This window comes from Mustelus asterias, chromosome 4 (assembly GCF_964213995.1).
Source record: "Mustelus asterias chromosome 4, sMusAst1.hap1.1, whole genome shotgun sequence".
NCBI classification, from domain to species: Eukaryota; Metazoa; Chordata; class Chondrichthyes; order Carcharhiniformes; family Triakidae; genus Mustelus; species Mustelus asterias.
In genome coordinates, this window is record NC_135804.1 from 100,890,006 (window position 1) to 101,466,721 (window position 576,716).

The 576,716-nt window shown below is 42.3% G+C and overlaps 5 protein-coding genes, 1 non-coding gene and 1 pseudogene across 12 annotated transcripts; 2 read left to right on the forward strand and 5 right to left on the reverse strand.

The window, feature by feature from the left end:
- Window positions 1-1,151: 1,151 nt before the first annotated feature.
- On the reverse strand, window positions 1,152-169,584 carry tex11 (testis expressed 11). Its single transcript, XM_078212049.1, has 29 exons — window positions 169,551-169,584; window positions 163,587-163,708; window positions 154,059-154,143; window positions 145,416-145,495; window positions 143,353-143,433; window positions 141,377-141,496; window positions 140,412-140,492; window positions 124,925-125,010; window positions 110,762-110,819; window positions 106,542-106,637; window positions 104,895-104,976; window positions 101,859-101,934; window positions 99,783-99,934; window positions 81,963-82,048; window positions 72,867-73,004; window positions 67,671-67,773; window positions 67,034-67,158; window positions 61,112-61,197; window positions 54,590-54,643; window positions 48,570-48,655; window positions 44,970-45,056; window positions 36,641-36,711; window positions 33,447-33,563; window positions 23,715-23,793; window positions 23,361-23,510; window positions 15,659-15,767; window positions 13,593-13,713; window positions 9,308-9,475; window positions 1,152-1,679 (listed from the first exon to the last, which is right to left on the reverse strand). Exons 1-29 carry the CDS (start codon window positions 169,582-169,584, stop codon window positions 1,608-1,610), a joined length of 2,805 nt encoding a protein of 934 aa, XP_078068175.1. The 3' UTR covers window positions 1,152-1,607.
- On the forward strand, window positions 71,270-71,461 carry LOC144493241 (U2 spliceosomal RNA). Its single transcript, XR_013497698.1, has one exon. It is a non-coding gene; the product is annotated as a U2 spliceosomal RNA (small nuclear RNA).
- LOC144492354 (small ribosomal subunit protein uS2-like) lies at window positions 155,452-157,335 on the forward strand (annotated as a pseudogene).
- Window positions 169,585-172,862: 3,278 nt separating the features above from the next.
- On the reverse strand, window positions 172,863-211,233 carry gcna (germ cell nuclear acidic peptidase). 2 transcript variants are annotated; one of them, XM_078210351.1, is made up of 13 exons: window positions 211,121-211,233; window positions 210,344-210,448; window positions 207,098-207,392; window positions 204,760-204,841; window positions 203,825-203,883; window positions 199,057-199,123; window positions 198,012-198,097; window positions 196,030-196,413; window positions 190,678-190,876; window positions 180,421-180,556; window positions 180,197-180,335; window positions 178,466-178,670; window positions 172,863-175,069 (listed from the first exon to the last, which is right to left on the reverse strand). In XM_078210351.1, the coding sequence occupies exons 2-13, from the start codon at window positions 210,431-210,433 to the stop codon at window positions 174,829-174,831; spliced, it is 1,983 nt and encodes a 660-aa protein (XP_078066477.1). In that variant the 5' UTR covers window positions 210,434-210,448; window positions 211,121-211,233; the 3' UTR covers window positions 172,863-174,828. The 2 variants fall into 2 exon arrangements, with proteins under 2 accessions (XP_078066477.1, XP_078066478.1); XM_078210352.1 differs by having other exon boundaries at window positions 207,170-207,392; window positions 211,121-211,188.
- A 13,786-nt stretch (window positions 211,234-225,019) lies between these two features.
- On the reverse strand, window positions 225,020-296,842 carry LOC144492892 (UDP-N-acetylglucosamine--peptide N-acetylglucosaminyltransferase 110 kDa subunit). Of its 2 annotated transcripts, none has more exons than XM_078211475.1 (22): window positions 296,186-296,842; window positions 284,734-284,884; window positions 284,221-284,464; window positions 280,419-280,487; window positions 277,037-277,153; window positions 273,250-273,329; window positions 266,315-266,510; window positions 265,780-265,920; window positions 264,964-265,064; window positions 263,053-263,206; window positions 262,721-262,822; window positions 258,000-258,179; window positions 255,401-255,559; window positions 251,722-251,811; window positions 248,150-248,275; window positions 244,870-245,040; window positions 241,626-241,742; window positions 239,645-239,812; window positions 239,100-239,252; window positions 232,612-232,864; window positions 227,926-228,049; window positions 225,020-227,039 (listed from the first exon to the last, which is right to left on the reverse strand). In XM_078211475.1, exons 1-22 carry the CDS (start codon window positions 296,220-296,222, stop codon window positions 226,856-226,858), a joined length of 3,117 nt encoding a protein of 1,038 aa, XP_078067601.1. In that variant the 5' UTR covers window positions 296,223-296,842; the 3' UTR covers window positions 225,020-226,855. The 2 variants fall into 2 exon arrangements, with proteins under 2 accessions (XP_078067601.1, XP_078067600.1); XM_078211474.1 differs by having other exon boundaries at window positions 232,600-232,864; window positions 296,186-296,824.
- An 8,118-nt stretch (window positions 296,843-304,960) lies between these two features.
- On the reverse strand, window positions 304,961-447,208 carry taf1 (TAF1 RNA polymerase II, TATA box binding protein (TBP)-associated factor). 3 transcript variants are annotated; one of them, XM_078211472.1, is made up of 42 exons: window positions 447,133-447,208; window positions 437,783-437,978; window positions 431,620-431,759; window positions 428,647-428,764; window positions 426,724-426,840; window positions 426,057-426,176; window positions 422,022-422,350; window positions 420,849-421,064; window positions 418,528-418,764; window positions 409,223-409,454; window positions 408,781-408,903; window positions 405,594-405,761; window positions 404,827-404,954; window positions 400,925-401,032; window positions 390,947-391,120; window positions 382,770-382,943; window positions 382,430-382,534; window positions 373,785-373,985; window positions 373,553-373,694; window positions 372,853-372,983; window positions 370,535-370,615; window positions 369,489-369,638; window positions 364,348-364,467; window positions 363,934-364,109; window positions 358,877-359,118; window positions 353,821-354,034; window positions 350,444-350,609; window positions 348,798-349,009; window positions 339,673-339,781; window positions 338,705-338,803; window positions 337,615-337,792; window positions 333,405-333,472; window positions 332,437-332,559; window positions 332,245-332,337; window positions 332,041-332,125; window positions 327,437-327,504; window positions 325,858-325,974; window positions 322,903-323,037; window positions 320,150-320,254; window positions 319,873-320,023; window positions 314,377-314,554; window positions 304,961-306,865 (listed from the first exon to the last, which is right to left on the reverse strand). In XM_078211472.1, exons 3-42 carry the CDS (start codon window positions 431,731-431,733, stop codon window positions 306,643-306,645), a joined length of 6,030 nt encoding a protein of 2,009 aa, XP_078067598.1. In that variant the 5' UTR covers window positions 431,734-431,759; window positions 437,783-437,978; window positions 447,133-447,208; the 3' UTR covers window positions 304,961-306,642. The 3 variants fall into 3 exon arrangements, with proteins under 3 accessions (XP_078067598.1, XP_078067599.1, XP_078067597.1); XM_078211473.1 differs by having other exon boundaries at window positions 319,873-320,019; window positions 320,146-320,254; XM_078211471.1 differs by having other exon boundaries at window positions 320,123-320,254.
- Window positions 447,209-462,281: 15,073 nt separating this feature from the next.
- Window positions 462,282-466,548, reverse strand: LOC144492893 (rho-related GTP-binding protein RhoG-like). 3 transcript variants are annotated; one of them, XM_078211477.1, is made up of 2 exons: window positions 466,499-466,548; window positions 462,282-465,195 (listed from the first exon to the last, which is right to left on the reverse strand). In XM_078211477.1, exon 2 carries the CDS (start codon window positions 465,162-465,164, stop codon window positions 464,589-464,591), a length of 576 nt encoding a protein of 191 aa, XP_078067603.1. In that variant the 5' UTR covers window positions 465,165-465,195; window positions 466,499-466,548; the 3' UTR covers window positions 462,282-464,588. The 3 variants fall into 3 exon arrangements, with proteins under 3 accessions (XP_078067603.1, XP_078067602.1, XP_078067604.1); XM_078211476.1 differs by lacking the exon at window positions 466,499-466,548 and adding an exon at window positions 466,347-466,478; XM_078211478.1 differs by lacking the exon at window positions 466,499-466,548 and adding an exon at window positions 465,545-465,665.
- Window positions 466,549-576,716: the final 110,168 nt, after the last annotated feature.

A 576,716-nucleotide genomic window follows, 5' to 3' on the forward strand; every position in this document is an offset into this window, starting at 1 on the left:
GGAGAAATTTCTTCACTCAGAGGGTGGTGAACATGTGGAATTCTCAACCACAGAAGACCATGGAGTCCACGTCACTGAATCTATTTAAGAAGGAAATAGATAGATTTTCTAGAGTTTAACGGTGTCAAGGAGTATGGGGAGAGCATGGAAGATGGTGCTGAGATACAAGATTAGCTGTGATCATATGAATGCCAGAATAGGCTCGAAGGGCTAAATGGTCTACTGCTGCTCCTATTTTCTGTTTCACGGTGGCACAGTGGCCTGACCCCGGGTTCGATTCCTGGCTTGGGTCACTGTCTGTGTGGAGTTTGCATGTTCTCCATGTGTCTGCATGGATTTCTTCCGGGTGCTCCAGTTTCCTTCCACAGTCCAAAGATGTGCAGGTTAAGCGAATTGGCCATGCTAAATTACCCCTCAATGTACCCGAACAGGCACCAGAGTGTGGCGATTAGGGGATTTTCACAGCAACGTCATTGCAGTGTGAATGTAAGCCTACTTGTGACAAATAAATAAACAAACTCTAACAGCATTGTGCATGTACCTACCCAACAGACAGACTACAATGGATCAAGGAGAAGCTCCCCATCACCTTCTCCAGGGCAATAACGAATGGGCAACACAATCCTGGCCTTGCCAATAACATTTACATCCCACAAAAGAATAAAAAAAACACAAGAACCTTAAATTTAAATCAAGCACAAAGCAATTGCTGCAAGTATATCTGAGACAATTGGTTTGAACGATATAAACTGAACCCACAAAATTGGGTAAGATCCATAACATCCCCCAAGCGGCAGCTGGAATCTCAGAGCAGAACAAAACAAAAGTGATTGCCACCTGATTATGGCTTCCCTGGCAACCAAAACAGGTGAGGCAATACAATTTAATTAGGCCCCTATGCAGACAGTGAATAACATGGGAGCTGCAACCCAATCCTGCATGGATTACCTGAAATTGTCCAGATTACCAAGGGTTTGCATGTCTGTAATACTGTTTTCATTTAAACGTAATTTATTACAACATTTTCCAGAAATGCCAACAGCTATTATTTCAAATTCCCTATTGTTCTGAATCTTCCTGCATATTTAACATTTAGGAGATCTTGGGATGCTTGGTTTGTCGTGTTCCTTTAATAACACCAATGCTACTTTAACACAACTGTCAGCCATTCAATGGAAAGGCTGGATTTATTTTAAATATTTGCATCTGTTTACATAAAGTCAACTATATAACATTCATCGCACACGATAAGGCAGGCAACAAAAATCTTAACAACACTAAGCAAATGAAAATAGTTTGAAAAAGCTTTGTTTCCCAATAAATTTCATATTCCTGAACATTTTCAGAACACGTTTGGGACCCAAGAGTATCGTTACAATTTTTTTGTGAATATTACCCCATAGACAATTTGAATAAATTCTAGGAATGCCAGACTGGACTTAACAGTTTGGAACAGCTATGAAATTAATGTCAACTTAGTCAATAAAAAAGTGAAAAAATTCTTAAAATGAATGAATTATATTATTCAGATAGAAGTTCACTATTGTAAAGAATGTATAATCCCACATTCCTGTTCTATATCCACTGAATGGAAATGGGACACACTCTTACTCTTCAATAGGGAGTACCTTCTTTTCTCTATCCATTCTGTCCAAAATTTCAGTGTAGAGACCCATCATCTGTCAAAACACAAATAATGTGTGTAACTCATAAGTTTCCATTTTCATTATATTCCATATACCATGTGTAAGACGGTAGTTCTACTTTTACTTGAAAAACCCTGGTGGGAACATTAGAAGTTGTGTAAATTTCTCTGTACAGTCATATCAAAGCATGTAAATATAAGATGGAGCATTCATGTGACAGAGTTTACTTCCCAGCTATGGTTACTCATATTCAAAATTCCAGGTTAATGAAACTAATAGGAAAGCATGGACCAACACTGGATCACAAGATCATACCTCTTGAGAAATCACTATCCACGTCATCCCCCAAATGAATGTAACACGAGTTTACAAATGTACAGATCAGCAAATATCCCAATATTAGCAATTATCTTAACAGGATTAGAAAGTACTATTTTGAGCGAACTGCTGCAAATTCTGAAACATAATCAATAAGCAGCCAAAACTGACCAAAATGTTATCCCGTAAAACAGAACGTGTGAGCAATGGTTGCTTGTCTCGTGAGCAGTGAAAACACCAATCCTGTGGGGAACGTCTCAGGAATCTTTAATTAATCATTGCTGCAATACATAATTTGTAGCTCCCCTCTGGGATTAGTATTTTCAAGCTACCTACGTGTAAGGAATACACCACGGAATACACCAATGAAACGCAAACTAATCTAGATGTTAGTATTTGCAGCTTGTGTGATGGCAAGCTTTCAGTCTCCTTTCCTAAGAAAGTCACTGCTGCAGGTTATACAATCCCGCAATGAACTGCAGGTTATACAATCCCATAAGGAACAAATAAAAGTCTACATTCCCGTTATTTTGATTCCTTTTTGATAAGTATGTTATTTAATGATCAAATGGTTGGCACATTCAGATCAAAAGAGGGAATTAGGCCTTCTTGAGCCAATTCAGTTATTAACTTCCTGAAGAGTAAATCAGATACCTACTGCATTGGCTGAATCAGATCTTTGAGAAAATGTTACCTTGTCGTCTCTGCCAAGGTCATTCCCAATAGCATTATTCTCTCTTAGAAAACAAATGTGTCATTAAAAGAAATTACATTTGTTCGTATGGGGAAAAAAACAGATGAAAAGTGAATAACTATTCACAATTATTGAAATCATGAAGGGAACTACAGCAATGAATGCAGAATCAGTTTGAGTGCAGAATTAGGAAAAGAAATCAAGGGATCCAATGATTGTGTCACTGCAAGAATTTTTACAGTAACCAACCATGCCTGCGTGGAGTTATTTTCAACTGAAGTGGTCCAGTATCTTTGGTAGTGAAACTGCCCAGTGAAAGAGTTGTTCAGACACCAGAATTACATTTGTCTACGCCATGACCCGGAGACAGCAAAAGTTCCAGGTAACACAGTAGAAGGAAATGCTGCTGTGGATATTCGAAAGCAAGTGGTTCCTGCTGTACAAGGATTTCCAGTGGACTGTACTCCAGTACAGAATGAGGGACCTTCATTCAGATACTCAACCAACTCCAGCTCCACTGCAACAAGCCTCACCAATGTCTACCGTGTCACCAGTGGTACTGTGCAGGTCATGGAATAGTTGCAAAGCTCCCGAAAGATTGACATATATCTGAGACACGAGTTTCACTATGTTTCTTTCCTTAAGGAGATTTGAAATTAAGGGGGAAGAAGTGTTATAGAGTGCTAGGTGGCACAGCGATATTATTGCTGGACGAGTAATCTAGAGATCCAGTGTAATGCTCTGGGGACCCGGCTGCGTATTCCGCCACAGCAAATAGAATTTAAACACAATAAAAATATGGAATTAAAAGTCTAATGATGAGCATGAAATCATTGGCGATTGTTTTGAATATTCATCTGCCATCCTCACCTAGTCTGGCCTACATGTGACTCCAGAACCACAGCAATGCTTTCGGAAATGGCCTAGCAAACCAGTCAATTATATTCAATCGCTCTGAAGAAAACACAAAGGAATCAAACCGGAGAGACCACCCAGCATTGACCTAGGCACCAGAAATGACAATGGGAAACTCAGCCCTGTAGACCCTGCAAAGTACTCCTTACTGACATCCAGGGGCTTGTGCCAAATTTGGGATAGCTGTCTCACAGATCAGACAAACAACAACCTGAAATAGTCATACTCACGGAATCATACCTTACAGATAATGTCCCCAACATCACCATTCCTGTGTATGTCCTGTGTCACCACAGGACATTCTCAGTAGTGGTGGCGGCACAATGGTATACAGTCCAGAGAATGTTTCCCTGACATTCCTGAGCATCGACTCTGGAACCCTTGAAGTCTCATGGTGTCACATCAAACATGGGCAGGGAAGCCTCCTGTTGATTACCAGGTGTCATCCCCCTTCAGCTGATGAATCAGTACTCCTCCATATTCAACACTACGTGGAGGAAGCACGGAGGGTGGCAATGTACTCTGGGTGGGGGACTTCAATGTCCATCACCACGAGTGGCTCGGCTGCACCACCACAGACCGAGCTGGCTCAATTCTAAAGGACTGGAACTGTGGCATGTGGTGAGGGGTCCAACAAGAAGGAAAAACATACTTGACCTCATCCTCACCAACCTGCCTACCGCATATGCATCTGTTCATGACAGTATCAGTAGGAGTGACAGTCCTGTGGAGAATATGTCCTGTCTTCACATTGAGGATTACCCTCCATTGTGTTGTGTGACACTACCACTGTGCTAAATGGGATAGACTTCGAACAGGTCTATCAACTCAAGACTGGGCATCCATGAAGTTCTGTGGGCCATCAGCAGCAGCCGAATTATACTCAACCACAATCTGCAACCTCACGGTCTGACATATTCCCTACTCTAGAATTATCACCAAGCCAGGGGATCAACCCTGATTCAATGAAGAGTGCAGGAGGGCATGCCAAAAGCAACACTAGGCATACCCAAAGTGTAAACCTGGTGAAGCTACATCACAAGACTACTTGCATGCCAAACAGCATAAGCAGCAAGTAATAGATGGAGACAAGCAATTAAACCACCAACAGGTCAGATCTAAAATCTGCAGTAACGCCACATACAGCCATGAATAATGGTGGACAATTAGAACAAAGAAAATTACAGCACTGGAACAAGGCCTTCAGCCCTCCAAGCCTGCACCGACCATGCTGCCCGACTGAACTAAAACCCCTACCCTACCGGGGACCATATCCTTCTATTCCCATCCTTTTCGTGTATTTGTCAAGACGCCCCTTAAAACTCGCTATCGTATCTGCTTCCACTACCTCCCACGGTAACGAGTTCCAGGCACCCACCACCCTGTGTAAAAAACTTGCCTCGTATATCTCCTTTAAACCTTGTCCCTCGCACCTTAAACCTATGCCCCCTAGTAACTGATCTTCCACCCTGGGAAAAAGCTTCTGACTATCCACTCTGTCCATGCCCCTCATAATCTTGTAGAATTCTATCAGGTCGCCCCTTAACCTCCATCGTTCCAGTGAGAACAAACCAAGTTTCTCCAACCTCTCCTCATAACTAATGCCCTCCATGCCAGGCAACATCCTGGTAAATCTTTTCTATACCCTCTCCAAAGCCTCCACATCCTTCTGGTAGTGTGGCGACCAGAATTGAATACTATATTCCAAGTGCGGCCTAACTAAGGTTCTATAAAGCTGCAACATTACTTGCCAATTTTAAAACTCAATGCCCTGGCCAATGAAGGCAAGCATGCCGTATGCCTTCTTGATTCCCTTCTCCACCTGCATTGCCACTTTCAGTGACCTGTGTACCTGTACACCCAGATCCCTTTGCCTATCAATACTCTTAAGGATTCTGCCATTTGCTGTATATTTCCTATGTGCATTAGACCTTCCAAAATGCATTACCTCACATTTGTCCAGATTAAACTCCATCTGCCATCTCTCCGCCCAAGTCACCAACTGGTCTATGTCCTGCTGTATCCTCTGATGGTCCTCATCGCTTCCACAAATCCAGCAACCTTTGTGTCGTCCGCAAACTTACTAATCAAACCAGTTACATTTTCCTCCAAATCATTTATATATATTACAAACAGTAAAGGTCCCAGCATTGATGCCTGAGGAATGCCACTTGTCATAGTCCTCCATTCAGAAACGCACCCTTCCACTGCTACCCTCTGTCTTGATGTGGAGATGCCGGCGTTGGACTGGGGTAAACACAGTAAGAAGTTTAACAACACCAGGTTAAAGTCCAACAGGTTTATTTGGTAGCAAAAGCCACACAAGCTTTCGGAGCTGCAAGCCCCTTCTTCAGGTGAGTGGGAATTCTGTTCACAAACAGAGCATATAAAGACACAAACTCAATTTACATGAATAATGGTTGGAATGCGAATACTTACAACTAATCAAGTCTTTAAGAAACAAAACAATGCGAGTGGAGAGAGCATCAAAGACCCTCTGTCTTTGACAGAGCCAGTTTTGTATCCACCTTGCCAGCTCACCTCTGATCTCATGCGACTTCACCTTCTGCAGCAGTCTGCCATGAGAGACCTTGCCAAAGGCCTTACTGAAGTCCAGGTAGACAACATCCACTGCCCTACCCTCATCAATCATCTTCGTCACTTCCTCAAAAAACTCGATCAAGTTAGTGAGACACGACCTCCCCTTCACAAAACCACGTTGCCTCTCACTAATACGTCCACTTATTTCCAAGTGGGAATAAATCCTGTCTCGAAGAATCCTCTCCAATAATTTCCCTACCACTGACGTAAGGCTCACCGGCCTGTAATTATCTGGATTATTCTTGCTACCCTTCTTAAACAAAGAAACAACACTGGCTATTCTCCAATCCTCTGGGACCTCCCCTGTAAGAGTTTTAACAACACCAGGTTAAAGTCCAACAGGTTTATTTGGTAGCAAATGCCATTAGCTTTTGGAGCCCTGCTCCTTCGACAGATGGAGTGGAAATCTGCTCACAAACAAGGCACACAGAGACACAAAATCAAGTTACAGAATACTGATTAGAATGCGAATCTTTACAGCTAATCAAATCTTAGAGATACACACAATGTGAGTGGAGGGAGCATTAGGCACAGGTTAAAGAAATGTCTATTGTCTCCAGACAGGACAGCCAGTGAGATTCTGCAAGTCCAGGAGGCAAGCTGTGGGGGTTACCGATAGTGTAACATGAACCCAAGATCCCGGTTTAGGCCGTCCTCATGTGTGCGGAACTTGGCGAGCTGCAGAAACTGATAGCCAAGTTCCGCACACATGAGGACAGCCTAAACCGGGATCTTGGGTTCATGTCACACTATCGGTAACCCCCACAGCTTGCCTCCTGGACTTGCAGAATCTCACTGGCTGTCCTGTCTGGAGACAATACACATTTCTTTAACCTGTGCCTAATGCTCCCTCCACTCACATTGTGTGTATCTTTAAGATTTGATCAGCTGTAAAGATTCACATTCTAATCAGTATTCTGTAACTTGATTTTGTGTCTCTGTGCCCTGTTTGTGAGCAGATATCCACTCCATCTGAGGAAGGAGCAGGGCTCCGAAAGCTAATGGCATTTGCTACCAAATAAACCTGATGGACTTTAACCTGGTGTTGTTAAAACTCTTACTGTGTTTACCCCAGTCCAACGCCGGCATCTCCACATCATGTTCTCCCCTGTAGCCAGTGCGGACACAAAGATTTCTCTCATGACCCCAGCAATTTCCTCCCTTGCCTCTCTCAGTATTCTGGGGTATATCCCATCAGGCCCTGGGGACTTGTCTACCTTAATGTTTCTCAAGAGCCCCAATACCTCCTCCTTTTTGATCTCAACATACCTCAATCTACACAACTTTTCTCAGACTCATCATCCACCAAATCCTTCTCTTTGGTGAATACTGACGCAAAGTACTCATTTAATACCTCGCCCATTTCCTCTGGCTCTATGTGTTGATTCCGTCCCTTGTCCTTGAGTGGGCCAACCCTCTCCCTGGCTCCAATCTTGCTCTTTATATATGTATAAAAAGCCTTGGGATTTTCCTTAATCCTGCTGGCCAATGCTTTTTCGTGACCCCTTTTAGCCCTCCTTACTCCTTGCTTTAGTTTCTTTCTACTTTCCTTGAATTCCACACTTGCTTTGTGTTTCCAGCCTCCTAGCTTTGACAAATGCTTCCTTTTTCTCTTTGACTAGGCTCACAATATTAAACAATTAAACAACTCACTGGAGGAGGAGGCTCCACAAATATCCCCATCCTCAAAGATGGAGGAGCCTCGCATGTCTGAGCAAAAGAAGCTGAAGTATTCACAACAATCTTCAGCCAAAAGTGCCGAGTGGATGATCCATCTCAGCCTCCTCCAGAGGTCCCCAGCATCACAGATGTTAGTCTTCATCCAATCAATTCACTCCACATGATACCAAGTATAACAAACGCTATGGGCCCTGACAATATTCCGGCAATAGTCCTGAAAACTTGTGCTCCAGAAGCAGCCAAGCTGGTCCAAGGGTCTTAATCAGCGATGCGGGAGTCACAAAATGATGGTGGAGATGATGGGCAGTTTAGGATTGTTTAAGTGGCATGCTCTGACACTTTGTAAATTGCCTGCCCATTATTTAAGCTGTCAGTGACAATTAAAAAATCTAATGTCTGATGCACTGTTTTACTTGACAGGCTATCTGGGGTAGGTTAGAAAAAAAACATTATCTGTTCGTATTGTTCTTTGTTGTTTCCCAAGGACTATTTTTATCTCATTATAAATCCATGGCTGAGTTTCAAAAGCTACGCTTATTTCAACAGGGGGCCCTGAGTTCATAGTTTGATAGTCTAAAGGGGCAATTAAAGGATCAACAATCCATTACGTTGGGTCTGAATAGTATTTTCCTTTGCTTTTATAAAGAGGCTGAATGTCTGAGATGTAAAAGCTTTGCATGGGATTCATAAATGGAGTTGTTTTTCACTATCAAGTGTGCATGAGTAAAAGCTGTATTAGATTGTTGAAAGTTTTTTCCATTGCCACATGGCTCCTGAGGTCTGCCCATGGAAGACACTGTACTAGGTAAAAGACTACGGAAGTGACATGGGTGAGGGTTAGAGAGCTCCTTATACAACTGGGACAAAGTCCCAAAGAACTAACATCAGCCTTCTAATCAGCCTGTATTGGCATTCACCCACTTCCAAAGCCACATAGGATCTGCTTCTGGGGTTGGTGGATCTGACTCAATCCCACTCCATCTCCCTGGAACAGAAGTTGGGTTTAAGGGCCACTTTGAATCAAAGCTGGTCTACAAAGCCAGGAAATTTGCAAACACAAGCTGCCTGGCCCAGTAGCAAAAATCTTTAAGGTAGCTAGAAGTGGATAATAAGTATTGCCTTATGATTATTACTGACTAGGCCTTCAGCCACCTGCTTCCATTCTCTGAAAGTCTCTTCCTAAACTTCTCTGCCTCTCCACCTTTTTGTCCTCCATTAAGAACTTCTTTAAAATCTACTGATTTGATCAAGCTTTTCATCACCCCTGCCAATATCTCCTTCATTGGCTTGTGTCAATATTTTCTGCTTGTGAATCTTTGCCTGCAAATGTCTTGGAAGTTTTTTTCTGCATTAAGGTACTAAAGGAATGCATAATTTTGTATACCAAGGCTCATAAATAATGAAGGTTTTTTCTTTAACTAAATGAATGATTCTTACTGTAAATTTGTCTTACCTGGCTTTCATAGTTGGCCCTGAGAGAACCCAGATGTTTGAGGAAACGCATTCCAAGCCCACACCATTGCTCTGCTTCAGTATATTTCCCCAAACTGTACAAGGAAGCCCCTGTATTCCAAGCTCGAGTCATCAGCCACAGGATCTCCACCTCTGGATATTCCTCTTGCTACACAAAGAAAAACATAGCCTAAGACATATACAAAATTTGCTCACCTAGGCCTCACATTCTTCAATCTTTAAAGTACAAATTGAACAAGATGCACCACTGTTTTATCCCTAATTGCCCTTGAGAAGGTGGTTGTGAGCTGCCTTCTTAAACTATTTCAGCCCATGTCGTAAAGGTTGTTGTATTTTGACAGGATGAGTAAATTGGGCCTATACTCTGAGGTGCTTAGAAGAATAAAGAGATAATTTCATTGAAACATGCAAAATTCTTAAGGGGCTTTATAGGTAATACCTGAGAGTTTGTTCCCCTAGTTAGAGATGGTGCCACAGGATATGGGGACGATCCTTTAGAACTGAGATCAGGAGAAATTTCTTCAAAGGGTTGTTAATCTTTGGAATTCTTTACTTCAGAGGACTGTGGATGCTTCACTGCTGAATATATACTTAAGGCTGAGATAAACGGGAAGCAGACAAGAAAGTGGAGTTAAGACCGATGATCAGCCATGATCATCCTGATTGGCAGAGCTGGCTTGATGAGCTACATGTCTACTCCTATTTTTTATCTTATGTTCTTAAGAACTCCCACAGTGCAATCAGAGAGGGACATGGCAACAATGAAGGACAGTGATGCTCTTTGACTTTGAGCAGAACTTGCAGGCCGTGGTGCTTGTGTCTGCTGCCCATTTCCTTTTACGTAGTAGAGTTTCTGGGTTTTGAAGATGCTGTTGAAGTTCCTGCAGTGCATCTTCAAGATGATACACACTATTGCCCGTGTGTGTCAGTTGCGGAGGGAGTGGATACTTAGGGTGGAGCATGGGGTTCCAGTCAAGTTGGTTGCTTTGTTCTGGATGGTGTCGAGTTCCTTGACTGCTGTTGTAGCTGCACTCATCCAGGCAAATGGAGAGTATTCTAGCACTCACCTGACTGGGAGGACAGGTTTTGGGGAGTCGGGGGTGAGTTATTTGCTATATAATTTCCAGCCTCTGATTTCCTCTTATTGCCACAGTGTCAGGCAGTTCCAGTTCAGTTTATGGTCAATGGTAACCACCAAATAGTTGATGGTGGGCGACTCTGCAATAGTAATGCTGTTGAATGTCAACAGAAGGTGGCTAGCACTCTCTTGTTCGAGATGGTCTTTGCTTGGCACTTGTGTGGCACAAATGTTACTTAAAGGACATTCCTCCTGAACAGAATCATACGTACTCATATTTCTATCTTCAGGTCATGTAATTAATATGAGCTAATCATCTCTTGTGTTTTATGGTCAAATGTACAACAGCCTGAGAAATTAAGCCCAACATAAAATTGGACACTTTTAAATTAATACAGCTAAAACTGCTTCTACAAGGTTACCACAGTTCAAAAGCCAACAGGGACACACATCAGAACAGTCTCGCATATCAAACACCAGACTTCACCTAAACAATAGAGAAGTCATCATGACCCGAAACCAGAACCCAGGCCTCTTGCATGTTGAACAGAGAGGCTCAAACTTTACATTGGAAGAGTCGTTATGGCCCGAAACCCATCAGCAGGTACTTAGCTAGAAGACATTATGATTGTGTATTCCCTCGTCTCAGCCAGACTCACTGCTATTAACCATACCTGAAAAGAGATATGTATAACTAGGATCACCTGGCCTAATCTTGTTCGGGTGTTGTGGCCCTCACCCTGTCACCTCATTGGCTGAAAGCCAGGTCTGGTGATATAAACAGGGCCTAGTTTTAAGGCTGATAAAATTGGATATCCTAAATTAAAGAATTGGGCACATTGAAATCAAACGCAGTCAAACCTCAGGCAGGCCAATTGTACAATACACAAATGTGTCTGGGCCTGACCCATCAACCACCCATCAAAGGTCGTTACACTCTACTTGAGACTTAGCAGGAGATCATGGCACCTCATTGAAATGCATCGGTCTATTGTTAGAAGCCCAGATCGGGCCAGACTTTCTGTCACCAAGAGATCCTGTAGAAACCTTACCTGATAACAAGTTCAACAACATGGAGATGGACACCTGGGGGGCGGACCCTGGTGTCCTGTCAGGCAGACATCAAGAAACCTGGGGGGCGGACCCTGGTGTCCTGTCAGGCAGACATCAAGAAACCCACTGGGGATTGGAACCCCCTCCTGGGACCTCATTGGCCGGAAGCCAGAGAAGTTTCTGGAAAGGCAAGCAGGCTGGGGATAAAGGGACACACTCAGAGGCACACTGCAGCGAAGACTCGACAGGGGAGGCGGCCGTGACCATTTGGAAGACTGACCAGAGAAGGAAGGAAGGAAGGAAGCAGCAGCCATCGAGACTGACCTTCGTGACGACAGACCAGAGGGACTCAGAGAATCGGGCCTGCAGTTTAACCAAACCACCTTTACGGGTAGTATACTTGAATCTGGGGTATCCTCTTGTTTTATGTGGGTTATTATTAATAATAATAACCCACATAAATAGTGTTATTATTAGTGTTATTATTAATAAACTTGTTGAACCTTTACTTGTGTTTGTCCTTTGTCCACCTTGCAAATAAGGGCACCGGGGTAAAACCTTGAAGTAAACTGGTTGAAAGTATCTGAGAATTAAAAGGTACAACACAGGGAACATTCGAAGGAGGAAGGGGGAGGATAAAAACAGCCATTTTTCAAGTTAAACTCCAGCAAAGACTCCACCAAATCTCCTGTGACCTGGGACAATGCAAGAGGCAATGTGAGATCCACCTTCGTGCTAAGAGGAGCCCGAGTTCATCTGTCACTGTGAGCTCATTTCATTGAATCCAACAGCCCAATCGATTTCACCAGACAAGATAGTTTTTATTTCTCAAGAAATTAGCCTGCTTCGGGGAAAATTAACTTAATCATAGAATCAGACAGTGCAGATGGAGGCTATTCAGCCCATCGAGTCTGCACCAACCACAATCCCACCCAGACCCTATCGCCATAACTCCATGCATTTACTCTATCTAGTCCCCCTGATACTAAGGGGCAATTTAGCATGGTCAATCCACCTAACCTGCATATCTTTGGACTATGGGAGGAAACTGGAGCACCCGGAGGAAACCCACGCAGACACAGGGAGAATGTGCAAACTCCACAGAGACAGTGATCCAAATTGGGAATAGAACCTGCTGTGAAGCAGCAGTGCTGACCATTGTGCCACCATGCCGCCCCGCATCTATTGTGTAAGAATTGTTTCTTTAATCCATGACTGTTTTTAATAAAACTAAGTTTGAAGCACAGTCCTTTGTCTCAAAGTAAAAGCACTTGAGTAAATGTGATAAACTGATCAAAGTGTCTGTATAGAATATTTCACAGACAACAGTTTACAACTTCATGAGCACCCATTCACACTGAAAAGCTGGGGGCGGGGCCTATTCCCGCTGGAGAGGCCGGCACCATAGCACTGAGCAGGCCACTGCACATGCGCCGATCTGTCAGCAACGCTGCCTTCTGATCCCCACAACCTCTGATCACTGGCCTTCCGGCCAGCCCTGACCACCCCCCCACAGACCCAAACTCCCAGCAGGTGCGATCCCCCCACCACCCTAGCTGGGAGAATCTCCCCACCAATGACTGGCTTTAAAATCTCAATAAAGGAAGTCCATTAGCAGAGTGCCCTTGCCATGCTGTCCAATGTAACCTGTTTTTGAGTTAGGTGGCAAGGCAGCATTGCACAGTTGCAGGTAGTGGATTCCTTCATAGGATGTCCCCAATCCATAGAGATTGGTACTCAGCATGAAACTGTGAGGATGAGTGAACCAGAATGCTAGCCAGAGCTGCCATTGTTCCATAAGGTTTTCTAGCCATGGGAAGCTCTGGCATCATAAAGACCTTCTACTATATGATTATTACAAAACTGGTGTTGATTTATTAGTGCTCTGTATCTGCCAAATTTATTTCCAAGCTAATTCAAGCAGGAAAGATCAAAACTTTCTCCTAATTTGAGCTATAACTCAGTTTCACTACATTGTTAATAGCAAGAAATCACAATACAAAACAAAGAATTTGGCCTTTTTCTTTTTCAAAACAGGGTCCATTCAGACCTTATTACTCTGGTACAAGGTTCAAGTATAGAGGAAAGGTTTTATTTTTTAACTCCCCTATGCTCTCATTCTTCCCTCACTCACCAAACTCTCTACAATGATGAATGCTTCCTCATAGTATGACCAGACTTCCTCAAGGACCCGAGGTTCTATTTCAGTTACTCCTGTAGGGAGTGAGATCTGGATCAAGCTGTGTAGCAATTTGCTATGGAGAAAAAAGCAAGTTAATCCTTAATGATTATCCTCTAAACGTTAAAATAAGATTTCAACTTGTCTTTATTAGCCGAAGCAGAGAGCTGAAGAGTTATGTTGGAACTGTATAAAATGTTAGTTAGGCCACAGCGATAGTATTGTGTGCAATTCTGGAATCCACATTATAGGAGGGATGTGATAGCATTGGAGAGAGTGCAGAACATATTTACCAGGATGTTTCCTGGGCTGGAGTTTTAGTTATGAAGAGAGATTGGATAGACTGGGCTTGCTTTCCTTGGAGCAGAGGAGGTACATGACTGAAATGTATAAAATTGTGAGAGGCATAGATGGAGTAGACAGGAAGAAACTTTTCCTCTTGGTGGGCAGATCAACAAGCTGGGGGACAGATTTAAGGTAAGGGGCAAGAGGTTTGGAAGGGATGCAAGGAAAAACCTTTTCACCCAAATGGTGGTGGGAGTCTGGAACTCACTGTCTGAGAGGATGATGAAGGCATTGACCCTCATAACATATAAAAAATGTTTAGATGTACACTTGCAATGCTAAGGCATACAAGGCTATGGGTCAAGTACTGGAAAATGGGATTAGAATAGGTGGTGCAGACATGTTGGGCTGAAGGGCTTTTTCTGTGTGCTGTAGATCTCCATGACTACCTCCATCCTAGCAACAGACAAACAGTCTTCAAAAATGATCTTTTCATTTCAATTAATAAAACAGAAAATTCTGGAAAAACTCAGCAGGCCAGGCAGTACCTGCTGAGAGATAAACAGAGTTAATGTTTCAGATGGATGACCTTTCGTCACAAGTGTTTTGGAAGCAGATTTGAGATTGGAAACATGGTAATATGCGTTCTGTGGTTAATGCTTCAAGCACACACAAAAACAAACTGGAGCTGAATTATCCTCCCAAAAAAGCACCTTGAAGCCCCACCAAGAACATCATGTGCCTCGAGATTAGGGCTGAAGTAGTATGGCAAACATTTATGATGCATTTCCCCATATCATCGACTGAAACTTGCGCTAAACAATTACTAAATAGATTAGATATCAGGGGGTGATTCGTATCTGAGGGAACAGTGGACCTCTGGAACACAATGCTGATTTGTAAAGCAGGTGCCAATTCGTTAAATTCTTACAAGTGACAGGCGAATCCTGTTTGTGTGTGCAAAAGACGCTTAAAAAAGTTATTTCAGCGAATCGCGCTAAAATAATTTCCTGGATTAGATTCAATCACCTAGATAATTTGGAGAACAATTTCACTTTTTCCCTCCTCTAAGTTGGCCTGTATTTTTTTTTTAATCTAGTTTTCCATATCGCCCAGGACATCACATGGTTTAGGTGGGGTGGAGAATGTATATATTGTGATACACAAGGTACACAATTACAAGAGACTGTTTGGATGGACCAGTATTGGAGAGTATTTATTGTCATTATTTGTAAATACGTATCAGCTAATCTTGGAATTGGTGTCATAATTTCTGACAAATATGTTCTATACTAGATCATCAGTGAGAGTTCTGATAATTGCTGTGCGTAAAATAAACCAATGAAACCAAGACTATTTCCTCGGGTGGATGGAGCTATTACAAGGGGGCATAACTATAGGGTTCGTGGTGGGAGATACAGGAAGGATATCAGAGGTAAGTTCTTTACGCAGAGAGTGGTCGGGGTGTGGAATGGACTGCCTGCAGTGATAGTGGAGTCAGACACTTTAGGAACATTTAAGCGGTTATTGGATAGGCACATGGAGCACACCAGGATAGGGAGTGGGATAGCTTGATCTTGGTTTCAGATAAAACTCGGCACATCGTGGGCCGAAGGGCCTGTTCTGTGCTGTACTGTTCTATGTTCTAAATGAAGGCAATGCCCAATAATTCCCACAACGGGGTAAGGCTACATTACATAACAGGCTATATGTCCCTCTCTAGCTTGGATACTGACCTGCAGCGTATGCCATCCTTATCAGACTGCTTCTTTTGAAGAGATAAGGCGATCTTCAAGGCTTTTTTACAAACTGACGGGAAGTGAGCAGGAGATTCCATGGCTAAGGCTTAAATTTACAAGAGAACAAAGTCTATATTATCCTCCATATAATGTTGAAATGATACAAATATTGACTGACAACTTTACCTAATAAGATACTATTTCTTTTTTGACCGATCCAGATATCTAATAACGGTAGCAATACTGGATTGGTGACTCCTTTCTATCGTTTAGCACACAAATGTGTTTCTGAAAAACAGGGTGTTGATAAAAATTTGCAAAACGAACATTTCCATTGGAAAACATGTAAAAAGATTGGTTTACAATCCTGTCCCAGACAAAGTGTTGCCCACTGCATTCCTCCCTGTTAATTGCAGCCACACAAGACACAACAAGTGCTATGTGATAAAACCTGAATAGTATCTGAACCAATAGAACGCAAAGGAAGCTACTTGAAATTTTTTTTATAAGGGCAAACACTTGCACGACTTGGAATGATTCTGATGATGACGGCTAGTGATGATCTGTACCAGATCTCGGAGTGTTTCTTTGGCCTGAGGAACCTGCAGGCTAATCTGGTGGTGGTTGTGGAAGGGTGCGTTTCTGAATGGAGGGCTGTGACAAGTGGCGTTCCTCAGGTATCAATGCTGGGACCTTTGCTGTGTGCAATATATATATATATAAATGATTTGGAGGGAACCGTAACTGGTTTGATTAGTAAGTTTGCGGACGACACAAAGGTTGCTGGATTTGCAGATAGCGATGAGGACCATCAGAGGATACAGATCAGTTGGAGACTTGGACGGAGAGGTGGCAGATAGAGTTTAATCCAGACAAATGTGATGCATTTTGGAAGGTCTAATACAAATAGGAAATATAAATGGCAGAACCCTTAAGAGTATTGATAGGCAAAGGGATCTGGGTGTACAGGAACACAGGTCACTGAAAGTGGCAATGCAGGTGGAGAAGGTAGTCAAGAAGCATGCTTGCCTTCATCGGCCGGGGCATTGAGTTTAAAAATTGGCAAGTCGTGTTGCAGCTTTATAGAACCTTAGTTAGGCTGCATTTGGAATTATAGTGTTCAATTCTAGTCACCACTCGACCAGAAGGATGTGGAGGCTTTGGCGAGGGTACAGAAAAGATTTACCATGGTATTGCCTGGCATAGAGGGGATCAGCTGCGAGGAGAGGTTGGAGAAACTTGGTTTGTTCTCACTGGAACGACGGAGATTGAGGGGTAACCTGATAGAAGTCTACAAGATTATGAGAGGCATGGATAGAGTGGATAGTCAGAAGCTTTTTCCCAGGGTGGAAGTGTCAATTACTAGGGGGCATAGGTTTAAGTTGCGAGGGGCAAGGTTTAAAGGAGATGTAAGAGGCAGGTTTTTTACATAGAGAGTGGTGGGTGCTGAGAACTCACTGCCAGGGGAGGTAGTGAAAGCAGATACGATAGTGACATTTAAGGGACGTTTTGACAAATACATGAATAGGATGGGAATAGAGGGATAAGGTCCCTGGAAGGGTAAGGGTTTTAGTTCAGTCGGGTGGTATGGTCGGTGCAGACTTGGTGGGCTGAAGGGCCTGTTCTTGTGCTGTAATTTTCTTTGTTCTCTATTCTTTGAAACCGGCTTGGGCCTGAGCAGCCTCCCCAAATGCTTATACTGGCCACTTCATGCTGTCATTACATACATCTATTTCAACAGCCCAAGGAGCATACGCCACTTCCAGTATGGCTGTGCACCAGGCTGAAGCCCTGTCTGGGCAGGAGGGGAGATAACCTGGAGGCAGTGACCTAGTTGAACAAGTGATAGGTCAATAGGCCATAGTCCAGCTGGTGGGCTAGCAGATACTGCATGAAGTCCTCGTGGTTCAGCCAGCTAATGGAGAACGGGGCAATCATCAGTCTGGGGGGATTGGTTGCTCACCATACACCATGCAGCAGGATGTCAGGTAGTTGTGACACTGAAACTAAATTTTGGCACACTTCCTGATGCATGAACAATAATAACTTATCATGCTAAATCAAATGGGCGGCACAGTGGTTAGCACTGCTGTCTCACAGAACCAGGGACCCGGGTTCGATTCCGGTCACTGTCTGTGTGGAGTTTGCACATTCTCCCCGTGACTGCGTGGGTTTCCTCCGGGTGCTCTGGTTTCCTCCCACAATCCAAAGATCTGCAGGTTAGGTGGATTGGCCATGCTAAATTGCCCATGGTGTCAGGGGGACTAGCTAGGGTAAATGCATGGGCTTTTGGGGATAGGGCCTGGGTGGGATGGTGATTGGTGCAGACTCGATGGGCCGAATGGCCTCCTTCTGCACTGTAGGGATTCTATGATTCTAAAAAATGAAGTTCTAACTAGTAGCACTATTCAGGTATGTTCCCTGTTTTTAAAACTTTTCTAAAATGTGTCCTTAGATCATGGTCTAAACAGAGGATATCAGTAACGATGAAGTAAACATAATAAATCAAAAGTGCAAGTTCCAGTAATTTGTTCCACAATTGAAATCGTATTGCGTGACTGAGTCAGCCCTACTTTTTCAGAGCTGGAAAGAAAATCAGGTAACAAACTTTTAAAGTGTCTATGGCTGTCAAAGCAAAACTTGAAAATGAAGATAATAAATGCATTAGTGTTGAAATCTTCTGCTGAAACAGAAGACTCCACCTGGGTTCATATACAGTAAGAACCTTCACTCGTCCCTGAGGATGGCACAGGTCAGATGAGCAGGGAATTCAGAGTTGCTGTATTCTCAGCTTTACATAAATCTGACTAAGTAGTCATGTACCAGCCTCCTGAAGGGAAGAAGTGGGCTCCCACTATAGAGTCTTACAAAATTGGGGAAAATTTATTGCGTTTCACGTGCTTTAGTGATGTAGTTACTCTAGCCCAATGCAATATGGATGCTCTTCCTCTGATCCTGCATTTTTCAACAGGATCAGGGCTGGATGTCATTAGTGGATACAACCTGGAACAAGTACAACATGCATAAATCCAATTAAATCAGAATAGGAATTCCTGGAAGATGACCACACAATTTGAGAACTCCAGTTTTTTATCTTAAAGTCCTCTTTCTTCAGAATTTCTGCTATTTCTTTTGATGCCCTTCTGAGTAACTCAATACTGAAATATTTTGATCTAAATCAGTCATAAGAACATAAGAAATAGGAGCAGGAGTAGGCCATCTACCCCTCGAGCCTGCCCCGCCATTCAATAAGATCATGGCTGATCTGAAGTGGATCAGTTCCACTTACCCGCCTGATCCCTATAACCCCTAATTCCTTTACCGATCAGGAATCCATCTATCCGTGATTTAAACATATTCAACGAGGTAGCCTCCACCACTTCAGTGGGCAGAGAATTCCAGAGATTCACCTCCCTCTGAGAGAAGAAGTTCCTCCTCAACTCTGTCCTAAACTGATCCCCCTTTATTTTGAGGCTGTGCCCTCTAGTTCTAGCTTCCTTCCTAAGTGGAAAGAATCTCTCCACCTCTATCCTATCCAGCCCCTTCATTATCTTATAGGTCTCTATAAGATCCCCCCTCAGCCTTCTAAATTCCAATGAGTACAAACCCAATCTGCTCAGTCTCTCCTCATAATCAACACCCCTCATCTCTGGTATCAACCTGGTGAACCTTCTCTGCACTCCCTCCAAGGCCAATATATCCTTCCGCAAATAAGGGGACCAATACTGCACACAGTATTCCAGCTGCGGCCTCACCAATGCCCTGTACAGATGCAGCAAGACATCTCTGCTTTTATATTCTATCCTCCTTGCGATATAGGCCAACATCCCATTTGCCTTCTTGATCACCTGTTGCACCTGCAGACTGGGTTTTTGCGTCTCATGCACAAGGACCCCAGGTCCCTTTGCACAGTAGCATGTTGTAATTTTTTTCCATTTAGATAATAATCCAATTTGCTATTATTTCCTCCAAAGTGAATAACCTCGCATTTGTCAACGTTATACTCCATCTGCCAGATCCTCGCCCACTCACTCAGCCTGTCCAAATCTCTCTGTAGACCTTCTACGCCCTCCACACGATTCACTTTTCCACTTATCTTTGTGTCGTCTGCAAACTTTGTTACCCTACACTCAGTCCCCTCCTCCAGATCGTCTATATAAATGGTAAATAGTTGAGGCCCCAGTACCGATCCCTGCGGCACGCCACTAGTTACCATCTGCCAACCAGAAAAGCACCCATCTATTCCGACTCTCTGCTTCCTGTCGGATAGCCAATCCCCAATCCACGCTAACACCCTACCCCCAACTCAGTGTGACCCAATCTTCTTCAGCAACCTTTTGTGAGGCACCTTATCAAACGCCTTTTGGAAATCCAAAAACACCACATCCACCGGTTCCCCTCCGTCAACCGCACTAGTCACATCTTCATAAAAATCCAACAAGTTCGTCAAGCATGACTTTCCCCTCATGAATCCATGCTGCGTCTGCTTAATGGAACCATTCTTATCCAGATGGCCTGCTATTGCTTCTTTAATGATGGATTCCAGCATTTTCCCAACTACAGACGTTAAGCTAACCGGCCTGTAGTTACCCGCCTTTTGTCTATTTCCTTTATCCTGTCATTTATCCTGCTCATTTTAAAATTGATTAGGATATTGTGCTCAGGTCATGTGGTAATTGTTAAATTAAACAGAAAAGTGGTCATGAATGAGCAAAGAAAACCATCAAAATCAACCAGCATGTATACTTTCTATAAAATGAGTATTCGTTCCTGATTATAATATTTAATTGCCTACTTGGCAATCAGTATATACCAAGGATAAAAGCAAATTACTGCGGATGCTGCAATCTGAAACCAAAAGAGAAAATGCTGGAAAATCTCAGCAGGTCTAGCAGCATCTGTAAGGAGAGAAAATTGCTGATGTTTTGAGTCCAGATGACCCTTTGTCAAAGCTAAACGGCATAGAAAGTGGGAATATTTACACTGCAGGTGAGGGAATGAAAGACGATTCATAGCAACAGAAACAAGGGGAAAGGCTGCTAATGGCAGTCTATGGAGAGAATAAAAGGCGTGAATGGCCAAACGGCAGAGAAGCTGAAATCAGAGGGTGAACTGTGACAGATGAAGATGTGGGGGGGAGTATATACCAAGGAGTTATTTTGTCAAGCATTGGGATGTTCAATTAAAAGGTAATATTAATTCAACATCATTTAATGATTGTAAAATAATCTGAAATGGGGAATTCACAGGGAGCTGTTAAGTTGTGCTAACTCTGAATTTGTTCTTTTTATTAATTCATGGGATGTGGACATTGCTGGCTAGGCCGCATTGGTTGCCCATTCTTAATTGCCCTTGAACTGAGTGGCTCGGTAAGCCATTTCAGAGGGCATTTAAGAGGCAACCACGTTGATATGGGTCTGGGGTCACCAGGAAAGTAAGAGTTTTAACAACACCAGGTTAAAGTCCAACAGGTTTATTTGGTAGCAAATGCCATCAGCTTTCGGAGAAGCCATCCCCTACGGACAAGCCCTCCGTATACACAGGATCTGCGCGGATGAGGAGGGTCGCAACAGACACCTCCAGACGCTGAAAGATGCCCCCATAAGAACAGGATATGGCGCTCGACTCGTCGATCGACAGTTCCGACGCGCCACAGCGAAAAACCGCACCAACCTCCTCAGAAGACAAACATGGGACACGGTGGACAGTGTACCCTTCGTCGTCCAGTACTTCCCCGGAGCGGAGAAGCTACGGCATCTCCTCCGGAGCCTTCAACATGTCATTGACGAAGACGAACATCTCGCCAAGGCCATCCCCACACCCCCACTTCTTGTCTTCAAACAACCGCACAACCTCAAACAGACCATTGTCCGCAGCAAACTACCCAACTTTCAGGAGAACAGTGACCACGACACCACACAACCCTGCCACAGCAACCTCTGCAAGACGTGCCAGATCATCGACACGGATGCCATCATCTCACCTGAGAACACCATCTACCAGGTACCTACTCTTGCAACTCGGCCAACGTTGTCTACCTGATACGCTGCAGGAAAGGATGTCCCGAGGCATGGTACATTGGGGAAACCATGCAGACGCTATGACAACGGGTGAATGAACACCGCTCGACAATCACCAGGCAAGACTGTTCACTTCCTGTGGGGGAGCACTTCAGCGGTCACGGGCATTCGGCCTCTGATCTTCGGGTGAACGTTCTCCAAGGCGGCCTTCACGACACACGACAGCGCAGAATCGCTGAGCAGAAACTGATAGCCAAGTTCCGCACACGAGGATGGCCTAAACCGGGATCTTGGGTTCATGTCACACTATCGGTAACCCCCACAGCTTGCCTCCTGGACTTGCAGAATCTCACTGGCTGTCCTGTCTGGAGACAATAGACATTTCTTTAACCTGTGCCTAATGCTCTCTCCACTCACATTGTCTGTATCTTTAAGACTTGATTAGCTGTAAAGATTCGCATTCTAATCAGTATTCTGTAACTTGAGTTTGTGTCTCCGTTTGCCTTATTTGTGAGCAGATATCCACTCCATCTGAGGAAGGAACAGTGCTCTGAAAGCTAATGGCATTTGCTACCAAATAAACCTGTTGGACTTTAACCTGGTGTTGTTAAAACTCTTACTGTGTTTACCCCAGTCCAACGCTGGCATCTCCACATCATCACCAGGCAAGGGCAGCAGATTTCCTTCCCTAAAGGGCATTAGTGAAGCATATTACAAGTGTTACATATTACAAGCATATTGACTTGTATAAGCATAGCGAAGCTTATACCACAAACGACAATGGTTTCACAATCAAATTTCATCATTTACCGTGGTGGGATTCAAATCCAGGTCCCCAGAGGATTGCCCTGGGTCTCTGGATTACTAGTGACAATATCACTGCGCACTGCCTTCCCCAATTTGTTTAATAATCCTTCACTGAAATTTTAAAAAAATAGATGTTTTAGATCTTTCTGCAATGACCATGTATAGCTGGGTATAACATCAAGTCCATCGGCAATAAGCTGAGGATTATTAAACATCTGTGGATGTGATGGGCAAATCAAGCCTCCTTCTATGTTGTAATGACTCTGATCCATATAAAACAGAAGGTGAGTGAGAGGAACTATTTAATGTTAATTACATGTTAGCAGTTCACTTCAGGCAGCATTGAAATAATATATATAGTGCGTTATCACTAATGCTGAATTACTTTTACGAGTAGGGCTGCTGCTGATAAACATGACAGACACTTTTGCATTAAATGTCTGACAAACGACGAGAATGACAGAAAAAATTCTAACTCTTACACTCATAGCCACTTGATCATTTTCACATATGGCGCAGGAGGTGGCAATTTGACCGATCACGCCCGTGCCAATTCTCTACACAGCAATTCCTAGAATCATAGAATCCTTACAGTGCAGAAGGAGGCCATTTGGCCCATCGAGTCTGCGTCGACCACAATCCCACCCAGGTTCTATTCCCATAACCCCATGCATTTACCCGAGATAGTCCTCCTGACACGAAGGTGCAATTTGGCATGGCCAATCAACCTAATCCGCACATCTTTGGACCAGTCCCACTACCCTGCTTGACCCCTGTACCCCTGAAGGTTTATTAATAATCTTACAAATCAACAATTACCCATAGGCAACTTATCCAAGACGCTCATCAGGGCTGAAAGACTTAATGCTTACAGGCCAGGGTTTCCAATGTTTTGGGCTCTATCTGCTGAAGTTGCAAAACTTTTTCCATAACATTCTCAATCTCTGGATCATTCAGCTTAGCCCTAGCTTCAAACTCATAAAGAAGTAACAGGGTTTCTATAGGATCCTTTGAGACATCACCTGCAAAGAAACAGAAATAATCACATTGGTAGCACAATATAATGGCTATATTCAAGACTGCATTGTTAAAATTCAACTCACAAAAGAAACTGAATTATTGTATTTAGAAATGTTAGGGTCTTTTAGATGCAACAGTCCAGGCCTGTAACAACTGCTGCATGTGCTCTAAGATTTTCTCTGTTCAGGCTGTCCTTGATCACTGACCTGCTGCTGTGGATTTGAGTGTCGCCCAAATCTCCCAACAAACTTGAATATGTTCTCGTGCTCGAGTCAAACTTTCAATCTACAAGGACAAAATAATTATTATGGAACACATTTGTAGCGACTCCGAATATCTTTAACCTGTTTTTCAATTTTCTTTTGCCAACATTGTTTAGTTTCCCACACTCCACTCACATATTGCAGTTTGTTTGTTTCTGTTCACAATAGTGAAATATTTGTCATGACCACAAGGATTTCCAGTCAACCAATGTATAACTGGACTATGCCAATCTATACAAGTTCATGAGTTCAATGTTATGTAGGAATGGAAGGATAGGTGAAATGCCACAACTGTAGCTGGAATCTGTGGTGAGACATTGTGCAGTATCAATACGTTAGCTGTCTTTGTGGTTGAGAGAAAAGTCTACAGGGTGGAAACTACATATGGCACCATGCCACAGGAAGCCAATCAAATCAGGTGAACGCAAGTGAATATATAGTAGTGATAGCAGCAGCATAGTGAGCACAGAACCTCATACAATAATCTCACCTGAGCCATGTGCAAACTGGCACAAGGACAAATAGATTAGAAAGTTAAATGCATGACTGAAAGAGTTGTGTGGGAGGCAGGAGTTTTTAGGATCATGGGACATTTGATATTAGTTCAGGGTGGAAAAACAAGTTGTTCCATTGGGCATACTCCACTTAAAATATGCTCAGGTAAGTGTTCTGGCAAATTGAATAATGAGAGAATAGATGTGGTTTTAAATTGATGAGGGAAAGTTTCCCTTCTAATGCTGATCATGAGCTCTGAGCTAATCTTATCCATGGCCCACACCTCCTGCTGTCTTGACCTTATTTCTACTTAAACTACTGACCATCCAACTTCCCTTCCTAGAGCCCATGTTGACTGACATTGTTAAACGTTCTTCTTCCTCAGGTACTTTTGCTCTTGCCTTCAAATCTATCATAATCAGCAAGGTTCTCCAATATATTTTGGAATGTGCAGGCAATTCATTTATGTACACAGCCCCTTTAAAGATTTTGTATGGTTGTACATGCGCAGTTGTTTCAAGTGGCTGAATTGTGCACAGACACTCAGGTAATGCAGACTTGTGTGACATCCTTATTGGGCCTGAGACAAAGGGTGGAATCTTCTGCTCCCGGAGAAGGCAAGGAAGGAGGCAAGTAGGCTTGAAAATTTGGTGGGTTAGCATCAATTACTCAGCATATCAGACAGTATTTGTGGAGAGAAACAGAGTCCATTGGCTGGATTTTCATGTACATGGGAAGACTCAGTGGAGGAGTTAAAATGGCTGATGGGATCCAATTCCAGGATTCCTGACCCCCTTCCCAGAGTTTCTGATTTTCAGGAGTGTACTTAAGGGTGAGGGCTGGTTTGGATTGTGAGCCCACTGCCTGCACTCCAAACCTGGCTGGCTCCATTGCAGGGATAGGCATGTCCAAGCCCTCCACAAATTTCATGGAATCGGGCCAGCTACAGGACCAATACCCAATGCTCTCCCAATTCCACCAGAAGAAAGCTCTGGTGAGAAGACCCATGATCAGACTTTTCCGGTTGAGAACCAATTAAGACTATCTGCTGCAATCTTCCCAGCTCCATGTGGCCTGCATGACTGGTAAGGCAGGCTGCATGTCAGCTGGGGGGCAGGGGGTGGGTGTCCCTCGACCTGGACTGATCTGTGCATGGTCAAGGGCAGGCATGGACATGGGGCACATGTGTGGCCACTGACAGCCAGCCTCTGTCCTTGCTGCTGACACATATAGCTCCCTTCTCCCTGCAGCCCCCATCTCCCTGCAAACCACACCCCACAAGACTCTCTCCCCCATCCACCCCTCCTTATGCAACAGCACCCACAATTTTCTTGGGTTCCTCCTTGATCCTGGGACTCTGGGAGCGCTATTCCAGCAGTAGTTACGGCTTTCTCTGGGGCACTGCTGAGTGAAAATATCTATGATTGGCAGGCAGTTCTTGGCCAGAGATGCATCATCTTCTGGGGTCCTCGCTTGGCAGGAAGAAACATCACTGTCCACTTAATCACCTGATGGGAAAAAGACACAGGAGACCTTCCTCAGTTAGCATCAGCATCTCTCTGTTTTTCTCAGACAGTGCTGAGACACCTGCTGAGCACCGAAGATTCCACACAAAGGAAATCCATCCCTCGACTTCCATTGCCACCAGTTTCAGCGTTTGAAAGTTCATTACATCACTCTCCTCCAACACCTATTGTGCAGGTGGGTGGGATTTTACTTGCCTGATCATATGTGGTAACTTGGCCACGAAAAGCTAGTCAAATGTTTTGTGACATTCAATCTTCTTTACTAATTCTCTTCTGGAATACAGTTCACTGACAATCCTTGTACAACAGGAACCACTTACTGTCAAATATCCACAGCAGCATTTCCTTCTACCGTGTTGCTGCCTCCCAGTCATGGCATAGACAAACGTGATCCTGATGTCTGTAAATGACTTTTCCATTAGTTAGTTTCACAAACAAAAATATTGGTCCACTTCAGCTGAATAACTCCAGGAAGCTGTCATTGGTTACTGTCAAAATTCCTTACATAGACGCAATGAGTTGGGTCGAAATGACTCTCCTTAACATGGTAGTCATGTCTCTCCTGATTTTCCTGTCTCATTCCCACTCTCGCTTTAACATCTAGATGTAGCAGATCCACGTGAGACATTGGCTTCCTGCCCAACAGTAATTCAGCTGGTGAGAGACCTATTGTTATTTGTGGCATGATATGATATTGGAACAAGGACAGAGAGCTTGGGTCCCAAAGTTTCACCTGTCATTCTGCTCAATCCTTCTTTCAGTGTCTGAACAGCTCATTCTCCTAAACCATTTAAAGCCACACATTTGTGTTAAGACTGCCAATGATTGCTGTACAGCATTTAACCCTTAGCGCACAGCCTTCCAAAGTCAATGACTGCCACGATGTGGCTGTATCATTGCCCGGCTAAGCAAGCACCTATATCTGCTTAGAAAAGTGGCCATGAAACACTGTCCAAGGATAGTGCTCCTAATCTTTGGCTCTGTGCTGAAGTACTTGTTGACAAGTGCCCAACATGGGCCAACTTGAGTGCAATCCCTTGGAGTGAAGCTTAGGACAATGTTCAAGCCCGAGATGAGAGTGGAAGATGTAATTGACTGGCCAAAGCTGTCACCAATCCATGTGGTGTGGGGTCTCGCCCAGCCAGCATGCAAATTAAGGTCTGGGCAATAATGTTGTGTACAGAACAACTCAAGGGGCTTTGAGAGGCAGCTGTAGATGATGAATGGACAAAAAGTGGTCTTAGCAGATAAATGCTAACTGTGAAGTCTCTCTCTTTGACACTGCACTGTGGAGACCATCAAGAACAAGAACCCTGATGGCCTTGCTGTCATTCTTCACACTTATAGGCTGAAGAGAAGATGATGACATCAACTGTGGGACTTGGCTCGCCAAAGGGAGAAGCAGAAGCTTCAGAAACAAGGGATGAGAGGGCCTGATCTGCACTCGGAGGATGAACCCCAGAGAGCTGTGGCTCACAGACAGCTCGCAAAACCAGGGTCTACAGACAGCCCCTGACATACCTACAGATTTCCAAGAACCAGTGTCAAAGACTACGTATGTTCAGAGTATCGGCTGGTCGTATCTGCCACCTGCTGCAGAATTTGGCCCCTCAGGGAATTGGAGAACACCTAATGCCAGTGTCGCTGAAAGTGACTGTGGTGCTCAATTTTTACACCAGTGTATCTTTCCAGGGTTTCATGGCGACCACTCACCACAATCAAGTGCATCCAATCTTTGGACACAATCTTTGCACGACCACACAATTTTGTGCATTTCATCAGGCAAATCAGGAAGCAAGAGCAATGGGATTTGCACAGATCTTGGGTTTTCGACAGGTGTAGTGTACTCTCAGCTCTGTGACATCAAGCTGCGAACTATCTGAACTGCAAAGGCTTCCACTCAGCTGGTCTGCGACCACACCAAATGCATTCTGCAGGTGTGCACTCAATTCCCAGTGAGTGTGCATGATTCCTACATTCTCCACCACTCTCAGATCGCTGACATCTTTCTAAGTTCACCGCAGCTGCAGGGTTGGCTCCTTGACAACAAAGGCTACTGATGATGCTGGTGCAGAGGTCACAGAACACAGCAGAGACAAGGTACAATGAGGCTCACGCTGCACCTCACACTCTGGTCAAACAGTGCATTGGGATTTTGAAGATGAGGTTCTAGTGCCTGGACCGGTCTGGTGGAGCCCTGCAATACAATCCACAGACTGTGTTATGCACTGTCAGTCATTGCCAACTGCACCCTACACAATTTGGCGCTGAAATGGGGGGAGAAACTGCCCAAGGAGATGAAGCAGCAGCATGTTTCCCACAATAAGGAGTACACGAAAGGGGATAAACCTGGGGTGGTCCTTGAGGGCAAGGATGTTGGCCAATGAGGTAATGGTGATGTCCAGATGAAACAGACAAGATCAGGATATGCTCATTGATTCAAGGAAGGTGACAAGGACATCTAGTGAGAACATCCCATTATCTTCACATCGATTATGAGAGAACTGTACTTGTGCCTGACTGATGGAAGCGTACAGGCCATCAGTGATAAAGCCTCCTGTCTTGGAGACGCAGCGGATGCCTGTCGTCCCTACGTTCCAGTAGGATGAAACATAGGTTGGACTAGGAGATTACAGGGACTGGGAACGTCCGACATGTGGAGTTTTTTCAAGGAGCAGCTACTGCGAGTCTGTGATAGGTATGTCCCTGTCAGGCAAGGAGGAATTGGTAGGGCTAGGGAACCGTGGTGCACCAAAAATGTTTCTTTGTTGGTTAAAAAGAAAAAGGAGGCTTATGTTCGGATGAGACGTGAGCACTCGGGTAGTGCACTAGAAAGCTTTAGATTGGCTAAGAGGGAGTTGAAGAGCGAGCTTAGAAGGGCTAAAAGGGGACATGAGAAGACTTTGGCGGATAGGGTTAAAGAGAATCCTAAGGCGTTCTATAGGTATGTCAAGAACAGAAGGTTGGTTAGGGCAAGTTTAGGGCCAGTTATAGATGGCAGAGGGAAGTTATGTGTGGAACCGGAGGAGATTGGTGAAGCATTGAACCAATATTTCTCTTCGGTGTTCACGCAAGGGGACATGAATATAGCTGAGGAGGACACTGGGTTGCAGGGGAGTAGAATAGACAGTATTACAGTTGATAAGGAGGATGTGCAGGATATTCTGGAGGGTCTGAAAATAGATAAATCCCCTGGTCCGGATGGGATTTATCCAAGGATTCTCTGGGAGGCAAGAGAAGTGATTGCAGAGCCTCTGGCTCTGATCTTCAGGTCGTCGTTGGCCTCTGGTATAGTACCAGAAGATTGGAGGTTAGCGAATGTTGTCCCATTGTTTAAGAAGGGGAACAGAGACTTCCCCGGGAATTATAGACCGGTGAGTCTCACTTCTGTTGTCGGCAAGATGTTGGAAAAAATTATAAGGGATAGGATTTATAGTTATTTGGAGAGTAATGAATTGATAGGTGATAGTCAGCATGGTTTTGTGGCAGGTAGGTCGTGCCTTACTAACCTTATTGAGTTTTTTGAGAAAGTGACCAAGGAGGTGGATGGGGGCAAGGCAGTGGACGTGGTATATATGGATTTTAGTAAGGCGTTTGATAAGGTTCACCATGGTAGGCTTCTGCAGAAAATGCAGATGTATGGGATTGGGGGTGATCTAGGAAATTGGATCAGGAATTGGCTAGCGGATAGGAAACAGAGGGTGGTGGTTGATAGTAAATATTCATCATGGAGTGCGGTTACAAGTGGTGTACCTCAGGGATCTGTTTTGGGGCCACTGCTGTTTGTAATATTTATTAATGATCTGGATGAGGGTATAGTTGGGTGGATTAGCAAATTTGCTGATGACACCAAAGTCGGTGGTGTGGTAGACAGTGAGGAAGGGTGTCGTAGTTTGCAGGAAGACTTAGACAGGTTGCAAAGTTGGGCCGAGAGGTGGCGGATGGAGTTTAATGCGGAGAAGTGTGAGGTAATTCACTTTGGTAGGAATAACAGATGTGTTGAGTATAGGGCTAACGGGAGGACTTTGAATAGTGTGGAGGAGCAGAGGGATCTAGGTGTATGTGTGCATAGATCCCTGAAAGTTGGGAATCAAGTAGATAAGGTTGTTAAGAAGGCATATGGTGTCTTGGCGTTTATTGGTAGGGGGATTGAATTTAGGAGTCGTAGCGTTATGTTGCAACTGTACACAACTCTGGTGCGGCCGCACTTGGAGTACTGTGTGCAGTTCTGGTCCCCACATTACAGGAAGGATGTGGAGGCTTTGGAGAGGGTGCAGAGGAGGTTTACCAGGATGTTGCCTGGTATGGAGGGGAGATCCTATGAGGAGAGGCTGAGGGATTTGGGATTGTTTTCGCTGGAAAGGCGGCGGCTAAGAGGGGATCTTATTGAAACATATAAGATGATTAGAGGTTTAGATAGGGTGGATAGCGATAGCCTTTTTCCTCGGATGGAGAAATCCAGCACGAGGGGGCATGGCTTTAAATTGAGGGGGGGTAGTTATAGAACCGATGTCAGGGGTAGGTTCTTTACCCAGAGGGTGGTGAGGGATTGGAATGCCCTGCCAGCATCAGTAGTAAATGCGCCTAGTTTGGGGGCGTTTAAGAGATCCGTAGATAGGTTCATGGACGAAAAGAAATTGGTTTAGGTTGGAGGGTCACAGTTTTTTTTTTTTTTTTTGTTTTTTTTTTTAACTGGTCGGTGCAACATCGTGGGCCGAAGGGCCTGTTCTGCGCTGTAATGTTCTATGTTCTATGTTCTATGATGATGACCTGCAGTGGGGACAGTCCATAGATCCTCACAGAGCATATGCCAATTCCTGACTTCTGCCTGGCTAATGGCAGCTCACTTGCTGCCAATGGACAGGATCACATCATGGTAATGCAGCAGGGAAACATTAACCTCTCCTGATTCTATGGCTTCTTTAATGAGCTGAATCCTTGAGGAATGCAGTCACTGGAGGCAGAAGCTGATGGGATAGGGAGACCGCCCCATGTCAAAGAGAGCAGAGAGCACACATGGAGAATGACTGGAATCTGTGATGCCAGCTCTGTACAATGGGCAGAGATCCCAAGTCCCACTGAGATACAGGAATGACTGAAGTGTTCAGTCAGTGTGAAGAAATGCCATCAATGTACTGGGAAGTTTGCTCAAAGCACATGGAGGAAGCCCTAAACTGAACACCCTGCCATTATCTTGTGCAGGAAACAGGTTTTCACTTCAGATTGGCAGGAACGCAGCTCATCATATCAAGGAGCCACAGATAGGGTGAAATTATTTTTTACGGAATTGAATGTCACGTCCAAGTGATTAACACCCAAGCCTATGTTGTGCAACTATGACTTCTTTAACCTTCGATACCTTTGGATGCCCCTGTCTCAGCCTGCTGTGGATTGGACATTGTGGTGTGCTCAGCAGATTGTGACCCTGAAGCTGCTCTAAAACTAAGTCCCATCATGATGTGCGTGTCTCTGTGATGGTGGAGGGTCCAGGTAAAAATTTTTTACGGGTCTTCAATGTCAAGGACCTGGCTCACTGAACACCTCGGTTACACCCCAAATATGCCTGCAAAAAGGAGATGTGATCAGTGCATGGTAGGGGCCTGAGAAACTGGAGATGTCATTCACAGCATGAGTCTGATGGAAAGTGCAGTGCTGGATCCACTTGGTTGAGCGCCGCTGACCTCATCATCAGCACAGGAATGGTTCACATGTCCTCTGGCCAGCTGAAGTGCTCTCTCCTCAAGATCTGTGCATTCCTTAAATTCAACCATTCCTCCACTAATCTGGGATTTATCCCTCTTGTAATATGCCAGCTTGTCCTGAATGAAGACAGATCGAGAGTGCGAAAGCAGGCTACCTGACATGAGTGTATGGTGAATGCGGACATGGACAGGCCGAGAACATAACCCACAGGGGAGATGAAGGTGTATGGTTGTGATGTCCCTTGAGCTAGGGGTGGCACAGTAGTTAGCACTGCTGCCTCACAGCACCAAGACCCCGGTTCAGTTCCAGACTCTGTGTGCAGTTTGCACGTTCTCCCCATGTCTATGTGGGTTTTTTCTGGGTGCTCTAGTTTCCTCCCATAGTCCAGGTTAGGTTAATTGGACATGCTAAATTGCCACTTAGTGTGAGGGGATTAGCAGGGTAAATACAAGGAGTTAAGGGAATAGGACCTGGGTGGGATCATTGTCGGTGTGGGTTCAATGGGCCAAATGGCCTCGTTTTATACCTTAGGGATTCTATGAACTCTCATTGAGAAATCCCTGTGTATGTGTGATCGGTCTGAGAGTGAGAGGTGAGAATGATGAGAAGAGCATTCGCTGGTAGTCTAGTAGTTAGGATTCGGCATTTTGACCGCCGCAGCCTAGGTTCGATTCCCGTTCAGGGAAGTACATTTATGGCAGCACGGTGGCACAGCGCCTCACAGCACCACAATTCTCTAGACTCTGGAGAAGTACCAGTGGATTGGAAAACTGCAAATAGAACACCTCTGTTCAAGAATGGAGCAACAGAACACAAGAAACCATAGCCCTGTTGGGACATTTGTCATACAGCAAATGCGAGATTCCATTAGTAAGGAAGTAGGCCAGGGCAGTTAGAAAATCATAATACAATCAAATCAGAAAACACCTACATGATTTTGTGAAAAAGGAATAGCATTCGACAAATTTATCAGCATTAAGTAACAAGCAGGGTATGGACAGTCAGGTTGGAGTAGGGTTTTTAGAAAAGCTTTTCAAAGAGCAGGAAGTAAGGGGGGATGCAATATCTTTGACAGAGGGAGCCCCTTGAACATTGGGGATGACCCTCTTTCTTCCTGCCCATCTGCTCTATTAAGCACACTCCGATCCCTTCAACCCCTTGCCACTCCTTAAAGTGTTTTGTCCTCCCTGCCCAGGATCCTGATCCTTGCTCTGGGAATCATTGCTCCTCCTCCTTGTTCCTGATGCAGAATCGGCACTGTCCACTAATATGCTCCTGGTGCTGCCAAGGACTGACAAGAGTTGCTGGCCAATCCCTATCGGGTGGCTTCCTCCCCAGTGCACCTACTTATTAGACTCCATGCTGACTTTGCTTCAATGGGGATGGTGAGTCATCCGTGCCCCCTGTAATAATCTACCCTGTTTTTCTCTCCATTTCAGCATTTTTAGTTCAGGTTTCCAGCATCTGCAAAATTCTACACATCTACAAAGTAGTTAATTTGCCAATTACCCACCATTCTGCAAATTTATTGCCTTCCTGTTTTGTTGCAATCTTCCTCTGTAATAACTACAAATACCAATTTGGTGTCATTCACAAATTTTGAAACCAAAATCAAGACGGTGAAGAACTAGTTTATATTTCGAGTGAGTTGTGGTTGATTAATAACAACAAAGGACAAAGAAAACTACAGCACAGGAACAAGCCCTTCGGCCTCCCAAGCCTGCACCGACCATGCTGCCCAACTGAACTAAAACCCCCTACCCTTCCCGGGACCATATCCTTCTATTCCCATCCTATTCATGTATTTGTCAAGACAAGTCACAATAAGTCTCAGAAAAGTCATGAGAATTTTTTCTGACATCAATTGATGTACCTGAAGTGTCTGCGAGATATGGTTTACAATTTATTTTATGTCAATACAACAACACTCCCAAATGTGAGCCCATCACACCTGCTCTGAAGTATTTGTTGCTTTCCGACCAATTTCCAGACTAGCTGCTGCAGCCATTAATAAACAAGTCTTTTGACCAATCAGAATGGCTTTGTCAGTTGATACCATCTGTGAAAGCTAAAAAGAAATATGATATACAGGTGATGAGCAAAGATCATTGAAAACAAACAATATGGAGGTTAAATTCAATTTTGGTGGTGGGGAGGGGCCGGTGGTGCAAAATGCAAGGCAGCAAATCACCTGCCCATTGTACAATCATTCTAACTTTCCTTTCCAATGATTTCAAAATTGAGTTTCACCCCTATATATTTAAATAATCAATTATGACAGTTTTCAATAGTGAGAGCACTTCAAAATAATTAACTGTCCAGTCTGAATATTTTCTTTCTTTCCCATTTACACTCAGCTGGTCCATTGTTCTGATCCTCTTACTTTCAAGAATTGTAATAGAAAACTGTGTTCCAACACTGAAAATATTGAGAATTTATAGCAGGTCTCCCTGTATCTGAAGACAGAAAAGCTAAGGTAACTTTCCACAGACGGAAGGGTCGATTTTCCCAAAGATAACTTTCTGGAGACAGAGGAGGTGATTTTCCCAAAAAGAAACCCAGTGCCCAATGGGCAGGAAAACAGGAGATTTTCCTGCCCCTTTTTTGGGCGTAATTTATCAGGTGAATTTTTGGCACTCTATGCATCAGAGAGTCCATCGGGGGATTCACGCTGCCGGGGGGGGGGGGGGGGGGGGGGGGGGTGGTGTAGAAGGAGAGAGAGGTGCCTAATCCCGCCCAAGAGGCCAGCATCAGTGTGCTGAGCGGGCCACTATAACAGTGCCGATCTGTCATAGGAAAATTGCTGCATGTGCACTGGCCCTCACCACCGCACTCACCCCACCCTGCCCCAAATTGCTGGTCTCCCAATGTTTTCCCAACCACCTCCTCCCCACGGCCAGCCTGATTACTCCCCTCCTCACCCAAGATCCCTAAGGCAGAGTATGTAGCACTTCCCCCCTGCCCCCTTGGCACTGCCCAGCTGGCACTGCCATGGTGCCAGGCTAGCACTGCCCAAGGAGCAGCCCCCATCTCCTGGGGGGGGGGCTGCTCAATGGCCTCTGCCCCACCATCGAGGTCATGATGCCTTGTCCCCGTTGATGGGGACCAGCTTTAATCCTCGCTGGTGGGAACCTCTCCCAGAGGGGGCAAAAATAGTGAGCTTGGACAATACTGTCCCAGGCTTGCTAATGACATTGAAATTGCAATTTAAATATGGGAATCAGCCTTGTGCTGTTTACTGGAGCGAAGCTAATCACACCATAAAAAATTGCCAGGCAAAGCCCCGCTACTGACATTTCCCGGCCTGCCCCTCTAATTAAGCAGTGAAGATAAGCAAACTTCTTCACTGCATTGCACAAGAGAAAATTTTCTTCATACTCTCTCAACTATCCCCTTTATTTCAAAAATGAGCACTTAGTGTTTCTAACCTAACTCTAGACTCTGGATCAAAGGGCATCTGTATAATATTTCTCCATATTTACTATGTCAACCAGTAACTATACGAATTAGTTACTGGCTGGTTAAGAAGCTTAGGCTGCTGTTGGCAAGCGGATTTATAAATTTATTAAGATTAACACATTGTGTCTTTGGATACAAAGGGCAAAATTCTCCAGCCTTGTCAGCAGAACTCCTGGTGGGCATCAAGGCAAGCGGGGTTCAGCCAGCTCGCCAACTCTCATCAGGTACCTGCCCAGAGCGGACAACAATCTGATAATTATTCAAAACCCTAATTTCAATGACATTAACAGGCTGGACAGCACATTCAACAGCCTCCCGCCATACACCCACAAGATGTAGCTATCATGCACACTCCCCAGGTGCCATGTACACACGTGCTGCTGATAACCCTGTGTACATGGGGCATCCTAGCGATGGCAGCAAAACCTGCAGACTGGGCTTCCTGTTGGGCCCAGCCCAAAGTTGATCTGATTGCCTACCTGGACGTTCAGGACTTCCGTTACCATACGGATGCACTTGTGTGCCACAGAGGTCTCCACTGGAGGCCTGGAAGGACCCAATGATGTAAACATTTAGGGCTGCTGTGACCTTCACTGCCCAGATGAGTGGGTGTCCCCCTACCCCATGTGGTGCCAGGTCCGTGAAGAACTGCCACAGGTGTCACACAGTCTCCTTCCTGACACACAGTTTGTGGTGGCACACAGCATCCTGCAGCCCACGAATGGACGAGGATCCTGTACACTGGGCCCCCTCAGGCCAATGGGCAGCTGCAACTTGACCCTCTCTGGCAGGCCCCTGTCCTCCTGCTGCAGCCTCTGTCTGATCTTGCAGCGAGTGGTTGCCTCCCTCCTCCTCCTCAGCAGGAACAAGAATTACTGTCAGGCCTATTGGCACCCACCTGAACAACTTGTGCACTGGCTTCCAGGAATGGTTTGAAGGTCAGACAGATGGTGGAGAACCACCCTCATGCTTTTTATGTGACGGGTGGCTATCGTAGAGAGCACTGCAGAGTTCATGCAGTGGGAGGAACCGTGTTAAAACCTGCCCAGCTCCCTTGTTTGGGGCAACAGCTACCAGGCTTGATTCCTGTAACTGTTAGTGGAGCCTGGGATAGAATGTCGGCAGAAGCCACAGAGCCTGTCCAACAGGCGGATGGCAAGGTAACCAGAGCAACATTGGTGGGGTTGGGACACAACTTCATTGGAGTGAAGCAGTTCACACCAGTAAAAAAGAGGTGGGAAGGTAGCAAATCGTTTGGTGCTGGGTAGGAATCACATTTTTAACATTGCATTCTATTTTTCCAGCTCACCACACTGATCAATGGGCACGGTGAGCTGGTAGGATCGTTCCCATGGCATGAGTAGGTATCGAATTTATTAATTGACTTGTCAAATCAGAAGATAAGCATCGTGTGGGAGGAGAACAGACTGATCTTGCAGTTTTTTCACCTCCTCTTGCGAACTGCCTTGCACAAAACCTCTGGCACTTGGCTTCTTTTACCCTATCGTCTCACTCTTCTTTTAAAATGGCTCTGCATGGGTGTTTGAAGAAGCACCATGATCACCCATTTTACTGATATCACAATTGCAAACTTTTAAAAGTTTAATTCACTATTCCTCCCAGATTAATCGAAATTCTGTTTGAATAGAACAGCGATAAAATATTAAAAATACTGTTTGTACACACCTGATAAGAAAGGATGAAAAACTCCCTCATTCTGCTGGGGCAGTCCTCACACTGCAGAGCTAAATTCCAGGCTTACAAATATAAAACACATGGATATCATTGGTAATATATATGTTTCTTTAATCTATTTAAAGAATAGCTGATGTTACTGTAATAAAAATAATTGCAACTCATCATTTCATGGATTGGTGATATTTATTGGTATTCCAATCATACCAAATTCATTCAGCCCACATTCTCACCTTTGCAGCAGGTCCAAAACAATTCACTCATTAATGACAGTGCTAATGACTTTAGAACATAGAAAAGCTACAGCACAAACAGGCCCTTCGGCCCACAAGTTGCGCTGAACATGTCCCTGCCTACTAGGCTTACCTATAACCCTCTATCTTACGAACCCCCATGCACTTATCCAAAAGTCTCTTAAAAGACCCTATCGAATCCGCCTCCACCACCACTACCGGCAGCCGATTCCACGCACCCACCACCCTGAGTGAAAAACTTACCCTTAACATCTCCTCTGCACCTACTCCTCAGCACCCTAAACCTGTGACCTCTTGTGGCAACCATTTCAGCCCTGGGTAAAAGCCTCTGAGAATCCACTCTATCAATACCCCTCAACATTTATACACCTCTATCAGGTCACCTCTCATTCTTCGCCTCTCCAAGGAGAAAAGACCTAGCTCTCTCAACCTATCCTCATAAGGCATGCCACCTAATCCAGGCAACATCCTTGTAAATCTCTTCTGCACCCTTTCTATGGTTTCCACATCCTTTCTGTAATGAGGCGACCAGAACTGGGCACAGTACCCCAGGTGGGGTCTGACCAGGGTCCTATACAGCTGCAGCATTATCTCCCGATTTCTAAACTCAATTCCTCTATTGATGAAGGCCAGTATTCCATACACCTTCTTAACCACAGCCTCCACCTGCGACACTGCTTTGAGCGTCCTATGAACCCAGACCCTAAGATCCTTCTGATCTTGCACACTGCCTAGCGTCTTACCCTTAATATTATATTCTTTCATCCTATTCGACCTGCCAAAATGAACCACCACACACTTATCTGGGTTGAAGTCCATCTGCCACTTCTCCGCCCAGTCTTGTATCTTATCTATGTCTCGTTGCAACTGCTGACATCCCTCTACACTATCCACAACCCCACCAACCTTTGTGTCATCAGCAAACTTGCCAACCCATTCTTCCACTTCCTCATCCAGGTCATTTATAAAAATCACAAAGAGCAAGGGTCCCAGAACAGATCCCTGGGGCACTCCACTGGTGACCGACCTCCATGCTGAAAAAGACTCATCTACAACCACTCTTTGCCTTCTGTGGGCAAGCCAGTTCTGAATCCACAAAGCAATACCCCCTTGTATCCCATGCCCCTTCACTTTCTCAATGAGCATTGCATGGGGCACCTTATCAAAACGCCTTGCTGAAATCCATATAAACTACATCTACCGTTCTTCCCTCGTGTATGTGTCTTGTTACATCTTCAAAAAATTCAATTATTCTGCCTTGGATAAAGCCGTGCTGGCTATTTCTGATCATACTATTCCTCTCCAGATGTTCATAAATCCTGCCTCTCAGAATCTTCTCCATCAACTTACCAACCACTGAGGTTAGACTCACTGGTCTATAATTTCCCAGGCTATCTCTTCTCCCTTTCTTGAATAACGGAACCACATCCGCAATCCTCCGGAACCTCTCCCGTCTCCATTGATGACGCAAAGATCATCGCCAGAGGCTCAGCAATCTCTTACCTCGCCTCCCACAGTAACCTGGGGTACATCCCATCCGGTCCCGGCGATTTATCTAACTTGATGCTTTTCAAAAGCTCCAACACATCCTCTTTCCTAATGTCTAAATGCTCAATCTTCTCAGTCCACAGCAAGTCTGCACTGCAACTACCAAGATCCTTTTCCACTGTGAATACTGAAGCAAAGTATTCATTGAGTACCTCTGCCATTTCTACCGGTTCTATACAGACTTTCCCACCGTCACATTTGATAGGTCCTACTCCTTCGCATCTTATCCTCTTGCTCTTGTAGAATGCCTTGGGGTTTTCCTTTATCCTGTCTGCCAAGGCATTCTCATGACCCCTTCTTGCTCTTCTAATTTCCTTCTTAAGTTCCTTCCTACTAGTCGTATACTCTTCTAGATTTCTAACATTACCCAGCTCCCTGAACCTTTTGTAGGCTTTTATTTTCTTCTTGACTAAATTCGTTACAGCTTTCGTGCACCATGGTTCCTGTGACCTACCATAACTCCCGTGTCTCATTGGAACGTTGCTGTGTAGAGCTCCAGACAAATTTTCCTTGAAAATTTGCCACATTTCTTCTGTGCATTTCCCTGAGAAAACCTCCTTCTAATTTATGCCTCTAATTTCCTGCCTAATAGCCTCATAATTGCCCTTACTCCAAATAAACATTTCCCTGGCTTGACTGATCCTATCTTTCTCCAATGCTAATGTAAAGGGGATAGAGTTATGATCACTATCCCCAAAATGCTCTCCCACTGAGAGATCTGACACCTGCCCAGGTTCATTCCCTAATACCAAATCTAGTACAGCCTCTCCTCTTGTAGGCTTATCCACATACTGTGTCAGGAAGCCCTCCTGAACACACCTAACAAACTCCTCCCCATCTAAACCCTATTTTGTAGTCTATTTTGTTACTGAGAGAGAAAGGAATTGTTAATGTATAACTGAGTATTTAATTGGATTTAGATGGGGGACATTAACTGAGGATTCATTCACGCTGTTACAAATATGGAATTATTGTTGACCATTTGTTCTGATTCATTAAAAAAATACATTTTGATTTGATTTTGATGATTTATCCCCATATCTGATTTGTTAATTCATCAATTTGTTCTACAAGTTGCTTAAGAGCATATTATATATATAGGAGCATATTGAAACTGTGGTCGGATTTTTCTGGAACCTCTGCCACGAGTTTCCCAGCGGTGGGAGTAGGGGGGGTGTGCATACTGAAGGTCCATTTCGTTGGGGGGATGGGAGGGGTGAATCCTGCTGTGTGTATATGTTGTGTTGGAGGTGCATATTAGTAATGTGTGACTCGGTATCTAATTGCTTAACTGTATAAAGATTAGGCTACAGTTATTTTATTCATCACCTTGCTATCAAAGAATAGATAATGCAATGCTTTGGCTTAAGACTGTTTGAAAGGTTAAGATAACATGGGTTAAAAATAAATAACTACAATTTGACAATAACCAGACGTGCCTGGGGGTACAAAGTTGAACTGTGCAGCAGCTGAGGTGTGTAATAACATGATTTCAAGGCTAAACTTGTTATTTTTGATAAACCCATTTTCAGCATTCAGATGTTGCCACCAATATGATTCAATACTGAACAAAATTTAAAATATCGAAATAATAATGATCTTTTGTGGCATTGGGATTAGTTTTGAACTGCAGAACTAAAGTAGTAGACGTTTTTTTTTTACAAGTGGCTCACGGAACGATCATTCACCAAATTTTATACGTTTCTTGATCTCTACTGTTGCTGGTGGTCACAAGGCCAGGTAACGGTGGCTTTAATTTTGTAGGCATCAATCCATAGAATGCCTACGACGCAGGAGGCCATTCAGCACATTGAGCCTGCACTGACTCTCCAAAAGACCATCTTACCCAGGCCCAGTACCTCACTCTATCCCCTTAACCTCACACATTTACCATGCTAATCCACCTAACCTACGCATCTTTGGACACTAAGGGGCAATTTACCAGGCCAATCAACCTAACATACATATCTTTGGATTGTAGGAGGAAACCGGAGCATCCAGAGGAAACCCAAGCATATATGGTGAGAACGCGCAAACTCCAGACAGTCATCCAAGGCTAGAATCGAATCTGGATCCCTTGTCCTGTGAGGCAGCAGTGCTAGCCGCTGTGCTATCCTGCCACCTGTGTGCAGGATGGTTTAATTCATCTGTTTTTTAATGTTACTTAAGTAAACTGCTTACTTTGCAGATCATGCTTTAACATTTAACACTGGATTAGCATTCTGGAATCTAATTATAGTGCTAAGTAGACCTGCAAGCTAGTTGTTTGACAGCCATTTGGCAAGAAATTGTCGGAGGCGACCACTGAAGTAAGAACTTTTCTTGAAAAAAATATATTAAACACTAAACATATCAAAAGGAAATCAAAGGACACATTCAAGTATGCTTCAAGGTGAATACGTTTTTTTAAGATAATAAATAATTGAAAACATTCTTTGTGCATCTAAGACAAATGCCTTCAGCTCATTCATAATTAATACAATGCACCTGAATTTTGTACCAGTTTACGTAAGCCAAACACTGAGTTTGCAAGGTAACCTTTTTCTACCGTGGCTCCACTGCTTAAGTGGAGGCCGTCAACAACTGGGACTAGAGTTAATTTAGAGCACTTGAGGGGCCATTTTAATATTGGTCACAATGATGAAATAATTTTGGCAGCTGAGACTTTGGAAGAGATACTACACACCCAGCATCACTTTTAGGCAATTTCAGAGTAGTGGGAGGCTGCCAAAACAGATCCAGGCCCAATATATACAAAGTTCTCCTTTTTTGACAATAGAAATTCCATCAACTGTTGCATATGCAGTCCCAGACCAATAATACATCTTGAATGTTATGTTATGGGATCTCTTGCTCATTTTTCCACAGAAGTGTTTTTGGAAGAAACACTACATTTAAATGTGTGTGTTTAAAATACTGTATTCTGCCAAGCTTTTTTAAAAAAAGTTGAGTAGATCATGTCAGGGGCGGCACGGTAGCACAGTGGTTAGCACTGCTGCTTCACAGCTCCAGGGTCCCGGGTTCGATTCCCGGCTCGGGTCACTGTCTGTGTGGAGTTTGCACATTCTCCTCATGTCTGCGTGGGTTTCCTCCGGGTGCTCCGGTTTCCTCCCACAGTCCAAAGATGTGCGGGTTAGGTTGATTGGCCAGGTTAAAAATTGCCCCTTAGAGTCCTGAGATGCGTAGGTTAGAGGGATTAGCAAGTAAATATGTGGGGGTAGGGCTTGGGTGGGATTGTGGTCGGTGCAGACTCGATGGGCCGAATGGCCTCCTTCCGCACTGTAGGGTTTCTATGATTTCTATGTCAAAATTGAGGACAACAATTACTATTGCACCAAGGAATGAGTTCCAGAGGACATAATATCATAGAATCATAGGGTGCAGAAGAGGCCCTTCAGCCCGAGTCCATACTGACACATCAGAAACATCTGAACTCCCACCTATTCCCATCTGCCAGCACTGGGCCCATAGCCTTGAATGTTATGATGTGCCAAACGCTCATCCAGATACCTTTTAAAGGATGTAAGGCAACCCACCTCAACCCCCTCTCAGGCAATGCATTCCAAACCGTCACCATCCTCTGGGTAAAAATGTTTTTCCTCACATTTCCCCCCTAAACTTCCTGCCCCTCACCTTGAACCTATATTCCTTCGTGACTGACCCTTCAACTAAAGGGAACAGCTACTCCTTATCCACTCTGTCCATGTCTCTCATAATCTTGTACACCTTGATCAGGTTGCCCCTCAGTCTTGTCTGCTCCAACGAAAACAACCCAAGCCAACACAACTTCTCTACACAAATTCTCTTCATAACCGGTGCGGCACGTTAGCACAGTGGTTAGCACTGCTGCTTCACAGCTCCAGGGACCTGGGCTTGATTCCCGGCTTGGGTCACTGTCTGTGTGGAGTTTGCACATTCTCCTCGTGTCTGCGTGGGTTTCCTCCGGGTGCTCCGGTTTCCTCCCAGTCCAAAGATGTGCGGGTTAGGTTGATTGGCCATGCTAAAATTGCCCCTTAGTGTCCTGAGATGCTTAGGTTAGAGGGATTAGTGGGTAAAATATGTAGGGATATGGGGGTAGGGCCTGGGTGGGATTGTGGTCGGTGCAGACTCGATGGGCCGAATGGCCTCTTTCTGTACTGTAGAGTTTCTATGATGATTTCTATGATGAACTTAAATGTTCCATCCCAGGCAGCATCCTGGTGAATCTTCTTTGCACCCCCTCCAGTGCAATCACATCTTTCCTATAATGAGGCAACCAGAACTGCAAACAGTACTCCAGTTTGGCCTCACCAAAGTTCTATACAACTCCAACATGATTTCCCTGCTTTTGTAATCTATGCCTTGATTGATAAAAGGCAAGTGTCCCATAACCAAAAGAGAAAATACTGGAAAATCTCAGCAGGTCTGGTAGTATCTGTGAGAGAAAAGAGCTGATGTTTCGAGTCCTGACAACCCTTTGTCAAAGCTAAAAGGCATAGAAGATGGCAGATAATTACACTGCCGGGTGAGGGAGTGAAAAATGAGTTATAGTCACAGAAACCAGGGAAACCAGCTAACAGTTGTCCACAGAGAGAATAAAGGGTATGAATGGCCAACGGCAGAGAAGCATGGGTGGGGTGGGAGGGGAAGGGGAGGAAAATGGAGGGTACAGAGGTAAGATTTAGAAAAGGAGAAGTAAAGGGGGAGATTGGAACAAATGCAATGGAGGTGAAGGAGCTGAGAGAAAGGAATGGAGTCCTTACAGGATGTAGGGTGTGAAGAGCTGTAGTCCAGATAGCTGAGGGAGTCAGTGGGCTTGTAGTGGATATTGGTAGATAGTGTATTGCTGGAAATGGAGACAGAAAGGTCAAGGAAGGGAAGTGTCTGAGATGGGCCAAGTGAAGGCAATGAAGGGGTGGAAACTGGAAGCGAAGTTGATGAATTTTTCGAAGTCTGGACGAGAGCATGAAATGGCACCAAAATAGTCATCGATGTATCGGGAAAGGATTTGTGGGAGGGGACCTGGGTAGGCTTGGAACAAGGAATGTTCCACATACCCCATAAAAAGACAAGCGTGGCTAGGACCCATGCGGGTACCCATTGCTACTCCTTTGATTTGGAGAAAGTGAAAGGAGAAGTTGTTGAGAGATAAAACGAGTTCAGCCAGGCAGAGGAGAGTGGTGGTGGATGGGAATTGTTCAGGTCTCTTTTCAAGAAAGAAGTGAAGAGCTCTCATGCCGTCCCATATGCCTTTTTCACCACCCTACTAATATGCCCTTCCACTTTCAAAGATCTGTGGACAAACACAGCAAGGTCCCTTTGTTCCAAAGAACTTCCTAGCATCCTACCACTCATTGAGTTCTTTCTGGTCAAATTATTCCTTCCAAAGTATATCACCGCACACTTTTCAGGGTTAAATTCCATTTGCCACTTATCTGCCCATTTGACTATTCTGTCTATATCTTCTTGTAGGCAATCACCCGTCCAATCTTTGTGTCATCCACAAACTTAAGATAAAGTAATTCTACTTTTGAGTCCTTGTGGGCATGTTAATCCTCTTCATTGGATTTTCCTGGCTAGGCTGGCACCGAGAGTCATAGAGGTTTACAGCATGGAAACAGGTCCTTCGGCCCAACTTGTCCATGCCGGCCTTTTTAAAAAAAATCTCTAAGCTAGTCCCAATTGCCCGCATTTGGCCCATAACCCTCTATACCCATCTTACCCATGTAACTGTCTAAATGCTTTTTAAAAGACAAAATTATAACCGCCTCTACTACTACCTCTGGCTGTTTGTTCCAGACACTCACCACCCTCTCTGTGAAAAAATTGCCCCTTTGGACACTTTTGTATCTCTCGCCTCTCACCTTAAACCGATGCCCTCTAGTTTTAGATTCCCCTACCTTTGGGGAAAGATATTGACTATCTAGCTGATCTGTGCCCCTCATTATTTTATAGACCTCTATAAGATCACCCCTCAGTCTCCTACGCTCCAGAGAAAAAAGTCCCAGTCTATCCAGCCTCTTCTTATAACTCAAACCACCAAGTCCCGGTAGCATCCTAGTCGAAATCACTATTGCCAGTTAAAATTTAATCATGGTCTGCATTATGTCAATGGACTCCGAATTTGAATATGCATGAAATTTCTTGCCTGCTTGATTGAGGGGCTATACACTGTCTGAAACATGTCCGTGGGGAGCAAACACAGGAAGTGGTGAATTTGGCCATCTGTTGTGTATACATCCAGTCTGGTTTTCCTTTTTGTTGCTCAGCTGATATTGAATTTCACCTCCTTTCTTGTTTAATACATCTAGCACAATAAATAAGCACTTGTACTACATACATGATGGAAAACGAGTGACCAGAATTACAAAGAATGCAAATATTTAATTGCTCAAATAGCAATTGAAATCTTAGAAACTCTACAGCACAGAATTGGTGAAAAAGTTCTGAAATTTTTCAGGTCTTATAGGTAATGATGTTTCCCTAGTATTTGAAGGTACATGTTTATCACTTAGTATTCAATAATAATGTTCTTTTACCTATTTTTCGAAACCAATTTGCTTCATTACTTTTCAGTTCAACACTCATCTTTCCTTCAGCCAGCTGAACTATTAGTTTCTTATGAGCTGGAAGAAAAAGCACAAGTATTTTAATACAGCAAAGTCACTGTTAACAATTGTAGACCGGAAAGAGTATGACATTCTAATGTTTATAACACATAAGCTTTTTACATCAGCATGAAATTTGTTTGCAACTATTTTTGATCGCTCAAGTGAAATGTGTGATAATTCCAAAATTTATCACAAATATGCTTTATTCATAAAATTGTAAAAGTATATTCCAAAACTTTTCAAACTAAATATTATAGAAATTGCAAAAAAAAATTAACTTTTCCCCATACACCAAACTGCACTCGGAATGCCTCTGTACAATTGTGATATACGCAATATTTATAATATACATTCCAGGTCAAGCATCCAGCTCAATGGCAATAGTCTACACATAACATCCTGGAGGCCTTGCAAGAAAAGAAAATGGTGGGTCCTGTTGGACGGTTCCCTGAGGAGACAGTTAAGGTCATGTGGCAGAAGATTTCATTGCGAGAACTTTTAAACAAGCACCAAGACATAGCATGGCTGGTGGTAAAAAGGGTGTTCCCTGTCAAATTCTTCATTCTCACTGATATCACAGTATTACTGCCACTGGCCTTGAAGTGAGTGTGGTGGGGAAGAAATTGTCCTCCACCTCCCTCAGGAAAAGATGCAATGTTCTTCGTTGAGGTTCATCCCGAGCAGATCCATGACTCAGGACTCTAGGATCTATGGGCTATTCCCAGGGATATAAATCGAGACAAACATCAACTGCTGCTGAAGAACCATCAACCAGTAAAAGGTGCTCTCAATTTGCCCAAATTCTGCTGGTCTTCCTGCGCAGAGAGTTTTTTCCAGATGTTGCAGACTAGCACATTCCAAGGTCCAGAGTTACTTGCTGAGGGATGTCCAATGTGCAGCCGCTGCAAAGGTGCAATAGGGAAAGGCTTTTCAGCCATAGTACACCACTGGGCAAGAAACAGTGATTGTCACATAAAATACCTTAAAAATATTAAAAACTGCAAATTTTGAATTACCTCCATCCAAAATCCCAACTGCAAATACACCAATAATTCATTACAGCAAAAGATCACATGAACCATAAGCTAGAAATAAAGGCTTACAAATTTAGCAATGGTCACCTATCTAATAAATAAGTTTTAAAGGATTGCTCAATTTCAATGTAATCCCACAAAGTGACCAGATTCTCAGTCCCACCAAGATCTAATATGACATGACATCGCAACTTGCACAATTATCTGCTTTAAGAATATGCCAGATAACACTGTGGATGGAAAGAAAAGGCTTGCTTGGTTTTTATGACTTGTAATATAAGACACCCTGGGCTGTACATGCTTGCACAAAAACAGATCAAGCAACAGGAGACATTGTCACAAGCAGATCAAGGAGTAAAAAAAATATAGCAAACATTTAAATTTTAGCTGACCAGAGGTATAGGACAGAAACAAAATATCTGCCTATTGTGAAGCAACTAAAAAAATGTGAAGATTATTTATTTAGCTCTTTCCTGTGGAACCCTAGGTGGCTAGCTAAAAGGTTCAAGTGGCAAAGACTCAAATCAGATCTATTCATCCTCAGCAAACTGTGCAAAACAAGGGAAGAAAAAAAAGCCAAAAAACATGAGGTATTTAGCTATGTAACAATGTAACAAAGGTCCAGGTGTCTGTCATACACAGAAACTCATTGATGTGTTAAACAGTTTCTGAACTCAGCTACTGCAAAATTACAAATGTGGAATATTTAGCTTGCCTGATATGGAATGCACGCTTTGCTTGAGGTGCATACCTCATTTGCCTACATTGGATTAGCGTCTACACTTCAAAGTACTTAATTGCTAAATATCACTTTGCAAAATTCTCAGGGACCAGGTGAGCACAACTCCAGTTTCAAACATATATGAATCAGTGTGCACCAGCCAAACAAAGGTATCTTTTATTGTTGATACTGTCGTAAGGCAGCTGAACGAGAATCATTAGCAAGCAACTGGGAAACATTTTGACCTATTTATACCATCCTGAATCTATAGAGGAAGCTTGGGCAACATACGAGCTGCTCCATCATTAATGGTGAGGCAGGACTGCAGTTGCAACACAGTAACTGGTCTGAGTACGCATAGGGGAACGAACCTTAGCTGAGCTCAATTTGCCTTCCAATGTACATGCTGCACCTGCATGGAACCTTTTGGATTTCATGTGTATTGACAAGGTCTTTAAATAAAATAAAAATACAAGACGTTTTGAATAAAATGAAGTTTAAGAAATTAGTTAAATGGGGATAAGAGTACAGCTGTATGGTTTTTGATATGTTAATTAGCTGAGCAGCAGGGAAACAAAGATTTATTTAAACGAAGGGAGGAGAAATAAGAGTATAGAATTGTGGGCGGCACAGTGGCTAGCACTGCTGCCTCACAGCGTCAGGAACCCGGCTTTAATTCCCGGCTTGGGGCATTGTCTATGCGGAGTCTGCATGCTCTCCCCGTGTCTATGGGTTTCCTCCCGGTGCCCTGGCTTCCCCTCACAGTCCGAAAGATGTGCTGCTTAGGTGCATTGGCCATGCTAAATTCTGCCTCAGTGTACCAGAACAGGAGTGTGGCAACTATGGAACTTTCACAGTAACTTTATCACAGAGCATTGGGCCGGGAGATTCAAGCGGAGGCCATTTCCTGGGCTTCCCGCTGGTTGCCATGGCCTCCATGAGTCTCCAGGCACCGAATTTCCGACGTGGAGCTGTATAATTTTTGATAATTCTAATTTTATTGTTATTTACATATGATTAGTGGGCCCGGGACTGAAATCTCCCGGTCAGCTAGCCTCTCCACCGCACCTCGCCACCCCCCCCCCCCCCCGCCTCCAAAGGAGTGTTTCACTCCAGCGGGGTTTACTTCAGCTCCCCACTTGCTGGGAGCTGGAGGTCCAACCCCACTGGAGTGGAGGGGGGGGCAATCAAGGTCCCTCAAGCGGTCAGGGGTGAGCCCACTGGGCATTGCCAGCCTGGCCCCTTGGCACTGCCCACCTGGGAGGGTGGGAGGTTGGGACTGCCAGAGGGTGGGGGAATTGGAACTTGCAGGTGGGTACGATCTCTATGTTGACAGATCGGCACATTTGCAGAGGCTCGCTCAGCATTATGCTGCTGGCCTCTCCAATGGGAATAGGCCCCGCCCACAGACTTTTTGCGTGAATCACGCTAGTGCATTCTGCTTTGCAGAGTGTGGAAGATTCATTTCGAAAATCCCGCTGAAAAAACCAGTGGGATTTATTCCATTTTTACACGAAGCTGACACGTCGAATTCTTTTTTAAGAATGAAGCCCCCCCCCACCTGTATAACAAATAGATTCTTTCAAAAATAAATATTCCTTAATTTCAAAATTTTACAACTCTCTAAAACAAATGAACTAAACGTTGTAGCTGAGAAATATGCAAATTAAACACTGATAAACCAAAGCAAAAATGCACAACTGTTGGCAAGGAAATTTATCTGTCCTTTAGAAATATACTGGCCGATTTTAACCACGAAGTGGTTCACTTTGCCTGTAAAATAGTAATGGAACTCAGCATATTGTGTTGTCTTCACCTGATAATCCTGCATTAATAATTTAAATACTTTAGTAAGGTATCTGAAATAGATGAGAAGTGACAACACAGTTGCTGAATAATAAATCCACTTATTCAACCTACCAGTCTTTAAATATGATAAAAGAGAGTCCAGTCGCTCATGTCTGTCAAAAGAAAGACATTTATATTTAGATATTGACACTACATAATTTTTAGAAAGTATGGTTTATGCCTCAAGCATAAGCAACACTTTGTAATTTTAGTTACACTGTCCTAATCAGGAATGTTCAATATTGTCGAGTAACAGGGCCAGAACTATATACAACTCATATGTGACTTTCATATGATTAAATTGCATTTAAGTCAGGCAACATTATGATTTGCACATTATTAAAATAATTACTCATTTAAAAATGTACTTCACAACCCTCTCCAGATTTGTTTTCAGCTTCCAGATTCTGGGAACCCATCTGAGAACTTATAAATGTCTAGACTTTACTTCCAATGTTTCCTAATTCTAAAACGGCCATAATTTTTTCAGATTCTGAGACCTTTCTTGCCCAACCAATGATCTCTTCCAATGATCCCCGGCGCCTAAACTTGTCACTATATTCTACATTGTCCTTGGAACCCTGGGACCCTTCTCCTCAGTGCTGCCGTATCTGGGACCCACCCTCAAAGTACAGCTATCCCCAAAGCAATCATCACAGTCCCACAACCAGCATTCCCTTTCACCGTCTTCCCTTGTTGGCATCGTTATCCGTGATAATACAGCACAATAGTCCGGTTCTTATAACACCTGTCTTACCATGAATGATACTATGGGAGATCTGCCAATAAGTTTAAGAACTTTCTATTTACAATGAAATATATCCAAGTGTAAGGGTATGAATACATATGTTTAAATTACAACAGTTTATGACATATTGTGGCACCTATACAGGTCAAATAAATAGTTCATTTCACATTGCAAGTGGGTTTTTTTAATATGTAGAACTAATATACTATTTTTAAAACTGAAAATAGCAGAAGATTATATTAAAATAAAAGGTGGCGAATATCGCTTGAAAAAGGAAACACAACTCAAGCTATGACAAGAGTGGACCAATACAATGGGGGAGGGGGAAGGAGGAGCAGAAGATACATACCCTGTACCTAAGAAATGTTAACACGTTGCAATATTTTCTACAATTGTTGAACTACTACAGAAAATTTGTTTTAAGTATGGCAACCATTTTAAGACAATTGCATAAACTCTTGTGCCAGCAGTGTTCAGTGTCGGATCAAAGCAGTTCACGTTTTCATGCAAGCTAAAGAAATGTTGCTCAAATCTGAGGTTCTTTCGCATTTTAATCCTACCCTACCCCTACACCCTTAAGGAGTTCGAGCAGTGATATCCCACATCATGTTGTTGTGTGAAGTATCATCCATTTCTTTTGCATCTCAAGCACTGAGCAAGGTTGAACGTAACTTTAGGGATTATGCTTGGAGTTTGGAGATTAACAGTAGCGATTATGTCTGGAGTAAAAAAAATCCATCAACTCCTGTACTAAACAAAGTTTACACTGCTGATGTATCATCCTTTAAATGCCATTTTTGGATCACACACGTAAATTCTGCCACTGTCATCATATAGAATTCAGAGATAGGCATTGCTATTGTCTGCACATACCTATGGGCGGCACGGTAGCACTGCTGCTTCACAGCTCCAGGGACCTGGGTTCGATTCCCGGCTTGGGTCACTGTCTGTGTGGAGTTTGCACATTCTCCTCGTGTCTGCGTGGGTTTCCTCCGGGTGCTCCAGTTTCCTCCCACAGTCCAAAGATGCGCGGGTTAGGTTGATTGGCCATGCTAAAATTGTCCCCGAGTGTCTTGAGATGGGTAGGTTAGAGGGATTAGCGGGTAAATATGGAGGGATATGGGGGTAGGGCCTGGGTGGGATTGTATCGGTGTAGACTCGATGGGCCGAATGGCCTCTTTCTACACTGTAGGGTTTCTATGATTTCTATACCATCAAGAATCAACAATCAAGTCTACCTTGTAATGTGGAAGGACTACCAAGATTATCACTACCAAGTAGTTTGTCAAACTACTCGAGCAGAACTATCTTCTATTTTGAACAGAAAGACAATACAGCTGTCACTTTTGGGCAAGTGAGGAAGTGCACTCAGAATGATCCAATGCTCTAAGAAGTGATGGAAATGTACCAAGGAAATACCTCAGTCAACAGCTGACTTGAAACCATATTCGAGAACATTGGAGCTGTCAGTGTAGTCATGCTGTCTTCTTTGAGGGCTCAGAGTGTCTTGAAAGGCCTATTGAGAGCCTAGGAGAAGTTTTTAGTAGGTTTGGATTCCCTGAACAATTGGTAAGCGGCAACGGACCTTAATTTGTCACCCAAGAATTCAGAGTTTCTTGAAAGAGAAGGGTATTCAATATATATTAGATCTGCATCACTCCATCTTGCTATGAACGGATTAGCAGAATATTTTGTCCAAACCATGAAACATACATTGACAACAACCAGGAACAAGGTTCACTGGTCAAATATCTTAACCAGTTCCTACTAATGTATAGGGACACCACTCACTCTGTAACCAGAAGCTTTCCTGCATTATTAATGATGAAGACACAACTACGTTTGGCATTCGACTTGTCGAAACCTCCAAAAACAAAATAAACCATACAAGAACAGATAGAATGGCAAGGAATTACTCCGCAGGAGACAAATAGGTTCCTGGCACGATCCTTGTACAGACTGGACCTATAACCAGACGTTATATCATCTGCAGGAGGCATGAGGCTGTTGGCAGGGAGAACTGATTCGCTGGAAATGGATGCTGCTGAAAATCCGGGTTCAACTGTACAACATCCTGACCTAAAACTTCCTGCAAACCTGACACTAACAGACAATGCTGAGGAAAGCAATACCTCACCTGTAGACAAAACAGAGCCTACTGCTATAGTTACAACAGCAACGCTGGACTAACCTATCATTGTTGACATTCAAAGAACAAAGAACAAAGAACAATACAGCACAGGAACAGGCCCTTCGGCCCTCCAAGCCCGCGCCGCTCCCCGGTCCAGGATTGAATCCTGAATCCAGGATCCCCGCCCAATTTTCCAGCCTATCTACATACCAATATCCTATCCACCGAGCTGTCCCTCACAGCTACGATGCTTTGTTCATTACAACCTATTAACTCACCCCCACCCCCCCCATTCCAGACCATGTGATCTCCAGGGAGAGGCGAAAACCCAGAGTGAAAAACCCCAGGGCCAATATGGGGAAAAAAAATCTGGGAAATTCCTCTCTGACCCTCTGAGGCGATCGAAACGAGTCCAGGAGATCACAATGGCCCTGATCGGAAAATGCTTCCCAACCCTAGTCATTTCCACTTCCACGAACACCATCTGAATTCCCTGCCCCCGAGCCAGGTTCCCAACTATCCGCAGTCTCGCTCTGTACTGGCACCAGCAAGATGATCATAGAATGAAGCCTTGAAACGAGAAACAAGGAACAATTAGCCCGCGCCGCTCCCTGGTCCAAACTAGACCACTCTTTTGTATCCCTCCATTCCCACTCCGTTCATATAGCTGTCTAGATAAGTCTTAAACGTTCCCAGTGTGTCCGCCTCCACCACCTTGCCCGGCAACACATTCCAGGCCCCCACGACCCTCTGTGTGAAGTATGTCCTTCTGATATCTGTTAAACCTCCCTCCCTTCACCTTGAACCTATGACCCCTCGTGAACGTCACCACCGACCCGGGGAAAAGCTTCCCACCGTTCACCCTATCTATGCCTTTCATAATTTTATACACCTCTATTAAGTCTCCCCTCATCCTCCGTCTTTCCAAGGAGAACAACCCCAGTTTCCCCAATCTCTCCTCATAACTAAGCCCCTCCATACCAGGCAACATCCTGGTAAACCTCCTCTGTACTCTCTCCAAAGCCTCCACGTCCTTCTGGTAGTGTGGCGACCAGAACTGGACGCAGTATTCCAAATGCGGCCGAACCAACGTTCTATACATCTGCAACATCAGACCCCAACTCTTATACTCTATGCCCCGTCCTATAAAGGCAAGCATGCCATATGCCTTCTTCACCACCTTCTCCACCTGGGACGTCACCTTCAAAGATCTGTGGACCTGCACACCCAGGTCCCTCTGCGTCTCTACACCCTTTATGGTTCTTCCATTTATCGTGTAGCTCCTCCCTACATTATTCCCACCAAAATGCATCACTTCGCATTTATCAGGATTGAACTCCATCTGCCATTTCCTTGCCCAAATTTCCAGCCTATCTATATCCTTCTGTAGCCTCTGACAATGTTCCTCACTATCTGCAAGTCCTGCCAGTTTTGTGTCGTCCGCAAACTTACTGATCACCCCAGTTACTCCTTCTTCCAGATCATTTATATAAATCACAAACAGCAGAGGTCCCAATACAGAGCCCTGCGGTACACCACTAGTCACAGGCCTCCAGCCGGAAAAAGACCCTTCCACTACCACCCTCTGTCTTCTATGACCAAGCCAGTTCTCCACCCATCTAGCCACCTCCCCCTTTATCCCATGGGATCCAACCTTTTTCACTAGCCTACCATGAGGGACTTTGTCAAACGCTTTACTAAAGTCCATATAGACAACATCCACGGCCCTTCCTTCGTCAACCATTTTGGTCACTTCTTCAAAAAACACCACCAGGTTAGTGAGGCATGACCTCCCTCTCACAAAACCATGTTGACTATCGTTAATGAGTTTATTCCTTTCTAAATGCGCATACATCCTATCTTTAAGCATTCATGCAAAGATGAGTTACAACCAAAGCAAAGAAGATCCACCGTTTCAAGAGCAGCGACGTCCAGGCCTTCTGACTTAATGAATATTGTTTATTGATGATGTTGCACTTGTTTGAATTTGTTGTTTTCAATTTAAAAGGGGCGGAAATGTTATGTATTAATTTTGATTCTTGGTAGCTGCACTAAGCATTGTGTATTAATATACCTATGTATTCACCATGTGACATCACAGGTCACTAATGTGGAAATACAGCAGAGTGGAGAAGCAGCCATTTGGTGAATACCTTGTAAATAAAAATCCACCATTTTTAACCCTCCATGCTTCTTCATGTCAATTTTCCAACATACAACACTTCCCACTTCCTTACACAAATGGCTTTGTAAATGATGGGCAAGGGTTTCTACCATAACTCAGTTGGTAGTATATTTGCGTCTGTGTTAAAACATTCAACACTTAAGCCCCACTCTAAGGGCAGGATTTTCGGGGCGGGGGGGGGGGGGGGGGGGGGGGGGGGGGTTTGGAAGGAGTACATCCTGGCCTAAGACTTTAACATAAAAATCCAAGGTTGATGCTCCACACACTGCTGAGGGGGTGCTGCACTGTAAAAGTGGCATCTTTTGAATGAGACATTACATTGGCAGCTCATGTTGGGAAAGATATGATGATATTATTTTGAAGGAGAGCGAGGGAGTTATCCCAGGTATTCTGGAAAATGTTTCCTCCTCAATCAACATCCCAAAAAACATATCATCTGGTCATTATTGCATTGATGTTGTGGGAGTTTGCTGTGCATATTTGCTGCTGCATTTTTACATTACAGCAGTGACTATATTTCAAACAGTATTTACCTGGCTGTAAAGCACTTTGAGACCAACGGCCATGAAAAATGCATGTTCTTTTTCGAGGCTTCAGGTGGAAATACCGCTACAGCAAAGCTTGCAAAGGAGCTGGGCAAATTGGACAGCTGGTTCCAGATTCCTGTGTTTCACTATGCATGTGTGGATGGTGGAAGTTTCTATCCCGTTTACTCCACTTCAATAGTGAGTTAATAGTTCCATCATTATTGCTACTGCAAATCAAATCCCGGAAGTAGTATTCCCACCTATCACAGTAAAACTACAACCGCCTTTAATATAATAGCTAGAGAAGATGCGACTGCAACAGATACAACCAGAATATAAGTGTAGTGTAGTTACCTTGTTTCTTTATCATCTGTGTCTGTAATAGATGGTACAAGACGAATTAAACATCTATTTAAAATAAAAGGAGATCAAATATAATACGTGGAATTACTTCAGAATTTCTGCAGATAAGGACTTGTTAAATAATTTAAATTCAAGTGTATAATGCATTCAATTCTTAACATTTTCAAAAGCCCTCCAGTCCTTTCAGTGTCAAATATCCAAATTTTAATGGCAAAACCACTTAAGAATTAAAGGTTAAAGTAGATTTCTTAATCATTTTTGGTCTAAGGACAAAAATGCCTAGATATTGTTAAAATCAAAACATCTTTTTGAAGCCCAAGATAAAAAAAAATTAAAATTAAACTATAATAATTCAATAACAAGTGTAGTTAAAGTAAAAAGACGTTTTGCTGGAGTATTGTGTGCAGTTCTGGAATCTGCATTATAGGAGGGATGTGATAGCATTGGAAATGGTGCAGAGAGGAGATTTACAGAATGTTTCTTGGGCTGGTGGTCTTTTGTTATGAAGAGAGATTGGATAGAATGGGGTTGTTTTCAATGGAGCAGAGGAGACTGAGGGGAGACATGATTGAGATGTATAAAATTATGAGGGGCATAGGTAAAGCAGACAGGAAGAAACATTTCCCCTTGATGGAGGGATCAATGACCAGGTGGCATAGATTTAAGTAAGGGGCAGGAGGTTTAGAGGGGGTGCGAGAAAAAACCTTTTCACCCGGAGACTGGTGAAAGTCTGGAACTCACTACCTGAAAGGGGGGTGGAGGCAGAGAGCCTCACAACATTTAAGAATTATTTAAATGTGTACTTGTGATGCCGAGGCATGTAAGGCCAAGTTCTGGAAAATGCGATTAGAATAGTTGGTGGTTTGTTTTTGACCAGCACAGACGCAATGGGTTGAAGGGCCTTTTTTGTGCTGTAGAATTCTGATTCTAATTGTCCATGACTTTGGTGAGACCTCACCTGGGGTACTTTGCACAGTTTTGGTCTCTGTATCTGAGAAAGGATATATTCTACTTCAAGGCTGTTCAACAAAGGTTCACTGGATTACTCCTTGAGGTGAGAGGGTTGGGGAGGCGATGGCCTAGTGGTATTATTGCTCGACTATTAACCCAGAAACTCAACTAATGTTCTGGAAACCCGGGTTTGGATCCCGCCATGGCAGCTGGTGGAATTTGAATTCAATAAAAAATATCTGGAATTAAGTATCTACTGACGGCCATGAAACCATTGTCGATTGTCGGAAAAACCTATCTGACTCACTAATGTCCATTAGGGAAGGAAATCTGCTATCCTTACCTGGTCTGGCCTGCATGTGACTCGAGCCACAGCAGTGTGGTTGACTCTCAACTGCTCTTCCAAAGGCAACTAGGGATGGGCAATAAATGCTGACCATCCAGCGAAGCCCATGTCCCATGGATGAATAAAAAAAAGCGAAGAGAGGGTAAATAAACTGGGCCCATATTCTCTGAATTTAGAAGAATGAGAGGTAGTCTCATTGAAACATACAAGATTCTGAAGAAGTTTAACAGGGTAGACACTGGTAAGTTGTTTCTCCTGGCTGGGAAATCTAGAGCATACCGTACAGCTTCAGGATATAAATCAATAATTTAGGATTGAAACAACAAGAAATTCTTCACTCAAGAGGGTTGAGTGAAGAGGGTTGAGCGGGAAAATCAGTACGGAACCAGTAGAAATGGCAGAGGTGCTTAATGAGTATTTTGCCTCGGTTTTCACAGAGGAGAAGGACATGGGTGGATGTACTGTGGGCTTGCGGTGGACTGAAAAGATTGAGGATGTGGACTTTAAGAGGTTGTGCTGGAATCTTTGAATGGCATCAGGATAGATAAGTCGCCAGATCCGGATGGGATGTACCCCAGGTTACTGTGGGAGACGAGGGAAGAGATTGCAGACCCTCTGGCGATGATCTTTGCGTCGTCGATGGAGACGGGAAAGGTGCCGGAGGATTGTGGATGTGGTTCCTATTTTCAAGAAGGGGAATAGGGATAGTCCAGGAAATTACCGACCGGTGAGTCTAACCTCAGTAGTTGGTAATCTGATGGAGAAGATCCTGAGGGACAAGATTTATGAGCATTTAGAGAGGTTTAGTATGCTCAAAAATACTCAGCATGGATTTGTCAAAGGCAGATCGTGCCTTACGAGCCTGGTGGAGTTCTTCGAAAATGTGACTAAACACATTGACGAAGGGAAAGCGGTAGATGTGGTTTATATGGATTTTAGCAAAGCGTTCAATAAGGTCCCCCATGCAAGGCTTCTAGAAAAAGTGAGAGGGCATGGGATCCAAGGGGCTGCTGCCCTGTGGATCCAGAACTGGCTTGCCCAAAGGAGGCTGAGAGTGTGTATAGATGTGTCTTTTTCTAAATGGAGGTCAGTCACCAGTGGTGTGCCCCAAGGATCTGTTCTGGGACCCTTGCTGTTTGTCATTTTCATAAATGACCTAGATGAGGAAGTGGAGGGATGGGTTGGTAAGTTTGCCAACGACACAAAGGTTGGTGGGGTTGTGGATAGTCTGGAGGGATGTCAGAAGTTACAGAGGGACATAGATAGGATGCAAGACTGGGCAGAGAAGTGGCAGATGGACTTCAACCCAGATAAATGCGTAGTGGTCCATTTTGGCAGGTCAAATGGGATGAAGGAGTACAATATCAAGGGAAAGATTCTTGGGGTCCGGGTCCATAGGACTCTAAAATCGGCCTCGCAGGTGGAGGAGGTGGTTAAGAAGGCTTACGGTGTGCTGGCCTTTATCAATCGAGGGATTGAGTTTAGGAGTTCAGGGATAATGATGCAGCTATATAAGACCCTCGTTAGACCCCACTTGGAGTACTGTGCTCAGTTCTGGTCGCCTCATTACAGGAAGCATGTGGATAAGATTGAAAGGGTGCAGAGGCGATTTACAAGGATGTTGCCTGGATTGAGTGGCATGCCTTATGAGGATAGGCTGAGAGAGCTCGGTCTTATCTCCTTGGAGAGACATAGGATGAGAGGAGACCTAATAGAGGTATATAAGATGTTGAGAGGCATAGATCAAGTGGACTCTCAGAGGCTTTTTCCCAGGGTGGAAATGGCTGCTACGAGAGGACACAGGTTTAAGGTGCTGGGGTGTAGGTACAGGGGAAATGTTAGGGGGAAGTTTTTCATAGAGGGTGGTGGGTGAGTGGAATCGGCTGCCGTCAGTGGTGGTGGAGGCAAACTCAATAGGGTCTTTTAAGAGACTCCTGGATGAGTACATGGGACTTAATAGGATGGAGGGTTATAGGTAGGCCTAAAAGGTAGGGATATGTTTGGCACAACTTGTGGGGCCAAAGGGCCTGTTTTGTGCTGTAGTTTTCTATGTTTCTATTCATTGCAATTGCCTACTCTGAATGGTCTGTTATTGAGTATGTTCAAGACTGAGTTCTACAGATTTTTGATTTCTCTGGGAATTGAGGAATATGGTTTCAGGGAAGGAAGGCTAGCTGAGGTAGAAGATCAGCCAAAATCATATTGAAAAGAGCAAGCTCAAAGGCCCAAATACTCAACTATTGCTATTATTTTTTTGTGTATTAATTCAATAAGATCATGGCTAATCTCGTCTCTCAACTTCATCTTCCCTTGCACCTAAAAATTCATTGACTTTTGTCTTGGATAAAGTCAATAATTGAGCATCATCAGCTCTTTCAAAAGATTCACAATCCTTTGGGTGAAGAAACTTCTCTGCATATCAGTACTAATTGACAAATGTCTTTTTCTGAAACTGGAACAGTATGTTCTGCATTCCCCAGTTGGGGGAACACTCAGCACCTATTCTAGAATTATATATAACCCATCTTTCAGTTGGATAACCTCCCATTCTTTGCAACTCCAGGGAATATTAGACCATGTTACTCAATGTTTCCTCAAAGGACAATCTCCTCATCTCAGAACCAGCCTATGAACTTTTGCTACACTCCCTCTAGGCCAGCATGTTCTTCTTTGGATAAGGAGATCAAAGCCAGTGAGGCCTCACTAACACCCTGTTATGATTGTGGCAAACCTTGTGTTTTCATACTTCAATTCCTTTGTAACAAAAACAATAATTTGTCTTTAATGCCTCTTGTCCCTGCATGTACCTTTGTGATTTAGTACAAAGATATCCAAGTTTCCCCAGAATGCAAGCTAGCATTCAAAATATTCTTCCTACCTAAGTGGATATTTCACACATTACCGCACTGCATACTATCTGCCATGTCCTTGCCCACTCACCCAACCTGTCTACATTGCTCTGCAACCTCTTCAATTCATGTTCACAGCTTACTTTCTCAGTTAACCTTGTAATGTCTGCAAAGAGGACTATACTTAGTCCTCTCATCTAAGTCATTAACGTAGTGTATAAATAGCTGAGGCCCAAGTAGAGGTCCTCCTCGTACAAAATATGTCCCATTTATTCCTGCTTTGCTTTCTGTCCATTAAACAAACCTCAATCCATGTTAATATTTTACCTTAATCCCAAAAGTCTTAGTCTTGTGTAATAATCTCATGTGTAGCATCGTATTGAATGTTTTGAAATTCCAAATACACCACTTCCATTCGTTCACCTGTATACATTTTACTCATGACGTCCCCACAAAACTCTCACCAGATCAATCTAACATGATTTCCCATTGATAAAGAAGGTGCCATATCAAAGTAAATAAGAAAACAGCTCCAAAAAAAGGCTTGTTTTATCACGGATAGAGGATTGTTCAGCCAACAAGAAACAGAGAGCAGGCATAAGTGCATTATTTTCACACTGGGAAATGCAATGACTTGGATGAAGGGACTGAATGCATGGCTGCTAAATTTGCTGATGGCACGATAGGTGTGAGAGAAGAAGAGGACATAAGGAGCCTGCCGCAGGACATCGGTGGGTAAGTGAGTGGGAAAAAAAATGGCACGTGGAATATGATGAGGAAAAATGTGGACAGGAAGAAAAGAAACATATTATTTAACTAGAAAGGATTTGCTGAACTCTGCAATACAGAGCAATCTGGGTGTCCTGGTTCATGAAACACAAGTAGTATGCAGGCACAGCAAGTGATAAAGAAAGCAAATGTAATGTCATTGTTTATTGCAAGGGAAATTGAATATAAAAGTAAGGAAGTTTCACTATAGTTGTGCAGAGTATTAGTGAAACCACATCTGAAGTACTGTGTACAATGTTTGTCCCCTTACATAAGAGATTGAATAGGTTGGGACTTTATTCCCTGGAGTGTAGAAGATTGAGGGGAGATTTGATAGAGGTGTATAAGATTTTGATGGGTATAGATAGAGTGAATGCAAGCAGGCTTTTTCCGCTGAGGCTAGGGGAGAAAAAAACCAGAGGGCATGGATTAAGGGTGAAAGGAGAAAAGTTTAAAGGGAATATTAGGGGGGGGGCTTCTTCACGCAGAGAGTGGTGGGAGTGTGGAATGAACTGCCGGATAAAGTGGTAAATGCGGGGTCACTTTTAACATTTAAGAAAAACTTGGACGGGTTCATGGAGGAGAGGGGTGTGGAGGGATATGGTCCAAGTGCAGGTCAGTGGGACTAGGCATAAAATGGTTCGGCACAGACAAGAAGGGCCAAAAGGCCTGTTTCTGAGCTGTAATTTTCTATGGTTCTATAAGGGATTAGAAGGTTAGAGAAGGTTCACTGGGCTGATTGCTGGAATGAAGGGGTTATCATATGAGGAAAGGCTGGGCTGGTATTTGTTGGAGTTCAGAGGAACGAGAGAAGTGGAATTAATGTTTCAGGTCAATACTCTATCAGACCGTAAGGTTACTGACCAAAAGTGTTAACTCAGCTTCCCTCACTTAGGATACAATCTGATCTGCTGCGTATTTCCAGCATTTTATTTTTTTTCAGATTTCCAACATTAGAAGTTTTTTGCTTTATTATTTTTGTACTGTTAGTTGAGTGATGAACGTCAACCAAGGTACTGGAATGACTGCCCTGCTCTCCAAATAGTACTGGGAGCTTGTACATCTTAACAGGTAGCCAGGACATCAGCAAAACATTCATCTGAAATCTATACATTGTGCATCTTCTTTATGCTTACTTTATGAGTTTATAGATGGTGGTGAACTATTCTTCATTGTCAAAAGCCAAGAGAATGGTACTGGACAGAAAAAAATGTTCAAATTCGAACTTGATCATTTAAATACTTACACCCTGCAGAAGGTTAAAACTTAACCAGAGAACATCACCTGGTCAGCCTCTTTGCACGTCTGGATATAAACCTGAGATCTGAACATAGGCAAGCCGTTGGAGAGATCTTGTCTTGTGTTAATGTGCATATTAGGATATCCTTCAATCTGTAGGGTCTGTGCACAGTGACCAAAACTGAACCGTATGGTTGGGGGGGGGGGGTTATCAAAACTTGTGTAGAACTTGTGTAGAAGCAGTGAATTAGAATCAGTAACGCTGTCACTATGAAAGAGTGATGAAAATTATAATTTGGTTTTAAATTTATCAATATGTGAGCAATAGGATATCCCATTTACTGTATTCTAGTTCTGTACCTGAGAGCTGTGAACAGCTGACTACAATCTTGGGAGAAGTCACATAAATACTCAAATGCCCTTCTGGCAGCATCTTCCTGATCATTCTAAAATATGCATACATAAGACTACAAGGATTAGATTATCAATGATATTTAAAAGCTGAACCACTAGATTACACATTTAGACAATTACAAAATAAAACACCATTTAATTACAAACACTTACTACAAATCATTCTATAGTTTTTTTTATTCGCAATGGTCCGTTTTAACAGTAACTTTAACAGATAGATAACATTTTGCAGAATACAATCAACACTTAAAAAAGGATAAACATTCAATCCTACTTTATTTGTTCAATGTATATAAACAATAAGGATTGCACACGTCAATGCAATGCTATCTTGGAGCATTACAGCATCTTGTCCTTAACTATTAGATTAATACAGAGTTGCACGGTGAGAACACACGTTTCCCTCGGCACCAGCCGTGTGGATAGCGAGGACCCCTTCAGATCTTGGACAATAAAGTGACTGGCAGAAAAAGAATGGCTTCTAACTTTACCTACCTAGTGATTCCAGTCTTGCTAGATAAAACAGGGACATCCACTGCACACTGAAGTCCAAGTCGGGTGACCCTGACTTATTCAAGAAATCCAGATATGATCTACAGAGAACCATCAGAGATGCTGAGAGACAACACCAGATCAAGCTAGTCTCAGGTTAGCCAAATGAACACCCATCCATTGTGGCAAGGTCTACAAGACATAACAGGCTACAAAGTGAAGACAAGTAGAACTGCCAGCAACAATGCACCCCTCCTCGATGAGCTCAGAGCATTCTACACTCGTTTTGAGCAGGTCAGCGAGAGGACGTCATCTGCCTTGACAACCTTGGTCGAACCGGTATCCAAGGTCACTATTGCAGTCGTCAGATCGGTCTTCTTGAAAGTTAACCCACGGAAAGCGACTGGCCTGAATGGAGTCCCCGGACGAATACTCAAATCTTGCACGGGGGTATTCAGACATCTTTAGTCTCCCCTTACTCCGATCTGAGGTTCCTACCTGCTTTAAGAAGATGACCATCATCCCGTGTCAAAAAAAAGCCAAGCAGCGTGCCTTAATGATTACTTCCCAGTGGCTCTGACATCCAACATTATGAAGTGCTGCAAAAGGCTAGTTACTGCACACACAAACTCTGGTCCACCAGATTGCCTGGATTCACCACATTTCGCCTAGCGCCTCGACAGGTCCACAGCAGATGCCATCTCTCTGGCCCTACACTCAACCCTGGAACACCTGGATAACAAGGACACTTATGTAAGGCTCCTATTTATGAACTACAGCTCAGCCTCCAGCACCATTATTCCAACAAAGCTTACCTCCAAACGCCATGGCCGAGGACTTTGCTCCTCTCTGCGACTGGATGCTAAACTTCCTAACCCATAGGAACGACATCTCCTCCACGATTATCTTCAACACTGGTGCCCAACAAGGCTGTGTCCTCAGCCCCTTACTCTATTCCTTATACACCTATGACTACATTGTCAAATTCCACTCCAACTCCATTTTCAAGTTTGCTGATGACACCATTGTACTGGCTTGGATCTCATTTGATGACAAGACATAGCACAAGAAAGAGGTAGAGAATCTGGTGAAATGGTGTGATGACAATAACCTCCCATTCAACGTCAGTAAAATGAAGGAACTAGTCATCGGCTTCAGGAAACATAGTGGAGGACGTGCCCTTGTCTATATCAATGCTGATGAAGTGGAGATAGTGTTCAGCTTCAAATTTCTAGGTATTCAGATCACCAACAATCTGTCTTGGTCCCTCCATGCCGACGCTATAGTTAAGAAAGCCCACCAAGCCTCTACTTTTGCAGAAGACTGAGGAAATCTGGCATGCCCACTAGGGCACTCACCAATTTTTGCTGTTGTACCATAGAGATCATCCTTTCCGGAAGTATCACAGCTTGGTATGACTCTTGCTCTGACCAAGACCACAGGAAACTACACAGGGTTGTGAACATGGCCCAGTCCATCATGTAAACCAGCCTCCCATCCATTGACTCCCTCGGGAAAGCAGCCAGCATAATCAAGGACCCCACGTACCCCAGACATAATCTCTTCCACCTCTTCTGTCGGAAAGATACAAAAGTCTAAAAACACGTACCAACAAACTCAACAGCTTCTTCCCTGTTGTCATCAAACTTTTGAACCGTCCTATCATATATTAAGTTGATCTTTCTCTCACCCTACCTGTAACTGCAACACTATATTCTGCACCCCATCCTTTCCTTCTCCCCATGTACTCTATGAATGATATGTTTTGTCTGTATAGTGTGCAAGAAACAATACTTCTCACTGTATCCCAATACATGTTACAATAATAAATCAAATCAAAATATATAAGAATCATACTTCAGAAACCTACACCTCGAATTCCCCTCTTTGGAATAAAGATCCAGCCGAGCAGGAGATTAATCTGCCCGTCCGAATTTTCCCCAGCCTGAACCTATTTACCTGGCTTAGGATATTTGTGTGAAATTTATAGGGGGTAATGGTTAAGAATTGGAGAGGGTACAAGAGCTCTATATCCTATTGCATGAGTAAGAGCAGTTTGTTTGAAAAGGCAGATATGTTCTCCTGCGGAAAGCATGGCACTGCAATGTTATCGCCATTGCGGTTCCAGCCCTTCAGCTTTTGGTCTCCCCTTGCACATCCTCCTGATGGTGAAAGAGAGTCAGACTTAGTCGGACTCCACCCCTTCATTGGCACCTGGCATTTTATGACATCTCCTCCTTGGTGTACAGGTAGTGTAAAGACCAGATTAAATTAGAAAAACATGTGCGGGTGATTGCGTTTCATGCAAGTTTAAGAACATTACAACAGCCCTTTGAGGAGATATGCAGGTAATCTCATGATGGGAGGCTCATTTGCAGGTGGCAGGTTGGAGGGAAATGATGCTGATTTATATGGGCACTCAGTTCAATGTTTGTTTTAAACTGCATTGCTAAGAACATTTTGAAGGGATCACAGAGTGGGACTGTCGAGGTTTGTCTTGTCAAGCCTCTAAGTAAGTAAACTTGTAAACTCTCCAGCCATCCAGGGCTTTATGGAGGTGTTAATAACCACCATTGATATCCCCCTCCACTGCAGACACCAATTTCATTGATCTCGTCCCATCTTTACCACATGCCTGATTTTCTTCTCCAGAAAATAATTTTAGAAACAAGTACTGCTAAGGTTACAGGCTTCAACAACTTCACTCACTCAAGGCAATGGTAGCAACATTCAACATTGGCAGAATACAATGCTGGGAGCACGAATGCTATCATTCTAAGAGATTACAGCAGGGTCTCTTGCAACTCTCTGGAGTGGAATCGCAGCGAACCTGCAAGCCCCTTTGGGCATTAGTATCCACAGCCATGATGGCCTCAGTCTGAGCTTCTACTGCAGTATTCAGATGTTGGGTGACTTCTGTCTATGCTGCAATGGAAGCTGAGACATCAGCCATTAGATGTTGTATCAAGGTTGGGTCTGTAAGTATTTTCATGGAGTAAAACACCATTTATATGCTGGAAAGAATGGGCTCCAACTTCTGCTCAAAGCCCCGTGCCAAGTTGGAGTTGGAGTACTCCACACTCCTTGAATGACAACAGGCTATCAGCCTCCCAATGCACTAAACATTTTGGTCTGCTCACCCATTAGCCATTTCCTGGACTGCATTCCTCATCCAAGTTCTAGATTATAGACTCATAGACGTTTACAGCATAGGAGGTTATTTGGCCCATTGTATCTGCTCCGGTCAACAAAGATCTGACTACACTAATCCCATTTTCCAGCGCTGGGCCCATAGCCCTGGCAGTTACAGCAGCTCAAGTGAACATCTAAATACTTGTTAAATGTTGTGAGAGTTTCTGACTCAACCACCCCTTCAGGAAGTGTGTTCCAGACTTCCATCACAGTGAGTGAAAAGATTTGTCCTCAACTTCCCACTTGGCATAAACTGGTGCACATCTGTTCCTTTCCCCTGAACTTGTTAAAAGTACACTCTTGCCCAATGACACATCATGTGCAGTGTCTGCCTCTTTACTACCTTCTATGGTATACTGTGCCTGTTTGAGCTGGTGCCTGCAACTGTCAGATCAAACGTCAGTCTCCCATTGTGACTTAATCCTCAGGCAATACTGGCTGTCAGAAAGGAGTCTTGGTTTTTAAAAGCACAAATGCACAATGGGCGCTTGGGGTGAGGAAAATGAACTGGGCGAGCGGAAAGCAAGGCATGCATGGTTCCACTCGCTGCAGGACATCCCACCAGATTGCAGGCTGAGAATGAAGTGGAATTTGAGAAGCTGCACAAGGGAGGAACATTGTTATTCCGGATGACTTTAGTTGCCACAGCACCAATAATGCCAAGCACTATTTCCAATGAGAAAGGGACAAGCAGCCATGCCTGTTGCTTCCAATTCTATGCTGCTGCCTCCTGTTGTCTGAGTTTGTCCTCCAAAGGAAGGGGAAGAGTATCAATGAGCATATTGCAAAGTGTTTTGGTTATGTGTCTGTCATAGCAGTAGCTGGAAGTGTGGGAAAGCCACGAGAATGTAAAGATTGAAGCAGTGTTAAGTGTGTGGGAATGCGGTGTAGCCCATCAATGTTAAGCAGGAGTCCTGATTGCTAGGGATTGTTGGTGTTGTGATGAATGATAGGAGTGTGGTATATTGAGAAGGGTGTGAGGTTCATGATTCCATTGGTAGGAGATGGCACCTTAAGACACATTCATTGAACTAAACCACTCATGCAAGGTCACTGAACTTTTATGTGCACTGGATCTAAGTTCTCTGCACCAGATTCCTGGCATTGACCTATGTGGCTATCTGCTCCAACTGTATTTGCAAAACATCTCTGGAGGGCCTCCTTTCCCCCATTGGAAAGATGGCCTCTGTCCTCTTATTCCCTGTCCTGCATTGAGTTGAGAACCTTGGAGTTCTCTCTCAGGCTCACTGCTTCATTGCTTCAGATTCTTCCTACTCAAACTCTCTTTCCCAACCACTTCCCCTACCTGTCACAGCCAGCATGTACTTCCCTTTAAGAGGTGCAGCCTGGTTTTAAGAAATGGAAGCTAGCATTAATTTGTGCCAGCCTTGTATGAACCTGGGCCCCATGTTGAGTGCAGCCACTGAACAGTACATGTTATTTATGGCTGCATACTACAATTGTGGCAATGACAGCAGATACCACATATTTTGCCTGCAAACTTTCCAAAACAAGTGTGGTAATAGTGCATCACAATCCCAGTGTCTACTACTGCCCTTATTAATTTCTAACCCTCCCATCAATTAATTGATCAATTCATGGGGAAGGCAGTAGCATAGTGATATTATCACTGGACCTTTAGTCCAGAGACCCAAGATAATCCTCTGGGGACCTGGATTTGAACCCCACAACAGCAGATGGTGAAATTTGAATTCATTAAAAAATCTGGTATTAAAAATCTAAGGATGACCATGAAACCACTGTCGATTGTCATAAAAACCCATCTGGTTCACTAATGCCCTTTCGGGAAGGAAGTCTGCCATCCTTAGCCGGTCTGGCCTACATGTAACTCCAGGCACATAGCAATGTGGTTGACTTTTAACTGCCCTCTGAAATGGCCTAGCAAACCACTCAGTGAAAGGACAATTATGGATGGGTAACAAATGCTGGCTCAGCCAGAGATGCCCACATTCCATGAAAGAATAAAATAATTGAATTTCCAAACACTGGTATTGACCGACTCAAATACAGCTGTTGCTGACATTGGTAGATTAATTATTATCGTGCAAATCAAATCACAAGTTGTCTTGCAATTGAAAACATTTCCTACTGACTAAAACTATTGGAAAGAAATCTTCTAAATTAACAACCATTTGAACCTCCAAAAATTTTATTTTTTTTTACCTCCAGAGCAATATGTGCAGCAACACTCAAAAAATCAGTAACTGGGATTCCACTGGTTAACATCTTATCATCACACTCAACAGATTTTTCTGTGAGCTTTCCTATGGTCTGAATTGCCTGCACAGCTGAAAGAAAAGCCAAAGAAGATAAATCTTTCAACAATATTTTGTAACCAGCTCATTGAAATAATTCAACTTTATTCAATATGGGATGCACATGTAACTTTTTACAGGATAATCAGGAAGGATGTAATAAAATGATATTGTCAATTTTACATTTACATTATTACATAGTATTTTAGATTTAAAACGTAGCAGCAAAATTGAATAAGAATTCAGGCTCTTCTGTTAACATTTAATTGTGTTTTTCTCTCTCCACCATTTTTCCTTTAATTTCCCCCAAATTTCCTTTAAACCACATTATCCAATCATGAATTGAAAATCAAACTTCCTCTCAGCCCCAAGCTTTCAGTGGAAGATTGACTCACCATATGATTTCTCAAAGCAATAAATAAGGTAGGTCTCGACATTGCCAGAGAACTGCAGTGTGTTAGTAGTATTATAACCTCTATAGAAAATGCACACTTGACAGTTGAATAGATCTGTTAATTTGCAACAGTTAGCAGTGCAGCAGCTACCTTTTTGTATATCACATTCCAAAATAGCAATTTTGTAAAGACTGAAGTGGGTGAAGATATTATCTGGGTCAATTCGTTCTGCTTCTTTTATAGCCGCTTTTGCCTGGATACAAAAAAATTGAGGAAGGTACAATGCAATTTAAACCAGCTTCATCACTCTGTTGTTAATTCCTGTAAAAAGCAAATATAGCTTTAAGATGGTTTATCACAATAATTTCACACTCTGCATAGATGCATCATTGTTCGAAAGGTATTAGTATTAAGAATCAGATGCTGTTCATTTATTTAAAAACTGTTTACTGATAGGCTTTTTATATTCAGATAATGTTCTCAATGACAGACACATGGTATTGCAACATAGATGGCACAGAATAAAGAATCTGATGAGGAAAGCTAAAAAAAACAAGAGAAAGAGTTATTTAGATTCAGTACAAGTAAACAAAAGGTGTGATGGAGCAGTTAATTTTATTAAATACAGGCACATGTCAAGAATCTGATAGATTCTGCCCTAAAAGAAATACATGAGAAACCTATTGATCTTCCAAACTTCTCGATTCAGGAATTGCCCTCTTGGATTGGAAAATTGCCAATGCAAGGAGTGCTCTACTTAAAATGGGGAAGAAATGAATTGGAAATTATCGGTCAATGATTTTAGTGTCAGTTGTGAGGAAGTTAGTAGAATTTGTCATTGGGATAGTGATTGAGCATTTGATAAATGGCAACCAGGTCACCTTGGCTTATTGCCAGGCAGAACTAGGAAGCAGTCACATGCTCCCTTTTACATTTAGTTGAAAGATTCAGCTTAAAACATAACCATCTTATGAAACTTCTCACTTGTAGCAACACTTGAAGTGAGTGCGTTCACAGACCCTAACTACTTGGTAAGTTTTTCTTCATCTTGTCTTCTGTATTTTCTTCATTCACCTTAAATTGGTGTCTTTTGGTTCTTGATTCTTGCACCAATGGTTAGTTTCTATCTACTCTGTCCAGACCCCCTCATGATTTTGAATACCTCCAACAAGCGTCCTTAAGTGGCATCCCCCATATTTTCAAATTGTGCCCCCTAGTTCTAGACTCTCCAACCAAGGTATACATCTAAACTGTGTTCACCATCTATTCCTTTATGTATTTTGTAGCTTACAATGAAATCACCTCTAATCTTTTGAAACTCGAGAACACACTGGTCCAATTTGCCCAATCTCCCTCCATAAGACATTCCTGCCATCCCAGGAACAAGTCCGATGAATCTTTGTTGCACTCCCTCTATGGCAATAATATCATTTCTGAGGTAAGGGGATCAAAATTGCACACAGTACTCCATGAATGGTCGAACCAAGTTTCTATTTAAAATAAACTCTCATTTATGTAATGATGTTCTTTAAATCTGGAACCATTCTTGTGAATATTTTCTGTACCCTCTCTAGTGTCTTTACATCCTTCCTAAAGTGTGGTATCCAGAGCTGGATGCAATATTCCAGTTGATGCCAAACCAGGGTTTTATGCAGGTTCATCAGAACTTCCTTGCTTTTGTATTCTATGACCCTATTGATAAAGACCAGATACATTATTTTAACCACTCTCTCAATCTGTTCAGTAACTTTCGATGATTTGAACACACCTTGTGCCCTCTGCTCCTGTATCTCCTTTACAATTGTACCCTATATTTTATATTACCCCCTTTCATATTTTCTACCAAAAGAATCACTTCATGCTTCTCTGCATTAAATTTCATCTGCCACTTGCTCACCCATTCCAAGCAGTATGTCTATACTATCCTTCTCATAGTTCACAATACTTACAAGTTTTGTGTTATCTGCAAATTGTGTGCTGTACATCAAAGCCTTGGTCATAAACATATATCAAAGTGTAGGGATCCTAAAATAGGCTCCTGGGTAACCCCATTATATACATTCCTTCATCTGAAAAACAGCCATTCAACCATTATTCTTTACTGTCACTTAGTCCATTTCATATAATGCTGCACGGTCTCTTTTATTCCCCATGCTCTAACTTTGCTCCTCTGTGCAGAACTTTATCAAATGCCTTCTGAAAGTCCAGGTGCATCAACTACAGTACCCTCATTAATTCTCTTTGGTTACCTCATCAAAAAGCACAACCAGACTAATTACACAGGCTTGTGCCATAGCTACCTCCCTCCACACCATTTTTTTTGGGCATCTCTGACAGTCATCCAAGTCTTTCTCTTCGCTGCTACATTTTATCCGCAGTGTCTATAAACTTGATTCAATGGAAGCTCTGGGCACTATGCTATCTAGTTGTCTATCACATTTCTCTTATTAAATAATTTAAAATCTCAGTGAAAAATCTGAAGTCACCATATGACATTATATTTAGTCTTGCAGGTGGTTAACCAGTTATCTTCTGTTCCCCTGCTGCTAACAATTGCTTACACAAATTAAGAAAATATGTAACTTCCTCCCAAAAAAGGTGGTGAATAACAAATCAACTTGAAGTTTCAAGGTGTAAATCAAACATTTTCCTTTGATAAAGCTACTAAGATATTAAGAAAAAGTGGTAAAGTGAGTTTAAGTACAGAGTAGCTGTGATTTAATAGAATAACAGAACCAATTTGCGCCGGGGGGGGGGGGGGGGGGGGGAGAGAGAGAGGGAGGGAGAAAGAGAGAGAGAGAGAGAGAGAGAGAGAGGAGGAGGAGGCTGAATGATCCACTCGTTCTGTTTAAAGTAAGTGCTGATGTTTACAAGATGGATCTTAAGGTTCCCTCCTCACACAAAACGATTCCCATATTATATGCAGTTCTGCTTTATCAACACCAGTCAGCATGCAAATTAATTGATCCTGTAAATTGAAGCAGCAGCGTTGGACTGGGTTGACAGTGGTTAAACACTGCACCAAAAGCAATTGTTTTGGACAACCACCTGTGTGTAATTTTAGGATCCAGGTATTCATCTTAAACTTAGTGTTGTTTGCCTGCATCTTACTGTGTAATTTGGGTCTTTAAAAAAGTGCAACATAAAAATCGAGTGGATAAATAAACGTAATACAAAAGGCCACTGATTCAGTTTTCATAGCAAAAAGAGTCCCACGTAATTCAATCTCCGTAGCATCAGTAAAAATTCCAAAATCTTCTAACACCAATGAAACTTAATTTACATACAAATTAGCAGGCCCTTTGTGCCTACTCCACCATTTAATAAGACCATTGCTGATCCAATTGTGGCCTTAATTCAGCATTCCTGCCGAGCCCCTATGTTGAATCCTTGATTCTAGTCATACTTCCCCTGCATTAAAAATATTAAATAACTCTGTCTCCACCATTCTGAGAAAGACAGAGTTCCAAAGACTTACAAACCTCAGGGAAAGAAATTCCCCTCAACTCCGTCTTAAATGGGCAACTTTCTTACAAACCTCAGAGAAAGAAATTCCCCTCAACTCCGTCTTAAATGGGCAACTTTCTTTAAAAATGTGTGGTCCCTAGTTCCAGAGACAACGTTTCGAGTTAGGATGACCTTGACTCAAAGCGTTGGCTCTATTCTCTCTCCACAAATGCTGTCAGACTGCTGAGATTTTTCTATTTTGTTTCAGATTCTAGCATTCGCAGTAATTTGCTTTTATTTTTCCCGTTTCTCAGCCTTTTGGCTAAGATCAAGTGTAGTATCGACATGCTGTACTTGGTTGAAGTCATTAGGTTACATTTTAGCTTCATTTGAAGCAGTTTTTAAAAGCGGCATCTCGGCCTTTTGGCTAAGATACAAATGAGATCAAGCCTTGGAGGAGGTGCAATGCCTTTTCCAATCAGCTTGGATCATGTAGATCAAGCCCAAGACAGGAGGTGAGAGCCCTGTCTTGTTAGCTTGGATCGGGAATGTCTCACTTGTGGAGACTCTGAATTGGACTTGATTTGATTGAATTTTAAAAAATGTGCTTTTATTTTTCCCCTAGTTCTCGTCTCTTATACCAGGAGAAGCATTCTTTTGGCATCAACCTGGTCAAGGCCCCTCAGGATCTTATGTTTCAACAGGATCACCTTACATTCTTCTAAACCCCAAAGGATAAAGGGCAAGCGTGCCCAAGCTTTCCTCATAAGATAACTCAGATAATGTAGACACTATAAACCATCTTTTAAAAATATTAATATTGCTGCCAGCAATTCCTGGAGGAATTCGCTCCATTTGCTGCCTTCAGTGGAATATCAGTGAAGGCCTTAGATACTCTGCGTGAACAGAGTATTTTATACTGTAGTGGCTATTTGGGGAACCCTGAGGAAATTCCAGGTGTGTGCATGTGATACATGATATTGTTAAAATACTACATCTAGCACATTGTCCTGTCATGTTAAAATCAAATTTTCCAAGAATCCATCACAACATGCAAACTTCACTTCTGAGCAATCCCTCAAAACCTTACTTTCACATAAGCTGTGTGCATCCAGTAATATTGCCACCTTCTGTCCCCAAATAGCAGAGCTGGCAACATTCCACAGAAAATCTCCTTCTACACATGCATTGCTATAACCATGGGAACCATAAGACCATAAGACATAGGAGCGGAAGTAAGGCCATTCGGCCCATCGAGTCCACTACACCATTCAATCATGGTTGATTTCAACTCCATTTACCCGCTCTCTCCCCATAGCCCTTAATTCCTCGAGAAATCAAGAATTTATCAATTTCTGTCTTGAAGACGCTCAACGTCTCGGCCTCCACAGCCCTCTGTGGCAATGAATTCCACAGACCCACCACTCTCTGGCTGAAGAAATTTCTCCTCATCTCTGTTCTAAAGTGACTCCCTTTTATTCTAAGGCTGTGCCCCCGCGTCCTAGTCTCCCCTGTTAATGGAAATAACTTCCCTACGTCCATCCTATCTAAGCCGTTCATTATCTTGTAAGTTTCTATCAGATCTCCCCTCAACCTCCTAAACTCCAATGAATATAATCCCACGATCCTCAGACGTTCATCGTATGTCAGGCCTACCATTCCTGGGATCATCCGTGTGAATCTCCGCTGGACCCGCTCCAGTGCCAGTATGTCCTTCCTGAGGTGTGGGGCCCAAATTTGCTCACAGTACTCCAAATGAGGCCTAACCAGTGCTTTATAAAGCCTCAGAAGTACACCAACGTACACTTATACTCGTAGAATAGAACCACAGAATCCCTACAGTCCAGAACGAGGCCATTCAGCCATTTGTGTATCTATTCAAATGATGAAAAGTAGTACCTTTTCCAACTGATTTAGATGAAGGTAGCAAGATGTCCTGTTTCTCTGCAGTCTAGCCAGGTTCTGATCCAGTTGGCCGGCAGAAATAAAACTTAATGAATAACTGTACCATTGGAGAGCCTCTGTATAATTCTGTACCTAGAAATTGGGAAAACAAAATGTGAAAAGGAAGTGAACCCCACTCACTGTATGGCTCAGTCTGATTCTTTATAGGGTAGGGGCGGCAGAGTGGTTAGCACTGTTGCCTCACAGCGCCAGGGACCCAGGTTCGATTCCCGGTCACTGTCTGTGTGGTTTGCACATTCTCCTTGTGTTTGTGTGGGTTTCCCACGGGTACTCTGGTTTCCTTCCACAATCCAAAAATGTGCGGGTTCGGTTGATTGGCCATGCAAAATTGCCACTTCTCGGCAGGGGGACTAGCAGGGTAAGAAACATAGAAAAACTACAGCACAAAACAGGCCCTTCGGCCCCACAAGTTGTGCCGAACATATCCCTACCTTTTAGGCCTACCTATAACCCTCCATCCTATTAAGTCCCATGTACTCATCCAGGAGTCTCTTAAAAGACCCTATTGAGTTTGCCTCCACCACCACTGACGGCAGCCGATTCCACTCGCCCACCACCCTGTGTGAAAAACCTCCCCCTAACATTTCCCCTGTACCTACACCCCAGCACCTTAAACCTGTGTCCTCTCGTAGCAGCCATTTCCACCCTGGGAAAAAGCCTCTGAGAGTCTACCCGATCTGTGCCTCTCAACATCTTATATACCTCTATTAGGTCTCCTCTCATCCTATGTCTCTCCAAGGAGAAAAGACCGAGCTCTCTCAGCCTATCCTCATGAGGCATGCCACTCAATCCAGGCAACATCCTTGTAAATCACCTCTGCGCCCTTTCAATCTTTTCCACATCCTTCCTGTAACGAGGCGACCAGAACTGAGCACAGTACTCCAAGTGGGGTCTGACGAGGGTCTTATATAGCTGTATCATTATCCCCGGACTCCTAAACTCAATCCCTCGATTGATAAAGGCCAGCACACCATACGCCTTCTTAACCACCTCCTCCACCTGCGGGGCCGATTTTAGAGTCCTATGGACCCGGACCCCAAGGTCCTTCTGATCCTCTACAGTACTAAGAGTCTTTCCCTTTATATTGTACTCCTTCATCCCATTTGACCTGCCAAAATGGACCACTACGCATTTATTTGGGTTGAAGTCCATCTGCCACTTCTCTACCCAGTCTTGCATCCTATCTATGTCCGTCTGTAACTTCTGACAGCCCTCCAGACTATCCACAACCCCACCAACCTTCGTGTCGTTGGCAAACTTACCAACCCATCTCTCCACTTCCTCATCTAGGTCATTTATGAAAATGACAAACAGCAAGGGTCCCAGAACAGATCCCTGAGCACACCACTGGTGACCGACCTCCATTTAGAAAAAGACCCATCTATACACACTCTCTGCCTCCTTTGGGCAAGCCAGTTCTGAATCCACAGGGTAGCAGCCTCTTGGATCCCATGCCCTCTCACTTTTTCTAGAAGCCTTGCATGGGGGACCTTATCAAACGCCTTGCTAAAATCCATATAAACCATATCTACCGCTTTCCATTCGTCCCTGAGGTGTAGGTACACCCATAGTGCTGTTATGGAGGGAATTGCTAGATTTTGACCCAGGACAGTGTAGGAATGGCATTATATTTGCTTTGGGTTTGGAAAGTGCTGCCTAAGTAACCTTGGCAAGTCCCTGCAGTGCACCTTGTAGATGGCACACACAGCTTCCACTGTTAATCAGTAATGGAGGGATTGAATGTTTGTACATGGGGCAGCAATCGAGCAGGCCGAAGTCTGAAATTGAGCAATTAGTAGCAATCGAGCAGACTGCTTTGTCCAGGATGGTATTAAGCTTCTTGAATTTTGTTAGGAGTGTTGCTGCACTCACCCAGGCAAGTGAAGAGCATTCCATTACACTCCTGACTAGTGCCTTGTAGATGGTGGACAGGCTTTGGGGATCTAGAGGCGGGCTGCTCTCCGCAGGATACCTAGTGTTTGACTTTTTCTGGTAGCCACAGTATTTATATGGGTAGGCCAGTTCAGTTTCCGGTCAATGGTAACCCTAAGCAATGGTAATGCCACTGAATGTCAGGGATGGGGTGTAGAGATCCTATCTTGTTGGAGATGGTCATTGCCTGGCACTTGTGTGTCGCAAATGTTACTTGCCACTTGTCAGCCCAAACCTGGATATTGTCTCAGTTTTTGCTGCATTTGGACATGGACTGCTTTAGTATTTGCGGAGTTGTGAATGGTACTTGTGGGAAAATCACCACTTGGAGTCAGACTTAAAGATTCAACACGCAGTTTTATCGGACAAAGCTTTGGGAGAAGCGCTGGGCTCTCCGCAGTGCACGCAGTCACCTTCTCAACTTTACAATGGCAGTTGAGCATCTTTTATACATTTTCAAATAATGGACAGTACAGACATTAGCCGTTATGCATTTATGTCCCCCATCAACGACTGATCTCGTTATCAAAACTCATTGTTTTGGTTCTGCTTTATCTCAAGCTAAGGTGCCTCAAGGTCTGATCTATTTCCTGCAGTAGTTTAGACACTTACAGGTTTTAACTCGTTGTGCAATGTCAGTACATCTTAATGTCTTTTCCCAGAGTCCATTTTGTGCCAGGTAACCATCTTGTATCCTTTAATTTTGAGTTTACTCCAACAGTACTGAATATACTGCAGTCATTAGCAAACATCCTCACTTCTGACCTTATGATGGAAGGAAGGTCATTGCTGAAGCAGTTAAAGATGGTTGAGCTGAGGACATCGATACTTTCTAATTTCTTACCATTTAGGAAATACTCTACACACCTGTTCCTTCTACCTACTAAGTCTGTCCAAATTCTCTGATAGCAGCTATACATCTTCCATCCATGAATTTGGAAACATTACATTTGGTCCTCACATCCAAATTATGGACATATATTGTGAACAGCTGGGGCCCAAGGCCTGATCCTTCTGGTACCTCAGTAGCTACAGCCTGCCAACATCAGAATGATGTGTTTGTTCCTACTCTCAGTTCTATGCCTGTTAGCTAATCCTTAATCCATGCCAGTATATTGTCTCCTTTCCCATGGGCTTTTAATTTTGCTAAACAAGCTCCTGTGGGGGAACTTTATCAAAGGCCTTCTGAAAATCCAAATATACGTCCATTGATTCTCCTTTATCAACTATACCTCTTCAAACAACAAGTTTGTCAGACATGATTTCCCATTCATAAATCCTTGCTGACTATGCCCAATCAAATCATTATTGTTCAAGTGTCCATCTATTATGTCATTTATAATAGATTCCAACATTCTATCAACTACTGATGAAAGGCTAACAGGTCTGGAGTTCTCTGTTTTCTCTCTCCATCAATTCTTAAATAGTGGGGGTAATATTTGCTATCTTCTGATCTTCAAGAACCATTCCAGAATATACAGAATTTTAGATGATCACCAATACGTCCACTGTCTCTATAGTAACCTCCTTCTACACTTTGGTAAACATCTGGACTCGGGGACATTTCAAGTTTCAGTTCCATTAATTTCTCCAATACAATCTTCTTACTTATACTAATCTCCTTCAACTCCATTCTCCCCAGTCCCTTGGATCCCTACAAATGAGAGATTTCCTGCATCGTCCTTAGTAAAAACAGACACAAAGTAATCATTCAGCTTCTCTGCCATTTCATTATTCCCTATTCTGAATTCTCCTGACTTTGCCTGTAATGGACTCACATTTGTCTTAACCAAATGCTTCCTTTTACATCCCAAAGGAGGCTTTTACAGTCCGTTTTAATGTTTTTTGCTAGATTGTATTCATATTTTGAACTCCCTTTCTTTATCGGTTTCTTGGCCTTCCTTTGCTGTACTCTAAAAAACCTTCCAACCCTCAGGTTTACTATTATTTCTGACAACTTTGTAAACCTTTTCTTTTAATCTTATACAATCCTTAAGCTCCTTGGTCAGCTAGTTGACTGGCTTTTTTGGGTTTTTCACCTTAAAGGTGTTGTAAGCTACGTAATAGTTCTTTGAAGATTATCAATTGCCTATGCACAGTCATACCTTTGAATGCATTTTCCCAATCCATTTCAGTCAATTTGCCCCTCGTGCCTTCATAATTTCCTTTATTCAACTTTTAACACCCTGGCTTCAGGTTGAACTTTCTCATTTTCAAACATAACATAAAATTCTATGATATTATACATCACTAAAAGTTATTTTAAAACTGGATTATTAATTAGCCATTTTTCTTCATTACATAATACGAGATCTGGAATAGCCTGTCCTCTGGCTGGCTCCTCAACATTTTGTTCTAGAAACCAATCCCTAACACACTCCAGAAACTCATCTTCCACAGCATTACTGCTCATTTGCTTTAACCTGTCTATGTGATGTTTAAAATCACTCATGATTACTGTATTGCCCATACAACATGCTTCCCTCATCTCCTGATTAACACTGTGCCCCACATTAATATTAGGTGGCCTATAAAACAACTCCAACCAATGTCTGCTACTCTTTGTATTTCTTAGCTCCATCCAAACAGATTCCACACGCTGTTTTGCCGATCGGAGATCCTCACTTACTACTGCACTTATTTCATCCTTTATGATCAGTGCAGCTCCATCTCCTTTCCTTTCTTATCTGTCCTTCCTAAACATCAAATAGCCTTCAATATTCAATTCAGTCTTGGTCACTATGCAGCCATCATTCTGCAACGGCAATTATATCATACCAATTTACTCCTAACTTTGTATCTTTAGGCACAGTAAGAAGTCTCACAACACCAGGTTAAAGTCCAACAGGTATATTTGGTAGCACAAGCTTTCGGAGCGCTGATCCTTCATCAGGTGAGTGGGGAGTTGGGTTCACAAACAGGGCATATATAGACACAGACTCAATTACAAGATAATGGTTGGAACGCGAGTCTTTACAGGTGCAGACAATGCAAGTGGAGAGAGGGTTAAGCACAGGTTAAAGAGGTGTGAATTGTCTCAAGCCAGGACAGTTAGTGAAATTTTGCAAGCCCAGGCAAGTCATGGGGGTTACAGGTAGTGTGACATGAACCCAAGATCCGGGTCGAGGCTGTCCTCATGTGTGCAGAACTTGGCTATCAGTTTCTGCTCGGTGATTCTGCATTGTCATATGTCTTGAGGGCCACCTTGGAGAACGCTTACCCGAAGATCAGAGGCTGAATGCCCTTGACTGCTGAAGTGTTCCCCAGCAGGAAGGGAATACTCCTGCCTGGTGATTGTTGAGTGCTGTCCATTCATCTGTTGTTGTAGCATCTGCATGGTCTCATCGACATACCATGCCTCGGGACATCCTTTCCTGCAGCATATTAGGTAGACAACGTTGGCCGAGTCACATGAGTGTGTACCGTGTACCTGGCGGACAGTGTTCTCACGTGAGATGATGGCATCCGTGTCGATGATCCGGCATGTCTTGCAGAGGTTGCTGTGGCAGGGTTGTGTGGTGTCATGGTCGCTGTTCTCCTGAAGGATGGGTAGTTTGCTGCGAACAATGGTCTGTTTGAGATTGCGCGGTTGTTTGAAGGCAAGTAGTAGGGATGTGAGGATGGCCTTGGCGAGTCTTCATCAATGACATGTTGAAGGCTCCAAAAAAGATGTCATAGCTTCTCCGCTCTGGGGAAGTACTGGAAGATGAAGGGTACACTGTCGGCTGTTCATTTGTACCTGTAGAACATCTACTTTAAGGCTGCATGAATTCAGATAGGAGTGCCCTTAACTTTGCCTTTTTTGACATTCTTCTGCATTTGACACATACTCGATGCTTTGCTTTCTTTCTTTTGCCTTCCAGTTCCACTACGTCCAGTTACCAATTTTATTTCTTGCCAATTTGGGCCAATGCTCAGGTTCCCATTCCCCCAACATGCTAGTTTAAACCCAAAACAACAACACCAGCAAATCTCTCTACAAGTACATCAATGCCAGTCCTGATAAGATGCAACCCATCCAACTTTCACAGGTCCCACCTGCCCCAGAACCAATCCCAATGCCTCAGAAACGATATAACAAAGAACAAAACAGCACAGGAACAGGCCCTTCGGCCCTCCAAGCCCACACCGCTCCCTGGTCCAAACTAGACCATTCTTTTGTATCCCTCCATTCCCACTCCGTTCATGTGGCTATCTAGATAAGTCTTAAATGTTCCCAGTGTGTCCGCCTCCACCACCTTGCCCGGCAGCGCATTCCAGGCCCCCACCACCCTCTGTGTAAAATACGTCCTTCTGATATCCATGTTAAACCTCCCCCCCCCCTCACCTCGAACCCATGACCCCTCGTGAACGTCACCACCAATCTGGGAAAAAGTTTCCCACCGTTCACCCTATCTATGCCTTTCATAATTTCATACACCTCTATTAGGTCACCCCGCATCCTCCGTCTTTCCAGTGAGAACAACCACAGTTTACCCAATCTCTCCTCATAACTAAGCCCTTCCATACCAGGCAACATCCTGGTAAACTTCCTCTGCACTCTCTCTAAAGCCTCCACGTCCTTCTGGTAGTGTGGCGACCAGAACTGGGCGCAGTTTTCCAAATGCGGCCGAACCAACGTTCTATACAACTGCAACATCAGACCCCAACTTTTATACTCTATGCCCCGTCCTATAAAGGCAAGCATGCCATATGCCTTATTCACTACCTTCTCCACCTGTGACATCACCTTCAAGGATCTGTGGACTTGCACACCCAGGTCCCTCTGCATATCTACACCCTTTATGGTTCTGCCATTTATCGTATAGCTCCCCCATACGTTAGTTCTACCAAAATGCATCACTTCGCATTGATCAGGATTGAACTCCATCTGCCATTTCTTTGCCCAAATTTCCAGCCTATCTATATCTTTCTGTAGCCTCTGACAATGCTCCTCACTATCTGCAAGTCCTGCCAATTTTGTGTCGTCCGCAAACTTACTGATCACCCCAGTTACACCTTCTTCCAGATCATTTATATAAATCACAAACAGCAGAGGTCCCAATACAGAGCCCTGCGGAACACCACTAGTCACAGGCCTCCAGCCGGTAAAAGACCCTTCCACTACCACCCTCTGTCTTCTGTGACCAAGCCAGTTCTCCACCCATCTAGCCACCTCCCCCTTTATCCCATGAGATCCAACCTTTTGCACCAACCTACCATGAGGGACTTTGTCAAACGCTTTACTAAAGTCCATATAGACGACATCCACGGCCCTTCCCTCGTCAACCATTCTAGTCACTTCTTCAAAAAACTCCACCAGGTTAGTGAGGCATGACCTCCCTCTCACAAAACCATGCTGACTATCGTTAATGAGTTTATTCCTTTCTAAATGCGCATACATCCTATCTCTAAGAATCCTCTCCTACAACTTCCCGACCACGGACGTCAAGCTCACCGGCCTATAATTTCCTGGGTTATCCTTCCTACCCTTCTTAAATAACGGGACCACGTTAGCTATCCTCCAATCCTCTGGGACCTCACCTATGTCCAGTGACGAGACAAAGATTTTCGTCAGAGGCCCAGCGATTTCATCTCTCGTCTCCCTGAGCAGCCTGGGATAGATTCCATCTATCTTTGACTGTGGCACCAGAGAACAGTACACCATCCTGCAGTCACGTTTACTGCTGCAGAAACGCCTGTCTGATCCCGACTATGGAATCCATGATCATTCTTTTTCTTCCCCTGTCCAGCTAATGCACCCATGGTGCCACAAGCTTGGCAGTACTCACCTGAGGAGCCATTACACTAATTGCGTCATCAACTCATCCCACTCCCCCCATAACTGCTTGCACTCCTCCTCATCCTGGGCCTGCTGAACTCCATTGAGGCCTGGATTCAGCCGCCAGTGCATTCCTGGAACTGTTAATTCCTACCGCACTCCACTGCTCCTTGCCAGCCCTGCCAAGAATCGGGCTCTGACGCGCCCTCTTCCCTGCAGGACCCACCGTAGGCCTGCTGAACCCTTCTGCTCCACCAAGCAGCCAGCAGCAGAGTATGTCCTTTTAGTGGGATGTGTGTTAGCAGCCAGGCTTAGGGAAGGCTGAGGTGCAAGGCTTAGTGGCAGCTCCCCAGGTCATGAACCTGGCCTTGTTACTGGTTTAGATTTCAAGGCTGAGACAGTCTCCTCCCAGTATTTGCCACATTGGAGGTAGCAGTAGCCAAAGGGAGAGGAAATTGGAAAAAGGGCTGATTTTCAGTATCCAAAATTAGAATTCTACCAAATGGTGGATATCTCTGATTGCTGCACTCAGTTGTTTCTTTGTTATAATTCAGCCAAATTCAGCTTAAAAGAACTCTGAATTTTAAGAGCAAGTTACTTTCTGCACAATGAGTTTTTGCCATCTTTTGCACTCGTTAAAAACATCACAGTACAAGTGGACCCCACCTATAAAACCGACCAAAACTCCAGAACGAATGAATGCAAATTTTGTTGAAATGTGCTGATTTTAGAATCTCTGAGGCTCTAAAAATTCAACTGATTCCATTGGTTGCAAGGGCACGAATAAGAATTTTTTTTAAAAATTTGCTAAGAACCTGGCAACTGTCTCCAAACACCTGCCTTTTAAAAAAAATAAATTCACTATCACTTAAAATAAGGTTATTCACATGTGGTGGATTCACACTGGGATTTAAAATGCTTATTTTTATTGATAAACCAATTTTCCATTGTATCGAATTAAACTGCATCTAGTTACCATTCAAATATATCAAAGAATATTGAATAAAATAATTTAAAGTGATAGCCCATGAGATTGGGTGAAAAACTCAGGTTTATTGATTAATTGTTGACTGTACAGAGGGTTGATCTAGATTAGGCAAATGCCCACAAAGCAGTCAATGACCTCACAAACTGGACATGTGACTTGACTCTTAAAGTGACAGTGCAACAACTCAACAACAGCCCCAAATACATAACAAATAGCAACTAATATTTGGCAAAGTAGTTGCAATAGAGAAGTGGCTTGCCCGATAAAGGTGACCTAAGTATAGATTTTTTGCATTCATGAATGTATACCTTTGATTGGGTTTCACACATTTCTATTACTTGCTTCTCACCTCAAATTTCTTGGCAGCTCTTTCCCAGAGAACAATATGAAATCGAGTCAGAATTTCTGATGAAAGTCGCTTCCCTGTGTAATGACCTAAATTTGATAATCAGAAGAAATTGACCACGATGAAAATATGCAGAAACGGTTGACAACTATGGAATAAATATTACCTTTCATTCTCAAAACAAAACGATGCATTTCTGCATTTTTTATGCTGTTTGTCATAAAAATTGTTCCTAATCCCAGAAAATTAGCCTAAAATGTCACCTTTGCAGTAAAGGCCCACCTTTCACAACTTCCTGTTTGTGCTTTCACTTACCTGCACTTGGCACTCCCCACTGCTCATTGCCGGAACAATGTCTGGTCATTCTCGTTTGAACTGTCCAAATCTCTGCACTGATTCTTCGACAGGTACACCCTTGAGAGCTTGAGTGTGGGATCAGTTAATTTCCCTCAAGGTATCAGTTTCATCATTAATTAATTTTACATAAGCTCATTTTATTTTACAATAGCTGTTTGCAAATGTGCAAATTAGGTCTGTCCCACCCCTGACTTCCAGTTGCACGACATTACACTTCATTGTTTCTTCTGCACGTGTGCAAGGCTGGTTTCCCGGCCTAAAGATGCAAAAACAAAATCTACATATGGGCTGCCTTTTCCTAGCCAATGCATGAGCAGGAGACCAGAGTTCCTGACCTCCAAGGTAAGTATTCAAGTTTTGTTGCAGTAAGTGAAGTCCGAATCTACTTGTATAATGCTCCACTAGTATTCCTTTCCAAGCAGCACTGTTAATGGCAAATGGACACTCTCTTTTGCCTGAAAATAGTTTGGTTTGGATGGCAAATGCCATAGTCCAGGATGTTGCAATCTATCAGTACTGACAATTTGAAACTGGACCTTGTTGACAGCTTCATATATTTACATTCCATAGAACCATAGAAAATTACAGCTCAGAAACAGGCCTTTTGGCCCTTCTTGTCTGTGCCGAACCATTTTATGCCTAGTCCCACTGACCTGCACTTGGACCATATCCCTCCACACCCCTCTCCTCCATGAACCCGTCCAAGTTTTTCTTAAATGTTAAAAGCATTTACCACTTTATCCGGCAGCTCATTCCACACTCCCACCACTCTCTGCGTGAAGAAGCCCCCCCTAATATTCCCTCTAAACTTTTCTCCTTTCACCCTTAACCCATGCCCTCTGGTTTTTTTCTCCCCTAGCCTCAGCGGAAAAAGCCTGCTTGCATTCACTCTATCTATACCCATCAAAATCTTATATACCTCTATCAAATCTCCCCTCAATCTTCTACACTCCAGGGAATAAAGTCCTAACCTATTCAATCTCTCTCTGTAACTCAGCTTCTCAAGTCCCGGCAACATCCTTGTGAACCTTCTCTGCACTCTTTCAATCTTATTTACATCCTTCCTGTAACTAGGTGACCAAAACTGTACACAATACTCCAAATTCAGCCTCACCAATGCCTTATATAACCTTACCATAACACTCCAACTTTTATACTCGATACTCCGATTTATAAAGGCCAATGTACCAAAGGCACTCTTTACGACCCTATCCACCTGTGACGTCACTTTTAGGGAACTCTGTACCTGTATTCCCAGATCCCTCTGTTCAACTGCACTCTTCAGAGTCCTACCATTTACCCTGTACGTTCTTCTTTGGTTTGTCCTTCCAAAGTGCAATATCTCACACTTGTCTGCGTTAAATTCCATTTGCCATTTTTCAGCCCATTTTTCTAGTTGGTCCAAATCCCTCTGCAAGCTTTGAAAACCTTCCTCACTGTCCACTACACCTCCAATCTTTGTATCATCAGCAAACTTGCTGATCCAATTTACCACATTATCATCCAGATCATTGATATAGATGACAAAACAACAATGGACCCAACACCGATCCCTGCGGCACACCACTAGTCACAGGCCTCCACTCAGAGAAGCAATCCTCCCCAACCACTCTCTGGCTTCTTCCATTGAGCCAGTGTCTTATCCAATTTACTACCTCCCCATGTATACCCAGCGACTGAACCTTCCTAACTAACCTCCCATGAGGGACCTTGTCAAAGGCCTTGCTGAAATCCAGGTAGACAACATCCACCGCCTTCCCTTCATCCACTTTCCTGGTAACCTCCTCGAAAAACTCTAATTTTAAAACTCTGATTGGTCAAACATGACCTACCACGCACAAAGCCATGTTGACTCTCCCTAATAAGTCCCTGTCTATCCAAATATTTGTAGATCCTATCCCTTATCACACCTTCCAATAACTTGCCCACCACCGACGTCAAACTTACTGGCCTATAATTTCCCGGATTTCTTTTGGAACCTTTTTTAAACAACGGAACAACATGAGCCACCCTCCAATCATCCGCACCTCCCCCGTGAATACTGACATTTTAAATGTGTCTGCCAGGGCCCCTGCAAGTTCAACACTAGCTTCCCTCAAGGTCCGTGGGAATACCCTGTCCGGTCCTGGGGATTTATCCACTCTGATTTGCCTCAAGACAGCGAGCACCTCCTCCCCTTTAATCTGTAAAGCTTCCATGGCCTCCCTACCAGTTTGCCCTATTTCCGTAGACTCCATGCCCGTTTCCTCAGTAAATACGGATGCAAAAAAAACATTTAGTATCTCCCCCATCTCTTTTGGTTCCATACACAGTGTACCACTCTGGTCTTCAAGAGGACCAATTTTATCCCTCACTATCCTTTTGCTCCTAACATACCTATAGAAGCTCTTTGGATTTTCCTTCACTCTGTCTGCCAAAGCAACTTCATGTCTTCTTTTAGCCCTCCTGATTTCCTTCTTAAGTAGCTTCTTGCACTTCTTATACTCGAGTATCTGATGTGTTCCTTGCTGCCTGTACATTTCATACAACTCTCTCTTCCTCTTAATCAGTGTTACAATCTCCCTCGAGAACCAAGGTTCCTTATTCCTATTTACTTTGCCTTTAATCCTGACAGGAACATACAAACTCTGCACTTTCAAAATTTCTCCTTTGAAGGCCTCCCACTTTCCATTTACATCCTTACCAGAGAACAGCCTGTGCCAATCCACACTTCCCAGATCCCTTCTCATTTCATCAAATTTGGCCTTTTTCCAGTTCAGAACTTCAACCCGAGGACCAGATCTATCCTTATCCACGATCAGGTTGAAACTAATGGCATTATGATCACTGGATCCAAAGTGTTCCCTCACACTCACATCCATCACCTGCCCTAACTCATTTCCCAATAGGAGATCCAATATCGCATCCTCTCTAGTTGGCACCTCTATATACTGATGTAGAAAATTCTCCTGAACACATTTTACAAACTCTACCCCGTCTCAACCTTTAACAGTATGCGAGTCCCAATCTCTATGTGGAAAACCAGAAATTTGTCACTTGATTCTGAAATTACCCATGCATTGCAAAAGCTGCAGCAATTACATCCAAGCTGAGTAAGAGAACGTGAGCAACAATAAACTTGCTGAGAACAATGAACTGTAAGCTTTCCGAGCCTGCATTCTCAGTGCATTCCTTTATAGTAGTGAGAACTGATCAACATATGCTAGGCAGGAGAAAAGGCCAAAACAGTTTCAACTTTGCTGTCTCAGATGTATCCTTGGTTTCACCTGGCAGGTCAAGGTCACCAACTCTAGAAGTCCTAGACAATGCTAATTCCTTCACTATACACTAATTGTTAAGCCAAAGTTGACACGCTGGATCAGCAATGTTCATTGGATGGTCGACGGCCATTTATCCCAAGAACCTCTCTATACTGTGCCATGACCTCTTCAAAGTCCATACCTCCATCATGAGGTCATGTGCAAGTGAGATATGAAGGTGGCGGACATTATCACAGACAATTGGGAGACTGTTGATGACAGTTGTGACCTTTCGAGGCTGACTGCTTGGAAGGATAATAGAAGAGGCGGGAAGAAATGGAAAGCTCAGCTCACTGAGAAGAGGGTCCAGACAAAACAGAGGGCAGTGAATCCTGCAACTTCTCAACACAGTGATTTCCTCTACGTCAGAGACTGCCATGCTGGAATGGGGCTCCTGAATCACACAAGGCAATGCTCAACACAAGCTAACCACCATGGTGCAACCTATCATCCTATGAGACACAAGGCTATCAATGATTTTGATGCTCGTCAGAATACTTATCTTGAGTACTGTTTCTCCCTAAAAGGCTCAAGGCAGAATTCAAACCTCAAAGGCAAAATAGTGAAGAACAATAAGGAGAGTCAGAGGAGTGAGTTAGTAAAATTGGAGAATCTGGACTCACAAATACTGAACGGAGGTGATTGAAAGGTGATGTTAAAGAGGTGCATGTGACACTAAAAGGTAAATCCAGAAACATGTTTCTAATTCAACTCATAACAAAATGGACAGCTCATGTTCGTAAAAGACAAATTCAGAACCGCTGTCAGGAACTGTAGCATACTGGTTATGTTACGAGACTAATGTTCCACAGCTCAGTTGAAATCCTACCTCAGCAGCTGGGGAACTTAAAATGATTAAATAAACGAGGATTTAAAAAAAACTCATCTCAATAATGTTGACCACGAAATTATTGAATTGTTATAAAAATCCATCTGGTTCACGCATGTCCATACGGGAAAGAAATCAGTCACTCTGACCCAGAAGGCCTACAAATGATTCATCAGCAATGTGTCTGACTCTTACATGATCTCTGAAATGGCCTAGCAGCCTCCCAGTTGTATCAAATCGACATGAAAAAGTAGAATAAAACCAACAGATCACCTAGCATCAATGGAGGCACTGAACGGGACAAAAGCAGCGAACGGGACAAAAGCAGCGAACGGGACAAAAGCAGCGAACGGGACAAAAGCAGCGAACGGGACAAAAGCAGCGAACGGGACAAAAGCAGCGAACGGGACAAAAGCAGCGAACGGGACAAAAGCAGCGAACGGGACAAAAGCAGCGAACGGGACAAAAGCAGCGAACGGGACAAAAGCAGCGAACGGGACAAAAGCAGCGAACGGGACAAAAGCAGCGAACGGGACAAAAGCAGCGAACGGGACAAAAGCAGCGAACGGGACAAAAGCAGCGAACGGGACAAAAGCAGCGAACGGGACAAAAGCAGCGAACGGGACAAAAGCAGCGAACGGGACAAAAGCAGCGAACGGGACAAAAGCAGCGAACGGGACAAAAGCAGCGAACGGGACAAAGGCAGTGCCACCCAATCGACCCTGCAAAATTCTCTTGACATCTCAGACCCAAGCCAAAACTGTGGGAGCTGTCCCACATACTAAATCAAACAACACCCTGACGTAGTCAGATGACCTTATAGTCAATGCCTCAGATTCCTACATCACTACCCCAGGGCAGATACTCTGTTCCACCTGCAGGCTGGATACATCAGAGGTGGCAACATAGCGGTGTACAATTGTATCCCGTGAAGCCTCATTGCATCAGGTCACACATGGGCAAGAAAACCTCTGGCAGATTATTACCTACTGCTTTTTAAATTTTATTTATTTACATGTAAATTCACATGTATTGGTATACAGTGAAAAGTATTGTTTCTTGCACGTTATACAAAGCAAACCATATGTAGAGAAGGAAAGGAGAGGGTGCAGAATGTAGCATTACAGTCATAGCTAAGGGGTAGACAAAGATCAACTTAATACGAAATAGGTCCATTCAAAATCTAATAGCAGCAGGGAAGAAGCCGTTCTTGAGTCAGTTGGTTCGTGACCTCAGACTTTTGTATCTTTCTCCTGACGGAAGAGAATATGTCCGGGATGCGTGGGGTCCTTGATTATGCTGGCTGCTTTTCCAAGGCAGCGGGAACTGTAGAGAGAGTCAATGTATGGGAGTCTGATTGGCGTGATGGATTGGGCTTCATTCCATGACCCTTTGTAGTTTCTTGCGATCTTGGGCAGAGCAGGAGCCATACCAAGCTGTGATACACCACAGAAATCATTCTTTCTGATTGTATCTGTAAAGGTTGGTGAGAGTCGTAGCTGACATGCCAAATTTCCTTAGTCTTCTGAGAAAGTAGAGGCGTTGGTGGGCTCTCTTAACTTTAGGGTCGGCATGGGGGTACCAGGACAGGTTGTTGGTGATTTGGACACCTAAAAACTTGAAGCCCTCTACCATTTCCACTTCATCCCCGTTGATGTGGACAGGGACATGTTCTCCACTATGTTTCCTGAAGTCGATGACTATCTCCTTTGTTTTGTTGACATTGAGGGAGAGATTATCTTCGCACCAGTTCACCAGATTCTCCATCTCATTCTTGTACTCGTCATTGTTTGAGATCCGACCCACTGCGGTTGTGTCATCAGCAAACTTGAAAATCGAGCTGCAGGGGAATTTGGCCACAGTCATAGGAGTATAAGGAGTATAGTAGGGGGCTGAGGACACAGCCTTGTGGGTCACCGGTGTTGAGGATGATTGTGGAGGTCTTGTTGTTGCCTATTCTTACTGATTGCGGTCTGTGGGTTCAGAAGTTCAGGCTCCAGTTGCAGAGGGAGGCGTCGAGGCCGAGGCCACGAAGTTTGGAGATGAGTTTCATAGGAATAATGGTGCTGACGGCTGAGTTGTAGTCAATAAATAAATGTCTGACATAGGTGTCTTTGTTATCTAGGTGTTCCAGGGTTGAGTGCAGGGCCAGGGAGATGGTGTCTGCTGTGGACCTGCTGTGGCGGCTAGTGAACTATAGTGGATCCAGGCAATCTGGGAGGCTGGAACTGATTCGTGCCATGAACCTTCCAAAGCACTTCATAATTATGAATGTCAGAGCCACCGGACAATAGTCATTAAGGCACGCTGCTTGGCTTTTCTTTGGTCCTGGGATGATGGTAGTTTTCTTGAAGCAGAGAGGGACCTCAGATTGTTGTAAAGAGAAGTTGAAGGCGTCTGCAAATACACCCGCCAGCTGATCCGCACAGGATTCGAGTGCTCGTCTGGGAACCCCATCTGGGCCAGATGCTTTCCATGGGTTGGCCTTGGGGAAGGCTGCTCTGACATCTGTAATGGTGACCTCAGATACAAGTTCATCTGAGGCTTCCAGGGTGGAGGGTGTGTGCTTGCTGACCTCTTGTTCAAAACAGGCATAGAATGTTTTAAGCTCATCAGGGAGGAGTGCATTGGAGCCAACGATTTTACATGCCTTCATCTTGTAGCCTGTTACGTCTTGCAGACTTTGCCATAGTCAGTGGGGGTCCATGTGGCTAGCTGGGACTTTAGCTTGGTCCAGTTATGACTTTTAGCATCTTTGATGGATCTCCTTAGATCATATAGGTCAGGGTCGCCTGACTTGAACACCTCAGACCTCGACTTCAAGCACTGGATATCCCTGTTAATCTGTGGTTTCCAGTTGGGAAACACGCAGATTTGCTTCTTTGGCACAGTCTTCGACACACTTACTAATAATGTCAGTTACTGTGGTGGCGTACTCGTTCAGGCTGGTCACACAGTTTTTAAATACTGACCAGTCCACTGACTCTAACTAAACAGTCCCGTAGGAGATCATCAATTCCTCAGACTAACACTGCATGACTTTCTTTGACGGAATCTCCCGCTTCAGTTTTTGCTTGGAAACCGGAAGCAGGAGCACAGCCTTGTGGTCTGATTTGCCAAAGTGGGGGCAGGCGATAGAGCGGTAGGCATGTTTGGACAGAGCAGGAGCCATACCAAGCTGTGATACAACTAGAAATAATGCTTTCCATGGTGCATCCACAAAGGTTGGAGAGAGTCATAGCGGACATGCCAAATTTCCTTAGCTCTCCCTCAACTGAAGGATTAGTACTCTTCCATATTGGACACCACACAGGAAGAAGCACTGCATAAACAGAATATACTCTTAGTGGGGGGGGGATTTCTTTACCTTTCTGTATCAATACAAGTGTTAAAACTGTATCTAATCTAGAAGTATTGGTAGGCGTGACCACCATACTGGAGACATAACCCCACTTTCACAGTAAGTACACTTTCACTATGTTATGGGTCCATACTATTGTGTTGAATGGATAGATTCAGAACTAGTTGAATCAGCTCAAATCTGGGCATCCATGACATGCTTTGGGCCATCAGCAGCAGCAGATTCCCAATGTGTGAGTGCATGCTTCCACTATGGAGAGCTTGGCAACAGTCATGAGGAGCCAGATTCAGCATACTATTCGTGTGCTGTTGCATATGTGCAAACTTGCACACCATCACTTTGACCATGAACTCTATGTGGTTGTGGCCACTTGACAGTGGGGGATGAAGCAACAAGATTCCATTCCAGATGCCCTTCCTTCTCCTGTAGACACCATTGTCCCCAGAGAGGGAGAAGGAGCAGCAGCCTGCCACATCTGGGGTCTCCTGTCAAGGTGCTACACACATAGGTGCCTCTGTCAGTGAGTGACCTGACTGCCTTCAGTAGACATGGCCACATAGGAGGCAGTTGCACCTGTGATAGATAGGTTCTTGATTGCTAAGGGGAAATCAAAGGTTCCAGAGAAAATGGAGGAGGATGGGGTTGAGAAACTTATCAGCCAGGACTGAATGGCAGAGCAGACTTGATGGGCCTAACAGCCCAATTCTGCTCATGTACCTTATGGTCTGTGAAGAGCTGTTCAGCCTTATGCATCCAAAGGACAGTGGCCAAGTTCCTCTCAAGTCATAAGATATCTCAATCAGAAGTCTGTCTGTCTCTCCACTGCAGATCCAGGCCACTCCTCATCAACACACTCGGAAGTATATTAGAAGCAGCACCCAGATGCACAAAGGTGGCATGGGTAGTTGTATTTTAAATTCTTATATAATTATAATTGGCCTTTGCATCTCATTAAATTGGACTGGTGTGATAACCAGCATGAGTTCCAACTGATCTCCCTGTTGCGTTCGTTGAATACAAGCTCCCTTGGTAACAGGCAGTGGCTGGCCTGCTGGAACTCATCACCTGAGCCCTTTATAAGGCAATCACTGGGATAGGTCTGCAGAACTATTGCTCGGTTGGGACTTATTTATGTACACCACAGAGTAGTGGCTTTATTTTGTATTTAACAATAAATACCATTCCTTACTAGTCGATTTCCTTGAGTTATTACACTTGTTATATTTATCCCTGCATCTTTTATTCAGTTATTTTTGTTTCCTCATTAGAAACGTGAATAGCTGCACTTTTATCTGCCTGATTTAAGAAGGAAGTGGAGTGAAGCCCCCTTGTTGGATGGGACAATGTGCATGGAGAGGTTGAGCAATGAACACTAATAAATTTCAAGTGTGATGATGAGGGTTGGTATTCTTTTGTAGCAGGCAGCCCAAGGGCCTCATTACTGCTGGTTCGGTGTGACTGAGATCGTTACAATCCTCCCTCATGCATATATCTAAGGTTCTTGCTTCTCATATGTTGGCAGCCTCCTGTTTCATAAGATAAAAGTTTGTGCCGTGGTGATCAGTTGATGTGGCTGGTTCTGCTGAGGAAAACAGTGAGCTCAGACTTTGCAAAACTCAGTCACCTTTATTTTCTCTTGGCCCTCTTTACGGCCTGTTGAGCTTCTTGTTTCGGCTTGCCTCATCCAAAGCCCTTCCAGTCAGCCTCCCGAAGTCATCGAAACATAGAAACTAGAAGCAGGAGCAAGTAGGCCATTCGGCCCTTCGAGCCTGCTCCGCCATTCATTCAATATCGTGATCCCTCCTTCCCTATATCTCTTTAGCCCCAAGAGTTATATCGAATTTCTTCTTGAAATCAGGACAATGTTTTGGCCTCAACTACTTTCTGTGGTAGTGAATTCCACACATTCATCACCCTCTGGATGAAGAAATTTCTCCTCACCTCAACTCTAAAAGGTTTATCCTTCATCTCAAACTATGACCCCTAGTTCTGGACTCCCCAACCATTGGGAACATTCTTTCTGAATCTACCTTGTCTAACCCTGTTAGAATTTTATAAGTTTCTATGAGATCCCCTCTCACTCTTCTAAACTCCAATGAATATAATCCTAACTGACTTCGTCTATCCTTATATGACAGACCTGCCATCAGCAGCAGTTCTCATCAGCTGTCTCCACGTAATCAGTGTTAATGCCCACCATCTTCTTACGTTGTGTACAGGTATCTTGGTAGTAGAGCTATGGACACCCAGGAGGTCATGACCTAGTGGCCAGTTAATCATATAAAAGTACCATATAGGTAAGTGGCTGTAACCATCTGAAGATTGTTGCCGAGTCAGCAGAGAATAAATTGTTGGCTTAGCAACAACTGTATGCTGATCACATTCGCAAAATCCAGGACATTTAAGTTGATGAATCTTTCCAGCCAAGAGATGTCAAGGATAAATCTGAGACAGCAAATGCTACCACTTTTCAGTCTTGTATCCCAAATAGCAGATGTTGACTACTGTAGAGGACTGTACTGTGGAGGCAGGGTTGGTAGTCTTCCAGTTTGGTCTGCCTAGTAAGGTTGCTGTTGTGGTGTATTCATATGCTCAGTTTGGATATAATAGAAGCAGCTTTTGCAATGCTTGAAATGACAAATTGTGGAGCCTAGGTATGCGAATCTATCAGCAACATCCAGCGCCATTATTCATGCTGACATAGCAGTACAGCAACACCTTAGACTATGACATTTGTTTTCTTGATGCCAATTGTGAAATCAAATTTGCGAAAGACTCAGACTATTTGCCATTGAAGGTGTTCCTTAGTGTGGAATATTAGTGCATCATTATCAACGTAGAACAATTCTCTGATGAGAACTTGGCACACCTTTGATGTGATCTCAGACGAGCAAGTCTGAACAGCTGACATTTTGGTATGCAAGTAGATATCCTCAGTGATGACCTAATGGCATATCATGGTCACATAGAGAGGACTATGCCAAGGAGTGCCAATGTCTGAGCACAACCTGCTTGACCTCGCCATAGCTCTAGTGTTGCCCCTTCATAGGAGACCTCAGTAATCATAATGTCATGGAGAGAGGAGATCACATTGAGTAGGTTTGAATGGTAGCCGATTTTTACCAGAAGCTTAAACAGACCAACTCTGCTCGTATGGTTAAATGCCTTCATGATGCCAATAAAGGCAATTTATACTGGTCCCTTTTGTGTACAACATTTCTCTTGCATCTGCCGGACTGAGAAGATCATGTCAATTGAGATTCTGGGTAGGTGCATTCACCAAAGATCTGCAGCCTGACAAAAGACATTAGCAAACACTTTTCCCACGATGCTCAGCAGATGCTTTGACAGTTGTTTCAATTCCTGCACTCATCCTTGTTCTTGCACAGGATGACACTTATTACATCATGCATATCCTTGGGCGCTACTCTTCTCTCCAGTGGAGACAGCAAAGTCTGTTCATTTGCTGCAGGAATTCCGGCTTCCAGTGCATGTTGCGTTCAGGTGGTACAGCCTGACATTATTGTATAGTATTTGAGGCTTAGCCCATGGCAAACGGAGCAATAGCCTTCCTAAGCGTCTTCACTGTGGTTAAAATTCCAATTCCGTCATGATGGCAGGCTTTCTCTGGTGTCCAGAGTTTCCTCAGTGTTCTCTCTAGACTGCAACTCAACCATTTCTTCAACTGTTGGTGATGACCTCCCCCAACCTCGGTTTTCACGAGTGCCATTATCTTTGCTGATGCACCTGCTGTGTTTTTGATCCCTTCATCTATGTTCTTACATTTCCTGGATATTCTGGTAAAAAAGTAACCATAAGTTACTGGCACACCTCCCAGCTCATGGTGTATTCAGGATCTTCTTGTTCAAATCTTGTTTGTAATTAATGAGAACACACCATTTGACTTCAATGACAAGTTTCATCACAAATGTAGAACCAGTCAACATTTTTCCAGCCTTGTTTCCCATACATTGAGTAAAGTATTGGAAATGGTGTCTCAAAGTATGTTGTATGGGAATGTCAGAGAGCACTTTTTAAACTGAGTTGAGGAACAATTTGATCTTGTTCGGTTGGGAAGTATGGTAAATGTTGAGGGGAAGATGGCTTTTCTGCTTTGAATGAAAAAAAAAATTGAGGGTGGCAGCAAATAATCCACATCACAGTCAGCGCTGAGTTGAGAAACTGTTCAGAGATATGTCTCTGGTGATGATCTAGTCCAGCTAGTACCAATGCCCTGATTGAGAATGTTTTCAGGACACCTTGTGGCATGGTTTGTTCTGCAAGTTGTTCACCAAGGAGCTCTTGGTGGCAACAAAGCTCAGGTTGTCTCTGTGCCATTCAAAGGCAAGAGGTCCATGCCTCATGGAACATAGCCACTCCCACATTGAAGACATCTATGATCCTGGAACCCTCACTGGGTCATACTGCAGCACACCACAAGAAAGCTCTAAGTAACAGAAGCGGATTTATTGTAGCCCTGGTTGATCCGGCATTAGCCGCCATGTCTTGAGCCCTGAAGATCCATCCCTGAAATTGTGCCTGAGCTGAAACAACTACAGTACATGGGAATGTCAAAGGAGATCACCTTACAAACTCATAACCACTACCATCTAGAAGGACAAGGGCAGCAGATATTTGGGAACACCGCCACCTGGAAATTTACCTCCAAGCCACTCAACATCCTGACTTGAAAATATTTATTTAGTTTATTTATTTATTAGTCACAAATAAGGCTTATATTAACACTGCAATGAAGTTACTGTGAAATATATCACTGTTCCTTCACTGTCGCAATGTCAAAATCCTGGAATTCCCTCTCGATCAGGACTATGGGTGTACCTACACCACATGGACTGCAGTAGTTCAAGGAGGCAGCTCATCACCACCTTTTCAAGGGCAATGCTAGCTTAGCCAACGAAGCCCAAATTCCCTGAATAAATTTTAAGAAGTCATGATTGCTCTGTGGTTACTGACTGATTGCATTTTCAGTGATACATTGATTGAATGGAATACCATCTCTTCCTGTTGAAGGCGGCTGCAGATTTGTTAGAGGGAGTTTTGATGGCCACGAATGCAATCAATTACACCCAGTATCTGCGGAAAGCAGGCAGTGGCCCCGAAGGCCACACTCCTCTCTGTCTGGCTATCAGGATTAGTCTGGTGGCACTGTGGTAGCTCTCCGCCCTCTTAAACAAGGCATTAACTGTTGAACAAGTGAATATCTATTTACCAAATTTCACAGTGGAAGACATTCTGATGGTTCAAAAGTGTTTTACTGATACTATCGTTCAGTACAAACACCAGTTTCCATTCTATCATTCTGGATCCGCTCCCTGTCTAGAAGCAATCTCCCTACTGGGGAAAAATCCAGCTTTACCGACAAGTTCCAATGAGCATCACCTGCTCTCAATTCATTCTGCAGCTTTCCTTGTTTACTCTGAAAGGAACATGAATTTCTAACATTGCTACTGGTGACATCCTTAATGGAGTTAAGGCACTGCCTGGGATATCCCACAGATGTTCCTAGTTGATCTCTGGAAAGAGTCGGATACAGAGAAGTTCAGCACTGCAGTGACTTTCAGAGTCACAGTCATTGAGTGTCCAACCAGTTGCATGAATTGCAGATTCTGCTGCAACTTTGTGTACAAGCTGGTAGCAGAACCCCTGGATTGCCAGAGTCTTCTCTGGTGCTGGCATTCCGACATCTGGAAGCACTTCATTTGAACACAAGAACTAGGAGCAGGAGTAGGCCATCTGGCCCCTTGAGCCCGCTCCGCCATTCAATAAGATCATGGCTGATCTTTTTGTGGGCTCAGCTCCACTTACCCACCCACTCACCATAATCCTTAATTCCCTTTACTGTTCAAAAAATTATCTTTCCTTGCCTTAAAAACATTCAACAAGGTAGCTTCAACTGCTTCAGGGAATTCCACACATTCACAACCCTTTGTGTGAAGAAGTTCCTCCTCAACTCAGTCCCAAATCTCCCCCCGCCCCCCCCCCCCCCCCACCTATTTTGAGGCCATACCCTCAAGTTCTAATTTCATCTGCCAGTGGAAACAACTTCCCTGCTTTTATCTTATCAATTCCCTTCACAATTTTATATGTTTCTATAAGATTTCCCCTCATTCTTCTGAATTCCAATGAGTATAGCCCCACTCTAGTCAGTCTCTCCTCATAAGCCAACCCTCTCAACTCCGGAATCAACCTAGTGAATCTCCTCTGTACCCCCTCCAAGTGTCAGTATATCCTTTTTCAAGTAAGGAGACCAAACCTGTACACAGTACTCCAGGTGTGGCCTCACCAAAACCTTATACAGCTGCAACATAATCTCACTGTTTTTAGACTCCATCCCTCTAGCAATGAAGGACAAAATTCCACTTGCCTTCTTAATTACCTGCTGCACCTGCAAACCAACTTTTTGTGATTCATGCACAAGGACACCCAGGTTCATCTACACAGCAGCATGCTGCAATCTTTTAACCATTTAAATAATAGTCCATTTTGCTGTTATTCCTACCAAAATGGATGACCTCACATTTACCAACATTGTACTCCATCTGCCAGACCCTTGCCCACTCACTTAGACTATCTATATCTCTTTGCAGACTTTCAGTGTCCTCTGCACACTTTGCTCTACCACTCATCTTAGTGTCATCTGCGAACTTTGACACACTACACTTGGTCCCCAACTCCAAATCATCTATGTAAATCGTAAACAATTGCGGTCCCAACACTGATCCCTGAGGCACATCACCAATCACTGATCGCCAACCAGAAAAACACCAATTTACCCCTCACTCTTTGCTTTCTGTTAGTTAGCCAATTCTCTATCCATGCTAATACATTACCCGTAACACCATGCACCTTTATCTTATGCAGCAGCCTTTGGTGCGGCACCTTGTCAAATGCCTTCTGGAAATCCAGATACACCACATCCACAGGTTCCCCATTGTCCACTGTGCACATAATGTTCTCAAAGAATTCCACCAAATTAGTCAAACGTGACCTGCCCTTCATGAACCCATGCTGCGTCTTCCCAATGGGACAATTTATATCCAGATGCCTTGCTAGTTCTTCCTTGATGACAGATTCAAGCATTTTCCCTACTACGGAAGTTAAGCTAACTGGCCGATGGTTACCCGACTTTTGTCGACCTCCTTTTTTAAACAGTGGCATCACATGTGCTGTTTTCCAATCTGCGGGAACCACCCCAGAGTCCAGCAAAGTTTGTTATTTCCCCCGCCATCTCTTTTAGCACCCTGGGATGCATTCCATCAGGACCACTAGACTTGTCTACCTTTAGCCCCATTAGCTTGTCCAACACTACCTCTTTCGTGATAATGATAGTTTCTAGGTCCTCACCTGCCATTGCCTTCTTGTCATCAATTTTTGGCATGTTATTTGTGTCTTCCACTGTGAAGACCGACATAAAATACCTGTTCAATGCCTCAGCCATTTCCTCATTTCCAGTTATTACATCCCCCTTCTCATCCTCTAAAGCAGTGGTTCCCAATGGGTGCGGCGCGCCACACTGGTGCAGTGAGAGAGGATGGCAAGTGTGGCGGGAAGATTCAAGGACAATCAAATAAAAATTTAAACATGGTTTAAACAAGCATTGTTTTATACTTTCTGGATGTCCCATGATCATATTATAAAGTAGTTGTGTTCTATGTTCTGAATCAAGCACTGCTAGGAGTTGTTTTTTTTGTTTTTGAATGTATTTATCATCAATAAAACATTTGGTGTGGCGTGAGCAAACTTTTATTCCAAAAGTGCGGCCCAGTGAAAAAAGTTTGGGAACCACTGCTCTAAAGAATCAATATTTACTTTAGCCACTCTTTTTCATTTTATATATTTGTAGAAACTTTTGCTATCTGTTTTTATATTCTGAGCTACTTTACTCTCATAATCCATCTTACTTTTCTTGATAGCTTTTTTCACAGCTTTCCGTTAACCTTTAAAGATTTCCCAATCCTCCAGTTTCCCACTAATCTTTGCCACTTTGTATGCATTTTCTTTCAATTTGATATCCTCCTTTATTTCCTTAGATATCCATTGCTGATTATCTCTTTTTCTACAACCCTTCCTTATCACTGGTATATACTTTTGCTGAGCACTGTGAAAAATCGCTTTGAAAGTCCTCCACTGTTCAATTGTCCCACCATAACGTTTTTGCTCCCAGTCTACCTTAGCCAATTTCTCTCTCATCCCATTGTAGTCTCCTTTGTTTAAGCACAAGACACTGGTATTGAATTTTACCTTCTCACGCTCCATCTCTATTTTAAATTGAACCATACTGTGATCAGGCTTCAGAACACACTGGCATATTTGACTCGCTCCTGCTGTTGTTTCCTTCGACATCCTTCTGCAACCTGTCCAGCTGCAGATTGCATCCTTTGCCTTGCTGTACTGGCATTGATGACTCTGGCACCTAATCCACCCTTGCGTGTGTCACTACCTTCGTACTTGGGGGTCATCCACTAGGTGGAGGAGTCTCATGTCTTTTTCACTCCCAGTTACCGACTACTGCCCTTGTCAAACATATCCGACAGTGGGTCCAAGACCTTGCTGATGCACCTGGTGTCGGCAGCTCTGCCGCAAATAGTATTTTGCTCAGCATTCCAGCCCCTCAGCTTTCAAGCTCTTCCTTAAATCTGCCTCACAGCTTTGTGACTGTCCCTCAGCTTGGTGAGTTGGTTGGCTTCCTCTTCTCATAAGTATCCATCCTAATAGTTAAAAAGCTCGACAATGACAGACTTTCCTCTCAGAGTGTGTGGCTTCACCCTATCCAACCACCTTTATATGGTTGGAGATCAAATGGCCCATTATCCCATGAACCACATATTTAAATCGCAAGGCAATATTTAATTCCATTTAGAGGCATAAAAATGCCACAAAAATATCTCTTTGATTATGTTCCTGCTGCTGCCATAAAGCATTTTAACCAGCTGCCACCACCATAATGTGACCCAGAGCTGCAAGTGTTGGGCATCTGAAAACGGCTCCCTTTTTACCAGTCCATTAAATTCCGCTCCATGTTGGGGCCCTTCATCTTGGTTCCTCAATAAAAGTAATCTTTTTCAATTTAATCTTTAGTTCATCTCTTGTCTGAATCCAGTTACAAAATATTCAAAAAGACAATGTGCAAACTAACTTGAAGGAAAAATGTGATGCAGGAGCATGAAAAAGAGGCAAAAACTGCAACATACATTATGTCAAAACAGATAAAAGGGGAAAACTATATTGGTTCTAACCAATAAAATGTCAAAGAACACAACACATTTTTGATAGTGAACAAAGGAAACAACAGTTAAAGAATTTAATGGATTTCCCTTTATTAATGGAAAGACTCTTTTCATGCAATGGATTGGTTACAAAAATATTTGGGCAAAAAGAGCCCTGAAGTTTTACCACGTTTTTTACGATTCTAATCAAAATTGATGAATCGTTGCTTAGTGGATGTACAATACATTAAAATGAGCTTCCTAGTAATAGTTTAAAATAGTCCAAAGTGTTTCCTCGGGATGAGCAGGAAATGTAACTGCCCCTCTAATGTACTGTAATAGATCTCCAATTTGCTCATGCAGATTTCTACTCATCAACTGCCACATGAACCTTAATGCTACCATCCCATGACCTAATTATTTAAATGAAAGGACGCTGGAAAATTCTGGCAGATTGCTTTCCTGTCCCTGTGACACTGAGCTGCACCAACCACTTTATCGAAAATGATTTTATTTATGTCAAAAAGACTGCTGAAAAATAAATTGGTGTCTAAATTCAATGCAAGTTGGCAAGAATTGAATTTGCATTGCTTTCTGATGCTACATTCTAAAATCATATTAATAGGACCAACTTTGCGAGATTGAACAGAAGCCGAAGTGCTCTTGACGATAAGCATGTACCTGAGCAATCAATACTTCAACCAATTATTACGAGAAGATGATTGCCTAATTCTCTTGACAATCTCCTACCTGTAATAATGTCTTCGATCTTCTGCTTGGCAAGGTCATCTTTGCCTCTTTGCAGCAGTTGCATAAAATGCATCAATAAAATCTTTCCAATCTCATGACTGGTTTCAAACTGCTTGGACAAAGTTGTCAGAAATTCAAAGGACAGTCCATCTCTGTTGAAAGCCAGGGCATTAGTAAGTCAGTATTATATTGATGTTTTCAGCAATCAGTACTCTTTTAGTTATCACATCCAGTACTCATGATAACCTGGAAACCACTAAACCCTGAATTTTCCTATAATCGAGATTGACACAGCCAGGTTTATGTGCACCTTTTTTCATCAATATGTCTACAAGTAGCCAGAAAACTTGTTTAAATGAAGGAAAAATACTACTGCACTATTTTCAATGAGGGGTGGAGTTATTAGTTAACACTTATGCGGAAAACTTCCAACCTTGGCCACAGTTGAGATTCTCTGGTGCCACTGCAGTGCCAATTCTCCATTCTTGCTGGTAGTAGGATGGGAATGGATGAGATCGGTGAACCCCGTCCTTAATGCTATACCTGGTCTCTGAAAAGAGGAATGCAATGTCCCTGGAAACATAGGGGTGGGATATTGAACTAGCAAAGCTCACTTGTGCAATAATTTCCTGGAACACCTGTACAAGAATAATAGCAAATGCTGTAGATGCACTATTACTATAACACAAGTATTCAGGACAATCTGGACCATTGAGAGAGAGAGAGAGAGAGAATGTGGCAATGGGAAATTGCAATCTGACGTTACAAATATATTGATACTTGTTGAAGCATATAATATTTTGAATCTGTTTTATTTTACTTAAAATTTTATCTGGGACATTAGAAATCAAATGGGGAAAATGGCTGATGAAAATTAAAATAAACTGCCATATAAATCACCTTTTATGATAACACATCTAAGGCACTTTACAACCAATTAACTTTAGAAGTTAAATACTGCGGAAAAGACATGTTTCCAAAACTTTTGTCGTCCATTTATTGGGACAAATGCAAGAATGAAATTTACGTAAAAGGAGACAAGGGGTGCTGATTGGTTAACAACCAGTCATGCTCATAATGTGGCTCATTTACACTTGCTAGAAATAAGATACATTCAAAAGCAGAGACTTGTTCTCTGTAAACAAAAGGAATATGTTGATGCCTTGCAAATTTTTTGAATTACCTGGAAGAAAGCAAAACCTATAGTAACCCAATGCTTTTTCCATGGCAACATCACGGCTAGAGTCGACTTACCAACCAATCAGCACCCTTTTTCTCCAGTAATAAGAAAATTTCGTGATCATTTGAAATTTGGCTTTCTTGCATTTGCCCTGATCAGTGCAAAATAAATAGCTTCAGCCATGTCTCTCTTTCCAGTAATACACTTTTGAAGTGTAGTCACTGTTGCAATATAAAAAATATGGCAGCGATTTGTGACAGCAACTTCCAGACAACAGTATGACAATGACCAGGTAATCTGTTTTTATGATGTTGATTGAGGAAAAATATTGGCCCAAACATCATAACTTTCCTGCTCTTCAACTAGTGCCATGGGACGTTTTACACCCACCTGAGAAGACAGTTGGGGGTCTTGGTTTAATGATTCATCAGAAAGGCAACGCTTTCAACTGTTTGTTGTGCTCAAGCGTTGCAGAGAGACTTGAACTGAGAATCTCCGACTCAAGAGGCAAGCGTGCTACCAGTGAAGCATTTGAAAATAGATCTCAAGTGATTCAATTGGTTTATTAACAAACCTTGAAATTTATACACGGACGTGGAATGTGAAATGTGGACCCAAAATTTTGCAATAGGAGCATTCTCCACAATCCTATGAACAAAAATGTAACAACTGAGAGGAAGGCTTGTTGGGAAATTCAGACAGACATATGCAGATTAATTTTCAATCTTAGTTTCTTAGTGTTAAACATCGTCTGAACAAAGTGAAGAAATGGAAATGCTTGGATCAGGCACATCTTATAGACCCCAGCTCATCCTCAATACCCAAGTAGTAAAATCAAAAATCCAGCTAATAATCATTAAGCAAGATATAATTTACTTTAAGGGAATTTCACTGACCGGTCATGTTCCAAGAGTAGTTTTGCAGCTTCAAGGCAAACATCAAGTGATACTTTTCCAAGAAGATCGCCGACAGCTAAAATGAACCAAAATGGCAAAAAAAATACAGCATCACAAAATTCAGTTCCTGCAAACTGTTGCTGTTATGTCGAAATGCTCCAGTTTTCACGTGATCGGCTTAAATACAACTAACACTTTAGGTCACCATATAGTTGATGTATTGACAAGGAATGCTGTTCAATACTCTTCCAACCAGTACCATTGAAAATTGTAATGACCAATAAGCATTAACATTTTGTCAATTTTGTTGGGGCACTGTTGATAACCATGCGAATTCCCTTCTACTTCTCGAATTGCATAAAGATCAAACTGGTAAGCAGTTTTGATTCTGTAGGATGGCAAATGTAAGAAATAGTGTGCAATATTATTTCTTCCCAGCACTGCAGCAGAATATCAATGAGACACATAAAATCCAATAAAACAATGAGGTTGATTTTAATGCTCAGATTTCAGATGGGCAGGGGTGAGACAGGTTGCAAAATGTATTTGCTGCTCCAGAGTTTTAAAGCCCATGGTAATTTTACACCTTGGCCTCGTTGACATCTGATTTACGAATTTCCCACCTTATCACATCGGGAACAGGAGGCCCACTAACTTCCATGACACAATTCTGAGGTACTGGTAGGCGTACCAAGGAATTTCATCAGAGGCTGCATCGTAGCCATTTGTGCATCTACCAAAGCTGCAACATTTGGCGACACCAATGCCCTTTGAAAGAACCCTGGATCGGCCACACTCTCCAAGTAGATTCCCGATACAGGGGTATGGACATAAAGCCACCCTCATTACTCTTTAATACAATCTTCGCATTCGGCATATTTTGTCTTTAACCAGCATTAATAACTGGGTTGCCCCTGTACCCGAGCAGGACAGTCAGCTTGTTTGCATCATTGGAGGGAAACCTTTGCATGAAATGCAAAGCCCTGTTGGCCCTCCAGGATTTTGTCAGATTCTACTACATCCATGGTGGCGTTCCTGGAGCAACCAAACACCATGGTTAGGGCCATGTTTGTAATTGTCTACCGTTATAAGTGAGAGCTCCTTCCTTGACACCCTTTGTTCTTCAGTATGGGGTCAATATTAATTGGGATACTGTTTTTAATTTCCACTAATAGAATTACCTCCAGGGGAGGAATGAGAGTGAGGAAGAGTCTAATTTTAGAAGTCTCAGCTAGCAAACAAAAGCCTTGTGTTTGGCCCTCTCAAATTCAATGCAAGTCTGGGTTGGCCTTTTTTTAAAGCTATTTCTGAATTTTTGATAGTATGCCTCAGCTACTAATTTAAATATGCTTAAAATTGCATTTTTAGTCTCTTCATAATCTATAGATCCAATAACACGAGAGTCTGCTTCACAGGTTCTCCCAACTAATTTGCTTCAGAAAAGGAGGGCCTAAGACTCTTTTGACCATGTTAACCAGTAAACCCCTCATTTTCAGAATGCAAAAAAAGCTTCCCACAAGCCAAGTTTTCCTCAGGGATCTGGTTTGCTCTACTGTGGCCATAACACTGTCTTCAAGAACTGCTACAGCGATGTGTTGTAGGAATACCGACAATGCTGTTAGGAAGTTCCAGCACCTTGTCCCAGCAATAATGAAGAACTGGCAAAATAATTTCACATCAAGCTATAGTTCAAGCTGGGACTAACTTTTAATTCCGGATTTATTAATTGAATTTAAACTTCACCAGCTATCATGGTGGGATTTGAACATGTGTCCCCAGAATATTTGGCTGAACCTCTGGATTACTAGTCCAGTCTCCACAGCTGAACCTTACAGATAAAACGAGTTAGCCCTTTTTCACTGTCTGAAATTGCTTCTGCAGGTGACTTCTTTTGTGGGACTTCTTCCCTCGGAGTCATCTTCTTTTCTTCAATTAACTGACTTCTGATCATTCAAAAAAAGTGTTAATTATAAATGTGTGTTTTTAAAAAGTCAGTTGTAAAATTTGTTTTAAAGCATTTTTCATCGTAAATTGTTTCGCTGTCCTGTGACCACGTTGTCAGCTTTCCATTGTCCACGCTTCAAAATTCTGGCGAAGAACAGCTTCTGAATTCCTCCATGCACCTCCATCCTGACAAGTTTTATGGGCATCTGACACAAATATTACAATGTTAATTGTATAAATTAAGGTTAATTGCCTACAGATGGGGCAATTCATTGGATGATGACTTGGGCAATGTGCACATATAAAGAGACACTTATTGACACTGGTGGTGATTTGTAGCGTTAAAAGCTTTACATTTGAATGTCTCATTTTGTGAATAAATCTAAAACTGAGTAAAGTTTGGCTTCTGATCTCTTTCAATTCGTTATAAAAAGCGGCGGCATGGTGGAACACTGCCTCACAGCGCCAGGGACCCAGGTTCAATTCCAGCTATGGGTCACTGTCTGTGTGGAGTTTGCATGTTCTCCCCGTGTCTGCATGGGTTTCCTCTGGGTGCTCCGGTTTCTTCCCACAGTCCAAAGATGTGTGGGTTAGGTTGATTGACCATGCTAAATTGACCAGTGTGTCAGGGGGATTAGCAGGGTAAATGTGTGGGGTTATGGGAATAGGGCCTGGGTGGGATTGTGGTCGGTGCAGACTCGGTGGGCCGAATGGCTTCCTTCTGTACTGCGGGGATTTTATGGTTCTATGAAAAAGTTGAACAATGAAACCTTCCACACTATCAACCATAGTGTGATTCAGAAATCAACTGACCTGCTTAAGAGTTCCAATATTTTCTATTTTTAAGCTAATTAAAAAGGGTTGGATGGGTGCAGTTGTTATAATCAGTTTTGCAGTTCACTTTCCCCAGTGGGGAACTGGAATGGATTCTGAAACGTCATTTTCTTGTTGTCATTTTCTCCATCCCGAATATATTCCTGACAATACTCTAATATTATTTTTTTGCTTCAACATCTTGATGCTATGCATTTGTTTTTAAAATAATGTATTTTAACTCATTGTTCAGAGCTAGGTTCAAGCTCTGCTTCTTACCTACAGAAACAGCTACATCGGGGAAAACACATTTCAGAAGGATTTTAATCTTCAAGAACAGTCCGGCTGGGTGGGGATTCTCCTGTTGGATTAAATAATTGAACCATTCATCATAAAACATCAAGACCTTTTTGTTTTATCATATGTCCTAACCATCAATTTTGTTTTACTATTTCCCATACTAAAGTCCCTGTACCTTGCTTCTGTTACCCCTAACAATAATGATCTCTGCACCGTAAGTGGCCCAGAGTTCCTATGCATTTTGCTTTTCAACTCAGGCTTTTTAGAGCTCATGCAAAGTATCTGGCTATCTTCCTCTTAGATCCAGCTGATTCTTTCTCTTTCAGTGCTACGTGAGAACTACTGAAAAATATCTGCACTGAGACACGACTAGAATAGAGAAATAAACAACCAACAACTTGCAGTATTGTGTTCCTCATGTGCAGAGATATATCTCAAAGTACTTTACAAGGAAGTGGAGAGCAGCAGTAGGAAAAGAATGTATACAGGGAAAGAGAGGGGTTTGGCTAGATGAAAGCATATTCAAAGAGACCAGTCATTTGGAGGCTTTGGAAGGTAGAGTTATGGAGGCAACACAGCAGTATTGGCTGAAGGAAAGATCCCCATTGATGAAGCAATAGGAGCAATAAAGGAAGAGTCAGCTGGAATGAAAGCTAAGTAAAGGAACACAAGACTTGTGGAAGACTGAGGAGATCAAGTGGTGAAGGTCAAGAGGAGTATCTGAAGTCATTTTGATTGGCTACATGAGCCAACAGAGCTTGGAAAACAAAGGAAATTGTTGATGCTTTGGTACAGTTGTGTTGTGGGCTATAATCTTTTGAAACACTTGTAGTAATAAAGATTCGAACGCCAACAAGGAGAACATCAGAAAAGATGAAAATAAAATTTAAAATGCGAGCCCCAAGTAACGGCATGGATAAGAGTTATGCTTACAAAGGGATGAAATGGGGTTGGGGGGATGAAATGTCGTGGGGATGAAATAAAGCAATTTTGCTTATAGATTAGAGATAGAGGAAGAACCTGAACTCCAGATCGATGAAGGGACCGAGGTTTTCTTTTTTTTAGACCAAGCCTGATAAAGGTGGGGAAACTAATGATGTTGAGGCCAGTTATGCAAATATATTTGAAGGAACTTAATAGAAAGGTTTTATCAATAGTCAGATTGAGCTGAAAATACTTTAGCACATTCAACAGCCGATTAGCAAAAATGATAACAACATTGGATCAACGGATGGGATTGAGGTGCAGATCTAGGTTTAGTTGACACACAAGTGACAACTGAATCCAATTCCAGATAATGTCACCAAGCGATTGTGTATAATGAGAAATGGGTCAACGATAGAGCTCTGGTTTACTGAAAAGATGACCATTCAAGTACCTGCTGGAAGTGAAATAGGCTGGGCTGTGGGCATCGAAAATAAAAAATTGCCCCATAATGCATACATTGATACAAGTTGGAATATAACATGGGACTGTGAAAGAGATATTCTAGGTTGAAGATATTTTCAAGTGCCAAAAGCAGTTAAGGATAGAGTTAACAAGCCAAGGTTATAATCATACAGGAATGTTGGGCCAAACAAGCTATAATATGGTTGTGTACCGAGAGAACTGTATAAAATGCCTTACTTGGTTTGCAAGAACGACGGCATTGAGAGCTCTCTCCTGGTGTTGCTTTATGTCCCATTCTAGATAAACATTGGCCAATAAACGTAAAACCTTTGCCTAGAACAGAACAATAGTCAGTTAACATTTCCTATGTCAATATTGCACATCTCTGACATTGTACCTCTCCTTTAGTTCTTCAAGTAACTTCCGTCTCTTAAACATCATCTTTTGTAGGCCATTAATCACATATAATACAATATCACTTATATACTTGGCATAAGGAAGAATATTTGGCAAAGCAAAGCTGCAACACAATGCCATATGAAGAAAACTTGAAACAAAAACAGAAAACGTTGCATAAAGTCAGGCAACATCTGTAGAGAGAGAAACAGAGTTAATAACTGGAATTTTACTGCCACATCCGCCCCGGAATCGAGGCGGATGCAGCTCGCAGAACGGAATTCTCCGTTGGCCTCGGGTGGGATTTTACAAGCCTCGCCTGAGCGAAGTCGTAAAATACCGGCCAATGTTTCAAGTCCATGTGACTTCAGAGCTGAAGAGAGGTGGAAATGTAATGGCTTATATATTTGGAGGGAGGGTAGAGAAGATATAGCAGAATTATTATTATTGAAGAAAAGATGTATCTCTCACTTGAGGATAGTTTGATCACAAGTGTATGAATTGCCAAAGTATCAGCAATCAATTGTATATAAATAAAGAGAAATTTGTCAAGGAGGGAGCTCCGGTTTGCTGAAAAGATGACCATTCAGGCACCTGCTGGAAGTGGTATAGGCTATGTCCACCAAAAATGAAAATCTGCCCATAATGCACAAATAATACAAGTAGGAGCATAACTATGGGACTAATCATTAATAATCAGGACTATTGCATGAATTAAGGATTGTTTAAAACATTTGCATTTTAAGTTGCAGAAGACTGAAAGTTACGCTCAATAGACAAGCACACCAGGGCTTTGTGCTATCATTCCTGAAGTTCTAATGTACTAACGTAGAGGGGAGCTATACGATAAATGACAGAAACAAAGGGTGTAGAGACGCAGAGGGACCTGGGTGTGCAAGTCCACAGATCCTTGAAGGTGACGTCACAGGTGGAGAAGGTAGTGAATAAGGCATATGGCATGCTTGCCTTTATAGGACAGGGCATAGAGTATAAAAGTTGGGGTCTGATGTTGCAGTTGTATAGAACGTTGGTTCGGCCGCATTTGGAATATTGCGCCCAGTTCTGGTCGCCACACTACCAGAAGGACGTGGAGGCTTTGGAGAGTGCAGAGGAGGTTTACCAGGATGTTGCCTGGTATGGAGGGGCTTAGTTATGAGGAGAGATTGGGTAAACTGGGGTTGTTCTCACTGGAAAGACGGAGGATGAGGGGTGACCTAATAGAAGTGTATAAAATTATGAAAGGCATAGATAGGGTGAACGGTGGGAAGCTTTTTCCCAGATTGGTGGTGACGTTCACAAGGGGTGATAGGTTCAAGGTGAGGGGGGTGTTTAACACGGATATCAGAAGGACGTATTTTACGCAGAGGGTGGTGGGGGCCTGGAATGTGCTGCCGGGCAAGGTGGTGGAGGCGGACACACTGGAAACGTTTAAGACTTATCTAGATAGCCATATGAACGGAGTGGGAATGGAGGGATACAAAAGAATGGTCTAGTTTGGACCAGGGAGCGGCGCGGGCTTGGAGGGCCGAAGAGCCTGTTCCCGTGCTGTATTGTTCTTCGTTTCTTTGCCAATTTTACAATGGCAAGAGTTAGTTTCACTATCAAATAATGGATTTGGACTACATGACATTGAGACTTTCCCAGTTCATTAGGGTTTTGGGAAATATCACTATCAATAGCAAAGTATAAAGGAAATGTGACAAAAATTAGGTATTTTGTCTTGTGTTTATTCTGTGGCGTTTCCCTTAAATCCAGTTCCAATACATACACAAGTTAAAAATTGACCACAGATTTCTGTCAAACCTTTTCTGGCATAGTGTTGCAAATGTCACCCATTTAGGATTGAATTAAGGAATAATATTAACTTAAACAATGCTATTTTTCCAATATATGTATGAATGATTTTGAACACAGGATCCTCAAAAACGACTCAAGAACCTCTGAAAAATGTACAATCAAGCAGATTTACTGTATCAAGCAGCACAGCCTGCCACCTGATACTTGTACCATTTCTCATTGCCCTGGATCCCCAACAATTACAGACCACTGAAGAAGACATTTCAGAGGAGAATCATCCTGAGGAGACAGCTTCACATATGAGATCATTCTCAAGCATCAACAAAAAACTGGTACCCTAGCAGGGTTAGAAAGCAAGATAAAGAGTCTGCATGTGAAGCATGCAATGTTGGTGAACAACAGCAAATACTGGTGACATGGACTGATCTGACCACAGCTTGCCAAGTTCCTCTGCTTGGACATCTGAGCAGGACAGTGATGCAGATTTTAGGGTAAAAAGCTTTCACACAAGCAGATACCTAAGGTGCAAAAGGATGTAGAGGCATTGGAGGGGAAAGTTGGAGGTTATACAAGCATGATACTAGAAAAACATGGGTGTACATATAAAGAAGGAATTGTAAGACTGGGTCTCCTTTGAAAAAATAAAGCTGAGCAGTGACCTAAGCAAGGGTATTTAAAATTATGAAATATTTTAATCAAGTGGATGTAGTGTGAACATTTTCTCTTGTGGCGAAGGGCAAAATTAGAAGCTGTCAGTATAAAACAGCCACCAAGAAACTCAATAGGGAATTAAAAGGAAACTTCCTGACCCAAAGAGTGGTAAGAATGTGGAACCCATAACCATAAGGAGTGACTAGCATAGATGCATTTAAGGGGAAGGAAGAAGAAAATAGAGGACTACAATGGTAGCTATAAGTAAGGAAATTTGGGAGGAGGCTCAGGTGGATCATAAACATTGGCATGGGCCTATGTATCTGAACACCCATGAAGGTGTTCACCATCATGATACAACATGGAAGAGTCAATTTCCAACCTGTAATTTGTTACGTCCCAGGGTTTCAGCACTCTACCTTGGCCATTTCCAGGAGTGTGAGCATTCACAAATGGCAGTGCTTACAACCTGTCAGCAGCAGTAGAAATCCAACCATCACTCAGACTCTGGGTTCAAACCTGTTTCCTGGCTCAAGAGGCAGACTTTCACCTTAAACAGGCTGATGGAGCAAATGAATAGGGTGTCTAAGGGCATCATTCATCTTCTGCACTCTGTTGTACAGAAGATGAGTGGGATACAGAGCCCCAGGCTATTGGGACTGATAGTGGCACATTGCGAGCAGCACATGCTGTTCCTTTTTGGGTATCTATGATGTGGAGATGCCAGTGTTGAACTGGGGCGGGCACAGATGGAAGTCTCACAACACCAGCTTCAAGTCCAACAGGTTTATTTGGAATCACGAGCTTTCAGAGCGCTGCTCCTTCATCACGTAAGTCACCTAAGGAGCAACGCTATGAAAACTCATGATTCCAAATAAACCTGTTGGATTTTAACCTGGTGTTGTGAGACTTCTTACTTTTGGTTATCAGTGTGGTTGCTCCCTCACCACCTTGCTAAGCAATAATACCTGCCATAATGCCAGACAGCCAGATTTCTCCAGCAGCAGCTGGAGTAATGTGGGTTGCAGCCAGGAGACTGGAGCTCCGAGAAGTTGCCAAACACAAGCATCTCAAGGTTCCTCACAAGTGACAATAGCCTTCCACAAAGCTACTGAAGTCCTTGAATGAATCACCTCATTGGAGCAGAAGAGTTAATAAATGCCCATTAAAAAGAATTATGGATTGCTCACCTGATTGACAAAATAATTCCCCATAATATTATGATTGGAATTAAACCATTTGCATCTTTGATCCAGTTGACTTATCTCCGGGGCATGAAATAATGTACATTTGAGTTTGATCAGTTGGACTTTACAATTGTGCATTAACAGGCATTAGAAAGACTTTTCAAGACTTGAGCAGTTTTATGGATACAAGTTGAGTATAATCGATCTGAAAAAAAGATCTACTTAGTTCCTACTCTGCTTTGCATGGAATGAAAAATATGAATGTAAAAACCTCTTAGCAGCTTTAGTGATTCTACATGCATTTCTTAATATCCTAGCACAATTACATAATCCTATGTGCACTATTTATTCTTCTTGCTCATCTACACACTTGTACAGATAACCTTTAAGTTATGTTTTCCAAAAATACATTAAAATTACATATACCTGCACAGGAGAACCTGGAGAATATCTTTTATCCATTTTCCCAATGTCGTAGCTCTGACTGGTGGTAGATAAAAAAAACATTTTTAGCAGATTAAGAGTAGCAAAAATAAGAACAAAATGACCTACCCAGGAGAGTCACCATCTTTCATCAAATGGTCTTTGTGCTAGCAGACTCATTAAGTATAAGAAAATGTAGTGCAAAAGTTCAGCGCTATCAACCTTGGGCACTACGGAATTAAGGCATTCTGCGCCGCTAGCCACTTCGCGGAGTCAGCATGCCTCATGAGACAAGCACTCGTGTGGGCCCCTTCTGCATGTGTTGGAACCAACAGATTCGCAGCGCTATCCCAATGTCATATAGGCCTATCAATTGACATGCCGCCATCCAACAACTTTGGACTATACGGATCCATTAGACTCATGCATCCAACACTCCACAAAGATCAAGTATTCAGCTGCAAGATGAGCACTTCCCCTGTGCTATTCAAAGGGCCACTCAAAAAATTGCAGGTGAGCTATTTTTGTTCAGATTGAATTTGTGGAAGTAGTGTGTGCATGAATTTAAAGAGCTGAGTTTTTGGTAGTTATTGCTTATAGTTTCGGGAAGAGAAGTATATTGGAGCCAGGTAAATGGGAAGTTATTACAGTGCCTCTTGGTCGAAAACATGACAAGGACATGGAGCACTCAATGCAGTGGGGAAGGTCTGCAAAGAGGGAGGAGGAAGGTGTGCTCTCCACAGAAGGCCCTACCCACCAATGCAAGGTAAAAGTGGTAGAAAAGGTAAGAAGGCTGAGAGAAAAACAGCATTAACAGGGAGAAAAAAAAAATCACATTGAAGCCACCACATTGGTAGTCAATGACGAGTCATTTAGTGGTCACTCTGTGATTGATGAGGGGTTCCTATGCTTTCCTTCTTTCGCTCATGTCTTCATCTTTATCATCCACCCAACTTCAAAGCCAACCAAACCAATGTCAAGCAGAGCTCGCCATCATGTGCACTCAATTTCCAGCCGTTGAGGCCAAAACCAATCTTCCTCAAGTAGACATTCAGAGTATCCACTGGCACACCCGTGACCTTTAACCAGTTGGGAGTAAAGTGCACACTTCGGAAGCCAAGCATTCGGTATTCTGATGCAAGGCCTGTCCAGTGGAACTTTCACGTGAGAATGGTCAATCAGGAGACCTGCTTCCTGGAGGAAGCTCATGTTCTTGCAATGGTCCATCCAAGTATATGTAAGAACTTCCATAGGTGATGTTGATGAATACCTGGAGTTCTCTTAGATGTCATCAATACATAACTCAGGTTTTGCAGCTGCAAAGGATGTCAGGAGGATGAGTGCTTTAGTGACTGCCTTTGTGCCCATTTGTGTGTCATGGTTAATGAAGACTCAGCTGAGCAGCTTCCTAAAGGAGTGGCTCATGCAGTGGATCCTGTGTAGCATCTCCTAATCTACGGTCACTGACTAGAGCAAACGGCTACTGTGAAAGCAGAAGTGGTCAACTGCCTCCTGGGCAACCTGCAGCCGTGATAATGGCAGGATTTAGTGTGAGTCCTAGTTTTGTCTGGAGAACTTTTGTCTTATCAGCATTCAGCTGCAGCCCTCGGACTCAATACATTTCTTCAAACAGGTCAAGGGTAGCTTGTAAGTCTTCTTCTGCGTGTGGCAGAAAAACACGGTTATCCAACTGCTGAAGGTCTGTTATGGTCGTGCATGAATCTCTGGTCTTCACCTTCAGCCTTTGGAGATTAAGAAGCTTCCCGTCAAACCTATACTCAATTCGGACCCAAGGTGGGAGGGGGTCCTTGGCCATGTTGGAGCTAGTTGCTGGGAAGATGGAGAAAGGGTGGGCGTAAGCAAATATCCTTGCTTGATGCCAGTTATGACAGGAAAGACATCAAACTCCAGTCCACCATAGAAAACAGTGGCAATCATTTCATTATGAGGAAACGATGCCACCTTGACTTATTTCCATGGACAGCCGATGCGGCCAGAATCTTCCAAAAAGCTTTTCTGTTGACTAAGTCAAAGACCTTTGTTATATCAATGAAGGCTATATATATGAAGAGCTTGGAATTGTTCACAGGAATTCTCCTGGATTTGCCAAATGGTCAAGATCAGACCCATAATGCCTTGCAATGCTCGGAATCCATAATGGAATTCTGGAAAATTGATGGTGGTAGGCGGTGGCTACACTTTCTTCTGGGTAAGCGAAACAAGTAGAAGTGCATCTATGGAGTTGGCTTTACCATTCGAACAACACTGCCAACCAGCTGCTGGGGAAACTGACGGGGCAAAGTGATTGTTTGATGGTCCTCCAACTTTGCTACTCGCAGTCATATCTCAACTGGGATTAGTGCATACCAATGGATTCTGAGGACACCACGAAGGAACTATTTTATGTAGAAATAGACAGTGTCCTGCGTAGTGTCATGAAAAACAACAAACTCATCTTACTCAGAGATTTCAGTGCCAGAGTTGGAGGTGGTTAAGCATTCTGCTTTCTCGTTCCAAATCGTCCCCTTCCAGACTCAGTTAATGGAACTGTATTCAACCACAATCTGTAAACATCCCTTGCTCTGTCATGGCCAAAGGCCAGGGAATCATTGCTGGTCAATTAGAAGTGATAGAGAACACCCATTAGAAACACCAGACATACTTAAAAATTAGGTCCAACCTGATAAAGCTATAACACAGGACTACATGCCTGCTGAACAGTGAAAACAGCATAGGCGAGGCCACTCTGTACTTCGAGTCTGTACTGACCATTGGACAGAGCATCTTAGCCAGGCCCTACCCCCCGTAACCCCATTCACTAATCCGTACACACTTTTGGACACTAAGGGGCAATTTAGCATGACCAATCCAACTAACCTGCACATTTTTAAAATGTGGGAGGAAACTGGAGCACCGGAAGAAACCCACGCAAACACGAGGCGAACGTGCAAACTCCACACAGTCAACCAAGGCTGGAATCAAACCCAGGTCCCTGGTGCTGTGAGGAAGCAGTGTTAACTATTGTGCCACCGAGACCTCGCAATCAATGGCTCAGACTAAAACTTTGTGTCCAGCCGCATACAGTCAGAAAATATGGTGGACAACTAAACAATTAAGAAAAAGAGGCTTCGTTCCACAAACATTGCTATCCTCAATGATGATTAAGACCAGTGCATTGATGCAAAAGACACAACTGAAGCCTTTGCGACCATCACTGGCCAGAAGTGCTGAGTGAATGATCCATAGTGCCTTGCAATGTTCGAATCCATAATGGAATTCTGGAAAATTGATGGTGGTAGGTGGTGGCTACACTTTCTTCTGGGTAAGCGAAACAAGTAGAAGTGCATCTATATAGAACATAGAACAGTACATAGAACAGTACAGCACAGAACAGGCCCTTCGGCCCACGATGTTGTGCCGAGCTTTATCTGAAACCAAGATCAAGCTATCCCACTCCCTATCATCCTGGTGTGCTCCATGTGCCTATCCAATAACCGCTTAAATGTTTCTAAAGTGTCTGACTCCACTATCACTGCAGGCAGTCCATTCCACACCCCAACCACTCTCTGCGTAAAGAACCTACCTCTGATATCCGTCCTGTATCTCCCACCACGAACCCTATAGTTATGTCCCCTTGTAATAGCTCCATCCACCCGAGGAAATAGTCTTTGAACGTTCACTCTATCTATCCCCTTCATCATTTTATACACCTCTATTAAGTCTCCCCTCAGCCTCCTCCGCTCCAGAGAGAATAGCCCTAGCTCCCTCAACCTTTCCTCATATGACCTACCCTCCAAACCAGGCAGCATCCTGGTAAATCTCCTCTGCACTCCTTCCAGCGCTTCCACATCCTTCCTATAGTGAGGTGACCAGAACTGCACACAATATTCCAAATGTGGTCTCACCAAGGTCCTGTACAGTTGCAGCATAACCCCACGGCTCTTAAACTCCAACCCCCTGTTAATAAAAGCTAACACACTACAGGCCTTCTTCACAGCTCTATCCACTTGAGTGGCAACCTTTAGAGATCTGTGGATATGGACCCCAAGATCTCTCTGTTCCTCCACAGTCTTCAGAACCCTACCTTTGACCCTGTAATCCACATTTAAATTTGTCCTACCAAAATGAATCACCTCACATTTATCTATGGAGTTGGCTTTACCATTCGAACAACACTGCCAACCAGCTGCTGGGGAAACTGACAGCACCACATATGCAAGTCTTCAGTAAATTCAACTCACACCAAGTGATGTCAATGAATGGCTGAATGAAATAGATACAGCAGCTACTGGCCATGCCAACATTCTGGCAATAATGCTGAAGACTTGTGTGCCCAAAATTAGCTGCGCCTGTAGAAAAGTTGTTTCAGCATAGCTACAACATGGACATCTGTCCTAAATATGGAAAATTGCCCATAAAAAGGACAAATTTAGACTGGACAATTATGGAAGGTGTTATTAAAAATCACACATGCTCAAGTTCAGGTTCCATCAGGAACCCTGAGCTTCAAACCTCATCATAGCCTTGGTCTAAACATGGGTAAAATGGCCAAATTCAAGAGGTGAGGTAGGAGTGACTGCCCTTGCCGTTTTGACTGAGCTGGCTTCAAGGAATCCTAGCAAGGTTGAACCATATCTAGCACAAAAGAAGATGGTTGTTGATGTTAGACCCACATCATCTCAGCCCTAGGACATTATTGAGGAGTTCCTCATGGTCCTAGGCCCGACATTATTGAGGAGTTCCTCATGGTCCTAGGCCCAACCTCTTCAGTTGCTTCATCAATGACATTCTCTTGAACTCAAAGATCAAAAGTAGGATGTTTGCTGATATTTTCAGTGTTATTTGCAACTCCACAGGTATTGACGCACTATGTGTCCACATGCAGCAAAACTGTGGGATCCTTTGTATGATTTGCTTCCGTTAAAACACTTCATTTTGATATTTCTGCCTATGTAACTTACTATGCTAAGCTTTAAAGCTAATTTAGTCACATTTTAAAATTCAGCTGGGAATTCTGGGATTAGCTTAGAAATTGACTGCATTCTTTGAAAGTAATCTTGCAAGCAAGGCTTTCTCATAAACCCAAACAGAAGCTTTCACGGCCACACAGCCGCCAATTGTTAATGAAAGTTAGGGACATAGTTTGTACCAGCAATTTCAATAACACAGATAAGAATTCGTATATTGTAGTAACAATTATCTGTTTAGTTATTTCAGTCCAGTGTGAGGTTTGAGTTCAACTCTGTGTCGGGACTGGCTTTCGCCGGTCCCTTTCTCTTTCTCTCTCTGTCCAGATCTTCGTTTCTGTAGTTTTAATTTTAAGTTTCATTCAATAAAGAAAATCATCTGAAAAATCATACCAAGTGCTGCCTACGTCTATTCTCAGGAATGAATGGACCCTACAAAGACCTAGACAACATTAAGGTTTGGGCCAATAAGTGGCAAGTAATATTCTCGCCTATAAGTATCTGGCAATAGAGGATCTAACCATTATCCTTGAAATTCAAAGATATCATTCACACTGTCAACATTTTGTGGGGGTGGGGGTAACCATTGACCAGAAAATTAAGTGGATCAACTATTATAAATACTGTGGATACAAGGGCAGGTTAGAGGCTGAAAAGTCTGCAGCAAGTACCTCACCTCCTGGGTTCCCAGCACCTACAAGGCACAGGTCAAGAGTATGATGGAATACAATCCACTTACCTAAATGAGTGTATCTCCAACAAAACTCAAGAAGTCCAATGCCACCCTGGACAAAGCAGCTTTTTTGATTGATATTCCATCCACCAGCAAAATTCACTCCCTTCACCATCACCACACAGTAGCAACAATTTGTACGGTACACAATACACCATGCCTCTTTTGACAGCACCCTTCAAAGTATCCAGAAGGACCAGGGCAGCAGATGCATGTGAACACCACCACCTGCAAGTTCTCCTCCAAGTCACACACCATGGAACTATATTGCCATTCCTTCACTGACAGTGGATCAAAAACCTGGAAGCACTCTGGGCATACTTACACCAGATGGACTGCTTTGGTTCATGAAGATAGCTCACCATCACCTGGGTTAACAAATGCTGCCCTTGCCAGCAACATTAATATTCAATGAAATAATTTCAAGCGTCAGAGCTTCATTCATAGCTGCGTGGACTTCCTCTGGTCATCTTGAGGCTAAACACAGTAAGAAGTTTAACAACACCAGGTTAAAGTCCAACAGGTTTATTTGGTAGCAAAAGCCACACAAGCTTTCGAGGCTCTGAGCCCCTTCTTCAGGTGAGTGGGAATTCTGTTCACAAACAGAACTTATAAAGACACAGACTCAATTTACATGAATAATGGTTGGAATGCGAATACTTACAACTAATCCAGTCTTTAAGAAACAAAACAATGGGAGTGGAGAGAGCATCAAGACAGGCTAAAAAGATGTGTATTGTCTCCAGACAATCTTGAGGCTAGTCAGGCAACGATCTTGGGCACCTGAAAGCAAGTGAGAGGAGGGTTCTTGAGGCGAGTGGGGGGCGTGGGTAGAAAAGCAGGAAAATTGTCTGCAGCTTTCCATTTATGACATGTCAGGATGAGGAGGAGTAGGGAGCTGCTAAAGAGCAAAAGAGGGTGGCGATGGCCTAGTGGTATTATCGTCCGGCTATTAATCCAGAAACCCAGATAAACCTGGGTTCGAATCCCACCACGACAGATGGTGGAATTTGAATTCAATAAAAATACCTGGAATTAAGAGTCTACTGATGACCATGAAACCTTTGTCGTTTGTTGGAAAAACCCATCTGGTTCACTAATGTCCTTTAGGGAAGGAAATCTGCCGTCCTTACCTAGGCTGCCCTACATGTGACTCCAGAGCCACAGCAATGTGGTTGACTCTCAACTGTCCTCTGAAATGGCCTAGCAAGCCACTCAGTTGTATCAATCACTACAAAGTCTCAAAGAAATGAAACCGGACAGACCGCCTGGCATCGACCAAGGCACCGGAAAATACAACGGCAAAACAAACAGCCCTGTTGACCCTGCAAAGTCCGCCTTTCTAACATCTGGGGGTTAGTGTCAAAATTGGGGGGAGCTGTCTCACAGACTAGTCAAGCAACAGCCTGACATAGTCATTCTCATGGAATCGTACATTACAGATAACACCCCAAACACCACAATTACCATCCCTGGATATATCCTGTCCCACTGGCAGGACAGCCCAGCAGAGGTGGCTGCGGCACAGTGGTATACAGTCAGGAGGGAGTTGCCCCTGGGAGTCCTTAACATCGACTCCGGACCCCATGACGTCTCATGGCTTCAGGTTAAACATGGGCAAGGAAACCTCTTACTGGTTACCCAATACCGTCCTCCTTCGGCTGATGAATCAGTATTCCTCCATGTTGAACAACACTTGGAGGAAACACTAAGGGTGGCAAGTGTGCAAAATGTACTCTGGGTGAGGGATTTCAATGTCCACCACCAAGAGTGGCTTGGCACCAGCATTGTTGATCGAGCTGGTTGGGTGCTAAAGGATATAACTGCTAGGCTGGGTCTGCAGCAAGGGGTGAAGGAACCAACAAGAGGAAAAAACATATTTAACCTCACCCTTACCAATCTGCCGGCTACAGATGCATCTGTCCATGACAATATCAGTAAGAGTGACCACCGCACAGTCCTTGTGGAGACAAAGTCCCGCCTTCGCATTGAGAATAACCTTCATCATGTTGTGTGACACTATCACCGTGCTAAATGGGAAGATTTCGAACCGATCTAGCAACTGAAGACTGAGCATCCACGAGGTGTTGTGGGCCATCAACAGCAGAGGAATTGTACTCCGGCACCATCTGCAACCTCATGGCCCAACGTATCCCCCAACCATTACCATCAAGCTAGGCGATCAACCCTGGTTCAAAGGAGAGTGCTGGGGAGCATGCCAGGAGCCGCACCAGGCATACATCAAATGATGTGTCAACCTGGTGAAGCTACCAAACAGGACTACTTGCATGCCAAACAGCAAAAACAGCAAGTGAAAGACAGAGCTAAGCGATCCCACAATCAACGGATCAGACCTAAGTTCTGCAGTCCTTCCACATCCAGTCGTGAATGGTGATGAACAATTAAACAACTCACTGGAGGAGGCGGTTCCACAAATATCCCCATCCTCAATGATAGAGAAGCCCAGCACGGCAGTGCAAAAGATGAGGCTGAAGTATTCGCAGCTATCTTCAACCAGAAATGCCAAGTGGATGATCCATCTCAGCCTCCACCAGTGGTCCCCAGCATCTCAGATGCCAGTCTTCAACCAATTCGATTCACTCCACGTGATATCAAGAAATCGTTGGAGGCATTGGATACTGCAAAGGCAATGGGCCCTGATAAATCCCATCAATAGTACTGAAGGCTTGTGCTCCAGAACGTGCCACTCTCCTAGCCAAGCTCTTCCAGTACAGTTACAACACTGCCATCTACCCAACAATGTGGAAAATTGCCCAGGTATGCCCTGTACACAAAAAGTAGGACAAATCCAACCCAGCCAATTATCGCCCAGTCTACTCTCAGTCATCAGTAAAGTGATGGGAGGGGTCATCAACCCTGCTATCAAGCAGCACCTGCTCAGCAATGCCCAATTTGGGTTTCGCCAGGGTCATTCAGCTCCTGACCTCATTACAGCCTTGGTTCAAACATGGACAAAAGAGCTGAATTCCAAAGGTGAGGGGAGAGTGACAGCCCTTGACATCAAGGCTGCACTCGATTGAGTGTGGCATCAAGGAGCCTTAACCAAACTGGAATCAATGGGTATCAGGGGGCAAACATTCCGCCGGTTGACGCCATGCCTGGTATATAGGAAGATGCTTGTGGAGGGTCAGTCATCTCAGCTCCAGAACATCGCTGCAGGAGTTCCTCAGGGTAGTGCCCTAGGCCCAACAATCTTCTGCTGCTTCATCAATGACTTTGCCTCCATCATAAGGTCAGAAGTGGGGATATTCACTGATTTTACACAATGTTCAGCACGATTCGTGACTCCTCAGATACTGAAACAGTCCACGTTCAAATGCAACAAGATCTGGACAATATCCAAGCTTGGGCTGACAAGTGGCAAGGAACATTCGTGCCACACAAATGCCAGGCAATGACCATCACCAATAAGAGACACGCTTAACCACTGCCCCTTGACATTCAATGGTGTTACCATCACTGAATCTCCCCACTGTCAACATCCTTGGGGTTACCATTGACCAGAAACTCAACTGGACTCACCACATAAACACAATGGCTACAAGAGCAGGTCAGAGGCTAGGAATACTGCGGCAAGTAGCTGACCTCCTGACTCCCCAAGCCTATCCACCATCTACAAGACACAAGTCAGGAGTGTGATGGAATACACCCCACTTGCCTGGATGGGTGCAGCTCCAACAACACAAGAAGCTTGACACCATCCAGGATAAAGCAGCCCGCTTGATTGGCACCACATCCACAAACATCCACTCCCGCCCCCCCTGACATTCAGTAGCAGCAGCAGTGTGTATTATCAACAAGAAACATTGCAGCAATCCACCAAAAATCTTTAGACAGCACCTTCCAAACCCATGACCACTTCCATCTAGACGGACAAGGGAACACCACCTGCAAGTTCCCCTCCAAGTCACTCACCATCCTGACTTGGAAATATATCGCCGTTCCTTCACAGTCGCTGGGTCAAAATCCTGGAATTCCCTCCCTAATTGCATTGTGGGTCAACCCACAGAACATGGACTGCAGCAATCCAAGAAGACAGCTCACCAGCACCTTCTCAAGGACAACTAGGGATGGGCAATAAATGCTGGCCAGCCAGTGACACCTATGTCCCACCAACGATTTTTTAAAAAGGCTTTAACTCATGTGCCTCCTCATTGCTCTTAGCAGTGACACATGCCAAGGGCTCTGTTCCTGCCAGTATGATGCACATCACCATGTCTTCCAGTGAGATGAATACATGTAGTCATGGTGCCCTCTTGTTGATCCTCTGATGCTCCCTCCTGTTATGACCATCCTTGGCCTGCAAGAAAGAGGGCAGAATGTTCCTGTGCCTGCCTTAATGATTAACTCGAGGTTTGGAAAGAAGCAAGGGCATGACGCTGGCCTCATTGCAAGGTGTGTGCGCAAAATGGAGTATGTGACTGTTAGGCGTGAGTCATGCCACAATTGAGTGCTGGTGGGTTACTGATGGGGCACACTGGGAAGAGAAGAGGCTGGTAGTTTGGTTCATATGAGATGCGAGATGCATTCACTGATGGTTGGCACTTGTGTGAGGTCATCATTCATTCTGCACTACCAGGTCCTTCAGTCCAAACTCTGGGATTGGCCTCCCTGGCCATCTGCTCCTACTCTATTCTGAGGAAATACATTGAGGGCCTCCTAACTATGTGAGGAAACATAGGACACTCTCCTGCTGTCCACTTCCATCTGTTATAAACAGGTCAGAAACAGCAAGATATTTTATGAAGTTAGCCTAATTTTGCACTTTGAATTTGGCATGGGTAAGCATAAGATGTTTCACTCCAGATATACATAGAACATAGAACAGTACAGCACAGAACAGGCCCTTCGGCCCACGATGTTGTGCCGAGCTTTGTCTGAAACCCAGATCAAGCTATTTCCTCCCTATCATCCCGAAGTACTCCATGTGCCTATCCAATAGCTTCTTAAATGTTCCTAAAGTTTCTGACTCCACTATCCCTGCAGGCAGTCCATTCCACACCCCAACCACTCTCTGCGTAAAGAACCAACCTCGGACATCCTTCCTATATCTCCCACCATGAACCCTATAGTTATGCCCCCTAGTTACCGCTCCATTCACCCGAGGAAATAGTCTTTGAACGTTCACTCTATCTATCCCCCTCATCATCTTATAAACCTCTATCAAGTCTCCTCTCAACCTCCTCCGCTCCAAAGAGAAAAGCCCAAGTTCCCTCAACCTTTCCTCATAAGACCTACCCTCCAAACCAGGCAGCATCCTGGTAAATCTCCTTTGCACTCTTTCCAGTGTCTCCACATCCTTCTTATAGTGAGGTGACCAGAGCTGCACACAATATTCCAAATGTGGTCTCACCAAAGTCCTGTACAGTTGCAGCATAACCCCACGGCTCTTAAACTCAAACCCCCTGTTAATGAACGCCAACACACTATAGGCCTTCTTCACGGCTCTATCCACTTGAGTGGCAACCTTCAGAGATCTATGGATATGAACCCCAAGATCTCTCTGTTCCTCCACATTCTTCAGAACCCTACCTTTGACCCTGTAATCCACATTTAAATTTGTCCTACCAAAATGAATCACCTCGCATTTGTCAGGGTTAAACTCCATTTGCCATTTTTCAGCCCAGCTCTGCATCCTATCTACATCTCTTTGCAGCCTACAACAGCCCTCCACCTCATCCACTACTCCACCAATCTTGGTGTCATCAGCAAATTTACTGATCCACCCTTCAGCCCCCTCCTCTAAGTCATTAATAAAAATTACAAATAGCAGAGGACCAAGCACTGATCCCTGTGGCACTCCGCTGGTAACCGGTTTCCAGTCCGAAAATTTTCCATCCACCACCACCCTCTGTCTTCTGTTAGATAGCCAGTTACCTATCCAATCGGCCAAACTTCCCTCTATCCCACACATCCTAACTTTCTTCATAAGCCGACCGTGGGGGACTTTATCAAATGCCTTACTAAAATCTATGTATATGACATCAACTGCACTACCTTCATCTACACACTTAGTTACCTCCTCAAAAAATTCGATCAAATTTGTGAGGCAAGACTTGCCCTTCACAAATCCGTGCTGACTATCCCAGATTAAGCTGCATCTTTCTAAATGGTCGTAAATCCTATCCCCAAGGACCTTTTCCATCAACTTACCGACCACCGAAGTAAGACTAACCGGCCTATAATTACCAGGGTCATTTCTATTGCCTTTCTTAAACAGAGGAACCACATTCGCCACTCTCCAGTCCTCTGGCACCACCCCCATGGACAGTGAGGACGCAAAGATCAATGCCAAAGGCTCTGCTATCTCATCCCTTGCCTCCCAAAGAATCCTAGGATATATCTCATCAGGCCCAGGGGACTTATCAACTTTCAGTTTATTCAAAATTGCTAGTACATCTTCCCTCCGAACATCTACTTCCTCCAGCCTATCAGCCTGTGACACCTCCTTCTCTTCCTCAAAAACATGGCCCCTCTCCTTGGTGAACACCGAAGAAAAGTATTCATTCATCACCTCTCCTATCTCTTCTGACTCCATGCACAAATTCCCACTGCCGTCCTTGACCGGCCCCAGCCTCACCCTGGTCATTCTTTTATTCCTCACATAAGAGTAAAAAGCCTTGGGGTTTTCCTTGATCCGACCCGCCAAGGACTTCTCATGCCCCCTCCTAGCTCTCCTAAGCCCCTTTTTCAGCTCATTTCTTGCTAACTTGTAACCCTCCATCGATCCAACTGAACCTTGTTTTCTCAACCTAACATACGCTTCCTTCTTCCTCTTGACAAGACATTCCACCTCTTTTGTGAACCATGGTTCCCTCACTCGGCCATTTCCTCTCTGCCTGGCAGGGACATATCTATCAAGGACACGCAGTATTTGTTCCTTGAAAAAGTTCCACTTATCATTAGTGCCTTTGCCTGACAATTTTTGTTCCCATCCTATGCTTCCTAATTCCCGCCTGATTGCATCATAATTACCTCTCCCCCAATTGTAAACTATGCCCTGCCGTATGGCCCTCTCCCTCTCCATTGCAATAACAAAAGATACCGAATTGTGGTCACTACCTCCAAAGTGCTCTCCCACAACCAAATCCAACACTTGGCCCGGCTCATTTCCCATTACCAAATCCAATGTGGCCCCACCTCTTGTCGGCTTATCCACATATTGTGTCAGGAACCCCTCCTGCACACACTGCACAAAAACTGCCCCATCCGAACTATTCGACCTATAAAGGTTCCAATCAATATTTGGAAGGTTAAAGTCCCCCATGACAACTACCCTGTGACCTCCACACCTATCCATAATCTGCTCAGCAATTTCTATGATCCAGATATGATTCAAAAGACCCACTAGCAAGCTTTTATCAAAGTTTATTTAAGAATACGGTTAACATATAGAATGAAAATTAGCAGTAGGTTTTGCCAGTTACAAACAAGAAAGAAAACACCCATGGTATTGTATAAACCCCAACAAATAAATGCACTATTCCAACCAAACAAGCCTCCTTGCAAACATACACCCGTCCCAGGTTTAGCACAGAAAATAAGAATTGCTCACATGGTGCTAGATTTTCTAGCACTGCAATCTGCTGTAAATTAGTTCTTCAGTTGCAAATTCCAGCACCTCGAGGTAGAGATAATGCCACTGTTGACCTCTAGGTAGCAAACCACCAACAGTATAGTTTTCATTCCAGGATGGCAAGAAAAACTGCAAACAACTTGCCAGCACAATTTCTAATACCAGGGAGAAACACAGAAATACTACTTTTCAGTCTGGAGTCCAACAGATTCTAACTAACCAGCAGCCAAAAATGAAAATATAAGAACTCTTGGGACAAACAAAACTGTCCCACCTGACCTGTCAATCAATCTTCCCACAACAATTCAAATAGGTCCCAGAGAGTGCATTAGGCCCAAGTGAGCAAGGCAGGTAAAAATAGCTCAGGTGGTGGGAAGAACAAGTGGCTGAAAATAGAGAGTGCATCCCTCCATAGCTGATGACAGCTTCAGCAGGAAATGCTTTTGCAGCCATTTGAGTGTTGCCAAAACAATTGATCACACGCAACTAGTATGTAGGATTCCACAACTTGCATTGTGTAATTTACCATTGCATGGGATAGTTTACAATCCACTGAACTATTGTAGAAACCCACTTCATTAACCTAATTTTATAAGTGCATTCCATAAATAAACTACATACCATAACACCACTTTTATACAAATAACAATTATCAGGAACATCCGAGAAGCTTCTGCTGCTCCACCACCATAAGCTTGGCAGAGGATCAGCAAAAAACACCAAGGGTTTCTTCCAAACAACCTACCAAAGTTATGGTAGCAAAGCAAAAACCCCAAGGAAATTCTTCATATTTAACCGTATAAGATGAATGAATTTAAAATGCTTGTCACCAGAGTCATTGATAAAATTCTTCAAATTTAAGTTCTTACCGCAGCCAGAAAGAACTTTCTCCGTATTTCTTCTGCTGATAAGTATCCACTCCGAAATTGTAACACAGCAGGGACAAGTAACCTGTCTAAAACAAACAGTCAGCTCCATGCAGATATCAAAGTAAGGAGATAATAGAAAGCAAAACTGGCTTTCCCAAAAGGAAACAACTTCATGTGCAATTAACTCCATATTTTCCAGGTGCAAGAAAATCACAGCCATTATACAAAAGGAAAAATTGAATTTTGCAATTATTCAATGCTAACCTATGATGGAACACTCCAAGGAAGATTGTGAACCCTTTCTACCATGGTAGATGCATTGGAATTAAAATTGGTTATTCATGGAAACTCCTGTCAAAGAAATCTGATGGAAGGTGATCAACATGGTGGCATCTCTAATGCCAGACTGAGTTCTTAATCTATGCCACTGATAAGCGGGACATCCCCCCTCACATGGAGATGATTATCATATACCTATCAACAGGAAAAAAGGTTCACTGTCTTTCTTGTCACACTAAATCCTAGTTACACTACAGAGGTTAGTTTTAAGTATCAACCATACTTAGCCCGAGATCACTCGTCCCAGTCTACCTTAATTGGAGTCCACTCCAATGGAACCTTTCCTGAGTACTGGTGCCAGTGCCTCATAAATCAAAACATCTTCTTCCCACACCCAAACTTCAAGCCATATTTTTAATTCACCGAACTGTTTCACTATATGCCAGTTGGTGCATGGTTCAGTTAACAACTCAGAGCATATTAAGTTTGAGGTTCTGCATTTTAGTTTGGATTCGAACTCCTCAAACTCTCTCAGCGGAAAATTGTTCCAAGGATGAGATTTTCCAGCCCATCCCACTGACACCATCTTCCGGCCCTGCCAAAGGTGACTTGCTGTGGTGGGATCTCCAACAACAGGGTGGGCAAGCCATCAAAACAACATAGACTTCGGCTGGATCAGAAGATGCCGCCAGAGGTTAATGATGAGCCATCTGTCACTGGGAAGGAAGATACAATTTCTTGAGAAGAGATGTATTAAACATATTAGGCCTTTGTGACTTAAACAAACCGGCACAAACAGGCTTTCCAGAAAATTTTAAAAAGACAAACATAAATTATACACAAATGCAAAACAGAAATGCAACAAGACACACAAAAAAAAGACATGCCCATACATAAGAAAACGTTCATTCCAGAGGTAAGGCATGAAGTTAGATAAGTAACAGAACAACAAGAAACAAGACATGTATTCTTAGCCAATCAATTAAAGCAAAAAGCATTCAGGCCTAAAAGGGTTCTCTCTTATAGTTCTTCGCAGAGAACCTGGAGGTTGGAAGCTTCTAAGTTTTTCATATGAAGTTGTGACTGAGATTCAGTACAGAAGAAATAGAATCTTGCAGATTAAAACAAATAAGACCCTTTGCTTACTGTTTGAGATGGATGCCTTTTCAAGGCAGGGTTCCTTACTTCTTGCAATCTTTATCTTCTTTAAAAATCCGAATAAGGGTTTGTGGTTGGTTATTATTATGACATGTCAGCCATAGACGGACAGATGAAACTTGTTCACACCAAATGAGACCATCAATCCTTCTTTATGACCTGAGAATACCTCTGGTCGGTATCCTAAAGGGTTCTGGATGCATATGCAATAGGCCTTTCCGTCCTGTCTTTCTAGCGATGTGAAAGTACCACCCCACCCCTGTATGGAGAAGCATCGTATGTCAGAATAAATTCTTTCCTAGGGTCAAAATAGGCCAATAGGTTAGGTGACAGTAGCTATCGTTTAACTTTGTCGAAAGCCTAAGTAGGTCACTTCAGTTGCCTGAAAGACACATTTTGCCCTCAAAGCGCATTTAGGCTCACGAGAATCTCTGCTAAGTTTGCCAGGTGCTTGTGTTCCAGAGCCATGACCAGGATGTCATTGAAGTACACTGTCACTCTGGGTAGCCCTTGGAATATGTTCTCCATAATTCGTTGGAATATGGCGCATGCTGAAGAGACAACTAAGTATACTCATATAATCCGTTGACCATGTTGATGGTCACATATTTTTGGGAAGACTCGTCCAATTCAAGCTGAAGATAGGTCTGGCTCATGTCCAACTTGGAGAAGAACTGACCACCTGCTAACTTCAGCTCACACAGGCCTTCAATTCAAAGCATGGTATACCTATCAAATTTGGAAACCCAATTCACGATTAGTTTATAAACCCACAGACTTGAATTGACTTGTCTGGCTTGAGAATGGGGACAATAGGCACAGCCAATTCTGCAATGACACAGGTCTATCTTTCAAGGTCAGTTTCCAACTTCACTAACTGGGAGTATGGGACTGGTCTTGTTCTGAAATATTTAGGCCTGATGCAGGCCTTGGCCCCTTTTATTTTTCCCAGTCCTTCTTGGAAAACTCCAGGGTATCAACTGATAACTTTGTCCGGTCCCCACACCTGTGCCTACACTGAAGTTGCCAAAAAGTTCAAGCTGACCTGCTGGAGCAATCTCTGTCCACAAGGCTTGATCACTGCGCCTGTACAACAATGAGTAGGAGATGACTTAATTGCTGCCTGAATGTGACTAGGGTCATTTAGGTGCATTGTATTTGTAAAGGTTTCCCTGCGCAGGTGGCTAGTCTGGCCTTCGTGTCTTCTAAGCTCAGGTGTTGGGTGCCAGTTTGGAAGTGCTTGTATGCCCGTTCCCTGACAATGGAGTGCCCAGCCCTCGTGTTCAGCTCCATTTTCAAGTGATGATCATTCAACAGTAGTTCTAACACTATTGGGCAACCTTGGTTGTGATGATGCGATTCCGTTGTAACATCCCGGCTTCTGAAAATGAGTATGCCTGCATGGTACGCATAGTCAGCTACTGGCTTTGGCTTCTTCACTAAACAGCATGTGTTTTGCCTATTCCTAAAAATTTGCCTTGGTTGTGTCCATTGGCAGTGCTTGCAACAGTCCGTTGTCTGGCACCTGCACCCCTCTGGAAAATATTTCCTAACACTCGTGAGACGTCACTGCATTGCCTGGTGGTGTTATTACAACTACAATGTTGTAAAGGACCCTCTAACATCATGTTCACATAAGACCTTTCCAATGAAGCCTTACTTGAGGACACTGCTGCCTGATTGCCTCTGAGTTACTTTTCTTGCGTTTTTCAGCAATTGAGCTATTTCGATTGCTTTTTTAAGATTCAGGTTGGGTTCAACCAATAGCTTTTTTTGGGTAGTCAGGTTCTTTATGCAGCATAGCAATCTGCCTCACAACATTTTGTTAAGAGGCTTTGCAATGTTGATAATTTTCGTAACCTGGGGGCGGCACGGTAGCATAGGGGGCGGTACGGTAGCATAGTGGTTAGCACTGCTGCTTCACAGCTCCAGGGACCTGGGTTCGATTCCCAGCTTGGGTCACTGTCTGTGTGGAGTTTGCACATTCTCCTCGTGTCTGCGTGGGTTTCCTCCGGGTGCTCCAGTTTCCTCCCACAGTCCAAAGATGTGCGGGTCAGGTTGATTGGCCATGCTAAAAATTGCCCCATGTGTCCTGAGATGCATAGGCTAGAAGGATTAGTGGGTAAATATGTAGGGATATGGGGGTAGGGCCTGGGTGGGATTGTGGTCGGCGCAGACTCGATGGACTGAATGGCCTCTTTCTGTACTGTAGGGTTTCTATGATTCTATGAGAAATTCAGCAATAGTTTCCCAAGGGTTCTCCAGTGCTCTCCCAGCTGAGCTAAAGCGGTACCTTTGGAGTATAACAGAGGGTTTTGGGTCATAGTGGTTTTCACCAAGTCTGCTAGCTGAATAATGTTTTCAAGTCAGGGGCATCTGGGCAGGGGAGATATTTTATCGTGCTGAATGTGGGGGCCTTGCATACCGTCGACAAAATTACTTCTTGTGTTTCGTCTCCTTCGATAACACACATTCTGCACATTGGGCAACTCTTCCCCACTCGCATCATAGGGTTCAGATTTACGAAGAAGAGCTTTAGTGGCTTTTACTCACCAGAGAAGAGCTGTTGGTTCTTGACTAAGGAGATTGCCCAGAGAGAAAAAGACAGTTGTTTTTACTCCTAGTCGCCAATGGAATAATTCCACCAAGGCCAGTCTTCCATCATCAAAACCCGTTTGATGGTAACACAAGAAAGAGCAGCACCAGCAGCTTATAGCAAGCAAGTCAATTACCGAGAGACCTACAGAATACCAGTCCGAGTTAAAGCAACGGATGCTAACCCGATTCTCACTTGCCGCTGGGCCTTGCCGTTTATGGCCAGCATAACAGTTCCTTAGTTCTGCATTCAACTAATTATTCTGATTTACCAGAAATTTATTTTTTTCCCGATACTTCCAAAATCAAATTTCAACTGGAGATTGACTTTTGTTCTAAGTTTGCTTCATCAACTTTATCCATCAAACAGTTTAAGTCCCAAATCAAGTGTTCCATGTTACCCTTTGATAAAGGGTCATCTGGACTCGAAACGTCAGCTCTTTTCTTTCCCTACAGATGCTGCCAGACCTGCTGAGATTTTCCAGCATTTTCTCTTTTGGTTTCAGATCCCAGCATCCGCAGTAATTTGCTTTTGTTCCATATTGCATGACTGATTCTCAATGGCTCTTAACAATTCTGGTTTTTCATTCGCAAATTCATATTTCAAACGTAGTCACTGATTTTCCCCACGGAACAGATTTGCCTTCAATTGCTTGCGATCTGAAATAGCTATCTAATTTTTACCACACTATAGTTTTCAAAAGTTTGTTAAGAACAACATGATCAACTGACTGTTTACTTGCTCTCGTATTACTTTCCCAACAAACCAAATCATTACTTCGGATGAAATCTATCCCTCCAAGAGAGTGATTTAGGAATAATAAATTCAAAATAATAATTCCTTCCACAAACTTACTGCTTAAATTAACTTTGCACAAAGAAACAGGTTTGTCCCTTCAATTAATACCCGTTTTTTTCCTTCATAAAGCTACCTGAAATATAGATTCTATCAGCCACCGTCAAAACTTAATCAGAATCTCTCAAAATTTTGAATTGTTTACTTATTCGATTGGATGAGTAAGGGAACATTTCTCCCTTGGAGAAAAAACATCTGGAACCTCCTTTCGCCTAACTTTCTTCACCAATACCTCCTGATACCTCTTCTGACAAAGACGCACACACATCACTAGCTCTACCAACAGTCTAATTTGTAAAAGTAATGTCCAAATCCCTTTGGCTATTTAATCTGTTTAGCTAGTTTTTCAAAATAAATATAGTATGCTTAAAATCCATTTCCTTAAACTATGGAAGAGCTTGTAGAAACTTAAACATCTCCCCACTAGGTTCATGTCCAGAGATAAGTCCTTCTTCACCCTTCTATGTGGTCCCTTTATTAACCACCAGCATTTTAAGCTGGAATTCGTTTCCCTTACTAACCTTGACATTTCTAATTTAAAATTTCCTCATTTCCACTTCTTTTATTTTTTCCTCCACTTCAAGAGTCTTCTATTCAATTTCTTGGAAAAAAATTCTATTTCTTTCTCTCATTCTATTTCTAATTGTTTAATCTATAATTGAATTTTTGCCCATTAACAATTGCTTCACTTTTCAAAGAACTTGGTCTCTCAGGCATTTCCTGCAATTTTAAATTGCTCAGCTATATTTTCAATTATGTCAGCTATTTGAAAAGGCGCAGGTGATCCTAATTGCAATTTATCTGCCAAATGGGTTAACTAGCTCTTGGTTTGATTCTGGTAAACCAGTTAAATTTACACCTATCTTTAGAACTTGTACGATATAGCTCACCATAACCCCAATTCTTATGCCTGTACTCAGTGCCTCAACTTACTTCTTTCTAAATTGAGTCACATATCCCACCTTATAACAATAAATCCAAAGCTATTCAGCCTCGAGTAACATGCTTCAAAATATCCCAGCAAATTACTAATCAGCATCCAATAAACCTTGCATCACATTTTGAATCCTGGGCAAGCCACTACACCCCTGAAGTTTCCTTGACTGTCAGGCAATGGCTTGCATGGGGAGGAGAACTCCCGATACCTTCCCATTTCAGATTACCAGGACTAGGGAGGGCACTGATGTCGCATCATGGAAGATGGTCCTACCTCACTGAGTAATGGCTGTGCGACACCCAACCCTGAAGGGAAGGATGTTGTTGTCAATGGTCTTTACAATGCAGGAGAATGATGGTGATTTGTAGTGATGAAACAGCCTTGATCCTCGAACAGTGACTGCGAATGTCTGACCAGTGTGTCAAGCCTCGACTGACATGGGTAATATCAGGATGATGCATGGGCAGAGCCATCCCTCCTGATGCTGCCTCCTCCTTAGTTAGGAGTCACACTGAGGATCTGTGTTGCTGATGCCAGTGGAAAGGCTTGCGCAATGGTCTAGCCGCTGGGATCAGACTTTCCCAAATGACAAGGTTGAACGGTGGAGTTGACGAGCGGGGGATATCCCCGTGGCCAGGCTGTCTCCTGTCAGTGTGAAGTTATGCAAAACAATGAGCTGCCAACATCGCTGACATACCAGCCTCCACCTGCTGTGAAGTGCTCACCAGTTAGTGACTCAGAAGCCAGTCTACTACTAATTCCCACTGAGGTGAATGCCTGCACGGATGGAGATTACACGGGGCAGCTGTTAATGCCTCTTCATTGGGTACATCCAAAAATCCATCAAAACATCCCTCCTGGCTGGTCTTCAATGCCATTTGTGGATGCACCAGCTTTTCCTCTGATTTTTCTGCAAGTAAAGAGACATGGCATTAGTCATGGCATTAGGTTAGGTCATAAGATAGGAGAGAGGAAACTGATTTGATGCTGTTCAGATGGATGATTGTGTTGTGGGTCCTCACCTTTTTGTCTTGCACCCACCTCGCTCTCATCACTCTCTTCCTCCACAATAAGCTGGATGACCTGCTTCACCAACAATGAGAGGATTTTCAATTTGGCATGCCTCCGCCCACCTGCTTTGCTGTTCATTGTGAGCTAGCTTGTCCTGCAGAAAACAGATTGAAAACGTATTAACAGGACACATGCAAGATCAGATGATAAGGATACATGGCATGTGTTGCGGGTGAGTGGGTGGGCAATTGGAAGGGCCTGGTGAGGCAGCAGTGTGAGAGCTCCCAGTGGATGTGTGACGCGTGTGTGAGTACCTAAGTATTGAGAAATGAGAAGAATGACTTACCCCCCTGGCTGCATGGTCATTCATCTTTTTCTAGTACTTAATGACCATTTGTGAGAGCAGCTGCTGCTTATCAACACTGCCACCACCTCCCATGCAGGTTCCTGAACTTGCCAGTCTTATCCCAGCCTGAGGGTACAGAACATCGTGCCTCTCCTCCACCACTTTCAGCATTTGTGTCAGTGCTCCTTCTGAGAAACTCAGGGCGGCCAAACTCTTGACTGGACTTGGAATAAGTGCTGGGGAGGCGGTTGAATGGAACAACCCCAATTGAAGTGCTCAACTGATGGGGCGGCTGGTGACTAAGAGTCAACCTGCCTCGGGCACATCATGAAACTCCTGCACATTCTTTTCAAAGTGAATAAAAATACAATGTGAAAACTCACCAGCATTGCCAATAGGCTACTCACTGTTTTTCTCACCCAAAACATCACTGAGCCAAAAGCTGAAAAAATTCATCCCTATATTACAATACTCCTTCACCCCACCTATATCCTGAAAAATGTAGGCAAGTCTCAAGAATAACAAAGGACGCAAAATATATTTAACCTATAATGTTCTCAGTAAATAGACAGTCCTAATAAACCAACATGCCATCCGTGGTCAGGCACACACCACTCTGAAACCACGTGGCAGATGCCACCCTAGAATAATAGAATCCCTACAGTGCAGAAACAGGCCATTTGGCCCATCAAACCTGCACTGAGAGCAATCCCACCCAAACCCTATCCACTTAATCCCACATATTTACCCTGCTAATCCCCCTGACACTAAGGAGCAATTTACCATGGCCAATCTACCTAACCCACACATCTGTGGACTGTGGGAGCAAACCGGAGCACCGGGAGGAAACCCACGCAGACACGGGAAGAAGGTACAAACTCCACACAGACAGTGACCCAAGGCTGGAATTGAATCCAGGTCCCTGGCGCTGTGAGGCAGCAGTGCTAACCACTGTACCACCGTGTCACCCTAGAACCAAGTGGCTGATGCCACCCATAGAATTCTTGAGGTGCAGGACGCCATTCGGCCTATCAAGTATGCACTGACTCTCCAAAAATGCACCTTGCCCAGGCCCACATCCCCGGCCTATTCCCATACCCCACGCATCCACCATAACCAATCCACCTAACCTACACATTTTTGGATGATAAGGGGCAATTGAGCTTGGCCAATCCATCTAACCTGCACATCACTGGAATGTGGGAGCAAACAGGAGCACCCAGAGGAAACCCATGCAGACATGGGGAGAACTTGCACATTCCACACACCATACTGGCCCAAGGCTGGAATTGAACCCAGATCCCTAGCACTTCAAGGCAGTAGTACTAACCATTGTGCCACTGTGCTACCCAATCAAACCTCTGCGGATTTTCCTCAAATCCCCCAGATTATTACTCTATGAATCAAGTTGTCTTATTAGACTCTGGCTTCCACATAGGTGTTATCAAACTGAACTCTCAAAAAGTAATGCCTTATAATCTTCTTTGAAACAATACTTTCCCTCTGCTGTTTTAAGGAAGGATCCACTCCCAGGATTTCAAACTCTCGTCTGAGTATTCCTTTGTCTTTAATTGCCATGTGCATTCAAGCTTGCACACAATCTCTCAGGTACTCAGCTATGCCAATAGAACACTGCTGCGTCAAAGGCTGTATTAAGATATCACCAACCTGTTGGCTTACCTTGGCTGCCTGGTTCCCCACTTGACTTCTAGTTACCAACATGTCTCATTAGCTCAGAGCACTCTCTCTGTCATTTCACCTTCATCTGGTGAGTGGAGCTAGGTTCACAAACACGGTTATGTCGGCAAAGATAATTACATAAGAACATAAGAAATAGGAGCAGGAGTAGGCCATCTAGCCCCTCGAGCCTGCCCCGCCATTCAATAAGATCATGGCTGATCTGAAGTGGATCAGTTCCACTTACCCACCTGATCCCCATAACCCCTAATTCCCTTACCAATCAGGAATCCATCTATCCGTGATTTAAACATATTCAAACGAGGTAGCCTCCACCACTTCAGTGGGCAGAGAATTCCAGAGATTCACCACCCTCAGAGAGAAGTTCCTCCTCAACTCGGTCCTAAACTGACCTCCCCCTTTATTTTGAGGCTGTGCCCTCTAGTTCTAGCTTCCTTTCTAAGTGGAAAGAATCTCTCCACCTCTACCCATTCCAGCCCCTTCATTATCTTATAGGTCTCTATAAGATCCCCCCTCAGCCTTCTAAATTCCAACGAGTACAAACCCAATCTGCTCAGTCTCTCCTCATAATCAACACCCCTCATCTCTGGTATCAACCTGGTGAACCTTCTCTGCATTTAAGGCCAATATATCCTTCCGCAAATAAGGGGACCAATACTGCACACAGTATTCCAGCTGCGGCCTCACCAATGCCCTGTACAGATGCAGCAAGACATCTCTGCTTTTATATTCTATCCCCCTTGCGATTACAGATTAGAATGTGAAGGAAGGTTAGAATACGAGTCTTTGCAAATACGAACAGTGTGCTTGAAGAGAGGGATAATCACAGGTTAGAGGTGCAAATTGTCTCAAGCCAGGATTTTGCAAACCCAGGCAGTATGGTGGGGGGTTACAAGTAGTGTGAAATGAATCCAAGATCCCAGTTGAGGCTGTCCTCATGCGTGCGGAACTTGGCTATCAGTTTTTGCTTGGCGATTCTGCGTTGTCGTGTGTCTTGAAGGCTGCCTTGGAGAACGCTTACCCTAAGATCGGAGGCTGAATGCCCTAAACTGCTGTAGTGCTCCACGGCTGGAAGGGAACACTCCTGCCTGGCGATTGTTATGCAGTGTCTGTTCATTCGTTTTTGTCACGTCTGCATGGTTTCGCCGATGTACCACATCTCGGGACATGCTTTCCTGCAGAGTACGAGGTAGACAACATCGGCCGAGTTGCATGAGTATGTACCGTGTACCTGGTGGGTGGTGTTCTCACGTGTGATCAAGGTATCCATGTTGATGATCCAGCACTTCTTGCGGTGGTTGCCGTGGCAGGGTTTCGTGGTCGTTATTCTCCTGAAGGCTACAGTTGAAGGCAGTTTGCTGCGAACAATGGTCTGTTTGAAGTTGGGCAGTTGTTTGAAGGCAAGTAATGGGGGTGTGAGGTTGGCCGTGGCGAGATGTTCATGGTCATCGGTGACATGTTGAAGGCTTCAAACATGATGGCGTAGTTTCTCCACTCCGGGGAAGTACCGGGTGACGAAGGGTCCTCTATCGGTCATGTCCTGTGTTTTTCTTCAGAGGAGATCAGTGTGGTTTTTTGCTGTAGCGTGTCGGAACTGTCGATCGAGAAGTCGAGCTCCATATCCCGTTGTTACGAGGGTGTCTTTCAGCGTCTGCAGTTATCTGTTGCGTTCCTCCTCGTCTGAGCAGATCCTGTGTACACTGAGAGCTTGTCCGTAGGGGATAGTTTCTGTAATGTGTTTAAGGTGGAAGCCAGAGAAGTGCAGCATCATGAGGTTATCCGGAGGCTTGCGGTAGAGTAAAGTGCTGAGGTGTCCGTCCTTGATGGAGATGCGTGTCCAAGAATGCAACCAATTCTGGAGATTAGTGAGTGACTCACTCATGGTGAGTCTGATGGTGGGATTGGACTTGTTGATGTCATCGTGTAGTCTTTTCAGTGATTCTTTGCCGTGAGTCTAAAGGAAGAAAATGTCGATTTTTCTGGTGTATAGCGTCGGTTGAAGGTCCTGTGCGGTGAATAGGTCATGTTCAAACTTGTGCATGAAGATGTTGGCGTACTGAGATGCGAATTTGGTCCCCAACGCTGTTGCGTGTGTCTGGATGAAGAACTGGTTGTCGAAGATGAAGACTTTGTGATCCAGCATGAAGCGGATGAGTTGTAAAATTGCATCTGGATATTGGCAGTTGGTGATGAGTACTGAGACTGCTGCAGCAATGCTATTGTCGTGATGGATGCTGGTATAGAGTGCCGAGACATCCATGGTGACTAGGAGTGTTCCAGGTTCAACTGGTCCGTGGGTTTTGAGTTTCTGTAAGAGGTGCATAATGTCGCGACAGAAGGTAGGAATTCCTTGTACAATGAGTTTCAGAATGCCTTTGACGTAGCCAGAGAGGTTCTCACACGGGGTCCTGTTGCCTGATAAGATGGGACGACCGGGTGTTGGTCTTGTGGATCTTCGGGAGGCAGTAGAGATCTCCAACACAGGGAGCACGTGGGATGAGAGCACGGAGGGTGCTCTGAAGGTCTACATCAAAGGTCTTGATCAGTCTGTTGAGTTGGTGGGTGTGTTTGTTGGGCGGATCTGCGGGTAACTGTCTGTAATGTTCCTGGTTGTTCAGCTGTCGGTACACCTTTTTGCAGTAGTCCGTTCTGTTGAGTGTGGTGGTGGCTCCTCCCTTGCTGGCTTGATGACAATGTTGCGGTTGGTCTCGAGGGCGCGGATGGCCTTGAGGGCACGAATGGCGTTGCATTGTGCTTGGGTGAAGTTCGGGGCTATCTTGTGAGCGCGGCTGATGAGTCTGGCATTGACACATCTTCTGTCCTTGATAATCTGTGCCATCATTGGTACAGGCAACTGCCTGTGATGACACTACCCATGACATCACAGGCAATGACGCTGCATGTGTAACTTGTACACCGCTTGTAGTTGTAGTGTCAGCAAACACAGCCTTCCATTGCTTAATAATGATCAAAAGCAGAGACTCTAGCAGCTTTGTCACTTCTCTAGCCTGGCAACATTGAGGCCAACTGCATCACTATGTGATTTTAGGATTTGCAGATGGGCCGCTCTCGATTGTAAAGCTCAGAACCAAAGCATGCAATGGATTTCTGCATGAAGCCCATCTGGAAAGCCCCTTCATAATAATTTATGTATCTAGTTTTAAGAATGATTGATTAGAAAGCGATTAATACCACAAGAACAAAAACTATCAAATGATGGCCAGAGACAGAAATCAATAACCAGAGAACAGACTTAAAGTAAACGGAATGAGGACTAGAGAAGAGTTGAGGAGAAATCTTTTCATCCAATGGTGCAAGGAGTCTGGAACTTACTGCCCGAATAGGTGACAGATACAGAAACCCGAGTAGAAGTACTCAGATACGAACTTCATTGCTGTAACCTACAAGGCTACAGACCAAGAACGGGAAAGGGTGGTTAGACTGGATAACTCTTTTCCAGCCATCACAGACACAATGGGCCCGATTTTACCAAAGATTCGTGCCTGTTTTTGGGTGTGAAATCGCGGTAAATTCGGGCATCGGGCCTTTAACACGATCTGCACCCGAATCCGAGCAGATCGTGGCTTTACTGACACCCGATTCGGGCGTGGACCCAATCGGGCGGCCCGACGATTGAAATGCATTAGCATGCATTTAAATCGATTTAATGAACTGCCCGCCCAACTCTACCGCCAAATCCCACTTTACCACCGTGCGGCCCAATCCGGATCCACGCTTTTAGCGACCTGCTAAATAAAAGTCGGAAGCCGGCGCTTCCTCAGTGGGGGTTGGCGAGGAGGTAGGTGCATGGCATCCAAAAGCTCTCCGGTACTTCCGGGTGTCTTGTAGTCGCAGCCATTCCGCCGTCCCGGGGTGATGGCGGCTCTGCGAGTGTGTTGGGGGGGGAGGATGGATCTCTGGTTGGGGGGGCGGGGAGGAGAATGGATCTCTGGTTGGGGGGGGGAAGGTAAACCATTCCAGGCACGTAAACCATTAATTATCTTTACTGTTAAAGGATAGGAATTGAAACATTTGAATGTTTTAATTCCTATCCTTTAACAGTAAAAAGCATCGGTTTTCAAAATATTGTTACACTTTAGAAAGTTAATAAACCGATTTTTCTGCATAAACTACCATTACATTCATTTGATCTAAAATACTAAACTTCTGACACTAAGTATATCCTAGATGTTCCTGGGACTAGAAATTTCTTCTAAAGAACTGTTGCTTCAGGATATATGCTACGAGTACTGGGTTTGTTATATATTCATTTTACAATATGTTGATGGGGAATCGTCTCTGTGACAACAGGAATGAACAGACACTCAAAATGATATGGATGTACTTTGTTCTGTGTGGTCGAAGATTTTCAGAAATGCACATTTTATTTTTCACTTGAGGCCTGCAAGTAGACACGATCAGCCCAAAATAACCCAAGCAGCTCACATTCATTACTGAGACAAAAGTAGACTGTTGAAATAGATGCAAGTGTAATCTTTTGACAAAAGCTTTGAGTTTAATAGCATTATCAGATTGTTAGAACAATATTTTCTAACAAGAGCAGGTATAATTATTGCCAACTCTTCCATGTGTCAAGAGAGCAGCTCTCTCTGCTTTCTTTTCTTTCCCGCCCGGGCGCGCTGCTTCAGATTTTTTTTCAAACTGCGCATGCGCAGTTCAGAGCTCCGATCGTTCCAGCAGTGCTAAGCCCCACCCACTGCGTGGATCGGACCAGAACCAGCAAAAAGCGTATGGGCGCGCTGCAAAGAGGATTCTGGGCTCGGATCTTTATTACGCCCGGATCCGGCCCTTAAGACTCCAAATGGTAAAATCGGGCCCAATGGGTCAAATGGCTTACTTGTTTCATGAGACAAATTGGGTTTTTTTCTGTTAATTGCTTGTCATGTTGCCCAGTTTGCAAGACTGCAAAGTTATAGTCGCTGCTTTCATTCATACTCAATTCTGCACTTGCAAGCTGTGGTCAGAGTTATAAATACATTGAGGGATTGATGTTGTACTCCTAGCAAGCAGAATATGTTACTTCTTGATGAGATTCGAATTTTCTGAACTATTTCATTTCAGACGTGTTTGGTTTTGTGGTAGTGATAAAAATGACTCAATATCATAGAACAACATAGAACATAGAACATTACAGCGCAGAACAGGCCCTTCGGCCCACGATGTTGCACCGACCAGTTAAAAAAAAAAACTGTGACCCTCCAACCTAAACCAATTTCTTTTCGTCCATGAACCTATCTACGGATCTCTTAAACGCCCCCAAACTAGGCGCATTTACTACTGATGCTGGCAGGGCATTCCAATCCCTCACCACCCTCTGGGTAAAGAACCTACCCCTGACATCGGTTCTATAACTACCCCCCCTCAATTTAAAGCCATGCCCCCTCGTGCTGGATTTCTCCATCAGAGGAAAAAGGCTATCACTATCCACCCTATCTAAACCTCTAATCATCTTATATGTTTCAATAAGATCCCCTCTTAGCCGCCGCCTTTCCAGCGAAAACAATCCCAAATCCCTCAGCCTCTCCTCATAGGATCTCCCCTCCATACCAGGCAACATCCTGGTAAACCTCCTCTGCACCCTCTCCAAAGCCTCCACATCCTTCCTGTAATGTGGGGACCAGAACTGCACACAGTACTCCAAGTGCGGCCGCACCAGAGTTGTGTACAGTTGCAACATAACGCTACGACTCCTAAATTCAATCCCCCTACCAATAAACGCCAAGACACCATATGCCTTCTTAACAACCTTATCTACTTGATTCCCAACTTTCAGGGATCTATGCACACATACACCTAGATCCCTCTGCTCCTCCACACTATTCAAAGTCCTCCCGTTAGCCCTATACTCAACACATCTGTTATTCCTACCAAAGTGAATTACCTCACACTTCTCCGCATTAAACTCCATCCGCCACCTCTCGGCCCAACTTTGCAACCTGTCTAAGTCTTCCTGCAAACTACGACACCCTTCCTCACTGTCTACCACACCACCGACTTTGGTGTCATCAGCAAATTTGCTAATCCACCCAACTATACCCTCATCCAGATCATTAATAAATATTACAAACAGCAGTGGCCCCAAAACAGATCCTTGAGGTACACCACTTGTAACCGCACTCCATGATGAATATTTACTATCAACCACCACCCTCTGTTTCCTATCCGCTAGCCAATTCCTGATCCAATTTCCTAGATCACCCCCAATCCCATACATCTGCATTTTCTGCAGAAGCCTACCATGGTGAACCTTATCAAACGCCTTACTAAAATCCATATATACCACGTCCACTGCCTTGCCCCCATCCACCTCCTTGGTCACTTTCTCAAAAAACTCAATAAGGTTAGTAAGGCACGACCTACCTGCCACAAAACCATGCTGACTATCACCTATCAATTCATTACTCTCCAAATAACTATAAATCCTATCCCTTATAATTTTTTCCAAATCAAATCAAATCAAACATAAACCCTGAGGCTTGCTCAACTCAATCTAAGCTCCACTGGAAAAAGCCATTGTCAACAGTGCCAAAAGTGACATTTTACAGTGACCATAACCAGTACATAAATGTTAAATGCATTAACAAACCTCTTTGGGCAATCTGAGTAGCATATCTTTACACCGCTGGATACAAGTCACTGCATTCTTATGATCACACTGAGCCACAGCCTAACAACGGAGAGAGAAAAGTCAACAGAATGCATAAACAAAATTAGAATATTGACTGAAATAATGCGGAGCAGAATCTTGTGCCACCCCGTGGGCGAGTTTAATTATGCAGGCATTTAATCAGGCGTGAGGATGGTAGCTGGCAGCCATTATCTTTCCACCTCTGCCCCAATCAAGTCCAAGGGCAAGAAAAAACACGGACGACCTTCCTGTCCCTTTCACTAGTTCAAGTCGTTAAGCGATTATTAATGCCCAATTAAAGGCCTCACCCGTCACTGCTGGGATTAACCCAGGAACCTGTTCTGATGAAGATCAACGACTTTAACTGTAAATCTTCGTTTTTATTTCAGATTTCCAATATCCGTTTTACTTTCCCATGAGATATTTATTTATCTGCCTCAATCTCTGGTAATTGCCACCAGTGGATATGCCACCAGAAATCTTCCAGGCTGACCTGTACAAAGGGACCAAAAGGCTGCATGGCAAGTAAAGTAGTCCATGATGGATGTGGTGTCGCGTTGATCAACACCTGCAAAGAGGTAGCATACTTTACTCCGACAGATATTGTTGGTTGTCAATGACTACTGCAAAAGCAGTTGTGTCATGACCCCACTAGAACATTGCCAGGGTTAGCCTTCATACTGTAAGTTTCTCAGACACATTGCGATTACATCACCGTATACTTTTCAGAACAGAGAGCATCCTACACTGATCAGGAACCATAATTGCTCGTTTGGTCATATTTGTCAAGAAACTACCAACCATTTCTGCAGGCCCTGCCAAACACACCCAGGAATGAATACAATAACAGTGCCCATACAAAATAATAACACAATCGGGCAGAAAATTGTGCATAAATATAGCAGTTCCAGATGTGCGCATACTGATTCTGCTTGAAAGGAGTGAATTTTGAAAAGGTCCTTTTCAACATCATTCTTAAAGGCATGTACATCTGAGCGGCCATCACATCCGTCAATAAGCCTTGTGTATAAGGTCTCCAAACTCTGGGGGGAAAAGATACAAAATGTTATCATCTCTCCATTAGGAAAGTTAAATCTTTAATATTAAGCACTAACACAGATTTTTGAACAAGTTTTCAGACTACGATAACAAAATAAAATTCCGTTTCATATATTCACACACCACTCACAAATGTCATTTTTAACCACAACGAGCAGTAAAATTAATCAAAATCAAACTAGTGGGCTGGATTAGAGTGGTAAATAAAACCGGAAATGTAAGGCAAATACTAGTAATTTGCTTGTAAGCTAGCACTAAAACGGAATATGTCTTAAATCAACACAAGATTATGGAATTAAAACTGGAGGGGAAATTTTAAACTAGCACTGAAAGTAACGACAGCTCTCAATATGATTGCCTCAAAATCTTTCCGGGGTGTTACTGGGGATACTACTCACTTCCGTCATTCTGTTGTTAATAACTACATGAAAGCTGGTCACCAATATTCTCATGAATAGGGCTAATGGTAATATTCTTGCGCCTTTTCAACACAGGAAACTCGCTTTTAATGGTACTAGCTTGCTATCTGGAGCAGAGTATGAATAATTCCAGATGTAAAAGATAATTAAGTAACAGCATGGATATAGGGAGCTGATATTTTCTACCATTTAATCACAAAATATTAAAATTAAATATCTTATTCCTAAAGTAAGTTAGAAAAATCTGGGAGGTGCCAAAAGAGTTGATGCCTTATTTTGCATTGGGGTAATTCAAAGTTAAAAAATAAATACCCAACTACATTCTTCATGCTTCCAATTTCATTCCCTCCTCTCCAGAAATGAGTACTATTGGGATGTCCTTATAAAGGAACGTGCAACTCAAGGGCACCGCCTTAAATGCACACAGTACTTTTAATTATTTCTTCCCTCCACTGAATTCTGCACATTCCTCTCCCCCTCCCCCACACTCTATTCCTGTATTTCATCAATAATCCTGTTGTCTTTTCAAACAGCCTTCAAAACTAGCTCTGACATCTTCGAAGATTTGTATTGTGTACCTACACTCGCAGGTGTTTTTATCTCTGCAGAACCTTTAAAACTGTAGAATTTAGCTCACTTTACCTCTACTCATTCTACAGACCATAGGAAATAGGAGCGGGGGTAGACCATAAGGAGCCTCAAGCCTGTTCCATTATTCTCTTGCCCATTCTGCCTCTCTCTTGATTAGCTTACATATCAAAAATCTGTTGACCTCAGCCTTAACTGGATCCATTGCAACATTCAGAACACAGAGAATTCCAAAAATTACAATCCTTTGAAAAGAGAAATGGCTTCTCATTTCAGTCCTAAATGATTGTCCTTTATCTGGAGACTGAGAGTCCCTGTTTAAGATTACCCACCAGGGAAAGCAACCTATGTGTCTACCCTGTCAAGCCCTTTAGAATCCTGAATGCTTCAGAGATCACCTCCCATTTTTCTAAACTCCAGAGAATACAAATCCCATTTACTCAGCCTTTCACTGTCGGGGAACCGTTACCTCCAATGCAAATATGTTCTTCCCATTATATGGAAACCAAAGCTACATACTGTACACCAGATGCAGTCTCACCAAAACCCTGTATAGTTATAGCAAACCTTCCCTAGTCTGGTACTCCAATTCCCTTGCAAATAAAAGGCATCGTGCCATTTGCCTTCCTAATCTACATGCTAACTTTCTGTTCCTTGTGCAAGTATATCCAAGTCCTTCTGAAGATTGACATTTACAAAGTACACAGTTTTCAAATTGTCTACTTTTCTATTCTAAAGTCCAAAGTATATCCTCTCACACTGCAGATTATTGTGCTCCAGGAGAACCCAATTAAATGTAGGAAGCAAGTTATGAAATAATAAAATCAATGTACCGTCAGTGCCAAGTTCAAAAATCTATCTGCCAGTAAAGGCTTCCTACAGTCCAACCAGCTTCTTCCAGTTTTTGTGAACATCTGAAAAAGAAAGCAGCAATGTCTTACGTTAGCTATTCATAAATTAAATGCATTTCGCAGAGGACCTTAAGAAGACCATTAATATTTAAAGAGAACTTCAAAGTCCCAGGTATTAACTGAAAGCAGTAGGCCACACGTTTTTTCTGAAATAAAATACTGCAAAAAAGTCAAAACGAAGCAAGCACTACTAATAATGCTATATTTCGGAATCAGTAATTCTTTAAGCCCAAAAATCTCAACAAGGACTCCCTGTTCCATTATTATTTCCACCCAAAAATTCCCCTTTACATTACAGGATCTTAATGTTTCCTTCACGTGTCCTCGGATCAAAAAAAAAGTGTGCCACAGTTTTCATAAATTCATTTTGATGCTCTTCAGTGTTCCTAATATTCTCCAAGGTATGAGATTTCTTGGGGTCCTTCCAAAAGCATCCAGTTGTGCAATCCTCCACAAATCCTGAACCCTGTCACGATTGTGGACACCCCAAATCAAGTATGGTCCTCACTGCTTTCTTGGTTAAGAACTCCAAATCATATACACTTGATTTTTGATTGCCCTTTGCTTCTGGCCTACAGCTTCTGGCAAATTTCTCTCTCTGCTTCTCAAAGTTGCTCCCAGGATCCAACTAACTGCTTCAGCGAAAAATCACTTGGGTAAACCCAGAACCAATACCTAACTCCATGCAATCTATTCCCATACACAATATGGCACACCTGGAACGTACCAGATACAGGTAGAGATTTAAACTAATTATCTCCCATTTCCAAACCTTTCCTTTGCAAAACCACATCAATGATTTCCACCTTTAATAAGACGATTGTAGTCAGCTCATTTCCACTAAAACTCAAAAAGAGGTCACGTTTTTTTTTTAACCATTTTTCCACTTCCAACTCTGCTCTTATTCAAAGACTACCCTTTGAAATGAAATTCCTTTAGGTCTATTTACCTACCTCTAAATGGGGACTCCTGAACACTTCAATCTCTGCTAAATGTTACAATACGAAGATAAAGGACTGATTAAATTAGACTTGTTCACAATACGAGGGAATAGACAATTGTTGATTTTAACTTGGTTGCCTGGCGTAACCGGATTACTAACAGCCAGAATGATTTCACTTGCTACCCAAGCACAAGGAGGCTTATTGGTAGAAAAGAATTTCCTCTGGAGCATTTATTAATGTTTTTTTCACCCTAAATTTACTGTTAATAAAAGTAACAAGGGAGTGCTTAAATAGTTTGGGACTTTGGATGGAAAGCAAGAATTCCTACTGATTCAAGTGGGAGGTCACAGTGAAGATGCAAATTTGGATCCCATGACATACAAAGGAACCCATTTACAATTCTGCAATGAGTCGGGGCATCACATGACATGTGCACTTCATTTCTATTAGCACTAAGCAGCTTAATGCTCCATCTCAACTATTATTCAACCTACTAGAGGCCCATGCATGACACTCTGGCAATCACATTAACCCTTCTCAGGAAACTAACAGCTCCAGGTGGGGACCTGGTCAACATCCCACTTTTCCGAATAGTAAGATCCATCAAGGGCAACAAATTGGCACCCTGGACCTATGCATGAGGCTAGTGCACCTGGGGGAGGGAGGCAATGATGTAGTGATTCTGCACACCACAGGAGGTGGTGGAATTTGAATTCAATTTTAGAAATCTAGAATTGAAAGTCTCATAATTACTATGAAACTAGGGTCAATTGTCATAAAAATCCATCTGGTTTCCTCACATCCTTACCTGGTTTGGCCTACATGTGACTCCAGATCCACAGCAATTTGGTTGACTATTAATGCCTCTGAAATAGCCAAGCAAGCTAATTGTATCAAACCACTGCAAATCTCAAAATAGTGCAATCGAACTGTCGCCAATTTTACCAGAAATAGCAAATTACTGATTGTAATCAAACACCTCTGTCCCATCCATAAAAGCACCTTACCAATAATCTAACAAATGCTACATCTCAAACTCACCAATATTTGTCTTTGCAATGTCACTTCCGTGGGATCAATATGGTCGCACAGACAGACCAACGTGCATGCCACATGCCGCACTGAAAGTTGAAGTATTCACAAACTTGTTAAAAGTCTTAACACAATATTTTCTTATCTTGTCAGGACTTCATTGGTTTTCAGTTTTTGCCAAGACTGCACTGGTATTGCATAAATGTTATTACTTGTGCTCTTTACCATCGTCACCACATCTGTGCACTGACCATTCGGAGAATAAATTTTTTTAATTGACTCTGATTTCAAGTGCAAATATGGCTTGAAGTGTTTTCTGGAATCAGAGATCCAAGTTGCAACATATTCTCCATGCAGAGTAAAACCACCTTGACCCACTGAGCATGTCATACGAGAAAACAAAGAAAAAAATAATCTTAAAAATTTGTTCCTCTTCCATATTCTCATTTAAATTCATCTTTTCATCCTCAGCTGAACTCAACCAGAAACCACCCTGTCACATGATCGAGACTTGAGCTATTGAATTGCTTTAATTATACTGCTTTTAAACTCAGGTTTCGAATCAAAAGAGAAAACCAGACTTTAGGCCAGAAGCCTGCCTCAGTTCTCCACCTCTCTCAAAAGCTCATCTCCAGAAAGAACCCTATATTCTGCACACGTAGTGAACTAATTTCTAGAATACAATATTTTGTTGCATTATTTAACTGCTGTAACCTACAATCGATTTCCTAGGACCAGGAATTCCACCAAACCAGCTGGAAGAACCTTCACTGGACTCTATTCACATGAATCAATGCCTCTACCTTTGTGATTATTTTTTAAGAAACTCACATTTGTAACTTCTCTTGCTTTCTTTCTCCACTTTTTTTTAAACCTTGCGTGCTTGCAAATGTGAATGCGTATCGCGATCCATCCTTTTTTTTTTGAATGCACTAATAAATCTCCATTCTTCTGTGGAACTATTGTTAATATTGGCTGCCATAAACCAGAGTTGGGAGACAAATTATGGGCTGTTTCAAAAGGATACTGAGAAAGAGAAATAAATTCTTAACTAAACTACCAGTACCACAGGCAGAAGAGAGGAACAGCAATAATTCAATTCACATTGTCCTCATGTCCGTAACAATTATCTCAGCAGTGATTTACATATTATTTACATTAAAATGATACACAAATATCACCTGGATGCAGAGCCTTAGGTGAAAGGAACAGAGAATCAGGCAATGGTCACAGCACAGGAAGCTTTTTGGCCTATCAGGCTCTTACTGACTCTCTGCAAGATCACCTCAACTAGTTCCTTTTCACCCCCTCCCTCAACTTTTTCCCTGACCTGTGCAATGTTTTTTTTCCCCTTTGGATAATTATCCAATTCTCTTAGGAGTTTTCCTATTCTCGACCCTACAGGTGTTTCAATCCAAGTCATTCAGGGTTTTCGTGAAAAAAGGTTTTTTTTATTCTGATGTCAACGCACACGTGCCACTACATCTTCCCAAATTTGATCCCTGGGCCCCACTATTTAGTTAAAAGTCTCTCTATTTCCCAAGTTATGCAGCTCACTAGAACACTGGTAGCAGCATGGGTCAGGTGTAAACAACCCCAATGGTACAGCCCTACATTCCACAGTGCATCTTGAGCCAAAGCTCACTTCGCCCAGACCAATCTTTGAGCCAAGCTTTCATCTCTCTAACTTTATTTATCCTATTTATCCTAATTTTCACACGGTTTAGGTAATAATCCAGAGATTATTACCTCAGAGGTTCTGTTCTTTAATTAAGTGCCTCTCGATGCAGAAGCTTTTTCACAGTCTTACCTATATCTTTGGTACTTACATGGATCATGACCATCGGATCCTCCCCTCCAACAGCAGATTCCTCTCCAGTCCCGAGCAGTTACCCAGAAACCTGGCACCAGGCACTGTCGTGACTTTGGCTCTCAATTGCAGAGAACAGTATTATCCCCTGACCATGCTGTCTTCAGTATCGGTACCACATTCCTCTTCACTCACCCACTTGAGTGGCATTCTTTGTTGTTGTATACTAAATTGGTCAGCTCACTTTAATAGCAAAGATAAAGGAGCGTAATTCGATAGGTTTTGCTTGCTTACATTCCAGGACGGAAGCGAGGAAAATCTCCCAAATGCCTCTGATGACACCATGTAATCAAGTGACACACTACACAGATGCATTGGTTAACAATACATAACGCTTACCATGAAGCATAGTCAGTCTGCTCATCTACCTCACAGTCCTGCTCCTCATCCACACATTATGAACAAAGTCAGGGGCTGAAGCTCCTCCATCATTACATGCTGTTCCCTTTACCTGCCTGACTCAAAGTCACACCCTTCTGCCCCTGACCTTTCATCAATTTTAAAGTTCTGCCCAACCCAAGTGTTCAAATATCTCTTCCCCGATGCCCTATGCAATGTCTGCAATGCAGACACAGCTCAGCAACTTGGAGCTGAAGTTGCCGAAGCTGCAGGCACTTCTGCAGATATGGTTGTCCAGGATTATCGTGCATTCCAGATGAAATGACTTCTGCTCTCAAGTCTTTATACACAAAAGTTGACATCAGAGATCACATGCCTATGGCAACCCACAGTGCAAACAGCCCCCTTTTCAAAAATTAAAAAGCAAGCTGTATATACTACCATTTGCAGTCGTACGTCAGGCATGCGCATGGCCTAAAATCATCACTCACATAAAACAGTTTCTTCATTCTTGTCCCAACATGCATATTGCACACAATCTTTAATGCTTTCAGCTCTTCTAAGAGTTCTCATGCGGGTGGTTATTGGCTGTCCATCCACTCATTCTTGGGGTAAGGTAGCCTCTCCAGGGAATGTCAAATGTTGCTGTCGATCCATTGCCTTTGTCGGGTCCAGTTGAACTCTGGGAATGATGGTCACTCAGCTCCTTACACAATTGGTGAAATCATATCATCCTCATCAGCTGTCTGCTGTGAAAGGACATGTTCTCCAATTGAACCTGTATGTCTATCGTTATTATGATATATTTGGCTGTTCATTTTGACAATGTACTATAAAGTTGACAACTTCTCTACACAAGTCCCAAGTTTCTAGGTGGGTTAACTTTTGTTGAGAGCATTGAACATTTGCAGTCTGACTGGTTCTGCAACTCTCAGCCCTGGCAACAATTTGGCAGCTTTAGCAAAGCCAAATGTGGCATTCTGTTATTTCACTTTGACTGTCACTCAATTCTGTTACTAATTTTGGCTTCAGTAGTTATTTTAGCTATTGGAAAAGTAGGTCGAGTGTATTGAGACATTAGTTGCTGAACTGGACTACTTTCTTTCTTTGTCTTCAGTAGGTGTGTTTCTCCATTCTTGTATTGCTTTGCTGGACCTGCTCTATTGTTGGATGGTTCTGTGGCAATTTTCACTGCTGTCTTTCCATCTGACTGGGAATAAATGGAGATTATGTGCAGTACTGAATTCCCCAATCATTCATGAAATGCCGGAGCTCTTCACTTGGGAACTGAGTCATTGTCACTCACCACAATGTCAGGAATGCCATGGTGAATGAGTATTCTACAGTCATAGGGCGGTTGTTGATGTCAGCTTGTCTAATTCCAAGTAGTCTGAATAGTAGTCAGCTGTAACAAATTTAAGAGAATGAACAGTTCTTCATCCATGGTCTGTCTGGGTTGTTGCGAGTAGCTCTTTAGCTTGCTTGACTTGATCTGCATTACAAGCACGGCACTGGCTGACAGGATCCTTAACCTAATTGCCCAGTAAAGAATTCTCTTTCCTGCCTCAGACAAGACCCTTTCCTTAACCTGAATGGGTGTGCGTCAGCATCTCTTTGCTCATGACCTTAGGGGTATTTGCCCTAGTTATTTGTACCAGTTGTCATTTTGGGTAATCATCTCATCCCTGTATGCCCAACACTTATTGTAATAAGCATGACCTTGCTGGTTTCAGGTCATCTTTCATCACTATTTCCTGCTGCGCTTGAAGAAATGCACGTTGTTGCATAGTTTGCCTGATCAGAGATCTTTATGATTGGAATTTCAGTCCCATTGAATCTGAGTGTGCAGTGTTGGATTGCCACTTCAGTCCCACCTTTTCTACCTTGTAATCTTTTTGATACTGTCTCACTCGACCTTTCAACTCAAGGCATGAAAGAACTGTGCACAACAGCAGGCGTGGAGGGACCAGGACAGGGTTTTGGTGATCTTAACACCTAGAAACTTGAAGCTCTTGACCATTTCCACTTCATCCCCGTTGATATAGGGTAGCATGGTGGCACTGAGGTTAGCACTGCTTCTTCACAGTACCACGGACCTGGGCTCGATTCCCAGCTTAGGTCAGTGTGTGTGTGGAGTTTGCAGTTCTCCACATGTTTGTGTGGGTCTCCTCCGGATGCTCCGGTTTCCTCTCTGTCTGAAAGATGTGCTGGTTAGGCACAATGACCATGCTAAATTCTCCCTCAGTCTACCCGAACAGACGGCAGAGTGAGGCGACTAGGGGATTTGCACAAGAACTTCATTGTAGTGTTAATGTAAGCCTATTTGTGACTAATAAATAAACTTCAAACTTTAGACGGGGGAACGATCTCCCCTATGCTTCCTGAAGTCAATGACTATCTCCTTCATTTTTACTGACATTGAGGGAGAGATTGTCATCGCACCATTTCACCAGATTCTCTCTCTCTCTCTCCTGTACTCCGTCTCATCATTGTTTGAGATCCAACCCACTGCCTTGGTATCATCAGCAAACTTGAAGATGGAACTGAAGCGGAATTTGATCACACAGCCATAAGTGTATGAGTAGTATAGTAAGGTGCTGAGGACACATCCTTGTGGGGCACCGGTGCTGAGGATAATTGTGAATGCAGTGTTGTTGCCTATCCTTACTGATTGCAGTCTGTGGGTTAAGAAGTCTAGGTCCAGTCACAGAGGGAGCAGCTGAGACCCAGGCCACAGAGTTTGGAGAGGAGTTTGTAGGAATAATGGTGTTAAAGGCTGATCTGTAGACAATAAATGGGAGTCTGACATAAGTGTCTTTGTTATCTAGGTATTTCAGGTTTGAACGTTGGCCATGGAGATGGCGTCTGCTGTGGATCTGCTGCGGTGATAGGCGAACTGCAACGTATCCAGGGAGACCAGAGCTGATCTGTACCATGACTAACCTTTCGAAGCACTTCATAATGATGGATGTCAAGCCACTAGGTGATAGTCATTAAGGCACGCTGCCTAGCTTTTCTTTGATACAGGGTTGATGGCCGTCTTCTTGAAGCAGGTAGAACATAATAGGAGCAGGAGTAGGCCATCTAGCCCCTCGAGCCTGCCCCGCCATTCAATAAGATCATGGCTGATCTGAAGTGGATCAGTTCCACTTACCCACCTGATCCCTATAACCCCTAATTCCCTTACCGATCAGGAATCCATCTATCCGTGATTTAAACATATTCAACGAGGTAGCCTCCACCACTTCAGTGGGCAGAGAATTCCAGAGATTCACCGCCCTCTGAGAGAAGAAGTTCCTCCTCAACTCTGTCCTAAACTGACCCCCCTTTATTTTGAGGCTGTGCCCTCTATTCTAGCTTCCTTTCTAAGTGGAAAGAATCTCTCCACCTCTACCCTATCTAGCCCCTTCATTATTTTATAGGTCTCTATAAGATCCCCCCTCAGCCTTCTAAATTCCAACGAGTACAAACGAGTAGGGACCTCAGACCAGTGTGAGGAGAGGTTAAAGATGTCTGGAAATACTCCCGCCAGGTGATCCGCACAGGATCTGAGTGTTCGTCTGGGTATCCCATCCAGGCCAGTCGCTTTCCATGGGTTAACTTTCAAGAAAGCCAATCTGGCATATGCAATGGTGACCTTGGATACCGGTTTGGCGGAGGCTTCCAGGGCAGAAGACGTCCGCTCGTTGACCTCTTGCTCAAAACGGGCATAGAATGCATTGAGCTCATCAGGGAGGGGTGTATTGGTGTCGATGATTCCAAATGCCCTCATCATGTAACCGGTTATGTCTTGCAGACCTTGCCATAATCGGTGGGTGTCCATGTGGCTAGCCTGGGACTCTACCTTGGTCTGGTACTGTGGCCTGGCATGTTTGATGGTTCTCACTAGATGATATCTAGATTTCTTGTACAAGTCAGGGTCATCCAAATTGAACGCCTCAGACCTGGACTTCAGCAAGCAGTGTAGATCTCTGTTCATTCATGGTTTCCGGTTGGGAAACACATCGATTTGCTTCTTTGACACAGTCTTTTTCGCACTTACTAATGAAGCCCATTACTGTAGTGGCGAAATCATTCAGGTTGGTCACTAAGTTCTTAAATATTGACCAGTCCACTAACTCAAAGCAGTCTCAGAGGAGATCATCCAATTCCTCAGGCCAACATTGCACGACTTTCTTTATCGGATTCTTCTGTTGCAGTTTTTGCTTGTAAGCCAGGAGCAGGAGCACAGCCTTATGGCCTGATTTGCCAAAGTGTGGGCAGGCAATAGAGCGGCAGGGATATTTGATGTTTGTGTAGAAGTGGTCGAGGATATTTGGACCTCTGGTGGAACAGGAGATGTATTGGCAGTATCTTAGTAGGACACTCTTGAGCTTGGCCTGACTGAAGCCCCTGGTGGCATTTCAGCAACACGTATTCTAGGTCTCTCAGTTCAACAAGCACTGATACTGCAGGCCAAAGCCAGGCAAGGAAGTTGAGGAAAATTGTAAGAAAATAAATTCACTTCCTTCCCACCTAGTGACAGTCTGCAATTTTAAATTGCAGTTATCAAGGTGTCTCCTGCAAAGCAGGGACTTCTTTGAACATGCAGATTGGATTCAAAATAACAATTTGGATGCCAATGAAGTTATCCAAGCTCGGACTGAAATAGGAACCCCAATTTTTCTGATGATACCAGGCCAGAACCCCAAGCCAGACTAGACCCCAACAACTTTTCGATTTTGGTGCAAATGTGAGGAAAGGATACTGCCTTCGAGGAATGAGTCCACTGACAAAAGTAGGGATCTTTTATAGTGAAATTAACTTTATTTAAAAACACAGTTTAAATATAACTAACAAATCAAGCAACTTAACTATTAACAGTTGAACGCTATTTAAAACGAAAAGGAAACAACTTTAATATTTAACATCACTGTTTTTGTTCCAAATAAGCAACATTCCTCTTGGACTTAAATGCCACTTTAAATACCCTTAGCAACCATAAATATACTTGCTATAATGAGTCTTGACGCTTTCAGAGAGAAAAAGGAGTTTCAGAAGCCTGCAAAAATCCTCACTTCAACCAGGCTTCAGCTGCAAACTAATTTTATACAAGCTTTTTTTCTCTGCGACAGACTGCATCTAAACTACATCAAATGACCCTGTCAATCACTCTGATCAGAAATCAGAGGGGAATTTAAGATTAGCAAAAGTCCATTAACTCTATTTAACATAACCACTTAAAAGGCTAAAATAAGCAATTATTCTGCTCTCCCAGCATTTGAGTTGCAATCCCGCCAGACAAACCAGCTTACTGTACCAAGCAGCTGAATTTTTAAACATTCCTCTTAAACATAAAAAAGTTTTGATATTTCCATATTTATTGTACTATCACAATGGCATTGTGGCCTTTCTCCTTGACCTATTCCTTTTCCTTATTCTGATCTTTCGGATCCTTCCAGTAGCTTCCAGCACTGGTGAAGCTCTACTCAAAACAATTAGCGCTCTTCCTTTCCAGCTTTTTTTATTTTAACTTTTCAATAGCTGCATTATTATACATTTTGACAAACTAACAAACTACTGCTCAAATAGACTTAATTGCCATGTTGATAGATCTAAAAAACGTTTTGGTGAGATTATTGCTACTAACTTTGCAATTCATAATGTTAACTGTTAATATTTTATATTATTGCATAAATCTGATTATCTATTACCACCATTATACTAGCTCCATGAATGTGAGCCTCTCGTTCATTTTATTTAACTTTTGAAAAAGAGAGCTTACTTAAAAGTATTGCAAAACAAAACACTCCACTTGATCACAGTGCCCACACACACTAACTGGTTTATGATTTCCTTTCATTCAACACAAGGCTCAACAAAGCTTCTATCATGTTGACTTTACTCCATCATGAAAGCAAGGTCTGAGCTGAGACCTAGTTTATTCCACATGACCATTCTTAATATCAAGTAAGTTGGACTTGTCCCTTTGCCATAATTGATTCAACTGTCGTTGCAAAACAAATACATATGTCAAAGCCATATTAGAATTTGCAAAGAGACAAATGTAAAATTGTCTCTTTGCAAATTCCCTTTGCAAAATAATTACAGGGCTGAAAATCAGCCTATGGCTAAAAACATTTCTGAAGTGTCCTGCCAGTGCAGTGTACCACATTATACAATGAAGAGGTATGATACAGACAGGAGTTTACAACATATCTCAGAGATTTTGATTTCCACCAGTATATTGAACTTTGTGTCCTTTCAAGTAATCAAAATGTTTTTGATCGGAAAGTACAGAAAATTAGAATATGAATCAATTTTTCCAAGCATCTTGATACAAAGCAATTCATATACAGCAAGGGCCTGACCAACTGGCCACTTTGGTCAGGAAGTGATACATGAAAACAAGCAAAATTTAAAGGAAATGGAGAACATATTTACCAATGCAAATGATTACTTACATTTTGTCCTTTGTTCATCATTAATTGACGATTCTAGTCGTTTGGTTACTGCCCAGTTCCACAAATTTATGGCACACTCTTCAACCTTTATTACAAGGGAAAAAAATGTTTCATGACTTTGTTACTTAATCCTGACTGAACTTGCACCCGAGCCATTTTGCCAGTATTCTAACCAAATTTAGTTGACAATTAGTGGTCCTAGGGAAAGCAACTTCTCCTACAACTGACTTTATCAATATTTTAATACTTTGTTTCAAAAAATTCCTGCAAGCACAGGAAATGGATAATTCAGTGTTTCTACTTTATAAATGGAATTCATCTATTGTATGCCACATAACAACTCTATTTTTGTGTATGTTAACAGTTAATTAGATCTATCACTTCCACCAATCGATTCAATTGCCATTTCACAATACTGACATTAAACCCCCATCAGAATTTTTAAAAGGCACCAACTATGCTATCCCAGATAGCACACAGCCAAATGGTTCTCAACAATCATGTATGTTGATATGGTATAAACTGCATCTGAAATATGGAACTTCAATGATCATTTTGAAACTTTCCAATTATAAGTTGTAATTTAAGTCTTTCGTCTCCCTCAAGTTCAAGCACAATGGTGCAGAAGGCTCCATAATATGCACCACCACACAACTCATGTACATACATTATGGTGGGGCTTTCAAGCCAGGTAATACACAAAATACTCCAAAACTGGAGGAAACAGACAGCTTTCTATTTCTCAAGACAATCAAGCAAAGTGCAGGAGATCATATTTCTCATTATTGTCTACTTCAAGTGTACCAATCGTCATGGGAGATCAATAGTTTTTTTTCTCAGAAGCTCTGTTAGGCTAGGAAGCGGGAAACAATTCAATGGTTTGGCCTGAGTTCAAAACCAAACAAAGACAATTGTATTCAATTACATGGAATGCAATAAAATAAAGAACAGTTGTAACCTATGTAATTCCCAAATGACATTTGCAGTGGTAATGATATTGAACTAGTAACCAAGAGGTCCAGGATAATGCTTCAGAGACATTAGTTAAAATCTGACTGCGGCAGCTGATAGAATTTAAATTCAATAATAACATCTGGAGTTGAAAACTAGTCTCAATAATGATAAGCATGAAATTGCCGCTGTTTGTCGTAAAAACCCAACTGTTATACTAATGCCCTTTAGCAAAGGAAATCAGCCCTTCTTACCTACATGTAAATCCAGTTGCACAGCAATGTGGTTAATTCTTAACTGTATTCTGAAATGGCCTAGCAAGCCAGTCAGTTTAAGAGTAATTAGCAATGGACAATAAATGCTGGCCTTGCCAATGCCACCAAGCTTCCACATGGCTTTGTACCAAGTTACCCATCGTTGCTTATGATGGGAAATATTCGCAATGCCCGGAGGTCTCGTACTGCAAATGGAGGAGGAGGATGATCTCAAATTCCTTGCTGCTTCTCCCCACCTGGGCAGCACCAACTTGGACCTCCAGATGGAGCAATATGTCTACAAGAATAAAAGTGATAGTATCTATATCATAAGTCTGAAGACGACTTGGGATAAATTGCTGCTTGCTGTCCATGCCATTGCCTCTATTGAGAGTCCAGATGATGTGTGTCATCTCCTCCAGACTGTTTGGGCAGCGTGCTGTCCTGAAGTTTGCCACTGCCACTGGTGCCACCCCCACTGCCAGAAAATTCACCCCATTCACCAATCAGATCCAGCTGCTTTCAGGGATCCCCACCTGTTGGTGATGATGGACCCGCGACAGGATCATTAGCCCTTAACTGAAGCATCATATGTTAACATCGCCACCATTGCCCTGTGCAACACAACACTGACTCGCTCCTGCATTATAAGAACATAAGAACGAGGAGTAGACCATTTGGCCCCTCAAGCCTGCTTTGCCATTCAATAAGATCATGGCCAATCCTTTCGTGGACTCAGCTCCACTTACCTGCACGCTCACCATAACCCTTAATTCCTTTGCTGTTTAAAAATCTATCTTTGCCTTAAAAACATACAACAAGATAGCCTCAACTGCTTCACTGGGCAGGGAATTCCACAGATTCACAACCTTTTGGGTAAAATATTTCCTCCAAAACTCAGTCCTAAATCTGCTCCCCTTTATTTTGAGACTATGCCTCCTGTTCTGGTTTCACCCGCCAGTGGAAACAACCTCCCTGTTTCTATCTTATCAATTCCCTTCATAATTTTATGTTTCTATAAAATCCCCCCCTCATTCTTCTCAATTCCAACGAGTATGGTCCCAGTCTACTCAGTCTCTCCTCAGAAACCAACCCTTCAATTCTGGAATCAACCTAGTGAATCTCCTCTGCACCCACTCCAGTGTCAGGGTATCATTTCTCAAGACCAAAACTGTACACAGTACTCCAGGTGTGGCCACACCAGCACATTATAGAGCTGCAACATAACCTCCCTGTTTTTAAACTCTATCCCTCTAGCAAAGAAGGACAAATTTCCATTTGTCTTCTTAATAACCTGCTGCACCTGCAAACCAACTTTTTGTGATTCATGCACAAGGGCACCCAGGTCCCTCTGCAAAGCAGCATGCTGCAATTTTTTACCATTTAAATAATAGCCCATTTTGCTGCTATTCCTACCAAAATGGATGACTTCACATTTACCAACATTGTACTCCATCTGCCACACCCTTGCCCATTTGCTTAAACTATCTACATCCCCTTGCAGACGTTCAGTGTCCTCTGCACACTTTGCTCTACCACTCATTTGACACACTACACTCAATCCCCAACTCCAAATCATCTATATGAATATCACAGTTCCATGCAACAAGGGTGCCCAGTCCACTGGTCTGATGTGGTGGATGCTTGCCCAGGAGGTTCTGCATATGCATGGCACCATTAGCCACAAACACCTGTGGGACGTGATGCCCGATCTGTACTTTGACAAGGATCCCAATGAGATCGAGGAGGAGGAACAAGCTGCTGCAGAGAAGGCTGCGCTGAGGAGGAGTACAAGAGAGAATGGACCACCCCATTGTAGAGTTGGTTCAGCCTGAGGTTACCAACTGGTCTGAGGGTGTCCAGGTCCCGTCTATGCCCATTCAGCAGTTTGCAGCTGCCACTGATAAAAATCTGGCCAAGACGCTGGAGTCGGCAAGTCCATGTGCAAAGCTGGCAACAATCACCACTGAACCAGCTATAAGGGACTGGAGTGCCCATCCTGCTGAAGACTGGTCTGATGCTTCCACTACACAGGTCCCAGAATGGGTGGTGCTATCACTAATTGGTCCTAAGACTGGGGTTGGAGTCAATGAGGAAACTGAGCTGTCCTGTCTGCATTTGGTTGAAAAGGTGGAATTAAAACGATTTGGGTTTTTTTTTTAAAAACACCCACATCCCATGAAACAATAAGAAAAATCCTTAAACATTCTTTTACAATTGCTGACTGAACTATTTTCCATAGCTGTCCGGGCGGCACGGTTGCACAGTGGTTAGCACTGCTGCTTCACAGCTCCAGGGACCTGGGTTCAATTCCTGGCTTCGGTCACTGTCTGTGCGGAGTTGACACATTCTCCTCGTGTCTGTGTGGGTTTCCTCCGGGTGCTCCGGTTTCCTCCCACAGTCCAAAGATGTGCGGGTTAGATTGATTGGCCATGCTAAAAAACAATTGCCCCTTAGTGTCCTGGGATGCGTAGATTAGAGGGATTAGCAGGTAAAATATGTAGGGATATGGGAGTAGGGCCTGGGTGGGATTGTGGTTGGTGCAGACTCGATGGGCCGAATGGCCTCTTTCTGTACTGTAGGGTTTCTATGAAATTTCTGTGAAATTTGAGGTTCGGCTAATTCCTCTCCAAATCACTGACTCAGCACTGCAAAGATGTCAGAATCCAATGTATTGCCAAAGACCACGAAAACCTGGAACTAACTGAATGAGCTTGGAACAAATTAAACGAGTCACCAAAGGGTCTGCATGCAAGGCATCTTTCAAATTTACAAAGCATTTTCCATATCTATAAACTTGAAAACTTCGTTGGGTTTCATCCTTTATGTCTGATCAATTAACAGCACGACCATTCACATTTTTGTTAGGCAAGAGTATTAAGAATTAAAGAAGCAACAGGGATACATGGAAGTTAAAATACAGATTAAACTATCAATAACAGTCAGCATCACATCGACAATGCAATATCCTAGACCATGACAATCGTCTTTCTAATGCTAATGGTCAAAGCAAACTCTTTGTTAGCTTGAGAAAGACTGTACATTTTCAGCTACAGAAAGTTCTTTATTACGCAACAATACTTCAGCATGGTCACTCTATGAGGGGGGTCTGGAGCACCTTTGTCATGCACAGGTGAGCACGTCTGAACAGCTTTTCATCAGTTCTAGCATGTAAGGCGAGATCTCTGTGGATGGTGTAAAGGCATATGACAGCATCGGAATAGAATATTCCGAAGAACATCATAGTATGATGTTCTTCGGAATCCCACTGTGAAAAGGATTCCAATGTTGCCCCATCACAACTGACCTTACCCATCATGGAAAGAGATCACATTGCACAGCTTCAGTGGGCAGCCAATTTTCTCCAGCAGCTCAAATAAACTGCCTCTGCTCACATCGGGTCGGGCAAAGAGCAACCGAGCAGTAGTAATAGGGACTCGCTAGTTAGAGGCAGGTGTTTCTGTGGCCGCAATCGAGACTCCAGGATGGTGTGTTGCCTCCCTGGTGCCAGGGTCAAGGACGTCTCTGAGCAATTGCAGGACATTCTTAAGGGGGAGGGTGAGCAGCCAGAGGTCGTTGTACATATTGGTACCAACGACATAGGTAGGAAAAGGGATGAGGTCCTGAAGTGTGAATATAGAGTGTTAGGCAGAAGGCTAAAGTGCAGGACATCGAAGGTAGTAATTTCAGGACTACTACCGCTGCCATGTGCTAGTGAGAGTATGAATAGGAGGATTAGGCAGATGAATGCGTGGCTTGAGAGCTGGCGCAGGGGGCAGGGATTTAGATTTTTGGATCATTGGGATCTTTTCTGGTGAAGGGCTGACCTGTTCAAGAGGGACAGGTTACACCTGAACTGGAGGGAGATTTGCTAGAGCCACAGAGGAAGGTTTAAACTTGTTTGGCTGGGGGGTGGGATCCAAAGCAATAAGGAGACAGAAGAGAAGTTTGAGAACAGCACAGAAGTTAAAGAGAGCACATTAAGTAATAAAGGCAGTGTCAGTAATCCTAGTACCAGACAGATCAGGCAAAAGCAGGACAGAGAGCAAGGGAAGTCCAGATTAAACTGCATTTATTTCAATGTAAGAGGCCTGACGGGCAAAGCAGATGAACTCAGGGGCATGGATGGGTACATGGGACTGGGATATAGCAATTACTGAAACATGGCTAAGGGAGGGACAGGACTGGCAGCTCAATGTTCCAGGATACAGATGCTATAGGAAAGATAGAACAGGAGGTAAGAGAGGAGGGGGAGTTGCACTTTTGATTAGGGAAAGCCGTATCGAGATGGGATATATCGAGAGTTCAGCCACTGAGTCTATATGGGTAGAACTGAGAAATAAGAAGGGGGAAATCACTTTGATAGGGTAGTACTATAGGCCCCCAAATAGTCGGTGGGAAATTGAGGAGTAAATATATAAAGGAGATTACAGATAGCTCCAAGAAAAATAGGGTGGTAATAGTCGGAGATTTTAACTTTCCCAACATTGACTGGGACAGCCATAGTATTAGAGGGTTGGATGGAGAGAAATTTGCTGAGTGTATTCAGGAGGAATTTCTCATTCAGTATGTGGATGGCCCGACGAGAGGGGCAAAGCTTGACCTCCTGTTGGGAAATAAGGAAGCGCAGGTGACAGAAGTGTTAGTGAGGGATCACTTTGGGACCAGTGACCATAATTCTATTGGTTTTAAGATAGCAATGGAGAATGATAGGTCTGGCCCAAAAGTAAAAATTCTAAATTGGGGCAAGGCCAATTTTGATGGTATCAGGCACAAACTTTTAAAAAAGTTAATTGGGGGGAGTCTGTGGGAAGGCAAAGAGACGTCTGGTAAGTGGCACGCTTTCAAAAGTGTGTTAAGCAGGGTTCGGGGTAAACACATTCCTCTTGGAGTGAAGGGCAAGGCTGGCAGAAGTTGGGAACCCTGGATGACTCGGGATATTGAGGCCCTGGTCAAGAAGAAGAAAGAGGCACATGACATGCATAGGCAGCTGGGATGAAATGAATCGCTTTAAGAGTATAGGGAGTGTAGGAGTAAAGTTAAGAGAGAAATCAGGAGGGCAAAAAGGGGACATGAGATTGTTTTGGCAGATAAGGCAAAGGAGAATCCAAAGAGCTTCTACAAATACATAAAGAGCAAAAGAGCAACAAGGGAGCGAGTAGGCCCTCTTAAGGATCAACAAGGTCATCTATGTACGGATCCACAAGAGATGGTTGAGATCCTAAGTGAATATTTCTCATCAGTATTTAATGTTGAGAAAAGCATGGATGTTAAGGAACTTGGGGAAATAAATAGTGATGTCTTGAGGAGTGTACATATTACAGAGAAGGAGGTGCTGGAAGTCTTAAAGCGCATCAAGGTAGATAAATCCCCGGGACCTGATGGAGTGTATCCCAAGCCATTGTGGGAGGCTAGGGAGGAAATTGCAGGTCCTCTAGCCAAGATATTTGAATCATCGATTGTCACGGGTGAGGTGCCTGAAGATTGGAGAGTGGCAAATGTTGTGCCTTTGTTTAAAAAGGGCTGCAGGGAAAAGCCTGAGAACTACACAGTGAGCCTCACATCTGTGGTGGGTAAATTGTTGGAAGGTATTTTGAGAGACAGGATCTACAGGCATTTAGAGACGCAAGGACTGATTAGGGACAGTCAGCATGGCTTTGTGTGTGGAAAATAATGTCTCACAAATTTGATTGAGTTTTTGAAGGGATAACCAAGGTAGATGAGGGCAGTGCAGTTGTTGTTGTCTACATGGACTTTAGCAAGGCCGTTGACAAGGTACCGCATGGTAGGTTGTTGCATAGGGTTAAATCTCACAGGACCCAGGGTGAGGTAGCTAAATAGATACAAAATTGGCTTCTTGCCAGAAGGTGGTTGTAGAGGATTGTTTTTCAAATTGGAGGCCTGTGACCAGCGGTGTGCCTCAGGGATCAGTGCTGGGTCCACTGTTATTTGTCATTTATATTAATGATTTGGATAAGAATATAGGAGGCATGGTTAGTAAGTTTGCAGATGACATCAAGATTGGTGGCATAGTGGACAGTGAAGAAAGTTATCTCCAATTGCAACGGGATCTTGATCAATTGGGCCAGTGGGCAGACAAATGGCAGATGGAGTTTAATTTAGACAAATGCGAGGTGATGTATTTTGGTAGATTGAACCAGGGGAGGGCTTACTCAGTTAATGGTAGGGCATTGGGGAGAGTTACAGAACAAAGAGATCGAGGGGTACATGTTCATAGCTCCTTGAAAGTGGAGTCACAGGTGGACAGAGTGGTGAAGAAGGCATTCAGCATGCTTGGTTTCATCGGTCAGAACATTGAATATAGGAGTTGCAACGTCTTTGTTGTACAAGACATTGGTAAGGCCACACTTGGAATACTGTGTGCAATTCTGGTTATCCTATTATAGAAAGGATATTATTTAACTAGAAAGAGTGCAGAAAAGATTTATTAGGATGCTACCAGGACTTGATGGATTGAGTTATAAGGAGAGGCTGGGTAGACTGGGACTTTTTTCTCTGGAGCATAGGAGGCTGAGGGGTGATCTTATAGAGGTCTATAAAATAATGAGGGGCACAGATCAGCTAGTCAATATCTTTTCCCAAAGGCAGGGGAGTCTAAAACTGGAGGGCATAGGTTTAAGGTGAGAGGGGAGAGATACAAAAGTGGCCAAGAGGGGCAGTTTTTTCACACAGAGGGTGGTGAGTGTCTGGAACAAGCTGCCAGAGGTAGTAGTAGAGGCGGGTACAATTTTGTCTTTTAAAAAGCATTTAGATAGTTACATGGGTACGATGGGTATAGAGGGATATGTGCCAAATGCGGGCAATTGGGATTAGCTTTGGGGTTTTAAAAAAAAGGGCAGCATGGACAAGTTGGGCCGAAGGGCCTGTTTCCATGCTGTAAACCTCTATGACTCGATGACATGGTCAAAAGTATTGGCGAGACTGACGACGACACTGCATAATGGTCTAATTTGCTCACAGCAATTCACTTGCTATTGTCCAAAAGATCATATTAACTGTAGATCTTCCGGTTCCACATCTACATTGGGATACAGAGTTTACATTCAGCCAAGATCTTCATTCTGACAAGGGCGTGGGCAAATACTTTGCCGATAATGCTCAGCATCAAGATGCCTCAATCATTCCGATCGCAAGATTAGAAAGTAATGAACAGCAACCTGACTGCAATCAAACTACAAGTCCATATTACCTGCACCCTCAGCGCACACCTGGTAGTGGGACCTGGACAACATATGCTATGCAGGAGAAAAGGTTGAACAGTTTCCACCTTTGTTGTCTCAGTCACTTCCTCAGCATTTCTTGGCAGGACAACTAAAGAGGTCCTGGAGCATGCTAATTCCATCAGCATACATGCATTTATAAGTCAATGACATCTGCACTGTCTCAGCCATGTTCAATGGACAGGTGAAGGACATATACCCAAAAATCTTCTATATGCTCAAGACTTCCCATGTTTCTATACTTCCATCAAAAGGACAGCTACAAGTGAGATATGATGGTGACAGATATGATAATGATCTCTGGGGATAATTGTTTGGAAGGGCATTGGGAGAGGTGAGGAGAAGCAAAAACCTCAGCTCACAGAGAAGAGGGCAAGGAGAAGATAGGCCAATGAATTGTGCATCTTAACTCATTTGTCTTTCTCTGCAATGAATGCAGCAGAGATTGCTAACCCGGAGTGGAGATCAGTAATCATATGAGGCAACGCTTAACACAGTTGCCAACAATGGTGCAAACCTTGGTCACATGAGAGGGAAGGCCACCACTCACTAATTGTATGGTGAAACAGGTTCATGGGCTTGAAAGGTCTACTCCTGTATTTATGTAAATATCTCACTGGAAAATTGGTTAATTATACATGACATGAATGAGCACAAGTTCCTATACAATTGGACTTGACTGACTAGAGAGCTTTCCAATACAACTTCTAAAATGTTAAGAGAATGTATGAGTTGTGCATGAAAGACTATATATACACAAAAGATTTCATTACTATGATCTTCAGGCCAGCTATCATTTAATTGCATACTGAGCAAGAGGTGTTTTCCACTTGAAATGAATACAAGGTCTGTTCACAGGAGTGAACAATGAAACGGAACAAAATTCTAGGTGCAGCAGACCTATAAATATATGTGACCCACATGAAACAAGACAACTCAAGAGAAACAAGAAGCCAGAACAAGTTATAGTGGAAGTGCTCCTAAGTACCAGCATCATGACTACCTTGCAATTGGCAAACTACCACAAGACCATTAATGTTTATAAGTTAGAACTGGAAAAAGGTTCAAGTATTTCACCAAACCTGAGGATCCTTGGCTTTGTTTCTCTCTACTTCATCCAAAGCTGTAACTTTAACGAACAGTTCATCAATTATTTCCTCTAATCTTCTAGTTGACTGCTCTTTCAACAATTCTTCAGCAAATCCTTCCAAAGAAAAATATAGATTGCACTCTGTCAAAAATTATAAGTAGCAAACTTTTAACTTTAGTTATTTATGCCCAAAGTATATGATGCAGTACCAATAATTTATACACAATTAAACAAGATAGTTTCAGGAAGTTGTCGAAAATACAATGAGGTACTTCAATTTAATGATTTCTAAAAAATATTTACTGATAAAACCTTTTCACAGCAGTAACTACTGAATCACACATTAATGCAACTTTTATCTCATATTTTCCTTTGTCAATTCAGCACTGCAAAACTCCAGGCTATAATAGAATCACAGTGCAGAAGAGGCCCTTCGGCCCATCAAGTCTGCACCGACACACGAGGAACACTTACCTACCCATTTACCACCACTTGGCCCATAGCCTTGAATGTTGTGACATGCTAAGTGCTCTTCCAGGTACTGCTCTAAGAATGTGGTGCAATCTACCTCCACCACCTCCCAGGCAGCACATTCCAGCCTATCACTACCCTCGAGATAAAAAGGCTTTTCCTCACATCCCCCCCTAAAACTCCTGGCCCTCACCTTGAACTTGTCTTCTCTCGTGACTGACCCTTTAAATAAGACTAACAGCGGTTCCCTATCCACTCTGTCGTGCCCTCAATCATGTCACCCCTCAGTCTCCTCTGCTCCAATGAATACAACCTCAGCCTATCCAACCTCTCTTCGTAACTTAACTGTTCCATCCCAGGCAACATCCTACAGAATCTCCTCTGGACCCACTCCAGGGCAATCTTATCCTTCCAATAATGTGACAACCAGAGCTTCTCACAGAACTCCAGCTGTGGACTCACCAAAATTCTACACAACTCCAACATGACCTCCCTGCTTTTGCAATCTATAGAACATAGAACAGTACAGCACAGAACAGGCCCTTCGGCCCACGATGTTGTGCCGAGCTTTATCTGAAACCAAGATCAAGCTATCCCACTCCCTATCATCCTGGTGTGCTCCATGTGCCTATCCAATAACCGCTTAAATGTTTCTAAAGTGTCTGACTCCACTATCACTGCAGGCAGTCCATTCCACACCCCAACCACTCTCTGCGTAAAGAACCTACCTCTGATATCCGTCCTGTATCTCCCACCACGAACCCTATAGTTATGCCCCCTTGTAATAGCTCCATCCACCCGAGGAAATAGTCTTTGAACGTTCACTCTATCTATCCCCTTCATCATTTTATACACCTCTATTAAGTCTCCCCTCAGCCTCCTCCGCTCCAGAGAGAACAGCCCTAGCTCCCTCAACCTTTCCTCATATGACCTACCCTCCAAACCAGGCAGCATCCTGGTAAATCTCCTCTGCACTCCTTCCAGCGCTTCCACATCCTTCCTATAGTGAGGTGACCAGAACTGCACACAATATTCCAAATGTGGTCTCACCAAGGTCCTGTACAGTTGCAGCATAACCCCACGGCTCTTAAACTCCAACCCCCTGTTAATAAAAGCTAACACACTACAGGCCTTCTTCACAGCTCTATCCACTTGATTGGCAACCTTTAGAGATCTGTGGATATGGACCCCAAGATCTCTCTGTTCCTCCACAGTCTTCAGAACCCTACCTTTGACCCTGTAATCCACATTTAAATTTGTCCTACCAAAATGAATCACCTCACATTTATCAGGGTTAAACTCCATTTGCCATTTTTCAGCCCAGCTTTGCATCCTATCTATGTCTCTTTGCAGCCTACAACAGCCCTCCACCTCATCCACTACTCCACCAATCTTGGTGTCATCAGCAAATTTACTGATCCACCCTTCAGCCCCCTCCTCTAAGTCATTAATAAAAATCACAAAGAGCAGAGGACCAAGCACTGATCCCTGCGGCACACCGCTAGCAACCTGCCTCCAATCCGAAAATTTTCCATCGACCACCACCCTCTGTCTTCGGTCAGACAGCCAGTTACCTATCCAATCGGCCAACTTTCCCTCTATCCCACACCTCCTCACTTTCATCATAAGCCGACCATGGGGGACCTTATCAAACGCCTTACTAAAATCCATGTATATGACATCAACTGCCCTACCTTCATCAACACACTTAGTTACCTCCTCAAAAAATTCTATCAAATTTGTGAGGCACGACTTGCCCTTCACGAATCCGTGCTGACTATCTCGGATTAATCCGCATCTTTCTAAATGGTCGTAAATCCCATCCCTAAGGACCCTTTCCATCAATTTACCAACCACCGAAGTAAGACTAACCGGTCTATAATTACCAGGGTCATTTCTATTCCCTTTCTTAAACAGAGGAACAACATTCGCCATTCTCCAGTCCTCTGGCACCATCCCCGTGGACAGCGAGGACCCAAAGATCAACGCCAAAGGCTCTGCAATCTCATCCCTTGCCTCCCAAAGAATCCTAGGATACATTTCATCAGGCCCAGGGGACTTATCGACCTTCAGTTTATTCAAAACTGCCAAGACATCCTCCCTCCGAACATCTATTTCCTCCAGCCTATTAGCCTGTAACACCTTCTCTTCCTCAAAAACATGGCCCCTCTCCTTGGTGAACACTGAAGAAAAGTATTCATTCATCACCTCGCCTATCTCTACTGACTCCATACACAAGTTCCCACTACTGTCCTTGACCGGCCCTAACCTCACCCTGGTCATTCTTTTATTCCTCACATAAGAGTAAAAAGCCTTGGGGTTTTCCTTGATCCGACCCGCCAAGGACTTCTCATGTCCCCTCCTAGCTCTCCTAAGCCCCTTTTTCAGCTCATTCCTTGCTAACTTGTAACCCTCAATCAAGCCATCTGAACCTTGTTTCCTCATCCCTACATAAGCTTCCCTCTTCCTTTTCACAAGACATTCCACCTCTTTTGTGAACCATGGTTCCCTCACTCGGCCATTTCCTCCCTGCCTGACAGGAACATACCTATCAAGGACATCCAGTATTTGTTCCTTGAAAAGATTCCACTTTTCATTAGTTCCTTTCTCTGACAGTTTCTGTTCCCAACTTATGCCCCCTAATTCTTGCCTAATCGCATCATAATTACCCCTCCCCCAATTGTAAACCTTGCCCTGCCGTACGGCCCTATCCCTCTCCATTGCAATAACAAAAGACACCGAATTGTGGTCACTATCTCCAAATTGCTCTCCCACAACCAAATCTAACACTTGGCCCGGTTCATTTCCCAGTACCAAATCCAATGTGGCCTCACCTCTAGTCGGCCCATCCACATATTGTGTCAGGAAACCCTCCCGCACACACTGCACAAAAACTGCCCCATCCAAACTATTTGACCTACAAAGGTTCCAATCAATATTTGGAAAGTTAAAGTCCCCCATGACAACTACCCTGTGACCCCCACACATATCCATAATCTGCTTAGCAATTTCTTCCTCCACATCTCTATTACTATTTGGGGGCCTATAGTAAACTCCTAGCAACGTGACCGCTCCTTTCCTATTTCTAACTTCAGCCCATATTACCTCAGTGTGCAGATCCCCCACGAAGTGCCTTTCCGCAGCCGTTAAACTATCCTTCTTTAACAATGCCACTCCTCCACCTCTTTTACCAGCTTCCCTACACTTAGTGAAACATCTATACCCCGGAACGTCCAACAACCATTCCTGTCCTTGTTCTACCCACGTCTCCGTAATGGCCACAACATCGTAGTCCCAAGTACCAATCCACGCCCCAAGTTCATCTACCTTGTTCCGGATGCTCCTTGCATTGAAGTAGACACACTTCAACCCACCTTCCTGTCTACCAGTACCCACCCTTGACCCTGATACCTTCCCCAATACCTCACCACCCTCACTGACTTCTGGACTACAACTCCCTTTCCCACTCCCCTGACAAATTAGTTTAAACCCCCCTGAAGAGCCGTAACAAATTTCCCTCCGAGGATATTGGTGCCCCTCTGGTTCAGGTGCACCCCGTCCTGTTTGTACAGGTCCCACCTTCCCCAGAACGTGTTCCAATTATCCACGTATCTGAAACCCTCCCTCCTACACCATCCCTGCAACCACATATTTAACTGCACTCTCTCCCTGTTCCTCAACTCGCTATCACGTGGTACCGGCAACGTACCAGAGATGACCACATGTTTCGTCTTGGCTCTCAGCTTCCAGCCCAGCTCCAGAAATTCCTGCTTTAAATCCCCGTCCCTTCTCTTACCTATGTCATTGGTACCAATGTGCACCACGACTTGTGACTGTTTCCCCTCCCCCTTCTGCCTCGGTTAATAAAGGCAATTGTCCCATATGCCTTTTTCACCACCCCAAACATGCACTTCTGTCTTCAGAGATCTATGGACAAACACTTGAAGGTCCCTTTCTTCCTCAGAACTTCCTAGCGCCAATCATTATTTGAACAATTCCTTGTCAAATTACTCCATCCAAAGTACATCACCTCACACTTTTCAAGGTTAAGTTCCATCTACCACTTATCTGCCCAATTGGCCATTAGAAACATTTATTTGTCCCTGTAGCCCAAAACACTCAACCTCACAATTAACCACCCGGCCAATCTTTGTGCCATCCGCTAATTATACTTTTATAGGGAACAACGATGATAAGTATGCTCAAATGCTCTGCAGACTACATAATTTTCCTCAGCTCCAGCAATTCTCAGGTGAAACTTCCATTTACCCTCTATTGACTTTGCATGCCTTATATATTTGCCACAAGACACCGAGAACCACTGTAGATTCTTCCGTTACTTTCAAACCTCCATTCCCGCAGAAAATTCAAACTAAGATTAAGCCGGACCTGTATTCCACACAGTGAATGAAGTAGTTTGTTTTTTGCTCTGCTTATCATTTACTTTGGCCAGCTCAGTGAGCTGCAGACTGCAGCCAAAACTCGCAGCAAACACAGAGATATATTGAAACCAGGAAATCTCTAAGTGCCACCCATTCATGACAATATGGTATGCTTTCCAATGGTCTCATAGAAAATTTCAGGTTAAGCATTTTTTCATTTACAACTCCTTTGATCTGATGAAAGAAATGGATCTTTACTGAATGTTTTTAAAACTAATTTAAAACATTCAGCCTTTACTGAAACGATTGTGGATGTTATGCCTCCACTAAAAGGCCCCCAGAAAGACTATACATTGTTTAAGTTTCTCCACCTGCTGTTTTACTAGTATTAACCTCAAGTCATCTTGACCCCAACCTTTTCCGTGTAATGGACTACAAGCTCGTTTAAATTCAACTTGCCCATTTTTGGTTAAAACCTTAATTTTTAAAATTAAAGTTATTTACTAAAACCCATGATAATTCTAGCAATTTCTTACCTGCATGGTAGTCTGAGAGATTACATTCAACACACCTATCAAAGACTCATTTGGTAGGAGGTGATGAATTAATATTCAATTTCAACCCTCAAGTCTTATCATTACTTACCTGGGTATTAGGAAGATAAGAACACACTGCTGATCATAGGGGAATACACAGACAGTTTATGAGACCAATCAAACAATATCAGAATGCACAATGTGCTCTATGGTTTAACACACCAGTCCTAATAAATGTATTCCCAAACATTCTACAAGCAACACCATGAGAGATAAACATCTAATACTCTGCACACTTTTAGTTTGGATGGGTCATGCAACTCATATCCACCAAATTATTGTTTGCACTAATTTAAATACCAAATTAAAATCCTATTCAATAATCAGAGAATAAAAGTTGCCCATTAGTAAATTTAATCTGAAGTTAAAGGAAGTCCAATATTTACCAAGGGCCCAACCTTCCAAAGAAAATAACACTGCTCATCAGATGCCCTTAAGACAATACTTGGATAGATGAAAATACAGATTCAGAATGCTTGAAAAATACATTGAGAAACTTTAGTTTACCTTTTATCTCTTTGAAGATCAAACTTGCATCCATTGTTTCTAAAATTAGAACGTACATGGTTAAAAATCAGGCAAAAATAACAAGTTCACTAAAATGTTGGCCTCCTTTTCAATTACAAATCAGTATGGACTTTTCCTGGGCCACAAATGATTTGCTCCAGGGGAGCTGAAAAGCAGGGAAGGGAACGATTGAGAGGGCTTCCATTACAAGCCTTCGGTGGTGGAATTCCAGGCAGTATTTGTCTCAAGCTGTTCAATCTAATATATGTTGGGGTTGTGAAAATGTGTATCTGTGACCATCTTTTTGCTCAGAGGAATCTGGAGACATTTAAACATTTGTGGAAGATTACAGTTACATTTACACTCCAAGGATTCGGTAGATATTGGCCTTCAGCTCCTTGATAGTTTATGGAGCTCAGTGGACACGATGTTTGCTTACAAAAGTGGTATCATTTGGTTCATGACTAGTAACCAGCGCACCATAGAATTTAAGAAATAGTTTTTTAAAAAATACGTTTTGATTAGCAAAGAATATTAATGTATTCAACGACAGCAAAATGATGGGTATAATCAGACGTAGCTGTCCAAAGTTGAGTCAACCCGAAACTTCTAGGAATAGCAAATTGTCTTTGGCTGTCGTTTAGTGGGGAATGAGACAAATTTAATTGTTAAAAAAAAACGTTCTCTTAGCTCCAAAAATCCACTCAGTACATTTTTCCAGTTATCGTCGCATTAAAAAAATCCAGTAAGGTATTTGCGACGTGATATAATTCGAATAGTATTTTTTTTAAGTTTCGTTGGTTCCCACTTACGCCGATTTGATGGGTGTAGGGACTAAAGCAACGCCTCGCCAAAATGCGGACAACACGCAGTCTGCAAAAGCCCGCTCGCGCGCCCTTCCCGCTCCTTTGTCTGGGTCCCTCTGCACATGCACATTGTTCCTCGCGCGCACAGAAGGCTCGAGGCTGTATGTATGCCACCGCGCAGGCGCCAGCGAAGAATCGAGCGCCTGCTGTGTTACTGTTCAGTAATGATGTGGAGATGCCGGTGTTGGACTGGGGTAAGCACAGTAAGAAGTCTCATAACACCAGGTTAAAGTTCAACAGGTTTATATGGCATTTGCTACCAAATAACTTTAACCTGGTGTTGTGAGACTTCTTACTGTGCTTACTGTTCAGTTAACAGTGAATGGCACTTTTAATTGTTTTGCCAAAAAGATTAACAGAATTTTTTTTGGCCCTCAGTTGATTTAAGTTTGTTTTACACACCTACCCACTGCCACAACACGTTCTAGTTGACCGTTGTTTTATCTCATCCATTGTCACTTGAAACTATAGCAACTTCAAGATCTTGTAAAATATGTCGAAGTGAAAAAATATATAATTAAGATTTAGTATTTCATGGAAGCTAATAATCTCCACTCTGAACACAAAGCTGGCGTACACACCAGAATGAAACGGAGCTTAAGGTCTATTAAAAGGTGCTGTCAACGGTTGAGCAGGACTACTTTGTAATAGAACCGAGAAAACTAACTAGGAGCACCATTCGGTCCATCAACTCTTATAAATACTGGGAAAGATTCATAGAAGACTCAGAATCCCTACAGTACAGGAGGCAGCCATGTGGCCCATCCAGTCTGACATCTTACCCAGGCTGATCCTGTCCTATTCCCTTAATCCCATGTATTTGCCTCACTAACCCACTTTACCCACTATATTTGGACACTAATGGGCAAGTCAGCATGGCTAATCTACCCAACTTGAACATCTTTGGACGGGGGAGGGAGGAGGAAACCAGAGCACCCAGAGAAAAATCTACATAGCCACAGGGAGAATGTGCAAACTCCACACAATCACCCAAGACAGTAACTGAACCCAGGTCCTTGGAGCTGTGAGGCAGCAATGCTAACCAGTGTCCCACTCCATTTGAACAGGCTAGAGTTTTAAAAAGATTTGAATAGCACCCTGATCATGGTTGACATGGAAGGAGCAGGGTAGATGCTGAGCTTTTATTTGTGGGAGAATACAAGAGAGTATTCTTGAGAACCTATCTTCTGAATCTACCCCCCCCCCCCCCCCCACACCACCTTTCAGGGGGAAAATACGATCCTGCTGAGCCTGTAAGAAATCTATGCTTCAATAAGATTCCACCTGGAGTTAAGGGAACAAAATGTAACATCTTGAAGTTTGCAGGTGATACCAAGTTGGGTTGGAGGGTGACCTATGACAAGGATGCAGAGATCCTTCAAAATGATCTGGACAGATTGGATGAGTGGACAAATCAATGGCAGATACAGTATAATTTGGATAAATGTGAGGTTATTCACTTTGGAAGGAAAAACAAGGCAGCAGATTACTACCTGAATGGCTGTAAATTGGGGGAGGGGAGTGTGCAACAAGACTTGGGTGTCCTTGTGCACTAGTCACTGAAGGTAAGCATGCAGGTGCAACAGGCAATAAAGGCGGCAAATGGTATGTTAGCCTTCATTGTAAGACGTTGCAAGTACAGGAGCAGGGATGTGCTGTTGCAATTATACAGAGGCCTTGGTAAGGCCACATCCAGAGTATTGGTCTCCTTTGCTGTGGAAGGGTATTCTAGCTCTCGAGGTAGCAGCAAAGGTTTACGAGGCTGATTCCGGGGATGGCAGGACTGATGTAGGAGAGATTGACTAGGTTAGGATTGTTTTCGCTCAAGTTCAGGCGAATGAGGGGCGATCTCATGGAGACTTATAAAATTCTAACAGGATTAGACAGGGTATATGGTGGGAGTGTCCAGAACCAGGGGTCACAGTGTGAGGATTTAGGGTAGACCATTTAGAATGGAGGGGAGAAGACATTTCTTCACCCAAAAAAAAAAGAGTGGTGAGCCTGTGGAATTCATTACAAGAAGTAGTTGATGCCAAAACATTGAATACATTCAAGAGGCGGCTAGATATTGCACTTGGGGCGAAAAGGTTATGGGGGGGAAAAAAAAGCAGGATTAGGCTATTCAGTTTGACGAATAGCCATGATCGCAATGAATAGCATCCTCCCGCTCCTATCTTCTATGATTGCTTATGATAGGGAAAATCAGATAACACTATTTAGCCTGTTGCACATTTCTGAACTTTATGCAAATCTCCATTTGCAAGCCTGTTACACATGCAAAATGCATAATTTTCCTTCCCATTTTATGCCATGCATATGGATTTTTTTTCAATGCAACTCTTTCCCCTACCTTCTCCACACACACCCCTCCCCACTACACTCTCCACATCCCCTCCTTTGTATACATTCTTGCAACCAATAATTTTGTAGTTATTTACTTTTGTTTTCTCTTTCATGACAAAAACTTTATTTGAAGAAATGCCAATAAAGCAGCATTCTTAAAATTCATTCGACAACTGGTTCACACAAGATTTCAAATATCATAAAATAAACACAAGCATTATAGGCTAAGCACGATCCACAGGGTAGAATTGTGAAACAGCATTGTAATTACAAACTTAACCCATTTAAGAGCAGTGATTCTGTGTCCAATAGCCCAGACCCCAAAATTCAATGCATCCTTTGGGTTCTTTTACCCTTTTTCCTTTCAATTAACTCATGGTATATCCTAGCATCACAATGTAATTTACTTAATTTGATACATCTTCTGGCCAAACTATATTAAATAGAGGCAGTTAATCTATATCAATTTTCTCAAGCAAGTTGTTTTCTTTGCGACAGCATGCCAATTAAAGATGCAGAAGTACATAACCACTTTCTGCAACATTCCCTAAACAACTGAAGGCTCAAGTATCGTCATCACATCTTGCTCACTTCAGGTGTAACATTGCTAAAAGGAAGTCAGCAATTTTGTAACAATGTTTCTGGACAGATGTTACAAATAGTGAAAAGACCAGATGAACTATAGGTCCTTATTACTATTAAAAATGTTTCCATCAATCGCCACAACTGGCATTTATTTTGGACTAACAGTTTTGCTGCACTTGGACACATTTCTAGACAGGTTACTTCCAACATCAGAGCACAATATTCTGGAAGCTGCCATCTCTACACCAAAACCTGAAACAGGCTTTGGGAGGTAGTTAGTATGAAGAACAAATAGATTGCATAAGACAGTCAGACCTTTCGGAAAAAAATAAATAGAGCAATACTACAGTATTGGTATTACTAAATGCCATTATTTACTACAGTAAACAATGGTATTTAACCCATAGCCAAAACCGGCCATTTTGCAATCAGAATCAGCCCAAAGAAATAGCCAACTTGGTTCAGCATAATATGGGCCAATTTAAAAGAGAACAATGGAGTATTTCTGTGCACAAAGTAGCAACTGTGTTTGCCTGCACAAGAATAAGGACAGCACTTCAACACATTTCTACTGTTTCAAGTGCTTGGGAGATGTTTAGGAAAAACCAGAAGGAACTATACTTGCTTCATATTATCTAATTCATTATTTTTACACCATCCTGCAACAGTCTGACTAGGGAATAATCTGCTGCAAACAATAACCAAACTCGCCATAGTTAATGGAAAAATACAAATTTTCCTCTTCTTCACCATTATCTTGTCAAAAGGTACAAAGGCCCTTTAGAGAATTTATCAAACTTTATTTGAGCTTCTTTGGAAGCAAGTACTTGCTGGCATTAAAAATTCCCAGACAAAATACAGCAGTTTCCTATAAGAAAAAGCTCCCCATACCTTACAATGATTAAAGAATGTAGAAATACACTAATTTTAGAACACTGCAACAGCAAGATACCCACAGAAACCATCTTGCGGCCTCTTCCAGACACTAAGTTGGATTCTGTGGATTGAAGCAGCTGTAACTCAGTTAAAGTAACCCAAGTTAATTTCCAATGGGATTCTTACTGCTACAGGAAGAGAAGATTTTCCCTGCTTCTGCTGGGTCTCAGCTGAAACAACCACATTTATGCTGAGAAACAGGCACCCAAGCAACAAGAGACCCTCATTCATATTATCAAATACTCACATCTTCAGTCCAAATTTTATTGCTCATGTCCCTTAACATGGATCAGAAACAAAAGTTCAAAATGTATAAAAATGATATTTTGATAGATTTCTAGAACTTCATCAAGAACAACAACATTTCCAGGATATAAATTTGAAGAATAAATATTTCAATTCTGCATGTCTAACTGGAACAATTTCCTCAACACAAGTCTTGAATAAGACTTTCTCCCTTCTAGGGAGAAAACAATGCCAGATAGACTGAATTCAGCCGTCTCCTCAGATCCCCAACAGAAGGCAGGTTGCAAGGAAAGGTTTAGAAATCAGATGTGTGTCTTTTTTGCAAAGTCTGCACTTAGTTTCCGCATAACTTCAGCATGTTGAAGTCCCTTGTGCTCCTTCTTGGTTGAACCATAATTCTCCTTCACAAATTTAGCAAATGGTGCTAGTTCCTTTTTTGCAGGAGTGCCATCTTTTAGCATGCTTGACAATAGAACCAGAGGGCCTGTACACAGAGCGCAGACAAAACGCTGTGTATCCAGTGATTTGGAATGTCGACCAATCCTGCAAAGAAATTAAAATGGAGAGTTGTACGGAATGCAACTAAACAAACATTCTTAGAAACCCATCTGTTAAAACAGAAACAATGCAAAACACCCTTCTATGCGAAGGGTAGCTATCCTTTACATGAACTATGAGATTTCTTAGATTTTGTAGAAGGTTGAAGATAAAGGATAATATAATACATAATCATATAGGGTGATAACTTACTTCTGTCCAAGGAATGGACTTTTTGTTTGAGAACCTTGCGATTTACAGGATTATCCACTTTGAGCCATTTTATAGATCAGGAGATTGCTACGGCAATGCTGACATGTATAGTAAAAGGAGTATTTGGGGCCTTGAATGACAAGGAGGAAAGGTAAGGGGCTAGTGCACAATGTTACCACGAAAAACCTCAGCATTCTAGTTGGGCACATTTCAGTCTTCAGGACTAAAATAGATGTATTGCTTCAATGTAAACTTTGATAGAAAAGTAGAGGGAAGATAGGCTATATTATCATGGTTAGACCAGAGGGAGTACCTGTGTAGTCCTTGTAAAAAGGATACAGGAGCACTGGAGAAGTGCAAATTAGATTTACAAGGAAGATACCAAAAATTCTCAAGTACATATCAGGAAAAGGTTGACGAGCTGGATCTCTTTTTTTCTTGACCAAAGGCTGAAGGGTAATTTAGTAGAGGTCTTTAAAATTATGAAAGGTTTTGATAGTAGAGACAGAGAGAAAGTTTCCTCTTTTGGGAAGAGCATAGCTAGAGGTCATCAATATTAAGACAGTCACCAAGGAAATCAATTGGGAATTCAGGAGAAACTTCTTTACACAGAGTGGTAAGAACATGGAACTTGTTACCACAAGAGTGTGCTTGAATCAAATAGCCTACAATCAAGTGCAAGTTAGACAAGCATATAAGGGAGATGGGAATAGATGGTTACAAAGGTAGATTTTGAGAAGACAAAGCTGAAAGCAGCATAAACTCTAGCATGGATTGGCTGGGCCAAACAACCTGTCTCTATGCCTTACATCCATTATGATCATATGTAAGCATTTAAGAAGTTAAAACACAAGATCCTGGTGTATCTCTCAAACAGCAGCGTCGTGATCTCAAATCAGACAGGTTGGTACACGTCTTGAATTTAAAAAAATTCCCCAGCTGAATTCCTTTATAAAGTCAGTTTTTGTGTGCTTTTTCAAAATGGACAACAGCTCTTGCAGCGGTTTCAAAGTAACGATGGCCATGGGGAGAGCGAGGCTGTCCTAGCTAACTTTAAAGCATTAGCAGTCCTAACAGAATAGTTTCAACCAAGAGCGTCAGTTAGTTAACCCGACACCAGTGTCCCCAAAAAGAAAAGAAAGCCCATCAAATAAACTTCAAGATTCCAAAAAGATACAAGTTTGAGGTTACATATCAATTGACTCAAGAAAAGCTTCTTCCTTGCTGCCACTTTTGAATGGACCTACCTCGCACTAAGTTGATCTTTCTCTACGCTCTAGCTATGACTAACTACATTCTGCACTCCTTTCCTTCTCTACGAACGGTATGTTTTGATATAGCATGCAAGAAACAGTAGTTTTCACTGTATACTAATACATGTGACAATAATAAATCAAATCAATTATCCAGTGTACAACATTGAGGAGGTATATCAAAAGACCTCCCCCATGTTGCACCGTGTTACCATCTGTTGGAACTGAATTAGGGCAGTTACTGTCTGACCTCTAACATGAACTAGGCAACAGCCTGTGCTGTTGACAATCAAGCCAGTGGTAGCAGAAAAAAACTCTCACCCTCATCAAACCTGCCAACTGCTGGAACCTTGGAACTTTTGCCCCCCTACAATGCAGGAGACCATTCGGCCCATCAGCCTGCACTAACTCAGTATCTTACCCAGGCCCTCTCCCCACCCTATCCTTGTAACCCCACACATTTTGCCATGGCTAGTCCACCTAAACTACACATCTTGGGACACTAAGGAACAAGTTTGTATGGCCAATCTACCTATCCTGCGCAACTTGCGACTCTGGGAGGAAACCCATACAGACATATGGAGAACATGAAAACGCCATAATCAGTCACCCAAGGCCAAAATTGAACCTGGGTCCCTGGCACTGAGGCAACAGTGCTGCCCACCTATTGTGCAAGTCTCATTCTGAGAAGGCGAAGGATTCTGCAATCAGCCAACCTTCCCTCGTGTGGCCAAACGGGCCGCCTAAAATGGTGATTTATAAAGCACTCTGGGACAATTGGGCAAGAATTAAAACAGCAGGTTGCAGCCTAAAAGACAGAGATAAACAGGCTGTAGCTCAGACGACCGAATACACAGGATGTGGGCCATCTCCAGGACAAAGGGGACTTTCTGGTCAAACTGGGTTGTTTACCAGACATAGGGGCACCGTAACCCCTTATTTGGGAGGGAGGTGTGTCTCCTACATGCCCCCAGCACCTACAGACACGGCTATTGGAGACACACCCAGAGATTGGTGTGGTAGCACCCGATTGGACGTTATCGATCAGGGTGATCAAGTTCTGATCAATTGATTGGCAATGGCCAAAAGGGGCACGAAACCCAACAAGGTATAAAGGGTGCTGCGCAACCAAGAATCTCTCTCTCTGAATCCACGAATGAGCTACAACAACGGTGACCATCACCAGCAACAACCAGCACGAGGAGAGCCACCACACCCGAGAAGGAAGGAAGACCAGAGCCAGAGTGCCACACCAGACCATGCAGAGAACTACAGAACCAGCGTATAGATAAAGGCCAATATCTGCTTGGGTACTTGCCAGTCACGCAAAGTTAAGTCAAGGTCTAGTATTGGACTTGAACTTCAGTATTTTCTGTAAGATAACTTATTGTTGATTGGGTGGGTGATTATTGATTGTGTGTTTTAAATAAATATTGTCGTACAAACAAGACGACTACTCGCAATTCTTTGTCCACCATATAAGGGTTAAAACAGACTGTGCGGCAGGCACAATATTTGGAAACAAGATTTGATTTCAGATACCAAAGAGAAAATGCTGGAAACTCTCAGCAGGTCTGGCAGCATCTGTAAGGAGAGAAAAGAGCTGATGTTTCAAGTCCAGATGACCTTTGTCAAAGCTTTGAGGAGAATCAAAGACAGTCATCAATTGGGAATACACAAGTGCCCAGAATTTGAACAACTCAAATAACATGGCAAGTTAAAGCGCTGTAAAAAATTAGAGAAAGGGAGGTGGGGGGGGCGCAAAAGGGGTTCAGGGAGAAATTTGAAAATAAGATCAGCCAATGCAGCACAAACAGGGGCCACAGTTTGAGACCTTCCTCCTAATATCTGATTACATGCATGGTTTGAAAGACAGCACCTCATCTCATGTTGGAGAATACTAGTTTAAAACACTGCAAATTTCTCATGTACTCACGTGTTTTTGCACCTGCTGCACTGGTATGTGTATTTGTAATTTATTTCATATGTATGACAACGTGTAACCAGTGGTAATTCAGGGTGGATCAATATAGATTTCTGTGCATACAACTTCCAGAATGGTCCATGTCCATCACGCACATTATTAATAAGCCAGGTAGCAGCATGGCACAGTTCATGAATCAATGTATCCCGTAGACGTTCTGCAAAGCAACACTAGCAAATTAGTGATTTAGAGGGCAAAAAAGTCTTACATAACCTGTTACTAATTCTTTTAAGTTTAGCATACCTTAAATGTATTAAAAAAAGGATTACCAGCATCAATGCAACTTGTTTCTATATTGTCAGGAAGTGGAGCTAGTTTTAATTGAGCGATGTTTGTATTGGCGGATGTTAAAAATAAGCGATAGATATAGGTGTGCTTAATTTAGTGTTTTTGTGCAAGGGTAAAACTGCAATTAGATTCATGTTAAACCAAAGGTGTTTGCAGGTATCTCTATTGGAGCTGAGAGTGTTTATCATATGAAAGGTAAACACAAACTTGAAGAAAGAATGGGCTGCTTAGCAGCCAGAGCCATCGTTTAGGTAAAAAAAGACCTGGTGTGTTTAGTTTAACTGTACCCAGACAGAAGAGGCTTAACAGTGAGGGGGAGAAAAATAGCTCTGAGCCCTGCCAGAAGCAGGAAAGCTATACAATAGAGTAATGAGTAAGAATGCAAATCCCAGAAACTAAACGACAGTTAGTTCTTGAAACTAGAGAATGAAAAAGTTCCCAGGAAAACTCAAGTAAAAAAGGAAGAGAAACTACAATGGGAGTAGGATAATTTTAGTTGAAGTTAAAGTAATCCTTGGAAGAGCTGAGCTGATAAGGCTAACCAGAGAAAAGCCACATATCTGAAACAATTACGGTTAGGTATCCTTATTTCCAGTTTCAGAAACAATAGTATTCAGCTGGGGACTGAGTACCTGCAAGATTGAGAGATCATGAATGCACATGGCTAGTCAAGATAAAGCAATATTGAAAGCAGTTGGAAACCCGTGACCCTTGCAAAAATAGCTGAGGAAAAGTATTGCTTGAAAGAAGATTTTAAAGCACATACTTTGGGAGTGGAGTTTGGAAGAGAAGAAATCAATAAGGTTGATTGGCATCTACCTCTTTAGTTTCAGAATGGAGTGTTGTCTGTCTGTAGTTAGCCTGTGGGTTACAGGACCTGTTTATTTGCCGAGAATATTATAGCACAGGATATGTTGTGTAACCAGTGTTATCCTGGAAATCTGTGTATATTTTTGAAGTAGGAGCGAAGGAGCATTGTATTATAATCAAACATTTCATGTTTAATAATGTTTTTTGTTGTTAAAAGCAGTCCGGTGACTCCATTCCCCCATGTTTTCTAAAGGAGGAAAAAGTTACGGTCTTTTGAGCCAGGTTCCACCCTGGGACCTTCCGTCCAGTAGTATCAGGACTGCAATAACATAAATAGGGTTTTGTCCAGTCACTATATTTGAGTTAACGTCCTGGAAAAGTGGCACTAAATAGGGCTTAGGTTAGAGAATTTAGGGGAACTAGAGGGGAAAAAGTAAACAATTAAGACCGAGTGTGTCATCCTAATCAGCATTCCACTCCTTCCAATTTCTGGGTATTCAATGTTACATCAAAATAGGGAGGCTAGCGCCATCTAAATTACCAAATGAAAATTGTTCCTTCAATTCGAGTTAATTTTGTTCTCACCAGCTGAATCACAAACTTTTTCTGAAAGTTCAATTCTGGCATAACGTTGGAGTGTACCATCCCGTTTCTGTCCAGTAACGCAATATCCAGCTGTTTTTCGCATTTTCTTATTCCATGTGATGGCCATCTTCTCTGGAAGCTGTAAATCATACAGAATATCAACACCACCAAACCCTGCAGGATCTCATTGATTGACCACCAATTATAGGATCAAAAAGTTTTACCTTCTGCTGAAAGACACTCTTATTGTATAAATCATAGAGTTCTTGAGTTAATTCCTTCCGATTCTGTTTGAAATTTTTTACATACTTTGACGAGCTCATAGTCAGATCCTGAAGGAAGCAGCCAGGCGTTAGGCATCTGATGAGATATAAAACAGTAATTAAGGAATTTAAATTAGAGTGGAAAAACCCCTCAAAAAGGTAGTCGTTAAAAAAATTAACGTACTTCCATGCATCAGGGGTTCCTGAACTGATTTGGAGGATGTTTGCTAGGCGTCAGTTGGGAGAGAAATCACTAATTGCATGCTGCACTTCTTTCAGGGAAACCTTTTAAACAAGGAATGGGTGTTGTACGAGCCTGCTTGACATGGTCTTCAGAGTTAGTTTTAAGGGTTAAATTTTAATCTGATGCTTTTTTCCCAGCAACTTCCCTTAACACATGGAATATTTTTTAGTTATGTTTTATTCCAGCTTTAAAACAGAGGTGTACAAGCTCAGAGTACAGCTCCAGCTAGTTATTTAGATAGCTTGCTTTAACTGATTTGCAGAAGCTTGAATCGGTTGCTTTAATTATATAAACACGCCTTCCTTGATGTTGTTTCATCTGCACCAAGTTTTGAGTAAACAGTTTGTTTAAAGTGGAAGTTGGTGAGCAAGGGAGTTCGGCAAGGGCAGAGCTCCTTTCTTTTTAAGCCTGCAGTAGCTGGTACTTAACAAAAATTCAGGAAAGTTGACTCGGAGTAACTGATAAGTTATTCTACATAATCTAATTGTGATTAAGTTCTTAAAAGGTACAGTGAAGCAGGTCAGCTCGGCCCAGTCAAATGTACATACTGTGGTATGTGTGAAGTCATGGATGTGCTATGTCCCCTAGACAAACATACGTGCAGGATGCATCACCAGCTGCAGAAGCTTAACCTCTGGGTTTCAGAAATTTAGCGGCAGTTGGAGTCACAGGTGCATCCATGAGGCAGATCTACATGGATAGCATGTTTAGGTAGGAGGTCATATTGCAGGTTAGGAGCAGCAGGCAAACAAAGAAATTCAGGCAGGTAATGCAGGAGTCCCAAATCTATCTTGTTTGCTAATCAGTTATTTATTTTGGATACTGGTGAAGGCCATGGTTCCTCAGGGGAGTGCAGCCAGAGCCTAATCTATGGCATCATACATGGCTCAGCTGGATAGGAGGGAAGGAGGAGAGTGGAAGAGTATGAGTGATAGGGGATTCAATAATCAGGGGATCAGAAAGGAATTTGTGGCAGTAAAAGTAATTTCAAGACAGTGTGTTGCCTCCCTTTTTTTATTCATTCGTGGGACATGGGTGTCGCTGGCTGGCCAGCATTTATTGCCCATCCCTAGTTGCCTTTGAGAAGGTGGTGGCAAGCTGCCTTCTTGAATCATTGCAGTCCATGTTCTGTGGGTTGACCCACAATGCCGTTAGGGAGGAAATTCCAGGATTTTGACCCAGCGACTGTGAAGGAACAGCTTTATATTTCCAACCAAGATGGTGAGTGGCTTGGTGGGGAACTTGCAGCTGGTGGTGTTCCCATTTATCTGCTGCCCTTGTTCTTCTAGATGAAAGTGGTCACGGGTTTGGAAGGTGCTGTCTAAGGATCTTTGGTGAATTAGTGTCAGGGTCAAAGAGGTGACGGAGTAGCTGCAAGAAATTCTTCTGGGGGAGGGTGAACAGCCAGAGGAAGTGGTCCACATTGGTCCCGATGACATAGGTAGGAAGTGGGATGAGGCCCTGAAAGCAGATTTTAGGAAGTTGGGAAGGAAGCAAAGAAGCAGGGCTTCAAGTGCAGTAATCTTAGGATTATTCCAAGTGCCATGTGCTAATGAGCTAAGATAAAGGATTGATCAATTGAGCACAAGGAGAATTGGTGTAGGAGGAAGGGCATCAGATCTGATGCATTAGGACTGATCCTGGGGCAGGTGAATAAATTACAGCTCAACAGGACCGCGACTCTCATCCTCATAGGGAGATTTGCTAGTGTTGCTGGGGAGAGTTTAAGCTAACTCATCAGCAGAATGGGAACCTGAGCGGCCTTTCAAATTGGAAGAACATAAAATTGGTAGCAGGGAGCCAGAAAGGAGTAAGCAAAATTAGAAGGCACGCGAAACAAAGGCTTAGAAATGCAGAATAAAGGGCACTACCTGAATGCACACAGCACTAGTAGCAAGGTAGATTCTACAAAAAAAGGTAAATGGGTACGGTCAATTGCCATTACAGAAACATGGCTACAGGATTACCATGACTGGGAACTGAATATTCAACATTTAGAAGGGCAGGCGAAAAGTAAAAAAATGGTGATATTGCGCTGATAAGGGATGGGATCAGTAAATAAATAAGCAACGATTACAGATCAAAAGAACAATATTTGGAATCTGTTTGGGTAGAGCTAAGAAACAGCAAGGGACAGCAAACATTGGTAGGAGTCATTTATAGGCCAAACAGTAGTGATGTGGGGCATGGTATTAATCAAGAGATTAGAGAAGTATGGGTAGTGCAGTAATCATGAGTGACTTCAATCTGAGGTTAGAATGTTAAATTTGAACAAAGGAAATTACGAAGGCACGAGGGGCAAACTGGCAGAAGTGCATTGGGAAAAGACAGTAAAAGATATGACGGCACTTAGACAATGGATAGTCTTTAAGGAGTTATTAAATGGTTTCCAGCAACTGTACATTCCATTAGCTGTACATTTCATCAAGGCACAAAAAACCCAAAAATTAAAGTCTGTCAACTATGACTAACAAAGGATTGTATACGATTAAAAGTAAAGACCTATAAAGTTGCCAGAAAGTAAGCCTGAGGATTGAGAGGATTTTAGAATGCAGCAAAGGAAAAAACTGAGAGACAATAGAATGAATGTAAATTAGCAAAAAAACCCACAAAAAAATTGTAAAAGTTCCTATAGGTACGTAAAAAGGAAAAGTTTGGCTAAAACAAATGGGGGTCCAACACAGGCAGTGTCAGGAAAATTTATAATGGGGAATAGAGAAATGGCAGAGAAGCAAAATCAGTAGTGTGTCTGTTTTCACAAGGAAAAAAGAGATCTCCCAGAAGTGGAGATCTTGGGGACGAGGGAGAATGAGGAATTGAACGCAATTAGTGTAAGCAAGGTGGTTATATTGGATAAATTAATAGAACTGATGATTGATAAAACCCCGGGATCTGATATTTTACATGCCAGGATGCTGAAACAGGCAGTTAAGGAGATAGTGGGTGCATTGGTGATCATCTTCCAAAATTCTATAGATTCTAGAACAGTTCTTGCAGATTTGAAAGTAGCAAATGTCACCCCACTATTTAAGAATGGAGGGAAAGGGAGAGAAAGTAAAAGGAAAAACAGACACGATAGCCAGACATTAGGAAAAATGCTAGAATCTATAATGTTATAATGCTATAAGTGGACACTTCAGTAATAATGATTTGAGTATAGCCAACATTGGCAATCACATTTGACAAACCAGTTCATAGTTTGTTTTGAGGATGCTACTAACAGATTTGATAAAGGGAAACAATGAACATGGTATACTTGAGATTTTTAACCCCCACAGGAGGTTTGGTTAGCTCAATTAAAATACATGGAATTAATCAAGGATTTATTCACAGGCAGAAAACAAAAGGAATAAATGGGTCACACTTTCATTGGCAGGAAAGAAATTGGGATACTGCAAAGATTGTTACTTAGGCTCCAACTGTTCATTAATATGTATCAATGATTTGGACATGGTGGAGTCAAGTTCACAGAAGCTAAGTGGAAATGAGTGTTGTGTGGGTAAAGCAAATTTGGAGATTGTGAGTAGGCAAGAACATGGCAGATGAAATATACTGTGGAAAAATGTGAGGTTATCCACCAAGAAATTAGAAACTGTAGGCATATGAAGGGACCTAGGTGTCCTTGTCAATATATCACTTAAAACTAACACGCAGGTGCAGCAAGCAGTTAGAAAGACTAATGGCATGGCATGTTAGCATTTATCACAGGAGGATTTGAGTATAACTGGAGCAAATATTTTGCTTCAATTGCATAGAACCTTGGATAGACCACACCTGAAGTAGCGCACGCCATTTTGGTCCCCTTGCCTTAGAAAGGATATTATTGCCAGAGGGAGTGCAGTTAAGGTTCACCAGACTGGTTCTTGGATGGCCGGATGATTCTATGAAGGAGACTGGGCCTGTACTTTCTCCAGTTTCAAAGAAAAGGTGATCTCACTGAAAGTTACAAAATGTTTAAAAGGAATAGATAGGGTAGATCCAGGGGCCACAATTTCAGAGTAAGAGGGGAATCATTTAGGACAGATTAGGAGAATTTGTTTCAAGAGGATTGTGAACATTTAAAATTCTCCACCCCAGAGAGCTGTGCAAGATCCGTCATCAAGTATGTTTATAGCAGAAATTATGATGTGGAGATGCCGGCGTTGGACTGGGGTAAACACAGTAAGAAGTCTCACAACACCAGGTTAAAGTCCAACAGGTTTATTTGGCAGCAAAAGCCACTAGTTTTCGGAGCGCCTGCTGCCCCTTCGTCAGGTGAGAACTCCCACTCACCTGACGAAGGGGCAGCAAGCGCTCCGAAAACTAGTGGCTTTTGCTACCAAATAAACCTGTTGGACTTTAACCTGGTGTTGTGAGACTTCTTACTAGCAGAAATTGACAGGTTTCTAAATACCAATGACGGAAGGGAGATGAGGATGGCACGAGGGGAGAAAAAGTCGATGATCAACCATGATCATATTGAATGGTGGAGCTGGCTCAATGAACTGAATGGCCTACTCCTGTTCCTTCACTGCCAATTGGTTAGTCACATGTGCCATCCAAAACTACAAGACAGCAATAGCCCTCATAACCTCCTGGATTCCAAACAGGAATCTGGATGTGAAGACTCAACCTGAAAACATGTAGGGGAGCACATGTCTGACTTACAGCTGGTATGGAGTGTTAAAACACACAAGCTACTTACTATTAAAATGCATAATAGTTTCATGAAACATGCAGGAATGTACAATTCCACAGAAGTGTGTCATGGGAGATGTACAATGAACTTAAGGATATTCATTCTTTTAAATGAACACTAGGTTACAGCACCGGATATAGTACGAACGATACTGTGATTTGTAACTTGCAGTTGAGTTAGGAAAATGATGCATCAATAAGAAATTAGGTCTTGGCAACCTAAATAGGGTTATTTTTTAAAAAAGCAACATGGCTGACAAAATGCAGAGAAGGAGGAGGAAAGATGCGTGGGTAGCAAAGCAGGTAGAAGTGCAGGAGAACAAGCAAGGAATAAAGTAAAATGGGGAATTAAATCAGAAAAAGTGAAACAAAGCCTTAAGGCAGTAAGAAAGCAGGCCACTGAAATCAGCAACGAACAATTGACAGTTTGGTCAGGAACCATGCACTACAATACTGGAGTAAAAGAAAGATTCAAGAATAGAGTAAAATCAAGATCAAAAATAAACTTGGGATGAAATAAAGAATTAGATGAAAGTGGAGTTGATGTGAGTACAGCTGTCCTGAAGGGGTGTTATTGACATGTGAATTAGCTGTAGGCAAATAAGTGTTTACCCAAGTGAATAGGGATTAACAATGGTGTCTGAAACTCAATAGGAGAGGCGAGTTCAAAGTGGAGAGAAAAGAATTCAATTCACATCTATACGCTAAAAGCCTGGTCCAAGTTGTGTTCATGAGATAGAATAACATTAAAGGGGAAAACAGTATTTCCATAGCAAGTTAACAGTACAGTGGGAGGAAGAAAAGAGGTACACAGCTGGGAAGCTGCTCCTACCATAGCCATGACCAGCTGGAAAAGTAGGTTCTCCCATAATTAAGTTGGTGCTGAAAAGCTACCGTTTTAAAAACTTTCAAAGAGAAGAAATGCTACACAATCAAAGGATCCCTACAGTGCAGAAGCCAGTCATTTGACCCACTGAGTCTGCACCAATTCAGAGAGTACCTTGCCAAGACCCTCCCACCACCAATTGAAGTACTGGAGGATAACTTGCAGGTGTTAACTATCTGCTGGATTTAGCTCAAGAGTTATATAAAATTGGCTGATGTTTGGGAAAGGGACACTTCAGAGATCAGGAAAGCAGATAGCCGGGAAGAGGGGCTAACTACATAAAAGGTATATATATATATATATTATATATATATCATTTTGTAGTTAAGTGTACTGTTGTAGTGTATGGTCGTCTTCCTTGCTGCATGCTTTATTTAAATTAACATTCTTTATTCATTGATTGCAACTTCCTCACTGGTTTGCATTCCTTCCTCATGTTATACCAAACTGAAAATATACACCACTAAGAATCAGTGTTCCAAGTTACCCTTCTGGGTTTTGGGATATCCTCACATTTAACATCAATAGGGTTTGTAACACATGGCAGAAAGCCTCCAGGTCCATATGCCAGGTGTTCTGGTTGGCGAAGAATAGCAAAAGTAAGCAATCGAGTCAGGCAGAAAATTAAGAATGGATATGCCCTGGGAAATAAGATCAGCAAAGTAGCATGAGCCGAGAGGGCAAAGAGTGGGATACAGTAAAGGGAAAAAGAGAAATGGAGCAGATGACAGCGTAAAAAGCAGCAGAAATACAAAGGCAAAACCGTCATCCTTGACAGGAGGCATAAACACAAAATTTAAGCTAGTATGCAAGAGTTGCACTGTCAAAGAAGTCAAATCTGCAGTCTGAGACAAGACAAGAATAGAAAAGTTAACTTGCAAAAAGGAAAACCAAAATGATAGAAAGAAAGTTGCAAGTGAATCAGAAACACTCCCTATACCAAGAGGCTATGACTTACAACCACTTTGTGACAATGATTTTCAATTTTGGAAATTGCAGCTATAAATGTTCACATAAAAATACCTTATCCATATAACAATACTCTGGAACAATAAAGTGTCATGATGTGGAGATGCCGGCGTTGGACTGGGATAAACACAATAAGAGGTTTAACAACACCAGGTTAAAGTCCAACAGGTTTATTTGATAGCAAATGCCATTAGCTTTCGGAGCGCTGCTCCTTCGTCAGATGGAGTGGATATCTGCTCTCAAACAGGGCACAGAGACACAAAGTCAAGTTACAGAATACTGGTCAGAATGCGAATCTCTACAGTCAACCAGGTCTTAAAGATAGACAATGTGAGTGGAGGGAGCATTAGGCACAGGTTGAGATGTGTATTGTCTCCAGACAGGACAACCAGTGAGATTCTGCAAGTCCAGGAGGCAAGCTGTGAGGGTTACTGATAGTGAGACATAAACCCAAGATCCCATTTTAGGCCGTCCTCATGTGTGCGGAACTTGGCCATTAGTTTCTGCTCAGCGACTCTGCGCTGTCGTGTGTCGTGAAGGCCGCCTTGGAGAACGCTTACCCGAAGATCAGAGGCTGAATGCCCGTGACCGCTGAAGTGCTCCCCCACAGGAAGAGAACAGTCTTGCCTGGTGATTGTCAAGCGCTGTTCATTCATCCGTTGTCATAGCGTCTGCATGGTTTCCCCAATGTACCATGCCTCGGGGCATCCTTTTCTGCAGCTTATCAGGTAGACAACGTTGGCTGAGTTGCAAGAGTAGGTAGCGTGTACCTGGTGGATGGTGTTCTCACGTGAGATGATGGCATCCGTGTCGATGATCCAGCACGTCTTGCAGAGGTTGCTGCGGCAGGGTTGTGGTCACTGTTCTCCTGAAGGCTGGGTAGTTTGCTGCAGACAATGGTCTGTTTGAGGTTGTGCAGTTGTTTGAAGGCAAGAAATGGGGGTGTGGGGATGGCCTTGGCGAGATGTTCGTCTTCATCAATGACATGTTGAAGGCTCCAGAGGAGATGCCGTAGCTTCTCTGCTCCGGGGAAGTACTGGACGACGAAGGGTACTCTGTCCACCGTGTCCCGTGTTTGTCTTCTGAGGTCGTCGGTGCAGTTTTTCGCTGTGGCGCGTCGGAACTGTCGATCGATGAGTCGAGTGCCATATCCTGTTCTTATGAGGGCATCTTTCAGCGTCTGGAGGGGTCTGTTGCGATCCTCCTCATTCGAGCAGATCCTGTGTATACGGAGGGCTTGTCCATAGGGAATGGCTTCTTTAACGTGTTTAGGGTGGAAGCTGGAGGAGTGGAGCATCGTGAGATTATCCGTGGGCGTGCGGTACAGTGAGGTGCTGAGGTGACCGTCCTTAATGGAGATACGTGTGTCCAAGAATGCAACCGATTCCGGAGAGTAGTCCATGGTGAGTCGGATGGTGGGATGGAACTTGTTGATGTCATCATATAGTTGTTTCAGTGATTGTTCACCATGAGTCCAAAGGAAGAAAATGTCATCGATGTATCTAGTGTATAGCATCGGTTGAAGGTCCTGTGCTGTGAGGAAGTCTTGTTCGAACCTGTGCATGAAGATGTTGGCATGTTGAGGTGCGAATTTGGTCCCCATGGCTGTTTTCCGTGTGTCTAGAAGAAGAACTGGTTGTTGAAGGTGAAGACATTGTGGTCCAGGATGAAGCAGATGAGTTGTAAAATTGCATCTGGAAACTGGCAGTTGTCGGCGTTGAGTACTGAGGCTGTTGCAGCTATGCCATCATCGTGGAGGATGCTGGTGTAGAGTGCTGAGACATCCATTGTGACGAGGAGAGCTCCTGGTTCAACTGCTCCATGTGTGTTGAGTTCCTGTAGGAAGTCCGTAGTATCATGACAAAAGCTGGCGGTTCTTTGTACAATGGGTTTCAGGATGCCCTCAACATAGCTGGAGAGATTCTCGCACAGGGTCCCATTGCCCGATACGATGGGATGGCCAGGTGTGTTTGCCTTGTGTATCTTCGGGAGGCAGTAGAGATCTCCAACGCAGGGAGTACATGGGATGAGAGCACGGAGGGTGCTCTGAAGGTCCGGATCAAAGGTCTTGATCAGAGTGTTGAGTTGACGGGTGTGTTCTTTGGTCAGATCTGTGGGTAACTGTCTGTAGTATTGCTCGTTGTTCAGTTGTCGGTACACTTCTTTGCAGTAATCCGTTCTGTTCAGTATGACGATGGCCCCTCCTTTGTCTGCTGGTTTGATGACAATGTTGCGGTTGGTCTTGAGAGCGTGGATGGGGTTGCGTATGCTTGGGTGATGTTCGGGGCTGTCTTGAGTGCGGCTGATGAATTTGGTGTTGACGCGCCTCCTGATGGTTTGGGCATACATGTCAAGTCGAGGGCAGCGGCCTTCCGGAGAATTGGACTCCTCCGGAAGGCCGCTGCCCTCGACTTGACATGTATGCCCAAGCCATCAGGAGGTGTGCCCCGATGCCATCATCTCACATGAGAACACCATTTACCAGGTACACGGTACCTACTCTTGCAACTCGGCCAACGTTGTCTACCTGATACGCTGCAGGAAAGGATGTCCCGAGGCATAGTACATTGGGGAAACCATGCAGACGCTACAACAACGGAAGAATGAACACCGCTCAACAATCACCAGGCAAGACTGTTCTCTTCCTGTGGGGAAGCACTTCAGCTGTCACGGGCATTCAGCCTCTGATCTTCGGGTAAACGTTCTCCAAGATGGCCTTCACGACACACGACAGCACAGAGTCGCTGAGCAGAAACTGATAGCCAAGTTCCGCACACATGAGGATGGCCTCAACCGGGATATTGGGTTTCTGTCACACGATCTGTAACCCCCACAGCTTGCCTCCTGGACTTGCAGAATCTCACTGGCTGTCCTGTCTGGAGACAATACACATCTCTTTAACCTGTGCTTAATGCTCCCTCCACTCACGTTGTCTGTATCTTTAAGACCTGGTTGGCTGTAGAGATTTGCATTCCAATCAGTATTCTGTAACTTGATTTTGTGTCTCTATATGCCCTGTTTGAGCGCAGATATCAACTCCATCGGGCGAAGGAGCAGCGCTCCGAAAGCTAATGGCATTTGCTACCAATTAAACCTGTTGGACTTTAACCTGGTGTTAAAACTCTTACAATAATAAAGTGTAACATGCACAATAGTTCTAAAATACTAGTAATCTCCCCATTGTACTGGCAGTTGATGAGTACATTTGTAGATGAGACGAGCATTTATCCAATAAGGTATTGACCGGATACATTATCTTGGTTTGCTTCTAAGATGCTGCCACACCTGTTGGAGCATTTCCAATAAGTTTATTGTAAAGATTCATAAGCTCATTTATTTCAGAGAGCCAGAGTATGAAATTTATAACAAAATTATGTTGACAGCATCTCAGTGGCAACTTTACTGAAAAGCATTTACAAGGCAACCTTATAAGAATACATACTTTCGCAATATGCCATGTTCAGAGTGCAACTCGAAAACACTGGAAATCTTGAAGTCTGATACTTGACTCAACGAAGTAACCTCAGATAAAACACCTTTCAGTGGTTTAGATGCCTGGGGATACATTGGAAAAAAACTCTTGGCAGCGGGTTTGTGTTTTTTTCCCAACCTGTTGCTACAGGGTCTCCGTTTCACTGGTTCTACCGAGAAAAAAATAAGGCCAAAGAAATTACTTGCTCAAAAGTCAGTCTTTTTGCAATTTCTGAAATATAAACATTTCTCCATTTCTACACCATCCGCAAAGCCCCAACACGGACTCCAAAAAGCAGGTTCCAAAATAAAGTATGCATGCAATCCCTTGCCATATTTTTGTTCACAGATTTAGAACATTCCAGTGGTGCAGCTACTGGGGTACCTATCTTAATTCAATCGGAGGTGGATCTTCCCTGTTCTGCCACAATTTTAATCTCAAAAGTTTATTTCCTCCAAAACAAGCCCATATTGTTTTTGCAGATGAGGCGTGCCTTGCTGGCCCATGAAAAGGTAGTGGTGAGCTGCCTTGAATCGCTGCAGTGCTTGTGATGTGGGTTGGCACAGTGCTGTTAAAGAACGTGGTTCAGAATTTCAACATGGCAGCGAAAAAACAGCGATATATTTCTCAGGCAGAATAGTATGCGATTTTGAGGAGAATTTACAGGTGGTGATGCACATCCTACCCTTCACATTCTAGATGGTCGTGGTCCCAGGTTTGAAGCTGTCAAAGCAGCCTAGCGGAGTTGCTGCAGTGCATTTTGTGGATCAGTGGTTCCCAACCGCTGTGCCATGGCAGACAACCTGCAAGTGTGCTATGGCCAGCTGCCAGAACGTTTTGTTGAGTGCAGTACTGGCAGCGGAGGGCATACAGGCGGGGACTGGATGAAAGCAGCCGCCAGGCCTGGCCTGGGAGTGCAGCCTTGGATACCCTGCAGAACTGGCTGGTGGGTACATCGAATAAAAAAAAGAAACCCAGATTCACCTCTCAACTTTCAAATGGTTAAACTGAATGATCCAAGTGCGTGGAAGCAAAGCAACAAGAGGGTCAAACAGTTTAAAAGCGAGAGGAACCACCACTTCCTGCTGTCCATGTGTGATTCATAAAAACTGGTTTGTTTTCTGAATTTGTAGAACATCCTTACCAGGAATTGAAAACCCTGCTTTGGAATTCCCAGAAGTAAACACTAACTAACTGTATTAATTCAAGTTAGAAGCTCCCATTGGTTTGTGCTGCTTTAAGATAGGGGGAAAGAAAAGTGAATAAGTGATGGGACTCCTGTTTGAACCCAGGTGCTGCTCCTCAGTTACACGTTAACCTGCTCCATGCAATTCCAACATCTGCATTTGCATTTTCCTTTTCTTCCTCACAGTTTGCAATGGGCATTTTTTGAAATAAAGGAGGATCGTTACAAGAAATTGAAAGATTTTTTTCTCGGAGTTTGGTTTGAAATAGAAGTGGTGTGAAGGATCCTCTTTGGAGACCCTGTTAACCTGGGAAAACCCAACTGGGAAAAATGACTGGGTCCCTTTTGCAAAAGGCAATTGCAGGTCTGGCAATTGAGCATTGGACCAGCATACTTGAGTCGTAAGAATAACCAAGCCACCCTAAGACATGGACTGACGTTTCTTTGGCTGTGATGTACTTGAATACTTAATTTACATGTTTTCTTTAGAGTGAAAGATGGCAGGAGACACTGGTCAGCACTCACCAGTGAAAAGGCTCCCTAGTAAAGACAAACTTGTGCGCGCGTTTAACTGAGTTGCATCATTTCCATGCACTTGGACCAATCGGTTTAACCATTTGGAAGTTGGGGGTGAATCTGGGTTATTCTGTTGCTTATATTCAATTCACCTGCCCGCCAGTCAATTTACAAGGTGTCTGAGGCGGAGCTCCCAGGCCCCACAAGCCCACCCTCTGCCACCCTTGTGCAGCCACTGACCATAATCATAATAAACGCAAGTGTGACATTTATGAGCAATCAATACAGCTGGAAAAAAGTGTGCGGTGGAATTGTCTCATTGAAGTGTGCCATGTTACTCAAAAGGTTGGGAACCACGGTTGTTAATGACACACACTGCATCTATTGTGCCAGTGATGGAGGTGTGCCAAACAGGCAGCTTTGACCCAGATGGTGTTGATGTTGGAGCGACATTCATCCAGGAAAAATGTCTTGTAGAGGGAAGACAGGAGGGGAGCTAGTTCACCAAAAAATTCAAGATTGATGAAGGGAATGCAATGCAAAATGAATGTATTCATTTTAAGAAAGTATTTGACAAAGTACCATACAAAAGGCTAGTTAACAAAACTGAGGCTCGTTGCATAGGAAGGTCAGTGTCAAATTAAGAAAACTCAGCAAGTAATTATAAATAGTTTTGTTTCCCCCCCAGACTACAGAATGGTATACAAATGGTGTTTCATGGTCAGTGTTAGGGCCACTTTTCATATAAAAATGACTCTCATGTTGGAAGAGTAAAATTTGCCAATTTAGGGATGTGGCAAACAGGGATGATGATACCAATTATATGTAACAGGACATAGACGTCCTAAAGACATGCCCATTAGGTGCGTTGGCCATGCTAAATTCTGCCTCAGTGCCGGAATGTGGCGACTAGGGGATTTTCAGTGGCTTTGTTGCAGTGTTGGTGTAAGCCTACTTGTGACTTTTAGATAGGCTAACAGAATGGGCAGAAAAGTGGCAATTGTTAATTGTTATAAAGTAGAGAGATGAAAAATTCAGATGCAATATGGACTAAATGACAGTTCTGAAGATGTATGGGAACAGAAGACCTAGAGATTCATGTGCATAAATCTTTGAACACAGTAAGTAGTTTAACAACACCAGGTTAAAGTCCAGCAGGTTTATTTGGTAGTAAAAGCCACACAAGCTTTTGGAGCTGCAAGCCCCTTCTTCAGGTGAGTGGGAATTCTGTTCACAAACAGGGCATATAAAGACACAGACACAAACTCAGTTTACATGAATAATGGTTGGAATGCGAATACTTACAACTAATCAAGTCTTTAAGAAATAAAACAACGTGAGTGGAGAGAGCATCTAGACAGGCTAAAAAGATGTGTATTGTCTCCAGACAAGACAGCCAGTGAAACTCTGCAGGTCCACGCAACTGTGGGAGTTACAAATAGTGTGACATGAACCCAATATCCCGGTTGAGGCCGTCGTGTGTGCGGAACTTGGCTATCAGTTTCTGCTCAGCGACTCTGCGCGGTCGTGTGTCGCGAAGGCCGCCTTGGAGAACGCTTACCCGAATATCAGAGGCCGAATGCCCATGACCGCTGAAGTGCTCCCCAACAGGAAGAGAACAGTCTTGCCTGGTGATTGTCGAGCGGTTTGTCGCAGCGTCTGCTCTCTCCACTCACGTTGTTTTGTTTCTTAAAGACTTAATTAGTTGTAAGTATTCGCATTCGAACCATTATTCATGTAAATTGAGTTTGTGTCTTTATATGCCCTGTTTGTGAACAGAATTCCCATTACCTGAAGAAGGGGCTTGGAGCTCCGAAAGCTTGTGTGGCTTTTGCTACCAAATAAACCTGTTGGACTTTAACCTGGTGTTGTTAAACTTCTTACTGTGTTTACCCCAGTCCAACGCCGGCATCTCCACATCATAAATCTTTGAAGACAGCAGGACATATTGCAAGAGTAGTTAGTAAAGCATGTGGGATCATGGACATCATGGAGAGATAGGGTGAATCTATATAAAACGGAAACTGGAGAACCCTTTTTTTAAAAAAAAAGAAATGCAGCAATGGTAATGACCTGGAACACACTGCCTACGTTGATGGTAGAAGCAGAGATGATCAAGGATTTCAAAAGAAATTTGAATGGGTGCTTGAGAGAAATAAACTTGTCTACAGAGATCAAGTGACGGAAACACGATTGCTTTACAGGAAGTTGGCATGGACTAAATGTGCTGTAGGTGATTAAGTTCCCCAAGCCAGAGTGCATTCTGTGCCCTTGCTACCCTCAGTGGCATTCAATGCGAAGGATAACGATTCATCAGTTGATGAAGGGTGCTATGTAGTAATCAGCAGAAGATTTTCTTGCTCAATTTTGGCCCAATACCATGAGGTTTTGCAGGTTCCCGGGTCAATTTTGAGGACTCGGAGGGTCATTCCCTTTGGACTGTATACCACGTCTTCCAAGTGATGGTGATGAAAGAGACTGGGGTATTACAAGGTATCATTTAGCAAGTATGGCTGAGTCAGGCTGTTGCTCGACTAGTGGAACAATTCTCAATTGCGGCACAAGCCCCCAGATATTAGTGAGGAAAACTTTGCAGGGTGCACTGGACTGTGTATGCACTTGTAGCAGCCAATGTAGCAGGGCGGCACGGTAGCACAGTGGTTAGCACTGCTGCTTCACAGCTCCAGGGTCCCGGGTTCGATTCCCGGCTCGGGTCAGTGTGTGTGTGGAGTTTGCACATTCTCCTCGTGTCTGCGTGGGTTTCCTCCGGGTGCTCCGGTTTCCTCCCACAGTCCAAAGATGTGCGGGTTAGGTTGATTGGCCAGGTTAAAAAAATTGCCCCTTAGAGTCCTGGGATGCGTAGGTTAGAGGGATTAGCGGGTAAAATATGTGGGGTTAGGGCCTGGGTGGGATTGTGTTCGGTGCAGACTCGATGGGCTGAATGGCCTCCTTCTGCACTGTAGGGTTTCTATGATTTCTAATGCACGGCTATCGCTCTCTTTTTTCTTAATTGACAGAACTGCATTGTTGTCAGCTTGTAGTTACATGTAGGACAGACCCAAATAGGGACAACAAAATTTCCTTCCCTTAAAGTCTTAGCGAATAATGGGTTTGTGAGATAATCTGGCAATTTATTAGTCACAGTAAGAAGTCTAACAACACCAGGTTAAAGTCCAACAGGTTTATTTGGTAGCAAAAGCCACTAGCTTTCCTAGGCATTTGCTACCAAATGCCTAGGAAAGCTAGTGGCTTTTGCTACCAAATAAACCTGTTGGACTTTAACCTGGTGTTGTTAGACAATTTATTAGTCACCATTATCAAGACTAGGTTCTTAATTCCAGGTTTGTTTAATTAATTGAAGTTCCCCCGGTTTCTACAACATTACCAATATGCTATTTTCCCCTATACAATAGGTCACTAACCATTAAGCTAGTATGAAAAAAGAGTCAGAAAAGATTTGTTACATCTAGCTGGTGATCACAGAATAAATAATGCAAGGCCATGAAAGGATTAAGATCATGGACATGGGTGTGCAAGATAGTCAACCTGCACACATTCACATACATGCTTACACAGATAAGGCTAGAGGAACAGTGAAATGGAGCTCATCAGAAACTTACCAGTGACAACCATTCGCCTTCCATTCAATTTGCTGGTAGTTGGAGCTGGAGTTCTGGGAGTTTTGTTTTTAATCCTTTGAAATACAGACTCAAACTCATCACTTGACGTATCTGAAGGATCTGACATTTCACTCAATTGCTTGGAGTAAGTGAGATTATTGGAGCCATTACCAGCTTCTGAACCCATGCCCAAAGTGCAAGAGCCAAGCCGTTCAGATTTCTTTTCCTTCCGTTTATCCAACAGCTGATCTCTCTGCAGATTTTTGATAAAATAGTCTTCACAATTATTCAACACTGATTTTGATGTAGACGGTATAGTATGGATTGCTTCCACAGAATGCTCATTTGCTGGTTCATGGCTTCGCCAGATGGCTTCATGTTGTTCTAAGAGTCAGAAGACAAGAACATAATTTTAACTCCTGATTACAGCATCAGATTCTCTCTCCTCAAACTCAAAAATACTATTTCCGAGCAGTAAACCAAACATAAAATCTCAAACCATTATAAATTTTATTGCCATCTTCTACAAAATATTACTGAAACTTTCTTCATATCAACCCAGAAACTCAAACAATCCCTGGTAGATCAAGACAGAAAAATAATTGAAATGGTGGGCTTCTCTCCTATCTTCCCCATCAGCATTCTTTTCTCTGGAGACAAGAACATATTTTTCCTCTGGAATCCTGGGGTGAATTTTTATTCAAAAGTCACAAAGCTGCACGCACTCGATAACATGAGAAGCAGCAGTGAGACCCTTAACTAGCCTCCAGTATACAAAACAAAGGCATAGCCAGGTCCAAAGCTGAACTGCAATCAATTAAAAAGACTACAGGAAGAGAGGGGGAATTTAATGAACAATAGCCTGGGAAATCCCCAGGCATACGATACAAATTAGGATCAAGCCATTTGCCCTTTGAACCTGCTATGCCATTCAGTAAAATCATGGCTGATCGGATTTTAATCTCAAGTACACACCCCTGTCTAGCCCTATATAACCCTCCACCCCCTTATTTATCAAGAATCTATCTCCTCTGTTCTTAAAGATATTCATGAACCCTGCCTCAACTGCTCAGAGTAAGAGAATTCCGAAGTCCCACAGCTATCAGAAAAAGCATTTCCTCATCTCTAGCCTAAATGGGCTCTGATGAAGGGTCATTCAGACTCGAAACGCTGGCTCTATTTTCTCTCCATAGATGCTGGCAGACCTGCTGAGTTTTTCCAGCATTTTCTGTTTTTGTCCCCTCAGATCCTACTTTGCCCAATCAAGTTGCCTCCTACTCAACTCCAGCAGATACAAGCCCAACCTTTCCCACAAAGCAATTTGTCAATTCCTTCTCTGAACTGCCAAATGCAATTACATCCCCCTTCAAACAAGGATACCAACACGATACACAACACTCCAGATGTGGTCTGGCCAATATCCTGAACAACTGAAGCATAACCTCCCCTCTCGAGCACTCAATTGTCCCACAACAAATTACAGCATTCCATTAGCTTTGTTAACCACTTGCTACACCTGCAAACCAACCCCATGATTTATGATTAGGACACCCAGAACACCCATAATCTCTCATCTTCTAGACAAATATACCTTGCTTTTCCCACTCATCCCACAAAAATGAACAACCTTACATCAGAATTCCTAGAGTGCAGAAGGCAGCCATATGGCCCAGAGTGTGTACCGACCTCCAAAACAGCATTTTAACCAGCCAGCATCACCAGCAAACCTATCAACCATACAAGGGGCAGAGGGAACAGTTTGGTCACAAGGTCAAAAGGAAATGGAATAAATGCCAAAAGCAGTTAAATATTTTAAAACTAAGAAAAAACTATTTATCTGTGCCAATCTGGTAGCCTCCACTGAATGGTGTGCACTGTAAAATAAAAAATTTCTAATGGGAAAGGTGATTCTTCAAATATTAGAAATTGCTATATCAAACAGATGACATCTATTTTTAATCTTCATTTTCAAGTTTACTTACCATTATCAGCACTGTTCTCTGTCACCACAATCCCATTTATATCCAATTCATCTAGAGACGAGTCACTCACTATAAAATCTTTAAGGCTGTACAGAAAATCTCATTACTATATGGAAATCAAAAAGCATAGCATGAAATTACAAAATATACAACCATGTGCCCTGATGCCACACGTATTAGTTACTCCTGCCAACAACCATTAATTAGACACTGAAGAGATTGCATTGAAAAAGCAGGCATCGTTCATTTGGCTTCTACCCCTTCATGTACTCATTTTCTGCTCTCCATACTAGAAACAAAACTTTGGTTAATCAGCTCAACTTTGCAATTAAGATTTATCACAATACAGTAGTAATCCTGGTTGAAGATAAGTATTTTAAACAGGGAAGTGCAGATTATTCAATGTTAACAAAAAACTTTGAAAGCAAGTGCATATTGCCCCCCATTTATTAAGTTCACAATTAATGGAATGGAATTTGACAAAAGTGAGAAAGACTGTGCTGCAAACCAGTTCAACATTTAATAGAAAGCTGGCATACTTCAGAATGGGGCACATGAACATTCAAGATAAAATGTTGCCTTCGGGTTAGGTGTGGTTAGGGCACCAGGCATACTTGAAAAAAAATTCTATTTTAATCTTTTTAAAGTAATGTGTCATAGATTGGGAATTTTGCAAATAGATTTGAAATAAATTGTCATCTTGGATTTTATGGTCAGCATCAAAGAAAGTTGGGCACAAAGATCTGACACCGTGGTGAGGATTTCACTTTTCTATGGTTACTTATATCTATTGCAACTCAAAGGAATTGCCAGATGTTCATTGAAAATCATTGAAATCAGTAGGGACCAGATGAAGCCTGGATCAAATTGCTTTTCTACTTATGCTGAAGTAGAGAGGCAAGAAGAGTACACCACATTTCCACGCTGACAGAAGTCAGTCTATGAATTAAGACTTTTTGATTGTCTTGTCTAAACTTCATTTTCTACAATAATTAAGTTGATGTGAAATTCCCATTTTCAGCCAAACATTCAGCCACTTACTCACCTGTTATCATTTTCTCTCCAAGCACTGTGCTTCTGTGGTTTATTCAGTGTCCTTGTATGCACCAGAACTGATGGAGAAAGGAAGAGGGCAGGTTGATGTTAGCATACAAAATGAAATGCAATATTAACCCCTTTCGATTCTTAACGTGCAAATTCCTTTCAGAAGCTGCAACAGACATATGTAATCTAATGACCTCTGCTGGAAACGGATTTCTTAAAATTGAGCATCTGTCTCAATGTGGACCATTATGGTGCATACAGTAACACAGCAAAGCACAAGAAAAAATAAATACTATATTTAGTTCATCTCACCACACAAAATCATAGAATCCCTTCAGTGCAGAAAGCTGCTATTCGGCCCATCAAGTCTGCACCAACCACAATCCCACCCACCCCTATCCCCGTAGCCTCACGCAGTTACCCTGCTAGTCCCCCGACACTAAGTGGCAATTTAGCATGGCCAATCAACCTGACCCACACATCTTTGGACTGTGGGAGGAAACCGGAGCAGCCAGAGGAAATCCATGAAGGGAGAATGTGCAAACTCCACAGAGACAGTGACTCAAGCTGGGAATCAAACCCGGGTCCTTGACGCTGAGGGACAGCAGGACTATCCACCGTGCCACCCATCAAGCAGCATGTTGCACTTAACCATCTACTCGATCAAACACCTAATTCTGACAGGTTATTTTTGTCCCACATATTCCTCATTCACTGCAGTAGTTGTTAAATCAGAACTTTCCATGCAGTCTTTAAGGCTTAACTTCATGTCCCCTGGTTCTCGCATGTGTGGCAATCTGAAATTATGAGGGTTCAATCAAACTTTTCCCTTAACGATTTTGAATTAATTTGACTCAGATGATAACATTCCCCAGAGTAAACAATCTGTGCTAAACCTGATCTTAACCCTTATGTTCCAGTGAGAATAGTTTGTTCCTCCAGCATCTCTTCATAACTATAGCTGCCCATACCTGGCAATCTGCTGGTAAGTCTACATTATTAATATCCTTTGCACAAGTAACAGCTTGCAGGGCTCAAACTGTAATCCAAGCAACATTTTGTACAAATTGATCAGTTTATTGTTCGCCTATTTCCACCTCTGTAACATCACTCAACTTAACACATCTGCTTCTGAAACCCTCAAATCATGCCTTTTGTCTTTAAATCTTTCAATGTTTCTAAGGTTCTCATCATTGTTTTCAAATCCTTCCATGGCCTCACCCCTTCCTTTGTCTGCAATCTTCATCCCACACCTTCAGAGATATCGGTGCTGCTCTAATTCTGACTTGTTGTGTTTCCCTGATTTTCAATGCTCCACCACTGGTAGCTGTGTCCTCAGTTGCCTATCCCCAAACTCTGGAATGCCTGTCTACAGCTCTCTACCTTGCTTTCCTCCTTTAAGACACTCCTCAAAACTTAGGTTTTCTGATGAAGCATGTGATAGCCTAGGCCTATGCCTGAGATCTTCTAGACTCCAGATCGAACATATGATCAAGATGCCCATTAGGAATCTGCAGCAGCCCAACACGCTGAATCCACAGGAATTGTCCAGGAAGGCTGAACTTTCAATGGACAATTCCTCTGCTTCCCCAAGCCCTCCCAAAAAAAGTCTCAGACTGTGTGTTAGAGTCGGTGACATTGGACAGTTCTGGCTTAGTTACAGGGAATGTTACAGAAAAATCCTAGCCCAACTCCTGGGTAATTATCTATTTAACACTTGCCTCCACAACTACCCAACTCCCCTGACCCAACCAGCACCAAATACCCGACTCCCTGTCCGATGATCCTCAATTCAACCCATCATCCATTTACTAACACTGAAGACAGCTTACAGCAACTAGTGTTGTAAAAAGGGAGCATGACTTCCACACTGATTCTCTTCACTACTTCGAGGAGGCCTGTACTGGATGAGTATTTCTGCATGGCAGATGGGAAGTTAACATTTACAATAAAGAGGATAGTCAGGTACAGGGGGTTCTGACTTCTTGGAAGTTTTGAGCGAATGTCTCCTGATAACACCATGGGACATGGCATTATAGCTTCCTCTTTATTTGATGGCAATGTCCCTACTTAGAAAAGTTAAAAGCTGTTGACTATTTTTGTCTTCATACTTTCAGGAAATCATGTATTTCATGTTATGATCCCAGCTGGTGCTATTAATGGACAAGTCAGATCTCAAGGTGGTAGATCTTAACATTTAATTTGTGTTTGGAAAATTGGAGAGCAGCTACTGAACAGACTCATAGGAATCAGCTGATGGACATTTAATAAAAGAATTAAACATTTATTAAACAAGAAAGGATGAACTATATTACAATACTCCTTCATTCCAATATCTTAACAGATAAATACAGATTTGTACGGATAACAAGTTACAAAATCTGACTTGTACTCCAATATTCACAGAAAGTACATAGCCCATGTAATAGGTAACCTGTGGTCGGACACACCACACTCTGAAACCATGTGACAGATGCCACCCAAAGCAACTTCTATGGATCTTTCATCAACTCACCTCCAGATGCCTGTCACTGCAAGCCAACTGATCTCTCAAGTTCTGTCTTTTTGAATTTGTTTCTCTAATCTCTGCTCTTTATTAACTTGCTCTGAATTGGACACCTTAAACAAGGATCCACATCCGGACCTCACCTTTGACGTTCCTCTCTCATGAACCACCACGTGCATTCAAGCTTCGCTTTGCATATTCTCTCAGATACTCAGCAGTGCCAACAGAATACCACTGCTTCACAGGCCTGCAGTAAGGAGTCATCAACCCTCGGCTCGCTCCACTAACCTTCTGGCAAACCTATTTTGCTTTGAGGGTTCTTCCGGCAACTGTTTGCCTTGAAGATTTTTCTTCTGTACTTCACTCAACAGGACCTTTCTCCTGTTTCACTCATGTTTTGGCTTCCTCATTAGTTCAAGACTTGCTACCAGTGCCTTACCATGTATTGCAAGCTCTGGCACTTTCTATGGAATGCTGCTTCTTTCTGGGTCACCTGGTATATCTGTGGGTTTTTCTCTAATCTCCGGTTGCTAAGCTGAAGCACGTTTTTTCTAATGTGTACATCTTAACTTCCATCAAGAGTTGTAAAACCTCATTAGAATGCAGGCATCTTTTAAAGTGAAACCAAAACTCAAGTTCCCCTGTCTAAGCACACAAATGCAGATTACACAAATTTACATATTCCACAAATACAATTTACTTCTTCTGGTGTCCGTAACATTTAACTGCCTCCAGGCTTGCCCATACCCTTTATCTTTCAATCGCGTGCATAGTCCCATTCCTTGTTTCTTCGCAAAAAGTGTTAACTTACACTCATCATTCAGGAAGGCTTACATACAAGTCTATTTATCTATCCTAAAATCCTTTGCTCCCTTGAAGTTTTGTATAGCCCTCTTGTATTGCCAAACCATTACTTCTCTGTCAGATTTCAAAAGACGTTCAAAAACCCTGTATTTCCTTTCAAAATACACCTGAAATTTTACCTTTTTTCTATAAAAAGCTTTCTGCTCCTGGTATGCTTCCCTACTTCATTGCAAAGAAATGAAGCGACACAAGTGTTTTCTTAAAAACAGGGAATTTCAAAATATGGAGTGAAGCATTGCACGTACCCTGCCTTCACTCAGAAAGCAAACTGCTGCACAAGCAACTTTGCCAGACAAGCATAGAGCCAATCATACGTAAAGAAAAATGAAACACCTCAGCTGCATGGATCTCGCTGTTATCTACTTCAAGCTCCTGCAATACTCATTTTCATCTTAGATTAGAAAATAATTAAAGACTGCACCACTTCTACTATTAGATTATTAGTGGTAAGGAAATTGTTGCTTTCAAAAATCACTACCGTAAAAGGCCTGACCACTAGTTTCTGATTTAGTTTATTTTCCTCAGAGAAAAATTACATTCAAAATGCTGCTTTAAATTGAAGTTTTAGGATGTTACAATTGAGTAGCATTGATGGGCTGAGTGGCTCCTTGACTTTTTATTTTGTTCTCTTTCTAGATCCAGCAAACTAGTTAAGCACAGCTCTTAACACAAATATTCCTAAGATACAGTACAAATCGGCAGTCTCTCACAACAGAGCAATAGGATGGCAAGTGTGGAAACTGGATAAGGTTTGCACTACTGCATTAGGGTGCACTCAAATCTGAGATCAAGGCACATTGTTGGAGTTGTTTGTATAGCATGAAATTATTCATTTTGTACCTATCTTGATGTGCTGAATACATCCACAGGATGACAATAAGACCATGACATAGGAACAGAATTAGGCGACTCGGCCCATCAAGTCTGCTCCGCCATTCAATCATGACTGATATTTTTCTCATCCCCATTATTCTCCTGCCTTTTCCCCATAATCCCTGACCCCCTTATTAATCAAGAACCTATAATCTCTGTCTTAAAGACACTCAATGACCTGGTCTCCACAACCTTTTGCGGCAAAGAGTTCCACAGATTCACCATTCTCTGGCTGAAGAAATTCCTCCTCATCTGTTTTAAAGGATCGTCCCTTTAGCCTGAGGTTGTGCCCTCTGGTTCTAGTTTTTCCTACTAGTGGAAACATCCTCTCCACGTCCACTCTATCCAAGCCTCGCAATATCCTGTAAGTTTCAATAAGATCCCCCCTCATCCTTCTAAACTGCAATGAGTACAGTTCCAGAGTCCTCAACCGTTCCTCATACGACAATGCTCCAATCTCTATAGCTGACTTTGTTGCAGACAGAGGTAAAGCTTAAAAAAAAACACATTTTAAGATACTACTCACATTTTTCATAATTTTCATCTGCACTGGAATCGGTGCTTAGTTCGGAATTATAGCCAGATCTGATATGAACAAAACATGAATACAATTGACATTGTAATGATTCCTGCATATAGAAATTCATAGCACAGAACTACATTGCTGCCTTTCAGATGCAGTATTAAACCAAGGCCTTATCTGCCTTCAGGTAGGAACAAAAGATCCTGTGCACTAATTTGTAGAGGAATGGGGATATTATCCCCAGCGATCCAGTCAATATTTATTTTTCAAATGAACAATTATCAGGTCACTTCACATTGCAGTTTGTGGGAGCGTGCTGGACAATGTGGCTTCCCAATTACCTACGTTACAATAGTGACTACACTTCAAAAACGTTTTTGGCTCGAAAGCACTTTGGGATGTTCTGTGGTGTTCCTATGAAAGGTGGTACAAAATAGCAATCTTTTATTAAACTCTATATAGTATATAGCTTAAGTTGTAAGAGTTTAATCCACTTCCTATTTAAAAGCTGCAAATGGATTCTGTTGCCACCACTGTTTAAGTTAAGAAGTGAAATGAACCGCCGTGTAAAAAAATGTTCTGCTCCTTTGGTTAACCTCGGTTATTATATCACTGACTAGTGGAAATCGTCTTTACTATCAAGGCCTTCAGAATTCTGAACCTAATCAGAACTCTCATCCAGTGATCAGGGAATTCCTTCTGCACATTATATATGACAAATCTAACTTCAATATTTTGAGATAACTCAAGAAGCAATTGAGCACCTACTCCATGAGTATTGGTATATTCTTGGACAGGTTAAAATCCATACATAGGAAAAATGGCCAACTAAGTACTTGGTGTAAATGCTTCATCTGCATATGACAGAAACCATCAAGTTACTTTTCCCAACAGGGCCTGTTGAAATAGAAGCCGCTGTGACATCCCCAGTTTCGCACCTTTTATTTTTAGTACTCGAGGCCCATCTTGATGTGGAATCTGAGTTAACTGGTCTTGTCTTGGTGACATTCGAGAGAGTGCCTGTAAGGTTTGAGTAAAAACAAGACCTTGGATTGGAAATTTACAACAATGTTAACATTAAGCAAATCCATTCAAGAAAACTACAGTTAAATATGCAGTACATCTTTCAAAAAAGTCTATTTAACTATCTAGCAGTGAGAGTTGATGATGGTATCATGGAAGAGAAACAGGGGCAGAAGGGATAAAGTAATATTGTATTTCTGAACTTGATTACAAACAGCCTGTACACAATCTAACAACGTAGACATTATTTTATTTTTTAAATATTCCCCCTCTCAAAATCTCTAAATAATTGAAAAATCAAAACAGCCACCCGAAGCCAAAGGTTGGCTTCAATTTCTGTCAAGAGAGATAAACTGATCAAGCTCATCATTAAAGCAATGCTAGTCCCTCTACTCAGCTAAATAGCACATTTTCCTACTTTTGCTGAGCAAATGTACATTCTAAACTCACTCAAGGCGACAACATTCAAATACCAAAGATCACAAATTTTAGTCTAGGCCACTCGAGTGACCAAGATCTTGCATGTCTAGTCATCGTTTTACATCCACAACCTAAACTCCAGCTCCAAGGTTGGAAGGGGCAAGAAAGAGAGAAATAACATCTACTAAAAGATTCTTTTAAAAATTCTGTCCACCCTATTGCCTCATTTCCTCCAATCATAGCATACTACTCATCTCTGCAGCATTATCTTGTGTACAAAGGGCAAACAAAAGCAGGGTTAAAGAGTGCACACTTAAATTGCATCCCTACTTCAAATCAGATTTTGCATATTATAAACTTCTAACGTCCACATTTATAGCTATCCATGTAAACCTACCACCCTCCAGCAAGTGCAGATGCTATCAGGAAGTGTGTGCGAAGAAGTTAAAATCTTTTGTGCCCTCGCTAGAACATTCACAATGTTCCTAGCATTCGATGCCCAAAGTTTCACATTCCATTGGAGGCCGAACCAGTTTTATGTTAAAAGTACTATGTCTCTTATCAAAGCCCAGGATCCCAGTGCCTTATTAACTACTTATTTCAGTTTGCCCTGCCACCTTCAACAAATTTTGCACATATATCCCTAGGCTCCTCTTCTGCATTCTGTTCCCCTTATTTTATACTGCTTCTCTTCAAATCCTCTTACTAAGATAAAATGTACTACTCGTGCTTCATTCCATTAACTTTTTAAATGTGACATATCTGCCTATTCCACCAGCCTATATTTATCTTCAAGGTTTATTATCTTTCCCGCAGTAATTGCAAGTTTTGTGTCACAAATTTTGAAATTGCGCCCTGCACACCAAATTCTAGATTGCCATTAGTATGCATCAAGAAAGGCAGTGCTCGAAATACTAAGGCTTGGGGAACTCCACAAATGTAGTTGCATTCCTGAAGAGTGTAATTTTAAATGAAATAATGTTAAGCAAATCAGATTCTTCCATTTACAATGTAAAAGCTGTTGTATAGTAATTTAGAAATTAGTATTTCAACCATGGGGTTGAATATTTTAATTTAAGTTTAATTTAGCCATACTAAATTCTCCCTCTAAACCTGAACTGGCGCCAGAGTGCAGAAACTCGGGGATTTTCACAATAACTTCACTGCAGTGTTAATGCAAGCCTACTTGCGACAATAAATAAAAATGATGAAGAAAATACCCTTTTCATCATCACTTGTCACCCTTGCTTGCAACTCAGCTTGCACCCAGCGGAAATCCTCGTAGACATGGGGAGAACATGCAAACTTCACACAAATAGCAACCAAAGGCCAGAATCGAACCCAGGTCCCTAGTGCTGAGGCAGCACTAGGTACTAACCACAATGCCATCATGACACAAAAACTTTATTGAACCACTGCTGTTTGCCTTCATATTATAAACTGGGATAGAAATAATGTCCTCTCCCGGTATAACTAAAGCTTTGCAGCTCTAGTTTCCCTGCGAATTTACTCTATTGGCCTAACATCTCTTTAGTGAAGAGAGATGTACAGATGTTCTCCTCAATAAATACTGCCACCCTGCCTCTTTTCTTTCCTGGACACCTTGTAGCCAGGAATAGTTAGTATCCAGTTTGGCTTCATCATTAAGCTTTCTGATTTTTATTGAATTCAAATTTCACTATCTGCCATAATGGGATTCAAACCGCAGTCCCCAGAGCATTACTGGTCCAGTGACTTATATTACATTGGATACCTCAGTACAGAAACATGCTGCATGTAACAAATGCTAGAGGTAAACCAAAAAGAAAGCACTGAATTACACCTGCTGCTTACAAATCTCAATGTCGTCATCATCACTGGAGTCCAAGATGTCTATGGTTCCACGATAGTTCTGCGGCTTCTCACCTACTTTCTGTGTCAGTGCACATTCATTACATCCTTGTCGCCTGTTTTCTGGAGTAATAGCCGGTGATAATTCAGCCTCATCTTCTGAGCTAGACAACAACAACTTGCATATACATGAATCGCAGGCATCTGGACTCTCCCCTGTTTCGGGCTCTAAATTAACTGTGGCACCTTTACAACTATCTTGCAGGGATTGCCTGGACTTCGCGATTCTTTCCTGAAGCTGAAAAAGAGTAAAACAATGCAGAAATCGATAATTTTAAGGAATGGCACAAGAATAAAATACTGTTATGTCAAATAACATAGAACATCGACTCCAGTGCTAAAATAATGGAGATATCTTACAACTTGCTAAATGATAGTTTCCACAATAGACCATGAAGTGGAACATGCAACTTTGTTAATTTACATCAACTGTTAAACTTGGATGTGTCCAAGATAAAGTTGCATTGATATATTTTTAACATGCAAAAATGTTCTAATGCACTACAAAACACTTAAAAAGTCAACCAAACAAAATATTAAGAGGGATAACCAAAAGCTTGGTCATAGTGGATGACAGGAAGAGTCCTAAAAAGGAGTGGAGAGATTTAAGGAAACTTTAAAACATGATACTTATGCAGCTGAAAGCAGGCCCCAATGTGTCTCGATGACGTATGTATAACCAACTGCCTGGTGTTAAGGGTTAAGAGGTTGCAGCATTGGAAGAGATTACCAAGATAGGAAGATCATGCAGGATTTAAAAATACAGAATATAAAAATTCACTCTATTTCTCCTGATACATCCCTGACAGAAATAGGAGACTTGAGCAAAGCGGGCAGGATAAACCACGTGGTTAAGGGGAAGATGACCAAAAGGTTCTGTTCAAATTAACTTAACTGCCGTTGATGGAAAGCAAGAATTCTAAACAGCTTATGTATAAAAAAGATAATGATTTTCATTAACTACCTTTTGGCAGTATGAACAAGGCACCAAACCTCCAGTACTTAGCAACATAGGTAATGTTATCACTGGTGACCATACAGAGGTCGTGTTAATAATTGCAACAAAACTAAAATAGGCTATTTTCTAGAATTAGCCATGCCTGAAATACCATCCTCAATTCTAACAAATCACACAATACTAGACAGTTTTTATAATTCAGGTCAGAAACTCCAAAGTGATTTATGAAGTCCACCTGGATCACAAGTTTTGCACTTTGAATTTGGCTAGGATAAGCATATGTTTCACCTCAGCTATGATTCAAATGACCCACTTGGGACTTTTATCAAAGATAAGAATGTGGTTAACATGTACAGCAAGAAAATTAGCAATAACGTCCATCAATTACAAACAAAAACAAAACAACCACGATGTATAACCCTCAACAAATATATCTAAAATGTTCCAGTCAAACAAAACTTCCCATTGACAAAACCCTTTCCACAGGTTTAACACAGCAAAGACTAATGCTCACGTGATACTGGAACTGAGTCCTTTGGTTGGAGAATTGAAAACCCAGACTTCAGTCTTGTGACTTCTAGCAGCCCGCTAGATACATCCAGAACAGCTTGCCAAAACACCAGGGAGACACTCTCTAGGTAAGCTAGCCACCATCAGCAGATTTTCCACTCCAGGTAATCTTGTTTTCAGCTAACCAGTAGAATTTCCAAAACCAGGGAGAAACACTTATTTTCAGCTTGATATCCCTTCAAAACTCAAATTGCAGCCAGCCAAACAGAAAATGAAACCTTAAATTCACTGGGAAGGGATAAAAAAAACCTGTCCAAATGCATGACCCACCAACCAGTCTTCCTCCTAATGCAGGGTCATAAATGATTCCAGAGTAAAACTAAACAAGCCCAATTTAAACTCTGAAGGAGCAATAAAAGGACTCCTACAGACAACTTGGCAACAATAAAATAAGCTGAAGCTGAGAGAGATGCAGAGAACATGATTTTTTAAAATATTTCTTAAAGGTACACTAACATCTGACAGTAGAGTTTGCAGTTCCAGAAAAACATTTGCCACGGAATCCTGACATCTCTACTCCTTTTTTAAAACATAAAGCCGGTGAACTCAAACTCAGTTGGATATGCCAGAGAAAATACGTCAATAAACATGAAATGGATATTTGATTTGTCACCATCAGCCTCAGTACTCTTCTCTATCCCCCACGTTACACAGGGCTAGTAATTTCTCAACAGGTAAATTGTACAAAATACTTTCAGACAACACAGGAATACGAATAGGCCACGAAGTTCCTCAAGTCAGTACCATCAAACAGTTAGATCATGATCCATCTGTACTCAACTCTATTTACCCATTTTGGTTCTGTACATCTCACTATTTTGCTCAACAAAAATCTATTACACGTGGTTGTGATTTTTCTTTGGGCGGGGGGAACCCCTTTATGCAAAGTATTTTCATATATAAAAAATTTCATCCTTGCTTTCAAATCTTCAAGGTCCCATCCCTCCCTGCCTCTATAACCATCATGTGGAGTTGCCAGCGTTGGACTGGGGTAAGCACATTAAGAAGTCTCACAACACCAGGTTAAAGTCCAACAGGTTTATTTGGTAGCACAACTTTCAGAGTGTCACTCCTTCAAGTGAGTGAGGAGCTGTGTTCACAAACAGGACATCTCCAGCCACATTCCGAGCGTTCGAATTGTGGCCTCTTGAGGATACCCATTTAGATCACTCCACCACTGGTGACTATAGCTTCAGCTATCAAGGCCTTAAAGCGCTGGAGTTTCATCCTTAAATTTCTGTACCTCCCTCTCCTCTTCAGATGTTCTTCAAAACCCTACCTCTTTAACAAATGCCCTCATATCTCTGTGAATTACAGTCAAACTGCTTTATAACACTCCTGAGAAGCACCTTGGACACTTTAATACATTAAAAGGAGCTAGATCATAAAATTGTATCTATAAGATACTGGTTCTGGAATCCCCACCAGGGGAGGTAGGACTGGTAGCTTCTCTCAATCATCTCCTTCAATTACCTTAAATTATCTTAATCTTCCCCTCAATTGGCTCTCCCCTTAATCGCCAAATGCAAGGGCATACAACTTATGGTTCTTGACCTAATTATTTGGCTGACAGTATAATCACATTGCAAAGTGCCGAATACAGGATAGGGGCATGAATATCAAACATAGCTCTAGCATTCTGGATTATAGTTCATATTCACCTCGGCTTCAATGGCATTCAGACCACCATGTTGTGTCCAACCAAGTCGACCAGCTACGCGCTGGAACAGGCTGCGCGTGTCTTCATCCATTTGGGCAATGATCGCCTGTAGTACCATTTGCGTTTTACCAATAGATAAAAATGAACATTTAGAACCAGCCCATCTTAACACAATGTCACACGCGCATGTTATATGCCCATCTGAGGGGGGGAAATGCAGATCAATAGCATAAAAAGCTTGCATTCATACAAAATCTGCAAAGTTACTTTCTGGAAACTTCGCACAGAATGAGAGCCCAAGACTCTAACAACTGGCACTGTCCGTCCAGAAAACATTATAGTCACAATGATGCTTTATAGTACCTGGCGCTCCAAAACAAATGGTGCAAGCTCACAATTCCCCAGGTAATTAATTCTCAATCAGCAACTTCAATATGAGGCAATGAATAGACTGACCCCTAAACCGCCACCAAAAAGAGAATATTAGGAGGCAATAGGAACGGACGTGAAATCACAACTAGGAACAGAGTCCTTAATTACTGAGAGAAGAAACTGACACCGCGGATTTCGGGTAAATGTCCTCAGCTTGCAAGTGAGTGCCTGGCAGTAAAAGTTGGATGTGGAGATGCCGGCGTTGGACTGGGGTAAACACAGCCTGGTGTTGTTAAAACTCTTACAGTAAAAGTTGGCGCAGCGCCGCCAAATAAAGGGAAAATTGGGACAGAATGTGCCGGTGTACAGAAGGAGGTTCGTGGTGCTCCGCTTCACTCACTATTACCTAAGGACGTGACTTTTCACAAAGCCTCCAACTTGTAAACTTGCAGCCAATTCCGCCCACAGCAGAGCGCGGAAAAACCGTTAGTGCAAAGGTCAACATTTGAATTCTGAGGCGCATTAAGTCGCCTCCTCTGCTGCGCATGTCTCATTCCCAGCCCCGCCCCCGGAGACCACGTGACACGTTCGAGGGCCGTGGTTGTAGTTCACAGCGGGGGAAGGATGGAGCGGGGAACTGTGCAGTGTCTCGACACAGGCAAGGTTTTGCTAAGGGTAACTAGATGGGTTGAAGCAGAGCAGATGCAAGTAGTCTGTGATTGAGAAGATACTAAGAATTTTAACAATACCAGGTTAAAATCCAACAGGTTTATTTGGTAGCAAATGCCATTAGCTTTCGGAGCGCTGCTTCTTCGTCAGATGGAGTGGAAATCTGCTTTCAAACAGGGCATACAGAGACACAAAATCAAGTTACAGAATACTGATTAGAATGCAAATCTCTACAGTCAACCAGGCCTTAAAGATACAGACAATGTGAGTGGAGGGCGGATTAACCACAGGTTAAAGAGATGTGTATTGTCTCCAGACAGGACAGCCAGTGAGATTCTGCAAGTCCAGGAGGCAAGCTGTGGGGGTTACAGATAGTGACATGAACCCAAGATCCCGGTTTAGGCCGTCCTCATGTGCGGAACTTGGCTATCAGTTTCTGCTCAGCGACTCTGCGGTGTCGTGAAGGCCACCTTGGAGAACGCTTACCCGAAGATCAGAGGCTGAATGCCCGTGACCGCTGAAGTGCTCCCCCACAGGAAGAGAACAGTCTTGCCTGGTGATTGTCAAGCGGTGTTCATTCATCCGTTGTCGTAGCGTCTGCATGGTTTCCCCAATCTACCATGCCTCGGGACATCCTTTCCTGCAGTGTATCAGGTAGACAACGTTGGCCAAGTTGCAAGAGTAGGTACCGTGTATCTGGTAGATGGTGTTCTCACGTGAAATGATGGCATCCGTGTCGATGATCCGGCACGTCTTGCAGAAGTTGCTGTGGCAGGGTTGTGTGGTGTCGTGGTCACTGTTCTCCTGAAGGCTGGGTAGTTTGCTGCGGACAATGGTCTGTTTGAAGTTGTGCGGTTGTTTGAAGGCAAGAAGTGGGGGTGTCATCTCTCCCTCCACTCATTGTCTGTATCTTTAAGACCTGGTTGGTTGTAGAGATTCACATTCTAATCAGTATTCTGTAACTTGATTTTGTGTCTATATATGCCCTGTTTGAGAGCAGATATCCACTCCATCTGACGAAGCAGCGGCGCTCCAAAAGCTAATGGCATTTGCTACCAAATAAACCTGTTGGACTTTAACCTGGTGTTGTTAAAACTCTGTGTTTACCCCAGTCCAATGCTGGCATCTCCACATCATTGAGAAGATAGCCAGTGAGGCGGAGTATACAAGTGAAGAGTTTTATTTATTAGTGTCATAAGTAGGCTTACATTAACACTGCAATGAGGTTACTGTGAAAATCCCCTTGGCGCTATGCTCTGGCGCCTGTTCGGGTACACTGAGGGCGAATTTAGCGTGGCCAATGCCCCTAACCAGCACATCTTTTGGACTATGGGAGGAAACTGGAGCATTCGGCGGAAACCCACGCAGATACAGGGAGAACGTGTAGACTCCGCACAGACCCAAGCCAGGAATCGAACCCAGGTCACTGGCATTGTGAGGCAGCAGTGCTATCCACTGTGCTGCCCCATATAGCTGAATATGATTGCTGGCCAATGTTTGATGGGAGGAGGCAGTGCTGAATCGACAAACAGTCTAGCGCAAAGACACCTAAGAGGAGCTGGATGCTATCAGTGTCCTTTATTATAGGGGTACTTAATCATTAAAGTAGACAAAATTTAAATGTATTCCATTTTATTTTCTATATACCTTAGGAATTGTCTCGTGATTTGTTTTGATAGGAAGAATGTAGACAATATAAAATAAAGGGAACAATCTAAAGGGGGTGTGTATGTACACAAGTCATCGAAAGTGGCAGGGCAAGATGAGAGAACAGTTTAATAAAGCATACAGTGTCATAGGTTTTATTAATAGGACCATAGCGTACAAGAGCAAGGAGATCATGTTGAATTTGTATAAGATACTTGTTCAGCCTCAGCTGGAGTATTGTATCCCGTTCTGGGCACTGCACTTCGAGGGAGATGAGGGCATTGGGTCAAGCTCAGACTGTTTTCTTTGTAGAAAAGACAGAATAGAGATTTAATAGAGGTATTCAATATTATGAGGACTCTGGAAATATGGCAAAACTATGTCCAGTTATGAATGGACCAAGGACGAAGTGGGACCGATTTTAAGTAATTGGCAGAAGTAAAAGCAGCATGAAAAAAAATCATACAGCAAATAAAGGTGGAATGGATTGTCCTTATGTGTGGTGGAAGACTTAAAATGAAATTAGATTGTGAAATGCAGGGTTTAGAGGAAAAGGTAGGAGCATTAACTTGAAGAGCTGACACAGACAAGACGGGCGAAGATGAAGCAGGATCTGGGCTACCACCTCATCCCTCTGCAGGTTACGCTCTCTCTCCGTTCCAGTGGTGAATGTAAAGTAAAGTTGATTTATTGGTCACAAGTAAAGCTTGCATAGTAAAGTAGGCTTACATTAATACTGCAATGAAGTTACTGTGAAAATCCCCTAGTTGCCACACTCCAGCGCCTGTTCGGGTACACTGAGGGAGAATTTAATATGGCCAATGCACCTAGCCAGCACGTCTTTTGGACTGTGGGAGGAAACCAGAGCACCCGGAGGAAACCCATTCAAACACAGACTCCACACAGACAGTGACCCAAGACAGGAATCGAATCCGGGTCCCTGGAGCCGTGAAGCAGCAGTGCTAGCCACTGTGCCGTCCTACTTGTCATCCAGGTGGGCCAAGCCACAGCCCCTCCTGTGCTAAACTGCCCTCCCCCCACAATGGCAACCAGCAGAACACCCACCTCCAAACACTTAAGCCCATTAACCCCGCAACATTAACTGTGGGCCACATTATGCCATGATGATATGATGATCATTGGATGCACCAGCTTGATTGGGGGGTGTGTGTGTGTGTGTCCCAAATTCCCATCAGGTCTGGCTGCAGAGGTTGTTGGCTGCTGTTTAATTTAGATTGTACAATTCTGTATCTGGCCTAGCTGTTAATGCTGTGGGCCACTTGGCCATAAGGCACTACGCAGAGGTTAAAAACCAGTGTCAGGTCTGGGACCCATCAGATAAAGATAAAGTGCATAAAGACCTAGGGAAATGCACATCTAAGTTGAGCAAGGCTATAGTAATGATCAGTTGTATGGAGCAGCTCCATGGAAAGAATGATGCGGAGATGCCAGTGTTGGGGACTGTGGTAGGCACAGTAAGAAGTCTCACAACACCAGGTTAAAGTCCACAGGTTTATTTGGTAGCATGAACTTTTGGAGCACTGCCCCTTCATCAGGTGAGACGAACTTGACTCACCTGATGAAGGGGCAGCGCTCTCCGAAAGTTCGTGTTACCAAATAAACCTGTTGGACTTTAACCTGGTGTTGTGAGACTTCCTACTGTGCCATGGAAAGAACTCCTCAGAAGACAAACACGGGACACCGTGGACAGAGTACCCTTCGTCGTCCAGTACTTCCCCAGAGCGGAGAAGCTACGGCATCTCCTCCAGAGCCTTCAATATGTCATTGACGAAGACGAACATCTCGCCAAGGCCATCCCCACACCCCCACTTCTTGCCTTCAAACAACCGCACAACCTCAAACAGACCATTGTCCGCAGCAAACTACCCAGCCTTCAGGAGAACAGTAACCACGACACCACACAACCCTGCCACAGCAACCTCTGCAAGACGTGCCGGATCATCGACACAGATGCCATCATCTCACGTGAGAACACCATCCACCAGGTACACGGTACATACTCTTGCAACTCGGCCAACGTTGTCTACCTGATACGCTGCCGGAAAGGATGTCCCGAGGCATGGTACATTGGGGAAACTATGCAGACGCTGCGACAACGGATGAATGAACACCGCTCGACAATCACCAGGCAAGTCTGTTCTCTTCCTGTTGGGGAGCACTTCAGCGGTCACGGGCATTCGGCCTCTGATCTTCGGGTAAGCGTTCTCCAAGGCGGCCTTCGCGACACACGACGGCGCAGAGTCGCTGAGCAGAAACGGATAGCCAAGTTCCGCACACACGAGGATGGCCTCAACTGGGATATTGGGTTCATGTCACACTATTTGTAACCCCCACAGTTGCCTGGACCTGCAGAGTTTCACTGGCTGTCTTGTCTGGAGACAATACACATCTTTTTAGCCTGTCTTGATGCTCTCTCCACTCACGTTGTTTTGTTTCTTAAAGACTTGAGTAGTTGTAAGTATTCGCATTCCAACCATTATTCATGTAAACTGAGTTTGTGTCTTTGTCTTTATATGCCCTGTTTGTGAACAGAATTCCCACTCACCTGAAGAAGGGGCTTGGAGCTCCGAAAGCTTGTGTGGCTTTTGCTACCAAATAAACCTGTTGGACTTTAACCTGGTGTTGTTAAACTTCTTACTGTGTTTACCCCAGTCCAACGCCAGCATCTCCACACCATGGAAAGAAAGCAGAGAATTTAAAAGTCAAAGAAGAAAATACACAAAGTTGGAGGGAAGAGTTTGAAGTCATGAAGCAGGGAATGGAAAGAATGAAAACAAAAGTGATAGAGCAGAGAAGTCAGGTGAATCTGTTACATATGGGCCAGTTTTAGACAGTGTGAAATGGCACATCAGGAAGCACATCGTGCAACCCATGATTGGGATACAGTGCAAAAAACTGGCTGAGCTGATGGAAAGATGTACAAATTTACCAGCTGCGGTCAAACTTTTTCACCATGCAGACAAAGAAAACAAAGCCTATGCTGCAGACCATTCAAGATGCCAGCATAAGATGAATGAATTAAAATACCAGCTTTCAATACAGAAAGGAATGCGCATTTGAGACAGTCGAGCCAGAGGAAGACAGCAATTTATGGGGGAGATATGGGGGTGACAGGTACACCAAGCGCGATGTACACCAAGTGCGACCCACACCTCCCTTCCCAGAGGAACCCAAACCATCAGCAGCCCCAGAGTTTTCACCCATCCCGATGATTCTTCTGACCACTAGTCATAAGGACAACCTGAGTAGAGCCAATCCTATTGCCTATATGACCTTGTTCACACTGACACAATTGTCTGAGATAGTGAAAAGGATCCCCACTTTTGAGCCCACTGCTGACCCCCATACGTTTTTGACAATACCCGTCAATAGTGGGCTCGATAATGCGGAGGAAATAAAATTACGGTTAATGTGCTTGAACCCCGCGGTCCATTCTGCCTTATCCAATCCCCAGAGGGTTGGGGAAGGGAACCTGCAGGAAGTGAAAGCAGCAATCCTAGCAGCAACCTCTGGTTACAAAAGAGGAGATCCGATGGAGAGGTTAAACAAATGCAGGCAGAAAAAAAATCACCCAACCGCAATTGCTAGCCGCCTGTAGAGTCACTTCATTGGAGTCTTTGGGGACATGAACTGAGCGAGTTTTGAGGGACAAAATCTCTCATACTGGACCAGGATTCTGGTATTACATGCCAGGAGGGAGGAGGGCTTGCAAGATTTTTGACCCTGCAGATAACACACATACGGAGGCATGGATATTGAGGGGAATGGGAAAGAGATTAAAGAATTGTAAAAGGCAAAGGGGAATAAAATCAGGAAAATGAATCCAGTTAGGACAGACCCAAATCTTGGGCCAGGATGGCATAACAAAGGGGGAGACAGAGACAAAGTGTAACTCTAGAAGTTTCGCACCCCATACATTCCTCCTATAGTACGATGCAGAGGTCAGCCCCAGGGGGGCCCTAGGTCACAGCAGATGAGGTGATACAATTGTGGTCAAACGGGCCACTATACATGAGAATGAAGATCACCCCAGCAGCATCTGCAGGAACAGGGACCGGAGCAGGGATATTAGACCCTGCCACTAGAGGGACCAGCATGGTAAGGAAGACCACTAGCCGCTCTATGTGTACCCTGAGCTGGACAAAGTTGCTCAAGCCACAGTCATTTGCCATAGATAGGCATGATCTTACCACCTCGCTGCACCTGCCAATCTGGGAACATAGCACAATGCTAAAAGTCCTTCTCCCCAGCCCCTTTTCAATGCTGCAAACTGCTTAGTGCCCAGAAAGAGCATGAAGCTCATTAGCATGAATTTGACTGAATTTCAATATCATTGGCGAGTTCAGCATTCTTATCTCCTGGATGCTTCCCAGCTCGCTGGCATGATGGCACACCAGCTCAAATCACTACTGCTCTATGTATGCTCAGGCACAGAAATAGTGAAGGGGAGCGATGGGGTAAGTACCACTGAGCACTAACCTCCAGGGTGCAGGGAGTGGTGTCAGGCGCTGCCATTATGCACAGTGGGGAAGGGGAGGAGCAGGGAGAAGGCTTGCATAGGTGTGGGAATTGGTGGGGGTTGGGGCGCAAGTCGTCACTGGCCTGGGGCTTGTGTGCATTCCGCCTGGCCGCTGAGCAACCCCCAAGAGGTTTCGTATGAGATCAAGTTCCAACTCCACGAATATTGCATTGGTTATCCTGCCATCTGTCTGCTAGACAGGCTCCATAGTTTATTGCTGACATTCCATCCCAGACCCCACTAATAGTAACTGTTGCCCTAATCAAGAGAGTTTGGCAGGTGTTAACAAGGCTCCTCATACTTACATGAACTCTGCAGTGCTCCCTACAATGGCAAACCATCTCATGATAGTCACAAAAGTGCTTCTCCACCATCTGTCTTAGCTGCAAGCCATTCCTGGAAGCCAGTGCACCAGACGGCCAGGTGGGTGCATGCAGGTCTATGCTTCAAGGAGACTGGCTCACAGCCAACCTAATGCTCTCTGTGCCTACCATCGCGAGGATGTGGCAGCGGACGGCAGTCTATTGAGATGGTGCATGACACGAGTGATGGTGTCAGGTTGCCAGTGTCCAGACCAATGGGGACACGAGTTGCTTGAAGAGAGGGGGTCCCGGGATGGATAGCCTTTGTTATGGTTCATATTAGGAAACTGCAAAGTGTTTTATGGAACCCGCCTGGATCATAAGTTTTGCACCTTGAATTTGGTTAGTATAATCATGATACATTTCACTTCGGGTATGGTTCAAATGACCAACTAGGGAGCTTTAATCAAAAAGTTTATTTAAGAATATAATTAACATGTATGGAAAGAAAATTAGCAATACCTTTTATCAATTACAAACAAAAACAAAACCACAATAATGTATAACCTTCAACAAATGTATCTAAAATGTTCCAACCAAACTAAACCCTTGACATAGACAAAACCCTTACAGATTCAACACAGCAAATGCTCACGTGATACTGGGATTGAGTCCTTTGGTTGGAGAATAGAAAACTCGTTCTTGTAAGTGTCATCTGAATGTACCTTTAAGAAAGGTTTTTTTAAAAATGCAGCTTACAGCTTCAATTGCCATTGGGGGTGGAGCTAAGCTGTGGCAGTCAGGTGATAGAGCTTTCAGTTTCGTTTGTGGCAGTCAGGTGATAGGGTCTTTTTCCTTTGGGCTTTCAGTTTCATTTTGCGGAGTGTGTTGGAAGTAGTTTAGCAGCAAGCTAAGAAGCAGAATCTCTCTCCCTCTTTTTGTTTGGTTCTGAAACTATCAGTTAGCTGTTGGAGAGGCTTATTGCCATCTTGCCTTAAAGAAGCTGTGTTTTGGGAAACAGATTAGACTACAACCTCTTCTGAATTTCAAGGGTGTTTCAGTGTTCAATCCAGGAGGCTGGATTCCTGTAATGAGTGGGCATTAACCTATGTTGTATTATACTTATTTGGAGGGTTTTGTGTATTGGATGTTGGCTTTGATTGGAACACATTAGAGATATTCCTTAAGAGTTATACATTATCGTGGTTGTTGTGTTTGTAATTGTTAAAAGTTCTTACTAATTGGCTTACATGTCAACAATATTCTTAATTAAAAACTTTGTTTTTGATAAAAGCTCCTCGTGGGCCAGTTGAATCACACCTGAATTAAAACCTCTCATGCTCATCCTAGCCAAATTCAATGTAAAACGTTCCAGGTCAGGCGAGCTTCACAGAACACCTTGAAATATCCAACCTGACTTGTAATATCAGTTCTAGTAGTCCTCTTGACACACCCAGAACAGTTTGAAGTCAGAACAGGTTCCCAGAACCCCAGGTAGACTCTGGTCAAGCCACCAACAGCAGATTTTCTACACCAGGAAGATTTTCAGCTAACTTGCATAATTTCCAAAACCAGAGGGAGAAACACTTCTTTTCAGCTTGCTGTCCCTTCTAAAACAATCTCAAACCTGCAGCTCAAAACTGAAAATGAAAGAGCTCCTGTCACTGAACCTGCGAACCTAACAATGCAGAGCCATAAAAGATCCCACAGTAAAAATAAACAAACCCCCATTTAAGCAGCAATAAAAGGACATCTCCAGACAAGCCAGTGCCATGATGAAAAAACTGAAGCCAAAAAGGACTGCTTACAACTTCTGAAAACGTGTAGAAAAAAAATCCTTTAAAGGTACACAAATGTCACACGTTATGGACTGACACATTGTCTCCTCCGCTACTCTTCCCTGCATGGAGGGGAAGATCCTGGCTGTACAGGACTCACATCCTTTGGTGGGCTGCCAGTGTTTCTGGCTCAGTAGGGAGACAGTGCGGCACCTGTGCCAGGTCCTCGTGGGGCAAGAGGACACCCATGACCGTAAAGGTAATGTTGGCCCTCAACTTCTGCACCACTGGATGCTTCCAGGCCTTCAGCTGAGTCCTCCATGGCACCCCCCAGTACTCTGCACACAACTGCATCCATGAGGTGACTGAGACCCCGCATGCCCGGGCAGGCAACTAAATCCAACTTTTACATGGTCAGCCCCAGCAGGAGGCCCAGGCTGCAGACCTGCCACCATCGCTGGGAATGCCCTATGTACAGCGAGCTATAGACGTTGCCCTGTGGGCCCCATATGATCAAGGGGTGCCCTTCATCAACAGGAAGGAGTTCCACTGCCTTAACATTCAGATTGTGAGACCACCAGATGAATATCATGTAGTTATGTGCATGAGGGTTGGGGGGGGGGGGGGGGGGTGTTCCTAGGTTCCAGGGGATGATGAGGATGCCAAGGCTATCTGTCACTGTGGGCCTACATGACCCTCCAATGCTGCAAGTAGGAGGGCCACCAGGGACTGGAGCCGAGGTGTTCAGGCCGCTGAATGTGGGCCAGTGAATTCGTTGCCCTAACGGCTTTTTCGGATGAGCACTCGGAGTATCATGGCAGTCAGGGATCGGGAGCAAGTGCTGGGAAGTGGAGATTGCACTCGGTAGATCGAAGGGCCTCAAACACAAAATGATGCTGACCCTCTATGCATGTGTTAGGGGTACGGAAATCCCTGTGGAAGGCGGATCACAGACAGATTAGTCAAAGCTGTGGTATGCAATTACATTTAACAGTGCTTATCTTTAACTGTGCCCTCCTGGTGACCCGAAAACCTCTTAACATTCCGTGGCCTACCACTACATCTAGGTGCCTCCTAACAGTCCGGCTTATTGGGATAGTCTCTTGCAAAACAAGACACATAGCTCAGTGCAAGGGAGGGTCAAAGTATCTGGGCAGATTGCAGCTTACTTGTAGTAAGGTCATATGAATGAAGGTTTTGTGGTTTCTCACTTCTGTGGTGCACACTGACCTGGCAGTCAAACAGTCATGGCTCTATCTTCGGCCTCTACTGACAGTTCCATGGCACGCGCCTCGAAGGGAGTCAGGAGACGCAGTTTGGGAACACCACGTCTTTGCCTGCACCCTCCTGTTATGCGCCATCTTCTCCTGCAGGGACAAGAGGGAGAATTGAAAGCCTGATGGCTGGAAGGGCAGTAAGAAGTTTAACAACACCAGGTTAAAGTCCAACAGGTTTATTTGGTAGCAAAAGCCACACAAGCTTTCGAAGCTCTAAGCCCCTTCTTCAGGTGAGTGGGAATTCTGTTCACAAACAGAGCTTATAAAGACACAGACTCAATTTACATGAATAATGGTTGGAATGCGAATACTTACAACTAATCAAGTCTTTAAGAAACAAAACAATGGGAGTGGAGAGAGCATCAAGACAGGCTAAAAAGATGTGTATTGTCTCCAGACAAGACAGCCAGTGAAACTCTGCAGGTCCACGCAACTGTGGGAGTTACAAATAGTTATTCGCATTCCAACCATTATTCATGTAAATTGAGTCTGTGTCTTTATAAGCTCTGTTTGTGAACAGAATTCCCACTCACCTGAAGAAGGGGCTTAGAGCTTCGAAAGCTTGTGTGGCTTTTGCTACCAAATAAACCTGTTGGACTTTAACCTGGTGTTGTTAAACTTCTTACTGTGTTTACCCCAGTCCAACGCCGGCATCTCCACATCATGGCTGGAAGGGCGCAGGGATGGGGGCAATCGGGTGGTACATATCAACACTATGCCTCATCAGGCAGAGTGTGATAGGGATGCCAGAAGAGTTGGAGACAGGTGCTAGGGGCTCAAGTACTGGAAGGCCACTGTGTCAGGGAGTGGATCAATGTGGATATTGCAGGTGTGACATACAGAACTGATAACAGCACAGGATGGATCCTCACCCTTGCTGCCCGAATGAGGTTGTTCATTTTCTTTCTGCACTGGCCGTCAGTCCTCCGTGTCAGTGCGCAGGCACTCACAACCACTGCCATAGCCTCCTAGGCCAGATTGCTGGCCTGACCCCTAGGCTGTCAACCATCTCGATGGAAGATGGCCCTCTTCTCCTCCATGATGTCCAATAGCCGCCCAAATTCTCCCGTGAAACTACTCTACGCAATGCCATCTTTCTGGTGTGACTGAGTGCACCATTAGAATTTAAACACGGTTCTCCCTTGTTAATGGCGCACAGCTACAGCCACTCCAATTGGGCGAGTCAGGTGCCTGGAGTCTCCATGATGGCGTGATTCCCATAGAGGCTCTTTTATTGTATTGTGTCACAAGATTGTGAGGCAGAGCGCGCCTAAAAGACTGGTGTGGAAAACTCCTGTTTTCTCACCGTTATGACACGAGGGAAAATTCCACCCAATGTGTCTAGGATTGCAATGTATTCCAGATTCCCACATATTGCAATCACAGCACATTACCATCCCTGCCACGTCTGTTTAATCTTATTTAATTAGTCACAGAACTAAAATAATAGTAAGTCTCCTTGAAGATTAAAAAGCTCCATGTATCTTAAAGGTTGTAAAAAGGTACAAAAGAAGCATCTCCTTTCCCCTCCACACTGAATTTCCACCGGCACCAGATTTCCAATTTAATGCTCGTTCTTTTGTCTCAATCAGGTCTCACCTCACTATTGCTGTAAAGCAGTTTGAAATGTCCTAAGGTTGTGAAAGGCACTGTGTCAACGTACATCTTTCTACTGTGTTAACTTCCTGATTTAGGCCCCTTTGCATTGATAAGAAGTCTGTTTTCAAAACAAATCAACCCTCAAGTCCCATATCATGCAAGTAACATATTAATATATTTAATGTGTGTTAATTCACTCTCTGCGATATTATCAACATAAGACAATAACATTTGCAAGCAGATTAATCAAACAAAGAGGAAGTCAATAGAGCGCATGCTTCTGTTAATGTTGTTAACCCAACATTATTAGAATTACTGAGCTCTTCCTTTTCCCTGCCTGGTTGATACTCTGCAGCTACAAAGCTGAAAAAAATTGTTTTATCAAGAGCTTTCATCTCACTTGGGGGCTTTAAGTTACATCCAACAACCTGCTCTGAAAACTCTGCTGGCATTGACAGCTATCACAAATTCCACAACAGCAATTGAAATAATCCATAACATTTCAAAACAAACAACAAATCAATTTGCCCCATCTGCCTATGTTAACAAAACCTTTCAAAAATTCCAGGATCCAGATTTGTATATCCCCAAAAATTAATCACTTATATCTTGAGCAATGACTTTTAAGGGGCGTCTTGACAAGTACATGAATGAGATGGGAATAGAGGGACATGGTCCCCGGAAGGGTAGGGTGTTTTAGTTAAGTCGGGCAGCATGGTCGGTGCAGGCTTGGAGGCCGAAGGGCCTGTTCCTGTGCTGTAATTTTCTTTGTTCAATATCACGAGCACCAAGTTTTGTTGAAATCCTTCTATTAGCTTTTGAGATGTATTGTTTACAGAATAAACAGGGATGAAAACATTACTGCCACCCAGTTTTAGTGCCAGAGGTAACTAATTCTGCTGTATTAGCTTTATGTATTGGAATACATTTGTAAAATCATCTATTCCCATTCACTGGTTAAAATATTATATGCTCAACAAATCTCTAAACATTGTTGTAATATGGACTGAAAAATCAAATCTAATGGAACATATATGTGCTTGTCACAGTTTTAAATTGAGAGAAATCAGTGCACGAATATGATCATAACCTGTGGAAATCGGTAGACAAATTAGCAAGTTTTATTTTTAAAGCCATGTTTATTTAACACTTTTGGCAAGAAATGCAACTAACTAGAACCCTCATTCTCAAAACCCACAACTTTCTGCAGAATTAATCAGATTCCAATTACATTATTTAAAATTGAAAGGGCCTCCTTCAAATGCAAGTCAATTCCATCTGCATGGAGATACATTTCAAAGTGACAGAATTTCACTCCCTTAGACTGATCTTTAAACACCTTTGTGTAAGTGGAACGCACATTATAAATTAATGTAAAGTAAGTTACAGCAAACTTTTTTGGGGAGGTTAACGTAGAACACAAAATTTTGTCGCAAGGACAGCAGCTTTATTAATTTGCATTCAGCAAAAATATTAATAGATCAAACAGTATTATTTTGACAGTTGTTTTCCCTCCATAAATTTAGAAAAAAAGGGCACTTATTTCGGGGGGGGGGGGGGGGGGGGGGGAAGAGATTAAAACACTCTTCATTTCAGCCAGAAATTGAAAATTTCTCAAACCTGAATGTTGAAACATATTGTGTACAACCTCTACCCATGTGAATTTTTAGCATCAAAAATCATAATAGCAAAGCCAGTTCAGAGAAAAAAATCCCCAGAAACCAATATTTGATATCAGTTAAACCATATAAGTTTACCAGAGCAATTAATTCAATCCTCTGTACTTTTTATAAGACCATTTTTGCCTCAATGAAAAAAAAATTGTCCATGTTTTTTTTAAAATCACAAGGCACCGCAGTAACAGGACAGAATCAACCCATGCAACAATTGATACTGGTTAAAGTTTATTTATTAATCACAAGTAGGCATACATTAAACATCGCAATGTAGTTACTGTGAAAATCTCCCAGGCACCACACTTGGGCGCCTGCTCGGGTACACTGAGGGAGAATTTAGCATGGCCAACACATTTAACCAACATGTCTTTCGGAGCATGGGAGGAAACCCATGCAGACACGTGGACAACATGCAGACTCTGCACAGACCGTGACCCAAGCCAGGAATCGAATCCAGGTCCCTGGTGCTGTGAGGCAGCAGTGCTAAACACTGTGCTACTATGCCACCCTTGAGGTTACAAGGTTAAGGGAATGTGCTAAGCTGTGACTAGGGTCATTTTTCACAGGGAGGGAGGTAGAAAAATAGAAAAAAGTCTAACAGCAAATCAGCCCACGCAATTTCACATGTATTGCATGTGAGATGCCAGAATCTTAATAACAAGTAACCTGTCAACTGAGGTACACCGAGAAGAATGTTACAGGGGAAACAAAGAGAACATTAAATAAAAAACAATGAAAAGGGTCAAATAGCAATTATAAATCTGGTAAGGATACAATACAGAGACCATGCAAACACCTCGACACAGAAACACAAGACTCCAGTAAAGCATCCAGCTGCTTTATAATTGTACACAGAGATACATTAGATTCTCATTCACATGTATTTACAGCTTCATACAGAAACAGCCGGAAATTCAGACAATGCAAAAGTTGGAGGCTACGTTGTCTGTAGCAATAAAAATGTTAGAGGCATGTTAAAATAGCTGACACTACAGAAAAGAAAAAATAACCAAAATAAATCTAAGCACGCTGGCGTTAATAAAAATATCCACCTTGGAGATTCTTTCACAACATGCTCACCTGCTTTCGTTGCCTCCTCTCCCAGCTTCGATATCACCATCCATTTTATTTTGTTATTAAATAAAATCAACATTTTATTAACTCACTGACTATCATAAGCCAGACATTATCTCCATCGAGAAAGATATATGGGATTTTATCAGGTGCAAATGATCTGGCTTTGTTACACAGAAAACCAAACATGTGCTTTGTTCAATACCACTGCACAGATGATGTGGGCAGAAGAGGGACAGTCTAATGTAAATATTTACAATCATCCTACTGGGTGCTCCCAGCAAATCAAACGTTACACTGAAGTGAAGGATCAAATTGAAGCGATTCTTGACACAGACCTGAGAATAATAAACTCAAAGCAATTCTGTTATACTTTTGAGCAAGTAGCTTGAATGACAGCAAAATGAAATCTTACATAAACACCCACAATTTCTTTTGAAATATGCCAGTACAGGTGCAAAAGGAGTCACCAGTAAATCATATTTGGCTAAAAACCACACAAAATTGCTAAGTCTACATAATAATAACTGATGAGATACTTACCTGGGGGCAAAAGAGAATCCTTTGCCCTTCACCAAATGATCCCACAAAAATCAAATGAGCTCATTTAGTGAGGAAGAACAACCATTCTCCAGACTGGTTTTAATTTTTCCAAACTGTTCTGCTATAGGCCAGTCTCCAAAACTTAATTCCAGACCTCAGCAACAGTTGTAGCACTGCTACTTTCTACAATTATTACACCTGCATGGTCATGCATAGAAACACATATTACATCCTCACTCCAGCTTGTGTGGGTCAAACACAGAAATGCATTCCACTGTATCATTTGAGTTTGTATCTGACACACAGTGAAACACTTTCTCGAGCCAACATAGGACAACTGGTAATGTGCATCCTGCTGCATCACTTAAAGAACTAGAGCAAATAAGCAGTATAGACACAGTGGCCATTTGACACACTTCCTTTTCAACGTAGGAAGCAGTTTCCAACACAAGTACAATGACTTTGCAACTAAAAAGCCTGAAAAGGCAGAGAGCACAAAGACTGACAAGAAAAGGAGCCTCAATAGTTTATAAAAATAATTTGACAGGGACACATTAAAACATGACACCCCTTTAAAGAGTTAGTCTAAGGCCTTAATGAACCCATCCAGCAATCAGGCCTTCAGACATTCAAAACGAAGTCTCTGCTATTTGAGTAGTGATGAGGTGGTGATATCAAATTTTTAACTTCTAATCACGACTGAGAAGTTCTGACTAAGTAGCATTACAAATATTTTCAGATTCATCATCAATAAAGAATACCATTACTCAATTCAAATCAGAGGTTGTGTTACTGCACATGGTGTACTAGATGCAACCTATTTCAGCTTGGTTTAACTCCAATACCAACAATTGTTCAATAACAGGGCTTCAATCTTTGAAGAGTCATTCTTGGCTAGTATGAAAACGTGTTATTGCCAGAATTTATGACTTGTCTCAAAAGAAGTCGGAACAATCTGTGGGATGGATCACAGAGTTGAGGATGCAGTTCAGTATTCTCATGTCAAAGTCACAAACACTGTAGCAGTGGAGCAAGTTCAAGCAGTTTCATTTGTCTCCATAGCCTTAAGTGGCTTGATCATATGGTCTGGTTTGTTGCCCGCAGCATAATGCTCCCACATATGTGTGTAGAGACGCTCCAGATCCATAGTGTATTGTTTGGTGTTGAACAGCGGGCTGCTTACTCTTTGTTTCCACACTTTTCCTCGGATTTTCTTCAGGCTATAATAATAAATAAAGGCAATGTCAATAGTGCTCTCGACACTCAAACATCATGAACTAAGCACGCCCAAGTGTTTCATATACCATGCACTCAGTAGCTAAATAACCAAAAGATTCATGAACCTAGACATTCTAGCAACATAATTCAGAAGATTTTAAGATTTGTGTTTCTTCAATTTTCCTCAGATGCTTTTTATCTCCTACGTTACCTCAATAGCAGTCTTGCTTTGCTTTATAAATGGTAACGTAATCAAAGTGGATGACACTATGTTAATAACATATGAGGCACCAGATTCTTGCATAACTCCCAGACAGCAAGATGGAGGTACAGTCTGCAGCACACACCACCAAACGTAATTGGGGGCGGTACAGTAGCACAGTGGTTAGCACTGCTGCTTCACAGCGACTCCCAGCTTGGGTCACTGTCTATGTGGAGTTTGCACGTTCTCTGTGGGTTTCCTCCGGGTACTCCGGTTTCCTCCCATATTCGGAAAGACGTGCTGGTTGGGTGCATTGACCCGAACAGGCGCCGGACTGTGGTGACTAGGGGAATTTCACAGTAACTTCATTGCAGTGTTAATGTAAGCTTTACTTGTGACTAATAAATAAACTTTAACTTTGTTTCGTTCATTTGGCAATTTGAATAATGGCATTCACATTTAAATTACCAATCTCAAACAGATTGAGATTCTGGAGGTTTGGTTGTGGCGTCTCAGACTTCATATACTGAGTCACTATCAAAGAAAACTGACCCAAAACCAAGAGCAAATTGGTGCACTCAATTAATTGTCACAAGTTAGTTAACGGCAGAATAACAACAGTGTCCAGTACTGAAGGGACAGAAACAAGTCAGTTATAACTCAAACACAGTGAAATTAGAACATACTATTCCATATCTGTGCCCAACATGACGGCAATATCCTCATACTCTTGTCTTGTCTTTGCAATCAGTTCTGGACATCCCAAACACATCAGCTGTGAGGCAGCAACACGGGATGCCAGTGTTTCCCCTGCAACAAGGAACACAAAACATTTAACACAGACCACAAATGGAAACTTTCATACCAAATACAAATTCATATCCATCATAGAGCATAAATGCAAGATTTGGTTTCATATGGTCCTTCTTTTAAATTGACATTTACACTGGATGGTTGGTGTGTCCCTATTGGAGATTTGTTTATGCATATACAAGTGAAAAAGGATAGTTAGAACCAGGTTAAATTGGGAGGAGAGAGATGATGATTAGCACAAGGAGTGAACAAGCAGGATGGTGTGGAGATGCTGGTGTTGGATTGGGGTAGGCACAGTAAGAAGTCTCACAACACCAGGTTAAAGTCCATCAGGTTTATTTGGTAGCACGAGCTTTCGTAGTGCTGCCCCTTCATCAGGTGAGTAAAGAGTTGGGTTCACAAACAGGGCATATATAGACACAGACTCAATTACAAGATAATGGTTGGAATGCGAGTCTTAACAGGTAATCAAGTCTTTAGGTGCAGACATTGTGAGTGGAGAGAGGGTTAAGCACCGGTTAAAGAGGTGTGAATTGTCTCAAGCCAGGACAGTTAGTAAGATTTTGCAAGCCCAGGCAAGTCGTGGGGGTTGCAGGTAGTGTGACATGAATCCAAGACCCCAGTTGAGGCCGTCCTTGAGTCCGGAACTTGGCTATCAGTTTCTGCTTGTTGATTCTGCGTTGTCATGTGTCTTGAAGGCCGCTTTGGAGAACGCTTACCCGAAGATCAGAGACTGAATGCCCTTGACTGCTGAAGTGTTTCCCATAGGAAGGGAACACTCATGCCTGGTGATTGTCGAGTGGTGACCATTCATCATTGTTGTAGCATCTGCATGGTCTCGCCAGTGTACCATGTCTCGGGACATGGTAAATCGGCAAGACCATGCAGACACTACGACAAGAGATGAATGGACACCACTCGACAATCACCAGGCATGAGTGTTCCCTTCCTGTCGGGAAACACTTCAGCAGTCAAGGGCATTCAGTCTCTGATCTTCGGGTAAGCGTTCTCCAAAGCGGCCTTCAAGACACATGACAACGCAGAATCAACAAGCAGAAACTGATAGCCAAGTTCCAGACTCGAGGACGGCCTCAACTGGGATCTTGGATTCATGCCACACTACCTGCAACCCCCACGACTTGCCTGGGCTTGTTAAATCTTATTAACTGTCCTGGCTTGAGGCAATTCACACCTCTTTAACCGGTGCTTAACCCTCTCTCCACTCGCATTGTCTGCACGTAAAGACTTGATTACCTGTTAAGACTCGCATTCCAACTATTATCGTGTAATTGAGTCTGTGTGTATAAATGCCCTGTCTGTGAACCCAACTCTTCACTCACCTGATGAGGGGGCAGCGCTCCGAAAGCTCGTGCTACCAAATAAACCTGTTGGACTTTAACCTGGTGTTGCGAGACTTCTTACCGAGCAGGATGGGAAAGAGAAGAGAAGGGGGAGGCAATAAGTGTCCAAGGGGATGACAATAGAAAACAGAACTGGTTGAGATTCTATTTTCTTATCAGGAGGCATGGGCTGTGAAGCACATTTCCCTTCATGGTAGCACAGTGGTTAGCACTGCTGCCTCACAGCACCAGGGACCTGGCTTGGGTCAGTATCTGTATGGAGTTCTCCCCGTGTCTGCATGGGTTTCCTGTGTGCTCCGGTTTCCTCCCACATTCTGAAAGATATACTGGTTAGGTGCATTGACCTGAACAGATGCAGGACTATGGCGTCTAGAGGAATTTCACAGTAACTGCATTGCAGTGTTAATGTAAGCCTCACTTGTGACTAATAAATAAACTTTACTTTTTCTTCACAGTGGTATACAAGTTACTTAATTAGCAGGCAACCTCAAATGCAGCAAGTCATTTTACTGCTGGAATCAATTCAGTTCCAAAGTTTATGGTAGGTACTTCATTCTTACAAAAATAAAAAATATTTGCAAATTATTTTAACGTGTTCTCACTTAATATTCAGCAAACACAATCAGGTGGAGGCATAATTATGCTCACTGTTTTCACTAACAATGGACTGAAGCAGAATATTTTAAATGTGTTATTTTGGTAGGCTTTGCATTTAGAACCATAGAATCCCTACAGTTCAGAAAGAGGCCATTTGGCCCATCAAGTCTGCACCAACTCTCCGAAAAAGCATCCACCCAAGCCCTCCCCACTGCCCTGCCCCCATAATTCTGTGCATTTACCATGGCTAATCTACTTAACCACATTTTTGGACACCAAGGGTATTTTAGCATGACAAATCCAGCTAATTACATCTTTGGATTGAGACAGGTAACCAGAACACCTAGAGAAAGCCCACACAGATGCAGGGCGAACTTGCAAACTCCACAAGGCCGTAATCAAACACTGGTCCCTGGCGCTGTGAGGCAGCAGTGCTAACCACTATGCCACTGTGCCATCCTTGAACTGAATAATGCTGCAGTTTCATTTAAAGCTGAAATAATTAATTTTAAATATAGTTTTTGTCAACTAGATACTTTTGGATATAGCTGAACTGTATTGTGCCTTCTATCAAGGTAATGTTAGTTGAGTCCTACTGTCACTTGCAGAAAAGGCTCAAGGGCTGAATGACCTAGCCCTGTTCTGGTTTATTGGTTCACATAATGTAAACATCGCAATGCCATTTACAAACCTAATACCAAAGTAAAGTTACAACACTCAACCAGTTGTTTTTAAAAAAAGATACATACATGCATAAAAAGACATAATTGCTGTGTATTACACATGCATAAATAGTTACTTAAAACTGCATGCATGTCCTAATATTTCATGGAATCTAGATTTTTCATCATACACAATCCTTCAAAATTGTGGAAAGTAAAAAGGAGTATGGGGAAAACCCCTTTACCTTCCTCTGAACCCACCAACTTAGTGATGTACTAGGCAAAGTAGAATTAACTATCAGTAAACATAGAACAGATAAACCAGATAATGATAAACCAATGAGCCTAACATTCACACACATATACATACAATTGTTACAGCACAAAGTGAGGCCATTCAGTTCCATTGTGTCTTCGCCAGCTTTCCAAATAAGCAATTCGCCGAGTTCCATTCCACCCCATAACCCTGTATGTTCTTTTTTCAGGTAACAGCTCAAATCCATTTTGAATGAGATTGAGCCTGCTTCCACCACACTCAGGTAATGCATTCCATACATTAACCACTCAAGGAAAGTTGTTCCTCATTTCACTTTTGCTTCTTTTGCCAATTACTTGAAATCTGTGCCCTCTTGTTCTTAATCCTTTCACAAGTGGGAACAGTTTTTCCTATCTACTCTGTCCAGACCCCTCATGGTCTTGAATACCTCCTTCAAATCTCCTCACAGCCTTCTGGGAACTGTAAAGTAATCCACAGTGGAAGAAAAAATAGAATACAATGTTTTTTTTAAAATGGTGAAAGACATAAATGCTGGTACTCAGGGACCTGTCTGTCTTTGTATACAGGAAGTTAAAAGTTAACATGCTAATACACCAAGCAATTAGAAAAGCAAATTATACATGAGCCTTCATTACAAAGGAGAAGTAGAATGAAGGCAAGTTTCTTCGGTTATGTAGGGCCTTGATGAGACCGCATTTAAAATACTTTGTACAGTTTTGAGCTATTTACCAAAGAAAGGATATATTTGTCTTGAAGGGATGCAACAAAGGTTTACCAGAGTTTCATCCTAGGAACAAAGATTGAGCAGACTCAGCCTGTCAGGTAAATGAACTCGGTGGTCACAGTCTCAAATTGATGGGTTTGCCACTTAGGACTGAGGCGAGGAGAAATGTTTTCACTTACAAACTTGTGAATCTTTGTAATCCTCTACATCAAGAGAACTGCATGCTCAGCCGTTGTTTAAGGCAAGAGATTAATAGATTTTAGGGTAGTAAGAGAATTAAGATAGGGGATTGGAATAAGGATGGGGTAGATGGACAGCCATGATCTTTCTGAACAACAGAGCAGACTCGAAGGATCAAATGGCCTACTTCTGTTTCCATTTCTTATGCTGTATTCAAAGAATAAAATAAATGTAATTCATCACATGATGGTTTCAGGTACACACAATGGTAATTATGTAAATAGTACGACAGATCTGTTGCAGTCAAATTCGCTGTGCTGTACAGTTTATATATGGTAAATTCTCAGCCAGGCTCAGCTTGTCCCAATATCAAGAAGAAAAAGCAGGAACAGCAGTTGTAAAAAAGATTATGCAGCCCAGTACAAAACTAGTCAGATACACTGCTTGATATCAACACACTTCAGCCCACCTAATGACTACCATTATGAGGCAAAGGATTCACTGAGCCCTTCCCATACGTTAACTGTTGAAATTGCTTGTTCTTCCATACTGGAGAACCCAAAGGGATTATCAACTACTTAAAGCAATCAACTGCTGAAAAAATGAGCAGTTGTATTTCACCCAGAGCAATAAAACAATCACAGTAATGCATTTAAGCTTCAAATTCCTCTACATATATTTCCACTCAATCAATAACTGTCGACTTGCATTCCTTATACAAAATAGAAAGAAAAACTGTTACCCACCATTACACATACCTGGCATAGTCACCATTGGTGTCCCTGCCCAGAGTACATCCATTCCTGTGGTGTGTCCATTACAGAGTGGAGTGTCTAGACAGACATCAGCCATTTGTCCTCGCCTCACATGCTCCTCTTTTGGGGCGACAGGTGAAAAGATAATACGATTAGCAGATAGCCCCATGCTCTGGGCATACTGTTGAATGTTGGGTTCTCCCACAGCAGGGAATCGAAGTAGCCACAGCACACTGTTAGAAACTCGCTTTAAGATCTGCAGAACAAGAAAGGACACATCAAGCATGCTTTAAAGTGGGTAAATATTTTAAACATTTTTTCCGTCGGTACATCATTTGCCTCAATCACTGCAGTGATATTTTCCAAGATTTGGACATTTTTTCTATTATGTTACACCAAAAAAAATAATCTTCAACACTTTAATCCAGTATTGTACATTTTCACAGTCTCCCATGGCATTGTTCAAATTTGATAATGCACAAATGTGTTGCTACAGTGGAACAATAAAGCTTACATTTCCATTCCAATTTAAAAGTACTGTCCCAGATGAGATGAGACAGAAAATAAATACATATGTTACCCAAACTACTCTTAAAAATTATCATTTTTTTAAAAAATGGACCCGGTTTTCCACAACTAGCCACGACAAATAATTTTATGCAAACACCAGGCATGTTAGGTGTTGATTCTCAGCTGCAAATCTGCTCAAAGTAAAACTACACCAAATCTGAATCGAAGAGGGAGGGAATATGCAGAATAAACTGATGATGTTCTCAGATAAACAATGTCCTTGGAGTTAACTTTTGGAAGGGTTTCTGATTAACAGCAAAACCAGGAATGACAATTTGAGAATACTGATTGCAAGTCGCACCCTGTCCCATTCACTGTCCAAGAAATGAAAAAATTGAATAACTATTTGAAATATATTAAGAAGCTATATTCCAGAGAGGGCCTTGCAATGGTACGTTTTAACATTATTTCATGGGATACGAGCATCACTGACAAGATCAGCATTTACTGCCAGTATCCCCATCGTAGTATTCCCATAAATCTACTAACTTTATCCATCCAGGTAGAGGAGGTACAGGTTTAGAAGGTCCTTTCGAATGAAATTTGACGATCTGCTGCATTTCATCTTGAAGATGCAGATTGGTGCCATTGTGCATCACAGAAGAACGAAGGCAGAAAGTGGCAAATGGGGTGCAAATCAAGCAGGTTGCCTGGATAGTGGTGAGCTTTGAATGTTTTTGGAGCCACATTCATCCAGTCAAGTGGAGTGTATTCCAGCACACTAGTGCTTGTGGGTAGGATTGGTGAGTAAGGAGGGAAGTCAGCGTATTTATGTAGTTGATCTATTTAAGCTTTTGGTCAATGGTAACCCCAGGATAGTGATGGTGTTACGAACAGTATATATTAATTATGTTGAATTTTCTTTTGTTACAGAAGGCAAAATGCTTTCAATTTCATTTAAGTTGTTTGAGAGCCTTGTTGCCAGGGAATCTGTATAGACTTCTGACAGGCTTCATGTCCTTTGGGTTTGTATATATACACTTTTTAAATGAGATTTTACAGTTAGAGATGGGTTAAAAGTTTAGTGATTGTGGGGAGAAAAAACAAAAATCGGTCAAAATCCTGGAACTCCATCTTCAACTGCACTGTGGGTGTAACTACACCACATGAACTGCAATGGTTCAAAAAGACAGCTCACCATCAGCTTTATAAGTGCAATTAAGGATGGACAATAAATGCTGGCCTAGTCAGCGACATCCACATCCCCTGAAAGAATATTAAAAGAAAACTTTACCTTTGCCTAGTTACAGTAGTTAAGTGACACATGCACAGAAAAGATGTAGCATATAGAACATAGAACAGTACAGCACAGAACAGGCCCTTCGACCCACAAAGGGGGCAGGAATGTTAAATTCTCTGGTGACAAGTTACAAGAGACAGTAGTTAACTGAATAGTCATTTACAGAACTCAACAGTTTAGCAGAGGCGCTACTGTAAGACTGAGTTTAGGGGACTGATTTGTTTACTCTGCAGTTGAAGAAGCTGGATTCATAGTGCAGTTTTTGGGTGTTGCAGGAAGATACACAGGTTGGGTGAGAAGCACCAAGTGAGTGCACAGGAATTCACCAGAATTTTTTTTTTTTTACAACTTTGCCAGTCCCAAGCAAGAAGCCTTTATGTCAACCATTGTAACTCTTCATTGATTTGTGCCTGTAAAGTTATTGCTGGGGTAAAAGAATAGTGGGAATTTGAATTGTGTTTTTCCCAACTTTGTCTAATGGAACATAGTTTACCTTTTGGTTTTAATAAATAGTTTTGATTATATCAAAAAGCTCATCAGCAGACTTCTGTGAATTTGTTCAGTAACTTTCCTCCATGGTTTCAAAAAATTTAGGATCTATCAAAGCTGGGTTTCAGTCTGGGATCTAACTTTTCCTGTATTAACCAGTGAGGATAAAAAGTAAAAAAGTTCATTTATCAGTCACAAGTAGGCTTACATTGATACTGCGATTAAGTTAGTGAAAATCCCCTGGTCGCCACATTCTGGCACCTGTTTGGGTACACCGAGGGAGAATTTAGCATGGCCAATTCACCTAACCTGCACATCTTTGGACTGTGGGGGGAAATCGGAGCACTCGGAGGAAACCCATGCAGACACGAGGAGAATGTGCAAACTCCACACAGACAGCGACCCAACCTGGGAATCAAACCCGGGTCCCTGGCGCTTTGAGGAGCAGTGCTAACCACCGTGCCGCCCTTTCATAACAATGGTAGGGGATTCAGCAATGGTAATGCAAATTAATGTCAAGGGGGAGATGGTTAGATTCTCTGTCCAGTACTGGTGTGGCACAAATGTTACTTGCCATTTGTTCTCCAGGTCACGCCGCAAACGACTGCTTCACAATCAGAAGAGTCACAAATGGCATTGAACGCATCCCCAATTCTGACCTACGATGGAGGGAATGGCATTGATAAAGTAGCTGAAGTTGATTATGTCTAGACAGTACTCCGAGGAAATCCTGAAGCAATGTTGTGGGGCTGAGTTTTTGATGTCCAACAATCCTTCTTTGCACTTGGTAAGACTTCAACCGGTAAAGAGTTTTCCAATGATACCGATTGACTTCAATTTTGCTAGTGCTCCTTGACACTCAGTAATGTGCTGCCCTGGTGTTAAGAGCAGTCCCTCTCACCTTCCTTCTCAAGTCCAGCTCTTTTGTCTGTGCTTGGATCAAGGCTGTAATGAGGTCCGAAGTGGACTAGCCTTGACAGAACCCAAAGTGAGCATCGCTGAGCATATTATTGTTGTATAAGGCCACTTGATTATCACTGTCTGATCCCCTCCATCGCTTTGTTAATGAGGTAATAATTGGCTCAATTGGATTTGTCTTCCTTTCGACAGACAGAACATGAATTTTCCATGTCTTAGATACAAATGTTGCAGCTATAACTTGGTTAGAGGTGATACTGGAATAACTTGGTGCACGGTGGCACAATGCCAGGGACCCGGCTTGGGTCACTGTGGAGTTTGCACATTCTCCCCATGTCTGTGTGTGTTTCCTGTGGGTGCCCTGGTTTCCTCCTACAGTCCAAAAGATGTGCTGATGAGGCGAATTGGCCATGCTAAATTCTCCCTAGGCGCCGGAGTGTGGCGACTAGGGGATTTTCACAGTAAACTTCACTGCAGTGTTGATATAAGCCTACTTGTGACAATAATAAATAAACTTTAAATCTTTACTACTGCAGGGATGATTTCAGGGCCCTGCATACAATACAGTGTCTTCAGCCATTTCTTGATATCACGTGGAGTCATTCAAATTCAAGACATGCATCTGTGAAGCAGGGGACTTTCGGATGAGGTAGAGATGGATCATCCGCTCAGCACTTCTGGCTGAAGATAGCTGCAAATAATTCAGCCTCATCTTCTACATTGGTAAACTTGTGGAGTCTCCATCAGTTAGATATTTAATTGTCTGCCATCATTCACTACTGGACGTGGCAGGACTGCAGAGCTTCAATCTGATCAGGCATCACTTGGCTTTAACACACATGCTTCCACTTTTTAGTATGCATATGATCTTGTTTTGTAATATCATGTTACACTGCATTTTTAGGTATGCCTGATACTACTCTTGGCATGCTCTCCCACAATCCTCATTGAAAATGGTTCGATCCCCTGGCTTGTCAGTAACAGTAGAGTGAGGGATCTCTCAGGCCATGAGGTTCCAGACTATCATTGAACACAATTCTGCTGATAATGATCCACAAAATTGTATGGATGCCCAGTTTTGAGCTACTAGATCTGTTCTGAATCTAACCCATTTCACACATTGATACTAACACACATGATGGACGGTATCATCAATGTGAAGACAGGGCTTATCCCCACAAGGACATTGTGGTGGTCACTACTACCAATACCTTCATGGAGAAATGCATCGGCAACAGGTACGTTGCTGAGAGTGAAGCCAAGATATTTCCCCTAGTTGGTCCCTTCATCACATGGTGCAGGCTCAATCTGGCCAATACGTCCATCAGGACTCAGCCAGCAGTGACGCGACAAAGTCACTCTACAGAGCCCCTGCTGTGGCTTTGCTACCATCAAGTGTTTCTTCCAAGTGTTGTTCAACAGAGAGGAGCACTGACTCATCAGCTGAGGGAGAGCAGGTGACAATCAGCAAGAGGTTTCCTTTCCTGTGCTTGACTTGATGCCATGCAACTTCATTAGGCCCGCTGGAAATGTTCAGGACTCGCAGGGCAACTCTCTCCAGTCTGGTTTTATTCTTTTTAAAAAATCTTTCTGTAGCAGTTTGATACAACTGAGTGACTTAATTCTGAAGGGCAGTCAAGAATCAAACCACATTGCTGAGAGTCTGGAGTCACATGTAACCCAGACTGGGTAGAACAACAATTTCCTTTCTTATAGTTCATTATTGAACCACACGGTTATTTATGGCAATCCAGTAGTTTCATAGACCGCATTACTGCGACTAGCTTTATTTTAATTCATGAATTATTACATTTAAATTCCACGAACTGCTGTGGTGGGATTTGAACTCCTGTCCCCAGAGCAATTGGGGATTCTAGATTACTCATCCAGGAGCATTACCATGATGTCAGATTCTCCCTTAATGGAGATACAAGAAGTCCTTACAAAGTTGTGGTTGTGTTCCTGAAAATCACGACTCAGTGAAGTGACTTTAAATGAATCCTGAATCTATGTTAAAGTCAGAGTTAAGTTCCTTTAGACAGCTGTCACACAGAAAAAACACATACAAGTTGAAACAGCATACCAAACAGTGCATTTCCAGCTAAACTAACTTGAAAGATGAAAGTAAATGAAACATAAAGAAATAAATGATCTAATTTTAAAAAAAATTACACCACTAATTTTGGATTGATCAGGCTTCATTTAGTGGCAGGTGGTGCAAGAAGCTGGAATCTTGGGACTGACTGAAGCTCCTGGGCTCCATTTAGTTGCACTGACTAACGTTGCCACTAAATCGAGTCCAGGAACTTCCGTTCAAAACCCAGGAGCAGAATAGCTGAAAGCAGACCCTGATTAAGAACACTGGGCTGTTGTGCATTGGCGGAGGGGTGCGCGGGGGTGGGGGTGGGGGTAAGGAGGATTGTATTTAGGCCAGGGAACAATGTCAGGAGGGTGCAGGCAGGTAAGAGAGCAATATCAGGTTGGAAAGCACTGTCTGGGGGAGGCAGGCTGGAGCGTAATGTCAGGAAAAAGGGCGGCAGTGGCGTGAGTGGAAGGAACAAACGACACAACTGAAGTGGAGAACGGAAACTCTGTGGGAAAGATTTTGTAGGCAGGCAGTCAGTGAGCAGAAGACAGTCTGTGGTAAACAGCTTTGAAGTGAAATTGGCACCATTAAACAGGTATAGTAATAACATTCAGCAAGTCAGCACTGAGCAAGGACTTAGTGTATGGTATCTAGCATCTAGCAAGGTAAAATAGCATTTGTGTTTATTTCCCAGGAATTGATCACAAAATAATTACTTTAATATTTGTAGAGCCAAGAACTATAAAACCACTGTGTGGAGGATATCAGTTCAAGATCAAGAGAAAACAATCTACCAAAAAATATGGATAGAATAAGTTTGTATCTTATAAAATAATTCACCAAAGGATTAAAACAAAAGGACACAGATCTTCTAAATAGGACTACGCTATTTAATTTTGCAAATGTGATAAGACTGAATGAAATGATCAACATTCTACCCAAAACTGTACACACTTGTCACTACACCATTCCAAACAGTTATCCACTGCATTTCTTTCCAAAGATACCAAACCTTAACCACTCTTTGATGCCAATTGCATTCATTCTCATTTGTTACAATGGTCAATCTAAAATTTTCAATCCTCGTCTCCTAACTTGTTTTCCCTTTTAATTGCAAAACAATCAATCCCAATATCAGCTGCATGGAACTATCCACTTCTTTTACTGAACTGTGGGGATTATACTTACACTGGCCCACATTTGCAGGGTAGACGGATCAATCTTATACAGCTGGTTGAAGTTGCAATAAACAATAGCATCTTCTGGTAAGCCATACTGTGACCGTGTTGTGACAATTATTGTGCGTGGTACCTCCTCTCCAGTTGCTGCCTTGTTGTTGATCTGATGACAGATTGAATATATACTAATTAATTTCCAGAAAAGCTCAAAGAACGTTTTCCTCAGAATATAGCCTCTAGACAGAGGCAGTAATCACCACAAAGCAATACGTCAGAGGCATTTGCAAAAAACAAAACTGTTCTACTTTCTCAAGATCTGCCAATAGTTCACAGCTGTCAGTTCCTTTAAACACAGAGGACAGGAATCAATTTATGTCCATCACACCCACCTGAGCTTTACCAAACCTACTTTCCAACAGACAAGGTACATGATCGTGGATTCAACGTCTTTTATGACCACCTCAATTATTTGGGTAATTTGAATTTGCTTGCGCCTCAAGTTGCAGAACCTCTCATTTCCCACCCATACCAAAGCCCCATTGTGCTCTCACTTACTTGTGTTGTTGCCAGTCCATTGCTGACTGTGAAGTTATTGATTGTGACCTGGATTTGCCCTTGGTTGATCATGTTGATAATGGCTTCAGCTGCCGTATTCATTGGAACAACAGGCATTGAAAGTGCAGAGTTTGTATCAGAATTGTCGCCACCATCAGGACATTTCAGCTGTTATCAGCACAGAAAAAACACATGAACTTGGAAAGCTAGGTTTGCTACTTTAGTTAATATATACAAGAAAGTTTTCAGCATGCAGTTTGCTGTTTCTGATTGATCTGATGACTTGAAGCACTATAACCAGCCCTATAAAACCCTGAGTATCTAGATATCATATCCACCATTAGCCAAATGCTGCATCAACTACTCCTTGCGTTTCAACACAAATAATTTCTTTGCGTTTACTCTGAGGAGTTGTGCTTTAGCAAAGGCCATCTGATCTCGAAACGTCAGCTCTTCTCACAGATGCTGCCAGACCTGCTGAAATTTTCCAACATTTTCTCTTTTGGATTGAAAAGGGTATTCTTGGCTATAGGAAGAGTGTTGGGACATGGGAGTCAGATGATTTGGGTTGAGGATAAACACCAACACAAAGTGATTAGGTAGAATGGCCCACTGCTATGTTGCAAATGTTATTAGCGATTTGTTGCAGTTAGCATCGTTAGAAATGAAGTAAATGTAATATGCTGTGGTCAGTGAAAATTAGTAAAAGGAAAAGTATTCTAAAATAATCATCTGTAATATTTCAGCAAAACCTTAGTGATAATAATTTATAGCTGCTGTTTTGAAGTTTTAAAAGTTAAAAACACCAAAGTGGCTGATTACCAGGAAAAAAGCTACGAAATTTAAAAAAAATGGAAATCAAGACAAGAGGAGAAAATGCCACAGTGATTTGTTTAAAAAAAGGTCCATGGCTGCGGTGGTCCTAAAAAAAAAAAGGCACGGGAAATTAAGAGTAGAAACTAACTGCCGTAGACAGCCTGCAAAAAAAAAAGTTAAAGGGGCAATGCCATTTAAAGTTGTAACTGCAAGAAAAACAATGGCAATGGACAAGAAATTTCAAGTAACCCTAGAGAGGGCAACTCCCAATGAAGTGGCAGTGGTTAGCACTGCTGCCTCACAGTGCTGATGTGGAGATGCCAGCGTTGGACTGGGGTAAACACAGTAAGAAGTCTCACAACACCAGGTTAAAGTCCAACAGGTTTATTTGGTAGCAAAAGCCACTAGTTTTCGGAGCGCTGCTCCTTCGTCAGGTAAGTGAAAGGTCTGTTCACAAACAGGGCATATAAAGTGTCTTTATATGCCCTGTTTGTGAACAGAACTCCCACTTACCTGACGAAGGAGCAGCGTTCCGAAAAGTAGTGGCTTTTGCTACCAAATAAACCTGTTGGACTTTAACCTGGTGTTGGGAGACTTCCTACTGTGTTGGCCTCTCAGTGCCACAGACCGGGGCTTGATTCAACCCTTGGGTGACTATCTGTGTAATGTTTCCACGTTCTCCCTCACCTGCGTGGGTTTCCTCCGGGTGCTCCGGTTTCCTCCCATCTTCCAAAGCTGTACAGATTACATGGATCAGCCATGTTAAATTGCCCCTTAGTGTCCAAGGTGTTTAGGTTAGGGGGATTAGTGGGGAAATGTACAGGGTTATGGTGATAGGACAGGGTTGCGTGGAGTGTAGGGGGGGATGTGGGTAAGATGCTCAGAGTTGGTGCAGACCCGATGAGCTGAATGGCCTCTTTCTGCACTGTAGGGATTCTATGATTCTATAATAGCAAACTCAATCTTCACTGATATCAAAACAGAAAGGACTGCTGCGTAAACTTTTAATTAGTTTTCTACATTATAAAAGGCTGCTCCCCAGCCAGTTTCAGGACCAAAACCAAAGATCATGCATATTCCCATTAGTGTTAAATTCAACTTGGCTCGGTGTAACTATCCAAAGCCATGCAGCTCCATTTACATACTATAGTGCTTCCATTCTTACCTTCACTACTTTGACATCAGGCAGGCTATCCAGGAACGCCTTCAGATCAATACCATTCAGAACAATTCTATTATCGTAAATGTGTCCATTTGACTTGAAATCAATCACAGCCTTTTTCTAAAGCAAGAAAAAAAACATTTACAAAGCATTAGACCTGTAAAGAAAACCACCTGTTTCTGAGATGCACTTGCTTCTACACAATGGATCAGGCTGTTTAATTAACAGATGCAATCACTTTCACATTAATATGCAATATTAACAATTGCCTAAACACAAATTAATGACATACCCCTTCATCTTGTGTAGGATAATATCTCAAAATATCAACAGCTAGAATCAGAGTTATGGGGAAAGTACAGGTGGGAGACAATGTGACTAACTGTAAACGCTTTCAAAGAGCTCGCACAAGCATGATAGACTGAATGGCTGCTTTTTGTGCAGCATAATTTGATGGCTTTATTCTTTGTGTTACCTGTTCTAAGAAATCAGCTACAGTGATAGCTGTGAATGTGTTTTTATTATATCACAGCATTAGAAGTCAGGCTGACAGCAACTTTTAATGTTTGCCAAACCTAACAATTCACAAAATACTGTCTTTGGTGGGCTGGCAACATTGGACCATACCTAGTATTTTGTTGTCTAAATTATACCAACAGACTGCATTGGGTTTAGAATATAAGACAATATACAACCGTAGGTATATCTGGGGTCAGGAAGATTAATTACGAGTAGCAACAAATTAAAGTCCCAATGACAGCCCAATTATTTGGGAAGCATAATTCCAGAGGGAGTGTGGATGTAAAAGGCATTGAAGTGTCCAATCAGCTCTGACTGTATTAAATGCTGGTTCGACAGGCTGAATGGTCTACTCCTGTTGCTATGTTACCACCAAGGACAAAGTGAACATAACACAGAAGCCCCACGTTCTTTTCTTCCATTATCTCCTCCAAGTCTGTATCCAGGATCACAAAATAAGGGATTTCCAGCAATAATTAAGAAAACCAGATTCTTGAAAACTGCATCCACATACTTCAAAGTGAGAAACCTTTTGTTAAATCAAGTTGCTCTATTTGTGCAGCACTGGGTTTTTGTGAATTGCTTCCCGCATTTTACAATGTTTCTAGTGTAGTTCCCTGTATGATAAATGTTACGCTTGACCATTCTATTCTGCATAAATGTAGAAATAATTTGGTGTGATATATGAAGTCAGACTGTTTGGAAGAATAAATAGTTTATACTACTGCCAATATGACAGGTGAAATATATACAATACAAACTGTCAAATCACTGATAGCCTGGAGATGTGCACTAATTTCATGATTTACATATATGCCCACAACATTAATGGGACAGCATCGTTCAGTACAAAGTGTATTCGACACGACACCAGGAAATAAACAGATTAACCTGCTATCGTTAAAGGTCCAGAGAAATCCACACTAGAGTTGGGGTTATAACTAATTGTTATCACCATGATGGTCTAAAATTATCGCTACTTGTTGGGCTCTACTGAATCAAATGGAATGCACTCAGATGTTTGCCTTCTTCCCAATAAGATTTCCAATGTATTTCTAGAATCTCAGGAATACACTGTCACTGCAAAAAGGATATTATGTATCCATTAATTCACTGGGCAAGTTGAAAAACACATTTGAAGTTATGCTTTTCTTTTATTTGTTTCCAAGGTGCAAATGTCGTAGGCAAAACCAGCATTTGTCATCCATCCTCAATTGCCTTGGAGAAGGTGGTGCAATAGCAGAACACTTGGAAAACAGTGGCAGGATCGGGCAGTCAATAAGGATTTATAGAAGGGAAATCATGCTTGACAAATTATGAAATTCTTCAAGGATGTAGAGTTGCTGAGGGGGAAATCAGTGGATGTGGTTTATTTGGACTTTCAGAAGGCTTTCAACAAGGTCCAGCATAAAGGATTAGCATGTAAAACTAAAGCGCACAAGATTGGGAGTAATGTTTTGAGATGGATAGAAAATTGGTTGGCAGGCAAGAAACAATGAGTAGGAATAAATGGGTTGTTTCCAAGTGGCAGGCAGTGACCGGTGGGGTTCCACAGGAATCAGTGCGAGGATCCCAGCTACTTACAATATATATTGATATAGAAACTTAATGTAATATCTCCAAATTTGCAGATGACACAAAGTTGGCTGGGAGGGTGAGCTGAGGGAGATGGAGATGCTTCAGTGTAATTTTGGCAAACAGTGGACAAATGCAGTATAACATGAATAAATGTGAACTTTGATAACAAAGAGGAAGGCAGATTATCTGAATGACTAGATTGAGAGGGGGTAATGCGCAACTCAGCTTGGATGTCTTTGTACACCAGTGAAGGTAGGAATTCAGACGGAGCAGGTGATGAAGGTGGCAAATGGTATATTGGCGTTCGTAGCAAGGGGATTAGAGTTCAGGAACAGGTATGTCTTGCTGCAGTTATACAGGGCTTGGTGAGATCATGCTTGGAACATCTTGTACAGTTTTGATCTCCATATCTGAGGAGAGACGTTCTTGCTATGGAGACAGTACAGTGAAGGTCTATCACACTGATTCCTGGGATGACAGGACTTGCATACGAGGAGAGATCAAGTCTGTTAGGATTATGTCTGCTTGAGTTTGGAAGAATGAGAGGGAATCTCATACAAACATACCCAGAGTGGTGGCCTGTGGAATTCTCTACCACAGAAAGCAGTTGAGACCAAATATTTTGTTTTCAAGGAGCTAAATATATCTCTTAGGGATAAAGGATCAATCGATTTGGGAAGAAAGCCAGAACAAGTTACTGAATTGGATGATTAGCCATGATCATAACGAATGGTGGAACAGGCTCACAAGGCCAATGGCCTACCACTGCTCCTGCTTTCTATGTTTTCTATGTTCCTTGAATCACTGCAATCCATGCAGTGTAGGTACACCCACAGTGCTATTTGGAAATGTGTTTCAGGATTTTGACCAAGTGAAGGAACAACAATATAGCTCCAGGTGAGGATGGTACGACTTGGAACAGAACTTTGTGGTGTTCCCATGCCTTTGCTCTTCGAAATGGAAGTTTATTGCTCTCTAGTATAACTATAGCAGAAGTAATAATTGTGACCATGGACATTTTTACTCAGTTGATAAGTGACTTTCACAGCTAGGTGGATAATGTGGAAAGGTATCATTTACCGAACAACTCAACCATGATGTTCCAAGGATACCCGATAATGGACACGCAGAGGGAAGCTTAACACATTACCTTCAGGTGTGGGAACATGTTGGCATGGTCTCCAATAAAGAAGGTGTTGGGCATGTAAGCCAGCTTTTCTGAGTACTGCTCTGCCAGGTCAAGTGGTGATGTTTCCTTATCAGTTATAATGTAATCCATGAATGGGGCTCCACTTGTTCCAGGATAACCAAGCCACATTGCCTGGGAAAGTAAAGCTGTACTTCAATATAACACTCGCCTTCACATAAAATTGCACAGTTCAATATGTCCAATGTTTATTCATTAGAATATCAAGTAGTGAACAGAACAGTGACTAACACAAATCTGACTACTCGCTAAACATTTAGATTGCTGTGCATGAACTATGTAGAAAACGGAAGCAGGATGTGGCAATTCCTTCACTGCAAGATAAATACTCTCATTCAAAGAAACAGCGCTTACTTTTGTTGAGCAAAATGCTCCAATGCGCTTCATCATCATCAACTTGGATTTATAAACAACTTTAACACAGTGAGATGCCTAAAATGCTTAGGCATCTCACTGTGTTAAAGTTGTTTATAAATGAGGAGCATCAAGAAAAAAAATTGGAAAGTCATGGCACAAGATTAGGACACATGACAAAAGATTGGTCAGAGGGATAGGTTTTAGGGAGTATCTTAAAAGGAAGGAGCTAGAGAGACAAGAGGTTTAGTTAAAGGAAATCTTGGGTCAAGACACCTGAAGACACAGCTGCCAATGGTGGAGCAATAAAAATCTGAGATGCACAAAGAAACAAGAATTGGGTGGACTGCAGAGATCTCAGTTGTAGGATGACTTGGGCAGGGATTTGGAAACAAGTTGAGAACGTTAAAATTGAGACATTGCTAGACTAGAGGCCAATGTAGTTGAATAAGTACAGGCGTGATGAGTGAATGGGACTTGGTATAATTAAAACTGGGGCAGCAGTGTTTTGCATAACTTTAAATTTGGGGAGGGTCAAACAAGGGAGACTGAACAGAAGTGCTTTTATAATAGTCATGTTTGAAGGTGACAAAGGCATAGAGAAGGATTTTGTCAGCAGATATGCTGAGACATGGCATAGTTGGTAGAAGTTATGGGTCATGGTGATGATGTAGGTATGTGGTTGGCAATCCATCTTGGGGTTAAGTACAACACCAAGGTTGTGAGCAGTTTGATTCAGTTTCAGACAGTTGCCAGAGAGGGATGGAGCTGTTGGATCAGAGATGGGGATTGAGGTGGGGGCCGAAAACATACAAACATCAGAAATAGGAGCCGTAGGCCATTTGGCCCAATGAGCCTACTCAGCAATAAATAGGATCAGGTATCATCTGAGCACAGTTTCAATTCCTCTTGCCTGTCCCCCATAACCCTCAAACTGCACACAGTACACTAGGTGTGTTACGCTTGGTGTGGGCCTATATAGTTGTAGCAAGATTTCCTTATTTTTATGTTGTATCCCCCTTACAATAAAGGCCAATATTCCAATTGTCTTCCTAATTACTTGTATCCACATGCTATTTTTTTATGATTCATGTACGAGGACACCCCAATCACTTTATACCACAGCATTCTGCAGTTTCTTCATTGAAATAGTGTTCTACTTTTCTATTCTTCCCACCAAAGTGGACAATCACATTTTCCCATCTTACACTCCATCTGCAAAAGTTTTGCCCACTCACTTAACTTATCGATATCCCTTCGCAGACTGCATTCTTCTCACAATTTGCTTTCCCACCTATCTTTGTCACCAGCAAATTTGGCTACAATAAACTATGCCCCTTCATCCAGGTCAATAGTAGACTATAAATCATTGACACCCCAGCATTGATCCACTCAATACTGTTTGCCATCTCAAAATGATCCATTTATCCTGATTCTCTCTTTCCCATCAGTAACTAAATCCTGTATGTTGATACATTACCCCCAACCATATACGAACAAAGAGTAGGGTATTCAACTCCTCGATACTGCTATTCATTTAATATTATGGCTGATCTGATAGTAACCTCAAATCTGTATCCCACCCACCCCCAATAACCCATCACCCTCTTGCTTACCAATAACCCATTTAGCTTTGCCTTAAAAAACAAAGACTCTGCTTCTACCATCTTATCAGGTAGAGATTTCCAAAGACTCATGACCCTAAGAAAAAATCCTGTTTATTAACCTTTTGTGTGGCATCTCACAAAATGCCTTTTGGAAATCCAAGTACACGACATCGACTGGCTCCTTTATCCACCTTGTTCGTTACACCTTCAATGATCTAATAAATTTGTCAGACAATTTTTCCCTTTGATTAACCATGTTTTCTCTACTTGACTGCATTTTGATTTTCTAAACACCCTGTTATCATTTGATTCCAAATAGCTTCATGGCCAGGCAATAAGCTATTGCCTTCCATCGCAATGCTTAGTTGGAAGACATTTCTGCTCATTCAGCACTAGGTGTCAGACTGGGATTGGATCAAATTAGAGATAGCACGGAAATTTAAAAAGCAGTGAGATGGAGCTGGGTGTTGTCAGCAGAATGGGATTTATTTTTGAATTATATATCAGATTAGATAGAGCAGGAATTGGGACACAAAGAAGGCAGGACATGCGAGGAAAAGGAGGCAATGTTAAAAATGAACAGAAATTAAGAGTCAGACCTAGCTCTGTGAGAGAATTGTAGAACAGAGGGTTAAGCTAGCAGAATTTTACAAGGAAGTAAATAGCACTACACTCTGGACTTGAGGTTACAAGTTGGAACCAAGGAGTTAAGGAGCAGCAAAAGCCATACAAGAATGCAAAGATAAAGATGTCATTTTGAAATCAATGCACTGGGAAGGTGGGTGAAGAGTTCTGGATGGCTTGGAGTTTGCATATCTTAGATTCCAGGAGACAAGTAGCACTGGAGCAAAATCCTGGGAAGTTGTGAAGACAAAGATGATAGATTTGGTAAAACACAGTTGAAGTGGGGAGGGGGACAGCTACAATTTTCAGGAGACTCAGCTTAATATCAAGCAGGGCTCAAATACACCAAGGCAAACATCGTAATTAAGAATGATAAGGAAATTGGATTTATTATTGTCACATGTATTAGTGTACAGTGAAAAGTATTATTTCTCGCACGCTATACAAAGCATAACATTGATAAGGAAAGAAGAGGGTGCAGAATGTAGTGTTACAGTCGGAGTTAAGTATAGAGAAAGATCACTGGATTGTTGAATTTTAGAATTGAACTGACACACTGTGTTCTGCAGATTATTTAACAATTTGTCTACCTTTATTTATTTACAACATAAACACAAATGAATTAATTGGTTACAGACCTGTATAGGTGCTGGACGGAGAGCAAACAGTTCATTCCGTGCTCCTTTAGTGTACCCATTCATGTTAACAAGAATGTGAATTCCATCTTGATGAATACGATCGGCTGCTTTGCCGTTGCATGGGATCTGCACAAAAATGCAACAAGAAAATGCATTCTATAGGAAATGCAAAAAATGACAGCATTCTCAGGGATAACAGTATTCAGAAGGCTTAACAATCCCTGGTGCAATAAAATGTTTAACCTTCAAATTATACAAATATGTTTCTGACTCAATCCTACATCATTCAGGTAGCAGCTGCCTAACTTAGAGAATTAAATTTCCAGAACATCCAGTCTATTAGAAGGCAAAAAGGATAGAGGAAGATAGGTAATCACTTAATAGATATAAACCAAAAAAGTCCCATAAGTGATTCAAAGATATGAGACCATACTCAGTATATTTGGAAGGGAGGTCATTTGTGATCTCAAGCTGCACAGTCCTTCACAGTCTCTGGATTCAGCCTGTTTACACTGCAGTTTGCTTGTTCTATATACCAGCGACACATCTACATGTATCATGATGATATCCCTGCTCTTTTAATAATACATAGTCTTTACACAGGAGTACTCTGATTTCATTTATTGTCACATGTATTAGTATACAATGATAGTATTTATCAAAATTCGCTGGACTCTGGGGTAGTGCCGGCTGACTGGAAAACAGCTACTGTTACGCCGCTGTTTAAAAAAGAAAGTAGACAAAAGGCGGGTAACTACAGGCCGGTTAGCTTAATGTCCGTAGTTGGGAAGATGCTAGAGTCCATTATTAAAGAGGAAATAACAGAGCACCTGAATAAGAATGGTTCGATCAAGCAGACGCAGCATGGATTCATGAAGGGAAAGTCGTGTTTGACGAATCTACTGGACTTTTATGAAGATGTCACTAGTGCGGTTGACAGAGGGGAACCGGTGGATGTGGTGTTTTTAGATTTCCAGAAGGCGTTCGATAAGGTGCCTCACAAAAGGTTGCTGCAGAAGATTGGGGTACACGGAGTTAGGGGTAAGGTGTTGGCGTGGATTGGGGATTGGCTATCTAACAGGAAGCAGAGAGTTGGGATAAATGGGTGCTTTTCTGGTTGGCAGTTGGTGACCAGTGGCGTGCCGCAGGGATTGGTGCTGGGGCCTCAATTGTTTACCATTTACATAGATGATCTGGAGGAGGGGACTGAATCTAGGGTATTCAAGTTTGCTGATGACACGAAGGTGAGTGGGAAAGCGAATTGCGTGGAGGACGCGGAAAGTCTGCAGAGATATTTGGATAGGCTGAGCGAGTGGGCGAGGATCTGGCAGATAGAATATAACGTTAGCAAATGTGAGGTTATCCACTTTGGAAGAAATAATAGTAAATTGGAATATTATTTAAATGGAGAAAAATTACATCGTGCGACTGTGCAGAGGGACCTGGGGGTCCTTGTGCACGAATCGCAAAAACTCAGTCTGCAGGTGCAGCAGGTGATCAAGAAGGCGAATGGAATGTTGGCCTTTATCGCGAGGGGGATAGAATATAAAAGCAGGGAGGTCTTGCTGCAACTGTACAAGGCACTGGTGAGGCTGCAACTGGAGTACTGTGTGCAGTTTTGGTCCCCTTATTTGCGAAAGGATATATTGGCCTTGGAGGGAGTGCAGAGAAGGTTCACCAGGTTGATACCGGAGATGAGGGGTGTAGCTTATGAGGAGAGATTAAACAGATTGGGTCTGTACTCGTTGGAGTTTAGAAGGATGAGGGGTGATCTTATAGAGACATATAAGATAATGAAGGGGCTGGATAGGGTAGAGGTGGAGAGATTCTTTCCACTTAGAAGGGAAACCAGAACTAGAGGGCACAGCCTCAAAATAAGGGGGGGCCGGTTCAGAACAGAGTTGAGGGGGAACTTCTTCTCTCAGAGGGTAGTGAATCTCTGGAATTCTCTGCCCATTGAAGTGGTGGAGGCTTCCTCGTTGAATATGTTTAAATCACGGGTAGATAGTTTTCTGATTGATAAGGGAATTAGGGGATATGGGGAGCAGGCGGGTAAGTGGAACTGATTCGCTTCAGATCAGCCATGATCTTGTTGAATGGCGGGGCAGGCTCGAAGGGCCAGATGGCCTACTCCTGCTCCTATTTCTTATGTTCTTATGAAAGTATTAGTATACAGTGAAAGTATTGTTTCTTGCGCACTATACAGACAAAACGTACCATTCATAGAGAAGGAAAGGAGAGAGTGCAGAATGTAGTGTTACAGTCATAGCTAGGGTGTAGAGAAAGATCAACTTAATGTGAGGTCAGTCCATTCAAAAGTCTGATGACAGCAGGGAAGAAGCTGTTCTTGAGTCGGACTGTAGAACAAAGATCATTTTGGGTTTCAATTATGATTTTGTGTTGGTCTTTGTTTCCTGCTGTGTTGGCTCAATAGAGGGATATGGGCCAAACATTTGCAATTGGGACTAGCTGGGAGGGCACCATGGTTGGCATGGACCGGTTGGGCTGAAGGGTCTGATCTGTGCTGTATTGCTCTATGACTCTCAAGAGAGAATACAAGAAAATACTGGCAGGTAACATCAAAAACCCAAAAGGTGTTATACCATTAACAGCAAGAAAATAACTAAGGAAAGGGCAGGGCTCAGAGTGCACATGGTAATTTATGAATTGATGCAGAAGATGCGGGCTGGGTTCTCGATGAGTATTGTCTCAGTCCTCACCAGGGAGAGGGATCATCCTAGTTAAAGAGGTGGTGTGAAATATTGGATACAATAAGGCTAGCATAATGACAGAGGAAGTGCTGGAGGCACTAACAGCCTTGAAGGCAGGTAGATCACCAAGGTTGGATGAATTATATCCAAATTGTATCCTGACTGTTAAAGGAAGCCAGAGAGGGAAACAAGAAATGCTGAGGATCATTTTCCAATCCCCAGTAGATACTGATGAGGTATTAGAGGATTGGTGGTTAGCAAACATTGTACCATTATACAGGGGATAAGCCAGAAAGTCTGACTTGGGTCATAGAATTGATTCCAATAATTTGTCGAAGAGACAGGATAAACTGACACTTAGAAGGCACGGATTGATCAGGGATAGCCTTGTGTTTGGGAAAATAGTATCTTTCTTACTTAGATCAATGAATTGAATGTTTCTGCCTCCACCACCAATTCTGGCAATAAATTTCAAACACCCACCACTCTCTAGGTGAAAATGTTTTGCCTCGTGTGCCTTCTACTTCTTCTCCCAATCACCTTAAATCTATGCTCCCTGGTAACTGACCCCTCAGCTCGGGGAAACAAATCTTTTCTGTCTATTTCATCAGTTTTGTACACCTTGTTAGTTCACCCTTCAGCATTCCATGTTGCAAGGAAAACAATCCTATCTGTGATGCAATTTTCAAGCAGCAGTTGTTAAGACTACCCTGCCTTTCCTGGGCTAAAAATTAAGCCCTGGACTACAAATCTCACAGATCAAGATCTGGACAATAAGCAGCAGAAATAAGCTATGATGGAAATGTATAAATTCCTGATCAATATTATTGTGCCCGAAATGTACATGCCACTTGCTCTTACCTGGGATAGGTCCACAAAATGATTCGCTTCAGCAACCACCTTCACACGAAAATTAGTACCATCATCAGAACTCAATGCATAGCAAAAAACCTGCCAGACAATAGACAAAGTACAAAAATAATTTGATACACTGAACAAAACACTACATTAAGTTGCTTCATAAATGTCATGTTTAGTTTCAATTCCGCGTGAACAAGGAAGTCAAACTAATTTTAAATGCTGGACCTGATCAGAAACCCTGAATCATAGCACAGACCACATTCGCTGTATGGACAGTATGCTTCAATTTTCAGCTAAAACTGACACATAGTGCAGGTGGCACGGTAGCAGTGGTTAACACTGCTGCTTCACAGCTCCAGGGACCTGGGTTCAATTCCCGGCTTGGGTCACTGTCTGTGTGGAGTTTGCACATTCTCCTCGTGTCTGCGTGGGTTTCCTCCGGGTGCTCCGGTTTCCTCCCACAGTCCAAAGATGTGCGGGTTAGGTTGATTGGCCGTGCTAAAATTGCCCCTTAGTGTCCTGAGATGCGTAGATTAGAGGGATTAGTGGGTAAATATGTAGGGGCCTGGGTGAGATTGTGGTCGGTACAGACTCGATGGGCCAAATGGTCTCTTTCTGCACTGTAGGGTTTCTAATACATACATCTCAACATGAAAGCTGAAGAAATCATAAGGAACGTTTTAAAATGGTTTCCCTGAAGCCAGTGGGAGCAATTGTGCTGCTCCCAGCACTGCTGTACTGAGGGCCGACTCCAGCCCATACTCTGCTTTTCTTCATTTTCTTCCACTCCATTTAAGGATTTACTGGAAAAATACAAGGCCTAAATGTAATCCCCAATGTCACAAAGACTACTATTAATAAAATAGGTTTGAACTAACATTAAGCCCTAGCGCACCCATGATTTTCAACCACTTTTGCAGTTTTCACAATGAGTTCAAAACTTCAGAAAATGGATGGATCACAGAGAATTGCATAGGCAATCACAATGCACATTTTAACAGAAGCAACTATAGGCAAGAATGAACCAAATTAGTCACCATAAAATAATGGTATTAATTCAAAAGATTATTGTTTCATAACGATGCATTTATCACTATTAGCTTTAGTGTCTTCAAATATTATATTCTTTCATTCTAGCTGCTTTTACTTACAAATTAAGCACAGATTTTCCATTCATGTCCATAGAGAAATGCAAAATGAAATTCAATTTAGATGTTAGAGGAAATTAGGATAACCTGGTACTAAAAATCGGGGTTACCTAATTTAGAAATGAACATAATACTGGAAAAGTATGAAATACCTAGAATTAGAGGTACAGTTGCATAGAAACACAAACACAGTTAGAGATTTTATGTATTTTTGAAATATTCTGTACACCTTGGCCAAAATACAGACTGTCCCAAGGCATAATGGGATGAAAGCTCAGTGAGGTGAACCACATTCTTCAAGCCACAGAGCACAGTTTTTATCAGTATAGGTTACAAGTTCCCAGACACTAACATGAATGGGCCAATTCAATTTCTACACATAAGAAGTGCTTAGCCATCAGTGAGAATGAGAACATTTGAACTCTACGACCTACGTAATAGAGACAGTGGAAAAGGTACCTTTGAACTCTATTACCTACGCAATTGAAATTGCTAAAAGACAAGTGGGCGGGAGCTTCTGGATTCTACAGACCAATGAATTCTCATGCTGCCAGAGAGTAGGATGTAATTGGCCAAGGTAAATAATCCATACTAACATGATTTGTCCATACTATTAAGATGGAATAAGTAAGTGGGCAGATGACTTCTGAAGGAGTATAATTGCAAAATATCTTGATAATGCAATTTGAGCTGTCTCAAAATGCTCTTCCTCCATGGTGGAACCAGGCCTGGGCAATAAAGTAAGTCTTCAAACCAGAATTACTGTCTTGCACAAGTTCTTTGTATTTGCTGAACTGTATTAATAAAAGAGAAATTTCCTGCACGAAGCCAGCAAAATACATAGGTCTCTGAAAAACTTCTAGAGGGTGGCACAGTGGTTAGCACTGCTGCCTCACAGTTCCAGGGACCTGGGTTTGATTCCCGGCTTGAGTCACTGTCTGTGTGGAGTGTGCACGTTCTCCATGTCTGTGTGGGTTTCCTCCAGGTGCTCCCGTTTCCTCCCACAGTTAACAGTGTTAACGCAAGCCAACTTGTGACTAATAAATAAACTTCAAACTTTTACTGTGATAATCTACCTACATGTTCTGCAGTTCCAGTGAAGACTACTACTAAAGCCATAAAATATTTTTTCTTTAAAAAAAAAAGCTAGATCTTAGCTTGCAACAAAAGGGACAAAGCTGTTTTTTTTGTTTCAAGTAATCATTCAGGGTATATGGGTCTTGCCAGCAAGGCCAGCAATTGTTGTCCACTCATAACTGCCCTCAAGAGGGTGGTGAATCACCACACTGTACTGTTGGTACATCCACAGTGCTGCACTGCACTGTAGATACATTCAGTGCTGTTAAGAGATATCCAAGATTCTGGCCCAGTGACAGTGAAGGAATGACAACATAGTCCCAGGTCAGGGTGGTATATGGCTTAGGAGGGTACTTGCAGGTTGCGGTATTTCTGTGCACCTGCTGCCCTTGTCTTTCTAGGTGGTAACAGTCACAAGTGTGGAAGGTGCTGTCGAAGAAACCTTGGCGAGTTGCTGCAGTGCCTCTTGTAGATTGTACACACAGCTACCACTGTTAATTGGTGGTGGAGAGCATGAATGTTGAAGGTGGTGGATAGGGTACCAATCAAGCGAGCTCCTTCATCCTAGATGGTTTCAAACTTCTTGACTGTTGTCGGAGCAGCATCCACCCAGGCAAGACGACAGTTTTCCATAACACTCCTGACTTGTGTGTTGCAGATGGTAGACAGGACAGCTAGTAGTTGCGGGGCCCCTAGTGGAGATAATTGTTTCATCGACAGCCCTGGGTGAGGTGTCGGAAGATGAAAGGAGGCAAATGTTATACCAATATTTAACAAAGGCAGCAGGGAAAAGGTAGGGAACTATAGACTGGTGAGTCTAATGTCAGTGGTGTGTAAATTGTTCAAGGGGATTTTGAGAGACAGGATGCATTTGGAAAGGTAAAGACTGATTAGGGATTATTTGTTTTATTCTTTGGTTAAAGGTTCAGTAGCAGACTCCTGTTCACTAACTATCCTCCATGGTTTCTTAAAAAAAATGCCAGTTAGGATCTATCAAGCCAGGGTTTTCCTTTCCTCCACCCCCCAGGACCTTAATATCAACTGGGATCAAAACAGGATGGTATATGAAAGGACTGGACATCCTGCAACTATAAAAGATAATGCAGAATATAAAACTTCCCTTTTATTGACAAGCATTTAAACTTCCTTGATCATTTCAGGCATAATACCAAATTAATCAAAGTTCTATATTTCTGGAAAACTAAACTCAAGTCTCAAAATTACATCATCTCGACGAACAGAGGCATTTGCTCCTCTGGTTGGAGGCTGAATTAACTCATTCTCACACACACACATGGATGTTGCACTTGACAATTCAAACAAATGTGCCAGGATACAAAACAGTTTCACAACCCAGAAGACAAAATGGTCACAGGCAACACAACCAGCATGCATCTAAAAAGCTTCTAATTCTAGAATTTAACCCAAAAAAAAAGTTCATTACTTCTGATTACCTCAAATTTTTCAGAATTGTGCATCCCAGGGATTGATTGCATCAGATGAGAGGTGGGGTGGTTCCCAAAATCTGAACTCACAAAACCAATTTTCAGACGTCCATTACTAGCTTTCAAATCTTTTGGATGTTCATATGGTGGCTTGTGAAGGACATTAATCTGCAAAGAAAAAGTGTAAACATTACTACAGAGTGTGCTATGTGTGTGTGTGTTGGGGGGAGAGGGGTTAGTTCTGGAATGTGGGAACAAATGTTAATAATCTTTTCACAATGTTACTCCAGGCCCAAGTCTAAATGCAGCCCCTTGAAAGACCTGTTTAGTGGCCTCCAGTCGGTAGGTTTTTATTCCAATCAACTAAACCTAATCAATTGAAATAATTAGATGTGTGAATATAATTTACAACTATTAATGAAAAAATAAGAGCTGCTTGATAAAACAAATGGAATAATCACAGAGAACTTTAATCTTCATATAGACTGGACAAATCAAATCGGCATAAGTAGTTTGGAGGATAAGTTAATAGAATGCATTGAGATCACTAGGGAAGAGGCTACTTCAGATTAATTTTTTAAACGTAGGCCCAAGGGATTAACTTGTAATCACATTGCACGGGATTCTGTGAAAGAGTGATCAGAATACGATAAAAATCAGTCTAAAATTCTGACGGCAATGTACACAAGTCCAAAACTAGAGTTCTGAAGTTAAATAAAGCCAATTACTAACGTAGAACAGCCAGGTTAGCTAAGAGATTGGGAAATTAGATTCAAAAGGTGTGATGGTAGATGAGCAAAAGTGATAATTTAAAGAAATATTCATAATTTTCAACATTCCACTGAGACAAAAAAATCCAACTGTGGCTGCCAACTAGAGAGTTAGGGATATTACTATATGAGGAGGTTTAACGTATTGCCAAGAAGAGTAATATGTCCAAGGGTTGGGGAAGGTATAGGTACTAGGAAAGCATGACCAAAATCATGAATTACTTTAAGTTTCCATTTGTTAAAGAAAAAGCACAGGAGAACTTAATGCAACCGTAAAACAATAAATCCCCTGGACCCGACAACCTACATCCAATTTTTTTTTAAAAAGAGGTGGCTATAGAGAGGAGTTTCAGATTTGCTGGAACTTGGAAGAATCCCAGTGGATTGGAAGATAGCAAATGTAACTTTGATAATCAAGAGAGGTGGGGGAGAGAAAGGAAATCACAGGCCAATCAGTCTGACACAATTCAACAGAAAAGTGCTGGAATCGATTATTAAGCAGTACTAACGACATTCAGAAAAACATATTTGGCAGAGTCAACATAATTTGATGAAACAAGAATCTTGTTTGGCAAATCTGTCAGACTATTTTGAGGAAGTGGCAGAGGTTAGACAGCTGTTTCTCAGCGCCAGGGACCTCGGTTCGATTCCAACCTTGCCTGTGTGCAGTTTGCACTTTTCTCCCTATGTCTGCGTAGATTTCCTTCGGTTTTGACCCAGAGAGTGTCAGGGGTATTTATGTGGGGTTACAGGGATAGGGGCCTGGGCGGGTTAGTTGTTAATGCAGGCTCAATGGGTGGAATGGCTCCCTCCCCATTGTAGGAATTCTATTCTAAGTGGCTTGAGGCAACAATCTTCTGCCTCAAAGGTGAGATTATTCGTTCAGAAACAAGCTGATGTGAGCAAAAGCAGAATTATTATGGAAGAGATAAGATAAATATAAAGACAGACACACAAAAATAGAATTAGATACAAATGGGTTAAAACACAGAGTAAACAGATGTGTTGAAATCATGGGGGCGATTCTCCCAAAAAAGATTCAGTGTCGAATTTGTGCAAAAACGGGAGTAAATCCGCTGTTTTTTCTTTTTTTGTTTCAAAATGAATCTCCCACACTCTTGTGCACTGCAGAGTGCACTAGCGTGAATCCTGTTGAAAATCAGTGGGCGGGGCCTATTCCTGCCAGAGAGGCCAAGAGCATTGCGTTGAGCAGGCCACTGTGCGCATGCTGATCTGTCAGCGCCGTAGCCCCTGCACTGCCTGCCCCCTAATCGCTAGCCAGCCCCCATGACCCCCGCATCGCCAGCTATGCGACCCGACCCCCCCCCCCCCCCCCCGTGGCAGTGGAAACCTCCACCCATTGCCCCATCTCCAATGGGCAATGCCAAGATACCCCCTAGGCACTGGCACTTTGTCCCTTGGCAGTGCCAAGGGGCCCAGGCTGGCAATGCCCAAGGGGTACCCCCCGACCCTCTTGGGGGCCCTTGATTGCCCCCTTCATTCCAGCGGGGTTGGGCCGCCAGCTCCCCACAAGTGGGGAGCTATAGTAAACCCCACTGAAGTGAAACATTCGTGGCGGAGAAATCCAGCTGCTGGAGACTCTGAGGTCATGGCACCAGCGGGGAACCCGTGAAATGGCCTCCGCTCGAGTCTACAAAAGGACGCAGCGGGATGGGAGACTCACCACCGCCCCCCCCCCCCCCCCCCACATTCTTACTACCAGATGACACATTCAAAGGTTGCTATGGCTTTGGGGTGCTCTGAAGAAGCTTTAATGTACGAGATAGAAGATAAGTTGTGATGTGCAAAATATTACATGATATGTAAATATATGCTACCTTGTCAAGACAGAGATTTCCATGTCTCTCAGCAATAGCTTTACGGAAGGCATGGGACAATGGGTACAGCATGCTGTGGTGTGGATGCACTGATGGTAGTCGATTTTTCTCCAGCTGGTCAGCTACAATACTGACCAATTTCTTCATCCGCTCGTCATAATCCGTCCAGTCACATACAATCTAGAGACAACATAAGTGTATTTTTACATTTAACTGCAATTTGACATATGCATTCTGAATGATGAAATGAATGCAGATAAGCAAGGCTACCCTCACCACCTTAGTGTATACCCAGAAAAAACACCCCTAATCAAACCATCTCAAGCAATTTAGCAGTCATCAATCTGATCCTTTGCCCTACCATCTTTACCTTGGAGACACGCTTTTTTCGCATAAAATGCTGCATTATAATTTGAGACAAGGTGTTGTTGCCATTGATATTTTATTATTTTGACATTCAGTTCACTTAAACTTTTGTTCCAAATATTCAAATAAAGGCTAGAACAGGTGTTTAACTCAACAAGCCCAGATTAATGTCCCAAGATCTCCTTTTATTGAATTCGTAATTTTGAACTGATTTGGGCACACAAACCTAACATCTTGCCCATATATGCCAGTAATGTATTTTCCACAATTGCTGGTCCTCGCATTAGCATCACAAAAGTCTCAATGTCTGGACTAGGTTAGCAATCCAATATTTTATTAAAAATAGGGATTTTAGTAGACTTAATACTTCAGAGAAAAAAATGTCACTAACTTTGAAAGCCTTAAAATGTTTACTCGGGAAAACAGAAAAGTATGATGTACATATGTATGGTCATTATTTTGAGGCCAGACTGAAGCAAATTGTTAAACCAGAGAGTAGACATTGATCAAACCCTAAAAGCAGTAGTAAGCAGTGAGCAAAAAGGCAAATAGGGGACTAGCTTACAGAATGCACAGTCTGAAATGTGGTACCAACCACACTGAATCCAGACAGAAGATAAGCTACATAGACACTGAACCAATCCATCGTGGAGGGCAGCATATAGTTACGTCAAATTACTTCACAAAATGATGCATTAGAAAAAGTCAGAGTGGCCAAGATGATTCTATGTCATAGGGACAAAGTTATGAAAAAGGTCTAAGTGACTATGATTGGGAGAGGCTATAGTAAATAAGGCATTTAACAGAGAATGTATGATGGTGGAAATATACAAAATCCTTCATTAAGCTTAGAAATTGAATGTCTCCTAAACCTTTGTTTTACTGTCTATACAGTAAGAAGTTTAACAACACCAGGTTAAAGCCCAACAAGTTTATTTGGTAGCAAAAGCCACACAAGCTTTCGGAGCCCCAAGCCCCTTCTTCAGCTGAGTGGGAATTCTGTTCACAAACAGGGCATATAAAGACACAAACCCAATTTACATGAATAACGGTTGGAATGTGAATACTTACAGCTAATCAAGTCTTTAAGATACAAACAATGTGAGTGGGGAGAGTATCAAGACAGGCTAAAGAGATGTGTATTGACCTGGTGTTGACCTAAAGACCTGGTGTTGTTAAACTTCTTACTGTGTTTACCCCAGTCCAACTCCGGCATCTGTCTATAACACTGTCTATAACAGAGCTCCTCCATTCCTTGCACCATTATCCCTCAGCTTAATGGACAAAATACAGAAAATGTTTTTGACAGAGATTACTTACTTTTGGGAAGTCATTTTCCAAAACTATTTATACATACAAGAAATATAAGATGTTACAGCAGTAATGGTGGTGATCATGTCACACAGGACAGAGTATCACATCCACATCAATGCCCAGAGTGGGTACTTGAATGATAAATATCCCACCTGGGAGGGCAAGAAAAAGGGAAAAGTGCCAGGGTAATGCCAGGCAATGCACCTGTGAAGAACATTAACTGGTGTGGTCGCTGTGCACTCGGGATGCCTTTACAAGACACGCAGATGGTGACCAGGTGTAGGAATTAAAAGCCACCCACCAGCAATACATCATGGAAGCCCTGCCTGCAATCCAGTCGTTTAAGTCCCACAGTATATGGTGCAAAAAGCCGCCACTGTCATCAGACTCAATGCCGCTTTCCTTGCCCGACATTGGATCTTTCTGATATCAGAGAAAATTCCACCCCTCGAGTCAGAATGAAAAATGGTGTCCTTTAGCTGAAGTTGCAAAGGAAAAAAAATGTTCCTTGGCTGCCAAAACACTGACTTTTGTTTGGGGGGGGGGGGGGGGGGGCACTGACTTTTGTTTGGGGGGGGGGGGGGGGGGGGGGGGGGGGGGATTCCATGTCAAAAATTTTAAATGAGATTCCATACAACGAATTATTTCAAAGATAGTATAATTCAACAGTTATATAAACATTGCTTATGGGATAAAGTGCACTATACGAAATGTGAGTGAAAAAAGATTACAAATTGGCCTTTGGCTAGCTTGAAACAAATGGAGAGAAAGTAAACTTCCAAAATTGCATGGATGGCTGTAAATCTCCAATTGTTGCAATGCATGTACAAATGAACGGTTAGCAATCCTAGAGGAAGAGCATCTCACTATATAATTTTTTTCCACAGAAAATAAAGGTTTTTAATTATTTTAAAATCTCACTATTGTGATAAGTGAATCTATGATTCGTGTATTAATTGTGTGTATTTGCATACAGATTGGGGACATTAACATGTACCTCTATAAATTAACAGGCCAAAACCATGGTGGTTGGGTGAGGAAGTGTTTGCTTATAACATGTATAAAAGTGTGTAATCATCGGCTCCAGTTCTATCCTTCACCAGCTGGATACTGGAGTATTTTATATGACATTTTGAATCAAAGGGAACACGTTTATGTGACCATCACAAACCGTAGCCAAGGCCTACTCTTTAAACTAAGCTAATATATGAATGCACTGAGACTTGTACTTCAAATCAGTTTTGGATTCCGACCAGAAATTATCTCCAGAGCCCACTTTTTATTCATCCACCTCCACCCACCACTTACTCCAAGTTTCAAGTCTGAACATTAGCCACGATCCAGAAGAATTATGCTGCACTTCATAATTCCAATTAAACTGCAACATACTATGGAGGACAAATCCATCAGACATGACCAAACAGTGCCTGACAATCACCAACGTGGCTTTGTGACACACTATTATGTTTTACATTTGAATCTATAAAGTCTATGGCTTACATCCACATGTGGGAAGATATCCCACCTCCAAGAGCTGCTGGCCAATCAAATGGGCAGCAGCTCTCCAGTCCAAACAACATCAAAAGCACTGACTACTGTTGGGACTGCAGCAGTCTCCCACAAAGATTAACAATGAAGGGCAGTGCCAGCAGTAAGTCAGGGTGGTTTCACCAGGGCAAGGCAGGCAGGCAAGGATGGTGATTGCTTTTCAGGGTGTCCTTGTTGGAGACAGAGTGCCTGAACAGGGGCCATAGCCAGTGGCACCAGGTGGCCCAAAGGCACCTGGAAATTCAAGGGGATGGCAAGGCAGTTCAAAATACCAGCCCACGAATTGTGCATGTTTGAAAATTTTAAAATCTATGTTTGGAAGTGAATCATGCTTATGCACTGTCAAGCACTTTTAAGCTGACGGTTAGAGGAGCATTTCTATAGAAGGCAACATGTTTACTGCCTCTGCAGATAAAGCCAATTTCAAATCAAGCTTAAAAAAATCAGAAACTTTGTTCGTGGGTAAGGTGACAACTACCAGCAATCACATGTCCTGCTTGACAATCTTACATACTCTCACTTAATGTTTCATGTTTTTGTTTCTGCCTTTTATCCCTCGTCAGAACTGGACTATACTTCAAAAGTAAGTAACTTATGAGAGTGCAGTATGATTTCAATAGCACAATTTATGTCCTATTTACAGTTTCTGGTTGTACAGTAGTGGTTATGTTAACCTGACCCCACAGTATACAATATAACAAGTGATTAGAATATGGAACTTGCTGCCGCAGGGAGTAGATGAAACAATGATGGTAGTTAAGGTTACAGGTATCGATGTGTTCAAGGGAAAGCTAGATATTCTTTATTCTTTCGTGGGACATGGGCGTCGCTGGCTGGCCAGCATTTATTGCCCATCCCTAGTTGCCCGAGAGCAGGTGAGTGTCAACCACATTGCTGTGGCTTGGAGTCACATGTAGGCCAGACCAGGTAAGGACGGCAGATTTCCTTCCATAATGGACATTAATAAATAAGATGGGTTTTCCCAACAATTGACAATCGTTTTATGGTCATCAGTAGATTCTTAATTCGGATTTTTTTTACTGAATTCAGATTCCACCAATTGCCGTAGTGGGATTCAAACCCAGGTCCCAGAACATTAACTGAGTTTCTGGATTAATGGTCGAGTGATAATACCACTAGGCCATCACCTTCCCAAGGCAGGAAGGACCAGAAAGACATGTTGATGACGTTTGATAAAAAAATAGTGGGAAGAGGTTCATGTGGAAAATACTTTAAGGAACCACTGTCAAAATGGTCTGCTTCTGTGCTATAAATACAATGCATCTTTTGCATAACCAAACAGAATGAAGCAGTACAAAATACTGTACAGTTTTAGGGCATAAATGTAATCAGGAAAATAAATTATTCCAGCAGCAAGTGTAACCTAGAGACGTTCTGTTTAGTGCGAGATATGTTAATATGAGCTCTATGAAAAACTAAACTCATCATTGCTCGTGTAAATAAATGCAACCAATTCACGGGATATCAGTTACCTGCAAGCAATGTGCCAGATTACAATAGGCATCTGGGAAGTCTGGTTTTAGCTTCAAGGCAGTTCTGTAAGAAGCAATGGCTTCTGGAATATTTCCTGAATCCTGTAACAGAAAATGATATTTGTGTTTTAAATTCCGGCATGATTAAATGAATAATCCATGAATAATCACTAAGATTTATACAACTATACCTACTTAAATACCTGCCATGAATTGCATACTTAAATCCACATGACTTGCTTGTAAATTATAGCAATCACTTCCCCAATGTACATATTAGGTCAGATTAAAATGTTTTTTTCCCCCAATCTCCAAACATCACTAGTCCTTACCTTGTGGATTGAGGCTAGGTTGCTGTGAGCATCAGCAAATGCAGGATTTATCTGAATTGCTCTTGTGTAGCACTGCAAAGCACCTTGCACATCTTGCATTTCTTTGAGTGTGTTCCCCATGTTTGAGTAGGCATCAGCAAAGGTTGGACTAATTCTGTCAAAGTAAAGATGACAATCATATACGTCAGTCAGGATGTGAACAGCAGTCATCCTACAAGTCTGCCCAAAGCATGCTTCCAATGACATAAAAGAACTAGGGAAAATTTGAAATAAGACTAACTATTAAAACAAAATACATCAGCCCAAGAATACATGGTGCTTTCAATCAAGAATAATTGTCCAGTTTCTGAGATAAATTCTTTACATTTAGAACAAAACCTTAAAAGCTGTCAAATAGCTAATTTCCTGCCACAAAGCAGCTTCTGATATAACAAAGAACAGCAAGCATCTCACTCATATCGTTGAATGCCCCAGCACATCAACAATGCGTGCATTCATGCAGCTAAAGATGGTGATAAGTTTTATAAATTTTATCTGGCCCAACAATATTCCACAATACCCGAATCAAAACAGTGATGAACCAGAGATGGAAGATTCTTCACCAACCAACGAATCACATCCGTTAGTCACATTTTTACATTATTAGTATCCATCTTAGCAAGATTGTAATACTTTTCTATATGCTGTATCTTAGAAAATGTCTTTAAGGTTATTAGGCACATGCTGCTGATGTGCAGGTCTATCTCACCAGGCTTCTCCACGGTCACTGAATTATCAGATTGTTTATCCAACATCTTGTACTGAACACGCAGGAATTTCCTCCATTATAGGGATGCTTGAAGCCACTGTTTTTAGGCATCTACTTCAACTCCATTCCTTAGCAATAGTCTGAGATAAAGCCATTCTGTTTGCAACCTTGGTGGCATATTTAATCGCAAGATGAGCTTCCGAACTTGTACTCATGCCATTACTAAGACCATCTCTGCAATATCACCCTATTGCCACCTCTATAACATCACCCAACTTCACTACCTCAGCTCATCCACTGCTGAAACTATTATGCCTTTGTTATCTCTACAATTGACTATTCCAATTGAAATTCATGGCTCTTCTCCCACACTGTACCCTTCATAACATAAACCTAAAGTTGTCCAAAACTCTGCTACCAGGGTGAAACTTGCAATAAGTCCTGTTTCTCTTCCATCCCTGCACTCACTGACCTACACTTGCTCCTGGTCAAGGAACATTGATTTAAAATTCTCATGATTGTTTTCAAATCCATCCTTGGCTTGCACCAATTCTGGCTTCCAGTGCATTCCGAATTATAATTGCTCCACCATGCCTTAGTCCAAGCTCTGGAATTTTCTCCCTACAGCTCTTTGCCTCTCTATCTGGTTTTCCTTCTACATGACCGTCTTAAAATCTACCTCTTTGACCAAGCTTTTGGTAACTGAACGAATATCTCCTGATGTGGCTTGATTTCATACTTTGTCTTATGATGCTCCTATTTAACACCTTGGGACGTTTCATTATGTTCAAAGTGCTTGATAGATATAAGTTATTATTTCAGGTTCAATTCTAAAGCAAATATCCTAGTGATTTCTATACAAGTAATGATGCCAAATACCTCTCCTGCAGCAAATGAATGTTACAAGGGACTCCCCCAATGCAGTTCCCTTTATTGAAAACGTGTACTTTATCACCTTGCCATTGTTTCTTCTGCCACCAAATGCTATATATGTTGGTTGAAAGTTCAGTGAATTGCAACTAGCCCAACACAATGTTCTTATAATTATCAAAACTGAAACTATAATGAGGGTTAAACTTCGACGAAAATCAGCTGATTATTAGAATAGGAACACCATTTGATGCATTAAGCAGGGCATCTCATGCAAGCAAATGGACAGTTACCTGATCGCTTCCTTATAATGCATTAATGCCTCCTGCAGCTTTCCCTGCTGCTGCAGCACACTGGCCAGGTTTGAATGGGCAGCTGCAAATTCTGGAAACACCTAAAACGTAAAAATAGACTTATGGCTTGGTTTTCACTTAAATATTTTTCAATATCCTATGAATTATAAACAGATGCAAATCAGCAAGTAGTAAAAATTTAAGGACAAATTTTTCAGACTGTTGAAATATCCGAGGTGAAAATATGCAATACACCTGTCAGTCAATCAACACTCCCCAGAAGTCTGAAACAAGATTTTATAAAATAATCTGCATTTACAACCATTCCATCCTACACTTTGAAAGGGAAGAGGCTTCAGGGAGAAAGTTCCCTTGCAATGAATCAATTGACGCAAGATTCATATGATCAAATCAGACAAGAATAGGCCTAGGGCTCAGTTTCTGTGGATATTGTTAAGTCTCAGTCAGGATGGAACATGTGTTGCTCCAGTTCTTCCAAGTTCTCTGAATTAGGCTTGAATCCCAGCTAGTCATTCCAGTTGGAGGATTCGTGTGGACGTTAAATGAGGCCAAGGTTGCGTGTCACGAACAGCCAAAACCGGTTGGCTCTCGATCTGAGCTCTCACACAAATAATTCCTACATTGACACTGGGCACTTAATGATAAACCAATCAAAATGTAGTCAGTACATAAACCTCTGGATTATGGAAACACAAAACTATTTATTAAATTTCTTTTAAGTCAATATCATTTTTATGGCATTTTTAGTACAAGACCAGGTACCCAGCTACAGGATTATTTTCATTGCCAACTCACTTCTAGAGCTTTTCGATATAGTCGTACAGCCTCCTCAATGTTCCCCTGTTCCCTTTTGATATTAGCCAAGTTGTTGAGAGAATCTGCATGTGTCGGACAGAGACGCAGCGCTGTGTTGTAGCATTCTTCTGCTTCAGCAACCTATCAGGGAAAGAATGCTTAGGTCAGTAACTTTTTAATTACACAAGCGGCCACTTTTCACCACACAAAAAGCAGAAGCAATGGTTTGTGTGGACCAAAGGGCTGCTTCTCTATCCATGTGCTTCCCTGTATGCTCATTCACTTTGCCACTTTATAATTTACATTTCCAAATACACACGTTTCTTTTCCCGGTAATTACTCAACCAATTCTGCTCTGCAACACCAAGTTATATCCGTACCCTAATTCACCTCACTCTTCATATAAATGGCAGGAGGAGTCATTCCTGTTCAATAAGGGACATTGTATACCTCTTAAACTACAAACTCAGAAGTTAAAAATAGTTTATATACAAATACACATCCTGCAACACTATCAATTCGCGCAAATGCTTACATTTCCCTTCTCCTTTAGTGCATTAGCCAGGTTACAGTAGGCATCTGGAAAGTGAGGTTGCAATTCAATGGCTCTTCTGTATGTGTCAATAGCCAAATCAATCAGTCCTTGTTCGTAATAGACACAAGCCAGGTTTCCATGAACAACTGCATGATTAGGACTCAGACTCAAAGCACGCAAGTATGCAGCCACAGCCCTAGGGAAATGGAAATATATGTGAGCAACAGAAAGAACATAATTAACAGTCAACCTGCTTTACAATTTAAATATTCTAATGTTTCAGCATTGCTCAGTGAAATGAGTGGAGGGCATACATTGCTTCACTCATCACGTTAGCATGCTACAAAGTATTGAATAACATATTACGCAAGAAGCAGGAAATTAAGCTGGAGATATTTTCTTCAATATATCTGACCCATTTAATACCTTGGTTTCTTTACCCACTAGCCAAGCGATTTCTCTATAGGACTGAATTCTCTGGAGGGTTACAGCAGAGGTCTGCGCAGATTCTTTGCAAGAACAATTCACCGAGCATCACTCCTCCGTCTTTTCACTGGAGCACAGCAAATTCTTCTCAGATAATAATCCAATTGGAATTCTTCAGGTCACCATAGCTTCTTTTGCCAATTACCTTCAATTTGTGCCTTGTGCTTCTACCAATGAGACCACTTTCTCTCCAACTACTTTGTTCAATCCCCTCTCATTTTGAATACCTATCAGATCTCCTGCTCTTTTCCAAGAACAGTCTCAGCTTTTCCAATCCATCTGTGTAATAGAAGTTTTTCAACCTTGGAACCATCCACAAGAATCTTTTCCGCAACTGCTCTAATGCCTTCACATCTTTCCTGGGATGGAAGATGCCTAGAACCGTATGCAATACTCCAGTTGAGACACACCAGTGTTTTATAAACATTAATCATAACTTTTTTGATTTTATACTCTTAGTCAGCTGGAATGAGAACTGGCTCATTCCAACCTAAGGACAGCACGGTGACAGTGGTTAGCACTGCTGTCTCACAGCTCCAAGGGCCCAGCCTCAATTCCAGCATTAGATGACTGCATGTGAGGAGTCTGCATGTTCTCAGTGTCTCCGGTTTCCTCCCACAGTCCAAAGATGAATTGACCGTGCTAAATGCACAGGGTTACGGGGATCGGGCAGAGGAGGGGGAGTGGGCTTAGGCAAGATTCTCTAAGAGTTGGTGCAGACTTGATGGGCCAAATAGCCTCCTTCTGCACTGTAGGGATTCTATGGTTCCATAGCCCACAGAACATAAGTAAAAAGTAATTATATGTGGATTTGGGTCTGAGGACTGGTCACCAGTGGTTGTCAGCAGGAACTGGAATTGGGACCATTGCTCTTCACTATTTTTAAAAATGATCTGGATGCAGGTACTGGGGCCGCGATTTGCAATAAGAAGATCTGTTTGAACTTTAGAACTGCAGACGATGCTCAACTATTTCAGGTAAACATTAATGTATAGGAGAATGGGCTCATGACTGGCAAACCATGCATAACTTGGACAACAACAATGTTATGCATGTGCACATCATTTATTGACTGCTCAGGTAAAAGCACTAAAGATGGAGGGAGTAGGATCTGAGCATTACCACATATGTCTCTAAAACTATGTGAATAATGTGATACGTTAGTGTGCGCAAATAGTTTTTTTTTAAGACATAGGGCAACTGAGTATAAGACACAACCTATTATTTTGTCCTTCAGTATGAAATGTGTGATACACTGTTTGAGGTGCTGTCTCTCAACACATTCCAGGCTAAGCTAGCTGACCAAAACATACAACAAATGGGTCGAAGGCCAGAATCAAAACACCTTAAAACATTCTTCTCTGGTCCCAATGGAAACAACACTGCTCCTCAGCAACACACAAGAAAATAGTCATGCAAAACATGGAGTTGAAACTACAAAGGAGCAGTGACAAAGTAACATCTTCAAGTCCCACCCCCACTAATTGATCCTCGGTGTGCGTTTCACTCAGGGGAAGATGGTGGTGTGGTGATAAAGTCACTGAGCTGGTAATCCTGAGGTCCAGGCTAATGCGCCCTGGACATGGGCTCAAATTCCATCATGGCAGCTGGTGAAATTTAAATTCAATTAATCAAATCTGAAATTGAAAACTAGTTTTAGTAATGGTGACCATGACAACTATCAATTATGTCATTCTTAACTAGTCTGGCCGAATCAGACCCACAGCCTAAGCAAGCCACTCAGTTTGGGGCAATTAGGGATGAGCAACAAATGCTAGCCTTGCCTGCGAGGCCCATATCTCATGAAATAATAAATGAAATGAGCAGGTCACAGGTTCAAGTCCCACTCCAGAAACTGAGCACAAAAACCAAGGCTGATATAACACAGTACTGAGGGAGTGCTGCACTATTAGAGATGCTGTTTTTGTACTGAGACATCACAAAAACATTAACGGGTCATTATCACTTTGCTGTTTGTGGAAGCTTGTCATGTGTGAATTGACTACCATGTTTCCTACATTACAATACTGATGATACTTCAAAAGTACAGCATCAGTTATAGCTTTGAAACTTCTGCTGCTCAAGAAAATCAAGAGTTTCTTTCAAACTAAAATTTAATTTGGATGTGGAATGGTATCACATCAAAGTCCCTTAAACCAAACCTTGTTTGGGACACACAGTGGTTAGCACTGCTGCTTCACAGCGCACCAGGGACCTGGGTTCGAGTTCCGGCTTGGGTCACTGTCTGTGTGGAGTTTGCACGTTCTCCCCGTGTCTGCATGGGTTTCCTCCCACAGTCTGCAAGATGTGCTGGTTAGGTGCATTGACACGAACAGGTGCCAGAGTATGGCGACTTGGGGAATTTCACAGTAACTTCATTGCAGTGTGAATGTAAGCCTTACTTATGACTAAATAAACAAACTTTAATGAATAAAACTAATAAAAGAACAAATAATTCCAAACATAAATGTAATCACTTTACGCAGAGAGTGGATGGGGTGTGGAATGGACTGCCTGCAGTGACAGTGGAGTCAGACACTTTAGGAACATTTAAGCGGTTATTGGATAGGCACATGGAGCACACCAGGATGATAGGGAGTGGGATAGCTTGATCTTGGTTTCAGATAAAGCTCGGCACAACATCGTGGGCCGAAGGGCCTGTTCTGTGCTGTACTGTTCTATGTTCTATCACATTACTGTAAAAGTAGCTAAATATTTTCATGTTTTTGTGTCAAACCTTACTTTGGACATTCGAAATTTAATGATAAAACCAGTTGCATAAAGTGTTTTAACAATTATTGCTGCTCAACTATTTTTCTTTTCTGTTTGATCAAACAGAATTGTTACTATTATTATATTCATATTTGTAATTTTCTAGCCACTGAATTCAAATCTAAATTGTACATTTCCTCATTTTCAATTTTCTGCCATTTTGCTTTGATCGAATCAACAAAGTAGGATGGCAAAATGCATGACAAGTGCACTCTAAATTGTGTGTGTGTGTGCGTGCGTGTGCACACCTGTCCTGGAGTATACATATAAATTGTTCATTATTTTTCTTTCATTTGAATGATTTCTCCTTCCCTCTACTTTTGCCATTTTTTATTTTGCTTGTTCACCCCACCCCTTTCTTCCATCCATTTCCTTCTTCAGACTTTTTCTTCCCTCTATTCTCTGCCCACTCTTCATTAGTGTATCTCCTCCCTGTCTTTCCTATTTTTGTTTCTCTTCCCTTGGTATTATAAAAGTTGAGAAAGGAACAAGAGAGGAATTAAGAGAACAAGATGGTAGTCAGTAGGAGATAACGAGGCTCCCTGTTTATTTCCATTTACAGTATTTAGGAATTGTTAGCAAGACCAGTATCTATTGATTTCAAGGGCGTAATGATGAGACACCTTCTTGAATGATGTGATGGATCTTTTCAGAGGGCAGTTAAGAGTCAACCACATTGCTAAGGATCTGAAGTTACATTTAAGACAGACCAAGTATGGAGCAACAAACTTCCACCCCTAATGGACATTAGTTAAAGAAATCTGCTAAGTTTCATGGTCATTCCAAATTCATTTAATTAACCAATTTTACATTCCCAAACTGTCTTGGAGGATTTGAACTAATTTCTCTGCATTATTAGTTCAGGTTTCTGGAGTACCAGGCAAGTATCACAAGCATTTTGCTATTATACCTGGCACCTAATGCTGCTTGAGACTGTTTAGGTCATGTTCAAAGCTGAACTTGTGGTCCAACATCAAATTCCTAACTGTTTTAATTATGGAATAGAGTTTGCAAGTTGCATAACTAATGTGTGTTTTTAAGGACAAAATGAAACCAAGCTGACCAGCAAGTAACACTTACATGCCTGTGCAGTCATTCTAACAGTGAATCATAGGTGAAGAATGAAGGGTGTTATATGTTTAAGTGGGTGCATGACTGCTTCAAGAGCTGGTCACATGATTTGATCGTGATGTCATTGGTGTTTCACAGGCTCCTATTTAATTTGATTTTCTACTCGATACAGACAAGAGCTCTTACAATAAACCTTGTTGTTCTTTTGAATCTGTGTACAGAAACTACACCCTTTTCTTTTTGTTGAAAGCCCACAACTCCTAACAATTAGGGCATTACAATAAGAAAATTGGTGATGAGTCAGGATTTTGTTTCATCGAGAACATCAAGATCCTGAGCAGAAAAAAAATTCTAGGTCCTAACACTTCAAATTTTAAAAGGCTGGGAAAATTAACAAACAGGCTTAAAGACTGAAGTGCCAGTGTAGGAAGACCAAGTCAAAAGAAAAATCAAGTTTTTACTGAAAATAAAATCAGGTAGACCCCTCTAAGCTGCAGGCTCTGCGCACATATTGCACTGTGCAGTGACAGAGCAGGAAGCTCACTATGCAGTTGAAAAGGGGTGGAAGCTGTGTAGTTTTAAGAGGGTTTTCTTCCAATCAGAGATGGGTGCAATTCCAGTCAGTATCTGGCATATTTGAAAGGGGATGCTGTGCTGTATGGCTAGGGCTGTTTGAAAAAAATACATCAAGTCAACGGTCTCTAGGGTGAAAAGGGAAATACTGGGAAGACAGAGAAAAAAATAAATACCGAGTAGTCACAAATTGCTAGTGCCTGCAAGAGAAATGGCAGGTCAATTAGGTGCCATGGATCCTTTCATGAAGAAAATGAATCATGGAGTTCCTATGCTGAGTGGTTTCAGTTCTTTCTACAAGCAAATACATTTTCAAACAAATTGCTCGCACCAGCTTCTGTCAGTACAATAGGAAGTAAAACCTTCAATTTACCCCAGAGCTTGGTCCCGCCAGCAAAGCCAGGAACCAAAACTTACAACGACTTGACAAAGATCCTTGAAGTGCATTATTCTCCAAAGCCACTCATCATGGTGGAACAGTTCAGATTCCACCAAAGGAATCAAGTTGAAGGCAAAATTTGTGGCAATCTTAAAAACAACATTGCTTGATGAATCATTAGAAGATACTCTTCAAGATCGTCTAGTTTGTGAACTCCAAAATGAGGCTATATAGAAGATTGCTTACTGGACATACTTTGACTTTAAAGACACTAATAGAAATTGTAGTGTCGATGGAACTGGCTGCTAAAGAGGCTTCACAATTTGTTGCAGGAATTAAGATCCACAAGTTGGGAACTGCCCATAAGACATCAAAACAGCAACAAATATGTCACAGATGTGCCAATTGGCCATTCAGCGAGTGAATGCTACAGCAAGGATAGTCAATGCAAGAATTGTGGCAAAATAGATCACATTGCAAAAGCTTGTTGGGCTAGACCAGCTTCCCCCGAGAAGAATATTCATAAGAATCTGGGTACCTTCAAGAAGAGGAGCAACATGGAAGAAAATTGCGAATGCGAAAAGAATGTCCAGAAATATGATAAATAGCTCTAACTGAACACCTTATCTATACAGGAGAATCATTTTGATTCTGGGTGATTCCAAAGTTATATGGACAACCTATTAGGATGGAGGATGATATTGGTGCTGCTGTATCCTTTAATTCCTTAAATTGCATACCAGCAAAAGTTGAAGCATTTTCCTTTAAAACCAGCTGATGTGATTTTAAAGACATATCAGTATTTAAATTAAGAACATTACTATTAATACTTAGCTTTCCCAAGAAAGTAACAAATCACTTTCTGATAAAAGAGTTGCATTGATGCAGAGCCAACTGTGGAAGTGCATGCGAATTATTTCTATATCACCTATGTTATTTGATAGGATGTTACTAGAATATTTACAGTCATGCCCAAGACCGAGAGAAGGCTGCACCTGCTTCAGCAGCCATTGCGAGTGCACATATGTAGGCCCGGTGCCTAGGCAGTCAGGAGTTAGTATTAATGAATAATAGCTGACGTCCTCCCCCATCACAACATTATTTATAGACGTCAGCTGGTATTTCAGATCAATCTGCTGTAGAAAAACAACAGCTGTTGCCATAGGACATTCTGAGGTGCAATGTTATGACCTAAGTTTATTTATTAGTGTCACAAGCAGACACTGCAATGAAGTTACTGTGAAAATCGAGTCGCCACACTCCAGCGCCTGTTCGGGTACACTGAGGGAGAATTTAGCATGGCCAATGCACCTAACCAGCACGTCTTTGGACTGTGGGAGGGAACCGGAACACCCAGAGGAAAGCCATGCAGATGCGGAGAGAACGTGCAAACTCCGCAGATAGAGACCCAAGCTTGAATTGAACCCGGGTCCCTGGCGCTGTGAGGCAGCAGTGTTAACCACTGTGCCACTGTACCGTTCAGACAAGAAAAGCAGAGCAGCACAATAATCACAAGTCCGACAGGGTCAGTTGTGACATGCACAAATTTGAAAAGCGTCCCAAGGCAGTACCATGAATAGCCACTTAGAAAATATATGCGCTGGCCACCCCACCAGTCTTCAGGTTATAAGAATTTAAATTCTTTTTTGCTCACCTGTCAAAAATGCGAGCCTCCTTTAGAACGTTTCCCAAGTTGATGTAAGCATCCAAGAAATTGGGATCCAAGGTAACAGCCTGAAATTCAGTTATAATTCATCATAAAATTAAATTAATAAAGATGTTACATTCCCATTTATCTTGGAACAAAATATTTGAATGCTTTTACTATGAGTGTTTTGTAAAATTGATGGTCAAAGTTTGAAAACATTTGTGCAGAAACAAAACAAAGATTCTCATAGGTAGCACACAAGAAACTGCACAAGACTGACAACATATTCTTCAACAACAAAATTTCACTTTCAAGGTTCTTTTGAAATCCAATTGTCTTCTTTAAATTTGAGCTAAGCTTTGGATGTTTGCAATTTTTCCTGGGACAAATTTAAACCATGAGGTACAAAATCAAACAAATTTCAGTTATAACACCAATTAATAAAACTTTCTGCGATATTGATGGGGCAGGAGCAGAACAGCAAACTTACTGAAAACAACCCATGAACAAATAGGTGCATGGCTCATGGAAATCCCCTCCATCCAAGCAAAATGCACTAAACCATAATTGAGTTAATCACTCTAAGAGTAAACATCCCTCATTGCAATTTCATCCGAGCCTTAATGCTGTGATGGAAGCTATCTTCATTGGTGGTTGTACTTGTACCCGAACAGGCACCGGAGTGTGACAAGTGGGGGAATTTCACAGTAACTTCATTGCAGTGTTAATACAAGCCTTACTTGTGACTAATAAATAAGTGAACAGTGTGGTACTGAGCAAGTCTCCCAATCACTCCCTGATCTGTGCTGTGTCAGTTTATCTCACCATAGGCACTGGCATGGAATCTACAACTAATTCAGTGACATTAACACTAGGGAATGAAGCAAGAATAAAAAGTAATAGCATTTTTAAACACTGAAATTTTACAGTACATATGGAAAACAGATACGGACCGTGGAATGGGGAGATAAGGATGGGTATTTTTATTTATTTAAAGGAGGCAGGCACAGAAAGTTCCAAGATATAGAAATAAAGTGATAAAAGTCTCCGTCACCAACCACTGGATAAAGGAAAGAAGGAATGCACAAGAGGTTGTCATGGGACGGAAGAGTCTGGCGAGTGGTTACATTGTGAACATAGAAAGAGATTGCAGAGATAGGTGGAAATAAAGCTATTCAGGCAAAGATTTGAAACCTGACATTTGGGGCTGAGGTGCTTCTGCATGGTTGCAACAAATGAATGATGGCAAATAGGGTTCAGTGGAGGACAACTGAAGAGTGAATAGCTAGGCACTGGACTCCTGATTGATACCAACTCAACCCCCTAGGGGTGCGCATTATTGGATTCCGCCTTAATTCCACCTATTGCCAAATAGCCTGCTAACACCCAACTCCAGTGATTACCCTCAAAAGAAAAAAAAACCTTTTTCCTCCAGATCCCAAGATGAATGGTAACTGCATATTTTTCAAAGCTTAAAAACACCAAAATTGGACCTTATACCATTTAATAAAACCAACATTTTCCCCCTTGTAGCACATCATCGAAGTAACCGAATTTTATGATAACCTGGCTGTTTTCCCTCTCATGTTCTGCTGCTTACTCACATATCATGCCTTTGAATTTAATTTCACAACTTTACACAGTGAGACTTGATGACGAAGCCTATGGGCTGGTTCTCCAGTACCACAATTACTACAATTCTGTATTTTATAGAAAGGTGATGCAAAAGATAACCAAATACAATTTACTGATCCAATGAACAGAAAGTCCTATTACTGTTAACTGCAAAACAATCATGTTTAATTATATGCAGCTGGAGGACAATAATTAGTTTTCATTTGAGTATACAAAGAAACACTGACACTGTGGGGTGTAGCTGAGTTAGGAAGTATGTGATCACAATGTTTCACTTTATTAATAAAATCCCAGACTGATCAAAGATTGATATCCTTCACCAACTGGCATCCCGGACTATAACTACCACCACAGATTTTAATAATTCAATATTCAAAAAAGGAGAATGCGGAGTATTTTTCTACATAAACCACACCATACTAATTAAACTGTGGAGCACTGGAAACCTATCCCAGTAACAACCTGGTGCTTTAGCTTAGAAATCATCAGGGTTAAATCACAGCCTTCCAATTCTGTAGCAGAGAGTTTTTTAAAAACCTGCTAACATTACAGGACTGACAAAACAATGAACAAAAGTAAATTCACAGTGGGCATCAAGATGTAAATCTTATACCCGAAATTACATCTTTATTGCACAAAAACATTACAAATTTATTCAAGAGTCCCAAAGCTCAAACCTAAAATTAACCAAATAACATCTATATACTCTCCTAAAAACACAATAAAATCCTATATTGTGGACAGAAAAGGACAGCATGGTGTGTAATTTGAGTTTGCAACCATACTTCAACTGCTAAGCAGAGGCTCGATACTTCCCAAAATGACGGAAAATGAGGGGAAAGTCACCCTCAGGCAAGATATACAGCAACAATGAACAGCTGGCCTATCAAATGAATGTGGGAGAGGTGGGGCAGAACTGGTTAAGAAAGCACATGCAGCTGAAAATTAATAATTTTCTTTATTTTCATTTTTAATTAGGCAAGTTCAGAATGGTGCAAGCAAAAGTTAGCACAAATGGTCTTCTGGGAGGTCAGAAACTCATTTTATTCAAAGATAGCACTGGATATTGTGATAGAGATTGTAGACTTCTATAGAAGGGTAAGCTATATAGCAAAATGACCTACTCAAAACATATTCAATATAAACAAATTCTTACAGCATTTTGAGACACCAAAACACATGGTTACTGTGGAAGGGAGTTCAGAGTTAGCTAGCAGATCCACAGGCATATTTTTAGTGATAGCTGGGAGGGAAAGGGTTGAGATGATTTTTACCTAACAAGACTATGTTAACAGTTTGCTCCTGTGGATGTGATAACAGTATTAAAATAAATATGATTTTTAATGTTAAATATCTATATTGGCATATTAAATAATGTAATAATGTATTTTAACATAGTGTATATTTGTTCACCTCAATCAAAATGCGAGCACTGCAGAGATGACGGTAGGAGTTCAATAGCTAAATACATTAGTCAGCAGAGTATACAATATAGTTTGAGTCCCAGGGCAGTTATTGAAACACTAAGTGTCCAAATCATAAGGTGTCTATTGTCCAAGACATAGAAAGTGTCATTTCTTGGGCCCAGAAAGGACACATTGTTTTGGCATTATGCCTAAGGAAATGGGATTTGTGTAGAGGCGTCCTTAGTTACATAGCATCAAGGAAATTAGTCTTGCCAGAGGGAAGATATCCGGTTTTTGGACGGACAAATGAAATATCGTTATGCCAAGTAGTGCATTACAATTGGCTGAGGTAATCTGTCATGTTTTGGACTGACATGTTAACATGAAATGAAATTGAATTGAAGCTAATTAGCAGGAGTATTTTAGATTTTTAAAAGTATTTTAAAAGGTGTAACTGTATTGTATTTTGGCTCGGTGCCTCAGATCTTTGGAGACTGACCCAGAGCTATTCAACAATCTGAAGGCCTCCTACGGCCGTAGGTTAATGTTTTGTCTGTCTTGTATGATTTTTCATGTTTTTAAATAAGTTTTAGTTACATCTTAAGCAGAAGCTTTGCCTTTGCGAGTTTAATCTAAGTTTTAGGTCTTTAAGAAAATCAGGCCACCACCAAAGAATCCCCCACTACAATTACCCATCATATTTTCCTCAGAAGGAATATATGAGTGTGGTGTGCGAAAGGTTGACCACTTACCTTTTCGAAGTGATGGATAGCGAGCCAGATCTCTCCCTGAGCATTAAACACACATCCGAGGTTGCTCCAGGCAACAGCAAAGTTTGGCTGAGTTTCAATCGCTTTCAGGTAACAAGCCTTAATTAGTTTTAATTGAAACAAGAGAGGGAACCAGGAAGAAGGATGGGAGATTTGTAACAAAGATTGAAAGGAGGGAAAAGAAAACTTAATTAGTGCTCATTCTCATACCAGGCAAAAGTGAACCTGCAGCAAAGGCTAGCGCTGAATTCGCTCACTGGCCCCATGAGAGCATGCGCAAAAAACCTCAACCCACTTGCAGCTAGCCATTTTTCAGTTATGAAGTGTGGAATAACACATTTCCCTCTTCCATTTCAACTTTCTCCATTATCAGGCATTTAAAAACAAGAAAATTTTAAGCACTGCCCACAGCAGAACCTATCAACTTGTCCAAAGAGTTTTGCAGCAGTTTTGTTAGCAGAGATTATATCCTTTTCCTCTACAAATGTTATTTGTGATCTGACCAGCTTAAGCTTTACAGAAGGTGCAATTGAGTATACCAAGGGTATTAAAAGATTCTGATCACACATTAACAGCTGCCTGTGAGGTTCGGAAAACAATGGGTTTTTACTAGTTGTAAGAAGATATTGCAGAGCAGAATGCACAACCTCAAATGACAGTGCTGGATGCGGATAAAGGTCCCTGTAACGCAAAGCGCTATTGCCAATGCGCCATGCACGGCTCTGCAACATGTTGCAGCGGCGGCACCAGCAGTTCGCAGGCGCAGATTTTTAAAAAAGATTTTAAAAATAAAAATCGCAGTAGAGCGCACGCTTGCGCAGATGCAAAACTGCAGAGTAGTAAATCACCAGCTGAAATATATACCACAGGTAGTCCGCAGCACTCTACCTCAGGCACAGCAAAGGAATCACTAGAGATGCAGGTGCTAAAGTGCCCAGGCTGTGAATTGATTACACAATGCCAATTCCATTGTACCCAAGAAGAAATAAATCAACGTTAAAGCCAAATATTAAAACAAAAAATCACAATTTCAATCAAAAAGATTAAAGCTAGAGAATTCACAAAGAAATTAAAAGCATCACTACAACATTGGAGCAACTGCGGAAAGTGATGCTGCAGACATTGTTTATTTGACGCCAGCCAGAATTAACTGGCACCGGTGACAACCTGGGCATTTCACTCAGAACTATCCAAGGTAGACACTCAGCCAGCCATCTACTAAATAACGCTGGCGCACGCAGGCGCATCGCCGCGCAGCCTATGCGTTACTGCAGGCTCACAGCGCATGATCAGTAGAGCAGAATGCTGCAAACCAAACAAAGAGGAAAGAAATTAACAAAATCAGTAGTTAGAAGCTTTACTGGTACTTTGTAGAGCTATTGCCAATTTTACTTTTTAACTAATTTTCTCTAAGACAGTGGCTACTACTTTACAAACATGTATCAAGTTGAACAATTTTTTCTTCCAAATTACAGTTTTTCCCATTTTTAAAAAGTAAATATAAATACTTATTTATTTAGATACTTTTTTGGAAGCCACGAGACAGAAGAACTCAGGCATGGAGGCAAATTGTTTGTGGCAGTGCTACAAACCCGTTACCATTATTTCATCTCATTTTCAGGGTAGTCGATGACGGGAAGAGCAGACGGTGTCACCCCTAGATCCTGGCCTCGAGCTCCGGTCAGCGAGGCACCTACAGGGGAGAGCTTTCACCCGCCTGAAACCTTCTATGTATAATATCAATCATGAAAACGAAAAAGACAAATAAGAAAGACAAAATAGTTAGTAAAGAGTCCAACAACATATTCCTGGATTTGTTCTAAAATGCAATCTTCTGGAAAAAAAATAGACAATTTCATATTTGTATTCCAAAGCAGTTAATGTGTTTAGCTTCAGTTCATGCAAAGTGCTGTCACTGTCAGATGCAGTTGTACATGACATGTCTGGGCACCAATTTTGTTAAACAAAATTGAAGTCGGTGGTCTGCTCTGAAAGCTTCTAATCACCAAACTGAAAAAAAGATATCGTAAACTTAAAAAGTTTTGGTTACACCTATCCATTTGGAGAGGTTGTAAATAAATTTTGCCAGTCCAATTGGAAACACACCGAGGCACAAGTCTAGTGGCAAGGAAGAGTGGGGAGGACAGAAGGGATGGGGGGAGCGGTTATTTCTAGACCCCTGCCCCCCTTTGTGTGCCTGACAACCTCAAATTCAAGGAAGAAAGGGCCTCCATACATTACAAGATAAAGTTTTAATTTATAACCCAGCTGCACTGCAAATCTGCTGGTTTTGTCTTTTAAACGTACCGATCAGAGCTTTAAATGAAATCTCATTTTATACTTCATCGAACGAAACATCTAACTATCGCCTTCCACCGCTGAAATAAAGAAGTCAGCATCGAGGAGCAAGCGCAGTCTCACTTTATACAGATTGAAGCCGCAGTGGAATGCACTGAAAGTTAGCTCTCCATTCAACGGCCTGTGGGCTGAGGCACTATTTACCCCATTGATCTTTCACCACCCCACCTCCCTCCCTACAACCACCCACATCCATCCCCCATCCCACCCCATAAGCACACATACACAAAGTCAAATGGACAGCTACGCTGCGCAGACACTCCACTTTGCAAGCGCGCGGGACTCAGAATGTCAGGCGGAGGGACTCTGTACGAGGTCCCCCACTTCTTCCATTCTTTGCCCCTCAGTGGCTTTGCATAAGGTGGCTTTTAACTCTCCAAAAGGTTGTATTTATATGTATATATAAACATGTATATAAATACATATGTATATATCCATACATATACATTAAAATGATAATTTGAAGTATGGGTGATCAACACCACTTTAAATCCAGAACTAAACTACATCAAAAAGAAATTCAACTGCTAGAAGCCACCTTATTAACTGAGCAAATCTGGTATATCGGTTCATTTCTCAAGACTAAACCAGCACTGAAGCAAAGCTACGATAACTCAAAATTTGGGATCTTGAATGGTGATGTTAAGTGTTACTAATGCAGCCTTTCTTCCCATTAATGTTGATGGTCTGTGTGAGGGGTGCACATGGTGAAAGCAGCTGGCATTTGTCTCTAACAGAGACAGGATTAAAAGCAGAGGACTGCACTGGGTCGTACTGTTTCAGCCAAATTTTAAGTGCCTTTACTTAGCCATAGGAGTCATATTTTCTTACTAGTTGTTCAGTCAGAATCCTCTGGTCATCTCTGGCGATGAGGTGTACAGTTGATCATTTTCCATGGTTACTATCCAGTCATTGTAACTACCAGTCAGGATGATGGATTGCTATCATGATTATCTGTGAGAGTTTATCTTCACAGTATGATTTAATTAACAACAACAGCACTTACCTTGGCTTCTTCTAAGCGACCCAGGGCTTTAAGGAGGTTCCCCAGGTCACTGCGAACACAATACAAATCCTGCAAGAGAAAAACAATAGACTCATTCACGTTCGTGAAATGTGGTATTGAGAAAGTTTTGTATTCATTATAAATATGATTATAACCCTCCTATGAATCTGAACCGAATCAGATACCATTAATTTCCAATGTTTCTGCTCTTTCTGCTACTAAAATGTGAACCCTTTCACCCAGCTGTATCACTTTATGTCCACTGTTCCTAGCCAAGCTATGTACAGTAACCTTAAAGTAAAAAACAAGCTGTACTGAGGTTCTGGTTCCATTTTGCCTGACTACACTTTAACCATGAAGCTTTTCTCAGTTTTTGGACAAGCAGCACTCGAAGATGTAACTACCAGACACATGGCAAGTTAGCTTGCTGCAAAATCACAGCAGACAATTCTGCACAACAATTTGTAAAATGAACAAATTTATAGCTAAACAAAAAAAAATTTAATTACAACATAAACTGTTACGTAGATTACGAGGGGTCTCTGCTGGCACAGCTCACATTTGATTTTATAAACAAGAAATGTGTCTATGCTCTGCAGATAGCAGATTTAAATTAGCTAATCATGTTGACTTATTTTAATAGCACTAAGATTTTTGCTTCAATCAAATTTCATGACTACACCATGTCTAGATTGATAATGAAAAGTTTTTTTAAAGTTCAAATTATAAATTGTTGTAATTACACCCTCCTATCAATGGAGCCAGGCTGCATCTTCACTAGTTATAGGATGCAATTACAACTGGAAAACGGCGGCACAGTAGTTAGCACTGCTGCTTCACAGCTCCAGAGACCTGGGTTCGATTCCCGGCTTGGGTCACTGTCTGTGTGGAGTTTGCACATTATCCTCGTGTCTGCGTGGGTTTCCTCCGGGTGCTCCGGTTTCCTCCCCCAGTCTAAAGATGTGCGCGTTAGGTTGATTGGCTATGCTAAAATTGCCCTTAGTGTCCTGAGATGCGTAGGTTAGAGGGATTAGTGGGTAAAATATGTAGGGGTATGGGGGAAGGGCCTGGGTGGGATTGTGGTCGGTGCACACTCGATGGGCCGAATGGCCTCTTTCTGTGCTGTAGGGTTTCTATGATTCTTACATAAACAGTTTGCAACTATTTCAAATGTTGACCTTAAATTCGGACCCGGATTAGGTCTGCATTCTGATCCAATTATCTCCCAGCTTCTGAAGCTGCTTCACTTAAAGTTTATATTTGTGGATGTTGACTTAATGATATGGAAGATCAATTAGCATTGACAATTTTAAAACTCCACCTCTTCGATAATGCAACCCAAGCTCTGTTTCATCTAATCAGTATGACTGTCTCACTTTCTTCTGAACTCAAATGGCATTCCTGTATGTTTTCTATTAAATTTGCAGTATTGCACATGTGCATAGCTTAAAAAAAGAGATTGCAGAAAAAAGGGTCAGTTTTTGAAATCGAATACTTATTATGGTACCTAAAGATATTGTACTTTCAGCAATTCTTCTGAATACTGCTGAGGAGTAAATACACACTTTGGTCTTCTGTTTCTTTCTCAAATGACAACAAAGTTGAAATTTGTAGTCATGTGGAGTGCTAGAAATATTCAAATAAAAATTCTCCTTATAGTTGAGAACGCCTAGATCCCCAAGGGAAGGATTTTCATTACACTACAAGCAAGATTCGGGGAAGACACCAACTCATACCAAACGGTTTCTCAGTTAAGATAAACATCTCTTTGCCCGCTTGTCTCCACCAAGAGAGAATCTAACCATCGTCCCATGACATTCAATTGCATTACTATCATTAAAGCCCCCTACTACCAACGTCCCGCAGGTTATCATTCACCTGAAACTTAACTGAATCTACCTATATAAATATTGGGGTCATAAATGCAGGTAAGAAGTTGAGAATTCTGTTGAGTAACTCACCTCTTAACTCCCCAAAGCCTGTCCACCATCTACAAGGCACAAATCAGGAGTGTGATGGAATACTCTCCAACAACACTTGCTGCTTTGTCAAAGACACCCATCCATCACCTTCAACATCTACTCCCTCCATGCACAGTGGCAGCAGCAATACCATCAGCAACTCACTAACGCTCCTTTAACAGTACCTTACAACCCGCAATCTCTACCACCTACTCGGACAAGGACAGCAGATACATGGGAACATCACCACCTGCAAATTCCCCTCCGAGCCACACACCAGCTTGACTTGGAAATATAATCACCATTCCTTCGCATTTATTGGGTAACAGCACTCCTAGAACTTCCTGCCAAACTGCATCGATATATACCTACACCACATGGATTGCGGGGGTTCAATATTGTCCAGGTCTTGCTGTATATAGGCAGAGACTGATTCAGTATCTGAGGAGTCATAAATGGTGTTGATTGTGCAGTGAGCATCCCCACATCTGAGCCCCCAGATGTTAGTAAGGAGGATTTTACAGGGTCAACGGGGTTGGACGTGCAATTGCAGTGTCCAGTGCCTCGGTCAATGCTGGGTGATCTGGGAACCTTCATTCTTTTTTTAGACTTTGTAGCAGTTTGACACCGTGTGGCATGCTTGGTCTTTTCAGATGTCATTCAAGAGTCACCCACACTGCAGTGTGTCTGGAGTCACATGTAAGCCAGATCAGTTGGGTTTTAAAGACCGGCAATGGTTGCATGGTCACGATTACTAAAACAGCTTTTTAATTCCAGATTTAATTAACTGAATTTAAATGATGGGATTCGAACAGTTCTCTCCAGAGCATTAGGCTGGGCCTCTGGATTACTAGTGTAGTAACATTACCACTCCTTCACTGCCTCCGGAAGATATATTGCAAGCAGTCTTTTCATATACTGAATTTGCAGTAGAAGCTATTGGGAATACATGTTCATGCATCCAGGATTTAGTATCTACCATGACTAGATTAGGCATGCCATCTTGCAACCAACTCCACAAGGACCCTGTTTAGCATTTCTGTTTTCATCTTCCTGCCAAAAAGAATATCAAGTACAGATCTAAACCTTCACTAGAAGAGCAAATATTAAATTGCTTCACAAACTGAATTGTTGCGGCAGAACTACTGGAATCATCATTTAGTAAAACATTAGTGTCTCAGTGCTTTGGTCAGTGGAATGATGGTACTCGCAGTTTGAAGCAAATTGCACAATTGATTATGCAGATCTTAAGGTTATTTGCATCTTCCATTTCTCCAGTAAATGCTAATACCTGGACTTGCCCAGTAATTTCCACATTGTCTAACTAGGAAGAGAGAGAATCCATGTGGAATCTTTATGTGGTTGAGCTTATTCCAAAACGACATACCTGGTGATGGAAGACTGGAACTTAGCCAAAATTCCACAGCAGATTGAAAAAGAGTCCATGCAAAGCATGTAACTCTTAAGCATTGTTGATGACAGTCTGGGATCAATGGGACGTGAAGGGGTGCACTAGCAGATGGATTTTTCACAATCAGCCCTTAATAATCCATTCAACAAACTTGTAAGTTGTCCTAACTGGACATGCAGAGGTTTACCAATGTTGCCATCACTAACTGAAACCATTTCCAAAATAAGATTACATCAAGACTGAAAATAAGTATGCCCTATATCAAAGTGACAAATAGAATTTCATTCAGAAAGCAAAATTAAAGCCATACAAAATAGTATTGCAAATTATTAAATTACATGATCAAGTGAAATGGAAGTGGCTAAAACAACTATTTTTACAGCTATGAACTGGAGTTTAACAGTATGACAAAAATTGCATGCTAACATACAGGGTTGTACTGTAGGGCAGATACATAGGCTTGCACTGCTCCCTCCATGTCGCCTGCTGCAACCAGTGCTGCCGCGAGGTTGATGTATCCATCGATAAAGTCCGGTTTGAGCCGGAGGGCATGTCGATAATGTTCAATAGCTTCCTGAAGTTGTCCGCGCTCTTTATAGACATTCCCCAAGTTGGAGTAAGCTTCAGCCAACATGGGATTCTGTTTGATAGCCAGAGTGCTAAAGTGAGCAGATCTGGAAAAGAAAATTTAAGAAAACATGGTACAACAAGCAAATCTGTTTTTTAAATTAAGGCCAATTAATCTTCTGCCTCACAACCAATAGTCAAAAGCAGTTTCAGTCTATGTCATATTTCTTTACTGTCATCAGATAATTTACACTGAAAGAAGATTGTTAAAATATACATGCTCCTTTTGGCTATATCACAATAAAAAAAGTTTGCTGCACCTCAGCTGAAAAATCCCTCATTGGTTTAAAAAGTGGATACGCATGTTGCTCATTACCTGTCTAGCCTGCGACACTGGAAATGTATGGAGGAAAGAAGCAGCAGCACACCAGTGTTATCAGGCTCCTGTCTCCAAAGTTGCATGCAGTGCCTCTCGGCTGCCTCGAAATCTCCAGCTTGATATTCACGATGCGCCAGTTCTGCTAACCCTGGAAAGAAAGCATACATTTTATTGTTGCCATTTATTCTAAAAATAGGTAAGGAAAATTAGATACGAAAATGCTTTAAAAAGTAGTGAGAACACAAAAGTAATCAAATGTAGATTAAACAAAGACAAACAAGTTAAAACCCTGTAAAACATTTCCATCATATCAATAGGCAATATACTTGATTTATGTTGTGCTTTAAATATAGCAAAACACCTTAAGGTGCTCCACAGGAGCAACTTTTAAATGATCATTCTTGTTTGAAGTGTTGCCTGACTGGTAGTCAACATACGTCAGCCAGCACAAGGATGGTAAGAAGTCTCACAACACCAGGTTAACGTCCAACAGTTTATTTGGTAGCACGAGCTTTCGGAGTGCTGCTCCTTCAGCAGGTGAGTGCTGGATTTGGTTCACAAACAGGGCATATATAGACACAAACTCAATTACAAGATAATGGTTGGAATGAGAGTCTTAACAGGTAATTAAATCTTTACAGGTACAGACAATGTGAGTGGAGAGAGGGTTAAGTACAGTTTAAAGAGGTCACCCTACTAACATGCCTATCTGCCTTCAAAGATCTATGGACAAACACGCCATTGATTTTCTTTTCTATACTGGTTAATTTTATGGGCCAAGTGAGATTGCCCTCATTTGACAGATTTGGCTTGTGATTTGGGTCCATGCAGCAATTAGGTTGAGGCCAGCTAATTCATTTGATTCAAGACCCTTATGATAAAGAATTATAAAGGACCCATAGGCCAAAGAATTGCCCGAACCCATAGGCCAAAGGAGAAATCACATTGGTGGAAGTAAGTAATCTTGGCAATGGTGCGGATTTCCGTACAGAGTGATAAAAGCCCTGCCTCCAAGATTGGAATCCTAATCGACAATTCTTGCCTCCTAATGATTCCTGAAATCCACAAAATCTTTTCACCACATAGGGCCAATTACCCTATCTGCTCATACAAAGATAATTTCATAGAATCCCTACAGTACAGAGGGAGGCCATTTGGCCCATCAAGTCTGTACCAACCACAATCCCACCCAGGCCCTATCCCTGTAACCACACACATTTACCCTGCTAACCCCGCTGACTCAAGGGTCAATTTAGCATGGCCAATCAACCTAACCCGCACATCTTTGGACTGTGGGACGAAACCAGAGCACCTGGAGGAAACCCATGCAGACACGGGGAGAACGGGCAAACGCCACACAGACAGTGACTCAAGATGGAAATCGAACCCAGGTCCCTGGTGCTGTGAGGCAGCAGTGCTAACACTGTGCCACTGCGCCGCCCAGTCATGGATGGAACACATCTGTCAGCCTTACAAATTCTTCCAGTACTTCACACTATTCCCAAGGGTACAGTGAGATTGTTATTTTAAAATATCTCCTCAGAATGGGCTGAAAAAGAATTTACATTCCAAATCCGAAAGGTTACTTAAACCAATCACAGAACTCAGTCTATTCATAACTTGTGACAATTGGACCAACCATAAACTGAAGAGAGATTAAGCCATTCAGAGCTAATGCATATGATGGCTATGCATTCTACTTTATTACAAGGGATTGCTCATTTTTTCTTCCATGTTTTGGAAATTATAAACAGCTTTTTTCTAGTGGAAACCAAAACAAAAAACACAAACCAGTATCCTTGGAGAGATTTAAACTGAATATACAGGATTAGAAGATGATCAAGAATTCAGTAAACCTTAAATGAGATTAGATACATGAAGTAAACAAATATGTTTACTTCATGTATCTAGAGTGGAAAGATTTTATGTTGAACAAATCCCTATCAATAGTTTAAAGTTAGACAAAGTTCTCATTTATAAAACCTGGCTTCTTTGCAATCCACTTCAGAAAGCCCAACACATGGGTACCAAGTGGAGAGGGGACTCAGTTGAGCACACATCAGCATACTGTAAACTCAACATTAAGACAATTACACAATACAATTCTTCCTTAAAGCTTTGCCCTACCTGGTTGATAACTACAAAGCTGATAAAAGAATTTACTTAAATTAAGAGTTCCCATCTCACTGAGGCAGCTTCAGGTCAACCCAGGTCCAAAAACCTGTTCTGAAAATTCTGCTCACATTTTGACAGCTGTAACAAATTCCACCACAGAAGCTGAGACAATCCACAACATTCTAAAGAAAGCAGACCACAGCATTTAAAAAAAACAATTTGTCCTTCTCCCAAATGTTAATGATCTTTTAAATATTTCAGGATCCAAACTTTCATCAAAAAGTTACCAGTTCTTTTTTTGGTCATACACTGTGTACCATTTTTTGCTGAAATCTATTAGTTTTTGAGATTTATTGATCACAAAGAGGGGTGAAAACACTACCACCTCCCACCTTCAGTGGCAAAGTACAGACTCTTATGAGATCCAGTCCATTTGTGTGTACAGATGGAAGCTTTCACTATCTTGATATTTAAATGAACGTAGTCTAATTTAATGAGTGCACCCTCATGTTCTAAGGCACTGGAATTTAACCCCAAGCAATTTAAACTGTCTGCTTTATTTCAGGAAATTTAGCACTGCTTCTCTGCCATGGTTTCAAAATCAGACTTTGAAGTTTTATTGCAATTTTAACATTGGCTCCCCTTTGCAGTAACAGTAAAACTTCATTATAAATACAGCCTTAAGGTTAGCGTTAGCATTCTCTGTCAGGAGCACTTTCATCAGTCAAAGTCACTCAGTTAAACTCTCCCTAAACTAAGATATCTAAATGTCAAACTATTTTTTGACAATCATTCCACTCCTGTTTGGAGTCCAAATGTCAGCTTCTAATATGCCATGTTATATGAATGATGTTAATGGGTAACAGCCATCTTGTGTTAATTGTAATTACTAGAGTGTAACACAATGGACAATTCAGACTTCTAAATCTGTGCTCTCATTGAGGGTTTGTTAAATGGTTAGCTGATTTAAGGCAGCCATAGGCTTTTCCATTTCATAGTTTATCAATGCTTGAATGCATATTATATCAGCCATCTTAAAAAAGTACTGTTCCTGAGAATACAAACTAAGTTGCCCAGAATTTTATTAGTCCTGGGCTTTTGGGGGCTAGATTTGCAAAGATGTCAAAGGACTTGAATTGGTTGAAAAGAGCAAACCTTCAAGGTGGAAATACTATTAAATAACAGAAAAACTGAATGTTTTTAAACTCCAAAGCAAAAGGATATTTCTCCCTCAAGTGAAAAGAAGGGCATCTGGTTAAACAAAGCCAAACTGAGCAACCGGTCAAGTGCAAAGACTAATCAGACTATAGGAAAATTATTTTTGTCCAGATTAAATCAATAGGCATATGCATAAGACTTTATCAAAGGCAACAAAGATGATAGTGGATGTCAGCAGTGGCAACAGTAAATATTTTTTAAAGCTTTGTTAGGGCAATTGAGGACTCCAGAGGGACGTTGAAAGAATCCCCAGGGAAGTTTTAGGTGAGCTCCCAGGACACAGCATACATTTTAATTGGTAACACTGAATCAATCTTCACTTCAATAGGCGACACTCAATTACCAATAAAACAAGAGAGAGTTTTCTTTAAAAGTTTCAAGTGTCAAAATGAATGCAATCCTGAGAACGTGTTGCAAAATTAATCAAGCTAGTTGTTACAGCAGTAATTACCCAAGAATACTCAAAAGTAGGGACCTGAGCTCAATGAGCCCCTTACTTCTATAAAGCGTATTAGTGTCAAAGATTGCTTTGACCAAGGGTCTCTACAGATGCTGCCTGTCCCTTTTCTAACAGAATCAGAGGCTGTCAGTGTCTACTTGGATTTTCAAGAAGCTGTTGACTAGATGTTGGGGCGGCACGATAGCACAGTGGTTAGCACTGCTGCTTCACAGCTCCAGGGACCTGGGTTCGATTCCCGGCTTGGGTCACTGTCTGTGTGGAGTTTGCACATTCTCCTCGTGTCTGCGTGGGTTTCCTCCGGGTGCTCCGGTTTCCTCCCACAGTCCAAAGATGTGCGGGTTAGGTTGATTGGCCATGCTAAAATTGCCCCTTGGTGTCCTGGGATGCGTAGATTAGAGGGATTAGCGGGTAAAATATGTAGGGATATGGGGGTAGGGCCTGGGTGGGACTGTGGTCGGTGCAGACTCGATGGGCCGAATGGCCTCTTTCTGTACTGTAGGGTTTCTATGCAACACCATAGGCTATTTTATAGGATAGAGCCACAGTGATCCCACGGGAATTGATGGTAGGGTCGTTGCATGTCATATCATAATTCTGATTACTGACCTGGACCAATCCACAAGTTTGTGAACGGTAAAGATTTGAATGAGCAAACATCACAATCAGAGCTAAAATCAACAGGGAAGTACAACTGTACTTAGCAGGAATCATTTAACATAGATGAACATAAATGATACACAATGCCTAGAGACTATAGTAAAATTAAGATACATTGCTAGGGCAATCCAATACAAAACAAGGAGCACTAGATTGTCCTTTTTTTTTACAAGAACAGTTAGACACAGTTTCTTAGGCAGAGCCTTATTTTGATCACCTCAAGATTGACAATATTAAAGGCCAAGGAAAAAAATTTGATGAAAGCATCGAGAACATGTTCTGATCCCCTCCAGGAGGCTTCTGAGAAATCATCCAGATGTTCCATCCCTGAATGAGCCCTGTATTTTCCTGACCTTATTTTGCCACTCTGGAGATTACCTTGCTGCTGGTGAGAGAGATGTTGGGAGTTGGTGATACTTGAAGAATTGAAACTCACAGCATAGAAGACCATTCTGATCCCATGATTGTGCTGGCTGTTTCGAAGGGTAGTTGTGCTTAGTCTAATCATAGAAACCCTACAGTACAGAAAGAGGCCATTCGGCCCATCGAGTCTGCACCGACCACAATCCCACCCAGGCCCTACCCCCATATCCCTACATATTTTACCCACTAATCCCTCTAATCTATGCATCCCAGGACACTAAGGGGCAATTTTAGCATGGCCAATCAACCTAACCCGCACATCTTTGGACTGTGGGAGGAAACCGGAGCACCCGGAGGAAACCCACGCAGACACGAGGAGAATGTGCAAACTCCACACAGACACTGACCCAAGCCGGGAATCGAACCCAGGTCCCTGGAGCTGTGAAGCAGCAGTGCTAACCACTGTGCTACCGTGCCGCCCCTGCTAATATCCCCACTTTTTGACCATACACAAGCCATAAAGTACTTATCCTACTCTCAAAATTATTTACGTACGCAGCTTCCACAACTGTCTCGGTCAGTGTTCCAGATTTCAACAACTCAGTGAAAATAATTCTCATCGGCCCTCCAGAACTTCTTCCCACGATTCTTTATCCACGATCTCCAGTTATTGACCCAATCCCCAAAGGGAATAATTTGTTTCCATTTACTGTATTGACACATCCCCAGTCAAAGGAAAATAGTTCTAACTTATCCAATAACTCAAATCCCTCACCGAGGTAATATCTTAGTATATTCTCCTTTATACCCTTTCTAAATTTACACCTTGAGTTCTAACCAATGATTCAAGAAATTCGAGCATGCAGTCTTTGATTTTATATTCTCTTCATAAACCCATAACTAAACTGAGTGCTTAGCACTGCTGCCTCACAGTGCCAGGGGTCTGGGTTCAATTCAGGCCTCGGGTCAGTGTGGAGTTTGCACATTCTCCCCATGTCTACGTGGGTTTCCTCCCACAATCTAAATTAACCCTAGTGTCGGGGGATTAGCAGGATAAATATAGAATCATAGAATAAAGTCTCTACAGTGCAGAAGGAGGCACCCATCGAGTCTGCACCGACCACAATCCCACCCAGGCCCTATTGCCGTAACCCCACGTAATTACTCTGCTAATCTCCCTGACACTAGGGTCAATTTAGCATGGCCAACCTAACCCGCACATCTTTGGACTGTGGGAGGAAACTGGAACACTCAGAGGAAACCTATGAGGGGTTACAGGAATAGGGCCTGGATGGGATTGTGGTCGGTGCAAACTTGATGGGCCGAATGGCCTTCTCTGCACGGTAGGGATTCTATAATTCATCCCACTAATTTTAAGGATTTCTGAAAATAGACTCCTGGGCATCTCTACTCATCTACACCTTTTCAAAATCATGCCGTTTATCATTGTAGTCCTCCCTCCCATACTGGTCCTTCCCAAATGCACCACTCCATCCACACACCATTTGTCATGTTCCTGCCTGAGTCATCCTGAATCCTGCACTATTGTCACCATAATCTGGTGTTTTACCAAACTTTACCTATAAATATTACAATGCTGCTCTCTACAGCAAAGTCGAGATAGTCAATAAAAATTACAAACCTAAAATGGACACAGTCTGAAAAACATTCATCCAATTGATGCCACTGGCTCTTTTATTCTTCATGAATGCAAGCATCGTTGGCAAGGCCACATCATCATCCCTTATTGTCTTTGAGATGGTAGTGAGCCACCTTTTAGAATAGCTGGAGTCCATTTGATGCAGGTGCATCTATAGTGCTGTTGGGAAGGGAGTTCCAGGATTTTGAACCAGCAGTGAAGGAACTATAATAGAGTGCCAAATCAAGATGATGTGTGTCTTCAGCAGAACTTGCAAGTAGTGCTGTTCCAATAAACCGCTGCTGCCCATGTCGCAGGCTCGCTTGGCACTGTCAAAGTAGTTTTGGCAAGTTGCTGAAATGCATCTTGCATATGGTACACACTGCTGCCATGGGAGTGAACGTTTAAGGTGCTAATCAAGTGGGCTGCTTTGTCCTGGATGATGTTGAGATCCTCAAGTGTTGTTGGAACCAACAAAAAAGTGGAGAATATTCCATTATTCTCCTGACTTGTGTCATACAATGGTGGACAGGGTTTGGGTCAGAAGGTACATTACTTACCACAGAATTCAAAGTTTCTGACCTGCTCTTGTAGCCACAGTATTTACGTGGCTGGTTTAATTAGTTTTTGGTCAAACGTAACCACCAGGATGTTGACAGGGAGTCAGCAATAGCAATGCTACTGAATGTCATGGGGAGATGGTTAGGTTCTCTCTGATTGGGGATGATCAATGCCTGACACTTGTCTGGCATGCATATTACTTGTCACCACCTCAAAACCCAGATGTCATCCAGGTCTTACTGAAACTGTGTCCATGTGCAGTATGAGAAGTTGTGAACGATATTGAGCTTTGTGCAATCAACAGCAAACACCCTCACTTTTGACCTTATGCTGGACAGAAAGTCCGTCATACAGCACAGAAACAGGCCCTTCAGCCAATCATCAAATACCAATCTATACTGATCCCATTTACTAGCACCTTGCCTATAGCCTATTGTGCTGTGACAGTTTAAGTGCTCACCCAGATGCTTCTTAAATGCTGAGAGTATACCTGCCTCCACCACCGTCAGGCACCTCATTCCATATTTCCACCCCCCTCTGGGTGAAATTTTCTTTCCTCAGATCCCCTCCAAACCACTTAATCCTCACCTTAAACTGATGCCCATCAACGATGTATCAACTAAAGATGATAGGGCCTAGGACATTATCCAAGGAACTCCTGCAGCAATGTCCAAGGGTTGGATTGATTAGCCTCCCAACAACCACAACCACCTTCCTTTGTGCGAGTTAGTTTAGACTCCAACAAACTTCCTAATAAGCCTCCCATGAAGCATTTATTGAACACCTACCAGGCCTACATATCCTTCGCACCACCTTGATCAACCTACTGCACTACCTGAATCATCAGTCATGCACGATTTACCTTTAACAAATCCACATGGGCTCTCCTTCATTAATCCATGTCTTTCTAAATGAAAGTTTATTTTATCCGCAATAACTAAGAAATAACTTCCCCACTGCTGAGGTTAACTCACCTGGCCCGTAGCACCGATTTAAACATTCTCCCAGTTCGTGAATAATGGTATATTAGCAAACCTCCAACTGACACTTCTCTTGTGTTCAATGGGGATCGAAGGATTTTGACCAATGCTTCTTCAGTTCTGCTTTTACTTCTTTCAGCAGCCGAAGATGCACCCATCTAGATCAGATGACTTAAGCCACTTTCAGTAACATGTCTCCTCTATCTTTAATCCTGTCCCAGAACCTCACTTTCCTCTATTAGTATAACCAGCACATCATTTGCTTCCTCTGTGAGGAGAAAAGCAAAGTACTAATTTAATATTTTCACCACATCCTCTACCTCTGCATGAAGATCTCTCCCTGGGTCCTTCATAGGTCAACCTTCCCTTAATATTTACATGTTTGTAAAATGTTTCCTGCTAATGTTTTTTCGTAACCTTCTATGTTAACTTATCAATTCCTCCTGCATTTCCAGAATCATTGAATCTTGCACCTGACAAATGTCAATTTAATTTTTGTTATCCAGGGAACATTAAAGTTGTGAATGCTGTATATTTTCCACTTCAATGGTCAATGTTTGGTTTTACCTGAACACACTGTTCCTCAAATGTCCTTCAATGCTCCTTCACTGTTTCGTCCCAGAATAGCCTTATTCAATCTATCTGCCTTCTCACTGAAATTCATAGTTGAGCATTCTATTTTTGATTTTTTTTGTCTCTTTCCATAATTACCTTAAACCAAATTATGTTCAGTTAATGCTGGATGATTTCTGACTGTAACACAATCAACCAGGCCTACTTTACTCCTCACAACCAGATCTAAAGCTGCTTCTTTCCTTGTTGAACTGGAGACAACGATTGAGAAAATACTTGTGCCAATGCCAGATATACCTCCTCTTCTGTACCCTGAACACCACTTTTACACAATCATGTCCCTTAATATTATTCTATTTTTGATAAACACTTTCGAAATTAGCCCATCTATTTCCTTGTTTGAAATTCTATTTTTAAAAAGATCCAATAATTACTCAAATCCAGCCGAAGATTTGGTTCCAGATATATTCAGCAAATCATTTATTATTTTTTTAAAAGTTTAATTTATTAGTCACAAGCAAGCTTACATTCACACTGCAATGAAGTTACTGTGAAAATCTTTTCCATTTAGACTCTCATTTCATTCATCAATACTGCCAGGCCTCCCCCTCTTTTTCCTTCTCTATCATTCTGAACACTTGGTAGTAGGAACATTAAAAACCCATTCCTGGACTTGTATGAGCAATGTCTTGGTTAATGAAAACATATCTATGTAGCAATTTGCACCTGCAGTTCGCCAACTTCGTTGCATCACAGATAACAATCACCACAATTGTTAATCACCTCAACCTGGGTCCTGCCAGTTTTTTTCAATACTTATAATTTTATTGCCATTAATATCTCTGCTTTCCAATCTCATTCCTGCTCAACTGTTTATCTGATTCCTCCCTGCTAAATTAGTTTAAACCCTCTCCAACTGTATGAGTCAACCTCTATTAAAACACTGGTCCCTATTTGTACGATGACAGTATTTGACTGGTTCTTTTCCTATCTGTTACTTTATATCATATTGCCCATGCTGGGTTTGCACCCTGGATGCCTCCGGGTTCAAATAGTTTATGCATAAGGAACAATAATTAACTGGCTTTTATAGTCTATGTGGGCAATTTGAACATAGTTCAAAAAAACTTTACTAAACTCACTTTTGCTTAAAATGCCCTTTGGTAATTTCAGGAAATCATATTTTGACATATTGAAGATAAACCTAATGAGCATTCAATCTCCATCTAACCATATTTTTTTATCTGACTTGCTAATAAACTAAAAACTTAACTCGCAGGAATATGTCAAGAGCCCTAGTTTTCCAAATTTAATGTAATTACGAATTTCTTACTCCACTTCAAAATACTCTAAAGCAGAAAAGGAAAATGTACATGCCATGCATCTGGTAAAATAATTTACTATCACCAGTATTTTCTTTGAGCATTTGAATTATATGATCAGGATGGACAAGCAATCAGGTCAATAGGATATTCAATGAGAAGTTTAAAAGCGAATAGTTGCAGTGCACAAGTTCCAGGTTTTATCTCTGCTCTCCATCCAAGTTAGCGCTGCTGTCAGTTAAATGAAGGAAAATTATTGTTGTGGGTTGGCACCCCAATCACTGATCAACATTCACTGGTGGAAGTGCACATATATGTATGTCAGGTCAGAAAAGATCTAGTGAGCTCAAGTATAATGCACTATATTTAAATATGCAAACAGTGGTTTGAGGTCAAGACTCTTGCAGAATGCCCTTACCATTACAAAGACTCCCAGAACGAGGCAAATGCCCACTGTATCATATACCCTAGCCAAAAACGCAAGTCTTCAGCAAACAAAATTGGAAAAAAATTGTTGCAACTCGAAATTCATGACTACATTCTACAAATTCAACACTAACATGTAATTTTAAAAAATATTTACAGATGTGGGTGTCACTGGCTAGGTCAGCATTTACTGCCGATCTCCAGTTGCCCTCGAGAAAGTAGTGATGAACTGCCTTCCTGAACTGTTGCACTCCGTGATGTGCAGATACACTCAAGTGCGGTTAGAGAGGGAGTTTTTACAGGAGAAAAACCAATACATCATCACATGTTTTTACAAGTACGTCACTGTCTTTTTCCCCAAATATCCATCTTCACAAAGCTTCTCTACATTTACCCATAAGTCTTAAACTGTCGAACTCAAATTTACTGATACTCATGTAATTTATCCCTCTAATACCAGTATCTGGCCACACAATCAACTACCCTGTATTTCAAATTGGTAGGTGACTTGTGAGCAGAAGTTAAGTTCCCATATACTCAAATTTTCATTAAGTCGCTTATGTTTAAAGTTTGTCAAATATCTGAGACTTTTCAGAAGAGCTGTAGAATGTAGAAACCTCATTAACCAGTAAAGACATTTTAACTGTTCTATGCTACTGTCACTGCCTTGGATCAATAATTCTTTCATGATAGTGATCTCCCCGTACCCACTCCAATCTAAAGACTCGTTAGCAACAGCATTTCTTCATCCAATGCTCTGTATATCCACTCTGAGAAACGAGATCTTAAACAACGAGAACAGGAATCTGGCCTATTTTCACACCAAGGTGTCCCCATACTCCTACATATTATTGTGTGCGCTATAGACACGGTACACAATTTTTGAAAAAACAAGATGTCCTTATATAATGTTGCTTGTTCCCTCTTCCCGGAACTTATCATTGACGGCGTTTCTTCTTTCTCCCACTCTGAAATGTACTCCGGATCTCAGGCTCCGATTATAACGATCGAATCACGTCGGCCCCACTCACTCGCAGCAAGATTTGATTTTAAATTTACACCTCATGGTGCCTGGAGTACTTCAGTGAGAGAGCCGGCGCCAATTCATTATACTCCCCCTTCTAAACTTTCTCACCTGTGCTGTCAGTCACACCGCCGACTGACGCCGCCATACTCTCGTTGCGGGTGGAGTTCACTCACTCCAGGCCCCCTTCCTCTTTTCGGTACAGGTTTTAACCGGCTCCCGGATGATTCACCGTCCCAATCAATCGATGGCTGTAGCACCCCCCACTCCCCAAGGCCGCGATGTTTACGTGACGGTCCTGGTCTTTTTTTTTCCCCCCCCTCCCGCCAACTGTTACGGCAGCCACAGCTGAATCAATGTGCAGCCATGGTTTCTGTTCGCAGCTCGGCAGGGACGGTGTCTAGTCCTGATCGGTGTCTTGTCCCCCAGTCTGCTTTCCACTCAATCCCTCACCCCTCTCTCGCGTGCAGATGGCGGCCGGAATAAGGAGAACTCTAATCGGAACTATTTTCACATCAAAGAGTCTACCTACACGTTAAAAAAAATCCATCCCAATCAGACAAAAAAAAACCTCCAATCACTTCCAACTTTCCATCGGACGCGTTTTGAATATTTATTCGGGTTTCACCGAGTGTCTTCTTCGGCTTTTTTAAAAAATTCGGATTTTGTTTCAAATTCGGTCAGCTTTTATTTTTTGCGGAAGGACCAGACATTGAAGGGTGGAATCTCACTCATCACCGCTGCAACCGTGGGGTATCGCTGCGCGACAGCATTGCGGCGGCCACAGGGACGGGAACGCATGCGCAGAAAAATACACGATTGTGTGGAAAGGTCGAGAACATTCACGTGGGCGGCCGGCGCCATTTTAGAGTTGAAGGTAGTGGAGCCATGTGGCCTGAAAACAAGGAGCAGAAATCGAAATGGATCAACAAAACGGTGTTTCTTGTAAAATTGTTGATTATTAAGAAATAATACACGCAGCTCATGACTCTTGCACTAACCCAGTGCAACAGGGCAAGGTATGAAATCTAGGGCTAAAATCAGCAGTTAATTGAACAACATTATAGAAAGGATATGGAGGTTTGACAAGTGAACTTGGATGCCACCCAATACAAGGATAAATATGAAAAATAATTTGACAATGATTATGAAATATGTAAATGATTTGAACGGCCATTTAAACATTAGAAATGCCTTTATTTACCTCGTGTGGTGAGGCAATGCAACTCATTTCAAGGATCACAAAAACAAAATACTGGAAAATCTCAGCAGGGCTTACAGTATCTGTGGGGAGAGAATAGAGCCAACGTTTTGAGTGTAGATGACCCTTTGTCAGAGCTGATTTGATCAGGTTTCAAGGTTTAATGATTTGAGGCAGAATTTTGCAGATATTCGACTGCTGCAGTGTTACTGTAACTTCAGTAGTGTGGGGGAATGAGAGGAAAGGTGGATGAAAGGATAGGGAGGGTGAATGGTAAAATGGTGAGTCGACCACGAGCTTGATAGATTTCAGGCAGCAAGTACATGAAAATGAAAGGTCGTCAGACTAACACATTATTGGTTTGTCTTTACAATGCTGCTCAACCCAAGTTTTTTCCAGCATTTTCTTAATTATTTATGACAGTCACCATTTAGTTTCAGAACATGCATAGCAATCCAGTCAATCCTATCCCTTGCTTGATCCCAGTAGCCATCCAATTTCCTTTTGAAATAATTGTTTACCCATGAAGGTAGTGGATGTGGAGAGTCTTCGAGGTCGTTACCACTCAATACATTTTTAAAAATTCCTCCTGTGTATCTCTTGCCCAAAATTTGAAATTGATGTCCTGAGTCAAAGTTTTTCCTTGTAATCAAAGGTAATTGAATTTTAACATCCACTCTGTTCTCGTTCCACAGACACTGCCTAACCTGTTAAATGTTTCCAGTATTTTTTTTAAATTTTGAATCGACTAAAGATCTTTAGCATAGGCCCATGGCACTTCACAGGATTATTACAAAAAAAGATTGGCATGAAACCTGTAAAGCAATAGGCAGGTGATCAACAGGTTTTTAGGAGATTGTAGTCTAAACTTACTGAGCTGTTTAAATTGACAAGCGGCAACATCCCGTGAATCACACCTTAAGTGACATGATCATGTATGAAGAATCTGAATCCTCTCAATGGTAAGTGAGGAAACACTTACAAACATAAGTAGAATATAGGGAGCTAGGAAGAAAGTTGAACCTCAAAAGATAGTGATTTCAGGATTACTACCAGTGCCACATGTTAGTCAATAGAAATAACAAGATATATCGGAGGAATATGTGACTGAAGCGATGGTGTGAGCAGGAGGGTTTCAGATTCTTGAGGCATTGGGACCGGTTTCTGGGGGAGGCAGGACCAGTACAAACTGGACGGGTTACACCTGGGCAGGATTGGAACTGATGTCCTCGAGGGGATACTTGCTGGAGTGGTTGGGGAAGGTTTAAATTAAAGTGGCAGGGGACTGGGAACCTATGCAAGGTGTCAGAGGATGGGGAATCAAGGACAAAAACCAAAGACAGAGGAGTAAGAAGTGGTAAGCAGGGAAACGGGGCCAGATTCAAACAGGACCTCTGAAAAATAGTGTTGCCATCAGACTTTTGAATGGACCTACCATATTAAGTTGATCTTTCTCTACACCCTAGTTGTGACTGTGACACTACATTCTGTACCCTCTCTGAAGGTATGCTTTTGTCTGTATAGTGTTCAAGAAACAATACTTTTCACTATACTATAATACATGTGACAATAATAAATCAAATCATAATTAAGTCAATAGTGGGAACAGGAACACTAATGTTAAAAAGACAAGCCTAAAGGCTTTGTGCCTTAACGCACAGAGTATTTGCAATAAAGTGGATAAATTAATAGCAAAAATAGATGTAAGTGGGTACAATATAGTTGGGATTACGGAGACATGGCCAGAGGGTGACAGGGATGGGAACTGAACATCGAGGGGTATTCAGGATTTAGGAAGGACAGACAAGGTAAAGGTGGTGGAGTTGCATTGCTGGTTTAAGAGGAAATTAACACCATACTGAGGAAGGATATTGACTTTGACAATGTGGATCTATGGGTAGAGCTAAGAAACACCAAGGGGCAAAAAAAATTAGTAGGCGTTGTTTATAGACCCCCAAACTGTAGTGGTGATGACATTAAACAGGAAATTAGAGATGCATGCAATAAAGGAACATCTTAAAGTTTATTTATTAGTCACAAGGCTTACATTAACACTGCAATGAAGTTACTGTGAAATTCCCCTAGTCGCCACACTCCGGCACCTATTTGGGTCAACACACCCAACCAGCATCTGTAATTATGGGTGATTTTATTCTGCATGCAGATTGGGCAAATCAAATGACTCTCAATCGGAGGAATATATCAGAGGAATTCCTGGAGTATATACTGGACCAATATGTTGAGCCAACTATCCATTCTAGACAGGGTATTGTGTTATGAGAAAGGAATAATTGGCAATCTAGTTGTGCAAGACCCTTTGGGGATGAGTGTCCAAAACAGGATAGAATTTTTCATCAAGACGCAGAGTGACGTAGTTGATTCTGAGACTAGGTTCCTGAATCTTAATAAAGGAAACTACAATGATAAGAGATATGAGTTGGCAATGATAGTTTGGGAAACGTTACTTAAAGGGATAACGGTGGATAGGTAATGGCAAACATTCAAGGAGCACGAGTGAACTGCAACAATTTTTACTCCTGTCTGGCACACCAGAAAGGTGGCTCAATCATGGCTTACAAGAGAAATTAGAGATTGTATTAGATCCAAGAGAAAAGCATACAAATTAGCCAAAAGAAACAACAGACATGAGGATTGCAGTTTAAGATTCAGCAAAGGAGAACAAGGGGCTGATTAAGAGGAAAATAGAATATGTGAATAAGCTTGCGGGGAACATAAAAACTGATTGTAAAGATTTCTACAGGTATTTGAGGAGAAAAAGATTGGTGAAGACAAATGTTGGCCCCTTACAGTCAGAAATGGGAATTTATAATGGAGAACAAAGGAATGGCTGACCAACTGAATACATACTTTGGTTCTGTCTTCACAAAAGAGGACACAAGTAAGATACCGGAAATGTTGGGGAACAAAATGTTTAATCAGAGGGAGAAACTAAAGTAGATCAATATTAGAGAAATTGTGTTAGGGAAACTGATGGGACTGAGGGCCAATAAATCCCCAGGGCACTTAAGGAAGTGGCTTAAGAAATACTGGATCCATTGGTGGTTATCTTCCAAGATTCTGTAGTCTCTGGAACAGTCTACAGATTGGAGGGTAGCTTATGTAACCCCACTATTTAAAAAGGGATTGAGAGAGAAAACAGGCCTGACATTGGTAGTGGGGAGAATTCTAGAATCTGTTATCAAAGATTTTATAGCAAAATACTTGGAAAACAGTGGCAGGATTGGAAAGAGTCAGCATGAACTTATGAAAGGGAAATTATGAAAAGAAAATCTACTGGAATTCTTCGAGAATGTAACTCGTAGAATTGATGAGGGGGAACGAGTGGATGCGTTTTATTTGGACTTTCAGAAGGTTTTCAACAAAGTCCCACGTAAGAGATTAGTGTGTAAAATTAAAGCATATAGAAATTAGAAAGAAATAGTAATCATAGAAACCCTACAGTGCAGAAGGAGGCCATTCGGCCCATCGAGTCTGCACCGACCACAATCCCACCCAGGCCCTACCCCCACATATTTACCCGCTAATCCCTCTAACCTACACATCCCAGGACTCTAAGGGGCAATTTTTTTTTAAAAACCTGGCCAATCAACCTAACCCGCACATCTTTGGACTGATATGGGATTGAGAGTAGTGTATTGAAATGGATAGAAAACTTGTTGGCAGACAGAAAACAAGTAGAAATAAACAGGCCTTTTTCAAATGGTAGGTAGTGAGTGATTAGTGGGGTACCGCAAGAATCAGTGCCGTGACCCCATTCATTATATATATTAATGATTTAGATGAAGGAACTAAATGTAATATCTCCAAATTTACAGACAACACAAAACTAGGTAGGTGGGTGAGCTGTGAGGAGGATGTACAGATCCTTCAGTGTGATTTGGACATGTTGAGTGATGTGGTCAAATGATTGGTAGATGTTGTACATTTTGGATAAATGAGAGGTTATCCACTTCAGTAGCAAAAATGGGAAGGCAGACTACCATTTGAATGGCCATAAATTAGGAGTGGGGAATGTGCAACAAGACCTCGGTGTCATTGTACACCAGTCACTGAAGGTAAGCATGAAGGTGCAGCAGGCAGTAAAAAAGTCAAATGATATGTAGCCATCATAGCGAAAGGTTTCAAGTACAGGAGCAAGGATGTTCTGATACAATTATACACGGCCTTGGTGAATAGTTTGTGTAGTTGTGGTCTCCTTCCCTGAGGATGTTCTTGCTCTAGAGGGAGAGCAGAAAAGGTTTCAGCAAATGAGCTGAGGCAGGGGCAGAACTTAGTGACCCCTGGATGTACTTTAATCCACACTGATTCCTGGGATGGTGGGACTGACGTATGAGGTGTCTAGAACCAGGGGTCACAGTCTGAGGATACAGGGTAGACTATTTAGGACAGAGATGAAGATAGATTTCTTCCCCAGACTATTCAGCCTATGGAATTTGTTACCACAGAAATTAGTTGAGGCCAAAACATTGAATGTTTTCGAGGAGCAGTTAGATATAGCACTTGAGGCGAAGGGGATCAAAGCATAAGGAGGAAAGGCAGATCAGGCTATTGAGTTGGATGATCAGCCATGATCATAATGAATGGCGAAGCAGACTTGAAGGGCCAAATATCTCCTCTATTTCTCAGCAGAATGGAGATAATATAGAGAACCAAAAAAACAATAGCACAGTTGCAAAGAGATGAAAAGTCAGATAACTAGAAAGCACACCAGAGCTGAAGAGAATGGATTAATGTAGAGGCTCTTTATGTCATGTCTGAATCTGCACTGAGCCTGCATCCATATATCCAGACATCACCAGTAATATCACCCAGTTCCGCCCTGTCTCCCTGCCTCAGCTCATTTGCTGAAACCCTCATCCATGCCTTTGTAATCTCAAGACTATTTTAACATTCTTCTGGCCGGCTCCCACATTCTACCTTCCCTAAAGTTATCATCCAAAATTTTGCTGCTCCTTTCCTAACCCAAATCAAGTCCTGTTCACCCATCAAATTGTGTTCCCAGTCAGAAAATGTTTCAATTTTAAAAATATCAGTCTTGTTTTCAAATCCACTATAGTCTTGCCCCTTCCTATCTGATCTATCCAGCCATCCCAGAACACTCCAAGATACTTGCGCTCCTCTCATCCTGACCTCAACAACACTGATTTGAATTGGGTCCCATTGGTGCCTGTGCCTTCAGTTTCCAAGGTTTTATGGTCTGGAACTTTCTCCCTAAATGTCACCATTTCTCTTTCCTCCTTTAAGACACTCTTTAAAATTTACCTTTTCAATTAAGGTTTTGGCCCTCCAACTTAATATCTCCCTATGTGACATGTCAAATTTTGCTTTATAACATTCCTGTGAAGCACCTTGGAAAGGTAATTGTTGAGACTAATAGACATGATTATAGGAAGACATAATCATAAGCACAGGCACAGGAGTCATGCTTTCATAGAAAACTTCATTAATCTAGCTTGAAAAGCACAATACCAGAGCGGCCTGACCTTGGCAGTCCCACAGTTAGCCCTTGAAAAATAATGATTTGTTCATTTTACTGCTTTGCTAGACCTCGCTCACCTCCTTTCTGAGCCCAACTAAATCCCTCCAGTCTGTCTTCAATCATGTTCACAATCTTTTGCCAGTAGCATAGGTTTATAAAGTCAACCCTTTCACATTTAATTTGTGAAGTACAAACAACCCTCATTACATTTAACTATAATTGTAATTGATAAAATCTAAGAGAAAATAATTGAATGTTCTGAGGGAATATATCTTTTGGTCTTTCTCGAAACTTGGTAGAAAAAAAATGAATGGGATGGTCTTATGCACCGTGACTTCATTTAGAGTAATTTTGTATGCTAGTTGCAAGGCTGTAAGACAAGGCAAAGATGTATACCATATACATTTTGCATGAAACCTTGCAATACTACATAGGGTGCATTCACAACACAACTGTACCATCAGTACAGAATGTTTTGTACCGAAGTTGGAATTTTTGTATTAACATAGCTGAATTCAGTTATACCAAGCCAGTGTAACCTCTTCCCAAACTTCATACATAACTGACAGGTTACTTTTTTTGTCTCGCGTCTATTTCCAACTGACATTTTGCTCTGAACTATTTTGCTATACTGTTCTCCACTTGTGCTTACCCAAATGAACAAACATGAATTCAAACTGTTGGTACATACCGATCACATGCAGGGTGGCAGTGAGTCTCCTCCCTCCCTGATCAGGCCCCACCTCTATAGGCCACTATTGGCCCCGCTCCACCCCCATAGACCCCACCCCATGGGCAGTGCCAAGGTGTCCAATGGACATTACTGAGGTATATTTGGTAGCAAATGCCATTAGCTTTCGGAGCGCTGCTCCTTTGTCAGATGGAGTGGAAATCTCTCCACTCCATCTGATGAAGGAGCAGCGCTCTGAAAGCTAATGGCATTTGCTACCAAATAAACCTGTTGGACTTTAACCTGGTGTTATTAAAACTCTTACTGTGTTTACCCCAGTCCAACGCCGGCATCTCCACATCATTACTGAGGTGCCAGGCTGCCACTGCCCAAGGGGCACCCCCTCCTTTCCTCGGCCTCCCCGGGAGGCCTCAAGGACCTTTAGTTCTACCGACGAGGCCAACACAACTGTTCCCTGTTCATGGGGAGCAGGTGCTTTTTCTTGCCGGAGAGAACCAGCGAGACCATAAAGGCAAGCAAACCCAGACGATTCAGCACCAGGTGCACTAATGCCATGCAAATCAACATTACAATATATTTAAATAATTTATTCAGCCTCTCACCCATTTCAATGAACGGGGCGAACCGGTAAAATTCCACCCAATGTCTCCAACATCCATGTCTATCCTTTCTGCAACTTTGTTTTTGCATACTTTCAATCCCTGTTCCGGAACTGAAGTGGTCCTAATAGAAATGACAAATCCCCCAAGTGACTGACCGTAGTGCAATTTCCCTCAACTTCTTTGCAGGTTTTGACACAATCTACATCATCCTTCTCCAATACCTCTCCTCTGTTCTCTAACCTCACCTGGTTCCATTCTGACTTACAACATTGCACTCAGGCCATTCTTCAGTAGTTCCAAAATTTTGCTACCTATATTCTCACACCAAGTTCTAGGTTAACAACTTCTGTCCTTGATGAACAGCATCACCCCAAATCCAAAATTCTCCATTCTTCTATGACTTATTGTGCAGCCATCCCAAAGCTGTTCTTGCAGTCACTCTTTTATGACCTTTGTACTTTATTCCTTTACTATCCTGTTTCGAAGTCTCACATCCTCATAGAATTCTTAATTTGTCCTTAATAGAACTGGTAGTGTTATGTTTTATTCAGCCACTAACCTTGTCCTCACTAACCTAAATAGGCTCTTCATCTCGTATTGAATTCCTTTCTTTCAAATCATCCCATTCTGCCTCTGCTTCCTTTTATAACAATGCACCCATGTTATAAGCAGTCTTCTGATCTGGGTTTTGTTCTTTGCCATTTTATAAAAGTTAAATATTCAATCACAATATTTATTAACTGAAGAATCCCAAAATCCATTCAGAACAATGCCTGAAGAACAGCTCCAAAGTAGAAAAATCTACTCAATAAAAACCATCTGAATACAGATTTTAGGCAGCAAGTATATGTCACTTGCTTCTGAAAAGCAGAAATAAAAACTAAAAGCAATGAACACTGAAAAGGTATTATCTTTACCTGAGATTTACAACAATTTTCACAATATATAGAATGGACTAACAAATTTTTCAGCAAATTAGATGTAACATTTTGGTTTTCAAAATCCTGACGTTTTAAACAAAATGGAATTTCAAACAGTAGTTTTAGTTGGTCATTTACAACTGACATAAGATGTTACAAAATTGCAACATGCACATCACAAAATGTAACAAGTAGAGTCAAATTACTTTGATCATAATCATCAAAACACATGATTTTTTTTTGCCAAAATTATCCCCCACCCAAGGCACTGATCAACTGTACAGTTTTATGGGTACCAACTGTACTCCTGTATTTAACCAACTGTACTGTATTTAACCAACTGGCAGTTCTTCATTGTAAGTACAGACAGTAAATGCTAGCAGTGTATTTAACTGCACAGACCATCACAGTCAAGCCAATGCTCACCCAGTGACCACACAAGTGGTTTCCAATGGGTGTCACTGTTTTGAGATCAGGACCAGGAATTCCTAACTCTTGATACTGAAATCAGCTAAGTACATATTGGGAAAGATGAAGGAGCCAGCTAGGTGATAAGCTTACAAGGGCATAAAGTAGTGCTCTTACCCACCAAATCATTGGGATGTAATCATGATACAGAAACAGAAATCAAATTATGGACATATTTTTACAAGAAGGATCTAAGACAAATATCAAAATTTAAAACTCAAATAAGAGTTATTTATCTAAGTCGAAACAAATAGGAACTGTTAGCCAAAATATTTTGTTGTTTATGATGGTATGTTTCCAGAGTGTATAATAATTTCTTGAAATTACTTATGCTCGCTCTTAAGTATTTTCATCTTCCAGCACAATTATATTTTAAATCTGGGATTGGCCTTTTTGTTTCCTCATTGTTCAATTTTGTCCACTTTCCTGCTGTTCATATCCTCAAATTAATATAAAATTGGGCAGCCAACAATCCATCCTTCCCATAATCAATGTGAATATTAATTCATTCACTGGTTCATCACTTGGAACTCGACAAAGTTTTCTTCAGTTGTCATGTCTTTTAGCAAGATGTTGTGACAATTTATTTTTAAAAATCAGATGATCAATTAAAAAACAAAAGCTGCAATTGTGCAGAAAACTACAGACAATGAACAAAAATGAGCAGAATCACTATTTGGCATCCATGTCTCATCAAAAATAAACATTTCCTGGAAAAGTAACAGGATTAATATTTGTTTTTACACCTGTTCAGAGCAGCTTTTAAGGTCCAGGATGCACCATCACTGCTAGTGAACACACTTCACAATGACCTTACGAACAAAAAAAAATACAAATTCTCAAACCCCTTTTACACACAATCTTTGTCCAGCTTCCAGGAACAGTCTTGTATACAAAATGTAATGTATTGGGTGTGAAGCACAGTTTGTTACTGGGTTTTGCATTTGCTCTCAAATTTTGTACAGGATTATTATCCGGCTACACAACAATAAAAGTGTATTGGGCAATATAGCAAACATTTACTTATGCTCTGCTCGAATAATCCAACGTGAAGCCCTGTGATGTCACAGTAACATCTGTCAATTAAATCTACCACCAACTCTGTGATCGTTGGCTCCTCCCTGTCTTATCACCCACAACAGATTGTTATGGTTATCTACATAACCAATTCTGTAACACAATGTGTTCATGTTTCTATATCTGAGTCAATATCACTGTCCCCTTCAATGGAGTGGAATTCCTCGCTGTCTTCCTCATCTTCGCTCAGTTGTACCTCATTAAGAACACTTGGTCCATGTCTCTGTTCCTCATCTTCATCCTCATCTGACAACTCATAGTCACACCCTCCACTGCTGAAGGTTGTATCACGAGTATTTGACTTGAGTTCAGTTTCTTCATAGCTCTCATAGCTGAGGGAAAAAAGTTGCATTACTGTTAGTGAAATATGACTTAATTGAATCGTGACGCAACCGGAGTAACACTGAACCCAATTAAACTACATAATATTTATACTAATATAGCACCTTTCAAGCCAAAACAGAGTGCTTTATCAAATGTGCTTGTTTTGAAGTGCTGCAATCTGTTACAATCACATTCTAGCCAAGCAGCAGTCACTGCAACTCCTATGCCTTCATGGTTACCTCTGATATAACTCAAAGTCCCTCCCTTGAACCTTTCCTGTTCAATATCTATATGCTATTCCTCAGCAACTTCACTTATAAGCAAGTAAGCTTCAACATGGCTACAATTGCATAAAAGTTCACCTTTTCATCAGGCATGGACTTCAGGCATGTTGCTGTCCCAGTTGATTGCATGTCTAATAGCAAGTTGTGCTGAAAATTATGATGGATCAAAGCTAGGAAATTCACACTGGGGCCAGGATTCTTCCAAAAAAATTCCAAGTGCCGAATTCACAAAAACTGGAGTAACTCACGCTGGTTTTTTTTAAGCGGGATTTTAAAAATAAATCTCCCACACTGTGCACTGCAGAGTGCCTCAGGGAGATTCACATTGAAAATCAGGGGGCGGGGCCTATTCCCGCTGGAGAGGCCAGCAGCATCGCACTGAGCGGGCCACTGCGCATGTGCCGATCTGTCATAGCGGAGATCGGAGCATGCACAGTAGTCCTGCACTGTCGGCCTCCTGATTGCTGGCCAGCTCGATCGCTGGCTAGCACAGGAACCCCTCATCACTGCCCCTCCGATTCCCGCACCTCCTGATCGTTGGCCTCTCAGACATCACTGGGCCAGCTCCCCAATATGCCCTGCCTCGCCCAATGCCCAGTGGGCAGTGCCAGGGGGCCAGGTTAGCCCTGCCAGGCTGGCAATGCCCAGGGGAAACCCCCCTTATCCCCAACATTCTGGGGGGCCTCCATGGCCTCCCTTCACTTCAGCGGGGTTGGCTGCCAGTTCCCCATTTGTGGAGAGCTGCCATAAACCCCACTGGAATGAACCACTCCTGGCAGGGAGGGGAGAGAAGCTAGCGGACCCGGAGACTTCAGTTCAGGCCTGCTAACGATATTGAAATACAAATTTTAATATGGAAATCATGTCCGTGGAGAATGTGGCGGCCAGCGTGAAACCCGCTAAACGGGATCTGCTGATGTCTCCAGGCCTATTGCGCTGCGAGAACAATGCAGCGGATTGGAAAAGTCATCCCCCTCCTCCCCCAGTCTAAAAATAAATTACATTTCTTCATTATCATGGCTAATTTCTAATTTTGTTTAGCATAGGAACATATTTAGCCCTTAGAGCCGGCTTAGCCATTCTATAGATCATCTGGTTATGTCTCAGCTGCACTTTGCCAACTGCCTCCCCATAGCCCTTGACTCCATTGTCTACCAAATGTCTACCTCACTCTGCCTAGAATAAATTCAATGAGCTTGCTTTCCAGTGATATTCTTTTTCTTTCCTGGGATGTGAGCAGCATTTGTTCCCTAAATGCCTTTGAACTGAGTAGCTTGCTGGGCCATTTCAGAGGGCATTTAAGGGTCAACCACATTTTTGTCATTGTAGTCAGATATAGGCCAACAGATTTCCTGCCCTAAAAAGGGCATTAGCAAACCAGATGGGTTTTTAAGACAATTGACAATGGTTTCATTAGAGTTTAATTCCACTTTTTTTATTGAATTCAAATTCCATCACCTACCAGGGTGGGATCTGAACTTGGGTTCCCAGAACTTATCATGAGTCTCTGGATTACTAGTGCAATGGTAATGCCATTACCTCCCCCATATGTATCTAGAACTACAGTACAATATTGAAAAATAGAAGTACATTTTAATTGATAAAAATAACTTCATCCATGACATTACTTAGAATCCTTTTCAAGTACAACGTTTTTGCATATGTTTGATATTATATTTGGACAGTGCAACATGCGACAGATGTTTCATTGAAGATTTTTATGGTATTTTTTCTATGCCGAATGCATCATACCCTCTACACCACCAATTATGTCGATAAGGGGTTTTCAGTGTAAGGATATCACACACTCACCCAGCCTTTTGTCCAGTGCAAAGGACGGCACGATGGCACAGTGGTTAGCACTGCTGCCTCACAGCACCAGGGACCCAGGTCAATTCCGGCCTCGGGTGACTGTGTAGAGTTTGCACATGCTCTCCGTGCCTGCGTAGATTTCTTCCGGGTGCTCTAGTTTCCTCCCACACTCCAAAGATATGCAGGTACGGTTAATTGGCCATGCTAAATTGCCCCTCAATGTCAGGGGGACTAGCAGGGTAAATACGTGGGGTCACGAGGGTCTGGGTGAGATTGTTGTCAGTACCAATTCAATGGGCTGAATGGCCTCCTTCTGCACTGTAGGAATTCTAAAGCACTGCCTATTATTTCTACTTAACTCCTCCCCCTCAAACCTTTGTGGCATTCTCATATCTTTTGAAGTTTTAACATCGAATCATTTAGATATCCAAGTGAAGCTTTTTGTCCATGGGATACGAGTATTGCTGACAAGACTAGCATTCAATGCCCATTCTTAATTGTTGTTGAAAAGGTAATGGTGAGCCCACCTTCTTGAACCAGTGTAGTCCATGCAGTGTAGATACACCATATTTCTATGATGAAGTGAGTTCCAGGATTTTGACCCAGTGACAATGAAGGAAGAACGATATAGTTCTTAGGATATTGTGGGGTTTGGAGGGGAACTCTGGAGGGGTGGTGTGCTCACGCGTCTGTTGGCCTTGTTCTATTGGGTAGGAGAGTTTGGGGTTTGGAAGGTGCTGTCAAAGGAACTTTGACGAGTTGTTGCAGTTCATATTGCAGATGGGAACACTGCTGCCACTGTGTGTCAGTGGGGGAGGGTCTGAATGTTTAATGTAGTGGATGGTGTGACAATCAAACATGCTGTACTTTGACCTGAATGGTGTCAAGCTTCTTGAATATTGTTAGAGCCGCACTCATCCAGGCAAGTGGAGAATATTCCATCACGTTCCTGACTTGAGCCTTGTAGAAAGTAGACAGCCTTTGGGGGAATCAGGAGTCAATTGCAGAATTCCTGGCATCTGACCTGCACTTGTAGCCACAATATTTGTGTAGCTGGTCCAGTCAAGGACGTTAATGGTGGGGATTCAGTGATGGTCATGTCATTGAATGTCAAGGGGATAAAGTTAGGTTCTGGCTTGTGGGAGACAGCCATTGCCTGGCATTTGTGTGGTCCAAATGTTACTTGCCACTTATCAACCCAAGCTTGAATATGGTCCAGTTCTTGCTGCTTGCAGACACAGACTCCTTCAATGTCCTTCAATCATTGATGAAGTAGCTGAAAATCGTTGGGCCCAGGACACCACCCAAGAGAAATGGAATTAATTTCTTACAGATTTGCTATTGCTTTTAGGTAACTGTAAATAGCTGCTATTTAATGGAAAGATTTCCTCCTTAACCTAAGACTGAGATAAAAAGGTAAAAAGAACAAACTTGTATTTATACAGTACTTTTCATGACCTAGGTGTACCGCAGTACTTTACAGTCAGTGAATTATGTTTTGACGTGTTTTTGCTATTGTAATGTAGGAAACACAACAGCAAATCTCTACACAAGGTACCACAAACAGCAATGTGATACAGATATATCCAAAGTCCGGCTGTCCATAAAACAGATTTTTTTTTTCTTGGGAGATCTGGCACCGCTCCCAGACCAAGGTAGGGAATAAAGTATGAAATGAAGAGGACAATTTTGGGCTGATCACAGATGATAGAATCAGTGAGAGCTGTGCGCACAGAGGATTGCAGCACTTTAGGATCTGCCTGCCCCTTCCTTATTCTCCAGACACAAAGCTACATGTTCCACCAGCAGGATAGAGTGGAGTATTCACTCCATTATGGTAAACAGTCCAAGGGAACTTGCGGTTACAGATAAAGCTGTGTTACATGTCCTGTGCACCAAGTCAATAATGTTTGCAAATAGCCCTCCTGTAATGGAAGGCGAGTCCATTAACTTCTTCCAACAAAACCTGGGATCTATTTATTTACACTAACTCCCAGGGAACAGATCACAGCAGCAGGGGTTGAGTTTGCCTCTGGAAATGCTACTTTATGAATTCCAGATCAAGTCTCAGTACTATATTCCTTTTGATAAAGTTATGTGACAACAGAGAACATGAGTGGGATTTTCCACACCCCATGTCACGTGTTTTTCGTGGTGGTGGAGGCAGCCCGCCATTAGTGGGCAGCAGGATCATCTGATCCTGCCACTATCAATGGGTTTCCCCATTCTATGAACCGACTGGCACCAGGAAACCCGAAGAGGGAGCTCGCTGTCAGTGGGACATGAAGATTCCAACAGCAAGAACAGCCAGAAAATTTCAGCCCATGTGTCCAAACCCTCCAATCTAATGGCAGTTCATCCAAAATTCAAGAAAATCTGAAATCCAGCATAGTCTAATTCCACAGGGTGCCAGATTTTGGACATTACATTTTATGTGATGTTGGTCAAGGGATAGTATTGGTCATGACTGCAGTAAAAGGCCTTCAATGATCATTAGTTAAATTTTTGATTTTGACACTGTGAATGAGTGATAAAATATTGCACGACACCTCAAAAAAAAAACAAATGTCCGTTGCCAGCCCACGTTTCTTATCCTGACACTGAAAATTAAGCATTGGTCTAGCAAAGTGCATTTAAAATAGCCTGATTTTATCTCCTGGAGTAGTGTTAGTGTTATGAATTCCAGATCAAGTCTCAGTACTATATTCCTTTTGATAAAGTTATGTGACAACAGAAAACATGGGTAGGATTTTCCACACCCCATGTCACGTGTTTTTCGTGGTGGTGGAGGCAGCCCGCCATTAGTGGGCAGCAGGATCATCTGATCCTGCCACTATCAATGGGTTTCCCCATTCTATGAACCGACTGGCACCAGGAAACCCAGAAGATGATAAATGTATCACCTATCAAATTCTTTGTCAGCATTGTAACCACCTTCCTGCCTCTCTCAGCCACCAGGTGTCTTTTCCTATGGAGGCCTCTTAGCAGGGAACTCCAATCACCTGGTCCTGATACCCATCAGTGTAGCCAACCCTAAAAAATCAAACCCACTCCTTCCCAGTTACTAACCAGCTTATTCCCCACTCCATATGATCTCCACTCTTCCATCAAGGCTGGAACATGTGAATATAAGGTTAACTGCTCTTCACTGGAAAAATGAGTAACCATATTCCCCTCTCATTGGTGAAAAGTATTTTTGCCTTTACAAACACCTATCCAACTTGCAAAACCTCTGCCCCCGATCCATAATTTACATTACTGAGCACTCCACCCCACATCACAAGCACCTTGACTCCAGATTCCCCCCCCAATGCAAGTATTATGGTGGCCCTGTAAATCTAACGGAACAGGATTTAGGCCCTAATCCCCCCACTGAGAGAATCATCTTTGCCCCATGTTTCTTTGCATCCACTCTCTGCGCCACTTCCACTGAGCACCATCTTGACTCCTGTGGTACTGCAACCTAATAGCATCGTCAGCAGCATGCCACTGATATTCCCCCAGGAGGGCTTCTCTGTGCAGCACTTCCAGCATGCACTCTCCATCATTAATTATCTCAGAGCCCCGAATTGTGCATGCAGCATTTTGCCTTCCTAATCCACAAGTAGCAATCTGGCCTTTGTCAAACACTTGCAATGAGCAGAGATTGAAATTTTCCTACATTATTCCTTCCCACTGAGATGATTTATTTATTAGTCACAAGTAAGGCTTATACTGCAATGAAGTTACTGTGAAGAGAGTCAAATGTAAATGAGCTAATTTACTGCAAGTAACAGTGGGGAGATCTGCCGGCATATATTTATCTACAGAAAATTTTGTGAAGTCTGATAGATGTTCTTTAAATAGTCAATAGTTTAACATAATAGAAAGACAGTCAAAACCCAGGGTGTTTTAATCTGGCCTGAAGTAGAAATTTACAGGCACCTTTCAATTTGCAAATTTTCTTCAACAAATAGCTTAAATATGTAATGATTACCTGAGCAAAAGTCAAGTTAGTAAAGACTTTATAACTGAATCCTGTGAAATAATAATACCTTGACGTAGTTTTGGAGCTGTCTCAAACAGACCTGAATAATCAAATTGGTCATATGTTTACCAGCAGCTGATAAAATTATGGAAAAACTGAAAAAAAAAGGTCTTGCAATCATTCCTGATGAATCAACATACAAATTAGGAGTAGGCCATTCAACCCCGTGAACCTGCTCTATCAATAAGATCATGGCTGATCTGCTTGTAACTTCAACCCCACATTCCTGCCTACCACCAACTTTTACAGATGCACAATAGAAAGCATTATTTTTGGTTGTGTCACAGCTTGGTATGGCTCCTGCTCTGCCCAAGACCGCAAGAAACTACAAAAAGTCATGAAGGTAGCCCAATCCATCATGCAAACCAGCCTCCCATCCATTGACTCTGTCTACACTTCCCGCTGCCTCGGCAAAGCAGCCAGCTTAATCAAGGACTCCACGCACCCCGGACATTCTCTCTTCCACCTTCTTCCATCCGGAAAAAGATACAAAAGTCTGAGGTCACATACCAACTGACTCAGGAACAGCTTCTTCCCTGCTGCTGTCAGACTTTTGAATGGATCTACCTTGCATTAAGTTGATCTTTCTCTACACCCTAGCTATGACTGTAACACTACATTCTGCACTCTCTTGTTTCCTTCTCTATGAATGGTATGCTTTGTATAGCGTGCAAGAAACAATACTTTTCACTGTATGCTAATACATGTGACAATAATAAATCAAATCAAACTCTCAATAACATTTCACCCCTTTGTTAATAAAGCTAGAAACTCACAACCCTCAAAGAAAAAACGTCTCCTCATCTCTGTCTTAAAGGAACGATCTCTCATTTTTGTGGAGATTTGTGAAAATCAACATCAAAGTAAAGTTTATTTATTGGTCGCAAGTAAGGCTTACATTAACACTGCAATGAAGTTACTGTGAAATTCCCCTAGTCGCCACAGTCCGGCACCTGTTGGGGTCAATGCACTTAACCAGCAGGTCTTTCAGAATGTGGGAGGAAACCGGAGCACCTGGAGGAAACCCACGCAGACATGGGGAGAATGTGCAAACTCCATACAGACAGTGACCCAAGCCGGGAATCGAACCGGGTCCCTGGCGCTGTGAAGTAGCCGTGCTAACCACTGTGCTACTGTGCATGGAGAAGGTCAATATTATTAAGACAACGAATTGGTCAAATGTTAAAACAGACAAATTATTATTCTGTAAACAAGAAAATGGAACAACTTATGTATAATAAGGTTGAAGCAAGGAATGTTAAGTACCTAATGGTACTATCAAAATTTCCTGCACCTTTTTTGCACATCTGATAAAACTTGAAGTTAGGGTCCTGCTGGTTTGAAGCAAAGTGTTATTTAAAGAAGTGATAAACCCACTCTACTCAAATTATTTTACCTTACATTACTGTCCTCCATGATCTGAGAGGTCTCACCACCATCGCCCTCATAGGACATCATGCTTTCCTCATTCTCCATTCCCATGCGTGTATTCTCAGGTATCAGATGAGGTTTTTTTGGTCGGATGGCTGTCGTTTCAACATCAGAATCACTGCCACTCTCACTGAGCTGAATAGCTTTTTGAAACAAAGGAATAGTTCAGATTACCAGACAATGTTAATTGCCACTCAACCAACAAAGTTATGCACAATACTGTGTCTGTATAATAGAGTCAAGCCCCTGGTATCAGGATGCAATTTTGCTGCGTGTGCCAAAATGATATGGGAAGCAACTTAATTTCTAGGATAACAAAGAATTTAACTTACAAATCAAACAGAAAGTCATGAACATCATAATGCATAATTCACACTGCTTTCAAAATATTTAGACATGGTACCACTTCACAATGTTCAAAGGATCTTGGTCAGTGTATATGTCTCTATTCCCTGCTGCACAGGGGAAATACCCATTTCAGTTTCTTTCACACAAGACAATTTCAAACTTCTCTGGTAAGGACACTCCAAATAAGTATAAATCAACATTTAAATTCGTTGCTGATTTTATACTTGGACGATGCAAGTCTAAGTCGGAGAGAGGAACATAAGGATCTCAGGATACAAATAAACCAATCACTAATGGTTGTGCCACAGGTTAGCAAGGCCTTAGAAAGGTAAACAATACACTAGGCTTTGTTTCTAGAGAGAGAGAATTGAAACGTAGGGGAGTTATGCTAAATCTATATCATGCATAGGTTAGACCACACCAGAAGTACTGTATCCAGTTCTAGTCACAATATTATAAAAAGGACTTGGAGGTGGTGAAAAAGATGCAGGGATGATTTACAAGGATGATTTCAGAAATGCATTGGTATATCTAAGAAGGACTTACAGGCTCTTTTCTCTTGCCAAAAAGACTGAGGGTGTGACCCAATAGAGCTTTTTAAGATCATGAATGGTTTTGCTAGATTGCATATGGAGAATGTTGCCTGCTGGGGAGAGCATAACTAAAGGCCTTCAATGTAAGAAAGTCGCCAAGGAATCCAATAAGGAATTCAAAAAGAAACTGCCTTAACCAACGAATGCTGAGAATGTGGAACTCGCTATCACAGAGAGTGGTTGAAACAAATATTAGAGGTGTATTTTAGGGGAGTTCGACAAACATATAAGAGAGAAGGGAGTTGAAGATTACAATGATAGATTGGAAAGAGGAAACTTGTGTGGAGCATAAATGCTGGTACGGACTGTTTGGGCTGAATAGCCTGTTTCCCGAATAGCTGTATATTCTATGTTCCTCTGAATAGTCATTCGATAGTACAGAACTTGAGTACTGCTGAAAGAAAAGACACGTCAAAGCCTTTAGTTTCACACTCCATCAGGGTATTTTGCAAGAATACCAATGTGAAGGGAAAACAACAATTTCTACTGTACGAAAATCCTAGAATTCACACTATGCAGGAGGCGGCCATTGATCCCATCGAGCCTGCACCAACAACAATCCCACCTAGTCCCTATCCTCGTAATCCCATGTATTTACCCTGCCAATCCCCTGACACTAAGAGACAGTTTAGCATGGCCAAACACCCTAATCTGCACATCTTTGGACTGTGGGAGGAAACCAGAGCACCCAGAGGAAATCCACGCAGACACGGGAGAACGTGCAAACACCACACAGTCACTCGAGGCTGGAATTGAACCTGGGTCCTTGCCGCTGAGGCAACAGTGCAAACCAGTGTGCTGATTGGTTGAGCCGTTGCCATGGAGAATGCACCAGGTGATGGTGACTGACAGTTAACTGCTAAGTATTGTTTGAAATAAAATCAGGCAGCCTGACCCTAATTGGTCAAGGCATTGTCCTGGAGAATGAATGGCTGCCACTTATTTTGTTTAGCTGTAACAGGCACAACATGTGTACATGTTTTTCCATTTGCAAAGAACAAGGCCCTGTGTATTAATATATAAAACTTCCATTTCAAGCAAACGCAGCACACTGCGAGCCTGACTGACGATCTTAAATTGGTTGCAAGCATAATTCTTCACACACACAGGATTATTAAGCAAACGTTGTCCAATTGTGAAATCACATCTAATGTTGAACACTGTGTTTAGAATTTTACAAGCACAGGCTGGTTGGATAGGGTTTGCATCTTGCCCATTGCAAACAGCGGCTGGAACACACTGTTTGATATGATCCACCAATCTTTAGGATATACGACCTACATATCTAGCATCACACTAGCACCTAAATTCATACATCAGATTACTCATTTGTATGAAAGGCAGATTGTCTTTTTGACTTGACAGCAGCATCTTGTTAATGGCGACTATCATTCATGTTGCTACTGCATTGTAGCAGCGTCAAACAGCTTCACCTGTTGCTCGAATCTTTGAGAAACCTTGTGCTTCCAGGGTAATCAGAGGGAGACTAGGCACTTTGCACGGCCAAAAGTGACAACCTTATGGCAAGGTATTTTAGAAATCTTCAGTGTGCTATAAATTATGCTGATGACCAATTTAAGATTATCAGTCAGTCTCTCAGGAAATTGATAGAGAATCTGGTGAACTGGTGCAACAACAATAATCTCGCCCTCAATGTCAACAAAATGAAAGAGATAGTCATCGACATCAGGAAGCGTGGTGGAGGGCATGCCCCTGTTTACATCAATGAGGACGAAGTAGAAATGGTTGAGAGCTTCAGGTTTTTAGTTATTCAGACCACCAACAACCTGTCCTGGTCCCTCCATGTGGACACTGTAATTAAGAAAGTCCACCAACACCTCTACTTTCTCAGGAGACTAAGGAAATTTGGCATGTCCACTATAACTCTTGCCAACTTCTACAGACGCACCATAGAAAGCATTCTTTCCAGTTGTATCACAGCTTGGTGTGGCTCCTGCTCTGTCCAAGACCTCAAGAAACTACAAAGGGTCGTAAATGAAGCCCAGTCCATCACTCAAACCAGCCTCCCATCCATTGATACTGTCTACACTTCCCGCTGCCTCAGAAAAGCAGCCAGCATAATTAAAGACCCCGGACATGCACCCCAGACAGACTCTTTTCCATCTTCTTCCGTTGGGAAAAGGATCCAAAAGTCTGAGATCACGTACCAGCCAACTCAAAAACAGCTTCTTCTCTGTTGCCATCAGACTTTGAATGGAACTACCTCGCATTAAGTTGATCTTTCTTTATACCCTCTATGACTGAAACACTACATTCTGAACTCTCTCGTTTCCTTCCCTTTATCTGTATAGCCATGCAAAAAACAATATTTTCCACTGTATACTAATACACATGACAATAATAAATCAAATCAAAGTGGCATACGTGTGTGAATGGAAGCTACATATATTAATATACACAGCCTTGTTATTAGACAAAAAGAACATGTACACACATTGCGCCTGTGAAGACGGGAATGGGTTAATGAACTTTGTAACACTTAAGCATTGAGACTCGAACTCTGTAATACTTAGAGATTTTGTGAGAAGCACTGTAGAGCTCATTGTTTTCGTTAGAGCTCGTTGTTTTCGTGTCTGTGGAGCTTGTTTTCGTGCATCTAAACCAGATAAGAGAAACAGCTGTCCTTGCTGCGGTATACAACCGTATGATTTTCCCAGCTAGTATGAGCTAAGCAGAATCAGCTAAGCTAGACTCCATTTTATATACCATTATATTATGTACCTTTGTTTAACACAGTGGAGCTGACATGAATGCCTTCTGTGATCGTATAATAATAGATTCATATATATTCATTATATACCATTCATCCTTATCGATATAAATTGTTATATAGGCCCCTGTATTTTAGTTAACCTGTTTATGCAAACTTATAATCTTGTGTAATAGATAAACAACGCACAGGTGGCGACAAAACAGATATTCGCAGCCTTGGAATGGCCACAGTTACACGGGAAAGACGGAACTGCCGAGGCAGCAATAATCGTGGGAAGATGAGGACGTGACCAGGGGCGAAAACATATGTATATGCTCTTGACCTGTATTCAGTAAGAAGTCTGGAGACCGTGTTAGGGATCGGACTTCCACAATTGTGAAAATAAACCACTGTACTTTGACTCACAACTAGTCTCAGATATTATTTTACCGACAACAGCCTGTTTCAGCTAAATAAAATAACTGACAGCTATTCAATCGTTCATTTCCCAGGGCAATGCCTTGGCCAATCAGGATCAAGCTGCTTGATTTAAATTTAAAACAATACTTCAAAGTAAACTGTCAGTCACCGTCAACTGGTGCATTCTCCATGGCAATGCCTCTACCAGAGTCCACTTGCCAACCAATCAGCTCTCTTTTCATACAGTATAAATTGTTATTTTCCTCTTATAATAACTAAAATAAATATTGGCATTTTTGCAGAATGTCCTGAAAAGTGCAAGATGAAAAACTTTGACATGTCTCTTTTTCAGCAATAATCCTTTGAATAGCAGACCCTGTTCTGTATAATGTGCCTTTTTCCAGTTTATAGAAATAAAATATCTTCCCTGTTTAGTGTTGAGCAGCTGTCTTTCACTCATCTTTTATCTCAATCCATTCCTAGGTCATGTATTTTTGTGATGCTGCCCCAGTGGCTAATTGGGCAAAGTGTGATATTGAGCCATTGAGAATAGAAATATCTAGTTTCAATTAGTGGTTTGCGCTCAGTTAACTGATCTCAGCCTGGATATGATAATTACTTTCAATATCCTAGGGGTACGAAGAAGAAAATTTGCCAGTTTTTGTTCCAAGTCATTTTTTAGTGACTGCTGATGCCAAGAACATATATGTGGTAACAAGTGAGCATAGGATCATTATTTTTTGTGAGCCATTGAGAAGTAGCTAGCTTGCTGACACTTAGGCCATTTAAATGATACACTGGAAATGGTTGTCAACATCAATTCTTTAAATAAAATTTATACAACCACAGAAAGATGAGGGGAAAGTTGTAAGAAATGTAAGAGTATTTCTTGTAATCTATTTGGTAATTTTTGCTTTGTGCCATACATCACTAACTAAACTCATGGTGGAATAAGGCTCAAACTCCATTTTGAAGAATAAATTTTATTTTAAACATGAACAGTCATCCTACTTAATGATAATAACCACTATTTGATGTTTTAGAACAGGAATAGAAACAGCCTTCAGCCACTATGCTTAAGGTTGCTGGACTTCCGAACTCATGCCTTGCCATCCTCAAAAGTCTCCTGAAGACTTACATTTTTGATTGTGCATTTGTTCACTTACTGCAATTTCACTCCCATTTCCTGCCTCAGTGTTCTGTAATCTCTTATAAATCACCTGGACTTTCTTTTTATATATTATATATACTGTTCTAAGAATTCCATTTCGGGGAATTTGTTTACTCAACTTAGTTATGTTGCAAAATCTTATTTTCATTTGTTCTCAATTTTTAAACTCATCAAATTCACAATACAATCTCGATAAGCAGGGAAAATCCTACTCACAGGAAAATGGATTGTCTCCTTCCTCCTCTTCACTGTGATCCTCATCCTCCCCATCTGACATCAGCAAGTCTTCATACAACACACTCGCCTGACGCTGTGGTACATTCATGTCATCCTCATCTTCCATTTCACACTCTCCTTCAGTTGCTTCCTGTCAAATATTGAAAAATATTTTATGGCCTGTTTTATAAATGAAAACAAATGCATGGAGTGTCAAATGAAACATTCAAGAGTTGCAATGAATTATTACATGCAGAGCATGGTAAAAGTCACTTGCTGGGGCAGGTGTCTTCGGTTTACCATCATCATCTTCCTCAAAACCCTCCACATCCACATCAGATTCCTCCTCACCTGTCCTCAAACGCCCCTCACGGCAATGACCCTACAAAATAAATATCCCGCATGAGAACTCCAAAGTAATGCAATCCTGAAAGAGGGACGGACATTCTTGCAAAGGAATTTCAAAGTCAGCCAAGTCCTGGAATCCCTGGTCTATATTAATTAAGCTGATATCAGCTGTAATGACAAGGGGAGTATCACATTTCACCTCAGTCTGTGTATTGAGGAAAGAACATTAAGCTAGACATATACAAATCTTTGGTGAGGGCAGGATCATGCATATGATCAAATAGTTTACTTATATTCCATAACTATGTTTAAAATTGAATACCAAATTGTACAAGAGTCTGGGAACAGTTTCAGCATCCAATTGGTAAATGCTATTGTTGGTATTTTAAAGAGTCACCTTCATTCAAACATATTTTGTGATCTGTGCAACTGTACTCCAGAATAAGTCAGTTGCTTCAGAAAAAATCAGAGGAAAGCAACATTCACACCAGGATGTAGTCCACAGCTTCAGTTTAAGAGAGGGCTGTCCATTATTACCTCCACTGTCACTTATGGCTTACAAGGGAAATTAGAGATAGTATTAGATCCAAGGGAGAGGCATACAACTTAGCCAAGAGAAACAACAGACCTGAGGATTGGGAGCAGTTTGGAATTCAGCAAAGGAGGACCCACAGAATGATTAGGAAGAGGAACATAGAGTACAAAAGTAAGATTGCGGGGAACATAAAAACTGACTGTAAAAGTTTCTATAATATGTGAGGAGAAAAAGATTGGTGAAGACAAATGTAGGTCCCTTACAGTCAGAAACGGGAATTTATAATGGGGAACAAAGAAATGGCTGACCAACTGAATATATATTTGGGTTCTTTATTCACAAAGGAGGACACAAAAAGATACCAGATATTTTGGGGATCACAGGGTTTACTGAAGGGAAGGAACTGAAGGAGATCAGTATTAATAGAGGAATGATGTTGGGGAAACTGATGGGATTGAAGGCCAATAAATCCCCAGGACCTGATAATCTATGTCTCAGGGTACTTAAGGAAGTGGCCTGAAAAATAGTGGATGCATTGGTGGTCATCTTCAAAGATTCTATAGACTCTGGAACAGTTCCTACAGATTGGAAGGTAGCTAATGTAACCCCACTATTTAAAAAGGGAGGTGCTGAGAAAACAGCGAATTATAGACCAGTAAGCCTGACATACTAGAATCCTTTATCAAAGATTTTATCGCAAAACACTTGGAAAAGAGTGGCAGGATTGGACAGAGCATGGATTTATAAAAGGGAAATTACGCTTGACAAATCTACTGGAATTCTTTGAGGATGTAACTAGTAGAATTAATGAGGGAGAGCCAGTGGATGCGGTTTTTGGACTTTCAGAAGGCTTTAGACAAAGTCCCATATAAGAGATTAGCATGTAAAATTAAAGCACATGGGATTGGGGGTAGTATATTGAAATGGAGAGAAAACTGGTTGGCAAACAAGAAAAAAAAGAGGAGTAAATGAGTCTTTTTCCAAATGGCAGGCAGTAATTACTTGGATACCGCAGAGATCAGTGCTCGGACCCCAGCTATTCACTAGAAATGTTAATGATCGAGATGAGGGAACAAAATATATTATCTCCAAATTTGCAGATGATACAAAGCTGGGTGGAAGGGTAAACTGTGGGGAGGATGTAGAGATCCTTCGGTGTGATTTGGGCAAGTTGAGTGAGTGAGCGAATGAATGATAGATGCAGTATAATTTGGATAAATGTGAGGTTATCAACTTCAGCAGCAAAAATAGGAAAGCAGATTACTATCGGAATGGCCATTAATTAGGAGCGGGGAAATGTGCAACGAGACCTGGGTGTCCTCGTACACCAGTCACTGAAGGTAAGCATGCAGGTGCAGCAGGCAGTAAAAAAGGCAAGTGCTATGTTGGCCTTCATAGTGAGAGGATTCGAGTACAGGAGCAGGGGTGTCTTGATGCAATTATACAGGGCTTTGGTGAGGCCACACCTGAAATATTGTGTGCAATTTTGGTCTCCTTTTCTGTGGATGGGTGTTCTTGCTCTAGGGGAAATGCAGAGAAGGTTTACCAGACTGATGCCTGGGATGGTAGGACTGACGTATGAGAGATTAAGTCCATTAGGATTGTATTTGCTGGAGTTCAGAAGAATGAGAGTGGGGTCTTATTAAGACAAATTCTATTGTACGAGACAGGGCAGAGGCAAGAAGGATCTTCCCAATGGTGGGGGTGTCCAGAACCAGGGGTCACAATCTGAGGATACAGGATAGACTGTTTAGGATGGAGATGCGAGAAATTTCTTTACCCAGGGAATGGCCAGTCTATGGAATTTGCTACCACAGAAAGTAGTTGAGACCAAAACATTCTATGTTTTCAAGAAACAGCTAGATATAACACTTGAGACAAAGGATATGGGGGGAAGGCAGGATCAGTTGGATGATCAACCATGATTAGAATGAAAGGCGGAGCAGGCTCGGAGGGCCTCCTCCTGCTCCTATTTTCTATTGTTTCTATATAGGAATACACACAGATACAATATCATAAGATAACTGTACACAGCTCTCCATGAGGCTGGTTTGAGTAGAAATGGGACTTTCTGAACCTTTTCCAGATAAATGAAATAAACACCTTTCAGCTGAACTATTTATTGGAATCGCTGTCTTTTCTCTCACCTGAGCCAACCTGTGGTGCATTTTCTCTGGTGTTGTTGTTGGGGTGGCACTGGCAGACATACTGCCTTCCTCATGAAACAAAGAAAGTTCCCGAGACGTAATAAGTGACATGTTTCCATCTTCAAATTCCGGTGGCTGTAACATGCGCAAAAATAAGAGAATTTTTTTTTTTAATTCTTGAAAGTATTTGATTTTCCTTTTTCAGGTCTGTGTGTAGTTGTAAAAAAGGTATAGCACCATTTGTATGCTGATTAATTTTCTCCAGTCACCATGTCATCTGACCAGCACACATGGCATATAAACTCTCAGTGTACATCAGTAGATATACCACAAGAAATTGCATTTATGCAAGGTAAACAAACATACAAAATGTGATGAACCATCCTGTGCCCCAGACAGAAGAGGATTTGAGAGTGATGATGGGATCTGCAGGCAAAAATGTGGAGGCATAAGTGATTCTTCCTCGGTTATTAATTTTCTACCTTTCCAAACAAATATTCCTGTAATTTTGTGGTTTCATTGCCATGGCATCCACTGCAGAATTTTCCAAGTAATCAGAGAAACACAGCACAGGAGGCCATTCAGCACATCATGTTTGTGCCAGCTCTCCATAGGAGCAACTTACCGAGTGCCACTTTCCTGCCTTCTACCTTTTAAGATAAAGATTCAATTTCATCTTGATTGAACCTACCTCCACCACTCTCTCGGGCAGTACATTCCACATCCTAACCTCTCGCTGCATGGACAAGATTTTCCTGTCGCCTTAAATCTGTGCTCTCCTTTTTCTGATCTTCCACCACTACGAACATTTTTCAAGATCTGACTCCTCATTATTGTGAATCTCTGTCAAGTCTTCTCTCAACCTTTCCTTCTTCAAGCTATCCACATAGCTAAAGTTCATCACCCCTGGAACCAGTCTCATGAATCTTCTCTGCACTCCCTCCAATGCATTCACATCTTTCCTGAAGTGTGACACCCAGAACTGAAGACAATTCTCCAGTTGAGGCCAAATCAGCATTCAATAGAAGTTCAGCATAATTTCATTGTTTTTGTACTTTATAAGCCTACTAATAAAGCTCAAGATGCTGTCTACTTCATAAACCGTGCTCTTACCCTGTCCTGTTACTTTCGATGATTTATGCACATATGAACCCAGGTCCCTCTGCTCTTGCACCTCCTTTATAATTGTACTCTTTATTTTATAATTGTACTCTTTATCTTACAATCTCTCTCCATGCTCTTCCTTCCAAAATGAATCACCTCACCTTTCTCTGCATTAAATTTCATCTGTCAATTATCCTCCTATTCCACCAACCTGTCTATGTCCTTTGATGTTCTAGACTATCTTCATCTCAGTTCTCAATGCTTTCAAGTTTTGTTTCATCTGCAAATTTTGAAGAACACCAACCCCAAGGGAACTCCACTACAAATCTTCCTCCAGTCCAAAAAGCATTCATTAACCACTGCTCTCAGATTAGAACCAATGACAATCATCCAGTCTCCAGTAATTTGAAGTTTGTTGTTTGTCTTGTACATGGAAATTATCGACTCATTGTACTCAGCTTCTTTATCTGAATTTCAGCCAATTTGGCAGTTGGAATGTGCAAAATGGGAATTGCAAAAGTTTCATCCTCTACCAAGCCACATTTTAGATATGTAAAGTGCTAGTTCTGAGAAATATCTAATTTTTTCCTATTTAAAATAACTCCTCCATTTTCATGTGCCAGAAACGGCTGTTGAATGTTAATCATGTGTCTGTTTCTCACTCGCACCTTAAACAACTAGGAAATAGTACTTTAATTTTAAATGCATTTTAAATAGTATATTTAAGGCCAACTAGCTTTGGAAGGTGATGTCACACAAGAATTAAAAAGATTTTAAAGTGCATTAATCTGTTCTTGAAAACTTTATTGAAACTTTTGATGACCAGAGCTACTTGGGGCCTGCAGAAAAAGAGTCCCCGCAGGCCCCAGCTTCATCGAGCAGCATCAAACTCAGGGAGGCCACACACCCTTTTTTTACTGCACTGGACATGTTTAAAATAATTGTGCATAAATTAGAAGTGGTTTTATTTCTTCTAATTTTTTCAAAGTAACTATTATCATAGAACCACCTGAATTTAACGATTTAAATCGCTTTGTCGGATGATTCCAAGTGCAGCACAATTGTCCAGGGAAAGTTAGTGCTTATGGACAATTGCTGCATAAATCCTTACCTGGGAACTTCCAAGAGGAATTGCCCAGTACATCTTTGGAAAACCACCTCAATCCAACACTGGGGAGCCAGAAAGTTGTAGGCTATAATTTTTAGACTCTGCCCAGATAGTAGCAGATATGCTGTAATTATGCTGTAATTATGTTGTTGCTTATCATCCGATTGTCTTTTCTAACATGATGAATGATTTTAATTATTGCAAACAGCTGAACAGCACCACAAAAAAAGAGGACGGGCATAGTAAACTCTTTTCAACAGTTTACAACACCTATTTTTTTCTAAAGAATTAATGTAGTTCTGATAAGAGGGCAAATGTGAAACATTAACCGTTCCTCTCTACACAGACGCGACCTGACCTGAACCTTTGCAGCAATTTCTGTTTTAACCCAATTTGGTACTGTTGAATGTGCTATTTTAAAAATTATGAGAATCTCAACCAAGGAATCCAAATTTTCATGCTTTAGACTTTGGCTTCAAGGTGATGCAGATTTCTAGGGATAAACGTTTTCACCTAAAATAGCAGAATTACAAAAGGAGGGAAACCGACAAGTGTAAGGCCCTATTGGAACACTGAACCACCAGAATATTCTCTATTTACTGACTTTGCAGGGAGACAAAAATAACACTGTGAAACAACAAAGAGAAACATTTTGTATTTTTACCAATGAGGTGATGATAGAAAGAGATTAAACCAATCATGCAAAGTAAGTATATACTAAACTAACTTGCTATGGGACCAACCTGAGGAGTATGAGGCCCTGGAGTCAGGGGGTCAAGACTGTCAAACTCCGCAGCATCTAGAGCAGCCTCCTTGGCAGATGCAATATCTTTTTCCAGCTGAGTCAAATGCTCATCATACTATTATTAAAAAAGATAAAATCAAATCAACTTGAGAAGAATTGCAAAGGTTTTAAGCTGCATCAAATATTTTCACATAAGCTTTACATTTAGCAACAGCAAACACTCTACTTTGGTCATGAAGACTGGATTCAGTGACAAAGTTACACCAATAGCTTTAAACAAAAAAAAACTTTAAAATCAGAGAACTTGAGTGTGAAGTTCTTCATGCCTCAGCATGATAGCCTGTGGAAAAACACTATCGTCACATCAACAGGAAAGAATTCACATGAGTGGGGCAACACGGTGGAATCGATGGGGCAGCACGGTGGCACAGTGGTTAGCACTGCTGCCTCATAGCGCCAGGGACCCAGGTTCAATTCCGACCTCTGGTCACTGTCTGTGTGGAGTTCGCACTTTCTCCCCATGTCTGCATGGGTTTCCTCTGGTGCTCCGGTTTCCTCCCACAGTCCAAAAATGTGCGGGTTAGGTTGACTGGCCATGCTAAATTGACCCTAGTGTCAGGGGGATTAGCAGGGTAAATGTGTGAGATTACAAGAATAGGGCCTGCCTAGGTGGGATTGTGGTCGATATAGACTCGTTGGGTTGAATAACCTCCTTCTGTACTGTAGGGATTCTATGATTCTAATTGTCTGAAGCTGACAGCTTCAATTGCACAGCAGAATTCAAAATCTGAGTGTTGGATAAACTCTGCATGGGTCTTCCAATTGCCCATGGTACATATATTGGTGCTACAGTGAACAGAAAAGTATACTTATTTCATGTATTTCATGTCATATTGGTTGTTTATTAACTGACTTTTGAAATTATATAACTCGGGAAATCTGAATCATTTCATGCTGAACACTAAAAAAAATGAAGACTTCAGGTGACTGTGTGGAGTTTGCATGTTCTGCCCATGGCTATCCTCTGGCTGCTCTGGTCTCCTCCCACAGTTCAAAGATATGCGGGTTAGGTTGATTGGCCATGCTGAATTACCCCTTAGTGTCAGGGGGATTAGCCGGGTAAGTACATGACGTTATGGGGATAGGACCTGGGTGGGATTGTTGTTGGTTCAGCCTCAATGGGCCGAATGGCCTCCTTCTGCACTGTAGGGATTTTATGATTCTATGACATTTATTGCTTCAACTCAAGTATCAGGAACTTCCATTCAGGTGATGTACAAAGGGTAGTACAACCCAAGAGTTGTTCCTGGCTAGTAACAGTACATTTGCGGGAAAATAGAAAAAAAAGATCCAGGACAACATCAAATAAGAAATTGTAAGAAAACGATAAGACTCAGAGAAAGAGGAAAACAGAGCCAACAAACAAGATATGGGTTTCTAATAAAATCCAGACGATAGGCACTAATCTGAAATATTTTACAATTGCAGGTATATTTAAAAACTAGGACACCCATTTGCACGCTGTGAAATTGAACACAAGCTTGGATTTAATACAAGGCCAACAAAAATATTTTTACCTCAGCCAGAGTTTGGTGACAGACATTCACAATCTCCTGACCAGTTTTTGTGTATAGACTATCAGTGCCTACAAGTGAAAGAAACAAAGCTAAGTCAAGACTAGGATCTCAAATAAACAAGCACATCCCATTAGACATTTCATACCATAGATGTGATTTTCCTTATTAACTAAATGGTGTTAATTTCCACATAAAAAAATAATCTATCTTGATTAAATGAGGATAACGTTCAGGGCATTGGCACTTTGGAAGTTTGACCGAATAGCAGAGCCATGTGACTATGTAATAACTACTGTAGCTATAATAATAGATAGAGGTCCAAGTATTTTTGAAGGTGCTAGAGGCATCAATTTTTTTAAAAAACTTAATTTACAGAAATTTGGGCGTTGCTGACTAGGTCAGCATTTATTACCCATGAGAAAGTGGTGACGAGCTGCCTTCTTGAACCGCTGCAGATATAAAAGCTTTGGGTATGATCTTAGTGCTGTTATTCTGAATCCCATATCATATTACGCTTCCATGACTAGATTGTGAAGCTTCTAAACAAAGCAGAATAATAACCTCTCTCTGAACTATGAATGCAATATGAAATTTGATCAAATTGGTGGGAAAACTAGTCAAGAAGAATAAATCTTTCTGGATTATTCCTTCATTCATTAAACCAAAAACCTGTATGCAAAGTTGCATGCACAAGGTCCACAATTTACTCTCCACAATCATATATCTCCATTTGTTATTCTAGTCAAATCAAAGGCCAAAATTACAAAATCCCAAATTCATGGGATAAGGGCATTGTTGGCAAAGCCAGCATTCATTCATAAGCTGTAATTGCCCTCGAATATAACTGATTGGCTTGCTAGGCCATTTTGGAGGTCAGGTCAAAGTCAACGACAATGCCATGGGTCTGGATCACAGAAAGGCTGGACAGGGTAAGAATGGCAAACTTCCATCCTAGAGGGCATTCCTGAACCAGTGTCCTTCAGGAATGCTGTCAATTTTCAGCTAACCCAGCCTTCTCAGTTTTAAAATGTAGTTTTAAAACAGTCGATTTTTTAAGGTTAGCAGAGTGAGTTCATAGGCAGAAATATCTTAAAATGAAGTCTTTGCATAGCTTAAGTCTTAGCATAGACTGAAGCAAACAGGGCTAAGCATACATAAGATCTCTCAACCTGCATACTAACGTTTTGTAACTCATGCACGAGAACACCTAGATCCCTCTACGCCTCAGAATTCTGCATTTGTTCTCCATTTAAGTAATACTCTGCTTCTTTATTTTTTCTGCCCAAGTGAACAACTTCACATTTCCCATATTATACTTTATCTGCCAGATTTTTGTCCACTCAGTCAACCAATCTTTATCCATCTGCAAATTCTTTTGTCTTCTTCACAACACACTTTCCTACCTAGTTTTGGGTTGTCTGCAAATTTAGCTATCATGCATTCACTCCACCTCATAGAATCATAGAAACCCTACAGTGCAGAAAGAGGCCATTTGGCCCATCGAGTCTGCACCAACCACAATCCCACCCAGGCCCTACCCCCATATCCCTACATATTTTACCTGCTAATCCCTCTAATCTACGCATCTCAGGACACTAAGGGGCAATTTTGTCATGGCCAATCAACCTAACCCGCACATCTTTGGACTGAGGGAGGAAACCAGAGCACCCGGAGGAAACCCACACAGACACGAGGAGCAAGTGCAAACTCCACACAGACAGTGATCCAAGCCGGGAATCGAACACAGGTCCCTGGAGCTGTGAAGCAGCAGTGCTAACCACTGTGCTACCGTGCCGCCCACTTATCTAAGTTACTGATGTAAACTGTAAAAATTTGAAGCCCCAGCACAGACCCGTGTGTGATTCTACTCATCACATCCTGCCAATCAGTTGAAGACCCATTTATGCATTCTTCTGTTTTCTGCCAGCCAGCCAATCTTCTCGTCAAGCTATTTTGAGCTTTTATTTCCTGTAATAACCATTGATGTGGCATCTTATCAAATGCCTTATGGTATTCCAAGTACAGCATGTCTACAGGCTCCCCTTTATCAACAGCACATGTTATTCCTTTAAAGAACTCTAACACATTGGTTCCACATGATTTTCCTTTCACAAAACTATGCTCTTTCCAATTACCTTGAGTTTTTCTAAGTACTCAGCTATAACCTTCTGATGATTTTATGTCTTCCCCTTGATAGATAGCAAGCTAACTGGCTGATAGTTTCTTATTTTCTGCCTCCCTTCCTTCTTGAAAAGAAGAGTTACATTTGTGACACTGCAGTCTAATGGAGCCTATCCAGAATATAGCAAATTTTGGAAAATTAACATAGCATTGTGACCTTTTGTCATAGCTAGGGCATAGAGAAAGATCGACTTAATGCAAGGTAGGTCCATTCAAAAGTCTGATGGCAGCAGGGAAGAAGCTGTTCTTGAGTCAGTTGGTACGTGACCTCAGACTTTTGTATCTTTTTACCGACAGAAGAAGGTAGAAGAGAGAATGTCAGGGGTGCGTGGGGTATCTACAATGACTTTCAAGTTACATTTTCCTTCAGCATGTAGGTTTGCTTTTATATTAAGTGTTGCACCAAGAACTCCAGCTACTGGGGATAACGTCAAACTAAACTTGATTGAATTGTTAGGTTGGAATTTGAAGAAACACAGTAAGGACAGCCGAGAAAGGAACAAGCCTTAGCAAATCTGGCATCCTTGTATTGGGTTTGCCACCAGCTGTGATACTCCCAAGTCAGGAGTCAGTGGTTACAACACCACATTAAATCCCTAATCAAGAACTCCATCTTGAGTTAGTGGCTGATCGTAACTATCGACTGTTATTTTGTTGTCCTCCTCATTGTTTCTGCGAATCCGCCCTTATTAGTTGTTATATTCATTCTCAATAGTTATGACATTCTCTTGTACCAATATCATCACCTGCCTGATCTATACATGCAAAATATTATATATCAGTGGTTCTCAACTTTTAGCAATTGGCATGGAGCACGCCACTTGGTTGATCAATCTAATACCATCTCACAGACCACGCTCCCTACTTGCTTCTGCGATCTACATTTTTCATGCTCATCCTTCTAAATATGTCATGCACAACTATACAGTCATAATCTTCACTTCGTCTAAATCAAAAAATTCTGAAGAGGTTTTAAAAACTAAAGTTTCAAAAATGCAAAACAAACTTTATCTAAATATTTTTGCCAACAGTGTGATAAAGCTTACCTCGCCTTCCTTAAAACTTTCAATATCATTACTTAGCACATAAGCAACCAACTTTTTCATGCAAGAGGAAACTTTAGTTAATTAGCATTCACCAAATTTGATGGAAGTCAATACCACACAAGAACTGCAAAAAAGCATCTTATTAAACTCCAGCCTGATGAAGCTCAACTGCCTTGAATTACTAACTACTGAACATCAATATCATTCTGTCCTTTCATCATCTTAAAAGTCTAAATTAAGTTGCTTCTCAATCTTTATTTATCCAGTGGAAGCAACTTAAGATTCTACAGCATCATTTTCATTTGAATTTTTAACTCAATCTTCGTTGTCAGTCTTCTCAACATCCTCTCCTATGCATCGGATGTCCCAAAATCATGACAGGCACTATTCAAGTGAAGACTGTTCTGTTTTATTAACAATGGCTTAATTTGGACTGGATACTCTGCCATTTTCCATTCCTGGCAATGTAATGTATTTAGAATGAATTACATTGTCCTTATATTTTCTAGCGATTTTCATTACCTTCCTGCACATTAAGCTCAACTTTTATTTTTGTCAGGTCTATTTGGATACTTTCTCTCTCTCCTGGACAAAAGGTCACAATGCTTCCTGCATTCAGCAAATTTTATAACATTACTAGTAACACCTATTTCCAGATCATTTATGACCAGATTAAACGAGGAGAACAAATTAATATAAGGACTAAAAAATACAATTCTCCTCACTCTGTTGCTAGAATATTTTAGCTTAAGTTACTGTAATATTTTACCTTGAAGGACTTTAGTTGTGCTCCTTAAATGTACAGGCCTCTCAAATCAGGGTGATCTTTTGAGAGAGTACAAAATTTTCCTTTTTGCTATAAAACCAAATGAAGGCTCACTTTGTGAAGTGAGTTGGCTAGAGTGGACTAGCCTTCCTTTCTGAAGTGTTTAGTTTTAATCCATCTACGGATCCCAAATGTTATGGGAGAGGTGCTATGAGAGCACTTGTTGAAAACTATCCAAAGATTTCGAGAAGAATTCCACTGTATCTCCTTTCTCCATTTCATGCCAATAATGCCAACATTTTCCCTGACTGGCATACTTTTGATTTCTTTGTGAAGATAGAACAATATTGAAGTTTAATCTTAAACACTTTTTTCTGCTAACATTTTTTTAAAATACTGTTTTCATTTCTCCCTCCAAACAGCAGCAACCACATTCCTTTTGATTAGGCACAGCCTGTAGATCATTCTCACCCTCTCCAGAGCTCAACGACATACAGTTTCACTTATACAGAGGAGTACAATGACTGTGTTGGTTAAATTTTTAAAAATGACCGACACAATTACAAATGCAGTGAACGAATTGTGGTAAGAAGGCATTTTATGGGTTTTACCGTTATACTTGATGCTGTTGGAAAGTATAAGTTCCACATCCTGCAGGAATACCTCACGATTATGGTACTTGTGTTTGGAAATATTCTGCAACACCAGAGACATTCAGAGATTTTAATAACTACATCCTATAATTGACAAGTGATATAGAATCTCTCCGCAGCCACTCAGAAGCTTCCAAAAGATTACCAAGTTAATTTTCATACCTTTCGCACTGTTTCAAGATCCATTGGATTTGGGATCACTTTATAGTAATCAGGAACAAACTTCTTATTAACAGGATGATGGAAGGGCCATGACTGACAGGAAGAAAGAAAAGTGTTAATCCAGGTCCTAACAGGTGTGTCAATTTAATTTGTATCAGTCCTTTGGAGGAGACAGACACGAGTCCAACTTACATCTGGCACAGCCATCATCTTTTGAGTGACAATATTATCCAGTATAAAGGAGAAGGCAACTTGATCATCATCATCCAGAAGAGGATTAATGGCTTTCTCCAGGCGGACCAATTTATCTTCTTTCTAATAAAATCAAATAAAATCTTGAAAATTATAACTAAAAATGAATCCCATTCCAATGAAGTTATCACTATAAATCCTCCAAATAAAATCTTAAGCTATAAAGAGGATTGTGAGGGCATTGTGGATTTCCTTCATTGACAGAGGTTACATGCTACTTGAGAGAAAAATAGAGTAAGGCTCACCGATGTCAATGAGTAACAGGTGCCAGCACAAAAACCTACACTGACGCTCCAGTGCAGTATTGAGGGAGTGTTATCATTTCAATGGGGAAATTTAGTCAAGGGCCAGCTTACTTTCTCAGACTGACATAAAAGACACCTTGGCATTATTTCAAAAAGCAACAGAGTTTCCCCAAGTATCCAGGTCAGTATTTATCCCTCAACCAAGATGTGAACAACAGATTATCTGTAAATAACTGATTGCCTTGCTGAGCACAAATTAACAACCAGGTTTCTTATATTACAATAGTGACGAGACTTCACAAGTCATTCAGGGAATGAATAACAGAGTATTTTTGTTTCTCAGTGCCTGAGCAAATTTTGGCCACTTCATCTTACCCACTGCAAAATGCACAATTTTTACCATGACTTCCATGCACAGAATTCTTCTCACGAATGGTACATCAAAAATATGCTAATACGATAATTCCACTATAACAGCATAAAGGTGTCCTTCAGAAAATGAACTGAACAAGGAATGACCTTTAATTATATAAATATTTCATTCAAATTTTACTGCATATTAGAATTATTTTCATATTTTTAAGCATAGTAGTGTGAAAAAGCAGAGATTACAGGTTGCAATGGGAAGCACACAGCAAGCTGATACAGAATGAGTCTATTCACCTCTTTGAACTTCATGTCACAGAGTTCCACCATACTTTGGGCAATTTGAGTCAGAGGATGCTTCGTACCTGGAGAGAGGCAAATAGGTACTCAGTGCAGCCACTCATATATTACTTCTGTGACCATGCACCTACCTGCATACAACCTACCATTCTGCTCTCCTCACACAATCATCACTTATCCATCCAAATCTATGTACAATTGCCATTTCATAACTGCCAGCTTCCAAATTATTCCACACCCCTTTTACTCAAGCAGATGGAATACCAGCTCTCTCTCAGTATGTTGCAGCACAGAAGCAGGCTATTTGTACCGTCATATCTACATGCATGTTTTATCCACACAAGACAGGTTTTTAAAAATTTATTTACAGGATGTGGACGTCACTAGCTCGGCTAGCTTTTATTGCCCATCCCTAGTTGCCCTCGAGAAGGTGGTGGTGCCTTCTTGAACCGTTGCAGTCCCTGAACTGTCGGTACACCCACAGTGTTGTTCGGAAGAGAGTTCCAGGATTTTAACCCAGCAAGTCACAGTGATATTTTTCCAAGTCAGAATGGCAATTGACTTGGAGGGGAACCTCCAGGAGTTGGTGTACCTAGGTATCTGCTGCCCTTCTCCTTCTAGATAGTAGTGATCATGAGTTTGAATGGTACAGCCTAAGGAGCCTTGGCGAGTCCCTGCAGTGCATCATGTAGATAGTTCACACTATTGCTCGTCCAGTTCAGTTTTTGGTCAATAGTAACCACTAGAATGTTGATAGCGGGGAGTGGTGGGGAATTCAGTGATAGCAATGCCATTGAACATCACGGGGTGATGGTTAGATTCTCTCTTGTTGGAGATGGTCATTGTAGAATGTTACTGTTAGTTGAAATCTGGGTATTGTCCAACTTACTGCACTTGAACATGGACTGCTTCAGTATCTGAGGTGTCACGAATGGTGCAATCACCAGTGAACATCCCCACTTCTGACTTTATGATGGAAGGAATGTCATTGATGAAGCAGCTGAAGATGGTCGGACCTTGGACACTGCCCTGAGAAACACCTACAGTGATGTCCTGGAGCTGAGATGATTGACCTCCAACCACCCCAACCATCTTCCTTTGTGCCCGGTAAGGATCCAATCAGCAGAATTTTCTCCCTGATTCCAATTGACTCCAGTTTTGCTAGGGTTCCTTAAAACCAGCCTTGGTCAAATGCTGCCTTGATGTCAAGGGCAGTCACTTTCACCTCACCACTGGAATTCAGCTCTTTCATCCAGGCTGTAATGAGGTCAGGGGCTGAGTGAGCCTGACAAAACCCAAACTGAGCTTCAGTGAGAAGTGCCACTTATTAGTGCTGTTGATAACCCCTTCCACCACTTTACTGATGATTGAGAGTTAACTGCTGACATGCTAATTGGCCAAGTTGGATTTGTCCTGCGTTGTGTACACAGGACATACCTGGTCAATTCTCCAAATTGCTGGGTATATGCCAGTATTTTAACTCAACTGGAACAGCTTTGCTAAGGACGTGGCAAGTTCTGTAGCACAAGTCTTCCGTACTATTGCCGGAATATTGTCTGGGCCCATAGCCTTTGCAGTATCCAGAGCTTTTTGCCATTTCTTGATTTCATATGGAGTGAATCAAATTGGCTAAAGGCCGACATCTGTGATGCAGAGGACTTCTGGAGAGGCTGAGATGGATCATCTACTCAGCACTTCTGGCTGAAGATTGTTACGAATGCTTAAACCTTATTTTTTGCACTGATGTGCTGGGCTCCTCCATCATTGAGAATGGAGATGTTTATGAAGCCTCCACCTCCAGCTGTTTAATTGTCCACCAGTATTCCCAATTGAATGTGACAGGACTGAAGAGCATAGATCTCATCATTGGTTGTGGACTTGCTGCAATTGCTGTTTGTCATGCATGTTGTCCTGTGTTGTCGTTTCGCTAGGTTGACACCTTATTTTTAGGTATGCCTAATGTTGCTCCTGGCATTCCCCTGCCTACACTCTTCATTGTACCCTGGTTTGATGGTAATGATAGAGTGGGGGGTATGCCATGCCTTGAGGTTACAGATTGCGATTGAGATCAATTCTGCTGCTGCTGATGGTCTACAGCACCTCATGGAGGTCCAGTGTTCATAGAATCATAGAAACCCTACAGTGCAGAAGGAGGCCATTCGGCCCATCGAGTCTGCACCGACCACAATCCCACCCAGGCCCTACCCCCACATATTTTACCCACTAATCCCTCTAACCTACGCATCTCAGGACTCAAAGGGGCAATTTTAAACCTGGCCAATCAACCTAACCCGCACATCTTTGGACTGTGGGAGGAAACCGGAGCACCCGGAGGAAACCCACGCAGACACGAGGAGAATGTGCAAACTCCACACAGACAGTGACCCGAGCCGGGAATCGAACCCGGGACCCTGGAGCTGTGAAGCAGCAGTGCTAACCACTGTGCTACCGTGCCGCCCCAACCACTGTGCTACCGTGCCGCCCGTGAGTTGCTAGATCTGTTCAAAGTCAATCCCATTTAGCATGGTGGTAGTGCCACCCAACAAGATGGAGAATATACTCAATGTGAAATTGGGACTTCATCTTCACAAGGACTGTGTGATGGTCACTCCTACCAACATTGTCATGGACAGATGCATCTGCAGCAGGCAGGTTGGTGAGGATAAGGTCAAGTATGATTTTCCCTCTTGTTGGTTCCATCCCCTCCGGTCACATATCTAGCTTAGGAGCTGAGACCTTTAGGACTCGGCCAGCTCAGTCAGTACTTACCCAAGCTACTCTTGGTGACAAGACATTTAAGTCCCCAACCATTCTGTGCCTTTGCCATTCTCAGTGCTTCCTCCAAGTAATGTTCAACATGGTACGTGGCAATCAGCAGGGGCTTTTCTTGCCCATGTTTGGCCTAGTGCCAGAGTCGATGTTGAGGACTCCAAGGTAAACTCCCTCCCTGCTGTATATCACCGTGCTGCCACCTCTGCTGGGTCTGTCCTGCCGGTGGGATAGGACATACCCAGGAGTAATGATAGCAGAGTCTGGGACATTATTTGTAAGGTGTCATTCCATGAGTATTACTATTACTTAACTAGTCTAGACAGCTCTCTCAAATTTGACACAAGACCCCATCCGTTAGTAAGGAGGACATTGCAGGGCCGACAGGCCTGGATTTGACATTTCTGGTGTCTAGGTTGATGCTGGGTGGTCTGTCCAGTTTCATTTCGTTACCTATTGTAGTGGTCGGATAGGCCATCTCAGAGGACATTTAAAAGGCAACCACATTGCTGTGGGTCTAGAGTCAGGTGTAGGCCAGACTCGATAAGGGCAGCAAGTTTCCTTCCCTTAAGGACATTAGTGAACCAGGTGGGTTTTTACAACGATCAACAATGGTTTCATGGTTCATCATTGGACTTTTAATTCTAAATTCCACCATCCCCAGTGCATTATCCTGGGTCTCTGGATTACTAGTGACAATAACACAACACCACCAGCTTCCCATAGTAGCTCCTGCTTCTCCTGTCTCATGTCATTTAAAATTCCTCTTTCTTGATCAACTATTAAATTCTCTTTCAGAATAACTTATGGACATTATTTTAGCAATATCGCATTTCAAACACCTTGCTCAAAATGTATGTGCCGCCACATTGCTGTCCCAGTCAGTAGAAACAATCATTTTTAACCCTACAGTCCTTCATAATCTTTAAGATTTAGCATCCAATTACCCTAAACATCTCATTCCAATGAACAAAGACCTAACTTCACAGCCCTTTCTCTATAACTAACCCCTTAACCCATGCAACATCTTGGAAATCTATACTGAAATTTTTCCATTGCTTTTTAATCCTTCCTAAAGTGATTTGGTCAAAAACGTACAATAGTGCCCTCGCGTCTTGTACTTCATTTTTCTTTTCTAGGCCTTTAAACACAAAACCGAGAACTCCATTTGTCTTTTTATGGCCTTATCTATCTATACTGTTACTTTTAATGACTTGTGCATCTGGATGCCAGTTTCTCCTTTCCTCTCGTCTACTTATGCTACCCTTGAAGGTTATTTTCCTTTCCTCAAATTTTTCAACATTGAATTGGATCTATTGTCCGATCTACTCAATACCTTATTTGAGAAATATAACCCTTATACATTATGATTCACAGCTCCTTAATAAACTTAAAAATAAATATAAATGATTTTGTATGAATAATCTGTAGCTCTTACCATTGTATGTGGCACAGTTTTTTACAATAAGTTCCACTTGCTCTCGGAATTCTTCTCGTGAATGGCACATCCGTTTACGGACATTTTCTCTCAAGGTCTGTAAGTCCATTGGTTTAGTGATAATTTTATAATAATCCTTCACAACCTTCGCGTTAACTGGAGTGTGGAATGGGTAAGTCTGAAGACAGAAATAGAACTTAATATAGAAAGTCAAATGAAATGGAAATGTCTCTCTTGTTGAACCGACATATTATCCTCTCACATGCATACTTTTAAAACAATTCAGTAGATAAATGGAATGGAACAATATTACAGAGAATTTTAACATGAATAGTGTAAAATGACACATTTCCAGTACATTCCCAAGTGAAAATTATCCCAACAGGGATCAAAAGTTTAATTTTCCAAACCAAAGTATCCCAAACTTTTCCAGCCATGGAACCATTTTGACAGCCCAAGAGTACTGATGGAACCCCTAAGAAACAGTCTTATTCTGTTGAAGAGTGAACCACAAAAAATTGTTTATTGCTTGATAGACAAAAACATGCAGTTAAAAGTTTTTTTTATTTCTTTGGTTTATAGATTCATTAAATTAAAAACGTCTCATTCAACAAATACTTAGGTCTTAACTTATTTTTGTCATTTTTAATGAGAAGCTATGCTGCTTCCTTTGCCCACAAATTTGGTTAATGTTAGGTGTTGCACGAGAACTGAATTCTGATATCTCACACAAACACGCAAAAGAAGCAAACACGCTCACTCTTGCGCACACACTCACTCCTGTCTCTATTTTGCGTCCGCATACTCATGTCTCTCTGGCTTTCTCATGGACACTTCCGCCTCTCTCACATGCACTCCCGTCTCTCTCACAAATAACCGGGTTGAGATTCCCAAAACCTCTTTTTATAGTACCCACACAATCAGGAAAGCTTATAATCTCATCAATCTTTGCTCGGTTTTAACACAGGTCAGAGAGGTGAAAAAGCAACATGCTAATCTGCTCTGCCGATCCAGTCTCACATCATAATTTTGAAATTGCTCCCCTTGCTTCCCCCAAGCTTCAAATAAAATAAAATCTGTGAACTCTCACATTTACTAGGTCTCGCATGTCATTGATAATTCCTTCCAAAATGGATGATAGGGTGACCATCGGGTCCGTCCGTCGCCTATGAATAGACTTGTGTGGTCTCTGTGAAAGGAGAAAGCAGCAGATAGTTTTGCAGCATCAACAGCTTCGATTGCCAAAATAGCCTTACCATCTCTTATTTTACACAATTATTTGTTCTTGGCTCCAGTCTGCTAAAACACCTTCCCAAAAATTTGATATAATGAATGTGCAAGAATTTCTCCAACTTGATTTTGGCACTCGTTGCTCTCTCTGGCACTCCCTCAAATTGGTCTGATTTAAGGTATGCTTCAAAATGATTGTCCTATTGCCAAAATCACCAATTTCCATCTCAGCAAAATTGCTTGCCTCTGTCTAGATCTTACTCCCACTGTCATACCTTTACCAGCTCTGAGTTTAAACTTTCCAACCATCATTGCTAGCCTTTTGTGTAGGAAGTAAAGCTATTTGGCATCCATTCTCTGAGGTCTCTTTTTCCTTTGTCATTAACTATTTTAAAGTTGCTGTACAATTGCAAGTATATGTTCTAAAAAACATGTTAACTCAGCGGACTAAGCCTCTTTCTGGGTCCATTCACATTTAGTAATCTGGCGTTTCCTGCACTTCTTTTAAGATTTCTTTAAATAAAGCATGAAGAACAGCAGACTATTGATGAAATTATGTTGTAGAATTTCTTGAACTGAAATTATACCAGTAAAACCAGGTATAAGCCTTTAATATTTCAGTAAATTGTTCTAAATTTGGCTCAGAAACAATAACTAGTACTTCAGGAAATAATACAAATAAAAATAATTCACATTTCTACCCTCCTTCAGTTCTGAAGAGTAACTTTCAGCTTGAAATGTTAACTCCGTTTTTCTCTCCACAGATGCTGCCAGACCTTCTGAGCATTTTCAGCACTTTTTTAAATATTAAATAAAAAGACGGCTTACATTTAGGTAATCACAGTGCACTGTCGTTCCCACTCGTCTACGGCGTTTCGGAGGAAGCTGCTGTTTGGGGAATTTGAGGACCAAAGATTTCCTGCGCACTTCATCTGCACTGAAATATCAAATGTCAGAATGTTTAGAATAAAGAAATTTAGAAGTTAGAGAAAAACTACAAGTACAGGATGCTTCAGAAATTCAGATGCGCAAGTCAAAAGTGATACTGAAAATGGTAGACTTCACAGATATTAAACAATGAAAGCTGGAAATTGACCCCTACAAAGATGCTCACAGATTGCAGAGTTTTATACATCCTTGAGAACTCATGAATTATAAGATGAAAAAAGAGCAAGGTCCATCTACTTGCCTTCTACTGACCTGATAGTCGTATGATACAACAAAAATAAAGCTTTTGACTCATCACAGATATCAGTCCCAAACAATTGGATTATAACAGACAAAGAAACCTCAGATGTGGAGTGCTTTGGAAACCATAAGTCCAAAGTCATTTGTTTCATTCAAGCCTACACCACTTATCATGCATCATGTCTCAAATTATTCGTACAACAGCAAAAATATTTTCTGAAAGAAATTAACCTAATTTGAAAAAGAAGGTTCAGAGGGAGTGTGAAAAAGCAAATAAGAGAAGCAAACAGAAAGTATGAAAAAATACTAGCAGCTGTTGTGAATATTTAGTTCATGGTTCATGTGTTTTACAACATAATGTTTAGCTCGAGAAATAAAAGTTTAACTGCAGAAAATCATTAACTGGATGGAATGCAGGTGAGGCTTAATCTCTGTTTGAATCTTGTGGAAGAACACAAGCTGGAAGATTGCCTAGCTTGAAGCTGGTGGGAGAATCTACAATGGACCTCACAGTGTCTTATTGCAAAAGAAAGTAGTAAGCTGAATTAGCTTCGAAGTGTTGAAAGTGACCAGAACAGGGGGCTAGGACATCAACAGAGAATTGATGGTAAATGAAAGCTTAACATCTGAAAATAGCTGGAGCTGAGGAGAATTCCCCAGAGGATTGTTGTTTGTTTATGGGCGGTCCATACAGAAGTAAATAATTTTAAGATTGATGTATCTTACAAAGCGAATTCTTGGGGGAAAGTAAGAAATGCATAACATGTAGTTATAAGTTAGTTAATTAAATTTGCTTTGTTTAATTCTGTTATATAAAATAAAGTTTCTTTCGTTACAAAAAAATGGAAAAATCCACATGTAAAAATTGCAAAATGCATAGTTTATTGGTACATTGGTATTACGAAGTATTTGAATATCATAGATAGAATCATAGAATCTTACAGTGCAGAAGGAGGCCATTCGGCCCATTAAGTCTGCCCTGACCACAATCCCATCCAGGCCCAATCCCTGTTAGCCCATGCATTTACCCTCGTTAGTTCCCCTGACACGAAGGGGCAATTTAGCATGGCCAATCCACCTAACTCACACATCTTTGGACCGTGAGAGGAAACCGGAGGAAACCTATGCAGACACTGGGAGAATGTGCTAACTCCACACAGGCAGTGACCTGAGGCCGGAATTGAACCCGGGTTCCTGGCGCTGTGAGGCAGCAGTGCTAACCACTGTGCCACTGCACCATACATTTTTTAAATGTTAAGGATCCTTAACCAGATTGTAACACAGCTGCATGAAAGGGAACCCAAAAGTTTTCTATGTGCATATAAACAGCAAAAAGATGGTAAGAGGAGAGCTGGAGCCAAATAAGGACCAAAAGGGGATTTACACATGGAGACAGGGGCATGGCTGAGGTATTAACACTTTGCGTCTGTCTTTATAAAGGAAGATGATGCTGCCCAGATCATGGTAAAAGATCATTCAGATGCTTGAAGGCTATAAAATTGATAAAGAGGAAGCATTGCATAGATAATACTTTCCTAGAGTTGAGAAAAGCACCAGAACTAGATAAGGTGTATCCAAGGATATTGAAGGAAGTGAGAGTGGATATTGTGGAGGCATTGGCCATCATTTTTCAATCTTCCTTAGACTCAGCCAGTGCCAGAACACTGGAGAATTGCAAACATTACACAATTTTTCAAAAAAGATGAGCCCAACAATAACAGGCCAGTCAATTTTGGGTGGTGTGAAAGCTCCTCGAAATAATTCACAACAAAATTAATAATCACTTGAGAAAATGCAGGTTCATTCGGGTAAGTCAACATGCATTTGTTAAGGGAAGATTACGTTTACAACAAACTTGTTTGAGGTATTCAATGAGGTAACAGAAAAGGTTGATGAGGGTAATGCTGCTGCTATGGTGTACATGGACTTCCAAAAGGAATATGATGAAGTGCCACACAACAGACTTGTGAGTAAAGTTGGAGCTTACAGAATAAAAAGGACAGTAGCAACATGGATACAAAATTGGCTTAGTCACAGGAAACAGAGTAGAGATGAATGGTTGATTTTCGGACTGAAGGAAGGTTTTGATCTGTGTTAGGACTCCTACTCTTTCTAATATATGTTAATAATTTTTACTTACTGCCATCAAGTAACATTCTGGTAGCTTTAATATATTCTCACTCCCAGATCATATTAATTTTCCATCCATGTAATACTGTTTCAATGGAAATAATTGACGGCAAGGTAGCACAGTGGTTAGCACTGCTGCTTCACAGCTCCAGGGACCTGGGTTCGATTCCCGGCTTGGGTCACTGTCTATGTGGAGTTTGCACATTCTCCTCGTGTCTGCGTGGGTTTCCTCCGGGTGCTCCGGTTTCCTCTCACAGTCCAAAGATGTGCGGGTTAGGTTGATTGGCCATGCTAAAATTGCCCTTAGTGTCCTGAGATGCGTAGGTTAGAGGGATTAGTGGGTAAATATGTAGGGACATGGGGGTAGGGCCTGGGTGGGATTGTGGTCGGTGCAGACCCAATGGGCCGAATGGCCTCTTTCTGTACTGTAGGGATTCTATGAATTACACAAATTCTAATCCGCTAAAAACGTGATGACATACAAATGGAAAAAAAGCTCTTCTATACAATTTATAGAGAACACACTGTCCTTATGTATGAGATTTTCTAGTTCATTTTCAAAATATAAATGAGGAACAACATCCTTCTTTCGCCCATGTCTTTATTGTGAGAGAAAGTACTTTCTAGCCAGTTATATAAATTACAAATTTAAGGTCAAAAAATATACCGAGTTGTTAACTTTTAAATAGCAAGCAGAAGCACAGCTCAGGAACAGTTAAGGTTGGTTGGCAGAGCTAATGGGTCATTGTGGCAAGCTGGAAAAATCAGTTCTGGAGGCTAGGAACAAGGGTTGATGAAGAGGCAGCAGAAGTGGCCAGAAAGGGGCAATTTAGCATGGCTAATCCAAAAGAAACAAAAGAAAGGAGGAAACAAATGTGATGGGCTCGGATCAGGAGCAGCAGGTAAAACATTCAAGCAGATGGACTCAAGACAACTAAACTAGGTGGTGCAACTGCATACACAATCAAGAGAGCAAAAGTCTTGAAATGCATGAAGCTGAGAACAGAACATGTGGGTAAAACTAGATTTACTTTCAAATTGATGTGGTGAAAACTTGAAGCCTTTTAGAAATGATTCCCAAAACTTTTACTTTTAAGTCATCAGCAAATTTCAAGATAGCAATCCCAGGCTGAAGTCCAAATAAAGATGTACACAAAAATTAACCCGATAACAGCCTAACACATTTTTAACCATCGCCCAATTCGAGTCACATCAGAAATCTTAACGGTTTCCAATCAACCAACTTTCTTTCTGTCCTTCCAGGTCTTAATTTTCTTATAACTTGGAAACACAAGTTACGGAAACATTTCTTTCTTATAACTTGGAAACATCGAATAAACACATTTAAAAATCCATTTTCATGCCATTACTGCATTCTTTTTATTTAATTGATCACAATGTCTCTATTAAATTTGTCAAACACAGTTTGCCTTTAACAATTTAGTCCTTGCTATCCTTGATTAACATTTTTAAGTGCTCACCAATTTGATGTCATATCATGGTTTCAAAGGTTTGCTCACAACAAGCATGAATCTAACTGCCCCATAACCACCCATTCACCATTCTCTCCCTTCCCAAGCAATGATGTTAACGTTAACTGAACAACTTAGAAAATTGATTCTCGCTGAAAAAGGCACTGCCTTTAACAAAAAATGCTTAGAAAATGTTTTATTTGTTTGTAAAAGTAAACAAGGATTTGAACAATGAATCCTATTATCCCAAATGACTGATAAAAACTAAAGATAACTTATCAAACTATGAGTCATAAGGACTGAGTTCTGATTACAACATGTTGTTCTTGCATTCCAGCAAGAGTCCAGGTGTAAACTTTGACTCATAGATAGCACTGTCACCTCTGAGTCAGAACATTGTGGGTTCAAGTCCTACTTCCAGAGACTTGAGTTCAATCTCGGACAACACTTCAGTAGAATAATGAAGGGTACTGCTCTGGCCAGAGGTACCAGGGGCGATTCTCCCATCCTGCTGCAGTACTTTTTTAGGGCAGCGGGCGAGGAGGTTCCAACGGCGCCTGATCCGTGGGATCTGCACTGGGCGTCCCACCCCAATAGCATCTCCCAGCTCCGGATTTCCGGAGGCGTCAGTTCCGCATTGGAAATCGGCAGGGAACCACATAAATTATTTAAATAAACGTTACATATACTTTAAACACAATTACCAGGTCCGGAACTGAAGCCTCATCCTATCGGGCATGGGGCAATGCCAAGGGGCAGAGCCTAATGGGGGCGATCAGGGGGGGGGGTCCTGCCTCCACTCTGCACTTTGGGATCACGAGTGGCGGGTGGGAGTCAGACGGCAGATCAGGGCTAGGCATTGGTGGGGGGAGGGAGGGGCAGACACAGCCTACTTGGGGGTGCTGAGGGGAGGTTGGGACAGCAGGGGGGTTTGGGACTGCCGGTGATTGGGGGGTTTGAGGCTGGCCCCAGGCGCGGGTGAGGGGGGGGGTTAGATAGCCAACGCTGCAGGGGTCGCAGGGTTGGCCAGTGATCGAGCTGGCTAGCGCATGCATCGATCTCGGCGCTGTCAGGTCAGCGCGTGCACAGTGACCCACTCAGCACGATCCTGCCTGCCTCTCCAGTGGGAATAGGCCCCACCTCCAGATTTCTTGAGTGACCACCCTGGTGCACTCAGCAGTGCACAGAGTGCGGGATGGGGATGTTCTTCTCTGAACTCCAACTAAAAAAAACAGTATGATTTACTCCAGTTTTCACACGAATTTGACACTTTGAATTTTCTTGGGAGAATTCTACCCACCATCTTTCAGATAGGATGTTACAACTGAAGGCCCATCTGCCCTTTCAGGTCGACATCAACTATCCCATGGCTGAAGACGACCATGGAATTGTGCTTAGCGTCAGGCCAATATTGATCTCTAAATCGATATCACTACAACAGAATATCTGGTCATTGCAGTTCGTGGGATATTTACTGCAAATTGGCTGTTATGTTTTCCTACTGCATGTGAAAACTACTTAATCGCTGCAAAACGATTTGGAGTGTCCCGAGGTCTTCAAAGGTGCTGTACAAAGGCAAATTATCCTGGATAGGACTTTCTGACAGTATTTTAAATATAAAATCGTGTTTGGAAATTAAATTTTATTTGCTGGAATCATGAGGCATCACCACGATTTTGGACTTTACTACACTATCCCTAACCCAAGGCTAATGGTGGCATCAGCAACAAACATTTATTCAATCATTTTTGCCCTGAACCTATTCTTATACGTTGCTAGCAATTTCATCTCCTTTATCCAAAGGTCTTGCTTCTGCACTCTCAATCCTCTTGATCACAATATTTACTATTGTTCCTCCCATTTCTAGCTTTACCATTTTGATCTCCCCATCCATGCACCCACAATTTCTTAACACCACCCACCTTATCCCCATCTCCACTGAACGCATCACACACTTCCACTCACATTTTAGCACTTTGTCACAACCCATTTATATTTCAGTTGCTTTATTCTGCTGCAGCATCACTGATGAATCATCAACTCCACTATATGCATGCTCTCTCTATCCACTGACTTTAACACATTCTTCAGCTTCGGTACTATGCCCAAGCGGAGCTCTTTTTCCAAAATTCTACTGACAATTTTCAATCCTTCACATCATAAAAAAAGTACACTCCATTTTCTCTTTTCTATCTCCTCTCACACAAATTAAATTGCTGCCTGCTTTATTTGATGGCAAAATAGTTTCAATGAGGGAGACGATTTGGTCCACCTCATTTCAGTCATCCATTTCCATGTGGTGGTCACCTTTGCATTGAGATGTGGTTCCTGACATGTGTCCGAAACTTTCCTTGCACCAGTTTTAATCTAATCCTTTTGATATAGACAGTAGGTATAAATTTATCAGGCAAGTTAACACCTTGGATACATTTTTTATTCTTTCAAAGGATTTGTGCAGCACCAGTTAGGGCAGCATTTGTTCCCCATCTCTACATGCCCTTGAGCTAGTGGTGGTGAGCCAACTTCTTACAGTCAAGTGGTGTAGGTATTCGCACAGTGTTGTAACGAAGGGGCACTCTCTGTTGTCTCCTTTCAAGGCTAACATGCACTATTCTTTCCTCACAAATCAATTCTTTGACATCAGCGATCTAGCTAGAAGCTCTTTACCATAGTTTCCACTACTTGAATGTTTCCATTACAACTTAACAACCAAATACACAAAGCAGGGTATGATTGGACTCGGGAACTTTACTGTTCCAGCATAGCATCCTCTAGTATTCAACTGCCCTTGTTTATTGAGCAACTTGACATGTTAATTCCTGAGTCCACTGTCACAGTTTATTTTTCTATTCCATTTTCAGCTATTTATATTATATAATCGTAACATAGTTTTTTTTCTGCCACAGTTTTAAGGTAAGGGAAGGCAGAGTTGAAACAGAAATGAGGAGGAATTACTTCATTCAAATGGTCATGAGTCTGTGGAATTCTCTACCCCAGAGTCCAGTGCATGCCAGAACACGAGACAGATTTGAGGAGATGTGCAGGTTAGGTGGATTCGCCATGGTAAATTGCCCCTTAGTTTACCAAGATGTATAAGTTAGATGGATCAACCATGATAAACGTGTGGGGTTATGGGGATAAGGTGGGGTGTGCGTCTGGGTAAGATGCTCTGTCAAGAGAGTCGGTGCAGACTCAATGAGCCAAATGGCCTCCTTCTGCACTGTCGGGATTCTATGAGATAGATAGGTTTTTAATTAGTAGCAGGAAGAAGGGTTATGGGTAGCAAGCAGGAAGGTGGAGACAAGATGGAGATGAGATCAACCATGATGGTATTGAATGGCAGGGCAAGCTCGAGGGGATGAATTGCCTATTCCTCGATCTCATGTTCTTATAATACTTCACACTGGTCTGTGCTGAATTTTGTCTATTTCTTAATGGCATTGTCTGTCTCAAAGGTACCACTGCCCCATGCCCACTCCTCAATTTAAAATCAATCACAAATATTGCTAGAGTATACAGGGTTTCTTTGTCTAATCTTTAATGTAGATTAGGAATAGTTGGGACTCCAGCACTCAGTATTTTCTCTCTCCGCACCGCACATTGACATACATTATCTAACAAGTCGGCTCCACTTTCTTATCTTCAATAATTCTTTACTTCCACCTAGATTTTACTTAGAATTCCTTTAGCTTTCAGCTTTTTCTATTCTTTCATGGGACGTGAGCATCACTGGCAAGAACAGCATTTGTTGTCATTCTTAATTGCCCTCGAGAAGGTGGTGGTGAAACATCTTCTTGAACCAGTCTGTGGTTTAGGTACACCTACAGTTCTGTTAGGAAGAAAGTTCAAGGATTTTGATCCAGCAACAGTGAAGGAACAGCGATATCGTTGCAATGCAGGATGGTGTGTAGCTTGGAAGAGAATTTTGTCGGTAGCGGAGTCCCATGCATTTACTACCCTGTCCTTCTGGGTAGTAGAGATTTTGGCTTTGGAAGCTGCAGTTGCAGGTGGCTTGGAAAACAGCTGCAGTGCATCTTGCAAAAGGTATATACTGTTGCTACTGTGCATCAGAAGTGGAGGGAGTTAACATTTAACATGGTGGACTGAGTGTCAATTTAGCAAACATTGTCCTGGATAGTATCAAACTTCTAGGAGTGATGTTGGAGCTGTGGAATTGATTGCAAACACTTCAGCCTTGTCTTATGCACTCATATGCCGGGTTCCCTCATTATGGAGAATGAGACTCTTTATGGAGACTCCTCCTCAGGTTCATTGTTTATTTGTCCACCACCATTCACAACTGTTTGTAGCAGGACTGTAGAGCTTTAATCAGAACTAAGCGATTCTACAACCAACAAATTAGATCAAAGCTCTACAGTGTTCATCATGTTTGTAGTCCTGTGTTCAGCAATAGACTTTTCTGAGGAATAACAGAGGTTTCTATCTTTGCAAATCTAAGTTAGTCAGACAGATACAGGGTCAGACCAAGTCAGTTGGACAGAAACATTCAGAATCAGCCAAACTGCATCAGTCAGAGATAGGCAGTCAGAGAAATAGAAACAGAGTCAGTCAGTCCGAAACAGTAAGGAATTATCCAGACTCCATACAGTGTTCACTTCGGAGCTGCTCGCTCAAAAAAAAATCAACTTTTTTCTGCATTTTCTCCTGTGTCACACCATCCTTCATAACCTGCATTTCTGTAGCGCCTTCAAAATACTTGACAAACTCAGAAATCTGACCATGTGACCATGGTGTCATCTAGCAACATCCAACAAAGTATTGCAGACTGTAAGCATCTGTTCTAACCTGTTTAATTTAGAGCATGAACCACAATGTTGTCAACATTGTCAATCTCAGCAAGATCACCCCAGAATATCATAAAGCTGTTTGATCAAACCAAAATTCTCGTCTGCAAATTTGGACTGGCCTGAACATTAGCACATAGTTTAAACAAAAAGCACACATAACAGATACAGGTTATTTGTAACAAGGTACTGATAAAATAACTAAAACGATTCATTATCTCACTTCCATGTCCACAAATTCGCTAATCAGGTTTTGTTCCAATATTTCAATATAGCTTCTTTTCACTATCTCCTTGGAAAGATAAACTGTGCAGAATTCTTTATTTGGCCACATGACTAACCACAATTTTTTACTTACCTCTCAATCAGCTGTTTGCCCAACACGATTTTGGTTCCTTCCACTTTGATAAGTTCTTCGTTGTCATTGGGTATAACGGTCTTTTCCAGCTCCTCTTCCTGTTCTTCTGTCATCGCAACTGGGTTACTTGGTGGAGCATTTGTTTGGTAATACAGAGGACAAAACTTATTGGTCCTCATGTGGCCAATGGCACCACAGGCACCACATTTTAGCTGTAAATAGAGAAAAGAAAGGACGCTTCAATTATTTCCCAGAACTTCCACTGCAATACATTATTTTTAATTCCATTGACTAGCTAAAGACAAACCACCTAGTACAGATGGATGAATGTGAGGTTACCCACGTTGGTGGCAAAAACAGGAAGGAAGATAATCTGAATGGTGGTAGTTTAGGAAAAGTGGAAGTGCAACGTGACCTGGGTGTCATGGTGAAACAGTTGCTGAAGGTTGGCATGCAGATACAGCAGGTGGTGAGGAAAGCTAATGGCATGCTGGCCTTCATAGCAAAAGGATGTGAGTATAGGAGTAAATATGTCTTGCTGCAGTTACACAGGGCCTTGGTGAGGCCACACCTCGAGTATTGTGTGCAGTTTTGATCTCCTAATCTGAGGAAGGGCATTCTTGCTATTGAGGGAGTCCAGCAAAGGTTCACAGATTGATTCCTGGAATGGCAGGACTGGAGAGACTAAATCAACTGGGCTTGTAACCACTGGAATTTAGAAGAATGAGGGGATCTCATAGAAACATGTAAAATCCTGATGGGACTGGACAGGCTAGACTGTAGGAAGAATGTTCCCAATGTTGGGGAAGTCCAGAACTAGGGGTCACAGTCTAAGAATAAGGGGTAAGCCATTCAGGACTGAGATGAGGAAGAACTTCTTCACTCAGAAAGTTGTGAGCCTGTGGAATTCTCTACCACAGAAAACTGTTGGGGCCAGTTCATTAAATATGTTCACGTAGCCCTTGGGGCTAAAGGGATCAAAGGGTATTGAGAGTGGGAGTGGGATACTAAAAGTGCATCATCAGCCATGATCATACTGAATGGTGGCGCAGGCTCAGAGGGCCAAATGGCCTACTCCTGCACCTATTTTCTCTGTTTCTACAGAATAATAATAAATCTGAAAGTCGTGGATATATGGGAGTATACACTGATTGCTGTTCCATTCTCCTTTCACATTGCTAGGGAAAGTGAAAAATGGAATACTCTTTGAATAAAAAGAGGGGTTGGAGAGTGGTCAAAGAAAGACTATAATGATGACACTGAATCTTAACAAAATGGAAACAGAAGTTTCAATGAGAAGAACCGCTCAGATCATTTCACTCCCACCACCAGCAACCCCCCATCCCCTGACCCCCACTACTCAGGTCAATTTATAGGAATTGCTCAGATGATTTTTGGGGCCCTTCTACTTAGGTGCAAAGGTAATTTTCTCTTGAAAAGTAAACAAGTCCAGCAGTTGAACTGAACCTTCGAATAGCTATCATTTGATATCAGGTCTGTTACACCGGGTCAATAATTAGTAACTCTGTTCGCATTGGAAAGAGACTTAAACACAGTACAAAGGTGCAATAAATAAATAATTGCAATTTACGCTTTGAAGTTACAAATGAAACTGCATAAAATCAATGCTTGCTCAGGTTGGTTACCTTCAGGTCAGGTCTTTCTTTGACTTTTTTGGGTTTTTTCTCTGGCGGTCCTTTCAATTTTTCCTTTTCTTGATTCCGTTTGAGTCGCCGAAGTTGTTCCTGAATTCTTCGTCTTTCTCGTCGCATTTCCTCACGATGTTGCTCATCAAATAGAGCAAACTTGCGGCTATGAAAAACAGACAAACGAATTAATTATTTTCCCCCATGTGGTTTCCAGCTTATTTTGGTCTTTATCCAATACATCATTTGATGGCTCGATCATCATTTGATGGCTATTAGTTCCTCAATCTAATAATGAATACGATTATACATCTTTTGAAAACTTCCTCCAATTCTGAATTTCCGACGCCAGGCAGGCATTCTTTATACTTTGCATTTACCTGCACTAAATTTTGTTTTCCACTGATTTACTCAATTGCAGATTTTGCCCAGCTCCTTTTGTCAATCCGCCTGATTTGTTGCAGAAGTACCCTTTAAACATAAATCTAACATTTCTACTACTGACAGCGAGAAACATAAAAACGGACTGTGAAAGCTTCTATACGCATGTGAAAAGAAAAAGATTAGGAAAAGCAAATGTGGGTTCATTACAAGCAGGGTCAGGAGAATTCATTATGAAGAATAAGGAACTGGCAGTGAAATTAAATAAAATTTTGTGCCTGTCTTCTGCAAGATATTAATATTAATGAAAAAAAGAGAAATAAATGGGACTAATGTAGAAAAACCTTGTGGACCTGATCAACATCCCAGAGTGTTGGAAGAGGTGCCTGCAAAGATGGCAGGTACATTGGTGGTCAACTTTCAAACTTTTATAGGTTCTGGAATGGTTCCTGCAGATTGGATGGTGACAAATGTAACTCCACTATTTCAGAAAGGAGGGAGAGAGCCTAACATCAGTCGTTGAAAAAATGATGGAATTTATCATAAAGAATGTGATAACAGGATACTTAGTAAGATTGAGCAGAGGCGATGTGAACTTATGAAAGGGAAATCATGTTCAACACCTGTTGAGAGTTTTTTTGAAGATGCAACTAACAGAATATATGTATATTTAGATTTTCAAAACGCTTTTGAGAAGGTTCCACACAAGTGATCAATGAACAAAATTAAGAGCACATTGGATTGGGGCATGGATTGAGAACTAGCTGAGAGACAGAAAACAGAGAGTAGGAATAAATAGGTCAGGTTGGCAGGTTGTGATTTGTCCATCGTAAGGATCAATGCTTAAGCCCCAGCTATTCACAATCTATATAACCTATTTGGATATGGGGATTGAATGCAATATTTCCAAGTTTGCAGATGACACAATACTTGGTGGAAGCGAGAGTTGTCAAAAGGATGCACAGATACTTCAAGGGTATTTGGAGAGGCTTACGTGAGTGGGCAAAAATTTGGCAGATGGAACATGGTGTAGAGAAATGTGGGGCTATCCACTTTGGTAGGAAAAACAAAAATAGAGTATTTCTTAAATGGAGAGAGGCTGGCAAGTATTGAACTTCAAAAGGACCTTGGGTGTCCTTGTTCATGAGTCACTGAAACTTCCAACAATTAGCTTTAGTAAGTCCAGTCTAACATGCAGGGTAGATGCAGGAAGAATGTATCCCCTGGCTCAAGGAGTGGGGGCTCTAGAACCAGGAGACTTAGATGAGGAGGAATGTCTGAGGGTGGTGAATCTTTGGAATTCTCTGCCCCAGAGGGCTGTGGAGGCTAAGTCATTGAGTACATGGAAGACTGAAATTGGTAGCTTTCTACTTATTAAAAACATCAATGGATACAAGAATAGTGCAGGAAAATGGTGTTGAAGTACATGATCAGCAATGGTCTCACGGAATGGCAAATTAGGCTCGAAGGGCTGAGTGGCCTACTCCTGTGCAGATTTCTTATGTCCTTATATGCAAAGTTAGCGTGCGTTTTGAGAGGACAGAATACAAAAGCAGAGATGTACTGCTGAGGCTTTATAAGGCTCTGGTCAGACCACATTTGGAACACTGAGCAATTTTGGGCCCCGTATCTAAGGAAGGAATAAGGAGGAATTCTGAGGGTGGTGAATATTTGGAATTCTCTGCCCCAGAGGGGTGTGGAGGCTCAGTCGTTAGATACATAGAAGAGGAGGTTCATGAGAATGAACCTAGGAATGAAAGGCTTGAAGTGTATGAGGAGCGGTTGAGGCTGCTGGGTCTGTACTTAATGGAGTTTGAAGGATGAGGGGGGAATCCCATTGAAACTTACAGAATACTGAAAGGCCTGAATAGAGTGGGCATAGAGAAGATATTTCCATTAGAAGGAGAGGCTTTTGATCCGAAGGCACAGCCATAGAGTAAAAAGATGATCCTTTAGAACTGAGATGAGGAGGAATTTCTTCAGCCAGACAGTGGTGAATCTGTGGAATTCATTTCTACAGAAGGCTGTGGAGGCCAAGTCATTGAATGTGCTTACGACAGAGATAGCTAGGTTCTTGATTGGTATGGGGATCAAAGGTTACGAGGAAAAGGCAGGAGAATGGGGTAGAGAAACAAATCAGTCATGATCAAATGGTGGAGCAGACTCAATGGGCCGAATGGCCTAATTCTGCTCCCATATCTTATGGTCTTATAAAGCAATTTTAACATACTAATACATCTCAAGGTACTTCACAGGAACATTATCGAATAAAATCAAAATCAAAAGAAGGACACCCAGGCAAATTTAAATTAATGTTGTCAGTTTTAAGGAAGGTTTTATAGGTGAGAGAGATTGAAAAAATAAAGTATGAAATAAAGGCTTACATTTATAAACAGTTGTATTCTGAAGCACTTTATAGCAATTAACTACTTTTGAAGTGCAATCGGTGCTGTAATGTAGGAAACCTGGTCGCCAATTTGCACACAAAACTAGATAATGACCAGATAAAAATGTTGGTTGAAGAATAAATATTGGCCAGGAGACTTCTTGGAAATAGTGACATTGTATCTTACTTCCAAAGAGTGCAGCAAGGGCCTCAGTTTATCATTTTCATCATCTCACTCAAATAATGATTCCGCCAACTCACTCAATACTATACTTGGATTGTGTGCTCAAGTCTTTGTGATGCAATTTGAAACCGCAACATTTGGGCTCAAAGGTTATAGTGCTCCCACTGAGCCCTGGTTAATGAAGAGTTTTCAGGATAATCTTAGTGCTCACCCTGAATACCCCATTTGGCCTTCTGTATCCTGCTTGTCATCAATGTATCTAAAGAATTAATGTCCTGAATATTTATTGATGTCCTTTTTAAAAGGCAGCTTTTTAAAAGTCAGGTGTAATTCAGTCTCAAATGTAAATTCCGGCACTCTAACAGAACAATAAACAATAAACCCAGTCTACAGTGTAACTTGAAAAGCAGTGAACATTCCTCTTACATAAAGTCTTCATCTTTTGTTGTCCGTATTCTAACATATGCATCAATTACTGCAGCTTTCCTGACAGTTTCACATCTCACATACTCCTTTCCATCTTCATCTCGGAATGTGCGATAAATTTTAAGTCGTCGTCCTGTTGCTGAGGAATTAAGGCTGGTAACAGAGGCTGTGTCATCATCTTTGTGAAATACTCCAGGTGTAGGGGTGCTGCAAGCTAAAAAATCAACAATGTTATCACATTATTTAAGCTCAAGTCAAACAGTCATGTAGCATTTAACATAAAGATGAAGAAAAAAAACAGGATTTGGATGTACCAGCAGCCTAGATTCTGATCTCTCAACTCAGACCTGAGTCCCAATCCATCTCGGACTAATAAAATAAAGTATACTCACTCCACTGACTGTATAAAACAAGTTTGGGCAATTTCAAATCATTTCCGAATGGGCATGGCCCACAGCACAAAACTGTGCCTATTTTAACATTAAATTATGTCTCACATGAGAGGCCACTGGATGGCTGGTGCAGTAGAAAGTATTCAACTGAGGTACACTGCTTGAGCTGAGTTAAGGTAGCTTTACTCTGCAATCACTATAAGTGCCCTTAAAGCTTAATGTCAACACTAGAGATGCATTCTCGAGCACTCACATCCAACACACAGATAAACACATGAATTTAAAAAGACAAATAAAATGCTTTGAAATCGTGCTTTATATAAGTGAGGAACAGCATAATGAATAAGGTATGGTGGTGGCTAACAATTCTATATATTCTGGAGAATCCAGCTGATGTTAAATGGTAAAAAATTGCAGCATGTTGCTGTGCAGAGGGACCTGGGTGTCCTTGTGCAGGAATTTCAAGGAGTTGGTTTGCAGGTGCAGCAGGTAATTAAGAAGGCAAATTGAATTTTGTCCTTCATTGCTAGAGGGATGGAGTTTAAAAACAGCGAGGTTATGTTGCAGCTGAATAAGGTGCTGGTGAGGCCACACCTGGACTACTGTGTACAGTTTTGGTCTCCTTACTTGAGAAAGGATATACTGGCACTGGAGGGGGTGCAAAGGAGATTCTCGAGGTTGATTCCAGAGTTGAGAGGGTTGGCTTATGAGGAGAGACTGAATAGACTGGGGCTATACTCATTGGAATTCAGAAGAATGAGGGGAGATCGTATAGAAACATATAAGATTATGAAGGGAATAGATAAGATAGAAGCAGGGAAGTTGTTTCCATTGGCGGGTGAAACTAGAACTAGGGGGCATAGCCTCAAAATAAGGGGAAGCAGATTTAGGACTGAGTTGAGGAGGAACTTCTTCACACAAAGGGTTGTGAATCTGTGGAATTCCCTGCCCAATGAAGCAGTTGAGGCTACCTCATTGAATGTTTTTAAGGCAAGGACAGATAAATGTTTGAACAGTAAAGGAATTAAGGGTTATGGTGAGCGGGCAGGTAAGTGGAGCTGATTTCTCGAGGAATTAAGGGCTATGGGGAGAGAGCGGGTAAATGGAGTTGAAATCAACCATGATTGAATGGTGGAGTGGACTCGATGGGCCGAATGGCCTTACTTCCGCTCCTATGTCTTATGGTCTTATAGTCCACAAAAAGATCAACCATGATCTTATTGAATGACGGAGCAGGCTCGAGGGGCCAGATGGCCTACTCCGAGTTCTTATGTTCACTCCTGTCCCATACTGCCGAAGGCAAGAATACAGTTCCATGGCACAGCTGGCCTATAGCATCTAATTGTTAAACTGTGAATAACCACGTTATTGTTATTAAGATGTGGAGATGCCGGCATTGGACTGGGGTAAGCACAATAAGAAGTCTCACAACACCAGGTTAAAGTCCAACAGGTTTATTTGGCAGCACAAGCTTTCGGAGCACAGCTCCTTCATCAGGTGAGTGGGAGTTGTGTTCACAAACAGGGCACATATAGACACAAACTCGATTTACAAGATAATGGTTGGAATGCGAGTCTTTACAGGTAATCAAGTCTTAAAGATACAGACAATGTGAGTGGAGAGAGGGTTAAGCACAGGTTAAAGAGATGTGTATTGTCTCCAGCCAGGACAGTCAGTGAGATTTTGCAAGCCCAGGCAAGTCGTGGGGGTTACAGATAGTGTGACATGAACTCAAGATCCCGGTTGAGGCCATCCTCATGTGTGCGGAACTTGGCTATCAGTCTCTGCTCAGCGATTCTGCGTTGTCGTGTGTCGTGAAGGCAGCCTTGGAGAACGCTTACCCAAAGATCAGAGGCTGAACGCCTGTGACTGCTGAAGTGTTCCCCGACTGGAAGGGGAACACTCTTGCCTGGTGATTGTCGAGCGGTGTTCATTCATCTGTTGTTGTAGCGCCTGCATGGTTTCCCCAATGTACCATGCCTGAAGACATCCTTTTCTGCAGCTTAGCAGGTAGACAACGTTGGTTGAGTCGCAAGAGTATGTACCGTGTGCCTCACGTGAGATGATGGCATCCGTGTCGATGATCCAGCACGTCTTGCAGAGGTGGGTTGACAAACACGGGACACGGCAGACAGAATACCCTTCGTCATCCAGTACTTCCCTGGAGCGGAGAAGCTATGACATAGTCTCTGGAGCCTTCAACATGTCATCGATGAAGACGAATATCTCGCCAAGGCCATCCCCACACCCTCACTTCTTGCCTTCAACCAACCGCACAACCTCAAACAGACCATTGTCCACAGCTTGTCCAGCCTTCAGGAGAACATTGACCACGACACCACACAACCCTGCCACAGAAACCTCTTCAAGATGTACCGGATCATCGACATGGATGCCATCATCTCATGTGAGAACACATTCCACCAGATATACGGTACATACTCTTGCAACTCGGCCAACTTTGTCTACCTGATCCGCTGCAGGAAAGGATGTCCCCAAGCATGGTACATTGGGGAGACCATGCAGACGCTACAACAATGGATGAATGAACACCGCTCGACAATCACCAGGCAGGACTGTTCCCTTCCAGTCGGGGAAACTTCAGCAGTCATGGGCATTCAGCCTCTGATCTTCAGGTAAGCATTCTCCAAGGCGGCCTTCACGACACACGACAACGCAGAATCGCTAAACAGAAACTGATAGCCAAGTTCCGCACACATGAGGACGGCCTCAACCAGGATCTTGGGTTCATGACACACTATCTGCAACCCCCGCGACTTGCCTGGGCTTGCAAAATCTCACTGACTGTCCTGGCTGGAGACAATATACATCTCTTTAACTTGTGCTTGGCCCTCTCTCCACTCACATTGTCTGTATCTTTAAGACTTGATTACCTGTAAAGACTCGCATTCCAACCATTATTTTGTAAATTGAGTCTATAAATGCCCTGTTTGTGAACAGAACTCCCACTCACCTGATGAAGGGGCAGTGCTCCGAAAGCTTGTGCTGCCAAATAAACCTGTTGGACTTTAACCTGATGTTGTGAGACTTCTTACTATTGTTATTAAGCCCAATTCTATCCTCATCTTATGTTCACAGATGTAGCTCCTGCAACAGTCACTCATTTGGACTCGAGCCAGAAGTCAAGATGGCACTGGAGCGGGGTAACTTCTTGTCCGCAGCATACCCTCTAATTCTATCTCTTACTCTTGTTCTATGCTTTTAAAACTGTACTCCAACTCTTTTAAACTCTATAACAATGCTCTACTTCAATCTCTTACAGATTTGGCGACACTATATGTTAAATTGATCTTTCTCTACACCCTAGTTATGACTGTAACACCACATTCTGCACCCTCTGTTTTCCTTCTCCTCTATGTACTCTATGAACGGTGGGCTTTGTCTGTGTAGCACGCAAGAAACAATACTTTTCATTGTATACCGATACATGTGGCAATAATAAATCAAATTAAAATAGTGCTTTCATTGACTAATACATAATGAGTTAAAAGATGATCCATCCTGCACGAGTAACTCAAGATTTGAACACACACCAAATCTCAGTGTTTTTAACAGGATAAATACCATTATAATTAAGGTACAGTAGCCAATCATTTAATGTTTTTACCCCATAGAAAATAAAATAAAACCAAACAAAAATTGCTGTGAAATGAAGCTCCCATTTGCCCCAGTTGGTCATCACATTGAGTAGCTGGACAATAGTGATCAGAACGTTTCAAACTCAATCAAGGTTTCTGCTGACTTGATCCTATAAATATTTTCAATCATCACAGCAAGAAGTTCCTGATGTTATGCTTGAGGACTGGATTGTAGTTTGTCTCTGGGACAGCAGAAGTTTCCACTTATGATCATCATCCAGTGACCTCAGCCATGTGGACGCCAGGTGCAAATAGGATTGATCTCAGCTATGATGCTTCCCAACACTTAAGTTCTGGGGAAAACGTGAAGAATTGCAAAGTATCAGAGGCTTGTTGATACCCATGGAATTGCATTCCTACAAGAGAGAAACCTAATGCGTGAAATAATAGAAATAATAGAACATCACTGATTGAAAACATGTAAAGATCACAGAAAGATTTCACTATCTATTATTATTTCTATTCTCATGGTGCATCTTCAGTCAACCACACTACAGTCAACGAGACAACTATTCTTCATTTAATCAATTCCTTGGTGCAAAAAGGAGCATTTTGCCCAACACTAAGCAGTTTTGTCTATTACACCAAACTTTAATGTACTGAATGGTTCAAACAAAATCCCATTATTTTATAATTTGTATTCTACAGCAAAATGACTTAGCTACAGCGACTTCACAATTCTGCTCACCTGCCGTTAATGTTTAATAGATTCAGCAGTTACTGAGATCATTATACATTTGCAGTCAAGAAACTTATCACAGACTACCCAAACTCAATCAACATTTGCACTCTGATGGCTTTGAATTTTAATTTGCCATTCTAAGTTTCATCACTTACCCTCCAAGTCACATCCTGCAACACGCGCCTTCAGTCCCATTTCCTGCAGCATTTGGTTTCAGACTCTCTTCCTGCAGCGCCTGCCCACACATAGCTGCAGCTAAATCTTACTGAGTAGTTAGTAAAATGATGCCTGTCCTGCAGCAATACCAAGCAAATGCCACTCACATGAGCCTTTCCGGTCTTTCTTATCCTTTTTGTCACGATCCTTATCACTCCCAATTTCTTCCCCCATCAACATCCTCTGAAGTTCCTTGCGCTCCTGCTCCTCCCGCTCACGTGAAAGCTGCGAGCTTGTTTTCTTATTCTGTAACATGTTTTCGATATTTTTTCCCATTTCCTCAAAATCACTGTCTTCTGCTGAGCTACTGTCAGTGTCTGTAGAGAGAACCTCTGTTGAAGACAGGACTCTGAAAGTAAATAAAGAAATTTCACACACTCTGGAATTATATTTGTCAATTTTATGAAAAATAAGTTTGTCAGCTTCAAACTAAATTATCAAACAATGCTATCACCAACCAGCTTAGAATTCAGCCCAATTATGATACTGACATTGAAGTTCAGCCCACATCCTCTTTTGGCACAAGTATGAAGGTGTACTGTAATTCTTTTGGGAACTGAATCGACTCATCAGTTATTCTGGAAAAAAGGGTTGGTAGCTGGCAATGGTGACATACTTCCATGTTAGATAGCAATACTCTACTCGGCACGAGTCCATTTCCATGTTAGACAAAAGGTTCTGCCATGCAATGAAGAAACAGTCCTTTTCAACCTTCTGCATAAAATGGACAAATAAAAAGGAGATAAAAGCTCTGACGAAGGGTCATCCAGACTTGAAACGTTGGCTCTATTCTCTCTCCAAAGATGCTGTCAGACTTGCTGAGATTTCCCAGCATTTTCTGTTTTTGTTTGAAATAAAAAGGAGAGTTGTCTTTGAGGCTCAGTGAGTGGCCAGATGGGAACATACTTCCAACTTGAAAAATCAACACAACCCTACATGTAATAATTCTTCTTCATTCAGAATCCTCCAGTTAAAAGAATAATGCCCGAGTTAAAAGAATAATGCCCGAACAAACTCCAATAAAGTTAGATTTAAAATGCAAGCAGCAGTATTTGATAAAAGTATGGGTATTATTCCATGTGATTTTAAAAGCACATCGATATCACATGGTTCCCGCAGAAGCGACCATTAAACAGATAGAATTACTTTTCACTGCAAAATGCAACAGTAAAGTATACCAACCATTCACTATTTGAAAACAAGATGTATTTGGACTTTGTACCAAACTGCTTTGCCAGCAATATCAGATATTAATAATATACAGTAACATTGTTATATTAGAATACATAGTGGCTCTAAAGTTTTAGTTCTGATTTTGAGGTCCAATTTCAAATGAAATCACCTTTGGTAGAAAATTTGAAAGCCCTGGGAACTCTTTTTTTTGTTCCAACACTCAACTAATAGAATCATAGAATCGTTACAGCACAGAATATGGCCATTTGGGCCACTGTGCTCATGCTGGCTCTCCCAAGAAGCAATTCATGTGTTGCCACTCCCACTCCTTTTTAGATATTTAGGAAATGTAGACAAGTTTACAGAACAGAAAGAGGTCCCTCAGCTCATAGTGTCTGCACCAGCCGGGCAATGAGCCACCCAACCAACTCCCATTTTCCGACACTTGGTTCGTAGGTCTGAAGGCTACGGGGCTTCAGGTGCATATCCAGTCACCTTTTAAATGAGTTGAGGGCCCTGCCTCTACTACCATTTTAGGCAGTGAATTTCATACCCTCTAGATGAAAACAATTTTCCTCATCTCCCCTCTAATCCTTCTAAAGACTACCTTAAATCTAGTCACTGACCTCTCCGGAAGGGAAATAGGTCTTTTCCATCCATTTTATCCAGGTCCTTCTGAACCTTGCACACTTCAATCAAATATCCCCTCAGCCTCCTCCATTCCATGGAAAACAACCCCAGCCTATCCAATCGCAGTACTCAAGTTGTGACATAACTAGTGTTTTATATAGCCCAAGCATTACCTCCCTGCTCTTAAATACTATGCATCAGCTAATAAAGGAAAGTATTCTATGTCTTCCTAACCATCTTATCAGCCTGTCCTGCTACCTTCAGGGATGAATGAACTTGCACTCTGTGGTCCCTCACTTTCTCTATACCTCTCAATATCCTCCTATTTACTGTGAATTCCTTGGCCTTGTCTGACCTTTCCAAAGGCATCACCTCAGACTTCTCAAGGTTGCTTTCCATTTGCCTCTTTTCTGCCCACCCGACCAATCCACTGATAGCTTCTTGGAGGTTACAACTTCCCTCCTAATATCAGCTAATTTTTGTGTTGTCTGCAAACTTCTTGATCATGCTCCATACATTTAAGTCCAAGTCATTAATATATACAGCAAAAAGAAAGGATCCTGGTACTGAGCCCTGCGAAACCCCAGAAACACAGTAAGAAGTTTAACAACACCAGGTTAAAGTCCAACAGGTTTATTTGGTAGCAAAAGCCACACAAGCTTTCGAGGCTCTGAGCCCCTTCTTCAGGTGAGTGGGAATTCTGTTCACAAACAGAACTTATAAGACACAGACTCAATTTACATGAATAATGGTTGGAATGCGAATACTTACAACTAATCCAGTCTTTAAGAAACAAAACAATGGGAGTGGAGAGAGCATCAAGACAGGCTAAAAAGATGTGTATTGTCTCCAGACAAGACAGCCAGTGAAACTCTGCAGGTCCACGCAACTGTGGGAGTTACAAATAGTGTGACATAAATTCTGATTCTAGGATCGCATGATAAAGACTCAGGAGGAAAAAAGCAGAAATATTTATGTGAAATAGTGTGACATAAACCCAATATCCCGGTTGAGGCCGTCCTTGTGTGTGCGGAACCTGGCTATCAGTTTCTGCTCCGCGACTCTGCGCTGTCGTGTGTCGCGAAGGCCGCCTTGGAGAACGCTTACCCGAATATCAGAGGCCGAATGCCCGTGACCGCTGAAGTGCTCCCCAACAGGAAGAGAACAGTCTTGCCTGGTGATTGTCGAGCGGTGTTCATTCATCCGTTGTCGCAGCGTCTGCATAGTTTCCCCAATGTACCATGCCTCGGGACATCCTTTCTTGCAGCGTATCAGGTAGACAACGTTGGCCGAGTTGCAAGAGTATGTACCGTGTACCTGGTGGATGGTGTTCTCACGTGAGATGATGGCATCTGTGTCGATGATCCGGCACGTCTTGCAGAGGTTGCTGTGGCAGGGTTGTGTGGTGTCTTGGTCACTGTTCTCCTGAAGGCTGGGTAGTTTGCTGCGGACAATGGTCTGTTTGAGGTTGTGCGGTTGTTTGAAGGCAAGAAGTGGGGGTGTGGGGATGGCCTTGGCGAGATGTTCGTCTTCATCAATGACATGTTGAAGGCTCCGGAGGAGATGCCGTAGCTTCTCCGCTCCGGGGAAGTACTGGACAACGAAGGGTACTCTGTCCACTGTGTCCCGTGTTTGTCTTCTGAGGAGGTCGGTGCGGTTTTTCGCTGTGGCGCGTTGGAACTGTTGATCAATGAGTCTAGCTTTTGCTACCAAATAAACCTGTTGGACTTTAACCTGGTGTTGTTAAACTTCTTACTGTGTTTACCCCAGTCCAACGCCGGCATCTCCACATCATGACTACCCCAGAAACCCCATTGGAAACAGCCTTCTAGTCGCAAAAGCACACATCAACAATTATTTTTTTCCCCTGCCACTGAGCCAATTTTGCATACAGCTTGCTATAATCCTCTGGATCCTAGTTTGGCTAGAGCACAAATCTTCAGCGCCACAGGCAGGATGATGTTAGAGTTCATAGTCTTTGCTGAATTCGCTGCACTCAGATGCTTTTTGATCATCTGGTAAAGTGATTGAATTAGCTGAAAATTGGCATCAATGATGATGCAGACCTCAGGAGCAGTCCAAGATGGATCATACACCTGGTGCTTCTTACTGAAGATATTTGCGAATGCTTCTGCCTTGTCTTTTGCAGTCACATGCTGAACCCCACTATCAACGTGGATGAAGATATTCATAAGAGCCTCTTTGTTGAATTATTTGCCACCATTCATGACTGGATGAGGCAAGAACACAAAGCTTTGATCTGATCCATTGTCTATGGGATCACTTGGCTCCATAGCACGCTGATTCACTTTTTAAACATTTATATGTTACAGTTTCACCATGCTGGTGCCTCATTTTTTGGTAAATCTGCTGCTGTTTCTGGCATCTTCCACAGCATTCCTTACTGAAACAGGACTGATCCCCTGACTTGATAGTAATGGTAAAGTGAGGAATATGCCAAGCTATGAGGTTATTGTGAGGAATACTGCTGATACATGGAATACTGCTGATAATACACAGCATCTCATGGATGCCCAGTTTTGAGTTGCGAGGTCTGTTCTGAATCCATAATTTAGCAGGATGGTAGAGTCATATATTACGATAGAAGGCAACCTCAATATGAAGACAGGGCTTCAACTCCACATTGGACAATATTAAAATGTCAATAGGGTGGAATACTGACTCGAGTAATTATAATTAGCCAGCACTCAACACTATCAATCAGACACTGATATCAACTGAATCATTGAACAACGCTGTTAAAATATATTTTACTGATTTAGTTTTAATTGAATTATATATCATTATTACTTCAGTTTTAATTGAATTATATATCACTGTTACTGGTGTGGCATTGAGAAAGAGCATTCCACTCGTGTGGCTTTAACAGGGAAGTAAATTTCTATGGAATTGAAACACAAGATCTGAAGAGGTCTTGACAGGGTGAATGTGGAGAGGTTGTTTCACTTGGTGGGAGAATCTAGAACTAGGGGTCACCCATTTCAGACAGAGATGAGGTGAAGATTTTCTCTCATGGGTCGTAGGTCTTTGGAACTCTCTTCCTGAAAAGTTGCTGGAAGCAGAGTCTTTGAATATTTTGAAGGTAGAGATGGAGAGACTCTTAATCAGCAAGGGGGGGGCGGGGTGATAGGTTATGGGTGGACAGGGTAGGCAGGATGCAGATATGAGATTTCTATCAGGTCAGCTGTGATCTTACTAAATAGCAGAGCAGGCTCGAGGGGCTGAATGGCCTCCTCGTTCATATGTTTAAAAGAGCAGTGTTGGTAGACTAAAAGACTGATGTGGTCCCAGTGTTGATGGAAGGTCATAGTGAAGTTATAATCAACAGTAATAGCCTTACTTGTTCTGAAGGTCAAAGATTCGCTGACACTCTTCCTTGTATCTCTCCTGATGCTCAGCAACTGAAAAACGTGAGCCACGGGCAAATTTACTCATGGGAGTATCTCCAGATCTGGCCTGCTCTGTCGACATTGTTCGCACAACATCAATAACTTCCCATCGAGAAAGCTTTTTAATCTGGTGTAAAAATTAATTGAAAAATCAACTGAATGTGCCAACTTTGTGAAGTTTGCTTTATAAACCAGTACAGCATTTTACATCACTGCAATGATTTATTTATGAAACAAATAGAATTGAACAAATAAATCTGAAATCCAAAAGAATGCTGAAAATCAAAACCAACTCCACCTTTTGCTCCAGAACAGTCAAGGAAAAGAACTTATTGCTGGTAAAATTGGACAATTCAAAAACTTACCTCTTCCTCCGGTACTCCAAACTTCCGAAGGAGCTGTTTGGCATTTTTTAGAGATAAGCGCCGCAAGTCAGCATCTGTTCCTGTTACCGTCTTCTTCACAGGTTGAGGCTGGTTGTCATCCTGGATATTTAATTGGAAATTGGTTCACTAAATGTTTTCATTTACTGAGACCACTTAGATCAATTTGCAGGTATAGTGCTGGATGAAAAGGGCAACATTCATTTCTCAAAAAGATTTATAAAATTCCAAGGGAAATTTTTATGAAATTAGCAGCACATTTTTGTTGTTGACAGTCCCAAACTTAAAAATCGAAAAAGGTGCCAGCAGCTCCATCAGCAACTAAAATAGATAAAACAGGTTAGTGCTTTTGGTCGGATCAAATAATTAGATCTTGTCACTATTCTAATGTCCACTGAGGTACTCTGCACAGCTCCTAGCATGAATGCCAAACTTGCCATGCATTTGGCTTGTTTGCCCACATCGTCTGATGCAGAAGCATCACTGAAGGCCTTTATCCAAGGCAGCTTACATTCCAAACAGATGTTAGCTGAAGACACATGCATTGTTTCTCAAATTCTTTGGAGGTTAGCAGTCCATTCCACCAAGTATCAGAACACAAAGCAAATCCTATACAATCTCATCCACAAGGTGACCATTTTTGGAAGAAAATCAAAGTGCTGGAAAACACAATGGGCTGGATTTTCCCCCCCTTTATGGCAGTGGTCAGTTCTTGCTCTATGCACTCCCCACCACTGAGAAACCAGCGGCAGGGGTTCTCCATCAGTGGGGCCAGGAGATCCCCAGCAAGAACAGCCAGAAAATTCCTGCCAGCAGGTCTGGCAGCATCCGCACAGAGGGAAACAGAGTTATGGGTTTGAGTCCAATGTGACTCCTCTTCTTCCATTCCAAATAAGTCATATTAGACTCAAAAAGTTAATTTCTCTCCACAGATGCCATTAGACCTGCTGAGCTTTTCGCTTTGTTTTATTTCAGATCTTCAACATCTGCAGTATGACCTCTTTTAGGGTCACTAATGATCAATGGGATGCCTTGGTATGAAATGGGGAATACCATGCGAGTCTCTGTTGCTGCGATGGTACCAAGAGTAGTCAATCACTAACCATGCTTCATTTAAACCTCGTCGACAGCCAGGTCACAGATCAACAGCTTATGTGCATTCTTGGGTACAGACGATGTCGATGGTTCCCACTTTCAACTACAAGCACTCAGCTCAATTTATGTAACTAAATATACTGGTGCTAATTATTGCCAACTATTGCCAATTTATTCATTTATGGAATGTGAGTGTCACTGGATAGGCTAGCATTTACTGACTATCCCCAAGTGCTCTTAAGATGGTAGTGCTGAGCCGAAGTGGTGTAGATATACCCACAATACTGTTAAGGAAGGACATTCCAGGATTTTGATACAGTGACAGTGAAGGAGTAGGCGATTATAGTTTCAAGTCAAGATAGTGTGCACCTTGGAAGGCAACTTGCAAGTCATGGGGTTCCTATGCATCTGCTGCCCTTGTCCTTGTAGGTGAGATCACTGGTTTGGAAGGAGCCTTGGTGAGTTGCTGCAGTGCATGTTGTAGATGATATACATTGCTGCCACTGTATATCAGTTATGTAGGAGTGAATGTTAGAGGTGGTGATGGGGTGCCAATCTAACAGGCATCCTTCCTGGTGTCAAGTTTCTTGAGTGCTGTTGAAGCTGCACTCATCCAGGTAAGTGGAGATCACACTCTTGACTTTGAGTTGTAGATGGACTTTGGGGAGTTAGGAGATGAGTTATTCTCTGCAGAATTTCCAGCCTCTGACCTGCTCTTATAGCAACAGCAATTGTATGGCTCGCCCAATTCAGTTTCTGATTAGGCCCAAGCTGTTGATAATGGGGGATTTCGTGATGGCGATGTCATTGAATGTCAAAGGGAGATGGTTAGATTCTGTCTCGTTGGAGTTGGTCATTGCTTGAAAACCGTGTGGTGCAAATAGGAGGAATGCAGAAAGTAGAAGCTACAGCTTAACATCTGTCAGGAAAAATGCTGGAATCTATTATTAAGAAGGTTAGAGCAGGGCATTCAATTCAATCAGGTCAGGCAGTGCCAAGATTGATTTATGAAAGGAAAATCACGTTTGACTAATTTACTGGAGTTCTTTGTGTGGAGTTTGCACGTTTCCCCGTGTCTGAGTGGGGTTTCCTCCGGGTGCAACAGTTTCCTCACACAGTTCGATGGCGTGTAGGTTAGGTGGATTAGCCATGGTAAATGCAGGGGATTACAAGGATAGGATAGGGGAGTGGGTAAAATGCTCTTTCAGAGAGTCAGTGCAGACTTGATGTGTCACATGGCCTCCTTATGCACTGTAGGGATTCTATGGTTCCAAGTAACAAGCAACATGGAAAAAGGGGAGCCTGTCGATGTGCTGCACTTAGATTTTCAGAAGCCACATCAAAGATTACTACGTAAATAAGAGCTCATGATGTCGGGGGTAACACGTTAGCATGGGTAGAGGATTAGTTAGATAGTGGGAAACAAGTAGTAGGCATAAATGGATCATTTACCAGTTGACAAGATGTGATGAGTGGTGTATTGCAGGGTTCGGTGCTGGAGCCTCAACTTTTACAATTTATATCAATGACTTGGAAGATGGGACCAAATGCATGATTGCTAAATTTACTGATGATACAAATATAGGTGGGAAAGTAAGTTGTGAAAAGGATGTAAATAACCTGTAAAGGGATATAGATAGGTTAAATAAGTGGACAAAAAATTGGCAAGCAGAGTATAGTGCGGAAAAATGTGAAATTATCCACTTTGGCAAGAAGAATAGAAATACAACATATTATTTAAGTGGAGAGTGACTATAAAACTCTGAGGTACAGAGCGATCTGGGTATCCTGGTACCTCCCTCTTAAAGTTAGAATGCACTTACACCAAGTGATTAGGAAGGCAAATGGAATGTTGTCATTTATTGCAAGAGAAATGGAATATAAAACTAGGAATATTTTGCTAAAATATAGGCCATTGACAAGACCATATCTGGAGGACTGTGTACAGTTTTGGCCTCCTTATTTAAGGTAGGATACAAATGTTTTCGAAACAGTTCAAAGAAACTTGACTCAACCAATATCAGGCATAGGGGGATAATGTTATGGGGAAAGGCTGAACAGATTGGGACTGTATCAAGTGGAGTTTAGAAGAATGAGAAGTGATCTTGTTGAAACGTAACAGATTCTGAGGGGACTTGATAGGGTGGATGCTGAAAGGATGTTTCTCCTTGCGGAAGAGACTAGAACTCGGCGAAAAATAAAAACAAATTACTGCAGATACTGGAATCTGAAACAAAAACAGAAAATGCTAGAATATCTCAGCAGGTCTGAACCATCTGTGGAGAGAGAAGAGAGCTAACATTGAGTCTGGATGACCCTTTCAGAACTGAAGACAAAGAAAATAGAACAAAATTTATACTATTAGGGCGAAGGGGGTTGGTAATTGAGGAAAATGTCATGGACCAAAGTATAAAGGGGATGTAAATGGTGGTGATCATGACTAGGAAGAGTACATAGCAGCCGTTAAGAGGTCAGAATGTGTAAATGGCAGGACAAAGGTAAGCAGACTGTCGATGGACAACCTGAGACATTTAACAGATGGCCCTAGTGGAATGGGAGTGGCATTTACAGGGGGAGGGATGGTGGGGAGACAAGATGGAAAGCGAGATTTGTTTTTTAAAAAGTGGACAAATGAAATGATGGAAGAAATTAAAATTTTAAAAATAAAAATAAATAAGATGAAATGAAATAAAATAAATGGAAATGGAGTGAAGATAGAGGAGCAAGTTCATGCTCTGAAGAGTTCTCTGAGAGTTAAAGTTGTTGAACTCAATGTTAAATTTGGAAGGCTTTAAGTGCCTAATCAGAAGATCTGGGCTTCACTGGAACAATGCAACAGGCCAAGGGTGGACATGTGGACATGACAGCAGGGTGATATGTGGAAATGGCAAGCAACAGGAAAGTCCTGCTTGTCAAAAGTGTTCTGCAAATCGGTCACCTAGTCTGTTTTTGGTCTCTCCGATGTATAGTTGACTGGATTGGGAGCAGCAAATGCAATAGATCAGATTGAAGGAGGTGCATGTGAAGCGTTGCTTCACCTGAAAAGTGTTTGGGCCCTTGGATGGTGAGCGAGGAGGAGGTAAAGGGGCAGGTGTTGCACCTTCTTCGATTGCATGGGAAGGTGCCGTGGGCAGGGGGTGAGACATTGGGTGTGATGGAGTGGACCAGGGTATCCCAGAGAGAACGGTGGAATGCTGACAGGGGGATTGAGGGGAAGATGTGTATGGTGGTGGCATCATGCTAGAGGTGGCAGAAATGACAGAGGATGATCCTTTGAATGGTCCAGCGCTCTTAGCTCTAGAACTAGAGAACACAGTTTAAAAATAAGGAGTTTCCCATTTAATACAGAGATGAGATTTTTTTCCTCTCATAGTTGTGGGTCTATGGAACTTTCTTCACCAGACAGCAGTGGAGGCAAGGTCATTGAGTATCTTCAAGGCAGAAATAGATAGATTCTTGACTAACAGGAAGAGTCAAGGTTATTGGAGTAGGTGAGAATGTGGAGTTGAGGCAACAACCAGATCAGTCATGATCTAATTGAATGGCGGAGCAGACTCAAGAGGCCAAATTACCTACCCCTGCTCCTAATTTGCATGTTCGTATGCATGAATGTTACTTGCAATTTATCGGCCCAAGCCTGAATGTTGTCTAGGTCTTGCTGCACATGGACATAGACTGCTTCAGTATTTGAGGAGTCGTGAATATTGCTAAACATTGTGCAGTCATCAGCAGAAGTGGCTTATGATGATTGGGCGTAAGATACCACACCCTGAGGAATTCCTTAGGGCACAACTACAAACAGTATTCTGAACTAGCACAAAGACTGGACTGTGTGTCTTAACTGCGGATTTATTTTGGTACCTGAGTGAAGTCTATGAGTGAGGAGACAAGCATTATTTATTCAGATAAATGATTTATGTTGGTTATCAATCTGAAGACTTGGGCTAAATAGTTAACAGTTGATGATTTCCAATATTGTTAACAGACATCAAAAATACAAAGTAACCATTCAGACTATAATGGATTACCTTTTGCTGCTGAGGCTTGTTGGGAACCTTGACATAGGAAAACCCTTCACCACAGCCAGTAGGATCAGCAACTCCAGTAACTTCTAGTAGACATTTACCCTTCATTGCAGCTATGAATGCTCGCGTGGTATTCCAGGGTGCTGTTCTGACCTAAGAAGTAGGTAGAACATTCACTTGGTCAAGTGCTTAGTGATAACCACCTCTTGGCTAACAAAAACACACCCTTCTAACATGAACAACAATCTATGATTTTCCAGTTTTACCAAGAATTCAGTGATGACCAGATTAAATCTGGGACACTAAAACAGTTAAATTCAATGTCCTAGAATTGTTTTCACACTTGTCGCTAATCTTATTTATAGACATGCAAATAGTTTTCCATATAAAGGATAGAACAAGATAAATTGATAACTGGATTAACACATTATTCTTGTGTTGTAAATGTGGCTAGATGTTCTTCGAATTACCCCAGGATCTTTGGTTACAAAAATGAATTTACTGTTGTCTCATGTTGCTGCACATGGGTGCGGCGGGCATTAAAACATTCTCTTTTGATTTTTGAAAGCATGTTATACATAATATGAATGTAAATCTAGTGAAGTGAAAGCACAATAAAAACTGAATCAAGGGACTAACAGTGGAAAAAAGTGAAAAAAGTGCTTTAAACTTGAGAAATTAAACCAGCTTTTCAACATATATAGTTTGAGAATAAGGGGATGCCCATTTAAAATGGAGCTGAGGAGGAATTTCTTCTCTCAGTGTGGTGAATCTTTGGAATGCTTTAGCCCAGAGACCTGTGGAAAGTGAGTCACTAAATATATTAAAGGCTGAGAAAGGCCAATTCTTTAACTATGAGGGGAGTCAAGGGTTATAGGGGACAAGCAGCAAAGCGGGATTGAAACCAAGATCAGATCAGCCAAGATCATACTGACAGCAGAGTAGGCTCAAGGAATCATAAAGCCTACTGCTCGTGTTGTTCTCATATGCATTGGCATTATTAGAGTATGATCTGGGATTTTTAACCAAGGAGTAAAGATAAATGTTACCTCATCATCAATCTTCATCTGAAATTCTTCTTCATTCTCCTCCTCAGGTGCAAAGAATGATTTTTCACCATACCCAGCATCCTGAAAGTAGTGAACATAAGTTGTTTTGCATTGTTTAAAGAACCAACTCTTAACGACAATGAGCTTTGTAGTAATGGTTACTTTTAAACATAAATTTATGCTAGAAGTAACAACACCTTGAATCCTTTCATTGAAGCAAAGTGTTTTCTCTGGGTGATCTGGCTGATGCAGCTAACTGAAATTAATTTATTACATAATCATAAGCATTTCTAAAATTAATTCCCACCTCACAGGTGGGGCACAGGTTTAAGGTGCGAGGGGCAAGGTTTAAAGGAGATGTATGAGGCAGATCTTTTACACAGAGGGTGGTGAGTGCCTGGAACTCGCTGCCGGGGGAGATAGTGGAAGCAGATACTGTAGTGGCTTTTAAGGGGCGTCTTGACAAATACATGAATAGGATGGGAATAGAATGATATGGTCCCCGGAAGGGTAGAGGGTCTTAGTTAAGTCGGGCAGCATGGTCGGTGCAGGCTTGAAGGGCCGAAGTGCCTGTTCCTGTGCTGTAATTTTCTTTGTTCTTTGTTCATTCTGAAATTAGAATCAACTATGTGTAGCATTTTGCACATATTAAAGTTGTCAGAATCTTCTGTCTGTTTGGATCATAGCAAATAGTGCAGAACCATCAATGGGGTAAGTAGGTAGAAGGCACTTTTTTGGCACTTTTCAAATTTTTAAATGGAAACATTGTAAACAATCTTCCTTATATAGTTTGCAGCACTAACCAAAAATGCCGACTTTGATCAGCTGTAAGCAATGGATCTATTAAATTAGTGGTGCCAGGCAATAAGCATCTCTAACGGGAGAGAATTTAACAAACTCCCCTTGACATTTAATGGTATTATCATTGCTGAATCCCCCATCATCAACATTCTGTTGTCTCACCATCTCCTGACTCCAAAAAGCTTGTCTGCCACAAGTCAGGAGAATGAAGGAAGCTCTCCACTTGCCTGGAAGATTGCAGCTCCTACAACACTCAAATAATTTGACAAGCATCTACGACAAAGCAGACTTCTTGATCAACACCCATCCACCAACCAAAACATTCACTCCTCAACCACCAATAAACAATGTAGCACTGTGCACCATATGCAAGATACACTGCAGCAATTAATTAAAGCTCCTTCAACAGTACCTACTAACCCAACCTCTACACCTAGATGGACAAAGGCAGTCGATGCATGGGAACAGCATCACCTGCAAGCTCCCCTCCAAGCCAACTATACGACAGTGCCTTCATTGTTGCTGGATCAAAATTCGGACTCTCCCTTCCTAACAGCACGTTGGGTATACCTACTTGATATGGAATGCAAAGGTTCAAGGCTGCGGCTCACCACCACCTTCTCAAGGGCAATTAGGAATGGGCAACAAATGCTGACCTTGCCAGCGATGCCCACATCTCTTGAAAGTTAATATAATCAAAAAAACTTTAGAATGAAAAGAGCTTTCCCGTTAGACTGTCTTGGGAGATGACAGATAAATGCTGGACCTAAGGCTAGAAAGAGATTTTGGCCAAATGAACTAAATTGCCTCGCTAATTTTAACCATGGCAAGGACAAAACCCTGGCTGATTCATAGATTTCTGGACTGACATAACCACAATCAAAGTGCAGCAGAGGACTGGCATAGCCAGCTCGTCAGAATTACCCGAATTACATTTGTCCTGCAATGCTTAGTGTTCAGTGCAGTTCAATTCAAATGGTTAGATTTCGGCATTAATCCCAAGATCAAAGGTTAAAAACTGAAGGACCAGTTTTCCATCAATCCAGAAAACCATCCCTATCACCAAACCCAACAGCTTCTTAAAATGCAATCCTCATAGAAATTACTCTTTGAATTACAATTAATGTTTCCGAAATATAACTGGAGATTCCATTGTAGAGATTCAACACAGTAACGGGAAATATACTAGAAGGCCCTAATAAATTTAAATGCAGAACAGTATGACTCAGATATTCCCATTAAATATTAATTTTGGTGTAATGTTAAGCGGACTAAATCAGTGTAAACTTAATTCACTTTACAAACGGACTCTTAGACAAGTCAGTGTAAGTTATATACAAAGCACTGTTCAATCTGCATTGGAATGCTATTTTTAAAAGCTTATTCTGCAAACTGCGCAGAAAACAATGATCACTGTATTCCTAATATTATGGGAATTCCCAATGCAATCTGGTTAATGCTGTAATCTTAAAGGCACAGTCAGTGGATTTAATCAAGAATACAATATTCCACTTCACCTTTAAACGTTGCTCTGCTGCTAACATACTGTAATATGCACAGCACTGCTCTGGAGAAACCATGGCTCGAATCTCTTCCTCTGTGGGTAATCGGAAGTCTGGTTTCAGCACCCACCAGTTTGAATCCATTCCTTTAGAAACAGATGAAAGAAATATAATTAGCATGCATAAACAAGGTGGACATTTCATGTTTTTGTGGCGACACAACAGCAGAGTCTTATACCATAAAAGTTACATGTATGTATCACTGTATACATGTCATGATAAACAAAAGCAAAAGGTTTTTTGTTTATATTTCCTTTCAAGGGATATGGGCATCGCTGGCAAGGTCAGCATTTGTTGATCATCTCTAATTGCCCTTGAGAAGATGGTGATGAGCTGCTGCCTTGAACCTTTGCAGCCAGGTAATGTAGGTGTACCCAAAGTGCTGTTCGGAAAAGGAGATCCAGGATTTTGATCCAGCAATAGTGGAGGCACTGTGATATAGTTCTAGGTCAGAATGGTATGTGGCTTGGAGGGAACTTTCAGGTGATTGTGTTTCCATCGTTATTGAACTAACATGACAAAGGTATTTTTTATTACTGCAGTATCACAACAGCCTGCCTTGCATTACTGTAATAATACCAGCAGCACTGCAATTAAACAAATTAAACTAATTCATCACTGTCCTGCCAATGTGTGGACATTCAAGACCTTGTACCTGTTCGTTTGAAATCGGCACACAGTTTTAACCGTTTCCTGATGCTGCTCTCAGAGTGGGAGGGAAATGCTTTCTTTATGTCCTCCATGCGGATTCGGCGTGGGCGATCCTTACTTTTCCAGAAAAGGCGATAAATAAATACCTTCAGAAAAATAATTAACTATTACATACACATCAAATCCTATAAAGGGCGCAAATTTACAATTAACTCAACTATGTACAATAAACGTACCTGAAGAAAGTCTCGCACATGAGTGTTTGCACGTTTTGAGTTTGGACCAGGCACCTCATAGAGTGGGCACTGTTGACCGACAACAAAAATATCAACCAATTCTCGAATATGATATCCCTGGCGAGTTCGGATAATCAGCAAATCAGTTTCTGGCATCTTGTGTAGGTATATTGGACAGCGAAAAAGGTTGTTTTCAAATGCCTAATAATGAAAAAGAACCCCTTAATTAAAGGTCTTCAATTCTTGATTTACACTTGAGAGAGCTCAGTTTGTTTTAACCGTTATTCATTCAAATTTGCTGACTTATTGGTCAAGGCAGAATGCAGTTCTGAAATTGAATGACATTTAACTTAGAAAGTGAGACTTTTGTAACACGAGAAGCCCAAATAAAAAGACCCAAAGTGCCGGATACCACCAAGATTGAAATGAGGACCGAGTTAAGTTAGTAGTGAAGCCAAGTTTGAGATTTTACAAAAGCCTTTTGCTGTCAAGCAACTTGCAATAATGATGGATTGAAATTTGACTGCAAACCACATTTACTATCCACACCCTGTTCAGGCATTCACCTGGATTTTGCTTTCACTGACGAGACTCTGATCTCATCTGAACTTCTGGGTTCCTCTGCTGCAAGAATTCCGTTAGAACTACTTGAGATTTTTCTGCTGCAGAGCTTCTGTTCCAAAACTGGGCTATGCAGAGATCTTTGCCTCCCATCGAAAAGTAATCCTCTTTTACTAGAGGTTACTGCTGAGGTTTAATTCCACTAGTTTCTGGTGTTATGGTGGAATTAAAGTGATGGACACAAAATGATTACCTGGCACACAAAATTGTTACCTGGGAAGGGACATTAAAAGGTACTGGCTTTTAGCACAGACAGTTACACAAAAAGTTAAAACTTGCAGTATCTGAATTGCTGCAGGAAGCTGGTCAGAGCTTGAGGCACTTTAAATAAGAGCAGACCCAGAACAATGAGTCTGATAATGTCAGCCACAGATGGGGACATAAATACATAAATGTAACAAGATCAGCCACTGAATGTATATATCGAAACCAGTCATTGATAGAGGACATAACTGCATAAATGTATCCATTCTATGAACAATGATATGTTAACTGTCCATGTCCGTACCTGTCTGCTTGTAACGATGTGTTAACTATCGATGTCCATATCTGTCTACTCAACTTGTAACGATGTGTTAACGGCTAATGTCCGTACTGCCTATCGTCTAAAAGGTATAAAAATGATCAACTACCATTGTGTAGTTGAGAAGGTAGCTGCCAAGTACTGCGGAGTACCAGTGCTTTCTCCCAAAGCTTTGACCGAAATAAAACTGTATTGTTGAAAACTCCAAGTCTGACTCCGAAGTGGTAAATTTCCCACAACACTGGATTAAACTCCACTGGCTCTGAGGTTGGCTGGTTGCTCCATGAGCCCTCAGGCTGTTCTTTGCAGCTCCCCTGTTTTCCAAGGCATTAAAGTGCACCTCCGCTGTTTGTCTCACTCAACTTCATTCCTCAGATATTTTATTGAACGCAACTCCTTTAAGAGTAAAGTTTATTTCTTAGTCACAAGTCAGGCTTATATTAGCGCTGCAATGAAGTTACTGAACTCCATTACTTCCTGAATCAATTACCACTCTTGCATTGGATTCATAGATTCGTAGATGTTTAGAGTACAGAACGAGGCCATTTGGTCTATTGTGTCCACGCCAGACAACAAGCACATGACTACACGATTGCCATTTTCCAGCAGTTGTCCCATAGCCCTGGAGGTTATGGCATTGGAAATGAATATATACATACTTCTTAAATGTTATAGGAGTTTCTGACTCAACCACCCCTTCAGGTAGAGTTCGACTCCCACCACCCTCTGGGTGAAAAAGTTTCTCCTCAACTCCACTTTTAGCCTTCTACCTCTTACCTTAAATTTGTGCACCCTCTACTATAGGAAAAAGTGTCTACCTATCCATCCTGTCTATGCCCCTCAAAATCTTATACACCTCTGACAGGTCCCCTCCCAAACTTCACTGTTCCAAGGAAAACAGTCCCATCCTATTCAATCTTTCCTCATAGCTCGGACTCTCTAGCCCAGGCAGCATCCTGGTACATCTTCTCTGCACCCTCTCCAGTACAATCACATCCTTCCAATGTGGTGACCAGAATTGCGCGCAATGCTCCAGTTGTGGCCTAACCAGTGATCTATATAATTCCAGCATGGTTTCCCTGCTCTTGTATTCTATGCCTTGGCTAATAAAAGTATCCCAGATGCCTTCTTAATCGTCAGTACTTTCCAGGGTCCTATCATTCATAGTGTGATCCTTTGCCTTGTCAGCTCTCCCCAAATGCATTACCTCACTTTTCCGGGTTAAATTCCAGTGGAAATCTGGGCATTCAAAGATGATGTTATTTATCACTATTGACCTCCCTACCAATTTCCATGTCTTCTGCGAACTTCTTCCTCATACACTACCCTCATCAACATTCCAGTTTATGTATCAAAACTTTGATAAATTTTGTTAAACATGATCTTCCCTTAACAAATCTATGCTGACTATCCCCGATTAATCTGTGTCTATCCAAGATATATTCTGCCCCTCAGAGTTCTTTCTAGTAACTTCTCTACCACCATGGTAAGACTGACTGGCCTATAATTTCCTGGATTATCCCTCCCTTTTTTAATAATCGGTTTCTGCAAGATCCTTGTCAATAGAATATGGTCCAGGAGGAAGCTGATTTCAGCACAAGGCTTTAGGGGAGGAATGGTGGTTAATCAGGAAAGCAACAGTTTGATTCTGTAGATGCCCTGGTACCTACATGATAAATTCTCAGTACTTTGACAATTCTTCACTTAAACATTATTCTTCTATTTCAACCTTAACTCATAGTATAATCTTGCTTCTAAGTCAAAGTAAAAATGTTCTGCCTTCAAGCCCTACCTCAGGCTTAAGTTCTTAATCAAGATTGACATGACTGCAGAACTGAGAGGGCACTGAATTGTCGGCAATGCCTGCTTTCTGTTGCAATACTAAATCTAGATTAGGGCATTAATCAAAGCAGAGCAGAGATGTCCTCCAGAACTAGGCCTTGTGTAAAACTGAAAGCCTGGGGACATCTGATTATTCATATGGCTACAGAAAGCAAGGAATGGAGGAATAGTTTTTCATTATTGCCCACCTGGCATCCTATTCATTTGCAAATGGAGGGTGAACAGATGAGGAAACAATTAGATGCAATAAAGAGAATACAATTAAAATAAAATAGAAAAATTAATGCTAAAAAATGCAAAGAGAAAAACAAAAATAAAGCCAGCATGCAAAATATGTCTGAAACTTTTCCCCTTCAAGGTGATCATTTTACTGTACATATCAACATTTACTATACCATTTAAAACCCCATTCAATTTTGCCTGCATCATTAACCCTTCTTTCTCATGTAGGTTTCATCTACTAATTGCTCTTCCTTGATTTCAAAATCTTTATTCGGGCCCTTAAAACTTAATCAATCTACAGAAACCATTCCATTGACCAATTTGTGTTGGATTTGTACAGGTGAGGGCAGCAGAGCGGCGAATGTGATTGGCGGTTGCAGGTAACATTTGCATAGGTGCAGTCACTGCGACCAGAAGGTGGGTTTCCGGGAGACACCTTCCTACTTTGAGTGAAGGCAAGTGTCCTGGTGAGGGCAGCGGAGCAGCGAAGGTGATTGGCGGTTGCAGGTAATATTTGCAGAGGTGCAGTCACTGCGACCATAAGGTGGTTTGTGGAGGAGCTGCTGTGAAGGGACAGTTAAACCCCAAACACTACTTCAGTGTTTCCCTCCGTACCTCCTCCTCGAACCAAAAAAAAAGTCGGTAGGAGGACCACAAGCAAGGAAGAAGTGAGTTGAGTGTCTTTTATTCTTTTACCTGTATAAGGGCCATATGGCAGCTACGGCAGTGGTATGCTCTTCCTGCCAGACGTGGGAAATTAGGGAGCAATCTAGTCTCCCTGACAACATTGTCTGCAGGAAGTGTGTCCAGTTGCAGCTCCTCACAGACCGCATTGTTTGGTTAGAGCAGCAGGTGGATGCACTGCGGAGCATACAGGAGACAGAGTGTGATAGACACTAGTTACAGGGAGGTTGTCACACCAGAGGTTCAGACAGGTAGATGGGTGACCGCCAGGAGAGGCAGGCAGGTAGTGCAGGAGTTCCTGTGCCTATTCCCCCTTCAAACAGTATACCGTTTTGGATACTGTTGAGGGAGAATAGCCTGTCAGGGGGAGATACCAGCAGCAGCCAGGCCTGTGGCACCACAGCTGGTTCCACTGTGGGACAGGGTCGGGCAAAAAACAAACGAGCAGTAGTAATAGGGGACTTGCTAGTTAGAGGCACAGACAGATGTTTCTCTGGCCGCAATTGAGACTCCAGGCTGGTGTGTTGCCTTCCTGGTGCCGGGGTCAAGAACGTCTCTGAGAGACTGCAGGACATTCTTAAGAGGGAGGGTGAACAGCCAGAGGTCATTGTACATATTGGTACCAACGAAATAGGTAGGAAAAGGGATGAGGTCCTGAAGTGTGAATATAGAGAGTAAGGCAGAAGGCTAAAATGCAGGACCTCAAAGGTAGTAATTTCAGGACTACTACCAGTGCCACGTGCTACTGAGAGTATGAAAAGGAAGATTAGGCAGATGAATGCGTGGCTTGAGAGCTGGTGCAGGGGGCAGGGATTTAGATTTTTGGATCACTGCGATCTTTTCTGGGGAAGGTCTGACCTTTTCAAGAGGGTCGGGTTACACCTGAACTGGTGGGGGGATTTGCCAGAGCCACTCGGGAGGGTTTAAACTAGTTTGGCAGGGGGGTGGGATCCAAAGCAGTAGGGAGACAGAAGAGAAGTTTGAGGACAGCACAGAAGTTAAAAAGGGCACATTAAATAGTAAAGGCAGTGTCAGTAATCCTAGTAACAGACAGATCAGGCAAAAGCAAGACCGAAAGCAAGGGAAGTCCAGATTAAACTGCATTTATTGCAATGCAAGAGGCCTGACGGGCAAAGCAGATGACTCAGGGCATGGATGGGGACATGGGACTGGGATATTATAGCAATTACTGAAACATGGCTAAGGGAGGGGCAGGACTGGCAGCTCAATGTTCCAGGGTACAGATGCTATAGGAAAGATAGAACAGGAGGTAAGAGAGGAGGGTGGGTTGCACTTTTGATTAGGGAAAACATCACGGCCGTACTGAGGGGGGATATATCCAGGGGTACGGCCACTGAGTCTATATGGGTAGAACTGAGAAATGAGGGGAAAATCACTTTGCTAGGGTTGTACTATAGGCCCCCAAATAGTCGGCGGGAAATTCAGGAGTAAATATGTAAGGCGTCCAGTTCTGGTCGCCGCACTACCAGAAGGACGTGGAGGCATTGGAGAGAGTGCAGAGAAGGTTTACCAGGATGTTGCCTGGTATGGAGGGTCTTAGCTATGAGGAGAGATTGGGTAAACTGGAGTTGTTCTCCTTGGAGAGACGGAGAATGAGGGGAGATCTAATAGAGGTATACAAGATTATGAAGGGTATAGATAGGGTGAACAGTGGGAAGCTTTTTCCCAGGTCGGAGGTGACGATCACGAGGGGTCACGGGCTCAAGCTGAGAGGGGTGAAGTATAACTCAGACATCAGAGGGACGTTTTTTACACAGAGGGTGGTGGGGGCCTGGAATGCGCTGCCAAGTAGGGTGGTGGAGGCAGGCACGCTGACATCGTTTAAGACTTACCTGGATAGTCACATGAGCAGCCTGGGAATGGAGGGATACAAACAATTGGTCTAGTTGGACCAAGGAGCGGCACAGGCTTGGAGGGCCGAAGGGCCTGTTTCCTGTGCTGTACTGTTCTTTGTTCTTTGAGATTACAGATGGCTCCAAGAAAAATAGGGTAGTAATAGTCGGAGATTTTAACTTTCCCAACATTGACTGGGACAGCCATAGTATTAGAGGGTAGGATGGAGAGAGATATGTTGAGTGTATTCAGGAGGAATTTCTCATTCAGTATGTGGATGGCCCGACTAGAGAGGGGGCAAAACTTGACCTCCTCTTGAGAAATAAGGAAGGGCAGGTGACAGAGGTGTTAGTGAGGGATCACTTTGGGACCAGTGACCATAATTCTATTAGTTTTAAGATAGCTATGGAGAATGATAGGTCTGGCCCAAAAGTTAAAATTCTAAATTGGGGCAAGGCCAATTTTGATGGTATCAGGCAGGAACTTTCAAAAGTTAATTGGGGGAGTCTGTGGGAAGGCAAAGGGACGTCTGGTAGGTGGCAGGCTTTCAAAAGTGTGTTAACCAGGGTTCAAGGTAAACACATTCTTCTTAGAGTGAAGGGCAAGGCAGGCAGAAGTAGGGAACCCTGGATGACTCGGGATATTGAGGCCCTGGTCAAGAAGAAGGAAGAGGCACATGACATGCATAGGCAGCTGGAATCAAGTGGCTCCCTTGAAGAGTACAGGGGGTGTAGGAGTAGAGTTGAGAGAGAATTCAGGAGGGCAAAAAGGGGACACAAAATTGTTTTGGCAGATAAGGAAAAGGAGAATCCAAAGAGCTTCTACAAATACATAAAGGGCAAAAGAGTAACAAGGGAGAGAGTAGGCCCTCTTAAGGATCAACAAGGTCATCTATGTGCGGATCCACAAGAGATGGGTGAGATCCTAAAGAATATTTCTCATCAGTATTTACTGTTGAGAAAAGCATGGATGTTAGGGAACTTGGGGAAATAAATAGTGATGTCTTGAGGAGTGTACATATAACAAAGGAGGTGGTGCTGGAAGTCTTAAAGCACATCAAGGTAGATAAATCCCCGGGACCTGATGAAGTGTATCCTAAGACATTGTGGGAGGCTAGGGAGGAAATTGCGGGTCCCCTAGCCAAGATATTTGAATAATCGATAGTCACGGGTGAGGTGCCTGAAGATTGGAGAGTGGCAAATGTTGTGCCTTTGTTTAAAAAGGGCTGCAGGGAAAAGCCTGGGAACTACAGGCCAGTGAGCCTCATCTGTGGTGGATAAATTGTTGGAAGGTATTTTGAGAGACAGGATCTACAGGCATTTATAGACGCAAGGACTGATTAGGGACAGTCAGCATGGCTTTGTGGAAAATCATGTCTCACAAATTTGATTGAGTTTTTTGAAGGGGTAACCAAGAAGGGCAGTGCAGCTGATGTTGTCTGCATGGACTTTAGCAAGGCCTTTGACAAAGTACCGCATGGGAAATTATTGCATAAGGTTAAATCTCACAGGATCCAGGGTGAGGTATCTAAATGGATACAAAATTGGCTTCTGTCAGTTGGTTGTAGAGTTGTTTTTCAAACTGGAGACCTGTGACCAGTGGTGTGCCTCAGGGATCAGTGCTGGGTCCACTGTTATTTGTCATTTATAGTAATGATTTGGATGAGAATATAGGAGGCATGGTTAGTAAATTTGCAGATGACACCAAGATTGGTGGCATAGTGGACAGTGAAGAAAGTTATCTTCGATTGCAACAGGATCTTGATCAATTGGGCCAGAGGGCTGACAAATGGCAAATGGGGTTTAATTTAGACAAATGCGAGGTGATGCATTTTGGTAGATTAAACCAGGGCAGGACTTATTCAGTTAATGGTAGTGCGTTGGGGAGAGTTACAGAACAAAGAGATCTAGGGGTACATGTTCATAGCTCCTTGAAAGTGGAGTCACAGGTGGACAGAGTGGTGAAGAAGGCATTCGGCATGCTTGGTTTTATCGGTCAGAACATTGAATATAGGAATTGGGATGTCTGAAGTTGTACAAGACATTGGTACGGCCACACTTGGAATACTGTGTTCAGTTCTGGTCACCCTATTATAGAAAGGATATTATTAAACTAGAAAGAATGCAGATAAAATTTACTAGGATGCCACCGGGACTTGATGGTTTGGGTTATAAGGAGAGGCTGGATAGACTGGGACTTTTTTCTCTGGAGCGTAGGAGGCTGAGAGGTGATCTTATAGAGGTCTATAAAATAATGAGTGGCACAGATCAGCTAGATATTCAATATCTTTTCCCAAAAGTAGGGGAGTCTAAAACTAGAGGGCATAGGTTTAAGGTGAGAGGGAAGAGATACAAAAGTGTCCAAAGGGGCAATTCTTTCACACACAGAGTGGTGAGTGTCTGGAACAAGCTGCCAGAGGTAGTCGTAGAGGTGGGTACAATATTGTCTTTTAAAAAGCATTCAGATAGTTACATGGGTAAGATGGGTATAGAGGGATATGGGCCAAATGCGGGCAATTGGGATTAGCTTAGGGATTTAAAAAAGGGCGGCATGGACAAATTGGGCCAAAGGGCCTGTTTCCATGCTGTAAACCTCTATGACTCTATATATTAACCAAGAGGAATGATTCCTACTGCACCCAAATGCAGCATAGATTTTTTATCCCAAAACCTTTAACTTAATTCCTGAGAACGATAAAAGTGGCTTTCAAGACTAGCAAGTATACACTGTAAAAATAACTAAATAAAAAAGACTATCAGCTTTACACTGTCCAAACCAGTGGTGGCAAAACTATAAACTTGAATACGAATGACAAATTATCAGGGAAAAGCAAAAATGAAAGCACTGAAGATGCTTTAGATGCTCAACACTTTGCGTCCGACCCTAATGCATGTCGTACCTGCAATAACTGGCCAGGGTGTAAGGATCCAAGGAATGGAGATGTGTGGCAATAAACTGTCTCACCATATTTACAGTCCGGTGCACCTGGATCCTTGCCTGGTTTCTATAATGGAATAGTTACAATTCAACAGGATAAGTAGCACATACAATAGACTCAAGATATCAAACACACAATCATTTGAAAATAAATTTAAATATCACATTTAGTCAAAGACCAGTTTGTTTGTACAGTAGTTTGGATCATGGATTTTTGTCAATTATAGAATTGATATGCTCAATACTTGTGCAGTTTTAAAATTCTTTACTGTAAAATATTTATTTAGCAAAATTCAACTCACCCGCTTGTAATAGTTTTTGATTTTGGTTGCCATTCCAACTTGCATCATAAGTGGTGGATATTCTTCACTGTACTCGGCAAGAATGAGGTCACCATCTTTACCTGTCAGATCCTGAGGAGTTCGCATGAAGAACATTTCTCCACCACCAGAGGCTTGACGCTCTTGTTCACGCATCTAAGAGCAAAAACATACATCATCCTAGTCGATTCTGCAGTATATAGGAACACAGTATTACATACAGTGAAGAAAATCTCAAGACAATTATGCCAATAAACTGGTGTTACAAACTCCTTTCACCATCCATTGCTGACTACCAATTTCCCTTCCATCAAAAGCTCAGACCAATTCTATCTTTCACTTGATCTATGTTTTTACACATCAACAATGAGGGGCTTCAGTTACATGGATAGGTTGGAGAAAGCTGGAGTTGTTCATCATAGAGGTTGAGAAGAGATTTGTTAGAGGTGTTCAAAATAATGAGGTGTCTGGACAGAATAGATCAAGAGAAATTGTGCCCACAGGAGAATGATTGAGAAGCAAAGGGCACCAACTTAAGATGAACGATAGAAACACCAAAAGAAACATGAGGAAAACCATTTTTATGCAGTGAGTAGTTAGGATCTGGAATATACTGCCTTAGAGTGTGATGGAGGCAGGTTCAATTAACACTTGCAAAAGGGATGGGATAATTAACTGAAGAGAACAAAAATTGCAGAGCATCCAGGAAAGCCCAGGGCACTGAGACAGCCCAGGGCACTGCGACGACCCAAGTTGCTCTTGCAGGTAACTGGCATGGACGCAACTTGCAAAATGGCCTCCTCCTGCACTGTAACATCTCAAGATTCTGTTGAAGAACAGCCAGTGGAGGTTGGTTGGAACAAGGCCAATAAGTAATAATAGTGCAAGAATACCAGTGTCAGAGTTTTGCTTATGTTGGAATTTATTTAGGTATGATCTTTGAAAAACCTTGTTTGGAGAAATCAAATTTGCAGGTGAAGAAGATGTGGATGAGAATCTAAGCAGCATTGGCACTAAAGCAGGAATGCAGTTCAGTGATGATAGGTGGATACATAGGATATTTATTTGAAGCTCAGTTCAAGATCACACAAGAGACTGATGTTGCGCCCATCGAACAAAGAACAAAGAAAATTACAGCACAGGAACAGGTCCTTCAGCCCTCCAAGCCTGCACCGACCATGCTGCCTGACTGAACTAAGACTCCCTGCCCTTCCGGGGACCATATCCCTCGATTCCCATCCTATTCATGTATTTGTCCAGACACCCCTTAAAACGCACTATCATATCTGCTTTCACTACCTCCCCCGGCAGCGAGTTCCAGGCACCCACCACCCTCTGTGTAAAATACTTGCCTCGTACATCTCCTTTAAACCGTGCCCCTCGCACCTTAAACCTATGCCCCCTAGTAATTGATTCTTCCACCCTGGGAAAAAGATTCTGACTATTCGCTCTGTCCATGCCCCTCATAATATTGTAGACTTCTATCAGGTTGCCCCTCAACCTCCATCGTTCCAGTGAGAACAAACCAAGTTTCTCCAACCTCTCCTCATTGCTAATGCCCTCCATACCAGGCAACATCCTGGTAAATCTTTTCTGTACCCTCTCCAAAGCCGCCACATCCTTCTGGTAAACTGACGACCAGAATTGAACACTATATTCCAAGTGCGGCCTAACCAAGGTTTTATAAAGCTGCAACATGACTTGCCAATTTTTAAACTCAATGCCCTGGCCGATGAAGGCAAGCATGCTGTATGCCTTCTTGACTACCTTCTCCACCTGCGTTGCCACTTTCAGTGATCTGTGTACCTGAATATAATTGAAATCAATTTGAATAAAAGATTGGGGATTGTGCTGGAATCAAGGACTGCACCACACAGTCTGTGGTAGGACGAGAACAGCATGGTTTTGGCTTTGCCAATAAATTGGAACTAATATTTTGCTTATCCACCATTTGATGTCAGATCATATTCAAACAGCACTTCAATTAAGAATAAGCATGGAGAGGTAAAGCTAGCCATATAGTAATACTTATTATTGCAGAGGTGCCAAATGAAGGTGAGGAATAGGTGAATGTCAGAGATAAATGCATATGAGCACAGATGAGACACAATTTCAGGACATGTTCCAGCTATGATAGGACAGGTAGGAGTGGAACAAGGAAAGAGCAATCGCATTAAGGTGGACCAAAGAGGAAGATGGATGCTGAAGAGCCATCTTCATTAATGGAAATGAAGACATCATATAACCTTTCAATTGGGGTTAGAGGTGGAGATTAAGTAGACAAGCAAAGGAAGAATAGAGAACTTTTAGGATTTTCCAAACCCTCCAAGGTGATCCAAGAGTAGGAGGGATGATACAATCAAGTCAAATTTGATTGTGATATGTGCTTAAGCTTGCAACTTTAGTATCTAAGTAAGCAGAGAAGGAGTTTGTACAGGGATATTAGTAGGCATTAAGGAGTCAAAAGTTAAAGCAAGGGAGCTGTTTAGCAGATTAGAACATAGAACATAGAACATTACAGCGCAGAACAGGCCCTTCGGCCCACGATGTTGCACCGACCAGTTAAAAAAAAAAACTGTGACCCTCCAACCTAAACCAATTTCTTTTCGTCCATGAACCTATCTACGGATCTCTTAAACGCCCCCAAACTAGGCGCATTTACTACTGATGCTGGCAGGGCATTCCAATCCCTCACCACCCTCTGGGTAAAGAACCTACCCCTGACATCGGTTCTATAACTACCCCCCCTCAATTTAAAGCCATGCCCCCTCGTGCTGGATTTCTCCATCAGAGGAAAAAGGCTATCACTATCCACCCTATCTAAACCTCTAATCATCTTATATGTTTCAATAAGATCCCCTCTTAGCCGCCGCCTTTCCAGCGAAAACAATCCCAAATCCCTCAGCCTCTCCTCATAGGATCTCCCCTCCATACCAGGCAACATCCTGGTAAACCTCCTCTGCACCCTCTCCAAAGCCTCCACATCCTTCCTGTAATGTGGGGACCAGAACTGCACACAGTACTCCAAGTGCGGCCGCACCAGAGTTGTGTACAGTTGCAACATAACGCTACGACTCCTAAATTCAATCCCCCTACCAATAAACGCCAAGACACCATATGCCTTCTTAACAACCTTATCTACTTGATTCCCAACTTTCAGGGATCTATGCACACATACACCTAGATCCCTCTGCTCCTCCACACTATTCAAAGTCCTCCCGTTAGCCCTATACTCAACACATCTGTTATTCCTACCAAAGTGAATTACCTCACACTTCTCCGCATTAAACTCCATCCGCCACCTCTCGGCCCAACTTTGCAACCTGTCTAAGTCTTCCTGCAAACTACGACACCCTTCCTCACTGTCTACCACACCACCGACTTTGGTGTCATCAGCAAATTTGCTAATCCACCCAACTATACCCTCATCCAGATCATTAATAAATATTACAAACAGCAGTGGCCCCAAAACAGATCCCTGAGGTACACCACTTGTAACCGCACTCCATGATGAATATTTACTATCAACCACCACCCTCTGTTTCCTATCCGCTAGCCAATTCCTGATCCAATTTCCTAGATCACCCCCAATCCCATACATCTGCATTTTCTGCAGAAGCCTACCATGGTGAACCTTATCAAACGCCTTACTAAAATCCATATATACCACGTCCACTGCCTTGCCCCCATCCACCTCCTTGGTCACTTTCTCAAAAAACTCAATAAGGTTAGTAAGGCACGACCTACCTGCCACAAAACCATGCTGACTATCACCTATCAATTCATTACTCTCCAAATAACTATAAATCCTATCCCTTATAATTTTTTCCAACATCTTGCCGACAACAGAAGTGAGACTCACCGGTCTATAATTCCCGGGGAAGTCTCTGTTCCCCTTCTTAAACAATGGGACAACATTCGCTAACCTCCAATCTTCTGGTACTATACCAGAGGCCAACGACGACCTGAAGATCAGAGCCAGAGGCTCTGCAATCACTTCTCTTGCCTCCCAGAGGCATTGACAGAGATGAGAATGCCTTGGAGTTGGGAAATAACTGAAGGAGATTTGAAGATTAGAAAAGGTGAAATAAAGGAATTTTTTCAGGGGTGAAGGTAAAGTTGGAGCTAGACAGCGATATGTAGATGATTCAGGAGATGTGTATCTGATTATAAATAGCCTCATGAGTAGCCAAAACCTCAGATGTGGGAAGTCATGAAGATCAATGCAATGTGAAATTGAAAAAGATGAGGTTTTAAGTATAGATTTAAAAAAGCATAAAGTCACTCAGCAAAGCCTTCAAAATGAGAATTTAAAAGAGACTTCATTCACACTTGGAAGGGCAGTAAACAATGTTAATTTAGTCGGACAGCTGTAGGAGTGGAAGTTCGTGAGGGACTCAAGTGAAAGGAAAATGTTAGAGAAATATTAGAACAGGCTGAGATGAGAAATAGAGATGAGGGTTACACCACTGTCTTGGCAGTTTGGACCAAGAACTTGAGGGATGAGTAGCTAAATATATCAAGTTCAATGAGAGGAGGGAGTCAATATTAGCATGCTAGGTTTCAAACAGGCTGATGATATCAAGAAATTGTTTAAGATGCAAATGATGGGGGGATAAAGACAGTTGATAGGCCAATCGAGAGTGGGATGGTATAGGAGTCCATCAAGGTCTGAGATGAAGAGCTGGCTGGATTAAATTTGAAGAGCTTTACTTCTGAAGTGGATGGGATGGGATTTTTGCTGCAACTTGGGATTGAGGATTTACAGTTATTGCACTGAGAAAACCAACAGTGGGTACTATGAAAAAAAACACCGACACTGGCTTATCCAGCAGGTACCATAGCCTGGGACAGCAGCAAGAAATGGGTAGGTTTGAAGACTGTGGGAAATATAGCACAAAATGTTGTGGGAATGTGAGAGTGCCTGAAACAAGAAGGTAAGAGACAGAGCAGAGTGGAACCACCAAACAAGCGTGAGGAGGAACTTAAATTTCCAAATGCACTCAAAGGGCCTGATTTTACCATCAAGTTGCACCCGTTTTCGGGCGCGAAAACATGTTAAATTTGGGCACGAGATGAGTAGCGCGATCCGCACCCGCCTCTGCGCTGGTTCCCCCTTTACCAAGGCTTGAAAATGGCTGCAATCGGGACTGCGCCCAAAATGAGCGCGACAGCCGGTTAAGTGCATTTGCATGCATTTAAATTGACTTAATGGGTTGCATGCCCAACCTTACCGGCACTTCCCCTTTTATCACTGCGCTCGCTCATCCAGAATCGGAGCGAAACAGACATGCTCCACAAAAGTCTGATTTGGGCGCTCCAGTTAATGAGGAGGCAAGTGCCGAGCATCCGACGGCTCTCTGCTCGAGATCAGTTGGGGGGGGGGGGGGGGGGTTCCGCTGCCACTCTGCCTGAGATCAATGGGGGGAGGGGGGTCCACTGCCACTCTGCCCGAGGTCAGTGAGGGGGAAGGGGGAATCTGCTGCCATTCTGCCTGTGATCAGTGGGGGGGGGGGTCCGCTGCCACTCTGTCTGAAATCAGTGGGGGAGAAGGGGGGAATCCGCTACCACTCTGCCTGAGATCAACGGCGGGGGGACGGACGGTCCGCTGCCACTCTGCCTGAGAGCAGTGAGGGGGAAGGGAGGAAGGGGCTGCAATCAGTTTGAGTGGCGGAGGGGATGGGAGAATAAGGGGGTCAGTAATGTTGGAAGCATGGGGCAATGTCTGTGGGGGCCAGGGGTAGGGGGTGATCCGGCCTGGGAGCGATGTGGCAGGGGAACCGTATTCTATCATTTTATTTGTCTGCGCATGCACAGTTGAGACGCCAATTGGAGCTGCAGGATTTCGGGTGTGTTAAGCCCCACCCACAGGTTTCTGCAGCACAATTCAGAATCGCTGATACTTTTTCAGGCAGAACGGGTCTAAAAGTCGGATCTGAAACATTCCCAGTTTCATGTCCACCCAGCACTTAGAATCCAAACGGTAAAATAGGGCCCAATGTGTATAGATGAACACAGAGACGCCACCTTAATTCGCATCAGGTGTTCTAAACAGGCAATTCACAGAAGGTTCAAGAGGATTTCAGTCGACTTTCCATTGCCTTACATTCACTAGAATACCTAGATCCCTCTGTACTTCACTCACCTGCAATCTCTCTTCACTTAGATAATAATCTGCCTTTTGATTCCTCCTACCAAAGTGCATGACCTCAATTTTCCCCACATTAAACTCCATTTACCAGGTTTTCTCCCAGTCACCCAATCTATCAATATCCCATTGCGGAATCACAACATGCCCTTCACCTATTCTCGTATCATCTTCAAATTTGGAAACATTACATTCTGTCCTTTCCTCCAGGTCATTAATGTAAATAGTGAACAATTGTGGGCCAAGATCCTGTGGTACTCCACTAGTTACATCTTTTCACTCTGAAAAGGACTCATTTATTCCAACTCTGTTTTCTATATAACAACCAGTTTTCAATCCATGCTTACACTTCCTCCAATTCCATATGCTTTACTTTATGCACCAGCTTCTTATGCAGCACCTTGTCAAATGCCTTTTGAAAGTCTAAATACTCTACATCCATCGGCTCCCCTCTATCTGCTCTCCCTGTTACATCCTCAAAGAATTTGAGCGAATTTGTCAAACATGAGATGCTGCCGTCAAGCCAAAAATATTTTCTGCCTGTTGCACAAATGAGTAATGCCATACATGGTTGAAATATTTAAGATTCTGAATAGTACTGACAAGGTGGACATGGAAATTATGTTCCCTCTTTTGGTGAGTCCAGAACTAGGGGCACTGTTTTAAAATTAGGAGTCATCCTTGTAGGACAGAGATGAGGAGAAATGTTTTCTCTCAGAGGGTTGTGCGACTTGGGAACTCTTTGCCTCAGAAGGCAGTGGAAGTGGAGTCATTGAATTTTTATAAGGTAGAAGTATGTAGATTATTGTTGGGCAAGGAAATCAAAGGTTATCAGTGGTAAGTAAATGAGAATGCAGAACTCAACAAAAACAGATCAATCATGATCTTATTGAATGGCAGAGCCGGCTTGAGGGGCCGAATGGTCCACTTCTGTTCTTAATTCATAAGTTCCTATGAATTTCAGAGCTGCTGTGATGCCAGGTATGTAGGCTGTGCTTCCCAACAACTCAGTAAGAAGTCTCACAACACCAGGTTAAAGTCCAACAGGTTTATTTGGTAGCAAATGGTATGGTATTGTCGTATGTCGTAATGTCGCAATGGTATTTGCTACCAAATAAACCTGTTGGACTTTAACCTGGTGTTGTGAGACTTCTTACTGTGTTCACCCCAGTCCAACGCCGGCATCTCCACATCGTGACTTCCCAACAACTGACAGATCAAATGCAGCAGCACATCCCTTCAGTTGTTTACAACAGGTAAAGTACTGACCATACCCAACGAGCCTTTGCAACTATTCAGAATCCTGCAAAACATATCACAAAACCATTTTTTCTAACAGATACACAATATAAATCTATGAATTTTAGGAAGTTGAAAGCTATAAATGATGGATAGGGCTGAATGCATGTGTGGCAGGTTGATTCATCCTCCTCAATGTATACATTCAGAATCCTTGCATAATTTTTATATTATTTGGAAATAAACTCCAATGAAAAGTAAAGTTGTTGCTGTTCAGAGTTAATCTTGCTGGAGAATTTGGTGCCAGGCATGAGCAATGTTGCTGAGCTAGCACCAAATAATGCTCATATTCTGTTTCTGAGTCACAGATTTCTATTTTAAGGTGCATGATGAGCCGGATTGGGATTTATATGAATATACCTGCTCATCAAAAATGCATTCATGAAGTTATCTGAAGTACTGACAGTCTATTTCTCCACAGAGAACGGTTTGAAGGATAATATCATTTGTATTCAGACTGTACAAAAATGTTGTATCACCTTTCATAGAATCATTAGCACAGGAAGATGTCAATTGGCCCAACATGCTCATGTCAGTTTTTTGTTAAATTGTAGAACTATATTTTACACAGAAAAAAATACTTCTGTTATGTCACAAGGAGTCCATGTAATTGTTATAACATGGTGGGGAGGGGACCCCAAAAGCAAAATGAATGAGAATATTCTGATTTACAAGACGCCAACTGCTATTCGTGACTAAAATAGGTCTTTACCTTGGCTTTTTTCTTGATATGTTTCAACAGTGGGTACACAGAATGAGGTCCTGGTTGTGACAAAGCTCCAAAAGAATATTTCTTCAATGTTGGGCGGTGAGATTGTCTGAGTTTCATTGGGCCCATATGAGTTGGAAAAAATGGCTGCCGAAGTTCCACAGCAGGAATAGAGTGCTGCAACAGAAACCAGAATCCAGACCAAGTTACTAGACACAAGCACAAACTGATGTCACATACCATATATAACACTCAAGTGACAAAGCTTGACTTATAAATGAAATAGATTTGAAAGATATCAATCATCAATGCATATCTGTTCATTTTGAAAGGTTAATACCAAAGTCGACACATTCCCATCCTTAGATACTTACCTCACCTTTCAAGCAGCTACTTCCTCCTATACAAATTCTCTGACCCTTATTCACAGTCACCTCCTCAAACTTGTCATTTTACATGGCATTTCTACTCCCCGAGTCGTGAACACAGACAAGGCTATTTTTAACCACTTCCTTATATCTCTTACTACTTAAATTACCCTACTCACTTCCATTGCCACCACCTTCTGCATGCATCCTGGAAAAAAATCCCAATTAAATCTGCCCTTTTAGTGCCCCAATTGCTGAACCTTTGTCCCATCACTGGTTACAGAACTTTTGCAAGCATTGATCCACACAACCACAGTTTTACCTCCATCTTAAATGCACTTGTCTAAAGCAAGACTTTCCTCCCACCTTAGCCTCCACATTTGCCCCCTCAAATCCAAAGAGAGTAGACTTTAGTGTATCCAGTGCATAACTGGTTTAATCATCCATCACCGGATCTAACTGGACCATTCTGAGACTCTCCAGTAGGTCATGATCATCTGGATAATATCCAGCTTTTTTCAGCTTTAATACCTTTCTCCTCATTCCTCCTTCCTTGTCCCCTCCACCCTCACTAGTAATACTCATGGAGTTCATTGTTACCAAGATTGAGCTCATCCATTTGGCTGTCTTTGCCACATTCCCCTCTGGACCACTTTGACTTTGCAAACGGACACCCCATTTCTGCGATCACTTTCTTCTTCAAAGGACTTGAAACCAACACTGTCTACATTATTCCCACAACTTACTATTTAAATATCTGCAATCAGATTTCCAACTGTCACAGCACCATTACCTCTGCTGATTCCTACCTCTTCATTCACAGCTGAATGGTAGCAGCATCATCCTCAGACTGTATGTAAATTATGCCCACCTTAATTACTTCACTCAAATTTGTGTATAATTTCCTCCATATCACAGTAACTATCTCCATCCCAACAGCCAAAACCCCATCCTGGAACTCTACCTTCCTAAACCTCTAGTCTTCTGTTCACCATCTCACTATTGGCAGCCATGACATCAGTTGCCTAGGTTCTTGGCCCTGGAATTTCCTGCCCCTCTACCTATTCACCTCTGTCCTCCTTTAGGACCGTCCGTAAAATCAACCTCTTTGACCAAGCTTTAGTCACTGCGCATAGCATCTCCTTTCTTTCATTTCTTTTTGATTAGGCCTATGAGAAATATCTTGGGACATTATTTTATGTTATCGGTGCTATATAAATGCAGAGTATTATTCTTGTTGGGTGTAAACTGACCTGTCCCAGTGACTTATCAGCTTTCTCCCTCTCTTCAACTGTTTTACTCCTCCACATAGTCCCACACTATTACCCAGATATCTTGTTGTTGGATAAATAATAATCCCACTTTCTTCCTTGTGACGAGTGGTGAACTCATTTGAAGATTCTCCTTAAGCTGATCTTCTACAAAATCTTGAGGAAAATAGAAATCATAGAAATTACAGCATAAAAGGAGACTATTGAGTCCATAAAACCCATGTCAATGCTAGTTCTTCAACTGGAACTATCCACTCTCATCTCATTTTCCTGCTCTTCTATTGTATCACAACATATTCTTCCTTTTCAAATACTTAGCAATTTGCTCCATAAAGGCCTTCATGCTTCAACAACTTAATTATTGATCAATCCCTTAAAGAAATGAGACCTGTTGCATATTTAGGGTCCCTTCCCCCACAAAAAAAATCCTGCATCCTTGACACATTTCCCCACTGTGAACTGCTGCAGAAACAAAACAGCTGGTTCTACATCTCTTATTCTTCTGCCATATGTTCCTTCTGAAACACCACAACCTCTCCCATTCTTCCTGCCTCCCATTTAAAATAGTCAGTGTTTCCCATAACCAAGTTTCCTTCTCACCACTCTTTCTTTCACGTCTGCAAAGTAATCTTTATTGATTTCATTTTTCCCCTTTGCAGCCTCTTTCATGTCCACCTCATGGATTCTTTTCCCCATCTAACTTCAATACGTTATAGCTGATATCCCCCACCTAAGACATTATAACAAGATGGTAAGTAGTTGAGGCCTCAGCATTGATTCTTACAGCACCCTGCTCGTAACAACCCCAACCTGAAATGACATATTTATTCTTACTCTGTCTTCAGATCTTTGACCTTAAAAAGTCGCTCAGAAGGAGACCATTTTTCCTATTGCGCCAACCCTCCGCAAAAGCAACTCAGTCAACCCCACTCCATCTTCTTTTCCCCATAATCCTCAAAAATTTTCTCTTCAAATTTATTTTTCTCTTTATTTTTTCATAGCATGCAGGCATTACTAGCATGGCCAACATTTTTTGTCCATCCCTAACTGTCCCTCAACTGAATGAGTGTCTTCATAGGCTATCGCAGAGGGCAGTTCAGAGTCAACCCATTGCAGTGGGTCTGGAGTCATATGTAGGCCACAACGGCTCAAGATTCCAGCTTTCCTTTCCTAAAGAACATTAGTGAATCAGATGGGTTTTTATAACAATTAATGATAGTTATCATGGTCAGCATTACTGAGGCTTTATATTCCAGATTTAGTAATTGAATTAAAATTCTACCAACTGCTGTGGTGGGACTTGAATCCATGTCCCCAGAAGTGAGAAATTGATGTTAACAGTTGATCTGCCAATTCTGAAACGGAACTGATACATAGGGTAGATGCTGGGGTTTGAAATCTGGTCAGGGCAGATACTTAGAAAAGTGACACCTTGGTAATTGTTGGACTTACTGCAATCCTCCTTGTTTTTGTACAAGGTGACAATGTTTGATTCACACATGTCTTGAGGCACAGATCTTTCCTTCCAACAGAAGTTCATAGAGATGCTGCAGGAGTGCCAATTTTCCACATTTGATGATTTCAGGAGGAATGCCATCATTTCCAGGCTTTTAACACTGGTGAGACAGTCAATGGCTTTGTTGAGCTCTACTACATTGGGCTTGCTGCTTGGCTCCACAATGTAAGAAGTCTTACTACACCAGGTTAAAGTCCAACAGGTTTATTTGTTCGCAAAAGCCACTAGCTTTTGGAGCACTCGTTGCCCCTTCGTCAGGTGAGTGGGAGTTCTGTTCACAAACAGGGCACATATAGACACAAACTCAATTTACAAGATAATGGTTGGAATGCGAGTCTTTACAGGTAATCAAGTCTCAAATGTACAGACAATGTGAGTAGAGAGAGCGTTAAGCACAGGTTAAAGAGATGTGTATTGTCTCCAGACAGGACAGTTAGTGAGATTTTGCAAGCCCAGGCAAGTCGTGGGGGTTACAGATAGTGTGACATGAACCCAAGATCCCGGTTGAGGCCGTCCTCATGTGTGCAGAACTTGGCTATCAGTCTCAGCTCAGCGACTCTGCGCTGTTGTGTGTTGTGAAGGCCACCTTGGAGAACGCTTACCCGAAGATCAGAGGCTGAATGCCCGTGACCGCTGAAGTGTTCCCCAACAGGAAGAGAACACTCTTGCCTGGAGATTGTCGAGCGGTGTTCATTCATCCATTCTCGTAGCATCTGCATGGTCTCCTCAATGTACCATGCCTCGGGACATCCTTTCCTGCAGCATATCAGGTAGACAACGTTGGCCGAGTTGCAAGAGTATGTACCGTGTACCTGGTGGATGGTGTTCTCACGTGAGATGATGGCATCCGTGTCGATGATCCGGCACGTCTTGCAGAGGTTGCTGTGGCAGGGTTGTGTGGTGTCGTGGTCACTGTTTTCCTGAAGGCTGGGTAGCTTGCTGCGGACAATGGTCTGTTTGAGGTTGTGCGGTTGTTTGAAGGCACGAAGTGGGAGTGTGGGGATGGCCTTGGCAAGATGTTCGCCTTCATCAATGACATGTTGAAGGCTCCGGAGAAGATGTCGTAACTTCTCCGCTCCGGGGAAGTACTGGACGACGAAGGGTATTCTGTCCGCCGTGTCCCGTGTTTGTCTTCTGAGGAGGTCGGTGCGGTTTTTCTCTGTGGCACATTGGAACTGACAGTTCCGATGCGCCACAGCGAAAAACCGCACCAACCTCCTCAGAAGACAAACCTGGGACACGGCGGACAGATTACCCTTCGTCGTCCAGTACTTCCCCGGAGCGGAGAAGCTACGACATCTTCTCCGGAGCCTTCAACATGTCATTGATGAAGACGAACATCTCGTCAAGGCCATCCCCACACCCCCACCTTTTGCCTTCAAACAACTGCACAACCTCAAACAGACCATTGTCCGTAGCAAACTACTCAGTCTTCAGGAGAACAGTGACCATGACACCACACAACCCTGCCACAGCAAGCGCTGCAAGACGTGCCGGATCATCGACACGGATGCCATCATCTCACATGAGAACACCATCCACCAGGTACACGGTACATACTCTTGCAACTCGGCCAACGTTGTCCACCTGATACGCTGCAGGAAAGGATGTCCCAAGGCATGGTACATTGGGGAGACCATGCAGACGCTACGACAACGGATGAATGAACACCGCTCGACAATCACCAGGCAAGACTGTTCTCTTCCTGTTGGGGACACTTCACCTGTCATGGGCATTTGGCCTCTGATCTTCGGGTAAGCGTTCTCCAAGGTGGCCTTCACGACACACGACAGCGCAGAGTCGCTGAGCAGAGACTGATAGCCAAGTTCCGCACACATGAGGACGGCCTCAACCGGGATCTTGGGTTCATGTCACACTATCTGTAACCCCCACGACTTGCCTGGGCTTGCAAAATCTCACTAGCTGTCCTGTCTGGAGACAATACACATATCTTTAACCTGCGCTTAACGCTCTCTCCACTCACATTGTCTATACCTTTGAGACTTGATTACCTGTAAAGACTCGCATTCCAACCATTATTTTGTAAATTGAGTTTGTGTCTCTATATGCCCTGTTTGTGAACAGAACTCCCAATCACCCGACAAAGGAGCAGCGAGCGCTCCAAAAGCTAGTGGCTTTTGCTACCAAATAAACCTGTTGGACTTTAACCTGGTGTTGTGAGACTTCTTACTGCGTTAACCTCAGTCCAACGCCGGCATCTCCACATCATAGGTCCACCATGACAGAACAATCTTGAATAGCACTGAGAGCTTCTTCAATGACAACATTCTGAGTTGCATAAAACTCGAGGTAATGCTCCACCCATCTACTTGCTACGTTCAATGCTGATCACCCTTGTCTGTGTCTTCAAAGGATCTGATTTGGTTGTTGGTGGGTTCTTTGCATTAATTCTTTCATATGTCCCTCTACTATCTCTGGATTCAACAGTCGATTAGATGCCGTTTCAGAGTTGCAACTCGTGTTAAAAGCAAATTACTGTGGATGCTGGAATCTGAAACCAAAGGACAAAATGCTGGAATGTCTCAGCAGGTCTGGCAGCATCTCTAAGGAGAGAAAAGAGCTGAGACTTCGAGTTCAGATGACCCTTTGTCAAAGATTTGAAAAACAGTCATCTGGACTCAAAACGTCAGCTCTTTCCTCTCCTTGCAGATACTGCCAGACGTGCTGAAAATTTCCAGCATTTTCTCTTTTGGTTGCAACCAGTATTGTTTGGCACAGTGCTCAGTATCATGCTGAGACTTGTTTTTGGCAGCACTGCAAGCATCTAGGTTTTGTTTGCAGGGGACTTGGTTTAGTTTAAAGCCCTATCTGCAAGCCTAGCTATTTAACTTGCCAGAATAGCGATCCTAACTTGATTTAATTGGAGCCCAGCCCATCGGAACAACTCATTGTTTCCTCAGTTATGGTGTCAGTGCCCATGAATCAAAATCTCTGTATCCCAGACCACTCTCAGTTAAGGATCCAACTCACTGATCTATTTGAACCTATGCACATGCTGAGATAGTAATCCAGAGATTACCACCTTTGGGATTCTGCTATTTACTTGTACATTTGTTCTTCAAATTCCCTCAGCAGAACCAGATTTCTTGTTCTACGTATGTCATTAGTTCTTACTTGTACCATGACAACTGGATCCTCCCATTCCCATTGTGTCCTCCTCCAGCCACCAGAGATGCTTTAAGTCCTAGCACCAAGGTCCAGGCAACACAATCTTTAGAGCTCCTGATCAAGGTTGCAGTTAACAGCATCTAACCCTCAGTTGACTGTGCCATCCTCCTGAATTGTCACACTTCTGACGCCCAGCTCAGTGTAACTGCCCTGCGTGATTACAGACGGCATGTTTCCAAAGGTGGCTGCTTTGACAATGTCTAGCATATCCCTCTATCCCAAAACCATCTCTGTGCTATCAGACTGCCCATCTCTGATACTGAAATCACAAATGAATCTAAATCTTTGACATATGAAGTTAGCAGAACTGAAGCGATCATAAACTCTACTCTCTTGCGCTGATTAAAATCAATTTCCGCACCAGTCACTCTTCCCGGTTTGATGAACCACATGTAATCTTACATAATAAAACCAAAATACTGCAGTTGCTAAAAATCATACTCAGCAGGTCTGTCATCATCCATACAGAGAGAAACATCAACTTTTACAGATGCACCATAGAAAGCATCCTTTCTGGTTGTATCACAGCTTAGTATGGCTCCTGCTCTGCCCAAGACCGCAAGAAACTACAAAAGGTCGCGAATGTAGCTCAACCCATCACGCAAACCAGCCTCCCATCCATTGACTCTGTCTACACTTCCCGCTGCCTCGGCAAAGCAACGAGCATAATTAAGGACGCCACGCACTCTGGACATTCTCTCTTTCACCTTCTTCCTTCAGGAAAAAGGAGCAAAAGTCTGAGGTCACGTACCAACTAACTCAGGAACAGCTTCTTCCCTACTGCCGTCAGACTTCTGAATGGACCTACCTTGCATTAAGTTGATCTTTCTCTACACCCTGGCTATGACTGAAACACTACATTCTGCACTCTCTCATTTCCTTCTCTACGAATAGTATGCTTTGTCTGTATAACATGCAAGAAACAATACTTTTCACTGTATACCAATACATGTGACAATAATAAATCAAATCAAAGAAACATGTGCAATCTTGTTGTCCCATTGAATCTCATATCCTAACCATCACGAAAATCATTAATTTCACCTTGCAACATTTGCCACCTCTACTGCTGTAACACTGACACTTCCACAAAATGCCTTTGTCAACTTCACTTCTCCAAAGTTCTCCTTGCTGATCGTCTATCTTCCTTTGCAAACAAAATCAAATATTGTATCTGCTCTGGTGCACTGTTAAACATGGTGTAGCTCAACGTCATTGTGGATGAAATACCCAAAAGTGAAAAGCAAAGATACTGCAGGTGCTGAAATCAGAAAACAAAACAGAAAGTACTGGAAATGCCCAGCAGATCCTGCAATATCTGTGGAGAGGGAAACAGAGTTAAGTTTCAGGTCTTTGACTTTATGTCAGAACTGATGGAAGGCTACTGCGAACCCCAGCTTCTCTAAAAGGTCATCGACCTGAAATGTTAAATCTGTTTCTCTCTCCTCAGATTTTGTAAGACCTGTTCAGTATTTCCAATATTTTTTGTTTTATTGCAGATTTCCGGCATCCATTGTATCTTGCCTTTAAATCTTAAAATGTTGCAAATATACATCAAGCCAACCAGCATGTGAGAAAAAAAGAGACACTATAATAATCTTACGATAAAACTAGATTACTGTGTATTTCAAGCATTTTCTGGCTTTGCTCTTAATGCTCCCCTCTAACTAAGGCAGTTAAATACCTGAGCCATGCAGATTTAAGAAGGTAAATGGTTCAAATTCGTGTCAGTTCCTAATCTCAAGACAGGTGTCAGGAAGGCCATTGTCATAATTAATCTCAGTAAGGAAATGACCAGGATGTCTGTTCCTGATTATTGTTCAATAATCTTTATTGTACAGCCAGTAAATTGTATCCCTCTCCTTCTGTTCTACAGATATAATTTAATAACTTACAGCACTGGACCGTGACTAAAAAACACCTGGTGGTGTTTTTTGAAGAAGTGACCAAAATGGTTGACGAAGGAAGGGCCGTGGATGTTGTCTATATGGACTTTAGTAAAGCGTTTGACAAAGTCCCTCATGGTAGGCTAGTGAAAAAGGTTGGATCTCATGGGATAAGGGGGGAGGTGGCTAGATGGGTGGAGAACTGGCTTGGTCATAGAAGACAGAGGGTGGTAGTGGAAGGGTCTTTTTCCGGCTGGAGGCCTGTGACTAGTGGTGTACCGCAGGGCTCTGTATTGGGACCTCTGCTGTTTGTGATTTATATAAATGATCTGGAAGAAGGAGTAACTGGGGTGATCAGTAAGTTTGCGGACGACACAAAACTGGCAGGACTTGCAGATAGTGAGGAACATTGTCAGAGGCTACAGATGGATATAGATAGGCTGGAAATTTGGGCAAGGAAATGGCAGATGGAGTTCAATCCTGATAAATGCGAAGTGATGCATTTTGGTGGGAATAATGTAGGGAGGAGCTACACGATAAATGGAAGAACCATAAAGGGTGTAGAGACGCAGAGGGACCTGGGTGTGCAAGTCCACAGATCTTTGAAGGTGACGTCCCAGGTGGAGAAGGTGGTGAAGAAGGCATATGGCATGCTTGCCTTTATAGGACGGGGCATAGAGTATAAAAGTTGGGGTCTGATGTTGCAGATGTATAGAACGTTGGTTCGGCCGCATTTGGAATACTGCGTCCAGTTCTGGGCGCCACACTACCAGAAGGACGTGGAGGCTTTGGAGAGAGTACAGAGGAGGTTTACCAGGATGTTGCCTGGTATGGAGGGGCTTGGTTATGAGGAGAGATTGGGGAAACTGGGGTTGTTCTCCTTGGAAAGACGGAGGATGAGGGGAGACTTAATAGAGGTGTATAAAATTATGAAAGGCATAGATAGGGTGAACGGTGGGAAGCTTTTCCCCGGGTCGGTGGTGACGTTCACGAGGGGTCATAGGTTCAAGGTGAAGGGGGGGAGGTTTAACACAGATATCAGAAGGACATATTTCACACAGAGGGTCGTGGGGGCCTGGAATGTGTTGCCGGGCAAGGTGGTGGAGGCGGACACACTGGGAACGTTTAAGACTTATCTAGACAGCTATATGAACGGAGTGGGAATGGAGGGATACAAAAGAGTGGTCTAGTTTGGACCAGGGAGCGGCGCGGGCTAATTGTTCTTTGTTTCTCGTTTCAAGGCTTCATTCTATGATCATCTTGCTGGTGCCAGTACAGAGCGAGACTGCGGATAGTTGGGAACCTGTCTCGGGGGCAGGGAATTCAGATGGTGTTCGTGGAAGTGGAAATGAATAGGGTTGGGAAGCATTTTCCGATCAGGGCCAGTGTGATCTCCTGGACTCGTTTCGATCGCCTCAGGGGGTCGGAGAGGAATTTCCCAGATTTTTTTTCCCCATATTGGCCCTGGGGTTTTCACTCTGGGTTTTCGCCTCTCCCTGGAGATCACATGGTCTGGAATGGGGGGGTGGGGGTGAGTTAATAGGTTGTGATGAACAAAGCATCGTAGCTGTGAGGGACAGCTCGGTGGATAGGATATAAGTATGTAGATAGGCTGGAAAATTGGGCGGGGATCCTGGATTCAGGATTCAATCCTGGACCGGGGAGCGGCGCGGGCTTGGAGGGCCGAAGGGCCTGTTCCTGTGCTGTATTGTTCTTTGTTCTTGTTCTAAATGAAGCCCAACTCTACTCACCTGGATAATGTTGCCTCCAAATGTCCCTCGCAGTCCTTGCTGTTTGGGGTAGTAAAACTCATCATTTGAAAGGTTCCAGGGATCCTTGATCTCCGGCTGTGACATGTTCTATCAAAGGCAGAGGGGACACTAAATAATACGGTCCAGAACCACTATGGTTATGAAAAGAAGAAACAAGAAAACAAGAAACAGCTTGGTATGGCTCCTGCTCTGCCCAAGACTGCAAGAAACTACAAAAGGTCGTGGACGTAGCTCAATCCATCACGCAAACCAGCCTCCCATCCACTGACTCTGTCTACACTTCCCACTGCCTCGGCAAAGCAGCCAGCATTATTAAGGACCCTAGCACCCCAGACATTCTCTCTTCCACCTTCTTCCGTTGGGAGAAAGGTACAAAAGTCTGAGGTCACGGATCAACCGACTCAAGAACAGCTTCTTCCCTGCTGCTGTCAGACTTCTGAATGGACTTACCTTGCATTTAGTTGATTTTTCTCTACACCCTAGCTATGACGTTAACACTACATTCTGCACTCTCTCATTTCCTTCTCTATGAACAGTATGTTTTGTCTGTATAGTGCACAAGAAACAATACTTTTCACTGTATTTTAAAGCATGTGGCAATAATAAATCAAAATCAAATCAAAAGTGCACCACTGGGATATATAGCTTAATCTGGCATTGGTGAAAGTGAGTACAAGCAAAATTTGGTAGACATGTATGAAATACATCATGTCAAATTTACTATTATGGTGATTGTAGTGCAATGAATATGAATTTTTTTTGCTTAAGGGGAATATTTAAAGATTCAGCTTTATGCTACAAGCAGTCGATGTGTCTGAAAAACATTTAGCTCAGATACTCAGTGGTGGGGTAAATGCTACAGCCTATTATTAGTGACATGATATCAGAAAATCATAACATGACTGTGCAGAGTAACATGGAGTTATGAAAGGGAAATCAGGTTTGACAAATTTTGAAAAAAAACAAGTCTTGCCTAGGTATAGTCACAGTGCTTTTGGGAAGAGAATTCCAGGATTTTAATCCAGCAACAGTGAAGGAATGGTGATATTGCTGCAAGTCAGGATGGTGTTTGGCTTGGAGGAAAATTTGCAAGTGGTGGTATTCGCGCGTGTCTATTGACTTTGTCCTTTTAGATGGTAGAGGTTGCGAGTTAGGAAGATGCTGTCTAAAGAGACTTGGTGAGTCACAGCTGTGCATCTTGTATATGGTATACACTACTGCCAATGTTTGCCGGTAGTGGGCAGCGTGAATGTTTGTAGGATACTGAATGGAGTACTGATTAAGCGAGGTGCTTTGTCCTGGATTGCATTGAGCTTCCTAATGTTGGAGCTAAGCCAATGGAGAGTATTCCATCTCACTCCTGACTTGTGCCTTGTGGACTTCAAGAATCAAGAATGAGTTACTCGCCGCAGAATTCCCAATCTCTGCAGGCTCTTAGCTCCAGTTAAGTTTCTGGTCAATGTTACCCACGGGATGTTGATGGCAGGGAATTTAGCAATGGTAATGCTATTGGATATCATGGGACCTGGCTAGATTCTCTCATGTTAGCAAACCATCTTCTGTTATGCTATGTATAACTCCAACCAGTGGAGAGTTTTCCACCTGATTTTCATTTTCTTAAATTTTGCTTAGACTCTTTAGTGCTAGACTCAGTCAAAAGCTGCCTTGATGTCAGTCAGGGTCAGTTGCTCTCACCTAACCTCTTTTGTCATTGTTTGGACCAGGTTATAATCACGTCAGGAGACCCAGGGTCCTGGCAAAAGCCAAACTGCACATTAATGAGCAGATTATTGCTGTGCCACTTGATAGCACTTTGCTAATGAGCAAGAAAAGACTGATGAGGCAGTAACTGGTCAGATTGAATGGTTTTGGCTTTTTATGGACAGTATATATATACATGAGCAAGTTGCCATACTGTTGGATAGATGCCAGTGTTGTAACTGAATTCAAATATTTTGGCCAGGGGTGTATGGTTAGTTCTGGAAAAAGTCCTCAGTACTACTGTCCAGATGTTGTCAGGATCCATAGCCTTTGCCTTCATCGACCAGGGCATTGAGCTTATAAAGGCAAGTCATGTTGCAGCTTTATAGAACCTTCGTTAGGCCGCATTTGGAATATAGTGTTCAATTCTGGTCGCCACACTACCAGAAGGATGTGGAGGCTTTGGAGAGGGTGCAGAAAAGATTTATCAGAATGTTGCCTGGTATGGAGGGCATTAGCTATAAGGAGAGGTTGGAGAAACCTGGTTTGTTCTCACTGGAACGATGGAGGTTGAGGGGCGACCTGATAGAAGTCTACAAAATTGATAGTCAGAAGCTTTCTCCCAGGGTGAAAGAGTCAATTACTAGGGGGCATAGGTTTAAGGTGTGAGGGGCAAGATTTAAAGGAGATGTATGAGGCAAGTATTTTTTTTTTACACAAGAGGGTGGTGGGTGCCTGGAACTTGCTGCTGAGTACTGGAAGCAGATAGGATAGTGACTTTTAAGGGGCGTCTTGATAAATACATGAGTAGGAGGGGAATAGAGGGACATGGTCCCCGGAAGGGTAAGGGTTTTTAGTTCAGTCGGGCAGCATGGTCGGCGGAGGCTTGGTGGGCCGAAGAGCCTATTCCTGTGCTGTAATTTTCTTTGTTCTTTGTATTCAGTGTCTTCAGCCATTTGTTTATATTACATGCAATGAATCAAATTGGTTGAAGACTGGTATCGGTGAAGCTGGGGATCTCAGGAAGGGGTTAAGACGGATCATTCACGTGGCACATCTGGCTGAAGATGGTTACAAAGCCTTGTCTTTTGCACTGATGTGCTAGGCTCTCCCATCATTGAGGATGGGAATACTTGTGGAGCCCTCTCCTCTGGTTAGTTATTTAATTGCACATCATCATTCACGACATGACAGAACTGCAGAGCTTTGCTCAAGGCAAGCTCCCACAAACAGTAATATGATAATAAGCTGATAATCAGTTTCTGTAGTTGATGGAGGGATAAATATTGGCCAGAATTATGCCCCTCCTCTTCTATGAAATAGTGCCATTATGTCCACCTGAGGTGGCAGATGGGGGCCAGAGTTTAATATTTGATCCAGATGACGGCACCACTGACAAAGCAACACTCCATCAGCCCTGAAATGCAATATGAAACCACAACCTTCAGAGTCAGGAGCAAGAGTGCTACCTACTGAGTCACAGCTGACAGGATTGTGAATCTTTGGCCAGCTCTACCCCAGAGAATTGTAGATACTTAGTTACTGAGGGTATTCAGGACAGAGATCACTAGATTTTTAGCAAAAAAGGGAATCAAGAGGGATATGGATTGTGCAGAAAGGTATAGTTGAGGTAGAAGGTCAGCCATGAATTGACTGAATGGCGGAGAAAGGTTGAGTGGACAAATGGCCTATTCTGTTCCATTTCAAAGGAGAAGGAAAAGTGGAGGAAAAGAAATACATTTAATATAGTGTAAGAAGACCTGGTTGAACTAGCCTCCTTTAGAGGCATCGACCAGATGACTGCCTGCTATCAGACAAGAAAGCTATCAGTAAGAAAATAGAGGTGGTAATGATATGCTTTCATTGTACAATCCTGAACAAATGACCAGCTACATCTTTTACAAAATGTCCACATTATCTGATAAGTGGATCTATGGGGGGCCTTTTGCATTTAAAGCTGAAACTATGAAAGTCTCACATACGGATCTACAATACTGATGCAGTGGAGCATTTAATCTAAGTTTTTCTGCAGCCTCTCAGTCTGATATTGCAAAGAGATAGTGTTACACATTAACAAACTTTGAAAACCAGAAACAACAGAAATTATTACTTCATTGCATTGTCTCTCATCTGTAAAGAAACCTTTATCTCAATCCCACTGACCTCTCTATTACACTGACCTGTTGTGGTTCATCCTTGATGACACCAGTTTTTCCCAACAGGATGCGACTCTTGCGAGCTGATGATTCTTTTTTATTCTCTTTGGAAGGAGAGTTAGATGTCATCTCCTCTTTTTCATCAGGAATTTCTGGAATAAAGCACAGCAGTTGCAAATGTTCACCTAACAGTACATTTCAATACAAATCTGAGTGCATAATGCATAATATCACAGAATGAAACTGATAACATTATGCTGTTCACTGCTGATCCCTGGCTTTGTATAAAAAGGAAAGCCATTATCACCATTACTCAAAAACAAATGCAGTTCTTAAATCAACTATAAAGTTAAACTGTTAAATAAACCTATGCTTTTAAATGCTATTTCTGTAATTCAGAAAGAACAAATTTGCACTTATATGGGCCTCAGGATGTCACAAAGTACTTCACAACCAATCAAATATGCTTGAATTGCAGTCACTATTGTAGCTCAGAGATAAAAGACAGTCAATTTGCACTTAGCAAGGCTCCCAAATAACTGAGATAAATAACCAATTAAACTAATGTAGAAATGCTCACCAAGGAACTGGTGCTAGCAAGACATCATTGCTGCTCTTTAAAATAGTGTAATGGGATCTTTGTCAGCTGAGATTCAGTCAAATATATTGATCAGCTGATAAGGTTCTATCCCATACTGTATTAAAATTATCCTGAATATGTTAAGTTTGGAAAGTTTTAACTGGCTTTAGGCTTTATTGTTCTGCTGTAAAGTGCCTCTAATAAGACGTACCAAGAATTATGTTTTCATCATTCGGGTCAAGAGTCAACACAGGCGGTTCCAGAATTTTGTCCATGGCTTGGTCATCCCAAATGATGTTATCTTCCCACCTTCCATACACCAGCTCCTCATTATCAATAGGGAAGATGGAATACCAAGTTTTATCATCTTCTTGGGAAGCTAATGAGGGAAAGCAATGGTAAACATGGGAAACGGTATTAAATCACCATTGTGGCTTTATAACACTTCACAGGAGCATTATGAAACAAAATAAAACTATGGCCACAAAAGAAGATATTAGGGCAGGTTGCCAAAAGTTTGGTCAAAGAGACAGGCTTTAAGAGGAATTTCAAAACTTGAAGAGGCTGAAGGGTAAACATGATATAGTGCACATTAGGATATACATAGGCAACCAAGTTTCAATATGTTCAGATTTTCAAACTAGCCTGCATTTTTATCTGGTTTTCCATCCCTTTCAGGAGACTAAATCGTTTGGGTGAGGTATCACATGTGGGACAGGTTAAATGGAGCAAAGGGTCTTTTCTGACTTTCACTGTCCATGTTTGTAATGTGATGAAAGGACTGAAATTGATATATATAAATAAAACACATTGTCTTTTTATGTTTATGAGGAATGTTTAAAATTTCAGCTTTATTCTACAGGCAGCTGGTATGTTTGATAGGAATACAGCTCAGATTTTGGGAGAGCAGGATAATTACACCTTGCAAGTGTTTATTTTAAGTAGTGCTAATGGACTTTTATTTACTTAAGTTCCACTGGGATTTCTGATTGAAGTGACCGACAGGGTCATATAATGATGTGGTTTATATGCAGAGCTGGATCTGTAGGAGAATAAAAAAGCTTTTGCAGAAAGTAGTCAGTTGCAGCTGAAGCCTGGGTGAAGTTAGAAGGATCTTGTAGGCTTCTCTCTCTGAAAAAAAGCAAGCCTGGGTTTGCTAACTGTATTTCTTTGAAAGTGGTTTTGATCTATGCATAAATTGGGCTTATTTGGAATTGGAACAGTCATAAGCTAGAAAGTAAAGTTGCAACCTTTCATTTATAAGTTTTGGTCATCCGTAAATAGTTAAGCTGCTTCATTTGTTAGAGTTACATTTAAACTACGTTATTAAATAAAGTTTGTTTCACTATAGAAGATCCCTACTTTGTCAGTGGAATCATTTCTGGAAAAAAAATCCGCTCCTCACATTTGTGCCAAATAGAAAAATTGTTGGACTCTAGCTTGGCTTCCTAATGTAACTTGGAGTTTTGATCCAGCACCCTGACAGTAAGTTTATCAAGCATGCAACATAGGAGATGCACCAGGAGTGCTGCTATTGTTGAATCGAGAGGTAATAAAGGCTTAAACGAAGGTTTCAGCAGCAGATGAGCTGAGGCAATAATCATGTGGAGTCACAGCCAGGGAATGGAATTTGTGAAGGGGCTAAAGGCTTCATTCTTCAAAGGGCGGAAATATCTGTTTATCCAGTATTGGATGTTGGCAAACAACATGGGCCAAGGATAAATTAAAGTAAAATTGTGATTTACCAAACACCAATTGAACATGTTACTTTTTTCACATTTAAAATGTTTAAATATTTCTTGCAAAATAATCATACAACGCACAACACCGTCCCATAATTTTTTTTTAAATACAGAAACTTTTTTTTCTAACTTTAATGAAGAAATTCAAAATTATTTGCTTTGCATTAAGCCGCAATGAAATATTTTGCCTCACAATCATGCTCACTAAATTTTGTTTTTCTTTGTATTTAGTGACATTTGCAATGTTGGTAAGATCAACATTTATTGCCCAATTCTACCCACCCCAAGAAGGATATGGTCAGCTGCCTTTTTGAACCAATCTTTGTGGTCAAAGTGCTCTCACGCTGTTAGGTAGGGAATTCCACAAATTTGACCCAGCAAGAATCAAGGAATAACAATAAACATTAATGGATGTAAATAGTGTGCGAACTTGGAGTGGAACTTGGAGGTGAACTTGGAGGTGGTAGTGCTCCCATTCACCCTCTGTAGTTGATAGAGGATGCAAGTTTGGGAGGCGCTGCTGAAGAAGTCTTAGTAAGCTGCAGCAGATAGGACACCCATCACAGCCATGGTACGCCAGTGATGGACGATCAAGTGGACCACTTGGTCCTGGATTGTGTCACAGTGAAGTGTTGTTGTAGATTGCTCCCATCCAAGCAAGTATTCCATCATTGCACCTTACAGATGTGGAAAAGTTTCACCTGCTTTGACCTGGTCTGGCATAATTGGTATTTGTGTGGCTGGTCCAGTTGAATGAGTTGTAATCTCGGGATGTTGATGGTGGAGAACTCGGGAATGGTATTTCCATTAATGCCAGGTGGTGATGGTTTGAACCTTTCTTGTTGGAAATGGTCATTGCCTGGCACTTATTTGCAGTGAATGTTACTTGTCACTTATCAGTCCAGGCCTGGATGTTTCCTGATGTTGCTATATGCGGGCATGGACTGTTTCATGATCCAAATAATTAGGAGTGGAGTTGACCACTGTTAAAACATCAAGAAGGGCAATAGGGAGGGGCAACAGATGCTGGCCTAGTCAGCAATGCCAACATACTCCAAAAGAATAAACAGCCCCACTTCTGAACCACAGAATCATTACAGCGCAGAAGGAGGGCAGTTCACCATTGCCATTCCTCTGCCTTCTGCTGCTGACATCATGATGGAGAGAGTCATTGATAAAGCAATTTAAGATAGATGGGCTGAGCAAGCTACCCTGAGGAACTCCCCAAGCCCCCAATTCCTTCAATACACACAATTTCTTCGACTTGTTTCTACCTTCCCTTGCCTACTCCTAGCATGGCCTGCAGCACAACATACGCTCTTGTCCATTTGCTTCAAATATATAACACACACTTCATTTTCCCGGCCCTCCACTCCACATATCACATTTACCAAACTTCTTCTGCCGTAACACTCTGCATCCTGTACAATATACATGTGCTTTCTCACCCCATTCCTAGGTTACGTAGGTCTTCCCTGTCTGCAGGTATCTACTCTTCACTGTAAAACACACACTACTGTCCCACTACTGTTTTCCTTTTAATGGAAATTCAACATGATTTTCTTTTCATTAAACCACTGTGAAATAACCCAGCCTATCTATCATTCATTCTTTAACCCCAAAAAAACATATGCACTATTTGCTGGGGTACCATACCATGCTGTTCTGGTATATGTTTGTCCTTCCCTTTGGCTAGGATTGGAGGACCAGGCATTGTATTTTTCTGAACTGGTGTGGGAGGCACAGGATTCGACAACCAAGAAGTGCCACGGTTGAGCCCTTAACAGAAAAGAAATGAAAGTGCTTGAAATGATGTTGGAAAGAAAACTGTTACGAGAGATGGGGACAGTGTCAACAGGAAAAAAATATACAATTAACCATTAACCAAGAATAATAGTTACTGCACGAATGTTATGACTTTTCTATTGTCAACTGGCTGATGAGTGATGATTTTGGCTTCTGTCCATTATGTTTACAGAATATGATAGTTGTGAAATGTGAAGAAAATAAAAGCACTGTTTTCTATCAGTCTAGCCCATGTCTCCTGCTAAAAAGCTCTAATCCACAAGAATAAACAGAATGAAGCAAACGTTCATACCTTGTTGTGCATTGTATGCTGTAGCGTTTCGAGTCATGCTGGATGGCAACCACCCAGCTAAGCTGGCTCGCTGGGATTTTGTGGTCTTATGTTTGACATCCTCTCCATTCCAAATAATGTCCTCTTCCCAGGGAAGCTGTGTAACCATGAGAAAGTGCTCATCTAGAAGAGCCTCCATTTCACTCTGCAACTCCATCTCATCAGTTGATTTTTCCATCTCCTCAGCAGGCTCCTAAAATCATGAACATAGATATTTACAATTAATGTCACCACTAATAAAGACATCAAACTAGAGCGCTTGATGGAGTGATACTATAATGAAATATAGCAAGAAGAAACAAGTTCTCAGGACATCCCAAAGAATTGTGTGGCGCGTTTCTTCAATGTCCAAAAAATAGCACCATGAACACTGACTGCAGCACTCTTTCAATATTATATGTTCAAAGCCTGGAGTGTGGCTGATATTCACAATTTTCTGACTAAACTTAAATGCCACCACTGAGTATACAAAATAAGTATTTAAAAGAAAACATCTGCTATAAAACATACATTATTGTGTTTATTGCTATTTCAGTTACATCTCAATATTTTTAACTATTGACCACTGCTCCCAATAAATTTTAACATGCTGGGCAAGCTGCAAACTCTTCTGAGCATTGTGTTATTGGCCACAGGCATATTACATTATAAAATCTGCTGACCTTTTACAAAGTTGTGAACGGGCTGTTTATTTGGAATGCACAGTACATTCCAGATTGCTGTGTAGCCACACCTCGCCTTCTTCCCCACATCCCCCCACCCCACCACTTCTTCTTCACCTCCCCCTGCTTCTCACCATCCCGCCTCCCCAACCCACTGCTCACCTTCATCCCACCTCTCCCTTTCATCCCCATGTGCCCCACTCCACACCTTCATTCCCATCTCTCTTTCATCCCCACTTCCCCTTCTTCGTACACACATTCACCTCACAGGCAACATTGCCATTGACCCATTAAAAGGATTTGGAAGTGAGTTATTAAGAAAGACTTGCATTTATGTAGCATCTTTCATGACTTCAGGCCATCTCAAAGCACTTTACAGTCAATGAAGTGCAAACGTTGTATGATAGGAAATGCAATGTGATAATGAAAAGATCATCTCCATTTTTTTAGTGCCATTATTCAAGGGAGAAATATTGACTTAAACACAGTAGAGAACTCGCTACTCAATGAAATAGTGCCATTTACGTTCTCGAGAGGAAAACAAGGCCTAAGTTTAATGTTTCATCTGAAAGACTTCATATCCAAATGTGCAGTACTAGGCAGCTCAGATTTTCTGCATAAGTCTCTCAAGTGGATTTTGAATCCACAATCTTCTGAGTCAAAGGCAAGAGTACTACCAGCTAAACAACACTCGACATTATTAACATATATGGGCTGTGTCATTTAGTGGTAGAACTTTTACGGGCATGAATCATTGGTGCAGAAATGGGCAGTCATAGAATCCCTACAATGCAGAAGGAGGTCATTCGGCCCATCGAGTCTGCACCAACGACAATCCCGCCCAGATATTTACCCTGCCAACTCCCAGACACTAAAGTGCAATTTACCATGGCCAATCAACCTAACCTGCACATCTTTGGACTGTGGGAGGAAACCGGAGGACCCAGAGGAACACGGAGAACATGCAAACTCCACAGTCAGCCAAGGCCAGAATTGAACGTGGGTCCCCGGCGCTGTGAGACAGCAGTTCTTATCACTGTGTCACCGTGCCGCTTAGTCAGGTGACTAAAGTCAGGAAAGGGCATTTGAAGTGGTGTAAATAGTCGACAATACTCCCTTAACAATAGCTACACCTCAGAACAGAATATAAATCAAGAAATAATGATGTCTTGCAAGAAAGGTTTTGATTTTAATCTTCATTTCGATCGGGCAAGCCAAGCTGGCAAAAGGAGCCCTAAGGACGAGTTCATAGAGTGTATCCAAGACAATTTCTTAGAACACAGCGTGTAATTAATAAGGGAACTGGATACTTTAGATTATGATTTCATACCAGGAGTCTTCTGGAAAGAGGATCACAATATTATATATTAATATTCAGTTTGAGTATAAGAAAAACAGTTCTTGTATTCAAGAAAGGAAAGAGGCAAAAAGTGGGAAACTATAGACCAGTCAGCTTGACCTTTGTGGTGGGAAAGTTGCTGGAGTCAACCATTAAGGAGAACATGACTGAGCATCTGGAAAAGCAAAGCTCAATTCACCAGTATCAGCCCGGTTTTGTGAAGGGCAAGTCTTGTTTGACAAACCTGCTAGAGTTCTTTGAGGATCTAACCAGCAAGATAGATAACGGGGGTCCTGTAGATGTGATCTATCTGGACTTTCAGAAGACATTTGATAAGGTGCCACACAAGAGACTGATCCAGAAGGTTAGATCCCAAGGGGTTGGGGATAGAGTAGTGACTTGGATTGAGGCTCGACTGACTGATAGAATTCTGAGGGTTGGGATAATTAGGTCCTTCTCCAGTTGACAATCTGCAACTAGTAGAGTTCCACAGGGTTCAGTTCTTGAACCACAACTATTTACAATCTATATCAATGATCTACAAGTAGGGACAGAGTGTAACATAGCAAAATTTGCTGACGACACAAAAATAGGTGGAAAAACTAGCTATGATGAGGAGATAAAAAGTTTACAAATGGATATTGATAGGCTAGGGGAATGGACCAGGATCTGGCAGGAGGTGGTAATGTGGATAAATGTGAGGTTATCTATTTTGGCTGGAAACATAAAAAGGCAAATTACTATTTAAATGGGAAACAGATTCAAAATGTGTTTGTGCAGAGGGAGCTGGGTGTCCTTGTACATGAGTCTCAGAACGTGGATATGCCGGTGCAGAATGTTATAAGGAAGGCAAATGGAATTTTGGATTTTATTGCAAAGGGTCCAGGGTATAAAAGTAGAGAAATGCTGTTACAATTGTATAAGGCCACACTTGGAATATTGTGTCCTTTGAGGAAGGATGTGGTGGCACTGGAGATGGTTCAGAAGAGGTTCACTAGATTGATTCCAGGTTTGAAGGGGTTGTCGTATGAGGAGTGCTTGAGTAACATGGGCTGGAGTACAGAATGAGGGGAGATTTGATTGAGGTATATAAAATACTCAATGGGATTGATAAAGCAAATGCTAATCAAATGTTCCCCCTTCTAGAACAGTCTAGGACAAAAGGTCATAGTTGTAGAGTAAGAGGGCAGAGTGCAAAGCAGGAATAAGGAGAAGCTACTTTTCATATAGGATTGTGAATTTATGGAACTCACTGCTCCAGAGTGCAGTGGATACAGAATCAATCAATGGATTCAAGAAAGACATAGATAAATATTTGATCAAAAGCAGGATAATGGGCGATGGGGAAAGGCAATGAAGTGGAGTTAGGATGAGATGGAGATTAGCCATGATCATACAGAATGATGGAGTGCGCTCGAAGGGCTGAATTGCCTACTCTCGCTCCTAATTCCTATGTTCCCATACCATTGCCTTAAACTTAAATGAAGCCAGTACACTGGTATGGAGAAAGAGTTGGCTAAAGTGTACTGGGAAAATAGGTTAAAAGGTAAGATGATTCTCAACAAAGATGCATTTGATTGAGGAAGAAAGACTAGAAGGAAGGATCACCTGTAGTTAACTAAGGAAGTAAATGATTGCATCAAATAGAAAGAAAATGTATACAATGTTTCAAAGGTTTGATAGGCAAGAAGATTAAGAAAATTTATGAAACTAGCAAAGGGTCATTAAAAAATAAAGAGGGAAAATGGATTATAAGAACATAAGAACTAGGAGCAGGAGTAGGCCATCTGGTCCCTCGAGCCTGCTCCGCCATTCAATAAGATCATGGCTGACCTTTTTGTGGACTCAGCTCCACTTACCCGCCCGCTCACCATAACCCTTAATTCCTTTACTGTTCAAAAATTTATCTATTCTTGCCTTAAAAACATTCAATGAGGTAACCTCAACTGCTTCACTGGGCAGGGAATTCCACAGATTCACAACCCTTTGTGTGAAGAAGTTCCTCCTCAACTCAGTCCTAAATCTGCTTCCCCTTATTTTGAGGCTATGCCCCCTAAGTTCTAGTTTCACCGCCAATAGAAACAACTTCCCTGCTTTATCTTATCTATTCCCTTCATAATCTTATATGTTTCTATAAGAACTCCCCTCATTCTTCAGAATTCCAATGAGTATAGCCCCAGTCTACTCAGTCTCTCCTCATAAGCCAACCCTCTCAACTCTGGAATCAACCTAGTGAATCTCCTTTGCATCCCCTCCAGTGCCAGTATATCCTTTTTCAAGTAAGGAGACCAAAACTGTACACAGTACTCCAGGTGTGGCCTCACCAGCACCTTATACAGCTACAACATAATCTCGCTGTTTTTAAACTCCATCCCTCTAGCAATGAAAGACAAAATTCCATTTGCCTTAATTACCTGCTGCACCTGCAAACCAACTCTTTGAGATTCCTGCACAAGGACACCCAGGTCCCTCTGCACAGCCGCATGCTGCAGTTCTTTACCATTTAAATAATAGTCCATTTTGCTGTTATTCCTACCAAAATGGATGACCTCACATTTACCAACAATCCACTCCATCTGCCAGACCCTCGCCCACTCACTTAGACTATCTATATCCCTTATTATGACGGTAAACCAGTAAGAAACATGAAACAGACAGTAATAGCTTCTACAATTATGTAAAAAACAGTGTAGTTTAAGTAAACATTGACCCTTTAGAGAATAAAATTGGGGAATCGATAATGATAAACAAGGAAAGGGCGGAGAATTTGAACAAATGCTTTGTTTTACTCTGTGGTGTAAAACACTAAAAGCGTCCCAATAATAGTAGAATGTCAAGGGGCAAAGGGGTGGGAGGAACTTAAAACAATCACTGGAGGAAAATAGACAAACCAAAGAACATAATAAATAGGAACAGGAGGCCATTCAGCCCTTCAAGCTCACTTGTGCATTCATGACTGACCTTCTACCTCAACAGGATTTTCTTGCACTATCCCCATAATCTCGATCTTTTTAATATGTCTAAATCTATCAATCTCAGCCTTGAACATACTCAATGACTAAGCCTCCACAGCCTTCTGGGAGAGAGAATTCCAAAGGTTTACCACCTTCAGAAATTTCTCCTCATCGGTCTTAAATGGCCTTCCCCATATTCTGAATCCGCGCCCCCCAATTCCAGGCTCCTACCCCATCCAGGGAGGGAACATCCTTCATATCCACCCTGTTGAGCTCTGAAAGAATTTCGCATGTTTGAATGAGATCACCACTTATTCTTCTAAACTCCAGAGAATAAACGCTCAGTCTATTTAATACTTCCTCATAGGACAATCCTTCCATCCCAAGAATTAATTTAGTGAACATTTGTTGCACTCCCTCTATAGCAAGTATATCCTTCCTTAGGTAAGGAGACTTATTGGACCAAATTTATCAGATTAAAGACTGACAAGTCACCTAGACCTGATGGTCTGCATCCTACAGAAATAGTGGATGCATTGGTTGTAATTTTCCAAAATTCCCTAGATTTGAGAAAGGATCCAACAAATTAAAAATCTGCAAAGGTAGTTAAGATAGGAGGGAGACAGAACACAGGAGTTTGTAGGCATTAGCACTGATCCCTGTGGCACCTTATTTGCCAACTGTAAATGACCCAGTTGTCCCAACTCAGTTTTCTGATAGCCAATCCTTCATCCATGTTAACATATCATACTCAACTTATCCTAACATCTGTCATCGAGAAAATGCTGGCATTCAGTAATAAGGAAGTCGTAGATATTTAGAAAATCAGAAAGGGAAATTATGCTTGATAATTTACTAGAATTTGTTGATGATGTAATGGGTGTTTAATTATATGCCTACATGTAATGTAAAGGTGCTCAGCAGAGCAAAGGTTAATGTTACATTAGAGAATAGTACCATTGTGGACAGGGATTTTGTATCAGCTAGCAGATCCACAGGTAGATTTTTAGTTCTTAGTGATAGCTTGGAGGGAAAGGGTTAAGATGATTTTTACCCAACAAGATAATGTTAGCGGTTTGCTCATGTGTGAATGCAGTAACAGAATTAAAATAAATGTGATATGATTTTTAAATATTAAGTATTCATATATTTAAATATTAAGTGATGTATTTTGACATATTAAGTATATTTTTACTAAATAATGTATTTGTTCGCTAAATGTCAGAATGTGAGCGCTGCCGAAATGATGATAGGAGTTCAAAAGTTCAGTAGCTAGAATCCATAAGAAAGCAGAATATACATGATAGTTGCCAGTGCCGGGACAGTTATTAAAACATTAAGTGTCAAAATAGTAAGGCATCTATTGTCCAGGACATAGAAAGTGTCTTTTCATGGGCCCAGAAGAGACACTATCAGATTGCTTTGGCAATACGCCTATGGAAGTGGGATTAGGATAGAGGTGTCCTGAGCAACATAGCAACAAGGAAATGAGTCTTGCCAGGGGGAAGCAATCCGGTATTAAGATGGACAAATGAAATATCATTATGTCAAGTAACACATCGCAAATGGCTGAGGCAATCTGTCATGTTTTGGACTGACATGTTAATATGAAATGAAATTGAATTTAAGCTAATTAGGAGTATCTTAGATAGCGGAAGGTGTACTGTATTTTGGCTCAGTGCCTTAGATCTTTGGAGAGGTCTTGTGGCGCTGACCCAGAGCTATTTGACTATCCAAAGGCCTCCCAACGGCCATAGATTAATGTTTTTTTGTCTTGTATGATTTTTCATGTTTTAAATACATTTTAGTTACGTCTTGAGCAGAGACCTTGCCTTTGCAAATTTAGTTTTTAAATAATTTTAAGTTTTTAAGAAAATCAGGCCACCAAAGAAGCCACCCATGGTATGATGTATACAGTCACATGTTAAGTGATTCAGAGAATATTCTGGGAGTAGCACCATGCATGACATTAACTGGGATCTGTAAGTAGTAGAAGATTAACAATAAATCTTTGATGTTCAAATATACAAGTCTCAAGATTTCATCATTGAGACATCAGATGAACCCATAATGCAACATGGTACTCAGTGGTAGCACCATAGGGACTCAGTAAAGGTAGTGTACTTGAATTTCCAAACGGCATTCAAGAAGACACCACATAAAAAGCTATTGCGCAAGATAGGAATTCAAAGCGTTGGGGATGATATATGAGCATGGATAGAGCATTTTGAGAGGTGGTTGACAAGCATTATTTGAATTACAGAAATGCTTAAAATTGTAAAAGTTAAATAGCAAAGATGGTAAAAGTTCCATTATAAGGTCAATGGTGGGGATGTTCACTGATGATTGCACAATGTTCTGCACCATTCACAACTCCACAGGTAAAGTAGTTTGTGTCAATGTGCAGCAAGACTTGGATAATATTATAGCTTGGACTAATAAGTGGCAAGTACATTCACACCACAGAAATACTGAGCAATGACCACCTCCAGCAAGAGAGAATCTAACTATCTCCCATTGATATTCAATGGCAATACCATTGCTGAATCCCTCACTATCAACATTCTGGAATTACCATGAACCAGAAACTGTACTGGGCCAGCCGTATAAATATTGTGGCTCCAAGAGCATATAGAGGCTGGGAATTCTGTGGCGAGGATCTCACCTCCTGACTCCTCAAAGCCAGTCCACTATCTACAAGGCACGTCAGGAGTGTGATGGAATACTGGTCACGAGCAGCAATGAGTGCAGCTCCAACAAGACTCAAGAAGCTCAACACCATTCAAGAAAAAGCAGCTTTATTGATTGGCATCCCATTCATCCCCTTCAACATTCACCCCCTCTACCACCAAACACACAGTGGTGGCAGTGTACAGCATCTACAAGATGCACTGCAGTAACTCACCAAGACTCTTTCCAAATCTGTGACCTCTACCACCTCGAAGGACAAGGACAGCAGATGCATGGGGACACCACCACTTGCAAGTGCCCTCCAAGAAACACACAATCCTGACTTGGAACTCTATCGCCATTCCTAGGTCAAAATCCTGGAACTCTTTTCCGAACATCACTCTGGGTGTACCTACACCACATGGACTGCAGCTGTTTAAGACGGCAGTTCTCCACCACCTTCTCAAGGGAAATGAGGGATAAGAAAAAATGCTGGCCAAGCCAACAATGTCCACATCCCAGGAACAAAAAAAAAGATTTGAGCAGAAACCTTGCTATGGCCCAGGTAACTTGTTCCAGAATTGAAACTAGGTTGGTTGTTTTCATTAACCCAGCTTTTTTTTTTGAACAATTAACATGTTTGAAAATAGCAAACTGACATGCCTGTAACTAATTTCTAAGGGAATGGGATTTGGGAAGAAACTTTTATTTATTATTAATAACAAGGGTAACAGGGGTAGCTCATTAAAAATGAAATTCTCAGAAAATGTTTCAGCTTGGTAAGTGCAACCTTCAAATCTAATTCTCAAACTTACTTAATAAGAGAATGTTGACAAATAAAATTAGAAAATAAATGGAACATGTTTTTTTTACAGAACATCCTTGAAATAAACAAAAACAAATCCTCCTATGCTTTTCATTTGGTGCACAAGTAGTCTAACAAAAGCAAATGAAGAGGAAATAATAAAATTGAAAAACAAATAGTAACTGACAGAAATGAACTTGGGAGGGTGGGGGAAGCCTGCACCTGGAGTTGAAATTGTCTCCAGGTGCAGGATTAAATACAATTTATAAGTTGTTCTGCAATCCAAGATCCAGGTTCAAATAGAAATCTGATAACATGCAAGTTTGCTCGTGGCAACAAACTCCTCAACAAAAAGAAATTCACTAGGGTCCTTTCCGGAGGAAGAGAAAAGGTTGCTCTTAATACGTTCCAATCATTCAAGCCACGGTTAAGTCTGGATTTATACAATATTCAGAGAAAATTCAAACAAATTTGAGACAACCCCCTGAAGGGCAAGGGGTGTTTCACATCTCATGGATTTAATATGCTCAGTCGTCTCGGACTTAAACTGCTATTTTTACATTCATGAACTTCCCATGGACAGTATAAGATGGATCACAATCAATATGCAACAACAATCATTCTTTGCCTCCTGATAGTTACAGCTTCAAGCAAACATTTTCAAAAGAGTTTCAGGGCTAAATTATCAGTTATTGTCAAAATGGATGGAAAATCTAGCACTCATTTCTAAGTAAAAGCATAGAAAACACAGTTTACCTAAGGAAAAAACAAACTAGGACTCTCAATCCACTTTAACTCGCGCATTGGATTTTTCCCCTTAAGTTTGCATTGCTCACCTGTACCTCTACCATGCAGGTTACTTCTTCCTCCAGCATCTGGTCTTCTTCCATTGTTTCCTTGAGTTTGAAACCATAATCAAATCCCTCGCCATCCTCTGGCACGCCTAACATATCGTACCAAAGCTGCGCGGGTCCGTAACGCCATTCTGCAACTTTTGGTCTCATATCCATTATATTATCTGTATCACCAGTGGACTGAGAGAACTTGGACTCCACAGGAGCCATCATTGTAATCTGCAGGTAGTAAGGACAGAAAATGGCAGTAAAGCTTATTCTGGTTACAAAGTAACAGTTTTTTATTTTAGTATTCATTCACTCATGCGCTCTGCCCGTAGGTTATTGACTGATACTTCACCTTGCTCTGTTTTCCTGGTAGTTTTTAATCAGTGATGGTTTGCCATTGCCTTTCACACTCAGAGGCAAGTCGAGAAGGAATGTCTCAAGTCTACCTCAACTACTAACACTCAAATAAGGGAGAAAATTCAGGTCATAAACAGAACAAGATCCTTCAAATATATATCTCACTTGGTTTCACCACTTTAAAAATCCACAATGTCTTCTGCCTCGCATCAAATTTCTCACCAAAATATCCTCCTACCTTTTGTTTCTCAGCCTTATGAATTTAAACACCACCCATTGCACGTTTCCACATCTGCATTCGCCTATCTGCTGCTGGAACACAAATCTGTGCCTTTGTAACCTGTGGACTCAACAATTCCAAAGCTCTTCTTGCTGGTCTCCAATCCTGTTTGTCCCACTTCATAGGAAACTCTGATATTCCTACCCTATCCTGCACCAAGTCTGCTCAAAAGTCACCCTGTTCTCACTGATCTACACTAACTTCTAGTTTCCAAATGTGTCTGTTGTAACTATGGTGATAACCTATTTTATACTTTACAATACCTGAAGTATTTATTTAATTACTGAAAGCTAGTTACAAGCTGCTAGAAAAACAAAAACGCAATAAGTGTAACAATGAGAACAAACACTTGCATTCTGTGCTTTCCGATTTATAAAATTATGACATTTTTCTCATGCTGCAAAAATATGTCAATGCCTTTGCACCATCAAACAAGGACCCACAAATTGGTAGCCCTTAGATTCTTGAGTCATTGGAACCTATAATTTACTTAGTTCTTTCACTTTTTTTTCAGAAGAACAATTCAAATGGTCTTGCTTCCTCTCACAGAAGAGTAAGAAAAAGAAAGGGAAAAACTGAAAACCTGTGCAGTTAGAAGTGTTAATGCGCTGCCAGGCAAGGTGGTGGAGGCGAACACACTGGGAACGTTTAAGACTTATCTAGATAGCCATATGAATGGAGTGGGAATGGAGGGATACAAAAGAATGGTCTAGTTTGGACCAGGGAGCGGCACGGGCTTGGAGGGCCGAAGGGCCTGTTCCTGTGCTGTATTGTTCTTTGTTCTGTTGCTGATTTAATCATTTTGACAGTTTAAATCTAATCAGTTTAAACATGAGAAGTGGATTCAGGCTCTACTCCAAAGCAAATGAGTGCTTTGGTGCTGACACATCAGTGCAATATTGAATGAACCTATGTTATCCAAATTGACATAATTCAAATGGGTTTTCCCATTCAGGTGAGCACCAGGGATACCAAGGAGAGGAACAGGGGCTTCTTCTCTTGGTGTCTTGGCCAGCATCGGTGCCTCAATCAACACCACTGAAGTATATTATGTGTCAATTATCTCACTTTTTTCTGGCATACTGGCTGCTGCATTTCCCTCGATGATAACATTTTTTTTGTTAAAGTACTTAATTGGCTGTGAAGTGTTTAGAACATCTTCATGGGAAATATAAGTATATAAATTTCAGTTTCTTAGTTTGTTGGTGCTTTGATTCCTCTTGTGGGAATTGCCAGGTGTGCACTGCTGTGATAGCCACATAGTTCAAGCAGGCAACTCAGAGGAATATGGTTGGCAGAGATGTTGTGCAACATAGACCTCTTGGCTTCTATCATGGGGCTCTGTGTGATGCTCTGCAGTTAAATGCAAGCTTAGGATGCTGATTATATGATATTATTTGGGTCCAGACCAACAATATGGTATATGCTCCAAACCTCCTGTCCCTCGCTTATTCCATCTATTCCTCACACTTTGCATATTACATACCTCATCATCAGATAGGCACTGCTCAGGTGGTGGAGGTGCACATTACATCCATCACTATCAGGCACTATTCAAGCAGTGGCTGTGCACATCACATATTTCATTAGGGAAGCACTTTTCAGGTACTGGGGTTACACGTTACATTTCTCATCATCAGAGGGGTATTTTTCAGGTGTTGGGTTATACATTACATACCTCATCATCAGAGAGGCACTGTTCAGGTGGTGGGGGTGCAGCATAATGATACTCCCAGCCAGACTTTTGTTCCTTTGTTGTTTCTTCTCCCTCTCCTTCTTGTATGGGAGCCTCCGGTTGTGGATCCCGGTGCTTCTTTTTTCTTTTCCTCCTCGCACTTCGCCAAACTGATGGGATATTTTTTCCAGGTCCAAAGAGACGCAAAAAACGTAACACCTGCAAGGTAAGAGAATTAAATGAACGAATCATCTACTGTAGCCTTACTTAACCATCACAACCAGGGGGATTCCAGGAATTGGAAATGAGATAAAACATCCTCTCAACATGTAACAACGTGCCGAAGGAACTCTATCTATTAAAACAATGTAACATAATCCAGTAAGGGAAATACACCATACCACGTTGTGTTGCCCAACAATAATCTTATCATTTGATAAAATAGTTGATCCACATCACCCAACACTGGGTTTTTAGTTATGATTCATGGCAAAAAAACAGTACAAAGGAAAGGTCTGAGACAAAGGCTGGACTAAGTTACTGAGAACAAAGGGCTGCCGCACAGCCACTGATCCGCAAACATTGACACAGTCAAAATAGAAATCAGACATTTAAAGCACCACCTGTAGACTTAATGTTTATTGCTAACACATGACAGTTTGTATAACGGTTTGCTCCACTAACAGAGCCTGACATAAGAAGTTGAGATAAACTTTAAAACAGAATGTTCTAATCAAATCAGCATTCTTTTCTATTGAAGAGCAAAAGCAGACCTCCATGGCATTGGTCACAGACCATATGTTGTTTTGTAAGCAACAACCAAAATATAATCAGGGTCACTAATTTATGGCGGCCAAGTGAAACTCCATTTTTATTGCAAAGTATTATGGGATTATTAGTTATTTTTACACTCAAATTATGTTTATGACTTTCAGGAATTGTAAACCTGTAACCTTCACCATTGTGTATTTGTTGAGCTACGTACTTAATTTTATGTTTTAGTTGATTAGATGTCAGATGATTCTTCTCTCAGACATTCCAGACTTAAACACCTGTCTCTCCCAGGAGAGCCACCAGGCAGTCACCTCCTTCATGATCTCAGAAAACATTTTCACATGCACTTATATTCCCCTATTTAATTCAATGCATAGGGAATCCAAATAAATAGTTTCTCACCTGTCCTGGCCGAAATTCTGGGAAGAGTTCTGTAACATTGGGTAACTGCTTGGTTGAATCTCGCTGCATGATACCTGCCAGCGGCAATGTGAGTTTATCTTCTTTCTGAGATTCATTCTGCCTTGATCGTGGAATGTGTCGGTCTGTTTCAGACTCTGAATCAGAGGAACTGCTAAATTCAACCTTCTCTGAGGAGGATGAAGGAGCAATTATGGAAGGTAAAATGATTCCATCATTCTCATCAGCGACTGAACGAGGGAAAAGGGCATCAGCAGCACGAGTTCCTCCAGTAGTGCTGGAATTAGGCACTGCTGAATTTACTCCATTTGCTGCGTGAAGAAAAAAAAATAAGTTACCAAAATATTGCATTCTATCCATCACAACCTTGTAGTCAAGTGCATATAGTATAAAATTCGCATTGAGGCAACTCACACTACAATTTTCTTCCTGCTCACTGCAGGAATTTCTATCACAAACAGTGCTCTTGTATGGTGACTATTCGAAGTTCATGCTTTTATCAATGAAGGAAGATTATCCCCACAATAGGAACTAAAACAAATTTAAGTTAATCATTCTATTGGGCTTATACTGATGATAAATCTGCCTACTCAGTTTGTAATTCATGATGACGTAGGATAATAGTACAGAAACAGGCGATTTCGCCCATCTAATCCATGCAACATTTTATGCTCTGCTCAGGACTCCTTCCATCTTTCCTCATGTAAACTTATCAGCCTTACCCTCTTGTTCCCTTCTCCCTCATATGCTTGACTGGAATTCCCTTAAACACATCTACAATATTCACTTCATCTATTCCCTGTGGTAGCAAGTTCTGCAATCGCACCACACTGGGTGAAGGTGTTTTTTCTGAATTCCCTATTGGATGTTTTGCTGATTATCTTGTATTGATGGCTTCTCATTATGATCTACCCCACAAGTGGAAATAGTCTGTCTGTATCCATATGATCAAAACCTTGCATAATCTTTAGAGAACTCTATTAGGTCACCCCTCAGCCTTTTCTTTCAACAGAAAAGAAACCCAACCTTTTTTTCCCCTTTCCTGGTATGTATACGCTCACATTTCTGATATTGTCCTTGGAAATCTTCTCCGCACCCTCTCCAGTCCCTCTATATCCTTTTCATAATATGACAACCAGAACTACACGCAATACTCCAGGAATGTTCTAATCAAGGCTGAGCATAATTTTGCTATTTTTCAATTCTATCCTCCAGAAATAGTGCTTAATTTACTTTTTCTTTAACGGTTTGTGGCACAACCTTTAGTCAGTGGTGTATTTGTATTTTGAGATCCCTTTATTCCACTCTCCCACCTAGACTCACAACTTCCAAGTAATAAGTGATCGACCTATTCTTCCTACTTTACGTTTATCTGTGTTCAATGTAATTTGCTATCTGCCCATTCTGCAAGTATATTAACATCCTATAATTTGTTGCAGTCCTCCTCTTATTGATCATCTACCTCATCAACACCTACCTCCCCCAACCACCCAATTAACAATTTGGTGTCATGATCCCCCCCCACCCTGAGTTGAACAGGCAGGTTTACATCTGATGGGCTCAATATTATTGGGATAAATATTCTACTTCCCTGAATTCTGCCTTTATAATTTCTGCAACTATAATTCAATATACAGCACCCTAATTGCCAACCATGTTCCATAACAAAGTCCTTATTTACAATTCAAGTTTCATGCCAACATTTTAACCATTCCTTCCTCGAGTCCAAATCTGTACAGTGGGAGGCCATTGGAGTTTTATGCCATACTTAACCAATTCCATTCGGTAATCCACCCTCCCATGTCATCCTCATTCCATTCCTTCCATATGTCCCCCGCCATCCCATTCTTCTCATTAATCCCACACCATCCCTTACTGAAACAATCTCTCCTGCCAGGGTTACCACAGACCAAAGTTATTAATGGCTAAAAAATCTCATACAAACTTTTGATACTGGAAATTCAATAAACCTGACAATGGACATGTAAAAATGTATTCACTTGAATAGCGAAAATCAGTGATACAATATAAATTTCATCCTTCCAAACTTGGGTCAAGTCTGTAAAAACTCTGAAGGATAGCAGTTATAGGCCTCTAATGTGATGTAACAACTAAACACAGTCTTGAAACATCATGGGATCTGTTTTTATAGGCAAGGTTGCAATGACCCAAGTATGGTAAATTTGTTGAGAGATAATATAACCCTCACTTATAACCTGGAATACATCATAATATCCTATTAAGTATCTCAGGTCACACCCTCACCTTCTGCTGTTTTCGTGCTGCTGTTGCCACTCCAAACCAAACAAAACAATCCAGACAGAAAACAGCCGAGTATTATTATAAATGTGTCGCAATGCCTCTGCTTTCTGCCTAGGTTATTTTAAAATGTGTGGATGCAATCCATCTGGGCCAGCGTTGTATTGCCTTCGAGTTTGGTTTGTTTAATTTTTTTATTTTAATGCACTTAACTCATTATTCATCATTCAATGTCATGTCTACATGTTCTATCTTCCTGGTAAATGTCAAAGCAAAATAATTATTTAATATTGCTCCCATCTCTTTTACATTATGATGTTATCCTGTCTGTTTCTTTGACGTCCTGTTCCTGTCTTCCTCTTCCTTTTTTATCAATGTGCTCGTAAAATATTTTACTATTTTAGGTTCCTTGATAATTAAACTCAATTTTTGTTATTTCTCTCCTAATCTCTTTGCATTCTCTCTTATCATGCATTGCTCTGCTGTCTATGTACCGAACAAATGTCGATTTCATAGAATCCCAACAGTGCAGAAGACGGCCATTCGGCCCATCATGTCTGCACCGCCAGCAATCCCACCCAGGTCCTATCCCCGTTACCCCATGTATTTACCCTGCTAATCTCCCTCACACTAAGGGGCAATTGAGCATGGCCAATCAACATCTTTGAAGTGCAGGACAAAACCAGAGCACCTGGAGGAAACCCACACACATGGGGAGAATGTGCAAACTCCGTACAGGCAGTCACCCAAGGCCAATATTGAACCCAGGTTTCTGGCGTTGTGAGGCAACTGTGCTAACTACTGTGCCACCGTGCTGCCTGCCACTTTACGAGTTTATTCAAGCCTTTGACATCTCCCTATTTACCTCTTCCACCAGGACACAGGTCCCACCCCAGTTCAGTTGGGCATCTTCCCATCAGTACAGCTCCCTCCTGTCCCAGAAATTGTGCCAGTGTCTCATGAAAAAGAGCCCTTTTTCCCACACCAACCCTTTAACATGTTAATTCTCTTATCTCTGCTGATTCTCTTTGCTCTCAGCTCTGATGAAGAATCATCTGGAATCGAAATGTTGGCTCTATTCTCTCCCCACAGATGCTGTCAGGCCTGCTGAGATTTTCCAGCATTTTCTGTTTTTGTGTCAATTCTCTTGATCTTCTGTATCTATGCCATGTCTCTGTGGCTTAGGCAATAAACCAGAGATAATTTAATGCCTAACTCCTGATACACTTTCAGAGGGACCTCCTCCCTGTCCCTGCCTGTGTTTGTTCCAACATGGACTATGACCATTGGATCTACCCACTCCCTTTCTAAGTTCCCCTCCAACTATCACAAAATATCCCTTATGTTGGCACCAGATAGGCAACACACCCTTTGAGAATCTTATTGCACAGAATGCCAACTGGCCTCCTATATTTAGAGTCCCCTCTTTTGGTCATATTTCCATTCTGCTGTAGAGTCCACCTCCCACCCCACCCCTCACTGGGCATATGATTGTCATGGTTGAATAGCTGGCACCCTTCTGAACTATGGTGGTCTTGGTCTGGATGGTTGGAAGTTGCTGTCAATTGGATGAAATTATAGTTCTACGATATCTAGACTCTTATATCCGTATATCTCAGCACTACTACAATTACTAGCCTGTTCACTAATGCCACATTGCTCTAGATTTCAAGAAGGTTATTGCTCAACACAAAAAAGTACACCACAATTTTTATATTTCTCTCTGTCTCTCTTTTCAATTAACAGACTTGAACTCACCATTTAATTCCTGTGAAGCTGCCTCTTCCTTATTTAATGGTGGAGGTGGTGGTGGGGGAGGCATGAGCTTTGAGTCCACATCTTCACTGTCTGCATCATAGTCATCATCATCATTGTCTTCTGTGACCAGTAAGATAGATTCTTTAGTGTACAATTTCTATTATACGGAGGCAGGTCTTATTTATTAAAAGGATTATGTGCTTTAAATTAAGCCAGTCATCTCCTCATTAATATCAGCATTTTCACCAATTTTAGAAATTGAGATTCCTATACTAGAAACATTTAAAGTCCAACATGTTGGAGATCAATTTCCAAAAGTCAACAATGTGGAAAATCTGTAATAAGCTGAAAAATGCAAAATTGAAATATTAGGCATCACAATTCCCCTGGGAATGAGGTGGCATTCCCACCTCAAGTTATTAGGTTTTTTTTCCTTACACAAGCCCACCAACCCCTACTCTTGTGCTTGAAACAATAACACAGGCTTTTCATTCTATTTTCTGCATATTGAATTCATTACTTATCACAAATCTGCTGAGGCGATTAGTGACATGCTTACATAATTTTTCAGTTTTATTACAAATCATTAAAATATCAGACTTTACTATTCATTCATGCATTAATTAGACAGATAACTGATTAATATATATCGAATAACCCTATTTACCCAGTTTCCTTAGAGGCTGAAGATTTCCCATCACCTGACGATACCTTCGGGTCTCATCTTCTGCTACCTCATTGATATCTGAGTAATCAATGGCATCATCTTTACTCTGAATCCAACCTATATACAGAAAAATAATCATTAATCAGATCAGGTAAATGCTGCCTGAGGTTGAGGTACAACACAGAGCAGTTCTGAGCTTGTTTGTAGATCTTCAGGAAGAAAATGAGCAAAGTCGTGCATTTGTATAGAGCCAAAACATTTCACTGAGATGTAAAATGAAAATGGACATCAAGCCAAAGGAAGTGAGATTAAGAAGTTTGAGTTTTAAGGAGAGTCTTAAAGGAGGATAGGAAAATAGAGGGGCATAACTCAACGCAAAGATGTTGCTTGTATGGCAATGGTCAGATGTGCGCAACAGGTCAGAGACAAAGGATGAATCAGGACAGCATTTAGCAAACGAATTGACAGGTTACAAAAGCATACGAGAGCTTCGGCAGTGTGAGTTGAGGGTGCAGCAAAGGCAGGTAATGTTCGTTACAGATAGAAATAAGCATGACAATAGTGTGATGAACATGCTTATTTACAGGGGCAGAGTGGGAAATGAGATGGAACTTTGTATCCAAGAAACATAGTATATATGGCTATCACCGACTTGCACATTTACTTTGAACAATTGTTTGAAATTATATAGCACCTTTTATGGAATAAACAATGTTCCAAGTCCCTCTACATTTGCTGATCTAGAGGTTATGAAGTTTGGTCAAAGACTTGGTCAAAGATATATGTTTTAAGGAGGTTCTTACCAGACTAAGGAAGAGGGTAAGAGACAGAGAAATTTTCGGGAGGAATTCCATGAAAGTCAGGCTTGTGACTAAAAGTGTAGCCGGCAATGTTGTAGTGAAGGAGGAGGAGCACAAGAGGCCAAAAACATTGTACAAAGTGGACAGCGGCAAAACCATGACAAAAATGGGATTTAAAGACAGGATGAGAATTTTAAATTTGAAAAGTAGGCCACTGAGTTTGGGAAGGATAGACAAGTTAGATTTGGTGCAGGACAGGACAAAAGAAACAACATTTTGAACAAGCTTGAATTTGTAGAAGGTGGTGTGATGAAAGGTTGACAAGGAAAGTATCTGAATCGTGAAGTTTGTAATTCTTCTTAGAATATGGTCACGGATTGCATTTACTGGCCATCCCTAGTTTCCCGAAGAATATGACTGCTAGAATAAGTGATGATGGTGCCTCCACATGGTGCTGGGTTGCTGAATATTAACTTAATGACAATGAAAGAATCGCAATATATTTCCAAGTCAGGATGGTGCGTCACTGAGGGTTTCAGTAGCAGATAGGCTCAGGTCGACTATATTATAGATGTGGACACGAATTGCTGTCGTGATGGAGAAGATATTGGAGCAAAACCACAAGTTTGCTGTCAAACAGTACTACAAGACTGCAAATAATCTAAGATTATAGCTGGAGAGGAAGGGACATTAAATATTTAGGACTGTTAATTATGTGCAAGTATTTAACACAAAGTAAAAGATCAATAGTCACTGAAGATAATTTTGGAGGTTTGGGAAGGGATGTCATCGTGGACTGATTTTCCACGATGCAGAGGTGTGATGTCTGAAGACTTTTCCATCAGTGGTTGAACAGAGGAAAGGATGTAACACAGTCAACTGGGGAGTGGAAGGTACATATTAGAATATAAGCCTGGAAAAGACTTCAACAGACGAATGGAGTAAAGCCCTAGAGGCAATTGAGGATGAAAATTGTCAACTTGATAAAAGCCGGACAAGATGTGGACTATGGAGTTCTGGAATTTATGTAGGGCACACTTGGAAGGTCAGCAAGGAGTACAACCTGTAAGACAAATTATATCTTTCAAATTAAACCACATTTCAAAGAAAATCCATTGCTTACCCTCTGCATTGCTGCTCCTTTCATCAGACTCCACTGCATCATCCTCATTGGCTGTGATTTCTTTGATGAGAGTCCCGAGACCGAGTGTCCCCAGGCCATCCAAATGTTTTTTAGACTCCTGTGAACAGACAGTGAGCATGTTACACCTCACTGAATGCGACACTGAAACACATGCAAAACATAGCAACGAAACGATACTATTCTCTTTAATCCACAAAATGGGTCAATAAGAAAACAACATCACATTGGCAGGAGTAGTGACACAAACAGCAAATAAATTTTGAAAACGTTGTTTCTTGTTCTCTCCCTCTCAAATCCTCATCTTTAGTTGCAGAGGGAAGCCTGGTAGTAATATTGGTGAACTTTAGAACAAAATGTATTGTAAAGCATCAGTCAGGAATGTGATTTCCTGCTTGGAGGTGGGGTTGACTTCAATTGATTTTTCCATCATGACATTGTCAGTGTTCCATCCAGCATTCCAATTACTTACATTTCTGTTTTGCATTTCAGGTAGAGAAGGACTTTACAAAGAAGAAATAAGTGGAAGCTGAACAGCAGAGAAAAAAGATAAACTACGAGGAGGGATTTGAGGTGCGGAGATTGGGGGAGGACTGTTACAATGAAAGCAAGAGCTGGACAACATTCGGGCTTGAGCTGATAAGTGGAAGTGACATTCATGCCACATAACTGATGGGCAATGACCATCTCTGTGGAATTGTACGAACTAAGCAGCAGCATGCTGGGAAAATTGGTCAACTCTCTGGTATAATGTAAGAACGCTGACCAAGCTATTTCAAAATGCCAGACCCCTGTAAGAGTTAATAAGGCAGTATGAGTAAATAAAACAAGATAAGGCCAGGGAGGAAGGAGTCATCGACCTTCTTCTGTTCCATCAAAGGACAAGATAAGGTTATGAATAATGAGACAAAGAGTTCTGGGAGGTCAGCAAGTTAAAACCTGATTAATGATATTGCTCACGATTCTATTACTAATCGAATTCCTGAATATGCTCTGGTCACAAAAACTGATAATGATTATGTATAAATACTGAACTGTTTCTCTGTGTAAGTGTGGACTTGGGGAAGAATTAGCAAGTTGTAATAACTGCTCTCTGAACCCAAGTTTCAGTCAAAACTGCATGCAGTCTTTTCGTAAATAAAGGCTTGTTATTTTGTCTAAACAAACTTTGTTGAGTTTTTCTATCACAGTCAAGAAGCAGGAAAGTTTCCACTTCAACAGCTCCAATAAGAGAAGCTAACCATCTTCTCTTGGCATTCCCATCACTGAATCTGCCACTCTCTATACCCTGGTTGTTACCATTGACCAGAAACTGAACTAGACCAGCCATATAAATACTGTAGCTACAAAGGCAGGTCAGAGGTTGGAAATTCAACAGTGAGTAACTCACTTCCTGATTCCCCAAAGCCTGTCCATGATCCACATAAAGAGTGCAATGGAATAATCTCCATTTGCCAGAATGAGTACACTCAAGAAGGTCTACACTAGCCAGAATAAAACAGCCTGCTTGATTGGTGCCCCATCCACCTTAAAGTTTTCACTGCCTCCACAAACAATGCACAACGACAGCCGTATGTACCACGTATAAGGTGTACGGCAGCAATTTGTCAAGTTTTCTTTGGCATCACGTCCCAAACCCCATGATCTCAAATGACAAGGGCAGCAGATGAAACACGGGAACACTATCATCTGCAAGTTCCCAGCCAAGCCAAACACAATCCTGATACCACTTGAACAATATCGCTGCTCCTTAATTGTCACTCGGTCAAAATACCACATATTTCTCCCCTACCACTGTGGTTGCACCTACACCACATGGAGTGCAGTGGTTCAAGAAGGCGACTCTCTTCATAAGGGCAGTTAGGGATAGCACCTTCATAAGGGCGGCATGCCAGCCTTGTCAGCAATACTTGCATATTATGAATACATTTTTGAAAGCAAGATCTCAGCTCTTAAAATCAATTCACTGGGATATAGAGAGCCCGTAAAGTTTAAAAGATAAAGTTTATTTATTAGTCACAAGTAGGCTTATATTCACACTGCAATGAAGTTACTGCGAAAATCCCCTAGTCGCCACATTCCACCTCCTGTTCTGGTACACTGAGGGAGAATTTAGCATGGCCAATTCACCTAACCTGCACATCTTTTGGACTGTGGGAGGAAACCAGAGCAACCGGAGGAAACCCACGCAGACACAGGGAGAGCGTGCAAACTCCACACAGACAGTGACCCATGCCAGGAATTGAATGCGAGTCCCTGGCCCTGTGAGATAGCAGTGCTAACCACTGTGCTACCGTGCCGCCCTGAAGGACAGGGTAATGGAAGTGATGGATTAAGCCTTCGGAATGACCTAACATGTAAAATACCATTTACTGGTTAAACTGCAATTGGAGAAATTCAGATCAAGCAGCAGAATAATGTAATATGCCAGTGACAATTCCAGCTATCCAATAGCATTCAGGCAAATGGGTTTTTGTCAGCTGCGATGAGTACCGCACATTGAAATAATGAATTCCAGATAGGGTTTTTGTGAAGTAATCTTTAAAAGGGAATGCTATGAAGTTGGAAATATTTGTTATGTTAAGGCCATGAGAAAGTTTACTTTGGAAACATATCTGGCAGCTTCTTTTTGCTTTAAGGCATTCTGCAATTTTCTTTCCATGTACATTCCATGTTTTTCACGCCTGTTAAAGATCATTTTGCACTATCACGCAAAGATGATTAACAGTCATTAAGAATCAAAAGTGTAAGTTATTTACTTCTACTATAGTTTACATGATGCAATTTTAGTGTATGGGTTAAAAGACACAAACAAGAAGCTAGCTGACTGCAGTGACAGCTTCAACATGCTAGGATACTTAATCCTGCTCTTTGGGTTCACACACAGAGGTATTAGTAAGTACTTTTGAAATTGCTACGACTCCACAGTGAATTTACACTCAACGTATACATTACCTTGTCAAGAACACTATCATCCTCCAATTGTCCATCCTCATTGATATTCCCAAACAGAAAGCCAGTGAGAGAGAATGGCTGCTCATGATCCTCATCACTGTCGGAATCTGACATCTTCAGAGGTACAACCAATCCACTCCCTGGAAATAAGAGCAAAATAAGTTCCTCTGACTGAAGGAATTAATCAACTTATTGATTCACATATCTTAAATTAATAATCCTGCACAGCACAATATTTCTCAGTCTCAGTGCAGTTCTGTTGCTCTGTTGAATACAATGAGCAGTTAATTTTAACTTGCTTGATAAGAAGTGCATGGATTGGCAGGCGGCGATAGCTAGGTAATGAAACCTACTAGGTTGGAGACAGAAAGATTGTGCAGATAGATTTCCAACTGGCTTTGAAGAACTCAAGGTGCACCTAACATTCTCTATTGTGCCCTTCCTCCACTAGATCTATCACAAGCAATTTCTTTTAGAGAAATCTGAAGCTACTTGTCTCTTAAGAAATGGTGAGTTTCTAAACTGTGTTGTAAACGTTCCAACCAACTTCAGGTGGATGGACAATATGAAGAAGCAGAAATTCAATCAAATGTCCTTTTAGAAAGGAAATCTGCCAACCTTACCTGGTCTGGTCTATATGTGACTCCAGACCCATAGCAATGCCCTCTTAAATGGTCTAGCAAGCCAGTTGTATTCAACCACTAGAAACAAAACAAAAAGGAATGAAACTGGATGGACCACACAGCATTGACCTAGGCACCAGAAACAACAATGGCAAAGCCAGTCCTGTTGACCCTGCAAAGTCCTCTTTACTAACATCTGGGGCTTGTGCCAAAATTGGGATAGCTGTATCACAGAGTGGTCAAGCAACAATCTAATATAGTCATAATGACGGAATCATACCTTACAAATAATGTCCCACAAACCACCATCACCATTCCTGGTTATGTCCTGCCCCACCAGTAGGACAGACAGAGCAGAGGTGGCAGCGGCACAGTGGTTTACAGTTGGAAAGGAGTTGCTCTGGGAGCCCTCAACATCGAATCTGAATCCCATCAAATCTCAAGGTACCAGGTCAAACATGGGCAAGGAAACCTACTGCTGATTGCCATAAACCGTCTTCCTTCAGCTGATGAGTTAGCACTCCTCTATGTTAAACACCACTGAGGGTGTCAAGGGTGTGGAATGTACTCTGGGCAGGGAACTTCAAAGTCCATCACCGAGAGTGGCTCAGTATTATCACCATACACCAAGCTGGTGAGGTCCTAAAGGATTTAGCTGCTAGACTGGGTCTGCAGCAGGTGGCGAGGGAACCAACAAGAGGGAAAAGCACACTTGACCTCATCCTCACCAACCTGCCCGCAGCAGATGCAACTGTCCATGACATTATCCGTAAGAGTGACCACCATGCATTCCTTCTGGACACAAAGTCCCGTCGTCAAATTGAGGATACCGTCCAGCATCTTGCGCGACACTTTCTCCCTGTATCTTTGTGGGTTTCTTCCGGATGCTCCAGTTTCCTCCCACAGTCCAAAGATGTGTAGGTTAGGTGGATTATCCATGGTAAATTTGTGGCATTGTGGGGATGGGTTGGGGGCAGGGCCTAGTAGGATGTTCTTTTGGAGAGTTAGTGCAGGCTCGATGGACCGAATGCCCTCTTTCTGCACTATAGGGATTCTATGGTTCCACCATTTCACTGTGCTAAATTGGATAGACTTCAAACACATCTAGCAGCTCAAGGCTGGGCATCCACAAGGTGCTGTGGGCCATCAGCAGCAGATTTTTACTCACCACAATCTGCAACCTCATGACCCGGCATGTCCCCCACTCTATCATTACCACCAACCAGGGCATCAACCCTGGTTTAATGAAGAATGCAAGAGGGCATACCTAAAAATAAGGTGCCAACTTGGTGAAGCTACAAAACAGGACTACTTGTGTCCCAAACAGCATAAGCAACAAATAACAATGATCCCACAACCAACGGATTACATCTAAGCTCTGAAGCCCTGCCACATCCAGCCATGAATGTTGGTGGACAATTAAACAACTCACAAGAGCAGAAGGCTCCACAAATAAATCCATTCTCAATGATGGGGGAGTCCAGCACATAAGTGCAAAAGATAAGCTTGATGCATTCACAACAATCTTCAATTGGAAGGGGATAGTCCATCTCGGCTTCCTCTGGAGGCCCCAGCATCACAGATATCAGTCTTCAGCCAATTCAATTCACCCCACATGATATCAAGAAACGCTGAAGGCACTGACAATATTCCGGCAGTAGTACTGAAGACCTGCATTCCAGAACTTGGCACTCCACTAGTCAAGCTGTTCTAGTACAACTACAACATTGGCATCCTCCCGGCAATGTGGAACATTGTCCAAGTATGACCTTGAGTCAGAGTTTGCAGGCTCTTCAGCCCAACTTGTCCATGCCGCCCAGTTTTTACCACTAAGCTAGTCCCAACTGCCTATTTTTGACCCATATCCTTCTATAAGCATCTTACCATGTAACTGTCTAAATGTTTTTTAAATGACAAAATTGTATCCGCCTCTATTACTGCCTCTGGCAGCCTGTTCCAGACACTCACCACCGTCTGTGTGAAACAATTGCCTCTCAAGACCCTTTTGTATCCCACCCCTCTCACCTTAAACCTAAGCCCTCTAGTTTTAGACTCCCCTACCTTTGGGAAAAGATGTTGACTATCTACCTTATATATTCCCCTCATTATTTTATAGACTTTAATAAGATCACCCTTAAGCCCAGGGGAAAAAAGTCCCAGTTTATCCAGCCTCTCCTTGTAACGCAAACCATCAAGTCTCTGAACACAAGAAACAGCACAAATCCAACCTAGCCAATTAATGCCCATCAGTCTACTCTCGATCAATAGTAAAGTGATGGAAAGGAAGAGGGCATCAACAGCATTATCAAGCAGCACAATCAACAATAATCTGCTCATGGATGCCCTGTCTAGGTTCCACCAGGATCACTCAGTTCCTGATCTCATTACAGTCTTGGTTCAGACATGGACGAAAGAGCTGAATATCAGGGGTGAAAAGAGAGTGACTACAGTTGACATCAAGGCAGTATTTGACCAAATATGGCATTAAGGAGCCTGAGCAAAACTGGAGTCAATCAGAATCAGGATAAAAATTCTCCGCTGGCTGGAGTCACAAAGATAGTTGTAGTTGTTGGAGGTCAATCATCACAGCTCCCGGAGATCACTGCAGGAGTTCTTCAGGGTAGTGTCCAAGGCCCAACCATCTTCATCTGCTTCAATGACTTTCCTTCCATCATAAGGTCAGAGGTGAGGATGGTTGCTGATGACTGCACAATATTCAGCATCATTTGCAATTCCTCAAAGACTGAAGCAGTCCATGTTCAAATGGAGCAGGATCTGGGCAATATCCAGTCTTGGGCTGGCAAGTGGCAAGTAACATTCACAACACACAAGTGCCAGGCAATGACCATCTCCAACAAGAGAGGATCTAACCTTCGTCCCTTGATATTCAATGGCATTACCACTGCTGAATGCCCCAATATCAATACCCTGGGGTTACTATTGACCAGAAACTGAACTGGACTAGCCACATACTGTGGTTACCAGAACAGGTCAAAGGCTCGGAACTCACCGCCTGATTCCCGAAAGTTTGTTCACTATCTACAAAGCACTTGCCCGGATGAGCTCAACTCCAACAAACATTCAAGTTCAACACTATTCAGGACAGAAGAGAAGATATGTAGACAAGTCTCAGAGAAGTGTAAAAATAATAGGGCAATTATAGTAGGGAACTTCAACTTCTCCAATACTAATTGCGATGGGCAAAGCATGAAAGGCTTAGCGGGAGTGGAATTCTTCAAGTGCATCCACAAGAGTTTTCTGAGCTGGCACGTAGAAGGCCCTGCAAGAGAGGGGGTGGCACTTGAACTAATTTTAGGGAATGAAGCCAAGCAGGTGGTAGCGGTGTCAGTGGGGGAGCATTTCGGTGACACTAACCATAAATCAGTAAGATTTAAGGTAGTTACGGAAAAGAACAAAAATGTACCAGAAATAAGGTTTCTGAATTGGGGGAAAGCTGATTTTAATAGGATAAGACATGATTTAGCCAAAGTTGACTGGGAGCAGCTACTTGTCAGAAGATCCACATCAGAGGAGTGGGAGTCATTCAAAAAGGAAATAGAGAGATTACAATGCCAACATGTTCCCATAAAGGGTGGGACCAACTAGTCCAGAGAACCCTGGATGTCAAGGGATGTACAGCATTGGATAAAGAAAAAATGAAGGCTGATGGCAGATTCAGGGGGCTCAAAACACTGGATGTCCTAGAGGAGTATAAAAAAATTAGGAGAGCAAAGAGAGGACATGAAAAAAAACACTGGTGAGCAAAATAAAAAGAAAATCCCGAGGTGTTCCATAAGTATATTGAGGCAAGAGGGAAACCAAGGAAAGAGTAGGGCCCATTAGAGACCGAAGTGCCAACCTGTGTGGAGCCAAGAGTTATAGATGAGGTATTAAATGAATATTTTGCATTTGTGTTCACTATGGAGAAGGTCGATGTAGCTTTAGAAAGCAAAGAGAGGTATTGTGACATAATTGAAAAGATTAGCATTGAGAAGGAGGAGATACTAGTGGTTTAAGCGGGTTTAAAATTGGATAAATCCACAGGCCCAGGTGAGATCTATTCTAGGCGATTGTGTGAGGCATGGGAGGAGATTAAAGGGGCTCTGACAAGATTTTTCAAATCCTCTCTGGCCATAGGAGAGAAGCCAGAGGACTGGAAGACAGCTAATGTGGTACCATTAGTCAAGAAGGGAAATCGGGGAAAAAAGCAAGTAATTACAGGCCAGTGAATCTAACATCAGTGATTGGAAAATTATTAGAAATAATAAGGGGGGGGGGGAATGCATTCTGGGAGGACTAACATGGCAAGGGAATACACAATTAACGGTAGAACGTTAGGAAGTACAGCAGACCACAGGGACTTTGGGGTGCATGTCCAAAGATCCCTGAAGGCAGGAGGACAGGTATTTAAGGTGGTTAAGGAGGAATATGGGATACTTGCCTTTATTAGCCAAAGCGCAGAATACAAGAGCAGAGAGGTGATGATGGAGCTGTATAAAACGCTCATTAGGCCACAGCTAGAATACTGTGTGCAGTTCTGGTTGCCACACTATAAGAAGGCTGTGATTGCATTAGAGAGGGTGCAGAGGAGATTCACCCGGCTGTTGCCTGGGCTACAGCTTTTCAGCTACGAAGAGAGACTAGATAGGCTGGGGTTGTTTTCCTTAGGCAGAGAAGGCAAAGGGGAACCTCATTGACGTGTACAAAATTATGAGGGATATAGATGGGAGGAAACATTTTCCCTTAGTCAATAAACGGGGGACATAAATTTAAGGTAAGGAGCAGGAGATTTAGAGGGGATTTGAGGAGCAACCTTTCACCAGAGGGTGGTGGGAATTTGGAACTCACTGTCTGAAAGGATGGTAGAGGTGGGAACCCTCACGACATTTAAGAAGATTTTAGATGAGCACTTGAAATGCCAGAGCATACAAGGCTGTGGACCAAGTGCTGGAAATGGGGCGAGAATAGATTGGTGTTTGATGGCCAGCACAGACACAATGGGCCAAAGGGCCTCTTTCTGTGCTGTAAAATTCTATGACTTTACACAAATGCTAGAGAACATTAAGACGGGAAGTGATTTTTAAAAATATAACAGTAACGAGATCTCAATGGAAACCTTATAATTACTTATTCAATGTCTCCCACAGTGATGTCAAAATAAGATAAACCTCAATTCCACCGAAAGTTCACAGATGCAATACTCAGAAAGGTTCACAGAGCAAAGCCTTGAGAAATCATGATGAATGTCATTTCATTGTTTTAGAAGTACTGAACATGCACAAATTCTAAATAGAATTGAAAGACCCCAACAATATTCAGCCATTTTGATCTCCATTACCTCAGATTTCTGAATCTTGGAGGTGATAGAAAATGGGAATTACTGTGGAATCCCACTCCGACAGCTCAACTGAACGCTCCAACCACAAACCTACGAACACTAAGTTATCTTTTATTTGGATAAAGTTCAAGCTTGACCCGCCAAAGGTTTCGCCTTTGGCAAAATTACAAAGCTTATAAATGTATATACATTATTCTCAAACCTGGGAAGTGGCAGTTTTTCAGTCAAGGTTAAGCCTCTGATGTATATTTTTCTCTTCCATCTCGAGTTTCAAAGAAAATCAATTCAAAGGAAGTTCCAGTGTAGTTCAGGAAACAAGTTCTCACACTAGATGGAGCTTCTTCACCAGGCGCTGCTCAATTTACATAAACAAAGCTCATTTCATTCCAGGATCACCTCTAATAAAATAAAATCGATGTACACCACAGATTAGTACATTAGAAGAGTCAAAACTTGCTCCGACTTGTGACGTCTCATGGGTTTTAATGTGATGGCCGCTGTTATTTCTACTTTTTATAAATTAGGTAAAATAAGCGATTATTGATTTATTTGCACGTGACTGAAAATTTAATTTAATCATAAACAATGCTAAACAATGTGCAATAATTTAAGAGTACAGTAGAGATGCCAATGGACAAAAAGATGCCAGACAAAATTTAGCATAACGGAATGTAAGTTTATGATCAAGTAGGAGAATCAAGAATGCAGAATATCTATAATAATTTTAATGTTTGTCTGTTTGGACTGTTTTGATTGGCCAGTGTAATGGGCACATTTGTTGGGTGGATTTATTTGATAGCGGTCTCTGGAACACATAGAGGCACATGGATGTGCAAAGGACTGGAACAGTAACATGCGTAACTGTCAACAGTTGGTGCATCACTGTCCCCTTGAAAAGATGAAGTCTCTGTGAGACAGGGTTCAGATTTTCCCTGACAGTTATGAAGGTCATTTTCTTTTTTAAAAGCTGGGGGGAAACTCATTGAGAAGCATCAGGATTCACCCTTTCATTTCACCTCACTCTGGCGATGTTAACGTATGGTAGCTGGGAGATAAGTATATGTGATCATGACCCAAAATCATTCTGCAATGACTACTGGCTCAGTCAGCAGACAAAACAGCAGCATAACTGATCACAGAATGCATCACCTGGCCCTCTGAGTTGAGCAGTAAAGTTGAGACCCTTTGTGAGTCAATGCTGTCTGATGTTTAGATTGGGCATAATCAATCTTACTGAATTTTAATTACATATTTTTCAAAATGCCAGCCAAGAAACTTCTGCTTGCAAATGAGTGGATGGAGGACGGGGAGGCAATGAAAGCTAAATATGGAGATGTTAGAACATAGAACATAGAACAGTACAGCACAGAACAGGCCCTTCGGCCCACGATGTTGTGCCGAGCTTTATCTGAAACCAAGATCAAGCTATCCCACTCCCTATCATCCTGGTGTGCTCCATGTGCCTATCCAATAACCGCTTAAATGTTCCTAAAGTGTCTGACTCCACTATCACTGCAGGCAGTCCATTCCACCCCCCAACCACTCTCTGCGTAAAGAACCTACCTCTGATATCCTTCCTGTATCTCCCACCACGAACCCTACAGTTATGCCCCCTTGTGATAGCTCCATCCACCCGAGGAAATAGTCTTTGAACGTTCACTCTTTCTATCCCCTTCATCATTTTATAAACCTCTATTAAGTCTCCCCTCAGCCTCCTCCGCTCCAGAGAGAACAGCCCTAGCTCCCGCAACCTTTCCTCATAAGACCTACCCTCCAAACCAGGCAGCATCCTGGTAAATCTCCTCTGCACTCTTTCCAGCGCTTCCACATCCTTCTTATAGTGAGGTGACCAGAACTGCACACAATACTCCAAATGTGGTCTCACCAAGGTCCTGTACAGTTGCAGCATAACCCTACGGCTCTTAAACTCCAACCCCCTGTTAATAAAAGCTAACACACTATAGGCCTTCTTCACAGCTCTATCCACTTGAGTGGCAACCTTTAGAGATCTGTGGATATGAACCCCAAGATCTCTCTGTTCCTCCACAGTCTTCAGAAGCCTACCTTTGACCCTGTAATCCACATTTAAATTAGTCCTACCAAAATGAATCACCTCACATTTATCAGGGTTAAACTCCATTTGCCATTTTTCAGCCCAGCTTTGCATCCTATCTATGTCTCTTTGCAGCCTACAACAGCCCTCCACCTCATCCACTACTCCACCAATCTTGGTGTCATCAGCAAATTTACTGATCCACCCTACAGCCCCCTCCTCCAAGTCATTTATAAAAATTACAAATAGCAGAGGACCAAGCACTGATCCCTGTGGCACTCCGCTGGTAACTGGTTTCCAGTCCGAAAATTTTCCATCCACCACCACCCTCTGTCTTCTGTCAGATAGCCAGTTACCTATCCAATCGGCCAAACTTCCCTCTATCCCACACATCCTTACTTTCTTCATAAGCCGACCGTGGGGGACTTTATCAAATGCCTTACTAAAATCCATGTATATGACATCAACTGCACTACCTTCATCTACACACTTAGTTACCTCCTCAAAAAATTCTATCAAATTTGTGAGGCAAGACTTGCCCTTCACAAATCCGTGCTGACTATCCCGGATTAAGCTGCATCTTTCTAAATGGTCGTAAATCCTATCCCTAAGGACCTTTTCCATCAACTTACCGACCACCGAAGTAAGACTAACCGGCCTATAATTACCAGGGTCATTTCTATTGCCTTTCTTAAACAGATTAACCACATTCGCCACTCTCCAGTCCTCTTGCACCACCCCCGTGGACAGTGAGGACGCAAAGATCAATGCCAAAGGCTCTGCTATCTCATCCCTTGCCTCCCAAAGAATCCTAGGATATATTTCATCAGGCCCAGGGGACTTATCAACTTTCAGTTTATTCAAAATTGCTAGTACATCTTCCCTCCAAACATCGACTTCCGCCAGCCTATCAGCCTGTGACACGTTCTCTTCCTCAAAAACATGGCCCCTCTCCTCTAAGTCATTAATAAAAATCACAAAGAGCAGAGGACCAAGCACTGATCCCTGCGGCACTCCGCTAGCAACCTGCCTCCAATCTGAAAATTTTCCATCCACCACCACCCTCTGTCTTCGATCAGACAACCAGTTACCTATCCAATCGGCCAACTTTCCCTCTATCCCACACCTCCTCACTTTCATCATAAGCCGACCATGGGGGACCTTATGTTGTGCAGTAGGGATGACTTGAGAGGGGTGGCATGGGGTGCTGTGTGGCATGGAGGGAAGGATGACAGGAGGGATATGGCATGGGAAGCATGGAATAGCATGTGATGAAGGTAGGGCGGCATGGTAGCACAGTGGTTAGCACTGCTGCTTCACAGCTCCAGGGACCTGGGTTCGATTCCCGGCTTGGGTCACTGTCTGTGTGGAGTTTGCACATTCTCCTCGTGTCTGCGTGGGTTTCCTCCGGGTGCTCCGGTTTCCTCCCACAGTCCAAAGATGTGCGGGTGAGGTTGATTGGCCATGCTAAAAAAATTGCCCCTTAGTGTCCTGAGATGCGTAGGTTAAGGGGATTAGTGGGTAAAATGTATAGGGATATGGGAGTAGGGCCTGGGTGGGATTGTGGTCGGTGCAGACTCGATGGGCTGAATGGCCTCTTTCTGTACTGTAGGGTTTCTATGATTCTATGAGGATGGCATAGAAAGGCATGGGATGGGGAATGCAAGGAGGGGACAAGAGGTACGGCATAGAAAGGACAGGACTGGCCAAGGACAGCATAGGAGGGAGAGGAGGCATGGGAGGGATGGGTGAAATGGTGAATGGCATAAATCCACTTCTCAATTATCAAGTCTACGCCTGCCCCTCACTATGCCAGTTACTATGCCAGTTTTAGCAGTCACAGTATTTAAAAGTGACTCACTGTATGTAAAACACTTTTCTCAGAGACATGTTGGGTGTCCATATAAATACAGATGATTGGGGAATATTGAATTATCAGGAAGTAATAAATTGGTATATAACTGGTTAACATGGAGGAAGTAGTAGGATTTAAGGGCAGTTTCTCAGAGTGGATGAAGATGTTTAGTCATGTCTGAGACCACTTCTGCTCACTGTGTATATTAGAGATTTGGATATAGGGTGAGACAGACTGAAGACCGAACTTGCAGAGGTTACTAAAATAGGAGGTATAAACAATTAAATTTGAGAATCAAAGGAAACTACAAAGAAATACTGAGAAGATAGCAAAGTGGGCAAAAACTTGGCCAGTGGAATTCAACATCAGTAAAAATGAGGTGGTACATTTTGATTTTTTGGGGAAAGGTTCAATAATGTTGAAAAGCAGGGGAGTTTGGACATTTAGCTTCCAGAAGGAAAACAAAACTAATGGAATACTTGACTTACAGCATGAGATATGAATATAAAAAATCAAGTTATGATTGTATGTCTATATACCTTTGTAAGACCACAGTTGGGAGTAGTGTGCAGCATTGGACCCCTATCGGAAGGATGTTGAGGTGTTAGGAAATACCACTGGCTTAAATAATTGATATTGGGATTTGTGGGTATTAGAAATAAAGTACAGGTTTAACTTAGTTTGTGTTACTGTATTTGTGCGCTAAGAAAGTGTAAAACTTTCAGTTAGCTTATGTTAAAAAGGTGCCTTCATGTCTGTGAGTTTTGGTTTCAATTTAAACTGTGCTTGCATTGTAATTACAGGTTTACGGCGTAAAAGCAATTATAGTGGTAAAAAAATCTAAGTTGCTACTTAGCAACCAGTAGCCCACACTGGAAAGTTTGTGGTTCAATTGGAACCAGGTATCTGAAAAGACAGCTCTCACAGAAACTGCCAACAGAGACTATCAATGGAATAAGGCGCAGAAAGAAAGTTCCAGGATCTAAAGCAGTTAGTTCCAGAAACTAGGGAATGAAAAGAGAAGCCTCAGAACACTTAAGTCAAAGGGATAAAAAAACGGAACCTGAACAAAGTCCTGTTCATTGAAGTTTTAAAAAAGGAGCAGAGCGAGGCTTCCAGTTAGGAGCTACAAGGTGCAGATCTAATGAAATTAGCACGAACCAGACATCTGAAGTAATCCTACAGTCGGTGACACCTTAGAGCAGCCTATGAAGCAATAGTGTTCTGTTTACATGGCTGACCAAGAGATTGCATGGAAACTTGAATGCACTTGGCAATCTTGGGCAGCGTAATACTGAAAGGATAGGTTGAAATCCTGGATGTGGATCCTTGATGAAAGCAACTGAGAGAAAACCTTGGGCGGGAGGAGATTTCAAAGTGTGTTCTTTGAGAGTGGAGTTTGGAAACACTCAAGTGAAAGTCAGAGTTCCAGTGAGACCAGGTGATCACAGTGTGGCAAACAACTGAAGGGCTTTGATGAGAAACCACAGAATTTGAATTGGGTGGCACCTATCACTTGTTTCAGAAGGTGGTGCGTCTGGTCAAATTTCGCCTATTGTCTAACTTTTTAAAATGCATTCATTGGATGTGGGTGTCACTGACTTGTCCAGCATTTATTGCCCAGGTAATTATTAGAATTTTAATCCCAATTTTTACTGAATTCAAATTTCACCATCTGCCATGGTAGAATTCGAACCCAGGTCCCCAGAGCATTACCCTGGGTCTTTGGATCTCTAACCTACTGACAATTATTACTATGCCACCACCTCCCCATAACCCATGACTGTGTACTTACTGACAACATTAGAGTACAAGATATTTCGTAACTTGTGTAATCCTTATAGGTGTGCGTGTATCTGTGAATGTGTAGTAGGAGTGAAGGAGTAGTGTATTATAGTTAATCTTTTCTTGTTGAATAAATATTTTATTATTTTGTTAAAAGTTAATCGGTAGTCCTGCGACTGTTCATCCACGTCTCTAAAAATATACAAAAGTTACGATGTATCGAGCCAGGATTCCGCTCTGGAATCTGGCTGTCCAATAATAACATCAGCTGGAATGATAGCAGAAGCAAAGAGGATACAGCGTAGAATCACGATGGCCCTGCCTGGTGTGAGGCAGTACAAATAAGATGACAAAAATTGGAGCTGTTTATATTAGCTCAGAGGATACAAAAGGGCAATATGATAGAAATGCTTAAAATTATGATGGAATGTGACCATAGAAACAGACTTTCCAGTGGTTGAGTAATCCAAAATGAGGGAACATAGATACAAGATTAAATGTAAAAGGCTTAGGACAAAGAGCAGGGGAAACTTTTGTTTTTCCCTTTGGTGAGAGTCAAAAGATTGTGGAATGCAGTTACCAGAGTTGCCAACTGAGCAAGAGTAAGTTAAATAGTGGAATATGGGGATACAGCATGCAACTGGAATCAGGATTACTGCTCATGTGCAGGTTAAACACCAACATAGACTGATTGGGTTGAGTAGCATGTTTCCATATTACAATTTCTATCTAATTCTAAGCATCTTTTTTCTATCTGAAGTTTACTGGGTGGATGCAAGTAGGGCTTTGATTTACTGATCAGCCTCGCAACACAAATGTTTACCCAGGGTAAGTTGGTAACAATGGCAGATGGAGTATCAAAAGTTAAAGTAGAGATGGTAAAAATCCAAAAGAGATGGGAGTGAATTTCACATTTATATTCTAAAAGGTGCATTCATGCAATAAAGTTATTTAAGAGGAGCATCTGAGACGGTTAGTTCAGATAAAGGAAGATGAAAAGAAAAAGACACTGGGTGGGATTTTAATTCCCTATGGCATGTTTTGCAGCGACAGAACTAGCTCGCCATTGGCTGGTGGCGGTATCTTCCAGTCCCGCTGCTGTCAATGGGGTTTCCCATTGTTTGCACCCTCCATTGCCAGAAAATCACACCCAGTATAACAGAGGCAAGTTTACCCTATGCAAGATAGCTGTTTTGAGACTGCAGCCCATACAGCAGGAAGCTGAGTTCGCTCCCAAAAAACTGCCCAGAGAAAGTCTGTTTTGAGAAGTTGTGTCTATTCTAAATTGAAAGCAACCCCAAAAGATATAGGTGCCTGGTGTGGTAACCATTGCTAGGTTTTAGTTTTAGAACCAATGGGATGTTGTTTGGAGATGCGTAGCTCTGAGGTTAGAAAAATAAAGGGGTTTGAATCTGGATAAATTTAAAGATATTGTGAATCACCATTAAGATAGTTAAGTGAATTTTAAGTTGACTTTGTGTGCTTGATTGTATAATAAACATTTATTTTGTTTAAAAATCACAAGAGTCTGGGACACCCTTCACATCTTTCCTCACAATATACCAAATTGCAAAAAACAGCTCTGAGCGGGCATTTCAAAGTTCCCTTCTAGGTTTTGGAATGCCTTAGCATTTAACATCAGCTATGTTTTTAGCGTTGGCATTTGCATTACAGCACTGCAGTTTTTAAGATATTACACTGACTAAATTTAAAACTTGGTTCTTTTTGTTCTGAACATTGCTGAGCTGATCACGGCCATAAGCGCAAGAATTTCCATCTTTAATCCTATAGTTATCTCCCCTCCATTAAAATGCTTCTTAAACCTCACCTCTTTGACCAAGCTTCTGTTCAACTATCCTAATATTCCCTCCTTTGGCTCAATGCCACAGAATCACAAAATTCTGTGATAGCACAGAAGGGGGTAATTTGGCCCATCTTGTCTGCATCGGTTCTCCAAACAAGTATTATGACTTAGTGTCATTTCCCTGCACATTGCTTGAATAGAAACAATCATCCAAAGCCCTCTTGAATGCCTGAACTGAACCTGCCTCCACCACACTTCCATGAAATGCATTCCAGACCTGGACCACTCACGTGAAAAGTTTTTTCTCACATCACATTTGCTTCTTTTGCAAATCATTTTAAATGTGTGCTCTCTCATTCTTGATCCTTTTAGGAGGGGGCACCGTTTCTCCCAATTGACTCAGTCCAGCCTCCTCATGATTTTGAACTGTCAGATTTCCTCTCAGCCTTCTTCTGTCCAGGGATAACAGTCCCAGCCTCTCCAATCTATCCAAATAACTGAAGTTTTTCATCTCTGGAATCATGTTTGTAAACTTCTTCTGCATACTCTCCAATGCATTTACATCCTTCATATAGTGTGGCACCCAGACTGTACACAATAGTCCAGCTAGTGTCTTGTATAAGATCAGCATAACCTCCTTGCTCTTGTACTCTATGCCCCTATTAATAAAGCCCAAATACTATATGCATTATTCAATGCTATCGCCACCATCAATGATCTATGCAAATATACATGCAGGTTCCTCTGCCCCTGCACCCTTTTAGAATTTTGCACCTTATTTTATATTGTCTCGCCACATTCTACCAAAATGAATCACGTTAACATTTATACCTCAAGTGGCTTGAGATGTTTTAATGCATAGTATATAAATATTGTTATTACTCGATTCAATCATTACCCCAAACCTCTGAGCCAAAAATCATTAGCAAAGTCACCGAAAATGAACTGGATTATAGTTTTAAAAGTTTATTTATTAGTGTCACAAATAGGCTTATATTAACAGTGCAATGAAGTTACTGTGAAAATCCCCTAGTCGCCACACTCTGGCGCCTGTTCAGGTACACTGAGGGAGAATTTAGCATTGCCAATGTACCTAACCAGCAGGTCTTTCAGACTGTGGGAGGAAACCGGAGCACCCGGAGGAAACCCACACAGACACAGGGAGAACGTGCAGACTCCGCACAGTGAACCAAGCCGAGAATCGAACCCAGGTTGCTGGCACTGTGAGACAGCAGTGCTAACCACTGTGCCACCAGGATTATAGGGTTAAATGAGTTCACCATATAAAGATATTTGACAACCACTGACCTCCCTATACACAGGGATGGAAGCACCTTAAGAAGCTGCCGGGGTCACAGATAGAAATAAACCTCCCTGGAGCACAATCAAGCCGGTTTGGTAAATAATGAACACGAGATTGTGCCAGATACAGTAAAGTCCACAGACTCTGTCCCAGTCCCAGATCCTCCAGTTCCAACCCAGGGACTGAGAGTCTTTTCAGAATGTCGAGCTCTCCTCCGCACGGTAGCACAGTGGTTAGCGCTGCTGCTTCACAGCTCCAGGGACCTGGGTTTGATTCCCGGCTTGGGTCACTGTCTGTGTGGAGTTTGCACATTCTCATCGTGTCTGAGTGGGTTTCCTCCTGGTGCTCCGGTTTCCTCCCACAGTCTAAAGATGTGCGGGTTAGGTTGATTGGCTATGCTAAAATTGCCCCTTAGTGTCCTGAGATGCATAGGTTAGAGGGATTAGCAGGTAAAATATGTGGGGGTAGGGCCTGGGTGGGATTGTGATCGGTGCAGACTCGATGGGCCGAATGGCCTCTTTCTGCACTGCAGGGTTTCTATGGTTTTCCTCAGAAACCTCTGGAACCTTAACTCCGGCCCATCCGATGCTCTCTCTCCGGTTCCGCCGTCTCCAGCCTCCTCTACATTTCAAGGCCCACTGAGACCAAACCTTATCGCACCCATGTCAAACTGTCAGCCAGCCACAGCACAAGAACCGCTCCTAGAATTTCACTCTCCCCGCCCCGCCATCTACAAACCCCGACAGACTTACCACATTCCCGGCGCCGCTCCTCCGACACGACAGGCAAAACTGGCCAACCTCCCGGTACAGCGACACCCACCGACCTGGAGGATCACAGCGCCACCCATTGACTCGGGGGGTGGTTACAGCGCCGCTCACTCACCCAGAGGATCATAGCGCCACCCACCGACCAGGAGGATCACAGCGCCACCCAGTGACTCCGAGGGGCAGGGTGCACAGGGCCGCTCACTCACCCAGAGGATCATAGCGACACCCACCGACCTGGAGGATCACAGCGACACCCATTGACCTGGAGGATCGCAGCGCCACCCACTGACCTGGAGGATCACAGCGCCACCCACTGACCCGGAGGATCAGAGCGCCGCCCAGTAACACGGAGGATCACAGCGCCGCCCATTGATCCGGAGGATTACAGCGCAACCCACTGACTTCTGACCCGGAGGATCATAGCGCCACCCACTGATCCGGAGCACCACAGCGCCACCTGCTAATTCGGAGGATACAGTAAGAAGTCTCACAACACCAGGTTAAAGTCCAACAGGTTTATTTGGTAGCAAAAGCCACTAGCTTTCGGAGCACTGCTCCTTCGTCAGATAAGTGGGAGTTCTGTTCACAAACAGGGCATATAAAGACACAAACTCAATTTACAAAATAATGGTTGGAATGCGAGTCTTTACAGGTAATCAAGTCTTAAAGGTATATATGTGAGTGGAGGGAACATTAAGCACAGGTTAAAGAGATGTGTATTGTCTCCAGACAGGACAGTTAGTGAGATTTTGCAAGCCCAGGCAAGTCGTGGGGGTTACAGATAGTGTGTCATGAACCCAAGATCCCGGTTGAGGCCGTCCTCATGTATGCGGAACTTGGCTATCAGTCTCTGCTGAGCGACTCTGCGTTGTCATGTGTCGTGAAGGCTGCCTTGGAGAACGGTTACCCGAAGATCATAGGCCGAATGACCGCTGAAGTGTTCCCCAACAGGAAGAGAACACTCTTGCCTGGTGATTGTCGAGTGGTGTTCATTCATAACGTCTGCATGGTCTCCCCAATGTACCATACCTCGGGACATCCTTTCCTGCAGCGTATCAGGTAGACAACATTGGCCGAGTTGCAAGAGTAGGTACCGTGTACCTGGTGGATGATGTTCTCACGTGAGATGATCCGACACATCTTGCAGAGGTTGCTGTGGCAGGGTTGTGTGGTGTCGTGGTCACTGTTGTCCTGAAGGCTGGGTAGTTTGCTGCGGCCAATGGTCCGTTTGAGGTTGTGCGGTTGTTTGAAGGCAAGACTCAGAGGATCATTATAATGATAATGAGATAATTCGGAGGATCACAGCGCCACCTACTAATTCGGAGGATCACAAGGCCACCCACTGACTGGAAGCATCACAGCGCCGCCGACTGACCGGGAGGATCACAGCGCCGCCCACTGACCTGGAGGATCACAGTGTCGCTTACTCACCCAGAGGATCACAGCGCCACCACTGACCCAGAGGATCACAGCTTAGTATGGCTCCTGCTCTGCCCAAGACCGCAAGAAACTACAAAAGGTTGTAAATGTAGCCCAATCCGTCACGCAAACCAGCCTCCCATCCCTTGACTCTAACTACACTTCCAGCTGCCTCGGCAAAGCAGCCAGCATAATTAAGGACCCCATGCACCCCGGACATTCTCTTTTCCACCTTCTTTCTTCGGGAAAAAGAAACAAAAGTCTGAGGTCACGTACCGACCGACTCAAGAACAGCTTCTTCCCTGCTGCTTTCGAATGGACCTACCTTGCATAAAAGTTGATCTTTCTCTACACCCTAGCTATGACTGTAACACTACATTCTGCACTCGCGTTTCCTTCTCTATGAACGGTATGCTGTGTCTGTATAGCGCACAAGAAACAATACTTTTCACTGTATGCTAATACATGTGACAATAAATTAAATTAAATCAAACCTGGAGGATTTGGAGCACCACCCATTGACTGGAGGATTGCAACACAACCTACCAACCACTGAAAGTCACACAGTCATTATCGATGTAGCGTGTCTTTTTTCATTGTAAATAGCAAAACAATATTGAGATGCTTCTGGACCTTCATGCCCTTGGAGTGGCCAGGGGCATAGACCTTAATGTTTAAATTTGGCATAAGATTGTGGTCAGAAATTATCCTCGTGACTTGGAAATATATTGCCATCCCTTCATTGTCTCTGGGTCAAAATCCTGGAATTCATTCCCTAACAGCACTGTGGGTGTACCTACACCTCAGGAACTGCAGCAGTTCAATAAAGCAGCTCACCACCAAGGACAATGAGGGATGTGCAATGTACAGGCCTAGCCAGCGACACCCACATCCCAGAATTGAATTTTAAAATGCAATTTGTGCCACACATGGCTTTTGTTATATGCACTCCGTCTTCACAAGTTATCTCCATCCAGCACGGTAGCACAGTGGTTAGCACTGCTGCTTCACAGCGTCAGGGACCTGGGTTCGATTCCTGGCTTGGGTTGCTGTCTGTGTAGAGTTTGCACATTCTCCTCATGTCTGCGTGGGTTTCCTTCGGGTGCTCTGGTTTCCTCCCACAGTCTAAAGATGTGCGGGTTAGGTTGATTGGCCATGATAAAATTGTCCCTTAGTGTCCTGAGATGCGTAGGTTAGAGGGATTAGCAGGTAAAATATGTGTAGGGATAAGGAGGTAGGGTGTGGGTGGGATTGTGGTCGGTGCAGACTCGATGGGCCAAATGGCCTCTTTCTGCACTGTAGGGTTTCTAGGAAAAATAACAGTGACGAGTGCAGAGTCTATTTGATTTTTGTGAATGCCTAGCTCTGGTTTTCTCCCCACTGTCACGAATGTTTGTTTAACAACTGGTGGAGTGGGGCTAACATGATAGATACATTTTGTAGAAATCTACCATAGTAGTTCACCATTCCAAGAAAAGACTTTAATTCTGAGACATTTGTTGGCTAACCTCTTATGGCTTTTACCTTGTCTTCCAAATGGTACACCCTAAAACCTAAATAGGCAACTTTGTCTGCTTGGAAAGTACATTTCTCCCGTTGAAGCCTAACCTATGCTTCTTTAAATCACTTCAAATCTCCTCCAAGTTTGCCATGTTCTTCAGGTAAGACTCCTGTAATTAGAACACTGTCAAGATAAACCATTCAGGTTGCCTTTTACATTGTACATTGCAAAATGGTACAGGTGGATGAGACTGAAAGGCAGGCGTGAATATTCGTATAAACCCTTTTTTAAAAGTTTTTTTAAAAAGTTTATTTATTAGTCATAAGTAAGGCTTGCATTAACACTGCAATGAAGTTACTGTGAAATTCCCCGAATCGCCACACTCCGGCGCCTGTTTGGGTACACGGAGGGAGAATTTAGCATGGCCAATGCACCTAACCAGCAAGTCATTCAGGTTGTGGGAGGAAACTGGAGCACCCAGAGGAAACCCACGCAGACATGGGGAGAACGTGTAAAACTCCACACAGACAGTGACTCAAGCCAGGACTTGAACATGGGGTCCCTGGCGCCGTGAGGCAGCGGTGCTAACCACTGTGCTGCCCCTAGTGAGCGTTGATAGTTATGAATCTGAGTCTTCATCCAATTCCAACTGCTGGTTGGCAGGACTGAGGTCTAACTTGGTGCATTTTAGGCTATCTGCCTATTTGAGCTCCTGTAGTAACTGTTAATTTATGGTCCCCACAGATTCTTACAGTCCAATCTGGTTTTAGGGTAAGGACAATGGGTGCAGCCCATTATGAAAGTTGAACAGGCTCTATGATATTTAAATCTTGCAGTCAACTTCAACCTTAAGAGGAAGCGCATAGGGCACCGCACAAGCCCTGAAAAATGTTGGTGTTGCCTCCGGATTCAAATATATTTTAAACTTAGCTCCCCTAATATGTCCTAATTCCATTTGGAAGAGTTCAGAACATTTATTTTGCAGCTCCTGAAAGTCTCCATCTCACATATTTAACATCTCTAAGCAATTTGGTTTAATCTGCTTAAGTCAATCATGCCCCATTAAACAAGTCCAATGTACCTTAATTACCAAAATAGGTGACTATGCCGTCTGATCCTGGTAGGACACTAACATTTGCTGTCCCGAAACTCTTCAGTGATTCTCTGGTATAGGTAGACAACACAGAGGGAAGAGATAAAAAAAGATACCTCTGGCTTTCTTTAAAAACACAATGCAGAAAACTAACTGGTTTAAAATAAAAACTGCATCTTCCCTGCAAGCTTTGCTCCTCCTATTAGCACATGACTGTCAAAACCCGACTCCAACCCCAAAGGAAACCTAAGTATATACAAATGCATCAACTGTTTAGACAAACATCAGTAGCTAAAATCAATTATCCTGCATTCTCGACATTTGATCTGCCTGTTGCCCAAACAAATTGGCACGATGTAAAAGTTGAATACCCCTTACAAAGAAACAAAGGCATAGAATCATTACACCACCCTCCTTAAAAACAAAGAAAATATGGCTTCGTTTTTCAACACCTCTAGTTTTCACATTAGCACTCCATAAGATATATATACACATTTTATTACATGCAAGCATGCTAAAGATTATTGTCCCGTTCTGTTCTTTTCCAACATGAACATCCCTTCCTTGATCAAAGTCACAAAAAAGCATCTGCAATGACGTCTCTCTTCCTACTTTTCGACACACTGTTGTTCAGCTGCTTCCTCTGTCTTTTCAGAAGCCTCCTGTTTTTGATCTTGCTTTGATTCCAAGTCCGAGCCCGATTCTATTGTCATGATTGTAAATCATTTCTGGTAATGTCCTCAGAGTTGGACAGGATCTGGAGGGTACAACTTTACATTGAATGCAAACTGGCACAAACCAAGTCAGATTTACTTTTCAATTTGCTTCACAGGGTCCAACCAGTTCTTTGAGGAATGTCAAATTCAGAATTATCTGAATTTGTTTCTTCACTGAGTAGCAAACTCATCCTCCATCTGCTTTCCTTCCCCATCAAAATACCGTTTTAGCATATTAACATGGCACACAGTTTTCCTTCCATCTGGCATTTTTAATCAAATAATTCACCTTAATCAATTTTCTTTCAACTTGATAAGGCCCACTAAACCTTGCTTTTAATGATTCACCTACCACTGGTAATACTATTTATCCCCATGAACAGAACTATTTAAAAAAATCTTTTGTCCGCTTCTTTTTCATCATATGCTGTGCCACTTTTAAATAGCATCTAGCCAACTCACCAGCTCTATTTAACCTCTCCCTAAAATTTAACAGTTCAGTAATGTAGTCTCTGAATGCTGACTCACCAATTTCTCTTTGATCAATTTATGACCAAAAATCAATTCAAATGGACTGACTTTAGTTGATTCATTAGGTGCATCCCTGATCGCAAAATGTACTAATGGAATTCTTTTAACCTCTCCTAACTATAGAGCTTCAACGTGGTCTTTAACGTTTGATGCCACTGTTCCAATGCTCCCTGCGATTTTGGATGATACAGTTGATTTAATTGCTTTACTCCATAACTTCCCTGAATAATTTTGATGTAAAATTTGATCCTTGATCGGATTGGGTTTCTGTGAGTAGCCTGCATCTAGTAAAAAAAATTTAGATAACTCTACAATTTTTACTTTTCGGCAGGATTCTGACTTAGGCATTCAGTCATAATCCCACAGATGGTAGCTTTGCACCATTGGCTCCTCAGCCAAGCACATATGGTTCCTCTTGTACTGAGCCGGATTACTATTGCAACAATTTGTGTCATCAATAGGGTAAAACTAACCTGTCTCATGATGGTCTAATCCCAGCTCATGTTCCCCATTAGTGGTTGAACAATCCAACACTTAGTGAATTCTGCTTCACAATAGGAAGAGCGACAAAGGATCTTAAAGCAACGTCACTATGAACTCTTGGCCGCCACAGGCCAGTTATTCCTGTGGTAACTTTTCTGATACCTCCTGCTTAAAACCCAAAAGGTCAGAAGGATCTAATAGTACATAAGGGAATTGCCTCCGGAAATCTAGTAGATACATCCATTATGGTGAACAAATACAGATTCACACTTCTCGTTTTAAGAAGGTCCCACACAATTAGGACCCTCATAAAAGGTTCCTCAAATGCTGGAATGGGCATTAAGGGTGCTGGTTTTATTAGCACTTGGTTTTTCTATTACCCGACATATCACAAGTGTGGCAAAATTCTGCTACATTTTTACACAGTTCTGGCCAATAAAACTTTGTATTTTCACTCGAGTTTGCCTTACTCCCAAATGACCTCCTACTGAAACATTAAGCGCTTCCTGTCACACTTCCTTTCTATAACCCACAGGTAATACAACTTGATAAACGTTTGCCCATTTTTCATCTGCATATGTAAAGATCTCTACTTTCTCAGTAAGACACAGTTTTTAAATGTAACACCACTCTGGTAGACACTCATTCTTGTGTATACTTACTGATACAAATCTTTACATCTTTGTTGTAATTCTGCCAACTTTCCTGAACAAAAGATATTCACTTCATCCTCCACCTGTTCTTGCTCTTTATCAACCATCTGGTCAAAAATGGTTTCTGATAACTGAACCCAAGTTTCCTTATCTTTACTCTAATTTCTCCCCATCTCAACTTGGAGCTGAGAGATCTTGTTACCACACAGGCAGTAGAAATCCCAGGATATGCCTCCTGTAACACCTTAAGTCGTTTGATTTTCTACTGACTTTACAACCACAGTAGGCATCACTCGCATCTGTGGATAAACTGTATCCCCACTTTTTACTGACTCTCCAATCTTACCTTACATAATGAACAGTACTCTTTTCACCTTGAATTCCATGTACTACCACCTTTTGTGGCAAAATTTCTTCTGAACAAATCTTCTCGTCTCTCACCATTAAAGATTGACTTTCTCTCGTATCGCTCAAGATCTTAACTTCTTTACCTACCCCTTCTGGTATACACGAGTAAATGTTACCCACACAAGTAAATTCTTGAGAGATCTGGCAATTGCTTAACAACAAATACATTCTTTTGCACCTCTATCTTCAACCATGGTTTCCTTTACTACTTTAACAAACCCTACTGGCGATCCTGTTTTACCACATCTCGTCTTCCCAGTGCTTTTCTTAAGCCAACACAGACTTAGTGTGTCCAACTTTATTACAATGAAAACATCTCAAGCGTTTTTCTCTTCCACCCTCATGTGTTTCCTTTTCAACCCAAGGTAAACTATCCATACTATCGCCAGAAAGATCTCCTTTGCTTTTACCACCTGAAGATTTCTCTTTTCCCCACTTTCTATCCTTCAGAGATTGAAATTTTTGTCAAAACCCAAACCTTGATTTATGAAGTAACTCAATCATTTGCCAATCTCAGTTTTAACACCTTGCTTTTCCACATGAGTTTTCACTCTTCAGGAAGTGAATTTAACTCCTCCAAAATAACCATTTCCCAAGAGCGTCATAACTGGTCTACTTTTAATGCTTTTATTCATTCATTCATTCATGGGGCATGAGCATCACTAGCTGATCAGCATTTATTGACTAGTTGCATCCCTAGTTGCCCAAGGGCAGTTGAGAGTCAACCACATTGCTGTGGCTCTGAAGTCACATATGGGCCAGACTAGCTAAGGACAGCAGATTTCATTCCCTGAAGGGCATTAGCAAACCAAATGGGTTTTTTCCAACATGGTTATCTTAATCATGATTCTTAATTCTGAATTCAAATTCCACCATCTGATGTGGCGGAATTCGAACTCGTGTCCCCAGAACATTAGCTGAGTTTCTAGATTAATAGTCCAGTGATAATACCACTAAACCATTGCCTCCCCTCTCCCCCAACAATTTTGTTTGAATCAACAATACCCACATGGTCTGGCCATTTTACTTGTTGCTACTTTTTCCAAAGGAAATGAAAACAGCTTCTACATCCTTCTTGTCAAATCTTGGCAGCGATTGAAATATTTAAACAGATATTCCACTACGATAGGTTGATTCTCACTCGGTCCTCATCACTGCTCCCAGTTTTTACCTTTGCTTCCACTAGTTTAAGTAGACATTCGCTTTTCAGTTCCAGTTTCCGAAGTTCAAAAACTCTCTCCTTTTGTTCCGCCAGGGCTATTCTCTCCTTTTTTTGCTCTGCCCCCAATATTGTTCAAGTACAATATCAGAAACCAAGCTATATTTAGAGTAGATCCCAACTTTTTGCTATTTATGCAAGGATAAGGTGTTGCACTCCAGATGTGATTCCACTGACACTAGGAAACGTATCAAAAATTTAATACACAGTTTAATTGTAACAAAAATTAACATTTACCAATTGAACAATACTCAAACCTGAAAGGTACAGTTCTTAACTGCTGACCTATCCCTATGATTTCCAATTCAAGCAATATTCCTCAGACTTAAAATCCCTCTTAATCAGTTAGTAAACCACAGGTTTAACGTGCTTGTATTTGTTCAAAAGGTTCTAGGACTGTTAACACCTCTGAAGAGAGACTGTCTTCTGACAGCTAAAAACAGAAGCCTCGAGAGAACAAGAGATAGAAAAGGAGCAGGCAGAAAACTGACTTTTAGAATGAGAAAAACTGTACCTTCCAAAGAAAACAAAACCAGGAACAGGCCCTTCAAGCCTGTACCGACTATGCTGCCCAACTGAACTAAAACCCCCTGCCCTTCCAGGGACCATATCCCTCCATTACCGTCCAATTCATGTATTTGTCAAGACGCCCCTCAAAAGTCACTATTGTATCCGCTTCCACCCCCCTCTTAAAAAACTTAAACCATGCCCCTCACACCTTAAACTCATGACCCCTTGTAATTGAATCTTCCACCCTGGGAAAAAGCTTCTGACTATCCACTCCGTCCATGCTCCACAATATTGTGGACTTCTATCAGGTCGCCCCTCAACCTCCATTGTTCCAGTGAGAACAAACCAAGTTTCTCCAACCTCTCCTCATAGCTAATGCCCTCCATACCAGGCAACATCCTGGTAAATCTTTTCCATACCCTCTCCAAAGCCTCCACATCCTTCTGGTAGTGTGGTGACCAGAATTGAACACTATATTCCAAGTGCAGTCGAACTAAGGTTATATTGTTTACAACATGTAATTTATAATTACAACATGCTACTGTGCAAAGGGACCTGGGGGTCCTTGTGCATGAGACGCAAAAACCCAGTCTGCAGGTGCAACAGGTGATCAAGGCAAATGGGATGTTGGCCTATATCGCAAGGGGGATAGAATATAAAAGCAGAGATGTCTTGCTGCGTCTGTACAGCGCATTGGTGAGGCCGCAGCTGGAATACTGTGTGCAGTATTGGTCCCCTTATTTGCGGAACAATATATTGGCATTGGAGGGAGTGCAGAGAAGGTTCACCAGGTTGATACCAGAGATGAGGGGTGTTGATTATGAGGAGAGACTGAGTAGATTGGGTTTGTACTCGTTGGAATTTAGAAGGCTGAGGGGGGATCTTATAGAGACCTATAAGATAATGAAGGGGCTGGATAGGGTAGAGGTGGAGAGATTCTTTCCACTTAGAAAGGAAACTAGAACTAGAGGGCACAGCATCAAAATAAAGGGGGGGGTCGGTTTAGGACAGAGTTGAGGAGGAACTTCTTCTCTCAGAGGGTGGTGAACCTCTGGAATTCTCTGCCCACTGAAGTGGTGGAGGCTACCTCGTTGAATATGTTTAAATCACGGATAGATGGATTCCTGATCGGTAAGGGAATTAGGGGTTATGGGGATCAGGCGGGTAAGTGGAACTGATCCACTTCAGATCAGCCATGATCTTATTGAATGGCGGGGCAGGCTCGAGGGGCTAGATGGCCTACTCCTGCTCCTATTTCCTATATAAAACTGCAACATGACTTGCCAATTTTTAAACTCAATGCTCCAGCTGATGAAGGCAAGCATGCCGTATGTCTTGACTACCATCTCCAGCTGCATTGCCACTTTGTGACCTGTGTACCTATACACCCAGATCCCTCCGCCTATCAATATTCCCAGTAAGAAGTCTCACAACACCAGGTTAAAGTCCAACAGGTTTATTTGGTAGCACAAGCCACTAGCTTTGAGCACTGCCCCTTCATCAGGTGAGTGGGAATTCTGTTCACAAACAGGGCATATAAAAAGACACACTCAATTTACAAAATAATGGTTGGAATGCGAGTCTTTACAGGTAATCAAGTCTTAAAGGTACAGACAATGTGAGTGGAGAGAGCGTTAAGCACAGGTTCCGCACACAAGGACAGCCTCAACCAGGATCTTGGGTTCATGTCACACTATCTGTAACCCCCACGACTTGTCTGGGCTTGCAAAATCTCACTAACTGTCCTGGCTGGAGACAATACACATCTCTTTAACCTGTGCTTAACGCTCTCTCCACTAACATTTAAAAGTACAGACAATGTGAGTGGAGAGCGTTAAGCACAGGTTAAAGAGATGTGTATTGTCTCCAGCCAGGACAGTCAGTGAGATTTTGCAAGCCCAGACAAGTCGTGGGGGTTACAGATAGTGTGACATGAACCCAAGATCCCAGTTGAGGCCGTCCTCGTGTGCAGAACCTGTGCTTAACGCTCTCTCCACTCACATTGTCTGTACCTTTAAGACTCAATTACTTGGAAAGACTCGCATTCCAACCATTATTTTGTAAATTGAGTGTGTGTCTTTACATGCCCTGTTTGTGAACAGAATTCCTACTCACCCCAAGGGGCAGCGCTCCGAAAGCTAGTGGCTTATCCTACCAAATAAACCTGTTGGACTTTAACCTGGTGCTGAGAGACTTCTTACCGTGTTTACCCCAGTCCAAAGACACCATCTCCACATCATATCAATATTCCCTGCAAGCTTAGCATGACTTATCTCGTCAATCAAAACCCTACTCAGAAAACCCCAAGGGAAACCCAAGTAAACAAATGCATTAGCTGTTTTGACAAACATACCAGTAGCTAAAATCAATTATCCTACATTCTCAATATTTGAACTGCCTGCTGCCCAGATAAATTGGCACTATTTAAAACAGAACTGAATTTTAACTTACAAGAAAAAAATATATTTCTTAAAGACACATCACACTTTGTAAAGACAGATGCTAAGTACTCATTTAATACCCTCCACTATTTCTCCTGTCTCTATGTGCCTATCCCCCCCTTTTTAAATCCCTAATTGGCCATACTCTTACCACCATCCTTTTATGTTTATAGAAGATCTTGAATTCCCTGTTATGACTCTGACCAGTGGTTTAGAGTCAGAGTCAAAGAGGTTTACAGCATGGAAACAGGCCCTTCGGCCCAACTTGTCCACGCCGCCCTTTCTTTAAAAAACCCCTAAGCTAATCCCAATTGCCCGCATTTGGCCCATATCCCTCTATACCCATTGTACCCATGTAACTACTTAAATGCTTTTTAAAAGATAAAATTGTACCCGCCTCTACTACTACCTCTGGCAGCTTGTCCGAGACACTCACCGCCCTGTGTGTGAAAAAATTGCCGCTCTGGACACTTCTGTATCTCTCCCCTCTCACCTTAAACCTATGCCCTCTAGTTTTAGACTCCCCTACCTTTGGGAAAAGATATTGACTATCTACCTCGTCTATTCCCCTAATTATTTTATAGACCTCTATAACGTCACCCCTCAGCCTCCTACGCTCCAGAGAAAAAAGTCCCAGTCTATTCAGCCTCTCCTTATAACTCAATCCATCAAGTCCCCGTAGCATCCTAGTAAATCTTTTCTGCACTCTTTCTAGTTTAATATCCTTTCTAAAATAGGGTGACCAGAATTGCACACAGTATTCCAAGTGTGACCTTACCAATGTCTTGTGCAACTTCAACAAGACGTCCCAACTCCTGTATTCAATGTTCTGACCGATGAAACCAAGCATGCCGAATGCCTTCTTCACCACGCTGTCCACCTGTGACTCCACTTTCAAGGAGCTATGAACATGTACCCCTAGATCTCTTTGTTCTGTAACTCTCCCCAACGCCCTACCATTAACTGAGTAAGTCCTGCCCTGGTTCAATCTACCAAAATGCATTACCTCGCATTTGTCCAAATTAAACTCCATCTGCCATTCGTCAGCCCACTGGCCCAATTGATCAAGATCCCGCTGCAATTGGAGATAACCTTCCTCACTGTCCTCCATGCCACCAATCTAGGTGTCATCTGCAAACTTACTAACCATGCCCCCTATATTCTCATCCAAATCATTAATATAAATGACAAACAGTGGGCCCAGCACTGGTCCCTGAGGCACACCGCTGGTCACAGGCCTCCAGTTTGAAAAACAACTCTCTACAACCACCCTCTGGCTTCTGTCAAGAAGCCAATTTTGTATCCATTTAGATACCTCACCCTGGATCCCGTGAGATTTAACTTTGTGCAACAACCTACGATGCGGTACCTTGTCAAAGGCCTTGCTAAATTCCATGTAGACAACATCAACTGCACTGCCCTCATCTACCTTCTTGGTGACCCCTTCAAAAAACTCTTAAATTTGAGAGACATGATTTTCCACTCACAAAGCCATGCTGTTTCTAATCAGTCCTTGGATCTCCAAATGCCTGTAGATCCTGTCTCTCAAAGTACCTTCCAACAATTTACCTACCACAGATGTGAGGCTCACTGGCCTGTTGTTCTCAGGCTTTCCCCTGCAGCCCTTTTTAAACAAGCAGCACAACATTTGCCACTCTCCAATCTTCAGGTACCTCACCCGTGACTATCGATGATTCAAATATCTCGGCGAGGGGACCAGCAATTTCCTCCCGAGCCTCCCACAACATCCTGGGATATACTTCATCAGGTCTCGCAGATTTATCTACCTTGATGCGCTTTAAGACTTCCAGCACTTCCTTCTCTGTAATATGTACACTCCTCAAGACATCAATATTAAATTGCCCAAGTTCCCTAACATCCATGCTTTTCTCAACAGTAAATACTGATGAGAAATATTCATTTAGGATCTCACCCATCTCGTGGATCCGCACATAGATTACCTTGTTGATCCTCAAGAGGCCCTACTCTCTCCCTTGTTACTCTTTTGCCCTTTATGTATTTGTAGAAGCTCTTTGGATTCTCCTTTGCCTTATCTGCCAAAACAATCTCGTGTCCCCTTTTTGCCCTCCTGATTTCTCTCTCAACTCTACTCCTACACCCACTATACTCTTCAAGAGATTCACTTGATCCTAGCTGCCTATGCACGTCATGTCTCTCTTTCTTCTTCTTGACCAGGGCCTCAATATCCTGAGTCATCCAGGGTTCCCTATTTCTGCCAGCCTTGCCCTTCACTCTAAGAGGAATGCGTTTACCCTGAACCCTGGTTAACACTTTAGAAAGCCTCCCACTTACCAGACATCCCTTTTCCTTCCCACAGACTCCCCCAATTAACTTTTGAAAGTTCCTGCCCGATACCATCAAAATTGGCCTTGTCCCAATTTAGAATATTAACTTTTGGGACAGACCCATCATTCTCCATAGCTATCTTAAAACCAATAGAATTATGGTCACTGGTCCCAAAGTGATCCCTCACTAACACTTCTGTCACCTGCCCTTCCTTATTTCCCAAGAGGTCAAGCTTTGCCCCTCTCTAGTCGGGCCATCCACATACTGAATGAGAAATTCCTCTTGAATACACTCAACATATCTCTCTCCATCCAATCCTCTAATACTATGGCTGTCCCAGTCAATGTTGGGAAAGTTAAAATCTCCCTCTATTACCACCCTATTTTTCTTGGAGCTATCTGTAATCTCCTTACATATTTGCTCCTCAATTTCCTGCTGACTATTTAAAAGGATGGAGATCTACTTCAGTCAATAGCAACTTTGATAACACACAAAACAAGTCATTTAAACATTGCATCTAATAGATGTGAGTCTCGAAAGTGAGGCAAATCTTGATCACTGCCCGTCACATTTGTCAGAATCTTCAGAAACCTAAAATCAACAAGGTCAACCTGGTCCGGCAATTTGCTAGATCCACATAGGGAGCAGATGTCCAAACCTTTTCAGCTGTGTACTGCTCGCTGGCAAGGTTATCAAATCTCCATCCGTTGACATCCAAATGAACTTTCAAAATTATCGCCAATATATTTCGAATTGGCACCAACCCTCCGACTGCTCGTGCTTGTAAACATTGCACTGTTACACCGACACCATGAATATGCAGTTTGCAGTGACTACAACCACTATATCAAAGTCATGTTGATCCTGACCAACTTGCTGCCAACCCATCTCAAATCTAGAAGGCTATTTTAGCTCACTCTTTCAAGCCCTATGGTGATCTTCTTAGAGCCTTACTGACCAAAATCATAATGCTTTGACAAATTGCAACATACCTTAGAGGATCCCACAGTGCAACCTAAAAGACCAAGCCTTCCACACAAGCGGGACAACGAACAATTGCCTCAGCACCAGTCATAATAGATGCTACTACCTTTCTCATAGATGGAAGATTAAAGCAGTCGCATCCAAGGGACACTGGAGCAGATTGAAACATGTCCTTAAAAAAAAAAACCACAGGTAGCCGACAAGATATCCACACCAATATTGACTGGAAGCTTTCGTATGTATACCTGCCACAAACATTGATCTTTGAATTGTATTTTGCTACAACGAATCAGCTACATTAGCACTATGCACTGAGATAAGTTTTTAATGGGTATAGCCCCATTTTTACAAAATCTAATACAGGCATAGTTTGAGATTTTTTTTTCCTGTAGCAAGAAGAGTCAAAGAAAATTGTAAGCAACAGATACACATTCACTAATGCAAACAGGAAAGAAAAACCTTCAATGTTGCAAAGCACCCAGTTATCAAGTATAGCATTGATGTGGGTAAGGTTACATGATGCATTCATTAACTGCAATCTGCAGGTCGATAAATGTCCGAGTAAGATTGAAACGATAACTGATCCACATGTAACCACATTAGATTGAGGTTTAGTGTAGAACAGAGAAACTGTCAAATTACCATACAGGAACAAAAGCACAACACATTTGCTTTTTGCTGACCTACATTTTAAGCGTACTAACAATCTCAACAAAATATACCATGACCTAATGTTAAAATTTTTCATTACAAATCCTTCTGATGTTACGTTAATTACATTTTTTATGCATACAAAACATTCAAAATTAGCAAGTCTGCCCTATTTGCCACAGTCACCCAGAGTTCAAGAACCACAAACACTTCAATTATAAACAAATGAGACTTAATTTTATTTCAGCAGTACAATTTTCGTGAATCATTTCAAAATATTGCAATCCTAATTTAACAATTGTTTATTCTAAAAACACAATTTCGGTTTCTAGTGCATAGTTTTAGCATTGCCCATGGTTATAACAGTGAAAAGCATGATAATAACAAGACAAAACATGAGATGCTTCAGAGTCCTCAGTTTTACTTGTAAAAACCTGCAGCATTTTGCTCCACAGAAACCTCTCAGCTACCACTGTACCAATGCCAATAGGGACACCCTGGATCCCAAATGCAAGAGATAGTGATACACAGAACTAGGGCCATACTGAAATGTGTACAAAAGGTAACATAAGGGCAATAATAACAGAAATTAATTTGCACAGGATTTGGGACAAAGAGTTTTGGTTTTATGTATGCAATTGAAACAGTTTCAAAGACAACCTTCTGCATTATAAAGTTTAGAGTTTTAAATGCATTAGGATGAACAAGCAACCATTTCTAATGTTTTATAGTGGTTATACACAATGTGCCATTATCCCCTCAATCATATCTCCTTTACAGTATGTCTCCTCCCAAAGCCAGACAGCTAATTTGTTCAAGACATGAAACAACTGTTTGTACCTACTCCATATTCACTCACTCCTGGCTGTCTCTTCCTTTCTATCAGTGGCTCAGTCGTTTTCCCGGAGAAACAAATTGAACAGAATGTTTCAACGCAGAAGTTTGCCTTCAGAACAATTTAATGAAAGTCACTCTGATATCAACACCAAGGTACAGGACTGAGTATCATTGTTTCACAAAAACTACTGTATCAAGAGATTATAGATTTGATGGCTCTGCTCTCAGTAAGGTTTTATGGTAAAGTCTGTGTCTATATGGCTTTATCCATGTTCGAGCCGAGACTGGATAATCTGTTACAAAATATGGTTATGAAGAACCTAACCATTGAGTGTTACAGGGCTCAGCAAAATAAACAGCCACATCGAGGTTGATCTCAAATTATCCTGTCAAAGAACTCAACAAGGATCATGCACAGGTCTGTCTCTACTCAGTGAAAATTGTATCTTTACCGAAGAGACGTACTTGATATAGATGAGCTGATGCAAACAATTTAGACCTCGACTTGATCTATGACAATCCAAACAAGGTAGCTGCTATAGATTGGTAAACGTCAGTTTTTTTAAAATTTCCCTTTTATCCTATGTCAGTACCGTCTGCAATTTACCTTGAACCCGAAAGTGAAACTAAACCCAACTATTTAGCCGAAGTGACTCCTTAGTTCGTACCTTGTCAGAGTTTAGAGTTGTGCAATGAAAAAATAATGATTGGCATACAAGTGATGGAAAATTTGCAAATAGAGAATCTGTTCAAACACATGCAATCCAATTTTAGTCCTTGGAGCTGTACTCAAAACATTTGTCATCAAGTGAACAAAATATCTGACAAACAAAAATCCAGGATTGCAGCAAACCCCAGTGAACTTTAGCATAGCTGTTCTATGTACCAATTTATTTGAGGCCAGCTTCATTGCATTAAAAATAAAGCACATTCATAAATAGGCTACCAAAGGGCCATCTCAGTGATCTCTACTTAGCCCATTTTTAATTTGACAATTAATTTTAACATGAACACTGTTGCTTTTAGGTTGGCTATAGTGCAAAATATCTATTTTGCCAAAGCAATCTTGACAGTCCCAATACATATGGCATAGACTTGTGTTTCACTATTTAATATGGATTAAACTGTAACAGGTAATAGTTCAGGATTTTACATAGAAATCAATGGTTGTACCAATTTATGCTCTCAGAGCTAATGTGTGAAATCTGCACTGCTTTGTTAGCCAACAATTAAACATCTGTGAAAGCAAATCTTAACTTGAAACCTGAGGACTGGGAGAAAAAAAAAAAGCAGTGGCCATTTGTTAAACATTCATTAATAGCAAAGCAGCCAAATCATGATCTCCAAAACCACCAAAAGCCAGTTGTGAATAAGGCATACGGAAGATTCCTAAAGAAATGATGATTCTTAAAGTGGCTCCTAAAAGGCAAGCTTTTAGTCCAGCTCAGGGATTGCTAGCTAGAGTCCAGTGCCATTACTCTGATTAAATCTCATTGAGGGTCTGCATTTCTGTAAAAACACCCAGCAAATAAAGCAGCATTTTGACAGTTTCCAGTTTCAGTCATACAAACTTATTTTGTGCAAGATCCTTGCGTTACACCACAAAGCAATCTGAAGCACATATGACCCATGGCTTCAAAGTATGCTTCCAATCTACATGCAACTGAGGTGTTCACATCCTCAAGCTACAAAAGTACACAATTTTTGCTTTTCTTCTTCCTATGAGGGTAGAGGACTGCTCTTACGGCCTCCATAAAAACGTCTCGGATCCCTTCCTGGTTGAGTGCTGAACATTCCAGATACTTAACTGCTCTGATCTGTTTGGCTAAGGTGACGCCCTGGTGCATCGTTGTTGGGGAAAGGCTTTGCTCCTTGAGCTTTTTTATGGTTTCAGAATCATTCCTTAAATCCTTCTTCGTACCAACCAAAAGTATGGGAACATTTGGACAGTGGTGCAAAACCTCTGGTTGCCATTTATGACGGACATTGGCATAGGAGGAAGGGCTAGCAACAGAAAAACAGATAATGAAGACATTACTCTGTGGGTATGATAGAGTGCGGAGACGGTCATATTCTTCCTGTCCTGCAGTATCCCAAAGGTTGAGGCTGACAGTTCGCCCATCCACAGTCATCTGTGCACTGTAGTTGTCAAATACAGTGGGGACATATTCTCCAGGAAAAGCATTTGTTGTGTAACTAATGAGAAGGCAGGTCTTCCCAACTGCACCATCTCCCACAACCACACATTTTATCGTCTGCATTATTCATAAGGCACGAAGGTCAAGCTTCTCACTATCAATACAGAAAAAAACATTAATACAAAACACTTCACAATATACAGTTACCTTATTATAACCTATAACCACTGTGCTTTGCGGCTTCTATCCAAGCACTAAACAGGTTCCATAATCTGCAGCAAGATAATTAGGTAGTGAAAGCTGCAGGTAGTTGAACCAGATTACACAACCTTAAGTAATACTAGAATGTTGGAACATTTCCATAGAATTAAGTTCAAACATATAGCTATCAAATGCATCCAAGGTTCTTCTTTCCTGATGTTTAAGGATTAAAGTCCATACCACTTCTTCCCGATACTGCCTAAAATAACTTCCTCAATTATGATCAAAGATTGGACATTCACCTCATACTGCTTGAGATCTTGACGTTTGCAAAATGGCTGCCACATTTATCCACACAAGTAACTGCAAAGTGATTCATTGCATACAATAGGAAATGTTTGAGACGCATGGTAATGTATCATCTAAATGTAAGACTTCCAAACTATCACTCAGAATTTAAAACCACAAATTTCTTCAGTTTAAGTCCTGATGTGTTGCTTCTGCCTTTGATAAAGTAGGATAAGAGCATTCATCTCAATGGAATTCAAGTTGGTAAATATTTTTGGGGCTGGAAATAATGAAATTAGACATTTGCAGATGCAAGTTCACTCTTCCGTTAACCTTAGTCCAATGGAACTTGCACTCAGGATTCAAATACCAAGTGAAGTGCTATGGAATGACTACCACAACCGTTTGTCAGATTTCTTGTAGACAGGTAACAAACAGGAGGCTGAAACAACCAATCAATAAGTGAAAAAAAGCGTGGTTTAACTTTTTAAAAATTCACTTTCCACAATATTCTCTCCAAATATTCCCCCACTCCCCCTACGCCCCCCCCCCCCCCGCCCGCCCGCCCGCCCTCCGGCCGCTCTCTTCCCCCCCACCTTCCACTCCCACCTCCCTCCCCTCCGGCCGCTTTCTTCTCCCCCCCACCCCGGCTCCCTCCCACACTCTTCCCACCCCACGGCCCCACCCTCTCCACCACCTCCCTCTCCCCCTCTCTCAGCCTCACCCTCCCATTCCCGCAAACTCTTCTTTCACTTTAAAAAACTTTTATTTCGACTCCTGTCCCCGGAACCGGCGCGCTTCTCGCCTACTCCGTACCATATATAGCTTAGGCCGGACGCCACAGACTTGCGAGCAAACTGTGAGAGTGAAAGAGTCCCGAATGCCGGGGGCAGCGACGAAAGAGCACCCGCCCTTTCCCCCGCCTCAGCCTGGGCCTATAAAGTGTCCGAAGCCAAGTCTCCGCTTACCTCGGCGTCCCCGGAACTAGCCTCATCCGGGTCCCTGCTGACAGCCCGCAATGCCCCCTGGGGAATGTAGTACCGTCCCTGCCGCTGCTGCGCTTGCGCAATAAAACGGCGGTTGTGATTTGCGCCAACCAGTGCCGCGCATGCGCGCAGCCACAGGGCGGAGACTATTCTGCTGGCGAGAGCTGCGCACCTGTTTAGTATAGGTAATGGAGTAAATAGAAACTTGATGTCTGTGTCGATATAGGTATAGTACAGGTGATATAGTATATATATATATATATATGTATCGTATAGGTAATATAGTATATATAGGTATAGAATATATATAGGTATAGTATAGGTAATGACAACCCTTCAAAGAGACAAAAACAATGGTGAGCCTAATGTTGAGAAACAACCAAATGCACTTCAGAGAAGGTTCACTTGGTTGATTTTTTTATTTATTAGAGTCACAAGTAGGCTTACATTAACACTGCAATGAAGTCACTGTGAAAATCCCCTGAGTTCCCACATTCCTGTTCTACATTAGTGTTTCCCCCCCCTCCTCCTCTGACCAAAAAAAAGGCCACTGACCAAAAAAAAGGCCACACTCCTGTTCAAGTAACACTGAGGGAAGATTTAGCATAGCCATTGCTATTTCATTGTATCGTGGATTTGGGCCATTCTCTTTGGGCTGGATGTACCTTTAGTGTAGAGTTAATGTCAGAAATCCACCACTGGTGTGACTCCACTGTCACACTGTCCTTATTTTGTATTGTGGGAAGACTCCCAGTGCACTTTGCATCCTCAGATGGTAATTAGCTACTGGAAGGTAGAATATTCCATGCTGTGACTAGCTGACCTTAAGTCCATATCGTCTGGTTACAGAATTAGTGGGTATGTCAAACAATTTGCTGGGCTTTATTTTATCTATAGTTTTTTGAAAAATAATGTGTCTGCTGGACATTTATTTCCCAATGTAAGCACTTCCAGCTTATTTTACTTGTTATTGTACTTCTAATGTCAAATCATCAAATTTTGTTTCATTATCTTTTTCAATATTTCCAAAAGAATTAGAATTACCTGCTCCCATTGGCTTACAGTAGTATGATGAGCAGAGTTGACTCAAGACACCTATCAATACTACAATTGCAGGGTCCTCCAGTTTGAGGGTGGGTTTGACGTTTAGTGTTTGTTCATCAGGCCTTTTCAGTCTTTCTGTGTATTGATCAGCTTTTCACATTCCAAGAGAATAGAGAAACAATTTATAGAGGGCACCAGTTAGCTCTTTTAGGCTATAGTGAACTTGAGAATATAATTATTGTATGACATAAGCACTAATGATGTTGTGGAGTTGGAGGAAAGGACACTAACTGAAGATTACCAGAGTAAAAGGCACAGTGGAGGAGTAAATAAATACTTTTTAATCAAAGGTGAATCTTATTATTATTTTAGTGATTAAATTAGATGATTTAGGTCAGCACAAAATACAATTTTTCAATTCCAGGTTGAATTTCTCCTATTTTGTTTAGTGCTTCTGTTAGTCAGTTTGAAACAAACCACATTTTCATTTAATTTTTTAAAAAGCTTATGGAAACAGTCTGATCAAGTGTGTCAAGCTAGGGCAGCACAGTGGCACAGTAGTTAGCACTGCTGCTTCACCGGCCTTGGGTATCTGTGTGGAGTTTGTACGTTTTCCCCATGCCTGCGTGGGTTCCCTCCGGGTGCCTTCCCACACTCCAAAGATGTGCAGGTTAGATGGATTGGTCATGGTAAATTGACCCTTGGTGATAGGGGATGAGCGGGATAAATACGTGGGGTAACGGGGATATGACCTAGGTGGGATTGTTGTCAGTGTAAGCTCAATGGGACGAATGGCATCCTTCTGCACTGTAGAGATTCCAGTAAGCTTGCACTTTTTATTAATTTTAACCATCAAAGGAAAATGGTGGGATCTGACTCAATATAATTGTTGCATGAGCATATCAACATTTAAGAAAACTACCTTAATGTGCCTGAGGCATTTAGAACAGATGTTGTGAGCATTGAGTATTTGTGAAGTACACCCTGTGTAATTGTACAACAAACAATAATCTTGTGCATTATCTTCTCAGATACACACATCACCTGTCTTCCTCTAATCACCGTTTTTCTTCAAAATACAACATTCCAGAGAAGTGCTAATTAGTTCTCCTCATGCCGATAGCAGTCTAAGAATTAGATTTCCAATTGGAAGTTTAACATTGATGTCAAAGAATGTTTTTTTTTTCAATCTTTCTTCTTTCTGCATAATTTCATTCTGGCAGTCAATTGTGCTTCCACATCACTACCTTAATGGTAATCCATAGTTGTGCATCTGGAATGAGAAGTGAGCAGCATTTGAGATGCTAGTGAACATCCTTGAAGGTGACATATTGTAACAGATCCAAAAATTTAAATGAGTTCAGGATGTTGTGCTACATTTGATGTATCAGAAGTGGATTTGGTCTACCTGCTGGTTCTATGGGAGGGATTTTCCAGCCACACTTACACCAAAACCGGAAAATCCCACCTGAGGTCAATGGACCTTTGCCCCCTGCCCACTACGGTTCTTGTGGCAGGCGAGTCAGGAAAATTCCCCCATATAAGTTTAAAAAGTAAACCTATCAACTAATGCAGTATTAACTACATTTTTAGTCATTTTTTTATTCATTCATGGGATATGGGCGTCACTGGCTGGCCAGTATTTATTGCCCAAGCCTAGTTGCCCTTGGAGAGCAGTTGAGAGTCAACTATAATGCTGTGGATCTGGAGTCACATGTCGGCCAGACCAGGTAAGGACAGCAGATTACCTTCCCCAAGGGCCATTAGTGAACCAGATGGATTTTTCCAACAATCAACAATGGTTTCATGATCATGAGTGGATTCTTAATTCCAGAATTTTGTTTTTATTGAATTCAAATTCCAACAACTCATGGTGGGATTCGAGCCTGGGTCCCCAGAATATTAGCTGAGTTTCTGAATTAATGGTCTAGCGATAATACCACTAGGCCATTATCTGCCCTTAATTTAATCTAATCATTAGATGAAGGTAGTGCCTTCAGATCAAATGGCACCTGTTTGATTCCATAAGCATCTGACGGATGGGAAATTCAGCTGCTCACTAAACTGGAGTTACACTCAAAGCATGTGTACAATTTCCCATTGTCTGCTTCTTTTGCCAAACCTATAGCCATTTACAGTTATTTTTCCTTACGTAATTTGGTTGCTCAACTAACTGGAGAAACTTTGGGGGGAAGAATGGACCCCTCACAATGGATAATGAATGCTACATGAGGGAAATGGCTCAACAGCGTACAAGGCTTAAAAGTTACTGTTTGCAATATTAGTGAGTGAATGCTTATCATATTTCATGGTTCACTATTTTAAGAGCCTGAAACTAAATGGAACAAGTTTAACAACAAATGGTATGCACAATAAAGAAGCTAAAGGCAGGTTTATTTATAAGTCACAAGTAAGGCTTACATTAACACTGCAATGAAGTTACTGTGAAATTCCCCGAGTCACCACACTTGGGTCAATGTACCTAACCAGCATGTCTTTCAGACTGCGGGAGGAAACCGGAGCACCTGGAAAAAACCCACGCAGACACAGGGGGAACATGCAAACTCCACTCAGACAGTGACCCAAGCCAGGAATTGAACCCGGGTCCCTGGCGCTGTGAGGCAGCAGTGCTAACCACTGTGCCACCATGCCGCCCCAAGTCGATATTGAGCTTCCTTCGAGCCGGAATTGAACCAGTGGCCTAAGGATAACCACAATAACATGAATTTTACTGATTACGTATTTGGCAGATGACATGGCATCAGAGGTAAGGGGAGGTGGGGTGGGGGAGACATTTTATAGAGTCAGTTGCCATGACTTAATTAGCTTTTCCTTGTAAAATTGCTGAAGAAAGCCCAGTAGGCAGGCGAGCTGGTCAATTAAAGTTTTTGGGTGGGTCATAATGTCAACATGCAAAATAGTCCTTTTGGTCCCTTGAGCCTGCTTAGCAAATCAATAAGATCATGGCTGATTTGCTTGTATTTCAAATCCTACAATCCCATCTACCCGATAACCTTTGATTCCCTTTTCTAACAAGAATCTCTCTACCTCTATTCTTCAATGACTCTGCCTTTACTGCAGGCAGAGAGTTCCAATGTTGTACAACCCTCTGAGAGAAAAAAACTTCTCCTCAACAGAGGTTTGTGATCTACCACTATTGTGAAATGCTGACCATAGACGTTTTGGTGGAACTTTTTCACTGCGAATACCATTCCCAAACCTTTTTTCTCAATCTGAGTGTACCTTCTTTCTGCATCTGCCAGGGCTCATGATGCATATGTGATTGGACATTCTGTCCCATCGTCCCAATAGTGCGACAATACCACTCCTATCCCATAGGGGGAGGTGTCACAGATTACGATGAATGGTCTCATGGGTTGTAAGGGGCTAGTATATGTGTTGACAGCAATTGTTGTTTGATACTTGTAAAGGCTTACTCTTGTGGTGTTTGCCACCACCATTTCTGATTTTTTTTTTAAGCAGGACTTGAAGGGGTGCCAGCAGGTCTCATCAAGAATACAGTAACTGGTTCCCCAGAAAGTCTATTTGCCATGTTAAATTTGTAGCACTCCAGTACAACAGAAGGTTTGTGGTTGTAGTGGTTTACCACCATATCTATCAGTTCATTAAAGGATTTCGAAACCAGGGCTTAGGATCCAAGTAGCTTAAACTCTTTATAATGCTGAAAGTTGGAGCCCCCAAAGGGGTCAGGAGAATGGCTTTTGCTGGTCATCCCCTTCTATCCTGTTTGCCTAGAATAAATATCTCATTCTCTCGATGTACTGGGATCAATCCTCTGCACCCACATCATAAGCTTCCAGTCTGCCGAACAGCGGCATTTTCAAAATTTCCCCAACACTGTCTTACTGGGTTAGTTGAAAGGCAAGGCTATCTGAAACTTTCCTTGTTTCTCATTGCCAATTTAATAACTCAGGAAGCCTTACAGGAAAGAAATGGTATATATTGTTAAACACAAAATGAAGCCACTACTCTATGGCGTACATACGTAAGTCCCAACTGGGACAACAGTTCTGCAGCTCCTTCTCGGTATCTGCCTTATAAAGAGCTCCGGTGATGAGTTCCAGCAGGGCAGACAATTGCAGTTACCAAACAAAATCATATTTGACATGCCCCACAGAGAGATCAATTAGTGAATCTCCATGGAACTCATGAGGATTATCACACTCGCACTCTTGTAGACGCCAGTGGAAACAAGGCCAGTCTATCCAACCTTTCCTCATGAAACAATCCACTCATTCTGGTATCAATCTAGTCAACCTCCTTTGCACTGCCTCTAATGAATTTACCTCAAATAAGACAACCAAAATTGCATGTAGTATTCAAAATATGGTCTCACCAACGTTCTGCATAGTATCCTTACTTTAATGCTCAACTCCTCTTGTTGTAAGGGATAACATTGCATTCGCCTTCCTGGTTACCTGCATTCTAACTTTTTGTGGCTCATGCATGAGGCTACTCTGCACCTTTAGAATTTTGCAATCAGGCTCTGCTTAGAAAATACTCTGTCTTTTTATTATTCCTGCCAAAGTGAGCAACCTCACATTTTCCCACATTATATTCCATTTGCCAGACCTTTGCTCAGTCACTCAATTTATCCCTATATCTGTCTGCAGCCTCCTTATGTCTCTTCACAATGTACTTTTCCACCTATCTTTGTGACACCTGCCAATTTAAGTACCACGCCTTCACTCCTTTCATCTAAGTTATTGATATAAATTGTAAAAAGTTAAGGTCCCAACACAGATCCTCACATGAGTCCACTCGTCCCTGTGGCTCAGAAGGGAAAGGGGGAGAACGGTAGAGCTATAGTTATTGGGGACTTGTTTGTTAGAGGGATAGATAGGAGGTTCTGTGGCAACAAGAGAGACTCACGGATGGTATGTTGTCTCCCGGATGCCAGGGTCCATGACATCTCCGACCGTGTCTTCAGGATTCTAAAGGGGGAGGGGGAACAGTCACAAGTCGTGGTGCACGTTGGCACCAAAGACAGGTAAGAGAGGGGACGGGGACTTAAAACAGGAATTCAGTGAGCTTGGGTGGAAGCTGAGAGCCAGGACAAAACAGGTTGTCATCTCTGGTATGTTGCCGGTGCCACGGGATAGCGAGTTGAGGAACAGGGAGAGAGTGCAGTTAAACACATGGATGCAGGGATGGTGTAGGAGGGAGGGTTTCAGCTATGTGGATAATTGGAACACTTTCTGGGGAAGGTGGGACCTGTACCAACAGGACGGGGTGCACCTGAACCAGAAGGGCACCAATATCCTGGGAGGGAAATTTGCTACGGCTCTTTGGGAGGATTTAAACTAATTTGTCAGGGGGGTGGGAAAAGGAGTTGTAGTCCAGAGGTCAGTGAGTGTAGTGAGGTACTGGGAAGGGTATCATGGTCAAAGGTGGGTACCAGCAGACAAGAAGGTGGGTTGAAGTGTGTCTACTTCAATGCAAGGAGCATCCGAAATAAGGTAGGTGAACTTGGGGCGTGGATTGGAACTTGGGACTACGATGTGGCCATTACGGAGACATGGGTAGAACAAGGACAGGAATGGTTGTTGGAAGTTCCGGGGTATAGATGTTTCAGTAAGTGTAGGGTAGCTGGTAAAAGAGCTGGAGGAGTGGCACTGTTAATCAAGGAGAGTGTAACGGCTGCAGAAAGGCATTTCGAAGGGGATCTGCCTACAGAGGTAATATGGGCTGAGGTTAGGAATAGGAAAGGAGCGGTCACGTTGTTAGGAGTTTACTATAGGCCCCCAAATAGTAATAGAGATGTGGAGCAAGAAATTGCTAAGCAGATTATGGATAGGTGTGGAGGTCACAGGGTAGTTGTCATGGGGGACTTTAACCTTCCAAATATTGATTGGAACCTTTATAGGTCGAATAGTTCGGATGGGGCAGTTTTTGTGCAGTGTGTGCAGGAGGGGTTCCTGACACAATATGTGGATAAGCCGACAAGAGGTGGGGCCACATTGGATTTGGTAATGGGAAATGAGCCGGGCCAAGTGTTGGATTTGGTTGTGGGAGAGCACTTTGGAGATAGTGACCACAATTCGGTGTCTTTTGTTATTGCAATGGAGAGGGAGAGGGCCATACGGCAGGGCATAGTTTACAATTGGGGGAGAGGTAATTATGATGCAATCAGGCGGGAATTAGGAAGCATAGGATGGGAACAAAAATTGTCAGGCAAAGGCACTAATGATAAGTGGAACTTTTTCAAGGAACAAATACTGCGTGTCCTTGATAGGTATGTCCCTGCCAGGCAGAGAGGAAATGGCCGAGTGAGGAAACCATGGTTCACAAAAGAGGTGGAATGTCTTGTCAAGAGGAAGAAGGAAGCGTATGTTAGGTTGAGAAAACAAGGTTCAGTTGGCTCGATGGAGGGTTACAAGTTAGCAAGAAATGAGCTGAAAATGGGGCTTAGGAGAGCTAGGAGGGGGCATGAGAAGTCCTTGGCGGGTCGGATCAAGGAAAACCCCAAGGCTTTTTACTCTTATGTGAGGAATAAAAGAATGACCAGGGTGAGGCTGGGGCCGGTCAAGGACGGCAGTGGGAATTTGTGCATGGAGTCAGAAGAGATAGGAGAGGTGATGAATGAATACTTTTCTTCGGTGTTCACCAAGGAGAGGGGCCATGTTTTTGAGGAAGAGAACGTGTCACAGGCTGATAGGCTGGCGGAAGTCGATGTTCGGAGGGAAGATGTACTAGCAATTTTGAATAAACTGAAAGTTGATAAGTCCCCTGGGCCTGATGAAATATATCCTAGGATTCTTTGGGAGGCAAGGGATGAGATAGCAGAGCTTTTGGCATTGATCTTTGCGTCCTCACTGTCCACGGGGGTGGTGCAAGAGGACTGGAGAGTGGCGAATGTGGTTCATCTGTTTAAGAAAGGCAATAGAAATGACCCTGGTAATTATAGGCCGGTTAGTCTTACTTCGGTGGTCAGTAAGTTGATGGAAAAGGTCCTTAGGGATAGGATTTACGACCATTTAGAAAGATGCAGCTTAATCCGGGATAGTCAGCACGGATTTGTGAAGGGCAAGTCTTGCCTCACAAATTTGATAGAATTTTTTGAGGAGGTAACTAAGTGTGTAGATGAAGGTAGTGCAGTTGATGTCATATACATGGATTTTAGTAAGGCATTTGATAAAGTCCCCCACGGTCGGCTTATGAAGAAAGTAAGGATGTGTGGGATAGAGGGAAGTTTGGCCGATTGGATAGGTAACTGGCTATCTGACAGAAGACAGAGGGTGGTGGTGGATGGAAAATTTTCGGACTGGAAACCAGTTACCAGCAGAGTGCCACAGGGATCAGTGCTTGGTCCTCTGCTATTTGTAATTTTTATAAATGACTTGGAGGAGGGGGCTGAAGGGTGGATCAGTAAATTTGCTGATGACACCAAGATTGGTGGAGTAGTGGATGAGGTGGAGGGCTGTTGTAGGCTGCAAAGAGATATAGATAGGATGCAGAGCTGGGCTGAAAAATGGCAAATGGAGTTTAACCCTGACAAATGCGAGGTGATTCATTTTGGTAGGACAAATTTAAATGTGAATTACAGGGTCAAAGGTAGGGTTCTGAAGAATGTGGAGGAACAGAGAGATCTTGGGGTTCATATCCATAGATCTCTGAAGGTTGCCACTCAAGTGGATAGAGCCGTGAAGAAGGCCTATAGTGTGTTGGCGTTCATTAACAGGGGGTTTGAGTTTAAGAGCCGTGGGGTTATGCTGCAACTGTACAGGACCTTGGTGAGACCACATTTGGAATATTGTGTGCAGTTCTGGTCACCTCACTACAAGAAGGATGTGGAGACACTGGAAAGAGTGCAAAGGAGATTTACCAGGATGCTGCCTGGTTTGGAGGGTAGGTCTTATGAGGAAAGGTTGAGGGAGCTTGGGCTTTTCTCTTTGGAGTGGAGGAGGTTGAGAGGAGACTTGATCGAGGTTTATAAGATGATGAGGGGGATAGATAGAGTGAACGTTCAAAGACTATTTCCTCGGGTGAATGGAGCGGTAACTAGGGGGCATAACTATAGGGTTCATGGTGGGAGATATAGGAAGGATGTCCGAGGTAGGTTCTTTACGCAGAGAGTGGTTGGGGGGTGGAATGGACTGCCTGCAGGGATAGTGGAGTCAGAAACTTTAGGAACATTTAAGAAGCTATTGGATAGGCACATGGAGTACTTCGGGATGATAGGGAGGAAATAGCTTGATCTGGGTTTCAGACAAAGCTCGGCACCACATCGTGGGCCGAAGGGCCTGTTCTGTGCTGTACTGTTCTATGTTCTATTACAGCCTGCCAATCAGAAAAAGCGTTGTTTGTGCTTACTCTCTGTTTTCTGCCAGTCATCCAATCTTCTATCCATGCTGATATGTTAACCTGTACCACCAGTTTTATTTCCCACAATAGCATTTGATGCAACACCTTAGCAAATTCTTTTAGGAAGTTCAAAGACAGAATGTGTACTGGATCCCCTTTATCCACAGTGCATATTACTCCTTCAAAAAACTCCAATAAATCGATTAAACATGATTTTCCTTTTAACAAAACCTTGCTGGCTCTTCCCGATTACCTTGAGTTTTTCTAAGTGCCCATCTATAACCTTCCATCAGCACTGATATACTGACATCTTAGAGATGCCAAATACAACTTGATGATCCCTAGAATGAACCGTAGGTGAAAAGGTTGAGTGCAAATGTGACTCTTCGCACGATAGGCATTGGAAATCAGCCATTTCCAATGCCATCAACGCCTGCTCTAACTGCACAGTTCCTCCACCACCTCTCTGGAGATTTGTGATCTTTGCCATCATTGGTGCTTGGACATTGCTCCCGCCGCCGCCCGCCCCCCCCCCCCCCCCCCCCCACCGCCAGAAAGCATTGATCACATGGCCAGATGAAACTTCCACTGTAATGAGCGTTGTTCAAGAACCTTGTTCTGCCTCCATTGGACCTGGCAGTTGCTTCACAATGAGGGCATCCTGTGGCCCGTTTGCAGATCTTGTGATCCATATCAGTCAGTTCTTGATTAGAACCCAAGCGTTTGAGAACAATATGCCTTGCACCTTCTCTTGGTTCCCCATAATGAGCCAAGCCATTCTTTGTGATGGACATTGAAGTCCCCCACCCAGAGTACATTCTGTGCCCTTGCCACCCTCAGTGGTTCCTCCAAGTGGTGTTTAACGTGGAGGAGTACTGATTCAATAGCTGAGGGGGGATGATATGTGGTAATCAGCAGGAATGGTCCATGTTTGACCTGGTACCATGAGACTTCATGGGGTCCAGAGTCAATGTTGAGGACTCCCAGGGCAACTCCCTCCTGACAGTAAACCGTGCTGTCACTTCCACTAGGTCTGTCTTGCCGGTGGAAAAGGACATACCCAGGAATGATGATGGTGTTGTCTGGGACATTATCTGTAAGGTTTGATTCTGAGCATGACTATGTCATGCAGTTGGTTGACTAGTCTGTGAGACAGCTGTCCCATTTTTGGCACTAGCTCCCCAGCTGTAAGTCTGGAGCTACATTTAGGCCAGACCAGGTAAGGACAGTAGATTTCCTTCCCTAAAGGGCATTAGTAAACCAGATGGGTTTTTACTCCAATTGTTTCAAGGTCATCATTAGACTTTTAATTCCAGATATTTTATTGAGTTTTTTAAAAATTTCACCATCTGCCATCGTGGAATTCGAACCCAGATCCTCAGAGCAGTACCACTGTGCCACTGCCTCTCCTAAACACAGGTTGACTAACTCCTGTATTTTGAGGGATTGTCCTTTAATTTAACTGTTTGTCCTGTGTCCCTTAAAGGATTCCTTTTGTCCCTTAATTCTAGGACAGCCTATGGAAGACTGAGCACACTTTGTTTACTTTGTGAGCATGTGCACTGTGGCCTTTGGCCACCAGGGTGAGTTATGATCATCATCACCCTGTCATCCCCACTTTATTTCATAAGAGGTGGTCATCCTCGTTTAACGATTTGATTACCTACTCACTGCCACTGTGCCTGTCATTCAATCTGTCCTGCCACCCACACCGTGAAGTTGGTTGGTGATGAGGCAATGTCCTGGAGGCAGCCAATACAGACCTACATCATTTTATTGGCCTCCAATCTCATCGCCAGTGAATCGAGATATGCCAAAAACTTCCATCCTTGCTTCCAGCTGGAATTCTCTGGTGCCACTGAAATTGAATGAAGTTTTGGCTGAAACATCAAATTCTTGTCCTCGCAGTGGGGAGGCCATGGACGAGATTGGAGAAACCCGCCACTGACAGTCCATGTTTAAAAAAAATACACTTTACACATTTTTAATTAAGTACTTGCATCTTTAACAGACTGAGAAATACAAATTACCTAAACTCTCATCTCACATATCTAGGTGAGGCGGTGTGAATATATTTGGGTGTGAGCGCCATTTGCTGTCTCTGTTTATGTCTGTGCTTTTTTTTTGTGCAATGTTTTGATTGATCTTTTAAGCCCACCTGCTTATGAAAGAGTCTCTGTGGACAGTATTTGCTTCCTCCAAAACTCTGTCAAAAAGCACATCGTTGTTTTGCTGAAATATCTGATGTCTCCCCTGTTCTGTCAGAGAGTCACAGGGGATGGGCTGCTCCCTATCAGGACAGTTGCTTGTTCATGGAAACTATATTTCCATACTTTGGACCATTTTGGTTCTTTCTGAAATTTCTAAATAACAATGTTCCAGAAACAACAACACACTAGCAAAGGCAGTAAATGCATGTCTGAGTTGCTTATGAGGAAATTTGTAGATGTTACGTACAAATTAAGCCAAACTGCATCACTGTATATAACACTTTGCATATCAAATGATCTCAATGTCTTTTGAAGTATCTTCCTTTTAGATTAGAAACTCATCATTGTATTTCTTGGCACAATGAAAGGAAGCACTGGGTGGAGTCTCCAATCGCAACTGCTAAGAACACAACTGACTTTGGTCTTCACAGAGACGCTAACAGGAATAGTCGAACATACAACATTGACAGTAAGGCAGTGGAATTTAGCTAAAATCAGAGATTCAACTGATGAATGGTAAATTTCATTAAATAATTAATAACTGCATGCATACTTTGCATAAAACAGTCAGTAAAAAAATCAGCTAATGCAACGAAACGTTTTGGAATATGCCATCCTGTCACATCTATAGCTCAATAACAACAGAATCCTATCATGTTTCTGCTAGTTGTTTATGTGGAAGTAGATGAAATGCCTTTTAGTAGTAAACAACACATTTTTACTGAAAGCTGATTGACTTAATTTACTCAATTAAGATTTACTTAATGCTGATTGGCTAATGTTACTGATGTCTTCAGGATCAGTCTGGGCTGGAATGACTGTGGAGTATAAATGTTTAGGGCATCTGAAACTTTTACAACAGTACAGTACCAAAGGTGCAGTTGTGCTGTAGGATGAGTTGCAGGATAAAAGTATAACTTGAAATGCAGCCTCTGCAAACATTAGTTCTGGGATGGCTGGAGATAAAAATGTCTGATCTGGTGTGGGAGTCCCAATGGGCGAGTCCATCCTGTGCTGCCTGAACAGCCTGCCCTTCCTTCATTGTTCTTCCTGTCTTCCATCGAAAACAGATATGAGGGACATTTCCAGTGGGAAACAAATGTAGAATGGAGTTGAGGAGGCAGAGATAGAAACCTCACAGCAAAAACAACAAAAATTGCTGATAAGGATATAGTCATGGAATTGACTTTAGAAGCTTTCTGTGAATCTTTGTAGAATCCCTAGTGGGCCCTTTAAATCCACTTCTATAGGTCCTCGTATTGCTGGTCATATGCTTTATATACACAGGACTGTTGCCAATTGTAAATAACACAATAAAATTGAAAAATATAGGTGGCGATTCTCCCAGTCCGCTGCACTGCGACCCTTTCACGGGATTTGTGCTGGGCACCATGGCCGCCGCACGTCTCCCAAGGTAGGTTTTGTGGCGTCATCAGCTCTGCACCAGAAATCAGTGCAGAGCTGATTATCATATGTTATTTCCATATGATTAGCGGGCCCAGGATGGTATTCTCCAGGCTCGCTAGCATCTCCCCCCCCCCCCCCCCCCCCCCCCCCGCCTTCTTCCCCCCCACCCGCCCCCCTGCCAGGAATGGTTCCCTCCAGCAGCTTTTATGACTGCTCCCCACTAACGGGGAACTGGCATCCGACCACATTGGAGGTAACAGAGGCCATTGAGGCCCTCCTAGGATGTTGGGGGTATTGGGAAGTGCCCCTTGAGCAGTGCCAGCCTAGCACCCTGACACTGCCAAAGGGGCAAACTGGCACTACCCACCAGGCACATTGGCACTACCCACTGGGCAGTGCAAGGGGGTGGAGTCAGAGGAAGTGGGGCCTATTGGGGGCGGGTGATCAGTGGGGATGGGACCCGTTGCCACTCTGCAAAAGGATTGGTGGGGAGAGAGGGAGGGAGTGAGGCTGATCGGGGCTGCCATTGGGGTGGGCGGGGGTTGGGGCTGCTGGGGAGAAGGGTTGGGGCTGGTCATCGGAGGGGTGGTTGGGAAATTGGGGCTGGGGGAACATAGAGGCTGGCACAAGGAGGTCTGGGAGACCAGCAGGGGGTAGGGGATTTAGAAAGCCTGCAAACAGGTCAGCAATCAAGAAGGCCAGCGATCAGGAAGGCCAGCAATGGGGGGGTACTGCGCATGTGCCGATCTCCACTCTTACAGCACTATGCTGCCGGCCTTTCGGGAGGGAATAGGCCCCGCCCTACTTTCCAGACCGAATCCCGCTGAGGCACACTGCAGTGCTCGAGTGTTGGAGATTCGCTCTGGTAAGTACGCTGAAAAAAACAGAATGAACCAGGGAATGGGTGTCCACCAAACTTTTGTTCAGTTGAAAAAACTGCAATGCGTGGATATGCTCCTTCTGTCTGCAGAGAACAAGGTCCTATATACAAATATATGTATTAAACAGCATGTACCTCTGGCTATTCACAAATAAAGTACTGCCATATCCAACCAGCCAGTGCTTGCAAAAGTCAAAACGTATTATCCAACATTAAATGTAATTCCACAATTGGACAACACTTGCTAAACTAACATGATTATGCTTAGAATTACATTGTAAACCAATTTAAAATTGTCAGTCAGACTCCTAGCAAGGCTCATTCACGCATCCTGGAAGCATCCTGAAAGGTTGTACAACCTATTAACTTCATCAGTTCAAAGATTAAATTGTAAATGAAGGATAATTATTTTAAAAGCTAAATTTTTTTTAAATGGTCAGTTTGAGGGCAGCCCTAAATAGACTGTCACCTTAGACATGGGTGGAGCTTAGGTAGGTTTTCTGATTTCAATTTGTCTGGGTGTTTGCTGTGCTGGAAAAGTTAGTTGCAGCTTGGAACTGGTGGGTGCAGTTCGCAGAGACGGGTTAGCCAAAGCAAATAACAGTTTGACAGACCTGTAGTATAATCAGAATAAAGAACATTGTCACTGACCATGTGGAATGCGGGTGAAGCTTAATCTCAGTTTTAAATTTGCGAGGGAACAGAAGCTGGCAGATTGTTTAGTTTAATGCTAGTAGAAGAATCTACAGTAGGCCTCAATGTCTTAGTGCAAAAGAAAGTAATAAAAAGAAAATAAAAGAAAGCTGCATAATCTTCGAAGTATTGAAAAGTTACAGAATGAGGGACTGGGGCGCTCACAGTTGGGAGATGATAAATTGAAGTTTTATCTCTGAGAATAGCTGGAGCTGAGGAGAATTCTCTAGAGAACTGTGGTATATTTATGGGTGGTCACTACAGAAGTAAATTACTTAAGATTGATGCGTCTTGCAAGATCATTCTTGGGGGAAGTAAGAAATAAGCTTGAGTGAATAACATATACAGTTATAAACCATATTGTTAAGTTAATAATGGTTGATTTATTTAATTATTTTGTATATAATAAAGTTTTGTTTTGTTTCAAAAATTGTGAAATCTTCCTGCATAGTTCCATTGGTTAAAACAAGGTATATCTTTAAATGTTAATGATCCCTAAACAGATTATAACATATTCACCAGAAAATCCATGCTTCAATATTGAGGTTTACTCGAAGAATAGCTATTTAGGAAGAGTACCGCTCGCTGCTTGGTGGATGTGGAGCTCGGTGCTAGCAAGATTCACTACTTTCAGAAGAAGGAAAGAAAATTGGGTTAAAAGAGAACTTACAAAGCATCAAACAACAATAACATGTATTTATTTAATGTCTTTTAATGTAGAAAAATTCCTCCAGGTTCTTCAGAAAGATATAATCAAAAATAGACTATGAACCAAAACAGGAGATAGTAGTAAGGGTAACCAAAAAAATTAAGTAAGGGTGGTTTAATGAGGATTTTAAGGGGGGAGGGGAAAAGAGAGAGATGGGTGAAGAGATGTGTGGGTTTAGAGGGGAAATTTCAGAGTTTAGACAACTGAATGTACACCTCTTAGTGCTGGGGAATAGAGAAGGTTCCATAATATTTGACATGGGTTGTAGGGCCAGAAAAATTTACAAAGGTGAGGAGGGAGGAAACTATGAAAGGAAATAACAGAAAGCCCTGGAAATACTCAGCAGGTCTGGCAGCATCCATGGGGAGAGAAAAACCAAGTGTACATTTCAAATTGAATGTGACTTATTCAGGCTCTAAAGAAGTCATATTAAACTGGAAACATAATTCAATTTATCTCTCCACTGGTGTTGCCTGATTTGCTGACTGTTCCTGGCAACATTTTTATTCCAGCATCTGCAGTATTTGCTTTTTATTAAACAGTGGAAGGACCTAAACATAAACTTGAAGGTTTAGGGGTAGCGTGTGGACAGCAGAGGTTAGGCTATACTGAATTGGAGAGTAGAAGGCTTACCGGGAGAGCCTAGAAATAGTTGTATCTGCAGATGACAAGGGCTGAGGTAGGATGAAAGCAGGCAGCATTATGGAGATGGGCATAGGCGTTGCCTGTGATAGAGTGGATATATATGTACCTTTAAAGTTCAGTTTACGTTTAAATGCAGCACCAAGATTGGAAACAATCTAGGTTAGCCTGAATTAGTGGCAAGGGTACGCTGGAGGGAACTGCAGCTCATCTGTCAAGAAGTCTGATAATAGAGAGGTAGTGACAGGATCAAGAAGGATGGTGGACTGCTGGAGTTGAATATCATCAGCATACATGGTGAACTCACCAGTGCCCGTGGATGAAGTTGCCAAGGGCCAAACATAATATAGGGAAGCAGAGTGGCTAAGGATACATTCTTGGGGATTCTGGAAGTAAGTGTAGAGGCATGAAGAGAAACCAGATGCTCTGGCCATGATCACATATATATGAGTTGAAACAAGCAAGGACAGTCCCACTGAGCTGGACAAAAAGAGACATTTGAGGAGAATGGTCTGGTTAATAATGTCAAAGGCAATGGTGAGGCCAAGAAGGATGAAGATGAGCAATACACGCCTGATCACAATGATAAAAGAAGTTGTTTGTTTCTTGGATAGGGACATCACTTTTGGACGATGGTTACGTCACTTTTGGATGATGGTAATTTTTGCTAATGTCCTGATACAGTATTGTTCGCAGTGCTTCATGATAATTCATTGCTGTTGATAATTTAAGTCACAAAGTGCTGATTGAAAATCTGTGTCAACCTTTGACCTGGAGCAACACAGTGAGGGAAATTTGTAATTTCTTTAAAATGACTGTGGAATCTGCAATTATTTTTCAGAATGTTTAAAAAGGACTTTTAAGAGTTAATTGTAAATGGATCAATTGTAATTTTTCTTGGATAATAGGAAACATTGGTCCATATGACCTGGTGATGCTTGACCTGGAAACCGTACCAACAAGAAGATGTTATCATATGAAAGTCCTATGGCTGCAAGACTTAAAGGGGAGCTGCAGGTAGAAGGTGATCAGCACACAGATATAGGAGCTCTTGGACACTCTGTGCAAGCAAGCTGAAAATTCTAGAACCTGGAAGGTTGCGTGAAAGCTCAGAGACACTAAACAGCTGGATATTTGACCAGAAGTAATCAAACAATGAACTGGAATGTTATTAATTGTTTGGTTGAAAAGAAGCTCTTGAGAGCTACAGTATCAGGACAGTCTTGACCCGAGGGTGAGAGGGTTAATAGAAATGTGCCTAGTTGATGATAATTGTTCCCATGGAATTCGGGGGAAAGCTGTTGTTGGATAGAACTCCTGACCTCTCTACATGAATTAATAACACCACATTGTGGAACTGGGTAGCCACATAATGCCATATATGCTGAAGAGGAATGCTTGTGGTTATGTAAGACGTAGCTTTGTTGTACCAACTATTTAAAGTGAAATTTACCCTTTTATTTTAAGCATAATTTGCTTGTTAATTCATGTTTGATTTGCATTGGTTCCGATTTGTGTTAAATTAAAAGTTTTTTAAAAAGTAATCTTGTTCGTAATTTCTTTATTTGGAGTCATTTGGTAAATTTAGATGTTTTGGTTTCCAGTTTCCCCCCACTAGGATCATAACAATATCTCTGAAAATTTCACCCTGTTCTTATCTCTTATTCTTCAAAAACGGTTGTTAGGGAAAACGGTTGTTAGGAACAAAAGGGTTGTTAGGGAAAAAATCGGACCTCTCAGGGACAAAAGTGGGGACTTATGCTTGGAGCCCAAAGAGGTAGGGGAGATCCTAAATGAATACTTTGCGTCGGTATTCACTAAGGAGAGGGATGTGTTGACTGGGAGTGTCTCGGAGGGGAGTGTTGAACCGTTGGAGAAAATCTCCATTACAAAGGAGGAAGTGTTAGGTTTGTTAGAGAATATAAAGACTGACAAATCCCCAGGGCCTGATGGAATCTATCCAAGGCTGCTCAGGGAGACGAGAGGTGAAATCGTTGGGCCTCTGACGCAAATCTTTGTCTCGTCACTGGACACAGGTGAGGTCCCAGAGGATTGGAGGATAGCCAATGTGGTCCCGTTATTTAAGAAGGGTAGGAAGGATAACCCGGGAAATTATAGGCCGGTGAGCTTGACGTCCGTGGTGGGGAAGTTGTTGGAAAGATTCTTAAAGATAGGATGTATGCGCATTTAGAAAGGAATAAACTCATTAACGATAGTCAACATGGTTTTGTGAGAGGGAGGTCATGCCTCACGAACCTGGTGGTGTTTTTTGAAGAAGTGACCAAAATGGTTGACGAAGGAAGGGCCGTGGATGTTGTCTATATGGACTTTAGTAAAGCGTTTGACAAAGTCCCTCATGGTAGGCTAGTGAAAAAGGTTGGATCCCATGGGATAAAGGGGGAGGTGGCTAGATGGGTGGAGAACTGGCTTGGTCACAGAAGACAGAGGGTGGTAGTGGAAGGGTCTTTTTCCGGCTGGAGGCCTGTGACTAGTGGTGTACCGCAGGGCTCTGTATTGGGACCTCTGCTGTTTGTGATTTATATAAATGATCTGGAAGAAGGAGTAACTGGGGTGATCAGTAAGTTTGCGGACGACACAAAACTGGCAGGACTTGCAGATAGTGAGGAACATTGTCAGAGGCTACAGAAGGATATAGATAGGCTGGAAATTTGGGCAAGGAAATGGCAGATGGAGTTCAATCCTGATAAATGCGAAGTGATGCATTTTGGTGGGAATAATGTAGGGAGGAGCTACACGATAAATGGAAGAACCATAAAGGGTGTAGAGACGCAGAGGGACCTGGGTGTGCAAGTCCACAGATCTTTGAAGGTGACGTCACAGGTGGAGAAGGTGGTGAAGAAGGCATATGGCATGCTTGCCTTTATAGGACGGGGCATAGAGTATAAAAGTTGGGGTCTGATGTTGCAGATGTATAGAACGTTGGTTCGGCCGCATTTGGAATACTGCGTCCAGTTCTGGTCGCCACACTACCAGAAGGACGTGGAGGCTTTGGAGAGAGTACAGAGGAGGTTTACCAGGATGTTGCCTGGTATGGAGGGGCTTGGTTATGAGGAGAGATTGGGGAAACTGGGGTTGTTCTCCTTGGAAAGACGGAGGATGAGGGGAGACTTAATAGAGGTGTATAAAATTATGAAAGGCATAGATAGGGTGAACGGTGGGAAGCTTTTCCCCGGGTCGGTGGTGACGTTCACGAGGGGTCATAGGTTCAAGGTGAGGGGGGGAGGTTTAACACAGATATCAGAAGGACATATTTCACACAGAGGGTCGTGGGGGCCTGGAATGTGTTGCCGGGCAAGGTGGTGGAGGCGGACACACTGGGAACGTTTAAGACTTATCTAGACAGCTATATGAACGGAGTGGGAATGGAGGGATACAAAAGAGTGGTCTAGTTTGGACCAGGGAGCGGCGCGGGCTAATTGTTCCTGGTTTCTTGTTTCAAGGCTTCATTCTATGATCATCTTGCTGGTGCCAGTACAGAGTGAGACTGCGGATAGTTGGGAACCTGTCTCGGGGGCAGGGAATTCATATGGTGTTCGTGGAAGTGGAAATGACTAGGGTTGGGAAGCATTTTCCGATCGGGGCCATTGTGATCTCCTGGACTCGTTTCGATTGCCTCAGGGAGTCGGAGAGGAATTTCCCAGATTTTTTTTCCCCATATTGGCCCTGGGGTTTTTCACTCTGGGTTTTCGCCTCTCCCTGGAGATCACATGGTCTGGAATGGGGGGGTGGGGGTAAGTTAATAGGTTGTAATGAACAAAGCATCATAGCTGTGAGGGACAGCTCGGTGGATAGGATATTGGTATGTAGATAGGCTGGAAAATTGGGCGGGGATCCTGGATTCAGGATTCAATCCTGGACCGGGGAGCGGCGCGGGCTTGGAGGGCCGAAGGGCCTGTTCCTGTGCTGTTTTGTTCTTTGTTTGTTGTTGTCTGCTCAAATCTTCGCCGTCGCTGTTATCATTTTGAGTGATACTCAATGCAGCTGTAGAACACCCATTCAAGGGAAAAGTACGTCAAGACTCATTGACAAGTTATTCATAAAAATTATTTTTAATTTGGGTAATAAAACATTAATCTTTAGTACAGTTTTGTTAAATTATTTTTAAAGTGCATATTTGAAAATTGAACATTTCTGAAAAAGCCCAGGTCTACAACAAAGAGTTAACATTTAAACCATTCCTTTCTCTAATTTCAGCAAAAATGAAGACTGCATTTATATCCACAGATGTATATAGTATCTTTTTAATCTCTGTCCAGCAGGATTTTTAATTTTTTCTACTTGAAAATTCGACAGCATATAATGTGGTCCAGAATAACATAAACAAATTCTCTGGATCTATAAAATAAACTGAAAACAAACCAATACAGTACATTAACTATCTGCTGTCTGTACCAAACTTTCCAATGAACAACACTAGTGAATTTATGGAATACAGAAAATAAGTAATTAGTTGTCCTTATTTAAAAGTACATAATATTCTATGATTGTCATGGTTCGTTTTAAACTGATGGCTAAATTGCTGCAATGATGTATAGCTGGCTTTAGTAACATACAGAACTCTTAATCAGAGCAGCTCAAGTTCTGATGAATGGTCATAGACTTGAAACATTAACTTGGTTTTTCTCTGCAGATGTTGCCTGACCTGCTGAATATTTTCCAGCATTTTCTGTTTTTATTTTAGACCTCAAACCTAGCTGTGATAGCAGCTCTTACCTGCAACATTCAAAGAGAGTTAGCAGCTGTATGTGGAGTGTACAGATCACTATTGTATGTGGATTGTCATGAATTCAGTGCTGAAACTTGATGGTCGAAAACCATTTTGAATTCCATCTAAATAATTCAACATTAAAAATCACCGCTGCTACCAAGAAATGTTACAGAGGTAGATAGCAATTCCTGCTTAAAGCTGCAGCAATTTAATCTGTGTGATTTGATCTTCTAATACTTATTGGCATGTTTGTACTCTGTTGTACAGAATTTCAGAGTTATGAGCTTACAAAGCTATTAGACTAAGACTTGAATCCTGGGAGTCAAAATTTCAGGTCAAAACAGGATGTGCCCGTCAGACTCACTTCCACACTTTCAACCCAAAACCATTTCCCTTCCTGCTGAACCATTTAAAACTCACTTAATATGTTATTCTAAGATCAGAAAAATATTTATTGAACTATGTTTCTGTACAAAGCAAAAGGAACTGAATAAATGACTGGTTCACAGTTTCTAAAACAGGCCTTTCCTTTTTTTGTATTCTTCTGAAAAACAAATCATTTTAATGACTCACTTTCCCATTTTATTTACTTTCTTCATTGTGTCTAGTTACAAGCAACATTGCACCAAATCTCGTAATGAATATCCTATTAGTTAATAAAGTCTTTCTGGTTGAGAACGTTGTTCAGGTCCCAACACAAGCTTGTATCATTGCCACACAAGCTGTCTGCTCGTATCACCGCCACACAGGTTGTCTGTTCTGTTTTAGAGACCTGGTCTGTTGACCTACCATAGGACCTCTATCAGGGTTTGGTTTCTTGAGTTGCAGAGGTTGTTTGGCATGAGCATTTCTGGAATCTGATGTCACAGTTTCTGATTTGCTTAGCAAACTCTTGGAACTCATGAGTGTCGAAGTTATAGCAAAAGTTGATTGTGAAGAGCTACAGTTTGCCTTTTGATTTTGGATAGATTTTTTCCCAGTTATTGTTGCCTGCTCAGGTACTTTGATAGTGTCTTTTATTTCCTTCACTTTACTTGTTTGTTTAACACCTGATATGATAGATTTCCCTTGTGCTGGATTGAGCAAATTCCTATGTGTTAAAGTTGGTATAGGTGAGAGGGGTTTTTCAGATGTATGTTCTTTATGTCCCAAAGCTGTTGTCCTCTGGCCTTTCAAAGACAGAATTGAGTGGATCTTGGTAGGATCACTGTTCATTTTGCCTTTTCTGTTCATAGTCAAGCTCCTGCTTTCACCTTTGTTTGCCTCTGTCATAAGTTTCTTGGCAAAATGATCCTTCTGATCAACTCTTGCTTCTGCTCCACCAATAGTCATTTTAGGAGTTGGCAAAGATTGATGAAGCTGTTTCCTCTTTGTAGCTGCATCTTGTTCCCCTTTTTGCTCCAAGGACTCTCTCTTCCACTTAGAGCAATGATGAGGATGTGATTTTTTCAATGATGAATTTTCGTAAGATTTAAGTCTTTTGACTGGAGTTCTGCATTCAGCTGTGCGATTCAGCTTTGGATGTTCTTTGACAAGTGGAAGAGTTTGCTGGGATTCTCCAGGTTCTTGTTCAACCTTTGCTGTTTCTTTGATAGTCTCAGGTTCCTGGTTCAGAATGTTTACCTTTTCTTTTGTAATAGGATATCCTACCTGCGTAACACAGTGACCCAGCTGTTGTTTCAGAAGTTTCTCAGACACCTTCCGCATGAGATTTGCCAGTTCCTTATCGTTGAAATCACTAATTATGCCGTTTGTGTCACAGTCTGTCTTCGCTTCTGTCACGCCCCCAGAGGAGTACATCTCTTTTGTGCAATGTGCAGTAGAGTGAGAGTCATGTTTAAAAGACCTACGTTCCCATCGTCTCATACTCTGACTTCGTAGATTTCTGGCAAGTGACCTCTCCAGCTCATCTTGACCGAGTTCAATTTCAATAGAGGAACAAGTAGCCAAGGAATGCCGCTTTTCTGCCATTTTCTTATCTCTCTGTTGCCTCTTTAGTGCCTCAATTTCACGATTTGTATTCTCCTGAGGAACAGAGAAATAATGTTAACTGTTCATAATTGAGGGAAAAAAATCAAGGAAATTCATTTATTTATGGAGTCATATAGAGCACAAAAGGAGGCCATTTGGCCCATCAAGTCCATGCCAGCTCCCTGTGCAGAAATGCAGTCAGTCCCATAACCTTGCAAGTTTATTTCCTAGTGCACATTCAATTCCCTTTTGAAATCATTTCCGGATCCCCCAACTCATGGGCACTGAGTTCCAGGTCATTACCACTTGCTGCTTTAAAAAGTGCATCCTTACATTCCCCCGGAACTCTTATTTTATCTTAAAAATCTTATCTCCTAGTCCTTGTTAAATCAGCTAATTTCCTTGCCTATCTTATCTAAGCCTGTCATAATCTTGTACACCTCTATAAAATCTCCCCTCAGTCTCCTTTGCTCCAACGAGAACAACTCGAGCCTTTCCAACTTAATCTTGTAACTAAGACTCCGCCCCACCCCATCCATGGAACAATTCTGCTAAACTTCTGCACTCTCTCCAGGACTTTTACATCTTTTCAGAAGTGTAGTGACCAGAATTGAATACAGTACGCTCGTTGGGGCCTATCCAGAGCTTTATATAAATTCAGTATAACTTCCCTGCTTTTGAACTCAATGCTTCTGATTATGAAGCCCAAGATGCCATATGCTTTGCTAACCACTCTCCCAATGCGTCCTGCCACCTTCAAAGATTGTGCACATGCATCCCCAGGTCACTCTATTCTTGTATATTCTTTAGAATTGCACCATTAAGTTTATATTGCATCTCCCCATTCTTTCTGCCAAAATGTATCACCTCACACTTCTCTGTATTAAATTCCATCTACCATTTGTCTGCACATTCTGGTAACCTATCTGCATTCTGGTCCAAGCAATTTATATCATCTTCAAAGTTTGCCACACCGCCAAGTTTGATATCACTGGCAAATTTTTAAATTTCATTCTGTATTCGATGATTCAAGTCATTTATATAAAGTTAAAAAAGCAGTGGTCCGAGCACTGGCCCTTAGGGAACACCACTGCATACCACCCTCAGCCTGAAAAACAACTATCCACCATGACTCATTTCTTTCTGTCTAAGAGCCCATTATTTTATGCATTGCATACTGGCCCTCCTCTTCCATAAGCCTCAGTTTTGTTAACCAGACTTATGCGGTATCTTGCACTTGCTTAAAATCCATGTAAACAACATCCTTCGCATTCCCTTTACTATCTCAGTTACTTCAGCAAAACATTATAATTAAATTAGTCAAGAATGATCTGCCATTTGCAAATCCGTGCTGGATCTCCTTAATTAACTCAATATCTCCAAGTACCTGTTGATATTTTTCTCAGATTAAGGATTCCAAAACCTTACCCACCACAGATGTTAGATTGACTCGCCTGTAGTTGCTAGGACTGTCCTCAGACCATTTCTTAAATAAGTGTGCCACTCTCCAATTCCCTGGCACCTACCCTGTATCTGGTCAGCTAGTAAAATCAAAGTAAGCTGTTCTGCCATTTTCACTCCATTTAATTTAGCAACCTGGGATAAAGCCATCTGGACCAAGTGATTTATCTACATTAAGCATGGCTTACCTTTCCAGTACCTCCTCCCGCGACATTTTAACAATATCCACTGCCTCCACTATCTCCGTTTCTACTGATATTATGTCAGGTTCCTCTTCCTTTAATGAGCACTGTAAGAAGTTTCACAACACCAGGTTAAAGTCCAACAGGTTTATTTGGAATCACAAGCTTTCGGAGCACTACTCCTTCATCAGGTGAGTGATGAAGGAGCAGCGCTCCAAAAGCTCATGATTCCAAATAGACCTGTTGGACTTTAACCTGGTGTCGTGAGACTCCTTACTGTGCCTACCCCAGTCCAATGCCGGCATCTCCACCTTAATGAACACTGATACAAAGAACTCATTAAGTATTCTGGCATTGCCCTGTGCCTTTAAGCATATATCACCCTCTCTGTCCCTCCTTTCTCAAGCACATTGTGAAAGCAGCTGGAAAAACAATCACTATAACCTCCATTCCCTGAACTCATACCAGTAAGGTTTCCACCAGCCCTGGTGACACTGCCAGTATTCCTGGATACATGTTCAACAAAGAAAACTTAACACAAGCTATCCAACAATTTTAAAGATATGAACATTGCCTGGAAAAAGCTGGCAACTCAAAAATAATTCATGACATAGGCTTGTGTCACATAAATTCAAGTAATTGCTCTGAAATTGCAGTGAGCTAGCTTGTAATTAAAACTGCAGGTATATTCAGTTGAATTGGACGAAAATGGCTAATATAATACATAAATGTCTGTAGGAAAGTATTGGTGCTAAAGGACAATATGTATTTATTTGGGAGATATGGGGTATAATTGCAGAATATTTTAGCTTTTCACAGAACATTGTCTAGGATTTTGGAATCAACAATGAACAAAAGCAATAAATTCTGAAAACTGTAAAATGGCAGAGAAATTTACCCAATTCCACTGCTTAACTTCCTATTTGAGGCTGATTTTTTAAAAAATATTTAAAACTATCTTTTGATAACTGGAAAAATAAATCAGTTACTGGAGAAGAATTAAATTTTCCTTTAAAATACAGCTCACAGCAAACAAAAAATTCTAACTGAGCCTTAAGACAAACACAATGCCGGAACTCTGAAATCAAAACAGAAAATGCTGGAAATTCTCAGCAGGTCAGGCACCATCTGTGGAAACAATGTTAACATTTCAGGTCAATGCTGATATTGTCATTCTATAGTTCATGCACACAGTATTCTCCAACACTTGCATTCCTTTATCCACTTTATTCCTCTTTTCTACTTCTACATGCTGGTTTCCACCCCCTTGTCAATTTGGTTCAACGCTTCCCTAACCACATTAGTGAACCATCCCTCAAGGACATTGGTACCACTCAAGTAGAGAGACAACCTGCCCCTTTTGAATTGGGTTCCACCTGCCCCAGAACTGGTCCCAATGTCCCAAGAATCTGGAACAGTTCCTCCTGCACTATGCCTCAAGCCACGCAAAGATCTTCACTATCTTCCTATTTCTAATTTCTCACACATGGCACATAGGGTAATTCAGAGATTACTATCTTGGTGATCCTATCATGGAACCATAGAATAGTTCAGCACAGAAGGCAGCCATTTGGCTCATTGTGTCTGTGCTGGCTCATTGAAGGAGTAATTCAATCAGTGCCATTCCCCTGCCTTCGCCCCTTTGCAAATCTTTGCTTTTCAGATAATAATCTGATTCCCTTTTGAAAGCCTCAATTGACCCTGCCTCCTCCACACTCTCTAGCAGTGCATTCCAGATCCAGAACAAAGAACAATACAGCACAGGAACAGGCCCTTCGGCCCTCCAAGCCTGCACCGATCGATCATGTGTTCCTAACTAGATCATCCGTTTGTATCCCTCTATTCCCAGTCTGTTCATGTGGCTACCTAGATAAGTCTTAAATGATCCTAGCGTGTCTGCCTCAACCACCTTGCTTGGTAGTGCATTCCAGGCCCCCACCACCCTCTGTGTAAAATAGGTCCCCCGCATATCTGTATTGAACCTTGCCCCCCTTACCTTGAACTTGTGACCCCTTGTGTTTGTCATTTCTGACCTGGGAAAAAGCTTCCAACTGTTCACCCTATCTATGCCCATCATAATTTTATAAACTTCTATTAGGTCGCCCCTCAACCTCCGTCTTTCCAGGGAGAACAACCCTCGTTTACTCAATCTCTCCTCATAGCTAATACCAGGCAACATCCTGGTAAACCTTTTCTGTATTCTCTCCAAAGCCTCCACGTCCTTCTGGTAGTGTGGCGACCAGAACTGGACGCAGTATTCCAAATGTGGCCTAACCAACGTTCTATATAACTGCAACATCATATGCCAACTTTTATACTCTATGCCCCGTCCAATAAAGGCAAACATGCCATATGCCTTCTTCACCACCTTTTCCACCTGTGCTGCCACCTTTAAGGATCTGTGGACTTGCACACCCAGATCCCTCTGTGTGTCTATACTCCTGATGGTTCTGCCATTTATTGTACAGCTCCCCCCTGCATTAGTTCTACCAAAATGCATCACTTCGCATTTATCTGGATTAAATTCCATCTGCCATTTCTCCGCTCAATTTTCCAGCCTATCTATATCTTGCTGTATTCTCTGACAATGTTCATCACTATCCGCAACTCCAGCAATCTTTGTGTCGTCCGCAAACTTACTAATCAGACCAGCTACATCTCCTTCCAAATCATTTATAAATATCACAAACAGCAGAGGTCCCAGTACAGAGCCCTGCGGAACATCACTAGTCACAATGGTGACTTTTCTACACCATTTCTAATGCCTTCACATTCTTCCTAAAATGTGGTGCATAGAGCTGGACTCAATGCTCCAGTTGAGTCCGAACAAATATTTCATACAGATGTAATATAACTTCCTTGTTTTTGTACTTTTTTGATAAAGCCTGTATTGGGAAAGCCCAGAATGTTAGAAACATAGAAAAACTACAGCACAAAACAGGCCCTTCGGCCCCACAAGTTGTGCCGAACATATACCTACCTTTTAGGCCTACCTATAACCCTCCATCCTATTAAGTCTCATGTACTCATCCAGGAGTCTCTTAAAAGACCCTACTGAGTTTGCCTCCACCACCACTGAGGGCAGCCGATTCCACTCGCCCACCACCCTGTGTGAAAAACTTCCCCCTAACATTTCCCCTGTACCTACCCCCCAGCACCTTAAACCTGTGTCCTCTCGTAGCAGCCATTTCCACCCTGGGAAAAAGCCTCAGAGAGTCCACCCGATCTATGCCTCTCAACATCTTATATACCTCTATTAGGTCTCCTCTCATCCTACGTCTCTCCAAGGAGAAAAGACCGATCTCCCTCAGCCTATCCCCATAAGGCATGCCACTCAATCCACGCAACATCCTTGTAAATCTCCTCTGCACCCTTTCAATCTTTTCCACATCCTTCCTGTAATGAGGCGACCAGAACTGAGCACAGTACTCTAAGTGGGGTCTGACGAGGGTCTTATATAGCTGCATCATTATCCCCGGACTCCTAAACTCAATCCCTCGATTGATAAAGGCCAGCACACCATACGCCTTCTTAACCACCTCATCCACTTGCGGGGCCGATTTTAGAGTCCTATGGACCCGGACCCCAAGGTCCTTCTGATCCTCTACAGTACTAAGAGCCTTTCCCTTAATATTGTACTCCTTCATCCCATTTGACCTGCCAAAATGGACCACTACGCATTTATCTGTGTTGAAGTCCATCTGCCACTTCTCCGCCCAGTCTTGCATCCTATCTATGTCCCTCTGTAACTTCTGACATCCCTCCAGACTATCCACAACCCCACCAACCTTCGTGACGTCGACAAACTTACCAACCCATCCCCACCCTCCACTTCCTCATCCAGGTCATTGATGAAAATGACAAACAGCAAGGGTCCCAGAACAGATCCCTGGGGCACACCACTGGTGACCGACCTCCATTTAGAAAAAGACCCATCCATACACACTCTCTGCCTCCTTTGGGCAAGCCAGTTCTGGATCCACAGGGCAGCAGCACCTTGGATCCCATGCCCTCTCACTTTTTCTAGAAGCCTTGCATGGGGGACCTTATCGAACGCCTTGCTAAAATCCACATAAACCACATCTACCGCTTTCCCTTCGTCAATGTGTTTGGACCACTACGCATTTTCACATGTCACATTTTCGAAGAACTCCACCAGGCTCGTAAGGCACGATCTGCCTTTGACAAAACCATGCTGAGTATTCTTGAGCATACTAAACCGCTCTAAATGCTCATAAATCTTGTCCCTCAGGATCTTCTCCATCAGCTTACCAACCACTGAGGTTAGACTCACCGGTCGGTAATTTCCTGGGCTATCCCTATTCCCCTTTTTGAAAATAGGAACCACATCCGCAATCCTCCAATCCTCCGGCACCTCTCCTGTCTCCATCGACGACGCAAAGATCATCGCCAGAGGCTCTGCAAGCTCTTCCCTTGTCTCCCACAGTAACCTGGGGTACATCCCATCCGGACCCGGCGACTTATCTATCTTGGTGCCATTCAAAGATTCCAGCACAACCTCTTTGTTAAAGTCCACATACTCAATCTTTTCAGTCCACCGCAAACCCGCAGTACATCCACCCAGGTCCTTCTCCTCTGTGAAAACCGAGGCAAAATACTCATTAAGCACCTCTGCCATTTCTACTGGTTCCGTACAGATTTTCCCGCCTTCACCTTTTATAGGCCCTATTCCTTCACGTCTCATCCTTTTACTCTTCACATATTTATAGAACGCCTTAGGGTTTTCCTTAAATCTACCTGCCAAGGCCTTCTCGTGAGCCCTTCTGGCTCTCCTAATTTCCTTCTTTAGTCCTTTCCTACAAGCCGTATACTCAACTAGATCCCTTTCTTCGCCAAGCTCTCTGAACCTTTTGTACGCTTTCCTTTTCTTCTCGACTAGGTTCCGCACAGCTTTCGTGCACCACGGTTCCTTTAACCTACCAACACCTCCCTGTCTGCTCGGAACATTGTCCTGTAGAACTCTCGACAGACATTCCTTGAAAAACTGTCGATGGAGACGGGAGAGGTGCCGGAAAAACTGCTTTATTAACTGTGCTCTCAATCTGTTCTTCTACCTTCAATGATTTATGCACACAAACCTAGGCCTTGCACCCCCTTTAGAATTATACCCTTTATTTTATATTGTCTTTCTACATTCTTCCTGCAAAATGATCCATTTCACAGATAGAATTTTTCATCAGTGGGATTTCCACTCCCACCAAAGTCAATGGATTTTTGAAAGGCTTGCCACATTTTCCAGTCCCACCCCTTCTGTGACGGGGGCCATAAAATTCAGCCCCATACTTTGCTGCATTAAATTTCATCTGCCACCTGTCTGCCAACCTGTCTATGTTCTTTTGAAGTTCCACCTATCCTCTTCATGCTTCACAATGCTTCTAAGTTTTGAATAATCTGCAAATTTTGAAACTCAATCCTGTACACCAAGATCTAGTTCATTAATATACATCAGGAATGGCAGGGATCCTAACACAGAGCCTTGGGGAACTCCACGATAAACCTTCCTCCGTTCTGGAAAAACCACCATTCACCACTACTTTGTTTTCTGTCACTCAACCAATTTCATATCCATGTTGCTACTGTCTCTTTCATTCCATTTGCTCCCAGGTCTGTTGAACAGCATTTTGTCAAATGCCTTTTGGAAGCCCATCTCCACCACATCAACAGCATTATTCTTATCAGCCCTCTCTGTTAAGTGCATTATCCTACATTTTAACTTCCTACCTCGCTCCTAAAATCTTATTGTAGGACCACAATGCCTGCCTTCCTATGTCGCTGGTACCAACGTGTATTACAAGCTCTGGCTGACTGCTTTCCTCCTGCAGAATATCTCCAATTTCTGTGATGTACTTTACCCCAGCACCAGGCAGATAATGCACCATGTGCGAGTGCATAGTCTGTCCCTCTAACCATGGAATCGACATAACACTGCATTTCTATGCTTTGTTGGTCCCCACTTTGCAGTTCTTTGCCAACTGGTGCTATAGTCCATACACTTTCGAGTGTCATCACTCCTAACACTCTTCAGTCTACGAGTTAGAGGGTACTGTACACCCCAAAGACTTCTGCACTTCCTATCTTGTCCCGATCCTCCAGATGACCACCCATTTACTATTCTGAAATGTCGCTGCCCTCCTGGAACATATGGTCCAGGAAACTCTCAACTTCTCTGATGCTCCACAGTAATTCCAGCTGCTCCTCAAACTCAGAAACCTGAAGCTCGAACTTGAGCAGCTGGAGGCATTTATTAAGCACGTGGTCATCCAAGATACATGTGGTGACTGAAGTGCCCACGTGGCACAATTCAACCTTCTCATCTTTCTTCCTATCTCATTCATCAGTAGAACACTCCAACCACTTCACAGTTAATATTAGGTCTAACTAATCACCCCCCTCCCACCCTTCCTCCTCTAATATCCCTCAACCCTAGTTAATGCTAGCACTCCAGCCAGTTCATTAGGGTACTGTGCCATGCAGCTCAATGGAACTTTGCTTCTTGTGGGTTCCTGCTCCTCAGGCTCCAGTGGGATTTGACATAGTATTGGTGGCTGAGTAAGCAGAGGTGTAACAGTCTACACAAGGATCTAGGTAAGCCCACTGGATCCGAGGAGGCACATTTTTAAAAAACAAAATCACCTTACTCAGGAACGAGAGGGATTGCTGGACATTCCAATGGACATTGGCAACTGCATGCTGCAGAAGTGGCAGATATGGTGCATGTGTGACCTGATCCATGCAAATGAGGTGCATAAATTCCAGCGGGGCCAACACTGGAGAGCACCACCAGACACAACCTGCGGTGTCTAAGCTCATAAATAAAATTATGTTCAGGAATAGTGTTGATGATAACATTGGGCGGCACGGTGGTTAGCACTGTTGCCTCACAGCGCCAGGGACGTGGGGTCAATTTCCGGCTTGGGTCGCTGTCTGTGTGGAACATGCACATTCTCCCCATATTTGCATGGATTTCCTCTGGGTTCCTTCCACAGTCCAAAGATGTGTGGCTTAGGTGGATTGACCATGCTAAATTGCCCTTTAGTGTCAGAGGGACTAACTAGGGTAAATGCATGGGGTTATGGTCAGTGCAGACTTGATGGGCCTAATAGCCTCCTTCTGCACTGTAGGATTACATGATTATATATATGATTGTCTAAAGCTGACAGCAGCAGCAACTAAGCTCTGACCTGAAAATACTAGAAATATTTGACTATACCTGAATTGCTTTGAGGAATTTTTCACAGAAGCTTTTGAGAACAGTACAATATTCTTCCAGTTTAAACGTTTCATCTTCACAGAAATATTCTACCAAGGACAGCCTAATTCTCTGGAACAATTCCATGGTTTTCCATATCTCTTTCAATTTTTCCTTTGCTGTCTGCAAAAAAAGGAAAATAGAAGGCTTACAAAAAGTCATTTGAAGCTTCAACAAATTAATTCTTTGCAACATTCAGTTTTTAATGTTCTGAACTCCCTGCATTTGAGCATATCCTTTCCAATCCCCTGTCACAAATTCACATCCAGTATACAGAGACGACTAGAATACAAGTCATCTGAAATTTACTTATGATTAAGCATGAAGTCACGTAGGAAAGTTGGGAACAGAGGACTGGATTTTGTCAACCCCAGCATGCTATTCCTGATGTCACGACCGGTACTGTGCTGTTTTCTCTCTTTAGCTTTTTCCCACATGATCATAATTAAAATTCAAAGTGCCAACCATGCGCATGCAAAACACATTTAATTCAGCATTTGACGAAGCTTTTCATTGGTGACACCCACCATTAACTGACAATGCTGCATCTGTGGGCAGCCTAATAAACAGTCTCCTGGTCAAACAGGGAGACTCTGCACCACGGCCATAACTTTCCTGCCCAACTCCACTGCCAAGAACATCAGACTCGAGAGCAGAAAGGTGGCATGGGTGGTTTTCAAAATTAAATTTTGCTTGTAGGTATTTCACATTACATTGGTTTCATTTTATTCATGTGTGCATCACCATTATTTGTTGATACTGGATTAGCCAGAGAGCTAAGTGAAATGACATGCCTCATGGTTGGCATGCATTGATGATTAGAGGGAAGTTAGGGACATTTTCTTCGTTGTGGAAGAAAGAGCATTGTGTTTTGCTTTCATTCTTTATTTAAGGTTCATTTTAGTGTCCAGTGTTGTATTCGCCACTCTGTGGGGCATAGCTGAACTTGCAGGCTCTCCCTTTTGTGCTTTGTAAGGGACATTGTTCAAGATCCAATAATTGAAATGTTGTAGATAAATTCAAAAGCCCTTGTAAGGATTATGCCAACCAACACCTCAAGATGGACACACATTTGAACAGTACTGACACTTTAGGCCCCTCATTTTCTTAACAAAAGCAAAATACTGTGGATGCTAAAAATCTGAAATAAAAACAGAAAATTCTGGAAAAATGTAACAAATCTGGCAGTATCTGTAATGACAGAAACAGAATTAATGTCAGGGATTCCCCGTCCCCATTTGTGGCAGGCAGGAAACGTGGGGGCAGGGAGGGGGGAAGAGGGGGTGCACTACCCCCATTTCATGAAGACCAAGATTACTGGCGGGGCAGGCTCCTTCAGGGCCCACCCAGCCAGTGTGATATTGTGGGACTCTTCAGAGTTAAAGAGAGGGAGCAAAGTGATGGACTATATACTTTATAAGAGGGAGGGGATTGGTGGAGCAGAATATAAGGTCAGTGACAGGTGAGAGCTAGGAGAGATTGCAACAAAGATGTGTAGGGCACAAGACAGAGTGTGAAGGACTATGGCAGGTGCTGATAGAGACATAAAAATAAAATTGTAGCATGTGTTAATAGAATAACAAAGTTCAGTGAAAGCAAAATTTACCAACAAGTCATAGATGGTCCAATGGAGACAGGCCGGGGGGGGGCGGGGGGTGGGCTGTGAACAAAGGGGTCGAGTTGGAGGAGAAAGGTCACAGTTTAAAGTTGTTGAACTCAATGTTCAGCACCAAGAGCTGTTAAGTGCCTAATCAGAGGATGAAGTATTGTTTTTCCAGTTTGTGTTGGGCTGCATTGGAACATTGCAGCAGGCCAAGAAGAAATTTGTGGACATGAGAGCATGATGCTGAATTGAAGTGGTAAGCAACTGAAAGGTTGATGTCATGTATGTGAGCTAAGTAAAGATGTTCTGCAGTCACCCAGTCTGTGTTTAGTCTCCCCAATGCATTTTCTGTTTTTATCCTTCATTTTCTTACCATGACCAACTGTCACCACCACATCCAGCACACCGACACTTCCTACTTCACTCTTCCATATCCCCAACCCACCCGCTGTCCTCCCCTTGTCCCTCTTCCACATGCCCATGACCTCCCCTGTATCCCTCTTCCACTCCTCCATCCCCCCAACTCAACTCTGTGTCTTCCCTGCATCCCTCTTCCAATCCTCCATGTCCCTGATGCCACTCCACAAACCCTCTCACCACTGACTCCCTCTTCTCAGTCCCCAAGACCCAGTGCAAGAGTCCGTTCTCCAACTTCCCTCTTTTGGACCTTAATATTGTTAATATTGTTTTTATTGAAAGCTCTTTCCCATTAATGGGCACTCGTGGCTTGCAAACATATTACAAATGCTCAACATGCCGTAGACACGCTGCCAACTTTTATCTCTGGATCTCAACCTACCATAGGGAAATTGAAATTTCACGTCACACCTAATTAGGTCACTGTAATAATGTCACCAAGGCCAGACTTCTGTCACCAACACCCTTCATTTATAACATGTATGAGATACCGTTTCTACGGCTACAGTGTACAGGTCAAGCCCTGGAGTCCTTTGATTGCCAGGTAGAGCCAGCTGGTTTTAAACGCTGCTCCTTCCCTATTGGGCGAGCCTCACTCACCTAATATTCTACGAGGCCCACAGGGAGATCTATTGACGATCCCCTGTGTCCAACATAACAGTCATCCTACTTGCCACGTTTCCCACCCATGAATGCTCGATAAAATCCCTCCTATCCCACCCCCGACCCTGGAGAGTTATGCATAGGCCTGATTTTAACTCAGAGTTTAATGGAGTAGTGAAATACGGTATGAGTTCTAATTCTGACCACTGGGGGTTGTACCAGGTTGAGTTCTTTTGTCGAGAAACTGGGACATAAATCACCAAAATGACTTGGTTACCAAGTCCAGTTAAGCTCAGTGCCAAGAGTAATCTTCTTGATAACATTCAGATACAGAATTGTGAGCCATTCACAAAACCTGAATGCAGGAAAAAGTGCCAAGAATGGTTTCAGCTACATTTACCTACAGTTTTGTATAATTTAACATGTTGTTATCCTTTTGAGATACTTTTAAATGTCTAAAATCAAGGTAATTTATTTAGTAGCTGATTATGTCCTCTGAGTACCCATCAACTTCCCTCCTCCCAAAGCAGCAGCTTTCTCTCCTCAAAGTACTATAATGAAGTATTGTACACAAGAAGAAAATTGGACAAACAATCCATAAAAAATCTTCCAGCAGCTAAGGGTGGAGATGAAAGAGTAATACGCCTTACTGTTAACTGGAGCAATTAAAGTCCAAACAGTAGAATACAAGTCAGGGGAAGTCATTATCAAACTAGAGAGCTCTCTTATCAGATTGACAATACTGTGTTCATTTCCGTTTGCCAAGAAACAAAGCAGACATTCAGGCACAATGCAGAGAAGGGCCACAAAGTTAAGCCTGAGGAAAAATACTCAGGGTTTTGAAGACAATCTTGAGAAATGAGTGTTTTCAGTCTGGAGGGGAGGTATCTGGGAGTAGTGGATACAGACATTGGCCCAGGCAATGGTACAAAATGGGCACAGTCTGATCTACTACATCAGGCACCAACAGAGACAAATAGCCTTACTGATTTCTAAGGGCAGCTACCTTCACGAAATGCGCATGCACGAATCCCGACTTGGGCCTATTCCCGCCCCTGCCAAAACAGTAGGTGCATTTTCAGGGGCGGGACTTCTGGATTTGGACATCTGTTGCCATTTTTGTAATAACAGACTCTCTGTTGTTGTAAAAATCCATAGAATCACTGGTGAAACTTCCACATTTTCATGTTATTCTGTGCATGTGCAGACTCCAGGCTTTGCTGTCAATTCCAGTTGAGCAATGACAGTGAATGCTGACAGCTTTTCCATCATTACACTACAAAATCCACACCAGTTAGTTACTGAAAGTACCATATTTAAAATAGTAGCGATCGAATCAATGCACAAAACCATCTTTGTTCTACAACTTGATATGTGACTTGATTCTTGGATGTAACTCTCTTTCATTGAACTTTATAACATGAAATTACGTGTGAACTATGCCAATATTGAATATTCAACCACAGAGTTCAAATCTCAAGATAGAACTAAAGATGAATGATTGGAGCTTTATTTTTATGTCATGGAAAACATTTCAAGTATGCTTCTTAAGTTTAGGAGCAGCAGAAGAGCACAATAGAACTCGCACTGCAGGGAAACAAGTTGTTTTCTTCTAAATATTTTTCTTTAGTAGTTCAGCCATGAATATCCCCCACCTCTTACTGCAGATGCATTAACATGTTAACAGCTCATCTTCGCCATCAAACAAATTTGAAGATTCACTCAGTTTGAAACAGAGGTGTTGACACAAACAAAGTGGATCTACCAATGACCAACATTTTTTACAACCACCATCTGATTCATGTAACCAGTCTGAACATTGGTCACTGTTGTCATATTTATAGTGATATATAGCTGACTGGAACTAATTTTCAAATCACAATCCATTGTCTATTAAAGTCATGAAAAAACAAAACAGAAATCGCCTGTTGTGTGATAAACATAACTGAAGTGCCAATCAGCACTGGGACCAGAGCCAGTGACCAATATAATGGGCAACTTAATGGTTGAAATACAGGGCAATCAACCAAATGTTATGAAATCAAGAGTGATAATTTGTGAGTTTGGATCAAAAAATGACCATAAAAGCTTCCGTGTTGCCATCAAAATCCAACCTGTTCACCAACATCCAATTGAAACCTGATATCCCTATCTCATTCAGCCTACACATGACTCCAGTCCCAGAGTAGAAGGCTGCTTTTTAATGCTCTGAGGGAAAGAAGAGATTAATATTAAATACAGGCTAGACCTCAAGAACAAATGGAAATAAAATTTGGAAATCCATAACCATATTTCTGGCAGAAATAGATATGTGGCTATAGTGCCAGGGACCTTTGGGACAAAAACTATAGCTACACCAAAGAGATCTAAATTCCAATGCAGCCGAACTGAATGGGAGAAATGGACTTGTGAACCTGGATTCAGTATGGACTTGTGGGGACACAATTGTTTCACGTTAATCAAGAAAAAATTCAGACTTAGCTCAAATATAAAGATTAGAACTTAAGCAAGGATAACAAATACAAAAATACATCTCACTAGCAAATCTAATAATCTTAGATATTTTATACATTAAATGACAATCCTTCAGAAAGGAGGCTTCAGTACCTCCAATGCTAACTTTCTTCTGTTTTCAATTTCAATTATCTTTATGGGAATGAATTGGAATGCGGCAGTATTTGTATCAGTCTGTGTTAAAACCTTTAACTGCCTTTACCTGTAGAAAGGGAACCATCTGTGCTTCAAGTTCTGGATCTTCACTTAAATTTGTCTGCAGAGAAGTAAGTCTTTCAGCCAGCTTATTTAGTTCCTCTGTCAAACCATCTTCAGATAACCTGAGATGTCAGACAATGCGTATTTAATCAATGCATTTTATTGGTTCTCCTCAGCATGTCAATCAGTCCTGCAATATGCTTCAATCAAAGATAATATTAAATATCAGACATCAAGTAACATCTAATTAAAACTCTGCTATACTAACTCTTAAAACAAAAGTGTTTACAAAGCTGCAAAACTTTTCCAGTTCTGACTGGTAACCGGTAACATAACTTTAATGGTCATCTCTGCCTTTGCCAACGAGATCAAATCTGGATATAAACTAGCTTATCTTTGATTTGATTTATTATTGTCACATGCATTGGTATACAGTGAAAAATATTGTTCCTCGCACACTATACAGACAAAGCATACCGTTCATAGACAAGGAAAGGAGAGAGTGCAGAATGTAGTTTTACAGTCATAGCTAGGGTGTAGAGAAAAATAAACTTAATGCGAGGTAGGTCCATTCAAAAGTCTGATGGCAGCAGGGAAGAAGCTGTTCTTGAGTCGGTTGGTATGTGTCCTCAGACTTTTGTATCTTTTTCCCGACGGAAGAAGGTGGAAGAGAGAATGTTTGGGGTGCGTGGGGTCCTTAATTATGCTGGCTGCTTTGCTGAGGCAGCGGGAAGTGTAGACAGAGCCAATGGGTGGGAGTTTGAGTGATGGACTGGGCTTTGTTCACAACCCTTTGTAGTTTCTTGGGTCTTGGGTATCTGCTCCTCTCATTCCTATAAGTCTCTTTATAAAATCTGCAGTCATCCATCTGTGGCTAAAATTTCCTCTGTTTATCTTTATATTTAATGACACACAAAATTATAGAGAAGCATTTTTTAAAAATAGGGGAATGTAATTTAGTCATCAGCTGATAGTAGAAACTAGTCGCCAATCTGGCTCACTCTCAGGGCCTGCAATGCAGATCATATAATGTTTCTCAATCCAGTATAAATATGTAAAGGTTCATATATTTAGCTGTGAAATGCTTAGTTCTTTTTTCTGGGGTGGAGGGAGGGAATTGCTTAAGAAAATTTGAGGAAAACTTTTATACCTACCAAATCATAGGCTGAGAGACAGGAAGCAGGTAAAGTCACCATAGTCACAGATGACCGACTGGTGTTCAATTAACCTGAGGATCAGTGCACCTCAGGCGAGGGGCAATGTTGAGAAAGTGGAGCCTTCATGAATAACCTCAGCCAGTACAGGAATTGAACCCATGCTCATGGCATCACTTTGCATCATAACCAGCTGTCCAGCCAACTGAGCTATACTGACCAAGAGGAAACAGAGGCTAGCACCGAACAGTTGTTTTTCAGACTGAGGAAGGTATATAGTGCGGTTCCCCAGGAACATCTTGAGACACCAAGGGGCAATTTAGCATGGCCAGTCCACTTACCTACACATCTTTAAACTGTAGGAGGAAACCAGAGCACCTGGAAGAAACCCACGCAGACATAGGAGAACGTACAAACTCCACACAGACAGTCACTCAAGGCTGGAATTGAACCTGGGTCCCTGGAGCTATTGAAGGCAGCGGTGCTAACCACCGTGCCCACCGCCCTCCTCCCCTGCCACTGATGTGTGCGAGGTGTGTGGGAGAGAGAGTGAGAAGAGTTGGGGGTGAGGGGGCAGTGTGGTGGTCGTGAGAAGAAGAGGAGTGTGTATCTGGCTCACTCTCAGAACTCTCATTCACCCTCACACACTGATAGACACTCTTGGGTGTATGTTATTGAGGATTCTGAGACTGGAAGTGAACTGGATGCACACACTCAACCTTTCACATTCTAATGATTGTCTTTTTTATCACTCTTTTTAAATTACCAACTTATTTTTGTGACTTTTTCTTGCTCAATGCGTTCCTTCTTTTTATACATCGGCCTTTTAAAAAAACATCATGTTTTATGCTGGGTCAAACCGAGGACACAGAATTAAAGTAATTGACAAAGGAACCAAAGAAGAAATGAGGAAAGCACCTTTTTACGGAGTGAGTGGTTAGGATCCTGAATCACTACTTGTGAGGATGGTGGAGACAGATTTAATTGTGTTTTTCAAAATGGAATTGAATAAGCACTAGATGAGTAAAAAGAATGTTGGGCTAAATGGAAAGGGCAGTGGGGCAAGATTAGTTGGATTGCTCTTGCAGAGAATAGTATGGACTTGATGGGCTGAATGGCCTCATTCTGTGATTTTAACCAGTCTATGATTCCAAATTTTGTTATGAAGAAACTTGGAAAAATATTGTTATGCTACAGCCTCTGAATATCCAAAGGAGGCAACAATGGTGGTAATATGTTACGAAAAGACTCAACATGGCTTGCTGAAGTTCTGACACAAGGGCCGAAAGCAGCATGACATGAAGAACAACACAAAATGATAAATGAATACCATTCATGTTCATATCATTGCAAATTCTTGGTTGATAAATGCAAATTATTTCTTACTGTGAAGTAGGAGCATAAAACATTTATAAGACTTGAAGGTAACTAGCTGCTGTTGAAATATGTGTTAACATATTCACAAGTATGTAGTAATTATGACAGCTGTAGGGTTTTGCAAACAATTTTGTGCAGCCTATATTGGGAGAGACAATTTATCCTACCTGGCAGCAGCTCCAATATGTTGCAGTTTATCTGGGAAAGAAAGAAGCATTTTGTCCTTTTTTTCTGCTGCCTGTTAACAACAAAAAATCAGCCTATTAAAGAAACGGACTGCAATATCATAATTATTCAATCAACAACTGCTGATGAATGATATTTCGTTTGAACAAATTCTGCTGTCTTTTGAGAATTTTCAGTTCAACACCCTGCAGAATCTAGTAACTGCTAATTGTGTATCACTTGGGTTATTATCCTATAAAATGATCCATAGGTTGTGCACATTCTCATAAAGATGCGACGTACAAATATATATGAGGTTTTTCTGGCCTGGAGCTGACGTCTCACAACCAAAAGTTGGAATATATTGTTTTGGAAAGGGAAGGAGCAAGACGGCACTGAGAACTGTAGTGACAACTGAAGATGAGATGCAATTATAGCGAAGCCCAATGGCAATGTTCTGGAGGACATGAAAGGCAGAGAGCAAGCCAAACATGTATTTAAAATTTACTGTCTGCTCTCTTAAATACCTGCTCTTGAAGAAACAGAAAGGCCTCATTTGTGAAGTTTTAGGATCAAAAATACTTATGATATGTACTAATTAGACTAATCATACATAATTACTACAGAACTATTAACGTTCCATTCTCAGGTTCATGTCTTGACTTGCAATTCTGGAAATGAAAACCATTCAATCAGACGTTGTTAGAGTCGATGAGGTTTATGCTTTGACAAACAGAATTTAAACAACGTAAGCAAAAAGACCTGTAACAGCACAGGAAGGAAAGTGGCCACTTCGGAAGACAATGCTTTTTCCAGAGATTAAATTCTTTTTAATAATTAAAATTATTCAAAAAATTGAAAGGTAAAGATATTATTGTGGAACAACAACTTTTCCCACAGCTAAACATTGCCAAATGACATGGAACATCACGGGAAACTTCCTCAGTGCCCAGAACCGTAAACAATTGCAGAAAAAGAGCTATGACTTAAAATGTGAAAAATACTTGTCACAGAAAACATTCTGCAACATCAGAGTTAAAACCTTAGAGCACATTTCTTCAGCATAAGGAAAACAACAACTGCTGATTTTGGTTAATTAAGAGTTTCCTGTCCATTTTAGTTGTAAACAGGGGACGCAGTTCTCTCATCCAGCGCAGCTGGAGAATGGCGCGGGGGTGGGGGCGATGCATGGGATTCGCGCAACAGTTCACGACCCACTGGCATCTCCGAGCACTGGATTTCCAGCATGGTCTGCTCTACGCTGGAAATGGGCGGGGCTAGCATTTAAATGATACTTTAAATGCTATCACTGGGCCCGGGACTGAATTCTACGGGCCCACTAGCCCCTCCCACCCCACCAGAGTGTTTCACTCCAGCGGGTTTACAGTAGCTCCCCAGGAGCTGGCGGCCTGACCCTTTGGAGTGAAGGGGGCCAACAGGGGGCCCCCCCAGCGGTCGAGTGGCGAGGGTGTGGTGCCCCCTCGGGCATAGGCACAGTGGCAGTGCCTGCCTGTGCCCCCTGACACTGCTCAAGGGGCTCGCTGCTACTCTGCATCGGGATCAGTAGGGGAGGGAGGGAGGGAGGCCAGCGATCGAGTTGGATGGGGGGTGTCCAGCTGAGTGAGGGTGGTCAGTCGGGGTGGTCCGAGGGTGGGCAGGGGGGTGTCGAGGCTGGACATGGGGGGAGCGGTCAGAGGGGCAGCAATGTGGAGGTCATGGGACTGGCCAGCAATTGAGCTGGTCAGCAATCGGGAGGCAAGCAGCGCGGGGCCACTGCGCATGCGCCGATCTCCGCACTGACAGATCGGCGCATGCGCAGTGGCCCACTCAGCGCGCTGGTTTCAGCCTCCCGGGCAGGAATAGCCCCCGCCCACTGAAATTTAATGACATTCATACTCTGGCCTCTGCAGTGCACAGAGTGTGAGAGATTCTAGTCTGAACTCCCACTGAAAAAACCTGCGTCACTTACTGCAGTTTTCATGCGAATTCAACACTTAGAATTTCTTTAAGAGAATTCCGGCCAGGGTTTTTATATATTCCTAATGTAGCAGATTTACATAAATCTATGCCAACTGGAAAAGTGTATTAACCGGGGTTCAGGATAAGCGCATTCCTCTTAGAGTGAAGGACAAGGCTGGTAGAAGTAGGGAACCCTGGATAAGTCGGGATATTGAGGTCCTGGTCAAGAAGAAGAAGGAGGCACATGGCTTGCATAGGCAGCTGGGATCAAGTGGCTCCCTTGAAGAGTATAGAGGATGTAGAAGTAGGGTTAAGAGAGAAATCAGGATGGCAAAATGGGGACACGAAATTGCTTTGGCAGATTAGGCAAAGGAGAATCCAAAGAGATTCTGTAAATACATAAAGGACAAAATAGTAACAAGGGAGAGAGTAGGGCCTCTTGAGAGTCAACAAGGTCATCTATGTACAGATCCACAAGAGATGGGTGAAATCCTAAATGAATATTTCTTATTAGTATTTACTGTTGAGAAAGGCATGGATGTTAGGGAACTTGGAGAAATAAATAATGATGTCTTGAGGAGTGTACATATCACAGAGAAGGAGGTGCTGGAAGTCTTAAAGCGCATCAAGGTAGATAAATCCGTGGGATCTGATGAAGTGCATCCCAGGACGCTGTGGGAGGCTAGGGAGGAAATTGCGGGTCCCCTAGCAAAGATATTTGAATCATTGACAGCCACAGGTGAGGTGCCTGAAGATTGGAGGGTGCGAATGTTGTACTTTTGTTTAAAAAGGGCTGCAGGGAAAAGCCTGGGAAATACAAGCTGGTGAGCCTCACATCTGTAGTGGGTAAGTTGTGAGAAGGTATTCTCAGAAACAGGATCTACAGGCATTTTGAGAAGCAAGGACTGATTTGGGACAGTCAGCATGGCTTTGCGAATTGAAAATCATGTCTCACAAATTTGATTGATTTTTTGAAGGAGTAACCAAGAAGGTAGATGAGAGCAGTGCAGTTGATGTCTACATGGACTTTAGCAAGGCCTATGACAAGGTTCTTCTGCCCATCATCAGTTGGAGGGCTCAAAGGTTCCAGCGTCATATTTACACAGCAGCCCAATCTCACTCTCTCCAGCCCACCTGTCTTCACCAGACCATACAGGATGTCAGCAACCCAGAGGAAAAAGGCTTGCAGCCTCAAGTGGAAGTCTGTTCCTTGATTCAACCACCCTTTCCCCAAGCCGTTCACCTGCAAGGCACACATGCCCCACTTGGGCCTCTCCACCCATCTGGAGTTTTCAAGCATTCCATCCAATAAATAATGTGGTATTCCTTTGACCTGCTTGTTTGTGAGCTTTTCATTTTGTTGGGGACCAGCTTCCCACCCCTCAGTCTTCCCTCTGCCCTCCTTTGTTCCCCTTCTTCATTCACCTCCTTGACCCTCTGCCTGCCATTGTGCACCCACCTGCTTCTCCCCCACCAATCCTTGAACAGCCTTCCTTCCACATTACCCCCTTGTCTTCATCAGGCCACCACCACTGTCCCACTTTCCTGCGCCCCCCCCCTCCCCTCCCCCTACCCCGAATTGCCTCACCTCACACTCCTCCCCAGGTCAAACTTCAGGGGGGAGGGGGGGGTCTGCATGGTTTCCCCAATGTACCATGCCTTGGGACATCCTTTCCTGCAGCGTATCAGGTAGACAACGTTGGCCGAGTTGCAAGAGTAGGTACCGTGTACCTGATAGATGGTGTTCTCACGTGAGATGATGGCATCCGTGTCGATGATCCGCCACATCTTGCAGAGATTGCTGTGGCAGGGTTGTGTGGTTTCGTGGTCACTGTTCTCCTGAAGGCTGGGTAGTTTGCTGTGGACAATGGTCTGTTTGAGGTTGCGCGGTTGTTTGAAGGCAAGAAGTGGGGGTGTGGGGATGGCCTTGGCGTGGGGATGGCATGGTACATTGGGGAAACCATGCAGACGCTACAACAACGGATGAATGAACACCGCTCGACAATCACCAGGCAAGACTGTTCTCTTCCTGTGGGGGAGCACTTCAGAAGTCACGGGCATTCAGCCTCTGATCTTCAGGTAAGCGTTCTCCAAGGCGGCCTTCACGACACACGACAGCGCAGAGTCGCTGAGCAGAAACTGATCGCCAAGTTCCGCACACATGAGGACGGCCTAAACTGGGATGTTGGATTTATGTCACATTATCAGTAACCCCCACAGCTTGCCTCCTGAACTTGCGGGCTATCCTGTCTGGAGACAATACACATCTCTTTAACCTGTGCTTAATACTCCCTCCACCCACATTATCTGTATCTTTAGATCTGGTTGGTTGTAGGGATTCGCATTCTAATCAGTATTCTGTAACTTGATTTTGTGTCTGTGCCCTGTTTGAGAGCACATTTCCACTCCATCTGACGAAGGAGCAGCGCTCCGAAAGCTAATGGTATTTGCTACCAAATAAACCTGTTGGACTTTAACCTGGTGTTGTTAAAACTCTTACTGTGTTCACCTCAGTCCAACGCCGGCATCTCCACATCATGGCTTTGAGGAATACAAGCTTCCCTACTGAGCGAACCCAGTAGGGGTTTTTGAACCTGCTGCTCAACCCAGACTGATGTTATAGGTCCCGAGGTGTAGACTGTCTCACTGTAATCCGCAGACACGGCCCTTCTCTTTAGTGCACAATAAAGGGTATTTGCTGAAGGGAAACTGGCATTTGGCTGAAGTTCTACAGTGAGGATGAGACATTATGCTGCATAAGGGAAAATAGGAAATAAGGAAACCAAGATTGAGGACCTGGAGGACCTGGAATCAAAATAAATGGGGTAGATATTATTGCAAAATGCTTTTCAAGGATAGAAGTATGCCATCGCTAGAAGAAAAGTATGTCAGTATGTCATGTGATGCAGTTTATTTTCACTTTTGCCTGTGAGCAGAACACAGCTCTGGTATCTTCAAGCTTTCTATCCATGCATATATGTTTTCATGTGCCTAGTTTCAATGGCTGGGATTTCCACTCCAGACCTAAGTCTGTATTGGGAGTGGGAAGCGGGAGCATTTTGCTTCGCAGAGCCCAGTACAATGTTGGGCTCATAAATAATGCAGCCATGGGTTTCCGGACCTTACTTGCGGCAGGGTGGGCAGGAAATCATGTGCCTTGCCGTCATATCTGGGTATCATATTTAAAAGGCACCCAGACCACTGCAGCTTTATCCCACTGTGAACTGTGGTCAAAGAGACACCAGGCAACACTGGCAATGACTTTCAGCAACTTTCCCTAAACGTACTGCTGAATGTATGAGGGATGTCCTCTACCCCAGGGATGGAAGGAAGAGGTCCACCCAACTGAACAACCCTGCATGGGATACATTTGTTGAGTGCAAATACTGCACATCAGAGGACAGCAAACACAGCAAATGCCACGTCTCCTCTTGCCTCATCCTTCTATCTGTATGAGCTCACCACTCTGGAGGTGCTGCCAAAGAATCCTGGTGGAGTCCACTCCACAAGCTGTTGAGATACCCACTCTTGTCCAGTCGGGCCTCAGAATCCATGTTTATTCCCTTTCACCCTCCAATAACATTCCCATCATCAAATCCCACTGTTAGGAATCAGATGTTTATGTTCCTGAGGGATTGTCCACTCTGCCTGTCATGATGCCCGCTGGTGGTGGTGGGGGAGAATCCACCCAATAAATAAACCCACAATGTGTTTCCCAAATTCCTTATGAGTGATTGGTTCCTTTATATCATTATAAAAGCACAATAGATATGAGACGATACTTGGTGGGGAAGGATTCATGGGGAAGAAAGGTGTACAGCAGAGTGTACAGGAGGGACAAAAGTGAAAGAAGTTAAAGGCTGGAGGGAAAGCACGTGGCATGGGGAGATGTGATGGGAAGGGAACCCCTGAGCAATACAAGCTGCATTTCCCCAAACACACCTCTGCAAAATGCAGTTTATATCCATCAGGGATAACCTTCTCACTAAACCATACAAGACCTTCCATTCAGAGCAAAAGACTGATACAGAGCAGAAGAAGGCAGAGGAACAAGTAAGTAAAAAGATACAGGCTGGAATTCTCTGGCCGTTCACAATGATGGGATTCTCTGGTCCCACTGGCAGTGCATCCCTGCCATGTGTTTCCTGGAGACATGGGGTGGCTTCAATGGAAATTGCCATGGAAAGTGGCAAGACCAGAAGATCCCGCTGCCAGTGAATGGCATGTCGCCTCCCGCCGCCAAGAAACATGAGAATCTCACCCATAGAAAGAGAAACAGAGGAGAAAGGCACAAATGCAGAGAGGAATAGAGATAGAAAAATCAACAGGAAAATGTTTGAGAAACATCAACTTATCATATGAATGCTACAGGCCATGCACCACTGTGCTAAAACATACTAACTAAATTCCTTGTCAGTTACAAAAGATAACTAAGCTAACTTATGATTTAAGTCTGGATAAAAGCAAATTACTGCAGATGCTGGAATCTGAAACCAAAAGAGAACATGCTGGAAAATCTCAGCAGGTCTGGCGGCATCTGTACGGAGAGAAAAGAGCTGACTTTTTGAGTCTAGATGACCCCACCCCCACCCCCACACATCACAGGCATGAGGGGGGCAGAGGGAGTTTCTAATGGGGAGTGGGCCTGATTTGGAGTGTGGAGATTGGCAGTGGGTCTAGCTAGGTGGTTTCCTGGGATGTGCTCATTTCCCTCTTTCAGGTGGGTGAATCCCACCTGACAGACGCTGCCAGGATCAGCGGGAAACACTCCCAATTTCCATTGGCATGGGCAACAATTCTCAATTCAGGTAAACCATGGCCAAGGGTTCATGAAGGCTTTGACAAAGGGTCATCTGGACTCAAAACGTCAGCTCTTTTCTCTCCTTACAGATGCTGCCAGACCTGCTGCGATTTTCCAGCATTTTCTCTTTTGGTCATGATTTAAGTCTCCTTATTGAGATAAAAAATGGCAACTGTAATATGTCCCTTTATAATTAGCATTTATAGCCTATTAGAAATAAATTTGAGCACTTGTGTAGTGACATTCCTGACATCAGCACCTCAGGGTCAGCTTCAGTCATGTGCTCAAGGAAATGGGACCACATTCATCTAATCTGAAGACAAAGGTGCTACCACTGAGCCACAGATCATGAAGCATTTGTTGCTATCATTCCATTCCATACAATGAAGTGAATTCATCACAATTAATTTTGCTGCTCAAATGGTTATTTACCTTCCTGTTAAAACCAGAACAAGTTTTACTGCCTAAAATATTTCTGCTTATAGGTTAACAGTTAAGTGACCATTATTCTGAAAATAGGGCTCAGAGACAGATCTCTTGACAGTGTCACGTGCTCAAAATGCTTACCATGACTACAAAGTGCATTAGGTTCATGCCAGGTTTGTTTGCTTTTATATCAGCAAGCTTCAACAGTGACGCAATCCGAAATCCTGCAGCATTTCCTGAATATCCTCCCTGCAAATGGAATAAGAACACAAAGCACTGATTTAAAATTAAGGATCACTCTTATAGGACAGAGATGAGGAGAATTCTTTTAGAGGGTTGTGTGACTGTGGAACTCTACCTCAGAAGGTGGTGGAAGTGGGTTCATTGAATATTTTTAAGGCAAAGGCAGATAGATTCTTGTTAGAGAAGGGAATCAAAGGGTATCGGGGGAACTCAACACAAACAGATAATCCATGATACTATTGAATGGTGGAGCAGGCTCAAGTGGTAGAATGGGCTACTTTGTATGCTCAGATAAATTTGCATTCCTATCAGGGATATGTTACATGTTTGTATAATTGTAATAATGTTTCACACATCACTTTGCTATCTTTATCTTAAAGAGGAGTATTACTATGGTAACATTTGGCAAGGTAGGTCATGATATTTATTAACAAAAACATGATTAGCAACAAAGCATTAACGCGTTATTGACTCTGGATCATTTTCATTTTCAGCAGAGGTGGTAAATCGTTGATTGTGGATGGATTTCAGGGGGACTGCAAAATTGCATTTTTGGCAGCGAACATATTAAAGTGAAAGATGATCATGACACTGTGCTGGTAGATTTACTCAATTCAAAATACTTACAGCATTCATGTGGTTCCCAGCTTTCAATACCAGCCTCAGTATATTATGCAGTTCATCACAGTTCAGTAGTTCTGCAAGACAGCAAAGGTTTTATACACATTCAGAATTGATTCTCACACATGCACAGCTTACAATACACCTACAGCAACATGCATATAAAACACAAATAGACAAATAATATTGCAAATATAAATTCCTGTTCACAGTTTAGATGCAGTGGTACAGACTTTGTGATTGAGGGGCAAGACTTCTGACTGGGACTATGAAAATGTTAAGAAAGATAACTAGTTTCCAAAGTGTAAACTGAGATTTTTAAAAAATGACAGGAATGACTTCACTTAAAAGATACTTCATTGGCTGCAAAGTACTTTGGGACAACTTAAGGTTATGAAAAACATTACATACATAAAAGTATTTTCAATATTTATGAATTTTGTTTGTTTTATTTTAGGTTTGTGTTGACTTGCTCGACATTTGTCTCTGAGTTGGACACATGTACGGTTGCTTGGTTTAATTTTGATCTTCAATTCTGTCCATGCAAGATGACACAATTATATGGAAGGGGATTCACCAACCCCTTAAGAGGTCGGTGGGAAACACGATGCCCCACTGAATGGGGTGCGGCCAAAAGTTGGGATTCCTGATATGCGTCAAGTCAATCGGGAATCACCCGACTCACCCTGCTGGCCCCAATCGGGTTGCCACCCACAACAGGTCCCCCTAAACCCACTAATTGTATGATGGCTCATTTACTGGCCCCTGGTCATACAGCTGGCCCCTCAGCGGGAACTGCACCAGGTGGGTTTTAGTGCTGATAATCACCAGTGTGGACCTGGCATGTTGAACCCCAAGGGTGCATGGGAGCATCATCAACCCCTCAGCAAAGAGGGCATCTGATCGCCACCCCCCCCCCCCCCCCCCGCCACTCAAATAACAGGTCATCCCCACCCCCACACATCACAGGCATGAGGGGGGAGGGGGCTGAGGGAGTTTTTGATGGGGAGTGGGCCTAATGTGGAGTGTGGAGATTGACAGTGGGTCTAGCTGGCTGGTTTCCTGGGATGGGCTCATTTCCCTCTTTCAGGTAGGTGAATTCTGCCTGACGGACACTTCCAGAACCAGTGGGAAACACTCCCATTTTCCGCTGGCATAGGCAATGAGTCCCAATTCAGGTGAATCATGGCCAAGAGTTCATGAATAGTTTAAATAGCCTTGCATTCGGAAAAATGTTCGTAATTAAGTACAAAGATTTGAATGTGCCTGCATGTGTTTACACATTCACAGAAAGGCATACCCTGATACAGTTTCAGGATCTTACCATTTGCAGCCTTTATCAATGTACAAATAGATGTTAGAAGTGACTTTATTTGTGGCTCAAATTCATCCTTAAGAATCATGGCTTCCAAATGCAAGCGGTAACTGAAAAATAAACCATATTTATTCCCAAATATCAGAATCAACTAAATAATGATTTTCTCTGAACACCAGGGTCAGCAATATATTCATAATTTTTCCTTCCAAACATGCACAGGAAGAATCAATTGGATAATCCAACAGCGAATTGTCAGTCTTTATTGTTAAATTTTATTTCATAATGATCACTGAACCAGTGCTAGAGTAAGATTACCTGACCTATTGATCCTCTGGAGTTGGCATTAAACCAAGGAACTGTAACATGAATCCACCAGCGTTGAACTGCTGTTGTACTGTATTAACAATATGTACCCAACTTTAGAGCTTTATTGCTGGGATCAATATTGCCGGGAATCAATTTATGTCAACAAACATAGCACTTGAAGGGTTCCTGCAGGAATTATCCAATGTAATTAAATAAAATGTTGCTATCATGTTACTGAATATGGTCACACATTCAGAACCTCAACTTTATGCTAAAAGAGTTCAGTGTCAGTTTCTTTTCATCGCACTAATATGGAGCTTGTTGCCTTCTGTTTGCATACTTCAATATACACAATGCAAATTTAGTCCTAATTTTGAAAAGATCATCTGTTCTCCCACCATATACAGGCACTAATTTTGCAGCAGCAAAGTGTTTTCAGTGTGGACTGTGTTATGGAGTTAAAAGGATGAATCAGTCAGGGATGAGGCACACCAGTCTAAACAAATCAATCATCCTAATCCAAGCTTTGTTTTTATTTTGCAAAAAAAATACACATAATTCACCCCTCACTGTAAGCTTTATTTCACTGTGCTGACTCACATCTTTCTGACCTTTCTACTTTCTTTGTACTGTTTTTACAATAAATAAATCTGGACAATATTTTGACCTGTACACTGTGTGCACTGCTCTCTGCCTTCTCAGGCGACAGGAAAACATAGTGAGTACCCGAATTACTCACTAGAAAGTGACTTATTGCAGTTCAAATTAGTCATTAGGCCTAGAATATGCTAACTCATTGTGACAGTAGTGTACCTTTAATAATTATTTTTGAAAATCATGTTCTCTGCAGTGAAAAGCAGACCTTTTTGGTTTCATTGTTGCCAGGCTGTCTGCTAGAAGTCCTTTTATTGCTGCTTCAATTATTTAAATGGGGTTTTGTTTATTTTTACTATGGGCCTCAGATACTTACTGGGATCTTTTATGATCATGCATTGTGAGGGGGGAAGATTGATCGACAAGTCAAAGTGAGGTGCTTCCTCCAAGGAAGATTTCAAGGACTTACTTTCAATTTTGGTTTTAAGAGTTAGAAGCTGTCCTGGTTGTCAAGTGGAAAGCAGTGTTTTTCTCTCTCTCCCTGGTATTATAGACTCTGCTGGCTAGCTGGAAGAAGGTCTCTTGGCCTTCCTGGAGTGGAATATCTGCTTTTGGTGGTTGGCTTGCCTGGAATCCCTCTCTCTCCCGAGTGTTTTGGGAAGCTGTTCTGACTCCAAGCTGGTCTGTGTGTATATCCGGAGGGCTGCTAGAAGTTACAAAGCTGGGAAGTCAGAGTTTCATTTCTCCCCCAAAGGACTAAGTTCCAGCATCATGTGAGCATTCATATTGTATATGTGTTAAACCTGTGGCAAGGGTTTTGTTTAAGGGGTTTGTTTGGTTGGAACAGTTCATATTTATTAAGGGTTGTACAAGATCATGGTTGTCTTTCTTTCTTGTTTGTAATTGGTAAAATTTATTGCTAATTTTCTTTCCGTACATGTTAACTGTATTCTTAAATAAACTTTGTTTGATAAAAGCTCCATAGTGGGTCATTTGAATCATATCTGAGCTGTAACATTTCATGCTTACCCTAGCCTAATTCAAAGAGCAAAACTTATGATCCAGGTGGACTTCATAAAACACTTTGGAGTTTCTGACATAAATTATAACACGGTATACAGCAGAGTTGATAAAGAACAGTCTGCTCATGGAAACTGTTCACTCATCATAAGATTGAGAAAATATGTGTGCCAGAATCTTCTCATGTTGAGGGTCCCAACACCAGAACTGAAGTGTTTCCCTCAAAGGTGGAGCAACTAGCCATGCACAATCACAGGTCGGCTAGTCAATTAGATATGCACAGGCAATGGCCCCAGGAGATCATGCAGTGGGGATGAGCAGGAAGTCACTGGCTCTATCGTTACCTCAGTAAGAAGTTTAACAACACCAGGTTAAAGTCCAACAGGTTTATTTGGTAGCAAAAGCCACACAAGCTTTCGGAGCTCTTAGCCCCTTCTTCAGGTGAGTGGGAATTCTGTTCACAAACAGAGCTTATAAAGACACAGACTCAATTTACATGTAAATTCATGTAAATTGAGTCTGTGTCTTTATAAACTCTGTTTGTGAACAGAATTCCCACTCACCTGAAGAAGGGGCTAAGAGCTCCGAAAGCTTGTGTGGCTTTTGCTACCAAATAAACCTGTTGGACTTTAACCTGGTGTTGTTAAACTTCTTACTGTGTTTACCCCAGTCCAACGCCAGCATCTCCACATCATGTCTATCGTTACCTCACAGGCCTGAAGGTCCAGCCATTACATTTAAATGGCACCCTGACAGGCATTCACTCCTTGACATTCAAAGGCATCAGTCTGGCTGTATGTGAGGGGAGTGAAATCCATGGTACTTCTGCGATCCCTCTCCCCCACCTTCCCCCTTGCCTTTCCTTCAGTGATCCTCAAGCCACCCCCTATCACTCTTGATCAACTATCATTCACCCGAAAGCTTCCTCCATTACCAACAGTCGACCCCCTATTATCCTTGACCTGCCATCCATCATCCTTGACCCTCTATCAACCTTGACCTGTTCTCTTTTTTTCTTCCTCTCGCAGGACCTCACCATTGACCTTCCTTGCATAGCCCTTGATCTTTCCACAATCATTGTGGATGGAGAAAGAACGGCTACAGCAATGATTTAACAACAATAATGGCAATAGTAGCTTTAAAATAACTATTCTGGCTGTGAGTTAAGCATGCTGGAATTTTTGATCAACTTATAATTAAAACCAGATGCAAGTCATAAAGTTACTCTGGTCTGGGAGCTGTGATCTGAAACTTCCTGTTTTGGTCAAATAAGAAAATTGTTTACATTGATCCAGACAAGGTGGCTTCAAATTTTATTGCCGTTAGGTATGGAACATGCAGGTTGAACTAAGCATAATGACGTCATTTGCAAGTAATCTCATTGGATGTTCAAGCCATGTAATTGGTTTCTGGTTACACAGTTGGCTGGATGGGAGAGAATCTTCTGGAAGCAAGTGAAGGACTTGTGGATAAAAGACATGTGCAGTCCTTTGTTTGCCAGCAACAACTCTATAGAGGCTAACCATTCATAAGAAACATGTGCCCTGAAGGAATTTCCCTCAGAGAAGAAAATAGATTCTATATCGAGGATATTTCTCGTCCATGGTTTTCCCTAAACTCGGTAGTATCTATTTTCAGTTAAATAATCAAAGTTGATGTTCAGTTAAAGTTAATGTGCAGTTAAGAGTTAAAATTCAGTTGAGAGTTGATGTTCAGTTAGAGTTAAAGTTCAGTAAAAGCGTTAATGAGTTGCAACTGCTTATGTTTGAGTTGGTACCATTAGAATTAAATAAAGAAATAGTTGAATGAATTAAAGCGTCGATTATTGTCCTTGTTCGTTTCATTAAACTGGAATGCTTGCAAGGTGTTTAAATTAAAAGATGGATAACATCATGCTTGACCTACCATCTGTAGACGTTGACCTCTTCTGTGTAGTCCAGCTTTCTCCTTTTTCTTGCACATACCTTTGTGGGGCTGCCATCTCTTTCCCTCACTCAGCTACACTCCATTCTGCTTTCCCAGCCACCACCTTATTTCAATTATACATCAATGCTTCCTCTCCCCTGGTGCAACCAAGTTCCCCATATATGAAAAGTAGCTCCTCCTCAGTCCAAAATCTATCAAGATTAGCTGCCTGCTGCACACCACCTTTAACCGGTCATGAATCTGAAGGCACGTGTTTCTTATTTGCTAAATGCTTAATTCCAAAGGTACAATTTAATCTGTCCAAGTTGCATTTTAATGAGCATGCATGACTTGCCAATATTCCTGTTCCTGGCACTTGCTGCCAAGAAGCACAATCCACCCTCATTCTGCCACCAACTGAATAACTAATTTTCATTCCGCCATAGGGAATCTGACATTTTTCCTCCCGCTCAAGATAGTGCCCCTGCTCACTTTATTTCCCACTCCCAGGAGCTTCACAAGATCCTGCTTTTGTGAAAAGGCCTAACCAATACCAAGGACTAAAGGGCAAAGGTGCAGAAATAACAGTGTTGACAAGTAATAGTTAGGTTTGGGAGTAAAAGAGCAGTGCTGCAGATTGGATGTTGGGTAGGAGGAAGAAAGGACAGTAATGTCAGAGGCACCAGATGAAGTGGTCTGAGGTGTAAGTTAGGAGTTTAGAAATATCCTTGTCATTCAGCATTATCCTGGAGTGTAGGTTTTGGCTACAAAGAAAGAGGATATAACTTGTGGTGGCCAGGTCACATCTGACAGTGGGCTATCAGTAATGTGTGTCTGTGCCTGCAGCCCTCAGTTCTGAAGTCATAAGAACATAAGAAATAGGAGCAGGAGTAGGCCATCTAGCCCCTCGAGCCTGCCCCGCCATTCAATAAGATCATGGCTGATCTGAAGTGGATCAGTTCCACTTACCCGCCTGATCCCTATAACCCTAATTCCCTTACCGATCAGGAATCCATCTATCCATGATTTAAACATATTCAACGAGGTAGCCTCCATCACTTCAGTGGGCAGAGAATTCCAGAGATTCACCACCCTCTGAGAGAAGAAGTTCGTCCTCAACTCTGTCCTAAACTGACCCCCCTTTATTTTGAGGCTGTGACCTCTAGTTCTAGTTTCCTTTCTAAGTGGAAAGAATCTCTCCACCTCTACCCTATCCAGCCCCTTCATTATCTTATAGGTCTCTATACGATCCCCCCTCAGCCTTCTAAATTCTAACGAGTACAAACCCAATCTGCTCAGTCTCTCCTCATAATCTACACCCCTCATCTCTGGTATCAACCTGGTGAACCTTCTCTGCACTCCCTCCAAGGCCAATATATCCTTCCGCAAATAAGGGGACCAATACTGCACACAGTATTCCAGCTACGGTCTCACCAATGCCCTGTACAGATGCTGCAAGACATCTCTGCTTTTATATTCTATCCCCCTTGCGATATAGGCCAACATCCCATTTGCCTTCTTGATCACCTGTTGCACCTGCAGACTGGGTTTTTGCGTCTCATGCACAAGGACCCCCAGGTCCCTCTGCACAGCAGCATGTTGTAATTTCTTTCCATTTAGATAATAATCCAATTTGCTATTATTTCTTCCAAAGTGAATAACCTCGCATTTGTCAACGTTATACTCCATCTGCCAGATCCTCGCCCACTCACTCAGCCTGTCCAATCTCTCTGCAGACCTTCTACGCCCTCCACACGATTCACTTTTCCACTTATCTTTGTGTCATCTTGAGAGGTATCCTTTCTAAGTGGAAAGAATCTCTCCACCTCTACCCTATCCAGCCCCTTCATTATCTTATAGGTCTCTATAAGATCCCCCCTCAGCCTTCTAAATTCCAACGAGTACAAACCCAATCTGCTCAGTCTCTCCTCATAATCAACACCCCTCATCGAGACTCTTGAGAGTCGAGGATGATATGGGATCTTTGATAAGTTCCAATAAATTCCCCTAATGAAAGTTGAACAGATAACAGTCCTTATGCTAACTGATTCCTTAAGAACATTAACAAAGTGAATTATTTGCTAAAATGTTATTGTCTTACCTTGGCACGCTCACCAACAGCAACATAAAGAGATCTGCCTCAGACAGTTTACTCTGGTCACCTTCAAACTTTCTGAGACGCTTTACCTGAAACATACAATAATTTAAAATAAGGTGAATCTATTGTGGTATTGCTCACTTTAGTCCGACACCTTGAATGTGGTACCTGATGTTTACTATGGGCTGAATTTTACATGCTCTTGATGGCTGTGTATCCCACAAGGTGAGCACATAAAATAAGGTGGGTGCCCAACCCACCACCTTCCTGCCAAACCCCATGCTCTCCCCCATAAAAAGTGAGGTGGGGGGGGCACCAAAATTGGCAGACTGCCCACCATACTTAAATGAATAATCAAGGGTCTTTTAGGCTTGTTATCAAGCCAACTGACCCTGATAATACACTGTCTATGCCATAAAATATTTGGTGTGGACAGAAGGAAGTGGGAAGCCCAAATTCTTAGTAATCAAATGCTTCAAGGATGAGAAAGAAGTGTTGCTATTAGGCAATCATGGACTGTCCTTCCCTTAGATTAATACACGCCTTCCTTCCTACCCACTCTCACTTAAATTCACCCCTCCAACGCTGCCTTTGTCCCTGAAACTCCCAGCCCAAGTCCCTGGACTTACCTGCTCCAGGGATCCATGTGCCTTGGTCTTCTGCTCATGTAGTGCTAGCAGCTCCCACTGACACGGTTTCCAGGGGGCATGGCATCCCCTCCCTGTATTATTTAGCTGAATGTTTCTGTTGAGGTCTAAATGTGACAGCATTTCACCCATCACTGTCATTAAAAACAGTGATGTGGAGACGCCGGCATTAGACTGGGGTGGGCACAGTAAGAAGTCTCCAGGTTTATTTGGAATCACGAGCTTTCAGAGAGCTGCTCCTTCCTCACCTGATGAAGGAGCAGCGCTCCGAAAGCTCGTGATTCAAAGTAGACCTGTTGGACTTTAACCTGGTGCTGAGACTTCTTATTAAAAACAGTGGGACTATATAACACTTAACTAACTTCAGGTAAATTTATAGCTTTTCTTACCAAAAAACATAGAGCTCACAGAAATATTCATAATATCGTTCATCTGTAACTTTACAAAACTTGACTAAGATTCAATTAATCTTTTTTATTCCTAAAATCTCTTGTATCCAATTATTTGCATTTTAATTAATTTATTTTTCTCTCTCACACTGGATTTTCTTAAAATGCGACTACTTCATTTATTTGTTTATTTTCTCTATTCCCTTACTTTTCTCAGTTACTTAAAATTTGCCTGTCCTCATTTACTACTGAGTGTTGTTCTTTCTGAAGCTCTTACTGGTGTGGCACTGTGTAGGGATGCTTTTCCCCATTGTCACATTTCCAATGATCAGTATCCGGATACGTATCATGAAGCTTTAGGGGGCAACTTAAAAAACCCCAGGGCGGACTCCTCCCATCAGTGGGTTTCTCAGCAGCGAGAGACAGTATGCCATCTGCTCACGGCACTGTTTTCTGGTCCCGCCGCTATCAATGGGATTTCCCATTGTAGCCACCCCATTCTAGATTTGTTAATTAATTGAATGGAAATTCCCCAGCTTTAGTGGGATTTGAATTCATATCTACGCAGCATTCATCAAGACCTGTTACATTACCACAATGCTCCCTTCCCCCATGAGAGAAATTATTGTAATTAAAGCACACAGATTGCAAAAAAGAGATTTTAGTTTTGATTTTTGCAAGTTCCAATGAACCAATTCATGAGATTTCCATCTTACAATTCCTCATAACTGACAAAATTACCTCCTCAGCTTCTGGCAGTAGTTTCAGCAGCTTATTCAATTCCTCAGCCCCATATCCTTCAGCAGTTCCTTGCTTAATATCTTCCACAATTTCCAACACCGATCTTGGAATGGAAAAATGATCGAACTCAGTATAATGTTATTTACATAGTGATGGCTGCAGTGTTTAAGAATGACACTATGAAAAGCTATTTTGGTCCAATTCTCCTAACCTGTTTCAAATACACAATTGGTAACAGACACTCCTCAGACTGAAGGAAAAGATCTAGAAAAGCTTCCTCCTTTACTCTGGGCAGAATAGAGTCGGTGTGCAACTGTCCAGGTACAGTGTTGCAGTGGCCAGAAAAGGAACTGAGCTTGTTGTTAAGCTAAGTCTCTGGGAGTCCCTGGGGAATAGGGGGTGGGAAGGGGGTTGCGATTGTAGCATCAGGGATTAAGGGGAGAGGGAAGGGCTGGAACTCCCAGGTCCCAGAGAGGAGGGCCCCCCAAATCTGAAGTCTGCCACCCCCACTTCCTGCCCAAGATGGAAAATTGTTCCTTTCTCTTTACCACCATGCTCTGACCCATTCACTCCAGCTAGGGAAAGGGTGGGTTTACTGCCTGAGGTCCTGCCCACCCCACTGTGAAATTGTGTCTGGGTCAGAGCAGGTGGGATCCTGGAGTGAATCCCATCCATGCAATTTTATGCTCTTCTCCCCACCAACGAGCATAAAATTTTGTCCTTAGTTTTTAGTTTTTTGCTTAATCATTCAAACCTCCATTCTTGAAACCTCAAATAAATGAGGCACTTTCTACTCCCAACATCTGTTCTAGCTGTCATAATGATGGAGAAAAATCCTGAGTTATGTACGGACATGTTGAACATTTAAATATTACATTTTTTTTTTAATGAACATATGAGCCAAAGGTTGCTTAGGATGTAACTTCTGACCATGTAAATTCAGTCACTGTCTGAATTGTTCAGATGTCAGTGATACCAAGAGAGAGATGCTGGGATGATACACTTTGGGCGGAATTTTACCAGCACATCCGCCCAAGGTTCGTACGATCTCGCCTGAGGCCAGTGGAGAATGCCGTTCTTCGAGCCTCCGGAATCGGGGTGGGCGTGCCGGTAAAATTTCGGCCTTTGTCTCAGACAGACATTTGAAAGGGAAAAGCCATGCAAAGGTGAATTGTCATGTTACGTGGAGATAATGGAAGCTGATTATCATCTCAGCAGGAATTATATCATGTAAATTATGTTCTAGACCGGTTTGTGGATTTTTGCCTTCCAGGAATATACAAGAGACTGGGACAAAAAGCCAGTTGCAAAAACTTGGTCGGAATGGACTGGTGCTGGGTGTGTCAGAGTGTGTGTGAGACACAGAAACAAAAAGACAGCAAAGTTCCTCCTGCTCTGGCAGGGAAAAAAAACAAGTCTCAGTCTCTCTCTGATTGCTGGAACAAGCTGCAGCTGAAAATGAGGGAGGACAACTTTTCAGCTAAGCTGTAGGACCCTGGAATCTCAGAACCAACTACCCAACTTGAAACGTTGGCTCCATTGTCTCTTCACAGATGCTGTCAGGCCTGCTGGGGTTTTCCAGCATTTTCTGTTTTTGTTATAACCTGATTACTGTGAGTTTGTTCACTCATGAGGCCATGTTCTCTTTCCAGTAAGAGAAACTGAGTGCAAGAAGCTATTACACATTCCAGTGCCTCCCCATTAAAGCAGTGTACCCAAGTACAATGTGTAAAATAATTGAATTTCAGGAAATCTTTTCATTAATCAGAATGCTGAAGGTGAAGAAATCAGATAGTGAACCAATAACACAGCAAACAAGTTTCGAAAGAACTCACAGAATACGCAAAGTGGATATTACGGTGGCACAGTGGTTAGCACTGCTGCCTTACAGCACCAGAGACCTGGGTTCAATTTCAGCACCAGGTAACTGTCTGTGTGGAGTTTGCTCATTCTCCCCCTGTCTGCGTGGGTTTCCTCCGGGTGCTCTGGTTTCCTCCCACAGTCCAAAGATGTGCAGGTTAGGTTGATTAGTCATGGCAAATTGCCCCTTAGGGTCAAATGTTATTGTTCCGCCCGCCATGGAAATTAGGGCTGGCGAGGGGCGGACCATGGAAAGGTCCGTTGATCTTGGGTGGGATTTTATGGTTTCGGAGCACCCGGAGAAAACCCAGGCAGACTCAGGGAGATTTGCAAACTCCACACAGATAGTTACCTGATCTCCTTATGTTAGAGCGCGGCCATAAAACCCCACCCATAGTGTCAGGGGGATTAGCAGGGTAAATATGTGGGGTTACGGGGATAGGACCTGGGTGAGATTGTTGTCTGTGTAGACTCGATATGCTGAAAGGTCTCTTTCTGCACTGTAGGGATTAAATGATTAGAATGTGTCAAATATCAAAATTAAGATCTGTCTCCATTCTACCTTTTAAACTGTTTGAGAAATATCCCCACATTCATGCTTCTTCTGGAATCCAGGAGAGATATCTGCAATGAAAACAAAAGAAACCCAATGGTCACTGTGAGAAGTGCCAGTAGAAGGGGAGAATTGATCAGTATCTGTGAAAGTGAGAAACAGCATGAAAAGAAAACAGAGTAAAAGAAAGAGATAATTTACAGAAAGAAACAGAATGGAAAAAACAAATCTCATTACGTTAGACCTTGCTGTGTGAGAAATAGTTGCTGACCACAAAATTCATTCATGTCATGCTGCTTCTAGTAGAAAGTTACAGGCTTGCTTACAGAGTTGAAGAATAGAAGGTGCCGCAGGCCACTTTCCATGTGGCTTACAAGGTGTGAGGTAACTGGTGTGGCACATGCAAGTACCCTGCAAGCACCTGTAAGATTTTGAAAGGGTGAGATCATTTGTTAACAGGGTTGATGCAATGCGTGAATACTAAAATTGCCAGTGAGTGTGGATTTCTTTATCCACTCCTGAAACAACAAGCATTAGGAAGTAAAATTGGCCTTGGTGCAGATTATTTAAAGGACAAGTTACAGCTGAGGTGCATTTAGTTTATTTGTTCTCAGGCAAAGTTATTGGAAGCACTGTGGTGAGTTGCTGGAAGAATTCTGAAGGTTTCTGCTGACTACAAAGGCAGAGAATTACATTGTTTTGCGTAGGTATGGGACCAGTACCTGCAGTGCCAGGAGCACCAGTCCCACGTTGGGATGATCCAGGAGCAGTCTGTCGCGGGGCATTGCTAAGGAGGAAGTGACAGCGTTGTGTCACCTCCTTCACAAGGACTTGGAGCCTTAAACCTGGTTGAGGATGGAGCTTCCAGTGTTGTGAAGGTCACCATCATTATTTTGGACTTTACAATTGATTCTTTCCAAGTGGGAGCTAACAACACTTGCAGCTTGCTGCAATTTGCTGTCCACAGAAGAATCAGAAGGTGACAGATACGAAAAAAACCAGAAAGACTTGCATTTGTATAGTGCCTTTCTTGACCACAGGATGTTCCAAAGCATTTTACAGCCAATGATGTACTTTTGGAATGGAGACACTTCTGTAATCTAAGAAACTTTGCAGTTAATTTGCAAACAGCAAGCTTCCAAAAACATCTTCGTGATAATAACCAAATAATCTGTTTTTATGACATTGATTGAAATGTCATTATTGGATCAGGAATAACTCTCCTGCCCTTCTTCAATAGAGTGCCTTGGAATCTTTTACATCCATTGAGAGGGCGGACTAAGCTTCAGTTTAACATTCCACCGAAAAACAGATGTGTGAGTTAGGTTGATTGGCTGTGCTAAATTGCCCCACAATGTCAGGAGGATTAGCAGGGTAAATACGTGGGGTTACGGAGATAGGGCCTGCGTGGGATTGTTGTTGGTACAGGCTTGATGGGCCAAATGGTCTCTTTCTGTCCTGTAGGGATTCTGTAATGGTTCTATAAAAACAGCACCTTCAACTCCCTCATTGGAATGTCAGCTTTGATTTGTGTGCTCAGGCACTGGAATGGATCTTGAACCCACCATCCTGGGACTCAGGGCAAAAGTTTCCAAGTCCACTGGCCGCTGGGATCATCCTGTCCATCCATAAGTTAATAAACTTTGTGTTTGGCTGCCGAATTACCCACGGCGGATACTGTTATGACAGAGTTGGAAAATCTTGGCCTCAGAGGTGAAAGTGCAACCAACTGACCCATGGCTAAAGATGAAGAGTGTGCTGATAACAGGGTGGCATGCTATCCTTGCTTGCCCTCCTGAAGTATTTTAACTTCTTTCTGTGCCTTTGCTTAGTTCTCAGTAGCAAGGAGATACGAAATAACAAGAAAACTTATTTCTCTTCGATGCAACTAAAACATGATTCTGCATGCTCTTTTCAGCAATTTAAGGGAACTCTGTCGCTTCCCACCTTTCTGTCATGAAGTCCTTGCCATGAGATTCACCAGCAACATTACAATTATCAGGAAGCAGAGATGGTTTTAAGTAATCTATATTTGTATTGTTGGATATTAGAAATAAGGTATAGATTAAGTGAGTTTAATTTAAGTATTTCTGAGTAAGAAAAGGTAAAATTCTAGTTAGATTCATGTCAAACAAAGGTGTTTGCAAAAATGGGGGTTTTGGTTTCATTTCAAATTGTGGCTGCATTGTGATTTGAAAGTTTATGATGTGAGAAGCAAACAGAGCTTAGAGAAGAAGTGAGCTGTTGCTTAGCAACCAAGAGCCACCTAAAAAAGTTATGATGTGGAGTTGCCAGCGTTAGACTTGGGTAGGCACAGTAAGTAGTCTCACAACATCAGGGTAAAGTCCAACAGGTTTATTTGGTAGCACGAGCTTTCGGAGCGCCGCTCCTTCATCAGGTGATGACTCACCTGATGAAGGAGCAGCGCTCCAAAAGCTTGTGCTACCAAATAAACCTGTTGGACTTTAACTTGGTGTTGTGAGACAATTTACTATAAAAGTTAGTAAGACCTTTTGAGGTTAGTTTTAACTGGACCCAAGGCAGTTGGAGATGGGTAGAGAGAGAGAACAGAGCTCTCACAGCTCTGCCAGAAGCAGAAGAAGGGAATAATGGGAAGAAAACAAGTTGCAGAAACTAAATAACATATAATTTCAGAAACCAGGAAATGAAACGATTGGTCCTAGGAAGATTGAAGTCGATGGGACAAAAAGAACTGGATTTTGAACAAGGCACTGTTCGTTGGAGTTCAAGTAAAAGCCAGGGAATGTTCTGAGCTAAAGAGACAGCTGTACTAACCAGATTTAAAGTAGGGAACCAGACATCAGAGGTAAATCAAAAGTTTAGTGACATCTTAATACAGCCTGTGAAGGTATGACTTGGCTGACTGAGTACCTGAGAGATTGTGTGAAAGCTTGAATGTCTTGGCAATTCAAGACAGAGGAATATTGAGAGTGGAAATCCTGTTAGCTGAGGGAAATAATTGTTTGAAAGAAGATTCTAAGACGGGTCTTTTCTAGTCTGGTCTTTTTAGGAAACGTTCAGGTGAAAACCAGAGTCCATTAAGGCCAGATGGCTCACAGTGTAATAGTCATCTGAGGAGATTTGAGGAGAAATCTAGAGAAGTTCGATTGGGTGGCATCTGCCATTTAGTTTCAGAATGTGTTGTGTCTGACCTATTCATTTACATAGGTTGTGTATTTACTGAAAACATTGGAGCATAAGATATTTTATGACCTGTTATTCTTAAAATCACCGTACATTTCAAGATGTATAGATGGAGTGAAGGAGTATTGTATCATAGTCAAACTTTTCATGTTTAATCTTTTTTTTTCTGTTATTAGAAGCTAATTGGCAGTCCTGTGAATCTGTTTATCCACATTTTCTAAAAAAAAGTAAAAGTTACAGTTTTTTGAGCCGAGGTTCCATTCTGGGACTTTCCCATCCATTAGTAACATCAACTGGAATTGTAGCACAATTACATCCTCATAATGGAGTGGGAATAGAACACAAGAAAAAGTATAAGGCTACACCATAGTCCTCCATTCAGAAATAAAGTTAAAGTTTATTTATTAGTCACAAGTAAGGCTTACATTGACATTGCAATGAAGTTACTGTGAAATTCCCCTAGTTGCCACATTCTGACGCCTGTTCGGGTCAATGCACACAACCAGCATGTCTTTCTGATTGTGGTAGGAAACCGGAGCACCCGGAGGAAACCCATGCAGACACGGGGAGAACGTGCAATCTCCACACAGACAGTGACCCAAGCCGGGAATCGAACCCAGGTCCCTGGCGCTGTGAGGCAGCAGTGTTAACCACTGTGCCATCGTGCCGCCCTTCAACCAGAGAGCATCAGACACAAGCAGCGACTCGGGAGCAGATACATAAACTGTTTTGACTTACTCTTTCACTGCTGGGATCGAGGCAATTGCTTTTAAAGCTTCTCCGATGCTTATAGTCACCAAGTGAAACTTTCTCCACCTGTTCGAATAACTCCTCCATTATTGAAGTGTCTAACTGAAAATCATCATCATACTTGTCTGTTGTCCAGATGTTGTCTTTCCCCAAGATCCGGTCTTTTGGAATTGTGATCCAGTTCACTTTTTTCAATTTGGATTTCCGAACAGAATTTGGAGAAGATGGTGACCCAAAAGGTGGTGGTGGTGGTGGTGGCGGTGGTGGCGGTGGCAGTGGCGGTGGCAGTAGTGGTGGCATCAGTGCTATAGGGAAACTTCCATTTGGTAGAGGGGGAGTACCGCCATTGGGGACTGGAGGAAATGGTGTTGGAGGAGGGAGAGGAGAAATTTTAATAGGTTCAGCACATTTGGTTGCTACTGTCATTTCCATAATCATCTCATTTTACCCTTTTGTTAAGAAGCATCAATGACAGTGTCCTGACATGCAAGCTTCCGTTATCATTCTATTTGTGCAGAAGCTTGATAGTTTCTGTTATCCAGCAGTCATTTGCGGTTCTTCATTTAACGTCACTACAGATCCTTCACTGTTTCCATCCTTCAATAAGAGAAAATACAGGTTATTAGAAAAGTATTTGGTTACATGAGGTTTAGGTTTATTGTTCAAAGTTTGATGTGCAAAGCAAATACATCAAAAATTTGGTTTTAGAGTCATTTAAATGTCTAATCAAGAATGTTGCCTGTTCCAAATCTGTTTGTCTTTATAAGAGAAATGGTTTGAAATATTTGACCACTGACCCATATCTTCAGAGAGCAGTGGAAGGCACAATCACTTCTACTTATGAGATTTTTCCATCTCATCTCCACATCTTAGAAGTAGAATCTTGCCAACTTGGGCTGCTTGTCCATACTTTTCTATCAATATTGATGGAAGTTTTTCTGATAATCTACCAGCCCTCAGTAAATGAACCAACTCATGCAATACACCCGCAATAAATAAATGCAAGAACTGAATAGAAATATCCAATGGAACTATAAATCTTCTGCACCTGGCAATATCAACCAGAAGTGTAACCAAACAAAATAATTTTTATGGTAGAAACTAGTGATTGTACAACATTAAAATTTATCAATTAATGTTATATTTTAATGCATGATTTGCTGCTGCACTTTGAGAAAGCACTAAACTGTGATATGTTTCTGTTTGGAGTGATTCATAGGCAGCACAGTGGCACAGAGGTTAGCACTGCTGCCTCACGGTGCCAGGGACCCAGGTTTAATTTCAGCCTTGGTGGTTGTCTGTGTGGAGTTTGGAGTCTTCCCATGTCTGCGTGGGTTTCCTCCGGGTGCCTCAGTTTCCTCCCACAGTCCATAGATGTGCAAGTTAGGTGGATTGGTCATGCTAAATTGTGCCTTAGTGTTATGTGTAGGCTAGGGGGATTAGCGGGGTAAATGCATGGGGTTACAGGGATCGAGTGGGTGGTGGGCTGGGTAAGATGCTCTGTTGGAGAGTCGGAGTAAACTCAATTGGCCGAATGGCCTCCTTCTGCACTGGAGTGATTCCATGATTCTATGTTCAATCTTATGTTCAGTCCTTTAGCAGCATGGTGGCACAGTGGTTAGCACCATTGCCTCACAGTACCAGGAACCCGAGTTCGATTCCCAGCTTGGGTCACTGTCTGTGCAGAGTCTGCGATGCCATGGAAAGAAGTGACAACCTCACGTGATCTAAGACTTTAGGAGGAAGAAGTACAGAAAGAAACAAGTGTAAGAGAGTCTTCTCATTATTATTAATGGCTATGATTTTCCCCCCTAAAAAACTAAATGTCATAACGTGTCTGTCGTGGTCTGAACCGCAATCGTCCCACAATCAGTAATTTGTTTGGAGAGTGGCAAGTTGTGCTACGGTTCTGGAGGGGGCAGGACCTAAACACGCTGGTGACCCGAAGGGCGCCCCAAGATCCCAGTTGAGGCCACCCTCATGTGTATGGAACTTGGCTACCGCACAAGCTAAGTTACGCACACATGAGGACGGCCTCAACCGGGATCTTGGGCTCATGTCACACTATGTGTAACCCCCATCATTTGGCTTGGGCTTGCAAAATATTGCTAACTGTCCCCGCTTGAGACAATTCACACCTCTTCAGCCTGTGCATATCCCTCTCTCCACTCACATTGTCTGTACCTGTTAAGTCTTGATTATCTGTAAAGACTCGCATTCCAACCATTATCTTGCAATTTAGTCTGTGTCTATATATGCCCTGTTTGTGAACCCAACTCTCCACTCACCTGATGAAGGAGCAGCGCTCCGAAAGCTTGTGATATCAAATAAACCTGTTGGATTTTAACCTGGTGTTGTGAGACTTCTTACTGTGAAGTACTGTATGTAATTCAAGATCTGAGAGTTGTTACTTTTAAGCAGAAAGGCATGTGTGGAATTGAATCTAATCCACATAATAGAAGAAGTAAAGAATGGTGAACGTCAATTAGGGGACATCAGAATAGAATTTCTGAAATTATTTACAGCTTTGGGAGAACGAAAAAGTGTTGTATAACACTAAGCCCAGGAAAGAAACAAATATGTTTATATACACCCAGAAAGTTTCCACACTCTAAACCTCCAAAGATAAAAAAGAGATTGACTCATTGTTAAAACAATGAGTCATTTCACCTGTAAAAGAGCAAGGTTGGTGCTCAAAGATGGTAGTGGTTCCAAAGCCAAGTTAGGATACATGCAGCAGAGTTTTGGATTACCTCAGGTGATGGGGGCGGGGGGTGCAATGTGAGACTGGCCAGCAGTGCACTCTCCATATGAAGTGAGCTGGAGATTTACAGTTGATAGTTGACATAGTTCCCTTATATCTCCTGGGGGTAAGGTAGCAGCCATCATGAAGCACAGTCTTCAGAGACAGTGATGGTCAGAAGAATCCAGGTAAGATGTTCTCAGCCACAAGACACTTACAAATGGACATATGAATAAAAGAAAAATATGGGGTGCCATACGCTAATGGGGAGAGAAATTTGTTTGTGCAGTGTCACAGCAGACTTACATTGATACACCAGGGCATGCAACACGATGGGTTGCTATCTGCACGATCAATCTGGCATTCTGCATTGATATAATTAAAGAACACCACACAGCTGGCTGCCCCTGGGAAATCAATTTAAGTCTGTTCCATGTTATGAACACATTTTTCCCTCTACAAGTTTCCTGAAAAACCATTCTATGTCATCCTCCTTTTCCTCTTCATTGCATAATGGAGGAATTTCCATGGGGGAAATTCGTGCCCTCAGTGCAATATTATACATTGAACAGAACTAAATTCAATGAGCAACGAAAGTTCTGGCTGAACTGCTTTGGTATAAAAGAAGTTGGTGTGCAGACAAAGCACAACCTTCAGTAACGGCACACAGAGCACCTCCTCAATGTGGGATTCAAACCGGCAATAACATTGTGCAGCTCCAAAGTGAACTTATGAAGTGACAGGAATTATTTAAGGTGTGTTTGGGCAGATGTTTGGGAAATGGGTCAGAGGGGTTAGCTTTTGACATCATTTACATACAATAGAAGAGTTTCCCCAGTGAGCGGCAACTATTATGTTTTTTGGGAGGATAATTTGTAGGTTTTTAGCAGCATGTTATTGTGAAGACAGACAGCAATTCTGAGGATGCAGCTTCTAAAAACTTATTTCACTGTTTTATGTCCTAAAACAGTGATAATTCAGAGAAATCATAGAAACCCTACAGTGCAGAAGGAGGCCATTCGGCCCATCGAGTCTGCACCAACCACAATCCCACCCAGGCCCTACCCCCACATATTTACCCGCTAATCCCTCTAACCTACACATCCCAGGACTCTAAGGGGCAATTTTTAACCGGGCCAATCAACCTAACCCACACATCTTTGGACTGTGGGAGGAAACCGGAGCACCCGGAGGAAACCCACGCAGACACGAGGAGAATGTGCAAACTCCACACAGACAGTGACCCGAGCTGGGAATCGAACCCGGGACCCTGGAGCTGTGAAGCAGCAGTGCTAACCATTGTGCTACCGTGCCGCTCAAGGTAATACATATTTCCTTCACATCTGCCTTTTTTTGGAAGAAGAATGTTATCCAAATTGATATCAGATTTCCAAAAATAGCAGCTATACAATATGAAAAGAAAGCAGCCTTATTGAGTTGAGATGTTCATAAACTATGCATAGGACATAAAATATGTAGAAATGAGGTGAGAGTAACTGCCTTTGATATCAAGGCAACATTTGACCAAGTGTGGCACAAGAATCATGAGTCGGGATGCAAATTATTCTGACTGGAGTCATACTTACCTCAAAAGAAGGTGGTTGTGGTTGTTGGAAGCCAATCATCTCAGCCCAGGACATCATTGCATGAGTTCCTCAGAATAGTGCCAAGTGCCAGGCAATGATTAGTTACAACAAGAAACAATCTAACCATCTCCCCTTAAAGACCAAAAGCATTACTATTGCTTAATCTCCCACTATCAACATCTTGGGGGTTACACAAATTACATACGAGAAGTAGAAAGTAATCAAGTGGCTAAAGAGTGAGGAACTTAGGAAATTAAAATCAGCAAAGAAGTAGTATTGGAGCAATTTAAGGAACTTAAATCTGACAAATCCCCGGGACCCGATTGCCTATATTCTATGGTTCTAAAAGAGTGAGTTGCAGAGTTAGTGAATGTGCAGTTTCTTTATGACTCTGTTATGAAAACATTAACTGGTGTTATTTAAGTATCATTGCCAATATTGCATGCTGTTCTTGATTATATTATGTTCCAAAATTAGCAAGATTTGAAATCAGTCCCAGCAGATTGCAAGTTAACAATTGTAACACTGCTGTTCAACAAAGGAAAGAGAAGAGAGAACTAAAGGACGTTTAGACTGACATCAGTCGGCATCTTATTGACGATGTTTTGAAGATCCAAGTATACTACATCTGCTGGTTCCCTTTATCTACCCCACTAATTCCACCCTCAAAACACTTTATTAACATTGTCAAACACAATTATTAAGGAACTTTTAACAATGCACTTAGAAAATCATAGCATGTTCAAACAAAATCAGTATGATTTTAATAAAAGGGTAATTGTGTTTGACAATGTTAATAAAGTTTTTTGAGGGTGGAATTAGTGGGGTAGATAAAGGGAACCAGCAGATGTAGTATACTTGGATCTTCAAAACATCGTCAATAAGATGCTACACAAAAGGTTAGTACACAGGATAAGGGCTCATGGAGTTGGAGTAATGTATTAGCATGGATAGAGTACTAGTTAACAGACTGGAAACAAAGAGAGGAATAATTGGGCATTTTCAAGTTGGCAGGCTGTGACAAGAAAGTGCACAAGAATTAATACTGGGGCCTCAGCTATTTACAATCTATATTAATGACTTGAACGAAGAGATTAAGAGTAATGTGTTTACATTTGCTGATGATACAAAGCTAAGTGGGAAAGTAAGCTGTGAGAGGGACACAAAATCTGCAAAGATATATAGACAGGTTGAATGGGCAAGAAGAGAGTGTTTAATGAAGAGAAATGTGCAATTATCCACTTTGATAATAATAGAAGAGCAGAATTTTTTTTTAAATGTGAAACTTATAAATGTCTGTGTTCAGAGGGACTTGGGTGCACTTATACTAGGAACACAGAAAGGTTATATGCAGATACAGGAAGCAATTAGAAAGACATATGGCATATTGGCCATTATTGCAAGGGATGGGAGTACAAAAATAACAAAGTCTTGCTATCGTTGTACAGAGCGTTGATGAGGACATCTCTGGAATATTGTGTGCAGTTTTGGTCTCCATATTTATGGGACGGATATACTTATATTGGAGGTGGTCCTGTGAAGGTTCATTAGATTGGTTCCTGGGATGAGAGGCTGAGTAAATTAATTCTATGATCTTCGGCTTTTCATAGAATAGAATCCTTACTGTGCAGAAGGAGGCCATTCGGCCCATTGAGCCTACACCGACAAGAATCCCACCCAGGCCCTATCCCCGTAACCCACATATTTACTCTACTACATGGCCAATCAACCTAACCTAAACATTTTTGGATTGTAGGAGGAAACTGGAGCACCCAGAGGAAACGCACGCAGACATGGAGAGAATTTGCAACCTCCATCCAGCCAGTCACCCGGGGCCAGAATTGAACTTGGGTCCCTGGCACTATTAGGCCACTATGCCACTGTACATGAGAGCTTATCTCATTGATAGAGATAAGAATCTGAAGGAGGTTGACAGAATAGACAGTGAGAGGTGGTTTCCCCTGGATGGGAAATCTAGAACAGAGGGGCACAGACTTAAGAGTAAGGAGCCGATCATTTAGGGCTGAGAGGAGAAGAATCTTCTTCATTCAAAGGACTGTGAATCCTTATAATTCACTACCCAAGAACGTTGTGGATGCTCTATCATTCAATACATTTAAGCTAATGTAGACAGCCATTTGGTCTCTCAGGAAATCAAGGTTGGGAAAGTGGAGTTGAGGCTGAAGTCAGCCATGGTTGTAGAATGGCATCTCCACATGTAGAATGGTAGAACATGCTTCAGCAGCCCCACATGGTGCACTCCTACTCCTATGTGTAATGATCTTAAATGGACCTCTGGGCAAATCTGTTACCCTGTACTTACAGGATACAACTGACATTATCCATATTGGAGTTACTAATATCTTTGGAATTGAAATTAATAATCAACGAAAGATGGCAAACCGGAGACTGCCAATTACATCGACCTGACAGGGTAAAATCCAGCACTTAATTGTGCCTTTGTTCCTCTCCACAGCCGCATTATGCTTGTGGCTTTACTTTCTAGTACAAAAGAGCTAAGTCAAAGAAGGAACATGGGCTGGACACTATTGTTGCCAATAATAACAGTCAAACACACTCAATTAGATTTCTCTATCCACTACTTAAAGCTTTACCTAATCATTTCCAATGAACTATAATTGCCCTTCTCTCTCTGGGCTACCATGGGATCTTCAACGGGGACGAATGTTTTTATTTTCGTATTCAAAATATTTAAAAACTGGCAGGAAATCAGCCAAGTCAGCGCACAGAGAGAATCAAGTCAGGGATCTCCCAGTCCAAATAGCTTATTGTTGATCTGACATGATTATTTAGCCTCCACCAATACAATATACCTGAAATAGCACGTAGTTAAGATACCTAAAATTATTGCCAGGAAAAATGCAAAAGTACAGGTAAACTTAAGAAAGCGAAAGTCATAAGTTTTGATTGCGATAATAAAACTTCTCGCCAATCAGCTCCGCACTGCTGTTCAGCATTATTCTGGAGAATCATCCTGCTAACCCTGATGTATAATTCCAAAATGGCAAAAATAAATACAATATCAGAATTAATATTTAAAACACACGGTTTCTGAGCGAAGCTTTCCAAATGTTTTTGGATTAGATAGGCGGGCTCCCATGAGCAGCGAGACTCAGTGCGGATCTTGGGCTGAAGCTGGGGCCGTGCCTGTTTCTGCCCCGACTGTACTTTGGGATGCATTAATCCCAACCGGGATTGTATCGAGGAACTGGGTCGCATTCATTTTCTAAATCAATTCCAGATTTCCAAAACCATTCCCCCAACCTCCCCCACCCACCACCTCCTCCAGATCCAACTCCAGAAACTTTTCCCCGGTTTCCGATCAGATTCATACCGGCCTTAACCGTTCTTCCCTTCTACCCCGATCTTTGCTTCTCTCTTCTCCATTACCTTTCCCTTCTCGTCTGGTCTCCTTGTCTCTAGATTTTCTGTTCCCTTTTTCCTGAAAACTTTTTCTTGAAACTTTGAATCCGCGAGAAGAGACTGCCTTTGGGATACGAAGCCGCTGCTGAATAAAAGCGCCTCCTGCAGCGATCACATTGGGCACTTTGCTCAGCAATGGGAGTGTTCACCAACAGGTGGGTCGGTGACGGAATGAAAGTCCTCGGAGATCTGGCGCAATGGATACAGCTCTCTGTGAGACTGCATCAGCATGAACTCAGCCTCAGACCTCTATGAATGAAAGATGTGAGTGGAATACTTGAGCAACGTCCAGAGCAAATCTTCCGGCCAGTGAAACAACGGACAGAGAGTAAATACTACACCATTTCAGTGATGGCATGTTTATCAGGCGTTTTGAACCAGTGTACAACACCGTAAGGTTAAAACAGTGAATATATATATCGTCTAATTTTGAAACATAATACTGTTTCCCTGAAAACTATTACCATATAGAATCATAAAGGTTTACAGCGTGGAAACAGGCCCTTCAGCCCAACATGTCCATGCCGCCCCTTTTTTTAACCCCTAAGCTAGTCCCAATTGCCCGTGTTTGGCCCATATCCCGCTATGCCCATCTTACCCATGTAACTGTCTAAACGCTTTTTAAAAGACAAAATTGTACCCGCTTCTACTACTACCTCTGGTAGCTTGTTCCAGACACTCACCACCCTCTGTGTGAGAAAATTGCTCTTCTGGACTCTTTTGTATCTCTCCCCTCTCACCTTAAACCTATGCCCTCTAGCTTTAGACTCCCATATCTTTGGGAAAATCTAGCTGATCTATGCCCCTCATTATTTTATAGATCTTTATAAAATCACCCCTAAGCCTCCTACGTTTCAGAGAAAAAAGACCCAATCTATCTAGCCTCTCCTTATAACTCAAACCATCAAGTCCTGGCAGCATCCTAGTAAGTCTTTTCTGCACTCTTTCTAGTTTAATAATATCCTTTCTATAATAATGTGATCAGAACTGTACACAGTATTCCAAGTGTGGCCTTACCAATGTCTTGTACAACTTCAACAAGACGTCCCAACTCCTGTATTCAATGTTCTGACCATATGATAGAAATAACTTATATTGACATACTAATTAGTTATTGGCGGTGCTGCAGTGAACCAAATGTGGCTTTATCTAAAGGAAATGCATAGTGGCCAGGTGATGTTACGTGGCGCAAATTGGGAAGAGGAAAATCTGAGCTGAGCAGGGTTGCTAGGTTAAGCATCTAAATACTTGGCATCTTTGGAGTCAGTTGCCTTGTAAAGGATCTAAACTACTTTTTACTATGAACTTGTTGCACCATATAGACCAGTGTCCTTTGCATGCTTTTCTAAATGCATAATCATAGAATCCCTACAGTGCAGAAGGAGGCCATTCAGCCCATTGAGTCTGCACCGACCACAATCCCACCCAGGCCCCGCTCTCGTAACCCCACTTATTTATCCTGCTAATCCCCTGACACTAGGCCAATCAACCTAACCCACACATCTTTGGACGTACAGATTCTTCACACATTGATTCTTCCAGGACACAGTGTATCTCTTAACCATTAAGTGTAGTAAGTGACAATTTGGAAGTAGAGTCCCAACACAACATGTCAAATCTGTATTTTCACTGAGATAAAGTAGCCAGTGTCCTGTACACTTGGATGGATCACTTTGGGGGCAATCGTGCCAAAACAAAATTCTAAGTCCAGGATGGGCGGAAAAACGAGAGAGTTTCTCACCTATTTTTTGGGTGAGTTCAAATCCAGAATTTTATGCACTTAGTGCATGAAAAAAGGGCTAAATCCCATTCCCACCTGTAAGGGAAGGGGCGGGGCTTAAATCACCAACCAGCCTGCTGTAGCAGCAGAGGGTGCTATTGTGCATGTGCAAACCTCTGTGGCATGCTCTGGAGTCAAAAGTAATATCCACTGGGTGTAGTCATACCTAGCATAAAGGAAGATAATTGTGGTTATTTTAGGTCAATCATCTCAGCTCCAGGACATCACTGCAGGAGTTGGTCAGCGTAATGACCTATACCAAACCATCTTCAGCTACTTCATCAATGACCTTCCTTCCATCATAAGATCAGAAGTGGGGTGCTCACTGATGATTGCACAATCTTCAGCACCATTCACGGCTCCTCAGACTGAAGCAATCCATGTCCAAATGCAACAATACCTGGACAGTATCCAGGCTTGGACTGACAAATGGTAAGTAACATTTGTACCACACAAGTGGCATCTCCAACAAGAGAAAATATAAACATCTCCATTTGACATTCAATGACATTATCATTGGTGAAACCCCACTATTACCATTGGCCAGAAACTTAACTGGACCAGCCATATAAATACTGTGGCTGCAAGAGCAAATCAGAGGCTGGCAATTTAGCATCAAGTAACTAATTTCCTGACTCTCCAAAGCCTGTCCACCAACTACAATGCACCAGTTAGGAGTGTGATGGAATACTCTCCACTTGCCTGGATGAATACAGCCCCAACAATACTCAGTAAGTTTGACACCATCCAGGACAAAGCAGCCTACTTGATTGGCACCCAATCCACATGCATTCACTCTTTCCTGCACCAATACATAGTGGCAGCAGTACCAACAACAAAATACACTGAAGGAACTTACTAAGCCTCCTTAGGCAGCACCTTCCAAATATACAACCGCTATCACCAAGGACAAGGGCAACAGACCCATGAGGAAGTTCCCCTCAAAGTCATTCATCATGCCGACTTGGAACTATTTCACTGTTCCTTCACTGTCGCTGAGTCAAAATCCTGGAAGTCCCTCCTGAACAGTATTGTGAGTGTACCTACACCACATGAACTGCAGAGTTTAAGAAGGCAGCCCACATTCATTTTCTCAAGAGAAATTCAGAATAGCCATTAAATGTTGGTCTAGCTAGCGACATTCACATCCCACGAATGAATAAAAAATACCCTTACATTTTTATAACTGGGGATCTTTGGACTCGTATTGTTTGCTGAGTTGGGGAATCAGTCATTGTTGCTGTGCAGCAGGTTGCTCTCTTGCAGATCTTTAACCATGTTAATGGAATCCCCAGCAGCCATCCTCATCAATGTCTCCTCCCATTGTGAGATCCCCCCAAGAGCATGTGGGTGGTAAGTAGAAGATGCAAACCACACATTTTCAAAAAGAGGAAAAGAGAAAAACCAGGTTAAAATGCAGCAGCACCCATAAGCTTTATGGTTTGAAAAAGTTGGTTTGCCTAAAGTTTCAATGAGGTCTGCCAGTTTTCCTTTGGCATAGGAAACATGAAGGTTATAATGCAGAAATAATGGTGGGTGCAGGCTCTGGATATAGAGTGAAGTTCAGTTGAAAGAAAGTTTCACTAGGCCAGGATACTGGGTACATATGAAGATGGCTTCTGTTTTGGAAACATAAAGCACTTAAGGTTCTCTGTTAGAACCTGCCTGTTGGTTCTGGCTGACTCAGCTCATGTTTGCACAACCAATTATTTTAACCTGTAGCTGATGTTCTCATTTTCCTCTCTTATTTCAGTATTTCTTGTCTGATCTGCTCCATGGTTAGGCTCCTCTGTAGAGAATAATACTAAACACAGCAGGCTACAATTAACTTGGAACCTTGGCTTGGTTGAATTCTGGAACTCCTCTTGATTTCTCACAGCATCTAAGGTTCCCAGAAACATGCTCCATTAAGATTCTGTTGAAAGTATGCACCAAAAGGAGGAAGATGGTACTAATGTAATGACTGGACCGGTATACAGTGTTTAGGTGGGACTGAATAAATATCTTTTACAAGATTACTTTTACTTCATTGGACTTATCCCTTGGGCTTTACACTAAAGATTATGTTTTCTTTCTGTCAGTTAAGACTTATGTTTGTTTGTAAAACAACAATTTGACTGGCACATAGTTTCTATAATTTCCTATTATTTGTCTCTTTAACTTTCGCTTCCCTGGGATTTGAATTGTTATAATCATCTTTTTCCCTCTTCGGTAAATATTATCTTCACCGAAATAAGGTTGAAAACAAGTAACACAGGGTTCTTACTGAATGGACATTCTAAATGAAGGCTTTCATCACGAAATTGAAATATAGCCTGAAATTCAAAAATTTAATAATCATACATGATTTTAAATCTATTCCTCTGGATTGCTTAAAATGCAAAGAATTGGAACTGATATTTAATATTAATTTTTAATGTATAGAAAATTGTTCTCAGATTCTTATTAAGTTGCCTAGGCAACCATTCTTTCCAAAAGAAGAGGAAAGGTTGTGTCAGGAAATGAAGCACAATGCCAGTTTAATAATATAGTCACTTCAAAATAACTGTCTGATGTATTGTACAAGAGTTGAAATCATCGAACAGATGATCATCTAACAACCACATTTAGAGTACTGAATACAATTATGGTCACTCTGCTACAGGAAAGATGTTATTAAACTGGAAAGGGTGCAAAAGAGATTTTCAAGGATGTTACCGGGACTGGAAGGTTTGAATTATAAGAAGAGGCTGGATATGGTGGGACTTTTTTCCTGGGGAGTAGGAGGATGAGGGGCGATGTTATAAGGGTTCATAAAATCATGAGGGGCATAGATAAGGCGAATAGCCACCGTCTTTTCCCCAGGGTAGGGGAATCCAAAACTAGAGGGCATAGGTTTAAGGTGAGAGGGGAAATATTTAAAAGGGACCTGAGGGAAACTTTTCCACAAAGAGGGTGGTTTGTATATGGAATGAGCTGCCAGAGAGGTGATAGAGGCGGATGCGATTGCAACATTTAAAATACGTTTGGACAGGTACATAGATGGGAAAGGTTTAGAGGGATATGGGCCAGGCACAGGCAAATGGGACTAGTTCAGTTTAGGACACCTGGTCGGCATGGACGAGTTGGGCCAAAGGGCCTGTTTCCGTGCTGTATATCTCTATGGCTCTATATAAAATATGTCTAATTGAGTTGCTTATTAAAAAATGATATTAAATGTTGGAATGCTGGGCATCAAAAGTTTAACCCGAGAGTTAATCTGGCCACCCTACTTTAGTTGAAGGGAGATAAACAACAGTACTAGCAGATCTGAGAACCTCAGAGCCATGAGCAAACTGGAAAACAGGAGGGCTGCTCAGAGCCAAACTTCCCATAGGATCTATTGGCCCAGAGTCACCTGCATCCAGTTTTTAGAGGATTGCTGCACTTCAACAGAGAGGTTGTCATTGACCTGTGCAGCATCTTCCAGCAAGACCAACAATCTCTTCTTCCACCTAGCCATGCACTATCTATGGTATTAAAGGCCTCAAGAGAACTGTTTTTTCCTGCAGAGCTAGGACCTTGCTCTCGGACAAACTGTCTTCTGGCTGCCTTTTTCACTAGCCCTTGCTCATTTCTGACTTATCACATAGTAATCCCTCTAAATTACTACTATATATATCTGATTTTAGTCTTTAAATTTTATTCAAATGGTGAGAGATTACAGAGCTCTGAGAGGCAAAGGAATCTGGGGGCCCTAAATCATAAAAGATTGGTATGCAGGTACAGCAAGTAATTAGGAAAACTAATAGTGTTTAAAATGTTTAAAAATAAGGGGTTGCCCACTTAAGGCAGAGATGAGGAATTTTTTTTCTTTTAGAGAATATTCATTGGAATTTTCTTCCTCAAAAGGCGATGAAAACAGTCTTTGAATATTTTTAAGGCAGAGGTAGATAGAATGTTGATAACCAAGGGGGTGAAAGGTTATCGGGGTATAAGAACATAAGAACATAAAAAATAGGAGCAGGAGTAGGCCATCTAGCCCCTCGAGCCTGCCCCACCATTCAATAAGATCATGGCTGATCTGAAGTGAATCAGTTCCACTTACCCGCCTGCTCCCCATAACCCCTAATTCCCTTACCGATCAGGAATCCATCTATCCGTGACTTAAACATATTCAATGAGGTAGCCTCCACCACTTCAGTGGGCAGAGAATTCCAGAGATTCACCACCCTCTGAGAGAAGAAGTTCCTCCTCAATTCTGTCCTAAACTGACCCCCCTTTATTTTGAGGCTGTGCCCTCGAGTTCTGGTTTCCTTTCTAAGTGGAAAGAATCTCTCCACTTCTACCCTATCCAGCCCCTTTATTATCTTATATGCCTCTATAAGATCACCCCTCAGCCTTCTAAACTCCAACGAGTACAAACCTAATCTGCTCAATCTCTCCTCATAATCTACGCCCCTCATCTCCGGTATCAACCTGGTGAACCTTCTCTGCACTCCCTCCAAGGCCAATATTTCCATTCGCAAGTAAGGGAACCAAAACTGCACACAGTATTCCAGCTGCGGCCTCACCAATGCCTTGTATAGATGCAGCAAGACTTCTCTGCTTTTATATTCTATCCCCCTCGCGATAAATGCCAACATCCCATTTGCCTTCTTGATCACCTGTTGCACCTGCAGACTGAGTTTTTGCGACTCATGCACAAGGACCCCCAGGTCCCTTTGCACAGTAGCATGTTGTAATTTTTTTCCATTTAAATAATAATCCAATTTGCTATTATTTCTTTCAAAGTGAATAACCTCGCATTTGCCAACATTATACTCCATCTGCCAGGGGTAGGTGGGAATGTGGAGATGAGGTTACAACCAGATCAGCCATTATTTTATTGAATGGTGGAGTAGGCTTGAGGGACTAAGTGGCCTATTGCTGCTCTTAGTTCGTATGTTTGTATGTAAATATTGTAATTTTCATATTCCTTGTGTAGAAGTTGACCTTATTTTTTCACAGGTCAAAGTCGTCTCTTTTTATATGTCCTTCTATAAGTTAATGGTTCGATTTCATTGTAGATGTATAAATATGAATGAAAAATGGTAAATAAATGCTTAAAACATTTAAAAGTTTAAGGTTTGCTTTGATTCAAATTACTAAAGAGTATGAATTTAATTCATCTGAGGGCTTTGAGGCTATTGTTTTTGTAAATAAATATTCGATAATTAATATTGATTATTTAGTGTTGTTTTTCCATGAATGAGGGGGAGAAAAAATACAAATTTTAATTCTGTCTGGGCCTTAATCAAGCATACATCACCCCTCAAAAATATTATCCATGTAAAAGTCAAACTTTAAATTTTTCCTTAACAAATTGGTCGCAAAAATTCAGCTTCTAAGTAAGTATAGATGATATCTATCCCAGAACTAAGTCATTGAGTATGAGCAAGTCAGAAATGGATAGATATTTGGTGACCAAGAGAATTATTGCAACTGGGGATAATGCGGGAAGGTGTCATTTGATCACTCGGCATGCCAAACACCCTAGTCCTGCTCTAATTGCTCATGTTTTGCATTGGGGGAGACAATAAAGAACTATTTCACACATATTTAACAGAATATGGAATGTTTATGCACAAGCACTGATCAATGTTAATTCAATTACAGCATTCAATTATGAAGAAAAATTTAAAAGATTAAAAATTAATTTAAATGGTAAATTTTGCCAAGGAAGGGCAAGATAGTAGATCAATATATGGCACGTGGACATGTTTCAAAAAGTAATTAAGGAGGCAAATTGGATTTTTAATTAGAAAAGGGTGCAAGATAAAGCAGGAAAATTGGATTACGTTAAATCTGTCCATGAGAGGAAAGCAAGACAGCCAAAAAGTCTCTTCTGACACGAACATTTACCAAGGCAGACAAGCAGAGGTAAAGATTGAAAAATAAAGAAAAAAAATATAGAAGAGACAGAGGGAAAAACAAAAATACAGACATGGAAAAAAAGACATGGAGATGTTCTGAAATGTTTTACATCTGACAGTAACATTTCTATTTCTTATCACCAAAGGCACAAACACAGCACAAATCAATTGATAATGTAACATATACACCCTAATCTGAGACACCAGTCGTGATTTGGAAATGTTTCAGGTAAGTGTTTCTATTGCAGAGTTCACTATTTGATTCTTTCTGCCTATAGTCAGTCTGATATCATCATCAGATTTGCTGGATTAGGATCAGTGGCTGACAATTGTGCTTTGATTGCTGATTGGTTTTTGAATGGATAAGATCAGCATTTCTAGACTCCACTTGGTGAGCGTGAATCAATATCCTGTCTACGTGAGACTGTGTAAACAAATCTGATCTTGCTGAATTCTCAAAAAAAACAATCTCCTTCAGTTTTGTTTGACTTGTCTGCCAGTGTCATGACACAGATCGTGCTCATCTCAGCCTTTGTTTCACAGTGAAACAAAAGCCTCTTTATTTTCACTTATTTCGTCTGATTGCTTTCAAAAGTTGACTTGTTTGCCCTAAAAAATATATTCTGATGTATTGTGCTGTTACTTTACCACCTGTCAAGAAGAAACTGATATTGTAAAACATTTTGATAATACACACGGAACATGTCCATGTCTTTCTTTCCATGTCTGTATTTTTGCTTTTCCTCTATCTCTTCTATGTTCTTTTTCTTTATTTTTCAATCTTTACCTCTGCTTGTCTGTCTTGGTAATTTTGTTTCTCAAAAATTCTGCCAGTGTGTGGCTACATTTTTCTCTCCTTTGTCTCTGTTGGATGGAAATTCCTCTGTATTAAGGCTAAAGGACGTGAAAACTATTGATATGTCAGCATTAACTAAACCCTCATTTGACCATGCTCCCAAAGCTATGCTCACTAACTATGTAAATGGTAATATTTGTGGCAGTGCCCTTTGAGCCGCCAGACTGTACTGGGCACATACTCACATAAGGTGCAGGGTGATCATTTAGATTTTCATTTCCTACAAGTTGTTCTATGGGAGCTATTTGCCTTCCCAATGACTCTTCAGCTTCCCAGCGGGATTATGAGCACTAAGTATCAGCCCACTAGGACAACTGATTTAAGGATGTATACTTCTGATGAATTAAATTTCTCCCATTAAGCTGCTTCCTAGTATTATTTCTTAACATCCAGTGCTTTACTCCTTATGACCTGGTACATTCTACCACTCATAACAATAATTTCGAAAGATCTTCCACTTTTATGCCTAGTTTATTTATTTGTTCATGGAAGATGGGTGTCGCCAGCTCGGCCGGCATTTATTGCCCATACCTCACTGCTCATGAGAAGGTGATGGTGAGCCACCTACTTGAACTGCTGCCGTCCATGTGATGTCGGTACACTCATAGTGCTGTTAAGAAGGGAGTTCCAGGATCTTGTTCCTTCATTGTCCCAGCGACAGTGAAGGAACAGTGATATAGTTCCCAAGTCAGAATGGTGTAGGCTTGGAGGGGTATTTACAGGTATTGGTGCTCCATGCATCTGCTGCCTTCGTCCTTCGAGGTGGTGGAGGTCACAGTTTTAGAACATTTTGTTGAAGGAGTCTTGATGAGTTGCTGCAGTGTGTCTTTTTGTTTGTTTTGTCTCCTTTGGACAGAATGTCCTCTGTGTATTAGGGCTAAAACATGTGAAATGTAAATGGTACACACTGATGCCGCTGTGTGTCAGTGGTGGAGAGTGCGAATGGCTGTCTAACAGAAAGCAGAGGGTAGGCATTAGTGGTTCTTTTTCAGGTTGGCAAGATGTAATGAATGATGTGCCAGAAGAGTCAGTGCTGGGACTCCAACTGTTTGCAATTTATATAAATGACTTGGGTGAAGGGATGGATGGAATGGTTGCCAAATTTGCTGATAACAAAGTTATGTGGGAAAGTATATTGTGAAAAGGACATAAGGAGGATACAAAAAGATACAGATTAATTTAGTGAGTGTGCAAAGATCTGGCAAATGGATATAATGTGGAAAAATGTCCATTTTGGCAGAAAGAATAAAAGAGAAGCATGTTATATAAATGGTGAGAGATTTCAGATCTCTAAGATTCAGAGGGATCTGCGTGTCCTGGTGCATGAATCACAAAAGGCTGGTATGCAGGTACAGCAGGTAATTCGGAAAGCTAATAGAATGTTATCGTTTATTGCAAGGGGAATTGTATGTCAAAATAGGGATGCTATGCTTCAATCCTACAGGACACTGGTGAGATTACATCTTAAGTACTATGTACTGTATTGGTCTCCTTATTTAAGGAAGGATGTAAATACATTAGAAGATTTCAGAGAATGAACCAATACCAGGAAGGGGCAGGTCATCTTATGAAGAAAGATTGGACAGGCTAAACTTGTATCCACTGGAGTTTAGAAGAGTAAGAGGCAATTTGGTTGAAATATACATGATCCGGAGGGATCTTAACAGGGTGAATGGAAAGAGGATGTTTCCTCTTGTGGGAGAATCTAGTACTAGGGGTCACAGTTTAAAAATAAGGGGGTCACCCACTTAAAATGGAGATGAGGTGAGTTTTTTTCTCTCAGAGGGTTGAGCCTTTGGAACTCTCTTCCTGAAAATGTGATGGAAGCCGAAGCTTTGAATATTTTTAAGGCAGAAGAGGATAGATTCTTCGTAAGCATTGGAGGAGGGTGGGGGGGGGGGGAGGCGGTTGATCGATTATTAGGGGTTGGTAGGAAGCAGCAGATTTGGGATTACTAACTGGTCAACGATGATTTTATTAAATGGCGGAGTAGGCTCATTGAGCCAAATGGCCTATGCCTACTTCTTGTTCGTATGATTGTATGAATGTTACAGGTGGAGGATGGGGTGCCAATCAAGTGAACTGTATTGTCCTGGATGGTGTTGAGCTTCTTGAGTGTTGTGAAAGCCAGACTTATTCAGGCAAGTGGAGAGTATTCTATCACACTCCTAACTTGTGCTTTGTAGATGATGAACCTACTTTGGGGAGAATTTTCAGCCTCTGACCTGCTCTTGTAGTCAAGGTTTTCATATAATAAAAGCAAATTACTGCGGATGCTGGAATCTGAAACCAAAGGAGAAAACGCTGGAAAATCTCAGCAGGTCTGGCAGCATCTGTAAGGAGAGAAAAGAGATCGTTTCGAGTCAAGATGACCCTTTGTCAAAGATTTGTCAGGGGTAAGTTTTTCACTCAGAGGGTGGTGGGTGAGTGGAATCGGCTGACGTCGGTGGTGGTGGAGGCAAACTCGTTGGGGTCTTTTAAGAGACTTCTGGATGAGTACATGGGATTTAATGGGATTGAGGGCTATAGATAGGCCTAGAGGTGGGGATGTGATCGGCACAACTTGTGGGCCGAAGGGCCTGTTTGTGCTGTGGCTTTCTATGTTCTATGTTCCTTACAGGTGCTGCCAGACCTGCTGAAATGTCCAGCATTTTCTCTTTGGGGTCATGGTTTTCAGATAGCTGGTCCAGTTCAGTTTCTGGTCAATGGTAACTCCCAGGATGTTGGTAGTGGGGGTTTTAGCAATGGTAATGTCATTGAATGTCAAGGGAGATGGTTAGATTCTCTCTGTTCTGTGCACAATTCTCAACTTTCCATAACATTTGCAATTTCTGCTTTAGTTTTAGCATCAACAGGTAACCAAATCACTGGTAACCAAAAATGTTTACAATATCATAATTTACTCAGTCTATGACCCATATGCAAAGTGCTTTATTAGAAGTGACAGTTCTGCTCTTCTGCAAAATTTTCATTATCCCATCTTAACAATTAATCAATTTAGTGAAGATTAAACTTACTAGAAGAGTTACAGACTGATTAACTGGACCCTATTTACCAGCCTACTAATCAATAAGTCTCTCTCAGCCAGCTCAAATGAACATCAGTCCGAGTTTTCCTTTGCCTGTGCCTTGCCCTATCACTTACAACTTTTTCTTTCTTGTCATTTTATTACAAAGCTTCCATGTAGTTGCAAGTAGGTTCTTTGTCATGGAAGTGCTCTCTCAATCTTATGTTCAGGTGTATCTAACTGGTAAGAACTTCTTTGTAATTTCTTTCTGCTACCACAAAGGTAAATTGTATTTCCCAAATGTTTTTTCTACGCCCTGGTGCTCATTCTCTGTCACTCTTCATAAATTTCTGTAATTTATTTGAATTTTGAAATTTCCTTGCAACTCATGGCTCCAAACAAATATGACCCAAACTTTAAAATTTTTGAGCTTTGTTGCTTCAGTCAGTTGGGGCAGCTATTCTGTAGACTTTGTGCCCATATTGATGCGAAGCTGAAAAGCCATCCATGCTGTGTTCAGCACTAATGTGGAAATGGTTATCCCATTGAAAGAAAGATGTATCTGGAAAGCAAATACATAACAGACTATGGGACAAATTTCCAAAATTGTTCCATACGATTTAAGAGTCTCGTTATCTGAGGAAAATGTAAAACATTCAAGCAGGTAAGCTTAATTAATGTTTTTATGGTTCGTGAAAGCTCAGGTGAGTCATTGTACAGGTGGGAGACACAAAACATTATATTATAAGACCATAAGACCATAAGACATAGGAGCGGAAGTAAGGCCATTCGGCCCATCGAGTCCACTCCACCATTCAATCATGGTTGATTTCAACTCCATTTACCCGCTCTCTCCCCATAGCCCTTAATTCCTCGAGAAATCAAGAATTTATCAATTTCTGTCTTGAAGACGCTCAACGTCTCGGCCTCCACAGCCCTCTGTGGCAATGAATTCCACAGACCCACCACTCTCTGGCTGAAGAAATTTCTCCTCATCTCTGTTCTAAAGTGACTCCCTTTTATTCTAAGGCTGTGCCCCCGCGTCCTAGTCTCCCCTGTTAATGGAAACAACTTCCCTACGTCCATCCTATCTAAGCCGTTCATTATCTTGTAAGTTTCTATCAGATCTCCCCTCAACCTCCTAAACTCCAATGAATATAATCCCACGATCCTCAGACGTTCATCGTATGTCAGGCCTACCATTCCTGGGATCATCCGTGTGAATCTCCGCTGGACCCGCTCCAGTGCCAGTATGTCCTTCCTGAGGTGTGGGGCCCAAAATTGCTCACAGTACTCCAAATGGGGCCTAACCAGTGCTTTATAAAGCCTCAGAAGTACATCCCTGCTTTTGTATTCCAAGCCTCTTGAGATAAATGACAACATTACATTTGCTTTCTTAATTACGGACTCAACCTGCAAGTTTACCTTTAGAGAATCCTGGACTAGGACTCCCAAGTCCCTTTGCACTTTAGCATTATGAATTTTGTCACCGTTTAGAAAATAGTCCATGCCTCTATTCTTTTTTCCAAAGTGTACGACCTCGCACTTGCCCACGTTGAATTTCATCAGCCACTTCTTGGACCACTCTCCTAAACTGTCTAAATCTTTCTGCAGCCTCCCCACCTCCTCAATACTACCTGCCCCTCCACCTATCTTTGTATCATCGGCAAACTTGGCCAGAATGCTCCCAGTCCCGTCATCTAGATCGTTAATATATAAAGAGAACAGCTGTGGCCCCAACACTGAACCCTGCGGGACACCACTTGTCACCGGTTGCCATTCTGAGAAAGAACCTTTTATCCCAACTCTCTGCCTTCTGTCTGACAGCCAATCGTCAATCCATGTTAGTACCTTGCCTCGAATACCATGGGCCCTTATTTTACTCAGCAGTCTCCCGTGAGGCACCTTGTCAAAGGCCTTTTGGAAGTCAAGATAGATAACATCCATTGGCTCTCCTTGGTCTAACCTATTTGTTATCTCTTCAAAGAACTCTAACAGGTTTGTCAGGCACGACCTCCCCTTACTAAATCCATGCTGACTTGTCTTAATCCGACCCTGCACTTCCAAGAATTTAGAAATCTCATCCTTAACGATGGATTCTAGAATTTTGCCAACAACTGAGGTTAGGCTAATTGGCCTATAATTTTCCATCTTTTTTCTTGTTCCCTTCTTGAACAGTGGGGTTACAACAGCGATTTTCCAATCCTCTGGGACTTTATCACATCAATGTAGTGTTCAATGGATTAATTAACCACTGTTTGACTGAGTTAGTCTGTTTATTGATCCATGTTCACTGTGCATAATTGCAGGTGGAGCTAGAGGGCTTAATTAACTGACAACTTGCAGGAAGTTCTGGAATCTCAGCTGTGACAAGATAGAAATCCTGTAATTGCTGAGATATTTTTAAGTGCTGTAGATCAACTTGTTGTAGACTTAGAACTAATGTCATTTCTAATTGCTCTGACGTAAATCAGATATATAAGCTATGCAGCAAACCTGTGAATAAATAACATTGAGCAAGCTAGTTGCTTTGTTTGTCCTAGGTGAAGGTGGAAGGGGAGAAGAAAAGATATGAAGACGGTAAGGTCAGGTATTTTAAATGTGATAAGGCAATCACAAAGTGACCCATTGCTGCTCTCTGAGAAATCAGGCAATGCAAAATAAGAGGTCACGTGAGTTTCTAAGAAACGATACAATTAGTTATGAAATGACCACTGATGTAAATAGGTCGGCTCCTTATCATCAAATAAATGTGGTAAGTGGCCCATATGTAAGCAGGCTGCATGATACTGGCTGCTATTTCTTGATGGGACATGGTGGTCTGGTAAAGGACTACCATTTATATAAATGGGAAATTCCCAAACTCAGGTGATGCAGACCAGTCGTTCCCAACCTTTTATACATCACGGCACACCTCTATTCTAAAGAAGAACTTTGAGGCACATATCCTATTTTCTCTAAACTGCCCAATGGTAAAATACTTTTTTGGGGTGATTTTCAATCTGCATTTACCATCAGAGAGAATGATAACACTGGCGGAAAATCCAGAGAGAATTGGGAAATGCGTTTTTCCATGTTTCACTGTGCATGTGGGCGGCACGGTGGCACAGTGGTTAGCACTGCTGCCTCACAGTGCCAGGGACCCAGGTTCGATACCCGGCTTGGGTCACTGTCTGTGTGGAGTTTGCACGTTCTCCCCATGTCTGCATGGGTTTCCTCCGGGTGCTCTGGTTTCCTCCCACAGTCTGAAAGACGTGCCAGTTGGTGAATTGACCCGAACAGGCACTGGACTGTGGTGACTCGGGTAATTTCACAGTGGGGGGAATTTTACCATTTTGAGTCGAAGTGCCGAATCTGGGCGTCAAATAGATCCGCGCCTGGAATCCTCTTTGCAGCGCGCCCATACGCATTTTGCCAGCTCTGGCCCAATTCGCGCTGTGGCCAGGGCTTAGCGTTGGCAGACCAATTGGAGCTCTGAACTGCACATGCGCAGTTCGAAAAAAATCTGGCAGAGCGCGCCCAGGCGCCAAAAAAAAAGCAGAAAGTGGAGAGAGTGGCTCTCTGACGTTCATCCTCTGGTCGGGGGCGGTGGGGGGGGGGGGGGGTTTGGGAGGGGAGGGGGTTTGAAGTCTCATCCTCTGGGGAGGGGGAGGAGAGGGGGTGTGATTTCTCATCCTCTGGTCGGGGGGGAGGAGAGGAAGTGTGATGGATTATCCTCTGGAGGGGGGGAGGAGAGGAGGTGTGACATCTCATCCTCTGGTCGGGGAGGGGATGGGCTGCCAGTCTGCGGCCGAAGCCTTCTGCCGGAGTTGACACGCAGCCATGCCATCCCACGAAACCTTCAGGATGAAGCGATTCCTCGCTAAGAAGATGAAGCAGAACCGGCCGATTCCACAGTGAATTCGCATGAAAACCGGCTACAAGATCAGTACAAGTCCAAGAGGAGACACTGGAGAAGGACCAAGCTGGGCCTGTAAAGGGATACACCATCACTGGTACACTACCAGCCACAGATTACTCTTCCCTGCAGGGGCAAGAGAGCGAGAGAGATGGCTGTGGCTGGTAGTGTACCAGTGATGGAAAGGGAAGGGACGATCAGGAGGCTGGCAATGTCCAGGAGGGCCGCCATTCCCATAGGGGGTAGGTCATGTCCATGGATGCTAGGGCGGGGAAGATGTAAATTAATCTCCCAGTATACTGGGAAATCGGGCACATTTGCAATGATCCCCTTAGCACTCTGCTGCCGGCTTCTCTGGTGGATTTAAGCTCCGGCCCCCAATGGCGTGAATCTCCTGATGGCTTCTGCATTGCACTGAGTGTTCAGCATTATTGTAGTGATAAGTCTCAAATAACTGAGACTCAGCTCACCAAAAAAAAAGTGCAGAAAAATCTTTCGTTTTCCCATCCGTTTGACACTTAGAATTATTTTGGGAAAATTGGCCCCCATTGTGTTTAAACATTTAAAGTTGACTTAGTGTCTTTATTTGCGATTAGAGGTTAAAACAAAGGTTTGTACAACAAAACTAAACAAGCTAGAGAGGCATTAATGACACAAATATTCTAGACAGACCATAGATGAAGTGGCGAGTCGATCTTTTCACCTCAGCAGGAACTGATTATCTCGTCACTGTGGACTACTATTCTGACTACTGGGAGTTAGACCAGCTGACGTCAATGATGACTAGAGAAATAGTAGAATGCCTGAAAGCCCAGTTCAGTCAGTAGGGCACTCAGATATTGTGATAAGTGACAATGGACTTCAGTTTACAAGTGAAGAATTCAGCTGATGCACAAAGGATTGGGAAATTCAGCATTACACATCATCTCCACACTATCCCCAGTTGAATGGAAAGGCTAAGGCGGCAGTAAAAATCGGCAAAGGCTTGTCATGAAGTTGAGCAAATCTAACACAGACATATACAAGGCATGGAAAGTAGTCTGGTCCAGATACCAATGTAATGCTGCTCACAAATTAATCTTTCAATAGCAAGAAAGCTACTGAAACTGCAAGTAGTAATAGGCATGAGTGAAAAGATCAATGTGAAACAACAGAATGACAAATTTCAGTTTGACAAACCATTTCTCGAGCTGAACTGGAGCACCAGTCAGGGTGCAAACCTCAGCGCTCTCAACAGGAGTCAGCCCATGTGGAAACTGTGGAAGTAAATAACAGGCATATCGAAACAACTACTAAAGCTGTTCCTTCACAGCTATCAGGCAGTTAGGGGAAAGGGATATTAGCAACTGTACCGAGTATTGAACTGCTTTCAATTCCAGAGTTCCATGAATCCCCAACAGCTGCAATGGAACAACACTAGTCACCAAGGCAAGAAGGGCCATGGGAATTACATTCTCCGGACAAGGAACACCACCCAGATGAACACCCAGTGTCACACACCAGCATTCTATTCAAAGACCTACACAATTTAAAGACAGTGCATGCAATGCATGTGCAGTGACTGACTAGTAGAACAAACAGTTGTCAATGCATGAGAAAATTAAGTGTATGATGGGTAGTTTGGGTAACTCTCAGTCATGATGTGGAGATGCCGGCGTTGGACTGGGGTAAACACAGTAAGAAGTTTAACAACACCAGGTTAAAGTCCAACAGGTTTATTTGGTAGCAAAAGCCACACAAGATTTCGAAGCTCTAAGCCCCTTCTTCAGGTGAGTGGGAATTCTGTTCACAAACAGAGCTTATAACATCTTTATAAGTTCTGTTTGTGAACAGAATTCCCACTCACCTGAAGAAGGGGCTTAGAGCTTCGAAAGTTTGTGTGGCTTTTGCTACCAAATAAACCTGTTGGACTTTAACCTGGTGTTGTTAAACTTCTTACTAACTCTCAGTCATACAGGATTGAGCATGCAAATGTGTTTTCTCATAGAATCCCTACAGGGGACCATTCAGCCCATCGACCCTGCACCGACAACTATCCCACCCAGGCCCTAACCCCACGTATTTACCCTGCTAAGGAGCAATTTAGTATGGCCAAATCAACCTAACCTGCACATCTTTGGACTGTGGGAGGAAACCAGAGCACCCGGAGGAAACCCACGCAAATACAGGGAGAATGTACAAACCCCACACAGACAGTGACCCAAGGCTGGAATCAAACCCAGGTCCCTGGCGCTGTGGGTGGCAACAGTGCTAACCACTGTGCCACCCACTAGAATAAAGGGGATATGGAAAGGGGGATGTTTGGGTTATGAAATATAATTATTCTGATGTTACATCTGAATGACCATGGTTGCCTTTGCCTCAACTACCCATCATACATTTAATTTTCTCATGCATTGACAACTGTTTGTTCTACTAGTCAGTCACTGCACATGCATTGCATGCATTGTCTTTAAATTGTGTAGGTCTTTGAATAGAATGCTGGTGTGTGACACTGGGTGTTCATCTGGGTGGTGTTCCTTGTCCGGAGAATGTAATTCCCATGGCCCTTGAGGCAAATTCATTGTAGGCTGCCATTTCTATACAGTTCATTAAAGCCTCTCACAGAGACAGATGCTGATGAAGCACCACTGTCCTTATACATGAAACTGTCTCTATGTCGATTAGATCTTCAAGCTCAAGAACAGAATTGTAGAATAAGAAAAGGCCAAGCAGAACATCCAACTTAAGGGACCAACTGGACCATATTTTATCTTCTCAGTACCTCAAATGCATTTTCTCTATTCTCATCAGAATCAGTGATTCATCAGGGCAGCACAGTGGCACAGTGGTTAGCACTGCTTCCTCACAAGGCCAGGAACCAAGTTTCTATTCCTGGCTAGGGTCACTGTCTGTATGGAGTTTGCACTTTCTCCCTGTGTCCGCATAGGTTTTCTCCAGGTGCTCTGGTTTCCTCCCACAGTCCAAAGATGTGCTGGTTAGGTGCACTGGCTATGCTAAATTCTCCCTCAGTGTACCTGAACAGGCGCCGGAGTGTGGCGACTGGGGGATTTTCACAGTAACTTCATTATAGTGTGAATGTAAGCCTACTTGTGACACTAATAAATAAACTTTTTAAAAATCTAATTACTTTTTGCTTGCTTAAACTAAGACAGTGCTCAGTGTCGTTGAAAGAGTGTATGATTCTGTCAATGGTTGTGTGAAGATTTTTATGTTTTCATTCAACTTCCTTTGTTTATAATCATCTCGTCAAATGAATTTTCCTTATTCAAAGAAAATTATACTCTGTGGGTGTTTTAACATACCCAAAACAGATGTTCCTCTTCAATAGTTGCAAAATCTAATTAGCATCTTAATTTTTGAATAAATCTTGTCTGCAGCTCCAATATACTGATTTTTTGTTAAATAATATTTTATAATTTATCCGCTTGAAAGCACCTGCCAACTTCTCCAAATTCGTGATGGTAAATGAATAGTGTTTGAATCAAAGATGAGTAAACAGATGATGTGCGCATGCACATGACATGGCCCTGGTGTCTGTCGCTCTTTCCTCACAGAATGAGGAAGCTGATTGTGTTCAAATTAAGTGACAATTTTACTCAACTTTGACCTTGTGTTTCAGCTCATTAGGAGCAATATTAAAGCTTGTAGTTTTGTTGTGCAGGGTGACGTGCAAGACGTGGTTTTCACAAATGGTCTTACATTGTGTAACAGCCAGAAAACAAGTGAAAAGAGAAAGAGAATGAATCCCTTGGAGGTTGGCTGAGCATGAATGCTTTTATTGCCAGCAAGCTTGGTTTCCTGCTGGGCTTTATTCATGGCCTGTGGCCTTTCAGAAACACAAGTATTATTAACATAATCCTTCCTAAACTCCTTTACAAGTCGCGGTAAGTGCCTGCAATTTGGTGGAAGAAAGCAAAAAGTACCAACATGTAAAATACTACAAGTTTTTCAACTTTAGGAGCCACACTTGTGAATTTATATATATTTTGATTAATTGTAGTATGTTTTTAACATGTACAGTAGTTTAATTACCTAGTGGCTGATAAGAGGTATCCCATATTATGGAGTTTTGATGCTTGAGGCCTAGAGTACTGAACAATGCTGGCACTTTGAGCACATAATATGCATACTGACTATGCATGAGACTTATTAAGACCCTTGGATTTAATCAAATTGGAATAATCCAGATGGATTGTCTGGAAATCTTTCTGCTTGCTCAATAACCTCAAGGGAAGTCTATAATTATACCTTTTCCCAGGAGCGTCCATCTTCATCAAATATGACCACCTAGCCCTCCTAGTGATGGCCTCCAGAGATTAATCCTTCAAGGAGAACATTATGCTGTAACCACATTTATGCTACCCATACCCCCCCACCGCCCCCACCCCCCCCAATAAACTAACCATAGTTTTAAGATGGTAAGTAACTCTTCAGAAGCTGCTGGTCCCTAAAAATGCAGTCCATACATTCTAGCATACTAAAAGATGTCGCTGCAGAAGCAGCGTATGTGATCTTCCAAAATTTTGTACCAATGGATTGGTAGTGTTACTCGGCTTTTAATTTAAACACCTTCCAAGCATTCCAGTTTAACGAGACAAACAAGGACAGTAATTCAACAATTTCTTTATTTAACACTTCTGGTACCAACTCGAACATAAACAGTTGCAACTCATTAACTGTTTACTGAACTTTAACTATTTAACTGAAAATAGATACTACTGAGTTTAGGAAAACCTTGGCCAAGAAATATCCTTGATGTAGAATCTAGCTTCTTCTTCTCTAAAGCATCCTTCAGGGTACAGGTCTTCTTACGATGATTGGTCTCTTCTGAGTTATCGCTGGCAAAACAAATACTGCACGACTTTTATCCACAATCCTCCACTCGCTTCCGGAAGATTCTCTGTCATCCAGCCAACTGTGTAACCAGAAACCGATCACATGGTTCGAACATCCGATGAGATTACTTTTGAACTACGCCATTATGCTTAGATACGATTTGCATTCTCCACACATAGCGCTAATAAATCAAAGCCACAGTGTCTGGGTCAAATGTAAACAACTTCCCTTATTTGGCCAACACGGGAAGCTTCCGATTACAGCTCCCAGACCAGAACCTTACCCAGAACAACTTTTCGACCTGCATCTGGTTTTAATTAAAAGTTGGCCAAAAATCCCAGCATGCTTAACTCTCAGCCAGAAAAGCCATTTTAAAGCCACTATAGCCATTATTGTTGTTAAATTGTTGTAGCCATTCTTTCTCCATCCACTGTAGTAAATGAAACACTACTATTCAAGAAAGGAGGGAGAGAAGACAGGGAATTACAGGCCCATTAGCCTGACATCAGCTATCAGGAAAATGCCGGAATCTATTATTAAGGAGATGTTAACAAGGCATTTAGAAAATTATAACATGATTAGGTAGAGTCAACATGATTTTAAGAAGGGGAAATCATTTATGACAAATTTCTTCGAATTTTCTGAAGGTGTAACTGATTTCCAAAAAGCACTTAATAAAATGCCACATAAAAGATTGTGGCGCAAGAGCTCATGCATTTGGAGTGACATATTAGCATGGAATGAGCATTGGTTAAAGGACAGGAACAATTCTTCAAGTCGACAAGTTGCAACTAATGGGTGCTACAAGGATCAATGCTGGGGCTTCATTATTTACAATGTATACTAATTATTTAGATGAAGGTACTGAGAATAATGTATCCAAGTCTGCTGATGGTACAAAGCTAAGTGGAACCGTAAGCTGTGAGGAGAATACAAAGAATCTGTAAAGGGAGAACAGGTTAAGTGAGTGGGCAGCAAGGTGGCAGACGGAGTATAATATGGGAAGGTATGAGGTTATTTGGTAGGAAGAATAAAAAGAACAAGCACTTTATCTGGATGGAGGACTGCGAAATGGCCAAACATTATAAACGACAAACCCAGTATTAGCAGCACTCAACTATGACAAGCAGTTCAAACAGGCGGTGGATGCTCGCGCCATTTGGGTAGGAGTTGTGTTATTGCAGGAAGATGGACTTGTCTTTGAGAAACTATTGAGATATTTCTCAAAAAAGTTAAATTGACACCACCAAAAGTATTCGACTATTGAGAAAGAGACTTTAAGCCTGGTATTGGCAATACAACATTGAGATTTATGTTGCCAACAACTCAACAGAGATGGTTATATATACAGACACAACCCTTTAAAGTTTCCAGAAAAATTCCATGGCCGGAACACCAAATTATTTTGATGGAGTTTGCAAATGCAACCATTCATCTTAAAAATCTTTCACATAGCCGGGAGAGAAAAAGTTCTTGCAGACACATTACCCCGAGTGTAAAAGAGACTTCTGGGAACAGTGGGGTAAATTTATGGGATATCCTCAATGCTTCAAGTGGGTTGACAGAGAGAGTGGTCCAAACCTTCAAAGCCACCATGAGGAAGCAGTCGTCAACCTTTTGACAAACCAAATGGACCCATTTCCTGATTGTTCTAAAGCCAACACCCCACATCACCACAGGTATTACACCTGTCGAGTTATTAATGGGCAGACATATTAGAACAAGAATGAATCTTGTATTTCCAAATTTGGCAGTGAGGGTAGAGGCAAAACATAATGCACAGAAGTATCTTGACTTGACAAAAATAGAGAGGGCATTTGAGGTGAACATTGTGGTATCTGTAAAGAATTATGGTGCTGGTCCAAATTTGGTCCCTGGATTGGTCATGGCCAGAACAGGCCCAATGTTGTATGGACCATTTGAGAAGGAGAGAATCACACACAGAACCAGTGGGGTAGTCTGCCCCTAGTATGCCTGTCAGTGATATTGCTCTGGATGAAGGTAATGCAGCAGCAAGTTACCCAGGGAACAGCCAAGTGATGTTCCAGTGGGAGCTGGAGAAGTTATCTGCATTGGAGCACTTTTGCAAGTCGAGAGTCAACCCATTGAGGCTCAAACCGAAGTTACCTCCAATACTGAAGCAACTAAATTAGATGCGCACAAAGGATCAGAAAGTCCCCATACCAACTTTACCTTATAAGGGACTCTGTTTGAGATCCATTTGTTGTATAATACTGTAACCAGTTCACTTGTTATTAAAATGTGTGAATCAGGAACTTAAAGGGATAGGGGTGTGGTAGCATGTCCCTTTAAGTGGAAAGCTCTCATAAAGTCATGTGACCTGTTCGGCCAATCACGTTGTGCCAATCCTATAAGGGCGGGGGGAAGCATAAATTGACCTTGCCAGTTAGGAGTCTGAAATCATGGAGTACGATAGACTTTACATCAGTCTCTGTACATAGTTAATTACCTAAATAAACCGTTCATTCATTAATCTATTTGGTGGTCACCTATTTTGAAAGATATTACACAAGCTATGCAGAGCACATGGGAGTAGGACGATTTCATACTGTCAGTCATACCCAATACATGCTTCTATTAGGAGAAAGTGCATCATTGTAGGAGATTGTTTTCTGTGGCTGGATGGAAAACAGCAATTTTGTATTATTTGGTTCCATGTGAGGAGTAGACCATCCAAAATTTTTATATGATTTAGAGGAGGAACAAGTAAAAAATGGAGAAACAAGAGGCATGGTTCCAGATTAGGGTTTGCATATCAGTTTACATTCCATCCAATTCATTCACAGAATCCCTGACATAAATGTTGTTTATGCAAGAATGCGTAAGCAGCTCTGTGTCCACCGTTTGCAATGGCTGCCAGTCAGTAAACTACCAGAAAATGTTCCTAACATGTTTTTCGTTCTATTCTTGCAAATAAGGCAGAAGCAGTTAGCGTAGTCCTTGAAACATGGATTCTTGCAGAAATTCCGTGACTCAATTTTACCCTGACTAGAACACAGACACCCACACCTCAGGTTTAGATGGTGTGAGAACTTTGTGATCTGCAGGAGTAAGTGTGCAAGAACAGTTGCTAATAATCTAAGATGAGCAGAAAGCACCTGGCTGGAGGATGAGGTCACCTCCATCCATGGCTGGAGAAGACAGGTTTTTGAAGCATGAGTGGCTAATAAGTGCAGAGGATTCCATATTTGCAAACATGATGCTCTAATGCATAGGCCCAGAAGCATGCAGGCAACTTGGTGGGAAGGGATGGGCGGCATTAGGAATGTCTGCAATAGAGTCCCTCATAACAGATATCTTTATGCCAGACTTTACGTCTCTCAAACTGCCACCATACAGTTCTTCAGACACATGTTGCTTAGAGAAGGGGAAGAATTCTACTGTACACTGTGGGATTGCAACAGCCTTTTTACAGGTGGCGAGCAATTAAGAGACCGTTGCCAAGACCACCATCTAACTAAAATTGGCAGCCTGCCTCTTCTAGCCCAACTGGAGGTGACCTCACCCTCCAGCAGGTGCTTTCTGCTCATCCTGGGTTATCAGCAGTGTTGTTGTACACTTTCTCCTGCAGATCACATAGTTTGTTGCCTCTCACTGTCGACTGTCTATAATAACTCCAGGAGTCGGCTGTAAAGGAACAGTCCTTTATTACACAAAATAAAGTAAAGCACCAAAAAAACCCACAACCCTGTAGTGAACACAACAGCTCCCAACTGAGATAATGGATCCAGTCAGGGGCCTGCTTTATACAAGGCTCAGTATACGAGCTCCACCTGGTTAGTTAATTATCAATCATATTCAACAAGTCCTGCAGGGAGATCAATCAGTGATTCCCCATGCAAGTCATTGGAATTATCACACTGTCCAAACCCAAAGTGTAGGATTCTAGCCAGAGTAAAATTGAGTCACAAAATTTCTGCAAGAGTCTATGTTTCAAGGATTAATCTAACTGCTTCTGCCATATTGGCAAGAATAAAATGATCATGTTAGGATCATTTTCTGGTAGATAGAGGTGACCTGATAGAGGTGCATTGTTAAGGCTGCAAGGAAGAGAAGGGTAGCTTCATGTTGACACATTCTCAAAGGGCCGGTAACATTATTTTTGGTGTGGCCAGGCAGCTAGACCTTGGCCTTTGGAGGGATGAACCTTCTAGTTGTGGCAATGGAGCTGTGGAGGCATAGAGTATAAGGGTAAGCTTGCGAGGAACATAAAACTGTAAAAGCGAAAAAGATTGGTGAACCCTTACAGTAAGAAAGAGGGGAATTTATAATGGGGAGCAAAGAAATGGCTGACCAACTAAATACATACTTTGGTTCTGTCTTCATGAAGGAATGATGTGGAGATGCCGGCGTTGGACTGGGGTGAACACAGTAAGAGTTTTAACAACACCAGGTTAAAGTCCAACAGGTTTATTTGGTAGCAAACACCATTAGCTTTCAGAGTGCTGCTCCTTCGTCAGATGGAGTGGAAATGTGATGTGATTTCCACTCCATCTGATGAAGGAGCAGCGCTCCGAAAGCCAATGGTGTTTGCTACCAAATAAACCTGTTGGACTTTAACCTAGTGTTGTTAAAACTCTTACTGTGTTCATGAAGGAAGACATAGATAAGAAATCAGAATGTTGGAGAACACATGGTTTAATGAGAGGGAGGAACTGAAGGAGATCAGTATTAGTAGAGAAATGGTGTTGAGGAAACTGATGAGATTGCAGGCCAATAAATCCCCAAGGCCTGACAATCTACATCCCAGAGTACTCAAAGAAATGGCCCGAGAAATAGTGGATGCATTGGTGGTCATCTTCCAAGATTCTATAGACTCTGGAACAGTTCCTACAGATTAGAGGGTAGTTAATGAAACCCCACTATTTAAAAAAGAGAAGTAGAGAGAAAACAGGGAATCATAGGCCAGTAAGTCTGACTTTGGTAGTGGGGAAAATTCTAGAATCCATTATCAAATATTTTGTAGCAAAACGCTTGGAAAACAGTTGCAGGATCGGACAGAGTCAGCATGGATTTATAAAAGGGAAATCATGCATGACAAATCTACTGGAATTCTTCGAGGATGCAACCAGTGGAGTTGATAAACGGGAGTCAGCGGTCATGGTTTATTTGGACTTTCAGAAGGCTTTCAACAAGGTTCCATATAAGTGATTAGCATGTGGGATTGGGGGAGTGTATTGAGATGAATAAAAAACTGGTTGACAGACAGGAAACATAATGTAGAAATAAACGGATCTTTTTCCAAATGGCAGGCAGTGACAAGTGGGATACCGCAGGGATCAGTGCTGGGATCCGATTCACTATATACGTCAATAATTTAGATGGAGGAACAAAATGTAATATCTTCAAATTTGCAGATGACACAAATCTGTGTGGGAGGGTGATCTGTGAGGATGATGCAGGGATCCTTCAGTGTGATTTGAACAAGTTGAGTGAGTGGGCAGATGAATGGTAGATGCAGTATAATTTGGATAAATGTGAGGTTATCCACTTTGGTAGCAAAAACAGGAAGGCAAATTGCTATCTGAATGTACAGTGAGATGTGGGTGTCCTCATACACCAGTCACTGAAGGTAAGCATGCAGATGCCGTAGATGGTAAAAAAGGCAAATGGTGTGTTTGTCTTCAAAGCGAGATAATTTGAGTACAAGAGCAGGAATGTCTTGCTGCAATTATACAGAGCTTTGGTGAGGCCACACCTGGAATATTGTGCGCAGTTTTGGTCTCCTTATCTGCTCTAGAGAGAGTGCAGAGAAGGTTTATCAGACTGATTCCTGGGATGGCAAGACTGAGGTATAAAGGGAGATTGAGTCGGTTAGGATTGTATTCGCTGGAGCTCAGAAGAATGAGGGGGATCTCATATAACCTATAAAATTCCAACAGGACTAGTCAGGGTAGATGCACGAAGGATGTTCCCAATGGCAAGAGTGTCCAGAACCAGGGGTCACAGTCTGAAGATAGGGGCAGACAGTTTAGGACAGAGATGAGGAGAAATTTATTCACCCAGTGAGGGGTCAACTTATGGAATTCCTACCACAGAAAGTAGTTGAGGCCAAACATGATGAGGGCGATCTTACCAAAGAAATTCTAAGTGCCAAACAAGTGTGAAAACGGGAGAGAATGATACAATTTTCTGGGGGGAGTTAAAAATGGAATCTTACCTCACTTTGAAGAAGAAATGAATCAAAATCAGTTTTCTGCCAGCAGGGGAAGGGACCCACCCCTAAGCTCACCGAAAGCCTGCAGATAGCAGCAGAAGACACCATTGGACATGCTCAGGTCTCTGTGTTCTGTGAACAAAGAGATCTGTCATACATTGCCTCCCCCAGCTACCGTTGGCTTCTGCGGTCGATTTCCCCCCCTCCATCCCCACCTCATCTACCACGGATCTCTGCAACCTAGTCCCCCCCCCCCCCCCCCCCTCACCTGGACCGATTGTCCTCCATGCACATGCTGTCAGATTCCCCCCCCCCGCTATCATGGGCTCCACGGCCAACCCCCAAAATGCATGGATTGACCGATCGCTGGTTGCAGAGCGTGCAGCAGCCCCCGCCCCCCCCTCCCCCCCCGCCTCCGCCGATTGCTGTTACAGAATGCACAGTGTGTTACCCTCCGCTCCCCACTGATCACTGCTGCAGAGTACGTAGTGTGTCCTCCCCCTCAGGCCTGGCCTCCTCAAGACCCACCCCTCCCCTAAGGTCCCGCTTCCTTCAGGCCCCACCCCTCAGCATAGCCTTGTGTGCAAATGGCACTGCCAGGGTGCCAAGCTGGCACTAGCTAAGGGACACCTCCCTCTGCTCTCGACAATCTGGAGGAGCCTCAATGGCCTCCAGTCGTACTGGTGAGACCACCATGTCTGGTCCCTGTTGATGAAGACTGTATGTGATCCTCATTGGAGAGAACCTTCACTAGCGTGTCCGCAGAGGCAAGTGAGCACAGACAATTGCGGCCCAGGCTCACTTGTAATATTTAAATTCTATTTTAAATAGAATTTAAATATTGAAATCAGCCTTGCGCCTTTTCCAGTGCCTGTAAGATCACAAGAGGCAATAAATTGGGCTCGAATCCGATTTCTTGGCTCTCTCGCGATCTTTCCGGCTCACCCCATCCATTGACCAGTGGGGCGGCATGGTAAGATTGCAGCCTATATGTTCTTTTCAAGAGATAGTTAGATAAAGCACTTGAGGCTAAGGGGATCAAAGGATAAGGGGTCGGGGGGAGGGAGGCAGAATCAGGTTATTGAGTTGGATGATCAACCATGATCATAATGAATGCTGAAGCAGGCTCAAAGGACCGAATGGCCTCCTCCTGCTCTTATTTTCTAAATTTCTAATTTCTAAACTCATAACATCTACCACCTAGAAGAACAAGGGCAACAGCCATATGGAAGTGATACCTACTTGCAGGTTTTGGTCCAAGTCACATGCCATCCCAGCTTGGAAATATATCGCTGTCCCTTCATTAACACTTGGACCAACATAATCCAGGAACCCTCCATCTAACAGCAAAGATGGGTGAACCTACAGCATATAAACGTTGGAATACCAAAATTGTAAATTATAGATGATACAACCAAAAATATTTCAACCAAATCTCTTCTTCCAAAGTTTAGAAAAATAACCTGGTACTAAAAGAGCAGTAAAATTATCCTGTTCTACAAGTGTCCATTCAAAATGTAATTTGAAAACCTACAAAAGGTCTTCCCTTAAATATTGAAATCCTAGCACTGTCAACTGGCTGAGTATACAAGTCTCGCTCAATATGTGTGTTGCAATTTCAGGCTTGCTATAGATGCTTTCTTAGTTTCAAATGTCATAAGTTGTTCTCTTAAGTGTTCCTCCGCCTCTTCTGGAAGCTGGTTCACAATGTCAGGGTGTAACAATAGCACCCCCTTCTGTTCAGGACTGGATTTTTGTGTCTTTCATGTGTGTCTCTTCAAGTTCATGAAAGGGAGAGTTGATATTATGTGAGACAATGCTTGGTTTGTATCATTAAGCTTTCTTATTTACAATTTAAAAAGTTACAGTTGTAGTCAAATTTGTTAATTCCCATCAACACAACTAGTTTGCTGCAATCATATGAATAATGAACTCCCAACTTCAGTGGGGCAGTTTTAAAAAAATGTTCACTAAATGTGAGGGTCGCTAGCAAGGCCAGCCTTTGTTGCCAATCTCTAATCTGACATTCCCTCCCTTTCCCACCCATAAACCTGCTTCCTCTGTCCAGCTTTCATTTATCTCCCAGGTCTAGACTTGGCACAGTGATTCCTGTAGGCAGTCAATATGAGTGAAGTTACGCAAGATACCCAAAAAGGAGAGAGCAATATTTAAGGACCTCAAAAGTCATGGACGAGGTGAATCAGCCATTTATATACAGTCATAAAATTGAATGTTCTAACTTCTTGCTGATGGGAAGCTTAATTTGGAGGGGTGCTTAATTCAGGCAAGGTGGCCTTTTAATGAATATGCAAGAGATGCTAAAGCAAGCAAATGGGAATCCAGACGTTGCTCATCGGGAACCCCAACCCGCCTTGAAAGTTGGGAGAACAAAATTCCAAATTAATTTTATGATGGAGGGAAACTGACATTTTCAATATCAAATTTAGTGCCCCTGTCCGCCATTGATGGGAGCGGAAAGTCATGCGCATAAATGATTTAGCATCAATTGCTGTCTGTTAAAGAGGCTTCCTAATTTAACACCCTTTGTGGCTTTAATTTTTGGTCTTTTTACCTCATCTTAGACTCCCCAACAGAAAAAGTTTCTCTCCATCTACCTATCTAAGGGTCCCTTAATATCTTGGAAAATTCAACGACATCACTCTTAACCATCTAAATTCCAGGGAATACAACCCTAGTATGTATAGTCTCTTTGTAATTATGTTGGACTCCCTCAAAGGCCTTTTTTGCATTTCTAAGATTTCACGCCCGGAATTGTTCACAAGTCTCAAGGTATGATCTAACCAAGCTTTGTACAGCTGAGACATGACTTCTTCCTTTGTACACTAGTCTTTTAGATATAAATGTCAGAATTCCATCAGACTTTCTGATTATTCCAACGAAACTCATGTCCAAACTCCGTGGCGTGGGCCTTGGCTCCTCCCTCTGCAACTGGATCTTGAACTTCCTAACATACAGACCACAATCAGTAAGGATAGGCAACAACACCTCCTCAACGATCATCCTCAATACCCGTGCCCCACAAGGCTGTGTTCTCAGCCCCCTACTCTAATCCTTATACACCTATGGCTGTGTGGCCAGATTCCCCTCCAACTCAATTTTCACGTTTGCTGACGACACCACCGTAGTGGGTCGGATCTCAAACAATGACGAGACAGAGTACAGGAATGAGATAGAGATTCTGGTGAACTGGTGCGGCAACAATAACCTCTCCCTCAATGTCAACAAAATGAAGGAGATTGTCATCAACTTCAGGAAACATAGTGGAGAACATGCCCCTGTCTACATCAATGGGGATGAAGTAGAAATGGTCGAGAGCTTCAAGTTTTTAGGTGTCCAGATCACCATCAACCTGTTGGTCCCCCCATGTCGACACTGTAGTTAAGAAAACCCACGAATACCTCTACTTTCTCAGAAGAATAAGGAAATTTGGCATGTCAGCTACGATTCTCACCAACTTTTACAGATACACCATAGAAAGCATTCTTTCTGGTTGTATCACAGCTTGGTGTGGCTCCTGTTCTGCCCAAGACCACAAGAAATTACAAAAGGTCATGAATGTAGCCCAATCTATCAGGCAAACCAGCCTCCCATCCATTGACTCTGTCTACACTTCCCGCTGCCTCGGCAAAGCAGCCAGCATAATTAGGACCCCATGCATCCCGGACATACTCTCTTCCACCTTCTTTTGTCGGGAAAAAGATATAACAGTCTGAGGTCGCGTACCAACCGACTGAAGAACAGCTTCTTCCCTGCTGCCATCAGACTTCTGAATGGACCTTCCTTGCATTAAGTTGATCTTTCTCTACACCCTAGCTATGATTGTAACACTACACTCTGCGCTCTCTCCTTTCCTTCTCTATGAATGGTATGCTTTGTATAGCGTGCAAGAAACAATAATTTTCACTGTATATTAATTACTACATTTGGCAATAATAAATCAAATTAAATATTTTCTCCACCAGTTGATGATATTTTAATGATCTACGTACATGAAGCCCTTCATCTTTCCCGATCTCCACTGCTTCTAAATTTTTCACGATTTAGAAAGTACACAGTGTCTGTTAACTACCTATAAATGTGCAACTTTGTTTAGAAAAAAATCAAAAAGAGAAAGAGAAATATAAACAGGGCCCAAACAAGAGTAAAAGACTGAAGTAAGACGTGGAATCAAAAATAAATGGGAATCAAATGGGGCGGCACGGTGGCACAGTGGTTAGCACTGCTGCTTCACAGCTCCAGGGTCCCGGGTTCGATTCCCGGCTCGGGTCACTGTCTGTGTGGAGTTTGCACATTCTCCTCGTGTCTGCGTGGGTTTCCTCCGGGTGCTCCGGTTTCCTCCCACAGGCCAAAGATGTGCGGGTTAGGTTGATTGGCCAGGTTAAAAATTGCCCCTTAGAGTCCTGGGATGTGTAGGTTAGAGGGATTAGCGGGTAAATATGTGGGGGTAGGGCCTGGGTGGGATTGTGGTCGGTGCAGACTCGATGGGCCGAATGGCCTCCTTCTGCACTGTAGGGTTTCTATGATTCTAAAAAGAGCAAGAGACAAAAATAGCCAGATAAAGCAAAAGTTGCAGAAAGAGAAAAATTATATTTGTGAATGGGGTGAATGGACACCTTAGTCTCTTCAAAACAGAGAGGGTAACTTCAGTGATCATCCACACTGTTAATGCTGGAAGCTATGGCAACAAGTAATTGCTGATTTTTTTTGAAATTGCTGAGACAACCTGACTTTGAGGCAAGCATGGAAATAGGTGGCCAAGGTCCCCAACTGAACCAGGAGATGCCTACTTGAATATTTGAATTGGGGGACTACATTTGTCATAGGGCTCCATCTACAATTTTTAGTACCAATTGGCGGACATTCACACATTGGTTCTAGTCATTGAATGACTTACCTTTAAGGACCATTAGAAGTTCTTTCAATGGATTTTGGGGTATGAAGCAAATTAAGGGATATGGGAATAGTGCAGGAAGGTGTCGTTAAGATAGATCAACCATAATGTCGTTGAATAGTGGAGGAGACCCATGTTGCCCCTGTCTCTTATATTCACAAAAACAACCACTGATAATAAGTATATTTTAGGATAGTAATGCTCCTTTTGGTCACAAACGCATTGTGATGCTTTTTCAAAAGTTTTCTTTTAGCTTGGCTCCACTGTGGAGCTGCTGGGTTTCCTATTTCCCCTAATCAGGGAGCTGCCCATAACATTCATTCAACATTCTTGCCAACCCAATGCAAATAAAGTCCAAACCCAGAAATCATTCAGGCCTCACGCTACTGTGGGTGGTCCACCATCATCTCCTAAAGCTTTCCCATGACCTTCCTGACCTGAATCCTAATATTCCTAAAGATTTAATTTGGGTTGGCCTTTCTTGATTGGGGAGATTTACAGCAAGCTTCCTTTTTCCTGATTAATGAGACTCCCTGCACCCACCGCCCGCCCAAGACAAGTGAATGGTGAACATCTGTGACTGTTAGTTTTTTTTTTAACCCGTTAAGTGATTATAAATTGAATATTATTATAGAATTTTCCAAGTTTACGCCATGTGATAATTACACTTTGAAAGTCAAACATTAAGAAATAGATTAGAAAGTTCCAGTGGAATAGATGATGTCATACTGAAAACTCACAAATCCTTGTTACTGCTGAGATGCTTTTTAGCTTCTACACAAAGATAAGGATTGTTCAGACAGGAGGGTGACATCATCTGTAGTGGTTGGTAATTTATTCTTCCATGTTACTCATTAAATCGGGAAGCATGATGATTATTCAGAATTTGACAATGACATTTTAGCAGTTAATTATTGAAAAGTAGTTCAAATAATTAATGTTTACAAGCTGAGTGCATAGAATATATTTTTGAGCTCATTAACCATGTCACAAAAAATATTTATAAGTTATGAGACAGTAGTCAGAATGGATTTTAGCCGTCAGATGAAGGTTAGTGGAGAAGGAGTGTGAACAGACAGTTTTGCGATTCTCACTAAGCAAGGGCAAGGAAACCTCCCGAACGTAGCTGAGAGTCTCACCAATTAAGAAAGGTTGGACCATATTAAAACATTAGGAATATTAAGATTCAGGTCAGTAAAACCATGTGAAAGCTGTTGGAGATGATGTTGGACCACCCACACCACCTCATCCTTAAAAGTATTTGAATATGGCTGTTGTTGGAGGTGAGAATCAGAAAACCAAATGCATTTGTGTTGAGTGGTGATACAATTTGGTGGAAATGCATACCATCCAAAAATAAATATGCTAATTTTACTCATTTGATCCTAAATGTTTATATGCAATGGTGCTTGCACCTTCATGAGTTCTTTACAGGAATATTTCCAGTTTCAAGGTACATGTCAGCAGTACAAATAATAAAGAAAAAATATAAATGTTGCAAAACTGAAATAGAAATTGGTTGCTGTTGCACCCAATTTTTTGAGTTCAAAATTCATCGTTAACCTGGAAATGAGTTCCCTTTATCTCTTGTTTCAGATTCCCCTTGCTCCTCGCTGTGTCCCTCCCTCACCTGTCGGTGATGCCCTCTCCCTGCTATACCCAGCAGTAGTAGAAGTGCAGGACATGCTAGTGCGTCTGGCAACATCTGTAGAAAGAGAAACAGTTCACGTTTCAGTAGATAACCTTTCAGCAGAGCTGGAAAATATTAGAGATGTAACAGCTTTCAAGCAAGTAGAGAGGCAGGGAGGTTAAGGAAGAGGCTGGGGAGGGAAGGAAGGAACAAAAATGACAGTCTCTGATAGAGTGGACACCAGATTAAGTGACAAAAGGGATGATGGTGCAAGGCAAAAGGAGATAGTAATGCAATAAGTAAAAAACCAAAGATGTGTCAACAGAAATTGCTCATAATACTCAGCAGGTCAGGCAGTATCAGTGGAAAGAGAAATAGAGTTAATGTCTTAGGTCGAAGACCTGGGATCGGAACTGGATAAAATTAGAGATGTAACAGGTAACGTTTTCATTTCAAATTTTCAGCTTCTGTGGTATTTTATTTTTGTGTCAGTTGCATTGTCTGATACTGAGTGACAGGTGAGCCAGAACATAATGTCAAGATTAGGAAGACTTACGCACCCTATTTGTGCCCTTTTGGAGATCCCATGCTGTAGACTTTGATTTCCCCATCCATTAGCTCTTTTGGCTGAATTCCATGCTGTATCTAAATTGGAAGTGGGCTAATTCTAATGAGATGAGAAGGGATCTAGCCAAGGTAAAATGGAACTAAAGACTGACCGGAAAAGCAGTAATGGAACAAGGTGTGATCTATAAGGAAAAGATGTCCAAAGCTTTGCGGATTAGGTTGATTGGCCATGCTAAAATTGACCCTTAGTGTCCTGAGATGCGTAGGTTAGAGGGATTAGTGGGTAAATATGTAGGGATATGGGGGTCGAGCCTGGGTGGGATTGTGGTCGCTGCAGGCTCGATGGGTCCAATGGCCTCTTTCTGCACTGTAGGGTTTCTATGATTCTATGTATTAGGTTCATTCCAACAAGGGTGAAAAGTAGAGAAACCAAAGCCAGGGCTACTTGGATGACAAAAGGAGATAGAGAATATGTGGGGGAGGAAGGGGAGGGAAGGGGGTGCATGTTGCAAGCCAGGTGAAATCTTCAAGTGAGAAACAGGTCAAACACAATAAGTGACGGGAAAACTGCAGTGGAAAATAAGACTGGCAAATAGAGAATATGAGAATGGGATGGCATCAACATAAAATGGAATTAAGAAATCTTCGACTGGCATGTAAATTGTACAGTAAGAAGTCTCACAACACCAGGTTTAAGTCCAACAGATTTATTTGGCAGCACAAGCTTTCAGGGCACTGCCCCTTCTTCAGGTGAGTGGGACTTGTAGAACATAGAACAGTACAGCACAGAACAGGCCCTTCGGCCCACGATGTTGTGCCGAGCTTTATCTGAAACCAAGATCAAGCTATCCCACTCCCTATCATCCTGGTGTGCTCCATGTGCCTATCCAATAGCCGCTTAAATGTTCCTAAAGTGTCTGACTCCACTATCACTGGAAAATAAGACTGGCAAATAGAGAATATGAGAATGGGATGGCATCAACATAAAATGGAATTAAGAAATCTTCGACAGGCATGTAAATTGTACAGTAAGAAGTCTCACAACACCAGGTTTAAGTCCAACAGATTTATTTGGCAGCACAAGCTTTCAGGGCACTGCCCCTTCTTCAGGTGAGTGGGACTTGTAGAACATAGAACAGTACAGCACAGAACAGACCCTTCGGCCCACGATGTTGTGCCGAGCTTTATCTGAAACCAAGATCAAGCTATCCCACTCCCTATCATCCTGGTGTGCTCCATGTGCCTATCCAATAACCGCTTAAATGTTCCTAAAGTGTCTGACTCCACTATCACTGCAGTCTCTGCACTCTTTCCAGCGCTTCCACATCCTTCTTATAGTGAGGTGACCAGAACTGCACGCAATATTCCAAATGTGGTCTCACCAAGGTCCTGTACAGTTGCAGCATAACCCCACGGCTCTTAAACTCCAACCCCCTGTTAATAAAAGCTAACACACTATAGGCCTTCTTCACAGCTCTATCCACTTGAGTGGCAACCTTTAGAGATCTGTGGATATGAACCCCAAGATCTCTCTGTTCCTCCACAGTCTTCAGAACCCTACCTTTGACCCTGTAATCCACATTTAAATTAGTCCTACCAAAATGAATCACCTCACATTTATCAGGGTTAAACTCTATTTGTCACAAACAGGGCATATTATAAACACAAACTCAATTTACAAGATAATGTTTGGAATGTGAGTCTTTACAGGTAATCAAGTCTTAAAGGTACAGACAATGTGAGGGGAGAGAGGGCCAAGCACAAGTTAAAGAGGTGTGTATTGTCTCCAGCCAGGACAGTTAGTGAGATTTTGCAACCCAGGCAAATTGTGGGGGTTACAGATAGTGTGATATGAGCCCAAGATCCCGGTTGAGGCCATCCTCATGTGTGCGGAACTTGACTATCAGTTTCTGCTCAGCGATTCTGCGTTGTCGTGTGTCGTGAAGGCTGCCTTGGAGAACGCTGACCTGAAGATCAGAGGCTGAATGCCCATGACTGCTGAAGTGTTCCCCGACTGGAAGGGAATAATCCTGCCTGGTGATTGTCGAGCGGTGTTCATTCATCTGTTGTCGTAGCATCTGCATGGTCTCCCCAATGTACAATGCCTCAGGACATCCTTTCCTGCAGTGTATCAGGTAGACAACGTTGGCCGAGTCGCAAGATTATGTACCGTGTACCTGGTGGATGGTGTTCTCATGTGAGATGATGGCATCCGTGTCAATGATCCGGCACGTCGGGTAGGTGGCCTTCAAGACACCTGACAACGCAGAATCGCCGAGCAGAAACTGATAGCCGAGTTCTGCACACGTGAGGACGGCCTCAACCGAGATCTTGGGTTCATGTCATACTACCTGTAACCCCCCCACGACTTGCCTGGGCTTGCAAAATCTCACTAACTGTCCTGGCTTGAGACAATTCACACCTCTTTAACCTGTACTTAACCCTCTCTCCACTCGCATTGTCTGCACCTGTGAAGACTTGATTACCTGTTAAGACTTGCATTCCAACCATTATCTTGTAAATTGGGTGTGTGTCTATATATGCCCTGTTTGTGAATCCAACCCTCCACTTACCTGATGAAGGGGCAGCACTCCGAAAGCTCGTGCTACCAAATAAACCTGTTGGACTTTAACCTGGTGTTGTGAGGCTTCTTACTGTGCCTACCCCAGTCCAACGTCGGCATCTCCACATTATCATTTCTCACCAACACGCTAGGTTGAAATTTCCAGTGTCCTTTGACAATTGTTTCCCTAAGTCCGCGTTTTCCCAGATACAAGTACCTCCATAAAGCTACACCTCTCTATTCCTTAAATCTTCAAAAGCCCCATCTGTTCTGTTCCCTTTCTTTTGAACAGAAATTTAACTCTCACCAGCGTCCTGCTTGGTTGTTAACACAAAACAGCAGCATCTCCTTTTGTTTTGTGTTTTGTACAATGGGTTTCAGGATGCCCTTGATGTAGCTGGAGGAGTTCTCACACAGGGTCCCATTGCCTGAAACGATGGGACGGCCGGGTGTGTTGGCCTTGTGTATCTTCGGGAGGCAGTAGAGATTTCCAATGCGGGGAGTACATGGGATGAGAGAACGGAGGCTGCTCTGAAGGTCCGAATCAAAGGTCTTGATCAGTCAGTTGAGTTGACGGGTGTGTTCTTTGGTCGGATCTACGGGTAACTGTCTGTAGTAGTGTTCATCGTTGTTCAGTTGTCGGTACACGTCTTTGCAGTAATCCGTTCTGTTCAGTATGACAGTGGCCCATCCTTTGTCTGCTGGTTTGATGACAATGTTGCAGTTGGTCTTGAAAGGTAACGTTTTCATTTCAAATTTTCAGCTGCTGTGGTACTTTGTTTTTGTGTCAGTTACATTGTCTGATACTGAGTTACAGATGAGCCAGAACATAATGTCAAGATTAGGAAGACTAACACACCCTATTTGTGCCCTTTCAGAGATCCCATGCTGTAGACTTCGATTTCCCCATCCATTAGCTCTTTTGGCTGAATTCCATGTTGTATCTAAATTGGAAGTGGGCTAATTCTAATGAGATGAGAAGGGATCTAGCCAAGGTAAAATGGAACTAAAGACTGACCGGAAAAGCAGTAATGGAACAATGTGTGATCTTTAAGGAGAAGATGTATTAGGTTCATTCCAACAAGGGTAAAAAGTAGAGAAACCAAAGCCAGGGCTACTTGGATGACAAAAGGAGATAGAGAATATGTGGGGGAGGAAGGGGAGGGAAGGGGGTGCGTGTTGCAAGCCAGGTGAAATCTTCAAGCGAGAAACAGGTCAAACACAATAAGTGATGGGAAAACTGCAGTGGAAAATAAGACTGGCAAATAGAGAATATGAGAATGGGATGGCATCAACATAAAATGGAATTAAGAAATCTTCGACTGGCATGTAAATTGTACAGTAAGAAGTCTCACAACACCAGGTTAAAGTCCAACAGATTTATTTGGCAGCACAAGCTTTCAGAGCACTGACCCTTCATCAGGTGAGTGGGAGTTGTGTTCACAAACAAGGCATAATATAGACACAAACTCAATTTACAAGATAATGTTTGGAATGCGATCAAGGTAATCAAGTCTTAAAGATACAGACAATGTGAGGGGAGAGAGGGCCAATACAAGTTCAAGAGGTGTGTATTGTCTCCAGCCAGGACAGTGAGTGAGATTTTCCAACCCAGGCAAGGCGTGGGGGTTACAGATAGTGTGACATGAGCCCAAGATCCCGGTTGAGGCCATCCTCATGTGTGCGGAACTTGGCTATCAATTTCTGTTCAGCGATTCTGCGTTGTCATATGTCATGAAGCTGCCTTGGAGACGCTTACCTGAAGATCAGAGGCTGAATGCCCATGACTGCTGAAGTGTTCCCCAACTGGAAGGGAACAGTCCTGCCTGGTGATTGTCGAGCGGTGTTCATTCATCTGTTGTCATAGCGTCTACATGGTCTCCCCAATGTACAATGCCTCGGGACATCCATTCCTGCAGTGTATCTGGTAGACAACGTTGGCCATGTCGCAAGATTATGTACCGTGTACCTGGTGGATGGTGTTCTCATGTGAGATGATGGCATCTGTGTCGATGATCCAGCACGTCGGGTAGGTGGCCTTCAAGACACGATAACGCAGTGTCGCTGAGCAGAAACTGATGGTCGAGTTCTGCACACATGAGGACGGCCTCAACCGAGATCTTGGGTTCATGTCTCACTACCTGTAACCCTCCACGACTTGCCTGGGCTTGCAAAATCTCACTAACTGCCCTGGCTTGAGACAATTCACATCTCTTTAACCTGTACTTAACCCTCTCTCCACTCGCATTGTCTGCACCTGTGAAGACTTGATTACCTGTTAAGACTTGCATTCCAACCATTATCTTGTAAATTGGGTGTGTGTCTATATATGCCCTGTTTGTGAATCTAACCCTCCACTTACCTGATGAAGGGGCAGCACTCCGAAAGCTCGTGCTACCAAATAAACCTGTTGGACTTTAACCTGGCGTTGTGAGACTTCTTACTGTGCCTACCCCAGTCCAATGCCGGCATATCCACATTATCATTTCTCACCAACACGCTAGGTTGAAATTTCCAGTGTCCTTTGACAATTGTTCCCTTAAGTCTGTGTTTTCCCAGATACAAGTACCTCCATCAAGCTGCACCTCTCTATTCCTTAAATTTTCAAAAGCCCCATCTGTTCTGTTCCCTTTCTTTTGAATAGAAATTTAACTCTCACCAGCGTCCTGCTTGGTTGTTAACACAAAACAGCAGTATCTCCTTTTGTTTGGTGTTATGTACAATGGGTTTCAGGATGCCCTCGATGTAGCTGGAGAGGTTCTCACACAGGGTCCCATTGCCTGAAACGATGGGACAGCCGGGTGTGTTGGCCTTGTGTATCTTCGGGAGGCAGTAGAGATCTCCAACGCGGGGAGTACGTGGGATGAGAGAACGGAGGCTGCTCTGAAGGTCCAAATCAAAGGTCTTGATCAGTCAGTTGAGTTGACGGGTGTGTTCTTTGGTCGGATCTACGGCTAACTGTCTGTAGTGTTCCTCGTTGTTCAGTTGTCGTACACTTCTTTGCAGTAATCCGTTCTGTTCAGTATGACAGTGGCCCCTCCTTTGTCTGCTGGTGTGATGACAATGTTGCGGTTGGTCTTGAAAGCGCAGATGGCATTGCGTTGTGCTTGGGTGACGTTCAGGGCTGTCTTGTAAGTGTGGCTGATGAATCTGGCATTGACGCACTTCCTGACGGCTTGGGCATACATGTCGAGTCGAGGGCAACGGCCTTCCGGAGGGGTCCAATTCGACTCTTTCCTCTTCGGTTGCTGCACCGCGGATCCCTCTGTTGGCTGTTCCAGTTCATTGGCTGTCTCATTGTGTTCGCTGTTGGCCTTTTAGGGTTTGCGGAAGAACTTCCGCAGCCTCATTTGCCTGATGAATTCTTCTGTGTC

Bases quoted from the DNA above. Each gene is read 5' to 3' on its own strand.
- taf1 (XM_078211471.1), bottom strand. From the start codon at position 431,733: ATGTCAGATTCCGACAGTGATGAGGATCATGAGCAGCCATTCTCTCTC. The intron at 364,110-364,347 runs GTAAGTTTTTGA...TTTTTACACCAG, and splicing joins TTGGAGTACCGGAGGAAGAG to ATTAAAAAGCTTTCTCGATG. The intron at 327,505-332,040 runs GTAAAACCCATA...TTTCACTTGTAG, and splicing joins CAACAGCATCAAGTATAACG to GCACTGATAGTCTATACACA.
- LOC144492892 (XM_078211474.1), bottom strand. From the start codon at position 296,222: ATGGCGGCGTCAGTCGGCGGTGTGACTGACAGCACAG. The intron at 273,330-277,036 runs GTAAGTGGTCAA...ACTGAATTTCAG, and splicing joins CTATCCATCACTTCGAAAAG to GCTGTTACCTTGGATCCCAA. The intron at 265,065-265,779 runs GTGAGTTGGCAA...TTTACGTTTTAG, and splicing joins TATATCGAAAAGCTCTAGAA to GTGTTTCCAGAATTTGCAGC.
- gcna (XM_078210351.1), bottom strand. From the start codon at position 210,433: ATGGATGAAGACACGCGCAGCCTGTTCCAGCGCGTAGCTGGTCGACTT. The intron at 207,393-210,343 runs GTGAATATGAAC...ACTCTTTTTCAG, and splicing joins TGAATGCCATTGAAGCCGAG to CTTCAGGAAAGAATCGCGAA. The intron at 175,070-178,465 runs GTGAGTACATGA...ATTTCTTTGCAG, and splicing joins TGCAGCAGGTGCAAAAACAC to GATTGGTCGACATTCCAAAT.
- LOC144492893 (XM_078211477.1), bottom strand. From the start codon at position 465,164: ATGCAGACGATAAAATGTGTGGTTGTGGGAGATGGTGCAGTTGGGAAG.
- tex11 (XM_078212049.1), bottom strand. From the start codon at position 169,584: ATGGATGCAAGTTTGATCTTCAAAGAGATAAAAG. The intron at 143,434-145,415 runs GTGAGTTTGAGA...TTTCTTTTTCAG, and splicing joins CATTGCAAAGACAAATATTG to ATGTTCACAAAAACTGGAAG. The intron at 23,511-23,714 runs GTCAGTGATCAA...GTTTCTTTGCAG, and splicing joins ACTCAAATCCACAGCAGCAG to GTGATGTCTCAAAGGATCCT.